We start from the raw sequence: 576,716 nt of genomic DNA, 5'->3' as shown, positions 1-576,716 counted from the left end.
GGAAGGATGCTCTTAGATTTGTTACCCTTATGTTCGATCAACAAATGAGCACAGAACGAGGGGAGCAGTAGGTAGTGCACTGGAGTCGCATTCGGGAGCACGATGGTTCATCCTGATTTAGTTTTTCCGTGATTACCCTAAATCGCTTCAGGCAAATTCTGGGATGGTTCTTTTGAGAGGGCACGGCCGACTTCCTTCCCCATCCTCCCCTGATCTGATGTTCCCGATAACCTCGCTGTCTGGTCCCTTGCCCCTGAATGAACCAACCAACCAACCAACAAACAAATGAGTTTTACGGAGATGCTTCGTACATAATACCCTCCGCCTTATATCATAAGATTGCTTGCTTATTATGTGTGTAGATGTAGATGTAGACTCATTCCATGATACGACGGCTATTCGGAAAGTAAGGAACGATAGATGGCGAAATGGAAACCACAGTGAAAATCAAAACTGTTTTATTTGCAACGGTTAACTACACCTTCCAGCTGCTTCTCTACACAGTCGTCGTTCGTCGTAGACATCTCTCGTAGCGCTGTATCAACTTTTCAATTCCCTCGTTATACAAGACAGCTGCCAGTGCTTTTAGACCATTTTCTACTGTGGACTGAAGCTCGTTGTCTGTGTCAAAATATTGTCTTGATAGCCAGCGGTTTATTTGAGCAGAGATGAACCTCAGGGGTAGCCAGTTATGGGCTGTATTGTGGGTGATTAAACACTTTCCATCGAAAACGCTGCAGGAGCATCTTCAATGTCCCTGCAGAGTGCGGCCGAGAATTGTCGTGTAGAACGAACCGCAAGACAGTTATGCTATACGGATTGCATAGCTTCAGGCGAAATCTTTCGCCAGGCCCTCATACTTGGCGGGTGGCGCTAATTTCTAGCCATCTTTACGTTCTCGCTGTGACCTTAGAACTGAAAAGAGCGACATAATGGGGTCGACGGGCGCACTAGACACAGTGCCCAACGCATATGTACAAAGCTTCATCGATTTTCACTGTATTTTCCATTTGGCGACCGATCATTCCTTACTTTCCAAATAACCCTTGTAGCCAATGTCAGGACACGTGCAAAGTCGAATTCCTGTGACTTGCCACATCATCAACAGGCTATCCGCACTCGCGTAATTGCTCTTGTGGAGAAAGGGAATTTGATGGGTCAGAGACCAGAACGCAATGTGGCATTCCTGAGTGTGATGCACAACGATGGATAAAATGTTATCGAGATGGTGCAGAATCCAGTACGCATGCGGGAACTGGACTTCGCCGTGTAGCAACATCTCCTCAAAATTATTAACTCGACGTCACGTCGCACCAAAGCGTTGCAACTGAAACGTACTTCTACGTTTCCAGTTCGGTGGATACGGCTCGTCACCGGTTTAGGGAGACCGGACTGCTTAGCAGACGGAATGACAAATTAAACACCTTTCAGCCGTCTAGATTAGGCAGCTGAACTGCCGAGGTCCCGCAACCATCTCTGAAATAATAAACATACAGAGACTGTATAAGCTTTTGCAGAGGACAATGTCAGTCGTGACGGCAGAATATGATATTCTCTGACAAATCGGTATCGGCGTCAGCGAATGATGATATAGTACGAGTATACAGGCCACAAGGTGCCGCTTCGACCCCAAATGAATTCGTTGGTTATCTTGCAGTGGCCGTCCGTTGTGGGGCAGTTTATGTCCAGACGCGCTCCCGTGGACTTGGAATGCTTCACTGTTTAGATGCTCTATTTGATGCTGCATGGTATACTCATATTATCAGTAATATTTTGGTCCGCTATACAGTGTACTGTAGACTGTACGTCAGCAATGGTGCAGCAGTGATTTGGAGAACAAAATTTTATTTCTCTCCTCTAATTGTCTCGTTCTGCGCAAGATCTAAACCCTATTGAAAAAGAATCGGCGGAGACGAAACGGACCATGTGAGAAAATTGGTCTGATCCGCGCCAAGAACACGGGACGAATTTTGGAACATCACCCTCGCTGGGTGGGAGGAGGTGGCAGAAAATGAGATTTACTTCCCACCTCATAGGCTTCCTTGCTCGCAGAGTGCAAACAGCCGTTGAAGGCCTTTGGACGGGATGCCCTTTTGAGGGCCGATAATATCTTAATAAGAACAATGAACTGATGTATTAATTTCGTGATCTCTATTGATTAAATAAAAATTAACGGAGTAACGCAAAAAACTTGCACTAAACCGGAAAAGAGCCAGACCTTGTCGCCAGGTAGTTCTCCACTAACTGCCGAGTATGGCGAAGAGCTACGAATGCGTTATGCTACGGCTGCTGTCATTTAGATACTTCTTACCGCTTCCCGTCGCAAAATGATGTATCTTTTAGGTCTGCTAACAACGACACGACGCTGTTTCCTTGCATGTTTTTAGAAATGAGCTCTAATGCTAAATGTCAAAAAGGTATTAATCTTTCTTCTGCTCTCACAGGTGCAAGAGTTATTTGCTTTTATGAGCAGTGCCGTACACACCGTAGTGTTTTGGCTTCTGCGTAATATGGCACGTAACTCAAACTTCAACCATGTTCTTTTTTGTGCTGTCAAGTGTACGTTTCTGAGGTGTATACAGTTGAAGGAGTTGGAATGATTCTTGTGGGAGCAGCACTCCTGGATAACGTCTATGTGTGTGCAGCTCGAAAACAAGTTTCATGCTAGTCTGCTGTGTACAGGCTCCTTCATCTCTCCATAACATCTGCACTCCCTTTGAAACTGCGTATAGTAGTTTTGCGTCGGTATAGGATTACAATTCCCCCCCCTCCCCCTACCCATGTTTCCCACCATTACAAAACTGCCGATTCTTTGATGCCTTAGGATGTGTTGTATCAATAGATCACTTCTTTTAGTCAAGTTGTTCCATAAATTTTTCTCCACTTCGGTTCAGTAAGTCCTCATTATTTACTCGATGTACCCATCCTATCCTTAGCATTTTCTACAGCAGGAAATTTCAAATGTATCTGTACTCTTCTCATCTGAGCCGTCCAGACACATACCATCAGAAAAGACTGTCTAAAATATAAATTGATGTTCCACGTTAACAGATCTGTCTTTCTACACGTGTCGTAATTTAGCACTTGGCGTTTTTCATTAGTCTAGAGGTTAATGAGTTGATAATCGACGTTAAGTGTAGCGCTCCATAACTTCGTTACATTCAAATTACCGCGTGCCACACGAAGTTCTGTGAATGCTCGAGATTAAGAGTTTTATTGGATTTTCACTATGAGAGTACTGAAGTGGGATCTGTTTTAATTGTTGATAACCATTCAAAAGCCAAGATCTCACTAAACATTTTTTACTCAATACAAACTGTTTCAACAGTCTTAGCTGTCATCTTCAGGCCTTAAACATTCTTTGTAGTAAAACTTATTCATTTTGCGCTGAAACTCACTGCACAAGGTTTCAAGTGGATAAAACTCTGCACGTTGTGTGTTTTTAAATATTTTAGCGATGACAAACGTTTACAATGTGTTGAGTTTTATCCAGCGTAAAATGAACGCTTTTTACTAGAAAAAATGTTTAATATCTGAAGATGACAGCTAAGAGTGTTGAAACCGGTTGTTCTGAATAAAAAAAATATTTTTTGCAATATTGGCTTTTGAATGGTTTTTAACAAATAAGAGTTTTATCTTTCTATTAAGGGATCATACTGTGTTACTTCCAAATATTACCAAGCTCCTCATCCAGGCCTTAAACGGCCAAAGACTGTTGACCGGCCGTCATGTTATCCGCCGCAATTCGGCATCAGACAGTTGCGGTATGGAGGATCGTGTTGTAAGCACGCCGTTCTCCCGGGCGTTTTGCCAACTTTCCAGACCTTGAAGCCGCTACTTACCATTCAAGCAGCTCCTCAATTGGCATGTGCTCCCAACAAGGGAAAATACTTGGCGGTACCGGGAATCGAACTTGGGTCCGCTACCTGGCAGCCGTCTACACTGGCCATTAGTTACGCAGAGGGACTCCAAATATTACGAGTACTGTACCTCTGTAAATAAATTTTCAGACGCTATTACTGAAAACATTATTTTGTGGCAGCATGCCTTAGTGCGTTGACGATGTGGTGATGCAGGCGGTATTAGGCCTCCGTATATCAGAAGATTTTCTCTTTTTGTTCTTAACTGTTTAGTATCTCATTAGCGAATTCGAGACAGTTTGCCTCAGTTTCGTATGACACGTTTTTGGAATGTTAATATGGCGTTGAAATCCCCTGCTTTTGTTTGCCTCAAAATGAGAAACGTGGATATAATTATAATATAATTTTCAGACGCTATTACTGAAAACGTTATTTTGTGGCAGCATGCCTTAGTGCGTTGACGATGTGGTGATGCAGGCGGTATTAGGCCTCCGTATATCAGAAGATTTTCTCTTTTTGTTCTTAACTGTTTAGTATCTCATTAGCGAATTCGAGACAGTTTGGCTCAGTTTCGTATGGTGACGCGTTTTTGGAATGTTAATATGGCGTTGAAATCCCCTACTTTTGTTTGCCTCAAATTGAGAAACGTGGATATAATTATAAAATATGGAGACCTGTAAATTCAGTTTAAGTCAAGTAAATAACACAAACATGTGCGATTCCTCGAAAATATTGTAGTGTATCTGAAGGTAAATACCATTTTGCGAGGCCAAAGCAGATGGTTGGGACGGAAGACGATACACTGTAGCGTCGTAGCTATTACGCGCCTGCAGATTTTTGCAGTAAGTTTTTTAACGTTATGGCAAGCTGTTTTGGAAGCCTGCAGTATAGTAGCATTCGGCGGCGGACAACTTGAGGCCTGCCGTATTCGTCATAGCCACACGTGTCGCTAAAGCGGACTGTGAGAATGCTCACTGTGGCACATACTAACATCACGCATTCCCCTCACTTAAGAAACTAAATAACTATGTTAAATATTATCTGTTTTATTCCAAATATGGTACATTACCTTTTGTTATTCAGACGAACTTTGTGTGAAAATTTAATACCGCTACGTATAACACTTTCGGAAATATAAAAAAAGCATTAAAATAGTACTTAACCGACACTTAAGAAAATAAATTCAGATAGGAACAATAACAGTTTATATTTCTTTTGTTATTTGAAAACAGTAATAGCACTCTCATTCTGCTGATTTATTTTACATAGATTTTCAATTCTAAACTGTCGATAATTTTTCTTTCGTAATGAAAATAACAGCTTAAAAGTTAATATTTATATTTTGCGTTAGGGTGAGAGTAAATGAGAGTGAATGTGAGTGTGTATGTGGGACATACGTCAAATTTCAATTCTATATTGTATTACACCTTACATAACTAGCAAGTGTTACACTACTAGGGTGTCATGAAAACTGTAAATTCCCCTAACTGGCAGATGATGTATGTCTACGAGTGTTTTCTTTTGTAATAAGGCAGTCAGAAAGGTAATGAGAGGATAATCAGTTCTAAAATATATTTCAAGCATACTTTTCCCTTAGTTTTCGTTTGGTTTGGTTTGGTAGAACATTTTGTTAATACTTGCAACATGAAATGACGTAAGTGCATCTGCGAATGTTGATAGGAGTAAAACAGTTTAAGCGTGAATATTATCTTGAAATATTGGTCTGATTGGCTCTTCATTTTGATCAACCAATCAGAGTAAAGTCTTTCTTACGCATTGGAATGAGTAATATACCCTGAAAGCAACAGCATTCTTACAGTTGTGGACTAGCTGCCAGACGAGAAGGTCATGTTACACGTGTCCGAAAAATTGTTTGTAAAATGAAGAAGTGACTGTTATATCACGTTAGGTTTATATCGCCATGCAAGCAGATGCATTTACGGACAATTCTGCGAAGTTTGGGAGATTTTGGTGTGTTTGTTGTAGAGAAAACCGCGTGTGAAACTATCGGCCTTTGTGAATAATTCTGCTTGGCGTGTTCAGTATCATTTACAGAACATTTTTGGCGAGCATCTTCCTTTGAAGAATCCACTGAAAAGGACCGAGTGTGAAACTCATTTCGTAGCAGAGTATTGACTGTATTAATCTCGTAATATGTCGGGTTCGACTTAGTACATTTCTGGCTGTTTTGCGTTAGATATAAGCTGCTTGAACTATTAGTAGATGTGCTATCGACGTAAATGTGGGCTTGTTGACATCATAACTAAAAGACAATAAAAAACATTAGTATTGGGAAGGAAGGAAGTATCCACTTTTGCCCATTATTGCTAGAGATTTACAGGTTTATTTTGTTACCTGAGTTACGCGGACTATGCACTCGTAAGTATGGATGATGGTTTTCTTCAACACTGCTTTTAACATCGTCTACATAGTACCTACGAATGCAGAGCAACGAATGGTGAACGGATGCTGTACTGAGGTAGGTGTACATTTATTTGCAGCTTGCTTCATTCAGTGTTAGTGGACCTTTTAACACCGCTCCGTCTTAATAGGTTCAAATGGCTCTGAGCACTATGGGACTCAACTGCTGAGGTCATTAGTCCCCTAGAACTTAGAACTAGTTAAACCTAACTAACCGAAGGACATCACACACATCCATGCCCGAGGCAGGATTCGAACCTGCGATCGTAGCGGTCTCGCGGTTCCAGACTGCAGCGCCAGAACCGCGCGGCCACTTCGGCCGGCCGTCTTAATTGGTGCTTTATCGGCCCGGAATAGTACAATGTAGAGTTCGGAAGAGTAGGAACTGTATACGAAAAAGCAGCAGTGTTTAATTCAACTCGTAAAGTGTTCACAGGCTCGTGAAAAAAAAATGGAACTGGAATGTAGGTCCAAAGACACGTGTGCAATTGAACGTGTATCGAAAATACGACAACGAGAGGAACGAGTTGACGAGTGGAACGCGGCGGCAGACTTCGTCAGCGACAGCGGATCTACGGAAGGTGAAGTCGCACTACGGCAGACAACCAGCCGCTGGGGCGGTTGCAGCCGGAAGGGAAACGGTGGCCCGTAAACTGGCGTAGGCGAAGTTTGGGGGACGGACCTGCTGTATCGCCTCGCCGTGCAGATCGCAAGGAAGAAAGGATAAGTGTTGTTCTACTTTATTGTCTGTGTGATTGTGCTAAGAAACTGTGCACAACGGCTGAAAACAATCAGGAAATTGTAGATGAGAAACTGGAGGTACATTTTGGGAGAGTTAAAGCTGAAAATGATTCCATGAGCAGTGGTTTCAGTTTTGATATGTCACAAGCTAATACGAGTAGCAGTTTGACAGATTCAGTGTTTGCTAATTATGGAACGGATAGTGAGCACAATACATCAGAACCTAGTGTCCCATTTACACCTGGCAATGTTAAAGAAATAAATCAGGAGCCAATGTCAGCTGCTAGGGATCAGAAGGACAACGTGTCAGATATGTTGGCAAATATCGTGCAACATATGAGACAAATAAATGCTAATATGTGTAAAATGGGATCGGATATTGATGGTAAGATGAATAGTTCGGGTTCCGAAATTAAAACGTCATTAAGTTCTGATACTGACGACAAAATAAATAAAATTGATACTAACCTTGATGCTAAAATATATAAATTAGGGTTGGAAATAAACGAGGTACACAGTGAAGTTGTCGAAATGGAATCCAAAATCGAAAGAAAAATTTTGAATTTGAGGGATTCGTAGAAAAATGACCTGACTTTGTTTGGTAATAATATTAAAAGAGAAATTAATCAAGTAAAATTCGAATGTAACACTGCTATTGTAACAGTGAAATTGAACTAACTCCACAAATTCAGCAAGTTGCTGAGAACAACCTGCAGCTAGAGCAACAATTACATTCAGAAATAAGTAAAGTTCAGGAACAGATTCACAAGGTAGAAAAATGCTATGAGGAAAGTTACACTGTATTAGAAAATAAAATCGAAGAAGGAAAAGATGTATGTGTTAAGTTTGGTATGCAAGCTGCTAGTAACATTACTAACATTGAAACTAACGCTAGTGTGAATGAGCAACTGTGTAACCGTGAAAGTAGACTAACAAAAGTTGAACAGAATGGTAATAACAATAACTTTTGTGTAGTGTCTAATTGTGTTGTGGAATTTTCAGAAATTGCCTATGTTATGTATCGCCAGTTTTTGAAATTCGATCCAAATAAGAATGTGCACCCTAAAGAGTTTTGGAGTGATTTCGAAGACGTGTTACCTAAAGTGTGGAACGACAAGCAAAAGTTTGGATTCCTCACCTCTAACCTAATGGGAGAAGCTGGAATCTGGGGTAATTTACCTTCAGAAAAATACGATAGACTAGTAGATTTCAAACAGGCCTTTTTCGAAGAGTACTGGGGAAAGAGGAAGCAGATGGAAGTTTTGAACAAATTTTGGTCAGAGGAAAAATATGACCCAAAAAAAGATAACATTAAGAGATTGGTACAAAAGTGGATTATGGTTTTGTCATATTTAAATGCAAACGTAGAAACAGAGCAGATCATTATGGGGATTGAAAACAAGCTGCCGTTATACTGGCGAAATAAAATCATTTCTGCTCCCAGGGATGACATTGACCGTTTTGTTCATTAATTGGAAAGAGTTGAGGACCTTTTAAAAGAAGAAGAGAAAAGAATATAGGCCTTCCGCTAGATCCAGTGAAAACCGAGCAGACGTCAGTGTAAACATGGTTTCAGCGCCGCGGGCGAACAGTTATAGAGGAGGGGGAAGACGGGGAAGTGCCGGTAGGAGCAGGTCCATTAACCCGGACCGGCATGCCAACTGCAGTCAGCTGAGAGACAATGACGTAATGGATACGCGACATCTGTCAGGTGGTAGCTACGTCACAGGCATTAATATTACATGTCAGGGAAACACTTAGCGGTCTGTGAGGAGGCTGGCGTTTACAGACTGCAACCGTATAGACTAAACCGGCTAGCAACGCCCTTTGTAAAGAAGACACCTACTAAACAGTGTTTTGAAAATAATATTAACCAAAACAGGGGAGCTAAGGAGAGTGACACTGCTAAACAATTTGTTTCTTTAGAGAAGGAAGTAGCATTTTGTGAGAGTGAAAGTTCAGACAGATATCAGCAGAACCGCTTTATAGAGGAACTTATTTCAGAAAGTAAATATGTAGATCAGGAGGTGGGGGTGGAGCATCACTGCAGAACAGTTGAAAGGCTATCTGGAGACTGTGGAACTAATATTAGTGGAAACGCAAGAGGAAGAGGTTGACAATGTTGAGGAGTTTTTGAATAAAGTAAGTGGAATTATTTCAGAAAGTGAAGATGAGGAATCAGGAGAGGAAGAAGAAGTGGGTAATATAGATAATTCTGTCAACACCTTGGAAAGGTTTGCGGAAACAGAAGATATTTCAGATGTACAGGAGGGAAAAGGCGGAGATGTTTTTTCCATTATGAGTAATTTAGTGAAAGAGGCTAGTAGTACTAGAAATAAGGTGAAAGAGGATCCTGTAAGTATACATGAGGGGTAGGTTTCGACAGACGAGATGTGATGCATTATTTACTAGACGAACCTGAAACTCTATGTCTAAAAATAAGTCCTGGAGAACGTATTATTGAAGTCATTGTATTCAATGATAAAGTTACTTGTTTAATTTACGCTATTTTTAGTGCCCCTGTAAAACTTACGTCTAATCGGTTTCAAAAAATTTGTAAGATTTAGCATCTGTGAATTGAGAGGCATGTAAATATTTCCTATTATTCTGTAAGTTTATGTAACCTGGAAATATTCTGTGAATGTTTTTTTTTTTCATAGCTATGTCATTTTGTGTTATGTATGTTGTAAATTGTATCGATTGTAACTGGGTGATGCTTAAGGAATGTGGTACTGTATGGACTAGAAAAGGTGGGGGGAAGTCCCTCCTTAATGACAGGATTCCACAGGAATTGTAAAAGGTGGATAGGCCTGAGTTAACGCTGCAAATCTCTGTGTGGCAGGAATTCCATGGATAGCTTTCGAAGTGTAAACATCCCGAATGCTCAGTGAGGTTAGGACTTTTGGAAAAGTGGATTAAATATGCTTCGGATGTGAACTGTTATTAGCGACTGTATCATGGCACTTACGGCAATGCTCTGAGTTATGCGTTTCCGACGCCAGGAAGAAATATTCAGAGTACATTATTTCAAGAGCGATGATTGCACCATACGGCGGTGTTCTACCGCTGCGGTAGATCGCCTCAGAAACCATCTTGAGGCAAAGCGTTTAGTTTTATATATACTTACATGGAACAGTGTGTGGCTAATGTTTTCACATTATAGGTGCTTATTCTTAACTGTGCGTTAGGAACAATGATTTACCTAAGTCATCTTGATAGGGTCCTATTCATGTTACGAGAGCAGTGCGAGTGTTAAAACAAAGTAAAGGTGTCCAAATAACTGCAGTGACTGGAAGAAGTGTTAAATTTAGCCGGCCGGTGTGGCCGAGCGGTTCTAGGCGCTTCAGTCTGGAACCCCGTGACAGCTACGCTCGCAGGTTCGAATCCTGCCTCGGGCATGGATGTGTGTGATGTCTTTACGTTAGTTAGGTTTAAGCAGTTATAAGTTCTAGGGGACTGATGACCTCAGATGTTAAATCCCAGAGTGCTCAGAACCATTTGAACCATTTTTTTGTTAAATTTAGTGGAGCAATGGTTTTGGTTTTGCACGTAGTCTTTTGTGTGAACTGCTCCATGTGGTAATTAAAGTTCCAGAGTTCAAAGCCAAGTAAGAGAATCTTTAATTGATATTTTTGTATGAAATAATAATTTCCAAGTATTATTAAAATCGTTTTACATGGTATTAAATTATTTACGACTAAAACCAGTAATTACAAGTGAGATATCTTACAATTACCAGAAGATAATGCATTCAGTTCGGTAGTGAAGGTATCAAGGCACATACTCAGAAATAAACACGTACAGTTTTTCATAATTTTATTTTATCCAGTAACTCCAAGTAAAACAGCCTGCTCAGAGATCTGAGTAACAAAGGCCACCAAAAAAGAAAAACATTTCCTGAAAACATGTACAGTCTAAACTTAAATTCGATAACAATTCCTTTGCGGGTGCAACTTGTTCCAACATCTCCTAAAGAGTAACCGTCGCGCCTGGAATTCCTAACATATTCTATTCTCAAGCAGATATCAGTCATTGCGCACAGGGGACCCCATTCTTCAATGAAAAAGTAGTTATAATAAATGTCTTAAAATAGAGTCAGCAACTAAAACCTCTTGGACTCTAAAACAAAGGAACACCTTACACAAAATCCCTTTTGTAAAAGACAATAAACCTTCACTCTTGAATATTGGAGAGAACTGTGCAACTTTCCAGTCCATAGGTACGGATCTCTCGTCGAGCGAGCGTTTTTATTTGATTATTAAGGACAGAGCTATTATATTAGCACACTCTGAAACGAAACTAATTGGAATACGATATGAACTGGAGGACTTGTCTCTAGTGATTCAAGTTGCTTCGCTACACCGAGGATATCTACTTCTAAGTTACCCATGTTAGCCGGAGTTCTTGATTCGAATTCTGTAGGGTACAGGGGGCTAAACCGCCTGAAATAAGCGCTGTTGCAACAGTGCACTAGTTGCCCACAGAGTGAAGGGCGTTTTGCTTTCAGTGTGTGCCAATCAATATCTGTGCGTCACCGCATGGGGGTGTAGTAAGGGTGTCTTCTGTTGACAAGAGAGAGGAACAAACTCTAGAGATAAGTGAATTGCCATAGTTAAGAAATACACCCTAACAAATTGAGGTGTACCATGTACAATAACGTGAAATTTTAGACTCTTATTACCACTTGTACAAGAACACAGGTATACAGTGCTTGTATCAACAAATATTGCTGGCTTTTTCCACGAAAGTCTGCACATGGCGCTATTGCGCCTCGTAAAAGTGGGGCTTTTTCTGCTCAGTCATATTAGTAGTTTCATTGGTGATAAAATCTTCTCGAGTTGACACCCGAGTGGGTAGATGGCAATACTAGATGGCAATACCTTCGCCTCCAGTGAACTGCGCAAGCGGAAGGCCACCACGAAACAATTTCTAACGACTACCAGGGGCACAAATGCAGGAGGCCGACATCGAGGATTCGAGGATCGTCGTCAACTTGCCCGGCAAGGAATTGGATGAGGTGACAACTTCCGTGTTATCCAAAGGATTAAACTCCGTAATTCTCCTGCATATGGTATAGCCAAACACCTGGAACAACTACTCAAGCCTCTTGTGGGAAAACGTCCCCACCACATCAAGAAGCTTGTTAACACTCAAGGAGTGGCGTCTTGAAAAAAATGATATTATGGTCACCTCTGACGTCACGTCCCTCTTCAGGAGGGTACCGGAATCATTTCGACGAAGACTCGAATTATTCCGCCATGTGCTTATTTCCAGTGTGGGAGCAAGCTTTACCAACAGGTGGATGGAGTCGCTATGGGATCCCCTCTGACAACATGTATCGCCAGTCTGTGCTTGGAATACTTCGAGGATATTGCCTTGGAAACAGCACGCCTTAAACCCACGGTCTTTTATCGGTACGCGGACGATACTTTCGCTGTCTGGCCGCACGGCGAGCACACCCTAAAAGAATTTCTCAATCATCTAAACAGCATACGTAAGAACGTCAAGTTCACAATGAAATGCCTACCCTTCCTCGATATCCTAATAAAGAAGAAAACGGACGGCACACTGAGACACTCGGTATACCGAAAGAAAACACACGCAGACCTTTACCTCAACGCCAACACTTGCCATCACCCAGCACAACGGAAATCCGTGCTCACTACCTGAGCTGTGCTGCGACTGGCGTTGGTGCTGTTTGTAGGTTTCCGTCCTCTGTTGGAGGCCAGAATGCATCGTTTAGTTGACATAGTTGCGGTTGTTTGTAATCTTCTTGTGTTGACTGACGCCACTTGGTTTCGCAAGCGTTGCCTATCCGCTAGTGGCAACAGCGTCGTTATCGATATGTAGTAACTGTGGCCCTATCTTTAGGGTGAGGTCATTGTTCTTCAGGGTCGTGGGAGTGAGGATTTCTATGGGAACTCCAGAGGAGCCAAGAGGGCAGTGAGAGAACACACCGGGACTGCTGGTGGCACGCATGCACTGCTGGATCGAAGAGATGTGGTCGACGAACTAGTCGTCAACAGGATCCGACAAGCTTTAAGTTGAGCCGATTTTAATCCTAGCAGTGAAACCTCCACCATTGTGAGATCTCAAGATTCTCCAGTAACTTGATTCCGTATTGCTGCTCGCAGTGTCGGCGAGACGAAGAGCAGCGAGTGGAGTGCTTGAGGAAGGCGGATCTAATTAGCTTTTCTCGACTTCTTGTTACTAATTGCTGCACTCTATGTGTTACTATTTGGTAAGTTCAACCAGCAGTATTTTCCTGCCTGGTGGCCGCTAATGTCCCCGTTACCTGCTCTGTGGGTTAGTGTATGTAACGGTAGTGTACGTTTCCTCACTTTGCCGCTGCTGTCCGGTAAGGCGTGTAGTCTTGACAGTTTCCTTGATTTGTAGATCGGTTGGTGTTTCTTCTACTCTGGTAGTTGTGGTTCCTTTCTCCTTTCGGACGCTCTAAACACAACATTCTGAGAATGTAGTGCTGACCACCAGTTCCAGCTTTGGCGTGGTGTTCCATTGTTGCATTTTTTATCGGACGTTAGGTAGCTTTAGCAGATAATCTTTAGTCATTCGTTAGACTGCCACTAGTCTGAGTTACCATCGTGTGAAGTGAATGCAACTCTTGGCTGCCTTTCTCACCGCTCGCGAAGGTGTTTTTGGCTGCACCTACTCAGAGGTCGATTCCTGGAGCACCGTCTGTGACTAGCCCTTGCGTTTTATTATTGTGTTATTAATTAATTAATGTATTACCAAGTTACCATCATTTGTCTCACCTGTTTGGTGATCAGTTGCTTGTCCATTTGAATTAACCTTGTTCAAATGGTTCAAATGGCTCTGAGCACTATGGGACTCAACCCTAGAACTTAGAACTACTTAAACCTAACTAACCTAAGCACATCACACACATCCATGCCCGAGGCAGGATTCGAACCTGCGACCGTAGCGGTCGTGCGGTTCCAGACTGTAGCGCCTTTAACCGCTCGGCCACTCCGGCCGGCTAACCTTGTTAATATATTTGCTGTTTTATTGTATGTTTCTAAATTGTTTGAATATAATTGCCATTGTTGGCGTTACAGCAAGTTTAAACGGTTTTGCTACCAAGTTTACTATCATTTTGTCTCACCTGTTTGGTGATCAGTTGCCTGTCTTTTAAATTAACTTTTGCTACTGCCTTGCTGTTTGACAGTATGTTTGTTAAATTTTTTTAATAATTGCCATTCTTGGCGCTAAAGGCCTTCTGCCGTGACTGTCGCTACTTGTCTTAAAATTCTAATGTGGTAATTGTATTTTAGCAGTTAACCTATAAGACCTTGGTGATTTGTTTTCCATATTTTAGTAATTGTAGTTTGTAAGTTGCAACAAGTTAAACAATTTTTAATTTATTGTCATTAAGGCCTTCAGCCGTGAGTGTCGTTACTTGTCTTAAAATTTTAATTTGGTAACTGTATTTTCGCAGCGAGTTTTAAGACCTTGTCACTTGTGTTTTATATTTTAATAACTGTAATTATAAGTTGCAATAAGTTTAATCAATTCTCAATTTATTGCCATTAAGGCCTTCTTCAGCAGTGAAACAATTCTTAAATTATTGCCATTGTTTTAATTTGTTGTTGATTTTAAATAAATTGTTTGTGATTAAAAGAAAAGCCAACCAACAGTAACTGATTACGGCCCCGGCTACAATCGTAGCCGAGTCCTGCCTTCTTTGACCGTCAGATCTCACTACCCTTGTCTGCAGAACTCACGACATATGCGACAAGGACAGTCTACCTACTGAGATGCAGCACCTGAAGAAAAACTGCCAGAATACTGGCTACACTGAAACGCAGAGTAGACGCGCTCTCCAGATGAGCAAGAATAAGAAGGAGGACCTTTAGGAATAAGAAGACAACAAGGGCATGGCCTTCCTCCCGTATGCGGGGCCACCCATGGCGAAGACTGCCAGGACACTGGAGAAGAACAAAATAAAAACCATCTTCCGGTCCTCCAGTAAAAATCAGGAATATGATGTGCTTAATGAAGGACAACTTGGGTCTGAGAACACCGGGTGTCTGCAGCATTTCCTGTGAATGTGGACAACAATATATCGGACAAACGCTACATTGCATCACACAACCAATCTTTGAAAATGTGAGAAGCATTCGGCTCGGACAAAAGCAAAAATTCACGTTGTCGGAGCACAACCTCAGTGAAGAACACACGTTTCAATTTGAACAAACCTAGATGCTGTGTAGAGCGAAAGGTTTCTGGAACTCTGTTATTAAAGAGGAAGTGAAGATACGAGTCAATGGTAACCTGGTCAACTGGGATAGCGGCTTCCAACTCAGCATCGCGTGGGACACAACATTAGCAAGAATACGACGAGATCGCGCCGATGAAGGCAGGTCGGTGGCGGCGGATGGAATAAACAGGCCGCACTGAGACGAGACGCCGGGACCCGGAGCCCGCGGGTCGCCATCACCCCCCCCCCCCCCCACACCCCACCGCTGCTGCTCTCATCTTTTGCTTTCCCCTCTTTGGGAAAGTGTGAGGGGGAAGTTTGTAGCCTTTCGGCTTTTACTCCCCTGTGAACGTGTGTGTGGGATTTTTCTATAGTTTTTTGGTGTCTGTGATATGTGATGATTGTTCTGTCTGTGTCTGGTACTTGCCTGAGGTAGGCGAGTTGATTGGTGTTATATAGGAAGGAACAGGATTAGGGATTGGGTGTTGGGATTTTCTCTTCGACTTAACCCACCGCACCCCCTACCGCCACGCCCACCCACGCGCAGCCGCGCCGATTCCGATCGCGCCTGATTGGTCCCTCCAGCGGTTAGATGCACAGAAGCCCGTGGTCCAGCTGCTACAAGGGCCTGGGCGAGACGTGAACCCGACTTTTGGCCTGAAGATTGCAAGTAAGAAACTTGCTTAAACGTTGCCGGAGAACTACGCATTGACTCGGCTGTCAACCCGAGAAGATTTTATCATCGAGATTCGCCAAGAAAGCCTGCACTCTCATTTAGTTTCAGTGACCTTTTTCTACGAAATTCTGGAGAACACGATTGCTTGGTTACTTTTCAGATTATCCTTACATGCAAAAGGAAAAGCCAAGTGCTTCATAGTCCGAGGAAGATATGAAACAAGCAGTGACAAGTGCTATAGGGAACTTCTCTGGATAAAGTGCCACGAAATGTGTGTGGGTGCAAAAGGACGAAAACAATTACTTGTGGCCGGCCGGCGTGGCCGTGCGGTTCTAGGCGCTTCAGTCTGGAACCGCGTGACCGCTACGGTTGCAGGTTCGAATCCTGCCTCGGGTATGGATGTGTGTGACGTCCTTAGGTTAGTTAGGTTTAAGTAGTTCTAAGTTCTAGGGTACTGATGACCACAGATGTTAAGTCCCATAGTGCTCAGAGCCGATTACTTGTGATTTTGACAGTGAATACACGCTCGACTGGGCGGAATAGACCCACAATTTTAAATATTGTCTTCAGATGTTTAATAATTTGTTCGTGTAAAACAATTACGATCTTTCATGTACTGTAATGTATTCACAATTAACGTACCATAATTGTATCACATTGATCGTTTTTTTAAATTTTTTTTAAAGCTTCGTATCATATTAAATATGGCTTACAGTTAAAATTGGCGAAATAGCCCCTCTGTACCCTACTTACTTCGTCTTCTCCGATTTAGATGAACTGTCAACGGCAACAATCAGACATTGTTAGTCTGTGAGCTTCAAAATATAGTCAACAACGGTGAAGAACATCTGCCCGAGTATGCGCTTTCTTTAGTCATTACAGGTTAATGAAAATAACTAGATCAATGATGCACACGGAAACACAAATCATGTTTTGTTCTTATAAAGCGAGTTAGATTGAAGCCCGCACAGAAGGCCCTTCGCTTAATCAACTAACACGTCATTTATGGCGCTATTACCCTCTTTCCATATTTCTTACGAAAATTTAATAATCATGGGTGACTGGAATTCGAGAGTAGGAAAAGGGAGAGAAGGATACATTGTGGGTGAATATGGATTGGGGCAAAGAAATGAAAGAGGAAGCCGTCTGGTAGAATTTTGCACAGAGCATAACTTAATCATAGCTAACACTTGGTTCAAGAATCATAAAAGAAGGTTGTACACATGAAAGAATCCTGGAAATACTAGAAGGTATGAGATACATTATATAATGGTAAGACAGAGATTTAGGAACCAGGTATTAAATTGTAAGACATTTCCAGGGGCAGATGTGGACTCTGACCACAATCTATTGGTTATGAGCTGTAGATTAAAACTGAAGAAACTGCAAAAAGGTGGGAATTTAAGGAGGTGGGATCTGGACAAACTGATTAAACCCGAGGTTGTACAGAGTTTCAGGGAGAGCATAAGCGAACAATTGTCACAAATGGGGGAAAGAAATACAGTAGAAGAAGAATGGGTAGCTTTGAGAGATGAAATACTGAAAGTAACAGAGGATCAAGTAGGTAAAAAGACGAGGGCTAGTAGAAATCCTTGGGTAACAGAAGAAATATTGAATTTAATTGATGAAAGGAGAAAATATAAAAATGAAGTAAATGAAGCAGGCAAAAAGGAATACAAACGTCTCAAAAATGAGATCGACAGGAAGCGCAAAATGGCTAAGCAGGGATGGCTAGAGAACAAATGTAAGGATGTAAAGGCTTATCTCACTAGGGGTAATATAGATACTGCCTACAGGAAAATTAAAGAGACCTTTGGAGAAAAGAGAACCACTTGTATGAATATCAAGAGCTCAGATGGAAACCCAGTTCTAAGCAAAGAAGCGAAAGCAGAAAGGTGGAAGGAGTATATAGAGGGTCTACACAAGGGCGACGTACTTGAGGACAATATTCCAGAAATGGAAGAGAATGTAGATGGAGACGAAATGGGAGATACAATACTGCGTGAAGAGTTTGACAGAGCACTGAAAGACATGAGTCGAAACAAGGCCCAGGGAGTAGACAACATTCCATTAGAACTACTGACGGCCTTGGGAGGGCCTGTCCTGACAAAACTCTACCATCTGGTGAGCAAGATGTATGAGACAGGCGAAACACCCTCAGACTTCAAGAAGAATATAATAATTCCAATCCCAAAGAAAGCAAGTGTTGACAGCTGTGAAAATTACCGAACAATCAGTTTAATAAGCCACAGCTGCAAAATACTAACGCGAATTATTTACAGACGAATGGAAAATCTGGTAGAAGCCGACCTCGGGGAAGATCAGTTTGGTTTCCGTAGAAATGTGGGACACGCGAGGCAATACTGACCCTACGACTTATCTTAGAAAATAGATTAAGGAAAGGCAAACCCACGTTTCTAGCATTTGTAGACTTAGAGAAAGCGTCTGACAATGTTGTCTGGAATACTCTGTTTCAAATCTGAAGGTGTCAGGGGTAAAATACAGGGAGCTAAAGGGTATTTTCAATTTGTATGGAAACCAGATGGCAGTTATAAGAGTCGAGGGACATGAAAGCGAAGCAGCGGTTGGTAAGGGAGTGAGACGGGGCTGTAGCCTCTCCCCGATGTTATTCAATCTGTATATTGAGCAAGCAGTAAAGGAAACAAAAGAAAAATTCGGAGCAGGTATTAAAATCCATGGAGAAGAAATAAAAACTTTGAGGTTCGCCGATGACATTGTAATTCTGTCAGAGACAGCAAAGGACTTGGAAGAGCAGTTGAATGGAATGGACAGTGTCTTGAAAGGAGGATATAAGATGAAATTCAACAAAAGCAAAACGAGGACTATGGAATGTAGTCGAATTAAGTCGGGTGATGCTGAGGGAATTATATTAGGAAATGAGACACTTAAAGTATTAAAGGAGTTTTGCTATTTGGGGAGCAAAATAACTGATGATGGTCGAAGTAGAGAGGATATAAAATGTAGACTGGCAATGGCAAGAAATGCGTTTCTGAAGAAGAGAAATTTGTTAACATCGAATATAGGTTTAAGTGTAAGGAAGTCGTTTCTGAAAGTATTTGTAAGGAGCGCAGCCATGTATGGAAGTGAAACATGGACGATAAATAGTTTGGACAAGAAGAAAATAGAAGCTTTCGAGATGTGGTGCTACAGAAGATTGCTGAAGATTAGGTGGGTAGATCACATAACTAATGAGGAGGTATTGAATTGAATTGGGGAGAAGAGGAGTTTCTGGCAGAACTTGACAAGAAGAAGGGACCGGTTGGTAGGACTTGTTCTGAGACATCAAGGGATCACAAATTTAGCCTTGGAGGGCAGTGTGGAAGGTAAAAATCATAGAAGGAGACCAAGAGATGAATACACTAAGCAGATTCAAAAGGACGTAGGTTGCAGTAAGTACTGGGAGATGAAGAAGCTTGCACGGGATAGAGTAGCATGGAGAGCTGCATCAAACCAGTCTCAGGACTGAAGACCACAACAACAACAACATGTTTCTTACGTTATTGACATATGCAATAGCCACCGTCCCCCCTCCCAGTCGGCCGCTGTGGCCGAGCGGTTCTAGGCGCTTCGGTCCGGAACCGCGCTGCTGCTACGGTCGTAGGTTCCAATCCTGCCTCAGGCATGTATGTGTGTGATGTCCTTAGGTTAGTTAGGTTGAAGTAGTTCTAAGTCTAGGGGACTGATGACCTCAGATGTTGAGTCCCATAGTGCTTAGAGCCATTTGAACCCCCTCCCCACAAACTTACCTAACAACGATTAACATCTTTTCAGTAACGTTTAGGGAGTTCTCTGTTCGAAGTCAAGGGATATTTGACTCTCCGTGAAGCAGTTTGTAGCAGGTTTGTTCCTATTATTAACTGAGAAGCTGTCCAACGGTTTCTTCGACCTTTAAGTGGACGAAGTGATACGTGCTGGTAAAACAACATTCCATCATTTTACTAATGAAAACAAAGTGCGAGGAGAATGACTGTACAATGAGCTTATACGTTATACTACAAGATCTACTGAACGAACTTTGGTGAAATTCCTATTGTTTTATGCACATTATGTGGTGTCCATCGGGCCCCACGGCAGAACGTAGTAAATCTCTTCGTGGAATGTGTTCAGAACGAACCCTCGGCGTCGGTATGAAGAATAGGGGGTTAAACACGCTGCTTTCTTGTTGTCTTGTTGCGTAGATACCGTTGATTGCTTTCGAGGGCAAAGAGACATTGGAAATAGTGGTTCACTTCAGTCACGAACATTTAAATTAATACACCCTTTAGTAGGAAATTTCAGGGAGTTAGAAAGTTAGTGTCCCCTCTCTTCCCACAATGACACTTGTTGTTGTTGTGGTCTTCAGTCCAGAGACTGGTTTCTGCAGCACTCCATGCTACTCTATCCTGTGCAAGTTTCTTCATCTCCAAGCAACTACTGCAACCTACAACCTCTCTGAATCTGCTTAGTGTATTCATTTCTTGGTCTCCCTCTACGATTATTACCCTCCACGCTGCCCTCCAATACTAAATTTGCGATAGCTTGGTGCCTCAGAACATGCCCTACCAACCGATCCCTTCTTCTAGTCAAGTTGTGTCACAATTTCCTCTTCTCCCCAATTCTGTTCAGTACCTCCTCATTAGTTACGTGATCTACCCATCTAATCTTCAGAATTCTTCTGTAGCACCACATTTCGAAGGCTTCTATTCTATTCTTGTCTAAACTATTTATCGTCCATGTTTCACTTCCATACATGGCTACACTTCACACAAATACATACAGAATAAACTTTCTGACATCGATACTCGATGTTAACAAATTTCTCTTCTTCAGAGACGCTTTCCATGCCATTGCCAGTCTACATTTTATATCCTCTCCACTTAAACCATCATCAGTTGTTTTGCTCCCCAAATAGCATAACTCATTTATTACTTTAAGTGTCTCATTTCCTAATCTAATTCCCACAGCGTCACCTGATTTAATTTGACTACATTCCATTATCCTCGTTTTTCTTTTGTTGATGTTCATCTTATATCCTCCATTCAAGACACTGTCCATATCATCCAACTGCTCTACCACGTCCTTTGTCGCCTCCGACAGAATCACAATGTTTATTTCTTCTCCGTGGATTTTAATTCCATCTCCTAATTATTCTTTTGTTTCCTTTACTGCTTGCTCAATATACAGATTGAATAACGTCGGGGATAAGCTACAACCCCGTCTCACTCCCTTCCGAACAACTGCTTCCCTTTCATGCTCTTCCTCTCTCTTAACTGCCATCTGGTGTCTTTCGCTCCCTATATTTTACCCCTGCCACCTTCAGAATCTGAAAGAGAGTGTTCAAGTCAACATTGTCAAAAGCTTTCTCTAAGTACCAACTGCTAGAAACGTAGGTTTGCCTTTCCTTGCCCTATCTTCTAAGATAATTCGTAGGGTCAGTATTGCCTCACGTGTTCCAACATTTCTACGGAATCCAAACTGATCTTCCTCGAGGTCGGCTTCTACCACTTTTTCCATTCGTCTGTAAGGAATTCGTGTTAGTATTTTGCAGACGTGGCTTATTAAAATGATAGTTCGCTAATTTTCACATCTGTCAACACCTGCTTTCTTCTGGATTGGAATTATTATATTCTTTTTGAAGTCTGAAAGTGTTCTTGCCTGTCTAATGCATCTTGCTCACAAGATGGTAGAGTTTTGTCAGGACTGGCTTTCCCAAGGCTATCAGTAGTTCTAATGGAATGTTCTCTACGCCTGATGCCTTTTTTCGACTTCGGTCTTCCAGTACTCAGCCAAATTCTTCACGCAGTATTATATCTCCCATCTCATCTTCATCTACGTCCTATTCCATTTCCATAATATCACCCTCAAGTACATCGCCCCGGTACAGACACTCTACATACTCCTTCCAACTTTCTGCTTTCCCTTCTTTGCTTAGTACTGGTTTTCTAGCTGAGCTCTTGATATTCATACAAGGGGTTCTGTTCTCCAAAGGTCTCTTTAAGTTTTCTGTAGGCAGTATCTATCCTACCCCTAGTAATATACGCCTCTACATCCTTACATTTGTCCTCTAGCTAACCCTGTTTAGCCATTTTGTACTTTCTGTCTATCTCATTTTTGAGACGTTTGTATTCCACTTTGCCTGATTAATTTACTGCATTTTTATATTTTCTTCTTTCATCAATTAAATTCAATATTTCTTCTGTTACCCAAGGATTTCTACTACCCCTCATCTTTTTACCTGCTTGATCCACTGCTGCCTTCACTATTTCATCTCTCAAAGCTACCCATTCTTCTTCTACTGTATTTCCTTCCCCCATTCTTGTCAATCGTTCCCTAATGCTGTCTCTGAAATTCTACAATGTTTGGTTCTGTCAGTTTATCCAGGTCCCATCTCCTTAAATTCCCACCTTGTTGCAGTTTCTTCAGCTTTAATCTACAGTTCACAACCAATAGATTATAGTCAGAGTCGACATCTGCCCCTGAAAATGTCCTGCAATTTGAAACCTGGTTGCTACATCTCTGTCTTACCACAATATAATCCATCTGATACCTTTCGGTGTCTCCAGGTCTCTCCCACGTATACAACTTTCCCTCATGATTCTTAAACCAAGTGTTAGCTATGATTAAATTATGCTCTGTGCAAAATTCTACCAGACGGCTTCCTCTTTCATTCCTTACCCGCATTCCATATTCATCTACAACATTTCCTTCTCTTCCTTTTCCTGCTATCGAATTCCAGTCCCCATGACTCTTAAATTTACGTCTCCCTTCACTATCTCAATAATTTATTTTATCTCAACATGCATTTCTTCAATCGGTTCATCATCTGCGGAGCTGGTTGGCATATATACCTGTACTACTGTGGTAAGCCTGGGCTTCGTGTCTATATTGGCTAGAATAATGCGTTTACTATGCTGTTCGTAGTAGCTTACCAACATTATTCATTATTATACCTACGCCTCCATTACTATTTGATTTTGTTTTATAGCCCTGTATTCACCTGACCAGAAGTCTTGTTCCTCCTGCCACCAAACTTCACTAATTCCCACTACATCTCTAACTTTAACCTATCCATTTCCCTTCTTAAATTTTCTAACCTACGTACCCGATTAAGGGATCTGACATTCCACACTCCGATTCGTAGATCGCCAGTTTTGTTTTTCCTGATGACGACGTTCTCCTGAGTAGTCCCCGCCCGGAGATCCGAAGGGGGGACTATTTTACTTCTGCTGTATTTTACCCAAGAGTACAACATCATCATTTAACCATACAGTAAAGTTGCATGCCCTCGGCAAAAATTACGGCTGTACTTTCCCCTTGCTTTCAGCCGCGCGCAGTACCAGCACAGCAAGGTCATTGTGGTTAATATTACAAGGCCAGATCAGTCAATCATCCAGACTGTTGACCGTGCAACTACTGAAGATGTTGCTACCCCTTTTCAGGAACCACACGTATGTCTGGCCTCTCAACAGATACCCCTCCGCTGTGGTTGCACCTACGGTACGACTATCTGTGTCGCTGAGGCACGCAAGCCTCCCCACCAGCGGCACAGTTGACGAGATGGTGGTGGTGGTGGTGGGTGGGGGGGTGGGGGGGCCAATGACACTTATTACCCACTATTTTCAATTAAAGAGAAAAACTATTCACTTGCTCTAATATGTTAAAATGAATTAAGGGTATTACGATATCGAATAAAACAGCAAGTTTTTTGTTACCAGGCTCTATTTATTTAGATGCAAAGCGCGTTTGAGGTTTAAACCTCAATCATAAATTGGGTTTATACATGTTAATATGACATGTGTGTGACTTTGGTGTATCCTGTGGCACTGTCTATTGGAGAAACATAGCACTATTTCAGAAAATAGCACCGTAGAAGTTTTTGACTAAAAACTGAACGTATATGTGAGTTTGAAATTAAACAACTAAAATACACTGAAGAGCCAAAGATACTGGAACACCTGCCTAATATCGTGAAGGGCCCCTACGAGCACGAAGAAGTACCGCAGCACGACGTGGCATGAATTCGATTACTGTCTGAAGTAGTGCTGGAAGGAACTGGCGCCATGAATCCTGCTCAGCTGTCCGTAAATCCCTAAGAGTACGAGGGGCTGAAGATCTCTTCTGAACAGCAGGCTGCAAGGCATCCCAGATGTGCTCGATAATGTTCATGTGTGGGGAGTTTGGTTGCCAGTGGAAGTGTTTAAACTCAGAAGAGTGTTCTTGGAGCCACTGTGTAGCAATTCTGGACGAGTGGGGTGTCGCATTGTCCTGCTGGAATTGCCCAAGTCGGTCGTAATGTATAATGGACACGAATGGATGCAGATGATCAGGCTGGATGCTTACGTACATGTCACCTGACAGAGTCGTATCTAGACGTATCAGTGGTCCCATGTTTCCAACTGCACACGCCCCACACACCATTACAGAACCTCCACCAGCTTGAACAGTCCCTTGCTGACATGTAAGGTCCATGGATTCATGAAGTTGTCTCGATACCTGTACACGCCCATCCACTCGATTCAATTTCAAACGAGACTCGTCCGACCAGACATCATGTTTCCAGTCATCAACACACCAATGTCGGTGTTGACGGGCCCAGGCGAGGCGTAAATCTTTATGTCGTGCAGTCATCATGGGTACAAGAGTGGGCCTTCGTCTCAGAAAGCCCATATCAATGACATTTCGTTGAATGGTTCCCACGCTGACACTTGTTGATGGCCGAGCACTGAAGTCTGCAGCAGTTTGCGGAAGGTTTGCGCTTCTGTCACGTTGAACGATTCTCTTCAGTCGTCGTTGGTCCCGTTCTTGCAGGTTCTTTTTCCGACCGCAGCGATGACGGAGATTTTATGTTTTAACGAATTCCTGATATTCCTGGTACACGCGTGAAATTGTCGTACGGGAAAATCTCCATAGCTACCTCGGAGATGCTGTGTCCCATCGCTCGTGCGCCGACTATAGCATCACGTTCAAACCAACTTAAATCTTGATAACCTACCATTGTAGCAGTAGTAACCGACCTATCAACTGCAACAGACACTTGTTGTCTTATATAGGCGATGCCGACCGCTGCGCCTTATTCCGCCTGTTTATATAGCTCTGTATTTCAACACGCATGCCTACACCAGTTTCTTAGGCGCTTCAGTATAGAATACCTCCAGTGGCCAGGGGCTCATTTATCTGCCGTAAGCTAAGATGTTGTTTGGAAACTAGGCCTACATCGGTACATATACCCCTGTTCCCTTGTACCAATTGAAACCCATCTATGTCTACACTAGATGCCCAAGTTTTGAGGTATCAAAAAAAGGCCGGAACAATATTTTTCTTTTTAAGCTGTTTGCCTACGTTTCCTGATTATGTACCGTAATAGATCATCTGTAGGCATCTAATTTTATTGATGTTAGTGTTTGCCGGTGTCGAAGTCGTGGAGAAGCTAGAGGGGTTATTGTACTTCTTAATATTTCGTTGTTGATATTATTGACATAGTTGTCGTTGTAACAGTGTGACTCGGATGACGTTATATTCGCGCTCGAAAGTCGTAGACGATGTTGGCGTGCTGTGCATTCAGTGTAAAAGTGAACCAAACGCCACTTTTTTGCATTTTTCGGGTGACTGGGAGTTTAACTTATTTCCGTGTGGCACTAACAGCAGGCTACGCTTTGGACGGTAATTCCCTAGTCTGGCTACTGCGATTCTCCGAGCAATGGTGCAGGAAGACTCAGCGTATTGCAGGATAGATGAGCGCAGATGTGAAGGGGTTACGATATACTTGGTGCGCAATACGGCGAGCCTCTCTTGTGGTTGTCGAGCCTAGTCGGCCGGAACGTCTACGAGACGTGTGTTAATGCTCACGTTCCTAAGCTGTCCAACATCTGACTACTGTCACTTCTGAATGCGCCACATAATTCAATCAGCTGGCCATGTCGGTGCTTTACTTTTGCTGTCAGGTGATGTGTAATACTGATTACATGGACTAACAGTCGCCATTGTGAATATTGCACAACGTTTATCTGAACTCTGTTTTGAGATAGGATGGCAGACATCTCATCAACGTGTTAATCTGCTTTAACGCAATTGTGAACGTGAACTCACCCGAAAAAATCCTTGTGATCTCCCTTAAAAGAGCACATCTGTCCCTTTGTAAATTGTTGTTTATATTGTGGTTGCCTCTAAGAACGGACTTATTGACGTTCGTAACATTTCCTGCATTCTTCCACAAAACAGTTCAAACAGCAATTTTAAAAATAATTGAAGATGTAAAATAAAATTTTAAAAAAGAAATTATGAAAAGCAGAAATACACAAAATGCTCAGAAGCGAGTAATTTGGTTCAAATGGCTCTGAGCACTATCGGACTCAACTTCCGAGGTCATCAGTCTCCTAGAACTTAGAACTACTTAAACCTAACTAACCTAAGGATATCACACACATCCATGCCCGAGGCAGGATTCGAACCTGCGACCGTAGCGGTCTCGCGGTTAGAGACTGCAGCGCCTAGAACCGCACGGCTACTCCGGCCGGCAGTAATTTGGTATTTTGTAAACATTCCGGTATCACGTCTCCGATATATTAGAGTTCATCCACGACATGAGAGCCACAGTATCAGGTTTATGTCTGAAGGGAGTGAAATGTTTCATTTCCATCAATTTCAGTTATTAATCTGTTTTATGCTACATAGTGTTACGCAACATAGGGACTACCGGTAAAAAAAGAGGAATGGATTTGGATCCAACCGTGGATTTTGCAAAAAGCACCGCCCTCTGTTCGCCATAAACGTTTATGTTTAAACGAAATAAAATTAAACGAGGATGAGAGGCCGTGGATTTGAGCTTCGCTTCTCCGGAATGAGAGGTCTATCGTCAGTCGGATGTTCCCTAAAGCGTTAAAGGTGGCATAGTCAGAGGGAATCGGTTTATGCCCTTAACGTGCTCCTAAAACTCACCCCAATCTCTAATCGACCATATATTGGATGGAATGTCGAAAGATTATAACAACAAATATCGATTTTCAAGTACCTGACTCGTAGATTTTATGTCTTGACTTGTGTAACTGATGTCTTGACCTCATGGTGGCAACATAAATGACGCATTTTTGACGCACACAGAAACTGCTTGTGCTTATTTTTGGCACCATTACTCACACATAGTATTTTACCGAGAATGGTAAAAGACTTGTTAAAATTTTGTTCGAACCGTATAGAAAACTAAAGAACACACTGCCACTTAATGTGTCTTCCACGTCGACCAATGCTTTTCAATGCATCGGACAAATACACTCCTGGAAATTGAAATAAGAACACCGTGAATTCATTGTCCCAGGAAGGGGAAACTTTATTGACACATTCCTAGGGTCAGATACATCACATGATCACACTGACAGAACCACAGGCACATAGACACAGGCAACAGAGCATGCACAATGTCGGCACTAGTACAGTGTATATCCACCTTTCGCAGCAATGCAGGCTGCTATTCTCCCATGGAGACGATCGTAGAGATGCTGGATGTAGTCCTGTGGAACGGCTTGCCATGCCATTTCCACCTGGCGCCTCAGTTGGACCAGCGTTCGTGCTGGACGTGCAGACCGCGTGAGACGACGCTTCATCCAGTCCCAAACGTGCTCAATGGGGGACAGATCCGGAGATCTTGCTGGCCAGGGTAGTTGACTTACACCTTCTAGAGCGCGTTGGGTGGCACGGGATACATGCGGACGTGCACTGTACTGTTGGAACAGCAAGTTCCCTTGCCGGTCTAGGAATGGTAGAACGATGGGTTCGATGACGGTTTGGATGTACCGTGCACTATTCAGTGTCCCCTCGACGATCACCAGTGGTGTACGGCCAGTGTAGGAGATCGCTCCCCACACCATGATGCCGGGTGTTGGCCCTGTGTGCCTCGGTCGTATGCAGTCCTGATTGTGGCGCTCACCTGCACGGCGCCAAACACGCATACGACCATCATTGGCACCAAGGCAGAAGCGACTCTCATCGCTGAAGACGACACGTCTCCATTCGTCCCTCCATTCACGCCTGTCGCGACACCACTGGAGGCGGGCTGCACGATGCTGGAGCGTGAGCGGAAGACGGCCTAACGGTGTGCGGGACCGTAGCCCAGCTTCATGGAGACGGTTGCGAATGGTCCTTGCCGATACGCCAGGAGCAACAGTGTCCCTAATTTGCTGGGAAGTGGCGGTGCGGTCCCCTACGGCACTTCGTAGGATCCTACGGTCTTGGCGTGCATCCGTGCGTCGCTGCGGTCCGGTCCCAGGTCGACGGGCACGTGCACCTTCCGCCGACCACTGGCGACAACATCGATGTACTGTGGAGACCTCACGCCCCACGTGTTGAGCAATTCGGCGGTACGTCCACCCGGCCTCCCGCATGCCCACTATACGCCCTCGCTCAAAGTCCGTCAACTGCACATACGGTTCACGTCCACGCTGTCGCGGCATGTTACCAGTGTTAAAGACTGCGATGGAGCTCCGTATGCCACGGGAAACTGGCTGACACTGACGGCGGCGGTGCACAAATGCTGCGCAGCTAGCGCCATTCGACGGCCAACACCGCGGTTCCTGGTGTGTCCGCTGTGCCGTGCGTGTGATCATTGCTTGTACAGCCCTCTCGCAGTGTCCGGAGCAAGTATGGTGGGTCTGACACACCGGTGTCAATGTGTTCTGTTTTCCATGTCCAGGAGTGTAAAAGCGTCCCGGAGAGCAGAGTTCCAGAGTACAAAGAAACACAGCAAGGAAAGGAAATGCAGTACTAAACTGACTATTGAAGATGTTGATAGTGACTACCATTAACCTGTTAGGACTTTAGGATACTGTTCAGCAAGTTGTTGAAGGTGGATCGAAGCTGGACTACTTGATTTGCTGCAGTCTCATCCAAAATGTTCTGCTGCAGTTCTTGAAGACTGTGAGAGTTGTTGTGATACACCTTAGACTTGACGACTCCGCACGCAAAACCGTCGCAAACTGACAGATCAGGTGACCTGGTGGCCAGCTAGGGCGACGACCAGACTGACCTCTGCTAACAACTGTCAGGCATGACTATTATGTAAACGTTCTCCAAGTTTCGGCCGGCCGTATGGGCAGTTGCTCCACCCTGTTGGAAGCAACTGTAGATCTTTTCCTCCTCCGTTAATGCTGCCATAAATAGTTTCAAAATGTAGACAATGTAAAGCGTCGAAGTCAGCGTCTGACGAAAGAAGACAGGACCAATGATGCGGCGTGCAGACACTGCACACGAAACCCCAACTTTCTGATCATGTAATGGTGTTTTGTGGAAGTTATGCGGATTCTCCGCTGTCCAGAACCTGTGATTCTTTGAGCTGACGCTCAAGTGAAACCAGGTTTCACCAGACAAAAGGAGCAGATACGTGTCCAAGCGATTCAGCGTTATTTCAGTGAACAGCCACTCACAAAACTGCAGGCTCTGAGGAGCATCTGCTGGTTTTAATGCATGGACAACAGATACTTGGTAGGGAAGCACGTATAGGTCCAGGTGTGGAGTATTCGTCCGCATGATCGATGTGATATGCCGGTCTCTTGTGACAGGCGTCAGATTGATTTGGTAGGACTCTGAAGTATTTTCTAGTGAACTGCAGCCACATTTTCTGCTGCGTGGGCACGTTTCCGAATGATTTTTGACTTGTTCCAGACGGATCCTGCCTGACGCCATTTTCGGACGAAGCGTTGCATGGCACTCTCTGCTGTTACTCTGACACCATTAAACTTCCCAACTAACAACCAACCTCACCGTTTCCATCACTTTGTTATAGGGTAATTTTCGACAACGAACACCTGCTCCTCCACTGTGAGTACCATCGCCCCCTTTTATTGCAGCGCTCACACTGACAGGGATCGCGCTACGCTGCCAACCGTCGTGGTTCCCAAGGCGAGCGTACACGTGGTGAGCGCGTCACAGGGTGTGGTTATATGCATGCATTCACGTCCAGCCGTATCCACTCATGCGGGCCACTTTTATTTGCCCCACGCTGCACCAGAGTCACAAGGAGAACTGTAAGGTTACCGAAAATTATGAATGAAAAATGTGACTGACCTTGTGGAAACTAGTTAAATCCTTGTACTTCTTGGAAATAATAATTCGCCATCTACGTTGCTGTTATAGAAGTAACGATAACAGGATCGTATGTTCTTTCATCAGTATCGTTTTTCCGCGTTAGTGACAGGTACTCCAGCAAAACTTGCGCAAATCGTTGAGATATACAGCTTGAGCGTCAATAATGATAAGCTATCGCGACGATAGCTGCACATTTATATGAAGGGCGAGAAATAGTGTACAGCAGTTAATATCCCACATCCACTGCGAAATACTGCTGATCAGGCAAACCAAAGTAAGTGAATTATTTCTTGGGTGCGAGGAATGACATACGAAGTATCTGTTAGTATTATTTTACTACAGCAAAATGAGAGAACGATCTCGTCAGTCTTTGATATTCTTCCGAGCAAGGTAGATTACGCGCAATGGATGAACAGTGGACTGTATAGCACCGTAATATTAAGTTATATTATGTGTCTATTAAATTATTCTCGAAGTATAAAGTTTGACTTTCGCCTCATTTTCTTTAAAAGTCCTTATATTTCAGTCTTCAGACTGAAAAATTAAAGATTCAAGAATAAATAGATACATTTTTTTCAGGTGATATTCGTTTTTTGTACACTGGTAAACATGAATTTTGATTTAAAAACTAAACTTGTAAGAATTTAAGTTAATCTCTTTTGTACGGTGGTAAATGGTTTACTCAAAAGGGTAAAAACGTGGTTTGAGGATTGTAATAAATCCTGAATACTTCATAACACTAGTGTTTCATGACAGGGCCTGCCCAACTGGCAACTTGCCTCATTATACAATCTACAATGCAGTGCATTACCAAAACAAACTAAAACTTCCTCTGGGGAAATGAAGTGCTATAGGATGAGAAACAGAGTACTGCTAAACAGTTTATTTACTTGTAGATAAATGTATGAGACTTAAGATGCAGAATAATCCAATACACGATGTAAATGTCAATTTCGGTACGAGTGCACGACGCAAGGCTATGGTGATGTAGTTAGTCGCAGTGTTATTTTTCTGACAAATATTTTTTCAGTGTTGAATATGACAGCCAAGTACTGATGGACTAGCAGACTACCCTACTATTTTGGTCAGCAACAGAGTACAGTGGTGGATAACTGGTATGGGACGCATGTATGGTCAAACGAAACAGACCTCCACATCATCCCAAACGATTTTTTGGTGAATAGCGACATGCGCAGGAGAATACAACAATACGGAAGTACGTGAATGCAATGCACTACACATATGATTCATACTGTGATTTGAAAATCAAATATGACTTTAGTTTGCTTGGCACCATGAATATATGACAGTAATATTTCAAAGAAGTTGTGCAGTGCCATCTTCTGCTGTTTCCTTGTGCCCTGAGACCTCTTTATCGTTACGCACACGCCCATACACAGGTAAACAAATTACACTACAATATACGGGAGATGTTGCGTGTCCTCAAAACACACTCTTGATGACAACTGAACACTTTCGTGCTGGGAACATTAGATACAAGGTCAGACACGTAATGTCGTAAACATATATTCTAACAGGCTGAGGACTCGGATGGGCGTCAGGATGCAGTGGAATAACTTAGATAAACTGTCTTTTCGCATGATTGCGAAAAATGTTTCAATACGTAACGTGTCTTCATGGAGCTCTATTTTGGGCCGTATAGTAATGCCACACAGAAGTTCCTTTATATATTAACGTATGGTGTGGCACGTGATTATGAGCTGGGTATGAAATAGTATGAGCCCTTGTGTATGTGTTAAGCACTTCGAATTGAATCTACAGGCAGTAACGACATCTCCCAAACTTACTGTAGATGCCATTAATAATGGGGCGACGATATTACACGGCTACGCCTGTGAGGTGCTTATCTTCATCCTTCGCCAGTCCAAACCAACAAGCGGGTAACTTCGTTCTAAGACCCTTCGATATTGTTCCACACATCTTCTTAACCCAGGCTTGTTCCTGCATTGTTTCTATGCTCGTACCATACTACCTTTATTTCTGCAATTCGTTTTTAAGTGTGTCATGATTTTCAAAGGGAGCAATAACGAAACATCTCATTGAATCAAGCACGAAACGTGTTTCAGAACAGGAGAACCCAAGGACAGTATGCCACAACCAGCACCACACGTCGCAGCGCCAGTTGACCACAAATCTGCAGGGTATCCAACACAACATGGGCCACCATACGGTGGAGCACCAACTGCGAACGTCCCCGGAGTATATACTACACAACCAGGTACGTGTGAGCTTTTCTACGTTTGAGGCTGTCGTTTGGTGCCCAAAAGCTGAGGATTCACATTTTCTATTCCCAACAATTTTGTCACATTATGTTCAAAACTCTTTACAATATACATCTTTGACCTGAAATTCTTTCGATTGTCACAAGACCTGTAGTTTATGACAATTGCCAAGGCCTTTGGCTCTGATCAGTGGAAACTAAACATCTGTCTTTTTATAAATAGTAATGTGGGCCAACAAGAATAGGACATGATGTAGTTAAAAGCTACATCGAGAGCGAACCATAACGTAAACCATAATCTCGCAAGATACGGGTAATAAGGAATGAAAATGGCCATTTGCGCAACTGTCCTGCGTAATTTGTCAAGAATTATGTAAAATTTCCAAATATAAACTCCCCAACTAGGATAGCTAATTACTCAAAAACAGTGACTGATAATGTCTTTAGATAAAATTCAAATGAACAAAATAATTTTAGAAAAGCAATAATCACTGGTCTCTCACACAGTCCCTTTCGTTAAATGTTAATACTGAAAAGGATATAACAGCCACCAAATCTCAGTTAAAGAGAGTAGTCAGTAAGACAAAAATTAATTACCTTAGAACTCCTCAAGGACAAGAACAAGAGTGATGTATACAGTGCTCAGAGCAATAATGGCTAAGTACAGTACTTTCATTAACAATGTCCTTACCTTCTCTGAATATTGTTTGCTTCCAAAATTAATCCAGATTAGACTAAAGTCCACAAAGAAACCATGGAGTACTCAGGGAATATATCTATCTTATAAAACACAAACGAAACTGATTCCGGCGGAGGTTCGAGTCCTCCCTCGGGCATGGGTGTGTGTGTTTGTCCTTAGGATAATTTAGGTTAAGTAGTGTGTAAGCTTAGAGACTGATGACCTTAGCCGTTAAGTCCCATAAGATTTCACATACATTTGAATATTTTTGAAAATGATTCTATCAACCAGAAGCTCAGATGCTGATGCAATTGCTCTTTAAAAGTTATACTCTGAAATATTAAATGTATTAATATGGATATCAAACGAAGTTAGTTACAAGAAAACGATAATCGTATCAGATAACAAAATAAAGACAATATGGGATTAGTGAAGGAGGAGATCGGTAGAAACAGAGATGGAGAAGAGCAGATAGCATTAAGAGTGGATGACAAATTGCTAACAGATGTATGAGTGTTGCAAAATTTTTGACAAGCATTTCACAACTGTTAGTCAAACGATTGCGTTGCTAGGTACAGTAGGTACTGCCTTTGAATATCTCAAACCAGTCATTAGAATTAGGTTCAGTAATATGAATATTACGCTTACTCAATGGAACATTTCATGAATGGTTGAAATATGTTGAAGTTAAGCATTTGTTGAAGAAAGGAGACAAACAAATATCGTCAAAATTCCGCCCAATTTCACTTTTTCCATCATTATAGGAAGTTTTAGAAGAAAGTAAGATACTGTTAACTTCTCAACAATCTGACGAAAAATTGTAATTTATTATTAAAAACACAGTTCGTATTTCAAAAGGGTTCCAATATTGAGAAGTCTATATACACATGTGAGAACGTACAATAAATTACAGACTATTAGTATATTTTGTGATCTGACAAAGCCATCTGACTGTGAAAATCACAGTATCCTTTTGAGTAAATTACATTGTTATGGCGTAACAGGAAATGCTGCAATATGGTTCAAATCCTGTATCTCTTATAGGAAACAAAGTGTGTCGACAGACTGAGACGTGCATTAAGCTATCAGGCACCATCAGAGTGGGAACTAATTACATCTGGTCTCCCACAAGGCCCATTTCAGGGTACTCAACTTTTCATGTGTATGTAAATGACATTCCATCAGTAACTTTACCAAATACCAATATTGTAATGTTTACAGATGATACAGACATAGCGATTAATAGTCAGGTAGTAGAAAGATCGCTTAGTGAAATTGTCATGGACATTAACAAATTGTTCCTAGCCAATTCTTCGTCAGTAAACTTTGAAAAAAAACACACTATATCCATTTCAGAAGTTGTAAGTGGTTTCCCGCTGTTATATGCCTAATATTAGGCGAAAAGAGATAGAAGAAGTTTACTGTGTGAGTCTTTGGATTTCAGCTTGATAATAAATTCAGTACAAGCTTGTACTGACATTATCTTACATATTTTCTACCTTTTTGATCGGAGCACCACAACAACCTTGAGTATCAGGCGTTGTCGTCGTGAAAGGTCTATTTCCACAGTGCAGATTATTTAGCACAGTTTGTTAACAAAACATGTTCACAATAAGAAAGTTGTCTGAACCACGGAAAGTCTTACACTAAGTTTACTGTTGTTCATGGAAATGAGATTATAATATTTCCAATTTCCGGAAACAGCATATTTTAGGATAATTTCCACTACGTTGTTAACAACAGCACGAACTGCAGTCCAGTTGGTGTACTTTAAATTACTTCATAGAAGGTTGTTGCGGCAGTTTTTTTGGAATACTTACAAAAACACTTCAGTATTATCTTTGGAAGTGTAACATTAACATTACTATGCTGTCGATGGCTCACATTCCTTTACTTATAACAAAATTTTTAAATTCAGTTTTCAGTCTTATTGTCCATCAAAGACTGGTTTTTTAAGAATTTAGATACATTTTAATCGTATAATATACTGTGCACTATCTGGCGATCTAAGCTATTCCTAAAAATATTGTGGTATTCATAAGAGGATCCTCTAAAGTCTAAAGGAATGGCAACTTCAACGACAAAAAATATCAGTAGGCGAGATATATTCGAAAATAAGCCAACTGAGGAAACAATGATGATAAGACATACATTAAAACTGCGTACTCCTCAAAGAGAATATTACAGAAAGTATGTGGGCGATTCTGAACGGAAATAAACTCGTAAAGTTACACCTCAGAAAAATAAAACGTCTGCTGGGGTTACGAACACTTTTTCTGTGCTTGTAACGAAAGAGGTATTTTGTGTTAGTACATGATTTACTTCCTACGTAATTTACTCTCCCTGACTGGCATTCACATCAGATGCTGGTGAGCACTGAGTGATTTCTCTGTATTCGCTGTCTAGGCGGTATGATGGCGCTACCACTGACTCTCGGCCCTTAGCCGTGCAACGTCGTGTGCCCAGCGTGTCACCAAACCATACAGACGGCTGTGCAGACCAAGGCGACCACCAAGACGCACTTAATGGCCCTCCTATTGGCCGTCCTTGGGTAAGTAAGAGTTGTTGTTGTTGTTGTTGTTATTGTCTTCAGTCCTGAGACTGGTTTGATGCAGCTCTCCATGCTACCCTATCCCCTGCAAGCGTCTTCATTTCCCAGTACCTACTACAACCTACATCCTTCTGCATCTGTTTAGTGTATTCATCTGTTGGTCTCCCTCTACGATTTTTAACCTCCACGCTGCCCTCCAAAACTAAATTGGTGATCTCTTGATGCCTCAGAATACGCCCTACCAACCGATCCCTTCTCCTAGTCAAGTTGTGCCACATATTCCTCTTCTCCCCAATTCTGTTCAGTATCTCCTCACTACTTATGTGGTCTACCCACCTAATCTTCAGCATTCTTCTGTAGCACCACATTTCGAAAGCTTCCATTCACTTCTTGTCCAAACTATTTATCGTCCATGTTTCACTTCCATACATGGCTACACTTCACACAAATACACTCCTGGAAATTGAAATAAGAACACCGTGAATTCATTGTCCCAGGAAGGGGAAACTTTATTGACACATTCCTGGGGTCAGATACATCACATGATCACACTGACAAAACCACAGGCACATAGACACAGGCAACAGAGCATGCACAATGTCGGCACTAGTACAGTGTATATCCACCTTTCGCAGCAATGCAGGCTGCTATTCTTCCATGGAGACGATCGTAGAGATGCTGGATGTAGTCCTGTGGAACGGCTTGCCATGCCATTTCCACCTGGCGCCTCAGTTGGACCAGCGTTCGTGCTGGACGTGCAGACAGCGTGAGACGACGCTTCATCCAGTCCCAAACATGCTCAATGGGGGACAGATCCGGAGATCTTGCTGGCCAGGGTAGTTGACTTACACCTTCTAGAGCACGTTGGGTGGCACGGGATACATGCGGACGTGCATTGTCCTGTTGGAACAGCAAGTTCCCTTGCCGGTCTAGGAATGGTAGAACGATGGGTTCGATGACGGTTTGGATGTACCGTGCACTATTCAGTGTCCCCTCGACGATCACCAGTGGTGTACGGCCAGTGTAGGAGATCGCTCCCCACACCATGATGCCGGGTGTTGGCCCTGTGTGCCTCGGTCGTATGCAGTCCTGATTGTGGCGCTCACCTGCACGGCGCCAAACACGCATACGACCATCATTGGCACCAAGGCAGAAGCGACTCTCATCGCTGAAGACGAGACGTCTCCATTCGTCCCTCCATTCACGCCTGTCGCGACACCACTGGAGGCGGGCTGCACGATGTTGGGGCGTGAGCGGAAGACGGCCTAACGGTGTGCGGGACCGTAGCCCAGCTTCATGGAGACGGTTGCGAATGGTCCTCGCCGATATCCCAGGAGCAACAGTGTCCCTAATTTGCTGGGAAGTGGCGGTGGGGTCCCCTACGGCACTGCGTAGGATCCTACGGTCTTGGCGTGCATCCGTGCGTCGCTGCGGTCCAGTCCCAGGTCGACGGGCACGTGCACCTTCCGCCGACCACTGGCGACAACATCGATGTACTGTGGAGACCTCACGCCCCACGTGTTGAGCAATTCGGCGGTACGTCCATCCGGCCTCCCGCATGCCCACATACGCCCTCGCTCAAAGTCCGTCAACTGCACATACGGTTCACGTCCACGCTGTCGCGGCATGCTACCAGTGTTAAAGACTGTGATGGAGCTCCGTATGCCACGGCAAACTGGCTGACACTGACGGCGGCGGTGCACAAATGCTGCGCAGCTAGCGCCATTCGACGGCCAACACCGCGGTTCCTGGTGTGTCCGCTGTGCCGTGCGTGTGATCATTGCTTGTACAGCCCTCTCGCAGTGTCCGGAGCAAGTATGGTGGGTCTGACACACCGGTGTCAATGCGTTCTTTTTTCCATTTCCAGGAGTGTACATTCGGAAAAAATTTTCAGACACTTAAACCTATATTCGATGCTAACAAATGTATCTTCTTCAGAAACGCTTTCCTTGCCATTGTCAGTCTACATTTTATATCCTCTCTACTTCGACCATCATCAGTTGTTTTGCTCCCCAAATAGAAAAACTCATTTACTACTTTAAGTGTCTCATTTCCTAATAATTCCCTCAGCGTCACCCGACTTAATTCGACTACATTCCATTGTTCTCGTTTTGCTTTTGTTGATGTTCATCTTATATCCTCCTTTCAAGACTCTGTCCATTCCGTTCAGCTGTTCTTCCAAGTCCTTGCTGTCTCTGACAGAATTACAGTGTCATCGGCGAACCTCAAAGTTTTTATTTCTTCTCCATGGATCTTAACTCCTACTCCGAATTTTCCTTTACTGCTTGCTCGATATACAGATTGAATAACATCGGGGATAAGCTACAACCCTGTCTCACTCCCTTCGCAACCACTGCTTCCCTTCCATGCCCCTCGAGTCTTATAACTGCCATCTGGTTTCCATACAAATTGTAAATACTCTTTCGCTCCCTGTATTTTACCTCTGACACCTTCAAATTTGAAACAGAGTATTCCAGTCAACGTTTTCAGACGCTTTCTCTAAGTCTACAGATGCTAGAAACGTAGGTTTGCCTTCCTTTAATTTACTTTCTAAGGTAAGTCGTAGGGTCAATATTGCCTCACGTGTTCCAACATTTCTACGGAATCCTAAATGATCTTCCCCGAAGTCGGCTTCTACCAGTTTTTCCATTCGTCTGTAAGGAATTCGTGTTAATATTTTGCAGCCGTGGCTTATTAATCTGATAGTTCGGTAATTTTCACATCTGTCAATACCTGTTTTCTTTGGGATTGGAATTATTATATTCTTCTTGAAGTCTGAGGGTATTTCGCCTGTCTCATACATCTTGCTCACTAGATGGTAGAGTTTTGTTAGGCCTGGCTCTCCCAAGGCTGCAGTAGTTCTAATGGAATGTTGTCTACTCCTGGGGCCTTGTTTCGACTTAGGTCTTTCAGTGCTCTGTCAAACTCTTTACACAGTATCATATCTCCTATTTTATCTTCATCTACATTCTCTTGCATTTCTATAATATTGTCCTCAAGAACATAGCCCTTGTATATGCCCTCTATATACTCCTTCCACCTTTCTGCTTTCCCTTCTTTGCTTAGAACTGGGTTTCCATCTGAGCACTTGATATTCATGCAAGTGGTTCACTTTTCTCCAAAGGTCTCTTTAATTTTTCTGTACACAGTATCTATCTTACCCCCAGTGATATGCCCCTCTACATCCATACATTTGTCCTCTGCACTTCCTGTCGATCTCATTTCTGAGACGTTTGTATTCCTTTTTGCCTGCTTCATTTACTACATTTTTATATTTCCTCCTTTCATCAATTAAATTCAATATCTCTTCTGTTACCCAAGGATATCTATTAGCCCTCGTCTTTTTACCTACTTGATCCTCTGCTACTTTCAGTATTTCATCTCTCAAAGCTACCTATTCTTCTTCTACTATACTTCTTTCCCCCATTCTTGTCAATCGTTTCCTAATGCTCTCCCTGAAGCTCTCTACAACCTCTGGTTTAGTCTGTTTATCCAGGTCCCATCTCCTAAAATTCCCACCTTTTTGCAGTTTCTTCAGTTTTAATCTACAGTTCATAACCAATAGATTGTGGTCAGAGTCCACATCTGCCCCTGGAAATGTCCTACAATTTAAAACCTGGATCCTGAATCTCTGCCTTACCATTATATAATCTATCTGAGACCTTCCAGTATCTCCAGGCTTCTTCCACGTATACAACCTTCTGTTATGTTTCTTGAACCTAGTGTTAGGTATGATTAAGTTATGCTCTGTGAAAAGTTCTACGAGGCGGCTTCCTCTTTCATTCCTTAATCCCATTCCATATTCATCTACTACGTTTCCTTCTCTTCCTTTTGCTACAATCGAGTTCCAGTCACAGTGAGAGTTACATGTCATTAACATGTAAGAAAAATGAGTTACAATATAATTCACATGCTGTGAAGTCTTAGTGCAACGCTGGACCTAAGTAACCCCAGTCCAACATCCGTTCTCAGGTTTTCTGTCTAGATTATTATGTGTCTCTCACCTACTGAGTGCGTCAATATTTGGTTTTGTTGTGTTCTCTTCAACAAGAATAGTTGCCCCAGATTAACAGCAGCTTGGTTTCTGCAGTAGTGTCTTTTTACTGTCCGACAACTAGCGTCTCTCTTAGCAGGTCAATATTTAATGCTACTTTCTATTCCGGTCATCGTAAAACGTCTGAAATCATTCTCCGTTTCCCGTTAAGAGATGAAATGAGGTCATAGAAGCTATACTGACGCCACTGAAGCTGAACTGCGCTGTAGTTTCTCTGGTGGCTAATTTGGCGTCTTCCCCGACGTTACCCGAAAATAATGAGATGCTGTGACATTGGACTCCACTCTCTCCAGGAGGATATAAATTCAAAGGAGCGACACTGCCTTAGAGTCCCTGTACTTCACACGAAGAACAAAAAAAATAACTATCAAAACTAGGGAAGTAACAAATGACTATAGTAATAACTGCAGAGAAATAGCTGCTCTAATGGTCACTGACTGAGCAAATCCTGTAACTATTCGTTTTTGTGATAATGATAAGTGAAGATACATTCTAATGTGCTGAAGGTAGAACCCTGAGCTTTGATGAGTGTGAGGAGTGTGTGGAAATGTAACCTTTATTGAACGGATAGTGATTAGTCTTGGCTTTACAGAAATTTATCAAGGTTATGATTATGAACTGCAAGATTAGAACTGAAGAAATTTGATAAAAGTAGAAAATTAACGATACATTGAAAGAAGCAGTGGATGTTGAAAGAGTCAACGGGAATACTGATAACAACTTACTGAAGCAGTGGAAAGAAATACAATAGCAACGAACGGATAGCTTCGATAGATGAAACAATTCAGGTGACAGACGACCAAAATGCAAAAGGCAAGGCCCAGTAGAAAACCGTGAAAACGCACGACATATTTAATTTTGTTGATGAAAGGACAAAATATGTAAGTGCAAGAAATAAGATATGCAAACGGGAAAATACAAGTCTGCGGCCGCGGCGGCCGAGCGGTTCTGGACGCTTCAGTCGGGAACCACGCGGCTGCTACGGTCGTAGGTTCGAATCCTGCTTCGGGTATGGATGTATGTGATGTCCTTCGGTTAGTTAGGTTTACGTAGTTCTAAGTCTAGGGAACTCATGACCTCAGATGTTAAGTCCCATAGTGCTTAGAGCCATCTCAACCATTTGAAAATTCAAGTCTAAATATGGAAAACAGCGAAAACCGGAATGGCTAGTGAAGAAACGCCAAACTGCAGAAGTACGCGTGATTATGGGCAAGATCTAATCCACTTATATTAAAATTGAAGAATCTTTAATGAAACTTGCGAAATATGATGAGCTCCGTTGGCAAGCCAGTACTGTGGAAAAAAGGGAAGGCTTAATTCGGTAAGTAACGTTGACAAAAGAGATAAAAGTTTTTTTTAAAAAATATGGTGTTACAGAAGAATGCTGTGGATTAGATGGGTAGACTGCATAATTAATGAAAAGTAATGAACCAGATTATGGTGAAAAGAAATTTGTGGAACGACTTGCTTTAAAAGAAGAAATCGGTTATAGGACTCATCCTAAAGACATTAAGTAAAGGGCAAATTGGCATTGGAAGGAATTATGTGTGTGTGTATTAAGGGGGGGGGGGAGCTATAAAGGGGAAACAAGACTGCTTACTCGGTCTCGAATACATGTAGATTGCAGCAGTTATGAAGATATGGAGAGCTGCATCAAACCAGACGTTGAGCTGAAGAGCTCAACAACAACAGCCCAAGGGGAAAGGAGGACAGGGAATGAAAAACGCAAATTTTTAAAAATGCAATTTTTTCTCTAAGAATATAATTTTACAAGAGATTAAAAACTTCTTATATCCAAAAAGACTAATACTATTTATTCAGTATTTTTTGTAAGTGGGATACTTTGATGTCCAAAAGGTAGACACTATGTTCATAGTACACACAATATACGTGTTTTATAGTACCAATCATTGTAATCAACTGTAAGGAGTTTCTTGTCAGATAATGGAACGATAATTTCAACACAAATTAGCCTTTAATTGGGACTTCGATGGTTATGTGCTCCTGTCAAGATTTTTGTAATTGACGTTAGTGTACATTTGAGATTAGTAACCCGTGAACGTTTCGCATTTGTACTTGTAATGAGTTGTCTTATAACCGTCACGCTTAACGAAGGGAGAATATTAATTTCGTGAGTAGGCAGATGAGATTGGTAGTGGACGCTTTTTCGAAACGTGTTTCCTGTGAGGTGAATGCCGAATTGCCCAAGCTCTGCTTCTGTTTGTCGTTGCGCTGCTGAGACACTATCCGTAGCATCACAAATCCAGGATCAAGATAAACTAAGATTTGCTCGTACACCAGGCCAGGAAGAATGAGTACAATAGAGCGCCCAGGCCAGGAAGAATGAGTTCAATCGAGCGCCGTAGAAGATCTAGATTCAACATAAGGAGGATAATTCAGTTGGAGATTACGTATCCGTATTCTGTTCCACAGGTGTGGGATCTTCCACTTGATCTTTACCGATCGTTAGAAAACTTTTGCAAACTTCCATTGTGTTATTTTTATCTCCACTGTTGTTTACATTTGGAAGCAATAAAACACAGCCACTTCCTGCAGACAAATGAAAATTATCATGGTTCAACTAGGCTAGAATTCAGTAGAAGTTTTAGATTAATATTTGGTCTAGAATCACAGGTGACTTTTCGTAGTTCCATATATTCTCCCACCACGTCATATAGGCTCTCTCTAGAAGGAATTTATTTATAACACTCATCCAGACAAGGTACTGGATGTTAGGTGGAGCGTGTGGTTCATGCGTGAAAGTGTTCTAATACATTTCTGATGACATATGGATAAGTAGCGGAGGATCTGTAACATGGTTTTGAAACCGTCCCGACCTCAGAACTTTGGAGTGTTATCTGTGAGGCCATCTAAGACAACCGATTCATTCAGCTGTTATTCCGTACGCAGAAACACTTAATCATAAGAGTCGCGGAAGCCAGGGACACATAGTCAATAAACTTTTATATATTTTTTTTTATTTTTCTTTAGTTTCAGGAATGTACCATATTTCTCAGAGGCTGTAAAATCATTTCTTCCACATCCTGCCTAATATTTCGTTTCCTTCCATGCCTTTGTTTTTATAACGAGATTGTAATTAATTAAGGTTGCAAAATGTGTATTGAAAACTACATGTTTTGAGTTGCTCCTGTGAAGTCTAACCCAGAACTAGCATTAGTGTAGAATGAAAGTAAACCTAATGAAATTACAGTATGATTAGTCGGTATAATCAGCTCTTCACGACTTGTAGTCCTCTTGTCCCCAGTTTGACGAGCTGTTATGCGCCCATGACAGTGAGTTACGTGCTGAAAGATGTAGCCGTGCTATCGAAATCGAGCAACTGTGGATGACAGTTGTTTGAATTTTAAGAAAAGTTCACGCTGTTTTTTGTTTTCTCTTTTCTACTTTGGCGCAGAAAATTGTGTGTTACATTTCGAGATGACGTATTTGATTTTACTGTATATCATGACCTTGTTGCCCAACGTCTTCTGCAATCACTCTGGTCCCTAAGGCTGAATATAGTTTCCGCAAGCTGGCAGAAGTCAAGATCACGTACAGACAGAGGGTTGGCATTAGAATCATCAAGTTGAGAGCACATAAAAAGAGGCATTTCTGGCCAAAACACATGTCCTTTGCTTGAGGACGAAATTTCTGAGAATGTCCGACTGAAGCATAGAATTGTATGGTAGTGAATCATTGATTGATAGTAAACCTCAAAAGGAGAGAATCGATGGGTTTGAAATGTGGTGCTATAGAAAGATTTTGCAAATTAGGTAGACCCATAAGAAATAAGGAGGATATCCGTAGAATTGGCGAGGTAAAAGATATGAGGAGTACACAAACATAAAGTCAAGACAGGGAGGGGATGCTACAACATGTGTTACGACACAGCGTAATAACTTCCATAGTACTAGAGGGAGCCGTAGAGGGAGGCTCTCACAGGCAAGAGAGATAAAGGGAGGGAGCAGGGAGTGCTCCTCTGGGCATTGGGGACGAACCAGTGCTAGATATAATGCAGCTATATTTATGATGTGTACGTCAGGAGGGTCCAGTGAATAGCCAGCAGACAGCGTGCAATGCAGAGAGAGATCTGCAATATTCCGCGGATCCAACGATCCTTGTAGAATCGAAGCCAGATGTATCCTGTCTTCATTGTAGAACGACGCCAAAACACCGCCGAGTCGTAGGAAACGGTATGGTTTAGTGCAAAGATATGTAGAGACTGCTAAAAGCTACAGTGTTTCCAATGGCACTGAGAACTGTAATTCAAAACAAGGCTACCCACGAACTTCAATAAAATCACTTGTTACAGCTACTGTAATAACGCAAGAATTCTGCAACATGGATAAATTCTGCACTCGGGTGATGTCAAGTGGTTCCTCTTCCACGACCCCCACTCCCCACTCCCTTAGTGGATGCCTATGACTGCAGTATCAGTTCTACCAAGAAGGATAAGAGGTGGCTGAAGTATCCTTAGAAGTTTTCATATTATTCTGAATACGCATTTTACTTGCCTTAACTTTTTAATTTTATTTATTTGTATCTCATTCCATCATCATCACTGATCTTTCCTAGTAATAGCTGTATATCTTGATGACTGAATACTTCACCAGAACACGCATCGTAAACAAAGATGAGAGAAACTTCCTGGCAGATTAAAACTGTGTGCCCGACAGAGACTCTAACTCGGGACCTTTGCCTTTCGCGGGCAAGTGCTCTACCATCTGAGCTACCGAAGCACGACTCACGCCCGGTACTCACAGCTTTACTTCTGCCAGTATCTCGTCTCCTACCTTCCAAACTTTACAGAAGCTCTCCTGCGAACCTTGCAGAACTAGCACTCCTGAAAGAAAGGATATTGCGGAGACATGGCTTAGCCACAGTCTGGGGGATGTTTCCAGAATGAGATTTTCACTCTGCAGCGGAGTGTGCGCTGATATGAAACTTCCTGGCGGATTAAAACTGTGTGCCCGACCGAGACTCGAACTCGGGACCTTTGCCTGTAAAGTTTGTAAGGTAGGAGACGAGATACTGGCAGAAGTAAAGCTGTGAGTACCGGGCGTGAGTCGTGCTTCGGTAGCTCAGATGGTAGAGCACCTGCCCGCGAAAGGCAAAGGTCCCGAGTTCGAGTCTCGGCCGTGCACACGGTTTTAATCTGCCAGGAAGTTTCATATCAGCGCACACTCCGCTGCAGAGTGAAAATCTAATTCTGGAAACATCCCCCAGGCTGTGGCTAAGCCATGTCGCCGCAATATCCTTTCTTTCAGGAGTGCTAGTTCTGCAAGTTTCGCAGGAGAGCTTCTGTAAAGTTTGGAAGGTAGGAGACGAGATACTGGCAGAAGTAAAGCTGTGAGTACCGGGTGTGAGTCGTGCTTCGGCAGCTCAGCTGATAGAGCACTTGCCCGCGAAAGGCAAAGGTCCCGAGTTCGAGTCTCGGTCGGGCACACAGTTTTAATCTGCCAGGAAGTTTCATATCAGCGCACACCCCGGTGCAGAGTGAAAATCTCATTCTGGAAAGATGAGAGATTTTTTTTTTTTTTGTCAGTAGGTGGGTATGCTTTGTGATACGTCACCGCACATGTATTTTGACTTGAACAAAGATTTTTTTTCCCTCTGTTTCAGGTGCTGCTTGTGCTGCTGCATCCCGTACTGTGTAGACAGCTGCCAGGCGAAACATCACTATTGCCCCAACTGTAAAGCTTTCATTGGTGCTTACGATCGATAGTTGTCTCGTGACTCTCCGTGTTCAGCACTTTGTTCTGCAAGCCGAGGTGATAATCACCAGTTCCAGTACAGACTCCATACATGTCACCTGTAAGAAAATACACTCCGCCTGAGTGATGTTGTGAACTGATACCAAATCACAGCAGCTCTTTTAAACTACCGATGGTGCGAAGTGATGAAAACATAACGTGAGTGTAGTTACAAACGTTCTTTTTCCATCCATACCAACACATGTTCTTCGACGTAACGCAAATTATCGGTAAATTTAAGAAAAATCTCGTTGGTATCATGAAGTCTATGGATATTTACGTGATTTTCTACTGTTTAGTGAGAGATTGTATCGGTTTATCAGCCACTGCACTGGTTTCACTGTGTGAAATGTGACAGTGAGCACTTCTAACAAACTTCATAAGAGGCAAGATCACCTTTTTTCATAAACTTATCGGCCACTTCATTGATTTCATTATGTGAAATGTGAAAGTGACCAGTTCCTCCAGGCTTCATTAGCGGAGAGATGTTTCAGTGATTTCTTACAATGTTCATCAACTGTACTATTTTAACGATTCTGGCAGAAAATAAAGAGTCATGTGACTGAAAAACATCAGCTTGTTTTTAAAACTGTGATATGTTTCATAACTTTTGTAAACAAATGTTCAGGTATTACAGAGAAATGCTAAACTTCTTATGCATTTATTGCTGCTGTTAAAGGCCTTGCCATACAATACCGTTGGATATTGGTGACTGTCGTTAATGAAAAAAGTATATTTCCGTTGGAGATGTCCTTTCACAACCATTTTTCAGTGCTCCACACTAAAAACTAAGTATAACCCGTAGGTACTTAAAACTGCCTATGAAACTCTATGCTATTTTCATAAATGTTACACAGTTTTCAGTTCTACACAAAGATGTATATAAGTTAGTTGGATGCTGTCACCCAACAGCCTCATTGCCAGGAGACAGCCAGTGAGTCATTGTCAAATGTCATTCAGCAGTTCTTTGATAATGAGTTATGAATCAAAGCAGGCTGCAGTATCTCAACAATCTTTGTATGTAATTAACAATACCAAGCAATACACATGTATTATCTATACTAAGTTTCAATTTATAGATCGCATTTTACAATAAAATATTTGAACATTTCTGTGTGAACGTACAGTTATTTCCACTATTTGAGGCATGGAATTCCTCCAAAGTAGAGGAAGGTGACGGTTCAGATTTCACACAAATTGCAATTAGGTCGTAGTCATAATCACACATTGCTTTATTTCATGTTACATGTCTCGAAAAAATTGTCGTCAAACGTAAGCTGTGGAATTTTCTTTTTTTTTTTTTTCTTTATTGTGACTTAATTCCCTGCCCCTTATGGGCAGGGGAGGCCTGGCAGTGGCACAATCTGCCACTCCTCAGCCTATGGACATGACAATTAATAAAAGGAGAAAACTACACATATGAAGGCGATAAAAAGGGGGACATAAAAACAGAATAAGTGGAGATAATGGGGGTTAAAATATGCACTGACACAGAGACACTCATTGTGGGACAGTTAAAAAAGTCGACATATAGTTAAAAGACACAGTTGGCGAATCGCAGAACACATAAAATACACTGAATTCACATGCACAGGTCAAACGTTGGCCTCAGTATTAAAACACTCCAGAACAAAGACACTTTAAAACCACTGTAAGAGACAGAGCACACATGATGAAGAATAAAAACTGCCGGGATGGACCTGCTGAGTCAGAGGCCTGAGAGGAGGGAAAAAGAGGGGAGAGCAAGGTGCAGTGGGGGAGGGGGCGGGATGAGAAGAAAAGGGGGGTCAGGAGGCGCACCAAGGGGTAGGAGATGGGCAGGGTGGGAGATGGAGAGGGAAAGCAAGGTGGAAGGGAGGACAGAGACACAGAAGGGGTGCAATGGAAAGGGATAGGAGTGGAGAAGGGAGAAAAACCGCTCAGGGGAAGGGAAGATGAGGGGAGAGGGAGTTATGAGGAGTGGGAGGGGGGAAGGTAACGTTAAAGTTGGTGGGAGGAGTAGATGTCAGGGTGAAGATCATCATCTGGGAGGGGTTGGATTTGGAAGATGTGTTGAGAAAGGAGGTGGAGGGTAAGTCATGGGAGAATGTACAGACGTTATAAACAAATAAGTAACGCGTAGTCCACCAATACAATGCATGATCGTGACAAAGACTGAATGCACAATTATTTCAGTTCTTCATATAGCTCAACAAATTAAACACATGGACTGTGTATAGTAATTCAAAGGTCATGTTACAAAACTGCATATGGTAGCGCAGTTGTCAGTGGGATTAAAGGGACCAGACTGCGACGGTCATCGGTCGCAGTTGTCAGTTCAACAAATCCAAGTGTCAAACTTGCATAGCGTATTAATGTTTCAAAGAAGTGAACTACACCAGCAGATGGTGTAAGCACTAATGAAAGACATCGACGATTAAATAACTTAGATTATTTTCTTTGCAAAACTAAGTTATCTCTGTTATTTTTGTATTTCGATGCACAATATATTGTGACTTAACTTTTATTTGACGAAAGAATAAAAATCTTTTTCGTATAAGTTCTTATGGCGTTTTGCAGAGAAAGTAATCTAAGTATGTTTATTCTAAATGTCTTCGGTTAATGCTTACATTTTCTGTCGATGTAGTTTATTTCTTTCACAGTTTAATACGCTACAGACACTTTGACATTTGGATTCATTGAACTGACTGCTGTACTACAATACGCGGTTTTATAACATGACCATTGTGTTACTAAAAACAAACCACGTGCTCAGTTTGTTGAGCCTAAAACTAGATCTACATACAAGTGTGAAACAATTGCACGTATAGTGTTTGTCATTATCATGCATTATACTGGTAGACTATGTGCTACTTTTTTTTTTATACATTCTGTACATTGTCCCACAGCCGATGCCAGACGATGGTTTTCTGAAAAGTGTAAAGTGTAATAAAGAACTGTGCGAGCATGACTTTTCTGTAATTACAATTCGTGTCACATAGTTGTTTGTCATGAGTGGTATACAGGCTGAAAAGTATTTAAACCGACAAACTCTGGAAGGTTGTAGGGGACATCAAAACAAATATTTTTCCTTAATGTCATTTTTTCCTATGAGGATTATTTAAACCGTTGGAGGCCGTATTACGCTCTTCACTTGATAGATGCCGTGTTACGATCTTCAGTAGTTTGATGCCGTATTCGCTCTTCAGTTGTAGGCAACTGCTCTCCACCAGTGTAGTGGTGCATTGTCTCTGTTTACTAATGGAACGATACACCTGGAGTGAGTGCGTACTACATAGCGCACCACAACGGACGAGCTGCACAGCGGGTTTATCAACAACAATATCCTAATCGCCGTATTCCGCATCATACGACTTTTGATGCTGTGTACCAACGTCTGCTTGAGACCGGGTCATTTAGCAGATAACCTGGACAGGGGTGCCGTCGCACGGTAACAACGTTGCAATTTGAGGAAGCTGTTCAAAATGGCTCTGAGCACTATGGGACTTAACAGCTATGGTCATCAGTCCCCTAGAGCTTAGAACTACTTAAACCTAACTAACCTAAGGACAGCACACAACACCCAGCCATCACGAGGCAGAGAAAATCCCTGACCCCGCCGGGAATCGAACCCGGGAACCCGGGCGTGGGAAGCGAGAACGCTACCGCACGACCACGAGATGCGGGCTGAGGAAGCTGTCTTAAAGCAAGTAGAGCGCGATCCTTCAATCAGCACTCGTGCAATTGCACGTAACATGGGGAGGAATCAGACGAATGTAAGAACAGTCCTTCGAGAGCAATTGTTACGTCCATTTCACTTACAGCGTGTCCACAACTTGGAACCAGTTGATTATCCACCCAGAGCACAGTTTTCGCAGTGGTATCTGGAACAGTGTGAAATGCATCCTACACTTCCATTCTCTGTATTGTTTACCGGTGAAGCAACGTTCGGGCGTGATGGAGTCTTCATCATGCACAATTCGCATGTTTTGAGTGAGGATAACCCACATGCCACAGTTACTAGCGCTCATCCAGTGCGGTTATTCGTTAATGTGTGGGTCGGTGTTGTTGGAGACTGTATCTGCTACCTAGTTGTTGTCTCTTGGTCATAAAAAAATGGAAAAGTGTTTGTTGGTTTAATTAATTTACCGCTAGAGAAATCTTCCTCTACCGGTTTAAATACTCCTCATAGGAAAAAATGACACTAGGGAAAAATATTTGTTTTGGTGTCCCCTACAACCTCCCAGAGTTTGTCGGTTTAAATACATTTCACCCTGTATAATACCGGTAGTATTATCTGTGACTATCACCGTCGTCCTAAAATACTTTCTCCATACGTAGAATAAATACAAAAACACGATAATTTTGCTATAACTAGGTTTATCTCCTTCTGATCTTGTTAACAGCTGAAACTGCGTTTTCGAACGTGTGGCTCGGAAACAACATGCACCCGCTGCCACACTCCTTGCCCTGACGATGCCTAAAGCTTCTAATTCATTTCTTACTACAAGTTTGTCTGCTCTGTAACTATGGAGGAGATCAGATGTGATGATAGAGTATGGACGAAAGGGGGTAGCACAACTCTATGTAAGTAAAAATTAGCCGCAAGTGTTTGTATTTTGATAAAGACACACAAATAGATTAATAATGAAGTTCACATAACTGAACGAGGTAAAAAGGCACAAAAATAAGTGGCAAAAGTGTTATAATACGAGATAGTTATTACTGGACAGGAAGACGACATTCTCTGACAGGAAAAACCACACGTATATCCAAAAGTATACGGGATGAAGACATAAAAGACGTAATTGGTGCGAGCATCTGTCTAGTGATGGTTCATGGGTGTAGAACATGGAATGGTACCTTAGTGGCTGTATAGAGGCACCAGTGATTCAAATCTGATCGCAGATGCGAGTTGCCATCGTAATTCCAGAAGATTTGATTGTTGCAAGTAGCGAGCAACCTCTGCATCCACATCCTCTACTCCACGAGCTACCTTACGATGTGTTGCAATAGCTGCTTTTCGTATCATTCTCACGTCCCCATTTTTCTATTCCAGTCGCATTTAGTTCGCGGGAATAGTGATTACTGGTACGCCTCTTTGTCGGCTCGAGTCTCTCTGATTTTATCTTCAAGATCTTTTTATGATATATACATAGGGGAGTAGCAGTATGTTGGTCGACTCTTCTGAGAACTTACGCTTTCGAAACATTAACAGTAGACCATACCATGATACAGAACGCCTCTCTTGCAGCGTCTGCCAATGCAGTAGGCCAAGCATCTCCTTTTCAGGCTTACTAAGTGAACCTGCAACGAAGCGTGCTGCTCTTCTTTGTTTCTTCTCCGTTTTCTCTGTCAGTCCTGTTATCTATGAATCCCAGACTGACAAGATTGTGAACTGTTACTTCAAATAAAAGGCAATTTTTGATGACATTCTGAATAATGAGACAAAGGGGTTTCTGAGGCAATTTTTACATCAAACTAATTATGCAAATTATATAGCTGACCAATTAATTACCCCCACATCGACATGACGTCATGGGGTTTCTCCAACTGGCATAGATCCCTGCCCCTAGTCAGCTGGCCGGAGTGGCCGAGAGGTTCTAGGCGCTTCAGTCTGGAACCGCACGACCGCTATGGTCGCAGGTTCGAATCCTGCCCCAGGCATGGATGTGTGTGATGTCCTTAGGTTAGTTACGTTTAAGTAGTTCTAAGTTCCAAGGGACTGATGACCTCAGCTGTTAAGTCCCATAGTGTTCAGAGCCATTTGAACGATTTTTTTGCCCATAGTCATCCCTCCCCACCTCTCCTCTCCTCACCCCTACCAACCCCTACTAACCTCTCCTCTACCCTCCCATCCCCCACCTTTCCTCTCCCTCTCTCCGCTCCCCTCCCTCTACCCTCTCCATCCATTCACCCTTCCCTTCCAACCCACCCACAACCACACCCATGCATATGGTCGGAAATTGAAATTTTGAGGAAAAATTTCAAAATGGCGGGAAATTCAAATTCATTTGGCAGGAATATCAAATTTTATGCGTTCATCTTGAGGTTTGGAGACCAACTGACATAGTTCACAACACAATCACCTCTACTCCCCTCCCCTCTCCCCCATCCTCCATTTGGTCAGTCTGTGCTGAGATGTTGGACTGATGCAAATCTTTATTTTGTACATAGTGCGATATGTTGTTTATTTAAACAATTTGAGCTATCTTTAATCGAGCAGTAGACACTAACTCTATCTTGTTTCGTTGATAACTGCTATATATCGAGTGGATATTTTCGCTATTAGTCTAGCACTGGAGAGTTGCTCCAGCCCATCTGGCCAATAGCCCTCTATGGGTAATAATGATAGGGCAGTAAGCAATCACTAAAGTACAGAAGACTGGTCTCCTGCCAATCTACAAATGAATAGTTGCTGCTGGGACGAACATAAGGATGTGTAACAATAATATTAGAACAGCAACCCACTGTCCCACTGCGCCTCTTTTCCTTTTTCATACCTCTGTCCCATGTGAGCAGCAGTGGGCTGGCAGCAGGACAATTCGCCGCTGTTCGTCCAAGAGACTACGTAAAACAACACAGGAGGACGCTATATACGTAGAATACAGGGATAAAAGATGAAGTTTACACCTCAGAAGGGGGGACAATGGGAATTAAAATACATAAAAAAAGCTTAGTTTCACGAGGCACGTTTGCATAAAATCCACATATAATTAGAATGACACTCGACAAAGACGTAGCACATGAACACTGACGGCACGAAGAGGACAATTAAAAACGGTAATGAGAGCTACACGGAACGACGACACTGAACACACACTGCACTTATGTTATATACACAGCGAGCCACTGCGCCTCTACCGTACTGCCTCTATATGCACGACTCCTGTAGCAGCATCACTGGAGCATGAGAAACACTTACACCTATTTAGGAATCTCAAGCCACATCCTAGCCAACAGAAACATGGGAAATACATCGTACGGTATTTTTTACGAATGTAGTGCTCATTAAATTACCTGAACACACTGTTTCAAGATGAAAGAGGAAACTGATCAACAACCTCTAGTCACCTCCAGTCTAGTCCTGTGCCATCTAAAGAGTGTATTGGCTATCTGAACAGACGACCAGCCAGAGAACTGCCGCTTGCCGGAGGCCAAGCCAATCCACAACTTCTGGTAGCCCGAACACTCCGGCCACCGTCTGCGGTACACTATGAGTCAAGCAGCAGCACCTGGGCTGTATGCAGCAGGTCAGTTCCAGACAGAGACTCCTCAGTTTAAAAAATCCGGAACGGGTATGTTGTTTTGTCAATACATCTCGAACATCTCACGCGCAATGTAGATTCCTCCCTTTCATACGAATTATTTTCGAAGATAGAAGAAATCTGACCATACATGCGTTTTCACATCGCGAAAGAAAAGTTACTTGGTGTGAAAATACTATTCAACACTATGGCATAGGCTATATTTCCTCTAAGTCAGGGCCGGCGCAAGGTAGGTGCGAAACGTGCGGCCGCACGGGGCGGCAGTTTCCGAGGGGCGGCAAATCTGCCGCACCCCCCCCCCCCCCTCTTTTTTTTAGGACAAACTCAACATTCGTGCCCAAGAGGGGATTCGAAACCAAACCTCGGAGGGAGCGGCTTCGGGAACTGTGGTATGGCGCCTCGGCTACCTGCCGGCCACTCTGTTGAACACGGGGAGGGAGGAGGACTAATTTCTTCCTCGCCACTGTGGCACGCCGGAGGAGCAGAGAGGGGGAAGCAGTCTGGCGTACACGCCAGTATTCTTATGAGCGGAGCGCTGCCAGCCTGTTTTTACGCTCCATGCGTTTACTCACAACTAATTCTGCAGAAGACGAAATCTAATTTGGAAATTCGAATGCAGTGTTCGATACTGCGGTTACATGTTAAGCCTGAAGCAATTTTGCTAAGGCCTTCAATGGCAGTTTCCGAGTGTTTTATTCTTCCCACATTATGGGAAAAAATGGTTGAACATTACTACAGTCAAACATGTCCAACACCTACAATGGCTAGAAGTATTCTGAATGGGTAAATACGTTGCGAGTAATTACAAGGGATCAAGACATTGCTAATAAACCTGGCATAAGCTGGGTTTCGACTTACTTTTGAAAATTTTTGCTATCCTTTTCTGAGTGATAGTCGGACGTTTTGGTTTTTGAGCCATGAAACACCTGTCTCCGCCTGCGTGAACAACAATTAAACTCTGACCGGCACTTTTGTTTGACAATACTACTCGCACACTGTAACTTTGCCAACATTTATTTACTCTATGATGCGTGTGAATCCATGTTTCATCTTAGTAAAGTACTGGTCGCTTTGATTCTGATGAAAACCTGAGAAAGTATGGTCTTTTAGCAACAATATCCTCTCGTCCGCACAAAACAAAACGTTAATTTTCACCCCTTCTAAAACGAAAATCCATAGACAGAACATTGCTTCTAAGGGTTTCCTTGCTAGCTTTGAAGCTCATTTCTGTTTGACAAAAACTATGCAGTTTTCGCAAAGTTCGTATTTCTTTATACTGTTTGTAATGCCATAGAAACTGCTGCCTGATAATACGTTTATCCATAACATCGGTCACATACTTATTGTAAGCTTCTTGCTTCTTTTCTTGGGCGCTAGTTTAACCTAGCCTCATTGTACCTCGTCACGTGACCTAGTTCCTGACACTGCCGCGTCACCATTTCGCCTTTCCAGGCAATAGGTATTGTTGTGTTCTCTACAACGAAAACTACAGAATTCGTTTCGGTAGTTGGCCGAGGGAGTCAAGATTAGTTTCGTAAGAAGATTGCGTTTCGTAAGAAAAATTGCGATTGATTGCTGACATTTCCTAAAGATTTGATTAAATAAAATTCCACAAACGTTTTGTAAAAATAAAAAAATGAAAAAAGTTGGGCGGCAATTTAGCAGCTCGCAAGGGGCAGCACTTGGGCTTGCGCCGGCCCTGCTCTAAGTATTATTTCATCAGATAGAGAAATCAGTTCTTACCTCCTACATCCTGCATCACCCGACTCTATTAAACTTATTTTTGGCACATTATGGAGTGCTATGAGCATGCTTTACCTGTGAATATCAGGTTTATACTACGTGTCACTTTACATATTCGATAATATAGCTGATATTATTATGGGGATCATCTCGTCCTGTGTAGGTTCCATTGAATGATCTCACCACAGCGAAAAAAACTCCAGATTAACGCTCCAATTCTCGAATCATATCTGCGGTACTCTCACATTCGCATTTGCCCTCCCGGTGGCACATAATTGATAACAATTGATTGGCTGGTTAATTAATTAGGTCACGAGAGCCCCCTTTCCATGGCAGATAATTTTTTTTCCTGTAATCGGATTTCACTCGCCGGGTAACCATTTCAAACACTTCCGTGACGTCTCTGGAGGCTTCCCACAGGCTAGGCAAATGGGTTGTAAAGTGGTCAAATATCTGAAGACATCCAGCGCTATTTGCGTTCTGACTCTCAGTTGTCTTGTCATGCTGGTGGAAGTAAGAACTAATCCTGCTGACACTTGTCCGTCTATGGGGCAGTAGATGTTTCATTCCGTCCTCCACCTCCAGATTGATTGTGAACAGCTGTCAACGGGGCGCGAGCCTCCACCCGCATCAGGGCTGTACCGCTCCCAGCCGACAACCCATCGCTCGCTGTCCCGAACACACGTTAATGATTCCAGACTCACAAAAGTCGTCCTAAACTTCTCAGAAGGACTGGGCTCTTAAGTGTCACTGGGGTAAATACCAGGGTGTTGAATAAAATGCTTCCCTTCATCCCTCCCGTAAACCGAAACGTTCAGAAATCTGTTTTTGCAGTATTGCGGAATGGCTGACGCAGTGAGCAATAACAAAATTCCTGTCTACTGACCGCCACAACCTAAACATGTACGAGTCTGCAGACCTAGTTTTCCCTCAGAAAACATTTGTACCGAAGCGTTCCTATTGGCTCCCGCCAAATTAGAGGCGGATGCTTCGAGAACTGAAATGGGAATCCCTGGGGGGAAGACATTATTGAGAACTGCCATTTAAAGCTGACTGCGGGAGGTTTCTACTGGCCTACGTTTCACGTAAGGACCACGAAGATAAGATATGAGAAAATAGCACTCGTAGGGAGACATAGAGGTAGTCTCTTTTGGTCGCTGAACTTGCGAGTAGAATAGGAAAGAGAATGACTATTAATGGTACAGGAAACCCTCCGCCATACACCGTACCAAGGCTTGCGAAGTAAGCATTTAGATATAAATTTAGTTTGCTAGTAAAATGGCAGTCCATCCTTTCACAGGCACATAAAACTCACGGAAGAAAGTTGTCTCTTGTTTATCGAGAAAACAAAACACCGAACTTCTGTTGCTGATTGTCCCTCTGTAGAAACCTTCGTATTAGCCCCTAATTTTCTCACTGCAGTCACTTCGCGATGCATATGGGAGTGGCTGCAATATGTTTGCCTGCAATACTTACGAGAAATGGTGCAGCGCTCATCTCTCAACCCCCCTCCCATCGTCCTAGTATCGCTTCCCTGCTGTATTCTCACCTATCTTCCAGTTTTCGGTATGTAGCGTTTGAATCCATCTGATTTCAACGAGTAAGAGATGTCGCCCGCCAAGTTGAAGACCCCTTCTAATTCTCTCGAAATCCCATCACCTTCCGACAGCACAGTTCCGTGAATTAGAAGACTGACAGTTAGAGAGCTATCACAACGAGAAAAATTAACATACAGGAAGTAATTTATACCCATGCAAAGTATGCATGGACTGAACAAAGAAATTCAGAAGCGTAACACCAATAATTCATCGATATCGTATGACTCACCGTAAATGTCCCTCCTGCACATGACCTGATATCCTTTAGCGTACTCATGTGATTACCACGCTAAAAGTACAACAGTGTTAGGGTGTCTGAGTCTTCATTGACAACATAGTGACTCTCTCTCCATTATTTTTGCAACACACAACTGACTAAAACTACGAAAAATAAAAATTTCAGTAACTTCATCTCGTAGAGAACTCAGTAAAATTTTATCCTGTCTCTCTCTTCCGATATATCAAGAAACAAATACCGTCTGCGTGTTTACTTCATCATATGTGATGATACCAGTAACAAAATGTCTTGGCCCTCTGGAAAAAGCGACCAGCGATCGTAGACTTCTACGGTCCTGTGTAAGGTTTTGTTGCCTGTACAAAATACTACTACCAATACACTGGTTTTTCAGATCTATAGTAGTACAATTTCTGGTATAAATGTTGTCTGCGATTTGGAATGAAGACTTTCCATTCATCCACATTCTTGCGTTGGATCCTATGGAGATGTCTTTTAATTATTGCAGCCACTGGTGAATCACATTTGTGGTATTCTCACACCTCGAAGCGAGTCATCTTTTTCGCATCTCTCTGCTAAGGATCCCAGGTAGCAAAACTCCAGTGTAGTTTTCGACAGTTCGCCAGTTGTCTTTAGTGCATCAAAATATTCGAGGGCTTAGAAGTAAAATTAATGAACTACTTATGTGCATTGATCAATTGGAGTCATCGAACCCAATTGATATAATCTGCCTCTCTGAACATCATGTGACCACTGGTATAGATATGTTAAACCTTGCAGAATTTAAGTTAGCCTCCTACTTCTGTAGACAAAAGATTGAGAAAGGAGGAGTTGCCACATTTGTTAAAAACAATTCTAAATTTAAGAATACTGACATTAATCAATTTTGCTTAGAGCAGCACTTAGAGGCATGTACAACAGAGATAGAATTTCATAATAGGTCCTTTATAATAGTACCCATATACAGAGCACCTTCAGGAAATTTCAGCCTGTTTATAAACGGTCTTGAAGATTTATTATCTCATCTAAAATTAAAAAACAAAGAACTAGTGGTTGCTGATGATTTTAATATAGGTGTCCTGAAAAACACTGTCAGTGAACAGTTACCGAAATCAGTTACATTGTCATTCAACTTAATTTCTACTGTAAATTTCCTAACTAGGGTATACAAATGTTCTAAGACTGCCATTGATAATATATTTATAGACAATTCTAGGCAACTAAGCCACATTACAACAAAACCAGTAGTAAATGGGCTATCTGACCATGACCTGTAACACCTAACATTAAATTTTGAAAATTGTCACTGTAAAACATCTATCAGAACTGAGTACAGAAGGCCAATAAAACAGTCAAAAACTGAGAACTGTAGGAGATTGCTTAAAGAAATTAATTGGATGGACGTTTACAGCATACAAGACACAAATGGAAATACAAAACGTTCATTAATAATGTTAGCACCTTATTTGAAAATTGTTTTCCCCTGAAGGTAACTCAAACTATGCAGAAGTCTAATAAGAAACCATGGATCACACATGTGATAAAGATATGATATGAGACAAAAAGGAAACTCTATCTGACACGTAAGGACACCTTTGATACTAGCATTATAGCTCATTACAAAAATTACTGCAAAATATTGAAGAAGGTTATCCAGAAATCTAAACACCTGCATTATGAGAACAAGATAAATACATCCAGCAATAAAATAAAAACAATATGGGATATAGTTCACACAGAGACAGGTAGGGCCAGAAATGAGGAGGAACAAATAGCTCTAAAAATAAATGAAACCCTGGTAACAAAACGGATGTTGTGTTGCAAACCATTAAAACAAGTATTTTGTCTCTGTTACTGATAGAATGGGGTTGTCAGGTTCAGTAAATAATGCAATGGAATATCTGAGACCAGTGCACACAAGCTATCTCAGTAAAATGGAACTGACACTTACTTCACACAAAGAAATAGAATCCATCATAAGTCCTTGAAATCAAAGCATTGTAGTGACTATGATAACATATCAACAAAGTTAATAAAAGAGTGTTCATGTGAGCTTAGTCATGTTGTTGTTGTTGTGGTCTTCAGTCCTGAGACTGGTTTGATGCAGCTCTCCATGCTACTCTATCCTGTGCAAGCTTCTTCATCTACCAGTACTTACTGCAACCTACATCATTCTGAATCTGCTTAGTGTATTCACCTCTTGGTCTCCCTCTATGATTTTTACCCTCCACGCTGCCCTCCAATACTAAATTGGTAATCCCTTGATGCCTCAGAACCATTTCCTACCAACCGATCCTTTCTTCTAGTCAAGTTGTGCGACAAGCTCCTCTTCTCCCCAATCCTATTCAATACTTCCTCATTAGTTACGTGATCTGCCCATCTAATCTTCAGCATTCTTCTGTAGCACCACATTTCAAAAGCTTCTATTCCCTTCTTATCAAAACTATTTATCGTCCATGTTTCACTTCCATACATGGCTACACTCCATACAAATACTTTCAGAAACGACTTCCTGACACTTAAATCTGTACTCAATGTTAAGAAATTTCTCTTCTTCAGAAACACTTTCCTTGGCATTGCCAGTCTACATTTTATATCCTCTCTACTTCGACCGTCATCAGTTATTTTGCTCCCCAAATAGCAAAACTCCTCTACTACTTTAAGTGCCTCATTTCCTAATCTAATTCCCTCAGCATCACGTGACTTAATTCGACTACATTCCATTATCCTCGTTTTGTTTTAGTTGATGTTCATCTTATATGGTCCTTTCAAGACACTGTCCATTCCGTTCAACTGCTCTTCCAAGTCCTTTGCTGTCTCTGACATAATTACAATCTCATCGGCGAACCTCAACGTTTTTATTTCTTCTCCATGGATTTTAATACCTACTCCGAATTTTTCTTGTGTTTCCTTTACTGATTGCTCAGTATACACATTGAATAACATCGGAGACAGGCTACAAACCTGTCTCACACCCTTCCCAACCGCTGCTTCCCTTTCATGCCCCTCGACTCTTATAACTGCCATCTGGTTTCTGTACAAATTGTAAATAGCCTTTCGCTCCCTGTATTTTACCCCTACCATCTTTAGAATTTTAAAGAGAGTATTTTGCAGCTGTGACTTATTAAACTGATAGTTCGGTAATTTTCACATCTGTCAACACCTGCTTTCTTTGGGATTGGAATTATTACATTCTTCTTGAAGTCTGAGGGTATTTCGCCTGTCTCATACATCTTGCTCACCAGACAGTAGAGTTGTCTCAGGACTGGCTCTCCGAAGGCCGTCAGTAGTTCTAATGGAATGTTGTCTACTCCTGGGGCCTTGTTTCGACTCAGGTCATTCAGTGCTCTGTCAAACTCTTCACGCAGTATCATATCTCCTATTTCATCTTCAAATGGTTCAAATGGCTCTGAGCACTATGGGACTTAACATCTGTGGTCATCAGTCCCCTAGAACTTAGAACTACTTAAACCTAACTAACCTAAGGACATCACACACATCCACGCCCGAGGCAGGATTCGAGCCTGCGACGTAGCAGCTGCGCGGTTCCGGACTGAGCGCCTAGAATATTTCATCTTCATCTACATCCTCTTCCATTTCCATAATATTGTCCTCATGTACATCACCCTTGTATATACCCTCTATATACTCCTTCCACCTTTTTGCTTTCTCTTCTTTGCTTAGAACTGGGTTTCCATCTGAGCTCTTGATATTCATACAAGTGGTTCTCTTTTCTCCAAAGGCGTCTTTAATTTTCCTGTAGGCAGTATCTATCTTACCCCTAGTGAGATAAGCCTCTACATCCTTACATTTGTCCTCTAGCCATCCCTGCTTAGCCATTTTGCACTTCCTATCGATCTCATTTTTGAGATTTTTGAATTCCTTTTTGCCTGCTTCATTTATTGCATTTTTATATTTTCCTCCTTCATCAATTAAACTCAGTATTTCTTCTGTTACCCAAGGATTTCTACCACCCCTCGTCTTTTTACCTACTTGATCCTCTGCTGCCTTCACTACTACATCCCTCAAAGCTCCCCATTCTTCTTCTGCTGTATTTCTTTCCCCCATTTCTGTCAATTGTTCCCTTATGCTCTCCCTCAAACTCTGTACAACCTCTGGTTTAGTCAGTTTATCCGGGTCCCATCTCCTTAAATTCCTACCTTTTTGCAGTTTCTTCAGTTTTAATCTACAGGTCATAACCAATAGATTGTGGTCAGAGTCCACATTTGCCCCTGGAAATGTCTTGCAATTTAAAACCTGGTTCCTAAATCTCTGTCTTACCATTATTTAATCTATCTGATACCTTCTAGTATCTCCAGTATTCTTCCGTGTATAAAAGCTATGATTAAGTTATGCTCTGTGCAAAATTCTACCAGACGGTTTCCTCTTTCGTTTCTCTCCCCCAATCCATATTCACCCACTGTCTCCTTCTCTCCCTTTTCCTACTCTCGAATTCCAGTCACCCATGACTATTAAATTTTCGTCGCCCTTCACTACCTGATTGATTTCTTTTATCTCATCATACATTTTATTAATTTCTTCATCTTCCGCAGAGCCAGTTGGCATATAAACTTGAACTACCGTAGTAGGCATGGGTTTTGTGTCTATCTTGGCCACAATAATGCGTTCACTATGCTGTTTGTACTAGCTAACCCGCACTCCTATTTTTTTATTCATTATTAAACCTACTCCTGCATTACCCCTATTTGATTTTGTATTTATAACCCTGTATTCACATGACTAGAAGTCTTGTTCCTCCTGCCACCGAACTTCACTAATTCCCACTATATCTAACTTTAATCTATTCATTTCCCTTTTTAGATTTTTTAACCTACCTGCCCAATTAAGGGATCTGACATTCCACACTCCGATCCATAGAACGCCAGTTTTATTTCTCCTGATAATGACATCCTCTTGAGTAGTCCCTGCCCAGAGATCCAAATGGGGGACTTCTTTTACCTCTGGAATTTTGTACCCAAGAGGACGCCATCGTTATTTAACCATACAGTAAAGCTGCATGCCCTCGGGAAAAATTACGGCTGTAGTTTCCCCTTGCTTTCAGCCATTTGCAGTACCAGCACAGCAAGGCCGTTTTGGTTAGTGTTACAAGGCCAGATCAGTCAATCATCCAGACTGTTGCCCCTGCAACTACTGAAAAGGCTGCTGTCCGTCTTCAGGAACCACACGTTTGTCTGGCCTCTCAACACATACCCCTCCATTGTGGTTGCACCTACGGTATCTGTATCTGTATCGTTGAGGCACGCAAACCTATCCACCAACGCCAAGGTCCATGGTTCATGGGGGTAGGAGCTTAGTCATATCTTACGTTATTTGTGTAATCCATCACTTGTCACAGGAACATTCCCAGACTGGCTTAAATATGCTGAAGTTATACCTCTCCACAAGAAAGGGGACAAAGAAATGCCATCAAATCACTGACCAATCACACTTTTGCCAGCTTTTTCAAAAATCCTTGAAAACGTTATGTTCAGGCGTCTTCTTAAGCACCTTAGTGAAAATAACATACTGTCAAAGTCACAGGTTGGGTTTCCTAAGGGTTCTGATATTGAGAAAGCTATTTACACTTACCGCGAAAAAGTCCTTAATTCATTGAACACCAAATTATAGGCAATGGGCATATTCTGTGACCTGTCAAAAGCGTTTGACTGTGTGAATCACAGCATTCTTTTAAGTAAATTAAAATATTATGGCGTCACTGGTAGTGTTGCAAAGTGGTTTCCATCATATTTTACTAATAGAAAACAAAGGGTGTCACTGCATAACACTTTAGCCGTAGGCAATGAGACATCATCTGACTGGGAAGAAATGACATGTGGTGTTCCCCAAGGTTCCATACTAGGTCTACTACTGTTTCTTGTGTATATTATTGACCTGTCATCTGTTACATTACCAGATGCCAAGTTTGTCTTACTTGCAGATGATACAAACATTGCAATAAATAATAAATCAAATTTAAATTTAGAAAGGGCAACTAATCAAATTTTTATTGAGATTACTGTTTATAGCCAATTCACTGTCATTAAACGTTGAAAAGACCCACTATATGCAGTTCAGAACTTCCAAGAGATTTCCATCTGGTGTGTGTATAAAATATGACGACATGGAAATAGGAGAAGTTGAGAGTGAAAAATTATTGGGATTACAACTTGATAATAAATTCAGCTGGGAGCAACATACTAACGAACTGCTAAAGCACTTAAACGAGTCTATGTTTGCAATGCGAATGATGTCAGACATAGGAGATATAAATATTAAAAAACTGGCACATTTTGCTTATTTTCACTCCATTATGTCATATTTTGGGGTAACTCCACAAACAGAGAAAAAAGTTTTAGAGTACAGAAGCATATAATAAGAGTAAGGAGTAGTGTAAATCCAAGAACATCATGTCGAAACCTATTCAAAGAATTGGGCATATTAACCACAGCTTCTCAGTATATTTATTCCTTAATGAAGTTTGTTGTAAATAATACATCTCTTTTTCCAACTAACTGCTTAGTAAACAGTATCAATACAAGGAGTAAGAACAATATACATAAAGATTTAAAATCACTTACTCTTGCCCATAGAGGAGTCTAGTATTCAGCAACACATATTTTCAATAAGTTGCCAGCAGCCATTAAGAGTTTAGTTTCAGACAAGGCACAATTTAAACATAATTTTAAAAAAAATTTGATGGCCAACTCCTTCTATTCCATCCATGAGTTTCTCAACAAGTGCAGTAGACCATTTCAATGAAAATTTATTATATTTTAATTTTTGATAATACTTGGTTGTAACAGCCAAGTAGCTACCTACTGTGTGAATGATGGATGTATGGAAAGCAGATGTAAATCTTAAATCGGTAAATAGTGGAAGTTTAATTTTAAATCTTGTACATAATCTGTTCTTAACTGAGGATCACTGACATGAATAATGTACTTTAATTTTTGACAATACTTGGTTGTAATAGCCAAGAAACTAGGAATGTCTGAATGATGGATTTAATGAAAGCAGATGTAAGTATTAAACCTGTAAATATTAGAAGCTTAAATTTAATTCATGTACATAATTTTACATTTTATTGATTGAGAACCATTAAAATTAATGAAACTCAAGTTTTTCTAATTACATTTTTGTAATGTGTTTGTCTGACATGTTCCACACCCAGGAGGATTCCCTCTTTTGTGGGTCTATGGAATGAATAATTAATCTAATCTAATCTAATCATATAACCGTTCCTCTGTCTCTACCCCATTCTCCCTGTGGGTTAGTCGATGAGATCGTCCCATTAGAGAACTTGGTAAGATACTACTGTGTTCCTCTCTTCGAAAATAAATACCATCTGTGTGCTGATATCGAGCATATGTGGTGATCTAATTAAACTTACAGGTGTTGGTCTATTGGAGTGGGTGACCAATGGTCGAAGTCGCTAGCACAGACCAGTGTAAAGTTTCAACTCCCATACTTTAGGAAGACCATATCCCATAGACTAACAATCGCAAGAGAGAGTCGTTGTTCTTCCATAATCCGTTCGATACATTGGCTCTCACAGAAAGCTGGACATCTCAAGGTTTCAAACTATGCTGCTCCCACAGCACACAAGATTGCTCAAATAAAAGACATAGGTCGTGTTACTTATTGAAGAAAATGTAGAAGACGCCAGAACATATGGAAACTGGAATATTTGCAGCGTTGTGGAGCGCTTCCAAATAGCTGTCTGAAGGTGATGACATGTACATTCAATCTCATCTTTCACAGTGACAATGTAGCAAATGACTGTGTGTTCCGTTTTGAAGAGACTAAAAGCATGTCAGAGCTGGTCATTCCCAGAAGGTGTTGCATCCACCATGATCCTTTCCATTGAAAACAAGTGGTATTAGTCAATCGTTATGTGGTAATCAACAGCGTACCAATGGACAGATGGGGTGGAAAAGACACCATTGATATGGGACAATGTTCTGTAATAAGCACCACAGTTGATAGTGCAATTAATTTTAGGTGTTTCACCAGAATCTCCGTACCTTCAACGTTGACCAATGACACGGCAGCATGCTTCACAATTTCAGTATCATCGCTAAACTGCAACTCCACTACTTTGCTTGTAACATATACTAGATTTCTAATAAAAATAGAAGGCTGGTCAGTATGTCCATTCATGGTTAAACCTGAACACATACACAAAAGTATACCAGACAGTGTCCTATACCAATGCAGTTAGGTTATCTACATATTTCTAGCACTTTGATCATAGTGTGTAGTTTATGTGTACGAGCGACATAGAGCATTCTCACATTCCTAGACCTCAACACATTGGCATTGGCGAACCGCCCCTCTCCCCCCCTACACAATCACTGACTTACTTTGCAGCTGACCACAAGTAGAAGGGTATCATACTTGCAAAATTCCACACCTCATGAAGATACAGAGCGAGATGAGTCAATAACCGCTATTCAGCGAAGACTGTTCCACACCAGTCTTACTCAAAGCACCTACCCAAGTACAGAAGACCACTCCAGATGCACGCATGTTGTGGGGTTTAACAACCCTTGTTGGGGTATAGTAGATATGAGAGTGTTGTGATGTTATAATAGATGATTAAGAAGAAACGTGTTGTTTATGCATGATGGAGTTTGAATGTTTTTATGTAAATCAACTGTGTTATCAATTATAAAGTGACACCACCTCTGTATTTCATTTGAAACATCCTGTGTACTGTGGGAGCAGCATAGTTTGAATCCCTGAAATGTCCAGCTTACTGTGAAAACCATTGGATCAAAACACGTTAAAGTCGGTTTATGACCTGACACAGACTTTGAGGTCGTGGTGAAAAAACAAAAGATATGGTGGTGTACAAAGCTGTACTCATGCACTGATTTTATGTGTTACAGCATGAAAACAACGTATCAGACTAATTATGGAACATCAACACAACACACCCCCCCCCCCTCCTCTTGCAATTGAAGGTCTGTAGAATATGGTCTTCCAACAGTACAGGCGATGAACCTTTACACGGGTCTGTGTTAGCGACTTCGATCACTGCTCAAGCAGTCCAATGGACCAACACATACGCTCTTTGTCAGCACACAGACGGTATTTGTTCTTACTACATCGGAGGAGAAGAACTCAGTAGTATCTTACCGAGTTCTGTATTGGGTGGTGTTAGTGGAGTTTCTATAATTCATAGTTTTTCTCTGTTGGATGGCACAAAATAACAAGGACAGAGAAAATGCACCCTGAAGGACATGAATCTCCTTCAGACTGCAGTGCCTGCATGTAGTTTGGAAATGCACGACAGTGCGGTAGCAAAATCCTTATCCTTCTCCCAGATCCTGTACGATGTGGATTCTTACTAACGTTTCTGAGATGAAACACCACAGTAATTGCTCATACTGGCTTTTCTACGACCTCCTGTTGTAGTAGAAAGCTTTGTTTGTTGCTGGTCTTACACATTGTAAATGACTGGTGGAGCTATGACAACATGTTTCCATTTCCAGAAATTGGTCAAAACATGGTCCTGTCACATTAACTCAGATCTCCTTCTTTCTTCACGGATTGCAGAAGGTGGTAGATATAGCACTCTCCAACTACCGTTCAGTGCCGACCTAAATTGGGATGGTCACATGGACAAATCTGCAGGGACTACAGGGAAGAGACTGAGGAACAGTTATAAGACGCAGAGGAACTGTCAAGAACTATTTGGAGTTTTACTATATGGGATCCGTAGTAGAGAGCCGTGAAAAAGCTGACGCTTTTCGAGTTATGAGTATGCCACGCATCTGATTCCCCAGTGGCTGTAATCATTAAAAGACATCTCCATAGGATCCATTGCAAGAATCTCGTGGAATGGAAAATCTCAGTTCCAAACCACAGAGAAATCGTAATACTGTAGATCTGAAAAACCAGTGTATTGGTCATAGGATTTTGTACACTTCATAGTCGATATGTTCTTCCTCCAGTACAGGCAACAAAACCTTACACAGGTCTGTGGAAGCCACTTTAATCACTGGTGCCTTCTACAGTAGACCGATCGGATCGCCACATATAATGCATACGATATTGCAGTTCCTTCTGTTATTCTTATTGAGATGAAATTGCGAATAGGAACAACCAGCATCTGTAGAATGGAATGACGACAATGAAAATTCGTGCAGGATTGGAACTAGAAACCAGATTTCCCATTTTTCCCGAGCAGTCGCCTTACTATTTGACCATCCACGCTTGACTCATGGTTAGACCCAAATTTCCGTATGTTGTCAACCACCGGTCTACGACCTCTCCTTGTACTCGCAGTATGTGTATTCCTGTGCGGGTCAGAAATTGTATGTGTAAGTTGCTTGCCCAGTATTGGCACGTAAATACGATGTTTCAGTGCCTGTGTAATTCTGATTACAATTCAAAGTTCCTTTGGACATGCATGCATGCACGTTTCAGTTTACAGGAGGGATGAAGAGAAGCATATTATTCAACACTCTGATATTTACCCAGAGACATTTAAGAGCTTAGTCTCCTGAGAAAGATAGAACAACTTTCGCGAGTCTGGAATCATGAACATGTGTCTGGCACGACGATCGATGGGTTATCAGCTGGGAGCAGTACAACCATGATGCGCAGATGAAGGTTCACGACCCGGTGGCAGCTGTTCATATGCAGTCTGGGGGTGGAGGAGAGAATCAAACACCTACTGCCCCCATAGACCGACAGGTCTCAGCAGGGTTAGTTCAAGAGCAGTGTACAAGATTTCTAAGTGCCTTACTTCCACCAGCATGACAAGACAACTGAGAGACAGAACACAAATAGCGTTGGATGTCTTCAGATACTTGACTATGGTTACCACCCATTCCGGTATCAGAGGAAGTGATTACCTAGCCTGTGGGAAGCCTCCAGAGACGTCACGGAAGTGTCTGTAATGGTTACCTGGTGATTTAAATCTGACTGCAGGAAAAAAATTACCTGCCATGCAAAGGGGGCTCTTAATTAGCTCATTAATTAGCTAACCTATCATTTTGATATCAATGACATGTCACTGGCGGGTAAAGGTGAGGGTGAGAGTACCACAGATATGATTCGTGAATTGGAGCCTTAATCAGGCGTTTTTTCGTTGTGATGAGATCATTCAATGGAAACTACACAGGACGAGATGATCATCATAATGAAATCAGCTATATTATCGAATTTGTAAAGTGACATGTAGTATAAACCTGGCATTCACAACATCTCTGTGCTGTTACCTTGAGAGAATTTGTATGTGACGAGACCCTTGTTCTCTTTAAGAGAGTTCGAAAGTGAGGAGGCATCCTGTGATAGCGCTAGAGTACTCCATCATGAGCCAAAAGTGAGTTTAATATTCTAGTCCTGTGATGCAGGATATAGCTGATAAGAAAAGATTTTTCTACCTGATGAAAGAATACTTAGAGGAAATGCCATAGTGTTGTACAGGACGTCCACAACCAGTAACGTTACTTTAGCGATTTGAAAACGCATATATGGTCCGATTTCTTCTTTTTTTTAAAATACACTCCTGGAAATGGAAAAAAGAACACATTGACACCGGTGTGTCAGACCCACCATACTTGCTCCGGACACTGCGAGAGGGCTGTACAAGCAATGATCACACGCACGGCACAGCGGACACACCAGGAACCGCGGTGTTGGCCGTCGAATGGCGCTAGCTGCGCAGCATTTGTGCACCGCCGCCGTCAGTGTCAGCCAGTTTGCCGTGGCATACGGAGCTCCATCGCAGTCTTTAACACTGGTAGCATGCCACGACAGCGTGGACGTGAACCATATGTGCAGTTGACGGACTTTGAGCGAGGGCGTATAGTGGGCATGCGGGAGGCCGGGTGGACGTACCGCCGAATTGTTCAACACGTGGGGCGTGAGGTCTCCACAGTACATCGATGTTGTCGCCAGTGGTCGGCGGAAGGTGCACGTGCCCGTCGACCTGGGACCGGACCGCAGCGACGCACGGATGCACGCCAAGACCGTAGGATCCTACGCAGTGCCGTAGGGGACCGCACCGCCACTTCCCAGCAAATTAGGGACACTGTTGCTCCTGGGGTATCGGCGAGGACCATTCGCAACCGTCTCCATGAAGCTGGGCTACGGTCCCGCACACCGTTAGGCCGTCTTCCGCTCACGCCCCAACATCGTGCAGCCCGCCTCCAGTGGTGTCGCGACAGGCGTGAATGGAGGGACGAATGGAGACGTGTCGTCTTCAGCGATGAGAGTCGCTTCTGCCTTGGTGCCAATGATGGTCGTATGCGTGTTTGGCGCCGTGCAGGTGAGCGCCACAATCAGGACTGCATACGACCAAGGCACACGGGGCCAACACCCGGCATCATGGTGTGGGGAGCGATCTCCTACACTGGCCGTACACCACTGGTGATCGTCGAGGGGACACTGAATAGTGCACGGTACATCCAAACCGTCATCGAACCCATCGTTCTACCATTCCTAGACCGGCAAGGGAACTTGCTGTTCCAACAGGACAATGCACGTCCGCATGTGTCCCGTGCCACCCAACGTGCTCTAGAAGGTGTACGTCAACTACCCTGGCCAGCAAGATCTCCGGATCTGTCCCCCATTGAGCATGTTTGGGACTGGATGAAGCGTCGTCTCACGCGGTCTGCACGTCCAGCACGAACGCTGGTCCAACTGAGGCGCCAGGTGGAAATGGCATGGCAAGCCGTTCCACAGGACTACATCCAGCATCTCTACGATCGTCTCCATGGGAGAATAGCAGCCTGCATTGCTACGAAAGGTGGATATACACTGTACTAGTGCCGACATTGTGCATGCTCTGTTGCCTGTGGCTATGTGCCTGTGGTTCTGTCAGTGTGATCATGTGATGTATCTGACCCCAGGAATGTGTCAATAAAGTTTCCCCTTCCTGGGACAATGAATTCACGGTGTTCTTATTTCAATTTCCAGGAGTGTAATTCGGACAAAAAGGGAGGAATCTACATTTAACATGAGATATTCGAGATGTATTGACAAAACAACACACCTGTTTTTTTTTTTTTATAAACTGAGGAGTCTGTGCCAGGGATTGACCTACTGTGTACATCTCAGCTGCTGGTGCTTGACTCATAGCGTACTGCACACAGTGGCGGGAGGGTTTGGGCTACCAGAAGTTGTGGATTAACTTTGTCGCCTGTGAGTGACAGTTCTCTGGCTGGTCATCTTTCCAGATCAACAATACGCCCAGTAGATGGCACTGGACTAGATGGAGGTGACTGGAGGTGGCTGATCAGTTTTCTGCTTAGTCTTCTTGAGACACTGTGTTCAGGTAAGTTAATGAGCACTGCATTTTTAAAAGGTATCGCATTATATATTTCCCATATTTCTGTTGGTTGGGATGTGACTTGCGACTCGTGAATAGGTTTAATTGTGTTTCATTCTCAAATGATGTTGCCGTAGCAGTAATGTATATAGGCGCAGGATGGTAGAGACACAGTTCCCCTCCGCCGGTGTGCCCCAGGGCTCCGTCCTCTCCCCTCTTCTGTACCTCTTGTATACGGCGGACATGCCGCCGCCTTCACCCCCCATTCACCTTCTCCAGTACGCCCATGACACTGCCTTCCTTGCCCTTGCCCGCACCCTGCAGCGCTCCCAACACTTTCTTCAATCCCATCTTGACCGGTTCACCGCTTGGTGCAACCAGTGGTTGCTTAAGGTCAATCCTGCCAAATCCCAGGCGATCATAGTAGGCAAAACCACTCGTTCCTTCTGACTCCTCGATTTCTACATCACCATCTATGGCTGTCCTATCACCCTCACCCCCACCCTTAAGTAACTTGGTGTCACCCTTGACTGTCGCCTCTCCTGGACCCCCCACCTCCGGACAACTCAAGCCAAGGTACGCTCCCGACTCTGTCTCCTCCAACTCCTCTCTGGCCGAATTTGGGGTCTGGACCCCGCTACCATCCTCGATACCTATAAATCCCTCATTCGCCCTATCCTTTGATACGCCCACACTGCCTGGATCTCTGCACCCCCTATCTTTTACAAAACCCTTCAGATCCTGGAACGCCATGCTCTTCGCCTCGCCTATCGCATCCGTCTCTCCTCCCCCACACGGATCCTGTACGACCTAATTCCCTCCCCCCACCTCCTCCTTTTCCTCGAACAGATATGGATCCTCTACACCTCCCGCAAACTCGATCCTCCTCACCCGCTGGTCTCTCCCATCCTCTCCCGCCCCAATCCGCTGCCGCGCCTGTACTTCCATGTCCCACCTGCTCTCCATCTCTCCACTCTCCACACCCTCTCCCAAGGTAGCTTCCGCCAGCTTCCCCTCCCTGATGATGCCCTCCTACCCTCCATCTAACCCTCCTACCAACTTTGATCCTCCCTCCCTCTTCCTGTGTTTGTTTCCTTTGGGCACCCTCTCTCGCTTCTCTTCCCGTTCCCTCCCTCGTCCCTTTCTCAAGACTCCTCCCCCAGGCTTCCCCTACCCCCGTCCCTCTACTCTTCCTCCCATCTCCTCTGCCATTGGCATCTCTGCTCTCCCCTCTCCCTCCCCTTCCCCCCTCTTCCCCTCTTGGTAGGTCCCCGGACTCGCACACATTACGTGGACATTTGCGCGCCGGAGATTATCGCCATCAGTTTCTCGTGTGTGTGCCATCGTGTTTGTGTTAGTGTTCACCGTCACACTCCTATGTTCACCTGTGCCATCGAATCATCAGTGTTTGTGCGCCATGCCAATGTGTTTCAGTGTACTTTTCATCGAGTGTGAACGGCTCTGTGTTTTGTATTTTTGTATGTCTCCTGTTTTTTACCTGTCACTCTAACTATTATGTATCTTCTTACTGTTTTTTCTCATTGGCAAATCGAAGGCTGAAGGGCAGCATATGATGCTGCTGCCAGCCTACCTATGTATTTGTATACGTATGAAAATTACAATTAAAAAAAAAGAGATATGGTGGGCATTGAACTCATCTACCATCCTCCACACCTACAAATCCTTAATCCACCCCATCCTCTGTTATGCCAGTCCCGCCTGTACATCTGCCTCCCCCAAATTCTTTGAGTCCCTCCAGATCCTCGAGCGCCATGCACTCCTCCTCGCCTCCCGTACAAGCCTCCCATCCCCCACGCAGATTCTCTACGACCTGATACCTTTCCCCCATCTGCTCCTATTCCTCGAACATATCTGCATACTCAACACCTCCCGCCATCTTGATCCCCCTCATCTCCTGGTTGCTCCTCTCCTCTCCTTCTGTCGTGCCTTCACTGTTGTGTCCCCCCTATCCTCCATCTCTACACCCTTCATCTCCTTTTCCAAGGTGGCTTCCGTAAACTCTGCCTCCTGGATGATGCCACCTCTCACTCCATTTATCCCTCCTATCAACTCTGATCCGCACCTCCCCCTCCCCCTCCCTTCCTGGGCTCCCACTCCTCCCTTCCATCCTGCCTTTTCCCCACCTACCCTCTCTATACCTCCCTTCTCTCCCCTGAGTCCTTTTGCGTTTCCCTCCTCTGCCTTCCCCATTCCCTCTCACGTCTGCCCTGCCACCCCCTTGTGAGTCCTCTCCCTCCGTTGGTTCCCCCCCTTTCGTTTCTCCTCTCCTCTCCCTTTTTTTCCCCCTCATCCGTCCAGGTTCCCCACCCCCTGCCCCATCATCTGCCCTTGGCTGTGGTGTGTCATCTTCATGCTGACTTTTTAATGCAGTGTTTACAGTGATTGTTAAGTGTTGGGCATCTTTTCCGAACTGTTGTGAATGGACATCATGCTGTTGCTGGGTGTGATTTTTATATCTCTTGCAAACAGAAACCAGACTGTGGCCTTGTATTTTAATTGTCTGTCTACTGTTTTACCTGTCTGCTTCCTGTGTATTTTATCAGCATCGCCCACACCTTGTTTTATGTTTTAACTTTCCACAATTTTCCGCCGTTTTACAATTTACATCACCGTTTTATCGTGTTTTTATTGTTTCTTATCTTCTTATGCTTTAAAAATTCTGTATGCTGAAGAGCAGCGTACTAAGCTGCTGCCAGGGCGCCACCATCGGGGGATGGGGGGGGGGGGGGGGGGGAGGGGAGGGATCAGAATTCAATGAAGGAAAAGAAAAGAGATGTAGAGGGACAATGGGTTGTTCTATTATTTTTTTAACCATCCTTATGCTCCTCCCAGCAGCAGCTATTCATCCGCACATCAGTAATAGTTTGCTGTTTTATCATTATTACCCATGTAAGACTATTGGTTAGACTGACTGGAACAACTGTCCAGTGCTACACTAACAGCGAAAATATCCACTCTACATGTAGCAGTTACTGACGAAACTGGAGTGCTACTGTCTAGTGCTTGATACATGGCAGCTTAGATTGTTTAAATAAAGAATATACCGCACTGAATACAAAATAAAGACTTATGTCAGTTCTGTCCAGTGGCTGAGCACTGACTGAAGCCACCTCAGACATGGAGGATGAGAGTGGAGAAATCCATGACATCATCTTTGGGCGCAGGTTTGATTAATTGATCAATTAATAAATTTCCATCATTAATTTGATATCAATTTGACATCAAAATTGTCACATAAACCCCCTTGTCCCACTACCATTCTGGTGACTGTAGCAGCCAGTTAAACAGTCGCAATGTGGTGCCTAAACAGTAGGACCGTATAGTCTGGAGAGTCACTACAGTAGTCATTGTAAACGTGACAGGTCCCAGTGAGGCAGAACTCTTCGCTGTGGGGGCTGTTAGGAAATTTGGGTTTTGAAGTAAATGGCTTTCTTTGAAGAGGGCTCTATTTCTCATAGCAAACGTAACTGTGCTCATTTTGACGTTTATGGAGAGACTGCTTAGTTACGTTAGGCTGCCAGACAATGAAATCTTGTAATGACCAGAACCGCTTCGCTGGCCTCTCCCTGATGTTTTGATTTACAAAGGTCTATTGAAACTTAGCATAAAGGGCTCTGTTCAATGTAAAATACTATTTTAGTGAAATTGTGGACTTCTGAATTATCTGAAATTATGACCAGTAAAAATTAGGGATAATAGATGTATGTCAGCACATCATTAAAAAATGGTTCAAATGGCTCTGAGCATTATGGGACTCAACTGCTGAGGTCATTAGTCCCCTAGAACTTAGAACTAGTTAAACCTAACTAACCTAAGGACATCACAAACATCCATGCCCGAGGCAGGATTCGAACCTGCGACCGTAGCGGTCTTGCGGTTCCAGACTGCAGCGCCTTTAACCGCACGGCCACTTCGGCCGGCCAGCACATCATTATTGTCTATTAAGTATCTCTCCTTGCAGCACACAAAATCACGTATCATATTAGTTATAATTAATTGTGCCATATAGGACAAATAGGCGGCCGCGGTGGTCTAGCGGTTCTAGGCGCTCAGTCCGGAGCCGCGCGACTGCTCTGGTCGCAGGTTCGAATCCTGCCTCGGGCACGGATGTGTGTGATGTCCTTAGGTTTAAGTAGTTCTAAGTTCTAGGGGACTGATGACCATAGATGTTAAGTCCCATAGTGCTCAGAGCCATTTGAACCATTTTAGGACAAATATTTCCAGCCTCAAAGGATTGTTAACCTCTAAGTAACGTAATTCTGATGTGGCAATAATAGGTTGCCATCCCTGCAGTGTGTGGCATCACAGCTTTAGTTTACTAATGCTAGTTCTTATTAAGAACTCCATATCATCATTCAGATGAGAATGCTGAGTAATACTTCAACTGATTCAGTGAATGTATATTGAAAATGGTTCCTTTCAGTTCATTAGTCTTTACTTTTCGTCACTGGACGCAAAACGTATTCCGACCACAAATTTTCTTTCGTGTGGGAACAGATGTATGTCAATGGGTGCCAATTTCATTTCTTGCTCCATAATTTCACGTTTTGCAATTTTTAATGTCATCCCCCTGTTCTGGGAGCCTACAACTACACTTCGTTTCCATGTTACTGTAATGTAACTCGTACTCACCTAAGGGCAGATATCAGGCCGTCAAGCAAGTGTGTTTCGGTGGTTGACACGACCTTGACATCTGTCTGGACGATTTGGTGACACGTGCAAAACCCGATGGTGCACGACTCTTGGTCCACGGTTGGTGTTAGTATCACGATGCTGGTTGGACAGGGAATACAGAGAAATCGCTCAGCGGTCCCCCATAATAATTGACTAGCGTTACTATCAAAGGCGCGTATATTAAAGAAGAAAATAAAAAATGAAAACCACAATGAAAAAATACTTATTGTCTCACGCGCACATAAACCTCTGAGGTTTTGCAATACTTTATTACAATTTCTAATCGATTAGAAATTGTTTCATTTCCCATGGGCCATCGTTGAGGAGAATGCACAGTTGAATTAAATCTGCCTAATCGTCGTTATTCCGCCATTTTCCAACATATATGCAAGTATCTTCGCTTTCGATGCTTCAGTGAATGATTTTACTGTTCCTGTTATAAATGTTAGTAAAAGGCATGACAGCTGTCGTTACTAGACATGACATAACTGAGCTGTGGAGGCACAGAATGATAAAGATTTTTTATGCTTGTTGAACTTCGTATTTCCTGTGGACGTCGCTGCATTTTAATTAGTATCATAATGCTGCTCATGTGACTTTCCGAATTCATGTTAATAGTGTAACACGTTTTTCAAAACGATTTAGGGTCCTTGGTGTGGCAGTAGCACTGAAAATAGAGAAGGAAACTTTAGCAATACGTGAAACCAGCAGCACAATGGCGATAACTTTTCACGTGTGATGATGGTACCTAACTGTGTTTCGTAAGTATTCCCCTGACGGAACTAAACCAACTTAATTTCACTTCAAGTCAATTATGTCACAATAGTGGAATGCTGCATGGAGCGACTAATCAAGAGGAAAAGGTGAGTGACAGAATTAAAAATATTCTGAAAGAAAACTAAAAAGGAGGACTGAGAAGGTTACTTCACATAGAAAACTTAACTCCACCAGGGAAACGGGTTTGCAACTAAAGAGTTGTTTGACTTAAGGTATGACAGACCACACAAATGTGGTATGGTAAGCTGTTTAATATAGAGAGAATACTCCAACTTTCTTTGGAGATAAGTTAATGAATTAGCAGCAAACTGTCGTCTAATTCCTGACAGTAATCAGTAATAATGATAAGCTACGAAACAGTAGAAAGATAGTTTAATACATATAACTATCTTTTTACTAGTAGTTTTTCCATCCTAGACACACATTAATGATGGGTATTCTGCATACTACACTGAGGCGTCAAAGTAACTGGTATAGGCATGTGTATTCACATACAGAGAGATGTAAACAAGTACAATATGGCGCTGCTGTCGGCAACGCCTATATAAGACAACAAGTGTCTGGCGCAGTTCTTAGATCGGTTTATGCTGCTACAATGGTAGATTATCTTGATTTAAGTGAGTCTGAACGTGGTGTTATAGTCTGCGAACGAGAGATAGGACGCAGCACCTCCGAAGTAGCGACGAAGTGTGTAGTGTCCGAACGGTGCGCGGCTCGTGTTCGTGCCGTTTATTGCTTGACATCTTCTCTTTGTGCTACTGCCGTCCAGTTTTTTATCAGATTTACTGGCGGCACTAAGTTTCTGGCTCTCCTGCCCGTGAGTGGCAGCCTCAGTGCTTATCGATGAGAGCACATAAAATTTGAAATTTTCCTGGCGAATCAGCTGTTCAAAAAGATTTTGGGCTTGAAGCCAGTCGTCATAAACTTCAATGCACGATACTTCGGCTGGACAACTGCCTGCCATCTTCAAGTGAGCCAAACGAGGACTAACGAAGACGTTGTTTTTTTTTTCTTTATTGTCATTTCACTCCCCAAAAAGGGGCGGGCTGGCAGTAGCACAATACGCCGCTCTTCAGCCAAGAGAGTTACAGAGAATACATAGGCAAATGATAAAATAACACATAAAATAGAATGGTATAAAATGATGAATTAACAAGAACAAAAATAGATGAGTAGAAACAGTAGATTTAAAAACAACATAGACGAGAGCCATCACACATGCAGAGAATGAACACGTGAGTCGACATGAAAACAAAGAAACACCACAGTGGGAACCCAAAAGAAAGATGCTGGTGACACTGCTGGTGATGGCGGAACATAGCACTGCACACGGCATGGAGTAACACTGACACCACAACGAAAACGTTAATAATCACTGGAGCGAAGGGAATCTACCACTGGGTGAAGGGAGGAGGGGGGGGGGGGGAAGAAAAGGTGGGAGAGAAGGGAGGGGGAAACCAGGAGGGGTAGGAGGGGGGCAGTGGAGGGTAGAAGGAAAGGAGCTGGAAAAGGGGGATGAAAAGGAAAAAGAAGGTATTCGGCAAGGGAAAAGGAGGAAGAAGGGAAGGGGGAGTGAGAGGGAGAGAGGGAGTCCTGAGGAGGGGGGAAAGGAGGGATTAGAGCTGGTAGGAGGGGTAGTTGGAAGGCACGAGGACATCATCTGGGAGGGGAGTTGGCAGAAGCCAGCTTGGGTGAAGGTATGGAGCATTTGGAGATGGAGACAAGGCGGGACACTGTGGTATAGGCTTGGCAGTGGGCTGGGGTGGAAAAGGATGGGGGGGATCTAGTTTGTGGGAGACATATAGGATTCATACTCGTTCTAGGAGCAGGAGGGAATCAGATCATAAAGGATCTGCATGGGGGATGGGAAATGGATGTGATAAGTGAGGCAGAGTGCATGACGCTCAAGGATTTGGAGGGATTTGTAGTAGGTGGGGTGGGGGGGGGGGAGGTGTGTGGAAATCGAAGTGGAATTGGCATAACATAGGATGGGGCAGATGAGGGACTTATAGGTATGTAGGATAGTCGAAGGGTCTAATCCCATGTTTGACCAGAGAGGAGTTTGAGGAGACGGAAACGGAGACAGTTATGTGCCTTGGCTTGGACTGTGAGGAGATGGGGTTTCCAGGAAAGATGGCAGTCGAGGGTGATGCCAAGGTACTTGAGGGTGGGAGTGAGGGAAATGGGGCGGCCATAGATAGTAAGGTAGAAATCTAGGAGGCAGGAGGAGGGGGTGATGTGGCCTAGGATGATTGCCTGGGTCTTGGAAGGATTGATCTTAAGGAGCCATTGGTTGCACCATGCAGTGAACAGGTCAAGGTGGGACTGGAGGAGGCGCTGGGAACGTGGGAGGGAGGGGGCAAGAGCAAGGAAGACGGTGTCATCGACATATTGCAGGATATGGATAGGTGGTGGGGGCTGCCGCATGTCCGCCGTGTGTAAGAGGTAGAGAAGAGGGGAAAGGATGGAGCCTTGGGGCAGGCCAGTGGAGGAGTAGAAGGTGTAAGAGTTGTGGATGGTAAGATAGGAGGGGCAATGAGAGAGGGAGGAGGCTATCAGGAGAACATAGTTGATGGAGAGGGCATAAGTCTGGAGTTTGAACAGGAGGCTGGGATGCCCTACAAGGTCAGAGGCGCATTCAAGGTCAAGGTACACAAAGATGACGGAGTGATGGGAATTGAGGTAGGTGGAAAGGAGGTGTGTCAGGTGAAGGAGGAGATCATCCTCAGAGAAAGAAGGTCGGAAGCCACATTGGGTCAAGGGAAGGAGGCGGTGCTGGTGGAGGTGGTGGTGAATGCGGCAGGTAAGGATGGAAACGAAGACGTTCTCCGCTCCATCTTATATAGTGCACCGATAGTACTGCTGCGCATGCATTGCAGTCATGGAGACAGAAGGGCCACACCACCCGGTAACAGTGGCCTCGCTGGTGGAATTGGAATACTCAACGGCCATCGGTATTGTTGCTGGCCGCAGCTATCGATGTCTTCTGGCGTCTTCGCCTCGAGCAAGTTTCGGAGATGACGGGATTCCATGTGTTATTCAATTGGTAACCACTGTCATGGTTCATTAGATTTCCCGCAATGCGTATTTCAACGGATTCTTTGATAATGGAGTTCCAAAATGTTGTTGCTGTGGCCAACATCGAAGTTTTGTCGTACTCCATTGAAAGTCCGTTAGAAATACAATGTTCCACAACTGCAGACTTACTGGATTGCAGTAGGCGAGTGCAACGTTGATGTTCTGTGCAACGCTCTTCCACTATATGCGTTGTCTGGCCATACCACATTGACACGATATTTTGTAAATTCGCGCCTTTCGCAGTAACAAATCATCCTTCACCGACCCCAGCAAATTCGAGATCTTAGAAGGCGGACGAAAAACCACTTTCACAGGAATATTATTAAGAATCCTCGCTATCTTGAAGGAGATATTTCTAACGAAGGGAAGAAAAGCTACGGACTTGGCTGGCGCGTTCTCCTCTTTATCCACTTCCTGGTTCCTGGCTCTAGTTAAGAAGGCCCTGTTAATTTGCCAGGTCAAGTATCCAACGTCTCTGAACACCGTCCTTAAATGTGCAAGTTCCTTAGGCAAATTCTTTGCATCAAACACTGTATGTGCCCTGTGCACAAGGGTTTTAAGTACACTCATGGTCTAGGATGGGTGATGGCAACTTGAAGAATGCAAGTACAAATCAGTGTGAATATGCTTACGATAAGCAGAATGTCCCACCAAGCCGACACTCTTCCATATAACCAAAACATCCAGGAATGGAAAGCAGCCATCTTTCCTAGTTCCATAGTAAATAGATATTCTCATGGATGCAGTTAAGATGATAAAAAAACTCCATTAACTTTTCTTGTCCGTGGGGCCACACTATGAAAGTATCATCGACATATCTCCAAAAAACAGTTGGCTTACAAACCACTGAGTCAAGTGCTCTCTCCTCAAAATCCTCCATAAAAAGGTTGGCCACCAGAGGAGACAGAGGGCTGCTCATGGTGACACCGTCAGACTGTTCAAAATATTCCTGGTTAAACATAAAATAAGTTGAGGAAAGAACATGACGAAACAAAGCAGTGATATCCGATTCAAACTGTTGACCAATTAGAATCAAGGAATCCACAAGAGGTACTTTTGTGAAAAGGGAAACTACATCAAAACTCACTAGAAGATCCGAACTACTTAAGTGGAGAGCCCCCAGTCTGTTGATAAAATCAGCAGAGTTCCAAATATGATGTGAAAATTTGCCAACAAATGGTCTCAGCAAAGAAGCTAGATGTTTGGCTAATTCATATGTGGGAGCATCAATGTTACTCACTATAGGCCGTAAAGGCAGACCTTCTTTATGCACTTTAGGAAGACCATAAAGTGTCGGCGGTACGCTGCTATGTGGTCTTAACTGCTTGATGGTCTCTGGAACTAACGAGGAAGAGTTCAAAAGTGCACACGTCTTCCATTGCACGTGTGCTATTGGGACTTGATCAATTCTCCTATACATAGTATCAAAAAATGGTTCAAATGGCTCTGAGCACTATGGGACTTAACATCTATGGTCATCAGTCCCCTAGAACTTAGAACTAATTAAACCTAACTAACCTAAGGACAGCACACAACACTCAGCCATCACGAGGCAGAGAAAATCCCTGACCCCGCCGGGAATCGAACGCGGGAACCCGGGCGTGGGAAGCGAGAACGCTACCGCACGACTACGAGATGCGGGCACATAGTATCACTAAGTAGACTATACATCTTCTCCAAATAAAACCCATGAGGTAAAAAACGGTAGAATTACCTTTATCAGCCTTCAGAACCACTATTTCCGGATCTTCTCGAATGTTCCGTAGTGCAGCCCTATCTTCAGTGGTTATATTACTTCGTTGGGGAGGAGCTTTCAGAAGAACCCGACCAGTTTCCCTTTTTATATCTTCAGCAGCGTCCATAGGAAGACGACGTACAGCTTGTTCAACAGCACTTAAGATACTCGTAAGAGGTACTGAACTTGGTGTAGGTGCAAAGTTAAGACCTTTGCCCAAAACTGACAGCGTCGCATCGTCTAATATCTTCTCCATGAAATTAACCATGGAAAGTCCTGCAGTTATTTCCTGTGGCGTCGGCTGTTGTGGCACCAAGCGATCAAATTTCGACATCTGCCAGGAACTAGCAGCCTTATATACCCAATCGAACTTGGCTGTAGTCACTCCATCCACCGAGTCCCATGATATAGGAGAAAGAAGTGCTGCAATCTTCAAAAGTAGGTGGAACATCTCTTCTGAGATGGCATCTAACCTTCGTCTCGTATAACAAATTCTCTCCTTATCAATAGCACGGCTCGCCTTCTCCATTATTTTCCGTGCAGTGGTCGTCTTAATAAAATGTGTTGATTCGCCGGGAAAATTTCAAATTCTACATCAAACATCTTTATGGGGAGGAGATGGCCTCAAATGTAAGAAGGTTTGACAAGCTTTGTGGTATGAGGGCAAAACTTTTAAGTTCCTTAAGTTATTTAAACATATGTCGGGACCATGGCATAATACCCAAATTTGCCAGTGACACATGCGCAGCAGTACTATCAGCGCACTATATAAGACAGAGTGGAGAGAGTCGTCGTCAGTCCTCGTTTGGCTCACCTGAAGACGGCTGGCAGTTGTACAGGCGAAATATCGTGCAATGAAGTTTATGACGACCGGCTGCAAGCCCGAAATCTTTCTGAACAGTTGAGAGCAATGTCGTACTATCTTTGGAGCGACCGCTAGTATTTCCGGGTCGTCATGTATCAGGAGTTCAGTCGGGACGGAGCAGCAGTGAGGTCCGGATAGCTATATCTCCCCCGATCATTGCTGACACACATGACTTGAGTGGGGACGACCTTGGTTGGTTGTTCGGTTGGTCGTCTCGTCGGACGACGTGTATTTCGTCGCCAACCACTTCTGGGTTCTCTGTGTGTCTCGTCTTGTTATTCGTCCTTGTTGTTCCACAGTCACTAGTATTGCTCGAGTTGTTTGTGGAAGTGTTTTCGTGGAACTGTGTGTAGCTTATGTGGTATTGACTGAGCAGCTATTTTAATGCTGCCTGTGTGCTGCATGTAGTTAGTCGGTTGGGACGTAGCATCGAGGAACTCTCTGCAGCTCGAGGTCAGGCCAGGACCGCTGGTGACGTGCAAGCACTGTCGGATCGTGAGGCGCTAGCTGCGAGAGCGACAAAGTTCGTTGCCCACCAAACCTGGATGCTGAAGTTGAGTGATCAGTTAACCTGTTATGAAGCCTCAACTATTGTGACATTTCTTCATTCATTTGCGGGTTGTTGCTACCTGGCCCGTTTGGGCCTAGCATCAACGTATGATGTGTTGGGGTAGGCGAAATCTTGCAGCCGTCTTCCTACATTGTGATTAATTATTAAATTAACTGTTACTTACCAGTGAAGTGCACCAACGGTATTTTCTGCCCTGTGGCTGTTAACGCCCCAGTTACCTGCTCTGGTTGCTTGTGTACTTTTTCAGCAGTGTGCCTTTCCTCGATGTGTTGATGCTGTCTGGCACAGTGTGTAGTTCAACAGCCTTTTAAGTTGTTTGGTTCATATTTGCTTAGAGTGGTTCTTGTTCCCTTGGCTGTTTTTTTAAACGCCAATTTCTGAAGTCATAATGCTGTTCATATCCTCATCCTCGGCCGATATTTTCCATCGTTGTGCCATTGGTCGAACTGAAAGAAATTAGTTAAATTGTTGGTCGGTCCTTGGGCCATCTGTAGTTTGGGTAGCCATCCGATTATTTAACTTCAACTCTTGGCTGCCCGTCTCACCTCACTTTACGTTTCACCTAACTTCTCAGGCTGACCCTTGGAACACTTATGAGCACTAGTTGTTCTGTTTGCTTTAGATTGTGAGTTTCATTTTAGTTTGAAGTATTGTGGAGGCCTTAAGCCATGTATTAATTCAGCTCTTTTAAATTTTATGTAAAAGGCCTTCAGCTGTGTTAAATTAAAATTTAATGACTGATTTCATTTTAAAAATTTTTTTCTTTAAATTTGTTCTATTTGAAATTGTTTGTAATCCAAGCCCTAAGCCGTTAGTTGTTCGATGTGTCATGTGTGGGCTTCAGCCAAGGATTTATGTGAACCCCTTTTAATAAGACCTTTAGCTGTGTTTATTCTTTAAAGGAAAATTTTTTAATAAGAAGGAAGGGGGTCTGTTTTAAATTCTTTGTCTGACTTGTTGTTCAGGATTTCAGCCGTTGTTTCAAATTTCTTTGTGGCCTTCAGCTGTGGAATGAGTTAATATTTCTTTAATTAGGCTTTCTCTAGTAAGTTAAAAGGAAATTTCTTTGTTAGATAAATTGTTTATTACGGTGTTTTAGTTACAGTTGTCCTTCAGATGTGTAGTGTAGGCCTTCAGCCGCTAATTGTTTTCAATTGCATGTTTTTATTTTTTTTTAAGGAAAAATAATTTTTACCCTCTATTTTTAATTGAGTTTGATTTCTAAGGCAGACCTTCAGCTGTTCTTGTTTTGGTGTGGTTTTGGACCTTCAGCGAAGAAAGTATCTCAAGTTCTTTAACTAGGCCTTCAATTGTATTGTTTATTTGTGACCTTTTAGAGAAATGTGAAAATGAGTGGTTCTTAAAAAAATAAAGTTGTGTGTTTGATTGTGCAACTCACAGTAACTGTTTACGGTCCCATCCACAATCGTACCCTTATCCTGTGCGCTCTCTGAGTACCTATCACCCAGGTTTCAGTGTCCTCCCTGTCACTGGAGAGTGTAGTGAAGAAAAGAATCTAGGAAGAAAATGTTGTTTGGTGGCCGGTATCCTCTTTCTACAACACAACTGCACACATGTATTAACAGGGTTCTTTATTTACAAGAACAGAAAACTACTTATTTTTAAGAGAGTCCATGTATTGTGGTACAATCTCTCCCGTAATAGTCCATGTTAGGCTCATTGATGGTGAACTACAAGTCCCACAATGTGATGAATGACTGACGCCAAACTGGAGTGCGAGTTGGTGCGTCAGTGATTGAGCTAATGACTGAGTGACTGCGCTAGTGACTGAAACTGCTACTGAGCCCTCCAGTCCATGGCGGCGATCTAAATATTTGTGGTCGAGAGGATGCTGGCGGCGTTTTGTTTGTGAGTCTGTCTTTGGCCTCTCTCCTGATACGCGAGCTTGATCCAGCGCCTACTATCGATCTTCTTGGTACATCTTTGCTGAACGGTGTGCTGACAACAGCTTACGCCAGCACAAAGTGGGGATTTTCCCATGTGACCATTTCACGAGTGTACTGTTAATATCGGAAATCCGTTAAAATATCTAACATCTGACATTGCTGCGGTCGGAAAAAGATCCTACAAGAATGGGACCAACGAACGCTGAGGAGAATCGTTCAATGTGGTAGAAGTGCAATCCTTCTGCATATTGCTGCAGATTTCCATGCTGGGCCATCAACAAGTGTCAGCGTGTGAACCATTCAACAAAACATAATCGATATGGGTTTTTGGAGCCGAAGGGCCACTCATGTACCCTTGATGACTGCACGACACAAAGCTCTGGGCCCATCAACACCGACATTGTACTGTTGATAACTGGAAACATGTTTCCCGGTCAGACGAGTCTCTGTATCAAGTGGATAGACGTGTGTGGGTATGGAGACAACTTCATGAGTCAATGGACCTTGCATGTCTGCAGGAGCTGTTTCCAACTGATGGAGGTTCTGTAATAGTGTGGAGCGTGTGCAGTTGGAGTGATGTGGGACCCCTGATACGTCTAGATATGACACTGACAAGCGACACGCACATAAGCATCCTGTCTGATCACCTCCATCCAGTCATGTCCATTGTGCATTCCGACGGACTTGGGCAATACTAGCAGGACAATGCGACACCCCACACGTCCATAATTGCTTCAGAGTGACTCCAGGAACACTCTCCTGAGAATAAACACTTCCGCAGGCTACCAAACTCCCCTGTCATGAACATTATTGAGCCTATCTGGGTTGCCTTGCAACGTGCTGTACAGAAGAGATCTCGACCGCCTCGTACTCTTACAGATTTATGGACAGCCCTGCAAAATTAATGGTGTCAGTTCTCTCCAGCACTATTTCAGACATTAGTCGAGTCCATTCCACGTCAGGTTGCGGCACTTCTGCCTACTCGCGGGGGGCCTATACGATTTTAGAAAGTGTACCAGTTTCTTTGGCTCTTCAGTGTATTAGAGTTGATGTTTATATCGTGGACATTTTTGTCTATCTCCCTGGTTAGTCCTGTTAAGAGTTAACCATCATGTAAATCTATGTAAATAAATGACTTGTACAGCGAAATCCATCTACGATAACACATATACAGGGTGAGTCACTAACTACTGCCTCCAAGAATAAATGCGAACGTGTGATAGGAGATGAAACGTTTGTGGGATAAAAGTTTCATGGGGCAACGGGGCCATAATATGACGTTGGTTTTTTGTTGCGGGGTGGGGTGACTCCAGAGATATGAAGCTCAACTTTTTTTTTTAAGGAGATGCTATAGTTTGTTGCTTATTTCCTGATAGCGGCTATCGAGACGAATCCAATGCTGTATAAAAGTAAGGTCTTTGAGGACCAACGAAGGTCACGAATGTGGAATGAACGCCCATTTACAGAAGGCGTCAGAAGTGATGACCATTGGTATCAATGCAGTGCTGCAATCTTCTTACCATGGATTGAGTGGTATTCCTTACCATATCGGCACGTATCGAAACAGATGCACCACAGATGTGCCGTCGGTGTCTTAAATACGTGCGTTAGTGCAGTATTCAGACGGAGATGGCCAGAAGACTCACGCCAAAATATCGTGGCAGGAAGTTGCAGATATCCGAGTTTTCCTGAAATCTTATGCAATCATCTGTTGGCTGTCAAGGTTTTTAATTTCACAATTAATGAGATGATGGACCTCGTACGTTGTGCGGTTGTTTTTCCATTTCTTCAGGCGTAGTTGGAACGTCTTTATAAACAATGTCTTTTACGAATCCCCACAAGAAAAGAATCCAAAGGCGTCTAGTCTCGCGAACAAGCCGACTACGACACATCTCCTCCGCGTCCAATCCAACGATTTGGCAATTGTCTCTGCAACTCCTTTCTAGCCATCAGCGATAAATGTGCCGGACTTGCATCGTGTTGATACCACGTTCTGTTCCCTGTTCCTAAAGGTATTTCTACCAATAACAGACCTAATGTTTCTTGCAGGAATGTGGTGTACTTCCTATCGTTAAGATTTCCTTCGATGAAATAGGGGCCCGAAATTCTGTCCTCCAGAATCATACACCATACATCCACCGACCACGGTTTTTGGTGTGCAACTTGCCGCAGCTAACATGGATTTTTCAGTTGCCCAATAATGTATGTTATGCAAATTAACGTTTCCATGGTTCGTGAATGTAGCCTCGTCAGTAAATAAAATCAAATTAATAAACGTGTAATCCCTCCGAATCTGAAGTTGAGCCCATCGGCAGAATTCAATACGAGCCGTACATTCGGTACCAGTTAATTCTTGGTGGAGACTGATATGGTAAAGATGATATTTATGGCGATGCAGAACACGAATATCACTACTCTGGCTCATGCCAGATTCCATTGCGATTTGATTCGAACTAACACAATGATCTCGAACCACAGCGGCAAGAGTACCAATTCCCGTTCCTTCGTTAGTAACTTTCCTTTGCCGGATATGTTTCCGATGCGTTAAAGATCTAGTTGTTCTCAATTTATCATACACATATTTAAATGTACGACGTTTAGTGTGAGTACGTTGAGGATATCTTTCAGCGTATAAGTCTCTAGCTCTCACTGAATTTCGTTGGAATTCGCCGTACATGAGAAGCATATTGACTTGTTCTTCGAAGGATTACATCATTCACATTCGCTTGATTTGACGATACTAGTCTAACCGTTCCTTTTAGTGTTGTATTGCGAAACAGTCGAATGGTGTTTACATGTCAATGGCACGTTAGATGGAGACGCCGCATTCAGCGAATATGTACTATTTGCACGATATACGAGAGAGAATTGTCTAAGCATGTTCTTCTATAAGTGCCGAAGTGATAAGGAATACCACTCAGTCCATGATAAAAAGATTGCAGCACTGCACTGACATTAATGGTCATCACTTCGAACACCTTCTGTAAAGGAATGTTCATGCCACCTTTTTGACCTTCGCTGACCTTCAAAGACCTTACTGTTACATATCATTGGATTCGTCTCGATAGCCGCTATCAGAAAATAAGTACCAAACTATAGCGTCCAATTAGAAAAAAAGAAACAAAGTTGACCTTCATATTTCTGGCGCAATCCCACCTGGAAACAAAAAACCACCGACATATCATGGCCCCCGTTGTCCCTTGCAACATTTGTCTCACAGACGTTTCAGTTACTATCATACTTTCGAAGTTATTCTAGGTGGAAATAGTTGGTGACTCACCCTGTATAGCATCACAGATGCCTTTGACTGTATACGTTATTTATTTACAAAATTTTACATGTTGGTGAACCCTAAACTACGAGACTAATCAGAGAGATATAAGGCCCACATGTCCACAATATGCACATGTACGCTATTACTATGCAGAAGACACATCATTAATATGTGTCTGAGATGGAAAGATTACAAGATAATTGAAGATAAGTTTACTTCTCCGTTGCATACAGGAAACAGTCACAGCAAAAAAGTAAGACGGAGCTTCTTGACTGAATATGAAGTATAAATATTTTGTCTGATAAGGTAATAAAGATTAGCAGTTACATAAAGTGTCTCACACATAAAGGGATCCGTTACGGATATCAATGTGATAACGCAGAAGGGGGGAAAAATGTAGACAAATATCTGAGAGAATGAATGTCAGTTTCAGCTTCCACACTGGTAGCTATGTTACCTGAAAAAACAACCGCAAAACGTACGATACCTATCATCTCATTAATTGTAAAATTAAAAATCTTGCCAGTCAGCAGATGATCGCATAAAATTTCAGGAGAACTGTCGGATATCTGCAACTTTCTGCCGCGATATTTCGGCGTGAGTCTTCTGGCCATCTCCGGGTGAATACTGCACTAACGCACGTATTGCCGGCACATCTGTGGTGTATCGAATTGGTGATGCGCATGCGCTACTTGAGTGCATACGCTTCTGCTGCTTCTGGGTGCCACCCATGGTGAAAGCTCGCCGAATCGATATCGTTTCAATGAATAGAATCGCAGAACGACGCCGGCTACGCAGAGCACGAAGTTTTTCTCCGACAGCATACCATTAAGAACGTGACTGCAAGCCGCCGTCTCGTTTTATAAGCGACTCAAATGATTCAAATGGCTCTGAGCACTATGGGACAACTTCTGAGGTCATCAGTCCCCTAGAACTTAGAACTACTTAAACCTAACTAACCTAAGGGCATCATACACATCCATGCCCGAGGCAGGATTCGAACCTGCCGACCGAAGCGGTCGAGCGGTTCCAGCCTGTAGCGCCTAGAACCGCTCTGCCACACCGGCCGGCATAAGCGACTCAGGCAGTTGTATTTCTAGTGCTTCATGGACAGTGGAGCTCTGAAAGTATGACGTTTGGGCACAGTGAATATGAAATGTTCGCCGATAGTGGAATTATTGGCTTGGACGAGGTGAGTATGCCGTTGATGTTCTACTATGCGATCCTGCAAATTCTCATAGTATTTCCTATGTAAGATTTGCCTCATTCACACAGACCCTTGGAAACATCTGCCTTGTGCAAGTCTTAAGTCGTCTTTGACAGAGCCCAGAATCGCAGGGATTTTGGAATGATTTCTTTAACTTCATTTCTTCTTAATATTCTGCCTATTTTTGGTGAAACATTCGCAGTATACCGTAATAAGGAGTCGTTTCGAAGGGCTCATCTTCTTTGTTCTGTGGTTTGTACTTGTGTAGCACTCTCTACACTTGCTGAGACAAATATCTGTTGTTTAGGAACACAGTTTTCAAGTGTTTCAGTTCCGTTTGCAGCCTATAAGCATCTGAGATGTATGGAGTCGGTGGATTAAGGTCTTCAGAATTACCTTCGTTTGTGGCGGATGCCGGAAACTAGTAGCTTGCAAATACAAGTCGAAAGCCCATTCAAAAATGGTTCAAATGGCTCTGAGCACTATGGGACTTAACTTCTGTGGTCATCAGTCCCCTAGAACTTAGAACTACTTAAACCTAACTAACCTAAGGACATCACACACATCCATGCCCGAGGCAGGATTCGAACCTGCGACCGTAGCAGTCCCGGGGTTCCGGACTGCGCGCCTAGAACCACTAGACCACCGCGGCCGGCTGAAAGCCCATTCATACAGACCTGCATTTACAAAGTGTTATGGGCGTTCGTATGTTTGCCTACTCTTCCACAACATGCCAGTTAATTATCACCACACCGTCTTACCCTTTAGAAATATTCGACTGTCTTTTTTGCTGTCTATACTCAATAATAATAATAAATATTTAGCAGAAAAACTGCACGGTTATTGACATATTAAATGGATTTACGAACTATCCTTACTGCGGATGTTACATAAGGCATTAAAGGTCGCACCACACATTACGAAAGAAAATCATGGAGTAGCTCGAATTTCATATTACGGCTACATAAGTGGCCTTGTGGAAACTAGCTACATCACCGTGCTTCTCAGGAATAATAATTCGTCGTGACGCAATTACAGGACAGGATGTTCTATCTTTATTGAGGTTTTTCTGCATGGATTTCTCGTGGTGATAGGTACTCCACACAGCCTTCCGCAATTCGTTGAGATACACATCTTCAATGCAAACGGTGACAAGCTATGACGCCGATAGCTAGCCTTTTATATGGAGGGCAAAAAATTGTGTATACCAGTCGAAAATCTGCATTAATTGTGGAATACCGCTCATCACATAGATCAAAGTAAGTGGACGAATTTTTGAATATGAGAAATGGCTTCGGAACTATCAGTTCGCGTTATTATAAAGTAGCTAGCAAATAAAGAAATAAGTTGGTTAGTAAAACACATTTTATTCGTGCAAGGTAGATAATGTGAAATGTGTGGATACTGGGATATATGTGAAATGAGTGGATACTGGGATATCTTGCCCGATTATATTATGATTAAAACAACGGCCGAGATGTCAATAACATTTGTTTATTGTGGGCGGATTCTGCTTATGTTAAAGCAATCTTCAGATGTTTTGGGCGCTCTTTGGCTCGTGCTGGCGACTCCTCGGTTTTTCGCATAATACCACGATAGCACACAGTGAACGATCGTGGTATCACGTGGAAAACGGAGGAGCCACCAGCACCAGCGATAGGAGGCTCACAACATCTGAAGATGGCTTTAACGTAAGCCGAAACAGGCCATAACAAACAAATATTATTGCGATCTCGACTGTTGTTTTGATCAAAGAATAGCTCAAAAAATGGTTCAAATGGCTCTGAGCACTATGGGACTTAACATCTGAGGTCATCAGTCCCCTAGACTTATAACTACTTAAAACTAATTAACCTAAGGACATCAGACACATCCATGCCCGAAGCAGGATTGTAGCCTGCGACCGCAGCAGCCTCGTGATTCCATACTAAAGCGCCAAAGAATACCACCAGATCGCTGAGCTCCACGGAAAATCTTATCTATATTTATTATATTACGTTTATGTTAAATTTTTCTCTAAGTTCGAACGTTTAATTTTGACCCTGATTTTCTTTTATAATGCCTTCACTTATCATTTTTGACTTCACAGCAGACTTCAAGTATTCAAGGAGAAATAGATATATTTTTTTTTTTGAGTGATACTGCTCCATACAGAATTGTAAATACGCATTTTGACTTAAAAAACGAAGTTGTTTCGAAAGCTAAGTTGAACTCGTTTGTTTGGTGGTAATTGCTTTGGTCGAAGGGTAAAAAATGTCGTAGTGCGGTGATGTAACGCCACCGAATTTCGTAAGTAAAAGCTGTTAAATCTTTTTAAATAAAACAAAACTTATTAAGATTCTGCTTCTTTATTCTTCATATCTACATACTTGTAGCTGCCTGCCGTTTGAGGGCTCCGAATTGTAGCGTGTCGCATCGCAGTGCAACGTAGCTACGTCGGTACGTGAGAAACAGCGAGCTGCGATCAAGTTACGAATACGAAGAGTTCTTCCATACATGGATCACACTCTACTTTTGCATGAAAACGCCAGACCACAAACGAGCGCTGCGACATCTACAACAATCCGATGCCTTGGATTCCCTGTCATCGATCATTCACCGTACAGTCCAGACTTGGCCCCATTCGATTTTCATCTGTTTCCAAATCTTAAAGAGCACCTGCGAGGACTTTATTTTGATAGGGATGTGCGAGCAAAGGTGAGGCTGTGGCTCCGTCAAGGAAGTCAAAGATTCTACAGTGACAGTATCGACAAACTGGTACCGAGCGAGGTGGCGCAGTGGCTAGCACACTGGACTCGCATTCGGGAGGACGACGGTTCAATCCCGCGTCCGGCCATCCTGATTTAGGTTTTCCATGATTTCCCTAAATCGCTCCAGGCAAATTCCGGTATGGTTCCTGTGAAGGGGCACGGCCGACTTCCTTCCCCGTCCTTCCTTAATCCTATGAGACCGATGACCTCGCTGTCTGGTCTCCTTCCCCAAACAACCAACCAACCAACCAACAAACTGGTCTCTCGTTGGGAGAAATGTGTTCGTCGCCAGGGCGACTACATTGAATAATAATAAATATTAGACATTGTAATATTTCTGGCTTATTTAGCCATCATATTAGGCTCCATAAAGCTATTCCCAGGGCAGTTGAGATGCAAGAAGCATAGAGACGACGCAGTGTGGGATGCGGTACCGGTGACAGATGTTAGATTCGGTACCATTCCAGTGAGAAAGACCGCCTGCATGATTCTGCTGCTCTGTGATTGGTTGCTGTGTTCGGCGATAGGGCGCCAAAACGTTAAAATTTAGTTGCTATTATTAATTAAACCTGTCATCCAAATTACTTCATTTTTTTAAATAAACATCTCTCAACAGCCAGCTATCAATCAGTCATTTCAAAATTATTAAAATCAATGTATTACTAAAACAAAAGACTCACGATATTATTGCCGATGCACTTCGGTGGCGTTCGGGTCACTGCTGGCTTGGCGCGCGAAGTGTCTCGGGCAGTTCGGCTCTCCAGTTCTCACCGTTCCAGTAGACAGACATGTTGTCTGTTATAGCAGTATTTGTTTCATGCAATTTTATTTACTACAGTTCCGTCCGTCGCTAGGTACGGACATGTTGTCTGTAATAGTAGTATTTGATTCATGTAATTTTGTTCTCCAGTTTTGACGGTTCCAGTAGACAGACTTGCTGTCTGTGGCAGGATGTATTTCACGTTATTTTAGCCAGATATAATGACTGTGGAAAGATATGTTCAATACGTTGTGATCAAGAATAGTTTCTCGTGTCTATATCAATAAAAAACTCGAGTGGCATCCCAAATGAGTTATAGTTTATTCGTAGCAGCAGTTCCTTGCGAAGTTAATTTCAGCCTCAAGAAAAATAATCCACGACCTGCGTGCTGTTTTCTGCGCTGGGGACATCATCATCATGAAGACAGCAAGTTAGTGAAGTGAACAAGAACTTATGTATTCCACACAGGGCAGTGGAAACAACTAGGCACTTCACGTGTACTGCATGCACAGTACAAATGTGCTCAGTGACACGCCGTCTGCAATAATGCGGAGGAAGTAAAGACGGATGAAAGTATCATTACTATCTCTTTATTCCTTTTTTCTTGCCGTAACATGAAGAATAAATACGTATAACGTTAGTAACGTTTTATACCAACAGTGTCTCCTCAACGACTGTTCAGCTAATGTTGCTGCGTATGGGCTTCTGCAGCAGATGCCTCATTCATGTGCCTATGCTGACTCCTGTTCATCGGTGACGAAGGCTGAAATGTACCGTAAGTGGACGTCCACTATGTGGCCCAGCTGTCCTTATCGAATGAATCACGTGTTATGCTCAGTCGGACAGATGCCCGCTAGCGTAAACGGCGTGGAACGTCTGAAAGCAAACATCCTGCAATAATCGTCAGAAGGATTCAGGCTAGAGGCAATTCCCTGGGTATTCTCGTCATTCTGGAAGGCACAATGGATCAACATAATTATGCGTCTCTCCTTGAGGACCATGTCCACCTCTCTATGCACTTCTTTTCTCCTCGACACGATGGCGTCTACCTGCAATTTGTTACACAGCGCACAGTGTACATGCATGCTTCGAAGAGCACCAGAATAAGTTTACCGTACTCCCTCGGCCACCAGACTCCCCGGATTTAAACCCAGTCGAGAATCGGTGGGACCACATCGATCAGGCTGTTCGCGCCGTAGATCCTCAACTGAGAAACCTAACGTAGCTGGCTGTGGCACTGCAGTCGGCACTGTTCCATGCAAAAGGTTGGTATTCAAGCTTTTGACAAGTGATAACATTAATGTGTCTGGACAGTGTATAATGGCCTGCAGAGAACAACACAGCAGTGTGGAAGATGCGTGTAGAACTACTTGAACCTAATTAACCTAAGGACATCACACACATCGATGCCTGAGGCAGGATTCGAAACTGCGACCGCAACAGCCTTGTGATTCCAAACTGAAGCGCCTAGAACAGCTCGGCCACCGCGGCCGGCCCAAAGAATAGCACCAGATCGCTGAGCTCTTCCAGACGCTTCACTCTGCTTATGCTATGCACTGTAACTTGAGGATCAGCAGTTGTGACTTTCCATAGTTCCTCATTTTCTCTTCATCATAATCACAGCAGACTAAGATCTAAACGAAGTCCTGCAGTACCTACTTCTGCCGTTTCGTGTGCCACGAAACTTGTATGGCTTTATTCACTCGCCCTTTCTCAAATAACAAAGTTACACTACAATATATGGCTGATATTCTTTGCTGTCGTGTCACACACTTGATGACAACTGAAGACCTTCTTACTGGAACATCAGATTCCATCCCAGACGAAGGATGATGTATACATATACTCTGTAGCACTCACCCCTCGGGTCAGAATTTTTAGTGGGTGTGGAAGTTCTGCAGCAATAGCATTGCCGCAGTGGATACACCGGTTCTCGTGAGATCACCGAAGTTAAGCGCTGTCGGGCGTGGTCGGCACTTGGATGACCATCCAGGCCGCCATGAGCTGTTGCCATTTTTCGGGGTGCACTCAGCCTCATGATGCCAATTGAGGAGCTACTGGACCGAATAGTAGCGGCTTCGGTCAAGAATACCATCATTACGGCCAGGAGAGCGGTGTGCTGACCTCACGCCCCTCCTATCCGCATCCTCCTCTGAGGATGACACGGCGGTCGGATGGTCCCGATGGGCCACTCGTGACCTGTAGACGGAGTGGAGTGTTGGAAGTTGTGCAGGCAAGGTTGTGACACTACTGGCGCAAGAGGCTGAGATCAGCAGCTGGAGTAGATGGCTGCCATCTGCCCTATTGCCTCAGTACAACAGCAGTACTTGGAGTAAAGATGCAACAAATGGTTAAATAAACTACTCATTGAAATTATAAAAAGCCGATAAGCGATTCCTTCTTTTCGTTTTTTAGGCACCATGGGCTCTCATCTCCGTATCCTGTATTCTGGGGATTTCTGTGAATTTAATGATTACATAGCCTGTTGCAAAGCACTGCTGAGGCGTGTCGACTTTGCCAGTGATAGCTGCAGCACGCTGCAACGCTAGAGCTCCCTTGGTACATTAGTAGGATAAAATGGTCTGTGGCGCACGCCTGATGGTGTCATCCACTTTTTGCTTTACTATACAGGGTGAGTCACCTAACATTACCGCTGGATATATTTCGTAAACCACATCAAATACTGACGAACCGACTCCACAGACCGAACGTGAGGAGAGGGGCTAGTGTAACTGGTTAATACAAACCATAAAAAAATGCACGGAAGTATGTTTTTTAACACAAACCCACGTTTTTTTAAATGGAACCCCGTTAGTTTTGTTAGCACATCTGAACATATAAACAAATACGTAATCAGTGTCGTTTGTTGCATTGTAAAATGTTAATTACATCCGGAGATATTGTAACCTAAAGTTGACGCTTGAGTACCACTCCTCCGCTGTTCGATCGTGTGTATCGGAGAGCACCGAATTACGTAGGGATCCAAAGGGAACCGTTATGGACCTTAGGTACAGAAGAGACTGGAACAGCACATTACGTCCACATGCTAACACCTTTTTATTGGTCTTTTTCACTCACACACATGTACATTACCATGAGGGGTGAGGTACACGTACACACGTGGTTTTCGTTTTCAATTACGGAGTGGAATAGAGTGTCTCCCGACATGTCAGCCCAATAGATGTTCAATGTGGTGGCCATCATTTGCTGCACACAATCGCAATCTCTGGCGTAATGAATGTCGTACACGCCGCAGTACATCTGGTGTAATGTCGCCGCAGGCTGCCACAATACGTTGTTTCATATCCTCTGGGGTTGTAGGCACATCACGGTACACATTCTCCTTTAACGTACCCCACAGAAAGAAGTCCAGAGGTGTAAGATCAGGAGAACGGGCTGGCCAAATTATGCGTCCTCCACGTCCTATGAAACGCCCGTCGAACATCCTGTCAAGGGTCAGTCTAGTGTTAATTGCGGAATGTGCAGGTGCACTATCATGCTGATACCACATACGTCGACGCGTTTCCAGTGGGACATTTTCGAGCAACGTTGGCAGATCATTCTGTAGAAACGCGATGTATGTTGCAGCTGTTTGGGCCCCTGCAATGAAGTGAGGACCAATGAGGTGGTCGCCAATGATTCCGCACCATACATTTACAGTCCACGGTCGCTGTCGCTCTACCTGTCTGAGCCAGCGAGGATTGTCCACGGACCAGTAATGCATGTCCCGTAGATTCACTGCCCCGTGGTTTGTGAAACCCGCTTCATCGAGAAACAGTTAGAACTGCAATGCGTTCTCTGTTAATGCCTATTGACAGAATTGCACTCGATGATTAAAGTCATCACCATGTAATTGCTGATGTAGCGACACATGAAACGGGTGAAAGCAGTGACGATGCAGTATGCGCATGACACTACTTTGAATCAGTCCACCGGCTCTCGCAATGTCCCGTGTACTCATGTGTGGGTTCATGGCAACAGCAGCTAATACACCAATTGCACCCGCTTCTCCTGTGACGGGCCTGTTACGGACCCGTTTGCGCGCTACGACCATACCTGTTGCATACAGTTGGCGGTAGATGTTTTGCAATGTGCGGCACGTTGGATGCTCTCTGTCCGGGTACCGTTCTGCATACACCCTGCAGGCTTCAGCTGCATTTCGTCGAGACTCGCCATAGATGAGTATCATCTCCGCCTTTTTAGAGTTCGAATACACCATGGTCACAGTTCCTACAACACTACACTATCACAGACGTCTGGTAACACGGTGTACTACAGTTGGTCTGCGTGCGGAGACGAATGCAGAATAACAATAGCAGCAAGCGCTACATGCGGACACTGCGACAGCTAGACCAAACCACAACAGTGCACTACAGCCACACGCGTAAACACGGTCGTCATCGTAAACATGTCCCTGCAGATGCTGCTCGCCGACCGTGGCCCGTGTTTGTTACAACACGCAACTGAACGTCGGAGGTTTCAAGCGTCAACTTTAGGTTACAATATCTCCGGATGTAACTAACATTTTACATTGCAACAAACGGCACTGATTACGTTTTTGTTTATATGTTCAGATGTGCTAACAAAACTAACGTGGTTCCATTTAAAAAAACGTAGGTTTGTGTTAAAAAACATACTTCCGTGCATTTTTGTATGGTTTGTATTAAACAATTACACTAGCCCCTCTCCTCACGTTCGGTCTATGGAATCGGTTCGTCAGTATTTGATGTGGTTTATGAAATATATCCAGCGGTAATGTTAGGTGACTCACCCTGTATAAGTAACCGCTCTTGATCGGTTGCTCATTCACTTAGATGCCTCTCCAATGTAGCAGGATTTAATAAAAAAGTAACTAAGTAATAAAAATGAGTATTAAAGAGATGTTCTTTTTATTGTATAAATGAGAGTATACATCTACATAATAAATGCATTAAATACAAGTTGTGATACCTGAGGGTATAGTTGTACAATATCATCATTTAGTTCCGAATATTAGCGTAATTAAACCGGCTTCCTACAGAGTATTTTTTCATACGGAGCTGTTCTCTATCGTTACAAGTTTTTCTGATCAGTACCTTGCACATCTTACCTCTTACTTTGTCTAAGACACGATGACGTATGAATTTTTCGTTGTAACCTGTGTAGAAGTTCGGTCACCATGCAGTTATATGGACTTCCTTTCCTTGTTACACAGTTCTTTTTCTGTAAGGCTCTTTCGGGACACAACTTCAAATAATTTCTGATACAAATTATTCTCTTATGTAACTCATTTATCATTTCACCTCATGGAAGTGTGCAACGAGCTGTATTCATAAACAGATGCTACGCCATACACAAAGCATTCCACAGTGGTATCTCAAGGTGTGGACATCACTGCAGACACTCAGGGTTTCTATGATGATGAGCATAGACAGTTAATGAAACTTCCTGGCAGATTAAAACTGTGTTCCCGACCGAGACTCGAACTCGGGACCTCGAGTACTTTCATGGATATGAAGTGTGCTAAAACACGAAGAAGTGCAGAGTGTTTCTACCATGAAATTCACTGGGATGACTCTGGCATACCCTATAAAAATATGGCGACGTCTCTTCGATTATTCGACCTCACGAATACCATCATCTTTGTAAAGGGATAAGAGAAGGTCGCTTGGATACATCGACGCTTCAAATTCGCTTCTATTCAAGACCAGGAATTCTATGGATGACCTGCTCAAAATTACTTTTAAGATTGATAAGAAATAAATGAAATTTTTGCCTCAGAATCTGTGTGTACTTTTTTTTACTGATTTCATCCTGTTCCCAATTTGATAGTATACAATTTAGTCCAGATTCTAGGTCTGTGGTTCTCTTCAAGCACAATAATTATAACTTTAGACATGTTTGCTACACATCTTTCGAAGTGGTCATTCTCATGTGCTATATGCTCACATAAGCCAATATAGGCTTCGCTTCTTCCATCTTGAGCTTCAACTCCTTAATAGCACTCATCTTCAGAAAAACTAATGTCATGCATTTCATGCACGTCCTTTATATATAAACATTAAAAAAAATTGCATCACCTGGGTTCTGAGAGTTCCGGAACCTGTACAGGGAATTGGAATAGAGATCAACATAAACATAATTTCCGCCCTTTTTATTGCTCGTGAAAACCATACATTGCATGCTGTCCCACCATACAGCGAGACCTTCAGAGGTGGTGGTCCAGATTCCTGTACACACCGGTACCTCTAATACTCAGTAGCAAGTCCTCTTGCATTGATGCATGCCTGTATTCGTCGTAGCATACTATTCACAAGTTCATCGAGGCACTGTTGGTCCACATTGTACAACTCCGCAACGGCGATTCGGGGTAAATCCCTGAGAGTGGTTGATGGGTCAAGTCGTCCATAAACAGCCCTTTTCAATCTTTCCCAGACATGTTCGATAGGGTTCATGTCTGGAGAACATCCTGGCCACTCTAGTCGAGCGATGTCGTTATCCTGAAGCAAGTCATTCAGAAGATGTGCACGATGGGGGCGCGAATTGTTGTCCATGAAGACGAAGGCCTCGCCATTATCCCGCTGATATGGTTGCACTATCATTCGGAGGATGGCATTCACGTATCGTACAGCCGTTACGGCGCCTTCCATGACCACCAGCGGCGTACGTCGGCCAAACATAATGCCACCCCAAAACAGCAGGGAACCTCCACCTTGCTCCACTCGCTGGACAGTGTGTTTAAGGAGTTCAGCCTGACCGGGTTGCCTCCAAAGACGTTCCGACGATTGTCTGGTTGAAGGCGTATGTGACGCTCATCGGTGAAGAGAACGTGATGCCTATCCTGAGTGGCTCATTCGGCATGTTGTTGGGCCCATCTGTACAGCACTGCATGGTGTCGTGGTTGCAAAGATGGACCTCGTCACGAATGTCAGGAGTGAAGTTGCGCATCTTACAGCTTATTGCGCACAGTTTGAGTCGTAACACGACGTCCTGTGGCTGTACGAAAAGCATTTTTCAACATGGTGGCGTTGCTGTCAGTGTTTCTCCGAGCCATAATCCGTAGATAGCCCTTGGGCAGCCTGAACCAGACATGTCGTCGATAGTTCCTGTCTCTCTGTATCTCCTCCATGTCCGAACAACATCGCTTTGGTTCACTCCGAGACGCCTGGACACTTCCCTTGCTGAGAGTCCTTCCTGGCACAAAGTAACAATGTGGACGCGATCGAACCGCGATATTGACCGTCTAGGCATGGTTGAACTACAGACAACATGAGCCGTGTACCGCCTTCCTGGTGGAATGACTGGAACTGATCGGCTGTCGGACCCCCTCCGTCTAATAGGCGGTGTCCATGCAAGGTTGTTTACATCTTTGGGCGTGTTTAGTGACATCTCTCAACAAGCAAAGGGACTGTGTTTGTGGTACAATATCCACAGTCAATGTCTTTCTTTAGGAGTTCTGGGAGCTGGAATGATGCAAAACTTTTTTATGTGTATTCATTTGTGAGGGAAGGGATTTGCGAAATAACAGCAAAGACGTATGGTAACAGTTTTCTCATTTATTCAGTTCATACAAACACTATTTGATTTTTGATATGCAATTCAGTTCTTAAGATACAATTAAGTTCTTGAACTACAGATCTGTTCTTGAAGTACAGTTCTGTTCTTGAGATACAATGTGACTCCAATATTTCAATGCAAAGATACTTTTAACTAATACAAGAGTCACTCCAAAAGAAATGCACACTATTTTTTTTAAATCCATCTTTTATTCTACATGTCTGAAAGTTTTACAGTGTGTAGATACATCCTTTAGGAACAATATTTTCGTTTCTCCACATAATTTCTATCCCTCTCAACTGCCTTACGCCATCTTGGAACCAGCGTCTGTATACCCGCACACTAAAATTCTGGACCAACCTGTTGGTGCCACGGTTTGGCAGCGTGCACAAGGGAGTCATCATCTTCAAACCTTGTTCCACGAAGAGAGTCTTCCAGTTTCCCAAAGAGATGATAGTCACATGGAGCCAGGTCAGGACTATAAGGCTGGTGTTTCAGTGTTGGCCATCCGAGTTTTATGATCGCTTCCATGGTTTTTTGACTGACATGTGGCCGTGCATTGTCGTGCAACAGCAAAACATCCTGCTTTTTCTGAGGTGGTCGAACACGACTCAGTCGAGCTTGAAGTTTCTTCAGTGTCGTCACATATGCATCAGAATTTATGGTGGTTCCACTTGGCATGATGTCCACAAGCCAGAGTCCTTCAGAATCGAAAAACACCGTAGCCATAACTTTTCCAGCAGAAGGTGTGGTTTTGAATTTTTTTTTTTTCTTGGGTGATGCCACTCCATTGATTGCCTCTTCGTCTCTGGTGAAAAATGATGGAGCCATGTTTCATCACTTGTCACAGTTCTTCCAAGAAATTCATCTCCACCATTCTCGTACTGTTCCAAAAGTTCACTGCATACCGTTTTTCTTGTTTCTTTGTGAGCGACTGTCAACATCCTGGGAACCAACCTGGCACAAACCTTTTTTAACGCCAACGCTTTCATTAATCTGCAAACACTTCCTTCCCCTATCCCAACATAGCGTGACAATTCGTTCACTGTGAAGTGTCTGTCAGTAGTCACCAATTCGTTAACGCTGTGCAAATGGTTCAAATGGCTCTGAGCACTATGGGACTCAACTGCTGAGGTCATTAGTCCCCTAGAACGTAGAACTAGTTAAACCTAACTAACCTAAGGACATCACACACATCCATGCCCGAGGCAGGATTCGAACCTGCGACCGTAGCGGTCTCGCGGTTCCAGACTGCAGCGCCAGAACCACGCGGCCACTTCGGCCGGCAACGCTGTGCACATTGTCTGGAGTGTGTGCAGTACGAGGTCTGCTGCTGCGAGGACAATCCTCAATATCGCCGTGCCAGCTTTCATCACGTAACCTGCTTGCCCACCGACTAACTGTACTGCGATCGACAGCAGCATCTCCATACACGTTTTTCAACATCTTGTCGATGTTTCCCACCGTCTGGTTTTCACAGCACAGGAATTCTATGACAGCACGTTGCTTCTGACGAACGTCAAGTGTAGCAGCCATCTTGAAGACATGCTGTGACGGTGCCACTCACCGGAACAGGTTGAACTAAGTTTGAAAACAAGCGGGAAGGATGTATTTACACACTGTAAAACTTTCACACATGCAGAATGAAAACTGTATTTTTACAAAAATAGTGTGCATTTCTTTTGGAGTGACCCTCGTATGCTGTTGCCAATAAATAGGGAAAAAAGAATCTCTCAACAGTAACAATGGTTGACAACATTTTTACAGATTTTTTCTTGTACGTGTAGACGAGTGTATTTACAATTTTTTTTATCAATCTACGCTAAAAACTAATACCAGATACTTTTTTACTATGACTAAAATCCACACTCCCAATTTGTTGAACAATAATTCTGATGGATTGTGAGCTATACACACTTACAAACTAATCAGTCTTGGACAGCTAGGGGAAGACGAAAATTAAAAACTATTCTATTTACATGAAACACATGGTGCATAGATACATAGACATGTGTATACACAGTACACATACATCATGTATCAATAAAAAATATTTAAGACATATATTTGTTTATGCTTTTTTACACTTTTAAACTTTTGTCTTTTTATTTACTTTCTTTACACATGACACACACAAACACACACACACACACATTGTATATATATATATATATATATATATATATATATATATATATATATATATATATATATATATAGTACACATTCCTCACATAAATAAATAGATATTTACACCAAACACGCACACTCTCTCTCTCTCTCTCTCTCTCTCTCTCTCTCCCTCTCTTTCTCTCAATTATTCTCCCACTCTCACTCAAACAGAGTCAGTGGGCCCTTCTCTCGCTACAAGCGAAAAGTGGCAGTATGGGAGAGTTTCAGTCCCATCATCCCAAATGACCCTTATCATGAGGTCACAATCCGATTTTAGACTGACTGCAACATAGTGTACACATTACATTCTCTCGATCGAATACTAGTTTGCTGTACCATATGTTGCAGCTGCGGTGCAGCACCGCAAACTCCACTTTATAGGCACTAGAGATAGTCTTCAACAGAGAGGGCTTTCGATGCCATCCAGTGCACACCCTTAGCCCACCTCTGGTTGGCACCTTCCAATGCGTGATCCACAAACATTTTTGATCGCACGCCAATAAACTCCACAATCGGCAATCCATTCACATCGTCTTTCTGTGGGAAGACCATGTATGAGGATGTCTCGAATTCACTACTGTGGTACCTCATTGCCAAACGGTTCACCCAATAGGTGAAGCAATCTGTGTTCATATAAAGTAATTCAGGATCTGCGAAATGAGTTTTCACGAACTGATTATTGAAGCAGGACACGCCGAGCGAGTTGGTGCAGTGGTTAGCACACTGGACACATTCTGGAGGACGATGGTTCAGACCCACGTCTGGCCATCCTGATTTAGGATTTCTGTGATTTCCAGAAATCGCTTAAGGCAAATGCCAGGATGGTTCCTTTGAAAGGGCATGGCTGACTTCCTTACCCATCCTTCCTAATCCGACAGGGCTAGTGACCTCACTGTTTGGTTCAAAGTGGTTCAAATGGCTCTGAGCACTATGGGACTTAACATCTGAGGTAATCGGTCCCCTATAACTTAGAACTACTTAAACCTAACTAACCTAAGGACATCACACACATCCATGCCCGAGGCAGGATTCGAACCTGCGACCGTAGCGATCGCGCGGTTCCAGACTGAAGCGCCTAGAACCGCTCGGCCACACCGGCCGGCCACTGTTTGGTCCCCATCCCCCGAATCAGCAGCTAAAGCAGGACATGTGGAGTTTGGATAGGTCTAGTATGAACATCCCACGTAAAAAGGCTTCGTAAATTCTACTGGAGTCTTCGGCATCTCCACAGTAACCAAGTTCTTTTTGAATATGGTAACCCATTTGAAGTTTGGTCTGCCGATGCATTTTCTTACGCCATAACGCCCATCACATTCGGTTCTAATCAAAATTTCATGTCATACCGTCAAATTCTCCAGTGTTTTGCCGAAAATCGAAGTATTCATTAATTTATATAAATCTTTCTCAAAGCCACATGTTGTGGAAGCTCTCTGTCTCGTATTGAAATCAATATACTCCTTCAATCAGGGGGACTTCTAGATGGAGACAGCCTTGGCAATTCTGACCTGTTAACAGAATGTTATAAGTAAATGGTGTACCCTTTGCTGTGTAATTGACACTGATTTGAATTTCCCATCGTGAGATACTTCCTCTCCAGCACAGACTCCATTGCCAATTTCCAGTTTGGGGATGGGAGGGGGCTGAGGTATTTGCCAGGAGTGAGGATTCATTAATTTATTGTTTTAATCACTCAGTCAATTAAATTGATAGAGTGGGAATAACTCATGCTTGAAACAGTGCTTGAACTGGTGAGGTCGAGGTGGGAGGGTTGGAGGTTTTCAGATAAATAGGGGAGTTGGAGGGGGAGGGGGAGGAACAATGGGTTTCTCAGAAGAATGGATTATCCCCAGCAAGTCGTAAATAAATTAACAGAATAATGGGTTAAGGGGAGGTTGATGGGAAGAAGTTACTGAAAAACCACTTAGCGGAACAATAGGTTAAAGCCATAGATCAGTCAGCAGTCACAATTTAATTAATTTGTGTATCAATTTGATATCAAAAGTGGCGCAGAGCCCAATTTGTCCCCCTACTCTCAGCTCCATGTGGCAGTGTGTTACGAGTGGTGCTCTGCCTTCTACAACAAAGCACTGCTGGCAAGAGCCAGATGTCAGTTCTGGTATATGGTATAAACTGGGCCAAATTTCCTGTCTTCCTTTCCATGTAACAACATCAAAAATATGTGCACACAGGAATCGAATTTGCTGGTGAAAAGACTGTTATGAGTAAGGATACCAATGCAACAATTTTGATAAATAGTACGAGATCTTCATTTATATATTTACGTATTGGTGTAGTATGTGATCGCGATCCGTGTGCAAAAGTGTATGAACCCTTGTGTGTGTGTCGTTAGCACTTAGAACTAAAACTATTGTTCACTCGCAACATCTCCCAAACGTACTGTAGTGGCTATTAGCAATGGGGCAACAGTAATATACGGCTATGTCGGTACTGGGAGATGAAGAAGCTTACACGGGATAGAGTAGCATGGAGAGCTGTATCAAACCAGTCTCAGGACTGAAGACCACAACAACAACATGTCGGTCTAGTACATACGTTTGTCTGTTGCCACTTCAGACCAAGGAGAGGGTAGCTTCTCACTTCTTTCCCACATTTTTTTAACTCATATTCGCTCCAGCACTGATCCTCTGCTCATACTATCCTACGTTTGCTTCTTCAATTCCTTTTCAAGTGTGTCATGGGTTCAAGGTATTGTAGTTATAAACTGAGGAACGATGAAACATCACACGGCACTAGTAAGCAAAATTGTGTTTCAGAATGGAAAAATCCGCGGACAGTATGTCACAGTCAGTACCGCACGATACAGCAGCAGTTGTATACGAGTCGGCAGGGAATCCAGATGGAGAGCCGTGCGGAGGGGCACCAAATGAAATGGTCACCGTAGAAGATTCTTTACAATCCGGTGAGAGTAAGCAAGTCTATGTCTGTGGCTGTAAAAGATTCTCATTGTCCATTCCCAATACGTCTATCACATCGTTGTTACATTATATCAAAACCTTATGCCAAACGTACCTGAATACCTTATATACTTGCAGCCCACATAATGTAACTTCCTTGCAGACCCATTTTCGGTACATTCATTTGACTACACAATATTGTTACTGCAACTGACGCATAGAGACCAATGCTTTCAATGGCAATAAGTAATACCATGATACCGTAAATATCAAGGAACATCTAATTAGAGAAGGGTGGTTATGGAGTGGCAGTTGTAGCACTGGCAGATGTCCCTTTACTAATATTAACTTTTCACCTAGGACTTTTTTCTCGTACCATGAGTCTTTTTCGAGATATTTAAGTGGGTCAAGTTAAAAAAAAAAAAACACTCTGCATGTGCCACGCTATCTAAAATATGGTGGGCCATATTTCAGTTTGCAGGATAAGATTTTGCAGATATGCTGTTGTGTACTCCTATCGATACGACATGCTGAGTGACTCGTAGTGTGCATGAATTCGGGCAGTGCACTGTTCTTGTTCTTCTACGTGTCAATCAAGTTTAAGCATTTATGTATTCGAGTTCGGCAAAATCTTTAGGATGTGGTGTGTGATCTTTATGACAGGGCACACAATTATAGTCACCGCCGAAAATTATTTGTTCATAACCACTGAGCCACAGCCCTGATATGACAACAGCTGCTCAAAAATTCTTCATACTCTACGCGTAAATCCTTAGAAAGTGTTTTATCTTTTCCTATGGCCCACTCAGGAGAAATATTCTAGGTACTTGAACGGGATATCAACTTGCTTCTACTCACGCAGTCTGAGCTAATTCGGTGGAAGCTGTGCCACGCCCTCCCCTCGTTAGATTTAAATGTGAAGTAGGTCTACCTAACTCTTTACCTCTCACTTTCTTCTCCAAAGAAGTACTGGAAAAGGGCCCCTTCAACAGATCATCTACAGAAGACACTTTCATTATAAATTTCCTCCCTTTTTTGCCACTATCTATAGCCTATTGAATTACAAGAGCAGTAATCGTAACTAAACTGAACCTATTACATAGATTGAACTTACCATACATATTTGAATTTTGTAATTGATAGCCAAACATTGCGAGGAATAAAATAAAGTGAAAGAGATTATGGTAGCGGCAGGAATCGAACGGAAACCAACGCAATTTTTAGTTTGTAAACTTGACCACTTATTCCTTATTTTTTATTTTATTTATTTATTTTTATTTATAGTGTTTCAGCAAATTCCAGGAAACTTGTTTAAAGTTAGTGCGTACGCAGCGTTGACGGCAGAGATCGCTCACTCACTATCCGTGCCCTCCAAAAATTAAAGTTTTGTGTTACTGAAATACCAAATAATGTACGGCCTGTTTAACAGAACCACTGACCCACAGCACGATTACATCAACTATAACTCAGGAATACCTCCTATGCCGCGCGGGATTAGCCGAGCGGTCTGAGGCGCTGCAGTGATGGACTGTGCGGCTGGTCCCGGCGGAGGTTCAAGTCCTCTCTTGGGCATGGGTGTGTGTGTTTGTCCTTAGGATAATTTAGGTTAAGTAGCGTGTAGGCTTAGGGACTGATGACCTTAGCAGTTAAGTCCCATAAGATTTCACACTCATTTGAACATCTGAGCAATCCCTCCTACTCTATACGTAAATCTTTAGAAAGCGTTTTATCTATTGCAAAGGCCCACTCAAGTGAAATATTCTATAGGTTTGGAAGGGGCATCTACCTGAATCTACTCACATAGTTTGAGTCAAACTGGAGAGCCCCGTCACACGCGGTCTTCTTCTTAGATATAAGGGCACTTTCAAAAAAACTGTGGACCTGGTGCTCTAAGCAACGTAGTACACCTAGTGCCCGAAGAGGTGACGTCACGATAGAGCATGCGCAGTGGAAGACAGCTGACCATTGTCTCAACCACTGAAGATGGTTTCTAGTTATCGTGGACAGAGCACTACAAAACATGTTTTATTTGCATACCAGTTCTCATTCAGAGACTAATTGAGTACCTGTAACGCGATTTCTAGCTCACATTCTAAGAGAAACGGTATAATTTAAGTTCGATATTTATAGCGAACTGTAGCACATTAGGGCATGATTGCTCACATTCTAAGAGAAACGGTATAATTTAAGTTCGATATTTATAGCGAACTGTAGCACATTAGGGCATGATTATCAGCCACCACTATGTATGTTGTACATGTGTTATGAAACTGAGCAACCCAAAACGTATCGAGGAATATATCCCAGTGGGTTTCTTGTGGTCTATACCTATCATAACTGAACTTCCACAACAGAATATTCCACCTATTTAGGCATATATGCACTTGAATAGATTATATCACGTGGTAGCTTTCAGAGAGTGCAAGGGTTTTGCCCTCTGCGACAGACATATACACACATCGCAGTTTGCAATCATCATCAACATTGAACGAGAATGTCAAAATCCAAATGGCTCTGAGCACTATGGGACTTAACTTCTGAGGTCATCAGTCCCCTAGAACATAGAACTACTTAAACCTAACTAACCTAAGGACATCACACACAACCATGCCCGAGGCAGGATTCGAACCTGCGACCGTAGCGGTCGCGCGGTTCCAGACTGTAAAGCCTAGAACCGCTCGGCTACCAAGGCCGGCCGAGAATGTCACTCCATATTTCCATACCCTTGACACAGGAAGCTCTCTGATTAGCATATTTCCAAGAAATGAAGTAGAAAACGGCAGAGTTGGCACGGCTGGAGAAAGAGTTGTGAAATCTGATTGTACAAGATGATATGACTAAGTAAAATGCTGGGCCTTGTTTGAGAGACCAAAATGTGTGTGTGTGTGTGTGTGTGTGTGTGTGTGTGTGTGTGTGTGTGTTCTGAAAAATGGTGACGAAGCTCTGTGTGTTCTGAAAATTTTGGCAGAGATATGTGTGTTCCGCAGTTTCTGACAATATGGCGGTTCTAGGGTATACAGGGTGGTCCATTGATCGTGACCGGGCCAAATATCGCACGAAATAAGCGTCAAACGAAAAAACTATAAGAAACGATATTTGTCTAGCATGAAGGGGGAAACCAGATGGCGCTATGGTTGGCCCGCTAGTTGGCGCTGCCAGAGGTCAAACGGATATCAACTGCGTTTTTTAAAAATTGGAACCCCTTTTTTATTGCATATTCGTGTAGTACGTAAAGAAATATGTACGTTTTAGTTGGACCACTTTTTTTCGCATTGTGATAGATGGCGCTGTAATAGTCACAAACATATGGCTCACAATTTTAGACCAATAGTTGGCAACAGTTGTAACGCCGGAAATACATATCCTCGTATTTCCATCTTTTGTACTATAATTTGTTTTCCTTAATTTTTTTACCTGAATATATGACATTTCTGTGTCTTTACATATTGTAATTGTTTTACTATTTGTATATATATATATATATATATATATATATGCATTTATGTCGATGTATAATTGGTTTGTTTCGTAAATATTATTTGTATTTTTACGCTGGGTCTTGCCTAGGGAAAACTGCTATCGAACGATTACATCGATAGGTCGTGTGAAGAATCAAAGTGTGTAGGATCTTTGGTAGTGTTAACTCTGCCGCGTGGAGCGCGGGCAGAGCATGGGGGAGTCTGGCTGGAGTAGCGAGTGGAGCAGGTGTGTTGTGTGTAGCTCCCCCGCGACTTGCCGCGCTTTCGGGGTTTGGCAGCATGTAATTGCGCTCGACTTGCGATAATAGTTTCTGACATGGTGTCGCGGACGGGAAGCATTAGCTGGCGCACATCAAGAGCCCGTTTCGTCTGGTGACCGTGTTGAGAAGAAGGCGCCCCAACATCCAGCTTCTGCAACAGCGATGGCCGACAATGAGTGACTGTCGCCACCTCCTCGATCGACGGCTTCAAACCTTCAATCAACCAACAAGGAAGACTGGAAGCACGTAAAGTTTTAGAACTGTATGGCAGACCTCAGCTTTTCAAATTGTTCCATTTGCCTCGCAAAATTACAGCAACTTAGCATGAACCTTTGTTGCTCATTGTCCCAATTGCATTACCAAGCAGGGTCCCTTCCTTTTCCGAAATCAACCCGAGTGTCGTTGAAATTCAGATGCCAGCATTAAAGTACAATCATTCCATTTCACTGCTTTAATTTCAAAGTTCAGTTTAAGTATTCATAGCTGGCTACAATATTTAGATTACGCAAGCACAAATTAAGAGTGCGAGTTTAGTTACCGTATTTTAGCCTACCTGTGACTGCAGCTCAGCTTGGTACGTACTAAATCTTACTATTGTTAATTGTTCAGAATCATTTAATTCAAGTTCAAAGCTAAATCTCTTATTTCTAAATTGCGTAGATTCAAGTAGCTTTTGAAATGATTGTTGAGGTAGTCCAAGACTAACCGTATTTTACTGAATTTCGATGTGCTTAAGAAAGAAAGCTTCTTATTAATTTCAGTCACTAAATTAACTTTCAGTTTTCCGGTTTTATTAATTCTTTTGCTAAATTAAATCAGAGTGCAGCGAAAGTTATTACTTCTGACAAACTTTCAGTTTTCGCACTACACGTGTCAACCTTCAGTTGCCACGCTTCTCGTGCTAATTATATGTGTAATTACCTTTCTTTTTCAGTTACTATAGTAATTTTCCTTAGGACTGGCGACCGTAATTTCCCCCAAATCTCAAATATCTAATTACCGCTAGTTAATTGCTAACGTAACGGCCGCACATTTACTTTCTTCATTAACTTTACCCCTTTTCAAAATTAATTTCCACCAGTTTCATTTGCTTTTTTCCTTTCATTTAGATGTAACCCTTTCCTCCCTCTTTACCGACAGATTAACTTCGGTGACGATTGCTTTTCCCAAATTTCCATTAGGTACACACGGTTTAATTTTTCACTGTCATTAAGGTCGATAAGTGAGGGGGAGGGTACACGTGGTGACCTGGTGACAGGACAATCTTCAGTTTTGAGGTTGTTCTGGACACGAATTTTGTATAGTGCTAATCTCGTAACAAAGTACTAGTTACTTACAGGCCGTTACGTCAGCGAGAATAAGTAGTGGGAGTAATCCTAATTATATTTGAGATTTGGCATTTATATTGAAAATTATTAAAATGAGTGAAGGCAACAATTCCCAAAATTTGGTAGACTTCGATACGGAACAATTGGTCGAACAGTGGGAAACGCGCACCGCGGTACCCATTGTTCAGAGGCAGGCGGCTAGCATGAAAGACTCGACCGCCGAAACGCAACAAAGAGCAGAAATGGAATTCCAAACTTTAGAAAATGTTTCGGAATCGGAAGTGAAAATCAAATCTGAATCCCTTGATGACGAATACGGGGGGACAATTAAAGAGGAAGCCGCTACGGAAGTAAAACCGGTAGTTTCCGGGAATTTAACTGATTTATTGAATGTTTTGATTAACGAAATCAAGAGTCAATCGGCCAGGCAAGAAGCTCAGGCTGCCAAGCAAGAAGCTCAGGCTACCTAGCAAGAAGCTCAGGCTGCCAAGCAAGAAGCTCAGGCTGGCAAGCAAGAAGCTCAGTCTAAAAAAATTGAACGGATGCTAGACAATCAGAACAGAACAAAGAACAAAGCTATTAACGTTGTGATCAACAATATTGGAGTTGTTAACACAAAAGTTGATAAAATCAAAGAAGATATTGTTGTAATTAATTTCAAGGGTTACCTATGGGACCATAAGGTGATTGTTCATACGGACCATAAGGCGCTCACTTATCTGAAGGACTGTAAACTACTTCACGAAAGACTGACTAGGTGGTCGTTGTATTTACAGCAATTTAACTACGACATCTGTTACGTAAAAGGGACCGACAATTGCGTAGCGGATGCGCTGTCGCGGTTGCCCGAGTCTAATCAAGGTCTATTGAAAGATGAGGCAGATGGAGTGGTCAAATTGTACTATTTTAAAGAAGTTGAGGGACGTAAATTAATAATGAACATCTGTAAGAATCTACGTCGTCATCAGAACGAGGATGGTTGTTTAAATATGGTGAAAACCCGATATGATGAAAAGAGTCCAGAAGGAGAGAAATTACGGAAGTATTACAAGATATACGATCATATCTTGTACATACGTATGGGTGAAGATAGTAATATTTGGCGGGTATGCTGGCCCACCAAATACGTCACGGAAATAATAGACTACTACCATTTGGCGTATGGTCACTGTGGACCAAACAAATGTACGGAAAAGCTGAGTGAAGTAGTGCATTTTAACAACATGTTAAAACGAGTTACTGACAGAGTGAAACTTGCGATTTATGTCAGAAGGTGAAGGTTACCAACTGTACGAGTCGTGGTCCTATGCAAAGTATAAGGCCTAACGACACCTTTGAGTTACTGTGCGTGGACTTGTACGGACCTTTGCCCAAGTCATCAGGAAACTTTGCCTACATTTTAGTAGTGCTAGAAGCTTTTTCCAAGTTCATCAAACTATACCCGATTAGGAAAGCTACAGCCAAAGCGGTCTATAGCAAGCTTGTGAACGATTATTTTGTTCATATTGGTAAGCCCAAGGCGATTCTATCAGACAATGGGGCACAATTTACTTCTAAGTTGTGGAATGAAGGCATGGAAAGTAATGGGGTCGAGGTGATCCATATTTCAGCTTACTGTCCGGCTGGGAATCCCGCTGGGAGGTATATGCGCGAGCTAGGCCGACTGTGCCGTACCTATTGCCATCACAACCATAGGGCATGGGGCAAATATGTAGCAGTATTTGAGAGAATTATGAACACCTTGAGACATGAATCTACGGGATTTTCTCCAGAGGAAATCCTGTTGGATGACAGAAGTAAAAGTTTAGTGGAAGAGATAATCAAATTCCCTCCACGGATTGACATTAGTATTGGTGTGAAAAAGGATCGTTTGCGAGAAGTAATGAAGCTAAAAGCCGATGCTCGCATACGTCGTCATGACGCTAAAGCGCGTTTTGCTAAGTTTGCAATCGGAGACTTAGTACTTGTAAAAGCTCATGAGAAATCGAGCGAGTTAGACCATGAAATCTCTAAATTTAAGTTTGTTTATAATGGACCATATAAAGTCATTGGTATACCTCACACAAATGCTTATTGCTTAGAGTATCCAAGCTCTGGAAAACTATTAGGTATACGGAACATTGTAGACTTGAAATTGTACCGACCTAGGATCGATTAATACCACACAATGGGTAATTTATACAGTATGTAAAATAGAGTGTAAGATTTAACGATTTGCTAGATTGCCATGCTTTTGACTGACCAAGGTCATTAAAGAAGTTGTAGTTAATAAGTAATTAATTTTGATTAATCAATTTAATTTTAATCAATTTAATCATGATCTAATCAACTGAAAAAACCAAGCTGCTAGTTTAAGTTTTCAGCTGAGTCGCAGTAGATTAAGGAATGTAAATATGATTTTGTAACTTGGTGTAAGATTTAATGAATGTGTGTTTTATTAGTCACTGCCGATGTACTTAGACGCTGTTTTAAGTTTCAGGCTAGTACATGCGTGTGATGATGGACAGTGTTGAGTTATCCACTGTGATAGTATTAAGGGACTCCTTGAGATTACTCGGGAGTGAGTTTTTCCTAAAGAATTCAGTGAAACGGACGTTCTGGAAATGCCGTTACACAGGCGAGTGAGATCAAGCGTGCCGCACAGGCGGGCGCAACAATACTTGCGAGGCGAAGCCGCTGTCGGCTCTTGTGCTGCTGTCGGGTCTTGTGCCGCTGTCGGCATTCTTTGTACTTGCGGGTACGGAAGGCGGAATTGTTTTTCTTCCTAGACAGCTGAAAGAATTCTGCTGTTAATATTTATGTTTTTGTCGATCTGCTGTACATTATTTTCTTGTTTAGCGTTAAATAGATTCTCCTGACGAGAATATTAATTATGAAAAGGTTATATAAAATGTGTAGTCTATTTAATTATTTATTTGCGTATTTTGATCTACCTGTTTTTATGACCATGCACTCTAATTAATTTTGCAAATAGTATTCCATTTCTTGATAATGTTACGGATTTTGACGATTTTGGAATAGCTAAACCATTTTCTATATTTTCTATGAATTTTAATATGTTGTCAACCTGTTTTATTTTGATCAAGATGACAGAGTGGAATAAGATTAGGAGTGTCTCCACTCAATTATTATCGTCTAAAAATTGGTTTATGGTTAATTAGGCGAATGCTAAATTTTGTTGATGTTTTGAGCATATGCATTTCCGCTGTTTCTTTTTTGGGACATTTTCTGTGTCTGCTTAGGTTACACGAACATCCTCAGACAATGTGGGGCACGTGTAACGCCGGAAATGCATATCCTCGTATTTCCATCTATTGTACTATAATTTGTTTTCCTTAATTTTGTTACCTGAATATATGACATTTCTGTGTCTTTACATATTGTAATTGTTTTACTATTTGTATATATATATATATATATATATATATATATATATATATATATATATATGCATTTATGTCGATGTATAATTGGTTTGTTTCGTAAATATTATTTGTATTTTTACGCTGGGTCTTGCCTAGGGAAAACTGCTATCGAACGATTACATCGATAGGTCGTGTGAAGAATCAAAGTGTGTAGTATCTTTGGTAGTGTTAACTCTGCCGCGTGGAGCGTGGGCAGAGCATGGGGGAGTCTGGCTGGAGTAGCGAGTGGAGCAGGTGTGTTGTGTGTAGCTCCCGCGACTTGCCGCGCTTTCGGGGTTTGGCAGCATGTAATTGCGCTCGACTTGCGATAATAGTTTCTGACATGGTGTCGCGGACGGGAAGCATTAGCTGGTGCACATCAAGAGCCCGTTTCGTCTGGTGACCGTGTTGAGAAGAAGGCGCGCCAACATCCAGCTTCTGCAACAGCGACGGCCGACAATGAGTGACTGTCGCCACCTCCTCGATCGACGGCTTCAAACCTTCAATCAACCAACAAGGAAGACTGGAAGCACGTAAAGTTTTAGAACTGTATGGCAGACCTCAGCTTTTCAAATTGTTCCATTTGCCTCGCAAAATTACAGCAACTTAGCATGAACCTTTGTTGCTCATTGTCCCAATTGCATTACCAAGCAGGGTCCCTTCCTTTTCCGAAATCAACCCGAGTGTCGTTGAAATTCAGATGCCAGCATTAAAGTACAATCATTCCATTTCACTGCTTTAATTTCAAAGTTCAGTTTAAGTATTCATAGCTGGCTACAATATTTAGATTACGCAAGCACAAATTAAGAGTGCGAGTTTAGTTACCGTATTTTAGCCTACCTGTGACTGCAGCTCAGCTTGGTACGTACTAAATCTTACTATTGTTAATTGTTCAGAATCATTTAATTCAAGTTCAAAGCCAAATCTCTTATTTCTAAATTGCGTAGATTCAAGTAGCTTTTGAAATGATTGTTGAGGTAGTCCAAGACTAACCGTATTTTACTGAATTTCGATGTGCTTAAGAAAGAAAGCTTCTTATTAATTTCAGTCACTAAATTAACTTTCAGTTTTCCGGTTTTATTAATTCTTTTGCCAAATTAAGTCAGAGTGCAGCGAAAGTTATTACTTCTGACAAACTTTCAGTTTTCGCACTACACGTGTCAACCTTCAGTTGCCACGCTTCTCGTGCTAATTATATGTGTAATTACCTTTCTTTTTCAGTTACTATAGTAATTTTCCTTAGGACTGGCGACCGTAATTTCCCCCAAATCTCAAATATCTAATTACCGCTAGTTAATTGCCGCACATTTACTTTCTTCATTAACTTTACCCCTTTTCAAAATTAATTTCCACCAGTTTCATTTGCTTTTTTCCTTTCATTTAGATGTAACCCTTTCCTCCCTCTTTACCGACAGATTAACTTCGGTGACGATTGCTTTTCCCAAATTTCCATTAGGTACACACGGTTTAATTTTTCACTGTCATTAAGGTCGATAAGTGAGGGGGAGGTTACACAGTTAGGTATTTTAAATTAAAATACAGAATGTAGGTACGTTAGAACATTTTATTTCGGTTGTTCCAATGTGATACATGTACATTTGTGAACTTATCATTTCTGAGAACGCATGCTGTTACAGCGTGATTACCTGTAAATACCACATTAGTGCAATAAATGCTCAAATTGATGTCTGTCAACCTCAATGCATTTGGAACCTCTCAACAGCGAGTAGTTCGCCTTCCATAATGTTCGCACATTACTTTCGCCACAGAAAGAAATCCGGGGACGTCATATCCGGTGAACGTGCTGGCCATGGTATGGCGCTTCGACGACCAGTCCACCTGTCATGAAATATACTATTCAATACCGCTTCAACCGTACGCGAGCTATGTGCCGGACATGCATCATGTTGGAAGCACATCGCCATTCTGTCATGCAGTCAAACATATTGAAATAACACCGATAGAACATTACTTAGGAAATTAGCATACATTGCAATATTTACATTGCCATCGATAAAATGGGGACCAATTATCCTTCCTCCCATAATGCCGTAACATACATTAACCCGCTAAGGTCGCTGATGTTCCACAAGTCGCCGCCATCGTGGATTTTCCGTTGCCTAATAGTGCATATTATGCCGGTTAAGGTTACCGCTGTGGGTGAATGACGCTTCGTCGCTAAATGAACGCGTGCAAAAAATCTGTCAACGTCCCGTAATTTCTCTTGTGCCCAGTGGCAGAACTGTACACGACGTTCGAAGTCGTCGCCATGCAATTCCTGGTGCATAGAAATATGGTACCGGTGCAATCAATGTTGATGTAGCATTCTCAACACCGACGTTTTTGAGATTCCCTATTCTCGCGCAATTTGTCTGCTACTGATGTGCGGATTAGCCGCGACAGCAGCTATGAAACTGAGCAACCTATAACGTATCGGGGAACAATCCCAGTGGGTTTCTTGTGGTCTATACCTAACTATCCGGCGAACGGTCCGGACACTTGAATGATGTCGTCCAGGATACCGAGCAGCATACATAGCGCACGCCCGTTGGGCATTTTGATCACAATAGCCATACATCAACACGATATCGATCTTTTCCGCAGTTGGTAAACGGTCCGTTTTAACATGGGTAATGTATCACGAAGCAGATACCGTCTGCACTGGCGGAATGTTACGTGATACTACGTACTTATACGTTTGTTACTATTACAGCGCGATCTATCACAAAACGTGAAAAGTGGTCCAACTAAAACATTCATATTTCTTTACGTACTACACAAATATGTAATAAAAAATGGGGGTTCCTATTTTAAAAAAACGCAGTTGATACCCGTTTGACCTATGGCAGCGCCATCTAGCTGGCCAACCATAGCGCCATCTGGTTTCCCCCTTGAAGCTAGACGAGTTTCGTTCTTTGTAGTTTTTTCGTTTGAAGTTTATTTCGTGAGATATTTGGCCCGGTCACGATCAATGGACCGCCCTGTATAGCAACTGACTGTTTCATTTTAATGAACAGTAAAATAATGGTCTGTGATTGGGAGAGGCCGATGGTTGCTGGCAGATTTCCAAGAAAGGGGCGTGGCTTGGGAAGGGAGGGGAAGGAGGAGAGGTGGAGCATGATGACATAGTTTTGCCGCTACAGATCTTGTCACTGCAGTCTGGCATCTCATCCACCCGCACAGTCTGAGGAATGACCAGTGTTAATATTTTGTCCCAAAGCCCTGTTCCCCTCCTACTATTAAATAATTTTCATGGATGATGACTGCGGCTTTTTTATTTCAGTCTTTTTGGGAATACTTACGAAAACTTTTATGTACTATATTTGTGTGTGAAACATAAATGTCACTATGCTGTTGTATACTTCACAATCACTTGCTTATCACACTTGTTTCTTTTCAGTTTCCTGTCTTACTGCTCACCGAAGACTCCGAAATGTAGAAATATGAGATTCATTGCACTCATAGAGAATTTTGCGTTACTGCAACGGTCTTTCGACCTGTGAGTCTCATTAAAAAATGGCGATATTCCAGAAGTAATAAGATCCTGCACAGGAATAGCAAGTTCAGTGATGCAAAAATCGACACCTAGAAGCATTTTAAAACCAGGATCGCATAAATATTTCTTCATGCAAATCAACCAGTTTCGATAGTCTTTGCCGGCCGCTGTGGCCGAGCGGTTCTAGGCTCTTCAGTATGGAACCGCACGACCGCTACGGTCGCAGGTTCGAATCCTGCCTCGGGCATGGATGTGTGTGATGTCTTTAGATTAGTTAGGTTTAAGTAGTTCTAAGTTCTAGGGGACTGATGACCTCAGATGTTAAGTCCCATAGTGCTCAGAGCCATTTGAACCATTTTTTTCGACAGACTTTGCTCTCATTTCAGGTCTTAAAAATTTTTAGTTACGAATCGTGTTCATTTTAAGTTGGACCTGACTCCAAATTGTCACGTTTTTAAATATTTTAGTTACAAAATTCCTTTTATATTGATCCGCTTTTTATCCGCATGACAATTTGGCATAAGGTCCAACTTAAAATGAACATGTCTCATGACAAAAGGTGTTTTAAGACATGACAACTCTGTCTTTGTCCAACTTAAAACGAACACGTTTTGTAACTGAAAGATTTTTAAGACTTGAAGATGACAGCAAGAGGTGTCGAAACCAATTGTTTTAAATAAGTAAATATTTATGTTATCTTGGCTTTTGAATGCTTTTAGGACGCAAAGTAGATGGCTCGTTCTGTCTGCTCAAAATGAGAAAATTCAATCGGAAATAGGAGAAACCGATACGTTTGTATATGTGGGCAATTTATGGAATAATGACATTTAAACATACTTCAAATATGTTGTTGCTGTGGTCTTCAGTCCTGAGACTGGTTTGATGCAGCTCTCCATGCTACTTTATCCTGTGCAAGCTTCTTCATCTCCCAGTACCTACTACAACCTACATCCTTCTGAATCTGCTTAGTTTCTTCATCTCTTGGTCTCCCTCTACGATTTTTACCCTCCTAACTGCCCTCCAATGCTAAATTTGTGATCAGTTGATGCCTCAGAACAAGTCCTACCAACCGGTCCCTTCTTCTTGTCAAGTTGTGCCACAATCTCCTCTTCTCCCCAATTCTATTCAATACCTACTCATTAGTTATGTGATCTACCCATCTAATCTTCAGCATTCTTCCGTAGCACCACATTTCGAAAGTTCTATTCTCTTCTTGTTTAAACTATTTATCGTCCATGTTTAACTTCCATACATTGCTACATTCCACACAAATACTTTCAGAAACGACTTCCTGACACTTAAATCTATACTCGATGTTAACAAATTTCTCTTCTTCAGAAACGCTTTCCTTGCCATTGCCAGTCTACATTTTATATCCTCTCTACTTCGACCATCATCAGTTATTTTGCTCCTCAAATAGCTAAACTCCTTTACTACTTTAAGTGTCTCATTTCCTAATCTAATTCCCTTAGCAGCACCCGACTTCGACTACATTCCATTATCCTCGTTTTGCTTTTGTTGATGTTCATCTTATATCCTCCTTTCAAGATTAAATATGTATAAATCTAAAAGACGTATTAGGGAAATATCTTGGCGACTAGGACCTGTAACAAAGTTGTAAACTAAAACCTTAGGAATACAGAACATCTGCCGCAGTTGCGAGTACATTGTCTAGGCTTATAGAGAAAGAGTAATTTCATGATGGTATTTTATTTATTTCCTAAATAATTTATGCCCTTGGACTACTATTCACGACAGCTGTGGGTGAGCGCCGAGTAGTGTCTGTGTCCTCCCTGTCTAGGTGATACGCTCGCGGCGCCACTGACGCTGGGCCCTAAGTCGTGCACCGTCGTGTGTCCGGCGTGCCACCAAACCGTCCAGACAGACGTGAAGCTCAAGTCGACCACCAAGACACGCCTATTTTCCCTCTTTTTCTTTGTCGTTGGGTGAGTACGACTTACGTGTCATTAACATGTAATCAGACTGTAGATACAGCACGTGATTCAGATTCTGCATAACCTGAGAGCACCCAATCCATCATCTCTTCTGTCTACAATATTACATATCTCTTACCTATTGAGTGATTTATTATATGTCCCAGTCAATAAGCCGGTCGTTGTGGCCGAGCGGTTCTAGGTGCTTCAGCCTGGAACGGCGCTGCTGCTGCGGTCGCAGGTTCGAATCCTGCCTCGGGCATGGATGTGTATGATGTCCTTAGGCTAGGTTCAAGTAGTTCTAAGTCTAGGGGACTGATGACCTCAGATGTTAAGTCCCATAGTGCTTCGAGCCATTTGAACCATTCTGAACCAGTCAACGAGATTAAGTTTATCCAATTATCAGTAGCTTCTTATAACTAGTTTAGTTGTTACAGTAATGTATCTTTACTGTCTGACACTTCACGTCTCTCTTAGTATGTCAATATTTAAAAGATCATTCTCTTCTTACAATCGTGTTACTGTAAAAAGTCTGAAATCTCTGCTTAGTTTCTCTTGAGCTGATGGCATGATACTATACGTCATGGTCTACTATAGTCCTATGCTGTAGTGCGTACGTTAAGCTCGGTGTGTTCCTTAACGTTACCCGAAAATAACTCGATATGCCCAGCGGTGGACTCCACCCTCTTCGTTTATACTTTTCCGGGATTCAGGCACCACAAATATATGACAATACTAATTAAAAAGAGCTGTACGTCACACGGAGAGTCATAAATTAATTATAAAAATTCGAGTTCTAACAAATGACTACAGTAACAACTCCAGTCCAACAGCTGCTATAATATTGACTAACTAAGCATATCTGCAACTCTTCTTTCTTGTTATCATGCTAAGTTAAAACAGCGATAGTATTCGAATGAACAGAGTCAAGTTGTGTTTTTGAAGACAGCATTCAGAGGAGCTCTGACGAATGCGAGGAAAATTCACTAGAAAAGTAATAACTGTTGTATACATAGTGCAGTCTACAGACATGGGCGTTTTCAGAAATTTATCAAGCTTATGATAATGAACTGCGGATTAAAACTGAAGCAACTGCGTAAAAGTAAGGTAATCTGAAAAAATCAATGGTTTTTCGGAGAGTTAAAGGCAGTGTTAGACAATATTAAAACAATGGAAAGGAATACAGCAGAATACGAATTGGTAGCTTTCAGCAATGAAATAGTAAAGGCGGCTGATCATCAAATAGGCAAAAAGACAAGGCCCAGTAGAAATTCGTGGATAACACAAGAGGTAATTAATTCAATTAAGGGAAGGGTAAAATATGGAAATGCAGGAAATTATGTAGAGCAACGGATTTAGAAGCGTCTAAAAAACTGGAGTTACAGGAAAAATGGTAACCTGGCGAAGCAGGATTGGCTAAAGGAGAAATGCCTTGCTGGAAAAGCATACATGGTCTACAGAAAGATAAAATTTGGGCATACCAAAGTTAAAGAAACCTTTGATGAAGAGATAAGCAAAAGTAAAAAATACAAGGACGGCGAAGTGCTTGAAAATTTGAAAAAATGTTAGTTTTCATTTTTAGATTTATTCTTTATTAATTAGCACAACTCATTGGCAATACATTGTTGAAGTTTCATAATCCAAATTGTATCCTAAGTTCCATAAAAAAGTTAAATAACCAGTGTGTCGATCCCGCCATGACTACTTGGCGAAGAGACTCTTCAGTATTAGCTTTCGTTTTAGTCATACTGTACAATCAGAACACTTCGTTCAAGCAAAATTACGACTTGTTTTGCATATTTTCTGCGGCTGTTGGATGTCTCCTTTAAAACAGTAGGAAATTGTAATCTTTGCTTACAAAGTGTGATTATTTGTATTTACTAGCATAATTTGAAGAATTTAGACGTTAAGGCAGGTGAGGGATAGAGCAGTCAGTCACAGTCCCGTGGGATTGCGATTGATTGCAGTGGCCTCTCGCTCCTTGTTGTCTACGGTCGCTGTGCACAACGATTCCTGATGGAATCAAAGTTGGTTAACTTTGCCGTTTTGTTCTATTTTCTAATCATACCACGACAACGAAAAGTGTTCATGAAGACGTACAAGAAGCGTCTGCGTGCTTTATTAAATTGCAGACACGCTAAGGACGCCAGTAATGGAAAGAAGGTTATGACTGATGACACCACATGTTTTGAACATGTGAACTCACCGGCCATCAGCTCAAGACGGAAGACTAATAGTGTAATTATAGTGATAATAGTGATGAATATTAAAATAGCACTGAATACAGGTTGACTAGCAGTGAGTCGTTGTCCAGTGCAGTGAAGTCGACATGGGCCTGTACGAAATGTGGCACCAGCAATCTTGATCTTTTCGATGATGATAATAGAGGTAATAATTGACGATGGGTGAAATAGAGAGGATAGAAAAGGCAGACTTGTAATACAAAGGAAAGCCTTACTAGAAGAGAAATGTTTTATTATGGAAATAAATTTCAAGTGTTAGCAAGTGTTTTCCAGAGAACATTTCCCTGGTGCTAGTCTTGCATGAAAGTGAAACGTGAGCTAGAAACAACACAGACAAGAGTAGAAGCTTTTTAAAGGTGATGCTACAAAAGAATGCTATAGATTAGAAGCGTAGGCCGGATAATTAATAAAATGACAATGATTGGAATCACGAAGAAACGAAATTTATGGCACAACTTGATTAAAAGAGAAAAACGTTATATAACCTAACCTAGAGGCATTAAGGAAAGACCAAAGACTAAAATTGTAGAAGGGGAACAAGATCTGACTATAGTACACGGAGTACATTACGCAGAGATGAAGCAGCTTGACAGTAGAGACTACCATGGTGGGTTACATCAAGCCAGTCATCGGAATGAAGACCTCAATAACACCGCAATTCACGCGGAAAAGATGGGTTAGGTGATGGGAAAGGGATCTACCTAAATTTGCCATGTTTCCTCTACGAATATAATTTTACAAGAGATGTATAATTTATATATGAAGATGGCATCTGTTCTTTCGGACATATCCGAACAGGTTTTTTAGGTAAAATTACATGCTATTAAAACTGACCGTACGTAATAAAGAAGTAAAGAAGAAAAGGAACACCACTCAATAATTAAAAACGCATTGCAGTATCATATAGTAACATACTGTAAGGTAGTGACACAATATCAGAAGGAAAATTAAGATAATGAACGGAAGTAATCAGGAGGAGCCTGAGAATGAAGATGTATTGGGTTGACAGAACATGTACTTATTAAGTCATCCGTGATCCTAGAGGGTCAAAACGAACCAAATAATAATAATAAAAAGATTAAATTATATATTACAATGAAATGAAAACCTCTAGCTGCATACAGGCGTTGATATAAGTCATCGGGGACAGTTCAAAATGTGTGCCCCGCTGCTTACATGACAGACGCTCTATACATCTTTTTTTTTTCTTTTTTTGCCTCCATGTTCGTTGTTGATCGTTGGGTTTGATCGTTGCGGACGTCACATGACATCCGTTTAAGTTCGTTTGTTGATCCTTCCACTCAGTTTTGTGTCTAGGGATGATGATAATGTTTGGTTTGTGGGGCACTCAAATGCACAGTTATCAGCGCCCGTACAAATTCCCAACCTTTGCTCAGTTCAGTCTCACCACTTTCATGAATGATGATGAAATGATGAATGCCAGTCATCTTGAGGCACGGGAAAATTCCTGACCCCGTCAGGAATCGAACCCGGGACCCCGTGCTCGGGAAGCGAGAACACGACCATGAGACCACGAGATGCGGAAGTTTATCTCTGGCACGCCTCCCGTGAAACCCACATTCCCAACTTATTGTTCCGCACTATATTCATTGTGCCCCTGCCCATTATACTCATTACTCGCTGCTTTTTGCCGATTCCCTTAAGAGTTCGGGCACTGTTTGTGCATCCGCACAGAAGAAGATGGTAAAATGGTCGGTGAGCCTTTGTATATATATATATATATATATATATATATATATATATATATATATATATATATATATATATTGTAAAAACGAATAAAAACAATATATTTTATATAACAGACACACTGGTGATGTCAGACATGTTGTTTTGCTTAGAGTCATTGATAGTGTCTGAGTGGGTGGAAGAAACATGGGGCATGGGACATCTTTCTGCATTTTTGGAAGTTCAACCGCTGTGGGGATAAAATGGTGAGTGAAGGATTTTTTAAAACAAAACATAATTAAGGAACTACTAAAGCATTTTTAAAGCTACGTCTGTGAGAACTGGTATTTTGACTTCTCCGTTAAAAAAAAAGAAAATATGTGTAGACAGTAGCGAATAGAGAGAGACGTGATTTAGATGTGAGTGAGAACGGCGCAGGAATGTGTGACTCCGGCGCAGGGAGTATGCGCGCAGCAGTGTCTTGTGGTTGCGAGAGCTAATGCAAGTTCCAATGGCCACAGCACAGTGGTGATTTACGATGAAGCTTCAAAAGGTTTAAAAGAAGAGTTATTGCTTGACCACTGTACGCGTAAGGAAAGTTTGCATTTGGTGACGAAACAAGGTTATTGCAATTGTTGCCGCCGAGTTACTATTTTGCGCCTATAGCGACTAAGACTGTACGATCGCAATATTTCAAACTTTTAGTGCTGTAAAAGGTTTGCGAGTGTTTTGAGTTACTGGTACAGTATGATATTTGTGTGAACTTCAGTCACAAATTTATAATTGTCGTTAACGCAAGTGATTTCACCTCGAATAGTGTCCATGCCCTGTTATTCTAAGTTCCGAACATCACATTATGAGTGAAAAAATCTATTTGTCCAGAAGTTGGTAACTTTTCCGCAAAATGTAACTACATTTTTCTCTAATTTTGAAAGTTAGTTCCTTGTTAATGAATAAAAGCCATTACATAATTTTTGAGCTACGGTGATTATAAAAAACTTTTGAAAGCGATTTGTATGAAAACTGTTAAAACCATTGAATGTGTCAAGCCATAATGAATTATCCCGTTTATTCAATCATGCTGATTACTTTTATTTATTTTAACAAATTTTACGTCTTGATCATCGTATTTCGTCATTGCCATTGTATTTTGCTGTTGTTTGGAAATCTTTCACATAAAAATGTAATAATTTCATGAAAGAATTTTAATTATTCCGAAAGATTGGTTACTTAAAATTAGTAACAGTAAAGACAACAGTGAGGTTATGTTACGTAATTATTACCACATTGTATAATGCCGTAATTCAATGGTTTTGATTTTGTCGTTTCAGAAGAGATTTTCAGAAATTCCATCACTAAGGGGTGAAATAGTGGATGAAAATTGTTTTGAAAATAAGTCACTATTAAGGCAATTTTGAATCTAGACCTATAAAAGCTGAAATTTGGTTTTTCACTCAGAAATAAAACAAATAAATTTTTCTGCATTGTTGGAAGTTCAACCACTATGGGGATAAAATAGTGGATGAAGGATTTTTGAAAACAAATCATAATTAAGGAAATGCTAAAGAATTTTAAAGCTACGTCTGTGGAAACTGGTATTTTGACTTCTCGGTTAAAAATAAAAAAATATGTTTCCAGAATGAGACTTTCACTCTGCAGCGGAGTGCGCGCTGATATGAAACTTCCTGGCAGATTAAAACTGTGTGCCCGACCGAGACTCGAACTCGGGACCTTTGCCTTTCGCGGGCAAGTGCTCTACCATCTGAGCTACCGAAGCACGACTCACGCCCGGTACTCACACCTTTACTTCTGCCAGTACCTCGTCTCCTACCTTCCAAACTTTACAGAAGCTCTCCTGCGAAACTTGCAGAACTAGCACTCCTGAAAGAAAGGATATTGTGGAGACATGGCTTAGCCACAGCCTGGGGGATGTTTCCAGAATGAGACTTTCACTCTGCAGCGGAGTGTGCGCTGATATGAAACTTCCTGGCAGATTAAAACTGTGTGCCCGACCGAGACTCGAACTCGGGACCTTTGCCTTTCGCTGCGGCCTAAATCCCTCTGATTCTGCTTAGTGTATTCATCTCTTGGTCTCCCTCTACGATTTTTACCCTCCACGCTGCCCTCCAATACTAAATTGGTGATCCCTTGATGCCTCAGAACATGTCCTACCAACCGATCCCTTCTTCTAGTCAAGTTGTGCCACAAACTCCTCTTCTCCCCAATTCTATTCAATACCTACTCATTAGTTATGTGATCTACCCATCTAATCTTCAGCGTTCTTCTGTAGCACCACATTTCGAAAGCTTCTATTCTCTTCTTGTCTAAACTATTTATCGTCCATGTTTCACTCTCATACATGGCTACACTCCATACACATATTTTCAGAAACGACTTCCTGACACTTAAATCTGTACTCGATGTTAACAAATTTCTCTTCTTTAGAAACGCTTTCCTTGCCATTGCCAGTCTACATTTTATCCTCTCTACTTCGACCATCATCAGTTATTTTGCTCCCCAAATAGCGAAACTCCTTTACTACTTTAAGCATCTCATTTCCTAATCTAATTCCCTCAGCCTCACCCAACTTAATTCGACTACATTCCATTATCCTCGTTTTGCTTTTGTTGATGTTCATCTTATATCCTCCTTTCAAGACACTGTCCATTCAAAGTTTTTATTTCTTCTCCATGGATTTTAATTCCTACTCCGAACTTTTCTTTTGTTTCCTTTACTGCTTGCTCAGTATGCAGATTGAATAGCATCGGGGAGAGGCTACAACCCTGTCTCACTCCCTTCCCAACCACTGCTTCCCTTTCATGTCCCTCGACTCTTATAACAGTCATCTGGTTTCTGTACAAATTGTAAATAGCCTTTCGCTCCCTGTATTTTACCCCTGCCACCTTCAGAATTTGAAAGAGAGTATTCCAGTCAAGATTGTCAAAAGCTTTCTCTAAGTCTACAAATGCTAGAAATGTAGGTTTTCCTTTCCTTAATCTTTCTTCTAAGATAAGTCGTAGGGTCAGTATTGCCTCACGTGTTCCAACATTTCTACGGAATCCAAACTGATCTTCCCCGAGGTCGGCTTCTACCAGTTTTTCCATTCGTCTGTAAAAAATTCGCGTTAGTATTTTGCAGCCGTGACTTATTAAACTGATAGTTCGGTAATTTTCACGTCTGTTAACACCTGCTTTCTTTGGAATTGGAATTATTATATTCTTCTTGAAGTCTGAGGGAATTTCGCCTGTCTCATACATCTTGCACACCAGATGGTAGAGTTTTGTCAGGACTGGCCCTCCCAAGGCTGTTCTAATGGAATGTTGTCTACTGCCGGGGCCTTGTTTCGATTTAGGTCTTTCAGTGCTCTGTCAAACTCTTCACGCAGTATCATATCGCCCATTTCATCTTCATCTACCTCCTCTTCCATGTCCATAATTTGTTGTGGTATATGCACCACAAAAAAACCACCTTGCTCCTGTATATTTCTGGAACTCAGTTTTTCCTCTATGCATTCTCTGATATCTTCTATATATATATATATATATATATATATATATAATGGTTTTTGAAAACTATTAAGGTAAATACATTGTTTGTTCTCTATCAAAATCTTTCATTTGCTAACTATGCCTATCAGTAGTTAGTGCCTTCAGTAGTTAGAATCTTTTATTCAGCTGGCAGTATTGGCGCACGCTGTATTGCAGTAGTTTGAGTAACGAAGATTTTTGTGAGGTAAGTGATTCGTAAAAGGTATAGGTTATTGTTAGTCAAGGCCATTCTTTTGTAGGGATTTTTGAAAGTCAAACTGCGTTGCGCTAAAAATATTGTGTGTCAGTTTAGTGTTGATCAGAATAGGTAAAGAGCGAAATGTCTGATTACGTTCAGTTCTGCTCAACCGTTTGAAAATAAAATAATGTAAGAGGTTTATCAGCACAGCTATTCATAAATTTTTCTAAGGCGAAGTTTCAGTATGTGCCAGTATATGCATATATACATGTTACATAAGATCAGCTAATAGTAGCTCACTGGCTAGTTATTGTCTTCATCGACGCCTAACCTTGATGTCGACGACAACCTGGGCTCAAACAGTTCTTCTACTAGGATAAAATCTTCTCGCTTTTCAAGTCATGTCAGTTCGAATAAAATTCTCGAGCTTTGGACGGCTACCTCCGGCATGTCGTTAGATGACTGACGGGGCTGGCACGGTTTCCGCCTGTATAGGCACCACTGCAGCCTCTGGTAGCAGTCAGGAGAGCCGAGACGACGCATGCGCGGAAGGCGAGTTAGGCAGCTCATGGCTGCTCCCCATCTCACCTTGCGCGCACGCTTCGTCTCGGCCTTCTCCAGTTGGCACCAGAGGCTGCATATATAAGCAGAAAACCGTGCCATCCCCAGCCCAACAACTATCAGTGTCATCAGTTTCCACCTCCACTCCCCTCTTTTGTCCCAACAGGTAATTCTATCCTATCTCTGCACTTAAGTGCTCGTCATTTACGACGGCGGCCGAGTTTAGGTTCGTTCCGCGCATCTGACGTCACAAAACACAGTCAGCCAATGAACAGAGAACGACGTTGCCAGAGCTCGACTGCACTGCAGAGCACGGACGAGTGTCTTCAGTTTTAGAAACGTTCAGTCACAAATAAAGTAATTGAACAAAAGCAATGTTTTGATAGCAGACTTTCTTTTATAGAAAGTTTGGAAAAAGCATTCTTTATATCAATCGCTTCATATTCTATTAATTAATTAAAACAAACAAGCAATAAGCCTCCAATTCAGGCGATAGAAAGGAAAGGTGTTTGTATCATTTCTCACTAACCGCTTTTTCGCAATAAAGAACAGCGGTAATTGTTTATTTCCTATTGTACTTCGACGAAACGTGAGTAATTCATAGTCATACCAGCAGTGTTTGTCGGTATTTTCCGTGCTATTTTAAAGTCGTGCAGGAAATCTATAGAATGACGAGCTGCGTTAACGTAATGGTTAAAGTGTTTGGCTGCTAAGCGAAAGGTTGTGAGTTCAAATGTTGTTCGATGCTTAATATTTTCCTTAACAAAGAACAATATCGCAGTGTCTTACTTCATGAATGTTATTCGTTTGAATGTAATTTTTTGAAATTTCTAGTGGCAACTAAAAGCGACCATATGGAAAGTATACGCTATGACTTTTACCTCTGCAAACTCTTCAAAATTTCGTGCAATGGTTTACTACATCTAATGCTGCACAATAACTGCGTTGAACATCCAAACAAAATTAAGTCATTTATGGGCGGAAGGCATCAGTCAATAAGATGTGTAAAAATCAAATTTTTAGGCCAAATAGTCTTTGTGAAATCGAATGATAAAGTGTGTCAAAGCAATCGAAACACCATGTGCCTGCACAGACGAGCAATGCAGTGATGACAAAATCGCGCACAGCCCGGAATGCGGGGAGCACGTCTCTGTAGCAGCAAAAGGGGGCATGCGCGAACCGCCAAGATAAAAGAACTGAACTATAGTCGTCCACCTTATACCACAGTCCTATCTCTTCACCGACCAACCTTTCCCCCTTCAACAACTGACTTCCTATACCATGGCATGTCCTTCCAGTTTCTATTGACAGGAAAGTATTTTCAGATATCAGTTTGTCAGCAACATGTTTAAATGTGCACTTATTGTATTTTATTGTACGTTTTATTATTACTGTTTTTAACCACCAGTGCAAAAAGTCATCCATCGTATTTCTTCCATGATCCATTTCAGTTTTCGCCTTTAAGTTTTAAATTCAGTGTATATATCTCCGCTACCTGTTTCTTGTTTTTTCGTCTACTTTACTTTCCTGTTGTCCATTGGCTGAAGAGCCAGTTGCCTGTACCACTAAAAGCCCACCCCCTCGCCGATATAGTTCGCGAGGGGAGGGGGAGGAGGATAAAGTAACATCAAAGAAGAAAAATCAGCCCCGGCAGTCAGTGGTTTTACTACTGACGAAGATGGCGGAGATAGCCATCGATAGCTCAAGAATTTCAGTCGGACTGATATGGCTTGGAAACCGAGAAGATTTTATTCAGACGTGCCACCACAAAAGACTCCAAGCACACAGTTCTTATTTTACTCTCCACGTGTATTATCTATGCTGTAACTGTCATGTTCGTTTGTAGTGTCAGTACATATTATTTGGAAATTTATTTGCAATGTGACCACAAGTTCGTAAGAATCCATCTTTACGTCTTTTAGTTTCCTGTATCAAAGTACTCACCATTTCATCTCCGCTGGATTTATTTTTCATAATGACATAAAATAGACAATTTCCCGAAATGAAATGCAAAAGAGATCATCGGATCAATTCAGTGAGCGAATGTAGTTACAAAAATCAAACACAATCTGTCTTCTTAGCAGTGTTGGCTTCACAATGTAAGCTTCGAATATGAAACACTGGTTTTAATTGCATAAGCAGACTCGTAATATGACACTACTCTCTTTACAAATTAAACTTTTTTTACGTGACAGCGACTGCGTAAAAATATTTTGAGTATATTGATGATGCTAATACAGATTCTGGATGAGCGTGAATAACTAAAGATTTCGGAAATCTCTGTAGTTGTTACAAATATTTCTATAGATTAGGAAAATCGTTAGTATATGATCATTTATTGCGATAGTTTCACCCTCTGTTTCTGTTTGCTTTATAGTAGCTTTAGAAGGGAAATGTTGACTGACGAGTGGCTCACTAAGAATTTGCAAACAATAAATATTTATTTACGGCCATGCAATTGCAGTGTCATAAACACCAAATTCGTGCGTTTCTGTAACAATAATTAATAAAAATTTTACATATTTTGTGTTATCACGAACACATCATTTGTCATACGTGCCAATATAAGCACCACAGTTAGGGCAATAGTGTATCTTGCTTTTGCAGCTGTCCATACAGTAAGGAATCCACATGCAACACAGGCCTCTGAAACAGAAATGCACCATAATCAGTACATTAAGATAAGTGAGCAAAGATAGAGAAAGTTATTATATGAATATACTGTAGTTTTTCTACAGAGAAGAACACACAGCTTTATCAGAGGTACGAAAACAGTATCGAGATACTGAACCATTCATATTACATGTGCATGACTTATAAAAACACTGTTAGCGCAGAAGCAGCTACAATGGACAATAAATCTGTAGGTTATGACGAACGAAAGGAAATACTCAGACAGCGACACTTACATGAAATCGCATAATGTTGTACTTGTAGTGAACATGTAATTCAAAACACTTAACGACTGCTATGCCTGTCAGTGTTCAAAGATAGCGGTAAATGTTATGCAACTTTAGTTTTTCTAGATCAAGTCTGCTGACATTTGCGTCAAGTTGAACCGCGACATACACTGTGTGATCAAAAGTATCCGGACACCCCCAAAAAATACGTTTTTCATATTAGGTGCATTGTGCTATCACCTCCTGCCAGGCCAGGTACTCCATATCAGCGACCTCAATGTCATTAGACATCGTGAGAGCAGAATGGAGCGCTACGCGGAACTCACGGACTTCGAACGTGGTCAGGCGATTGGGTGCCACTTGTGTCATACATCCGTACGCGAGATTTCCACACTCCTAAACATCCCTAGGTCCACTGTATCTGATGTGACAGTGAAGTGGAAACTTGAAGGGACACGTACAGCACAAGAGCGTACAGGCCGACCTCGTCTGCTGACTGACAGAGACCACCGACAGTTGAAGAGGGCCGTAAAGTGTAAAAGTCAAACGTCTATCCAGACCATCACATAGGAATTCCAGACTGCATCACGATCCACTGCAAGTACTACGACAGTTAGGCAGGAGGTGAGAAAACTTTGATTTCATGGTCGAGCGGCTGCTCATAAGCCACACATCAAGCCAGTACATGCCAAACGACGCCTCGCTTGGTGTAAAAAGCGTCAACATTGGACGATTGAACAGTCGTAAAACGTTATGTGGAGTGACGAATCACGGTACACTACGTGGCGATCCGATGGCAGGGTGTGCGCACGGCGAATGCCGGGTGAACGTCATCTGCCAGAGTGTGTAGTGCCAACAGTAAAATTCGGGGACGGTGGTGTTATGGTGTGGTCGTGTTTTTCGTGGAGGGAGCTTGCAACCCTTGTTGTTTTGGGTGACACTATCACAGCACAGGCCTACTACATTGATGTTTTAAGCACCTTCTTGCTTCCCACTGCTGAAGAGCAAGTCGGGGATGGCGACTGCATCTTCCAATACGACCGAGCACCTGTTCATAATCCACGGCCTGTGGCGGAGTGGTTACACGACAATAACATCCCTGTAGTGGACGGGACTGCACAGAGTCCGGGTCTGAATCCTATACAAGACCTTTGGGATGTTATGGAACGCTGACTTCATGCCAGTTTCACCAAATGACATCGATACCACTCCTCAGTGCAGTACTCCGTGAAGAATGGGCTGGCATTCCCCAAGAAACCTTCCAGCACCAGACTGAATGTATGCCTCCGAGATGGGATGTTATGGAACGCTGACTTCATGCCAGTTTCACCAAATGACATCGATACCACTCCTCAGTGCAGTACTCCGTGAAGAATGGGCTGGCATTCCCCAAGAAACCTTCCAGCACCAGACTGAATGTATGCCTCCGAGAGCGGAAGCTGTCGTCAAGGCTAAGGGAGGGACAATACCATATTGGACTTCAGTATTACCGATGGAGGGCGCCACGAACTTATAAGTAATTTTCAGCCAGGTGTCCGGATACTTTCGATCACATAGCGTATCTCCATACGGAAATGAAAAGGGCTATTGAAGTGCGGTTTTCACAAAATGGATTTGTAGTCATGGGCTCGTATTGTTAGCCAATAAACAGAGTGCAATAATACTTTGAAACCATATTTCTTGTGCAAACATACGCTTCTTTAAATGGAACAATGCCTACTGACACTAAAAAATTAAAAGTAGTGGCGTTTGTTGCAAGATTCTAGAGAAAGTCGTTTATTTTGAAAAGTTTCCACACCAACACTTGTTTGTACCGTTTAACTTGCGTAGTTGCTAGGTACGATGTTGTCGTGAGTGCCTACAGTGTTTTCGTGTGTTCCTCGGTGCACTGCAATTTCACAGTCCAAGCAGTAAATAGTGAGTGGATGATAGGATTTACCAGTGCAGAAAAAGCCGACATGCTTTGGGGGGGGGGGGGTGTAGGAAGAATGCAGTTGGTTTTTGTATGGTGTATGAGGGAAGATATCCCAACAGACATCAACCGTCTAGGGAATTATTTATCAGCCTCTTCAACAGTTACGTGAAAATGGTAGCGTAACACCTGCACAACGTAACAGTAACTTGCTGCTGTTGCAGTTGATTTGCATGTTAGCTCCTGCAGAGTCGTACGAGGAAGTGGCGCATGTCAGCCAAGTGTACTACGCATTCTCCATTCCTATCACATCTCTCTCCATCAAGAGCTGCTTGGAAACGATTATGAGAATCGTGTTAACGTCTGTACGTGGGTGATAAGATAGGATACTCCAGATGTATCAAGTATCTTGTTTACTGATGAAGCCACATTTACCAATCATGGCCGGATAAACCGCCGAGACTTACACTATTGGTCTGCTGACAATCTTCATTGGCAGGTGGAACGTCAGCGTCCACGGAATGTAAGCGTGTGGTGTGGGATATTGAACCATCAGTTCATAGGCCAGTTTTTCATAGACGGAAATCTCGATATTCACAAGTGTCGCAGCCTCATAACAGATTATCTTCCACGGACGCTAGAACATGTTCCCTCGTAGCCTAGGAGGAAACTACAGCACGTCATCACGAACAGTTTCCAAATCCAGAATGAGATTTTCACTCTGCAGCGGAGTGTGCGCTGATATGAAACTTCCTGGCAGATTAAAACTGTGTGCCAGACCGAGACTCGAACTCAGGACCTTCGCCTTTCGCGGGCAAGTGCTCTGCCAGGTTCGCAGGAGAGCTTCTGTTAAGTTTGGAATGAAGGAGACGAGGTACTGGCAGAAGTAAAGCTGTGAGGAAGGGGCGTGAGTCGTGCTTGGGTAGCTCAGTTGGTAGAGCACTTGCCCGCGAAAGCCCGGGGTCCCGAGTTCGAGTCTCGGTCCGGCACACAGTTTTAATATAGTTTCGAAATCGTTTGATTGGATATAGGGTACCTGGACCTTGCCCAGCTCCTTCCCAAGATTTGATGCATGTAAATTTTTTTCTGTGGGTGAAGCTGAAAGATGCTGTCTGCATTGGGAATCCAACTACAACTGAAAATCCTGTATTCACTTTTCTCTGTGATTTACTGGATGCATTTTAAAAAGAGTTTCATAGACATTTAACTGAGACGTTTGATAGTGTCGATCACAAAATACCGTTCCAGAGGGTGGACCACTATAGAATACGGGGAGGAGTTCACAACTGGTTCACCTCTTACTTTAAGAGCAGACAGCAAATGGTCATTCCCCACATTATTGAGAATGGCTATGATGTGGGGTCGGAGTAGAGTACGGTTAAATGAGGGGTGCTCCAGGGACCGATATTAGGGCCTTTTAGTGTTACAGGTGTTTCAAAAATATTTCTGTTTAATCATGACACTAGCTTGGTAGTAGAGGATGTTGTGTGCAACCCTGGCACTGTTTCAAATAGTGCAGTTTAAGACATAAGTTCATGGTCTGTATAAAATAAACTAACGTTAAATCACAGTAGACTCAGTCTTTACAGTTTCTAACACACAAATCAGCCAAAGCTGACATTTTAGTCACACAGAATGGGCACATGATTAGTGAGCCTGAACAGTTCAAATTTCTAGGTGTTCAGATATAGTAAACTGTCGTGGAAAGCCCATATTCAGGACCTTGTCCAATGACTTAATACTGCGATTTTTACCATTAGAACAGTATCTGAAGTAAGTGATAATTCGACACGAAAAGTAATCTACTTTGCTTGTTTTCGTTTGCTTATGATGTATGGTATTATATTTTGGGGTAACTCTTCCCATTGTCAAAGGATAATTTTGGCTCAGAAACGGGCGAAACAGGTGTAAGTTCGCCAATCTCTTGTCGATCCCTGTTCATTACTCTGGGTATTCTGAGATTGGCCTCTTAGTATGTGTATTCTTTAACGTGGTTTTTGACAACAATATCAGCTTATTCCCATGAATTAGCAGCTTTCACTCAGTTAATACTAGGCAGAAATCGAATCAGAATTTGGACCGCACTTCGTTGACTCTTGTGCAGAAAGGCGTGCAGTATACTGCTGCATTAATTTTCATCAATATACTACAATTATTCAAATATCTTGGCAGTAATCCACGCCCTTTCAAATTTAAACTGAGGAGTTTCCTCATGGGCCACTCACTCTATTCTGTAGAAGGGTCCCCTGAAAAATTAAGCTGACTCTTGTGTTATATTGTTGATTGCGTTTATATAAACTTATAGCTTCTCTTTCTAGGATTCATAAACATTTCATTCTATCTGTTATTATTTTTCTGTTGTAATTTCAGATACTAACGCGGTCCATGGCCACGGCGATAAGCTCCTCCCTTTGGTCCTACGGAACTAGACTTCACCTGATGACATGCAACGACATAATACTGCAGCCTGCTCAGACATCTCTTCTGAACTGCTAGCACGTGTGCAGCAGACGTTCCAGACCAGGCTGGAAGCGTGTTCATTTTGAACACAACCTTTGATGGTCAGTTGTCTCGTCACTAGTCAGAATCCACGTAACTAGTGTACGCACAGTGTGCTACCACGGTATTTCGTAAACGACTCGCACTAGAATCCTGCAACAGACACCATTGACATTCTAATATACTGCACTTTGCCGGCCGGAGTGGCCGAGCGGTTATAGGCGCTACAGTCTGGAACCACACGACCGCTACGGTCGCAGGTTCGAATCCTGCATCAGGCATGGATGTGTGTGATGTCCTTAGGTTAGTTAGGTTTAAGTAGTTCTAAGTTCTAGGGGACTTATGACCACAGCAGTTGAGTCCCATAGTGCTCAGAGATATTTGAACCATTTTTTTTTTGCACTTTTAGTTTTTAGTTTGTTAATGTCAATAAGCGTTGTCCCATTTAAAAAGTGTACTTTTGCACAAGAAATACACATTATGAGTATTTTTACAATCTGATTATTGGCTAACTATATGAACCCCTGACTACCAATCCATTCTCAATCCATTCTGTGAAAAGTGTACATCAATAGTACAGATTCCCGTATGGAGGACATAGTGATAGACATCCCTCGGGATGTGAAGCAGCTGATTGGGTTGAACATAAATAAATCGCCAGGTCCTGATGGGATTCCAGTTCGGTTTTACGAAGAGTACTCTACTGCATTGGCTCCTTACTTAGCTTGCATTTATCGCGAATCTCTTGCCCAACGTAAAGTCCCGAGCGACTATAAAAAAGCGCAGGTGACGCCTGTATACAGGGTGTTACAAAACATACCTCATAGACAATTAAAGAAAAGATGTTATGTGGACATGTGTCCGGAAACGTTTAATTTCCATGTTAGAGCTCATTTTAGTTTCGTCAGTATGTACTGTACTTCCTCGATTCACCGCCAGTTGGCCCAATTGAAGGAAGGTAATGTTGACTTCGGTCCTTGTGTTGACATGCAACTCATTACTCTACAGTACTAGCATCAAGCACATCAGTACGTAGCATCAACAGGTTAGTGTTAATCACGAACGTTGTTATGCAGTCAGTGCAATTTTTACAAATGCGGAGTTGGCAGATGCCCATTTGATGTATGTATTAGCACGGGGAAATAGCCGTGGCGCGGTACGTTTGTATCGAGACAGATTTCCAGAACGAGGGTGTTCCGACAGGAAGACGTTCGAAGCAATTGATCGGCGTCTTAGGGAGCACGGAACATTCCAGCCTATGACTCGCGACTGGGGAAGACCTAGAACGACGAGGACACCTGCGGACGAGGCAATTCTTCGTGCAGTTGACGATAACCCTAATGTCAGCGTCAGAGAAGTTGCTGCTGTACAAGGTAACGTTGACCACCTCACTGTATGGAGAGTGCTACGGGAGAACCAGTTGTTTCCGTACCATGTACAGCGTGTGCAGGCACTATCAGCAGCTGATTGGCCTCCACGGCTACACTTCTGCGAATGGTTCATCCAACAATGTGTCAATCCTCATTTCAGTGCAAATGTTCTCTTTACGGATGAGGCTTCATTCCAACGTGATCAAATTGTAAATTTTCACAATTAACATGTGTGGGCTGACGAGAATCCGCACGCAATTGTGCAATCACGTCATCAACACAGATTTTCTGTGAACGTTTGGCAGGCATTGATGGTGATGTCTTTATTGGGCCCCATGTTCTTCCACCTACGCTCAATGGAGCACGTTATCATGATTTCATACGGGATACTCTACCTGTGCTGCTAGAACATGTGCCTTTACAAATACGATACAACATGTGGTTCATGCACGATGGAGCTCCTGCACATTTCAGTCGAAGTGTTCGTACGCTTCTCAACAACAGATTCGGTGACCGATGGATTGGTAGAGGCAGACCAATTCCATGGCCTCCACGCTCTCCTGACCTCAACCCTCTTGACTTTCATTTATGGGGGCATTTGAAAGCTCTTGTCTACGCAACCCCGGTACCAAATGTAGAGACTCTTCGTGCTCGTATTGTGGACGGCTGTGATACAATACGCCATTCTCCAGGGCTGCATCAGCGCATCAGAGATTCCATGCGACGGAGGGTGGATGCACGTATCCTCACTAACGGAGGACATTTTGAACATTTCCTGTAACAAAGTGTTTGAAGTCACGCTGGTACGTTCTGTTGCTGTGTGTTTCCATTCCATGATTAATGTGATTTGAAGAGAAGTAATAAAATGAGCTCTAACATGGAAAGTAAGCGTTTCCGGACACATGTCCGCATAACATATTTTCTTTCTTTGTGTGTGAGGAATGTTTCCTGAAAGTTTGGCCGTACCTTTTTGTAACACCCTGTATAAGAAGGGTAGAAGGACGGATCCTCAAAATTACAGACCAATATCCTTAACATTGGTTTGTTGCAGGATTCTCGAACATATTCTCAGTTCGAATATAATGAATTTCCTTGCGACTGAGAAGTTGCTGTCCATGTATCAGCACGGCTTTAGAAAGCATCGCTCCTGCGAAACGCAACTCGCCCTTTTTCCACATGATATCTTGCGAACCATGGATGGAGGGTATCAGACGGATGCCATATTCCTTGACTTCGGAAAGCGTTTGACTCGGTGCCCCACTGCAGACCTTAACTAAGGTACGATCATATGGGATTGGTTCCCAATTATGTGAGTGGCTCGAAGATTTCTTAAGTAATAGAACCCAGTACGTTGTCGTCGATGGTGAGTGTTTATCGGAGGTGAAGGTATCATCTGGAGTGCCCCAGGGAAGTGTGGTAGGTCCGCTATTGTTTTCTATCTACATAAATGATCTTTTGGATAGGGTGGATAGCAATGTGCGGCTGTTTGCTGATGATGCTGTGGTGTACGGGAAGGTATCGTCGTTGAGTGACTGTAGGAGGATACAAGATGACTTGGACAGTATTTGTGATTAGTGTAAAGAATGGCAGCTAACTCTAAATACAGATAAATGTAAATTAATGCAGATGAATAGGAAAAAGAACCCGTAATGTTTGAATACTCCATTAGTAGTGTAGCGCTTGACACAGTCACGTTGATTAAATATTTGGGCGTAACATTGCAGAGCGATATGAAGTGGGACAAGCATGTAATGACAGCTGTGGGGAAGGCGGATAGTCGTCTTCGGTATTTGGTAGAATTTTGGGTAGATGTGGTTCATCTGTAAAGGAGACCGCTTATAAAACACTAATACGACCTATTCTTGAGTACTGCTCGAGCGTTTGGGATCCGTATCAGGTCGGATTGAGGGAGGACATAGAAGCAATTCAGAGGCGGGCTGCTAGATTTGTTACTGGTAGGTTTGATCATCACGCGAGTGTTAGAGAAATGCTTCAGGAACTCGGGTGGGAGTCTCTGGAAGAAAGGAGGCTTTCTTTTTGTGAATCGCTAGTGAGGAAATTTAGAGAACCAACATTTGAGGCTGACTGCAGTACAATTTTACTGCCGCCAACTTACATTTCGCGGAAAGACCACAAAGATAAGATAAGAGAGATTAGGGCTCGTACAGAGGCGTATAGGCAGTCATTTTTCCCTCGTTCTGTTTGAGAGTGGAATAGGGAGAGAAGATGCTAGTTGTGGTACGAGGTACCCTCCGCCACGCACTGTATGGTGGATTGCGGAGTATGTATGTAGATGTAGATGTTTCCACAATAACCGCAGTGCATATATGACGTATCAACCCGCCAGGATAGCCGAGAGCGCTAACGCGCTGCTTCCTGGGCTCGGGTAGGCGCGTCGGCCCCGGATAGAAACCGACCGTCGGATTAACGACGACGGCCGGTGTGCCGGCCAGCCTGGATTGGTTTTTAGGCGGTTTCCCACATCCTACTAGGTGAATACCGGGCTGGTCCCCAAGTCCCGCGTCAGTTACACGACTCGCAGACATATGAAACAAATTGACACTCTTTCACGATTTGCACTAGACGCAGACAGCTGGGGTAAACTAATTCCGTCCCCAGGGGTATGGGGTGGCGGCAGGAAGGGCACCTGGCCACCCCTTCACTTAACCATGCCAAATCCGTACTTAATCCTGCAGACGCTGCGCACAATGCTGGGTAAAGGCAGTAGCAAAACAAAGAAAAGAAGATATATGATGTATCAGACAACATTCAAGATCCGTGAAGGAAAACCTACAGAGGATGCACGCTTCGTGCAGGGAGTAGCAATTGACCCTCAGCATAAACAAATGCAACGTACTGCATATACATAAAGACGTTTTATTGCATGATTGCACTATTGCAGAACAATCACTGGAAGCGTTACTTCCATAAATTACCGAGGAGTGCGTGCACGAAACGACTGAAGTGGAAGGGCTACATAAAACAAAGAAAGTAGCTTACAAAGCCCTCGTTCGCCAAATACTTGAATACTGCTCGTCAGTATGGGATCCGTACCAGATAGGATTGATAGAGGAATCAGAGAAGAGCCAAAGACGAGCACACGTTTCGTTACATGTCATACAGTCATCACTAAAGCGTCCCCGAAATGTTGAACCGACTCCAGTGTGAGACGCTGCAGGAGAAGTTCCGAGTGTGTGCTTTACTCGAAGAGGCGACAAATATTTTGCTACCTCCTAGGTACACCTCGCGAAAAGACCTTGATGATAAAATTTGAGATTCGAGCCCTCACGGACGCTTGCCGGCAATCGTTCTTCCCGCGAACCATTAGCGACTGGAACAGGAAAGGGGAGAAGTGAGAGTGGTACACAAAACATTCTCCGCCACACACCACTAGGTGGCTTGCAGGGTATACAGTGTTTCAAGATGAATGGTCAATCTTCAGGGATTTGTGTCAGCGAGCGAGGTGGCGCAGTGGTTAACTCACTGGCCTCGCATTCGCTAGAACAACGGTCGAAACACGCGTCCGGCCATCCCGAGTTAGGTTTTCCGTGATTTCCCTATATCTCCTCAGACAAATGCCGGGGTGGTTCCTTTGAAAGGGCACGGCCGATTACCTTCCCTAATCCGATGGGACCGAAGACCTCGCTGTTTGGTCCCCTCCCCCAAATCAACCAACCTGCTATTTGTGTCAATATGCCGTATATCTGTGATCTTGAAGTATTCACGAGCCTTAATAATTTTGCTTTGTTCATGAACATTTGCGGCATTTGCGGGTGTTTCTTTCCAGTGTAGCTTAATTTGACGTGCAAGGTGATGGAGATAAATTTCTTTGTCGAAAAGAGTTCGTGGCCCCTTCCGCCGGAGGTTCGAGTCCTCCCTCGGGCATGGATGTGTGTGTGTGTGTGTGTGTGTGTGTGTGTTGTTATTAACATAATTCAGTTTAAGCAGTGTGTAAGTCTAGGGACCGATGACATCAGCAGTTTGGTCCCTTAGGAATTCACATTAATTCAGTCACAGAGAGAGGTATGAACCTCTGAGCTTCTGACTTAATGTGACGGGCATAATTCTTTTTGTCTCTATTCTTGAGTGCGTATGTTTATGTGAACTTTTCCCACGTGTGCCGAAGATTTCGTTTTCATTTATCACCGCTATGCACCACAACACTCAATACAATAGCAAGTGAGATAATGAATTACACAACAATATTTTAAACATAGCTGCACAACAGCAACGGTTTCACGTAATAAAATTATAAACAGTTGACCAGTTGCAATGGATAAAGAAATTCTTTACCTGGGTTTCGACAAATATAAATTTGTCTTCTTCAAGGAGAAACTAGGTAAAGAATTGCTCTATCCATTGCAACTGGCCGGCTGTTTATAATTTTATTTAATTACACAACAGTTAGCGACAGATCTTAGTTTATAATTATTTTGTGAATTTTTAATATGATGTTTTATTGTAATAAACTATGTTAAACTGTGATCACTATTTCTCAGACAAACCCGCGCAAAGGCTGGCCTTATATTTGTAGTCTTTGTTTGATTATCTTATTCTTTTTGTTCAGGCGTAAGCTCCTGCTTGCCGTGAATTATTTGATTTAACGACAGTACTTAAATAGTTTTCATGTGCTCAATCCGTATGTTCACTTCGATATTTTCATTAATATTAACATGCTAGCTATACTTACCAATTCAGTGATTAATTCAGTTCTTATATTAAATTTTTCCAATTTTTATTAAATTTTCCCAATTTTTATTAAATTGGGGGGCGACTCAGAAAAATTTTGTGACAGACGAAACTTACAGTAGACTACATAGTTTCACACTGGCTAATTTTCCCCAGTTTCGGTTTGCAAACCGTTCTCCAGACAACCATTCATCCAGCAATAGCCATTTACAACAAAAAGTATCTAAGAAAAATTTTGACATGTGAAGTAGTGATATGGATACAAAATGTACCGGGAAAGTGAGAAATAAAAGACGCAGCTTCTACACGTGTACCTATGCTCAAACGCACAACTGGATGTTCACATCATGTGAAAGAGTCACCTGCATTGATGAGTCGTGGTACGCGTTGGTACACGTACGGAGGGTTAGAGTACTTAAAAGAAGATATGATGGGATGCGCTTTGCTTGCCAACAGGGTTCTGTTCAAGCACTGACGAATGTATTTGCATGGGAAGGACGTTTACTTTGATGAAGTGGCGCTACCGATATTTCTGCCTGTATACTTTACAACGCAGATACTGCACGCATGGATTGGACGAGTACCAGAAGATAAATCAAGGATCATAATCTATATCTATCAAAACCTCTAAATAGCACGGGTATGGTTCGACAGCTTCTGGTTAATAGATAGAATTATGGCATTAACAAAGCGATAGTTTGACTTTATACAGGGATTGTCGATCGATGATCTCATCAACGAAACTTCTAGATTTCGTAACCATCCAGCGTATTGACATCTCTTCTGTTGTTGAAATCTTTCGTGGTTTTTACTGTTCTCTGATGTGCCTGGCACTTTCCATCACTGTTGCTGCAACTACTGCGTGGGTCATGCGCTGGACAGGCGAGCGAGAAACGAAGACAACACAACGAATCATCAAGTAAAGCCCGCATGGGGCGATGATTGAGGTTTCACTGTCGAACTAATCCTCACGTTAGTATATCCGGATGAAACCACAGAATGAATAGTCGCCTTTGTTGATGACATCCTAGTTACGTGTGCTAGAACTATTGAGGAGCTAATGAATCATTGTGTAATGTGGTGAACTTGTACGAAGGAAAATTATTCTTCATTAGATTTCAATATGAAACGATATTCATGTCTATAATGTGAAAGATTCCCAAAGAGCATAGCATTACGGCTACAGCATATAGACTTAACTGTGACAGGACAATACGGAAACACTTGACACACAAACATTTAGTGTGACTCCAACAGCCACTGGGGTCGAACAAAAAGAAAAAATATTCCTTCTCTGCGGGCGGGTCAATAATGGATATATCCTGTTAGAGACTATGACAAGACAGTGCATCGGGAGCAGTCTCACCACGTATGCAAATCGGTAATGGAACTCTGATTTAATCGGAATATTTAGTGTACGTCAGTAAAGCTGTTACACTACGGTACTAGTGATATTTAGTGTATATCTCATACCTCATGCCGTCTTGCTGTTCTCCTACTTTTAAGTCACACTTGAAGAAATGTAACAGTGGGAAATGTTGAAAGCTCTGTGAGGCGATGAGCAGGATCGCACATTGGCCGAAGCTAAGAGTCGCCTCCAGAGCAAGTTGTTGAAAAGGCCACTGGGGATGGTCCAAGGGATTACTGAACAACAGAAGGAGGCTGTTGCCATGCCCAAGCGCTGCAGGAAGTTAACCCATTGTACAGAAACGCAGATAACATTGCCGTAGAGCAATGCCTCGCGAAAACATTTTACTACTAGGAAATGGAATGAGAAGTTTCTCTCTTTACCTGAAATGCACGTTTGTATGCAAGATGTCGAAAGCTGGCTGTTTCACCAGAAAATCTCAGGCAGGGGACGACCAGTCCCAGGCCTTTGAAATTGTGAGAGACTACCGAATGCTCCGACCCTGCGGAAGCCACAATTGGCTAACGTAAACAAACCCTACAGTATTTTAGAAAGAGTCACTGGTCTGTGACGAGACAGAGAGGCAACAGAGAGAGAGAGAGCAGTGAATTATTCTGCGGCCACTTGAACCATAACCTGCAATACTATGGTGAGATCTTGCAGCAGCTGCGAGACGAGGATAGGGAAATAAGAGTCACTATTTCATAATCCTATTACTTCAAGCTTAGCTATGAAAACTTGCATTTTGTGAGTAGTGAACAATTTGCTTTCAACTTCGCCCACTGGTGGGACGCTTTTCCTTTCTGTAGTATGAGTTACTACCATTAATGAAATAATAATTAAATGGACACCCTACCTGCAAACAGGCATTGATGTACTTCATTGGGGACATGTTGAAAATGTGTGCCCCGACCGGGACTCGAACCCGGGATCTCCTGCTTACATGGCAGACGCTGTATCCATCTGAGCCACCGCGGGCACAGAGGATAGTGCGTCTGCAGGGACTTATCCCTTGCACGAATGTAGTGGTGTGGACATGTTGGGAATGTGGATCTCACGGGGAGCGTGCAAGGGATACGTCCCTGCAGACGCACTATCCTCTGAGACCGCGGTGGCTCAGATGGATAGAGCGTCTGCCATGTAAGCAGGAGATCCCGGGTTCGAGTCCCGGTCGGGGCACACGTTTTCAACATGTCCCCAATGAAGTACATCAACGCCTGTTTGCAGCTAGGGTGTCCATTTAATTATCATTTCATTTCTAGCAAAGCTGCATGGTCATTCACGGTAACTGTTCTTTCGGGAACAGATACTACCGTCATATATACTACCATTAACTTTACGGCAATCACCAGGCATCCCGAGATCGTAAGTAAATTTATTGTGTGATTATTAGATTTTCCCTCCCCCCAAGGCCTATGTCAGATATGCCAGGGACATGAAAGTAAAGTTGCCACAGGTTGCTACTCATTTGTGTGTTTATCTGTGTTTAACCGTGTCATGGTGCCACAGGTTGCCACTGAAACAAAACAAAACAAAAAAAGGAAAGAAAACAAGAAACAATCGAATGGAATTTATGAGCTGCTGATTCGACCTGAGCAAGGTCAACCGCCAAGCTGCCAGTCTCTTCAATTGACACCACATTGGGCGACTTGCATATTGATGATGATGAAATGATTGTAAGGACAAAAGAACACCCAGTCCTCGTGCGAAGAAAATCTCCGACCGGGCTGGAAATCGAACCGGGGCCCGCTACATGGCAGTCTAACGTGCTGATCACTCAGTTACGGGAGTGGACTTGCACTGTTTAATATTCATTGTATTGTAATAATCTAATTTAATTATAACTCTTGTTTCATTTAATAATCCTCAGTTCTGCAATCTCAATTTTGGAGGGTACATTTGCACACATTTTATCGACACCTAGAACAATTCAGTTCACTGACGTGGAGCGTCAGCCCCCCTTTGAGTAGAGAGAAAAATAAAATATGAAACTACCCCCCCCCCCCCCCCCGACAACACTTCTAATGAACAGTTTTGAATCATCCGCGTGGAAGCATCCGTCAGCTTACAGTTTTATTTTAAAAATCTCCGTTTTACGGGTTTGAGGCTTTTGTAACCAGTCCTTGCAGGAAACCGCGCTATCGTCAAACGCGTTTAGTCTGGAGAGTGGTTTTCGCTATATGTTGGTCAGCCACACTCCTAAGACTCGTTATATTCCTCCAGTAGAGTTTAAAGGTACCGACTATTCTATCGCTTGCGCATTTGTCCCACATTGTGCGCGGGGTTGGCGTGGTTAAATCGGATTTGGCATGTTAATGCGAAGGGGTGGCCGGATGCCCTTCCTGCCGCCACCCCGGCTCCCCCGGGACGGAATCAGAGTACCCCATCTGTCTGCGTCCAGTGTAAATCATGGAAAAGTGCGGATGTGTTGCAAATGTCTGCGAGTCGTGTCACTGAGGAGGGACGTGGGGACCAGCCCGGTATTCACCTAGAGGGATGTGGGAAACCGCCTAAAAACCACATCCAGGCTGACCGGCATACCGGCCCTCGTCGTTAATCAGGCGGGCGGATTCGATCCGGGGCCGGCGCTCCTACCCGAGTCCAGGAAGCAACGCATTAGCGCTCTCGGCTAACCTGGCGGGTTAGTTTAAAGGAACCGACTATAGTATACATATTCTCTCCATCAACCGGCAGTGGCAGACCCATCGGGACCGACCATTCACTGTCATCCTCAGACCCTCTTTTGGGGGGAGAACCAGAGCGTCGCAGAAATTCATATGTGCTTGCAGAATTTCTATAGAGATCTGGCAGTGAACAAAAGAACGGTGAATCGTTCGGCGAGACGGAAACCTGACCCTCGTGCTGGCCAGCAAGAGACTGCAGTGACTCCTGCAGCCCTGGCAGGTGTTGATGCACTCATTCGAAGTGATCGACTGATCAGAATCAGAAACTTCCCTGTGCAGCTGAACGTCTCTGTTGGTAGTGGTGACACAATCGTCCACCTGTTGGGTTATCAAACGTGTGCGCCGCTGTGTTCCTCGCTGCCTATCAGAAGACCATGAAGAGCAACGAAGGACCATCTGCGTGGATTTGTGCGCGTTATGAAGCTGATCGTGACAATTTTTTGTCAAACATCGTCAAAGGCGATGAAACATGGGTTCATCACTTCGAACCAGAAACAAAACAGCAATCCATGGATTGGCATCACGCCACCTCTCCTCTGAAAAAAATATCCAAAGCTTCATCTTCAGTCGGTAAAGTCATGGTGACTGTATTCTGGGACTCTAAGAGGGTTATTATGTTTGACGTCCTCCCTCATAGCGTAACGATCAACTCTTAATTGTACTGTGTTACCGTCAGGAAATTGATGAAAAGACATCAGCATGTTCGTCGCCACAAAAATGAGTCCGCGGTTCGTGGTCTAATGGCTAGCATTGCTGCCTCTGGATCACGGCGTCCCCGGTTCGATTCCTGGCCGGGGGTGAGTGTTTGTGTTGTCCTCGTCATTTCATCATCATCATAATCATCATCATTCGTGACAGTAGCTAGATTGGACTGTCTATGAAAATGTACTGCGAAAAAGTTGAGATTTTGTACAGGCGCTGATGACGGCGCAGTTGAGCGCCCCACAAACCAAACATCATCCCAAAATGCAAACGAACTTCTCCTTCTCCAAGACAACGCTAGGCCTCACCGAAGTTCGTGCGCCCCAGAAGAGTTCACAACACTTCAGTGAAGTGTTCTTCCTCATCCCTCCTACAGCGCATATCTCGCACCTACAGACTTCCGTCTGTTTGGTCTAATGACAGATGCACTCTGCAGGAGGTAGCACGTGGCTGATGAGGGAGTTACTGATGAGGCAAGATGTTCGCTCCGACGTCGACCAGTAGAGTGCTACCATACTGGCATATAGGTCCTCCCAGTTAGATGTGGTGAGACAATCGCCGTGAGCGGAGATTGTATTTAAAAATTGGGTTTTTTAGCCCGAAGAGTAAGGAATACTATGGTGTATTGGATAGCGAATAAAATCAACCTGCTTTCAAAATCAAAATGTGTTGCATTACTTATTGAACGCCCCATATAGATGTATGTTGGAGCACTGGACTATTGATGCTGATCTGAGATGACGTCTAAACCGCCAATAAGGGCCAGAATGGACAGATCGAGCAAGCTGATATCATGGTCGTCAACATCGTCTGACCTCAATCCGTCGGATTTTCCTGTCTGGGATGAAGTATAAACACTTCCGTTGATAACGTTGAAAAACTGGAGCTCAGAAATGTACACTGTTGTCTAAATATTCTAAATATTCAGGAGTGGTGGAAATAATCCGTTATTCACCGAATCATCGAGTGCAGTACTGCATGTAAAAGTGAGAACGACCCTTGGAACACTTCCTTATCATATGTACGAATGTACAATGAATGTACATTGAATGTACATGTAACATGCTGCTGTAGTAGATCATTGACGCTTTCGGACGAGTTAGTTGGAGATTTAATCGAATAGTTTATGTTTCAAATCCATTTGTACTAACTAGGATAACGTTTCGAAGTGAAGTCAGTGGCTACTGGTAACCACGCATTCACATTTACCTCGCAAACAGCTCGTTACCGGAGCATTCTTGCTCCTATTATCGTATATTTTAGCCTTGTCAGTTTTCACTATTATTAACGATACACACCGTATACTCACGCCTGTGTATTTCATATTGGGAGAACATGCGTCACTGCAAGTATCTAGCAGGGATAAAATATCTATTTCATCTACAGGGATGATATCAAGCACATCTTTTTATGGAGCATATCGACCGACCCTCCATTCGACGGTAATTGCAGGAGAGATGCACGAATACCCGTAAAGTGAGAACATTACATGTCCAGAAATAACAACTCCAAATTCGCTTGAGGATGCAGCGGAGACTCTACGCCAAAGCACTGCAGGCCCAGTGCAAGCCATTCTGTACGGTCAGATCCCCAGTTTGCAAAGCTGTTGCGTATCCATTGCTGCCAGGATAGAACATTACATCATGTAGGTGTTACTCTCAAGTCGACGGGCGGTACAGGATCTGAAGACATCCGAGGCACGTGAGTGGCCGACGTACTCTCTTGACCGTGGCGGACAGTACCAGTATCCCATCAACACAGCACTTCCATATGAGTCAGTTGCCTATGAGCACACATCGCTCTAAGAGTATTTGACAGTCCGTTAAAGTAAGTACGCGCTGGTAGAACAGTCGGGTACCCAGGCCCTTTCACGTACACTTTCTACTCTTGGAGACTACAGGGCATTTCCTCCATATGTGAAAGAAACTGGCTGCTGTACGATCATAGGCCGTTGTCATTTTCAACTATCTGGAATGGCAGAATGACTCGTGACGACTAATGCAGGTGATACACTCTCCCATCGTCTTGGCTGTCAGTAGCAGTCGGCTAACACGCCAACTGCGTTCGCACAGTGTGTTTAAAGCATTCAGCCTGACCGAGTTGCCTCCAAACACGTCTCCGGCGATTGTCTGGTTGAAGGCATATGCGACGTTCATCGGTGAAGAGAACGTGATACCAATCCTGAGCGGTCCATTCGGCATGTTGTTGGGCCCATCTGTACCGCGCTGCATGGTGTCGTGGTTGCAAATATGGACATCGCCATGGACGTCGGGAGTGAAGTTGCGCATCATGCAGCCTATTGTACACAGTTTGAGTCGTAACACGACGTCCTGTGGCTGCACGAAAAGCATCATTCAACATGTGGCGTTGCTGACAGGGTTCCTCCGATCCATAATCCGTAGGTAGCGGTCATCCACAACAGTTCCCGTCTCTCTGTATCTCTTTCATGAACGAACAACATCGCTTTGGTTCACTTCGAGACGCCTGAATACTTCCCTTATTGAGAGTCCTTCCTGGCACAAGATAACAATGAGGACGCAATCGAATCGCGGTATTGACCGTCTAGGCATGGTTGAACTACAGACAACACGAGCCTTGTTCCTTCTTTCTTGTGGAATGACTGGAATTGATCGGCTGTCGGACCCCCTCCGTCCAATAGGCGCTGCTCATGCATGGTTGTTTACATCTTTGGTCGGGTTTAGTGACATCGCTGAACAGTCAAAGAGAATGTGTCTGTGAGACAATATCCACAATTAACTTCTATCGTCAGGAGTTCTGGGAACCGGGGTGATGCAAAACCTGTTTTAATGTGTGTATAACACTGCGGGTTGCATAAAACGTCATGCCATAGGGTAGCGGCAGATGAATGACCTTGCGCACCACAGCCCGAGTAGTAAATGCAGGGTGAATCCGTTTAATTTCGTGAACGGTTCAAAATACCGAAATGAGGTTCCTGCCATACATGTATGATAGGGTTCTTTGTTTTGATGTATGTATTACTCTTAATGTCGTATCAACTGAGACATTGAAGTAAATATGTGTTTTTAATGGAACGTTTTGGAAAAGACGAGTACGGTGACATTACAGTCGGTAACGTTGATGTTGAAACTTTTTGCAAAAGTATCTGAGAAATGTGCAAAAGCGGAAAAGTAAAATGCATGGAATCAGCTGTTACGATGTATATTCATGTCATACTCAGTCTTATATACAGCATGAGTACAGGCCTGCACTACTACGACAGAACGTATTTTCTCTTGGTTCTACTTTATACGACCCAGATATTAATTACTAACTCTAAGAAGACTCTCGGAGCTGCGTTTGGCGGGAGCCGTTGTTTCCATAGAAGTCGAATGGCATTACATGACTTGGGACTGATATACCCCTATTTCTGTTCACACCCGCGTTAGTTCCCAGTATTGTGCACTAGTGCAATGACATTGTTGTAGCCATACTGTTCCGTGTTGATGCCACCCTGTGATTACAATCATGTACAGAGGACATCCACTCCCCAATAACCGAAACTGACAAATTCGTTTACGAGTAGTTTGATGCACTGACAGAGCACAGTGTCGTCTGTTAGCCAAAGTTCTCCATGAAAGCTGTGGGCACCGACGAAGGCCATTCGACTTGCATCGAAACAACTGCTCCCGTCAGCCACAGCGTCAGAACTTTGCTTTGAGTGAACACTTAGTAAAGTGTAAATTGCACTAATCTAAATAAAACTGAATGCTAATTTCTACCGTATCAGAACGGGATGGCAAAACTATTTCAAGTGTCTTTGTGTGTACTCTCTCACGGTCAAACGAAGAGCCTTTTTGCAAACAAATAAATACTTGAAAGCCCTGATGCAGCGGCGATGCCTGGCTTGAGAGTCAGAATTCATACGGCAATAGCTGATTCCGGCTTGCTTTCCTTTTTGTTTCAGCACATTTCTGGAATACTTTTGAATGTCAGTGTCAACAAGCGTTATATCACTGTATTCGTGTTTTCAGGAGCTTTCGATTGCTGCTACAAAGAAGTATATCATTATCTTCATCAATATGCAGGGTAGATGATCTTCACAGCAAAATACAACAATTAGACACAGACATAAATAGGAATATAAAGTTTACAATACAAGAATAAAAAGAAAACATATTCGACATCAAGGATGTAACTATAAGAAAATAATCACAGCCATTTGGCATCTCTAGAAAACCCATAACGAAAGACACAAAAATAAACGAACTGCAGACCATGTACAGAATCACAGAGGAGGTGCAATCAGATACATACTAAACATACTCAGTAAGATCCCTCCAAAACACTTTAAGACAGATATCATTAAAAATGAGCACAAAGAAACAATAGTAGGTAAACGAAAAAATAAAGACACTACAGATGAACCATTTCAACAGAAAAATTTACATAGCTATGTGAGATGTCACGGTCTCCTGACCTTCATTGCTTACATATTCCGCACATCAAGACGCTTCATTCAAACCCAAACTTGATAATATAAAGTCAATGTTGTATGAATTCACGTAAACGATATTCAAATAACAAGTAAGCGTACCATGGTTGAAATGTTCCAGGCTGGCGTACACACATACATTCCAGACACGAGGGTCACAGGAGCTTTTAGTTCGAGAGAGGCAGACCGCACGCCAGGAGACCGGTCCCTTCAGAGGACGAGTCAACCTCGACCGCCCATGGAGCGGACAGCGTTTGCCCGAGTGAAAGGAAGAATGACCCCATGTTCGGCTTGAAAGCAAATTCCGCTACATTGTGTGGGAGCGCCCAGCCTACGCATTCTTTACAAATATAGCATGCAGTTTCAGAGATTTTCACAGGGAGACAGAAAACGCCAAACGCCGATGCTACAGATTTCCGGATTGGTCGCCTTAAACGAAACGTCATTCTCCCGTCTTAGAAGAGCAATGCTGATTGGCAGACAATATTCCTGATGCCTTGAGCTGTAGGAGTAATGGAAGAGACCGAAAGATATACCCCTTCACGTCTGGCATGGAGAGGGGCCATTCTGTTGTTGCTCTTGGAGCGAGAACACGTAACGAGAGCGTGTGCGCTCGTACGTGTACTCAAAGAGCGAGGAACAGGTCTCTCCTCAGTACTTCACTGGGAGAGCACCTCTGTCAAGAGCGAATCGGAGTGCGACTCTATAATGAGTCCTTGCGATTAAGTGTTGTTCACTGTGTTGGCCGCCACACTTATTGTGCGGTGTGAATGGACAGAGTTATAGTTAAATGCCTGCGAACGAATTTTTGAGTGGCATCATGGTGGACTGGTTATCTGACCGGTGTACCACGCCAGTAGTTAGACTCGGGCGAATAGGAGTCCTTGACTTAATCAAGGCATATGGAGAGTTTGATTGGCGAAGGTCAATCCAGATAGAATGAGAGTTATCCTATTTGTCAGCAGCGAGTGGCGCAGACAGCAGTCATCGCAGCTTACAGTATTGTGTGCTACAGCTCTTGCAAGCCCCATATTTCCTCCACAACAGTACACTTCACTGCATTTCACACGTGACAGCCTCGACTGTACCTAGCAACATCCTAATGGATAATTATTCAAGTTGAGTAGACACAGCTCTCATCCATTCTGCCAAGTCAATAACAATCAAACTTTGTGTAGAAATTTCATTAGCGAATCCTATCCTCAAGAGGTAACTTCACATTCCGAAAAGAACCCAGGAATAACTTGTTCATAACTAAAAGTGCCATCATGATTTCTCAGAATTTTAGCAAAATAAATAATAATTTTTGTTAGTTTCATGTTTTTCTTACACTAATTAGCACTACTCCAGTAACCAAGTATCTGACTAGTTAGTAAGAAATTTTGTGATTTTTGTGTCATTTCCTTACAGTGGACGACTCTAGAAGATATTTATTGCTGAAATTTTTTCAGGCATTTCTCTTTAGAACGTTAGGAGCGTCTGTCTGATTTCTGTAGTTGTGTAGGGGTGCAAATTGCATCTTGCAGGAGCCACAGGGTAAAGGGTACATCTCAGATAAATCTTTTGTGCAGAATGACAGAATAGCACCCACATGCTCACAGCTATCGCAGTCTCAGGGGAGCAACCAACCCTGTAAACTGGAACAATCTACAGGAAATTTTGAAAATGATTAAATTAGACTATGCAGTCAGTATAGGTAATAAATTCGAAACGCTGGGCACAAACGTTGACTACAAAACAAATACTTCAGTACAGAAACACACCCCAAAACTAAAAGCAAAACCAGTCACGTACCAACAGTCTAGTATCTTCCGACTCAGTTGCAAAGTTTGCGAAATTATCCACATGAGTTTGACAGCCTAGACGTGTGACACAAGGCGTAAAGAGCACATCTGTTTATGGAAATACCACACAAACTACTCAACATTTGTAAACTGCCACAAACAAGAATGTTGTAGGCCATACAAAATAGAAAAATGTATACAGATTATAAAAATCAGTAAAAACAGACAGTTCTTCCCTTTTCAAGAAAATTGGCAGATATACAAAGCACTAACACCCAATAAACAGCTTGTTAATAACCAAGTACATGTTGGAATACAGACACTATACAAAATCATTGAACAATTAATCATTTTTAAAAAATAATTACACCCTCCCCCTCTCTCTGTATATATATATATATATATATATATATATATATATATATATATATATATATATTCTATGTTTCAGAAAACCAGATGGAAAACTAGCGCTCACAAATCGGGAAAATTGTGAGGAGCTGGCAAGATACTTTTCCGGACTCCTCAATTGCCCTGAACCTTCTTCAAGATTCCCTCAAGAAACTGCTATCTACACAAATCCAGAATCCCCACCACCTACACTAGAGGAGATCCAAAGACATATTCATAGACTGAAAAACGACAAGGCATCCGGAGAAGATAATATCACTGCAGAACTACTTAAAAATCTTGGACCAAATTCCCTCAAAGAACTCACTCAAATCATCACAGACATTTGGCAGACAGAAAAACTACCAGAAGATTGGAAATGCGCCCTAATTCATCCACTGCATAAAAAGGGAGACATGGCAGATATAAACAACTATCGAGGAATCTCCCTTCTCCAATTCACTTATAAAAGCCTCTCAGCTTGTCTTCTTCAACGAACACAAGAACAACTCGAACACAGTATTGGTGAATACCAAGCTGGCTTTCGCCCTCACCGATCCTGTGCAGAACAAATTTTCAATTTGAAGACAACACTAAAATACAAAGCAGTCAGAAACAGTCCGATCATTTGTTCCTTTGTTGATTTCGCAAAGGCCTATGATTCAATCGATAGGCAATCTCTCTTTATTATCCTTGAGGAGCTAGGACTCGATCCGAAAACCCTAAACCTTATCAAAGAAACGCTCACAAACACAACTTCTAAGATAAAATTCCTGGGTGAAATATCAGAGCCCTTCCTGATCAAAACCGGCGTCAGGCAAAGTGACGGCATGTCTCCACTCCTCTTCAACCTTGTCTTAGACAAAGTCATCCGAGAATGGGAAAAAGAACTGAAGAATCAAAATTACTGGAAGCCTATACAACTAGGAAGATCTAAAGATGGTATTAAAATTTCATGTTTGGCATTTGCAGATGACGTGGCCATTCTAGCAGAAAACGAGACCACAGCAATTAAACAGATAGACATTCTCAAAGAATGCGCCGAAAAAGTTGGGCTACAAATTTCCTTCCAAAAAACCAAATTCATCTGCTCAAAATTTGAAACTCAAAAACTGACTACAAAATATGGACAAATTGAGAGAGTTCCATTCTTTAAATACTTAGGCGAGGTCCTAGACCCCACAGGGGGAGAGAAAACTGCACAAAAAGTTCGACTGCAAAAACTGAAAAGAGCATACTGGAAAACCCACAACATCTACAATAAAAAGTGTCTCTCCATTCACTCAAAAATACGACACTACAATACAGTAATCAAGCCCGAAGCACTATATGCCAGCGAAACACTCACACTCCATAGAAAAGGCGACCTGGAAGGCATCCTGAAAGAGGAACGCAAAATTATCAGAAAGATTCTTGGCCCAAAAAGAACGGAAGATGGATACAGGTTACAGTCTCGGAAAACAACAGAAAAATTATCTAACCTCGCCGCAGACATCCGGAAAAGAAGACTAAAATTTTACGGTCATATCCACAGACTCCCAACACCCAGACTCTCCCACAAAATTTTGATATACATTGAAAAATTGAAAACCATACCCTGGATACAAGAAACCAAAAGCAAATGCACAAATAAATTCTTCTGAAGTTATAAACAGAAATGTATACAGGCAAAAAATCAATAGTTGGAAAGTACAACCCGAGAATGAAGTTTGCAAGAGACAGGGGACAAAATGGACAGGGGGAAGAAAGAGAATTCATGGGGAAAGAATGAGAGAAGTTTGGAGAATTAAAAAATTGAATCGGAAAAGCTTTGCGTGATCCGTATGGGTCCAATCGCACATAATAATATATATATATATATATATATATATATATATATATATATATATATATTCTCCACATCATTACCAACTCACTCACCCCTTACTTTGTTGCATGGTACTGCTCACTATATTTCTTTTTTATTTTGATTTTGTTTTCTTTTTGATTTGTTTTTTCTTCTTCTCGTTCCGTGGAGAATTTTTCTGTCTACCTCGTCTGACCTGTTTAGCCAGGATAATGGTTCTATTTTATGACGTATTTCATATGAAGGAACGTGTGATGCTGCTAACGAACGTGACATTAGGCAACAACTAGTAGTACCAAATTAAGAAATACTTCAGAAATGTACAAGCAAACACCACTTTCTGTTGCAAGCGAAACTTGAACATAAATTACAGAAAGTAAAATCGCGCCTCAGTATCTTTTGTAAATAACTGTTTTTATATCTGTAAAGCAGACCAAATTGTAAATATGTTTCATTACATACGACTGACAATATTTTGTATAAACATAAAAAATCGCGTATGGTGGCTTAAATATGTGATTTTGACAGAAGAATTTTAAATACCTTTAATACATTGTTCCATAAAAAAACTTGCTTCAGTATCTCTTTTGGTAAAACAGTTAAGAGTATTAGCCACACAACAAACTTACGTGCCCCACCGCATGCTCTCATTTGTCGAGGACATCGCTTCAGTACACTGAACCGTTCAGGAAATAAAAAGGGTGCAACTTTTAGCTAATTCACAAATTATATCATCCTGATGCAGACAACTTGGAGTAGTGGCCAAAATGTTGCTTTTATAAGCAATACCATGATAAAGTCATATAACAGTGAAAGTTCTGCTGGAGATTGACCTCTCTTGGGCGTGACGTATTCCTTCTACCAGAACACAAATCTTGTATTTAAGAAGTAAAATCGCCAAACAGCCGTGCGATTTTAGAAGTTATTTTGTTTCATTTTCACAATCAGTTTCGGTAATTCAGTATGACATCTTCAGTCCCCATATGCAACTCCTCTATATACATTCATAAGTCTGGATGTCGTGAGTTCGTATTTCAATTGCATCCTTCGAAGACTTGACAACAACTCTTGAAGATGGCATATTGAACAGCTGAAACTGGTTACGAAAATAAAATAAAATAGCTTTTCAAATCACATAGTTGTTTGGCGATTTTCCTTGTTACATGTTCGACCGCTGTCCCGCGTCCACAGTCGATAGCAAGGTAAATCTTGTAGTCGACATTTCCTTCGTCTTCGTCCAAGGCAGGCCGTTCCAACGCTGGCTCAAGGAGCACAGGCGCTCGTGCTGGTTCCTCAGCACTCCTTTGGTCACGGGCAAGTAGTGTAGGCCACGTGGGTGAACTCATATGGGGACTTCCCGCAGTAAGAACCTGGTTCACCGCCAGGCCACTTGGAGCGCTGCAAGTTTATCAATAGCTGTCTGTTTATTGCTCGTATTCTATATTATTTTTCTTCCATCTTTTTGTCGCATAAAATGGATAACCATGTTAGCACTTTTAATAGAACTGGTATTCACCTTTATTACACCTTATCACGGAATGTATGTAACTCGTCTTTGAATGGTGTTGCTTCTCGCCACTGGGTACCATGCATTTAACGGTGGTGTGTAGAATATGGATGTAGATGTAGATGAGTATACTTTGTAGTCTTAATGACTAGAGCTTTCTTTCTAGTAAGAGCAAAACAAATGCAACGGTAGTTACACAAATTTGTTCATCTGTTATTAACAGGCACTATAAAGAGGACATTTTAAAGGCAACAAGTCCTCTCCAATGAAAATTTTGAAGGGCACCGTTAAATCCAAGGAAGCATGAAACACAAGCGCGAACAAAACTAAAGTCGTATATGGGCAAAATACATACAATGCTTTTTAATAGAGCAGTTCACACACGGACTCGTAAACAGTAACAAGTAAGTGAGAGTCGACAGAACACCATGCGACGAAATTAGGTTTTGCTTTGTAAGAAACAAAACCAAATATGGAAACATTCACACCACCTCACATTACGAAAGTAAGCAAAAATTGAGCAAAATAAAAACAACATGTTTACAATGCAACTTACAGAGTGCAGTACACACAAGAAGGCCGCAATTGGGAAGAAAATATAATGAAACAAGATCCTGTGCTTGTCAGATGATTTTTAAGTTTTGACATTTCCGCATAATAGTGGCCACACGGTCAATATTCGTTTTTACAAATAAATAATTTTAGAGTGAAAAGGCAGCCATGGTATCAACTGCAAAATTTTACACGACTTTGACCCCCAGCTACTAGAAGTTAATCTTAGTTTCCGATTGAGAGTTCTTGAATACCGGGTGATCAAAAAGTCAGTATAAATTTGAGAACTGAATAAATCACGGAATAATGTAGATAGAGAGGTACAAATTGACACACATGCTTGGAATGACATGCGGTTTTATTAGAACCAAAATAATACAAATGTTCAAAAAATAACCGACACAAGGCGCTTCATCTGATCAGAATAGCAATAATTAGCATAACAAAGTAAGACAAAGAGTCCACCATCATTCCTCAACAATAGCTGTAGTCGAGGAATAATGTTGTGAACAGCACTGTAAAGCATGTCCGGAGTTATGGTGAGGCATTGGCGTCGGATGTTGTCTTTCAGCATCCCTAGAGATGTCGGTCGATCACAATACACTTGTGACTTCAGGTAACCCCAAAGCCAATAATCGCACGGACTGAGGTCTGGGGACCTGGTAGGCCAAGCATGGCAAAAGCGGCGGCTGAGCACACGATCATCACCAAACGACGCGCGCAAGAGATCTTTCACGCGCCTCGCAATACTTCGCTTTTTTTTTATTCTACTAAAACCCCATGTCATTCCAGGCACGTGTGACAATTTTTACCTATCTACATTATTCGGTGGTTTATTGAGTTTTCAAATTTATACTGACTTTTTTATCACCCCGTATATTAATTTGCAAGGTAACAGAAATGTTCCAGTTACACAGTTAACCACCAGACTACCTGGCCCACCTGCAAAGTATACATGAAAAGTACACAAATCAAAAAACGTTTTTCATCACCCCGGTTCCCAGAATTCCTGAAGATAGACGTTGACTGTGGATATTTTATCACAGACACAGTCCCTTTGACTATTCAGAGATGTCACTAAACTCGCGCAAAGATGTAAACAACCATGCACGAGCAGCACCTATTAGACGGAGGGGGTCCGACAGCCGGTCAGCTCCAGTAATTCCACAAGGAAGGACGTACAGGGTTCGTGTTGTCTGTAGTTCAACCATGCCTAGACGTTCAATACCGCGGTTCGATCGCGTCCGCATTGTGCCAGGAAGGGCCCTCAATAAAGAAAGTGTCCAGGCGTCTCGGAGTGAACCAAAGCTATGTTGTTCGGTCATGGAAGAGATATGACAGGAACTGTCTATGACATGCCTCGCTCAGGCCGCCCAAGGGCTACTACTGCAGTGCATGACCGCTACCTACGGATTATGGCTCGGAGGAACCCTGACTGCAATGCCACATGCTGAATAATGCTTTTTGTGCAGCCACAGGACGTCGTGTTACAGCTCAAACTGCGCGCAATAGGCTGCATGATACGCAACTTTACTCCCGACGTCCATGGCGAGATCCATGTTTGCAACCATGACACCATGCAGCGCGTGCAGATGGGCCCAACAACATGCCGAATGGACCGCTCAGGATTGGCATCACATTATCTTCACCGACGAGTGTCGCATATGTCTTCAACCAGACTATCGTCGGAGACGTGTTTGGAGACAACCTGGTCAGGCTGAATGCCTTAGACACACATTCGAGCGAGTGCAGCAAAGTGGAAGTTCCCTGCTGTTTTGGAGTGTCGTAATGTGAGGCCGACGTACGCCGCTGGTGGTCATGGAAGGCGCCGTAATGGATGTACGATACGTGAATGCCACCCTCCAACCAGTAGTGCTACCATATCGGCAGCGTAATGGCGAGGCATTCTTCTTCATGGACGACAATTCGCGCCCCCATCGTGCACATCTTGTACTGATTTGCTTCGGGGTAACAACATCGCTCGACTAGAGTGGCCAGCATGTTCTCCAGACATGAACACTATCGAACATGCCTCGAATAGTTTGAAAAGGGCTGTTTTTGGACGACGTGACCCACAAACCACTCTGAGGGATCGGCGCCGTATCGCCGTTGAGGAGTGGGACAATCTGGACCAACAGTGCCTTGATGAACGTGAGAACAGTACGCCACGACGAATACAGCATGCATCAATGCGACAGGATGTGTTACTGGATATATGGGGAACAGGTGTGTGCAGCAATCTGGACCACCACATCTGAAAGTCTCGCTGTATGGTGGTACAACATGCAATGTGTGGTTTTCATAAGCAGTAAAAAGGCTGGAAATGATGATTACATTGGTCTCTAATCCAATTTTCTGTAGAGGTTCCAGAACTCTAAGAACCGAGGTGATACAAAACTTTTTTTCTGTGTGTGTATGAAGTAGTTTTCGTAGTGGAACAGTTTTCCGAACTGCTTTGTAATTCACCATCCTGTACTATATTCTCAAATTCATAACGTAAGCAATTTCATAGAGAATCCTCCGTTGGCCATCCTAATTTGGTACGTATATACAACGATTACCACTATATAGGCCTAATACAATTGTTTTGTGTTAAAAAACTACTTGAAAAATTTAATCAGAGGTTTGCTTTACTGTAGCCTAGACAACGGCGAAGTGAAATCATAAACAGTGCACACTACCGCCTTGCGGCTGATTCATGAAGCTGTGTAAGCATCATAAGAATGGAGAATATTGTCAAATGGTCAATACTTGAGCTCACACGTTCAGTATGTATTGATCTACATCTACATCTACATCCATACTCCGCAAGCCACCTGACGGTGTGTGGCGGAGGGTACCTTGAGTACCTCTATCGGTTCTCCCTTCCATTCCAGTCTCGTATTGTTCGTGGAAAGAAGGATTCTCGGTATGCTTCTGTGTGGGCTCTAATCTCTCTGATTTTATCCTCATGGTCTCTTCGCCAGATATACGTAGGAGGGAACAATATGCTGCTTGACTCTTCAGTGAAGGTATGTTCTCGAAACTTTAACAAAAGCCCGTACCGAGCTACTGAGCGTCTCTCCTGCAGTCTTCCACTGGAGTTTATCTATCATCTCCGTAACGCTTTCGCGATTACTAAATGATCTTGTAACGAAGCGCGCTGCACTCCGTTGGATCTTCTCTATCTCTTCCATCAACCCGATCTGGTACGGATCCCACACTGCTGAGCAGTATTCAAACAGTGGGCGAACAAGCGTACAGTAACCTACTTCCTCTGTTTTCGGATTGCATTTCCTTAGGATTCTTCCAATGAATCTCAGTCTGGCATCTGCTTTACCAACAATCAACTTTATATGATCATTCCATTTTAAATCACTCCTAATGCGCACTCCCAGATAATTTATGGAATTAACTGCTTCTAGTTGCTGACCTACTATTTTGTAGCTAAATGATAAGGGATCTATCTTTCTACGTATTCGCAGCACATTACGCTTGTCTACATTGAGATTCAATTGCCATTCCCTGCACCATGCGTCAATTCGCTGCAGATCCTCCTGCATTTCAGTACAATTTTCCATTGTTACAACCTCTCGATACACCACAGCATCATCTGCAAAAAGCCTCAGTGAACTTCCGATGTCATCCACAGGGTCATTTATGTATATTGTGAATAGCAACGGTCCTATGACACTCCCCTGCGGCATACCTGAAATCACTCTTACTTCGGAAGACTTCTCTCCATTGAGAATGGCATGCTGCGTTCTGTTATCTAGGAGCTCTTCAATCCAATCACACAATTGGTCTGATAGTCCATATGCTCTTACTTTGTTCATTAAACGACTGCGGGGAACTGTATCGAACGCCTTGCGGAAGCCAAGAAACACGGCATCTACCTGTGAACCCGTGTCTATGGCCCTCTGAGTCTCGTGGAAGAATAGCGCGAGCTGGGTTTCACACGGCTGTCTTTTTCGAAACCCATGCTGATTCCTACAGAGTAGATTTCTAGTCTCCAGAAAAGTCATTATACTCGAACATAATACGTGTTCCAAAATTCTACAACTGATCGACGTTAGAGATATAGGTCTATAGTTCTGCAATGCTGAGAACACATTGAAGACCATCAATATTTCTAGTACCGACAATAGGTCAATACGCGCTCACAGACGGTTAATATATTGATGGTCTGACAGTATTACTGAACGTGTGAAGGCCCGTTAATATGTTACTTCCGAAGTTAAAACGTCGTTTGCGTTTAGAAAACAACGCTATCAGAAAAAAGCAAAGCGATAACTACGAAATGCTATAGTAAGGAAAGCATGATAAACCGGCGAGCGGCAACAGGTGTAAGAGCGCCTTACCCCACCAGACACAGGACGCAGGCGCTGCAGTGTGTCCTGCTGTTGCTGACGACGTCCACCCGGGTCTTCACGGAAGCGTGGCAGAAGGGGCACACCAGGGAGCACGACTCAGGGCCGATCACCACCTCAGTCGCCACCACTGCACAAGACACCAAACACACGACCTCACCAACTACAAGCGATCAGAAGCTTTTGAAATGGCAGAACATAAGATTCTGCTGTCGACGCTTGTGAATTCTGCGGTCTATCCAACGGCTGGATCAGTTCCTTCCTCAGTAATCGTTTGCGAGAATTCAGCATCAAGCTCACTAATGTAAATGTTGAAATTATTTCTGAACACATATCAGAGTAAAATCTAATTAAATATGGTATACCTGAAAGCTCGGAAATGTACCACTTCTGTTCCTTTACGCATCAATAATCTGAGCTTAAATGTGGAGCCCATAAAACTGTCACATTAGCAGAAAACACGCATAGTTCTGTTAAAATGGGGAAACAAGAAAGAGTTACAGATACTAGTAAACACTTTCACAGAGAAACTTAACTACTGGGCACAGAATAACCACCTTAAAATAAACAAAGAAATCTAGCGATGCTTCGGACAAGCATACGTACATACTTCGGACAAGCATATGTACATCTTCGTAACCTCTCACAACGATAAACCAGATGCTAAGAGTGTAGAAACCATATTCTTACGACTATAACTGCAAACCAACATTAGATGATATAAGCATAAACAATATCTGACTCAAAATTGAGCAAACTTGCTATCTTATTTGTTCAATAAAATCCTGAAAGTGAGAAAAGCAGAAAACAGTAAAGGGTGCACATCACGCCTACTTTAATTCTCGCCTTAAATTATGGGTCACATTTTGGGGAAACTATGAAGCAGCTATCTGCAAGTTCAGGCTGCAACAAATTGTCGTTAGGATAGTGTTTGGATATAAACTTAGAGATTCATCTAGAGCATTGTTTAAGAACTTACGTACTACTCCTTTACCGTGTATATACGTTACGGAAACCTTGTGTTTATTTCTTTACCGAGCGAGGTAGAGAACTGGTTAGCAGTGGTTAGCATATTGGGATGGCGTTCCGGAGGACAACGTTTCATATCCGCGTTGGACATCTGGATTTAGGTTTTACGTGATTTCCCTAAATCGCTCATTTCCTTAAAAGGGCGCGACCGATTTCTGCACCATCCTTGAAACAATCTGAGCTCTTACACCGTCTCTAATGACCTCGATGTCGACGGGACGTTGAATCCTAATCTTCCTTTCTTCTCTATTGCTTCCTTTAAAATAAATGTAACAGATGAGGACAGCAGACTGCAAAAATAGTGTTGTATTCATGATCACTATGCCAAACAAAACGGGAACTTAAATTTGAGCGAAATCAGCGCATCCACGTAGCAAAAAGATATTTTCCACGTGGGTGTTTAATTTTATAACAGACTTAACAAGCACATACAAACGAATACTGGTGTCAAAAACTATGCAAAATTTTTAAAGTCATATTTAACGCATGAATGATGTTACTCCATTGAAGAATGTTTAAATATATGAAGTGTATTATATAAATATTTAAATGTATGAACTATCTGCAATTTTAAATATGTATAGTAATCCCTTTCACCTGTATGCGTATGAATTAACTTGTGCAATTTTTAGGCATATGTTGTTTTTGTATGCAATATGTCCAACAAAACTACAGAATATTTAAATTCAGTGCAGTACTCTCAGCCAGCGAGGAACGAGGGAGAACATGCATTATTCTTAGAGAAACACGTGTTCGTGTGACATCGTGGCGACAAATGCTCTAAGGTGTTTCTCTGGAACTTGTTTTCAGGGTACCGAGGAAGGTGGCCCGTGGATTTCTATTCGGAAGGACGGTGGTTGAAATATCCGTAGGGCCATCCAGACTCAGTTTTCTCCTGGTTTCCCCACATCGCTTTAGATGAATACGAAGCTGCTTACTGTGAAATGGAATGGCCGATTTCGATCCCTCACCTTGTTCAGTCCGACCTTGTAATCAGTCTCTAATGACCTCATCGTCGACGAGATCCGAAATAGGCACTTCTCAGAGTCAACTGCGACGACTGTAAATATAAAGCTCGAGGTAATGACAAGGACCAAAGAAGTCATGTTGTCGTCACACTCCCAAACACATAAATGGGTCGTATTATGCGTTCAAGAAACTCACAGGGGCGGCGAAGCAAAAACGCAAGGAATACAGGGAATGCGATTAGAGTGGAAGCACTAGACCCCAAACACGGCAGTGCCAAATTCATTAGACCAGACGTAATCGTGACCTCTGTCAATAAAACCACAAATAATGGCACTGAAATACGAAAACTAGAAAGTGGAAAACTTCACAGTTACAGCTGCGTACAAACTTCCAGTAAAAGAAATTACTTTCTTACCGCAAAAAAAAAGGTCAACAACCAAAATGCCAAATCCGCAGTAGGGGATTTCAACTGCCGCAGCATTAACTGGGGCTACAACGGAACAAATGAGAACGGTCATCTGCTGGAGGTGTGAGCATGACCCAAAACTTCTCTACTCCTTTACGTGTAAAATATGGTTCAAATGGTTCAAATGGCTCTGAGCACTATGGGACTTAACATCTGAGGTCATCAGTCCCCTGCAACTTAGAACTACTTAAACTAATCTAAGGACATCATACACATCCATGCCCGAGGCAGGATTATAACCCGCGACCGTAGCGGTCGCGCGTTTCCAGACTGAAGCTCCTAGAACCGCTCGGCCACAGCGGCCGGCTGTGTAAAATACGGTAGCGTGGCTACAACGCTGCTGTATTAAAATGGTATAGCAGCCCATTCCTCGAACCCAGCACGGGATACAGGTGTATGCCACAGTTAAGGTCACTGCAGTGCCCTTCTGCAGAAGATTTAACTTTAGGAAGACCAAATGAACATTACTAGGCATTTGTAAAAATATTGCAAAGAATCTCAAGACAACATATACCACGCTGTTGCACACAGCAGTTCACTCGCGGACTTTCACATGGATCTAAGAAGCTCCTTGCTAAATATGAGAAATTATATCAGAAGGACCCTTTCCATGAAGAAACCGTAATATGCAGTACAGCACTGCTGGAAATACTAAGTGAAGCGAGGCACAGTAGATGGATTGAGACTCTGCAAAAGATGGACATGACAGACAGGAGCAAAATAGCCTGGTATCTTATTAAAAAGCTCAGCGGTGATCTAGAAAGGCTCCAGACTGCTTTTGGCCCTCCAACTGCCCTCGAATGAAAAGTTCAATGCAAAACGGCAAAAACTAAAAATCAACTGAATCATGTAATGGAAAACCCACACGTTCTCAGTGCCTTTCACTACGAAAGAACTCAACCAGGGCTTCAGTACTATGAAAAACGGTAAAGCGGCTGGGGTGGATGATATGTGCAGGGAGCAGATAAAACATTTTGCCTGGGCGCCAAAATGTGTATCCTGCAGCTCTTCAACCATTGTCATAAAACTAACAAAAATGGTTCAAATGGCTCTAAGCACTATGGGACTCAACTGCTGTGGTCATCAGTCCCCTAGAACTTAGAACTACTTAAACCTAACTAACCTAAGGGCATCACATCACACCCATGCCCGAGGCAGGATTCGAACCTACGACCGTAGCAACAGCGTGGCTCCGGACTGGAGCGCCTAGAACCGCACGACCACCGCGGCCGGCACAAAACTAACAATATCCTCAAAAAATGTGGGGAGAGGCAAGGATAGAGGCGTTGCTGAAGTCTGGAAAGAAACCACCGACTTGTCTCATTTCTTTGTCACCTGAACAAACTGCATGAGAAACTCATTTTCAACCGTATGGCAGACTCTATCGATCTGAAACGCATCCCTCAAGAAGCTGCTTTTAGGCCGGGCAAAGTATGCACCAGCTGATTTATGTACCTGACAGAACATATAGAAGAAGGGTACGAAAGTAAAAAGATTTTAGGGCTAGCACTGGTCGATCTCAGCTCTCCATACGGTTGCTCTTCCATACAATCTGCAAATTGCCATTTTGTCGAGATCATTGAGTCTCCATTCCAAAAACAGAAAATTTTGCGTCGTTCTCGATCGAAAGGAGACCAGATAGGGAAACCAATGAGATGGGTTGTCCCAGGGAAGCGTTCTGGCCGCCTTCATTTATAACCTATACACTAATGGCCAGCCAGTACCAAATCATACTAAGCATTTCCTATATGCAGGTGACTTGGCAATCACAGCTCAGGGGAGGACTTTCGAGGAGGTAGAGCAGAAGCTGGAGAAAGCACTCAAAGTCTTATCAGAATACTATGAAAGCAACTCCCTTAAACCGAATTCTTCGAAGTCTCAAGTAAGAGCTTTCCACCTTCGATTTCGGCAAACAAAGCAGAAGCACAATGCTTTGTTGAATAATACCACACTGGAACATACAGATGAACTGAATTATCTGGGTGTGGCGTTAGAAAGTTCCCTGACACATAGATACCACTGCGAAAATAACCATTAGAATGTGGCTTCCAGTAAGAATAATTTGCGGAAACTCGTAAACAGAAAATGGGGAGCAAAACCTACTATCCTGAAACCACTGCCCAAGCTCTATTCTTCCCTACAGCTGGATATGCCTGCCAAGAATGGACTGGATCCACCCATGCGAAGAAGGTCGACATAAGCCTTACTGGAACATGTCTAATCACAACAGGATCTACGAAAAGCGGACCCGCACCAAAGCTTTGCTGAGCTTCTGGTCTTGCGAGTCGCAGCTGCTGAAGAACATCTCACGAATTCACAGAGAGGCTCAGACAAACCATTGATGATCCACATCCTGCTCTTTGGCCCTGAGAGCGAGCCTGGACGACTGAGATCTCGTAAAGCGGATAGTGCCCGGCGGACACTCACACAAACTGGAAAACGCGGAGGACCCTCAACCGCATAAGAACAGGCGTGGCTCCAGTAAAAACAAAAGTGATCAAGTGGTGTCATGGTAACGTAGATGACGACAAATGCTATTATGGTGTTGTGCAAGACATGAAACATACCCTGGCCTGTCCCTAAAGATGCAACTTTAACGAATTGAACAAGAAGAAGCCCTGAACGTAGCCTAATACTAGGCCACGTTAGAAACAGTCAAAATCTAAATGCAGCAGCCCATTACAAACAGTATTCTAAGGTGCTTAAAAATGTTACTAGGAAGGCAAAAAGTATGTGGTATGCCAATAGAATAGCTAAGTCTCAGGATAAAATTTTAAAAAATGGTCAGTCGTAAAGGAAGTGCCTGGTCTGCAGAGGCAGGTCGAGGATATAGAATCAGTGCGTAGTGGGAATGTCCGTGTTACTGATAAGTCGGTTTGGTCCCTTTAATCCTCAAACCAACCAACCAACCAACTGATAAGTCGCATATATGTACAGTATTTAATAATCACTTTCTGAATATAGCAGGTGAACTAAATAGAAACCTAGTCCCAACGGGGAATCATATAGCCCTCTTAGAAAAAAGTGTTCCGTGACTGTTATCTGAAATGCTCTTCCATGATACTGACAAGAGGAAGATGGAGTTAATAATTAAATCAGTAAAGACCAAGAACTCTCATGGATATGACGGGGTATCTAGCAGAATACTGAAGTATTGTTCTATGCATGTTAGCCCAGTACTTAGCCATATCTGTAACTTTTCCTGTAGGAGTGGTCGGTTTCCTGACCGATTAAAGTACTCGGTAGTGAAGCCACTTTATAAAAATGGAGACAGGGATAATGTTGACAATTTTAGACCTATTTCTATGCCATCGGTGTTTGCTAAAGTTATCGAGAATGTTGTACATACAATGCTACTGGAGCATTTAAATTCACATAATTTGCTGTCAAATGTACAGTTTGGTTTTAGAAATGGTTCAACAACTGAAAATGCTATATTCTCTCTTCTCTGTGATGTTTTGGACGGATTAAATAAAAGGTTGCGAACGCTAGGTGTTTTCTTTGATTTAACGAAGGCTTTTGACTGTGCTGACCACAAAATATTATTGCAGAAGTTGGACTATTATGGAGTAAGGGGAGTAGCTTACAATTGGTTCGCCTCTTACTTTAAGAACAGAAAGCAGAAGGTAATTCTCCGCGATATTGAGAGTGGTATTGACGTTCAGTCCCAGTGGGGCACTGTTAAGTGGGGCGCTCCCAAAGGGTCGGTGCTGGAGCCACTGCTGTTTCTTATTTATATAAATGATATGCCTTCTAGTATTACAGGTGATTCAAAAATATTTCTGTTTGCTGATGACACCAGCTTGGTAGTGAAGGATCTTGTGTGAAACAGTATCAAATAATGTAGTTCATGAAATAAGTTCGTGGCTTGTGGAAAATAATTTGATGCTAAATCACAGTAAGACTTAGTTTTTACAGTTTCTAACTCATAATTCAACAAGAACTGATATTTTAATCAGATAGAATGGGCATATTATAAGCGAGACGGAACAGTTTAAGTTCCTAGGCATTCCGATAGATAGTAAGCTGTTGTGAAAAGCCCATGTTCAGGATCTTGTTCAGAAACTAGTTACTGCTTTATTTATCATTAGAAGAGTATATGAAATAAGTGACAGTTCAACACGAAAAGTAGTCTACTTCGCATATTTTCATACACTTACGTCGTATGGTATTAGTTTTTGGGGTAATTCTTCTGATTCAAAAAGGGTATTTTTGGCTCAAAAACGGGCTGTTCGAGCTATATGTGGTGTAAGTTCGAGAACCTCTTGTCGACCCCTATTCAATAGTCTGGGAATTGTGACATTGGCCTCACAGTATATATTTTCTTTAATGTCGTTTGTTGTTAGCAATATTAGCTTATTCCCAAGAGTTAGCAGCTTTCACTCAGTTAATACTAGGCAGAAATCAAATCTGCCTGTGGAATGCACTTCCTTGACTCTCGTGCAGAAAGGAGTGCAGTATTCGGCTGCATCCATTTTCAATAAGCCACCACAAGAACTCAAAAATCTTAGCAGTAGCCCAAACACTTTTAAGTCCAAACTGAAGAGTTTTCTCGTGGCTCACTCCTATTCTGTCGAGGAGCTCCTGGAAGAGCTGAAAAACTAAGCAAATTCCAGTGTTACATTGTTGATTTTCCTTATTTAAAACTACGACTTGTCGCCTGAATATGTTACTTATATTTCATTTTATCTGTTTCTACTATCGTGTTATAATTTCATGAATTGACTCGTTCCATGACCATGGAGACTTCTCCTTAATTTGGTCCCACGAAACAATAAATAAATAAATAAAATGAAAAGCTATTGTTAGTTTCCGGACAGAAAAAGAAAATTAAATTTTAAGCTGTATCTTTCTTTTACCGCTGGATACTTGCACCGTATACGTACACACTGGCTGTTGAACGTTGGCAGTACTGGGCGGAGGTGCAGGCTGAGGCTGTGGCTCGGCGTATGGAGGCGGCTGGTCGGAAGGAGACTTCTGCTCTTCTTCTCCGTCGTCCCGCCTGAAACAGACGGCAGTTGACGTAATTGCGATTCGCTCCATCTACGTCCTGTAAGGTTTTCAATTCTCAAATGCGACCTCTCCTATCCAAGTTAACTGCAGCCGTCCACTGGCAGAACAGTCAAACTTTTTCTGTTCGTTGTTTCAGGATTTTGTTGTAAAGGAGGCTATTGATAAAAGGGCGACCGACAGTCTGATCAACAGGGACAGTGGCTTCACTCTCAGTAAGGCATGGGAAAAAGTGCTCAGCCACGTGCCTGAGCATCCCAGTGGAATAAAAACAGTTAATTCGCTGCAAGAGCTTAAGGTCTCAACAACGATTATGATTCGCATACCGGTAATAGTCCTGCACATAGTTTCAGCCCGGTATACACCTCCATCACTCTCTATATTCCACAAGTCGCTTTTTCTCTGTGAAAGAAGGTACTCCGTGTACTATTGTCATCTAAGGTTCACGGCAATTTCGGGAGATACACACTACTGGCCATTAAAAATTTCTATACCAAGAAGAAATGCAGATGATAAACGGGTATTCGTTGGACAAATACACTAGAACTGACATGTCATTACATTTTCACGCAATTTGGGTGCATAGATGATTAGAAAGCAGTACCCAGAACAACCAACTCTGGCCGTTATAACGGCCTTGATACGCCTGCGCATGGAGTCAAACAGAGCTTGGATGACGTGTACAGGTACAGCTGCCCACGCAGCTTCAACACGATACCACAGTTCATCAACAGTAGTGACTGGCGTATTGTGACGAGCCAGTTGCTCGACCACCATTGACCAGACGTTTTCAATTGATGAGAGATCTGGAGAATGTGCTGGCCAGGGCAGCAGTCGAACATTTTCTGCGTCCAGAAAGGCCCGTACAGGAACTGCAACATGCGGTCGTGCATTATCCTGCTAAAATGTAGGGTTTCGCAGGGACCGAATGAAGGGCAGAGCCCCAGGTCGTAACATATCTGAAATGTAACGTCCACTATTCAAAGTGCCGTCAGTGCGAACAAGAGGTGACCGAGACGTGTAACCAATGGCACCCAATACCATCACGCCGGGTGATACGCCAGTATGGCGCTGACGAATACACGCTTCCAATGTACGTTCACCGCCATGTCGCCAAACATGGATGCGACCATCATGATCCTGTAATCAGAACCTGGATTCATCCGAAAAAATGACGTTTTGCCATTCGTGCACCCAGGTTCGTCGTTGAGTACACCATCACAGGCGCTCCTGTATGTGATGCAGGGTCAAGGGTAACCGCAGCCATGGTCTCCGAGCTGATAGTCCATGCTGCAAACGTCGTCGAACTGTTCGTGCAGATGGTTGTTGTCTTGGAAACGTCCCCATCTGTAGACTCAGGGATCGAGACGTGGCTGCACGATCCGCTACAGCCATGCGGATAAGATGCCTGTCATCTCGACTGCTAGTGATACGAGGCCGTTGGGATGCAGCACGGCGTTCTGTATTACCCTCCTGAACCCACCGATTCCATATTCTGCCAACGGTCATTGGATCTTGACCAACGCAAGCAGCAATGTCGCGATGCGATAAACCGCAATCGCGATAGACGACAATCCGACGTTTATCAAAGTCGGATACGTGATGATACGCATTTCTCCTCCTTACACGAGGCATCACAACAACGTTTCACCAGGCAACGCCGGTCAACTGCTATTTGTGTATGAGAAATCGGTTGGAAACTTTTCTCATGTCAGCACGTTGTAAGTGTCGCCACCGGCGCCAACCTTGTGTGAATGCTCGGAAGAGAAAATCACTAAATTTCGCGTCTGTAGCACGTCATCTTTGTGGTGTAGCAATTTTAATGGCCAGTAGTGTATATAGGACGAAGCAACATATTCGCTGACTCTTCCAGAAAACTGCTCTCGGAATTTTAACAGTAAATCACACCGCGATGCACAACGCCTTTCCTTGAGCATCTGCCACTACAATTGGGCGAGCATTTCCTTCCTGCTTTCACACGAAACTGTGAAGAAACGCACTACTCTTCTTTTGATCTTTCCTATTTCCTCTATCAGTTCTCTCTGGTACAGATCCCAGCTGATGAGCAAAACTCTAGTTTCGCGGAAACAAAGGATTTTGTAAGCTACCTTCGTCGCGCTTGGACACTACATGAGGATTTTTCTCAGTCTGGCATCTGCCTTTCCTACGATTAGTTTTAGGTGGCCGTACCACTTCAAATCGCTCCAGACGCGTATTTCTCGAAATTTAATATATGTGACTGCTACCAGTGATTGTTCGAAATTGTGTAATCAAATAATAACCAATCTTTCTACGTATAGCCCGCATCTCGTGGTCGTGCGGTAGCGTTCTCGTTTCCCACGCCCGGGTTCCCGGGTTCGATTCCCGGCGGGGTCAGGGATTTTCTCTGCCTCGTGATGGCTGGGTGTTGTGTGCTGTCCTTAGGTTAGTTAGGTTTAAGTAGTTCTAAGTTCTAGGGGACTGATGACCCTAGATGTTAAGTCCCATAGTGCTCAGAGCCTTTTTTTTCTACGTATTTACTCGCAATACGTTACATTTGTTATAGTAATGAAGATTAAAAGCCAATCCCTGATGCAAGCGTCCCATTGTTCGTGTTCCTGCGTTTCGCTACAGTTTTTTTTATCTTAGCGAAAACACCATACGGGAACAGTCTCAGGGAGCTTCCGTCTTCATCCACTAGTCGATTTGTAAATTATATATAATTAACAGTAACGGTCGTTTCACACGCCCTTGGGATACGCCTGAGGTTACTTCTTAAGTCAGAACATTTTCCTCCGTTACTGAATGAAATGCTGTATCCTACTTGCTACCAGTTGTTCTGTCACAAACGTGGTTAGATATTCCTCACGATAGTAGTTTGTTAACATGGCGTCAGTGCTGTACTGTATCAAGCGCCTACCGGACGTCAAAGAACACGGCATCAATCTGGACGCTACTGCCTTGTCGATCTCGTGATCGAATACAGCGAGGCGGGTTTCAAACAGTCATTGTTTACATAATCTATCTTGATTCCACAGGCGAAAGTTTTGTCTTCATTATATGTCACACCATGCGAGCACAAAACGTATCAACAATTCTACAACAGACCTCTCTCAGAGATATAGGCTTGAAATCGTGTGCGTCTGTATGACGACCCTCCCAGGACACGGGAATGACCGCCGAACCGGGGTGTCCGAGCGGTTCTAGGCGCTACAGTCTGGAACCGCGCGAACGCTACGGTCGCAGGTTCGAATCCTGCCTCGAGCATGGATGTGCGTGATGTCCTTAGGTTAGTTTAGTTTAAGTAGTTCTAAGTTCTAGGGGGCTGATGACCTCAGAAGTTAAGTCCCATAGTGCTCAGAGCCATTTGAACGGGAATGACCTAGGAGCGCTTCGTTCCTCCAGAGAACTATCGTATCGATGCGAGCAGAGGAGTAAGTTCCTTCGCCTACTCTATTTAGAATCTATAGGTATTCCATACAGTCTAGTGGCGTTAACTGTAGCGAGAGATTTTAACTGATTATCTAAACAAGGCCCCCGGAGTAGACAACATTCCATTAGAACTACTGATGGCCTTGGGAGAGTCAGTCCTGACAAAACTCTACCATCTGGTGAGCAAGATGTATGCGACAGGTGAAATACCCTCAGACTTCAAGAAGAATATAACAATTCCAATCCCAAAGAAAGAAGGTGTTGACAGATGTGAAAACTACCGAACTATCAGTTTAATAAGTTACAGCTGCAACGTACTAACGCGAATTCTTTACAGGCGAATGGAAAAACTGGTAGAAGCCGACCTCGAGGAAGATCAGTATGGATCCCGTAAAAATATTGGAACACTTGAGGCAATACTGACCTTACGACTTATCTTAGAAGAAAGATTAAGGAAAGGCAAACCTAGCATTTGTAGACTTAGAGAAAGCTTTTGACAATGTTGACTGGAATACACTCTTTCAAATTCAAAAGGTGGCAGGGGTAAAATACAGGGAGCGAAAGGCTATTTACAATTTGTACAGAAACCAGATGGCAGTTATAAGAGTCGAGGGGCATGAACGGGAAGCATTGGTTGGGAAGGGAGTGAGACAGGGTTGTAGCCTCTCCCCGATGTTATTCAATCTGTATATTGAGCAAGCAGTAAAGGAAACAAAAGAAAAATTCGGAGTAGGTGTTAAAATCCATGGAGAAGAAATAAAAACTTTGAGGTTCGTCGAAGACATTGTAATTCTATCAGAGACAGCAAAGGACTTGGAAGAGCAGTTGAACGGAATGGACAGTGTCTTGAAAGGAGGATATAAGATGAACATCAACAAAAGCAAAACGAGGATAATGGAATGTAGTCGAATTAAGTCGGGTGATGCTGAGGGAATTAGATTAGGAAATGAGACACTTAAAGTAGTAAAGGAGTTTTGCTATTTGAGAAGCAAAATAACTGATGATGGTCGGAGTAGAGAGGATATAAAATGTAGACTGGCAATGGCAAGGAAAGCGTTTCTGAGGAAGAGAAATTTGTTAACATCGAGTATAGATTTAAGTGTCAGGAAGTCTTTTCTGGAAGTATTTGTATGGAGTGTGGCCATATATGGAAGTGAATCATGGACGATTAATAGTTTGGACAAGAAGAGAACAGAAGCTTTCGAAATGTGGTGCTACAGAAGAATGCTGAAGATTAGACGGGTAGATCACATAACTAATGATGAAGTATTGAATAGAACTGGGGAGAAGAGGAGTATGTGGCACAACTTGACAAAAAGAAGGGACCGGTTAGTAGGACATGTTCTGACGCATCAAGGGATCACAAATTTAGCACTGGAGGGCAGCGTAGAGGGTAAAAATCGTAGAGGGAGACCAAGGGATGAATACATAAAGCAGGTTCAGAAGGATATGGGTTGCAGTAAGTACTGGGAGATGAAGAAGCTTGCACAGGATAGGGTAGCATGGAGAGCTGCATCAAACCAGTCTCTGGACTGAAGACCACAACAACAACAACATCTACCGCGTTGTCGCTTATCTCAGGAAATGTTATTTTGGCGTTCATGAGAAGACTGAAAGAAGGAATAGCCGACCAGGGTGGCCGAGTGGTTCTAGGCTCTTCAGTCTGGAACCGCGCGACCTCTACGGTCGCAGGTTCGAATCCTGCCTCGGGCATAGATGTGTGTGATGTCCTTAGGTTAGTTAGGTTTAAGTAGTTCTAGGTTCTTGGGGACTGATGACCTCAGATGTGAAGTCCCATAGTGCTCAGAGCCATTTGAACCAAGCCAACTATCAAGACGTAAACAGATTCTTCAGTTGTTAGTATTCGGCCAGACACAGACACATCTTGGAGTCGTTTTTTTCTGATCAGATAATTCCATTTAGAAGTTGTAAATAGCAAAAATACATTTCACATATGTAGAGATAGCGCAAAATTCTAACTTGAAATGGAAAATACATTAAGTTCACATGGTGTGGAAGTAGAACAAGCTTTGATGGCGACAAACTTGGTCATTTATCTTATGTAAAAATAACTGACTCCTCATACTTTCACGTCCAGTAGGCCTTGGATTTGAATCCTACAGGAACAGTTTTAGACATTTTCCTCTTTATATCATTTATCGGCATTTTCCGTTGTTTCTGCGGTTAGAGATCACTGCGTAAGCATCTGGGTTTCGAGTTTGGCGTCCGGGTACAGTTCATCCACCAGAAAAGGCGATTTTGGACTTTTTCTGCTACATTAGTCGTTTATAGACTTTTTAATAATGGAAGTGCGTTATTATTTCTGCTTTCAGAAACTGCGCCCAAGGTCCGCAAGTTTAAGGTCATTTTTCAGACCTCTCAATTTTAGTCATTTTCTTATCTTTACTTTAATTATTTATTGTTGCTGACGCAAGGTAGGTGACTGTCATTTTTTCCTCAAGAGGACCAGCAACTAGAAAGAGATTACTTTAATTGACATATCTGCACACGATACGCCACGTCTTTTACGCACAGATAGAGAACCGCAATCAGAATCTAGATCTCGTGAACATACACATATATTCTGCTATGCACATGCAATCTTCCATCATGACAACTATTCACATTCGCAAACCATGAGAATCATGTACCTAGTCATACATTGAAGCGCCAAATAAAGTGGTATAAGGATGCGTATTCAAATGCAGAGATATGTAAACAGACAGAATACGACGCTGCGGCCAGCAACGCCTGTAGGAGACAAGTGTCTGGCGCAGTTGTTAGATCGGTTACTGCTGCTAAAATGGCAGGTTATCAAGATTTAAGTGAGTTTGAACGTGGTATTATAGTCGGCGCACGAGCGATGGGACACAGCATCTCCGAAGTAGCGATGAAGTATGGATTTTCCCTTACGATCATTTCACGAGTGTACCGTGAATATCAGGAATCAGGTAAAGCATCAAATCTCCGACATCACTGCGGCCGGAAAAAGATCCTGCAAGAACGGAACCAACAGCGATTGAAGAGAATCTTTCAACGTGATAGAAGTGCAACCCTTACGCAAATTGCTGCAGATTTCAATGCTGGGCCATCAGCAAGTGTCAGCGTGCGAACCATTCACCGAAACATAATCGATATGGGCTTTCGGAGCCGAAGGTCCACTCGTGTACCCTTGAAGACTGCACGACACAAAGATTTACGCCTCGCCTGGACTCGTCAACGCCGACACTGGACTGTTGATGAGTACAACCATGTTGCCTGGTCGGACGAGTATCGTTTCCAATTGTGGCGAGTGAATGGACGTGTACGGGTATGGAGACCTCATGAAACCATGGATCCTGAATGTCAAAAAAAAAAAAAAAAGAAAAAAAAGAAAAAGAAAAAAAAAGGTTCAAATGTCTCCGAGCACTATGGGACTTAACATCTGAGCTCATCAGTCCCCTAGAACTTAGAACTACTTAAACCTAACCAACCTAAGGACATCACACACATCCATGCCCGAGGCAAGATTCGAACCTGCTACCGTAGCAGTCGCGTGGTTCCGGCCTGAAGCGCCTGCATGTCGGCAGGGGAAGCTGGTGGAGGTTTTTGTAATGATGTGGGGCATGTGCATTTGGAGTGATATGGGACCCGTGTTACTTCTAGATACGACTCTGACAAGTAACACGTACATAAGCATCCTGCCTGATCAACTGCAGCCACTGAGGTCCATTGTGCATTCCGGCGAATTTGGGAAAATACAGCAGGACAATGCGACACCCCACACGTCCAGAATTGCTACAGACTGGCTCCATGAATACCGTCCTGAGTTTAAACACTTCCGCTGGCCACCAGACTCCCCAAACATTAACATTATTGAGCATATCTGGGATGCCATGCAACGTACTGTTCAGAAAAACGTCCCCCCCCCCCCCCAAGCAGACCCACATTCTCAGCTTTCTCGACACACTACGAAAGGAGTGCTGCCTGCCCATTAATCTCAATGCTGAGGGCAAGGCCTATTACCGCAAGAGTTCGAGCGTATGTGTGCATTCGCTCAGAAATGAACCTTGGCTTGTGATTTGGCGGTTTGCACGTCAATGCTTTCTATTAGCTATATGTGTATTGTGTTACCCTAAGCCGCCGAGGACATATGAATCATTGCGGCTGCGCGGACTTATCCTAAGCACGCCCCCGTCATACACTCGTAATTTCGGCGATCACAAGCCAAGGATCATTTCCCGCTCGACCTCGTGCGAGAATAGTCCTTGCCATGAGCATTGAGGTATGTGGGTAAGCAACACTACTTTCGTAGTGTGTGGAGTAAGCTGAGGTTGTGGGTCTGCTGGGGGGGCGTGCTTAGGGTAAGTCTGCGCAGCCGCGCTAATTCCTGTGTACGCGATGGCTTAGGGGTTAGAGCGCGTGCCTGGTAAGCAGACATCCCGGTCGGGCACACATTTTCAACTGCACCCGTTGATTTCCATCAACGTCCCGTACACAGCTGATGTTTGTAATTCATCGAAATTTCGTTCTTCACGGCTGTCACGATCCACCATGGTGTCTGTTCTTTCGGTCATATCCGAAAGAACATACCCATATGGTTAATAGAATGCACTGATGCTCAAACCGTTATATGCACTGAAAGCTGGCTAAAGCCGTAGGTAAGTTCAGGTGAAATTTTTGCGAAGAACCTAACATTGTTTCAGAAGGATAGGCTAAACACAGTTGGCGGCGGCGTGTTTGTTGCTGCTAGAAGTAGTTTATGGTTCAAATGGCTCTGAGCACTATGGGACTTAACATCTATGGTCATCAGTCCCCTAGAACTTAGAACTACTTAAACCTAACTAACCTTAGGACACCACACAACACCCAGTCATCACGAGGCAGAGAAATTAGTTTATCTTGTACCGAAATTGAAGTAGATAGTTCCTGTGAATTAGTATGGGCAGAGATCATTCTTCGAAACAAAATAATAACTGTTTCCTCTTATCGAGCTGCCAACTCAAAGCTTCAAAGATAACTTGAGTTTAATTTCAAACACATACCCAACTCATGCAGTTATATTTGGTGGTGAGTTTGATTTACGCTCGATATGTTCGCGAAAATACATGTTTAAATCCGGCGGTACGCATCAACATCATCCGAAAATGTAATAGACGCATTCTCTGAAAATTATTTCGAGCAGTTAGTACATGATCCCACGCGAATATTAAACAGTTGTGAAAAAACACTTAACCTCTTAGCGACAAATAATCCTGTTAATAACGAACATCAAGAAGGAAACAGGGATTAGTGAACACAGGGTCAGTGTAGCGAGACTGAATGTTTCAACTCCTAAATCCCCCAAAAAATAAACGAAAAGCACATCTGTGTAAAAAAGCAGATAAACATTGTCTTCCTGTGAGACAATCTCCACTCCTTCCAAATTAGCAACGTTAGTGTGGAACAGATGTGGCTTGAATTCAAAGAAATAGTATCGACAGCAATTGAGATATTTATACCAAGTAAATTAACAAACGATGGAGCTGATCCCTCTTGGTACACGAAACGGTTCAGAGCACTGTTGCAGAAACAACGAAAAAAAAATGCCAAATTTAAAGAACGCAAAATCTCCAAGAGTGGCGATCTTATACAGAGGCCCGATATTTAGCGCGGACTTCGTCATGCATATAATAGTTTCCACAATGAAACTTTGTCTCGAAACCTGACAGAAAATGCAAAGAGATTCTAGTCGTGTGTAAAGTATGCTAGCGGCAAGGCACAATCAATGCCTTCTCTGCGCGATAGCAATGGAGATTCTATCGACGACAGTGCTGCCAAAGCAGAGTTACTAAACACAATCTTCCGAAATTCCTTCATCGAAAAAGAGGAAGTAAATACTCCAGAATTCGAATCAAGAACAGCTGCCAACAAGAGTAACTTAGAAATAAATATCCTCGAAGTAGTGAAACAACATAAATCACTTCATGAAAGCAAATTTTCCGGTCCAGATTGTATACCAGTTAGGTTGCTTTCAGAGTATGCTGGTGAGATAGCTCCATACTCCACAATCATATACAACCGCACGCTCGACGAAAGATCCATATCCAGAGATTGGACAGTTGCGCAAGTCACACCAATATTCAAGAAAGTAGTATGAGCAAAACTCCTTATGTATAAGAGTTATTGCTTCCCTATTGTCACCTATGGAGGAGAAAGATGGAAAATGACAGAAAGGGACTGGAGCAGACTGCAAGCAGGGGAAATGAAATTTCTCAGAGCAGTTAAGGGAAAAACAAGAATGGACAGAGAAAGGAACGTAGATTTCAGAAAGGATCTTAAACAACAAAGTATGAGAAAAGGAATTGAAAATAAAGAGATTAAGATGCTACGGGCATGTTAAGAGGATGTGTGGACAGAGACTCCCCAAATTTATATAAGAACTAAAGATATATGGAAAAAGACCCAGAGGGCGCCCGAGAAGGTGGAAAACAGGAGTGAGAATATCTCTGAAAAGGAGAGGTGTGACCTGGCAGCAAGTGGAGGAAGAAAAGTGGGAGGAGGACCGAGCCAAATGGAGAGGACTCGTCACCACCCTGACCCGGCAGTAGCTGCAGCGGGATCCGGATATAGATAGATAGTATGAGTAATTCATTAAATTACAGGCGCAAGTCATAACATATGCAAAATGGTTCAAATGGCTCTGAGCACTACGGGACTTAACATCTGAGGTCATCAGTCCCCTAGAACTTAGAATTTCAATTGGCTCGGAACACTATGGGACTTAATTTCTAAGGTCATCAGTCCCCTAGAACTTAGAACTACTTAAACCTAACTAACCTAAGGACATCACACACATTCATGGCCGAGGCTGGATTCGAACCTGCGACCGTAGCGGTTGCCCTGTTCCAGACTGAAGTGCCTAGAACCGCTTGGCCACACCGGCCGGCGTCGATATGCAGCAGGATTTTGAAATATATATTGTGTTCCTGACGACATTGTAATTCTATCAGAGATAGCAAAGGACTTGGAAGAGCAGTTGAACGGAATGGATTGTGTCTTGAAAGAAGGACACAACATCAACAACAGCAAAACGAGGATAATGCCATATAGTCGAAATAAAACAGATGATGCTGAGGGAACCAGCTTAAGAAATGAGACACTTAAAGTAGGTGAGTTTTACTATTTCGGCGGGAAATTAACTGATGATGATCGAAATAGAGAGGATACAAAATGTAGACTGGCTATAGTAAGGAAAGCGTTTCTGAAGGAGAGAAATTTGTTAATATCGAGTATAGATTTGAGAGTCAGGGAGTCCTTTTTGAAAGTATTTGTATGGAGCGTAGCCATGTATGGAAGTGAAACATGGACTATAAATAGTAATAGACCTTAAACGAGAATAGAAGCTTTCGAAATGTGGTGCTACAAAAGAATGCTGAAGATTAGATGGGTAAATCACATAACTAATGAGGAGGTATTGAACAGAACTGGAGAGCAGAGGAATTTGTGGTTCAACTCGACTAGAAGAAAGGATCGGTTGGTGGGACACGTTCTGAGACATCAATAGAATACCGATTTAGTATTGGAGGGAAGCGTAGAACACCGATTTAGTATTGGAGGGAAGCGTGGAGGGTAAAAATTGTAGAGGGAGACAAGAGATGAATACACTAAGCAGATTCAGAAGGATGTAGGTTGCAGCAGTTACTCGAAGGTGAAGAGGTTTACACAGGATAGAGTAGCATTGAGAGCTGCTTTAAATCAGTCTTTGGACTGAATAACAGAACAACAAAATTTTGTTTGAACATTATGAATTACCTCGAAGAGAACGGTCATTGACACACAGTCCACACGGATTTAAAAAACATCATTCTTGTGAAACTCAACTAGCTCTTTACACACACGAAGTCTTGAGTGCTGTTAAAATTAAAATATGGTTGAATATGCTAAATATGACAAAGTGCATAATCAGATCCCGTTTTGAATGTTATTTTTAATGAGGATACTCTAGTTTCGTTGTCATTTCCGGATTATTGTGCCGCCTTCAGTGTTAACGTACAAGTATACATCTTGAGTGCTGTCGTACCACACAAGCGGCCTGAAATTACGTGCTGATAGGAATATCGTCTCATTTATGTAACTGGATTCGTGATTTCCCGTCAGAGAGGTCACGGTTCGTAGTAATTGACGTTAAGTCATTGGAAAAAATAGAAGTGATTTCTGGCGTTTCCCAACGTAGTGTTATAGGCCCTGTGCTGTTCCTTATCCATATAAACGATCCAGGAGATAATGTGAGCAGCCGTCTTAGTTGTTTGGAAATGGTGCTGTCATTTATCGTCTAGTATAGTCATCAGAAGATCAAAACAAATTGCAAAACGATTTAGAAAAACTATCTGTATGGTGCGAAAGTTGGCTGCACCTCTCATCTCGAAATCTGAATTAAGCGCTCCGCCTCTCTACAGCGGACGGTAGAAAAGCCTCGATCTGTTCGATATGGTTTATCTAGGACTGTTTCGGTTCTTGTTATTGGACGAGGAAAGCAGTATGAAAATAACAAGCATGTTTTCCTTTTAGTTTTATCATATAAAACTGCTAATCAGCATAAAAGTCTTAACAGTGACATTTAAGTCGGCTTAAAGTGGTCCGTGATGTGATAATCCCTAACATTATCATTTACGGCTTCAAAAACGTGTTTTCCTATAATCCAGAGTGTATCTGGTGATGATAAGAGTAGCCGAACCTAATGGACAAAATTAAACAGACCGAATGCAATGATCAAATAACGGAATTCTTACAAAAAACAGCTTTCAGGGCTTTTTTTGTATGAACTGTGCAATACCAAATGGCGATCACTCCAAGAATTGCAGAAATAATGGTTACTTTTAATAAATAGTACAAAAATATGAGAAAAGCAGAAATACAAAGAAATTGTTAGTTACCCGAAAAACCTCAGAAATTTTACAGCTAAGAAGTAACAATAACATCCATGTTAACATAGAAAACATTATAAAAAATGAGGAAGAGGAGACTGATATTCTTTGTAGATATTTACACAGTGTATGAAACAGCTTAACCAAAAGAATTTTCAAATATATTTTGTAAAAAAGTCAAGATTCACTTGGATACAAGCGATCAAGGATGGTTTAGAAAGAAACGTCAAATAGAAGATGGAGTAATACAAAGAGGAATACTTAGGAGGAATGTCTAAAAAAATTGAAAATTTACGGGAGGAGGAAAGAAAAGAGAAAAGATACTGAATGGTCTGAAGATACGTAAAAGAAACACAAAATAACAATGAAGAAATACAGAAACTAAAGGAAGGAACAACAAAAGGTTAAGGATTGAAATTTCTACATGTTCTCTAGAAGACGATAACTCAGAAAGAAAGAAGAAATAATTAGCCATCCACATTGTAATTCAATGGTTCAAATGGCTCTGAGCACTATGGGACTCAACTGCTGTGGTCATAAGTCCCCTAGAACGTAGAACTACTTAAACCTAACTAACCTAAGGACATCACACAACACCCAGCCATCACGAGGCAGAGAAAATCCCTGACCCCGCCGGGTATTGTAATTCAAATTATTGTTTGTTAACTCATGTGTACTGAAAAGTTTTCTCAGCTTCAGGATTTTACATACATTGTTGAACAAATACATTGTACAACAAGCAATTACAGTTAGGTTTATCTATAACTTCGTGGTCTCTTCGGTATCAATGACTGCTAATGACTTTTCGCTATTGCAACAGTCATGAACGTCGGTACTAGAGAATCTGCATTGTATTGAGTGGACCTAACTGTAGGGTGCAGTAAATGTATACGTGTACGTTAACACTGAAGGCGGCACAATAATCCGGAAATGACAACGAAACTAGAGTATCTTCATTAGAAAAAACATTTAAAACGGGATCTGATTATGCACTTTGTCATATTTAGCATATTCAACTATATTTTAGTTTTATAGTTGATATGTAATATAGTAGAACTTAGGTGTAGCTATAAATAAGCCAAAGATAATGGCTTTCAATGGAAGGAATCCCGTCAGAGCGAAAATAATAAATGAGAAAATTTTGGAACAGGTACCCCACATCAGCCATCTAGAATGTGACATTAGTTTTAACTACGACTAAGACATTGAAAAGAAGGTTGATGAACATCAAGCTAGCGACGGAACAATTGGAAGAAATTTGGGAAAAAAAAGAAAACAACACAAATGATATTCTATAACTTATGGCTGTACCTAGTCTTGTATACGGTTTAGAATCATGGAGAGTAACCAAAAAAAATCACATGTACAAGTTGCAGAAATAAATTTCATGTGAGTCTGCAATAAAAAGGATAAAATAAGGAATGAAACAAAAAGGTCATAATATCAAATATTTTCAGTTAATAACAAGACAGAAGAGAATAGTATGAAACGAGAGGATCATGTTGGCAGAATGACAAAAAAATAGATCGCCAAAAAGATAGTGAATTATTGAACGACTGGAAAAGAGAACCATGTAGACCGTGTAAGTGATGGATGGACGGATGGATGAATGATAGGAACTGGAACAGCTGATTACAACACCTAATCCTTGGGAGGAGATGATGATGATGATGATAACTGGTATACCATCAACACGGTTTCACACGGTTTAGCGTCAATAGTTTTCACTGCGATGTTAACCTTTCTGTCGTACTCTCGTATTCACCTGTAACCACCATTGATGGTAACTCATTTTGGACGCTGCCGGTGACACATTTTAGTTAATACGGTGAATCTAACTGTAATTCCTTTCATTTAATTCTTTTACATAACTTCCTTCTTTTGCCGTTATTTCACGCGTAGATCTGAATATGATATAATTCTGACGAAGCCAGTAACATTAATAAAATGTATGATGTAGACTGTCTTGCTCAGAAAATATGTAATAACGCTTATAGTACATCCTCGATTATAAAGAAGCCAAGTCGACATGAGGTTCACTCACACCTAGCTGGGTTTTGGCGTGGAGAACCTATTATTGTTCAACAAGTGGTGTTAGACATGGTGCTGGGTTGTTCCATTGTTTCACTGGTCTTAGTGCATTTCCTCTTTACGATAACTACACTCCTGGAAATTGAAATAAGAACACCGTGAATTCATTGTCCCAGGAAGGGGAAACTTTATTGACACATTCCTGGGGTCAGATACATCACATGATCACACTGACAGAACCACAGGCACATAGACACAGGCAACAGAGCATGCACAATGTCGGCACTAGTACAGTGTATATCCACCTTTCGCAGCAATGCAGGCTGCTATTCTCCCATGGAGACGATCGTAGAGATGCTGGATGTAGTCCTGTGGAACGGCTTGCCATGCCATTTCCACCTGGCGCCTCAGTTGGACCAGCGTTCGTGCTGGACGTGCAGACCGCGTGAGACGACGCTTCATCCAGTCCCAAACATGCTCAATGGGGGACAGATCCGGAGATCTTGCTGGCCAGGGTAATTGACTTACACCTTCTAGAGCACGTTGGGTGGCACGGGATACATGCGGACGTGCATTGTCCTGTTGGAACAGCAAGTTCCCTTGCCGGTCTAGGAATGGTAGAACGATGGGTTCGATGACGGTTTGGATGTACCGTGCACTATTCAGTGTCCCCTCGACGATCACCAGTGGTGTACGGCCAGTGTAGGAGATCGCTCCCCACACCATGATGCCGGGTGTTGGCCCTGTGTGCCTCGGTCGTATGCAGTCCTGATTGTGGCGCTCACCTGCACGGCGCCAAACACGCATACGACCATCATTGGCACCAAGGCAGAAGCGACTCTCATCGCTGAAGACGACACGTCTCCATTCGTCGCTCCATTCACGCCTCTCGCGACACCACTGGAGGCGGGCTGCACGATGTTGGGGCGTGAGCGGAAGACGGCCTAACGGTGTGCGGGACCGTAGCCCAGCTTCATGGAGACGGTTGCGAATGGTCCTCGCCGATACCCCAGGAGCAACAGTGTCCCTAATTTGCTGGGAAGTGGCGGTGCGGTCCCCTACGGCACTGCGTAGGATCCTACGGTCTTGGCGTGCATCCGTGCGTCGCTGCGGTCCGGTCCCAGGTCGACGGGCACGTGCACCTTCCGCCGACCACTGGCGACAACATCGATGTGCTGTGGAGACCTCACGCCCCACGTGTTGAGCAATTCGGCGGTACGTCCACCCGGCCTCCCGCATGCCCACTATACGCCCTCGCTCAAAGTCCGTCAGCTGCACATACGGTTCACGTCCACGCTGTCGCGGCATGCTACCAGTGTTAAAGACTGCGATGGAGCTCCGTATGCCACGGCAAACTGGCTGACACTGACGGCGGCGGTGCACAAATGCTGCGCAGCTAGCGCCATTCGACGGCCAACACCGCGGTTCCTGGTGTGTCCGCTGTGCCGTGCGTGTGATCATTGCTTGTACAGCCCTCTCGCAGTGTCCGGAGCAAGTATGGTGGGTCTGACACACCGGTGTCAATGTGTTCTTTTTTCCATTTCCAGGAGTGTATATGGACTTAGGAAGAACGTTCTACAATTAACTGAGGTAGATTGACAATTTTCGATACCAGTCAGTTCCCCTGAAGGATTCAACAAATATTTTAAAATTACAATGATGATTAAATAAATACCTTATCATTGTTCAGAATAGGCAGAAGGTAGTAGGTAGCCCGAGGTCCAGGTTAATATTGTGCTTAATTATTTCTGGAAAAGTATGATGGAGCCTCACACTATCGTCCAGTAAATAAAATACACTGAGGTGGAAAAAGTCATGAGCTATCTCATAATACCGTGTCGGACCACCTTTTGTCCGGCATAGTGCAGCAACTCGACGTGGCAAGGACTCCACAAGTCGTCCGCCCCGACAGCTGGATGGTCAGCGTGACGGACTGCCGTCCTAAGGAGCCCGGGTTCGATTCCCAGCTGGATCGGGGATGTTCTACGCACAGGGACTGGGTGTTTTGTTGTCTTCATCATCATTTCATCCCCATCCGGCGCACAGGTCGCCCAGTGTGGCGTCGAATGTAATAAGACCTGCGCCAAGGATGCCAGACCAGCCCCGTAAGGGGCCTCCCAGCCAATGACGCCAAAAGCTCATTTCCATTGGAAGTCCCCTGCAGAAATAGTGAGCTATGTCTCTCTCGCCGTCCATAATTGCAAAAGTTTTTCCGCTGCAGGATTTTGTCCACGAACTGACCTCTCGATTATATCCCATAAAAGTTTGATGGGATTATTGTCTGACGACCTGGTTGGTCTCATCATTCTCTCGGATTGTCCAGGAGGTTCTTCAAACAATTCGCGGAACAATTGTGCCCCGGCGACATGGCACTCTGTCGTCACAAATATTCAATCTTTGTTTCAGATCTTGAAGTCCAGGAATGGCTGAACATCGTCTCATTTGGTTCAATCCATTCCAAATAAACGAACCGCACAGCATTATGGAGCCACCATCAATTTGCAGAGTGCCTTATCGACAATTTGAGTCCATGACATCGTGACGTCTGCACCACATTCGAACTGTGCCGTCGCCTCTTAGCAACTGAAATCGGAACTCATGTGAAGAGGCCACGGTTTACCAGTCTTCTAGTGTCCAACCGATATGGTGACGAGCCCAGGAGAGGTAATGCAGGCGATGTCGTGCTTTTGGCAGAGATAATTGTGTTGGTCATCTGCTGCCATACACCATTAACGTCACATTTTGCCATACTGTCCTAACGGATACGTTCGTCTTACATTCCACATTGATTTTTTCGATCATTTCATGTGTTTTTTGTTTGTCTGTTAGCACTGACAATCCTACTCAAACGCCTCTCCTCTCGATTGTTAAGTGAAGACAGTCAGCCACTGCGTCGCTCATGGTGAGAGGTAATACCCGAAATTTGGTATTCTCGACACACTTTTGACTCTGTGGATCTCAAAATATCCAATTTCTCGAAGATTTCCGAAACGCGTCTAGCTGCAACTACCATTCCGCTTTCAAAGTCTGTTAGTTCCCGTTGTACGGTCATATTCACGACGGAAACGTTTTCAAATCACCTGAATACAAATAACAGCTTCGCCAATGCACTACCCTTTCATACTTTGTGTACTCAATATTACCATCATCTGTATATGTGCATATCGCTATCCCATGACCTCTGTCTCCTCAGTGTACAAGATTATGGAATAATGCATTGCAGATTTAATAGCAACTATCTCATTACATTCTTCATATAACGAAGAGTTGTAGGTAGGGGGAGGAAAGGGGCTCATGCTAGAAGCGATAGCATCGTCGGATCTACCTCAAGCAAGTATAAAGTGATCATTATTATCAAAAGTAAACTTTGAGCAAAACCATGGCCATGTCCAAATGTTCTCGTTGAAAGGGGCAGAGTAATGGATAGAGGTTTACGACACGATCTTGCCCTTGGAGAACATTGATATCCCTAAAATCTGAAGACGCAGCAGTGATCAACGGCATACGTATGCAGAAGGCAACGGGAAGAGCTGTACTATAAAAACAAAATGGTTCAAATGGCTCTGAGGACTATGGGACGTAACATCTGAGGTCATCAGTCTCCTAGAACTTAGAACTACTTAAACGTAGCTAACCTAAGGACATCGCACACATCCATGGCCGAGGCAGGATTCGAACCTGAGACCGTAGCGGCCGCGCGGTTCCAGACTGAAGCGCCTAGAACCGCTCGGCCACATCGGCCGGCGCTGTACCATATACACAAAAATTGTATTGTCGACGAGCGCAATCTTCTAAAAAATATTCTTAGTTACTTGAAGGAAGATGAACTTCTTATCCAATATCGCTTGTAAACAACCTTTATTGTCGAGTAATGTTTCGGTAAGTACGGTTACTATCTTCAGACTTAGATAAATGGTTATGCTTACCGAAACAGGTAGTCGACGATAAAAGTTGTTTACAAACGATTTCGGGTAATAAGTTCAACTTCATTCAAGTTGTTAAACCAGATCGCCCCTTGACGCTCACGATGAGTAAACTAATGAATATTGTTATGATTACGACCTCTTCGAAAATAATTTTGAAAGTAGGCTAGTCATCGATTCTGACGAGATGGTCAAAGTGTGAAGCAGGAAGCTGTAACTAGCACTCAAAAATTAAGCTAATGTTCTATGAAGTGCAATACCGAAGGCTATAAGTGTGAACGTTGTACTGCAAACTGGAAAGAGAGATGAGTGTAATTAGGTATTGCTGCAACGAAACGCAAATACGACTATTTATGTCCAGATGATTGTAGCAACGGTATGAATGGCGTAACTTATACTGAGATGGGTATGAGTAGCAAGAACGAAGGTGAATTAATGTGAAAAACTCAGGGACAGAGTTGTTCTTCTCAGAACTGATTAAGAACTGACGTCAACAATTGTTTTCACGTTCATGTGCACACATCGGGATCTAATATCACGAAATTTGAGTGAATGATGCAACTGGGCAATTCACAAAATAAATAAGACTATTTGAAGGTAACTTGATGGTGCTACGTCACTGAAATACTGTGATGCAACTGAGCAATTCTCAAAATAAATAGGAAGATATGAGTATAAATTGTTGGTACTAGTTCACTGAAATACTGTAGTAAGGGAGAGAATGGAAAGAATTATTGGAGGTCTGAGGGGAAAAAGAGACAGTTTTGCAATAAATTTCGCCTTGTTGTGGCTAACACTATCTCCCAAAATCGCAAGAAGGGTACATCTGGAAAAACTGGAGCTACATAAAGAAGTATCAGTAGTATTAATCTTGTTTGGACAAATATTTAGAAATCATATAGTAGACCCCCCCCATGAACCATGGACCTTGTCGTTGGTGGGGAGGCTTGCGTGCCTCAGCGATACAGATAGCCGTACCGTAGGTGCAACCACAACGGAGGGGTATCTGTTGAGAGGCCAGACAAACGTATGGTTCCTGAAGAGGGGCAGCAGCCTTTTCAGTAGTTGCAAGGGCAACAGTCTGGATGATTGACTGATCTGGCCTTGTAACAATAACCAAAACGGCCTTGCTGTGCTGGTACTGCGAACGGCTGAAAGCAAGGGGAAACTACAGCCGTAATTTTTCCCGAGGGCATGCAGCTTTACAGAGAGCTGCATCAAACCAGTCTCAGGACTGAAGACCACACAATAGTAGACTATAAAGGAAACTCAAGTTTAGGCAGATGATACTCCAGCACCCACGAACGATGAAATGTGCATAATTATGGCGAGACGAACGGTGATTTCTTCAGTGCAGATGCACGCCAGGTTCAAACTCTTCCGGAAATCGGCTAAATGCCACGAGTAATAGGGTAAGGGCAAGGCGCACAAAATAAGTAGTGTGTGGATAAGCTGCAAATTTAGATCTGATGGGAGGCGTGCTAGGGTAGTCCATGGAGTTGCTCTGACCACTGTGTCCAGATGGCGTAGTGGTCAGAGCATCTGGCTAGCAAGCAGGAGACTCAGATTAGAACCTCAGTCCGCCACAAATTTTCAACTTTGCCAAATGATTTCAATCAATGTCCACTCGTAACCAATGTCTGTAACTTTTTTGTCTCTTAAAGAAAAAGGATTACACAATGAAATGGAATATTGAAAATTTGAGATAGAGTAAAGTAAAACGTACACTACTGGCCATTAAAATTGCTACACCAACAAGAAATGTAGATGATAAACGGGTATTCAATGAACAAATATATTATACTAGAACTGACATGTGATTACATTTTCACGCAATTTGGGTGCATAGATCCTGAGAAATCAGTACCCAGAACAACCACCTCTGGCAGTAATAACGGCCTTGATACGCCTGGGCATTGAATCTAACAGAGCTTGGATGGCGTGTACAGATACATCTGCCCATGCAGCTTCAACACGATACCACAGTTCATCAAGAGTAGTGACTGGCGTATTGTGACGAGCCAGTTGCTCGGCCACCATTGACCAGACGTTTTCAATTGGTGAGAGACCTGGAGAATGTGCTCGCCAGGGCAGCAGTCGAACATTTTCTGTACCCAGAAATACCCGAACAGGACCTGCAACATGTTGTCATGCATTATCCTGCTGAAATGTAGGGTTTCGCAGGGATCGAATGAAGGGTAGAGCCACGGGTCGTAACACATCTGAAATGTTACGTCCACTGTTCAAAGTGCCGCCAATGCGAACAAGAGGTGACCGAGACGTGTAACCAGTGGCAACGCATACCATCACGCCGGATGATACGCCAGTATGGCGATGACGAATACACGCATCCAATGTGCGTTCACCGCGATGTCGCCAAACACTGATGCAACCATCATGACGCTGTAAACAGAACCTGGACTCATCCGAAAAAATGACGTTCTGCCATTCGTGCACCCAGGTTCGTCGTTGAGTACGCTATCGCAGGCGCTTCTGTCTGTGATGCAGCGTCAAGGGTAACCGCAGCCATGGTCTCCGAGCTGATAGTCCATGCTGCTGCTAACGTCGTCGAACTGTTCGTGCAGATGGTTATTGTCTTGCAAAAGTCCCCATCTGTTGACTCAGGGATCGAGACGTGGCTGCACGATCCGTTACAACCATGCGGATAAGATGCCTGTCATCTCGACTGCTAGTGATACGAGGCCGTTGGAATTCAGCACGGCGTTCCGCATTAACCTTCTGAACCCACCGATTCCATATTCTGCTAACAGTCATTGGATCTCGACCAACGCGAGCAGCAATGTCGCGATACGATAAACCGCAATCGCAATAGGCTACAATCCGACCTTTATCAAAGTCGGAAACGTGATGGTACGCATTTCTCCTCCTTACACGAGGCATCACAACGTTTCACAAGGCAACGCCGGTCAACTACTGTTCGTGTATGAGAAACCGGTTGGAATCTTTCCTTATGTCAGCACGTTGTAGGTGTCGCCAACGGCGCCAACCTTGTGTGAATGCTCTGAAAAGCTAATAATTTGCACATCACAGCATCTTTTTCCTGTCCGTTAAATTTCGCGTCTGTAGCACGTCATCTTCGCGGTATAGCACTTTTAATAGCCAGTAGTGTAGATCGACAAGAAGAGAGTGAATATGCGCTAAGTGAAATGAAGGGAGGAACGTAATGACGAAGAAATAATCGAGCCGCAACAGCACATCACGGTTACAGTGAAATCGGTGGCACAAAAAACAAGGAGAGCTCAGGGTGTATTCCAATTCATCGAACCTTGAAGTTGTTGTAAGTGTGCTACGAAGAGGGTTAATAAAAAGAAACAAAGGGCAAATCTTTGATAAGTGCATGAAAAAAGAGAAACTTTCAGGAGATGGGGAAGAATATGCCGAAGACTAACACGATGGATTAGAACTGTTTCGAAGTGTAATGGAAAAGGACATCAAAGTTGATGTGGAGGAAACAGATGATGCAATAATGATATCTGAGGTTGACGGATTACCGAACGATCTAAGATCAGGCAGTTCAGCAAGAGCTGATGTTATAACTTGGGGCCTGCTAATATCGCTAAGAGGAACGGAATTAAAATTTCATCTGACCTGGTGTCAAAAATAAATGGAGAATACCATCAGTTTTCCAAAAGTGTTACTATCGTTTTATGTCAATACACGAGAGAATAAATATAAAAAGTAACAGACTATCAATCTATTAGGCTATTGTAAGCCGCTGTCCAGAATTCTGTAAGGGTAATTAGAAAGAAAAGTTGAGGCATTACTGAACGAAGATACGTTTTGCTTCCGGAAAGGAAAATGGTATTAGAGAAGCAGTTCAGATTTTGCGCTTAGTAATGTAAAGAATAAATAAAATTCAGGGTTTGCTAACATTTGCAGAGGATGTAGTCATTCTGACAAGGTGAGGTAGACATCAAAGGCCTTCCCTATGGACTGGACTGGATACTTCGCACCGAGTATTAGATAAGTGAAAGCGTTGTTGAAAACTAAAATGAATAGAACCGTGACTTGCGTAGCTTCAAAACTGAGAATGAAACAGTTGTAAGAAGATGTGAACCCGGTAGTTGCCAAAGAAAAGAAGATATCTAGTCCTTCTCAGTGGAACAGACAGTTCTCGCTGAAAAATCGCGATTGGTATGAAATATTGATTTGGGATTGAGAAAAAGCTTCCCGAGAGCATAAGTGTGGGATATGTCACTGTATGGAAGTGAATCGTGGACCACGGGAGAGAGTACACAGTAGGCGCTATGAGGGGGAAGAATTGTTAAATGTGACAGAAGAGACAGTAGTAGATTTAGAAGAGATAGGGGATCCATTGTTAGAATCAGAATTTAAAAGAGCTTTGGAAGATTTAAGACTACATACGGCAGAAAATATAGATAATATTCCATCAGAACTTCTAAAATTGTTGAGTAAAGTGGCAACAAACGAACGACTGAGGCTGCTGGTGTTAGACCGGCTGAATTTCGGAAAAATACCAGCCAAACAATTTCAAAGACTGCAAGAGCTGACAAGTGTGGGAATTAGCGCACAATCAGCTTGACAGATCATGCACCCAAGTTTCAGACAAGAATAATATACAGAAGACTGGAAAAGAAAATTGAAGATGTGGTAGATGATGATCAAATTGACTTTAGGAAAAGTAAAGGCACCAGAGAGGCAATTCTGACGTTGCAGTTGATGATGGCAGCAAGACTAAAGAAAAGGAAATCAATAATAGCTCTCTGCTAGGAACGCACCTCCACTGCAGAGGCCATTTTCATGGGGACATACGCCGCCGCTGCCTATTGGAACTTTAGGTAACTATAGGGGCCGAGCAGGATTATTCCACGATGCACCACAAAAAAATTCCGCATTTTTTTCAACCGAAATTTGTCGAGAAAAAAAGTGTGTTTCATTACTTAAAATAGTGGAAAATGCTGACAAACTGGCACCAAGAGAGAAAGACTGAGTCGATTTTCAAGATATTGTTATTCAGAAACGTTCAGGATGACAATTATGGAACTATATGAAAAAAAACTAATGATTATAGAGAATCCGCCTCGACTGCAAATAGAAACCGGATGTTGTCCTAGGTTTCGGGGCGGATAACCACGGCTTCTTCGGAACACACTAAACTACAAACTGCCTAAAGAGGCATGGCCCAATACTAACACAGAACGCCCAAAAGGGCAAAAGACTCGCATAAAATGTAAAATAGACGGTACGTATCATGTCAATAGTTGTACTTAGCTCAAACGTCAGAAGCGCGCTTCCTCACCCCAGCCAACGTTCGGTGGGCCGCGGGCTCTCAGGTACCTGGGGCTATATTAAAGACAATGTGTACAGCAATAACGCCAAAATCATTGCTGAGCTGAAACCGCCTTTCAAGAGGTCATCGAGAGTATCAATGTTTAGACACTTTAGTGGGTCATGCAGGTTTTCGCTATTCGTCTACGCTACATCATCGCCAATGATGGCAGGCAATCGAACATTTCATAACCTAAATCCGAATATTTTTATTGACGTTTACAAGTTGAATAAAAGGTGCGGACGCCGTAGTCTGTAGCTAATTTAAGTTTTTTTTTTCATGTAGTTCAATATTTGTTATCCTGTATGTAGTCATATCTTACTCGCTAATTGGCTGGTTCAAATGGCTCTGAGCACTAAGCGACTTAACTTCTGAGGTCATCAGTCGCCTGGAACTTAGAACTAATTAAACCTAACTAATCTAAGGACATCACACACATCCATGCCCGAGGCAGGAGTCGAACCTGCGACCGTAGCGGTCGCTCGGTTCCAGACTGTAGCGCCTAGAGCCGCACGGCCACTCCAGCCGGCTACTCGCTAATTAATCTTGGCACATCTACCTCTATAGTCCCGTTCGAGCGATATTCGAGCCTTCAGTGAAGGCTAGTTCGCATAGTCTTATTCTCCACACTCCTGTGTAGTAAGAAGACACCTACTCTCCAGAGCAACATTCTCCCTCGTTGCCTGTAATTTGTCCCTAAGACGTGATCGATAGAGTACTGTGCGTAACCATCCGTTATCCCACCAGTGACAACGGAGGCGTGTTAGACAAGTGTACTTGTCTAACACGCCTCCGTTGTCACTGGTGGGATAAAACTCTGATACGAATTAAAATTATGGCATTAAAAGAAATTCTCACCAATATTCGACCGTAATATGGAAGAGAGGCAGCGCCTTACCTGCCAAAATCCTCAACTAACACATCAGTATCCCTGATTAAGCGCAAAATCTTTGTGCATTTTCTCCTGGGATAAGGTGATATGAGCCAGCTGATAGTGAAGCACTCTTCGCACATATAGATTGAGCTCTGCAGTCACCTTCGTCCCATTTTAGAGAAATTTTTTTGAGTTTGATTCTCTTCCTCCTATACTAACGTCACAAAATAGCACGGCACTGCACTGTATACAGGAAACGTATATACTGTACTTGATGCCCAACAAGAACACTTTTCGAAGAAATCGTCCCAACGCACAGGAAGAAAGCATACTTTTCCGTCTAGCCAGTCCCTGTCAACACCATACGACCTTATTTTTTTCTGTTGACACGAGTCTTACATTTAGGTACGTGAATAGTTAAGACTTTTGCTGAAACACTTCCCCCTAACTGCTAGAGAATCATAGAACTTGTATAACGTTGAAAACGGTGAACTTGCCTTTGTTCGACATTTGCATCCATTTTGCACTAAAGCTCCCGTTCTTGTACTGACCACAGTTTCCTTGTTTCCTTCCTTAAATAGGCTAGCAGCAATTGGGAGGAGAGGAGACACAATTCTGTTTCGAGTGCTGCGAAAAACACATGCTATTATCAAAGATACCAACGACCTGTCTTTTCCTCCAGGTCCCACCCCCCCCCCCCCCCCACCACCCCTCAACCACTCTGTACGTTCCAGATTCCCGTTACTATTACGACAGGTGCCCGTGTGACGTCAAAATTGCACCATCAGTTATCGTTAGCGGTACTGTATCACTCATCACAAGGAATGTAGTAAGACCGAGATAAGCTGTGACAGTGTGGGCGTTAGCGAAAAAATGAAAACAACCTCGTCAGTACAGTACTACAAGTGAACACCTTCCTCGTTCAACATATCCTGCTGTAAGTGAACTGATTTTATTAACATGTCACAGGAGATCCACGAACCTGTTTTCACAGTTACATTGAGACAGCTGTTTAGCGTAACCACTGCTCATTAAGGAAAAGATAGAAATCACAAAGTGACAAGACAGAGCTGCCTATGAACTTAAGGAACGTTAGCTGACTTTCACAGTTCCTAGTAGTGATTAAAGGTGCTGCTATCGCACGTCTTGAGCGATTTGCGCTCACCTGTAGATGTAGTACAAGATCTGATGACATTGTGTCAGAACATGAAAGAAATAAAAGGAAAATCTGTGATATCTGGAAAGAAACTTGTAACACATGAGACACGGGTGCATAAATTACTACCTTTGCTAAAGAAAGAATAAGACTGATACCCGATACGTAGAAGAGGACGTGCACACTACCTCAGAGGCCAAAGTCGCAATTCTGTGTATTAACTGCGGATAATCATAAGATCGATCATAGACACCAATTGTGGAGCTTCATAACGAACACCTAAACACATAGCATTCGATTTTTCAACTCACGCACATGTCTGTCACAACCAATAATGTTAGCACAATGGCACGGGTTTATGAAAGAGCATTTACAACTACAAAAATGTTTATCAATATATCGATGTATGTTAAGTAAAAATATAAACGAGCATCGAAATAGTATGGAAAGATAGCAAAGAATAGCACCGTCTACTACAAGAAAAACTGATGTGATGGAGACGATTTGTCTTATGTCTCCTAATATTGATTTCAAATGGTTGGCCGCGGCTGTCGATGTCAGCAAGCAACCGAGGGCTTTTCTGTTAGATGAGATGACACCAAAACTCTGTATACCAGTAAAGTGAAGACACTAAGGACGGTAGTCATGGAAACCCCCTACCTACTGCAAAACGACTTTATGGAAGTCGCGGAGTAGAAACAGACCCTGGTTCCCTCCACAGTTTATGTAACTCAATACATACTGCTGGCCATAAATACAGCGAAAGCGTCAATCCAGCAATTCAGTAAATTAAAGTCAGGGTTCATGGAAGTCGTCTGTAGTATAAAATGAAATACTGCCTTGATTTATTTTCCTCTTCTTAGGACAGAATAGTTTAACTGTGGATACGAACTTCCTCTTATTCAAAACAGTAACGACACATGACATTTTTTTGTATGGCTTAGGTGCTACAAATTCACTTCTGCCATTCCGGATTTTGGCACCACGCGGCTCTGTGCCCTCTCGTTACTATCGATTGCTCGGTAGGCAGGGAGGGCTGGTCTAAATGGTTCTTCGTGCAAAAAAAAAAGACTAATTGCAACAGTTTTTAAAAAATGCTTCCGCCTTGCCAACTAAAATTTTGATAGTGCATTTCTTTCGATGTATTCTTCCTGCGTAAAAAAATTACGAGGTGAGTTTCGACATGTCGGATTGAACTATTCCCTCTTCAGTGTTGTTGCTTTTTTTATTTGCAACTTGTAGTTTCCAGTATGTAGCAGTGCGCTAAAGGAGTATAAAAATCCTTAAATGAAAATTTCCAATACCATCGTCGTTCGTCAAATAGGTACCTGCATAGGAAACGTTGTGAGGTAGCATGCAGTATTATACAAGCTGAAAATTGAAGCGAAAAGACTTTCCTACTTATCATACAGACAGTGACTTGGTGCGCTCCATGACTACCGACTCTGTAAAGTGTAAAGTGAGCTAGAATAACCTAATACAGAGCTGCCGTTTCATGTACCGAATTACACAGACAAAATCACATATATTTTCACTACTACATCGACATATTGCGTATGTGGACGCAGTTTTCTTTCTGGCTTTCCGTGCACTGAATACGTAAATATCTCGAGGATGTGTACTGAATTACGCAGCAGTCTTAATCGTGATAATTAGTTTGTATTCAGTAAAACCTCTCAGACTAGTTTTACGATCACCCATTTTCATCAGAAGAATGCTGAAGATTAGATGGGTAGATCACATAACTAATGAGGAGATACTGAATAGAATTGGGGAGAAGAGGAGTTTGTGGCACAACTTGACAAGAAGAAGGGACCGGTTGGTAGGACATGTTCTGAGGCATCAAGGGATCACAAATTTAGCATTGGAGGGCAGCGTGGAGGGTAAAAATCGTAGAGGGAGACCAAGAGATAAATACACTAAGCAAATTCAGAAGGATGTAGGTTGCAGTAAGTACTGGGAGATGAAGAAGCTTGCACAGGATAGAGTAGCATGGAGAGCTGCATCAAACCAGTCTCAGGACTGAAGAAAACAACAACAACAACATTTTCATCAAATCACTGAATATGCGCATAGTTAATGTCTACTCATTAAGCTTTCAGTTGTGTAAAATACGTTAAAATTTTCATTTAAATGTCGATTGATTTAATGACATACAGGTTCTTTGCGCAAGTCGATTAATATAGGTAACTGCATAAGGACCCTAGTGCGACCTACTGTAGATACTGCTGTTGTATTTCGGGTCATTATGAAGCAGACAAGAGGATGAGGCATGGAATGAAACCCGAGCACGCTACTAGGCCGTAACAGGTCAACATAGCCCACACCAAAGTGTGACACACATGCTCCAAGAACTGAAATTGGAATCTCTCAAAGAAAGAAGGAGGCGTTACTCGTCAAATTTAGGGACCGGAGTTCGGGGAAAACTGTGTGCAGATCTGCTACCTCCATCACGTATATCGCTTAGGATTTTATAAATCTGGTGATTATTAGATAGCAGCAACAATTCAGAATTGCCAGCGCCTGTTAATGGATGTGGAACTATTCTCCACAGAAAAGGGACTGTAAGAAGATAAGATAGCTTATAATGTGTATTTAAGTATACGGACAGTAAAGCTTTCCTTGGCTCATACAGGAAACGGATTGGTCAGAAAATTGTTGAAAAGCAAACGTAGGTAAGACACAAAAAATGAAGCCATCACCTGTGGTGTTTAACATCGCTTCCTCCCGCAGTCTGCTGATAATCTATTCGGTGTCATCGCACACTGTGAACACAGGATCAATGATTTCTGTGCCAGTTCGGTGCATACGTTTCGAAAACCCATTGATGTTCTTTCCAACGCCAATGAACTAAAGTGTACCGTACTTCCTTTCATTGTCATAATTTTTTTACTGTGTCTTAGTAAACCATCTTATACTATGACATGGTTCAGTAACGTTACGCGATGACAATGGCTCCCTCGAGCAAGGCATTGTGACTTTCTACAAGTAATTCTCACTCTCCAGCGGATTGTGAGCTGATACGCATCTTCCTGGAAGATTAAAACTATGTGCCGGACTGGCACTCGAACCCAGGACCTTTGGTTTTCGCTGGAATGTTCTCTACCAACTGACCTACCCCAGCAGGACTCACGACTCGCCCTCACAGCTTGTTTCCAGAATGAATTCTACCTCCGAATCTGAATCTGAAAGTTCCTGGCAAATAGTTTGATTACGCCGACCATAGGACAGTATTATTGAAAATATCGTCAGCAGTAAAAGTGATACTGCAGCTTCTTCACACACAGGGTGAAACAGCTGAGACAGGCAAGGACATAGCCAAAGTGGGGTCCAGGAGGTTCGGACACCCCCCCCCCCCCAACCTCTTCCCTGCTCCTATCACCTAAATGAAATTATACACAAGCTATTTGCCATGTAGTGAAACTGAAAGATTTCTTTGATTTTCAGTAATACAACGAAAAAGGGTTATAAACAGTCTATGGTCAGCAAAGCCAACGATAAATCATAGCTCTCTACCAGTTATCACCCATACCTATTTTAACCTAGACCGAGAGCTCAGTTCTTTGTTAATTAAGTCAGTTCTTACCTGAATTTAATGTACATGCTACCGTTTATTCTTTCTGTGCTGTGTGCAGTTGCGATATTTTGTAATTATGGATAAGTTTGTAACAAGGAAGAAGAGGAAAACCGATTTTGATTCGTGTAAATTGAAAATATGTACGCACTGCTATAATATCCTAAGTATTTGTCTACAGCAGTTTAATGTTAGCACTGGATTTGTTATTTGGAGGCTAGAAGAACTTTGTGGTTGCAATATTTCAGTATTTCACACGGCAAGGGAGTGGTAAATATCATTACAAAACACTAAATTAAAATTAGTGCATAAAAATACACTTGAATATATGTGGCCCCGAAACCGCGTTGTTCGACAAAAATGACGGCCGAAAGGCGATGGTTGCATTTTTTTAAATTTGCTCAATATTCTGTAATTAATAGGCCAAATGGCAAAATATCGCCCAGTCTGGTCCCCTGAGTGGTGTTCGTTTATAAAAATCAGTACCGATAAGGAAGCCAACGGTCTTGCCGCAGTGCTAACACCGGTTCCCGTCAGATTACCGAAGTTAAGCGCTGTCGGGCTTGGCTAGCACTTGGATAGGTGAACATCCGGTCTGCCGAGCGTTGTTGGCAAGCGGCGTACACTCAGCCCTCGTGAGGCAAACTTAGGAGCTCCTTGATTAGGGAGCAAACGGCCCTCCGTATGCTCATCCAGTGACGCCAGTGATCTAAGGATGACACGACGGTCGGTCGGTACTGTTGGGACTTCAAGGCCTGCTCGGACAGCGTTCCGTTTCGTTTAGTTTAGTTCCGATACGGAACGGAACGATGGGGAGGGGTTTGTGGAGGGCGGAAAGTGTGTTTGCTGACAGCACATCCTACAGTTCGTTCGTGTAAAAGATTTTTTCAGCGGACTGCTTGAATTCGTCCCAGCCGACTGCGCCCTGCGTCCCTCTCTCGTCCAAAATCTATTTACGCTCTTGTAGTACTATAATAACTGAAGCAAGCACAATTAAATCTTAAGATATGGATGCACTAATGTACTATCAAATAACTAAGCACGCACGATTAAAGGAAAAACATACACTTTCAGAATTCAGACTTTCGTTGTGATTCATTTTATTGTAAAACAATGTACAGCAACCAGTTTTTCCGAATTCTCCACCTACTCGGGTATCTCTGCGTACTGAGCCGCTAAAGTAGCAGCCTCTGGATTTGGGAGGCTATGTGGATTGAGTCCATCTGGTGGCAATCTTTAAAATGGTTTTCTGTGGTTTCTGATGCCAGGGTTTGTCCCTCTCTGTGGGCCTGAGCCAATTCTTTCCGAATACCTTTCTTTCCTGACAGATTACAGTTCCCTTAAAGATGCAGCTCCTCTACTTAAATGAAAAAGAGCTTTATCGAGGGTGAGCCGAGCACTTCTTCAGAGACTAAGTTATATGATAAGCTATATGATAAATAAATAATAACACGAATTCTCCCGATTTAGGCTTATGCATTCGTCTGGTGGGACGTTCTTCGATACAGAAAATGATCTTTCTTATTATGCAAGAAGATGCAGATGCATACTTAAATGAGGAAATGGGAGTGTGTAAGGTTGAACAATTCCGGATCCTATGCATTTTCGCACCAAAAATTATTCTAGCTTCTCCGTCGAATCGAGATCTCTTTACACAAAACCCCTGCCTCTAGTGATCATAGTGTCCCAAAAAGTCTGCACTCGTTCATTCTTGATCACTTCCTCAGCTCAAATCCAGACTGAAAGAAGAAGCATGTAAAATGACGTGCAGGTTGAACGTAAACTAGGGCATGAGTACTTCTTAGTGGTTTCCCAAAATACAGCCCTCCTAATCAAATCAGGTGACAAAAGTCAAAGGATATCTCCTAACATCCTGTCTGACCTTTTTCCCGCTGTACTACAGCAACTCGACGTGGTATGGACTCAACAAGTTGTTGGAAATTCCCTGCAGAAGTACTGAGTCATACTGCCTCTACAGCTGTCCATAACAGCGAAAGTGTTCTTGGTCCAGGATTTTGTATGGCCTCTAAATTATGTTCCGAAAATGTTCGATGGGATTCATGCTGGGCGATTTGTTTGGCCAAATCATTCTCTGGAAAGTTCTTCAAACCGATTGAACAATTTGCGGCCCAGTGTCAGGGCCTATTGTCATCCATAAAAATTCCATCGTTGTTTGGGAACATGAAGTCCATGAATGGCTGCAAATAGTCTCAGAATAACAGAGGTTGAAAATACCGCTTCAGTTGTAAAGTTCCTTTATCACACGACCGGTTTCGGGCTCTCGTAAGCTCATCAGGTGTCGAAGTTGGTGCTGTGGCCATCCAAGGCCGAGTTGGACGTTTACCAGGCGCTGTGTGCTATCTGTGAGCGCAGAACGGGGAGCCACAGCACCAAGTTCGACACCTGAAGATCACCTTATGAGAGCCCGAAACCGGTCGTGCGAAAATAAAAGAACTTTAGAACTGAAGCAGTACTTTCAACCTCTGGTACAATTCTCCGTTGCGGATGTTCCCCCAACAGGATGGTTTGTAGTCTCAGAATAGCCCAACTTGACCATTTACAGTCAATGGTAGTCAGCTGGACCAGAGGACCCAGCCCATCCCATGTCAACACATCGCACACCATTATGGACCTACCACCATCTTGCACAGCGCGTGGTTGACAAGTTGGGTCCAAGGCTTCGTGCGGTCTGCGCCACAATCGTACGCTACCATCAGCTCTTACCAACTGAAATCTGGACTCATCTGATCATGTCGTCTAGGGCCCAGCCGACATGAGCACAAGTCCAGAAAACACGCTTCACACGATGTCGTTGTGTTACCAAAGGCATTCCCGTCGATCGTCTGCTGCCACAGGCCATTAAATCCAATTTTCGTTGCACTATCCTAACAAATACGTTCGTCGTACGTTCCACATTAATTTCTGCGGTACCTTCACGCAGTGTTGCTTGTCTGTTAGCATTGACAACTCACCTCAAACGTTGCTGCTCTCGTCGTTAAGTGAAGGCCGTCGGCACCGCGTCGTCCGTGGTGACCTGGTAATACCTAAAATTTAATATCGTCGGCTAACTCTTTACTCTATTGATCTCTGAATACTGAACTCCCTAACGATTTCCGAAATGGAATGTCTAGCTCCAAATACTATTCACGCTAAAAGTCTGTTAACTGCCGTCGTGCGGCAATGACAGCTCGCCAAATGCACTGCCCCTTTATACCTTGTGTACGTGATACTATCGCCATCTGTATATGCGCATACTGCTGTCACATGACTTTGTCACCTCAGCGTATCTATGTTTGGTGAGAACTTCGTGATCATCACCGAGAAAAATTGTTTACTGTCCGTTATGGAAACTTTCAGAATAAATGAAAAAGGTCATCCTTTATAAATGGGACCCATCCTTTGATAAAATTCTGGTTGCGTCCTTGAGAAAGGCAATCCCAATACACCCATAATGAACAAATATATGAAGGTGCGGTTTTCTCCAAGTTATAGCAGACAATATGGCGGATTTCCTGAGGTGCGCAACTTGTTTTTTAAATTCACAGAATAACGACACCGACTTTGTTTCTTTCTAACGGAACTGTCATTTGAAAGAAGCTCCTAAGATAGCTTCAATGACGTAACATATATGGGACTTGATCAAATAGTATCAAGATAACAACGCCGCAGATCACTATCCCTCTGACAGTAGAAAAGTTTACACATACACTATATGATCAAAAGTATCCGGACACCCTCAAAAACATACGTTTTTCATATTAGGTGCAGTGTGTTGCCACCTACCGTCAGGTATTCCATATCAGTGACCTCAGTAGTCATTAGACATCGTGAGAGAGCAGAATGGGGCGCATCGGGTAACTCACGGATTTTGAACGTGGTCAGGTGATTGGGTGTCACTTGTGTCATAAGTCTGCACCTGAGATTTCCACACTCCTAAACATCCAAAGGTCCGCTGTTTCCGATGTGATAGTGAAGCGGAAACGTGAAGGGACACGTACAGCACAAAACCGTATAGGCCGACCTCGTCTGTTAACTGACACAGACCGCCGACAGTTGAAGAGGGTCGTAATGTGTAATAGGCAGACATCTACCCAGACCATCAGACAGGAATTCCAAACTGCATCAGCATCCACTGAAAGTACTATGACAGTAAGGTGGGAGGTGAGAAAACTTGACTTCATAGTCGATCGGATGCTCATAAGCCACACATCACGCCGGTGAATGCCAAAAGACGCCTCGCTTGGTGTAAGGAGCGCAATCATTGGACGATTGAACAGTGTAAAAACATGGAGTGAAGAATCACGGTACACAGTGTGGCGATCCGATGGCAGGGTGTGAGTATGGTGAATGCCCGTTGTACGTCATCTGCCAGCGTGTGTAGTACCAACAGTAAAATTTGGAGACAGTGGTTTTAAGGTGTGGTCGTTTTTTTCATGGAGGGGGCTTGCATCCCTTATTGTTTTGCATAGCACTATCACAGCACAGGCATACATAGATGTTCTAAGCATCTTCTTGCTTCCCACTGTTGAAGAGCAGTTCGGGGATGGCGACTGCATCTTTGAACACGATCGGGCACCTGTTCCCAACGCACGGCATGTGGCGGAGTGGTTACACACAGCAACATCCCTGTAATGGACTGGCCTGCACAGAGTCCTGATCCGAATCCTATATATGTTTGGGATGTTTTGGAACGCTGACTTCGTGCCAGGCCTCACCGACCGACATCGATACTTCTCCTCAGTGCAGCCCTCCGTGAAGAATGGGCTGCCATTCCCCAAGAAACCTCCCAGCATCTAATTGAAGAACGTATACCTGCTAGAGTGGAAGCTGTCATTAAGGCTAAGGGAGGGCCAACTCTATATTGAATTCCAGCGCCACGAACTTGTAAGTCATTTCTAGCCAGGTGACCGGATACTTTTGATCACATAGTGTACGTCTGCTCTATTAAACAAAAAGCAAGCGAACACGTAACTCGGGAATGGTTCTCGTACTTAGCTGTGCGCTTGAAGCTCATGAGACTGTGTTCTGCTCTTGTAGCAATCAGATGATTTGCTCGTAAACCTATTGAGAGATTCACAAAGTATCCGATAGTCGAAAAAGTGAATATCGCTTACGGTGAATGCCTGAAAACTATTAGAGTAGCTACGCGATCTGTAAGCTGAAGAGTGTCCAGAGTGAGCCAAGCGCTCGCGATCCGTCTTTGCAAACATTATAAGAAGAAGGTTTCAGAAACTGAAAGTGTGGAGAATAAAATACGCCAAGAAAAAGGAGAGCAACTGATGAAAGAAATGAAACCATTATTTTAGCAGCAGTAACACACAATGCAAATGTCACTAAGAGCATCTCTAAAGTACGAGAGCGTTCAACCAAACGAGTGTTCTACGAACACTACACTAGATAGCATTTCGTCTTCTTCACATATCGCTGCATCTGCAGCTTGATGGACATGACTTCCAGAATTGGTTACTGTTCTTCGAACGTAATCTACGAACAGAGCACAGTAATGCGGTATATCTAAGCAAAACTTTGTTTAATCGTCGCACTATACACTGATCATCAGCCGAAAATTCACACTGAGTACAGAGAAGTGGATAAAAACATCGATCTTGTTCCATCAACGTTTTGTGCATGTTTTTCAAGATCTGTATCATGTTAAAATTCAACGTGCGCTATTGTTTCTCCAGAGTCACTTTATAGTATGTAATAATGCCAAAAGTGAACATTTTGAGCGCTCGGTATGACAGCCACGATAATACATGTGGTATAACAGAGCAGGCGTTTGTGGAACCTTATCTGCTGACGACGGGACACTGGTTTGCGGCGCTGTTATTTTGATATTATTTAATCAAATCGCACACACGTTATGTCGTTGAAGTTCTCTTAGAAGCCAGTTTCAACTGGTTCCTTTAGTAAAAACCGTCAGTGTCGTAATTCTGCTATTATAAATGATAAAAATTACTTGCGAATATCACTAAATTTGCCATATTGTCCGTATAACTTGGCGAAAATGGCAACCTTGATATATGATTCAATCTGGATACATCTGGGATGACCCGTGTTATTTGGTACACATTAGTCTGTCGCACAACCAACGCTCTAGTTCATCCGGAAGACTTACAAAGGGGTTGAGCAACGCCGTTCGAAAAATACATCCAATTTTATCGACACCACGACGCAGTTGCCCTTGTTTTGTAGACTCATGCGTTGACGTGTTAAAATAAATAAGATCTTATTCGGAATGTTGCAGCAATACCGGCAGCTACTACGACGCGTATTTTTATCGTAAGTAAGTGCATTCCTTTTCATATGTAACAAAACTAATGGTCCAAGACCGAACTTGCCAACATAGCCTCAGACTTCCCTTCCCTTCTGTGACCCCTCCATCACTCTCCTCACAGTTTCTTCTCCCACAGTTAACCATTCACCTATTATCATATGTTTTTCGTGTGCACTACTCTGCAAACGACTGTGAAGGATGAGGCAGTGGGTACTTTATTTTGTACTACGTGTTGCGGTTCCATTCGTGTAAGGAGCGGCGTAAAAAGAAGACTGCTTACTGCACAATCCTCTATATGCGCTGTAGTTACTCTAATATCGTCTTCCCGATCTCTGTGGGCAGTAGTGCGCTCCTAAACTCCTCACTCGATACTGGCTCTTGAAAGTAGGCTTTCTCAGGATAGGTGGTTTCTGGCTTCAGGCGTCTGCCAATGCAGCTCAATTTCCCTGCAACAGTACGAGCGAATGTCTTAGTGGTCCCTTCTCCACCCTTGTCCAGAAGGGAGTACGCTCCAGCTTCAATGACCTCGAAGTCTACGGAGCGTCACGCTTTTCCTTCCTTTCTGCTCCCTCTTTCCAAAATTGGATTTCAGAGGGCAGCGTCATACGGGTCAACAGAAACATCAAAAGCGAGTGGTACACTAGCATGTCAAATGTTACGTAGTATGAAGCCAAAAGTATGGTTCAAATGGCTCTGAGCACTATGGGACTCAACATCTTAGGTCATAAGTCCCCTAGAACTTAGAACTACTTAAACCTAACTAACCTAAGGACATCACACACACCCATGCCCGAGGTAGGATTCGAACCTGCGACGTAGTGGTCGCGCGGTTCGAGACTGAAGCGCCTAGAACCGCTCGGCCACATTGGCCGGCAAGCCAAAAGTATCATACGAATATAAACAGCGTAGTAAAATGTATGTAAACAATAACATTTTTCTTTATCTTGGGTCTTAAACTTGGAAACATCTACGTGTGGATTCTTATTGAACTGCATCCAAATATAAGCTAGACAAATATTCTTACGTATAAGGTACGGAAAATAAATTACGCAGTTACTGTTTCCTTGTACCTTTCTCGGGATCTACTATCTCCAGCCGATATAATTTCACTGCCCAGCTTAACAGCTGATAAGGAAACGGTCGTATCGTTTTCAAGGAAATCTCCTGTAATTTCCAAGCGATCGCGTAATGTTTACCTTGCACGTAAGATAAAAGGAGATAAAGATCCTCGTATTAACTCTCTAGAGCTCTCTCTTTTCCTCTTTGGCCAAGAGTATCTGCAACTTACAGAGATATCTGAAAAGGAAATATTTAAGTCTGCTAAAAACTGCAGGCAATGACTTGAGACGAAGGATTCCGTTTGCCTGCAGGGGACGGTGGAGACAATCCTGCTATCCTGGTGTGATAAATATTTATACGGGATAAAGTGGAACAGTCGTTGGCGACTGCAACCCTCATATCAACAACAAAGTGAGCTCCTGGAAGATTACAATTACTGGAATATTCAGAGTTCAGTAAGACGGGCAACCAGTCCACGCTCTTGAATTCTTTTAGTAACTTAAATGAACATTTATGGCCATGCTTCCACATTGTCTCAAAATTCCTACATGTTTCATTTCCAGCGACGAGTCAGTTCGAAATCGGACCTTGATGCTATTAATAAACTCATAACTGTGACTGCATCTACATCTACATCTACATGGCTACGGACAGAACGTCGAGCGAGCTGTTGTTACGATTGTTAAGTATGGAGCTATTTCATCAGCATACTCTAAAAGGAACGTAATTGGTACACAGTCTGGATCAGAAGATTTGCTTTTATTAAGTGATTTAAGTTGCTCCACAACTCTGAGGATATCTTCTTCTAAGTTACTCATGTTGGCAGGTGCTTTTTATTTGAATTCTGGAATACTTCGTCTTCTTTGGGTAAAGAATTTCGAAAGGCTGTGTCTAGTAACTCTGCTTGCGCAGCAGTGTAATCGATAGTATTTCAGTTTCTATCGCGCAGAGAAGGCATTGACCGTCTTGCAGCTAGCATACTTTGCACACGACCAGAATCTCTATAGATTTTCTGCCAGGTTCAAAGATATAGTTTCGTTGTGCGATCAGTTATAAGCATCTCGCATTGATGTCTGCGCTAAATTTCGAGCTTCTGTAAGAGATTGCCAGTCTTGGTGATTTTGCGTTCGCTTAAACTTGGCTTGCTTTTTGGTTGTTTCTGCAACGTGTTCTGACCTCCATCGTTTGTTAATTTACTTGGTACAGATCTCTCAATTGCTGTCGATACTGTTTCTTTCAATTCAAGCCGTATCTGGTCTACACTTACATTTTTAATTTGGAAGAAGTGGAGATTGTCTCTCAGGAAGGCGTCAAGTGAATTTTTATCTGCATTTCTGATTAGGTATATTTTTTGTTTATTTTTGGAAGATTTGGAGGTTACAATATTCAGTTTCGCCACGACAAAGCTGTGTTCACTGATCCCCGAATCCGTTTTGATAATCGTTGTTAGCTGAGGATTATGTGAACCTGATAACTGCTAGTGCACATAGGATAAAAACGACGTCTCAACAGAATTCTCTAGAAGCAATTAGTTTTCGAGTTCAAAAAAATGGCTCTAATCACTATGGGACTTAACATCTGAGGTCAACAGTCCCCTAGAACGTAGAACTACTTAAACCTAACTAACCTAAGGACATCACACACATCCATGCCCGAGGCACGATTCGAACCTGCGACCGTAGCAGCTGCGTGGTTCTGGACTGAAGCGCCTAGAACCGCTCGGTCATAGCGGACTGTTGGAGATCAGTAACGAAGGATTAGACAGTACGAAGTTGAAACTAGGAAACTTGACTACCACGTGTGTATGCTCTGATTTCTCTGTTGGTCAGAGTGTTACCGTGTAAGGTAAACATCTGCGTTGGAAACCCAATCCGTATCACAATTTCAGTCTGCGAGATTTTCACTTGAGGTATCGTTTATAGCCATGTAATATGTCTCGCTTACACAAACTCTCCACTGTTTCCCCGTAGGTATTGTCAAATAATTGATTTTCCAAAGCAACTGATCGTGCGTAGAATCTGAATATCTCTAGAACAAACATAAAAATTATGGCGTTCAAGGAGGGCGAGCTAGGCCGGGATAGGGCGGTCAACATACAAACAAAAGAAAACAGATCGATACGTAATCTTGCGTTACCTACACGTGTAACGTTGAAATCAAAATTCCAGCATCTGCATGACTCATGAGCAGTCTCAGAAAGTGCAAGCAGAGATAACGCTCAGACCCTCTAATGTAGGAGCAGTTCTTTTACTGCTGTATGATTAAGAAAGCTGAACACTCACGAAAGAACAAGACTGGAAGAACACAGTGGGCGGGGATTAAAGTCCTATGGAGTTGGTAGGATGTTCACTATTGCATAGCCAGAGGAAAATACTAAAAGGTTAATTTAATTAGAGCTCAGTGGAAGCGATGTCGCGGTAAGAGTTTAACACTCTGCGAGAATAATTCAGCTCAGTCACAGTACCAAACGCTGCTGAGTTGCAATTCGATCGGAGAATCAATGGTTGTATCAAGACATTCATGGACAAAAGAAACAAGAAATCTTTTAACCATCAATCTCCATGAAGATAGCTATACGGAAGCAATGGCCATCTGCCGTTTGAGACATTCTAATATACGTATTCGGAGACCTGATTCAGCAGCCAGTCGACGCCGCCTGGAGTATTTTGCAGCTGAGTTTGTCAAACTTTTCTGTACAGTTGTAGGTGGCCTGTTACGCACGTACCGTCTTTAGATAATTGCCTCTTTCTTCTTTCTACGTGACTTGTCGATATCATTGTACAAAAATATCACAGGAAGGATAAACATTATTAATAATATTGTTATTACTATTATTAATATGCGTACGAAGATTTATTCCAGAAATTGTTTTATTGTACAGTCCATCATAAAATGATCGAATACAGGGCAACTGGTTGATTTCAGCAGCATGTACTCAAAACCGTTTCGATAACCAGAAAAACAGAATTTTAAGGGCAAACGATCGGAATTTGGACGGAAAGGCATTATAAACTACAGATCAATTGTTATGCGGGGCAACCACAGCTGTAGTAACCCATTTCAACTAATAAAACCGCAACAGGTGCCAAATATTGATTAATTAATCATTCAGCCACTACTGGTTTCTTGAACATGAAGTCTCGTCTTCAGGTGAAAAACTAATCACAAAGTAAGTTCACCTGTTTCTCACAATGTTGTGACTTTATGGTCACGAATGTAGTTGTGACTGGACGATTAATAAATTGAGCTCTGGCAGATGTTGCGGTTTTGTTAGCTGAAGTACATTAGGAACTATCTCTAAATACAGGGCTTTTTTTTACATATAATCTGGTGAGGAAATAATTCACAGGCTGTCCTAACAGGCGAGTGTCTAAAATTGGAGATCGACGTAATTAATAAATGCGCTATTAGATTTATACCCGAATGCCAATGTTGCGATTGTAGTGATCAATATACAGAATCCACTGCAATAAATACAGTTCATTTTCGTAAAACGCTGATGTCATAACTGAAAAAACCAAAACGTGAAACAGGCTGTGACGGAGTTATAACGCTCCCATCGTACATCTGGAGTAAAGCCTTTTTTCTCTTCTTCTAACTGATTTGATGCAACCTTGTAATGTAAAAATACACTCCTGGAAATGGAAAAAAGAACACATTGACACCGGTGTGTCAGACCCACCATACTTGCTCCGGACACTGCGAGAGGGCTGTACAAGCAATGATCACACGCACGGCACAGCGGACACACCAGGAACCGCGGTGTTGGCCGTCGAATGGCGCTAGCTGCGCAGCATTTGTGCACCGCCGCCGTCAGTGTCAGCCAGTTTGCCGTGGCATACGGAGCTCCATCGCAGTCTTTAACACTGGTAGCATGCCGCGACAGCGTGGACGTGAACCGTATGTGCAGTTGACGGACTTTGAGCGAGGGCGTATAGTGGGCATGCGGGAGGCCGGGTGGACGTACCGCCGAATTGCTCAACACGTGGGGCGTGAGGTCTCCACAGTACATCGATGTTGTCGCCAGTGGTCGGCGGAAGGTGCACGTGCCCGTCGACCTGGGACCGGACCGCAGCGACGCACGGATGCACGCCAAGACCGTAGGATCCTACGCAGTGCCGTAGGGGACCGCACCGCCACTTCCCAGCAAATTAGGGACACTGTTGCTCCTGGGGTATCGGCGAGGACCATTCGCAACCGTCTCCATGAAGCTGGGCTACGGTCCCGCACACCGTTAGGCCGTCTTCCGCTCACGCCCCAACATCGTGCAGCCCGCCTCCAGTGGTGTCGCGACAGGCGTGAATGGAGGGACGAATGGAGACGTGTCGCCTTCAGCGATGAGAGTCGCTTCTGCCTTGGTGCCAATGATGGTCTATGCGTGTTTGGCGCCGTGCAGGTGAGCGCCACAATCAGGACTGCATACGACCGAGGCACACAGGGCCAACACCCGGCATCATGGTGTGGGGAGCGATCTCCTACACTGGCCGTACACCACTGGTGATCGTCGAGGGGACACTGAATAGTGCACGGTACATCCAAACCGTCATCGAACCCATCGTTCTACCATTCCTAGACCGGCAAGGGAACTTGCTGTTCCAACAGGACAATGCACGTCCGCATGTATCCCGTGCCACCCAACGTGCTCTAGAAGGTGTAAGTCAACTACCCTGGCCAGCAAGATCTCCGGATCTGTCCCCCATTGAGCATGTTTGGGACTGGATGAAGCGTCGTCTCACGCGGTCTGCACGTCCAGCACGAACGCTGGTCCAACTGAGGCGCCAGGTGGAAATGGCATGGCAAGCCGTTCCACAGGACTACATCCAGCATCTCTACGATCGTCTCCATGGGAGAATAGCAGCCTGCATTGCTGCGAAATGTGGATATACACTGTACTAGTGCCGACATTGTGCATGATCTGTTGCCTGTGTCTATGTGCCTGTGGATCTGTCAGTGTGATCATGTGATGTATCTGACCCCAGGAATGTGTCAATAAAGTTTCCCCTTCCTGGGACAATGAATTCACGGTGTTCTTATTTCAATTTCCAGGAGTGTATAAAAACCATGTAATCTTATTCTTAATGACACAATAGTAGCGTCTGAAACAACTTTTCTGAAAATGACTCACAAGAATGTTCTTAATAGTGCAATATCTTAAGTTAGCCCGACACAGACCAGTAATTAATAAACTAGCTCAGTTCTCGGGGTAGTTACGTAATCGTCGATAATTAATTGTCATTTCCTTCTTTACTCAACACCACAGATATTATTCCAGGCTCGTGAGAAGTCGTGTGCTTATTGCACCAGAGATGTAAACTACTGCAATACGTAACTTAATGCCGTGGTTTCGTCTCGATACCCCAATATAAGAGCCGGCCGAAGTGGCCGTGCGGTTAAAGGCGCTGCAGTCTGGAACCGCAGGACCGCTACGGTCGCAGGTTCGAATCCTGCCTCGGGCATGGATGTTTGTGATGTCCTTAGGTTAGTTAGGTTTAACTAGTTCTAAGTTCTAGGGGACTAATGACCTCAGCAGTTGAGTCCCATAGTGCTCAGAGCCATTTGAACCCAATATAAGATAACAAGAGTAGCATCTACAAATGAAATCCTATAATGGAACTGGAATCCTGTGACCAGACCTTTTCTGCCAGGGATTTTATCTCACTGTATAAAGAAAAGCTGTAAGTAAAAATTGTTAAATTATTATCAGCGGCCGCCGGGCTTGAAGGATCTGCAAGAAAGTTAATTGTCCTAACCTACGGCACGTCTCACAGATGAGCTAAAAGAAAAATGTTAAAGATTTTTTAAGATGGCGCCTAACATTGAAAATTCTTTGTTAAGGCCCATATCTACTTAGGACAACCCAGGTATCAGATTACAAATTGATTGACCGCATACACAAATTCTTTTGACAAAATAACCATTACATTTTTCTAGTTTTAAGTACAACTTACATTATTAGCTGGTACAGCAAGATGAGCTTTACACAAGAACGACCTCTTAGGTCCGAATCCAAGCGGATAAGATAAGCGAATGACGAAGGAAAGATAGTTCATGCATAGAAGCGCAAGAGTCCATGGAATAACATGTCCATTGTACTTCTGTCTCTTCTTCCTTGGCGTAACTTGTCGGTTCTTTATAAAATTTATCGTATTATGTAGTTTACATTTTTTTTAAACCCAAGACCACCAGGAGAAACAGTACAACCTGCCACGACTTCATTTCCCGTGCGAACCTCTTCATCTCAGAGTATCACGTCGACCCGAAGTTCTCAATAATTATTTGGATATATTTCAATCAGAGTAAAGAATGCTCCTATCTTATAACACAAAGGAGGCGAATATGTTCTGGACAGAACTAGGTATGAAACAGAAGGGAAGTAGCTTTTCGACTTATCTGACAGCTTCAAAGACATTTACATCAAAACATACTTTTCTACTTGTTAGTATTAGTACCTATGTCACGTAACATAATGCATCATCTCATGTAAAGTAACAAGACACGCAGTATCACGTTGTATATAATGACACACGCCATCATGTCATCCAATATGGCATTTGTTATGTCGTGCAATATGACATAAAGCGTCATTAAAGTTTAGTTGATTTGCGACTCCATGGAATGTTCTGTGCACCACGACCAGATAATGGATATACTTGGAAGGAGAAACAGCATTGGTCGTATCTTTTTGTTTTATTATCCGAAAAATCGATTTTCGGTCACTTAGTGACCATCCTCAGTGCTGTAATATACAATTTATATTGGTAGGCACTGGTATAAATAAGCTTAGAGCGATCACATAAACCGAGACCAATGTTGCTTCTCCTTCCAAGTACATATTAAGGTTTAGGATACATGCATCCACACTCTGGTATACTTCTTACTACAGGTGAACCCCCACTCTTGAATACTTTCTACTGCAGATGCGTCCCACTTTCTAGAAGCGCATAAATTTGTCTGTTTGTTCTTACACCTCCTACCGTACGTGGGAAGGGTCTGAGAGAACTCATTGAACTGTGGAAGTAGAGTTAAATAGTAAAACAGCGCGAATATGTCTAGATGTTTCGATTTAAAGATCTTTGAAGCTGCTAGAAAAGTCGGAAAGACCGTTTTCTTCTTTTACATCACTAACATTTTTTGTGCTACGATAGGAACATGTTTCATTCTGTTTCCCAACTTTCACTATACCATAATTTTGACTTTAGACCGCCAAAATTTGGCAACCGATATAGATTTTTGTTGGCGCGGGCGACGACTGATTCGGTAAAGGTTTTTTTGTCTTTCTAACCACGATGCTTATATCGTGACGGTGGATAAAGCTTTCACAAAACACAGGATGACCATTAATCACATGTATTTGTCTACCTTCTTACAAAATTTGAACCTATTCGCACAATCTTAAAACATAGAATTGGCGCACGTAAAAAGACTCACAAAAAACTTGTTTTTTGCGTTTAAAATCAGGTTTAGCTAAATTTTTGAAAGCGAGTTTTCACTTTTATCGTAAGAATACTTTTTTATTCACTTTCAACCGTTTCCACGCATTCATTTCACGTACGAACGAATTTTACGTGCTACATTTAACTCGACTTTAAACCATCGTATCTCCATAACGGATGAAGATTATTAGATAAAAAAAATTTCATTTTGACTTTATGCATTTATCTACCTTTGCACGAAGTTTGAACCGATTCGTATAAGTTTAAAGTATGGAAGTGGTGCGCGTCAAAAATATTCCAGAAAAAGGTTAAAACATCATATGTCAACAACAGATAAAAATTATTTAATAAAAAAACTGACCGATTCCTACAAGTTTGAAGTGTAGAAGTGGCGCGCTTGAAGTGTAGAAGTGGCGCAAAACTTTTCATTTCTTTTTTTCAAGAACAGTTCAAATGAAGAAATTTTTTTCATACGGTTAAAAGTTATCTTAGACCAAGGCTCGACACACCGATTGACCGAATTTGAACCATCAGTCTCGCTCCAGTCCGAGTTATTTAAGGGTGAGTGTTTCTGTGCGTGAAGTCCGAATGTTGTTCACGCAAATAGTACTCTTAGCTGACCACTAATTTCAGCCCAATTAAAATCTATTGCAAAAGGAATTAATCGATCGCACAATCTGCCTGGACGCCAGTTCCGGTTCAACGTTCAAACCTTTCTTAAAGTACTATAACATAGCAGCAGTAACACAGGTGTTCGAATGGCTTTACAAATGGCCCCTGGTCCGGGCTAAACCAAGACTTTTATCACCCCATGTTCATAGGTCAAATAGGAACTGCACACCAATCCCCTACCTTTTCCAAATCGCAATGTAACGCGCTGTAACGTTTTCTGTCTTTCCACATAGTTCCTACAGCTCCCTCTACACCCATGGAAGTTGGTCCCTGCTGTCTTAACATATGTCCATTCATCCTGCATGTTTTCATGTCAGTGTTTTCAATGTATTCCTTTACTCATCAAAAAAATCTTGAAATGTGTGTGAATTCCTAAGGGACCAAACTGCTGAGATCATCGGTGCCTAGACCTACACACTGCTTAAACTAACTTATGTTAAGAACAACACACACCCGTGGCCGAGAGAGGACTAGAACCTTCGGCGGGATGAGCCGCGCAATCCGTGACATGGAGGCTCAAATCGCGTGGCCACTATGCGCGGCCCTTTCCTCATCCATTCTGAGGAAAATCTCTTCATTTCTTATCAGCCACCCAATCTTCAACGTCATTCTGTAGCACTTCATCTGAAACGCTTCGATTCGCTTGTCTTGTGGTTTTCCCTCTGCGTATGTTTCACGTAAGTCTTGTTTCAGTTGCACACAAAACGTCCGAACTGCCTCTCTGATGTCTGTAGCTTTCCGAAAGTCAAACTGACAGTCGTCTAACAGACCCTAAATTATCTTTTTCATTCGTCCGCAGCTCGTGGTCTCGCGGTCGCGTAGTGGTGTTACCGGCAGGCAAGGGGAACTCTACTTACTGTTGAAGACCGACTATGACCAGAAGATCAGTCAGCTTTTAGAGGACCCTGCTTACAGTCCACTAGAGAACGACCCCACCGATAGAGTGGACAGGAAAACCAGAGCTCTGCTCGAGGAAACAGGATGGCCTGAGAAGGTTGTCAAGCAACTGAAAGGTAAGGCACCAGTACCACCAAGATTATATGGATTGCCCAGGTCCATATGGAAGGTATACCGTTGCGTCCTATCATAAGCAAAATCGGTGCAACCACCTATCCTACAGCCAGCCACTTTAAGAAGATGTTAGCACCGTATGTGGGAAAGTGCGTCCACCACATCCGCAATTCATCAGACTTCGTGGAAGGTCTTAAAAACCTACGAATCTCTAACAAAGACATCATGGTCAGCTTCGATGTTGTGTCTTCACTAGAATACCGCTTCAGGACACACTCGATTTAATCAGTGAAAAATTTGTTGGACCTTTTCAAGCATATCTTAACATCCACCTATTTCCTACGTGGAGGCCAATTTTATAAACAGACTGAAAGAGTGGCGATGGTTAGTCCCTTATCTCTGGTAGTGGCAAATCTGTTTTTGGAGAGATTCGAGGATGAGGCACTTACGACCGCTGCCTACAAGTCGACCTGTTTCTTTAGGTACGTTAATGTCATGTTTGTCATCTGGCCACATGGTCGGGAACAATTGCACGAGTTTCCTGACCATCTGAACTGGAGACACCCCAACATTAAGTTCACAATGGAACTAGAAAATAATGGACAACTTTCTTTCCTGGATGTCCTGGTGGAAAGGAAGACAGACGACACATTAGGTCATAGTGTGTATAGAAGACCTACACACACCGACTTATACCTAAAGGCTGACAGCTGCCATCATCCAGCACAGAAGAATGTGGTGCTGAGAACACTTGTTCACCGAGCCAAAGCACTGTCCGACTCAGACAGCTTGGCAGGAGAGTTAAAACACCTACAGCAAGTGTTCGCAGACAGCGGATATTCAACAAGGGCCATCCGCTAGGCGCTACATCCCTCCAGACGACCTGATACTGAGGGAGAAGAACAAGAAGAAGAGACCAGGAGGGTAGCCTTTCTGCCGTATGCAGGACCTATATCTGCTAAAATCAAGAGGATACTGAAAAAACACAATATAAAGATTGTGTTCTGCCCACCAAACAAGATCAGGGCGCTTCTTGGAACGGTTAAGGATGATCTGGTATTGAGAGAACATGGTATCTACCATATACCATGTGAGTGCGGTATGCCTTACATTGACCAGACCACCAGCACCGTTGACATAAGATGTAAAGAGCACCAAAGGCATACCAGGCTATGACAAGCCACTAAATCAGCAATAGCAGAACATTGCTTGGAACTTGAGCACACCATGAATTATAATAAAACCAGGTTCTTATCTCAGACCCCCCAAATTTTGGGATAGCGTCTTCACTGAATCGATTGAAATCAAGATGACAGAGAATTTGATAGACCGGAAAGCTGGATACCAGCTCAGCACGGCGTGGAACCTATTACAAAAACAATGGAAGAAAACACAAGATCTGGAGAATGGCAGGGGCTCTGGAGAAAGTCGGAACGCTAACGAACAGCAAACTTAGCCTGTCGACACTGCGATGAACGCGCCTGGCGGGCGCGGACCTAGTAGGGAAGGCCATGAAACGGCCGCCACCGGGGAAAACAGCGGAAGAGCGCGGACGGAAGACAGAACACCTGGCGACCAACCGACACCGTCGCCCTGGAGAAAGTCGGAACGGTCACCAACAGCGCCTGGCGGGCGCGGACCTAGTACGGTACGCTATACATCTGGCGACCAACCGACATGGTCGCAGCGGGAACGGACGGCGTAGGGAACGCCAGACGCCGTCCAGACATAAATACGGGACACGGTCAGCCCGTCGGTCAGTCACAGGAGGCACCTGATGAAGACGCCGAGTTACGACGTCGAAATATTGCGTTACAAAAATGCAGACCACCGGCAGTACACCCGATTCAGCGAGATGTCAAGACAATTTGAGTTTTACACTTTTACCGTGCCCATTAGAAACCGTGTCATTCAATGACTCTGTAAAGTTATGCGTAGATTGCTACAATCACAGTATAACGCATGGCACAGCACTTTACAGCAGAACAAGGTATAGCGTGCAGAAACTGAGTTTCTTAAATCAGTAGATCTGAAATCACACAATGTCGTCATTCCATATAACTAACCCAGTGGAATATGATGAGCGTATTATACACCAGGAATAGTTCTCGCAGAAACTTTATGCATCAACCACATTTAACAACAGCAATGAAATTAGGATTGTCATCCAACACCAAGACGCTTTAACCCTCCCACACAGGAGTTTCATATATCTTGAGGGATCATTTACGAGAAGGGATGGTACTGCCATAGTGCCATCAAACCTTACATGTAATGCTTCAGCGTTCCTGTTTCATGAGATATTATTTGAACTTAATAAGGTCGAGACTGAGTGTACGTACAATGTAGGCTTAAAATCAACTCTTAAAACGTATGTCTGCTTTTTCCTCGGATTGGAACGATTTCCAAAATTCTGGATGGTTCATAGACGACCTCCTGGATACAACAGTGGAAGAGTACAAGAGATTTACTGCTTGTATACCTCAAACTGCTTATGAGATGCTTTGAGGACATGCACTGAATGTTCTGAATGCTAAAAGGGAAGTTATTCTGGTACGAAGTGCAAAATGGTTCAAATAGCTCTGTGCGCTATAGGACTTAACATCTATGGTCATCAGTTCCCTAGAACTACTTAAATCTAACTAACCTAAGGACACCACACAACAACCAGTCATCACGAGGCAGAGAAAATCCCTGACCCCGCCGGGAATCGAACCCGGGAACCCGGGCGCGGGAAGCTAGAACGCTACCGCACGACCACGAGCTGTGGACTACGAAGTGCAAATGATAACTAGTACATTCAATGAACTCAAGAGGATAACGAGATCACCATCAATAAAATATGGAGCGCATCAGATGACTGGCGTTTGAAGCTTTTGAAAGTTCTGAATGCCATTGATTTCTAACGCTATCTTTTCGTTCATGGGAGGCTTTCGAGAATCCACTGTTAGTGACTGTAGGCCGACAAACGTGGTCTATTGAAACTTTTGCTCAATAGGAGACGGCCATGTTCATTATATCTGCAATCCAGACCAATAGAAGAGGGAATGTAGCAAATGATGCTATCAGATAAGTCCGAATTCTACCTTTGATAATTTACATCTGCAATGGCGTGAAAATGTAAATAGTCTAGCATATGACATGTATGTGAAGCTCCGTGCTTCACAGAATGAAGAGGAATGATGCCTACTCAGCCCACAGAAATGCAAGGAGATGACGTCAATCATCGTAATAGCTTGCTCAAAACTGAACGAGATAAACAAATCTGTACCTATAGATATATGAATTGAATTTTAATCCTTAGAAAATTTCCCAGAACATACTGTACCGTAAGCTCTAGTTCTATATGACCATGTGATTAATTACTGCCTACTCACTGATGTTGTGCAACGAGCTGAACAAGTGAAGACCCATACCCAGAGCATTTCACAGTGGCATCTCAAGATGTAAACAACATTGCAGGCACTTAGTGTTTCTGTTATGATTATGAGCACAGACAGTTCATATTTAACGATGTTGCAGCACAGCACACACAGAAGATGACAAACATTGCATCACTGAGGTCTTTCAAGGATGTGAAGTATGCTAAACATGGAGTGCGGATTGGTTAACACGTTTCTACCATGGAACTCAATGGGATGACCCTGGTACACCCTATAAAGATATGGTGGCGTCGCTTCGATTATTCAGCCACACGGATACAATCATCTACGTCAAAAGTGAAGAGAAGATCACAGGAATGTGTCGAATCTTCAAGTTTACTGCTATTCGAGACACGGAATTCTACATGTGTCCTCCTCTACATCGACTCAAAAAGACAAAGACTTGTGAAAACAGCGTTGCGTCTGCCTATGAAAACGTGTAATTACTTTTAAGTTGGATGAGAAATAAATGAATTTTTACCTCATAATCTATGTATGGTTTCTTTTACCCTGCGCTCACCTTAATAGTATACAGCTTTGCCCAGATACGACATCTGTGGTTTCCTTCAAGTACTGGTGATATAATTTTAGACGTGTTTGCTATACATCTTTGGAAGCAGACAGTCACATGCCTTCTGCTCCCATAAGCCAACTCATGCTGCACGATAAGTGTAATCCCATGCAACATTTCTACATATTTGTTTATCTTCTATGTTAAACTTCATCTTCATGTTCGAAACTAATGTCATTTTTGTCTTGCACATCCTTTATATAAACAACCAGGATAGATTTCTTGTGAATAACAAAGATGTAGGGTAACGCATTTTTTCATTTATTCAATTCTTGCAGATACAGTTTTACAATTGAGATACAATTTGGCTTTTGAGGTACGATTTGGTTGTAACATTCAATGCAAAGATACTTTTTCTATACAAAAACAAAAAAATTAACTGATTGAAATAATTAGTTTTGATATATACAAATCTAAGCTAAAAATTAATGAGATACTTCTGTTCTTGCACTACAACAGTCCTAGTACTAGTAGTTTTATGGCTGTTATACAACAATTCTGAAAGACTTAACTATGTATATACACATGCACATAAAATCTAGTCAGATGTGGATAACTAGTGGCAGGTGAAACTTAAACTATTGTATTTACGTGACATGCAGGGTAGGTATATACATTTTTGGTGTACAATTTCTTTCTTGACACATATGGTACACAGATATTTTACAAGTCCAAATTTTTGTCGACGAACATGGTGTATAGATTTTTCACCAGATATACAAGGTGGTCCATTGATCGTGACCGGGCCAAATGTTTCACGAAATAAGCGTCAAACGAAAAAACTATAAAGAACGAAACTTGTCTAGCTTGAAGGGGGAAACCAGATGGCGCTATGGTTGGCTCACTGGATGGCGCTGCCATCGGTCAAACGGATATCAACTGCTTTATTTTAAATAGGAACCCCCATTTTTATTACATATTCGTATAGTACGTAAAGAAGTATAAATGTTTTAGTTGGACCACTTTTTTCGCTTTGTGATAGATGGCACTGTAATAGTCACAAACGTATAAGTACGTGGTATCACATAACATTCCGCCAGTGCGGACGGTATTTGCTTCGTGATACATTACCCGTGTTAAAACGGACTGTGGCGACAGACATGCACCCATTTAAATGCCACCCTACCTATAAACTCGTCCAAGTTCTGGTCAGCCTTCCGTCGCCTTACTGGAACTAAACCCTCCCCCTACTATCCTCTTCTCCATGATGATCACCCCTTCCCTGACACCCTTAGTAAGGCCAATCACTTTGCCTCCTACCTCTCCAATGTCTTTTCCATCCCCGATGATCCCCAGTTCGATTACTCCCTCTTCCCGGATGTCCACGATCGAACTGACACCTCTGTCCCTCCCCTCGCACCTGGTTTCCAGTACTTGGACAACATTGCACACACGGAACTCAATGCCCCTATCACTACACAGGATCTCATTGCTACATTCTGCATGAAACGCAACACTGCTCCTGGTCACGATCGTGTCACCTACCGTCACCTTCGTGAAGCTCCTGTCTCTTTTCTCTCCACCCTGGCCAGGCTCTACAATGTAGTCCTGTCCACTGGTTACTACCCCGACCTGTGGAAAACCTCCCGTATCCTGATGTTCCTTAAACCTGGTAAACCGCCGTCCGCCGTCTCTTCCTACCGTCCCATCAGCCTTACCTCGGTCTTCAGCAAGGTCCTGGAATCTATCCTCACTCGCCGCATCCACCAGCATCTCCGCCAACATCGCCTCTTTCCCGTTACCCAGTGTGGCTTTCGGCCATCCTTCTCTTCCAACGACCTTCTCCTTCACATCTCCTTTCCGAACAGCTTAATTCCCGTCGCTTCGCCATCTTCCTCTCCCTGGACCTCGAACGTGCTTATGACCACGTATGGCATTCCGGTCTCCTCTTCAAGCTCCAAACCTTCGCCCTTCCCATTAACTATGTCCGTCTAATCGGCTTCTTTCTCTCCCACCGTCCTTCCTACGTCACCATCCATCACATAGATTCCTACACCTTTTTTCCCTCTGCCAGTGTGCCCCAAGGCTCCGTCCTCTCCCCCCTTTCTGTACCTTTCATATACGGCGGACATGCCGCCACCGTCACCCCCCGCCCACCTTCTCCGGTTTGCCGATGACACCGCCTTCCTTGCCCTTGCCCCCACCCTGCAGCGCTCCCAACACCTTCTCCAATCCCATCTTGAGCGATTCACCGCTTGGTGCAACCAGTGGTTGCTCAAGGTCAATCCTTCCAAAACCCAGGCGATCATTGTAGGCAAAACCACCCCCACCCCTTCCTTCCGCCTCCTTGATTTCTATCTCACTATCTATGGCCGTCCTATCGCCCCCCCCCCCAGCCTTAAGTACCTTAGCGTCACCGTCAACCGGCGCCTCTCCTGGATCCCCCATCTCCGGACAATCCAAGCCAAGGCCTGCTCCCGACTCCGGTCGAACGTGGGGTCTGGATCCCTCCACCATACTCCACACCTATAAATCCCTCATCTGCCCTATCCTTTGTTACGCCCAGCCAGCCTGGATCTCCGCCCCCCCCCCCTACCTTTTATAAATCCCTTCAGATCCTTGAACGCCATGCTCTCTGCCTCGCCTATCGCATCTGTCTCCCTTCCCCCACACGGATCCTGTACAACCTCATTCTGTTCCCCCACCTCCTCCTTTTCCTTGCAAGGATACGGATCCTGTACACCTCCCGTAAGCTCGACCCTCCTCACCCGCTTGTCTCACCCATCCTCTCCCACCCCCACCCACTGCCACGCCTGTATTCCCACGTCCCACCCGGTCACCATCTCTCCACCCTCCATACCCTCTCCCAAGGTGGCTTCCGCCAGTTCCCCCTCCCTGATGACGTCCTCCTCCCCTCCATCTACCCCTCCTACCAACTCTGATCCTCCCTCCCTCTTCCTGTATTTTTTCCTTTGGGCATCCCCCTCCCTTCTCCCTCCCTTCTCTCCCCCTTCCTTCCCTCCTCCATTTCTCCCCCCTCCTCCCCCAGGCTTCCCCTCCAGCCCTTCCTCCATTTTTTCCTCCGTCTTCTCTGCCATTGGCATCCTTGCTCACCCCTCTCCCTCCCACTCCCCTTTCCGCACCCTTGGCAGGTCCCCGGACTCGTACACGATCTGTGGACATTCGCGTGCTGGAGATCATGGCCATCAGTTTCACGTGTATGTGATGTCGTTTTGTGTTTTTAGTGTCCACCGTCACGCTTCTACGTTCGCTTGTGCAGTAGGATTCCTCAGTGTTATGTGCGCCGTGTAAACATGTTTTCAGTGTCGTTATCGTTGCGTGTGAATGGCTCCGTGTTTTTTGTGTATCTGTGACCACTATCCTTTGCCCGTCACTATGTTCACTCTGGTTCTCCATTTTGTGTTCTGTTATTGTCAACTCTATGGGTGAAGAGCGCCGTAGCATGCCGCTGACAGCCTACCTGATTGTTTAGGTATGAAAATAACAATAAAGAAAAAAAAACGGACCGTTTACCGATTGCAGAAAAGGTCGATATAGTGTTGATGTATCGCTATTGTGAACAAAATGCCCAATAGACATGAACTATGTATGCTGCTCGGTATCCTGGACGACATCATCCAAGTGTCCGGGCCATTCACCGGGTAGTTACGTTATTTAAGGAAACAGGAAGTGTTCAGCCACATGTGAAACGTCAGCCACAACCTGCAACAAATGATTACGCCCAGGTAGGTGTTTTAGCTGCTGTCGTGGCTAAACCACACATCAGTAGCAGACAAATTGAGCGAGAATCGGGAATCTCAAAAACGTCGGTGTTGAGAATGCTACATCAACATAGATTGCACCCGTACCATATTTCTATGCACCAGGAATTGCATGACAACGACTTTGAACTTCGTGTCCAGTTCTGCCACTGGACACAAGAGAAATTATGGGGTGATGACAGATTTTTTGCATGCGTTCTATTTAGTGATGAAGCATCATTCACCGACAGTGGTAACGTAAACCAGTATAATATGCACTACTGGGCAACGGAAAATCCACGATGGCTGCAACAACTGGAACATCAGCTACCTTGGCGGGTTAATGTATGGTGCGGCATTATGGGAGGAAGGATAATTGGCCCCCATTTTATCGATGACAATCTAAATGGTGCAATGTATGCTGATTTCCTATGTAATGCTCTACCGATGTTACTACAAGATGTTTCACTGCATGACAGAATGGTAATCTGCTTCCAACATGATGGATGTCCGGCACATAGCTCATGTGCGGTCGAAGCAGTATTGAATAGCACGTTTCATGACAGTTGGATTGGTCGTCGAAGCTCCGTACCGTGGCCCACACATTCACCGGATCTGACATCCCTGGATTTCTTTCTGTGGGGAAAGCTGAAGGATATTTGCTATCGTGATCCACCGACAATGCCTGACAACATGCGTAATTGCATTGTCAATGCATGTGCAAACATTATGGAAGGCGAACTACTCACTGTTGAGAGGAATGTCGTTACACGTATTGCCAAATACATTGAGGTTGGCGGATATCATTTTGAGCATTTATTGCATTAATGTGGTATTTACAGGTAATCACGCTGTAACAGCATGTGTTCTCAGAAATGATAAGTTCACAAAGGCACTTGCATCACATTGGAACAACCGAAATAAAATGTTCAAACGTACCTACATTCTGTATTTTAATTAAAAAAACCTACCTGTTACCAACTGTTCGTCTAAAATTGTGAGCCATATGTTTTTGACTATTACAGTGCCATCTATCACAAAGCGAAAAAAGTGGTCCAACTAAAACATTCATATTTCTTTACATACTACACGAATATGTGATAAAAAATGGGGGTTCCCGTTTAAAAAACGCAGTTGATACCCGTTTGACCTATGACAGCGCCATCCAGTGGGATAACCATAGCGCCATCTGGTTTCCCCCTTCAAGCTAGACAAGTTTCGTTCTTTATAGTTTTTTCGTTTGACGCTTATTTCGTGAGGCATTTGGCCCGGTCACAATCAATGGACCACCTTGTATATCTGGTGAAAAATCTACACACCATGTTCGTCGACAGAAATTTAGACTTGTAAAATATCTGTGTACCATATGTGTCAAGACAGACGAGTTTCACTCTTTGTAGTTTTTTCGTTTGATGCTTATTTCATGAGATATTTGGCCCGGTCACTATCAATGGACCACCCTGTATATGTTTACAGGCGTATGTGCAACATATTTCTCACCCATTTGATGTGCATAAATAAACAAATATTTACATCACACACACACACACACACACACACACACACACACACAGAAGACTTACACAATGATAAAACCATCTTACTATTCTGCAAAATTTACCCCTCTCAGAGTCCCATGACTCCCACCTTCTCTGTCTCTCTCTCTCTCTCTCTCTCTCTCCCTCTCTCTCTCTCTCTCTCTCTCTCTCTCTCTCTCAACAAGTGAATAGTGCGAATACAGGATTGTTTTATTCCATCATCACAAACGATCCTTTATCATCGTAAGGTGCCAGGTCAGCTTTAAATTGCAGCACAGTGTACACCTCATGTCCTCTAGATCAAATACTAGTTTGCCACACCATACGCTGTGTCTGTGGTGAAACACTGCAAACACCACTGTAGAGACACTGCAAATAGGCTTCAATCAAGAGGGCTCTCGATGCGGCATGCCCTTAGCCCACCTCTGAGTGACATCTTCCTATGTGTGATACACATACATTTTTGTTCGCAGATCTAAAAACTCTACAATTGGTGACACATTCGACTAGTGTTTCATTAGGATGATAACCGTTTTGTGTGGAATAGTATCATAAGGGTTATTGGCCATGTATGAAGATGTGTCAAATTCTTCATGGTTACACCCCTTCACTTCATATGGACTGCAGTTCTTCACCCAATAGATGAAGCTATCTATATCCATATGAAGTAACCTAGGATCATCTAAATGGGCAAATTCATAGTGCAAGTGGTACACGTGGATGTCTAGTACACATGTCCCCACATAGACCAGATTCATGAACAATAGCAGTGCTATCACACTTCCCTGAGGAACTCCTGACAATACCCTTGTGTTTGATGAACACTTGCTGTTGACGACAACATACTGGGGTAAGTCTTTGAGCACTCTTAAATCTGTGCACTTTTACATTTGCTCTTACCTGCATCAACAGCCTGTGGTGGGGCACAGTATGAAATGCTTTCTGGAGATCTACAAATATGGAATCTGCCTTTCGCCCTTCATCTATAGTTCACAATATATCAAGTGAGATAAGAGTGAGCTGAGATTTGCACTAGTGATGCTTTCTAAAACCATGCTGATTCACTGATGTAAGCTTTTCAATCTCAAAGAAGTTTATTATATCCAAACTGCGAATATGTGCAAGGATTCTACAGCAAACAAGTTAGGGATATTGGTCTGTAATTCTATGGTCCATTTTTTATCGTTCTTATACACCTGAGTCACCTGTGCTTTCTTCCAGTTGCTTGGGACTTTGTGCTGGGTAAGAGATTCACAGGGAAGGAAGGGAAGTAGAGGGGGAGAGAGGGGTGGGTGGTTTCTCAGAAGGAGGGAGTACCCAAGATGGTTGTAAATTAGCCCTCGAGTGATCATAAATCAATTAGGATAACAACAGGTTAAGGGGAGTGAAGGAAGCGATAATTTGCTGCTGAATGCATGCTTGCCCTTGAATGTATGTAACCCACAGAAATAAAATGCACCAGAAACAGGTTTGCACCACTACCTCACACAAGTGTGTGCACCTGAGAGGAGTTCATAAAAAATTGGACTGTTCATCTTCATCCACCCTACAGCCCTTATCTTGCACCTTCCAGTTTCCATTTCTTTGGCCTAATGAAGAATGCACTCCATGGGAAGCAGTACACAGATGGATACAGCAAGACGTTGGCTCCAATGTCTACCACTAGAGTGGCAACATAGGAGCAAGTAGACCCTCTCAGCAAGGTGGCATAAGGCCATCGCATTGAATGAAGACTATATTCAAACATAGGGTTTTGTAGCCAAGAGTGGAGAAGAGTAAATCCAGGATAAAACCAAACCGCATTCAGAAAAAATGTGTTGCATTATTTAATGAACAGTCCAGAAATATACTGTAACTTTAAAGAAGAAACCATTCCTGCAACCATCTGACTGTGTCAAGAAGGACTGCAGCATGATTACCGGACAGAGACTTGTACCCGCTTCTTCTGTATGTTACATGCAGTAACAGGTTGAGGGATACGAAATGCTGGTTGAGTTCAAGTTGTATCATTGTTCTTCCAGAAAGTCTTGGGTACAGTTTAACACAGTCGTTTAATGAATCATGTTACAGTTCCTTCCCGTCACTTTCCGAAGAAACTTCGTCCTTGAGTCAATAGGCTGACGTAGTTTACTACCCACCTGTTACTGGCCACGCCCCCCCGCAGTTTTTAAATAACTTTCCCAGGCCAATGGGACAACTAACACTGGCGCTCCACTGGGATTTAAATTACACTTTAAGAACAAAAAAAAACACAGTGCAAAAAGTTATCCGAATGGGACTGAAATCTGTAGATGTGATGTACATTTGCAGACAAAGGAAGATTACGGTTTCCAAAAAATTCTATGATCTATTCAAGAGAAAGTGCTTCACAAACTGAGCAAGTCAATAACGCCCTGGTTCACCTCTGGCGCTTATTCTAGGAGATATTTGGCATGGCACTGATTGATCGAGTTGTTGGATGTCCTAACAGTTATCTTGCCAAACGCTGTCCAGTTGGCGCGTTATATCGTCAGAATTCCCCCAATGCCAAGCCGAATAACTGCTTGCTCAATTTGTGAACATCTTTTTCTTAAATGTATCATCCAGTTTTTTCTGAATTTGTAATGATTTGTGTATGTACGAGGGCAGTTCAATAAGTAATGCAACACATTTTTTTTCTCGGCCAATTTTGGTTGAAAAAACCGGAAATTTCTTGTGGAATATTTTCAAACATTCCCGCTTCGTCTCGTATAGTTTCATTGACTTCCGACAGGTGGCAGCGCTGTACGGAGCTGTTAAAATGGGGTCTGTAACGGATGTGCGTTGCAAACAACGGGCAGTGATCGAGTTTCTTTTGGCGGAAAACCAGGGCATCTCAGATATTCATAGGCGCTTACAGAATGTCTACGGTGATCTGGCAGTGGACAAAAGCACGGTGAGTCGTTGGGCAAAGCGTGTGTCATCATCGCCGCAAGGTCAAGCAAGACTGTCTGATCTCCCGCGTGCGGGCCGGCCGTGCACAGCTGTGACTCCTGCAATGGCGGAGCGTGCGAACACACTCGTTCGAGATGATCGACGGATCACCATCAAACAACTCAGTGCTCAACTTGACATCTCTGTTGGTAGTGCTGTCACAATTGTTCACTAGTTGGGATATTCAAAGGTTTGTTCCCGCTGGGTCCCTCGTTGTCTAACCGAACACCATAAAGAGCAAAGGAGAACCATCTGTGCGGAATTGCATGCTCGTCATGTGGCTGAGGGTGACAATTTCTTGTCAAAGAATGTTACAGACGATGAAACATGGGTTCATCACTTCGAACCTGAAACAAAACGGCAATCAATGGAGTGGCGCCACACCCACTCCCCTACCAAGAAAAAGTTTAAAGCCATACCTTCAGCCAGTAAAGTCATGGTTACAGTCTTCTGGGACGCTGAAGGGGTTATTCTGTTCGATGTCCTTCCCCATGGTCAAACGATCAACTCTGAAGTGTATTGTGCTACTCTTCAGAAATTGAAGAAACGACTTCAGCGTGTTCGTAGGCACAAAAATCTGAACGAACTTCTCCTTCTTCATGACAACGCAAGACCTCACACAAGTCTTCGCACCCGAGAGGAGCTCACAAAACTTCAGTGGACTGTTCTTCCTCATGCACCCTACAGCCCCGATCTCGCACCGTCGGATTTCCATATGTTGGCCCAATGAAGGACGCAATCCGTGGGAGGCACTCCGCGGATGATGAAGAAGTTATTGATGCAGTACGAGGTTTGCTCCGACGTCGACCAGTGGAATGGTACCGTGCAGGCATACAGGCCCTCATTTCAAGGTGGCGTAAGGCCGTAGCATTGAATGGAGATTACGTTGAAAAATAGTGTTGTGTAGCTAAAAGATTGGGGAATAACCTGGAGTATTTCAATGCTGAATAAAACAACCCCTGTTTCAGAAAAAAAATGTGTTGCATTACTTATTGAACTGCCCTCGTATATCGCTCATATCTACCGATTTCCGCCCCACTCGGATAAAAAATCGGTTAATGGTTAACAATGTGACGTATTTTGAGAATACAGCTACAGACACTGAGCCAAGAGTAGCCTCTGCATAATACCATTTAATCCAGGGAATATGCCACTATATCAAGTAAGACTACCGAACCATTGATTGATTTCGTGATCAAAGTGACGAAGGGAATGGCTCCGGTGATTTCTTACCACAAAGCTGGCGCTGTCACATTTCGGCTGAGGTGCGACTTAGTCGTACATACAGAGTGGAAACGGCGGTATCAGAGTGTGAACCGCATGATGACGTTCTGCTCAAAGAAGCAGTGTCTTGATATAATGTGACAAATGCTAGGATCAGGTTAGTGATTGAGAGAGTGAGAATGTTAACAGCTGCACTCCGGACTTCGACGTACTGAGACGTTGAACTTCAGGAACCTTCCTATCATAAAAACGTAGCGTCGTTGCCAAACACAGTGAGGAGTGGAGACCAAGGACTACCTTCTGTGATGGGGAACTGACTGACTTTTACAGCTAGAGGTTGCTGACTATGCCTCAGTTCCAACAATCAAAACTTGTCGCCTACATCTCCGCATTTACACTAGCTAGAGAGGAAAGTGTTTGAAACTTAACGTACGTTTTAACGGTTACTGCCATCTCACGCAAATTATCAACTTCTTCTATATCCAATTTCAGTTGCTGTCATTCAGTTTCTCAGTAGGGTACACCTGGATTCTTAATTTTGGTCTCTCTCCACCTGGAATTTTTGCTAAGGGGTTATATGCAACAAAAATATTAAGAAGCAAGAAATAAAATTAATAGCTCCAAAACACATTCACCATGGGTTGGTCATGGGGAGAGGATCCCGAATGTAATTATATGGACAGATTACTGATTATTAATTGCCTCATCTTTCTTGGAAGCGTTGCACTGATAAGTACACGGTTTGATAAGTGACAATCCTGGGCAGAGCAGTTGTGGATAGCGGTAGAAGAAAATTTTGTTTATTGTGCGGCTCCAGGAATGTAACAGTATCGTCATTTTTAACGAGATAAATATAAATTACGTGGCACATTTGGCCGTTAGTTACCTGTCAGATTGTCCCTTAATGACACATACTTACAGAAAGATGGGAACTATTTCTAAACGCCGTAACACCTGCAGGTGATGATAACTTGGTGCTGATTTTGGAAACTCACTCTTTACACGTAAATCTAATCTCGTTGGTGAAATCCCTAGACACAGGGTGGGGCAGGACCAAGAAAGTATAGAAGGGCGAACCCAGAATAGCAGCGTCATTTGCCGTTTGTTTACATTTAACCACCACATTATAGCATGAATACATTGATACAATAACCACAAATAATTATGAGTGACAGGGTAAAGCTAATTTGTTGGTTACATCAATAATCTGCTTTAACAAACGATTTTAGCTTAACAAGGCACAAAACTCAGTGGCAGACTAAATACAAAAGAGGAAAAAATCTTTAAAATTGTTTTCTTATAAAAATGAAACCAGTGAAAGTGCAGCAGCAACAGTCTCTTATAATAATTTAAGGAAAGGTGATGAAGCCTTCGAAGGATTTTCGGGAAACTGGTTGAATTTTTTTAATAAAGAGGCTCTTAGCACACAGGGCAGCAACTACAGCGCTAAGAATCAGAATAACATCTACTGGAAATTTTATCGAGTACCAAAATAGCAAAAGTGGATTAAGGTTGTCCATCCGTGAGACAGGTACATTATCAAGTTAGGCTCGAACAGTAATCGTGGCTAAATAATTTGGAAACATTAGCGGAACATAATAATCAAGACAGTGCTTTAAGAAAAACTTAGCTACCCGGGATTCACAAAATGTGCAATACAAGCTTATTCCAAAGGAAATGTAAAAATTTAAATACGGTTCCACTAATTAGTGATAGAGCCATTACATAAAATCTTTTAGCAGGCAGCGCAAACCAGCGGGCCAAGATGACACGCCTCAAAGGCAGCCGATGAACGCGGAAGCCCTTCCATCCTTTCCTTGTCCTATCCCACCCTGTATTTGGGGATTTCACCAACTACCTTACATTTACGTGCAAAGAGTGAAATTGAGAATTTGCACAAAGTTATTGTCACCGGCAACAAGCCCACGCGGCCATCACCCGCTGGAAACCTGGCCGCGAGGCTCAGCAAACTACGTAGGGCTGTTAAATGCGAGGCCCACAAGAAAGATAGGCCGCGGCGCGTACGTCACGAAGGTAGTCCTGAACTCGCTCGCTCAGCTCAGCAGACAAAATGCGTTTCTAAACCTGTTCACTCGCAGCTGGGCGCCTGCGTACTAAGAATTGCGTATTTTACTGGAATCTGCTATTATCAAGCCTTACTATAACAAAATTTAATTTAATACTCGATATAAATGGTATAACGGCTCATTTAGTCTCTTCTGCTTAACAGTCCTCATTTCATACAAGAAGGTGCCTTATGCAACTGATAATCATGTTGGCATGATTTTAATTCTATTATACCCCAGTGCAGCTGTAACAAATTATAAGTGGGCCTATGGACTTTCCATCATTGTAGGACTAATAACAGTAAGACTCCATAACAGCGGATTCCAGTAATAGATGCAATTCCCGTTTTGTAAGCACACACCTAGTTACAGGTTAACAGGTGTAGAAACGTAGTTTGTCCGCTGAGTTGAGCGAGCGAGGGAGCGCAGGGCTACCTCCCTGACGTACGCGCCGCGGCCTGTCTTTCTCGTAGGTCTCGGTCAAACGCACCTTAGGCGAAACACAGGCCAAGCAAACAAGTTAGGCAAATATTAATGTCCACCATCTCGAGAAATACTCAGCATAAGGGCTTTTAATCCACCAAAGAACTTCAAAAAATTACCCTTAACCAAATTTCATAATATCAAAAAGCGTAATAGTGGCGAAGGTAATGTCTCTTGAAGCATTTAGCAAAATAAAATTTGATACAGAGGAAATTAATAAATGCTCAGAATAAGATCTGACAAATTTAGGCAAACCACACGGCAAAGAACCTTGCGTGAAGCAAGCAGTTATGTAAGAAAAGTGACAAGCTTACCCCTGTGAGGCGGTACCTTCAGATCCAACAAACAATGCCTCCTTCTTGGTACTGTGGTATGTAAGCCTACAACACAATTTTAATACATATATTAAATACAGGAAATGTTTTGTTGAAATGAAACACTAAACGCAAAATGCTTAAAAACACTGAAAATACAGGTACAATTACATACACAGCCAAATTCAACTGATCAGAAATACACTCAAATACTTCAGCAAGCCACCAAGTGCAAGCAAAACATGTGGCCCTATCGTAGTATGAGAAATACTGACCAAAAACGCACGATGTGGCAGATATTTGATTGTTGTTGTTGTGGTCTTCACTCCTGAGACTGGTTTGATGCAGCTCTCCATGCTACTCTATCCTGTACAAGCTTCATCTCCCAGTACCTACTGCAACCTACATCCTTCTGAATCTGTTTAATGTATTCATCTCTTGGCCTCCCTCCACGCTGCCCTCCAATACTAAATTAGTGTTGCCTTGACGCCTCAGAACATGTCCTACCAACCGATCCCTTCTTCTAGTCAAGCTGTGCCACAAACTCCTCCCCAATCCTATTCAATACCTCCTCATTAGTTATGTGATGTACCCATCTAATCTTCAGCATTCTTCTGTAGCACCACATTTCGAAAGCTTCTGTTCTCTTCTTGTCCAAACTATTTATCGTCCATGTTTCACTTCCATACATGGCTATACTCCATACAAATACTTTCAGAAACGACTTCCTGACGCTAAAATCTATACTCGATTTTAACAAATTCCTCTTCTTCAGAAACGCTTTCCTTGCCATTGCCAGTCTACATTTTATATCCTCTCTACCTCGACCATCATCAGTTATTTTGCTCCCCAAATAGCAAAACTCCTTTACTATTTTAAGTGTCTCATTTCCTAATCTAATTCCCTCAGCATCACCCGACTTAACTTGACTACATTCCATTATCCTCGTTTTTGTTTTTGTTGATGTTCATCTTATATCCTCCTTTCAACACACTGTCCATTCCGTTCAACTGCTCTTTCAAGTCCTTTGCTGTCTCTGACAGAATTACAATGTCATCGGCGAACCTCAAAGTTTTTATTTCTTCTCCATGGATTTTAATACCTACTCCGAATTTTTCTTTTCTTTCCTTCACTGCTTGCTGAATATACAGATTGAATAACATCGGGGAGAGGCTACAACCCTGTCTCACTCCCTTACCAACCACCGCTTCCCTTTCGTGCCCTTGATTATCCTGAAAATATCTAGTGCGGCTCCCAGCACTCAGTCCCACACAGCACGGAATATCAAAGCCGGACAAATTAGCAACCATAGACAAAAGGTCGCCGTACCCAGTTCGATGTCTTAACTTCGACTTCACCAATTTCACCAAGTCTAAACATGTACAGAGATAACAGGCGACTGATCCACAGTGTCCGAAACTCGGTACGTGACGCCCTCTTTCCAGCTGTGACTCTCTGCCTGGCTCGTATTGCCTTCCCCTAGGCAGCTCAAGGCGTACGTTAGGACTCGCTCTACCAGAGACAGTCAGCGACAAGCTACAATTGACTCTCACAGCCAATAGTGGCGCCACTGAAAAATGCTCGAAATCCAGGCACGTGAAATCGATTGCGAGCCCGCCACGGCTCAGTTGAGTTTTTTTTTGGTCATCAGTCTACTGACTGGTTTGATGCGGCCCGCCACGAATTCCTTTCCTGTGCTAACCTCTTCAACTCAGAGTAGCACTTGCAACGTACGTCCTCAATTATTTGCTTGACGTATTCCAATCTCTGTCTTCCTCTACAGTTTTTGCCCTCTACAGCTCCCTCTAGTACCACGGAAGTCATTCCCTCATGTCTTAGCAGATGTCCTATCATCCTGTCCCTTCTCCTTATCAGTGTTTTCCACATATTCCTTTCATCTCCGATTCTGCGTAGAACCCCCTCATTCCTTACCTTATCAGTCCACATAATTTTCAACATTCGTCTATAGAACCACATCTCAAATGCTTTGATTCTCTTCTGTTCCGGTTTTCCCACGGTCCTTGTTTCACTACCATACAGTGCTGTACTCCAGACGTACATCCTCAGAAATTTTTCCTCAAATTAAGGCCGGTATTTGATATTAGTAGACTTCTCTTGGCCAGAAAAGCCCTTTTTGGCCATAGCGAGTCTGCTTTTGATGTCCTCCTTGCTCCGTCCGTCATTCGTTATTTTACTGCCTAGGTAGCAGAATTCCTTAACTTCATTGACTTCATGACCATCAATCCTGATGTTAAGTTTCTCGCTCTTCTTATTTCTACTACTTCTCATTACCTTCGTCTTTCTCCGATTTACTCTCAAACCATACTGTGTACTCATTAGACTGTTCATTCCGTTCAGCAGATCGTTTAATTCTTCTTCACTTTCACTCAGGATAGCAAAGTCATCAGCGAATCGTATCATTGATATCCTTTCAGCTTGTATTTTAATTCCACTCCTGAACCTTTCTTTTATTTCCATCATTGCTTCCTCGATGTACAGATTGAAGAGTAGGAGCGAAAGGCTACAGCCTTGTCTTACACCTTTCTTAACACGAGCACTTCGTTCTTGATCGTCCACTCTTATTATTCCCTCTTGGTTGTCGTACATATTGTATATGACCCGTCTCTCCCTATAGCTTACCCCTACTTTTTTCAGAATCTCGAACAGCTTGCACCATTTTATATTGTCCAACGCTTTTTCCAGGTCAACAAATCCTATGAAAGTGTCTTGATTTTTCTTTAGCCTTCCTTCCATTATTAGCCGTAACGTCAGAATTGCCTCTCTCGTCCCTTTACTTTTCCTAAAGCCAAACTGATCGTCACCTAGCGCATTCTCAATTTTCTTTTCCATTCTTCTGTATATTATTCTTGTAAGCAGCTTCGATGCATGAGCTGTTAAGCTGATTGTGCGATAATTCTCGCACTTGTCAGCTCTTGTCGTCTTCGGAATTGTGTGGATGATGCTTTTCCGAAAGTCAGATGGTATATCGCCAGACTCATATATTCTACACACCAACGTGAGTAGTCGTTTTGTTGCCACTTCCCCCAATGATTTTAGAAATTCTGATGGAATGTTATCTATCCTTTCTGCCTTATTTGACCGTAAGTCCTCCAAAGCTCTTTTAAATTCCGATTCTAATACTGGATCCCCTATCTCTTCTAAATCGACTCCTCTTTCTTCTTCTATCACATCAGACTAATCTTCACCCTCATAGAAGCTTTCAATGTATTCTTTCCACCTATCTGCTCTCTCCTCTGCATTTAACAGTGGAATTCCCGTTGCACTCTTAATGTTACCACCATTGCTTTTCATGTCACCAAAGGTTGTTTTGACTTTCCTGTATGCTGAGTCTGTCCTTCCGACAATCATATCTTTTTCGATGTCTTCACATTTTTCCGGCAGCCATTTCGTCTTAGCTTCCCTGCACATCCTGTTTATTTCATTCCTCAGCGACTTGTATTTCTGTATTCCTGATTTTCCCGGAACATGTTTGTACTTCCTCCTTTCATCAATCAACTGAAGTATTTCTTCTGTTACCCATGGTTTCTTCGCAGCTACCTTCTTTGTACCTATGTTTTCCTTCCCAACTTCTGTGATTGCCCTTTTTAGAGATGTCCATTCCTCTTCAGCTGTACTGCCTACTGCGCTATTCCTTATTGCTGTATCTATAGCGTTAGAGAACTTCAAACGTATCTCGTCATTCCTTAGTGCTTCCGTATCCCACTTCTTTGCGTATTGATTCTTCCTGACTAATGTCTTGAACTGCAGCCTACTCTTCATCACTACTATATTGTGATCTGAGTCTATATCTGCTCCTGGGTACGCCTTACAACCCAGTATCTGATTTCGGAATCTCTGTCTGACCATGATGTAATCTAATTGAAATCTTCCCGTATCTCCCGGCCTTTTCCAAGTATACCTCCTTCTCTTGTGATTCTTGAACAGGGTATTCGCTATTACTAGCTGAAACTTGTTACAGAACTCAATTAGCCTTTCTCCTCTTTCATTCCTTGTCCCAAGCCCATATTCTCCTGTAACCTTTTCTTCTACTCCGTCCCCTACAACTGCATTCCAGTCGCCCATGACTATTAGATTTTCTTACATACTGCATTACCCTTTCAATATCCTCATACACTTTCTCTATCTGTTCATCTTCAGCTTGCGACGTCGGCATGTATACCTGAACTATCGCTGTCGGTGTTGGTCTGCTGTCGATTCTGATTAGAACAACCCGGTCACTGAACTGTTCACAGTAACACACCCTCTGCCCTACCTTCCTATTCATAACGAATCCTACACCTGTTATACCATTTTCTGCTGCTGTTGATATTACCCGATACTCATCTGACCAGAAATCCTTGTCTTCCCTCCACTTCACTTCACTGACCCTTACTATATCTAGATTGAGCCTAGTTGAGATAGGAAACACAAAGATGTTTGATTGAGTACACAATATTGTGATCCTTCGTCAGACATAGTAGTTATGTACTTAGGCCCTTACAGTTGGCGCAGATTTAAGGAAACACAACAACATATCTCAAATACTAAAAATCGTAGAGTTTTACGTTGCGTCGAGATCTAAATCATTACATACAGAGCACAAACTCAAGATACGCAACGAATTCCAGTATGGTCGGAATTATCTGCTCCGATATTCGCTTGAAAACGTGATAGCCGAACAGTTATTTGAAATTGTCCCGCAGAATGTGAGGCCAGTCTCTTGACCGCCATGCCGCCTCGTTAGGTTAGGAAGCAGATACAGTGTTGATACCGCTTTTAAACTGTTATGTGACGTAGTAGTAATTGCCGTTCCTCTGTCTGCGATATCTACCGCACAGAACCAGCGAAAAAAGAAAGAAAGAAAGGAATCGTTTAGAAGAGATCAGCGCGTTTCATCACAAGTTCTATTAGATTACGTGTAACACATAAGCTCGAAAACTTCCCGTGAAAAATGATGACACGAGAAAGATAACTCCGGACAATTCCGAGAAACGGCGTTCAGAGAGGAGTCGATGAACATTTTTTTACCGCCCACAAGGATATTGTGCAATCTGTAGCGACGTGAAAACAGATAAGCTTTCGCTCACATACAGTCACTCAAGCATTCGAGATTTTGCGAACGATACTCGATTGCGATCGAAAGGCGGTTTCTTGTAGTTGTACGACGTCGTTAAAACTACACTTCAGCTACTTTATCCACAGTAGACGGAAAACTATTTACTGCACAGGTATTTGATTTCGTAGGAACGTTGGTCAGACAGTGTTCTGCAGGAGTTTCGTTGTTAGTAGTGTATGTGTATTGACTTGCCGTTAGGCTACGCCACTTGGGCATTACTGTTGCAGCCAACATGGACGGATCCGGACAAGGTGAGCAGCGCTTTGCTCCTAAAGCTGTTTTATCAAAACAAGAGCTCTTCGCGAGCATCGATGCATTAGAGAAATGCGAAGAGGTCCTTTTCTCGCAAGTGGCGATTTGGAAACTACTCCTGAGATGCCAACGCCAGACGCAACTTGTAGAAGAAGGGACTGTTGCGACGGTTAAGAACGCAGGGCGCAATGTTCAGTGAACGAGCTGTCTCGCGAACGTTCTGAAAGTGTTGCGAACAATTATGAAACGATATCCTTACAAGCTTCACATTACACACCGAGTTTTGCCACATGACGGAAACATTCGAGTAGGCTTTGCTCTTATGTTTCTCACAAGGGCTGAAGTTGACGACTTATGGCCTCGGAATATTTTGTGGAGTCAGGGATCACACTTTAGGGTTACTCGCTCACTGAGGCAGTCAACACAGTGAACACTCACAATCGCTGCATCTGGGAATCAGCACCACCACCGAACGTTAATGGCCAAGGTTTTTTTTTTTTTTTTTTTGCTCAGACCACCACACGGACGAGTGAATGGCACACGTTACTGTGATCTGCTTCATCTTGTGATCCCAGCACTACAGGAGAGAGGTAGTACCTCTGCACCCATATGTTTTGATGCACGATGGAGCTCCACCTCACCTTGTTCGTGAGATCACTCGATTACTCCATATCATGCGCTGACGAAAAAAAAATCGCAACAACAGAAAATAATTAATGAAGTACCAGGAATACATTTGTGTAGGCACCGTATTTAAATGGTTAACACTGCAAGATCACAGCTTAATAGCGAGATAAGCCACTGCAAATCTCAAAGGTACGTTAATAACCGGCATAAGCGCCACACTGTTGACAGCGTGCAGATGTATATGTATTGTATAGGTGCCAGATGTCAGTTTGAGGGATGGAGTTCCATGCATGTTTCACTTGGTCGGTCAGTACAGGGAGGATTAATGCTGTTGGTGCTGTAATTGTTGTCCCATATGTGTTCGACGGGAGACAGATCTGATAATGGAAAAGGCCAAGCCGACATGTCGACACTCTGTAGAGCATGTTGGCTTACAACAGCTGTATGTGCGCGAGCGTTGTCCTCTTGGAAAACACCTCCTGTAATGTTGTTCATGTACACTAGCAGGCATGATGCGTGGGATAACAACGAAAGCGCTCCTGCTGTCATACGAAATCACATCCCAGACCACAACTCCAGGTGTAGTTCCAGTGTGTCCAGCACGCAGGCAGGTTAGCTGCAGGCCGTCAGCTGGCCTCCTCCCAACCAACAAACGGCCATAAGCGGCACGGAGCAGAACCAGCTTTCATCAGAAAATACAATACACGCAAGCAACTTTCTGGTGAGGACAAACACAGCTCAGATACATTATGATTAACAATAATAAAACTCAACATTCGATTGCCATTAAAATTATCATAAAAATTACAACAATTTAAAAGTCAAGAATGATGAGGTATTTCCAAAAGACACACAACTGTATGAAAGTGCTATATTCTCAACTATCGGTCTCACATCAGCATAGACACATCTTCTGGTTTACAATGGTTATATTTCCGTAATGTACACTACTGGCCATTAAAATTGCTACATTATTAAAACTGCACATGATAAACGGGTATTCATTGGACAAATATATTATACTAGAACTCACATGGGACTACAATTTCACGCAGTTTGGGTGCACAGATCCTGAGAAATCAGCACCCACAACAACCACCTCTGGCCGTAATAACAGCCTTGATACGCCTGGGCATTGAGTCAAACAGAGCTTGGATAGCGTGTACAGGTACAGATGCACATGCAGATTCAACACGATACCACAGTTCATCAAGAGTAGTGACTAGCGTATTGTGACGAGCCAGTTGCTCGGCCACCATTGACTAGACGTTTTCAATTGGTGAGAGATCTGGAGAATGTGCTGGCCAGGGCAGCAGTCGAACATTTTCCGTATCCAGAAAGGCCCGTACAGGACCTGCAACATGCGGTTGTGCATTATCCTGCTGAAATGTAGGGTTTCGCTGGGATCGAATGAACGGTAGCGCCACGGGTCGTAACACCTCTGAAATGTAACGTCCACTGTTCAAAGGGCCGTCAATGCGAACAAGAGGTGACCGAGACGTGTAACCAATGGCACCCCATACCATCACGCCGGGTGATATGCCAGTATGGCGATGACGAATACACGCTTCCAATGTGCGTTCACCGCGATGTCGCCAAACACTGATGCGACCATCATGACGCTGTAAACAGAACCTGGATTCATCCGAAAAAATGACGTTTTGCCATTCGTGCACACAGGTTCGTCGTTGAGTACACCATCGCGGGCGCTCCTGTCTGTGATGCAGCGTCAAGGGTAACCGCAGCCATGGTCTCTGAGCTGATAGTCCATGCTGCTGAAGACATCGTCGAACTGTTCGTGGAGTTTGTCTTCCTAACGTCCCCATCTGTTGACTCAGGGATCGAGACGTGGCTGCACGATCCGTTACAGCCATGCGGATAAAATGCCTGTCATCTCGACTGCTAGTGATACGAGGCCGTTCGCATCCATCACGGCGTTCCGTATTACCCTCCTGAATCCACCGAATCCATATTCTGCTAATAGTCATTGGATCTCGACCAACGCGAGCAGTAATGTCGCGATACGATAAACCGCAATCGCGATAGGCTACAATCCGACCTTTATCAAAGTCGGAAACGTGATGGTACCCATTTCTCCTCCTTACACGAGGCATCACAGCAACGTTTCACCAGGTAACGCCGGTCAACTGCTATCTGTGTATGAGAAATCGGTTGGACACTTTCCTCATGTCATCACGTTGTAGGTGTCGCCACCGGCGCGAACCTTGTGTGAATGCTCTGAAAAGCTAATCATTTGCAATTTACAGCATCTCCTTCCTGTCGGTTAATTTTCGCGTCTGTAGCACGTCATCTTCGTGGTGTAGCAATTTTAATGGCCAGTAGTGTAGATGGACAATTCCCGAAAGCGGGGACTCCGTAACTGTCCATATACTTTATGGAAATATAACCATTCTAGACCTGCCCAAACAATGAATACCTCGGTATGCTTATGGTGCCGGGTGCATCCGAGAACCAAGCTGCTGCTGCTGCTGCTACTTGTGGGTATGGTGCAGGGTACCCTCAAACGCGCCATCCCGATAACAATGTTTTTCGTCGCCTGGAGCCACGCCTTCGGGAAACCGGTAACCTTCGTTCTCAAATAATGGATAGAGGTCATCCAAGGACTAGACGTACGGGGAATTATCCGTGATAGAACAAGGCAGATCCGTATATCTCAAAGACTGGTTGTTGAAGTGTTGCGATTTGAAAAATTGCATCTATATCATTACTCGTTACTTCAACACCAGCAGCCAGAAGACCGCATTCTACGAGTATTGTTTGTAACCTCCCCCTTCCTAATCGGCCTACTGGATTGCGGTATAACTGACCGTGATCGCATATGCCAATGAAATTTTGGAGTTAGTAAGGGTATCGTTACCGAAGTAAAATAACTCCGGCTAGTTGGAGGAAACTAGAGTCTTCTGACGGAAGAATCTATTCTAAACTTAAGCTAAACACTGTTGATAATTTTGAGATGGGTGAAGTATAGTGCAATAGCTTACGAACCACACAGGGGAGAAAAAGGGTACCACGTAATATTTACTACTAAAATTACTGATAACACAAAGAAAACACTGATTAGCTAAAAAGGAGATAAACGGTTGCCAGCCCGCTGGGGCAATGCGTTTTCAGAATCTTGAAAAAGGTAATGGCAAAGAATTTCAAGCAAATAATCACTGGCGCGGCAACATAAGGTTGTCACGCTTTTCCACAACACAACAATTCACGAGAAAATAAATCAATCAGAAAGCACTGAGTTTGTAGTTACTCATTCTGAAATATTAAATTTTGAAGATAATATTAGATGGATTTACTGGTTAAATGAATGACTGGCTTAACTTAAACTCTGTTACGTAAAAAAAATGCTTTCAGCACCCTCAGTATAACGTAATGCAAAATTTAGAAAAAGGTAAGCAATTTACTTTTGATTATTCAAAGACTGAAGTGAATTTACTTCAATCAAATGAGCAATTGATTTTACTTTTAAATTAACAACAGTAAAATACATACCAAGTTAGCAGAAGTCACTTGCTAAGCTAAATACAGAATAAATGAAGTTGCTCTCTCTTAACGTATGCTATATCTTTAGTTTTTAGTTTTGCCAGTCAAATTTTACTTTACTTTAAGTAACCTCTGTCATGCAATACAAGAATGAACAGTTACTGGGGCAGAAAATTTAGGCTGAAACTAATCAGTACCAAATACACAAAACTGGCAGTAAACCTTAATCAGTTTCTATATTCTTACGACACTCGGTGATTGCATCGAAAGGAAAGGGACACTGCTTGGTAATAATGTCTGAGGACAATGACGACACAGGTGCCCTATAAGTTTTAACTGTTGCAAGTTATTATTCAAGTTATTCATATTTTGTGAAAGAAACGTTGCTGAGCAAAGCCTCTACTTTACTGTGTTTGTCAGTTAACACTTTTATAACGTTGTAGCTGTGCGGACGACAACGCTGAGCTGCCGTTGTTGTTGCTGTTGCTGCTGCTCGATGAGAAGAACCCCGAGCCATCTCCAGAGCCACGGATAATTGTGGGACAGGCAACAGTTGGAACTGCAGCTTCCTCCGCCTGTCCACCTCCACCGCGCTCTCAATACTCGCGGGTAAACGGATCAGGCGCCTCTACACTGGAGCAAGCATAGCTGCACACCGCGTCTGCAGAAGCGCCCAACAAACACTTCCGCACTCTTTCATGACTCAAGCTACTCTGCTTCCTCTCTGCCCGCAACGCGACAGAGACCTCTCCATACGCAAAGATAAACAATGGCACCGATACATTTCAATAAAGTTCCCTTGGCTGTCACCCAACAATTTACAATATTTTCATCATAATTACAATCAATTATACAGCGTGTCCCAAAATAATGTATACACTCTTTGAAACTGAAAATATCTTTAATGAAAGGGATTACAAATACAATTTTAGCGGTGTCAGGTGCCTCATGGTCTGACTTAAGGTGCGCAAATGTTCAAAATGGTATCCGTCCATCGCAATACACCATCGACTCAAGACTGAGCGACATGCCAACTTTGTTTCCAACAGAATAGCATCACAGACTTGCTCAATTTGCTCTCTAAGATCATCAATGCTGTGTGGTCTCTCAGTGTAACCTGTGTTCTTGAGTGTACCCCACAGAAAGATGTCTAGAGGAGTTAAATCTGGAGATCGAGTGGGATACTCCACACTCCCTCTGGCAGGGAATGTAAGATTGAGAAATGGCGTCACATCCCAGGTGAAAGTGAGGTGACGCCCCACCCTGTTGAAAGTAATAATCTTCATTTCCAAACACCAATGCTAAGACCAGGAGTTATCATTCCCAAGTAGGAGTTGCCCATGACAATGTTGTCAAAGGAGTGCGGTCCGATTAACCCTCTAGAAGACCACACCAGACGGTTACTCCTGGCAGATTAACATCCCTTGGCTCAGTTACGTATGGATTCTTCCTGGCCCAGTACATGCAATTATGGCAGTTAATTGTTCCATCAAGTTTAAGCGTCGCTTCATGTGACCAAAGAATTCGATCTTGGAAACATTGCTCTTTTTCACAACTGTTAATGAACCACTTACAAAATTCGCTCTGCCTATCAGGATCATCCTCGTTAAGAGCACGGAAAAGTCTTGGAATGTAAGGCTGAAAGTTCTGGAACCGCAGAATTCTACGAACGCTGCTTCTGCAGATCCAAGTCACACGAAAGCATTGCCTCACAGATATCTTCGGGGATCGTGTGTATACCTGGATTACTGCATCAACACTCTAATTATCTGTTGACCTTCTCTTTCGTCCGCTATGTCCCTTATTAGTATTGTGCACCGTTCCTTCGACTTCAAACTTGTCTCTGATTCTTGTAATTGTTGCTCTTGTCGGTGGTGGTGTTCCAAATTCAACTCTCCAACGTCGGCGTACCGCATTCACTCTCTCTGTTTTCCAGTAACACTTTAGCATCCATTTCCATTGTTCAAACGATAATGCCACGTTTGCTGACAATCCTGAAATGAAAGAAAACATTATATTTTTCATTGCCTTCTAAATTATTAACCATAAAAATTGTATTTCTGTCTCCTTTAATTAGAGATATTCTGTTTCAAAGAGTGAACATTATTTTGGGACACCCTGTATATGCAGTCAAAATTAAATACACTAGAACATCGATTACATATTAAACAAAATTCCTGTAATATAGCTTACAACTTCAGAATCAAAGGTACAGTGCAAGTTATCAACGGATAATAAACGTCAAATATTTTGGATGGTGCAGAAGGTATTTTATCTGCATTTTCGGTGTTACAAGTTTTGTGAATGGCTTTTGCGCAAGTGGAAGATAAAGAGCATTTCATAAATAACGTGATCTGGAGTGACGAATCTAACTTCACTCGTGAAGGTGTTTTCAACCTCCCCATCAGCAGTTATTGCTCAGAGCACAATTCACATGTCACCTGTGAATGTGGCTTTCAAGAAAGCTGTGGCATAAGCCTGTGGGTTGTAATCATGGGGGGAGTGCATTTGAGCCCTTACCTATTTCGGGACAAGTTCAATGCATCCCTGTACTGGTCGTTTTTCACAATAATTTGTCTGACGCATTAGAAAGCGATCCACTTGGAGTTTGGTGACAGCTATGGTTTCAGCATGATGGTGCACCGCCACACTTCCTAATTAATGCGCGTAACAACTTCAATGAAGGGTTTCCTGGGAAATGGATTCGCCGTGAAGGTCCAATGTTCTGTCCTCTGCATTCCCCGGACCTTAATCCACTAGATTTTTATTTGTGCGTACTCTTAAAGGAACAGTGTATAGTACTCCACCCATTGACGTACACGACCTAATAGCTCACGTGCATGCCACTTCGGCAGTGGTGGATGCAACTGTGTTGCATAAGGTCCAGAAAAGTATGTACCAGCGAATGACGAAGTGTTTGCAAATGCAAGATGGTCACTTTGAACATCTTCTCTAAACTGAACGTTGCTCGTGTGTATACGTACCTCCTCTGTGAAGACAAGTCTGGACATCAAATGTACAGAATGGAATTATTGTGAACAGCATACTGTCCAATCTCGTGTAGACTCTTATTGTGGTTTTTGTACCTCACTGGATGTTACCGTATCTACTATTATTTTCTGTTGGCTTTGTTTGTGTCATGAACGAAACAAAGTGGTCGTTTATATCTGTGAGAAGTTCATGTTATGTTTTAATGCTTAAATAATGGTAACAGTAACAGAAAGAAATACATAAGATACCGCATTGTAGTGGTGTAAATTGCATACAATTTAATAAAAGAACTGTTTGGCGTGAACGCTACGCGAACATCGGCGAATCTGCGTATCCGTTCCCCATTGCCTCGTCTCACTGAGATAATGGAAGAGCTCCAGCACAGTAGTGTTCATGCTACCTGTTCTCGGCCACGCTGCACGCAGCTACAGCCTTGTCAGAGCTTCGTTTTTTAAATCGCATTTCTATTAAACCCAGTGGCGGGACCAGGTTTTGCTACATACACTTTTGTCTTGAACTGGGATGAAGAAGCGCATGCCGACAGCCAAGTGCGACATTTTCTCTTCACCCTGAATGCCTGCAAGCCCACGCCCACTACGCGGAAAAATATACAATCGCACTGTACCATTAGATAATCTGCTCAGCCATCTTTTCCAGCGTCTTATGGACACAGGTTCTCTAGCTTCCAACAATGTGAACAGGGACAGCCTCGGTCAGTCCGTACATCTCAGATGGAGGACCCTGTTCTACATTTACTGCATGAAAGACCTGGAACCAGTGTGTGGCGACTGGCAGTAGCATAAGGCATGAATCGTCCTCTTAAATGAAATTTTCACTCTGGTACGAAACTTCCTGGCAAATTAAAACTGTTTGCCGGACCGAGACTCGAACTCGGGACCTTTGCCTTTCGCGGGCAAGTGCTTGGAAGGTAGGAGACGAGGTACTGGCGGAATTAAAGCTGTGAGGACGGGGCGTGAGTCGTGCGTGGGTAGCTCAGTTGGTAGAGCACTTGCCCGCGAAAGGCAAAGATCCCGAGTTCGAGTCTCCTCCCAGCACACAGTTTTAATCTGCCAGGAAGTTTCATATCAGCGCACACTCCGCTGTACAGTGGAAATTTCATTCTAGAAACATCTCTCAGGCTGTGGCTAAGCCATGTCCCCGCAATATTCTTCCTTCCAGGAGTGCTAGTCTGCAAGTTTAGCAGGAGAGCTTCTGTGAAGTTTGGAAGGTAGGAAACGAGGTACTGGCGGAATTAAAGCTGTGAGGACGGGGCGTGAGTCGTGCGTGGGTAGCTCAGTCGGTAGAGCACTTGTCCGCGAAAGGCAAAGGTCCCGAGTTCGAGTCTCGGTGCGGCAGACAGTTTTAATCTGTCAGGATGTTTCAATCGTCCTCTTGACTGGGTGGTTCAACATGAGCAATTGCTGTATCCATATCACCTTCAGCACGTCCAGGCACTGCACCATAGCAGACTGCAGTTCTGTCAGTGGCTCTTACAGACATGAGCTACACATCCACTGTGTCCGTTGAAGATTTCTTTTTCGATGAGTGGAGTTCGCAAGAAATGACGGTGTGAACTTTCATAACCAGCATGTCTGAGCTGATGAAAATCCCTACGCTACTGCGGAAAGAGGGCATCAGCATCCTTTCTCCACCACTGTATGAAAAGGCGTTCTTGGTGATAAAATGTTAGGGCCATACAGCCTAGCACAAAGATCAAATGGGGCTTATTCTCATCATTTTATTGTTAACGTGTTGCCTACCTTGTTCAAGGATGTGCCATGTCAGCAAAGAGTACAGATGTAGCTCACACCATCACATTTCCTCCGCAATGTGCGTGAATGTCTGACACACATTTTTAGGGCCGTCGAATTGGCCGGGGAAGTCCCACACCTTGGCCTCGCCGTTCCCCACGCGTCGGTCTCCTAGATTTTTGGTTATGGGGACGCTTGTCTTAGTCTGTACCACCCCACTCAACGACGTCCAGACACTAAAAGATCGCGTCTTCAATACAAGCCAGCACTTAAAACAATCGAGTGTATTTCCAAGAGTGAGTGATTCCTGACGCTGAAGGGCAGAGGGATCATCGCCGGGGACGGATGTCACGTCGAACACCTCCTACAAGAAGTGTCATGAATGAACGTCAGGCTGAACCCCTCCTTTGAACAAGTGTACAGATCACAGAAAAAATGTGTTTCCGAACCCATGTGTAATGTATTTTTTTCATGATATGATGTACACTAGCACCTCTGTCAATTATGGACATTTTTGTTTCCAGTCGCTGTGAATAAATGTACAGATCTCAAAAAATATGCGTTTCCACTTCCATTTTCATCGGGCCTTCTTTTTCTTTTTTTGATGGTTGTTACCACTGAATGTCGCCTGGAGGCGTTGTTCGCTAAGGAAAGTAGAAGGAGCTTTCAAATTGAAACGAGGCGGTTCGAAAAAACTGCTTATTATTTCACAACTAATCGTCTCAACGGTTAATACACTTATCCCATTCTAAGACAAAACGGTCAGTGCCTGCAAGGAAAAATGTTTGCGACTGTCTGCGAAACCATGATTGTACCCAAGCGTGCGCCTCTTCTTCTTCCTTCAGCGCTCCAAAAATATGGAACGGCCTGGAAAGAGATTACGATTGCATGAAGGATGCGTAAGGATTTCCGAGTGCAACTTCTGTAGTCAAAACAAGTGTTAGGGGGGAGGGGGGGCATTACCCTGCGACAGAATGATGCCGTCCGTCAACATTCTTGGGCGTTTGGACTTGATGGTTAGCTTCAATTTTTGCAAAGTATCCACGCAACGCTATGCGTTAATTGTGGCGCCGTGTTCCGGAAAGTCAATGAGCAGGGACGCCTGCAGTCAAAAAGATAGGGCACCATGTGTGCAACGCGTATCTGTTGTTGGGACTACGCTGCTCAAGTTTCTCTGGGAAACCCTTATGTATCCTCCATGCAGCCCCGATCTCTCCCCAAGCTAACTGCATAATCATATATGTATGGTGTCTGTCCTTCATTACATGTCCGAAAGAACAGACTCCAAGGTCGATCGTGACAGCCGTGAAGAATGAAATTTCAATGAATTAGAAGCCTCAGCCGCGGGAACAGGCCTTGCCACGAGGATTGAGATTAATAGGCAAGGAGCACTGCTTTCGTAGTGTGTGGAGTAAGTTAATTTGGGTCTGCTGGGGGGGGGGGGGGTGTGCCTGGGTAAGTCCGCGCAGCCACGCTAATTCCTGTGTTGTTGGTGGCTTATGGGTCACAGCGCCTGCCTAGTGAGCAGGAGATTCCGGTCCGTCACACATTTTCAACTCTCCCTGTTGATTTCCGTCAATGCCCCGTACACAGCTGATGTTTGTAATTCACTGAAATTCCTAATTCCATAATTTTTGTGCCCTGTAGAAAGACTTTAGTGGCCGTCGATTTGCTTCGAAGGAAAAGGTGCACGCCTGGGTACAATCATGGCTCCACAGGCAAACGCAAACATTTTTCCATGATTCGGATAATCATGCTAGCGACGATACAATGCGCACATGGGGAAATCCACTGACTTAAGTGACTTTAAGACAGAACAGATTGTTATGGTACGGCGTCTGGCATCGAGCATCTCGGAAACGGCGAAGCAGACTACAACATCCACCGAATGAATTTTCACTCTCTTGCGGAGTGTGCACTGATTTGAAAGACCATACCAGATTAAAACTGGGCCCACGAAAGTCAAAGCCACCAGGCTCGATTCCTGATCCTGCCGGTCTATGTCAAAGGGTAAACACTAGGTACACACAGAAAGTTTTTGCTATTGCGAAGCTCAGTGTGAGAGATGTACATCTATGTCTTCGTTTTATAGACTGCCTCATGTTCGTATTTTCTGGTACAGGGTGACAATTATTGATCTATATGAAATATTAACTTCCAAATGGTTTGCGTTAGGACTTTCAGACAGCACAGTTGCCGAGGAGCAGGAATTAGTAATCTCTCTGCGGTTTGGTTTAGCGACGAAGCCCTGTTTCATTTGGATGGTTCATCAATAAGCTAAACTGGTGCATTTGGGGGGCTGAGTATCAGCATTTTGCTATCTAGAAGTCTCTTCACTCTCAGCAGGTGACTGTGTGGTATGCAGTGTCCAGTCACGTAATAATCGGTGCGGTATTCCTTGATGGCACGGTGACTACCAAACAGTATGTGAAGATTTTGGAAGATGATTTGATCCCCATTATCCAGAGTGACTCTGATTTCAACAAGAGGTGGTTCGAGCAAGACGGAGCTCGACCCCAAAGAAGCAGGAGAGTGACGTCCTGGAAGAGCACTTTGGGGACAGCATCCCGACTCTGGGGTACCCACACGCCACTGGCATGAGTCTCGATTGGCCGCTACATATGCGCCTTCCTTTTGTGGGGCTATACTAAGAACAAGACTGGAAATAGTCATTCAGGAGGTCACCGACAGCATCAATGTTCCGAAATTTCTGCGGGTCATACAGAACTTTGCTATTCGTCTGCGCCACATCATCGCCAATCAGCAACTGCCCACCACTACAATTGAAAATTCCAACAATCCCACCCAGCCACAGACTGCACAGAGCACAGCCAGTGATTTTCATACAGAGCGCTAGGTGGCGGTGACGTTACCAATATAAGAACATAAACAGCCTACTTACATAGACACAGCACAGCCATTGATTTTCATACAGAGCGCTAGGTGGCGTTACCAATATAAAAACCTACACAGCCTACTTACAGCCTACTTACAGTTGTACGACGTAAACGGAAGTTGGAAGGCGTGTTCTTCGTCTAAAAGATTATGTCTGTTCAAATTTCACGCCAGTCGTATAATAGTGGTGCTAGTAACGCCACTACAATAATGCAAATCACGTTTCCTCTAAATACACGTTGTAGCAAGTTGCCTTTGAGACTGTACGTGGTGAGATGATGTTAGTCAAGAATGGCTTTGAGGTGATAAACACCTCACTGAGTTTGAACGAGGTCGTGTAACAGGACTACGAGAAGCAGAAAGACTTGGCAGGAATGATTGCTGGCAGCGGTGGTCAGAAGAATGTACGCTCGCAAAAAGACGGGACTGCAGAAGGCCACGTGGCACTGCCGAGAGGGAAGACCATCGAGATCAGCGTGTAACGCTACCGCCCGCTCGGACGTACGTTAGCTATATAAAGCCTGTACTGTAATAAGTTCACGGGCTTCACCTTATAAACAAGGATTTTAGTACATAAGTTGACCGCGTGTACCTAATAGAAGCAAGATCGGACTTATATTCAGTCAATAACTACAGTGATGCAGTCAAGCAAAGGTAAAGTACAATTACGCGTTCGCATGGGCAAGAAGTACACACAGTAGATACTACCAATGATTAATAATTCGGTCGCCAGCCTACTTAGGCATTGAGTGAGTTTTTCCTTGTACAAGTGGGTGCATATACAAGCACAATAACACGTAGTAATGTTGCGTTTTATGGCAAAATTTGGAACCGGAAAGAATCTACTGAACTAAGGTTTTCTTCTTTTGTACTAATTTGGACGAGCTAAAATTACACAACACCACACAGCAATGATTACTACGAACTGCATTTTGTATATTGACCAGACTGAAATCGGGCATAGATTACCCTAGAATTGGCAGTTTTGAAAGCACACATACAATGTCACTATTAAAATTGGAAACAACACTAATACACTTAGGTTTAATATAGAACTTAACTTTGCTGTTCAAATCTGATCAGTACACTTCAAGGCTTGAAAGAACAGACAAGAAAAAAGGGGGGGCCCTGAAACTGTTATGGTCGTTATACTGAAACTATTAAGTACTGAAGGTAAATTAACACTCAAAATTATCAATCTATGGATAACTGCTCTTTTGTCTCAATTCTGAATTATTTAACTGTCATTATTTCTGTCTCAAATTAATTAAATAACATCGCTAACTCAATTAAAAAAAAACTCTCTTCCAATTTAGTCATACTTTTGTTCTTTCTCAACATTTGCAATAACACTCAGGATTTTAAACTTCTTTATAGCATAGATTAATCTGCTGATAATTTTCGATAACACTAACATTAAACTTTCAGTTCGGGATGCTCGGGTTGCACAATATGTGGTAAGGACCCTGTCTAGGTCAATGATCAGGATAAGTAATGGCTAAGGCAATTCTGGTAAAAGTCACGTTATTATTGAACAGTTAGAAACAGTTTCGACACTGGTCCACACAGATACACTTCTAAAGATGAAATAAATGTTTGACCTGTGCAAGTCGGTGCTGCGGTTGGCGGGCAGCGAGATAGCGGGCAGCACAGCACACATACAAGCACGGCTAAGGCTCTCACTGCAGCGGCACTTTCCTTCTTCTTAGCGTCGTAATCTTTCCAATTTTGTGCCTAAGAATATAGCCATGCCATGTAATCGTCGGAATCGGCTCATCCGAGGCTCAATGGAATCCACTTTTCCTGGGTAGCCTCCTCGGTACAGTACGTGTTCCTCTGACCGATACCCAACTCCGACTGTTATATTGAGCCCGTTGTGCCGAATAGCGCCAGTGTGCGTTTTCCCGCGCTCGCCTGTTCCCACCTTTTTCAGCTCCCCTACAGGTAGGGTATTCACCACAGGTTTTCTACTACACATATCCTAATGCATTACCTACGTATGGACCAAATGTATAAATTACAATTTTCACATCTTACAATAGTTTTAACATTAAGTACACTTCCCTTTGATTACCACATTATTTGAAATCTAACATAAATAATAATATTCATTTCAAAAGTTGCTCACAGTTTCTTTAACATAACGATACGAACCGAAAAAGAAGTTCAAAACATTGCTTACGTTAATTTATCTAAATTCATAAAGAAAAAAATTATTATATGTACAGTTGTCGTTACAAGCGGATCGCTCTAGAGCATCGTAGTGCATCTGCAGCAGCCATCTGAGCAGCAGTTGGCACCGCAGTGACACAACGAACTGTTGCAAATCGGTTACTTCATGGACAGCTCCGAGCCACATGCCCTGTAGCGTGCATTCCACTGACCTCAAACCACTGCCAATTGTGTATTTAGAGTTGTCCAGCGAGAGTTCGTTGGAGGTCCGTTGTTTTTTCTGATGAAAGCTGGTTGTGCCTCGGTGCCAGCGAAGGGCTTGTGTTGGTTAGAAGGAGGGCAACTGAAGACCTGCTCCCAACCTATGTTTGCTCGACACAAGGGACCTACATCTGGAGTTATGATCCGGGTTGCGAATTCGTATGGCAGCAGGAGCGCTCTCGTGTTTATCCCGTGTACCCTGACTGCAGATTTCTACGTCTGCCTAGTCATTCGATGTGTTCTGCCGCCATTTATTAACAACTTTCCAGGAGTGCTTCCCAACAGGATAACGCTCGTCCACTTGCGGCTGTTGTAAACTAACAAGCTCTACAGAGCTCCGACATGTTGACTTGGTCTGCTCGATCACCAGATCTGCCTTCAACTGAGCGCATATAGGGCATCATCGCACAACAACTCCAGCGTCATCAACAACCAACATTAAACGTTCGTCTATTGACTGACCAGGCAACGGCCTTGCCGCACTGGATACGCCGGTTCCCGTGAGATCACCGAAGTTAACCGCTGTCGGGCGTGGTCGGCACTTGGATGGGTGACCCTCCAGGCTGCCATGCGCTGTTGCCATTTTTCGGGGTGCACTCAGCCTCGTGATGCCAATTGAGGAGCTACTCGACCGAATAGTAGCGGCTTCGGTCAAGAATACCAGCATTACGACCGGGAGAGCGGTGTGCTGACCCCATGCCCCCCGTATCCTCATCCTCCTCGGAGGGTGACACGGCAGTTGGATGGTCCCGCTGGACCGCTTGCGGCCTGTAGACGGAGTGGTTTTATTGTCTGACCAAGTGCAACAGGAATGGAACGCCATCCCACAAACTAATGACCGGCGCCTGCATAACACAATGCACGCACGTTTGCAAGCGTATGTTCAATATTCTAGCGGTTGCACCCACTATTAATCTGCCAACATTTCACATTTTCAATAGATTATCTCGAGCTTAACTGAAGCTTTGATCTTGTAATGTTAATCACTTAAATTTGTTATGTAGACAAACGTATTCCCGAAATTTCATTACTCTACATTCATTATAATTGGTGTTGCGAATTTTGTCTGTCGATTTACAATGAAGGTAATTAGCTTCGAAAAAATCTCCTCTCCCATTCGAATGACATTATGAAATGAACCTCGATCTTGAAACACATGTGACGAAGTACGTTACTTCAGAGGGTTGGTAGTCAACGCAACGTCGAGAATATGGATATTATGACGCGCAGACTGACATTAGGCTCTAATTTTTATCTATATTCTATTAAAAATTCGAAAATGTGATGGAAATTAAACTTCTAATAGTACATATCTAAGATCGTTGTACAGCATAGGTACTGTTCCTGTACCAGCAATTCGCTGTTCAAGCCATCGATGAATCAAGAATCTTCTTCGGCATTTTCTCCGCCCTTCTTTGGCGATCACGACGATCATTAATAGTGTTAACGAAACTATTTCACACATGTCCATTTCCGCAAAGAAACCGTTTGATTAATGCGCCAGGTACAACCGATAACTGCAGCTGGAGACAGCAGCATTCGAAAATCACAGTGAGTGTTAGCAGGTGTTTCAGAGCGTGTAGTCCCTGGGATGGGTGCCATGTTTGTCGTGGTTCGCAAGAGAAGCACCTGCAATTTATGAAGGACTTTATAGTGAAACATCTGCCACTAGAGTTGGTTTATCGTTTCGCACAGAACAAACAAACAAACAAACCCGGCTCCATTGCACAGCTCTCTTTGAATGTCCTGCTTTATAAGGACGTCTTGTTAATGTCGCGATCAGCATTACTCTGTGTTCAACCAAGTCATCACATGTAAACAAAACTATGTTCCATAATTCTACATAATACAGATGTAGTATTATAAGATAGTAGATTTGCACATACCTCATGCAATATTTGCATGAAACTAACATATGCATATAAGTGTTCGTCAGATCACTCTATAGTGGAAGACAAAGGATACTTAGTACTGTTACTTTCTTCTTCGCATCCTTGACACAACCATCTTTCCTGCTGATGGAAAAACCACCATCTCGTGATGGTGGTGATTTTGGTGCGGAGATTCATTAGAGAGAGAATGGTGGTGACATGCTGTTTACAATAAGTGATTTTTTATTTTTTTTTATTTTTGGGTCATCAATCTTCTGACTGGTTTGATGCGGCCCGTCACGAATTCCTCTCCTGTGCTAATCTCTTTATTCAGAGTAGCACTTGCAACCTACGTCCTCAATTATTTGCTGGATTTATTCCAATTTCTGTCTTCCTCTACAGTTTTTGCTATCTACAGCTCCCACTAGTACCATGAAAGTCATTCCCTCATGTCTTAGCAGACGTCCTATCATTCTGTCGCTTCTCCTTATCAGTGTTTTCCACTCCAATTCTGCGCAGAACCTCCTCATTTCTTTACCTTATCAGTCCACCTGATTTTCAACATTCGTCTGTAGCACCACATGTCAAATGCGATTTATGTACGTATCTAACTTACAGGACTATTCTACTCCATATAACAATACTTACTAAGCCAGAATAAAGGAAAAAAATGTAAAATAATTCCTATCTAATCCCAGATTAGATCAGCTGAGGATGAGCCTAAATTGGCGTGAAACCGGTCGTAGTTTTAATAAAGGAACTTTCTGCAGTCGTAGTGGTGTTGTTTGTCTTCTAACAAAAATGTACATATATATTTTATTTTATCATAACAGAGCTGCGTGTTGGAGACGGCGATTTAAGTTATCATGTTGCCAAACAACAATTTCTATGGTAATGGCTAAGCGCCCCAAACTACATTTTATTCATCTCGATTTTTTTTTTTTAAAAAAAAAATCTTTTACCTATAATTTCCCTTACGTGAATAAAAATACCTTACGGCGATTTACAAAAAATTGCACTAAATTTGTCTGCAGCACTGCTCAAAATCTTTTGTACACCCAACGTCATTCAAGATAGTAATCACATACAGGGGTTATGAATCTCTATATTAAGAGCACCACACTACCAAAATAATGCTTCGTGTTGTTATTACTAAAAAGAGCAGCATTTCTGTTCTCTTTCTTCCGTTACGATGTTATCTGAGCCGCCCCACGTCCTTAAACTAGTTTCTTATGTCTGGCACTGTTACCTAGACGTACATATAAGGGGTGTTCAAAGAGAAACGAGCCGAAGTTATAATTACAGAAACCAGTATCTCTATGTTAGAAGTATTCACGCTGGCTGTTGCCGGCCGCGGTGGTCTCGCGGTTCTAGGCGCGCAGTCCGGAACCGTGCGACTGCTACGGTCGCAGGTTCGAATCCTGCCTCGGGCATGGATGTGTGTGATGTCCTTAGGTTAGTTAGGTTTAAGTAGTTCTAAGTTCTAGGGGACTGATGGCCACAGCTGTTAAGTCCCATAGTACTCCGAGCCATTTGAACCATTTGAACCACCCTGGCTGTTGAGACACTTGTCCCACTGTGATACTAGGCGGTGAATGGCTGTCTCATAAAATTCCTGGGGCTGCGATGTTAACCAGTTCCGCACGTACAGCTGGACGTCGTCGTCCGAAGTGAATCGTTTGCCCCTCTGTTGACGTTCTTCTTTGACCAAGATGGACCCCGTCTGATTCACTTCCTGCAGCACGGGACAACAGTGAATGCCCAGCATTACTCGCACACCTTGATCACCCTTCGCCAAGCGATCAAATCAAAACGACCAGGCAATCTCACCCGTGGGGCCATTCAGCTCCACGACAATGCAAAGCCACATACGGCCAACACAGCCGCGGCACTCCTGCAGAAGTTCAAATGGGTGGGTCTCGGCTACTCACCATACAGTGCCGACCTCTCTCCCTGTGACTGCGCCAATTTTGGTCCCCTTGAAAAGGCTCTGTGGGGCAAACGATTCACCTCGGGCGAGGACGTCCAGCAGTACGTGCGGAACTGGTTAACATCGCAGCCCCAGGAATTTTTTGAGACAGCCATTCATCGCCTTGTGTCACAGTAGTACAAGTGTCTGAACAGCCAGGTTCAATACTTCTAACACACTGGTACTGGTTTCTGTAAATTAAGCCTCCAGCTCGTTTCTTTTTGAACGCCTCTTATTCAATCGGTCATGTTGAAGACACTATTGTATTGTATCGTATTGTATTTTATGTTTACCGGGGACCTAGAAACGACGGAGAGGCTCCGTCCCCGCCGCAGCCGCAGTGGTCCGCAACCCCACGACGACTACCGCAGTCCACTTCACACCTCCGCCACCCCACACCGAACCCAGGGTTATTGTGCGGTTCGGACCCCCGGAGGACCACCCAGGGAACGTCTAACACCAGACGAGTGTAACCTCTATGTTTGCGTGGTAGAGTAATGGTGGTGTACGCGTACGTGGAGAACTTGTTTGCTCAGTAATCGACGACATAGTGTAACTGAGGCGGAATACGGGGAACCAGCCCGCATTCGCCGAGGCAGATGGAAAACCGCCTAAAAACCATCCACAGACTGGCCGGTTCACCGGACCTCGACACAAATCCGCCGGGCGGATTCGTGCCGGGGACCATGCGCTCCTTCCCGCTCGGAAAGCCCTGCGTTAGACCGTACGGCCAACCGGGCGGGCTGAAGTCACTATAATTTCTACATCAGCCGACATACAGATGCTAGTCACAGACTAAACGAGGGAAAAGTTCCATATCGCAAGCAATCAGTGTTCTGTAACATATCCTAGATCTCGAACTGGGTGCGATCTGCATACATGTCAGTACCTCACCTGCTTTCCACGTTCCATTGCGTAACAGAATTTCTCGGTAGAGATATGCAAAAGTATCTTGCACTCACAATAATCTTATCAGTTATTACTTGTTGATCGCATCACCCGAGACGGAATATGTGCACGCTACCATGCTTTGTGGTTTTGTTTACAAAAAGCGTTCCCTCTTCAGCAAATTTTCAAATCCTCAACTCCCATGAATACACTTATGGACGTTGATTTGTCCAAGATCGCAGGTCCATGAATACATTTCGTGTTAAGCTGCTTTTCTTCTTCTTCTTTTTCATGTACCTGTGTCCTACATGGGCGAAGGGTTGGCATCATTATTATAAAGGATTAATTTAAGGATTGGGTGGATGCGCTACATATCGTTCCCCCCCCCCCCCCCCCCTCCTCCGGCGCTCCTTGCACGACGGAATATGTGCACCCCTACTACCTGTGTAGAGTGTTATTTATGTGTTTCTAAATGTTATTCACTAAATGGGATGTCAGAAACTCCTAAAAACCTCATCCAGAAACTCGTCGTTCATCCTCATGGCGGATTCCATTCTGGGCCGGCGCACCTCCCTGTCCCTGAAGTGGTGCTTTAACATGCACGGCTATCATTGCGGGTTTATGTTATGGTGATTTCAAATTTATAAGTAACAAACAAAAACATTCCATAATGTTTTTTTAATTACTGTTCAGTACAAAACGAAGAATATTACTCCACTTCCACCATACATATCCAGTGCAGCCATCATACTGTTAATTGAATTAAACCAGCAGACTCAATAACTAGTCTTACTAGCTAGACACTCTCTAGAACTGTTCACAACTGTTTACTATCAGATGACACGGTTTCTATTGTTATGGTGCCTCGTGACGTCATTCTCGTGATGTCAAACATGTCGTATGTCAGAATTACCAAGTGTCTTAGGAATCACATGAATATTTTTACAATATGTAGTGACACCGAAGATCAGTTTTCCATGAGGTTCAATGGATTAAAATAGGATTCAGTGACCCTCATAGACTGCCACCTTTGTTTGCATAGAAATCACGTTCGTCATACATTGACTGAAAAAGTTTCACATGTGGATAGAAGGGCCAAAAACATAGAAAAACGAAAGTCGCTACACAGGCGTCAAAAATCAAAACTCCACAAAAAATCACCTGTTATATTCGTATCAAAAGATTAGATTTCAATCATTAATCACAAATTTCGATTTGTGTTTTTCCAGGGCAAAGTATCCCTTGAGCTATGGATGAATTTATTTCAATATTTTAATTAGTTAGTATTAATTAGAATATTGTCAATAGGGCATCTGTGCCGCTACGAGAATAGATAATGATCTTATCTCAAGGTCACTTCCAGTGTCATGTTATAAGGCATTTGAGTTTGCTATTTTCAAGTTCACCCCCCCCCCCCCCCCCCATACACTTGGGCCCCTTGTAGCCTTGCCAGCTAACAGCTAACCTACAACAATTTTATATGGCACGTTCATTCATTCATTGTCCAGCTCCCTCTATGACTTCCCCTCCACCTCCTTCTCTCTAAGCCAATAAGACTCAAGCTCCCCTCCCCTACCCCTTGCATCTTCCTCCCCTCATAGTTTTATTAACAGAATAATTGCGTGGACCCCAATATTCAAGGTCCACAATCTGTAGTGAAAGGATCACCAGCAGCACATTTCTCCTGCTTAAAAAATGGTAGCAAATACCACCGTAATTTACTAGGAAAGACACTTTCACGTTAGAGTGTGTGGCTGAAGTAGCACAAATTAATGATATCATGGCATACTCTGCAAAAAGTGGGTGTTAAATGCTTAGAAATAATTTGCAATGTGAATTTAAAATGACTCATTCCACACCACTACGATTAATCATAGAAAATGATCCAAGGGACACGAAACTAATTAACTGACTAATATCATGGCGTATTCTACAAAATGACAGAAAACATTAGTCCTCATTCTCCTTTACCTAAAAATGATAGCCGACATTATCATAATTAAAGGTCCAAAATGGCCTCCTTCATATTTCACATCTTAATTAACACAGTTAAGAGCAAAATATTGGGCATTTTCTGAAAGTCTTGTAATTTTACCGATTTTTCATTTATCTCCATTTCCATCCTAAGATATATAGCAGCCCGGCAAGAACAGTGGCGCATCTCGATTTCAAGAATTAATTCCATAAAACTTATACTGAAACAATATAAGCTTCCTTTAAATTTCAAGTTGCCAAATAAATTCCGACATATTTTTCGATCACCCTAATTCACATCACGTATTTTTCAGTAACAAACTAAAAACACCCGTGCTTGGACTTGTGTCACTTTTCTTGCTTGCTTGCTTCCAATATTTAAACAAATTTTGTCGATATACCATGTCAAGTAATTTTTGCAATGCATTATTGATAACAAATACGCCCTTGCTCCAACTTAAAGTGATAAACAAATAACACGACACAATATTCAAACAAGCACATTCTTGCGAGATTCAAATCCTTCCCGGCGTGCAGATTGTTCCATGAAACTTAACAAACGACGCAACTGATCTTCCTTGGTACACAAAACGCGTCAGAACACAGTTGCTGAAACAACGTAAAAAGCGCACCAAATTTAAAGGAACGCAAGATCACCAAAGCGTGCGATTTATTGACAGATCATTTAGAAGAGGCGACAGATCTGCTATAGTGACTGCCTACACTACGCTTGTCCGTCCTCTTCTGGTTTGTTGTTGTGCAGCGTGGGATCCTTACCAGATAGGATTAACGGTGTATATCGAGAAAGTTCACAGAGTAGTAGCACGTTTTGTACTATCGAGAAACAGAGGCGAGAGTGTCACGGATATGATACAAGATTTGTGGTGGACATCATTCAAACAAAGGCGTTTGTCGTTGCCGCTGGATCTTCTGACGAAATTTAAGCCGCATACTTTCTACTCCGAACGCTAAAATATTTTGTTGATGCCGACATACATACGGACAAACTGTCATCGTAGTAAAATAAGGGAAATCAGAGCTCGCACGGAAAGATATAGGTGTTTGCTTTTTCCGCGTGCTGTTCGAGAGTGGAATAATAGAGAACTGTTTTGAATGTGGTTCTATGAACCCTCTGCGAGGCACTTAAGTGTGATTTGCTGAGTATCCATGTGGATGTAGATGTAGTTGTAGAATTTTGGGAGAACTGCCGGATGTCTGCAACTCGCTGACCCTTTATTTCGGCGCAGAGTCTTCTGACAGGAAAGGCACTGAGCTCACGTATTTAAGATCCTGCCGGCACATGGTGTGTCCAGTTTGGCTTTGCGCATGAGCTGCTTGCAAGTCTCTACTCTGCGCCGCGTTGGTTGGAAAACAAAGACTTTCTGGTCAGTTTAGATGTTTCGCTTTTTACAAATGTGCCTCCGGTGGATACAATGCATATCATCGGCAATGGGTTTGGGGCTGACATCACGGCGTTGTTCGGGCACACTCTCTCCTCGAAGCACTTTTTATTTAACAACGAGTTTTTGAACAATCTGACGATGTCGCCATAGGGAGCCCTTTGTCTCCCCTGATCGCCAGTCATTTTACGGGAGATTTTGATGAGCGAGCACGATCCTCAGCTATTTTAAAACCAAAAGTATTTTGGCGGTATGCTCACAACACTTTTATAATTTGGCCTCTTGGTTTGGACAGTCTGCGAGAGTTCCCTCAACATCTGAAATACGTACACGAAAACATAAAATTTACGACGCGCACATTGCAGGAACGCATCGTAGAACATCGGCGGCTTACTCGCCTTCGCCAAGCCAATAAACCCGCTATCGCCGAACATTTCACTGGTCATTTGGTGAAATACAACCAAACGAAAATTGTGGCTCACAAGTCAAAATTTTGGAATTCTATCAATGAATCAGTGTATGCACTCCAAAGTATGGCCGCCAGCCAATATTCCAAAAATACGCACACATAAATGCAAAATTTCCACAATACATTATTTAACATCAAATATGGTCTTTCTAAGTGTCAAGTCTACATTATCCACATTGTAGTGTGTGACATAACCATAAGACTACCCCTAGTAGACTTGAACCAAAATGGAAATGAGCCCTTTAACAGGGCAGGTCCGGGCGCCTTGGTGCAGGTCTTATTACATTCGACGCCACATTGGGCGAGTTGCGCGCCGGATGGGGATGAAATGATGATAAAGACAACACAACACCCAGTCCCTGAGCGGAGAAAATCCCCGACACAGTCGGGAATCGAACCGGAGCCAGTAGGACGACAATCCGTGACGCTGACCACTTTTATTTATTCATTTGTTTTTTTTCGGTATTTTTCGTTGCGTTTGTTCTGGGCGGACGTCACAAGACATCCGTTCAAGTTGGTCGTTGGTTTCTTTACTCAGATTTTTTTTTATTACAGATGGCGAGCAGCCCTCTGACCGAACACGCTGAGCTACCGTACCGGCTCAGCTATCGGGGCGGACGTAGATTTGAAGTAATTACAGAACACTTCAAGTATGTATGCCCACAACACATCGCTAAATGTACACTGACATAAAAAAATGTGGCATCATAATGTGTTAAAACAGTAATGTCGCTATAAGACTGGCCATAGCTGATTTGTAAAAAAAACACACACACACACACACACACACACACACACACACACACACACACACACGAACGCAGACACACACACACACACACACACACACACACACACTCACACACACACACACACACACACACACACACACACACACATACACACAAACACACACAAGCATGCATGCAGATACACACACACTCACAACACATTGCCGAATTTACACTGTAAACAGTACTACTATCACTATAAACATTGGATGGAAATAGGATAAACAAGAAAATTATTTAAAGCGAACTAAAAAATGTGATTTGAAGTCCCGCATTTAATAATCTCAGCAGTCCATGCGAGTCTAACTGTAGAACAGCGATGTACGGTGGCAGTAGGGGAAATGCTAGCACGACCAAATGCTCTGCAGGGCTGGTTCTGTCCATTTGAGACAGTCAGTGTCGCTCTATCTCGTGTTTATACATACCATCTAATGTCGATAAGTACTGTAACACCTATATCTGCAAACTGACAAGTTGCAGATAACACACACACATGCACTGGTTGCCAGTAGTTGCCAGAAAAGTCAGTTACATAACTGATAAATGAAGATTCCCCTGTCCTGTGTCACTCCCAGTAATGGTAACTCACTCCACTCTCCAGTGTGAAAGACACACCTAGACAACCGTCGTCTCTCTTCTTAAAGATGTCCTCCCGCCAGCAGCATCCACATAACTCGAACTGGACCAGTGTGCAAGCCGTCAGAAGCAGCCAGCAGGCTGTCTTAAAAAGATCTAAAACTTTTTTAGTACATGTCTCTCTCTAAATTCTAAGAATATTTGCAGTAATGAGTTTTTATTAAAATCATTACTTCATAAGTGACAAAGTATCCTCACTGTACTATCTCTTAGGCTGGAAATAGTTTGATGCCCGCATATATTAATTACTCTGCGCTAATTTTATTAACAGTCATTAATTTGAATTATACCCATCTCCACAGACATGTAACTTTGTGGCAACCTACTTTTTGGTACATCACTGTGTCAGTAGTAACACAGTCTTGGTAGTATGGCTGACTTGTTAGTTTTCATTTGGTGGTGGCATAATGCTGCTGGTATTAAATAATGTATATCATTGAGTGAGCAGATGACTTTGCCCATACTGTCTTCCAGTGTAAGACTTCGCTTTTAGCTTGGCAGCAAGTTTTCTTCCCGATGTCTCCAATTCTTGTCTCTGTTGTCTTTCATTATGTATCTTCTCAAATACACACATTGTGGTTTGTATGGGTAGAGATATTGTTGCTGGCATCCATCTGTAACCTTTTTTCATATCATGATACTCCCCTACTGTCTTTCGTATTCTCAGTGAGTATGTTAACGAAAACATTCCAATGTGCATATACACCAGTACCTTGATGTTTATTTTGTAACTCAACTACCTACTCTCCCCCCCCCCCCCACCCCCTCACCCAGTTAAAGACATACAAGTAGATCAACATAAATAGCAAACTTCTTAGGATTTTTGACATTCTAGTGAGTAGGAAAAATAAATATTTTCGCATAAAATCTTTATTAATTTATGCACATTTCTCTACACGCATTCTTTATGTTTGCTTGATGTAATTTTAGTAACATAAAATTTCATTTTTATGTGTAATAGAAATATTTGAGCCATTTAATTATTTTCCAATCAGTAATTAAGTACAAAGAAAGTATGTTCACTAATTCCAACATTTATCTAATTTTTTGCTGTGGAATCACTCTTTTATGGCTTTAACAATTAGTTCCGCTCCTTTCTGCATTTCTTCTAGCCGAGAACATCTGGGGATTTGAATTTTACATCTTATTTCCTGCATAACACTGCTGCTAAGACATTCCACATCTTCATGTTTGTACACTCACGGAGCAGTTTCATACAGAACCTGACATTTTCAAGTTTTAGAAACGACTGCCTGTTAGATGCAATTACTCCATCAGTTTCTAGCTCTGAAACCGCCTCTTCTGTTGCAGGATGAACAACATCCACTCTGACACATTTAGATACACTTCGTGCGTATGCCACGTGTACACATGCAGCATAACTCTTTCATTACAGAAAATTCTTGGCGAGTAATGAGGTGTACTGTAGGAAATGCTTTGATGTCCGTATACAAGGAGCTTTCAATAAGTAATGCAACACATTTTTTTCTGAAATTAGGTTAGATTTATTCAAGATTACAATACACCGTATTACTCGCCACTCTTTTGCCTACAAAATCCTATTTTTCAGCGTAACCTCTGTCCAATGCGGTCGCCTCCTGGGAGGGTCTGTTTGTCTGCATGCTACCAGTCTACAGGTCGACGTCACAGCCAACGTCTTGCTGCGCCAATAACCTCCCCATCATCCACGTACTGATTCCTGTGGGGTGTACCTTTCGTTGGGCCAAACACATGTCAGTCGGAAGGCGCAAGATCCGCGCTGTAGAATGGATGTGGAAGTACATTCCAGTGAAGTTTAACTAGCTCCTCTCTGGTGTGCAAACTTCTGTGAGGCCTGGAGAAGGAGAAGTTCGTTTGCATTTTCGTGGCGATGAAAACACTGAGGTTGTTTCTTCAATTTCCTGAGGGTAGCACAACTCACTTCAGATTTGAACAGATTTGAACATTGTACTGCACTGGAGGACATTAAAGAGAATCTCCTTCAGAGTCCCAGAAAACACTCACTGTGACTTCACCAGCTGAAGATGTGGTTTTGAATCTTTTCTCCACAGGAGAGCTGGTGTGGTGCCACTCCATGGTTGCTGTTTTGTTTCCAGTTCTAAGTGGTGAATCATGTTTCATTGCCTGTGACGGCATCTGACAAAAAATTCTCACAGTCAGTCCCCTAACGCGCAACCAGTTCTGAAGATATGGCCCTTTGTCGCTCTTTATAGTCTTCTATTAGATGGCGAAGAGCCCAGTGGGCACACACCTTTGAATACCCCAACTGGTGGACGAGGGTATCGGCACTGCTAACAGAGATGTCCACTTGTGCAGTGAGGTGAGTGGTTGTGATCCGTCCATCATCTCAAATGAGTGTCTGCACTTCCCAGTACTGCAGGAGTCGCAGGTGTGCACAGCCAGTCAGCACATGAGAGATCAGACAGGTTTGTGCGACCTTGTTGCGATGATGACAGTCGCCTCGCCCAATGACTCATAATGCTTTTGTTCACTGCCAGGTCTCTGTAGACATTTTGCAAGCGCCTGTGAATATCTGTGATGCTCTAGTTTTGCTCCAAAAGAAACTCAATGACTGTGCTTGAAACACATCTCCAATACAGACGCCATTTTGAAGGCTACGCATAGCGCCGCCACCTATCGGAACTTCATGAAACTATAGGCTCTGAAGCTGGAATATTCGATCACATCCCACAAAAAATACCGCATTTCTTCAAGAGAAATTGGCCTTTAATATTATGGTATGTGACTCATTACCCAACTAACAACTACTCTCCTCCTAGAAAAATACAAGAAACGTACACACAGAGCATCGTAAATAGGAAACTTCTTGCAATTGTTGGCTGGCTAGCCAATAAGAATAACAAATATTCTTGTACAAATATCTTTTTTAATTTCTGTGTATATAATTATACAGAGGCAACAACTATTGCTTTTTGTTAGTTTTGTATGGTTTTAATAACAGCCAACTGAATTTTTAATATCCCTGCATAAGCAGATAAATTAATTTTTACCCAAAACACTTGAATGGTATATAAAATATTACAAAGGATTGTGGCATATGGTGTAGAAACCGCCAAAATACAACGTTAAACGTACTTGAAAAACAAAATGTGTCACGCGGGTCATACATAATTCTAGTTTGTATATTTTAGGGTTGCTACCACTTTCAATGGCTTGATATATATATATAGCATTCTTGTGCTATAGAGCTTTACACAGTGAATGAACCCAAATCTGTCTGCAACAGTTTTCTTTTTTTCTGTGATTGTGATTCCACACAGGAATTGTTAACTAATTGGCGAAGAATTCCATTCGCAAATAAAGCTGTTTTAGCTAGTTCACCTTTCACCCATAAATCTTTTCTGACTTGGAAAATATTTATCACCTTAATGCCTACCTGATGCAAATGTTTTTCCTGTTAATGATAGTCGTCCACACCAGTACCAAAAACCTCTGGTAAGGCCAACTTCTTGCCAACAGCAGTGGCTAGTGCATAACTAAAAATAAACATTTCTCCCATTAATATCAGTTTACCCAGTCCTAGTGCAGTCAGCAACCCAGCAAGGACCTGAACCCAGTAAGCTGACTGATTATCAGTGCTGGAGAATACATTAACCAAGACAGACTATAACACACATGTCAGTCTGCTGCTGCCTAACGCCTCCCATCGTTAACAAATGTTTCATCGAAAATATGCAGTCTTCTACGACAAATACATCCCCTCCAATTTTTGAAATGTAATTTGCTTACAATGAATAGACATAACTCCATCATATCAGTGGAACTGCATGCCTAACAAAGATTTCTGCATGGTTTACAATGAAATATGTTTCCCCAGATTTCATATGTCATCTCTGTTGGAGATTATATTGACGAAAATCGTATAAAATATGACTATCAGTCTCCTTTTTTTTTTTTTTTTTTTTTTTTAAGGGGGTAGTGCTGATTGTGTGGCACTGCGTCCTGCCATTAGTAAGCGTTCAATTAAAAAACTACAACTGTGTACACATCCCATAGTGATTTTGAAATGCGAATAGCTTATAATGAACTGCCTGTCCTCCAGCAGAACAATGGAATCTAATGTCTAACATCGATTTCCACTTAATTTACAATATATATGTCACTCCTATTTTTAAGTACAGCGATACTGTGTGTGGTACTACCACCTGACATTAGCAAATGTTCAATTAAAAGACCAACCTCTATGGCATATATATATCTCATCATTATGGTGGAAGAAAATCTGCTAATGATGAATGGCCACTCATCCAGTAGAGCAATGGAATAAGATTTGTAAAAATGATAGCTACCTATAGATTGCTTACAATATACTTCTCACTCCTATATTTTTGTAGAGTAATGCTGTGTGTGGCACAGCCCCTGCTACAACTTTCATGTACAGAATGAGCTAATCCTTGGTCAGTTCCACTTCGTAGAAAGAAATTTTTTATTGTACTAATTGTTATACAGTCAAGCCCTAGGACATTGACAAACGCTCACTGGCTGTTTACGCACTTCCGTTAGAATGGCAATGTTATCTGAGATATATGTCGCCTGATTAACTGTGAACGTGTATACCTACACAGAATATAAAAAAGGTAATTTCTAGGTCACCCCCATCCAAAGTACCATGTATATTAACATGCAGGTAGAATACAGAAAAAATGGCTAAAATTATTCAAGAACAGGCAGAACATCGAAAAGAACAGAGAACCAAACGTTAGTATCAAGTTGCTTCTAACTTCTGGCAAGCTACATAAACATCATCAAGCACATGTTAACAGATGATGCAAACTCATACGTCTTGCCAACAGCCTCCATGAAGAATAACATGATGTCATTTGGATCCTGCAGAACAACATCCATGTTGACAGACACAGGTATTGTCTGCCAGTTCTAAGTTTTAGTACTAAAATCATATTTCTTTAATCTTGATCAGTTTTTTGAAGTTATTGTAAAGATAACTATTATTCATATTAAGAGGTGACCTATCTATCTATATAAAAAGTCGATGTGTGTGGTGTCATATCGTAACAAAAACAGTAACATCCTTTGGGCATATATGTAACTATACAGCATTATTTTCTAACACCACGATAGGATCTCTAATCTGTATTCATACTTTACATCTGGATTTTTTAAAATTCCAGCAGTCTTGCTTTATATACAAATGCATCTGGTGATGATCATCGCCAGACACTTTACCCACTAGAATATGCTTTTAACTTCAGCCTATGACAAAGCTGTAGAATCTCTTTTATATTTAGTCGAAATGGTTTCCAGCTCTTCCCTGGTAACTTTTTTCCATTATGGCCATTGCTGATGCAGTATAATCCATGTGTAGGGGAATATGTCAATCTTGTCATGATATTATGCCTCTAGAGCGTCCCATCTTTTCGCTATTAAAACACCTATAAGTGATATCATCATGTCTCTAAATCTGTCTAGTGGTCCTACCACGTATTCCACATACACTGTATAATGCTTTTCTTCTAAGTGTATGTGTGGTGTCATTCATCTTGTATAAATCTGCAGCTTGTGCCAAAAAATATAATTACACCCTCTGTAAAAATGTAGAATATTCTGTTACCCATTTTATATCCATACTTTTACAAATTTTTACAATTTTTCCTATATTTTCCGTATTTTTTCGCATATTCCCCATATTTCCCAATATTTTTATCCATATTCTATATGTGTTTGTACAATAATGTTTATGCTCTGACTGTACACCCAATTAAGTTTTTATAGCACCTAATAGTGTTTTGGGTCCTTTCACCAGAGAGAGATTCTACAAAATGTTGCAAGATCACATGATCCTCATATTCATCCAAATGTCAACCTAAAAGGAAAAAAAATTGCTTCACTCGACACACAACACTAACTGCCATAGCAAAATCCTTGTACATGCTGAAATGCATATTGATATCTACTTAGACATCTTAAGTAATGCTTTATGCCTACTAATTCTTACAAAATATTGCTCAGTGACCACCTAACAATGATGGCACCTATTTACACTTTCTTGTATGTTAATAACACAGAACAATGAATATCAAGGCTTTGCATATGTATCGCCTGAAGCGATTTAGAGGAATCACAGAAAACCTAAATCAGGATGGCCAGATGTGGGTTTGAACCATCATCCTCCCAAATGCGAGTCCAGCGTGCTAATCACTGTCCCACTTCCCTCGGTATGATTGTAGAACCACCTTCAGAAGCTACTCCAGACTTGTAATTGTTCAATGTCTGAACACCTATCTCGGACCTACCCTTGTCAGTGGAGACTCCTGGAAGTTGTCAGCACACAAAATAGAGTAATGTAGCTAGGTTATATATTACAGGATAAAGTTGTCTCTATGACAAATGGAATTTTAATTTCATTTTATGGTTGGTTGGTTGGTTGATCTGGGGGAGGGGACCAAACGGCGAAGTCATTAGTCCCATCGGATTAGGGAAAGATGGTGAAGGAAGTCGGCCAAGTCCATTCAAAGAAAACATTCCGGCATTTGCGTGAAGGGATTTAGAGGAATCACAGAAAACCTAAATCAGGATGGCCAGATGTGGGTTTGAACCATCACCCTCCCAAATGTGAGCCCAGCACCTCACTCAGTATGATTGTGTAACCATTCAGATGAAATGATTTATAACCAATGTGTTAAAGTTTACATGCATACTGCATTTCCTCACAAAGTTTTTTGTTACATTATGTCATATGTATAAAATTTTAGATGTTTTGCATCTATATATTCTACATTCATTTCATATTTGTCCTCATTTCCAGAAATTGTATTTTCTTCTTATTACTTTAATTTAATGTGTATTATTATCTTACATGGCTTGCATTTCATGTATTGATCTACAGCTTGTATTTCATATATTATGTTATTTGAATGAACTGCAAAATACGAGGGCTGTTCAATAAAGAACGATCATAATTTCTCGCCCTAAAATTTGATCTTATGATATTCTGTTAGCTTAATGTGCAACAGCCACACTATAGTAGTTTCATTATTGGGACTCATGGTGCCCACCTGTGAGAGGTAGGCATGGTAAGACACGTTCAGTGTCGCCTACTGCTGCAATGTAGGTAACATGCGAGAGGAGAAATACGCCGCTTTCGTCTCAACAAATCTTCAGCTGAAGTCTATACAACGTTAGAGGAGGCCTATGGAAAGTCTGTTGTTTCTTACAGCACAGCTCGAAGGTGGTTTAACATGTATAAAGAGGGGAGACAATCAATTTCAAAGGAAGGTGGACCCAGTGCTCCAGTTACTGCTCCTACAGAAGTATACATCAACATTGCTGCTGTCATTGTGAGAGAGAACAGACGAATTACCTTAAGATCACATTCTGAAATACTGAACATTTCATTGGGTGCAACCCACACGTTGGTTACAGAATAATTACACATGACACATGTTTGCTCGCAATTGGTTCCAAGACTGTTGATTCCCAAACAAAAGGACATTCGTGTGCAGATCTGCATGCAGTTAAAGTTGATGTTAGAGCAAGATCCGGAGTTTCTTTCAGCTGTAATCACTGCTGATGAAACTTGGCTACATCATTTTGATCCTGAGAGCAAACAGCAAAGCTCAGTGTGGAAACCTCCTTCATCACCAACCCCCAAAAAAGCAAAAGTGGTTGCTTCTGCTGTTAAAGTTATGGTCACCTCATTCTGTGTGTGCATGTTGTACCTGCACACACATCAGTAGCTGGACAATACTACAGGGATGTATTGGAAACATTGCCATTCCATATCAGCCGCAAAACGCCACATTTCTGTGAAGCACGCTGGATGCTGCTTCACCAGCCGCATATTGCCAATGTTGTTGCTGAATATCTCACAAAAATCAACGTGTAGTGAATCTCTCATCCTCCCTGTAGTCCGAATTTAGCCCCATGTGACTTTTTTCTATTCCCTAACACGAAGAAACGCCTTTGTGGAAGGCATTATCAATCATCAGAAGCTAGGTGAAGATTGCAGAAGCGATTTTAAAGGACCTCTCAAAAAATGGTTTCCGGCATGTATTTGAAGACTGCGAAAAACGCTGGGAAGGTGCATGCATCGGAGAAGAACCATCAAAATTATCAGGATGAGTAAACGTACGTTGTCAAAAACAAATTATGATCACTCTTTATTGAATATCCCTCGTATTTTATATTCTTACATTATCAGTCTTGTTTATCTGTTACTTCACCTTTTTATTAATGTTTCTATGTAATCTCAGCCAAGTGTAAAACTGTTAATGTTCCAGTTTTATAATTTGATTGTCACACAATTATTTAATGGTAACTTCATTGTATTCAAGTTTGTCATCGTTGTCCTCGAAGTTCTTTGACTTGTTTTGCTGTACATCACTTGCTGTATTTGTGTCAGTGTGCCATAACATTTTTATTGTGTTACAATTTTTGGTTTCATATTATCTTGGCAATTATGCTTTCCTGTGATAACTTATTTTAAAGCAAGTATGACATATGGTACACCTGTGATAATTTTCATGAGTATTTTGATCTATGTTACATTTTTCTGTTATTCTTATTTCTTTTGACATTATCACATTGGCCACTTCTGTATGTTGTACAGCTGTCATTGATGATGATTCAGAACCGAAACCGATACTAAAATAAAATAACACTATTACAGACAGCACAGTGTTACGCATTTTCTTTTATTTTTACTTGCTGTTAAACAAGATGTTCGAAAGTTACTAGCGAAAATCGCTCTGATATCTCTGACAGTGGCATTCATGTAAACCTGTAGCTAAAATGCAGGGTAGGCAACTTTCAGGGCTGGCAGTAAAAAGCGCCCAGTAAACATGGCCTCTAAAATTCGTACCTTAGGAGCAGTCAGCACATGTTCAGTAGAAGAGATGTGTTTCGCAGTATCAAAGAAGAAAATGTGCTCACAGCTCTTAAGGCATGCATTTTAAAACCCTTGATTACTAGACATTTTTTCTTGCTTGGTCCTACTACCACTTCAGAAAGTTGCCTGCCCTACAACCCTAGCAACAACGGTAGCGGTACATGTGTTCCACTGTCAGTTTGAGAGTATCGCTTACCGTTTACGACTCGGTCGCTTCCAGATCAGGGTCCCGTAACTCAGTTGACACATTTACCCTCTTCCATCATCCCTCAAAGTTTGTTACATCATCACGGAATCAGCCTTATAATCCATACGGTGAGAGAAGAAACCTGATGAAATGTGGGCTTGGCGAACACATTGACTTGGCACTGCACGCTTCACCCGCCTATCACAGCCAACGACGTAACACGATTTTGTATACTTCTCTACGGCAACGTCTCAGTGTTGCAGCAGCTCATACAGGAATATTGCTCACAGTCATGTAGCTTCGATATCGCCAGTAAGGCTTTGTGCTTCTTAATTAAAAGGTGTCAAGAGCGCTACCAGCGTTCAGGGCCTTCTTTCGTCATAAGAAATAAAGGAAAAAAATATGAACTTCACTAACGGAACTCATGTACTATACCGCCACTTTAAGACAGATCAATTTAGCTTTAGTCTGAAGAAAACCAGAACATGTATTAGCTACTGACTAATGACAAATTTACCCAAAAATTACAAATTAGTGATATCTCAAAACTACTTCCCAGTTCGTCGTTTTCGTCCTTGCAACTGAAAATGCCATGTTACTCTGACTTACAAAACCTTCCCTTACCGCTGCAACATTTTATCTCGTGTCACCGGTCAGTGTTAAAAGTTATGAAATGTGTGATACATTTGTGTGAACTTACCTGCTTGACAGCGAAATAAGGCGTACAAACCTCTCTCTTTTAAGTAGACTGTAGGTATTAAGTAGGGCCTTACCAGTATTAAACGGTAGCACTAGGACGTTTTGTAATAAATACAATATTTCAACAGTTCTCAGTCTGTTTTTTCCAACGTAATGAAAAACAACGTAACGTTTTAGAACGATCTATAATTTTGAGAACGCGTTCTGAAAGTGGTTCATGTAAGTAAGAAAAGAGCACATAATATAAAATCTCTTCTAAAAAGTTTATGGAAACGTGCTGCAGAACATATTCGTAGTAAGTAGGCACAGTCGTTGTTGGCCGAAACAGCTACGAGCAATGGCGTGAAAGACGAACCTTCCTGACACATGCTGCTATCTAGTGTTCAGTGGATGAACTGTTTTCTCTCTGTCGCAAGTAGTGTCATCGCGTACATCCTGCTTCTTCAGCGAATTGTTTAAAAGTGGAACGTACGAACTTCCTCCCATTGATCTGATTCATCTTAACTGGGTGTCTAGGATATTTCACCACAGGTAGGCCTTTATAGGAAAACACAACTTTCAACCGTTCCCGAGAAAACAGAGTTTGAAAATTTAAGGCATGCTTACATACTTTGCATTGTCACTAGCGCCGAAGGAGTCCACAGCTGAGAGAGTAGTCGGTCAGTTTCAGAGGCCTAAGGTCCCTGTATCGTATCTCCCTTCTGACACTTTTTCTCATTCCCACATAATTCTAACCACGACTTTATTATAACTTTCCAAATTATCAATAATAAATAATTCTTTCATTATTTACACAGAATTTACCCTAAAAAGAAGAACAAACTATTTTCGTAAGGAGTCTGGAAATAAAAAACGGATACAGAAGAACTTCCAGTCAATAAATATAATCATCTTATTTACACCATTGTACGTACATTTTTGACGAATATAAAGTGAAATATATGCAGAACTGCATGAATCAGAATAATAATGATTGTAGAAACATGGTAAACAATAATAGTAGTAAGGTAAAGATAGTCCAGGCACACTTTTGATATCAAACTGTCATGCAAATTAATTAAATTGTGACAGCTGATTGGTTTATGACCTTAAATTATTGTTCTGCTAAGAGGTCTTTCATGTAACACCCACTCATTCCCATCTCAGGTGTCCCTTATCCTATTGTTATGCTAACTGATTTATAACTCCCTGTGGGGGTTGATTTATGACCACTCCCTGTGGTTAACCCTTCCTTCTGAGATACCCCCCCCCCCCCCCCCAATCCTCCCCTTACCACTCCAGAAAAAGGGACACTTGTTCAGTTCTAAGCCACTTGTCATCCTCCTGGGAAATCCCCCAGCCTCCCTCCCTCTTCCTTCCCTTCAGAAAAAGGCTAGAAAATCACTCCATCTGTGAATGGCTGTTGCTGTGGAAGGTGCCATTATTACCCTCTCCAGCAACTATGTGTCCCAGTTACATAAATACACTGCTGCAAATTGGAGGTATTGTTGGAAAATTTTCATGAGTGTGCTCTCATTGAAATGCCAGGATCGACTGAGTTAGTGTACAGTGCCACCAACAGAGAATGTCTCATGCACTTACCCCTCACCCACTCCCTCCCCACCCCTCCGAGAAAAAAAATTGGGAAAAATATTTAGTCTGTGATGGAGAGGACCAATCTCAAGACACAAAATTCCGCTCAAGTCATCGTTCAATTCAGTTTGCATACGGTATTCTTTACTTAAACTGTTTGTGAGAGATAGGGCTCCACCACTTGTGTACAGCTCACATCTGCACTGCCAACACCCACTTCCCATGACATAAGCACTGAGGAATGGAATGAAGTGTGATATATTGGACACCATTTTGGGTCGCTCACGATTATGTCTGTTACCTAGGTGTCACCATGGAGGTCAAAATCCGCCCTATATTCTAATTACTGATCATGATATTAAATACACTGACCACTGACTGGATGTTAGTCTCTTTCGATCTTTAGGCCTCAAACAAAGCATCAGATAGCTGCACTGTTGATTGGGAAGCTCCAGACTCGCTTCCTCTGTCTGTCTCCCTCAAGTGGCTACATCCAGTTTGCGTGTGAACCAACATCTCCAAGTACATTGACGGACATTGACAGAGGTTTCCACCCATCCTCAGAATGCTGTGTTCCTGTTGGCTAATGCGGCAGGAATAGGGAGTGCTGGTGGAACTGCAGTATCAAAAATAGTGGAAAATCGTCCATTTCCCCTACCCAGTCAAATTAAACATAAGTTGTTAAACATAACAACTTACAGGAATCAAATAGATCACTTTAAACACTCACCAACTCCTTACAATGATTTTCTTTCATAATTAAACATATTTTATACATTTGAGAATCACAAAAAAAATTTGAAAAATCAAGGAATTAAATTTCCGCCACAAATAGATCGTAGCGCTAAATATATACAAGATCTTCTATGTTCCAATATTTGACAACACAAGCACGCTCCTCCACCACAATGTTTCCACCTTACACTAAACATGTCTGATGAAAGGAACATTCCAATTGCACACACTCACAATTGCGAAGTATGTGCCAGCTACAAACTGCGCCAGCCAGAATACCATGTCTTTGCAAGCTCACACTCAGGAGAGGCCCGCAAATGCATCGGTCACACCAGCACTTGCGTGCACATCTCCCACCATGCCACATGCTCAGAGTCCAGAGAGTAACTGTAACTGTACTGCCAAACAGGCAACTAATCAATTTACTCTGACATAGACACTCTCCAGCTAAAAAAAAAAAAAAAAAAAAAAAAAAAAAAAAAAAAAAAAAAAAAAAAAAATTACTCAATACAAAACAGGTAAGTTGTTGTCCAAACACCTCGAATTTCGCATGCAAAATGTATATTCCTCCCTTTTGTACAAGTTATTTTCGAAGACAAAAGAAATCGGAACGTACAAGCATTTTCACAACGATCTGTTCTTATCAACTTAATATGTCCTACATCCTGCATTGTAGGACTAGAATATCAAATTCATTTTTGCCTCACGATGGAGTGCTAAGAGCATGCTCTCTCTACCTGCCAGAGGATGCCTCCTCATTTTCAAACTCTCTTAAAGTAGTCAGATGTCGCAACACGTACAAAGTCTCCTAAGGCAGCAGCACGGAGGAGTTGCAAATATCAGGTTCATAGTATGTATCACTTTATAAATTCGAAAATATGGCAAATTTTTTGTTTTACGATGATCATCTCTTCCTCCGTAGGTGGAAGATTGAAGTTTCGTTGAAAGGTAAGGTCGCAACGAAAAAACTACTCCAACTCACGAATCATATTGATGAAGCTATACCCCTCCCCCACCTCCTTGGAGGGAAGACTACGTTCTTTTCGAAGAACACTATTGAGAAAATTTAGAGAACCAACATTTGAAGCTGTTTCTAATGCTGTCAACTTACGTTTTACATAAGGATCACGAAGATAAGAGAGAATAAATTAGCGCTTATTTGGAGATATATACAGGTAGTCATTTTCACTCGCTCTATGTGTGAGTGGAAAAGGAAAGGAAATCATTTGTAGTAGAACATGATACCTTCTGCCAAAAGCCGTACAACGGCTTGTGAAGAACGTATATATAGTCTACCTGTTAGGGAGTCAATGCATGAATTTACAGACACACGTACCTCACAAAGGAATGTTTCCTCTTCTTCATCGGTAAATATCTTCACATTAGTACCTAATTTTCTCACTGCAGTCACTTCACGAGACGTAAGTGAGAGGTTTTAATATGTTTGCCTGCCATGTTCTCACGAATCTTCCTCTCTTCGATATATAGTATTTGAATCACCCGATTTCGACAAGTGAGAGATGTCCCCTGCCAACTCACAAATCCCTGCTAATTCTCAAGAAATCCCGCCAAGTTCTGACAGAAATGTTCTATTAGTGTGAAGACTGCCTACTCCTCCTCCCATCATTGGCTAGAATCAGATCTATCACAATGAGAAAAGTAGCACACTAATGTCCAGGAGGAAATTCACAGTCACGCAGAGTATACACAGACTGCACAAAAAAATTCGGAAGTATAACACCTACATGGTGAAGGTTAGATGGGTAGATCACATAACTAAAAAAATGTAAATGCCGTGTGGCTATGGCCTCCCGTCGGGTAGACCGTTCGCCTGGTGCAAGTCTTCGAGTTGACACCACTTCGGCGACTTGCGTGTCGATGGGGGTGAAATGATGATGATAAGGACAACACAACAACCAGTCCCTGAGAAAATCTCCGACCCAGCTGGGAATCGAACCCGGGACGTTAGGTATGACATTCCGTCGCGCTGACCATTTAGCTACCAGAGGGGGACGATCACATAACTAATGAGGAGGTATTGAATAGAACTGAAGAGAAATTTGTGGCACAACTTGACTAGAAGAAGGGATCGGTTGGTAGGGCATATTCTGAGGCATCAAGGGATCACCAATTTAGTATTGGAGGGCAGCGTGGAGCGTAAAAAAAATCGTAGAGGGAGACCAAGAGATGAATACACTAAACAGATTCAGAAGGATGTAGGTTGTAGTAGGTACTGGTAGATGAAGAATCTTGCACAGGATAGAGTAGCATGGAGAGCTGCATCAAACTAGTCTCTGGACTGAAAACCACAACAACAACAACACCTACAATCATTGAGATCGAATGACTGTCTATAAATACGTCCCTGTGCATGACCTAATCTCCTTTATCTATTCCTGTGATTACTACACTAGAAATACGACAGTGTGAGGGCGTCAGAGTCTTCGTTGAAAGCACAGTCTCTTTCTCTCTCTCTTTCTCTCTCTCTCTCTCTCTCTCCCTCCACCTCATCATTATTTTTGTAAAATTCAGTGGCGTAAAACTACGAACGTAAGTAAGCTACATAAAACTGCAACCAGTGGCTTTTTTTAATAATTATGTTTTATTCGATGAACCGGTTGAGATGGTTTCTGGAGGTTACATCATTATTTTTAGCACAATGTTGGGTGCTGGCTCTGTGACAAGAAGTTGGAACACGCTTTAATGTATCGCCATGACGTGTTTATCTGCGACAGTATGGGCGGATTTCTTCGTTAGTATCCATATGTCTGCCTCCATTTTGATAGTCAGTTGGTGTATCACTTCGCACACTTTAACACAATGTGTATTACTTTACACTATGACAGCAGAACTTTGCCAGCATCCAGCATGTGCTGTACAACTGTTGCTTGTAACAAAGATCTGGACAAAAAGAGATGGCAAAGGTCTACTTTTCACAGAGATGTAATTTCTTATTTTTCACATGTATTAAAGTCGATATAAGGGCCAATATTTTAATCAGACTGGCAATAACGTGAGAGCGCAAAATAAATAAATAAATACTACAGGAATAAACTTCAAGTAATCTGATGTCTTATTTCTATTCGTATATTAACGTATAATACAGTCAGTTTATAGCATATATTTTAAACAAGACCATTAACATGAATGCCCAGGAGTCAATAATACAGAGTTAGCGTATTTGCAATGAGGTACAGCCGTTTGTATGATTATGACCTTCATTTTTAAGTTTAAATTTTAAATAATAACAGACCTTCAAATGAAATGTTGACTTATTTCTGTCCTTACATTAATATGATCTGGAATATTAGTAAGAGTAGATTCTGTTTATTTTAGCTACGGTAATATGTATAAAAGTTACAGTGTTTGTTAATGACTAAAGCTGTTCCTATGACCGTGCACTTTATATTTAAAAATAAAAGGATAAAAGTTCAAGTGAACTGTTGACTTATTTTTCTTATTACATTAACGTGATCTGGAATTTGGTAAAGGCATATTCTGTTTGTTCCAGCTAGAAGCAATATATGAATAAATGTACTGGTTTATTTTAACAGTAGAGGGCTCTACCATTTAGAGATATAGTACAGGTTTTATTCTGTGGTAGCATGTTTACAATGAACCAGTGTAGTTAGAATCTAAGGAGAGGGATTTGGGGGGGGGGGGGGGGAGGAGGACAGGGAGGCAGTGAAGGGTTGATTTGAGTAGTTCTGAAGGAAAAATTTGTTTCTCAGTTCAGTTTGGTCATTGAGTAAGTAGTCAATGTTGTATTTGTGTAGATAAATATTTCAATTTCTTCAAGAAGGTTAGATGTTGTGCCTTTGTTGGCAAAATGGAGTATCTGGAGATTTTGTTCTATGTTGTTTGCAGAATGATTTTGTTAGGCAAGATAGGAGGCAAAGCTGGATTTATTCAGGTTGTTAAGACGGAGTGCATCTACATGTTCTTTAAATCATGTTGTGAAGCTTCTACCAGTTTGTCCAATGTAGAAGCTTGGACATGAGTTGCAACTGAGCTTGTATGCACCTGGCTTTTGATACTGTTGTATAGTAGTTTTGGTACTGTGTGTGACTTTATTTTGTATTTTGCTGTTGGTGAAGATGCTTATTTTTATGTTGTATGTCTTGAAGAGGTTGGCAATTTGGTGAGAAATCCTCCTTAGGAAAGGCAGGATTATAAATGTGGTTTTTTTGTTTGTGGGTGATTTTTCAGCAGTTGGTTGGTTTAATTTTGCTGTATGGATTAGTTTATCTATTATTGCAGGATTGTATCCATTGCTGTAGGCAACTGATTTAATAATTTCTGTTTCTTTTTGCCTTTCACTTGTGTCCATTGGGATTTTAAGCATGCAATTAACCTTTGTTCTGAAGAAGGCTTTTTTATGTTGGTCTCGATGGCAAGAGGACTTGTGTATGGTAATAATGGTGGTTGATGGCTTTCTGAAAAATTGAAATTTATGCTTTTGATTTTTATTTGAAATTGTTAAATCAAAATAGTTAATGCCTTCTGATGTTTCATGTTCTACTATGAATTGAATTTCGTTGTGTAATTTATTAAATTCTTTGGCTAGATTTTCCATTTCTTCTGTTGTTCCATTGAACAGAATGAGAGTGTCATCAACATAGCGTTTGTAGTAAAGCAGCTTATCATTCAGTTGGGATCTAAGAAAGTTGTTTCCAAGATTATTCTGTAGTATTTATCATTCTGTCAAAAAACTTATGTTCTATTTGAGAAGAGATACTGGGGGACTTCATTGTATTCTTTGAAATCAGAGAATTTATCTTTTTCTCATGTCTATATGAGATGATAGTACATTCATTGTTGACGTAAGAAATGGCATAGTCTAGAAAGACCATAAATACATGAGCAAAAAGTTTGTGGCTTAATTCTAAGTGCATATTATACAGCTTTTAATTGAGAAGATCTTTCTTTTTGTAATGAGATCTGATTTCAGTTTTTAATCAAATAGTTTCACATCGTGCTTCTGCTATCATGGCTGACATGCTTTAACTCGCTATTTTTATTCTGATATAATTTGGAGTCAAGTTTTCTGAGAGACACTTTTTCTTAAATCTTATTGCTAGGATGGTTTTCGTTAGTTTAAGTTTACATTGCCGAAATTCGCGCTTTGTTCTAATTACCTGGCGTGGTAACAACAGATTAAGCTTATCCATTACGGAAAAGAACAGATTCTTTGTGGTACATGCGCTATTTAGCTTTCGAGATGTGTATAGCGCTCACTGGTCACATCCGATTATGGTTCATAAAATTATGCTGTGCCTGCATATATTTTTTTTTTTTTTTTTTTTTTTTTTTTTTTTTTTTTTTTTTTTTTTGTCATCAGTCTACTGACTGGTTTGATGCGGCCCGCCACGAATTCCTTTCCTGTGCTAACCTCTTCATCTCAGAGTAGCACTTGCAACCTACGTCCTCAGTTATTTGCTTGACGTATTCCAATCTCTGTCTTCCTCTACAGTTTTTGCCCTCTACAGCTCCCTCTAGTACCATGGAAGTCATTCCCTCATGTCTTAGCAGATGTCCTATCATCCTGTCCCTTTTCCTTATCAGTGTTTTCCACATATTCCTTTCCTCTCCGATTCTGCGTAGAACCTCCTCATTCTGCCTGCATCAGCCCCATAAATTGATCGGAAAACGCATGAAACAAAGCCCACTTATGAGGAAATATAGAAATGCTTACAACGGTGTTTGACATGTGAAATTACACGCCTTGCTGCACTAACTCTGTGAGCAGAACACAGTCTTTTTCACACACAACAGCGTCAAACAAACTTGTACACAGGGACTGCAGTATCTCACAAGTACCTGTCACAGAATTAGAATCACTGCGGTAATGAAAATGAAGACTCGATTTATGTATAAGGTGTGGCAGGCAAACGGAGTACTACACATACGTCTTCGTTTGTGTAGAGGAGGGTGCCAAAATACGTTCTCCATCGGTTTGGTAGACATGACTCATCGCACATGCGTTGGAAGACGTCTACTGACTATGGAATAGGGAGGTTTTCTTTTAACGATTGCAGGTAGATAGCGCTCTAAGTCGCACACGGAACACGCCGTTGTATCCGAGTCGGACGCAAGTTATACAACACAGCTGATACAGCCCGGTGGAAAACCGGAAGAAAAACGTGAGCGCCAATTTCTCCTATCTTATCTTCGTGGTACTCATGCGAAATGTATGCTGGCGACAGTAGAAACCTTCTGCAGTCATTCTCAATGGTGTTCCTCAGAAACAACATCGCCATCCCTCCAGGAATTCTCGTTTGAGAGACCTGCCGGCTATAATCCGACAGCAGGTAAAAAATTACTCACCATGCTAATTGGTCCTCCGCGGGGCGGGTGGAAGCGAGGACTAGAGCACCATGGATATGATTCGTGGGCTCGAGCGGTAATCAGGCATTTTTCTTTTTATGGCGGTGTGATCTTTTAACAAACTTTCAGTCTCCCACCAGCGCAGGAAGAGATGATTATGGTAATAAAACCGAATTTATAAAGTGATGTGTAGTATAAACCGGATATTTACAACTTGTCTGTGCTGCTACCTTAAGAGACTTCTTAGGTGACCAAGCATCTGGTTACTTTAAGAGAGTTTGAAAGTGAGGAGGCATCCTCTGACAGAGGTAGAGCATGTTCATAGCATTCCGTCATGAGCCAAAAATAAGTTTAATATCCTAGTCCTGTGATGCAACACACAGGAGATATTAAGCTTAGAAGAACAGTTACTTTTTTAACTAATGAGAAAAAGAGGTAATATACCTTATGCCGTACTGTTGTACAGGGTTTTCACAGCAAATAACGAAACTTCAGCGATGTGGAAACGCGTATATGCTCCGATTACTTCTGTCTTCGAAAATAACTCGTATAAAAGAGACGAATCTACGTGTTGGGTGATGAATTCTAGGGGTATGGACAACAACTTCCAAGTCTTCGATTGGACACAGTGGATTTCTTAACCTGGGGAGAGTGTATGTCAGGGGCGAAATTGCAGTTACAGACATACATCCAAGCCACACTTTCTTCGCTCGCAGTGTCTCGGGTCAGTGGCCGACCAGAAGCTGCGGCTTCGACCTGTCGGCTCCAGCTCGCAGCCGTGGGGACAGGTTCCAGTGGGGGCGCCCTCTGGACAACTGAATAGCGAATTAGCCAGTACGCTGGTTTAACGTTGACAGAAGCGGACATAGTGTGTTTATTCAGTATGATGAGTGTTTGTGCTGGACCGTCTTTCCCTCCATGGTGACAGTCTCTCTGAGTATCTAGCTTCGCTGGAAATATGCACGCAAGTGCCGGCATGACCGATGCATTTGCGGCACTCTCCTAGCCAGCGCGCATTTGACGCCGCATCGTCCTGGCCGGCTTAGATCACGGTATGCCCGCGACCAGCATGTACATCGCAATTTCGAGTGTGTGCGATCGGAAGGTTTTTTTCACCAGATATGTTTAGTGTAAGATGGAAACATTTTGTGGGACGAGTGTACTTGTTTTGTCAAACGTCGGTGTATACGTGACCTTGAATTCATATAGTGCTACAATCAATTTGTGATGGCAATTTAATTACTTTAATTGCAAAATATTTATGTGTGATTCTCAAACGTTAGTTTGTTAGTTAATTCAATCTTCCACAATCTTGCACAATTACTACCGAAATGATGGGGAAAGAATCAGTTTACAGGCCACTGATAACTGATAAGTTTGTTTCTCTCAGAAGAGACGACTTGAGATTAGATTTATATCTACTTAGCTACCTGTAATACCTTTTTGTGCTAGAGGACACATAATCACAGATTTTTGTGATTGTATTATTAACAAGATGGCTCTGCCCTTTTTTTCATTCAGTACACTCGTTCCAAGTGATGAGTTACCCCAAAAAATGGTTCAAATTGCTCTGAGCACTATGGGACTCAACTTCTGAGGTCATCAGTCCCCCAGAACTTAGAACTACTTAAACCTAACTAACCTAAGGACATCACACACATCCATACCCGAGGCAGGATTCGAACCTGCGACCGTAGCGGTCGCGCGATTCCGGACTGTAGAGCCTAGAACCGTTCGGTCACTCTGGCCGGCTGAGTTACCCCGCAAAACTAGTTTGGTTCCGATGCATACGATTACACAGGGAATGAAAATTGTGTAACTTAGTTGTTTCTAAAACTCTGCTTCTGTACATATATGATTTTTTCAAGCTTTCATCAACATGTACGGAAAATTCTACACTATTCATTGCCTCCTGTTCGTGAATGAATGAATGAATGAATGAATGAATGAATGAATGAATGAATGATTTGCTGGTTTTATTCTGTCTAGCACACACAAGTTTTTATGAAATCAATATGGAGTCCATCTGCAGAGAACAGTTCGCAAATTTTGAACGTTATTGAGAGTCTCTTCTGTTGTCGTGTATCTTCACGATTAATAGCAACGCTTGTGTCGCCTACGTGTATGCTCCATGTGTGTAAAGTGAAAGGTCATTCACATATGGTACGACTAGCAGCCGACCGAAATCCGAACTCTGTATAACTGCTCTTCATTTCTGCCAAGTCACTAAAATTTTCTCTCCGTCACTTATTTTAGATTATTCAGTACTACTCAACTAACTTCTTTAGTACATCTTAATTTCAGAAAAGGTTACTGATATTACTTAGTGGCATATACAGGGTGTCTAATTATTTACAATAAGTCCTTTCAGTTACGAAAATAGATTTCCAAAACATCTCTCCGCTACCAACTGTGAGACAGAGTCAATATGTGAAGAAACATCAATGTTTTTCTAAACGTGTACTGTTAAATCTCTCCTATTTGAAAGCAAGCCATAAAACAGAGTGGTTTTTTAACCTTACATTGGAATAGCCTTTTCACGATTCCGCCTATCATTCGTTACTATTAATTGTCCTTTCCACAATAACCGATAGTACCATGCCCAAAAATATTGTGTACACGTCCAACAAAATTGAAACAAGAGGAGAAAAAACATCTTTATCTTGTCGGAACAGTTGTTTGGACTAGCGCGAGGGCGAAAACACCCGAAACGTTCACGTTTTCGTCCTCTCTTTTCCAAAAATTTACTATGTTGCAGAATAATTTTCTCATTTGACATTTTTTGCTAATAGTAGGCCTCGATGGAAATATGCAGTGGATTTTAACTTCTAGATTCCTTCTCTTTATGCTGTTTCTTACACATTTGGGTTCATTCTTTGTTATGCTGTCATGAAGTTATTGGTAAAAGGTAACAGGAAAACTGTACGCGACCTACATACAGAACAGTGAGTACCCAGAGAGGGCTTGAAAGTGACACAGGTAAAAATAGTAAAAGTGGAGAAGAAAACAGTCCATAATGGGACAGCCGGCCGAAGTGGCCGTGCGGTTAAAGGCGCTGCAGTCTGAAACCGCAAGACCGCTACGGTCGCAGGTTCGAATCCTGCCTCGGGCATGGATGTTTGTGATGTCCTTAGGTTAGTTAGGTTTAACTAGTTCTAAGTTCTAGGGGACTAATGACCTCAGCAGTTGAGTCCCATAGTGCTCAGAGCCATTTGAACCATAATGGGACAGCCGTATCACTTCATCCATAAAACAAACAAAAAGACGAAAATCGTCAAGGAACTCACCAGCACGAACAAATTCAAGTTTCTCCAGATAAAAACAAAGTAAAAATTTTGTATCAAAGGACAACAGTCACACAGGAAAATCTTTAAACTGGAGGCACAGTAGCATGTAAAGGGTGTAAATGATAACTGCTCACATCGTAAAACAGTGGTGTGAGGGAAGTCGAGATGGACAATTTAGTGCAGGGCACATGTGGTCTGTCAATCCGGAAAACAATGTCAAAGTGGCCTACAGAACTGCCTAAGCTTCAGCGCACGCGCGCCGTGCGAACTTCGTGTAAATTCTCAGGGGAGTACATTGGCCGCGCCCATTGTTAGTTGTTCTTATGCTTTAACAAGTGTCCAGCAATGGCTGCCTCTGTCACGTTACTCTCAGTCCTGAACGCGCTCTTTTCTTTTACGGACCACGACGTTTGAATGAGTGAGTATCGTTACATGAAAGTGTTCTTACCAGTTACTAGTTTAACAGAGCAAAGATTTCTTTTAGTAGGAAAAATGCAACGTAATTCGAAAAATGGGAGAGGGTCTTTCGAAAGTTAAATTTTCTTAAAATTTATATCTCTGGTGATACATTTTTTTATGGGATGCATTTGGAATGTGTTATACGTGTAGTGCACCTAAGGTGTTAATCCATTGTCTTAGAATTTTATCCGCAATGAGCTGCATTACAGAAAATACATATAATTGGGAAGCAAAGTTCAGAATGTTGTTGAAATGATTTTGCACATCTTCGCTAGCGACTAACTGTGGGGGTTCTGCCATGTTTCTTTAAAGACCAACGGCAATATAGAAGAAAAACATGTAATACTTCAATTTGCTATTTTACGAATTTTATACAGTGAATTTGACATTTTAAACTTAAGTGATAGAAATGTTTGGCACATCAATGGCATAAAAGATGTAATAAGATAGATACTATGAAAGAAACAAATTAGTAAATCAAAAAAAGAAATTTCGATTTCAGTTATGAGAATTTTCCAAGCTGTACATCTTCATCAACATCTACATAATTACCCTGCATTTCACAATTAAGTGGCTGGCCTTGGGTTCGTCGAACCACCTTCAAGCAATTTCTCCACCGTCCCACTCTCACACAGCGCGCAGGAAAACCGAACACTCAAATCTTTCCGTATGAGCGCTCATTTCTTTTATATTATTATGATAATTGTTTCTCCCTATGTAGGTTGGCGCCAACAAAATACTTTCGCAGCCGGAGTTCATCAGCTACACTTACCCATTGGTGAATTTGCTACTAGAAGTTGGTTGTCCCAGGGTAGCAGACTCCGTGTACCGGAACACCACATTCGTTCGGCTGTTGCAGCTTCCTTCCCAGTTCTTGATGCACTGTGTAGCGCCGTCTTGATGTTGATTTGGTGTTGTTAAACAGCCTGTCGCCTGGCGTAGTTGGTGATACTCATCACAGTTTGTAAAGCTGTGTCTGACGTTTTCATTTGAAAATTTCTCTTTTTTTATTTTTTTATTTTTTTCATGTGAGATCCGTAGATAAGTTAGAATTTGCAATTTATCGGTGTGTGGCAGGTGACGTGCGCTGTGTAGGCGACTATTCAAGTAGTGACTGATTTGCATGCAGGGAATGACTTAAAATCTGGTGCCGTGATTGGTATTGCATCAGGATGGCTCTGTTGGTCAGGCTGTCTTTGTTCACTAGTTCTCTAAACGTCTGCAACCGTTCGACATAGAATTCTGTGTTCGGTTGGCTCTGACTGTCTTGCATAGTTTGTTTGAAGTCTTCTCTGGGATTGGATCTCGAACGTAGACCCTTGATTTACAAGTAATCCGGGTACTTCTCACAGCTATTGTGTGTTTAACAATTCCTGTTACATGCTAATAGGGGTTGTGGAGAGGAAATAGCAGATAAAGTTTTGATAAGGGACTCATGTCCGGTAATGTACCCTTTGGATATAAAATAAGATTGAACAATCGGATCGTCTGCAAATCTCCCGCTTCAAGATACCCACACAGCGGAGACACTTACCTATGAACTCTGATCCTTCTGCCTTACAGGAGTCTATGACATGGAAAATGTTTCGAGTATTCATCGTCCCGTTCTCCTCTGGGATGAAGTACCTCCTCTTCAAACTGGAGAGTGCGGTGCGCCCGTGCGGCCCCACGGTCAAAGTTTCTAGTTGCGTATATACGAGCTTCTCACAGCCGTCGTTATAATCGGACGAAAATGCATGTGATGACATAATTACAGCGGCGCCCTCCTCTCGGCTTGTGTGCGTGCCATGAAGCGTGTAACAACCCAAGCCTGCCTCAGTGTTCTAAGCTAAATCGTTCGATACCGGATTCTTAGGCTCCAAAATGGTAAACATATTACAATTTATCAAAGTCAGTTTAAATGAAAATGACAAGAATAATACTGTACGAATTAAAAATATGTTTTAATGTAAGAAATTATCACATGATATCAGAATTTCATCGACGTTGTAAAATACAGAGAATGTTTATTTTACTGAAAATTCTCAGGTACATAATTGTGAGTTTTAGACTCTTTGGAGCTGTTATTCGCGCAAGTAGTTGGCAGTTGGTTTTGAAAAGAGAAAGTGATTTTGAAAAGAAAAGGAAGTTGCACATATTGTTCCAAAATTGATGACTGTTTCTTGTCATAAGACTGTGAGATCAACAGCCAACTGTATTTGAAACTAATGTCAAATATTAGTGATGTTAAATATTACTAGCGTTGAAACAAAAATTTGGCAATAAATCGTCTTGTTAAAATGGTATTAGCGTTCTCAACCATTTCGAGACGAAACAAATAGTTTCACATCTTGAAGAAACTGCCGGCCGATGTGACCGAGCTGTACCAGGCGCTTCAGTCTGGAACCGCGCGACTGCTACGGTCGCAGGTTCGAATCCTGCCTCGGGCATGGATGTGTGTGATGTCCTTAGGTTAGTTAGGTTTAAGTAGTTCTAAGTTCTAGGGGACTGATGACCTCAGATGTTAAGTCCCATAGTGCTCAGAGCCATTTGAAAAAACTGTGTCTAGCCCTGGACGACTGCAGCCATTTCAAAAGATATGACTGACAAACATATAACAGCCACACAATATTATTGTTATTATTATTGTTCATGTTGCAAAACAGTAATGATTCACTATAATGCAAATTGTGATATTATGAGAGCACGGCTTGGGCATCCACTGTGTGTGCTTTTTATAAGCGGGAGATTTAAAAGGAGTACCTTATCAAAACTTTATATACTAAGTTTCTTCTACGGCTTATAAAAGCTTATAACAGGAATCTGAAACATCCTACATAATCCGTCAGAACCTCTAACTGTCCAAACATCACAGATGTCATCCCAGAGTTCAGCGACTGAGTACGTCTCATGAACAACCTGGCCACAGGGAATAGTATGAGAATGAGGCAGTCCGCACAAGGAGCGACTGGGTACGAGCGTCGAAGACAGGTAGTAAGTATTCTTCGCGGCATCCGAGCATCGTTCAGTTACACTCGGCATGTCAAGCACAGATTCAAACTTATGAGAGGAAGATGTGATTCTCTGTTATTATTACGCTAGATAAGAAAACGAAGAAAATTCTGGATTCGTCCACACATCTCAAGAAATATAAACTGCAGGCTGTATGAAACTTCCTGGCAGATTAAAACTGTGTGCCGGACCGAGACTCGAACTCGGGACTTTTGTCTTTCGCGGGCAAGTGCTCTACCAACTGAGCTACCCAAGCACGACTCACGCCCCGTCCTCGCAGCTTTAATTCCGCCAGTACCTCGTCTCCTACCTTCCAAACTTCACAGAAGCTCTCCTGCGAACCCTGCAGAACTAGCACTCCTGGAAGAAAGGATATTGCGGAGACATGGCTTAGCCACAGCCTGGGGGTTGTTTCTAGAATGAAATTTTCACTCTACAGCATAGTGTGCGCTGATACGAAGCTTCCTGGCAGATTAAAACTGTGTGCCGGACCGAGACTCGAACTCGGGACCTTTGCCTTTCGCGGGCAAGTGCTCTACCAACTGAGCTACCCAAGCAGGCTGTATATAGCAGCCAAGAAGCTGTAACAGACAGATTCGAAATTCACAGCTCTTTCAAATGATTCAAATGGCTCTGAGCAGTATGAGACTTAACATCTGAGGTCGTCAGTCCCCTAGAACTTAGAACTATTTAAACCTAACTAACCTAAGGACAGCACACACATCCATGACGGAGGCAGGATTCGAACGTGCGACCGTAGCAGTCTTGCGATTCCGGACTGAAGCGTCTAGAACCGCTCGGCCACAACGGCCCGCTCACGGCTCTTTATAGGATGACAAACAGTACTACTGTGATATGGCGCGGTTGGTTTGTTCCGTCACAACACGGCGTTACTTTTATTTTTAAAAGTCAACTATCTTGAGATCAGTTTACACGAAAATTTTGTGTTGGTTATTTGTGCTCGTTAAATAATTTGTATCTGAATACTATTACATTTACACATAGGGGAGATTTGTGTATTTTCACTGTTCGTTTCCACTTGGTAGTGTAATTTATAGAACGACAGATGCTGTTAATACACAAAACAGTACTAGCGATATGATTTACAGTTTTATATAAATTTATCTCCATTGACGTACAGCTAATTTTATTTCAAACAGTAGATGTGCGACACACTAAGCATGTCAAATGAAATTCTTTTCCCACTTCAGACCCCGCTTTCTCTGTCAAATCTCCTCTTCCGCAGCCCGGAAGATTATAATTGTATAAAATGGAATTTTTATCGTCTTCCCGTACAAATCTAATGTTCGCACCCAGCTCACCGACTTTCACATTAAACCAATACGAACTGATCGAGGACACGACGCAACTCGAAACACTTGGCAACGCGGCCACCGAGTTGCTGCCAACTGGCTGGTTACACGACCAAGTCACTCCGCAGTCGCGCCGTCTGCGGAGCCCTATTTAACTACACAAGAAATGACTCGCTGCCGACTCGTTACCAACTCACGTTGGCAACGAATTGCTTTTGTGTCGCTCCGTGTGCAGATGGCCCGAAACTTTCAATTCTGTCAGTAATCTTTATTACCTGAGTGAGGGTCTACATCTTTTTTTCGTTATAGTAACTACACGAAAGAGCCAAAGAAATTGGTACGCCTGCCTAATATCGTGTAGGGCCAACGCGAGCACGCAGAAGTGCCGCAACACGACATGGATTCGATTAATGTCTGAAGTATGTATATGATGATGGTATCTCTTCTTTCGGACACGTCCGGAAGAATAGATACCATTGGTGATCTTGCAGCGCTCGAAAAATGGAATTACAACGAAATTCAAACCTTTAGCTGATTACAGGCGTTGATAAATATCAATGGGGACAATTGAAAAAGTGCGCCTCGACCGGGACTCGAACCCGGGATCTCCTGCTTACATGGTAGACGCTCTATCGGACTGAACCACCAAAGACACAGAGGATAGTGCGACTGCAGGAACTATCTGTGGCACGCTCCCCGTGAGACCCACACTTCCAACTTACAGTCAACACACTACATTTGTAGTGCCCCTGCCCACAATACTCATTATTCGCGGCAGTCAGTCTACCGATTCCCGAAAGTGTTCGGGCAATGTGAGTGCATCCGATCATTGGCCGGTAAGCCTTATCTATTTGTAGATGGTATCTGTTCTTTCTGACATGTCGGACATGTCCATGTTGAAATCTGCAGCACTTTGCGGAACAGTTGCACCTCGGTTACGTTGAACGATTCTCTTCAGTCGTCGTTGGTCCCCTTCTTGCAGGCTCTTTTTCCGACCGCAGCGATATCGGAGATTTGATGTTTTACCGGATTCCTGATATTCACGGTACACTCGTGAAACGGTCGTACGGGAAAATCCCCACTTCATATCTAATTCTAAGCACTATGGGACTTAACATCTGAGGTCATTAGTCTCCTAGACGTAGAACTATTTAAACCCAACGGAGGAAGGCAATGGAAAACCACCTTTGCTAGGACCTTGCGTAGTACAGCGGTGCGGGTCTCCCGCATCGTCCCCTACGCTCTGTCAAGAAGAATGGGACTTCATTATCATCATCAAACCTAACTTAACCTAAGGACATCACACACATCCATGCCCGAGGCAGGATTCGAACCTGCGAGTATAGCAGCAGCGTGGTTACCGACTGAAGCGCCTAGAACCGCTCGTCCACAGCGGCCGACTCCATATGTACCTCGGAGATGCTGTGTCCCATCGCTCGTGCGGCGACTACAACACCACGATCAAACTCACTTAAATCTTGGTAACCTGCCATTGTTGCAGCAGCAATCGATCTATCAACTGCTCCAGACACTTTTTGTCGTCTATAGGCGTTTCCGACCGCAGCGCCGTATTCGGTCTGTTTACATATCTCTGTATATGAATGAGCATGCCTATACCAATTTCTTTGGCCGTTCAGAGTGTAATTCCTTGGTACAAATTTTCATTCGTCGCTTCGGTCTGCATGCATACATCACAGACGTTTGAGACTTCAAAAGGTCTCTGGAACAACATAATTTCATTTGATTAAACATAATTTGGTTGATTGATTGGTCGATTCGAGGAAGGGGACCAAACAGCGACGTCATCGGTCCCACCGCATTAGGAAGGATGGGGAAGAATGTCTGCCGTGTCCTTTCGCAGGAACCATCACGGCATTTATCTGAAGCGACTTAGGGAAAACCCAAATCAAAATGACCGGACGCGGGTTTCAGCCGTTGTTCTCCCGAATGAGAGTCCAGTGTGCTAACCACTGCGCCACCTGGCTCTGTGATTAAATATAATTTAATCACGCTGATTTATGATGGTTATATACGCCATTGCAACTTAAACTGCTTTTTTTTCTTTTTCTTTCTTTTTCCCCTCGGTTTAGATGCCACCTGAGATTTGCTGCGCAGTGGTGGCCAGATAGTATGCCAATATACACTATGTGATCAAAAGTACCCGGAACCCTTATCTAATGCGGAATTGACTGTAGATGTCAAGAGAAGAGTAAACCTGCCAGTATAAAAGGAGGCAGGGAGTACTGTGTTGTCAGTAGAGAAGCAGTAACACTCAGGAGAGCTCAGCCATTTCGAGCGTGGACTAGTCACTGGATGCCACCAGAGTAACAGATCCATCAGGGACATGTCAACCCTTCTAAAGCTGCCCATATCGGCTATCGGTGACGTGATTGTGAACTGGAAACGCGAAGGAACAATCACAGCTCAAACCAAGACCAGGCAGGAGTCACGTACTGACGGACAACGACTATCGAACATTGCTGAGGGTGGTTGTAAAAAATCGCATGAAATCATCGGAAGAAATCACTCGTGGGGTTCCGATGCGCAGTTCAGCCAGCACAGTGACTGTGCTTATGGAATTAAAAAGGATGGAGTTCAGTGGTTCAGCAGCTCCTCATAAGCCATAAATTTCTGTAGTCAGGGTTGAGCCAAGCTTGACATGGTGTAACGAGCGACGCCACGGGACGGTGGATGACTGGAAACGAATGAGTTGGAGTGATGACTCACGCTGTACCCTGTCCAAGCTCGTGGTCTAGTGGCTACCATTCCTGCCTCTGATTCCCGGCGTCCCGGGTTCGATTCCCGGCCGGATTGGGGATATTCTCGCCCCAGGGACTGGGTGTTTGCGTTGTCCTCATCATTTCCTCATCATCGTCATCATCATAATCATTCGTAAAAGTGGCAAAATTGGACTGTGTAAAAATTGGGACTTCGTACGGGCACTGATGACTGCGCAGTTGAGTGCCCCGCAAACCAAACATCATCATCACGCTGTACTCTGTGGCAATCCGATGGCAGGGTTTTGGTTTGGTGAGTGCCTCAACAACGTTACCTGCCATCATGTGTAGTGCCAACAGTACAGCGCGGAGGTGGTGTTATGGGTTGGAGATGTTCTCTATGTTTAATATACGGTTCTCCTACGCACTTGAGAAAAAGCTAAATGCCAGGATATGAACACATTCTACAGCATTGTGAAATGCGCACAGCAGAGGTTGAAATGGTTCAAATGGCTCTAAGCACTATGGGACTCAACATCTGAGGTCATCAGTCCTCTAGACTTAGAACTACTTAAACATAACTAACCTAAGGGCATCACACACATCCATGCCCGAGGCAGGATTCGAGCCTAAGACCGTAGCAGCAGCGCGGTTTCGGACTGAAGCTTCTAGAACCACTCGGCCACAGCGGCCGGCTTGACAGCAGATGAAGAATTCGAAGAAGATGACTATTTGCAGCAGCATGTGTGAGGCAATTGTTTATGGACAGAAACATTCTTGGAAAGAAGTGACTGCTCAGATTCCCAACAACCCGACTGAAGAGCTTTGTGACGATTTATAACGTCAATTTCGCCCCAGACCCCAGCGTCCAACATCACTATCTTCTCCGGTTTCGGCTCTTGAGGAAGAATAAGCTGCCATTTCTCAACAGAGATTTTGACACCTCATTCAAACTGTCCACAGCAGGGTTCAAGCTGTCATAAATGTAAAGGACTGACAGATCCGATAAGTATCCAAAAGCAGATGTACGGATTCTTTTGATCAGATAGTATACAGGATGTCCCATTTATCTTAATCACCCTAAATAGCTGTTTGTCCACCTGCAAATTACAAAATGTTTCAAGCAAATGTTCCTTAGCCATCACAAGGACATCAATCAGCATGACTGCCTTCGTTGTATCTTTGTTTTTTTACAAAGATACGGACAGCGCTATGACTTTTTTAAATGACATCCTGTATTTTTATTCGGTAATTCTTTTCCTCTACTAAAGACCTATTCAAAAATGTATCACAGTGTACCATTCACTGAAACACAACGTTACTAATTACATAACACAACACTGATGTTGACGCTCCCAGTGCTTACTGCATGTACTCGGGGTAATGGAAAACCTCCACGTGCTGACGTTCACAGAGGACAAATGTTAACATAAGTATAATGCACAACCGTCATTCCGTCAAGAGAAGGTAGAAATGCTACTCATCTATGGGGAATGTAAGTTAGTAGAACAGCAATTCGAATACTCTTTTCTTATGTACAGATACATTTCGTACAGTAGTTTAGTCCTTTTAAAAACTGTTGTGTAGAGTAGGCATACAGTAAAAACTGTCCTTCCTACCAACCGCATAACATTTCTTTTATTGTTGTTGTTGTTGTTGAAGGTAGCCGAAATGCTACGCAGGCAGCGGAACTGTACAGAGAGCGATATCCTGGCAAGAACTCACCTCCCCGACGGACATTTTTCGTCTTGTTGCGACGCTTCTGGAAACGGGAAGTTTCAACGCACGACAACGCAGTCGTCGTAGCACTTGCACAGACGAAGCTGCCGAAGTTACTGTTCTCGCTTCCGCTGCTATGAATCCATATGTGAGCACACAACAGCTTGAACACGAGACTGCCATTCCTAAAACCAGTGTACATCGTATTCTTACACGTCACCGGTTCCGTCCTTACCATGTACATCTACATCAAGAATTGCATGGGAATGCTTTCCAGAATCGTGTACAGTTCTGTCAGTGCGCACAGCAGCAAATCCTCGCCAACCCGAACTTCTTCTCCAGTGTTATATTTACCGATGAATGTTCCTTCTCAAACAAAGGACAGGTAAATACAAGGAACATGCATTACTGGTCCAGCGACAGCCCACTATCGCTTAGACAGGTGGAACATCAGCGTCAATGGAGAGTTAATGTCTGGTGTGGGATGCTTGGTACTACAATTATTGGCCCCTATTTCATCAACGGTAGTCTAAACGGCACATCATATGCCAACGTCCTCAGACGAATTCTTCCTCCTACTTCTGGATGAAGTGCCGCTAAGAACCAGAATGCTTACGAGGTATCAACACGATAGATGTGCAGCACATAATACCTTGCGCTCACGACGTGTTCTGAACCGAAGGTATCCTGCCAGATGGACTGGTCGAGGAGTAACAGTTACTTTGCCTGCTAGGTCTCCTGATTTAAATCCTCTGGACTTTTTTCTTTGTGGATGCATTAAAGACGTTGTCTATAGCGGTATTCCAACAGCTCCAGAGGACATGCAGGAACGTATCGTGCTTGCTTGCACTTCTCTTCAGCAGGCAACACTGGAAGCAGTAAATAATTCTTTCATTCAACGAGTGCACCAGTGTATGGGTGTCCAGGGTCACCACTTTGAGCGCCTTTGAATGTTCCACTCCTGGGCAATTGTACAGGAGAGTCAAAGTCAATTCTGTGTTATGTTTTTACTTGGTTTTCATTTGTTTTCTGACAACTCCAGCAAGTGGACGAGTTAGTAATCCAGGGCTCAAAGTCAATGCTGTGTTATGTAATTGATAACGTTGTGTTTCAGTGAATGGTACAATGTGATACGTTTTTGAATAGGTCTTTAGGAGAGGAAATTAATTGTTGTTGTTGTTGTTGTTGTGGTCTTCAGTCCTGAGACTGGTTTGATGCAGCTCTCCATGCTACTCTATCCTGTGCAAGCTTTTTCATCTCCCAGTACCTACTGCAACCTACATCCTTCTGAATCTGCTTAGTGTATTCATCTCTTGGTCTCCCTCTACGATTTTTACCCTCCACGCTCCCCTCCAATACTAAATTGGTGATCCCTTGATGCCTCAGAACATGTCCTACCAACCGATCCCTTCTTCTGGTCAAGTTGTGCCCCAAACTTCTCTTCTCCCCAATCCTATTCAATACTTCCTCATTAGTTATGTGATCTACCCATCTAATCTTCAGCATGGAAATTAATTACCGAATCAAAAATATAGATTGCCATTTTAAAAAAAAAGTCCTACCGCTGTTCATATCTTTGTAAAAAAAAAAAAAAAAAAAAAAAAAAAAACAAAGCTACAACGAAGGCAATCATGCTGATTGATGTCCCCCTGACGGATAAAGAACATTTGCTTGAAACATTTTGCAGTTTGCACCTGGAAAAACAGTTATTTAGGGTGGTCAAGATAAGTGGGACACCCTGCATATACTGTTCCAGAGGAAAAGAGAAACAAATCATCGAAATAATCTCAAGCCGAATAAAAAGAAAAGGACGGCTGTGTGTAGTTGGTGTGTCGGAACTGGGAATCGTATGTATGGAATAAGGACCTCCATCCGCAACTTTGTCTCGCTCCACTGACGCACAGCTGACCTCGGCAGTACGCCCATCGCGCGCCGTGGGCTGCCTGTTAGGAATTCGCGGGTGCCATCCAGAATAGCAAGCAGCCGATGACTCGAGTGACGTCTCACCGCTTTCTTAGAAGGCAAGGTTACCGTCCTTTGTCTTACAACTCGTCCTCTGTATTCAAGACACTGTCACGCATGGTGGAGATCCTCTATACATCCTTAGTTTACCGGTATTCTGTTGATATGTTCCCGTATCGATATGTTTCGAGGCGTTTACGCAGTATACACGTAAGTCGTAGCTTTGGCATTAGTATACAGGGTGGTCCGTTGATCGTGACCGGGCCAAATATCTCATGAAATAAGCGTCAAACGAAAAAACTACAAAGAACGAAACTTGTCTAGCTTGAAGGAGGAAACCAGATGGCGCTATGGTTGACCCGCTAGATGGCACTGCCATAGGTCAAATGGATATCAACTGAGTTTTTTTTAAATAGGAACCCCCATTTTTTATTAAATATTCGTGTAGTACGTAAAGAAATATGAATGTTTTAGTTGGACCATTTTTTCGCTTTGTGATAGATGGTGCTGTAATAGTCAAAAACGTATAATTACGGGGTATCACGTAACATTCCGCCAGTGCGGACGGTATTTGCTTCGTGATACATTACTCGTGTTAAAATGGACCGTTTACCAATGGCGGAAAAGGTCGATATCGTGTAGATGTAAGGTTATTTTGATCAAAATGTCCAACGGGCGTGTGCTATGTAAGCTGCTCGGTATCCTGGGCGACATCATCCAAGTGTCCGGACCGTTCGCCGGATAGTTACGTTCTCTAAGGAAACAGGAAGTGTTCAGCCACATGTGAAACGTCAACCACGACCTGCAACAAATAATAATGCCCAAGTAGGTGTTTTAGCTGCTGTCGCGGCTAATCCGCATGTCAGTAGCAGACAAATTGCGCGAGAATCGGGAATCTCAAAAACGTCGGTGTTGAGAATGCTACATCAACATCGATTGCACCCGTATCATATTTCTATGCACCAGGAATTGCATGGCGACGACTTTGAAAGTCGTGTACAGTTCTGTCACTGGGTACGAGAGACATTACGGGACGATGACAGATTTTTTTTCACGCGTTATATTTAGCGACGAAGCGTCATTCACAAACAGCGGTAACGTAAACCGGCATAATATGCACTATTGGGCAACGGAAAATCACGATGGCTGCGACAAGTGGAACATCAGCGACCTTGGCAGGTTAACGTATGGTGCGGCATTATGGGAGGAAGGATAATTGGCCCCCATTTTATCGATGGCAATCTAAATGGTGCAATGTATGCTGATTTCCTACCTAATGTTCTACTAATGTTACTACAACATGTTTCACTGCATGACAGAATGGCGATGTACTTCCACCATGATGGATGTCCGGCACAAAGCTCGCGTGAGGTTGAAGCGGTATTGAATAGCATGTTTCATGACAGGTGGATTGGTCGTCGTCGAAGGACATTCACCGGATCTGACGTCCCCGGATTTCTTTCTGTGGGGAAAGTTGAAGGATATTTGCTATCGTGATCCACCGACAACGCCTGACAACATGTGTCAGCGCATTGTCAATGGATGTGCGAACATTACGGAAGGCGAACTACTCGCTGTTGAGAGGAATGTCGTTACACATATTGCCAAATGCATTGAGGTTGACGGACATCATTTTGGGCATCTATTGCATTAATGTAACAGCATGCGTTCTCAGAAATGATAAGTTCACAAAGGTACATGTATCGCATTGGAACAACCGAAATAAAATGTTCAAACGTACCTACGTTCTGTATTTTAATTTAAAAACCTACCTGTTACCAACTGTTCGTCTAAACTTGTGACTGTTACAGCGCCATCTATCACAAAGCGAATGAAGTGGTCCACCTAAAACATTCATATTTCTTTACGTACTACACGAATATGAAATAAAAAATGGGATGTTCCTATTTTTAAAAAAACGCAGTTGATATCCGTTTGACCTATGGCAGCGCCATCTAGCGGGCCAACCATAGCCCCATGTAGTTTCCCCCTTCAAGCTAGACGAGTTTCGTTCTTTGTAGTTTCTTCGTTTGACGCTTATTTCGTGAGATATTTGGCCCGGCCACGATCAATGGGCCACCCTGTATACTTCAGTGCCATATACTCGTACATAAAGTCCGTAGAACACAGTGGCATCAAAGAAACTGCATGTCGATCACGGCACTGCGGTTTATGTTCTTCGTTTGATATCTCCTGACTTATAGTGCCTTGATTTCCTGAAGTATTACATACGAATAGTAAAATATTGGTGACAGTCACATTGTCGAGTGAATCATTTCGTGGATGTGAACGTGTTCGACAGGACGCCACTTGAGCTGATTTTGTGTTACACCTGTGGATCATGTGTCAACTGCTTAACTGTCTATTGCGTACGTACACTTGACCCTAGGTTATTTTATTGCCCTTGCAATTATGGCACCAATATCCCTGGCCGAACGGTGTACGTTTCTGGTGTAAAATGCACTGGTACGTCAGCGAGTGGAAGGGCGCGGAGGTTAAGACACTGAAGAGGAAGTAGTTCCGCCTTATGCAAGACGCCGTCTGCTTCTTAGTTTTGCTTTACTCAAACATGTATCAGCACTTTCTGTTACAATTCGGCTTCAGATGACTCTACCAGTTACTTGTCGTGGCTTCTGACGCACCAGTCCTGCTTCCGTGGTTTTAGATGTGTGGCTGTTATACGAGAATTTTATTTATTTTATCACAAAAACATGAGATTTCTGGAATCGGCTTACGTGTTATTGCAGCTATATGACCTTCACACCTACATCTTGTCGAAATTTTGGTGAAGGTTATCCGAAAAGTTAGTTACACTTTCTTTATTTCTCTCTCCGTCTCTCCCAACTTGCGAGAAAGTTTTATTCCGCTTGTTTACTAATTCATATTGTACACTACTGGCCATTAAAATTGCTACACCAAGAAGAATTGCAGATGATAAACGGGTATTCATTGGACAAATATATTATAATAGAACTGACATGTGATTACATTTTCACGCAGTTTGGGAGCATAGATCCTGTGAAATCAGTACCCAGAACAACCACCGCGGGCCGTAATAACGGCCTTGATACGCCTGGGCATTGAGTCAAACAGAGCTTGGATGGCGTGTACATGTACAGCTGCCCATGCTGTTTCAACACGATACCACAGTTCATCAAGAGTAGTGACTGGCGTATTGTGACGAGCCAGTTGCTCGACCACCATTGACCAGACCTTTTCAATTGGTGAGAGATCTGGAGAATGTGCTGGCCAAGGCAGCAGTCGAACATTTTCTGTATCCAGAAAGGCCCGTACAGGACCTGCAACACGCGGCCGTGCATTATCCTGCTGAAATGTAGGGTTTCGCAGGGATCGAATCAAGGGTAGAGCCACGGGTCGTAACACATCTGAAATGTAACGTCCACTCTTCAAAGTGCCGTCAATGCGAACAAGAGCTGACCGAGACGTGTAACCGATGGCACCTCATACCATCATGCCGGTATGCGATGACGAATACACGCTTCCAATGTGCGTTCACCGCGATGTCGCCAAACACGGATGCGACCATCATGATGCTGTAAACAGAACCTGGATAGTTACGTTTTGCCTCTCGTACACCCAGATTCGTCGTTGAGGACACCATCGCGGGCGCTCCTGTTTGTGAAGCAGCTTCAAGGGTAACCGCAGCCATGGTCTCCGAGCTGATAGTCCATGCTGCTGCAAAGGTCGTCGAACTGTTCGTGCAGATGGTTGTTATCTTGCAAACGTCCCCATGTGTTGACTCAGGGATCGAGACGTGGCTGCACGATCCGTTACAGCCATGCGGATAAGATGCCTGTCATCTCGACTGCTAGTGATACGAGGCCGTTGGGATCCAGCACGGCCTTCCGTATTACCCTCCTGAACCCACCGATTCCATATTCTGTTAACAGTCATTGGACCTCGACCAACGCGAGCAGCAATGTCGCAATAAGATAAACCGCAATCGCGATAGGCTACAATCCGACCTTTATCAAAGTCGGAGACTTGATGGTACGCGTTTCTCCTCCTTACACGAGGCATCACAATAACTTTTCACCAGGCAACGCCTGTCAACTGCTGTTTGTGTATGAGAAATCAGTTAGAAACTTTCCTCCTGTCAGCACGTTGTAGGTGTCGCCACCGGCGCCAACCTTGTGTGAATGGTGTGAAACGCTAATTATTTGCGTATCACAGCATCTTCTTCCTGTCGGTTAAATTTCGCGTCTGTAGCACGTCATCTTCGTGGTGTAGCAATTTTAATGGCCAGTAGTGTAACTAGACATACCAGTATCCAGTTACTACTTGTATCCTACATACTAACGGCCTGCTTTAGTTTCTCAGATGCCAGGACCTTCGGAGAGACTAATGAACCACATTCTTACTGCATTAGAATGTTTTGAGGAATGCTCCACGAACTTGAGTGTAATAGTGGTGCTAGAGTAACTTGCCCGGCCACACACTTCTTGGAAACTCCCGACCGCTGCTCTTTCGCCCAACTGCAAGTCGTGACCATTGTAATGAGGTTTTACAATGGGTTTACTCTTGACAAAACACGACCATTTACTGATAATTCTCGGTTTATTCACATTAGCAAGTTGTTTACATAAATATGGTGAAGCTTGTTCAAAAAAAAATGGCTCTGAGCACTATGGGACTTAACATCTGAGGTCATCAGTCCCCTAGAACTTAGAACTACTTAAACCTAACTAACCTAAGGACATCACACACATCCATGCCCGAGGCAGGATTCGAACCTGCGACCGTAGCAGTCCCGCGGATCCGGACTGAGCGCCTAGAACCGCTAGACCACCGCGGCCGGCGAAGCTTGTCCTCTTTAGGCTCTAATTAGTTTTTGCCCGTAAAAAACTGGCCCTGCAATTTCTTTACAAGACATACAAAAATGCGACTGTTGTTTATGGTCTACCTCATAACAGGTCACTACGTATTTAGGTTATTGTAGAAGATCCTCTTTACACCACAGATCGTTTACGGCCAACACTGCGAGCCATCTGTCAACTGAAGTGCTCACCTCTTGGTCGCAATATCTGACTGTTGTAATCTGAACCTTACGACAGTGGCAATCTTACGTTCATCAATTTAACCAGTTACTTCCAAACAGCCTCAAACACTGGATTCTGGTATCTTTATATACGTCGGAACAACGTTTCTTGACGTAGAAGAAACAGTAATAGAAATGGTTCAAATGGCTCTGAGCACTATGGGACTTAACATATGTGGTCATCAGTCCCCTAGAACTTAGAACTACTTAAACCTAACTAACCTAAGGACATCACACACATCCATGCCCGAGGCAGGATTCGAACCTGCGACCGTAGCGGTCGTGCGGTTCCGGACTGTAGCGCCTTTAACCGCTCGGCCACTGCGGCCGGCAGTTATTTTCAATTTATGAATCAGCTTCAGATGTTACGCACGGGAGGACTGTGTGACGAAACAGAATTACGACGGCAAAGTACGGACACGTGTGCTGGCACCGGTTCCCGTCAGAGCACCGAACTTAAGCGCTGTCGGATTTGGCCAGCACTTGGATTTGTCACCATCCGGCTCTGCCGAGCGCTGTTGGTAAGCGGGTTGCTCTCAGATCATGTGCGGCCAGTCGAGGAGCCACTTTACTGAGCAGTAGCGGCATGTCTCACGAAAACTGAGAACGGCTAGGAGAACTGTGTGCTGACCACATTTCCTCTATATCCGCATCCAGTGACACACCTGACAGCTGAGATTGGCATGGCGGTCGGTTGGCACCGGTACCGCTGGGCCTCCCGAAGCCTTTTCGGACGGCGTTTAATTTATATGGACGTTGAGATTTGTGCATACTTGACGCTTTTGCCAGCTGTAGGTACCCCTTGTTTGTATTAGTCACAATTCGCCAGCACAGCACTACATTTTCCACACGATGAATGTGCCGTTCTGAATCCTGCTGTGAAATATGAGGTTTGCGTTTTGTTCAAAGCACACTACACTACAGTGCCATTTCCTTTGTCTGATTATTATACGACAGATCTTGGTACGGGTTTTTAAGCCCGTAATAAAGTTAAGGAGCAAGGGACATAGTTGAGTTGATGACCTTATACCATCTACGACAGGGAAACACCTATTCAGAACACCGTGAGCTCAGTACGTATTACTGCATTCAGTGGTGTCGCAGTTACCCAGAGGTGTTGGAAAGGGAAACACATAGATGGAGTTTTTCATTAATACCCGCAAAGAAGTACATATCGTGGGGTTTTGCATCTTGGAAGGAAATGCTGCAATGAGAGATCTGTATGCCTCTTGTGGTCTGTTACGAACGACACTTATCAAACAGAAAGTTAGACATCGTGCTGAATAATTCAAACACTGTTGGAAAAGTAGAAAATTTTTGTAATTGAGGAGAAAATACAAAGGGGATAGCAAAGGGTTCAGTTTTTGATCCACTCCTATTCCCCATATATGCCAATGTCCTTGCACATAATAAATCCAATTAGGCAGAAAACAGAAGAGATTGTTAATGAACTTTTTCAGGCCATTATTAAGTAATTCTCTGAAAATGAACTCTTTCTAAATTTTGAAGAAACACGCTATATTCAGTTCTGCACAACAAATAGGGTCATACCACCAATTGACGTAGCATATGAACAAGAGCCAATAAATAGAGTAGACTTCTCAAAATATTGGCTGTGCAATTTGACGAAAACGAGAAATGGAAGAAGCATATTACTGAACTTCTCCAACAATTAAGTTCAGCTAATTTTGCTCTCCGTACAGTTACTAGTCTTGGAAATCAACGAATCAACATCCTGAGATATTTTGCATATTTCCACTCTATAATGTCTTATGGAATAATTTTCTGGGCTAAATGATCACCTAGCAATCATTTGTAGTGTTCACTCACAATCTTCATGTAGGTACCTCTTCAAGGACTTGGGCATTTTCACTGCATCGCCACGATAAATGTCTTCGCTAATCAACTGAAAGTGACAAACCAGACGGTAATGTGGTTTTCGTTGCATCTAAAGGAGTTATTATTTGGCCTATTTTTCTTCGCTAAAGGCTTGCTTGTGACAAGAATTAATGCTGCAACTCACTGTGGAGGAGGAGGAACAGAAAAACATTTTCCTACCGCGACGTTGCAACATCAGCATTGACAGAGAGTACTTACTGTAGTCACCAGCCAGGACTACCTAGTGGTCATAGGTCGGCTACAGACGAGACCTTGCTAATATGACCATCCCGTGTCGTTTAAAAACGAACCTCTCAAGAATGAGAAAGCAGGTGCGATCAATGTAAAATTATCGATCAATGTAAAATTATAAGAGGCAAAACTTATTTAGGAGTTCTCACAGATATTCCCCGAAAGCCTTAGTTTACTCCGTTTAAAGGAAGGGATTCAAGCACGATTTATCTGATAGTCATTTGAATCGAATAAACTGAGTCTCCTTGCTATGACTGTCGTGAAACATCACGTGAATATCTGAATCATATCTTTTTTTTTTATCCTCCAGTGGGTGCGATGGATACCAAAAAAATTTACTGATCCATTTAGTACAGTCCGGACCATAGATGCCGACTGCTGTTGACTGATATGAGAGTGTCTAAAATATTAACAAAATTTTTGGGTGAATGCTTATACATATGTAAACAAAACTTTAGTATAAGCATGAAAATACATATTGTAGTATATTTGTTTAAGAAATCATAGGTGGCTGTATGGCCAATATAACCAAATAGCAATATAAATAGATAAATAAATGACGATCCCGCCAGTTGGGCTTTGTACTTTTTTCTGCTACCTCATTTCGTTAAGAAATAAATTGGAATGGGATGTAGATGTAGCCCGCCACGGGTATCGCACGGAAACCGACCGTGGCTGTTTTAAAAAATTTAAGACTTTTCTCTTTAAGTTCATGTACATGTTAAGTGCTCATGTAAACACAGCCTTATGTAACCGTCCAATAACTCGTAATCACTACTTCTACTATTCCACTACTGCCTTGTGGAGCTTACGAATATGGTGCTAATATTGCACCGATATTCGATATTTCATTTCCAACAACTCCTTAACACAGAGTAAGCGGCACATAGTAGGAAGGAGACCTTAATAAAACTATTGTTCTGACAACCATACAAGCTAAAATGTATCGTTAGTGGCTTTAAACTGGTTATGCTCAGATTCCACCAACAGCCAGACGGTACGGCTCACATTCGTTTGCAAAAGGTATATGAAACTGAATGATGGCCTGCTACCGCCGTCGGACGTAATGTTTCGCCCTCTAGGACGTTCACGTGACGTTTATATTCCTATCAGTGCAAAAGCGAAATTTTGAACTGATATGAATCACTGAGAATAGTGAGTTCGCTTTACTGTACATAAATTTCGCAATAAAGACACATCAGCGTAAGTCCACCTAACTGTTTAGGAAAAAACCAGTGATAATTACATGTTCAATGGTTACAAAATTTATTTTGTCTGTGCTATGTTAACAAGACGGTCATCGTAGTTTCTGGATGCTCTTATTGGACACTAAGTGGTTATGTATTAACGAAACAAACACGCACCACATGTGTGCACTAAACATTAGCTACGTTAGGAGAGATTAGAGCAATTCAGTGCTAATGTGCGTGCTACTGGCCATACCTCACTTCGCCCCCCCCCCCTCTTCTGCCCACTGTTTTCTCCCCTCCTTTCGCCCTCTTCTCCTCTCCCCACCCTTCACCTATCCACTTTCATGTAGGTGCTGCCTTATTATCGTTACGGAACTATAGTCAGGGTCGTCATTCGTTGCACACACTTGTTTCTCATTCGTTTACCCCCACTTTCACGTGAGAAAAATGAATTCAGAAAATGTAATGATACTTAAAATTAATGAAAAGCAGTGAGTAAATATCTAAAATATCGCTAGTTGCACCTTTCCTTATCCAGTAATTCTTGTTACTGAAACGATCTACCGATTATATTATTTATAACAAATCCACTTCGGTACTGTCAACTATAAAGTAATTCTAAATTATATGTTTATTTACGGAACAGAATGTTGCGCTATCCGTTGAAAGGAAACTTTCTGGAACACCTTATCTTTCTCTTTCACTTGAGCCTCAACGAGTCGTTCTCCTAGACGATAGATATTGTCTTCGTCGGGAAACTGTGTGAGCAATTTTCAGATAACGTCAGAAGTTCAAATTATCTTAGTAGCACTGGTTTAATCTCCAAAAAAACTGTCTCTTCTCGCATGTACAGGCACACACCAACTACAACTGATCAATAATTCGCTAATTATTCAATTCTCCAAAGACAGCAAAGACAACGTTGACGAGTCCCGCTAGATGGCGTATTTGATCGCATACAATACTGACAATAAGCTCACAAATAAAGTGGTTAGATAACATACTTCCGTTGATGAAAACATAACCTTTTCAAATCGCCCAATATTTTTTACTTGTGGTTAGATGACATACTTCCGTTGATGAAAACATAACCTTTACAAATCGCCCAATATTTTGTACTATGTGGGTTCCTGTTCGCGTGTTTAAGTCCGACTGTGTTTTCTTGGACTTAGATTGCATGCACACACGGTTAACACAGACCAAAACCGAATACTTTTGGTCATACAATGAAGGCTTTCACGACCGGCCTTTGTAGTTTCTGATGCGTCTTTCGAGCTGTATGGCCCTGATCGAAGAAACTTTTTTGTTTCTGACGTTTCGTCCGGAGCTGCGCTGGACATCTCCGGAGGTGCTCCTAGCGAAGCTCCAAGAGACGACGTCGACATAGGCACCTCCGAAGAAGTCCACAGCAGTTCTGGACGAAACGTCAGAAACAAAAAAGCTTCTTCGATTACAGCCATACAGCCCGCAAGACTCATAAGCAACTGAATACTTTTAATCGTGATTTAGAATGCGAAGACGGCGCAGCAATAGAACTACCAAATCTACGGCACAGTACATACATATACAGAACTTGAAGATAAAAAAATTCTGGTGAAGCGTTAATCTCTATGAAAGAAAATGACGATATGCATTAGCAACAGTCTATATTGCTTTTATCGATTCCACAACATGTCCTCGTTATATCTGACGATCATCTACTTTCTCGCTATGCTGAGTATCTATGAGATACATATCTCTGTATCTCTATTTCATAGACTTAAAAGTGGAGCTACTCCTGACGCTTTCGAGAGCACAGAAATATCACTGGAAAACCTGACAGAACATTTCCAACTAATGGTATTTTAGGTAACTCAGTGTCTTCACATTCCTTTACTCTGCAAATATAGTTTTTTTCTTCTTTATATCTACGGGAACGTAATTTTGGCAACGTCAGTCTCAGACAGATTATCTTGGTTTTGGTACGGAATTTAATTTAAATTGGATCTTATGCGTTCCTCGTCGCAAATCCCTGTCGCTCTTTACATTACTGAGAATACGTGGCACCAGAATGATACGTCTCACACCCATTTAACGTAAGAACAGCTGCGGTGAACGAGGCTTCATGTCAGTGTTCCCTGAGACACGAAAGTACAAAGATGATCAACTACCATTATCCAACAGAGCTTTTTCGTTTATGCGTGGCTACACCTAGCATTGGGTCTTGAGATACACATTAATCAATAAACAAGCGGGTTTAATATCGATCTCTTGCCAGATTGTTTAAACGTATGCTGAGGAATATATCCATTAGGTTGTTTCTTTTTCAATTAATACCCGATCTGCGCGCCGAATGATGCCGACTGTTGTTATCTGTTGATACGCAGCCGCCGTTTCGTGTCACGAGTCTTCATGTCGTTGCGTCACTCCGTCGAGTTTTGACTGGTTGTTGCCACACTTAGAGCGTGTTGTGCGCTACGGCGCTGACGGTGGCTCGAAAAGAGAAACAATTACAGCTCTGTCTGAGACGCGTGACGTAAGGATCAGCCGCCTCATGAGCGAACGATCAAGAAAATGCAGAGTGTAACACGTTCCTGAGCAACAAATTTGCGGATGATACAGTTCTACTTGCCAGCAGCTGTCGAGTAAATTGGGCAATCATCCACCTAAGGAGACGGTTGACACCAGAGAAACAGTAGGCAAAAAACAATATGTTTAAGTCAAATGCAGACAAAACTCGCGTCATATTATCCACCCGAAAAAGTCCTTATGTGCGAGACCGGTTGTCAATCAACGACACAGAGATCCAGTGGACCAACCAGGTCAGATTCCTGGGAGTCACTAGACAGCAAACTCATCTCTAAGATCCGTATCCAAATATAAAAGGAGGAGATGAGTCGATTACTGCGCGTCTTAGGTGGATATCCACTACCATGTAGCACGCACAATAACTTCAACACCAATCTTAAATTTCGTAAGGGACTACTGCAACCTGCAATGACATATGGCAGTTCGTCTTGAGTCACAGCATGTCAGTCGAATATTAAAACTCTACAAATGATTCAAAACAGCTGTTTTAAGACTAATATTGAGAGTGCCACACTGGACAAGAATAAGAGACATGAAGAACTGTATATCATTACAACTAGCGACAGGATTAAACTTCACATTAGAAAGCTTTTAGGGAATACTGAAAGTCTAAGACCGACAATGCGACACTTAAAGTATACAGGAGCCGTTAAACTTCACCCTGTTCTTCACCATTACCAAATTGTGATATGAGTCTATATCTGCTCCTGGGTACGCCTTACAAACCAGTATCTGAATCCGGAGTGTCTGCCTCACCACGATGCAATCTTACTGAAATCATCATGTATCTCCCGGCCTTAGTTCAGCCATAATTTGAAAGCATTCAGCTTTGTCTAAATGAACAAGTAATAAATATGAGCCTATACAAGAATTGTAATTTCTCAGCCCGTTGTTCACTTTCTACTTCTGTACATGGTGAAAGCATTTCTTAATGTCTCTGTGCAAATATATTCCTTTAATCCTTTGATAGGGGTTATGCTAACAAGTAAGTGATCTAGATTTAAATTGTCCCCACCCACTTTAGTAATTTGCAACTAGAACAAGGAACTTTGAAATTCACCCTTCAACAGGTCGTAACCCAAACAGAGAATTTCTCCATTAATCACAAAAAGAGAGTAGATGAATTTTTAAAATAAAAGGAATGTCGTATTACAGAAAGATTAGAAACAGAATTAAACAGACTGTACAACAAATCGTTCCTGATGTGTACTCTGAACACAGCACTTCAGAACAAGCTGTTAATGAGTTAGGACGAATGCGGAAAACCTTGACACAACATCTGCCTCGGTGGCAAGGGGATCTTCAGTCTCAGCTTAATAATCAGTTACACAACACAGAAAAAGTGTTAAACGCAGTAAAGGAACAGGATTTATGATGTTTATCGTAGTCCAGTACCCAATGGAAATACTGATTTTGATGAAATGCGCTATAGTCGTCACAGAACCATACAAGTAGGAGCAGGAGGACAGAACATCTTTTCCTGTTATTTTGCTAGACAAAAGTCTAACTCAGACATAAACAGCTCTGGAAGTTCACCTTCAGGACGAGCAACGATAATGACAATGCCGAAAACTACAATAGCAGTTATGGTGCGAGCTATTTCTCGCTGCTGCATTTAAGATTTCGTTTTCTACGTCACAAGCCGATGGCGTCCATTCGGTGGCGCAAGCGATGAGACTCAGCAACTACTTTACACACGTCGCGCAGAGCGCGGCCCTCCTTGTATTATTAAAACGATATTGACGGAAAACAGAATGGTTACCGTCCTCCCGATTACGACACAATACAATGAACATGATACAGAGTGGTCTAGTGATAGTGACTGGGCCAAATATGTCACGAAATAAGCGTCAAACGAAAAAACTACAAAGAACGAAACTCGTCTAGCTTGAAGGGGGAAAACAGATGGCGCTAATCAAAATATCCACGGGTGTGCTGCCGGTCTATAGTGTCCAACGGGCACAATATTTCGACGATCATACATGTCGCCATCATCAGGTGAACTGACGGACTGAGCTCCTGTGAACGTGCCGGCACGGAGATCCGTACGCTATGGCTGCTCAGAGGGAACTGGGTTCGGTCGCGGGGGCGGCCGATTTAAATACCCTCCGCCCGCGGCGCGCTCCCTCCGCCGTCCGCGCCCCGCGCCACGGTCGCGCGGTGGAACAGATTGCGACGGCGTCTGAGATGACGTCGGTGTGATGGCTCTGTCCGCCGTGGTCATCACAACTATGCGTTTGCTCGATTTACTCTTGATTAACCCAATCGCTGGTTCCCAAGCCTTGCTAAGATTATAGCCACAGTCACGGTTTAGAACCAGCGATTGGGTTAATCAAGAGTAAATCGAGCAAACGTATAGTTGTGACGACCACGGCGGACAGAGCTATCACACCGACGTCATCTCAGACGCCGTCGCAATCTGTTCCACCGCGCGACCGTGGCGCGGGGCGCGGACGGCGGAGGGAGCGCGCCTCGGGCGGAGGGTATTTAAATCGGCCGCCGCCTCGACCGAACCCACAGAGGACTGGTATCGCGGAAGGACCTGAAAATCATCAACGAGCAGCCGGTCTTCACGCCCATGGACTGGGAACACATCTTTGTGGTCGCAGAAATGGGTGCGTCGCCTGGGCAAGTGCGTCCGGAAATACAACAGCTCCCAGCTTACCAGGAATTCCTGGAGATCGGCAAGCTAGGAGAGAACATGACCAAGGAGGCACTCATCCAATTCTGTCTACGAAATCCAGACTTCGTAGACAAACTAGGTTTCCAACAGCCAAAGGATGCTACGCATCCGATAGGCCAGCCCAAATTAAGCCAGTACCCTCCAGTACCAACAAGTCAATATCAGCAGGAATAGCACTAGATGCTTACCCTGCCCTTCACGAGCAAGGATTGCTCGTTAGTAAAGTGAGTGAGTGAGTGACCGAACCCAGTTCCCTCTGAGCAGCCATAGCGTACGGATCTCCGCGCCGGCACGTTCACAGGAGCTCAGTCCGTCAGTTCACCTGATGATGGCGACATATATGATCGTCGAAATATTGTGCCCGTTGGACACTATAGACCGGCAGCACACCCGTGGATATTTTGATTATCAAATACGGCGGGAGAAACTCAAGAATCACAGATGGCGCTAAGGTTGGCCCGGTAGTTGGCGCTGCCATCGGTCAAACGGATATCAACTGTGTGTGTGTGTGTTTTTTTTTTAATAGGATCCCTCATTTTTATTACATATTCGTGTAGTACGTAAAGAAATACGAATGTTTTAGTTGGACCACTTTTTTCGCTTTGTGATAGATGCCACTGTAATAGTCAAAAACGTATAAGTACGTGGGGTATTTGCTTCGTGATACATTACCCGTGTTAAAATGGACCGTTTACCAATTGCGGTAAAGGTCGATATCGTGTTGATGTATGGCTATTGTGATCAAAATGCCCAACAGGCGTGTGCTGTGTATGCTGCTCGGTATCCTGGACGACATCATCCAAGTGTCCGGACCGTTCGCCAAATAGTTACGTTATTTAAGGCAACTGGAAGTGTTCAGCCACATGTGAAACGTCAAACACGACCTGCAACAAATGATGATGCCCAAGTAGGTGTTTTAGCTGCTGTCGCGGCTGATCCGCACATCAGTAGCAGACAAATTGTGCGAGAATCGGGAATCTCAAAAACGTCGGTGTTGAGAATGCTACATCAACATCGATTGCACCCGTACCATATTTCTATGCACCAGTAATTGCATGGCGACGACTTTGAACGTCGTGTACAGTTCTGTCACTGGGCACAAGAGAAATTGCGGGACGATGATAGATTTTTTGCACGCGTTCTATTTAGCGATGAAACGTCATTCACCAACAGCGGTAACGTAAACAGGCATAATATGCACTATTGGGCAACGGAAAATCCACGATGGCTGCGACAAATGGAACATCAGCGACCTTGGCGGGTTAATGTATGGTGCGGCATTATGGGAGGAAGGATAATTGGCCCCCATTTTATCGATGGCAATCTAAATGGTGCAATGTATGCTGATTTCCTACGTAATGTTCTACCGATGTTACTACAAGATGTTTCACTGCATGACAGAATGGCGATGTACTTCCCACATGATGGATGTGCGGCACATAGCTCGCGTGCGGTTGAATCGGTATATATTTCATGACAGGTGGGTTTGGTCGTCGAAGCACCATACCATGGCCCGCACGTTCACTGGATCTGACGTCCCCGGATTTCTTTCTGTGGGGAAAGTTGAAGAATGTTTGCTATCGTGATCCACCAAATGGTTCAAATGGCTCTGAGCACTATGGGACTTAACATTTGTGGTCATCAGTCCCTTAGAACTTAGAACTACTTAAACCTAACTAACCTAAGGACATCACACACAACCATGCCCGAGGCAGGATTCGAACCTGCGACCGTAGCGGTCACGCGGCTCCAGACTGAAGCGCCTAGAACAACACGGCCACACCGACTGGCTGATCCACCGACAACGCCTGACGACATGCGTCAGCGCATTGTCAATGCATGTGCGAATATTACGGAAGGCGAACTACTCTCTGTTGAGAAGAATGTTGCGACACGTATTGCCAAATGCATTGAGGTTGACGGACATAATTTTGAGCGTTTGTTGCATTAATGTGGTATTTACAGGTAATCACGCTGTAACAGCTTGCGTTCTCAGAAATGATAAGTGGACTGTATCACATTGGAACAACCGAAATAAAATGTTAAAACGTACCTACGTTCAGTATTTTAATTTAAAAAAACTACCTGTTACCAACTGTTCGTCTAAAATTGTGAGCCACATGTTGGTGACTGTTACAGTGCCATCTATCACAAAGCGAAAAAAGTGGTCCAACTAAAACATTCATATTTATTTACGTACTACACGAATATGTAATAAAAATGGGAGTTCCTAGTTTGAAAAAACGCAGCTGATATCCCTTTGACCTACGGCAGCGCCTTCTAGCGGGCCAACCATAGCGCCATCTGGTTTCCCCTTCAAGCTAGACAAGTTTCGTTCTTTGTAGTTTTTTCGTTTGACGCATATTTCGTGAGATATTTGGCCCGTTCACGATCAATGGACCACCCTGTATACTACACATGCTACAGTGCAGTACAAAAGCAACGAATCACCAGAATGGGTGGGGGCAATTGAAATTTAAATCAGTTACTTGTTAGCATATCCCCTGCCAACAAGATTGAGGGAATGTATTCGCACAGACACACTTTCATCTAGTACGGAAGTAGAAAGTGAACAACGTGGTGAGAAATTACAATTCTTTAGGAGGGGCTATATTTATTACTCGTTCAGTTAGGCACCGCTGAATGCTTGCAGATTATGGCTGAACTAAGGCCAGGAGATACAGGATGATTTCAGTTAGATTACATCATGGCCAGGTAGAGATTCCGGAATCAAATATTAGATTATAAGACGTAACCGGGAGCAATTTGGTAATGATGAAGAGTAGGTTGAAGTTTAAGAGACTAGTCAGGAAGAATTAATGAGTAAAGAAGTGGGATACGGAAGTATTAAGGAATGAAGAGATAATGCTTGAAGTTTTTTGAGGCTATGGGTACTGTCTTAAAGGAAAGGGCTCGGTGTGCAGTTCAGTTGAAATGGTATGGACATCTCTATAAAGGGCAGTCATATAAGCTGAAGAGAAAAACGTAGGTACATGGAAGGTAACTGCAAAGAAACCTTCGGTAACAGAAGTAATATTTCACTTGATCGACGAAAGAAGGCAGCACAAAAATGTTCAGGGATATTCAGGAATACAGAAATACAAGTCACTTAGGTATAAAATAAATCGGGAGTGCAGAGAAACTAAGGCAAAATGGCTACATCAAAAAATGTGGAGAAATCGAAAAAGAAATGATTGACGGGGGACTGACGCAGTATATAGAAAAGTCAAAACAATCTTCGGTGAAATTAAAAGCAAGAGCGGTAATATTAAGAGTGCATAAAAATACCATTGTTAAATGAAGAGGAGAGAGCATATAGATGGAAAGAGTACATTGAAGACCTCTGTGAGGGGGGGGGGGGGGGTTACCTGATGACATGATAGAAGAAGAAACAGGAGTCGACAGAGAAGAGATAGAGCATCCAGTATTTGAATCACAATTTAGAAGAGCTTTGGAAGACTTAAAATCAAATAAGGCAGAAGCTACATATAACATTTCATTAGAATTTCTTAAATCATTGGAGGAACTGAGAACAATATTATTATTCACGTTGGTGTGTAGAATGTGTGCGATTGGTGATATACCATCAGACTTTCGGAAAGACATCATCCACACAATTCCCAAGACTGCAAGAGCCGACAAGGGCAGAATTACCGCACAATTAGCTTAACAGTTCATTCAGCCAAATTGCTGACAAGAATAGTATGTAGAAGAATGGAAAAGAAAATTAAGAGTCTGTTAGATGGCGATCAGTTTCACTGTAGGAAAAGTAAAGGGACCAGAAAATCAGTTCTGACGTTGCGGCCGATAACGGAAGAAAGAATGAAGAAAAATCAAGATACGTTCATAGGATTCGTCGAGCTGGAGGAAATGTTCGACAAGCTAAAATGGTGCAGGATGTTCGAAATCCTGGAAAACTACGGGTAAGCTGTAGGGAAATATGGTTAATATACTATATCTATAAGATCCAAGAGCGAGTAATTAGAGTGGAAGACCAAGAACGAAGCGCACGGATTAAAAGGGACGGAAGATACGGAGATAGGCTTTTTTCCATTTGCTGTTCACTCTATATGTCGAATACGCAGTGACTGAAATAAACAAAGGTTCAAGAGTGGAGTTAAAATTCAAGGGAAATGATATCATTGTTAAGATTCGCTGATGACATTGCTATCCTCAGTGGAAGAGAAGAAGGATAACAGGATCTGTTGACTGGAAGGAACAATCTAATGTTTACAGAATATGAATTGAGAGTAAATCAAAGAAAGACGAAGGCAATGAGAAATAGCAGAAATGAGAACAACGGGAAACTTAACATTATAATTGGGGATAACAAAGTAGATGAAGTTAAGGATTCTCCTATACCTAGGCAGCAAAATAATCCATGACGGACGGAGCAAGTGGGACCTAAAAAGCAGATTAGCACTGGCAAAGAACGCATTCCTGGCCAAGAGAAGTCTACTAATATCAAACACCGGTCTTAATTTGAGGAATAAATTTCTGAGAGTGTACGTTTGGAGCACAACATTGTATGACAGTGAGATATAGACTGTGAGAAAACGGAAACAGAAAAGAATCGAAGCATCTGAGATGCGGTGCTACGAAAGACTGTCGAAAATTAGGTGTACTGATAAGGTAAGCAACGAAGAAGGTCTCCGCAGAATCGGCGAGGAAAGAAATATATGGAAAACGCTGACAAGAAGAGGTGCCAAGATGATAGGCCCTCTTTTAAGACATCACGGAATAACTTCCACGGTATTGGAGGGACCTGTAGAGCGTACAAACTGTAGAGGAAGACAGAGATTGGGATACATCCAGCAAATAATTGAGGTCGTTTCGAGCAGGTGCTACTCTGAGATGAAAACATTGGCACAGGAGAGGAATTCGTGGCGGGCCGCATCAAACCAGTCGGAAGAATGATTGTTCAGAAAAAGAGGCAAAATAAAATAGAACAGGTACTGTCCTACTCTAATGAAGTTAATAGCGTCCTAGGTTGTCTCTGTGATGCTTTACCTGTGTTCTACTAAATGAGTCCTAATACTGTTTTGTAAGTAACTAGAATATATTGGTGGCTAGTTGCTGCTATATAGTAGGTACACACATGTTGCGGTGAGTGAGCATAGGTATACGTCTACTGCAATTTTTAGGTTACCCTTGTAAAAAAGAATCAGAGTCAAAGGACAGGACCCAGTTAAGTATTTAGGTGGAGGTTGGTCGAGGCCATTGAATATTGGAAAGGGATGAATGGATTGACCTTCTGTAAGGAATGGAATGTAACTAATGGACATTTAAACAGATGTGTAAGGATTTTTATGAAATGAGTATATAGTAAAACAGATACTTTCTCAAGTAGATCAGGAAAGGTTATCTATCTATTTCAGTTAAAATATACATGCTAGTAGTCTCAGAGGTCGGAATGAACAAGTAATGCAGTAGCAAACACTTAGGTTAAACGGATATAAATTTACATGTGTTAACTGATAAAATAAATATGAATACTCCAGTCTGAAGCCAGGATCATAAAAATTTGAGTACTGTTCATTTACAGCCCGTTATCGAAAATATTCAATTTATGCACATAGCTCCAAGCAAGCTTCTCATCACTTAATGGTAAAGAATATAGAACCAAGTACTGCAGGATTAATTTAATTAATGGAATGCGATCTATTAATGATACGAGGATCCGTTTCACTAATTTATGTAACTACCTAATGCTAACGAATGGAAGTTGTAAAAACATTTGTAATGAACCCTTACAATAAACCATTTCTGCTGGTAATATAATCAAGTGTGTAAAGAGATTTTAGTCATTATAATTACTACGATTGAGTTTTGGTCTATCTGGAAGATATAACTATAACATTACATAGCATGAACTTAACACAATCACCTGCTAATGAAAAGTTCTGAGTACATGACGGTATGCTGATGTTATAGACATGCACTGACTGAGTAATCTTATCTTCAATCCTGTATGTAGAGTAGGCAATAAGGAATCTGTCAATTGCTGTTAGAATGCATCTATCGAAGTCCAAAGAAAACGTGTGGGTTGTTTATCCAGACACGAAATTGTCAGTTTCGTTACCTCCAAGCAGCAGATTTGCTGCGGTATTTCTCAACTCATTGAACGAGGTTCAGCATCTACTTCTCACTACAAAACGACTAATGAAACTCATTTCTCTGTAGGTTTCAGCACAAATAATTAAGAACGGCTCAAACGAAGATTTTCGATGATCACTGACGCCAATCACTATTCGAATTGATATAATGGTGGATATTTCCGGCATGCGACGATCGAAACCATTGTAGTTTTGAGTGTGGTTTCTTGCAAGCGAGTACGCTACCTGACAAAGAAAAGTAAAGCAGTCAGAAGGGGAGGAGGAAACTACATGAAACGTCACAGTTTGAGAGGGTACGTAGTGTTATATCAGCGACCATAAAATCAGATCGAATTTACAAGCAACTTGGAACACCATTTATCAGTATGACGTTGTACCTCCTGAGTGCTGGAAGCATGCGCTGATTCGATTGGAAAGTGTCATAAAGCCGTTGCACTCCTTCATGAGACAAGCTGGTCCACATCTGTCATCACCGGTCAATGCTATCCTGGACACTGCCACTAGAACTGAGTTAGAGTCCTTGCTGGTAAGACACATGTTCTATCTAGGACAGATCTGGGGATCTAGCAGACCACAGGATTACCACAACATCACACAAACAGTTCTTACAGATACGTGCCATGTGTGGATGGGCATTGTCGTGTTGAAAAATGAGAGGTAACAATGACGACGCAGGTTGTCCGTGGAGTATCGTTGTGACGCCAGAGTTCCGTCCAAGCTTTATTTCCGCCAGTACCTTGTCTTCTATCATCCAAACTTCACAAAAGTTCTCCTACGAAACTTGGAAGACTAGCACTCCTGGAACGAAGGATCTAGCGGAGATATTGCTCAGCCACGACCTGAGGGATTATTTCCGAAATAATATTCACTCTGCAGCGCAGTGTGCGGCACACAGTTTTAATCTTCCAGGAAGTTTCATATCAGCGCACACTCCGCTGCAGACTGGAAATTCATCCTGTAAACTTCTTCGCGTTACATTCTTATTTTTCTCTCTCGGTTCTTGAGCGTATTGCACATTACGGGTCTTCTTCTACAGGTTACAACTACTTTCGCGAACATTCGAACATCCTTGCACAATTTCACATTGTCTAACCTGTTTGGAAGGTCGACAAAGCCTTTGAACGCGTCATGGTTTAAGTCTTGCTTCCATTATCAAGTGGAATGTCAGAATTGCCTCTCTGGTGCCTTTACTTATCCGGAAGTTAAACTGACCGTCATGTAAAAGACCCTCAACTTTCTTTCCATTTTTCTGTGAATTATGCTTGCAAGCAACTTAGTTGCATGAGTTGTTAAGCTGATTGTGCAATACTCCTCACATATATCTGCCCTTGCAGTCTTCGAGATTGTGTGGAAGGTATTTTGCCTTAAGTGCTGTCTGGAAGCCCATTAATTCTTCAAACCACCTTGTGTAGTCTCATGGCTCCCACTTATCCCAATGATTTTAGAAATACCCAAGGAATATAAACTATGCCTTCTGCCTTATTTGATCGCTAGACCAAAGCTTTTTTAAAACCCTGATTCTAACACTGGACCTCCTTGTCTTCCAAATCGTCTCTTGTTTCTTCTTCTGTCATGTCATCAGACAGCTCTTCCTCCTCGTAGAGGCCAGTGTACCCTGTCCACTTCTCTGCTCTCTTCTCTGCGTTTAACTATGGAATTCCTCTTGCACTCTTAATTTTAACTCATTTTCTATAAGTGGTTCCAGCAACCATGTCTTTTTCCATTTCTTCGCATTTCTTCTGCACCCATTTCATCTTGGCTTCCCTTTTCATCTTCTTCTTAAGTGACTTATATTGCTGAATTCCTACCTTCTTCTGACGGTTTCGTACCTCCTCGTTTCGTCTGTCAATCCCTTTTTATCTTAGTCTTAAGTGACTTATAATACTGAATTCCTATCTGCTTCTGAATATTTTCGTACCTCCTCCTTTCATCAAGCAATAAATTGTGATCTGAGTCTCTATCCGCCACTGGGTACGACCGACAATCTAGTTCCTAATTACCACAACATCAAAAAAACAGGTCATACATATACGTGCAATGTGTGGATAAGCAATGTCCTATTGAAAAATGAGAGGATGTCCGTGAAGTATCGTTGTGCCGCTAGAGTTCCGTCAATCATTACCAGACATCACCTGAAATCATACGTAATGGTTCTCCACACCACAACATGAGAACTAACACCACTCTGTCTTTCCGAAATATTGGAAGAATGGGATCTCCCCCTAGGTCGCCACTATAGTCGACGTCGATCCAGCGTCCCTCCCTTGTGGTGGTGATACGTGATCGACCGGAACCTTGATGAGGAGTGTGGCAGCCCTCCGTTCCCATGCAATCCAAAACACGGCCACTATCACATCCGAATGCCCCACAAATCTGGATATTGCAGGATTCGACCAGCTCTGCAAATGAATATCTACAACGAGGCCAGTTTCAACTCTTTCAGGTGCTGATGACGCTGACTCACGCGAGTATGCAGCATGTCAGTGTCCTTCACGGCGATCTCTCAACGTATGACTGTATGCACGACCCTTACAGTTTACCCAGGCAGACCCAGTAACAACACTAAACAGGAACCGCATTAATGCAGTCTGGCGGTGGTTCTAACTTCACAGAGAATTGCAACTCTTTATCAGCTGCATACCCACCTATGGTGTTTACATATACGACGTTACATTGACATCTGACCACGTGCTCTAGTGTGCATTCACCGTCAGAGTTCACAGTTCAACTGAAATAAGAATATGAACTGTTGCAGTGTACCATGAAATCATTGGTTGCTTTGTACTACAAAAACATTCAACACTGTCTACGCGAAGTCTTTGTATGAGGGTACTCCTATCTTTAATAGGTTACACACCACTTAGGGACCGGATTCCCAAACAGTGAGCTCCAAGTGTAATGGACGGTGTCCTGTCCTACCACTGCGGAGGTTGAGCTCGGTGGTACCTTTGGTGCTGTTCGAGATGAGTAGGCTATGTGCCGGCATCAAGTTTCACTCCGTTCCTTTTCTCATCTTTACACAACACAAACGTGACACCGCAATTTACTCACCTACACTCAGATACACCAGAACACCGCCAATAAGAAACCCTTTCCGAGCATGTTACTGAACTTACTCCTTTTCGGCTCCCCGGCAACAATGCCATCATACACTTTCTTTTTATTTTCATATCTTAATCCAGGAGAAGAACTTCAAAACGGAGCCGGCCGGTGTGGCCGAGCGGTTCTAGGCGCTTCAGTCTGGAACCGCGGACCGCTACAGTCGCAGGTTCGAATCCTGCCTCGGACATGGATGTGTGTGATGTTCTTAGGTTTGTTAGGTTTAAGTAGTTCTAAGTTCTACGGTACTGTTGATATCAGATATTAAGTTCCATAGTGCTCAGAGCCATTTGAACCAGTCTTCAAAACTGAGCAATATTTCTTTTATCTTACTGAATATTGTACGCTGCTTACGGTGACGTTATCTAACGGTTTTCTGTGAAGTAGTTGCTCTATAAACAGCATCCCACACGCGCGCAAGCCAGTTTCATGTTTCCCTGACGTTCCTCGCACCTTAGGTAATTGGTGCTATGCACAACTCTGCTAAAAAAAAAAAAAAAAAAAAAAAATATATATATATATATATATATATACATATAAATGACTAATTTCATAAAAGGGGTTCTCTTCTAACATCTGCAATAGATGTAGATGACAGAGAATTACACTACTGGCCATTAAAATTGCTACACCAAGAAGAAATGCAGATGATAAACCGGTATTCATTGGACAAATATATTATACTAGAACTGACATTTGATTACATTTTCACGCAATTTGGGTGCATAGATCCTGAGAAATCAATACCCAGAACAACCACCTCTAGCCGTAATAACGGCCTTGAGACGCCTGGGCATTGAGTCAAACAGAGCTTGGATGGCGTGTACAGGTACAGCTGCCCATGCAGCTTCAACACGATACCACAGTTCATGAAGAGTAGTGACTGGCGTATTGTGACGAGCCAGTTGCTCGGCCATCGTTGACCAGACGTTTTCAATTGGTGAGAGATCTGGAGAATGTGCTCGCCAGGGCAGCAGTCGAACATTTTCTGTATCCAGAAAGGCCCGTACAGGACCTGCAACATGCGGTCGTGCATTATCCTGCTGAAATATGGGGTTACGCAGGGATCGAATCAAGGGTAGAGCCACGGGTCGTAACACATCTGAAATCTAACGTCCACTGTTCAAAGTGCCGTCAATGCGAACAAGAGGTGAACGAGACGTGTAACCAATGGCACCCCATACCATCACGCCGGGTGATACGCCAGTATGGCGATGACGAATATACGCTTCCAATGTACGTTCACCGCCATGTCGCCAAACACGGATGTTACCATCATGATGCTGTAAACAGAACCTGGATTCATACGAAAAAATGACGTTTTGCCATTCGTGCACCCAGGTTTGTCGTTGAGTACACCGTCACAAGCGCTCCTGTCTGTGATGCAGCGTCAAAGGTAACAGCAGCCATGGTCTCCGAGCTGATAGTCCATGCTGCTGCAAACGTCATCGAACTGTTCATGCAATGGTTGTTGTCTTGCAAACGTCCCCATCTGTTGACTAAGGGATGGAGACGTGGCTGCATGATCTGTTACAGCCATGCGGATAAGATGCCTGTCATCTCGACTTCTAGCGATACGAGGCCGTTGGGATCCAGCACGGCGTTCCGTATTACCCTCCTGAACCCACCGAATCCATATTCTGCTAACAGTAATTGGATCTCGACCAACGCTAGCAGCAATGTCGCGATACGGTAAAACGCAATCGCAATAGGCTACAATCCGACCTTTATCAAAGTCGGAAACGTGATGGTACGCATTACTCCTCCTTACACGATGTATCACAACGACGTTTGACCAGGCAACGCCGGTCGACTGCTGTTTGTGTATGAGAAATCGGTTGGAAACTTTCCTCATGTCAGCACGTTGTCGGTGTCGCCACCGACGCCAGCCTTGTGTGAATGCTCTGAAAAGCTAATCATTTGCATATCACAGCATCTTCTTCCTGTCGGTTAAATTTCGCGTCTGTAGCACATCATCTTTGTGGTGTAGCAATTTTAATGGCCAGTAGTGTATGATGAATAATGTTTACTGATGAATGCATCTCTCAACTAAAGGGAAATTTCGTGACCGCAATACACGAAACATTCACCATCCTAAAATAAGTCAGAGTTCAACATGATGGTTTACAAATTAACACACGCGAAATAACTAGTATAAACTCATATTCTGCCTCTTTTAAATTACATAATGCAATCGGATAAAGTCTGTTATAGAGGCCATTCACCGCCCTCGAGCAGTCACCCACAAAGCCAAACACCCCACGTCACCTCGGGCAGGTCCGTCTTCTTCACGAATTTGCGTAAAAGTGGCTTCTTGAAGATCTAAACGAGAAGTGTCTGGAATTGCTCGCTTGAGCGCACCACTCGAGAAAAAGTCTATTCCCTCTTGACTCCAGTGGTGTTTCGCACTGACTACTTTTCTATTAGCTGAAAGGCACCTCAATCAAAAGTACATCGTTCTTAAGTTCTACAGACGTTATTTAATTCAATCTCACCACATCCCAGACCAAATTAATGCACTGTAACAATATTTAAATAAATGCTATGACCATCCGCAACAAATACAAATAGTTTCTTCAAAAATAAATACACCAGTATTCGCGTTCGTGCGCTCACGTTAAATGACAAGAGATTGTCGTTAAACATTGTTTAAACAATTATTTAGGCCTGTTTGACAAAAGCTTCTTTTGGTTCTAAAGGTGGTGTCAGTCAACACATGCGGTTTCCTACTTCTTAAATTACCATGATTTTGTATTACCAACTGTAATCAATAGTTAAATAATATCTGGAAAAAATAGAAACACATTCATTAAAAAAAACACAAGTATGACAAGATATGATATGTTCATACTGCAGTCATTTGCGGAGAATACGGTATGCTGGCAGACAACGGCATTAAGAAAAGGTATAAAACAGATAATAAATCAAGAAATGAAATATAGATACGAAGATTTCAGGAATGATAACTATAGTGCAATGCTATCCTCTAAGATATCGTTTGTTTAAATCGCATGAAGCGTTAAAAGTTGTTAATTCCAACGTTCGTTGTGAAAATGTATATTCGCTGTGAAATGTTAACTTTTGCTGTCTGTGGGTTATTTATCTGATATCGCAGACCTATTCAGAATTGCTTTATTGTGTAAGTGATCTAACGTCGAATTTCTAATAGCTTAACCATCCTCTAGATTGTCTCAAAGTCCGCCATTGCTGGTGCATTCCGTATCCTGCTAAGCGAGTAACCATCGTTCAAATTCCCCGTACCGGTGCGGCAGCGCGGTTTCTTCCGTCGCTTTACGACGAACCTGCACCTACCTGTGAACATTGTCTCAGCAGATCATCAGTAGGAAAGCCGAGCGAAACCTACTGTACTTCGACGTGAACCGGGTTGCAATTAAAGTCACTAATCTAGGTTTCGGGAGAAAGTTTTCACACACATGAAAGGTTGGAAATTTTGTCCTTAATTAATATATTCTGAAACTTAGGCGAACAATTATCACTGCGAAGCCCGTGCTAGTCTTAACAGTCACTCACAATCCCTTTCACTCACGTTAGCAAGTTTACGGTGTTGCATTTCCCGAAAACGTAATAGCTACAAAAATACTGATTGTTTTAGATCGATAATGCTCGCCAAATATTAAGTCTGTCGGTACCTAATGCAGTCACAGTTTTTAGCCACCGACCTGCTGAATACGCCACGCGGAATTTATGTCTTTTCTCGTCACAAAATTCACATAAAAATTCCGAAATTTCTACACACCCATCGGAATAATTATGCCGTCACTTTACAACACTTTTTATGTATGAAACACTGCTAGATCCGGCAACTTATCATTTCCATCGGAACTACTACTACACACGTCCGAACTGCTTCATGGCTAGGCTCCGACTCCTCTCTAGAATACTCTAAGTCTTCTCTACCAGCAGAGAAAGGCGCGCGAAGAATAGTGCTTTACCATTGGTCAGTTCACTCAACAGCCAATAGCAAAACAACATTCTCCCGCGTCAGTCCGCGCTTTTCATCAATAACCAATCGCAAAATAGTAAACCTAACGACTGCACTTTTTACCGACGTAATTATCTAATATGCTGAAGTTTTGTTTATGCATAAAGTTATTTACTATTGTTATTTATACCTGAATTAACTTTCCCTTTACCATAAGCTTACTTTACAAATATATTCTACAAAAATCCCCTTTGTCCGCATCCATACTTCGAAATGTTCCCACACTAAATCCCACTACATAACTCGTTAAACCATTATCTTCGTATTAACCTTAAACCATACTCACGCATCATTCATACTGCTAAAACACATTTATGACATTTTACATACACAAAAAGACATAATAATACTTTATGAAAATACCAGAACAGTTTATGAAAAACATTCTATTACTTTAGTGCACTCTAGTGGGCACAATCGAAACTAAATCACAGTCCCCTATCCAATACTGTCCTCTATCGGCTGATACATAAACTAGTGCGCGTCCAGTCTCGAGTCACCATCTGTCACTATCCAGCTCTGAGACACATCTCCCACTTAACCGCCTCCAAAGCAGGATCGGTATACGGCGGTACGCCTCACCGGGTTCTACCCCCTTCCCTTTACTCGCTCCACACCCGCACCTGGGGCCGGGCCTTACTGGTCGCTTCTGCTTGACCGTCCGGTGGGCCTTACCGTCTCGTAGACCTAGGGCTGGCAACTAGCATTCACCTTGACAAAAAAAAAAAAAATCGCTTCAACTCGTACCAATTCTAGCTGGCCTAGTAACTCGTCTTCATACGTGTAACATTACATTGCTAAGCTCACCAGACAGAATGTTAGTAAACCCCCTTACACGATCACAGTGGTCGCTTTGAAGCACTGTGAAAGCTGCAGAACTGGTACCAGGAGTCAGCGTGAACCTCCGCCGCTGACGTCAGCCGTGACATTGGAATGCTGTGTAGGTGTCAGTCGGGTGCAAGGAATCAGAAGATGGGTCGTCTTGGAGACGTGACATAATGGCAGAAATCAGCTATCGTGTTTGGACGCTCTCACATCATAATAATATAAAAAAACACTGTGACCAAAGGGGCCCGATTTGTGGTGTATCATTGCGGACTGTCTAATGTGTCTGCAGGGCACCAGTAGCATCCACTGTTGGCAATATACCGCTCGCAAAAATTTGATGGACTAATAAGGAATGAGAATGTACTCCGCAGAATCGGCGAGGAGAGGAATAAATGGAAAACACTGACAAAAAAAGGACAGGATGACAGGACGTCTGTTAAGATGTTGGAAATAACTTCTGTGGTACCACAGGCTACTGTAGAGGGCAAAAACTGTAGATGAAAACCGAGATTGGAATACATCCAGCAAATAATTGAGGACGTAGATTACAAGTGCTACTCTGGGATAAAAAGGCTGGCACAGGAGAGGACGTCGTGGCGGGCTGCACCAAACCGGTCAGAAGACTGATGACTCAAAGGTATCTGAACCAACAGGGACCACCAGAGGCGAGTGTCACCAGTTGTCAACGACAGTCAGTTTCCACCCAAAGAAGAATTCCTGTTGTTTGTGACTACAGGTCCACTTCACCTAATTTCCAAGCAAACACTGCTAAGGGAGAAGCCTGCAATATACACCTGATTCGGGTATCTCACACGAGGCCACTGCACACAGTAGCAGATAAAGCCCCTTTTCAAATGATGCAAGGTGTTGTAACCTCCCAAATTCCGTAACCTACCAATAATACAATGAGACTAACCTCCTAATAAAATATGACTTATATATATAACCTTTCAATAATTATCTGACTGTGAATCTAAACTGGTAAATTTGGACGTCAGCAGTGCTGCGTCATGACCCTGAAAGATCATTCTGAATAAATTGAAAATTCTTACCTCAATAAGGTCGCCGGATAACGCCTATATATCTGCTCCTGTAAGTGCTGGCTGATAGATTTGTCATGTATAAAAAAGAAACAACTGATTTTTCTTTACAATAATCGCGATGAGCATGGGTTGGAGAAATTAGTAAATTCTTTAAATTGAGATGAATGATTGTCAAAAGTTAATTTTTATAAGAAAGATTATTATTAAGAGATTTTTAAAAAGATTTACATGGGTCTTGATATAACAATAGTACATATGCGCGAGGCTGCTTTTACCTTATACTACATCGCTCAGGCACCGCCATTGCTCCCCACGACCGGCCCAGCCAACTCAGTACACCAGACTGCTCGCTACTACTTACTCCTACTAACACTGCTCTTACCGCAGTCAACACTGCTCTTTGGTCTGAGATTCTCTTATAGCTTACATATCGCAGGCAGCGCGTGAGTAGTCCATCGAAATTACATCTGCTCGAGTGTGCTAGCAATAAATTCCTTAGTTATGGACCTTTTACAGTATCCAGTGCGCCAGTGGCTCAATGATGCGTTTAACCTCTATTGTGTGGAGGGTGTAGTTCATATCAGATGCCGTTCTGTGTTGTTTTCGGGATGTTTATCGTACCATGACTGGGGCCATTCATTCAGGTTACCATAGACGTGAACCATGACGTTTATTTCGATATTATCGGTGGATAACTGTTTCTGTTTCTTCTATATCCCACGATGAGTAAGCTGTGATCACTCCCATTTTCTGATGCGACAACAGCCGTGTCCAGTGCGGCGCTCGTACTTTCCTGGTTTGACGAATATTCAGCCAGCCTATCGCATCTCGACTAGCCCCCTACATCACCCGGTCTTAATACCATAGAAAATGTCGGAGGCTATTTGAAACAGCGAGCGAAAGGCAACAGTCAATATCCCCGATATTAGGTAACTCCGTGAGGTACAGCTTCAACAAGTGGCTTCAGCTGGATATTGGTTTATGTGAATGAACCTGTTGGACTCTCTTACTCTTGCGAACCGGGTGCGTTGAACTTTGTACTGACGTTTTCCACTTCAGATCGACGTTTGTCCAAGACCTTTCATTTTCAACCATAATCGATGAGAAGCTATTTATCCTCTAGTACTATCACAATTTTGTCCCAGAACTCATGTTATATAGACGATGCAGTTGCTTGATGAACGTTGCTGTCGCATTCTTAACTTTCTGTTACACACGTTGATCATTTAAAAGCCTTATTCTAAAAGAAACTGTTCCGCTACGTACCCATCAATCAGGGTGTTGAAATTCGGTGGCAATTAAACAAGCATCAGTTCCCCTAACTCAGCTGCCTCAGGCCAATGTTACCTGCGTCGTGTGAAATACGTGCGGCAGTGACAGAGGTGACTGTTGATGGATGGGGGACGCGGGTGGCAGCCGACTAATCTCTCAGCCTAATTAGTTTCTCATCACGCTGCACATGTGGTGTAACCTCATAACGACTTTTCGTTCCACGCAACGGCTGTATAGTGGGTGCCTGATCTGTTTCAGACAGCAGTTTCTGTATAACAGTCTTGCATGAAATTTATTCGAATTTGCATAGATGGACAACCGTCATCCCTGTATTGGAATGACGTCAACGAAAATTTGTACCGGATCGGCAATCGAAACTGGATTTCCCGACTATCGTGATAAACAGTTGACGGTTATCCATCTTCGCAAATGCAAATACATTTCGTGTGTTTCACAATGGTAGTAGTCGCACAGTGCCTGTTCCTTCGGAGGAGCATGAAAGTCATATACCGGGCGATCAAAATGTCAGTATAAATTTGAAAACTTAATAAACGACGGAATAATGTAGATAGAGAGGTAGAAATTGACACACACGCTTGGAATGACATGGGGTTTTATTAGAACAAAAAAAACCAAGTTCACAAAATATCCGACTGATGGCACTGGACAGCAAAACGTCAGCGACTGCGCATTACAATCGTGTATAAAAAGAGCTGTAATGAGAGCGAGAATCAGATGCGCCAGCAGTCGCAGCATGTTGACGTTACCTGAAAATGCGCTGTTAGTGAAGCTTTATTATCAGAATGGGGAATGTGCTAGTTCAGCGTTACGATCCTATCGCCATAGGAAGGGGATTCGAACGGGTATAGGTCCGTTGACAAATGCAGCTGTGGCGAGAATGATTTCGAAGTTCGTTCGAAGCCACAGGTTGTTTAGACGATAGACCCCGTAGTGGCCGACCGAACGCAAGGCGTAATGCTGCTGAGACAGTTCAGGAAGAAATGGAGACTGTAGCGGGTTCGTCTATGCACGGGGAAGTCAGCGCTCGTGCAGTCGCACGTCGCACCGGCATTCCATACACTACTGTTTGGTTGGCACTGAGGCGTACCCTCCGATGCTATCCGTACAAAATCCATCGGCATCATGAACTGTTACCTGGCGATTTATTGAAGCGGAGGGCATTTGCGGTGTTTCAAAAGATGGCGCAAGATGACGATTGGTTGAGTAACGTGTTGAGCGACGGAGCTCATTTCACGCTCCGAGGGTCTGTTAACGCGCACAACTGCAGAATTTGGACTACCGAAAATCCTAGAACTGTCGTGGAAACTCCATTGCACGACGAGAAAGTCACGGTATGGGTTGGATTTACCACATCTCCCGTTATCGTGCCTTTTTCCTTCGAGGAAATGCGTGATTCTGGATTTGTAACTGCTACCGTGACGGGTGAGAGGTACGTCGATATGTTACAGAATCGCATCATCCCCAGCCTGGCTGATAAACACCTGCTGGAACGTACGATGTTTATGCAGGATGCTTGGCCTTCCAGGTCCCCAGACCTCAGTCCGTGCGATTATTGGCTTTGGGATTACCTGAAGTCGTAAGTGTATCGTGATCGACCGACATCTCTAGGGATGCTGAAAGACAACGTCCGACGCCAATGCCTCACCAAACTCCGGACATGCTTTACAGTTCTGTTCACAACATTATTCCTCGACTACAGCTATCGTTGAGGAATGATGGAGGACATGTTGAGCATCTCCTGTAAAGAACATCATCTTTGCTTTGTCTTACTTTTATTATGCTAATTATTGCTATTCTGATCATATGAAGCGCCATCTGTCGGACATTTTTTGAACTTTTGTATTTTTTTTTTTTTTTTTTTTGTTCTAATAAAACCCAATGTCATTCCAAGCATGTGTGTCAATTTGTACCTCTCTATCTACATTATTCCTTGATTTATTCAGTTTTCAAATTTATACTGACCTTTTGATCACCCAGTACTTCCGAACATCACAAGCACTGCAATATCGTAACACTCTCTTGACTATGTACTTGAATACCAGCTTTTTTCAAACAGCCTCACCAGCATACATATATTGAACACATCTCCACCCCTCCTCTCTCTCTGTCAGTATCCTCCTCCTCCTTCTCTGTTACCATCTCCTTTTTTTTGTCCCAGCTCTCTGTCCACCTTCCCCTTCTTCCTCTCTGTCTCTCCAGCTCCTCCTCCCACTCTCTGTCTCTCCATTTCCTCCTCCCCCTCTCTCAGTCTATCCCCTACTCCCCATTTCCTGTCCATCTCCTCCGCAGCTCCTCTCTCTGTCCACCTCCTGCATCCCCTTCTTTGTCTGTCCACCTCCTTCTCTGTTTGTCAATTTCTTCTTTCCCCCTCTCTGCGAACCTCATCTTCCTAGCTCTCCACCTGTCCATCTCCTCCTCCCTCCTCTATGTTTTCCGTCTCTTAATTCCACCTCTATCGGTCCATGTCCATCTCTTCCTCCCCATCTCTCAGATAACTCGTGCCCATCCACATTTATACCCACTGGAACATATTCAAATACTAATCGTAAAACACGTCAGTCTTACAGGACACTGTGCTGTAGCACCTGAGTTTGGCCTGTCTCAAAATGTTTCTTTTACTGCAGTGCGACCATGTCAGCTTGTACGCTTTCCGAACTTTTACTGTTCGTTCTACGCTGGGTGCCTTGTTTGATCCTCCTATTTATGTATTTTCCTCAAGATATTTGAACTTGTCCGCTCTGCTCAACTTTCTATATTTTGTGTGCATGGCTTGTGTGGTGTTCTTCTTTCACTCCACGTATTGACTTTTCTCATATGATATTTGTGGACCTGTTTTGGCAGAGAAGTCTTATAAGTATTGCAGTGTTTCCTGAGCTGCTTGTCTATTGTTGCTGAGTATTGCCAGGTCATCTACATATGCCAGGCACTGCACATGTTCTTCCTAAATAAATCCCTTTTACTTTTCTTCCCGTTGTTTCATAATTTTGTCTAAGACTGTGTTCAACAAATGCGATGAGAGACCATCTCCTTGTCTGATCCCAGTATGTGTCCCATAAATTTTATTTTGGATGTGGTGTCTATAAGTGCCCATTACATGAGTGTTGATATTCTTCTAACGTATCAAAGAGAGTCCGCCTGTTTATGGAGTCGCAGGCTTTCTTAGAACCTACGAATGTCCCTACAGCGTTGTTCATCTGTCCGACTTTCAACACCGTTCACAGGTTCCAAGTCTGTTAAACACAGGATATTCCTTTCCTGAAGCCTACTTGCTGTTCACCTATCTTTGTATCAGCTTGTGGATCAAGTCTGTTGAGTAATTCCTTGGAGAGGATTTTGAAGCTGACCGTTAATAATGAGATACCTCTGTGATTATTAGTCTGTTTTGTCACCCTTTTTGTGAATTGAGTGAATCAATGCACTTTTCCATTCCTATGGAATTTTCTCTATACTTCATATTTTTGTGGGAATTTTATGAATTTTCTTTGTGATGTTTTCGACTCTGAGTTTCCAGATCTTGGAGGTAATGCCGTCTTCTCCTCAGGCTCTGTCTTTTTTGTTGCTTTATAACCTCTTCTCTCTCTGTTATTGTAGGTGGTTTCGAATCAGTGTTTGGTATTCCTTTCGTGAAATGTATTTTTGCTTTAGGTTTCTTGCAACTGAGGAGTTTATCAAAATATTTTTAAAGAATTTTGTAGTTTTGTTTAGTATTTGTTTCCAGAGATCCATCTGTTCTTTCGAAGCAGGTATTTGGAGACTGATAAGCCTTTATATTTCCCTGAACATACTGTATAGATTTCTCGCCTTAAATCTCTTGAAGTGTTCCTCGATTTCATTTAGTCTATGTTTGTCATACGTCATTTTCCCCCTGCTATTATCTTTCGAGGCTTATATATATATATATATATATATATATATATATATATATATATATATATATATATATATATATATACTCCTGGAAATGGAAAAAAGAACACCGTGAATTCATTGTCCCAGGAAGGGGAAACTTTATTGACACATTCCTGGGGTCAGATACATCACATGATCACACTGACAGAACCACAGGCACATAGACACAGGCAACAGAGCATGCACAATGTCGGCACTAGTACAGTGTATATCCACCTTTCGCAGCAATGCAGGCTGCTATTCTCCCATGGAGACGATCGTAGAGATGCTGGATGTAGTCCTGTGGAACGGCTTGCCATGCCATTTCCACCTGACGCCTCAGTTGGACCAGCGTTCGTGCTGGACGTGCAGACCGCGTGAGACGACGCTTCATCCAGTCCCAAACATGCTCAATGGGGGACAGATCCGGAGATCTTGCTGGCCAGGGTAGTTGACTTACACCTTCTAGAGCACGTTGGGTGGCACGGGATACATGCGGACGTGCATTGTCCTGTTGGAACAGCAAGTTCCCTTGCCGGTCTAGGAATGGTAGAACGATGGGTTCGATGACGGTTTGGATGTACTGTGCACTATTCAGTGTCCCCTCGACGATCACCAGTGGTGTACGGCCAGTGTGGGAGATCGCTCCCCACACCATGATGCCGGGTGTTGGCCCTGTGTGCCTCGGTCGTATGCAGTCCTGATTGTGGCGCTCACCTGCACGGCGCCAAACACGCATACGACCATCATTGGCACCAAGGCAGAAGCGACTCTCATCGCTGAAGACGACACGTCTCCATTCGTCCCTCCATTCACGCCTGTCGCGACACCACTGGAGGCGGGCTGCACGATGTTGGGGCGTGAGCGGAAGACGGCCTAACGGTGTGCGGGACCGTAGCCCAGCTTCATGGAGACGGTTGCGAATGGTCCTCGCCGATACCCCAGGAGCAACAGTGTCCCTAATTTGCTGGGAAGTGGCGGTGCGGTCCCCTACGGCACTGCGTAGGATCCTACGGTCTTGGCGTGCATCCGTGCGTCGCTGCGGTCCGGTCCCAGGTCGACGGGCACGTGCACCTTCCGCCGACCACTGGCGACAACATCGATGTACTGTGGAGACCTCACGCCCCACGTGTTGAGCAATTCGGCGGTACGTCCACCCGGCCTCCCGCATGCCCACTATACGCCCTCGCTCAAAGTCCGTCAACTGCACATACGGTTCACGTTCACGCTGTCGCGGCATGCTACCAGTGTTAAAGACTGCGATGGAGCTCCGTATGCCACGGCAAACTGGCTGACACTGACGGCGGCGGTGCACAAATGCTGCGCAGCTAGCGCCATTCGACGGCCAACACCGCGGTTCCTGGTGTGTCCGCTGTGCCGTGCGTGTGATCATTGCTTGTACAGCCCTCTCGCAGTGTCCGGAGCAAGTATGGTGGGTCTGACACACCAGTGTCAATGTGTTCTTTTTTCCATTTCCAGGAGTGTATATATATACCATTTCTGTGTACGGATCGAATAATTTTTCTGAGGATTTTACGTTCTATTTTTTCTCTGTGATACCTGATGCTCTGATTGTGGTCGTTTCTGAGGTATTGAGAGCTTCAGGTAGCATAACTGTATTTTAGAGCCTCAGTTCAGCCTGTCTTGAAATACTTCTTTTATTGTATGCGTCCATGTCAGTTTGTATGCTTTCTGAAGTTTCTCTGTTCTTTGTATTTTGGATGCTTTATTTGATCCTCCTATTTCTATATATTCCCCAAGACATTTGAATTTTCCACTCTGTTACTTTTCCGTATATTGTGTAGATGGCTCGATTGTTGTTGTTCTTTTTGTCCAAGTACTGCGTCTTCTCATACGTTACGTATAGACTTGTTTTCGCGGAGACTTCATGTAAGTATTCCAGTGCTTCTTCTTCTTCTTCTTCTTCTTCTTCTTGTCTATCGTTGCTGAGTAATTCCAGGTCATCTGCAAATTCCATGCCTTTTGTTAGCATCTTGTTTGTACACGTTCATCCTAACTGAATTCCTTTTACTTTTTCTTCCAAATGTTTAATAATTTTGTCCAAGCCAAAGTTGAGTAAAAGCGCTGAGAGATCGTTTCCATGTCTGACCGACCCCTGTATTTATCTCGAATGAGTCTGTGATTTCTCCCTTAAACTTTATTTTGGAGGTGGTGTCTGTAAATACCTGTTGTGTGGGTGTCTGTTGCATATTCTTCTAACGTGTCAAAGAGAATCTGCCTGTCGGTGGAGTCGTAAGCTGTCTTAATGTCCACAAAAGTGACTACAGCGTCGTTCGTCTGTCTGACCGTCAAGAGCGTTCGCAGTTTTCAGATTTGTTCAATAAAGGACCTTCCTTTCCTGAAGCTTGCTTAGTATTCACCTACCTTTGTATCAGCTTGTGGTTCTAGTCTGTTGAGTAAAGCCTTAGAGAGAATTTTGTAGGTGACCGGTATTAGTGAGTTACCTCTGTAGTTATTAGGGTGTGTCTTGTCACCCTTTTTGTGGAGTGGATGAATCAATGCACATATCCATTCATGTGCAATTTTCTCTGTATTCCACATTTCTGTAAGAATTTCATGGATTTTCTTTGTGATGATGTGGTCTCTGAGTTTCCAAATCTCGGAGATAATGCCGTCTTCTCCTGGGGCTCTGTTGTTTTTTAGTTATTTTGTAATATTTCTACCTCTGTTATTGAAGGCGGTTTGGTACAGTTTTCGTGAAGAGTAATTTTTCTTTAGGCTTTTCGCAATTGAGGAGTTTATCAAAACATTTTTAAGGAATTTTTCAATTTTCTTTAGTGTTTGTTTACAGAGATCCGTCGGTTTTTTTGTTTTTTGTTTTTTAAGCAAATATTTCGAGACTGATAACCTTATATATTTCCCCTAAAAATTCGGTAGAAATTTCTCGTTTCATGTCTCTTGAAGTCTTCTTCGATTTCATTTAGTCTATGTTTGTCGTATGTCCTTTTTACTATTCTAATATCTTTCGAAGATTGTTTTTGGACTTCGTGGAAATCTTGCCAGTTGCATAATTTTAAACAACCTTCTACAGCACCAAAGGTCAAACATTTCGATTCTTGGCTTTTCCAGTTCTTCCACTGTCTATATTCATTTTTGTGGAATTCTGTGCTCCAAAGGGACACTCTCAGAAATTTCTTCCTCAAATTAGGCCGATGTTTGATACTAGCACACTTCTTTTGGTAAGAAATTACCCCCTTGAAAGTGCTAGTCTGTTTTTTAAGTCGTTCTTCCTTCTTCAGTAATATGTTACGTTGCTCCCTAATATCTGCATTTCTTCAGTTCGTCGCACCCAATTTCGATGTTAACTTTACCGCTAATCTCATTTCTGCTAATCCCCATTTCCTTCATCTTTATTTGGATTGCTCTCAAACCACCATGTTTAATCTTTAGACTTTTCACTTCATTCAGCAAGTACTCTAACTCTTCTTTTCTTTCACTGAGAATAGCAATATTATCAGCGAATCTAATCACAGGTATTCTATCACTCTGAATTTTAATCTCACACCCAAAACTTTCTTTTATTTCAATCATTACTTCTTCGTTGAACAGATTGAACAGTAGGGAGGAAAGACTACATCTGTCTTATAGTCTTTCCAATCCGAACACTTCTTCCCAGTGGAAATTCCTGGCAGATTAAAATTTGTACGCCGGCGTGGGACGCAAATCTGGGGCCTTTGCTTTTCGCAGGAAAGGGCTTGCTAACTGAGCTACGCGAGCAGGACTCACGACTTGCCGTCAAAGCTTTATTTCCGCCAGTACCTTGTCTCTTATCATCCAAACTTCACACAAGTTCTCCTAAGAAACTTGCAAGTCTAGCACTCCTGGAACAAAGGATCTAGCGGAGATATTCGTCAGCCACAACCTGAGGGACTATTTCCAAAATAATTTTCACTCTGCAGCGCAGTGTCCGGCCCAAAATCTTAATCCTCCAGAAAATTCCATATCAGCGCACACTCCGCTACAGACTGAAAATTCATCCTGTAAACTTCTTCTCACGTTACAGTCTTATTTTTCTCTCTCGCTTCTTGAGCGTATTACGGGTCTTCTTTTACAGGTTACACCTACTTTCCCGAACATTCGAACATCCTTGCATAATTTCATATTGTCTAACCTGTTTGGAAGGTCGACAAAGCCTGTGAAGGTGTTGTGGTTTTACTTGTATCTCGCTTCCATTATCAAGTGGAATGTCAGAATTGCCTCTCTGGTGCCTTTACCTCTCAGGAAGTCAAACTGACCGTCATGTAACAGACCCTCAACTTTCTTTCCATTCTTCTGTGAATTATGCTTGCAAGCAACTTAGATGCATGAGTTGTTAAGCTGATTGTGCAATACCCCTGACGTATATCTACCCTTGCAGTCTTCGAGATTGTGTGGATGGTATTTTGCCTTAAGTGTAATGATATGTCTGGAAACCTATTAATTCTTCAAACCAACTTGTGTATTCTCATGGCTCCCACTTTTCCCGATGATTTTAGAAATTCCCAAGGAATGTAAACTATACCTTCTGACTTATTTGATTGCAAGACCAAAGCTTTTCTAAAACCCTGATTCTAACACTGGACCTCCTTGTCTTCCAAATCGACTCTTGTTTCTTCTTCTGTCATATCATCAGTCCGTTCTTCCTCCTCGTAGAGGCCAGTGTACCCTGTCCACTTCTCTGCTCTCTTCTCTGCGTTTAACGTTGGAATTCCTCTTGCACTCCTAATTTTAACTCCTTTTCTGTAAGTGCTTCCAGTGATCATATATTTTTCCATTTCTTCGCATTTTTCTGCAACCATTTCACCTTAGCTTCCCTTTTCATCTTATTCTTAAGTGACTACATTCTTCTGACGGTTTCGTTCCTCCTCGTTTCGTCAATCAATCCCATTTTATCTAAGTCTTAAGTGACTCATAATGCTGAATGCCTATGTGCTTCTGAATATTTTCGTACCTCCTCGTTTCATCGAGCAATAGATTGTGATCTGAGTCTCAATCCGCCATTGGGTACGACTGACAACCTAGTTTCTGATTTCGGAAAATATTCTGGATCAGAAACAAAGTAAAAAAGTTTTGTTTTTCTGTGTAAAAAGCAGCCACACACCATCCAACGAACGTGAGTACACGAATAGCTAAGCAACAGCTAAACACACACCAAAATAACTGGTTTCCACAACAATACCACAACCCCAAGTATATACTGCTGACATACGAAGTTCACCTTTGAGCCGCTCACATGGTTGCAGATGACATGATGTTCGCTAAGTAAAAAGACGGCAAACAGAAAAAAGAGCAAAAAAAATGTCACAAACAGCGCCAATAATAGCTTAAAACATCCTGTAGCATACAAAAAATAAGGTAGTATAAAAGTATCAATATAAAACTATATTTCAAAAGACGATTTGTAAAAATGTAATAATGCTTTACTGTGTTTATACAACCATACCATTTTCTGCATGTTTTAGATTTTAAAAAAACCACTGATGATGGTGATATTTGTCGCCGAAACTAGTTTGGGATAATAAAGAAATAAACAAATAACATGATGTTTTGCATCAAGGCGGACTCAATTTGTGATATTACTGATTCGGAAAATCTGTCTGACTACAATGATATCCAGCTGGAATTTTTGTGTCTTCGGGCCTTTTTCAAGTATACCTCCCCTTCTTGTGATTATCGAACAGTGCACTCGCTGTTATCAGCTGAAATTTATTGCGGGACTCATGAGGGTTTTTCCTTCCTCTCTCATTCCCTCTACCGAGACCGTATTCGCACTCTCATTCCCCTTACCATGTTCTCCTGTGAGGCTGTCTCTATTTCTTCTCCTTTCCAGTCAACCATGATTATAAGATTTTCTCCTGAATTACACGTACAAGATCCTTGTACACTTTTTCTCTTCATGTGCTGTTCGTGACGTCGACATGCATACCTGAGCTATTGCCCTTGGCGTTGGTCTGCTGATGAGAATAAGCCATCATAGAACTTCTCACTGTAGCTTCCTTACTATACACTACCTTCCTATTAAATACAAATCCTACCTCTGTTACATTATTTTCTGCTAGTGTTCATACGAGCATTACCCCATTTTAGTCTGACCAGAAGTCCTTTTCTTCCTTTTTCACTTAACTGACCCCCACTGTCGGTAGACTGAGCCTTTGTACTGTATTTCTCCTTCCTTATATGCATAGTGGATGTATCAATATTTCAGTTGCGTTCTACTCTTTTTGGTAGATATACCGTCTGCCTACAAATAGTTCGAAATAGAGCAGAAGCCTCTATAACAGACTGTATTATTGCATATTCAGTTAGTTCCATATTATATGAGAATGCAGACTTTCCTGGCGGATATCTTTGATGAAATGGCTTCGGTTATCACGCATCTTGTGACATCGTTTTGCCGCAACGTTTCGACGAGTTTTCTACTCATCGCCTTCAGGTGACGTGTCGTGTTCATGTCCAGTTGCCAGGGTCAGTCAAAGACCACCTTGGGCTAGGGGCACTTGCTGTCTACCAACAAAGCGATCATGTTATACAATCCTGGACGTACACTGGACGTGAGGTGGGAACACGTAATGCACTCAGAACACTGCCGAGCATGGTCTTTTTTGTGAACCAAATGGAATGCTCTACCCCAGGAACTCGTTACCAATCTTGTGGCCAAAATGGGAGGACTTTGCATAGCAAACACTGTCATCTGTGGTGACCACACACCATCTTAAGAATTATTTTCGTCCTTTTTTAATCTCCAGGGAACCATCAGTATAATTACTATCGCTGAATAGAAGTGTCGTTTCTGTTCATCCCATTGCGTATTTCTTCCAATTAGCTTCCGTACTATACTGTACCAATTCTTTCTATGGTCCAAGTTTCAGCGAGCTATATGGGTTGGCAGTGACACACATAAGAAAGTTACTTTCGGCCTTATGTTTTGCACACCAGTGTACATCATTCGGTGGCAACATTTGTCTATAGCTTGTACCTCTTTGAACAGTTACACGATCTACGGTATTTTGGCTAAAGAGAGTATTTAATGCCTCCTCCTACATTTCTTTGTCTGTGGTATGGCTTGGAATGAAGAACCTGGATATGACTTCCCACATTAGTGACATTTAAAGCAACTTTTAGTGCTTAGCTGACGGATGTTCGCAATTTAAGAAGGCTGTGATTGACTGGAATGTTTCTTATACAATAACAATTCCGCCCAGATGCCGACCAACACCTTTTGTTTGACTACCCAGGAGATAGCACACCTACATTCGAAACTATTTTTTTGAGACACATATGTGGAACGTTTAACATTCTCCAAGCCGTTATCGTTTAAGAATCTGTCCCAAGAGCTGTAGGTACCGTTCTTTTTCCTGCCATTGTATTTTCTGATGTTTCTGTTCATAATGTTTCCTTTTTTTGTATCGGTAGACATTTACTTTGAGTACAAAAATAGGAATTCGAGGCAGGAGAAATGACTTCATGGAGCTATCGATGTACTGCCATGACTGTATAGAAGTAGGTCACTGAAGAGCTGGCAGGAGACACTCCACTAACACTGACTTAATTACAAAGCTGGTAAGAAGCAAGAATGACAGTTATGGTTTTACAAACCGTCGACGACGATGTCAGTATGGACGTGACGCAAGGTTCGACTAGGGGAATACTGGGGAAAGAGGTTTGCTGGCTCCTTTTCGAAGAAACCACCCGGCTTTCGCTCAACGTGTAACACCATAGCTCTAATGCTGTATGGATTTATTTTGCTTTTGTTTTATTTAATGTTACATTGTTGAGCTTCTGTAAATGTGTTTGAATCGATAACACAAAACTGTACACTCCTTTATTTGTTAAAACTTTGATGTTGTGCTTGATTCTATGCAATGTAGTGTATCTGTCATTTAAATTCTTTGTCCCATTTGGAGGGAACAAAACTTACTGTATATAATTGTAATTTTGTATGAATAATTTTTGGTAGAAATGTCAATATCTGCAAATGTTCTGTTTTATTTATTGTATTTGTTTGCTGTTATGTAAACCGTGAAACGTCCCCTTAGAAAAATTATACAGGACTGTGCTTAAACTGACACACAATATTTTTAGCGCAACGGAATCTGACTTTCAATAATCCCTACAAAAGAATGGCCCTGACTAACATTAAACTATACCTTTCACAAATCACTAACCTCACAAAAATCTTCGTTACTCGAACTACTGAAATACAGCGAGCGCCACTACTGCCAGCTAAATAAAAGATTCAAACTACTGAAGGCACTAACTACTGATAGGCATAGTTATGAATTGAAAGATTTTGATAGAGAACAAACAATGTATTTACCTTAATAGTGTTCAAAAGTCATAATATATATAGCAGTTCATGACATCCAGTCTTACAAATGTATTGTCTCTGATGGACACACGTCCAGATCATCGGCTCTCAAATTCCCGCCATCTCTCTCCTCACATCCACCACTGCTGGCGGCTCACCTCCAACTGCGCAACGCTACGCGCTGTTAACAGCCAACTGCCCAACACTACAATGGCGACTATTACAACAACGCCAACCAGCCACAGACTGCACACAGCACAGCCAGTGATTTTCATACAGAACGCTACGTGGCGGCGGCGTTACCAATATAAGAAAACCTAAAGAGCCTACTTACAACTGCTGACCTTTACTTAGGGTTCTTAGTTACTTTGTATGTAAAAGGTGTTGTGGTTCCCTTCGGGAACGGAACTGTGTAGCGCGCGCAAATTGTGGTTGGCTAGGCAGAAAAGGTGGAACCAAGAGTCAGTCGGGGACGAGCTACCAAACTGTGCACTGCCATGTAAATGTTGCATATTGTGCTGGTTCCGAGAGAGGCTTTTTCTGCCACTGTCCAGTGCCTCGGATGGATGGATAAACAGCTGGAACGACTCTGGAATTGGTATTCATCATCGCCACCAAGAAAGGCCAGAGTCCAGCAATTCTGCCTGCAAATCCTCCTACCAACTTGCAGTTGCCACCACATTGCGCAATGACTGTAAAGGAGTACAGTGAAGGATCAGCTTATTGGGCGATTTAGTGTGCACAAATATAAGGTAACTTATAACTGAATTTATGTACCTACCTTGATTTTTTTCCTTATCATAACACCTCTCAGGTTCCTCTCCGTTTGAACTAAAGTGATTACCGAGTGTCCCTACTGAAAGAACATTAAAGACCAGTGTTTTGCTTATTAATGCCTCTTGAACATAGTAAAAAGAAAGTTAAAGTTAATGTGGCAAGAAAGTGGACTAAAGTAACTGATGGTTGCAGACAATAATTGTTCTCTTAAAACTGCTTATTAATATGTGGTTGCCAACTTCAAAATTAAACGTTCTTAAGATTGAGGCTTATAAAGTTTTGCTTAGTTAATGATCATAGTGCTACCTGTAGTAAATTTGAAAAGATGAGTCAGTTTCTTGCAAATTTGTCAACATTGTGGAAAACTGCATTTATGGAAAATTATATGTTCATGATTACTAAGTGTTTGTCTCTCTTGAGTATTGGGAGTGCATATTAATAGTATGACAGGATCCACAGTTTGTTTAATGTGCTAATGCCAGGTAACAAGTAACGGGAAGACCACTATTTATGAAAACCATAATTTCTTTATTCAAAAGATAGTGAGAAGCAGCCTGTTAGTGGATTCCGATTAACTTTCATCCTAAATAGAATAGTATTCAGTTGAGAGATATTTAACCCGTGACCAGTTCAGAAAAATGCAGTGAACTGCATTTTAATTTCATGTCAGCTAGGAAAATGTTTGAACAATAATACTGAACCTATGTCCAATTAATGATTCTGCAGTGAATATTAATAGTAACGTTATAAAGACCATCCAGTTTCAATAAGCCCTGAAAGTAATAGTGTGTTTCGTTATCTGTTATATTTTTGCAAATAGTTTGTGCTGCTCTAGCTGTTAGTTCCAGCCTTAACGTTAATATAGGCAGGCGTCAGAGTTCATTGCACTCGCGTGTGGTAAATTGTAGGTTGTGTTATCCGTTAAAGTTACTCATACCTAATTTCTTAGACAAGAATGTTAATCATTCTCTTGCCTAATTAGGCTGGCGACCGTTTTCTTTACTCTCTAAACAGTATAGCTAAGCAAAATATTATTTGTTACTGTTTAAATGTTTACGTAATTCTGACTTTCACTTCCGATAAGCCACTTCCATTAGGTACAATACGGTCAACATAACAAAATTCCTCTCAGAGGGTAACACTGCTCTGTTGCTTGATACGATAATTACTCTAACAAAATAATTCTGTTTTGCAAAGTGCCTCCAGCTTCGAGGTTATGGTATAGCAGTAGCAGACGGTAGTGTTATAAACGTGATTTAAGGAAATCTTGGGAAACCTATATCTGATGGGTGTACAAAACAATGAATACAGCATAAGCGATAGCACGACAAGAGTATTACGAACTGTACTGTACCCCTCACGTAAAGTAGGTTGCAAAGGGTGTGGCCCCCGTACTGCTTCCGTGAACTCCATTTCTGTGTCACTATCGATCGCCAGAGATTTTTCCCCAAGCTTTAATAGAGGTTCGTATCTTGTCTTTAAGTGGACTTGTGACGGGTTACCTCACTGCTATGTCCAGCTATTTTATGTACACAACTTTATCGAAATAGTGTATTTCAGTTGAAGTCTATATTTCATAGAAGAGCGTATTTAAAATACGTCTCCATACATGGCGGTAAAAAAAAAAATAAAAATAAAAATAAAAAAAAAAAAAAAAAAAGCTTCGCAGTGCGATGTGAGTGATTTACTATTGGCCAAACAAACTGAGAGTTTTGTTAAGTGTTAAAATGTCTCACTCATTTACTCCAGTTGAGTAACAAATTTTACAGCATTACAGCATTGTTACATGTGGCAATCATAACAAGGCTTAGTCGCAAGTTGGTTATCAGGATATAACCGTCCCATTACGAACTATAATTTTCACATATTAGGCATTTCAACAGTTGCTCACAATCTCTTGGAACTTGTTCCCCAAATCTTTTGACCATGTAACAACAACGTATAAACATTCTTTCGCAGTTCGGCAGCCGATTCATGTCAGTGGAACACTGACTGAGAGTAAAGTATGTATGCTGTACTTAGTGTCCGATTTCTGCTACACTAGTGCATGAATACAAGAACGTTCTTCGAGCAGTATAAGGTTTTCTGTAATATTCTCTGTTTCCACTCAACTCTTAAAACCGTCTTCATTACACCGTTAATTTAGTAATCTCATATAAATAAATCTGCTTTTTTCAGTTTATCTTCTCTGACAACAGAAAGTATTTAATCTGATGGTTGATTTTTTAATCGTAAATGCTGATGATTCGACTGATAGTAACAGAAAATGAGAGAAAATATATGTTTACAAGATAAGTTTACAGACACATAGAATCTTCCTGATACTGTATACATTGTTCCACACTAGCTGACGGACTGAACAAGCAGTGACAATGATATAATTTTAGTTAAAGCAAATGTATTTGAAAGAGGGATCTATACCTCTGAAATGTGTTGTATTAAGTAAATGCAGCGATAGGAGGCAAACTTCTAGACATATTTCTAAATATGTGTCGAGTGTCAGGTCTATCTGAAAAGAAATGAATAAAACAGACACAATATTTTCATCACCATGCTGATGATAAAATTTGCAACCTGTTAATACTTTTGCCTGATTAACATATTACGTATTTTTTGTGGTTGGTGCAAACTGTGATGAATATCTTGTACCTTATGATGGGGCGTATTTTAAGCTCACCCGATCACCAATTAAAGGAGCACACAGATGACTTTGGAGCGACATTTTATTAATTTTTTTTTATATAGTTGCTCATAAAGACACCGTAGAGAATAAGGACGGAGACGTGGGCCACGGCTGATCAATGACACTCGCTTTTTAACTTGATAGGAATCTCATCCAGTTTCTGCACGAACATTGCGAAGGGAACCGCATGCAATGAATCTTTGCAGTCTGGAACCTCGCAAAAGGCCATATTCACAACCGCGCATACAGCTGCAGCCCGTCAGTGGGCCAAATTACGCAGAAACTGGATGGTTTCTGGCTGGAGGCGTGTAATACATTCCGACGGTTTTGGATTTTTTTAAATGAGGTAGAGAGACCAGTGTACTTAAGGCACAATGAGGCGTGTAATCCGCTATGTGCAGAGGGTGTTCAAATGGTTCAAATGGCTCTGAGCACTATGGGACTTAACTTCTGAGGTAATCAGTCCCCTAGAACTTAGAACTACTTAAACCTAACTAACCTAAGGACATCACACACATCCATGCCCGAGGCAGGATTCGAACCTGCGACCGTAGTGGTCGCGCGGTTCCAGACTGTAGCGCCTAGAACCGCTCGGCCACACCGGCCGGCGCAGAGGGTGTAGTTCAAGCCATATGTGGTTCTGTAATATTAAGGGATGTGCACAATAACGTGGCCCACTCATTCAGATTGCCATGTACTCGAACCGGGATGCTTATATGAATATTGTTGGAAAACATGTATAGCCTTTTTTCCTGCATCTTGATGGTTCGTACGCTGTGGACACTCACGTCGACAAGGTACGAATAACTAAACTCACAGGGTACAGGCATACGTTCCTGGTTTGAGGAAGGCTCGAGCATCCTATCTTATAGCATCTAGATTGGCCCACTAAATCTCCCAATGATAATTCCAGAGAAAATATCTAGGACCAAACAACAGAATGAGTGAAACGTAGCAATTAGTATCCCCCCAAAATGGTAGCTCTACCTAATCACCAGGTTTCCGGAAAGGCAGTCCTACGTAGACTGTAAATAACTTTGCACGTTCCCTTTTTGTTGCTTTGCTTCCAGCTTTAACTATTTCTGTTGAAACCATTTCGAGGCATCGTACGAGGGTGCGCTGAAAAGTAATACCTCCGAATTTTTTGTTATGTTCTCAATATCGGTTGCTACACCAAGAAGAAATGCAGATGATAAACGGGTATTCACTGGACAAATATATTATACTAGAACTCACTTGTGATTACATTTTCACGCAATTTGGGTGCATAGATCCTGAGACATCAGTACCCAGAACAACCACCTCTGGCCGTAATAACAGCCTTGATACGCCTGGGCATTGAGTCAAACAGAGCTTGGATGGAGTGTACAGGTACAGCTGCCCATGAAGCTTCAACACGATACCACAGTTCACCAAGAGTAGTGACTGGCGTACTGTGACGAGCCAGTTGCTCGGCCACCATTGACCGGACGTTTTCAGTTGGTGAGAGATCTGGAGAATGTGCTGGCCAGGGCAGCAGTAGAACATTTTCTGTATTCAGAAATAACCGTACAGGACCTGCAACATGCGGTCGTGCATTATCCTGCTGAAATGTAGCGTTTCGCAGGGATCGAATGAAAAGTAGAGCCACGGGTCGTAACACATCTGAAATGTAACGTCCACTGCTCAAAGTGCCGACAATGCGAGCAAGAGGTGACCGAAAAGTGTAACCAATGGCACCCCATACCATCACGCCGGGTGATACGCCAGTATGGCGATGACGAATACATGCTTCCAATGTGCGTTCACCGCCATGTCGCCAAACACGGATGCGACCATCATGATTAAACAGACGTTTTGCCATTCGTGCACCCAGGTTCGTCGTGGAGTACACCATCGCAGGCGTTCCTGTCTGTGATGCAGCGTCAAGGGTAACCGCAGTCATGGTCTCCGAGCTGATAGTCCATGCTACTGTAAACGTCGTTGAACTGTTCGTGCAGATGGTTGTTGTCTTGCAAACGTCCCCATCTGTTGACTCAGGTATCGAGACGTGGCTACACGATCCGCTACAGCCATGCGGATAAGATACCTGTCATTTCGGCTGCTAGTGATACGAGGCCGTTGGGATCCAGCACGGCGTTCCGTATTACCCTCCTGAACCCACCGATTCCATATTCTGCTAACAGTCATTGGATCTCGACCAACGCGAGCAGCAATGTCGCGATACGATAAACCGCAATTGCGACAGGCTACAATCCGATCTTTATCAAAGTCAGAAACGTGATGGTAGGCATTTCTCCTCCATACACGAGGCATCACAACAACGTTTCACCAGGCAACGCCTCTCAACTGCTGTTTTTGTATGAGAAATCGGTTGGAAACTTTCATGTCAGCACGTTGCAGGTGTCACCACCGGCGCCAGCCTTGTGTGAATGCTCTGAAAAGCTAATCATTTGCATATCACATCATCTTCTTCCTGTCGGTTAAATTTCGCGTCTGTGGGACGTCACCTTCGTGGTGTAGCAATTTTAATGTCCAGTAGTGTGTTATTACGTCATGCTTATTACTCAGTCGAGTTTCCCTCTTCGCTGACCCAAGCTGCAGCCCTCTGCCGCTAGAGGGCTCCGAACTGTAGCGTGGAACACGGCGGTATGTAACGTAACTACGTCGGTGCCTGAGAAACAGCGTACAGTAATCGAGTTTGAATTCAAAGTGTTCGTTCACACCCTCTCCTTCAGCGTGACAATGCCAGACCACACGAGCGCTGCGACGCCTGCAGCAGTCCGACACCTCGAGTTCACTGACATCGATTATCCTTCATACAGTCCCGACTTGGCCCCATTCGATTTCCATTTCCAAAACTTAAAGAACACCTTCGAGGACTTCACCTTTTTGGTTTATTGTGAGGATTCTAGGAAAACTTAACGTACAGAACACTTGTGTGACCAATTCAGTGTATGGCACCCCCATCAAATCGGATTAAAGAAAGACATTGAAGCAATTCAGAAAAGCGCTGCCAGATTTGTTACTGGTAGATTAGACCAAAACTTGACTATTACGGAAATGTTGCGCGAATTCAAATGGGAATACCTGGAGGAAATGAGACGTTCTTTTCGCATAACACCATCGAGAAAGTTTAGAAACCGGCATTCTCAACAAATTGCAAAATTTTTCTGCCACCAACTAGCATATCGCTAAGAATCGCGAACACAAGAGAAATAATGGTTCGTACAGAACTATGCCGAGATGGAAGAGGAAAGAAAGTAAGCAATATTGGTGCAAGCTATCCTCCACTACGCACCTTATGGTGACTTGCGGGCTATGTGTGTGGATATAGAAATTCTACTAACATCTGACCTGCATCATTTCTCATATCTTATTCCAAGGTTCCCAATAAATAATTGTTATGTAGTTTTCTTCCTACTTTTCGCATGAAAATCCTCTTATTTTCCTGTTGCAGCATTCTGCAGTTTCTGTAAATTTTCTCAGAGGTCTAGTACGTCTTCACCACAAAGTGATTGTGATATTGTCTTAAATATTTCACACGGAATATGTTTTGTTTATTTTGGGAACAAGTTTTGCTGTTCCGTCGGAGGTACATTAAGTATACATAGCCGCGCGGGATTAGCTGAACGGTCTCAGCACTGCAGTCATGGACTGTGCGGCTGGTCCCGGCGCAGTTTCGACTCCTCCCTCGGGCATGGGTGTTTGTGTTTGTCCTTAGGATAATTTAGGTTAAGTAGTGTGTAAGCTTAGGGACTGATGACCTTAGCAGTTAAGTCCCATAAGATTTCACACTCATTTGAACATTTTTTTTTGTATCCATAAGATTGTTTGTAATTTTCTGTTCTACAACAAAGCCTACAGCTGAATTAGTTTCTTATTCTGTTCCTCTGTACTAAAACACAAGTCCTAAACAGGTATGCAACAATCCAAAAATTGTTTGATGACAAAACATTCCGTGATCTCTGACAGATAATTTAGTACGTGAGAAGTTCCTGCTTGGTGAAACCTGAGCCGCTAAACGCAGTCGCATGCAGTCGAACAGGGTGTGCATATGGTTCTCGGTAATCTGCCACCTCACGTTTCGTTATTGAATAGACGGTGGTTACAAGACTCTGTGACGAACATATTGTTGGCGTACCGCCATGCGGAGTGGCCGCGCGGTTTGAGGCGTCCTGCACGGATTGCACGGCCCCTCCCGCCGGAGGTTCGAGTCTTCACTAGGGCACGGGTGTGTGTGCTGTTCTTAACATAAGTTAGTTTAGTTAGTGAGTAAGTCTAGGGACCGATGACCTCAGCAGTTTGGGCCCTTAGGAATTCACACACATTTGAACATTTTGTCGGCGTACCACTTCTAAGGCATGTTCCTTGGCTCACATATCGTATGAGCGTGCAGATCCAGCAAGAAGTGGCTCCGTTCTTCTGACAAAAAGGCTCGCTCATTCCTTGTCGCATGTAGCCGGGCTTCGTCCTCATGAAATACGGTATGTACAGTCCCCTGAAAGAGGGTCTCTAACCACTCCTGATGTATAAACTGCCGTTCAAAATGCCCTCAGTGCGTAGAAGCTGAAACTGCATGTTGCATTCAGACCCCCACCCGGACAAAATACACTGGTGTTACTGAAGTCATGCGATACCTCCAAATATCGTGTCGGACCACTTTTTGGTCGGCGGTGCATAGCAGCTCGACATGGCACAGACTCAACAAATCGTTGCGAATCCCTCGCAGAAATATTGAGCCATGCTGCCTCTATAGCCGTCTATAATTGTGAAAGTTTTGCTGGCGCAGGATTTTGTGTACGAACTCATCTCATGATTATGCCCTACAGATGTTCAGTGAGGTAGATGTTGGGCGTACAGATGTTGGGCGTATGGGTGGCCAAATGTTTCGGTCGAAATGTCCAAATATTTCTTCAAACGAATCGCGAACAATGTTTTCTTTTTTTTTTCTCTACCAACTTTTTTTTAACAAGAAAATAGGCGTCTTTCACTTATGACAAACAAAATTAGAATGTACATCCGTAGCAACAACAGAACAAGAGTACCTACGAAACCATGAAATAGAATTTGAAACTAATAGTATGACGATACACAATAAAGATAGAAAAATGCAAGCAAATTCTGCACGCCATTCCACGTGCATGGCCCATCTGCGTACTGATTCCAGCGTGTGGAGCCCCATGACGGCGGTCATCCCGTTCAGCCATCGGGGCGGACACTTGCAGTACTAGGACTCCTCTGTTCCAGCCGTCCCCGTCCGTCATACAGTTTCAATCTGCCACGAACTTTCACATCAGCACACAATCCGCCGCAGAGTGAAAACTTCATTGTGAATGCCACTGGGCGTAATTCTCTCGGCGTAAGCGCCACCTGCCTTTTTGATGTACAACTACATTAATTGTACCAATGCTCCCATACTGTTATAACGGGAGTGTTAAACGCCTTCCTTCTTTTTATTGTTACTTTATCTAAGGACGTTATTAATACTGATAATTTACACGTTGGCTTTGTACGCCAATTGGCACATGGTTCGCGCCATGAGCGCCACCTGCCGTGGTCTCAGAGTAACTACGCTCGCCGGTTACACTCAGTCGGTTGTGAGCTCTGCAAGATCCATGTACTAATTTATATTTACGTGACAAACCCTAGTTCTAGGGCTATATTTCAATTTTGACAAATGGATCTATGCCGACATTTGTAAAAACGGCGATGGTACATTAGTCCTTACTAATGTAAAATTGTAAGTACCAGTCGTCGTTCTGTAATGCAAGAGCTCTCTAATTTGTGTTAAAATCTATTCTTAAGTTTCATACTTTTCTAATGTAAGCTATGATGTTCATTGTCCTTAGGCCACCTTCTGAAGAAGACAAATTTATATTTCTCTAAACCTAGGTAAAGAATTCTTTATCCATTGCAACTGGTCGGCTGTTTATAATTTTATTCATTGTGAATGTACATGTTATTGAGTTCTTATGGTCTACATTGGCCAGAAGGGTGTGTAATCGCTGCATCGTATTAGACCTTGTAATGTGTTCGCTCGCGTTCCGGTATTGTTGGCCACCCAGTGTGCTTCGTTGATTGGCCAACTCTCAGCCATCTTATCGCAGCCCGATCGGCCCACTAAATCAAGCGATCTTAATCCCACAGAAAACATGTGGGTCGGTTTGGAACAGCGTGTGAACAATAGCAATCAACATCCCCACACTTTCGTAGCTGAGCGACCTCTGATCATCACTGAATAAAATGGTTCACAATGGTTCAATTGGCTCTAAGCACTATGGGACTTAACATCTGATGTCATCAGTCCCCTAGACTTAGAGCTACTCAAACCTAACTAACCTAAGAACATCACACACATCCATGCCTGAGGCAGGATTCGAACCTGCGACCGCAGCAGCAGCGCGGTTCCGGACTGATGCGGCTAGAACCGCTCGGCCACGGTGGCCGGTGAATAAAATGGGCTGTGAGCACTATGGGACTTAACTTGTAAGGTCATCACTCCCTTGGAACTTAGAACTAATTAAACTAACCTAAGGACATCACACACATCCATGACCGAGGCAGGATTCGAACGTGCGACCGTAGCGGTGGCGCGGTTCCAGACTGTAGCGCCTAGAACCGCCATGCCACTCCGGCCGGCATCACTGAATACATTCAGCCGCATAAGGCAAACCTGAAGGAACTTATGTACTCTCTTCCTTGTCGATCTGAGGCAATTATGAAGGCCAGAAGCGGTGTTACACGCTTTTAGCGCGATTTCTCCTCAGGGTGACTAATTTTTCAATGTGTGCCTCTAACATCCAGACGAACATCACTGTGGGGCAGTATGAAGAGGGAGTTTTCACACTTCTACTACTACCATTCAGCAGGTGAGCTTGGCTTTGCACTGACCTTATTGATGACCCAAGAGACTTCGCTACTCAGTAATCTTAAATCACATTTTGCCGGTATGCCGTCCTACACATATTTCGCGTTTGGATTCATCGAGTCCTGATATTACAATTTTTCCACACCATGTTGTTGTTGTTGTTGTGGTCTTCAGTCCTGAGACTGGTTTGATGCAGCTCTCCATGCTACTCCATCCTGTGCAAGCTTCTTCATCTCCCAGTACGTACTGGAGCCTACATCCTTCTGAATCTGCTTAGTGTATTCATCTCTTGGTCTCCCTCTACGATTTTTACCCTCCACGCTGCCCTCCAGTACTAAATTAGTGATCCCTTGATGCCTCAGAACATGTCCTACCAACCGATCCCTTCTTCTAGTCAAGTTGCGCCACAAACTCCTCTTCTCCCCAATTCTATTCAATACCTCCTCATCGGTTATGTGATCCACCCATCTAATCTTCAGCATTCTTCTGTAGCACCACATTTCGAAAGCTTCTATTCTCTTCTTGTCTAAACTATTTATCGTCCATGTTTCACTTCCAAACATGGCTGCACTCCATACAAATACTTTCAGAAACGACTTCCTGACGCGTAAATCTATACCCGATGCCAACAAATTTCTCTTCTTCAGAAACGCTTTCCTTGCCATTGCCAGTTTACATTTTATATCCTCTCTACTTCGACCATCATCAGTTATTTTGCTCCCCAAATAACAAAACTCCTTTACTACTTTAAGTGTCTCATTTCCTAATATAATTCCCGCAGCATCGCCCGACTTAATTCGACTACATTCCATTATCCTTGTTTTGCTTTTGTTGATGTTCATCTTATATCCTCCTTTCAAGACACTGTCCATTCTGTTCAACTACTCTTCCAAGTCCTTTGCTGTCTCCAACAGTTTTCATTTCTTCTCCATGGATTTTAATACCTACTCCGAACTTTTATTTTGTTTCCTTTACTGATTGCTCAATATACAGATTGAATAGCATTGGGGAGAGGCTACAACCCTGTCTCACTCCCTTCCCAACCACTGCTTCCCTTTCATGTCCCTCAACTCTTATAACTGCCATTTGGTTTCTGTACAAATTGTAAATAGCCTTTCGCTCCCTATATTTTGCCACTACCACCTTCATAATTTGAAAGAGAGTATTCCAGTCAACATTGTCAAAAGCTTTCTCTAAGTCTGCAAATGCTAGAAACGTATCTTTCTGCTAAGATAAGTCGTAAGGTCAGTATTGCCTCACGTGTTCCAACATTTCTACGGAATCCAAACTGATCCTCCCCAAGGTTGGCTTCTACCAGTTTTTCCATTCGTCTGTAAAGAATTCGCGTTAGTATTTTGCAGCTGTGACTAATTAAACTGATTGTTCGGTAATCTTCACATCTGTCAACACCTGCTTTCTTTGGGATTGGAATTATTATATTCTTCTTGAAGTCTGAGGGAATTTCGCCTCTCTCATACATCTTGCTCACCAGATGGTAGAGTTTTGTCAGGACTGGCTCTCCCAAGGCTGTCAGTAGTTCTAATGGAATGTTGTTTACTCCCGGAGCCTTGTTTCGACTTAGGTCTTTCAGTGCTGTGTCAAACTCTTTACGCAGTATCGTATCTCCCATTTCATCTTCATGTACCTCCTCTTCCATTTCCATAATATTGTCCTCAAGAACATCGCCCCTGTATAGACCCTCTATATACTCCTTCCACCTTTCTCCTTTCCCTTCTTTGCTTAGAACTGTGTTTCCATCTCAGCTCTTGATATTCATGCAAGTGGTTCTCTTTTCTCCAAAGGTCTCTTCAATTTTCCTGTAAGCAGTATCTATCTTACCCCTCGTGATATAAGCCTCTACATCCTTACATTTGTCCTCTAGCCATTCCTGCTTAGTCATTTTGCACTTCCTGTCGATCTCATTTTTGAGACGTGTGTATTCCTTTTTGCCTGCTTCACTTAGTGCATTTTTGAATTTTCTCCTTTCATCAATTAAATTCAATATCTCCTGTGTTACCCAAGGATTTCTACTACCCCTAGTCTTTTTACCTACTTGATCCTCTGCTGCCTTCACTATTTCAGTCCTCAAAGCTACCCATTCTTCTTCTACTATATTTCTTTCCGTCATTCCTGTCAATTGATCCCGTATGCTCTCCCTGAAACTCTGTACAACCTCTGGTTCTTTCAGTTTATCCAGGTCCCATCTCCTTAAATTCCCACCTTTTTGCAGTTTCTTCAGTTTTAATCGACAGTTCATAACCAATAGATTGTGGTCAGAGTCCACATCTGCCCCTGGAAATGTCTTACAATTTAGTACCTGGTTCCTAAATCTCTGTCTTACCATTATATAATCTATCTGATACGTTCTAGTATCTCCAGGGTTCTTCCATGTATACAACCTTCTTTCATGATTCTTGAACCAAGTGTTAGCTATGATTAAGTTATGCTCCGTGCAAAATTCTACCAGGCGGCTTCCTCTTTCATTTCTTAGCTCCAATCCATATTCACCTACTACGTTTCCTTCTCTTCCTTTTCCTACTGTCGAATTCCAGTCACCCATGACTATTAAATTTTCCTCTCCCTTCACTACCTGAATAATTTCTTTTATCTCATCATACATTTCAATCAATTTCTTCACCATCTGCAGAGCTAGTAGTGGACGTGGGCTTTGTGTCTATCGTGGCCACAATAATGCGTTCACTATGCTGTTTGTAGTAGCTTACCCGCACTACTATTATTTTATTCATTATTAAACCTACTTCCGCACCATAACGTAGTTTTTCAGCCAGTCTGGAGTAGTAGTGGAAGTGAAAATGTCAGAGGCTGAATTTAAGAATATACTCTGATAGAAGACAATACGAAAAAGAACGAGAACAGATTATGACTGGAGGTCAGTAAATACATACAGGAATTAGCGGGTCGCCGACAGACGACGCCGTATACCAGGGTGTGGCGAGAGCGGGCTGAATCAGCTGATCTCGTGTAAGCGGAAAGCGACGATAAGGAAGGAGACGCGAGTCGACAGCAGTGCCTCCGCCGGTATCTGGAGAGCAGGTAAGCTGCGCAGCCGCTGCTGGCACATGCCGGCACTCTGATAACTGCCTCACACACATATTCTGTTCGAATGCCTGCACTGCAACATTATTCACATTTGACGCAAAAGCTCTTCTGAAAAACGGGTTAGTCGGCCATTTTGGCCTAGCGGTTCTAGGCGCTTCAGTCTAGAACCACGTGACCGCTACGATCGCAGGTTCGAATCCTGCCTCGGGCATGGATGTGTGTAATGTCCTTAGGTTAGTTAGGTTTAAGTAGTTCTAAGTTCTATGCGACTGATGACCTCAGATATTAAGTCCCATAGTGCTCAGAGCCATTTGAACCAAAAACGGGTTACCACAACGTAAGCGCTATCAAAATACAAATACTGCGTGGATCGTGTGAGTATTGGCTCAGAAAGTCGTGAATTACACGCTGGCGTGGAGTAAATACAATGACCACTTTTGTACAGACACTGTAAAGCGAGCAAACTAATCTACTGCACCAATTAGCGTACGGCTTTATAAAATGTGCAAAAAATACAGAGACTGTGTCAGTGAGTGACTTTTCAGTTGTCATGTATTTCATCTGTGAGTTTGTGGCAAGTCCCTTGTCTACCCGTCAATAAAGTAGAAAAACAGATGAGAGGCAACATCACGATCACTACCTGTAACGTGTAGTGCTAATTCTTCGTCTTATGCTGCGCAGAGAATAATTTAAAGTGAATTTTCTGCATAATCTGTACATCGATGCTAAATTTATTTCTCAGATACGTCCATATACTTTAAAAAATAATATGTAGTCCGTCTTTGGGGTACCTGAGATTTGGTCCGTATATCAAACGAAATGAAACACTGTTTCTTTTGTGCCTTCTTCTTTAGCTTCTTTTTTTTATCAAGCGTCTGCAGTAGCCTGTAATACGTGTTTATTTTATGGATATGACAGTCGTGTTACATAATGATTACAGATACGTTCCCATATTGCAGTTTCCATCGTTATTCTTTTAATCGATAGAAAACAACGCTCTGCAGCGCTAGTTTCGCAAGGTTAAATTACTACTCGGTTCCACGTATGAGTTTGTGATCTTATTACTCTGTTAGTGATATTTCTGGAGTTGTACTTGGTTGGTCTGCATAAACCAGGATCTGTTTTCGGCGTCTTCGAACATATTTCAATTTAACAAAAAAATGTTTCAAATGGCTCTGAGCACTATGGGACTTAACAGCTATGGTCATCAGTCCCCTAGAACTTAGAACTACTTAAACCTAACTAACTTAAGGACATCACACAACACCCAGTCATCACGAGGCAGAGAAAATCCCTAACCCCGCCGGGAATCGAACCCGGGAACCCGGGCGTGGGAAGCGAGAACGCTACCGCACGACCACGAGTTTCAATTTAACACCTCAGATTGAGTGTGTGTTTGTTGCTTGTGTTTCCTGAATACAGTGATGCCAACTGTTTGCTGTGTGCTTTTCGTTCGTCTTTTGTTTGTGTTTTGATGTATGTATGTTTGTAGTTTCATATTAGTTCGTTACTCTGGGAAGCAGGTGACTTTTAAGTCGAGGGAATCGCAACTATTATTTTTTTTCCTTTTTCCTTACGTGTCTGTGATGGCAGGTTAAGACGGACCACACCCCTAATGACTTAGAAGCAGCAAACGGAAAGAAAATATAAACAATGCCTACATTACTTCATTTTATTACTGACTTGTATTGTTTAAACTACATGACACTGTAATTTGATCTGTTTTTAAAAATAATAATATATGCTATTATGTATACCAAAAACGGATCAATAATAAATAAACTGAATAGGATCACCTACACACGAGGTGGTTTGAGCGGTGGTGAGAGTGAGTGCTGGGTGAAACATATTTATCCTTATTATTGCACTAATACAAGAATCGTTTAATAAATATACTTGTATAAGGATTTGTAGAACGGTGTTAACTTTGTTACAAGCAAGCCGTAGCATGAACCGTCCCATCGTTTTGTATTCTAAAAGATTGTTCCTGTTCCAACATACAAGAGTTTGTACGTTAGGCATTATAATAAGAAACTACATAGCTGAGTAATGTAATGCCCACTGACTATATATGCTCTGACCAAAGTTGATGGGCGGTCATACCCGAAACTGATTAGCTAAAAATATATGATTAATTAAGTAAAAATTAATGCAAACAGCTTTTATCGGCACTTAGGTGTGAGAAATGAACTTCATTGGTGACAACTGAGATAATTCGTGACTGAACGGGACAGAATGTAATGGCATTGGCAAAAATTTCATGTGAAGTGTGGTATACGTTCTGTTTCATTTATTGTATTTTACTACACTCTGTGTACTAGAATTTTCAATTTTGGCAGGATAATTTAATCCATACACTCTTTTTATCTGCAAACATCTACGTTCAAGCATTGTTAATATGGATATTATACATATTTTGGCATAATATAGTGTCTGAAAAAGGGCATTATTTTCTTTTGATAATCATGAATACAGGCATGATCTTCAAACGGTATTGCAGAACAAATACGTGAACTTAATATATGATGTCTAGTACGTACTTTTTGATATTTGTTCAAACTTTCTTTAGCACAGAAATTTGTTGCCTCACAATCTGCCCCGCAACAACGTATGATAGTGTTGCTAAGAACTCAAATTTTCTCTGCAGAGTGAGCGATAGGTGTCAGATGTCACCATAGTGACTTGGTTAAGGTAATCAATTTGTTTGATAAATTTCTTCTTCCTCTAGTTATCTGTGTATTCTTTTGCTGGAAGACATAATCAGAATTCCCAACATTGAATTTCCAGAGTTCTACCTAATGAAATATTTCTACGACTGCTTGAAAGATGTATTACCACTTGGGCAAGTCATTTCATCATGATGACCATAAGAGATTTGGCATCCATTGCTGCAGAAATACTACCTGAAGTTTTTACAGGGAATTCGGCCTTAGTTGTAAGCGTCCACGTTGCTCATGTGTATTTTCTAATATCATCTATCCACTTCCCATTATGGGCGCCAACGCCAGAGTTCTCTGTAGTACTCTGCATATCGATGACCGTCCAACGCTGCCTCACGCTAACGGCCATTACATGCGTCATCGACATCATGTCCCAGTGATAGAGACAAAGAGTACTGCAGCTTCTACGGCAGTGGTTCTGAACGTTTCTTAGACCATTACCCCCCAATGCAGTCAGACACTAGCTGGTACCTTTGCCCTCCCCCCCTACCCCCCTCTTCTGTTATCTGTTACCACACTTCCCCCACATTATCGCCAACTTCAGTACCTAATGAAATACTTTTCTTGAAACACTTCAAATTTTAGAATGATGAATGATGAATGATATTTAGTTGTGTTTGTATGTGTGCCTGTCTGTGTGTGTCTGTGAGAGAATGAATGACGAAGGAATTCGAGGTGCAAGAAAGAAAGCAAACTATGCACTTGTTACAAAACATACATTCCCTGCATTACTCCTCTCAATTGCGACATTTTCCTGACCTGCACACTGCAACCCCATTTAAAATCAAACAATTTAAAATGTTTGCACTATACGTTCGTGAATCAAAAAAATGGCTCTGAGCACTTTGGGACTTAACTTCTGATGTCATAAGTCCCCTAGAACTTAGAACTACTTAAACCTAACTAACCTAAGGACATCACACACATCCATGCCCGCGGCAGGATTCGAACCTGCGACCGAAGCGGCCGCGCGGCTCCAGACTGAAGCGCCTAGCACCGCTCGGCCAATCAGGCCAGCTGTTCGTAAATCACTTGATTTCTGCACTCCTTTCTTCTGAACTGGTAGAAATTGGAAGACTTCAGGCTGTTAATGCTTTGTGTCTGATCACAGCCACTACTAGTGATAATACGAATAATAATACTGTGTACAGCACTATAGTAGCTCTTATGTAGTTACTTCTGTGTCGAGCTATCAATTAATTCTTTTACCTATTTCGAAGCGAGTAATGAAGCAACTTCTGGACCACTTCAGATACTGTGTACAACTTGGAGAAGAAGTTTTCTTGAGATATTTTGCATTTGTTGCATATAGGTCTCACTTTCATCACCAGCGATGTACAGGACAAGGCACAACATATGTGTGTAGTGGATGAACTATGTGAGGAACCTGTAACCTAGACCGCGTTACAACTTATACAGGGTGTTACAAAAACGTACGGCCAAACTTTCAGGAAACATTCCTCACACACAAAGAAAGAAAATATGTTATGTGGACATGCGTCCGGAAACGCTTACTTTCCATGTTAGAGCTCATTTTATTGCTTCTCCTCAAATCACATTAATCATGGAATGGAAACACACAGCAACAGAACGTACCAGCGTGACTTCAAACACTTTGTTACAGGAAATGTTCAAAATGTCCTCCGTTAGCGAGGATACATGCATCCACCCTCCGTCGCATGGAATCCCTGCTGCGCTGATGCAGCCCTGGAGAATGGCGTATTGTATCACAGCCGTCCATAATACGAGCACGAAGAGTCTTTACATTTGGTACCGGGGTTTCGTAGACAAGAGCTTTCAAATGCCTCCATAAATGAAAGTCAAGAGGGTTGAGATCAGGACAGCGTGGAGGCCATGGAATTGGTCCGCCTCTACCAATAGATCGGTCACCGAATCTGTTGTTGAGAAGCGTACGAACACTTCGACTGAAATGTGCAGGATCCCCATCGTGCATGAACCACATGTTGTGTCGTACTTGTAAAGGCACATGTTCTAGCAGCACAGGTAGAGTATCCCGTATGAAATCATGATAACGTGCTCCATTGAGCGTAGGTGGAAGAACATGGGGCCCAATCAAGACATCACCAACAATGCCTGCCCAAACGTTCACAGAAAATCTGTGTTGATGACGTGATTGCACAATTGCGTGCGGATTCTCGTCAGCCCATACATGTTGATTGTGAAAATTTACAATTTGATCACGTTACTGACGAAACTAAAATGAGCTCTAACATGGAAATTAAGCGTTTCCGGACACATGTCCACATAACATCTTTTCTTTATTTATGTGTGAGGAATGTTTCCCGAAAGTTTGGCCGTACCTTTTTGTAACACCCTGTATAATCAATATTAGTGTCTTACAGAATTGTGATAATAGTGATGATCTTTTGAAAATAATTTAGTTTCGTGATTGAAGCAGGATCGAATCGTTTATTTTTTGCCCCTCAGAAAATTTCATTTCACCCCTCAAGGGCTAATTACACCCAAGTTGGGAACTACTGGTCTACGGTATTGACGTCACGGTGAAGCATTGGAACAGGTGTATACCTGTTTGTGTCGACGGATTTGCTGGGAAAATAAACTGTAACTGGATCGTACGTAATTGTGCGGCACACATTTTCCACAAGGCATGCGAATTTCGTGGCAGGCGTTCTGCATGGCAAGTGCAGTCATACTGGACAAGTCCCGCCTCAACTTGTGGTACAGCAATGGCCTCGTACGTGTTAGCAGTTTCCGTGGTGACGCAGCCTGGCAGCTAACATTGTTGAGCGACGTGGCGGACAGATCTGCTCGCGATACGTAAATTATCATTTTTCCTCTTGACTCATTAAAAGTCTGTGTCGTCTTTCTCAGATATCGAGTGAGCTGTTGTGTCACCAAACAGCATAGTGACCTAAGTAGGATAACTGTCGTCCAGGGCAAAATTACACTTCGTGTCCCTCCTCAGACACACACACACACACACACACACACACACACAGACCGCCGCCCCTCCGCCACTTCTCCCACGGCCCCAATTCCTTCCGCACACACACACACACACACACACACACACAGACACACACACTGCTGGAATCCATGAAAACTGCGCCCAGTGAAATTTGCACCCAGTCAGAAATCTGAGGCCAATAACTGCTCCCTTCGTGTCACAGCTTACCTGCGCCCGGATCGTCGTAATTACTCTAAACTACCTGCTCTCCGTATACGGTCGATCTGCGCGCCGATAGATCTCCGTTACCTCAGTAGCCTACTCTCTGAACAAACCGCTCGAGATGTAGAGTTGACGTACCACTTGTGTATTTCCGTCACAGTAGTTCCGATACGGAAGTTTCAACGATCTTTTAGAGTGACGTTCACGCAGTGGCGTAGCTAGGCACATCGGTACCCAGTGCAGACTTGTAATCTATCAAGCCCCCCCCCCCCCCCCCCCCCCCGCCAGTCTCAAAAAAGCATAAAATGCAAGATTTGTGTGCAGGGGTTTTTGATTAAGTAATCAAAGTATAATGTTAACTACTTCGCAAACAGTTTTTATGGATGAAAACGAATAAGTAAAACGCATTAAAAAGTACACACCAGTTTAACTGATTATTAAGGAAGCAGAACAAGTAACTAAGATCTCCTTAGTGACAGGTGACTAGCACATAGATTAGAACTTCTTCCTTCTCTTTCGGTTCCAAATTTTGAAATTGCCCCATCAATATCTTCAGGTAGTCCATTTTTTAACGACTAACTGCTAAATTAGACACTCGTGCTTGACTCATAGTGGACTCAAGAATTCTCTTACATAACGCTACCGAAACACAAATCTTAGCGCCAAAATAAAGTTGTGGTTTCGAGAAACAAATCTTCTTAGTCGTGAAATTTGTGCAAAGACGCCGTCTTCAGGACTCTCATATCTGTCAAATGATTTCTGTATTATCGTGGATCTGAAGCAGCATCTGACATACGTTCCATATTTTTGCAACGTGTATCGATTCCTTGTAGAAAACTGTCGATGCACTCTTAGTACTGACCTTCTCAGTTCGCAGCGTTCTGTATAGTACGGCTTGAAAATGCGTTTTCAGAAACCTCTAGGTAACGCCCCGCAGCTCTTCTACCTACCGGGCAAGGAGATTAGTGGCCCTTCCGCGACCTATTCTGGGCGCAAATTTGAATGGACGCAAATATCAGTGCGTGCAGTTTTCAGTACACTGTCTTCCCATCTTTTGTTTAATCCCCGTCGCTGCTTATTCATTTATTGCGATCGACACGATTTCTCAATAAAGTAAAAGATTGTTTGTTTTCTGGTCTTCACCCCAGATATAGGTTTGATACAGCTCTTCACGCTAGTCTATGTTGTGTAAGCCTCTTCATATCCGAGTAACTGCAACTTACATCCATTTGAATCTGCTTGCTGTATTCATCCTTTGGTCTTCTTCTATATGTCCTCTCAACCGACTCCTTCTAGTCAGGTTGTGCCATAAAATTCATTTTTCCCCTGTTTGATTCAGTACCACGTCATCAGTTACTCGATCTACCCATCCAATCTTCAACAAGCTCCTGTAGTACCCCATTTCAAAAGCTGGTCTTCTCTTCTCTGAACTATTTGTCGTCCACGTTTCGCTTCTACCCAAAGCTAAACACAAGACAACTATCCGCTTTTTTTATCAGTCTTCCGACTAGTTTGATGTATATGCCTGCCACGAATTACTCTCCTGTGCCAACTTCCTCATGATAACTTGAAAACGCCATGTCAGGGAAATACGGGACATAGTTCAAAATATCACAATCAAGTGGGTCCAAGAGCGCCTTGATGGCTAAGACTGTGTGAGGACGGGATTCGTACACCAAGCACATTCCTCTCGTCAATATTAGTTTTGAATGCTCCTTTTAAGTTTTATTAGGGCCTCACAATATCGCTGTGCATTGATGGTCTCCACCTGAGCAGAAATTCGACCAAAATGATGCCTTTTGGGCCCCAAAAAAATGAGGCCATGCTATTTTTTGCTCGAAAATTGTGGTTTTGAATTTTTAGCAGATGGGTAAACTGTGTGACACAACAGCGACGACTGTCTTTTTGTCTCAGGCGTGTAATGAACCACACACACTTCATCTCCAGTAACAAAAGAGCTCAGCAAATCCTCACCTTCCAATTCGCTCAAGAAACTCGCAGGAGCTACTGACTCCATTTTTCTTGTGCTGCTCTGTCAGCTGTTTTGAGACCCATCTTGCGCACAATTTCCGCTATCCCAGAATTCTTGTCAGTGTCTCGTATTAGAGAGTTCTGAAGCGTTATGGAAACATCGCAGAAATTTCATCCATTGTCAATTGGCGGTCTTCTCGAACAGTTTCCTCGATTTTTTGTACCAACTCATTATTCAAAATGGAAGGTCTTAGACTCCTCTGTTCGTCGTGAACTGAAACGACGCCTTTTGTACCGTTCCATAAAAATAATAACAATATAAGATTCTGTCATAGAATTAATGTCGCGACGACGAGAACACAATAACTCAGACGGCTGCTCCGCCACCTTTCATACGCCGCGGCTCTGCTGCGGGAGCCGCGCAACCCCATGTCGACGGATGACAGTAGTCAAAAACATTGTAAATAGGTTGTATAGATTTAGTTATTATTATTAGGTTAGTGTTGAAGCACTATTTGGTGTACATTCCATGTCCTCCCCTCCTATCCCTGAGCGTAGTTAACGTTAGTTGGGAAACAGACGACTTTCCGTAGCAGAGAAGCTCTACAGCGTAATACGAACTTAGTGACCAGAGATAGTCGGTTCACTGAAAAAAGCTTGGAGGTGGAGAGGCTGGTCACGGCAGCTTTTTCGCGCGTTCATCCCCTCCACTGAAGCCCAGTAAAAACGTTAGGTACCCACATATTCGGCAGACGGGGACAGTGTAAGAAGAACGGTAAGGGAGCAGACGTACCTTCAATACGCTTGTCTCCAAATTCAGAACAAAAGTATTTGAATATTTAATAAATGTACTAATCCGTTCTGTTTCTAGCACATCAATGCATAGGGAAAGACTTCATGTCGGCTTTCTGTGAAATTTGTTAAGATTTTCCTTAAAATGGAGAGAACTCTGTTCCTTGTTCCTCGCCACGTGGTAGCCAGTGCTGAAGTTTAAGCCTCTTACATTCCCCTGTTACATTAACTGCAAGCCCTTACAGCGTGTGAAATGACTAGATTAACGAAGGAAAACATCACCCTTCTGGCTAGTGAATTTCGTGACGGATTGTTCTTTGTAACACATGAGCCTTCATGTGGACCACGTGCACAGTGCCGCTCTTAAAGCAACTGTTGCCCACCGCCGATGAAGTCAGATGCCGAACGGAATCGATTCAGTGATCCTTACCGCTTCACGGCCCTTTTCACACACGCGTTAGGTCGAGTTTGCAAGCAGGATGCCGGGTGATGTGTTTGACCAGGGTCACGTGGTCATCGGCACAATAGACGAGCTCAGTAAGCTAGGCGCGCACACACGGAAGAAGTTTAGAAAGTGAAATGTTTTCTTGTACGCAAAAGGTGACCTCGTGTCCGTTAAAGATCTGAATGCGAGTAGTTAATCTCTGTTCTCTCCCCAGTACTCTCTATCTTATTATATTCCTATCTTATTGTACACTACTGGCCATTAAAATTGCTACACCACGAAGATGAAGTGCTACAAACGCGAAATTTAACCGGCAGGAAGAAGATGCTGTGATATGCAAATGATTAGCTTTTCAGAGCATTCACACAACGTTGGCGCCGGTGGCGACACCTACAACGTGCTGACATGAGGAAAGTTTCCAACCGATTTCTCATACACAAACAGCAGTTGACCCGCGTTGCCTGGTGAAACGTTGTTGTGATGCCTCGTGTAAGGAGGAGAAATGCGTACCATCACGTTTCCGACCTTGATAAAAGTCGGATTGTAGCCTATCGCGATTGCGGTTTATCGTATCGTGACAGTGCTGCTCGCGTTGGTCGAGATCCAATGACTGCATAGTAGAATATGGAATCGGTGGGTTCAGAAGGGTAATACGGAACGCCGTGCTGGATCCCAAGGGCCTCGTATCACTAGCAGTCGAGATGACAGGCATCTTATCCGCATGGCTGTAACGGATTATGCTGCCACGTCTAGATCTCTGAGTCAACAGATGGGGACATTTGCAAGACAACAACCATCTGCACGAACAGTTCGACGACGTTTGCAACAGCATGGACTATCAGCTCGGAGACGATGGCTGTGGTTACCCTTGACGCTGCATCACAGACAAGAGCGCCTGCGATGGTGTACTCAACGACGAACCTGGGTGCACGAAAGGTAAAACGTCATTTTTTCGGATGAATCCAGGTTCTGTTTTACACCATCATGATGGTCGCGTCCGTGTTTGGCAACATCGCGGTGAACGCACATTGGAAGCGTATATTCATCATCGCCATACTGGCGTATCACCCGGCGTAATGTTATGGGGTGCCATTGGTTACACGTCTCGGTCACCTCTTGTTCGCATTGACGGCACTTTGAACAGTAGACGTTACATTTCAGATGTGTTACGACCCGTGGCTCTACCCTTCATTCGATCCCTCCGAAAGCCTACATTTCAGCAGCATAATGCACGACCGCATGTTGCAGGTCGTGTACGGGCGTTTTCCAGCACATTCTCCAGATTTCTCACCAATTGAAAACGTCTGGTCAATGGTGGCCGAGCAACTGGTTCGTCACAATACGCCAGTCACTACTCTTGATGAACTGTGGTATCGTGTTGAAGCTGCATGGGCAGCTGTACCTGTACACGCCATCCAAGATCTGACTCAATGGCCAGGCGTATCAAATGGTTCAAATGGCTCTGAGCACTATGGGACTTAACTTCTAAGGTCATCAGTCCCCTAGAACTTAGAACTAATTAAACCTAACTAAACTAAGGACATCACACACATCCATGCCCGATGCAGGATTCGAACCTGCGACCGTAGCGGTCGCGCGGTTCCAGACTGTAGCGCCTAGAACCGCTCGGCCACCTCGGCCGGCCCCAGGCGTATCAAGGTCGTTATTACGGCCAGAGGTGGTTGTTATGGGTCCTGATCTCTCATAATCTATGCACCCAAATTGCGTGAAAATGTAATTACATGTCAGTTCTAGTACAATATATTTGTCCAATGAATACTGGTTTATCATCTTCATTTCTTCTTTGTGTAGCAATTTTAATGGCCAGTAGTGTATTTGATTTCTCATTTCGTGTAGTGGAATGCATGCACACTAAAATAACGAATTACGGGTTGTGGCAAGTTGACGCAGTCCCAACAACTCTCTCACGTTGAAACGTCCCCTTTGAACAATTATACACGACTGTGCTTAACCTGACACACAATATTTTGTTAGCGCAACGCAATCTGACTTTCAAAATTCCCTACAAAAGAATGGCCCTGACTAACATTAAACTATACCTTTCACAAATCACTTACCTCACAAAAATCTTCGCTGCTCAAGCTACTGCAATACAGCGAGCGCCACTACTGCCAGCTAAATAAAAGATTCAAACTATGGAAGGCACTAACTACTGATAGGGATAGTTAGCAAATGAAAGATATTAATAGAGAACAAACAATGTATTTACCTTAATATCATCACAAGTCATAATATATATATCAGTTCATGACAAATTACAAATCTCCGCCATCTCTCTCCCCACATTCACCACTGCTGGCGGCTCACCTCCAACTGCGCAACGCTACGCGCTGTTCACAGCCAGCTGCCGCTGCCCAACACTACAATGGCGAGTATTACAACAATGCAAAGCAGACACAGACTGCCCACAGCACAGCCAGTGATTTTCATACAGAGGTGGCGTTACCAATGAAAAAACCTAAACAGCCTAGGCGGCTCACCTCCAACTGCGCAACGCTACGCGCTGTTCACAGCCAGCTGCCGCTGCCCAACACTACAATGGCGAGTATTACAACAATGCAAAGCAGACACAGACTGCCCACAGCACAGCCAGTGATTTTCATACAGAGGTGGCGTTACCAATGAAAAAACCTAAACAGCCTACTTACATAGCCCCCATGCTCCCCACAAAAATTTTTACAAATAGGATTGGGCAGTGGCCAATACAGAATTGAAAAAAAAATTTTTCGTAATTACAATAACAAAGAAATCAAATGCACACACTTATTGATACAACGTTGGTCAAAAGCTAAAAATTTCTCACAGTCCATAAAGACAGTCCACATTGTTCATCACAGTAAAATAGTGTTTTTCTCAAAGTCTGAGCAGTAGAAGAAAATGCACACGGAAGTAGTGGATTTCCATGCAGTCTTGAAGAAGTAGTGTTGTCCTTCCAACGGAAAGTCAGTGCTGAATCTCGACATGCTGACAGGTAATGGGCCACAACAGAGCAAACCCACTGCAGAGTCAGTCGAAGTTTTGATGAATATTGGTAGGTAGGTCATCACAGAGCAGACCCACTGGAGTCCTGGTAGAGATTGTGGTATTGGTGGGCCACCAGAGGTGCAGACCCCACTGCAGTCCTTGTAGAAATAATGGTATTGATGAATCATCAAAGATGTAGACCTACTGTAGTCCTTGTAGACACGGCCAGCAGCCATCTGTTGCGACTGTGCAGGTGCACAATCACCATCGAAGAGTCTTGCGGAGAATATAGCAAGTCCATAAACCACCCCTTGTCCACTCACAAAAAATTTGTTTGACATGTCCTTAGAACCAGCAATGCTGTTATCCAGTCCCTTGCGGAATTATTAACACATGTGCAAACACTAACAGTCCCAACTTCTCACATATTGTCCATATACTATGACCAACAGAAACGTGTGCAGTGAAATGTAACTTAAAAGTTAATAATATCATGAACTGGTGACAATTACAATTTTATAACATAATAATACAATAACAAAGGTACAGAATACATTATTAAAAACATAACAATACAGATAACATCTGTAGTACAGGCTTTACAAAAGAATCGAACTAACATAGACATCAGTGTTACAGGAATTATGACATGAGTACGTACATAAAAGATCAGAATAACTTTCGAAACATCAACTTCACACATAAGCATTTAAACAGAGTAAATAAAGTAAATAACATATTATTAATGCCAATTATATTTGATGATAACAGTATTCCTCATCATAGTGAATGTAGCTTAATATTAAAAGAGGGAAAAATTCTATGAAACTACACAGAGACAGGAAGAAAACAACTACACAAGGGTACACAAACACATAGTGGGATAACACCAATAGTAAAGGACAGGGTTCGTTTTCAGTGTAACATTTGGTACTGCAGTCCAACCCAAAACTTCATTCTATAGATCTTTCGTCTTATTTCAACCTTTGCTTCCCCCAAAAAAATCTTATCCAAGCATGCTTTCTGTATTCTGTTCATATTTCTTTCAAAATAATTATTTCTGATTGTACAATACTCATTTGGGCCCAAATCCTTTTTATATAACTTCGCAATGCATTCTTTACCTATTCTCCATAGTCAGTTTCTCATATAGTCTACCCCCTCTTAAGCTAACTTAAATCTACTGAGCTCAGATGCTAAACTAAGGGACGAGGCAATGCAGCAGCACGTAAAACAATTATTATAAACAGCAATGCAAAAAATGCAAATTGGCAAAGCTAGCAGCATAAATGAGCAAAAGTCAAATTCAATAACACTATGCCTGGCAAACAGCAGCAACTTATACCTAAACATGACATAGCGCAAGCAGAAAAAAATATTACACTAAAATGGCCATGTCTAATACCTATGTCACATCTTAACATTAGAGTGATGCATCACAATTTATTCTACAAAAGAAATTACCAAGTACTTGAAAAGAAAACTATGTGTTACTGTTATTAGTTCCTTCTTATTGTTCTTTCCTTTCCAAGTGCTCCCTTTTTTTAAAGAATGTGGATCATAAAATAATTATTTAATAGATCTGTTGACAGAAAGTGTTCACATTAGCAAATGCATTTCATTTTATAAAAGCAATGCTGCAACACAGCTGAAAAACAGGTATCAAATGAAATAAGCAGTTACGCAAACCAAAGCATAAAAATATCATTCAATAGTCATGTGACATTTCATAAGTTAGTAGAAATTCTCTCAACTCTCGTAGAAAGACGCTTGTCGTAATCAGGTGTGCAGATGTACGAATATTTCCCATCAATTCATAAGCATTTCAGTAATTAGCACAAAGTGCGAGTAATCATATGTTTTCAAGTAACGAGGGTGTCGCATTAGCGATGAAAGGCACACCCTAATGGCTTGTTCTCCAGGTGTTTGACACGTCCCACGTCCCCTTTTTTTTCTACCTGTGCCGCTGAAAAGGGCTCGCAATAATGGCTTTTTCTCCAGGCGTCTGACACAGCTGGGTGCCCGCGACGCATTACGTGCAGGTGGTCACTTGACTTTCTTACGGAAATATTTACCGCTACAGTGACAGCCTCACATAAAAATATTTCACAGGTCAAGAATTAGCGTTGCAAATCTGTAGAAACAAAATCCTATGAATATAACAGTGTCCAAAAAATGTTCAGTGGCATTGTGATACATTCACACATGATTCACACATGTCATAACTCTTAAAGTACGATTCTTGGTTTCCAACATCCTTTTTCACAAGTCAAGAGTCCCTACCCACTATTCATTACTCCTTACCTTATTACACATATACGTATCCATCGACACTCGTCAATATTTCGTCATTATAAATATGAAGCATAATCAAATAACTCATATAGCCTCAGCCTATTAATCGTAAACATACCTCAGCAGCATAATACACATCGTCGTCGTAAAAATAACATCATAACACCTCGGTCAAATCTCAAAATCGTCGTAGCTTCCTCCAATAATTAAAAAAATTCTCTGCTCATGTCAAAAGTGTCATCTGCCTCAAACGTACTTTAAAAATCATAATCCCTTTACCAAATACATCATTCAAAGCTCTCATAGTATCACAATGGTTCCAAAAAAATATGAAGAGTTCACACAGTACAGACAAAATACAATTTCGTAAGTGTGAAGTTATCCAACGGTGTAATTACGTAAACATGTGTCACTGATGTAGTAAAAATAAATGTTTGTCTCTCTCAGTTAAATGATCAGATAGCTGTGTAATTATGTGTTAGAGAAATATGGTACCGATGTGTAAAGTTGTGTAAGCAAATACCATATTAGCTAGGGCTCCTTGTGGTTGCCACACACATGGTACACAAAGTAGGCGTATACCCCCCTGAGGATTAATGTAATTATACCCTCAGGTGCTACAGATTATTGCAATGGAATGAAATGTATCACGGAAAAACTTTGTATCATTGTGTTTCAAATATCTTTGAAAATAAATGTTTTTAGTACAAAATTGATCACTCAAATACGTGTCCTGTAGCGCTAAATGTGCGTCTTGTTGCAACATAATCTCTGTGGAAGTGTCGTAGTTATCGTCCCCCAAAGCTAAGTTCTGCAGAAGTCAATGTACTGACCTCATGATAAACAAAGTGAAATGCTTTGCGTATAGATATCATACTTATTACGCTCATTGCCGTGATGAAGAAAGTACTGTGCTGTAACGTATTGTTGTGCTACAGAAAAGGCTGTCTCCTTGTAGCTATACCATAAAAGTTACTACTAAAACATGTTTTACTTTCCAGAATAATACAGAAAAACTGTGCAGATATAAAACAGAAACACCGCAAAATCAACATTGTAAATTGTCACTCATTAGTAGCGTCGTGATAAAATCGTGTAGCTGTCACATAAACTAACTATTGTCTCATCTGGTATCTCACAGAAAGTACTTTAAATCCGGAATGTATTTTCAAGTAAACCAAAATGTTGCATTAAAATCTCATTAGCAGTACTGGTAAATGTTCTAAGTATGTGAGCTTTATAGTCGTTACGTAATCGTGCAACAAACAAGCAGGAATGCACACACACAATAACACTGTGTCGTCTGTCCACAATAACAATGCATTCGTAATTTCTGTTTAAATAATTTCTCTTGGTTCTTGGCTGGATATTTAACTTCAAACATTGTTGCATGGTAACAGTTTCTAAAGCATACTAGTAACGTGAAGTGAAACGTTTTATGGCAAAGACAAAGTTAAAAGACAGATTATCTGTCAATAAATGGTTTTACATGTGGAATGTGGTGTAAACCGTTACTCTTCATAGTACTCAGAGTTTGAACTTGAATGCAATTGTCATGCGGTATACGTCGGCAAAGAATACTGGAATTTTTCTCAAGGTTAGCGTCTATGTTATTTTTCCCTGAGCCAGCCGGCGCACGCGGGTGCCTGCGGTGCGAGTCATTGTCTGCTACCTCTTTGTTGGCGCGCGCCGTTATTGGGATTTGGAGACCTAACTTCTACAAATTCACCGTGACGAGAGGGCCCTGCTCTGTTTGAATCCCGCCAGTTCTGATGCAGTTCAGGTCTATCGTTACGATCATATCGTCTGTCGTCATGTCGGTAGATGCCATAGTTTCTTTCTTGTCGGTCACGTGGTGGAGAATTTCTCCCTGAATCGAAACTGCGCGCTGGACCGTTGCGTCTAAAGTTATTCTGTCTCCCCTGATAATATTTATTTTGGTTCCCATATTGTCTGTTTCTCTGATTGTCTCTGTGATAGTCATTACCACGGAGAGGTGATCTTTCCCTGTAGTTATTACTACTCTGCCAACGGTTGTCATACGGGTGTTGTCTATTTTGGTCACGATTTGTGTTGTGAGAATAGCCTTGTCGTGTCCAGTTATTACTTCTTTCATCGCGGATTTGCGACGGATGTGACCTGTAATTGTTGTGTTCCTGGTTTCGCGTTCCGCGATTGTCAGTGTCAATTTCCAGTTCTTGTAACAGACCCTGAAATGCTTCAATGTCATCTTTGCAACGTCCTGCTAAAATAATATGTCGTAAATGTTCAGGCAATTTGAGTAAGCAAATGCGGATGAGTTCTGAGGGGCTGTATGGGTTTGAAAGATATTGATTCTTATGCAACATGTCTTCAAAATATTTGACAAGACTGGAAAATTCAGATTGTTCAAAGTGTTTCATCATCATGATGCTATGTTTTACACGGTCTTGTGTCGCTTGAGACCAATACGCTGAGAGGAAGGCATGATAAAAATCTCCTTCACTGTGACAATCGTGAATGACCGATCGCATTCTTACACCTGGTTCATTCTCTAAGTAGCCACACATAAATTCTAACCTATGCTCCAATGACCAGTTGGGAGGGAAACAATGAGAGAATTGATGGAGCCACGCTTGTGGATGAATGTCGTTGGCAGAATTCTTAAACGTTTTGAATTTACGTGTAGTAATGAACAGCTTATAGTCAAAATCATCGTGTCTGCGAGTAGCATCTCGGTCATAGTTACGTCGTGTCGGCGGTTCCATCTCAAAATTCGGTGTACCTTGCCAATTTCTTTCATAATTACCGAAATGCCCTGTGTTATTATTTTGTGGCTTTTGCGTATTTCTAAGTTCCTCTTCCCATGTTGGAGCGCGAGTGTCTTCTGAAATACGTAATTCTTGTATTACCTGTGTCAGCTGATCTTGTACTTCCCGGATTTCTCTTTGGTGTTGCGTATCAATTTGATTCAGATTTTGTTTCAGTTTCCTAATTTGTTCGCTCTGTTCTGTGTCATTAAAGACTACCGGTTTTGCGTCATTCAGATTATCATCTACCTTCGTAGATAAATTATTTAGCTGATCCGAAAGTTGAACTACTTTCTCTGATAATGAACACATTTCCTCAGTGTGTTTTTCTGAACCAAGTTTCAGAGTGTCCATTTGTGTTGAAATCGAATCTACTGTGTCCTTTAAGTTATCCTGAGTTTTTGCAAGTTGCGTAACCGAATCGGTAGATGCAACTGAGTCAAATTTAGCTTGCAAGGTCTCATGATTTTCATGAACAATAATTTGCAGTTCTTTTATGGCTGCTTCATGATTCTGTAATGCATTTTCATGCCGCGAAAAAATAGGTTGAAAATGCTCACAAATTTGTGTTTTTACGTCATTACAGACTTTTTGACATTTCGATTCAATGTGACGTAACTCAGCAGTTAAATCCTCACGTGTTCGTTCAAGAGTTTGCTCCAATGAGTCTAACTTTTTAAGATTTTGTTCCATTGTGTCTAACTTTTGAAGCTTTTGCTGTGTTTGTCTCTGATTTTGTTCCATTGTGTCTAACTTTTTGAGATTTTGTTCCACTGTGTCTAACTTTTTGAGATTTTGTTCCACTGTGTCTAACTTTTTAAGATTTTGTCCCATTTGTCTCTGATTTTGTTCCATTTGTTGCATTAATTGCAATAATAATGTATTAGTGTCTGGAATCTGTTTCTCTACGCTTTTCGGCAGTGCATTTGCACCGGCAACATTCACATTTTGACAAGCAGAAAATGTGTCTTGACTTATTTGAGAAAACGGTGAGGAACCAAAACCTGAATCTACAGTATTTGCGAGATTGTTTCCTGTCATTTCGGATTCCTGAGGCGAGCTGTTGCCGACCGATCGTTCGATAATGCGTCCCTCTTCACTAATTGTTTCACTGTCCACGCCATTGTTTGTCGCCCGCTCCATTTCCCTATGCACAATTACCAAATTACTACTTTGAACATCAGTTAATTCATTACTCTGCGGCGCTAACACACTGCTTTCATCTTCACTGTCATTTCTCAGTTTACTTTGGAGCCTAGTATTACGTTTTTCAAACGCCATTATTGTCACAATATTTCACACGACAACACAGAAAAGCACAATTTGAAGAGCAAAAATAAGAGAACACATTAACATAACACTGAAAAAATATCTAGTTAATTGCACGCGCTGCTGAGAAATACTTGGTGTAAAACTGCATGCATGCTACAACTGTTTTACTGTACCACAATGAAAGACTGTAACTACAAAGGAAAATATCTCTATAATTACGCGCTAGCAATAAACAAAATCTACACTAATTACACAAACTACAAGAAAAAAATCAGAAGATTCCAGTGAGGTATCCTAGGCTAAGGGTCGACATATGAAACGTCCCCTTTGAACAATTATACACGACTGTGCTTAACCTGACACACAATATTTTGTTAGCGCAACGCAATCTGACTTTCAAAATTCCCTACAAAAGAATGGCCCTGACTAACATTAAACTATACCTTTCACAAATCACTTACCTCACAAAAATCTTCGCTGCTCAAGCTACTGCAATACAGCGAGCGCCACTACTGCCAGCTAAATAAAAGATTCAAACTATGGAAGGCACTAACTACTGATAGGGATAGTTAGCAAATGAAAGATATTAATAGAGAACAAACAATGTATTTACCTTAATATCATCACAAGTCATAATATATATATCAGTTCATGACAAATTACAAATCTCCGCCATCTCTCTCCCCACATTCACCACTGCTGGCGGCTCACCTCCAACTGCGCAACGCTACGCGCTGTTCACAGCCAGCTGCCGCTGCCCAACACTACAATGGCGAGTATTACAACAATGCAAAGCAGACACAGACTGCCCACAGCACAGCCAGTGATTTTCATACAGAGGTGGCGTTACCAATGAAAAAACCTAAACAGCCTACTTACAACGTGTTTACGCAATGTACGCTCATAATGATAATAAGTCTCTATCTTAATAGCTTTGTGTGTCAATGAAGGTTTTGTCTAAATCGTAGTGATGTTAATATTTGTCTTAGGCGTGGTGTATGTCGATGACAATGTTATGCTATTCAGTTAATTCAGTTAATAAATAATTAAATGATGAATAGAAGAATCTTTAACATGCAGACAAACATCCCCTGTAAAGCAGCAGGATAAGTCGGATGCCACCAGCACATGCCGACTAGAAAACTCCTCCCGAACACGCCATGAAGGCCCAATGGTACTGACCGGCCGCCGTGTCATCCGCAGCTCATAGACGTCACTGGCTGCGGATACAGAGATCAGCACACCGCTCTCCCGGCCGTATGTCAGTTTCCGAGACCGGAAACGCTACTTTTCAATCAAGTAGCTCTTCAGTTTGCCTCACAAGGGCTGAGTGCACCCCGCTTTCCAACAGCGCTCGGCAGACCGGATGGTCACCCATCCAAGTGCTAACCCAGCCCCACAGCGCTTAACTTCGGTGATCTGACGGGAAGCGGTATTACCACTGCGGCAAGGCCGTTGGCACAAGCCGACTAGACAAAAATACAATGATCACTGGGTCACATATTAGCATGTGTAACCCCCAGTGCCTTTGATTACCAGTAAGTGTGAAAGAGTAAAGAAACGTTCTGCTCTTCTCTTTGGACCTCTCTCATTCTCTCCCTAGTTATCCGTTGCGCGATTATAATATCAGGCAATATTAATTCACAAAATCGATTTTCGGTCACTTAGTGACCATCTTCAGTGCTGTAATATATAACTTAAATTAGTAAGCACTGGTGTCAAACAGCTTACGGCTATCACATAGTCTATGTGATCGCCGTAAGCTTATTGACACCAGTGCTTACTAATTTAAGTTATATATAACAGCACTGAAGATGTCACTAAGTGACCGAAAATCGATTTTGCGATAATAAACAAAAATATACGACCAATGCTGTCTATCCTTCCAAGTATACCCATTATCTGGTCGTAGTGCACAGGACACTATGGAGTCGCCAATCAATAATATTAATTCAAGTAACTATTGCCGTAAACTGCCGGTTTTCTCTCATTCTTGGCCTTTTTCCACGGTTGTGAACCGGAAGTAAAGCAATTCCACGCATGTTTGAGGACTGTTCCAACAGTAAAGGGGTGCGTCCCAAAGAACAGTTTGAATAATAATAAAGAAGGGACAAATTCGAATGATCATACAGACTAGGTATAGGAAAGCAAGCAGTCGTTAAGTTTCATTTGGTCTCTCCCTCTCCCAGAATTACTAATTCTCTTCTGTTTCTCACCTCCCCACAGCCGTCTGCTTTCACAACATTTGTTCTGTCTCCACTAAACTCTCTGCACCACAACTCTCTGCACCACTCAAACACACTCCTGTTCATAGGACCTTCCCCGTAAACCGTTTTGATTCGCGTTAACATTTCGATAGGTGTAATTCCTTCCGCGAGTAGCAAGCGGATCACAGCATGAGGCGCACAAAAAAAGGTTGAAATGGCTCTGAGCACTATGGGACTTAACATCTGAGGTCATCAGTCCCCTGGAACTTAGAACTACTTAAACCTAACTAACCTAAGGACCTCACACACATCCACGCCCGAAGCAGGATTCGAACCTGCGACCGTAGCAGTCGCGCGATTCCGGACTGAAGAACCGCTGAAGAACCGCTAGGCCACCGCGGCCGGCTGAGGCGCACATTTGGCGGTATTTCTTACCGACGTCTTCCTCGCAACTAGACACTTGCAATGGCGGTTTAAGTACTATCGTGTTTTTCCAATGCTCGCTCTGGTCATGGGATCCCCCTCGCCACTCATTGTTGCCAATCCTCAAAAAATAAGAAAATAAAAACACAGTCCGTTGTGGTCACAGGACACTTACATTCTGAATATGCCTTGTACGCAGGCAGCGGAAGCACCAGCCGTTACGGACGTTCCCCGTGCCGTGAATACAATTTTCGAGGTCGGCGGAAGGCCCACTGGCGTTATCGGATTCCCGGTTCGGTGACTCCACGTACAACCGAGCTGCCTTTTTACACACTGCCTCAGCACGTGCCGGTCCGCAGAGCCATTAACGACGGAAAACTAACCGTCTTTACAGCAACCCTTCGTACACACTCATCTTGGGAACGCGTTCCCAACAATACTTGTCATCCACAGACAGCTGAACTGTCAAATATTACGTGGTTTCATTTTAATATGCTACATTTTGCCAGGTCCGGATATAGTGATGGGGTGGAAGGGGAGGGGGGGACAAATCAGTGTTCTGCTCCCCTCCCCCCCCCCCGCCCCCCCCCCCTCCGGGCGGCAATTTCAGGGAGAACCATATTCATACTATTCAAAAAAAAAAAAATTGTTTTATAAAGTGCCTAGCATCCAGCGCACGTTAGTCTATCGATTGTTCATACGATTTTGTGTTGGTTTTTGAAAATTTTTGAACACATTCCAAATTCATTTCTGAACGAATCATAAGCTGATTTTTGAATGCGTGCAAAGCGTATGTTTCTGCTAGGGAAATCCTCATCGCATCAAGAAATAGAAAACTTTCCCGCAGGCAAAAGGGAATGAGGCTACACGAGCTGAGCCGAATAAACCAGAACGGTTGAATACCAAACGTTGTTTGTTTGTAGGGTTGAGGTAATCAAATAGAGAAACTACATCAGTCTTGGGTACGATTCGTATTAATAGCTTTTTCAGTATTAGACAACGACAGTTTGATTTTCCATGTAGCAAAACGTTTGACCAACTTTGATAAGGTGATAGATTCTTTCGCAGAAAGGAAAGCACGCCGTGGAAAGTTGTAGCAAGATTAGAGAGCAAAAAATGCTATTGCCTAAGGATTGAGCAAATGTGTACTGTCTTGCTTGTCTCATGTCTTTACTGGTTTTATGTTTCCAACATTTAATTTTATGTCACAAAAAAGAGAAAGTTATTAGATAACAGGCAATAAAGAGTGCAAATTTTGTAAAGAGTTCTTATTCTCCAAGTCACAAATAATCCCGCCCAGTATTCATTGTGTCTTTTTTAAGGGAGCTAGAATGTGAAACCGGCCGCCTGGGAGCAGAAGAGACAGCGCTGTCCTAGATATCGATTTGATGGTTTCCATTACGAAATATACCCTTTTGAATTCCACAGAGCGAAATACAGTGACATGCGATGGAGGAATGCTGTGTAAGGAGGCGTGGCACTGCACTTTGGCACACTTAAGACCAAGTCACAAGTTTTACCTTTTCTCGAACGTATGTTTTGTATATCAGCCTCTTCAGAAAAACGTGCGCTACAAGATGAACGTATTTTTGAAAAATTGATTTATTTTTTAATTTTTGACGCTCCAGTGGGAGGCAGGGGGCGCGCGGAGAGGGGGGGGGGGCGGACGCCAAAATCAAGTTTTTGCCCCGGTTTGGAAATATAGTAGATTCGGGGCTGAATTTTGCAGTAGCAATAGAGTGAATGCTGGAAGTGAATACCTTTTTGGCGATCGACACAACTTTATTATCAATCACAAATGAGTTCTAGCTCGAATTTTGCTGGTCAATTCTGATTAACAAAAAGGAGCCGGCAACACGTCAGCTATATCAGCTATATATTTTAACTCCCAATACGCGCTGCAAAATGTCCATACTTTGCAGTAGGCTTAACATTCTATTTCGTCACACAATCCTCTCGTGCATAACATTCGAAGCTAATTAAGTATTTATATTAGGGAAGTGTTGTCACTGTTGACAAAAGACCATCGTTCACAAGCTTCGAAAAGTCGTTGACATGTGTCATCGCAATTCAAATGACCTTAGCGACTAAAAAGTATTCTACGCAAGCTCGTTATGGGAGAAATTATACCTGATGCGGCACACCACATACTCCCCTCTTGTGCCAACCTTTTCATCTCCTAGTGGCATTTGCACCCTACATCCTGAATTATGCGATGGATATAGTCAAATCTCTATCTTCCCCTACAGTTTTTATTGCCTACAGTTTCGGTTAGCACCCTGGAAGTTATTCCCTGATGTGTCAAAGTTTTCCATACGTTCCTTTCCTCGGCAATTCTGCGTACAAACTCCTCATTCCTTATCACACCAGTCAGACTGATCTGTAGCACCACATCTCAAACGTTTCGATTATCTTCTGTTTCGGTTTTACCACTGTCCACGGTTCACTGCCATAGAATGGTGTGTTCTAATTGTACATTCTCAGAAATTTCTTACTCTACTTAAGGCCTGTGTTTGACACCAGTAGACCTCTCTTGGTGAGGAACGTCCATTTTGCCAGTGCTACTCTGTTTTTTATATCGTCCTTGGTCCGTCCGTCAAGGGTTATTTTGCTGCCTAGGTAGCGGAATTCCTTAACTTCATCTAATTCGTGATCACCGGTTATGGTAAGTTCTCGCTGTTGTCATTTGTGCCACTTCTCATTACTTTCATCTTTCTTCGATTTACTCTCAATCCGTATTCTGTACTCATTAGACCGTTCACTCCATTCAACAGGTCTTGTAATTTTTGTTCACTTTCACCCTGAATTTTAATACCATCCTTGAACTTTTTTTACCTCATTGTTTCTTCGATTAGAGATTGAACAGTAGGAACGAAAGAGTGCATCGCTGTCTTACGTCGTTTTTAATCCGAGCAATGTTTTCTAGGTCTTCCAGTCTTGTTGTTCCCTCTTGCTTCTTGTACCGGGTGGTCATAATTTAACTTTTCCTATTTAACACATTGTAACACGGAAACTAATTACCGTACGAGTACCATACTTGGTAGCATTAATGTCCAGAGTATGGGGTGCATGATTTCCACGCGTCAGACGCCACCATCCAGTTCCAACTATGGCCACCTGGTGCAGTGATTGGTCATTGTGATTCATAGTCTCATTCACCTTGAAATTTCTTTATTCAAATGTGTGAACCTGTACTTACGTTGCTGAATGACTGAGAAGATGAAACTTCTACGTTATTTGATTCTGAAACAGCTGAGTAAAACTGAACGTACTGACCCTACTTTCTCTTTTTCTTATCATGTCAACACTGACCCACAATATTCTAGCGCAACACAATCTGACTGCTCAAAAAAAATCACAACCTGACTTCAAATAATTAATACAAAAGAATGGCCCTGAATAAGAAGCAATCCTGACAATAACCTATACATTTCATTAAGCACTTACCTCACAAAAATCTTCATTACGCGAACTACTGCAATACAGCGAGCGTCAGTACTGCCAGTTAAAGAAAAGATTCTAACTACTAAAGCCACTTACTGCTAATAGGCATGTGGTTAGCAAAGGAAAGATTTTGTTGCAAACCAAATAATGTATTTTTTACCTTAATAATGTGACATCCAGTTCAAACACGAATATAAGTCGTCATTGACATCCAGTACAAAGATATATAATCATGAATAATTTTCAATCTCCAGACCTAACACTTCAGACATCTACCCTCCATCAATGCCAACTTCTCACATCTAACATCCATCACTGCTGGCTGTTCACCTCCAACTGCCCAACAGTACTTCCATCACTGCTGGCGACTAACTTCCACCTCCCCAACAGTACTGGCGATTAACTTCCAACAACGAGTCCGACCAGCCACAGAGTCTCTTACAAAGAAAGCGCAATCAGAGATCCAACGAAAAACGCTACACAGCGCTGCCAACACAGAAGCAGCCCACTTACAACCGGACCAGTCGCAGTGCACTTGCTGACGAGGACAAAAGGTTCAAAAAATGGCTCTGAGTACTATGGGACTTAACATCTATGGTCATCAGTCCCCTAGAACTTAGAACTACTTAAACCTAACTTACCTAAGGACAGCACACAACACCCAGCCATCACGAGGCAGAGAAAATCCCTGACCCCGCCGGGAATCGAACCCGGGAACCCGGGCGTGGGAAGCGAGAACGCTACCGCACGACCACGAGATGCGGGCGAGGACAAAAGGACCAGGGCATTATTGGTGGAGTTGTATATTAAAAGAACGATAATGCTGCAGCTGCACTTCGAGAATATCGCCGGCTGAAAGGGTTACGGAAGGGTTTTTTTCTCCACCTGCTGTGCGGAGCATGATGAAGAACTTCGATTCAACTGTAGAACTGGGCGTCGCTCCGGGAAGAGCCCGACGACCGGTTGCACCACAGGTGGTTGGTGAAATCGCTGTTGCTGTGGCAGACAACGCTGCGCACAATTCCCGATCGTCAGGCAGTGCGCGTGCTCTATCACGACAGTTGAACATCCCGTGGTCCACTGGACGGAAGGTGCTTCGAACCATTCTCAAATGGTATCCGCACAATGTTCATATCGTACAGCAGCTTGCGCCACAAGATGCACAACGTTGACTTCGCTCTCCACTTTCTCGCAAGGATTGAAGTTAACTAGGGCTGGCCGTCGACCGTCCTATCGTCAGACGAAGCACTTGCTTCTCTGATGGGTGAGGTGAACACACAGAACTGCCGAGTGTGGGGATCTTCACCACCAGTCACTGTGCCTGAAGTTCCTCCATATGGTGAACGTGTCACCGTATAGTGTGGCTTCATAGCTACATTTATCATTGACCCATTCTTTTTTGAACAGGTTGGCTCTCAAGGACCAAAGACGTGCAGTACGACCGGCCAACGTTACTACGACATGCTTCGCCAGTATGTCATACCCCACAGGATTTCTATGGGACTTAACATCTGAGATCATCAGTCCCCTAGAACTACTTAAACCTAACTAACCTAATGACAACGCACACATCTATGCCCGAGGCAGGATTCAAACCTGCGATCGCAGCGGTCGCGCGGTTTGGAACTGAAGCGCCTAAAACCGCTCGGCCACAACGACCGGCCTCTACAGGAGAGAGAGTTCTCATGCAACATGGGGCCCCACTGCATATCGCTCGTGGAGTTCACCGAAACACGTTTGGAAACGATCGAATTATCAGTCGAATTATACGTCGATAGTTTCCAGATGGTTGGCTGGCACGATCACCTGATCTCACTCCCTCTGATTTCAGGTTGTGAGGCTACCTGAAGTACAGGGTTTACCACGGGAACATTCACACCTTTGCTGATCTGAAGCGCAGCGTATCAAGAGAGATAGCCAGCATACCTATGTACATGCTTCGCTCTGCTGTGCAGAATGCAATCCTGCGCTTTCAGAGTCTTCTGGACACCGATGGGTGCCATATTGAGCCTATTTTGGTGGCAGCACATTAAAAGTGTTCCAATTGAACTGATTCTGCATTACTTCTCTTCTCCATACCCTTGACATTAATGCTACCAAGTTTGGTACTCGTACGATAGTTAGATTCCGTGTTACAACGTGTTAAATAGGGAAAGTTGTAAACTTATTTGTTCGTCGCTGACATAGAACACGCAAACGTTCTTTCCTGCCCGTCTGGGCAAGCTGTGCAGTGACTAGAGTAGATGTAATGAAGTCGATCATTCGATTGTAATACTAGCATTTTAATTTGATATCCACCACAACTGACAAAATTTACAAAAAAATGTGCTTTGTCTACCCACACACTCCTGAGAATGGCACATTAACAATTTGCAATTACGCGCTACTATTACCGGCAGCTACGTTGATAAATACTCGGCACCTCGCAAGGATAACTACCAGATCAAGAATATTAGGTAATTTGTTGGAAGTGGTTAAGCGTTGGTGAAAATCACGCTTCTGAGCACACAAAGAGCTCTAACCGCAGAACTCCGCATGGAACACGCGTTGCTGCAGTGCTGTGATACAGACCGTATATTTCCCTTCGAAGGCGATAGCCAAGACGCCGTCTCCAAGTCCGTACTGCTCGATGGCTGAAGGCGAAGTCCTCTCTCTCGACAATTCTCCCGTCTCACACGCGTATGAAAACACGGCTGAAGAATACCCCGTTTCGGCCAATGTCGAACGCTCTATTATCGCCGAAATCCCTCCAAAGGCATTTCTGACATCTACCCAATGATCGAGTAGCTCATAACGCCCCTAGTGAAACGAAATTCCCGTCTTCGCCACGTGTTGTCTAGCACAGGTGGCTCCGGATGCCGAGCTATCCCCAAAAGCGCCGTATTGTCCTGCGTTTCCGGTGACCGCTACCTGCCGCCCACGGCAGCCCGGCGAGCTAAGGCCAGCTGCAGACAAAATATTCTACAATTCTCAACTTCCGACACTATTCACCAACGCTTTAAGTTAGTGACTTAATCATGCAGACATGCAGGGAATACTGCTTGAGAGTGCCTCATATTCATCATAATTCAATAGAGTCATGATCGGATGCCCTTGCCAGTCCCTTTATTATTAATACTAATGTTGATAAGCTGACGTGTAAGTGCCCATGTCCTGGTACCTTGTTGTTGTTGTTGTCTTCAGTCCTGAGACTGGTTTGATCCAGCTCTCCATGCTACTCTAGCCTGTGCAAGCTTCTTCATCTCCCAGTACCTACTGCCACCTACATCCTTCTGAATCTGCTTAGTGTATTCATCTCTTGGTCTACCTCTATGATTTTTACCCTCCACGCTGCCCTCCAATACTAAATTGGTGATCCCTCGATGTCTCAGAACATGTCCTACCAATCGATCCCTTCTTCTAGTCAAGATGTGCCACAAGCTCCTCTTCTCCCCAATTCTATTCAATACCTCCTCATTAGTTATGCGATCTACCCATCTAATCTTCAAGATTCTTCTGTAGCACCACATATCGAAAGCTTCTATTCTCTTCTTGTCTAAACTATTTATCGTCCATGTTTCACTTCCATACATGGCTACACTCCATTCAATACTTTCAGAAACGACTTCCTGACATTTAAATCTATACTTTATGTTAACAAATTTTTCTTCTTCAGAAACGCTTTCCTTGCCATTGCCAGTCTACATTTTATATCCTCTCTACTTCGACCATCATCAGGTACCTTACAAAGTTTAATTATAACCACCCAGTACATACAGTATATCACCCATCTTTCCCTGTAGTCTACTCCTATTTTTCTCGGAATGTCCAGCATCTTGCATCATTTCACACTCTCGAATGCTTCTTCTAGATCGGAAGATTCTGTGAATTATTTAGATTTTTCTTGAGATTTGCTGCCATTATCAGGCACCAAATCAGAACTGCTCTCTGGTGGGTTTACCTTTTCTTAAGAGAAACTGATCATCGTCTAGCAAACAGAAAACAGTAAACAAAATTAAAATGGAAAGGTATGCACACAGGCAAAGTTACAGGCAAGGAAATTCTCAAGCAACGACGAATATGGAAACAGCTTACTCAGTAACTTGAAAGGGAAATCAGCACTATACTGCAAAAGCACTGCAGTACGTGAATTAAGTTTTCTAGCATTCCACATGGACTGCCTGGTGGCACATCAAAGCAGTTCACTGCCATAACAATCAAGCTGAAGGCTGTAAAATATCACAGTTTCGCTTGCGGTGTCCTGAGTGCGGGTCACGGAGCACAATACGCAATGTCTGCCAATGCACTCCAACCACAGACTCATGAGGCTCCAGGACAACGCCGGCCGGTCCATCGACCACTCAGTCGGCGCCGCTATCAACGTGTTGTCCTCCCACTAACAGGGCTCTGGCGCACTGTAGTGTGGCCGTGGCGGGGCTTGAGGCTGGTCGGCTGCGGCCAGATTTACATGGAGAGCGACTGCGTAAAGCGCACACAGCCGACTGCGGCCAGCCGCTCCGTCCAGCCAGAACAGGGCGAGTCAAAAAGGACTTTACAACTATGGAATGATTAGAAATTTATCGAGATAACTTACACAATCGGTAGACGTGTCATTTTGCAGCAAACAAATTCAAGTTTCACATAAATCTGACAAGTGTCATTTTGGTGCAATGTGACTACAATTGATAATGCGACAGGCATCCCACCAGAGATCGATTTCTTCCCACACTCGTTGCAGCAAATCGAGCGTAACTTGTGCAGCGGCAGCGTAGATTCGATTTTTCAGGTCGGCTAAATTGTTTAGTATGCCAGTCTCGCGAGAAGTACGTCGCGTTTATTTTTGTGCACTGGGGGGCAAAGCTCTTCCTAACCTGTACTGGCAATGGCAAGGAATGCGTTTCTGAAGAAGAAAAATTTGTTAACAACGAGTATAGATTTAAATGTCAGGAAGTCGTTTCTGAAAGTATTTGTATGGAGTGTAGCCATGTATGGAAGTGAAAGGTGGACCATAAATAGTTTAGACAAGAAGAGAATAGAAGCTTTCGATATGTGGTGCTACAGAAGAATGCTGAAGATTAGATGGGTAGATCGCATAATTAATGAGGAGGTATTGAATAGAATTGGGGAGAAGAGGAGCTTGTGGCACAACTTGACTAGAAGAAGGGATCGGTTGGTAGGACATATTCTGATACATCGAGGGATCACCAATTTAGTATTATAGGGCAGCGTGGAGGGTAAAAATCGTAGAGGGAGACCAAGAGATGAATACACTAAGCAGATTCAGAAGGATGTAGGCTGCAGTAGGTACTGGGAGATGAAGAAGCTTCCACAGGATAGAGTAGCATGGAGAGCTGCATCAAACCAGTCTCAGGACTGAAGACCACAACAACAACAACAACATCATCATCAACATGCGGGCGACCTGTTGATTTATCATGTCGTGTGAACAACCCGTCTCAACAAAGTTCTACATCTACATCCATACTCCGCAAGTCACCTGACGCTGTGTGGCGGAGGGCACTTTGAGTACCTCTATCGATTGTCCATTCTATTACAGTCTCGTATTGTTCGTGGAAAGAAAGATTATCGGTATGCCTCTGTGTGGGCCTAATCTCTCTGATTTTATCCTCATGGTCTCTTCCCGAGATATACGTAGGAGGGAGCAATATACTGCTTGACTCCTCGGTGAAGGTATGTTCTCGAAACTTCAACAAAAGCCCGTACCGAGCTACTGAGCGTCTCTCCTGCAGAGTCTTCCACTGGAGTTTATCTATCATCTCCGTAACGCTCTCGCGATTACTAAATGATCCTGTAACGAAGCGCGCTGCTCTCTGTTGGATCTCCTCTATCTTTCCTATCAACCCTATCTGGTGAGCAGTATTCAAGCAGTGGGCGAACAAGTGTACTGTAACCTACTTCCTTTGTTTTCGGATTGCATTTCCTTAGGATTCTTCCAATGAATCTCAGTCTAGCATCTGCTTTACCGACGATCAACTTTATATGATGATTCCATTTTAAATCACTCCTAATGTCTACTCCCAGATAATTTATGGAATTAACTGCTTCCAGTTGCTGACCTGGTATATTGTAGCTAAATGATAAAGGATCTTTCTTTCATATTAACAGAATCTTCCGTAGGTTTTTGGTAGAACAACATTATAATAATAAATGAAAAGCACCAGTTTGCTTTTGTTCTACAATATTACTTTTATTGCTAACCGGTTTTCGGCTTACAAGGCCATCTTCAGACATTTACAGAGTATTATCACCAAAGAAGTCAAATGTTAGCAGACAACATGGGAAGAGAAGTAACACATCTAGAGTGAAGTAGAAACATACAGTAAGAATATCTTTGCAATGAAATAGTAAAAACTGAACAGTACATAAATATCAATGGAGTTGACAGGAAAACCTTTAGCATAAAATAGGAATAGCATGCCTACATAACAGTTTCTATTAATTAACAAAACTAATAAAATAAGATAAAATTAGTACTAGTCAAGGCTGCATCAAGAGGTATGAAACATGTAAAGTGATACACAACCAATTAAAAAAGAAGAGACAGTTGTCAATGTAAATAGAGAATGTATTCGCAGCACATTACACTTGTCTACACTGAGATTCAATTGACATTCCCTGCACCATGCGTCAATTCGTTGCAGATCCTCCTGCATATCAGTACAGTTTTCCATTGTTACAACCTCTCGATATTCTACAACATCATCCGCAAAAAGCCTCAGTGAACTTCCGATGTTATCCACAAGGTCGTTTATGTATAATGTCAATAGCAACGGTCCTACGACACTCCCCTGTGGCACACCTGAAATCACTCTTACGTCGGAAAACTTCTCTCCATTGAGAATGACATGCTGCGTTCTGTTATCTAGGAACTCTTCAATTAAATCACACAATTGGTCTGATAGTCCATATCCTCTTACTTTGTTCATTAAACGACTGTGGGGACCTGTATCGAACGCCTTGCGGAAGTCAAGAAACACGGCATCTACCTGGGAACCCGTGTGTATGGCCCTCTGACTCTCGTGAACGAATAGCGCGAGCTGGGTTTCACACGACCGTCTTTTTCGAAACCCGTGCTGATTCCTACAGAGTGGATTTCTAGTCTTCAGAAAAGTCATTATACTCGAACATAATACGTGTTCCAAAATTCTCTTGAGCCAAGAGTAAATTGTAGGCCTGCCTGTAAGTTCTTCAGCGTATTCGGTAAGAAATTTACTCCGCACAGTTGTTGCAGAATTCGTTTCATGAAACAGAACACACGACGAGCACGCTCCGTACCAGTGAAAGCAGCTATTTTAACTGTGCACTACACTGGCCGTCCTGGTGCCGGAATAGGGTACTGTGATGAATGTAATTTGATGTTGTTTCCTCCAAAATGACACATCTACCGATTCTGTTAGTTATCTCAGTAAATTTATATATCGTTCCAAAGTTGTAAAGTCCTTTTTGACTCACCCTGTACTTTGTCATGCAACCAGTCGCCGGCCAGTCAGCCGCTGCGGTCAAAGTTGCACGCTGGGCGGGTCAGAGATTTTCTCCAAATGGTTCAAATGGCTCTGAGCACTATGGGACTCAACTGCTGAGGTCATTAGTCCCCTAGAACTTAGAACTAGTTAAACCTAACTAACCTAAGGACATCACAAACATCCATGCCCGAGGCAGGATTCGAACCTGCGACCGTAGCGGTCTTGCGGTTCCAGACTGCAGCGCCTTTAACCGCACGGCCACTTCGGCCGGCAGATTTTCTCCGCTCGGGGACTCGGTGTTATATTGTCCTTACTTTCGTATCGTCGTAACTGACAAGGAAATAGTGCCCAGTACACTATTGTATCATCTGTGCATCGAGATGCTGAATGAGAACGATCCGAACGCCAATAAAATGAAAAAAGAAAAGGTTGCACGCAGCTGCTTAGGACAGCGTGCACACCAGAATGGTACAGTGTGGCCAACCGTCGATGCGTTTCCAGCCGCGTAGATTTTTTTTTTTTTTTTTACATTTGATTCCTTGTTTGTTACTGTCATTCTGAAAAGGAAATTTCTGTCATTATGGACTTCGAAACGGAGACGTTTATTAATAAAATTAGATAGGGGCCTGCTCCGCGTAACTTGTCATCCGAAGAACGTGCAAATAAAAACCTGAGAAAGGAAATGTGGGAGGAAACGACTATAATGTTCGGTGGCAGTGAACGTACAAAATCACAGGAACAAAACGCACTCTGTAAGTTCTTTTATGTTCATTTACTTTTTATTAACAGAACACATACATGTAATTCACAGAGTGTAATCCGACAGCCGTGGCAGACCGCCGTAACGTATGTAGTAATTGGTAAGAAAAGTGACACAAGTCAAGAAACGTGTTTAGTTTTTCTCACTCAAAAATACGTGTGAAGTGGCCCAACGTGGAGGAAAAACGCCACATATCGACCTCGCAATTTGTCCATTTCAGGACATTTTTGTCAGTTTTGTTGTAGGCTACTTCACGATTCGCCACGGCAAGAACGGTGTCACTTCACCGTTTCTACTGACAGGTGTGTACCGGTCATTCAACGACAGCGGCACATTCTGAACAAAAAATGATTTTAATGGCTCTAAGTACTATGGGACTTAACATCGGAGGTCATCAGTCCCCTAGACTTAGAACTACTTAAACCTAACTTAAACTAAGGACATCACACACATCCATGCCCGAGGCAGGATTCGAACCTGCGACCGTAGCAGCAGTAATGTTCCGGACTGAAGCACATTCTGAGTTTTGACACTTTTCATGTATAAGGTTAATGTAACGTTTAGTATCACTTATTATTAAAATGTCTGAATCTTACATTACGATGTTCTTCAGACGTACTTGCATCCACGTATGAGGTGGGCCAGCCCGATCGTGGCTAAATGGCCGTGTTGGAAAACTGCATCTGAAGGACCAGGCACTGTTTTGACGATAACAGCTGTAACAAAAATTACGAAATTTTGTGAGCTACAGCAGACAAGAAAAAAACTGAAATTTCTGCAGTAAACACAGTTCATTTTGAATGTCATTTCTTTATGAAAAGTGTTCCTACTTTATATAATCCAATTGATGATCTTATGTTTTCGTAAACTGTGTTCCTCAAATTGTACCTAATTGATGTTCCTTAAAATTGTATTACTTTTCATAAAATGAAGTTTTGCATTTGCTGTTTTTCTAATATAACAATTTCAACTACTTTTTCTTTTTTATTTTAACTGAAGTATTAATTTTGCCTGATGGAAGTTCGAATCTCAGAGTAAGTAAAAAAATTCATTATTTGGGGTGCAAAAGTGGCAAAAGTTTGCAAAAGGAGTCATAAAAAAGCAGTTTTTAGAAAATCAAAAAAGTGACAAAACTCAAAGAATTAATTAATAATTACCTGATAGCACATCACATTCGACGAGAACAGAGGCCGCGCGGAGTGGCCGCGTGGTTAGAGGCGGCATGTCACGGATTGCTCGGCCCCTCCCGCCGGAGATTCGAGTCCTCCCATGGACATTGGTGTGTGAGTTGTTCTTAGCCTAAGTTAGTTTAAGTTGTGCGTAAGTCTAGGGAGCGAAGACGTCAGCAGTTTGGTCCCTTGGGAATTCAAAAACATTTGACCGAGAACAGAACTAAATGTCCACACCACTGTTGTACAGATTATAATAAAATTTACTACCAACATTACTTACTTGAAATATAAAGGACGCTTACACTATGTCAGTATGAATTATGTAGAATTCTTTAAGTCGATTTGTCTCAAGTATTACATTTTTTAGTTGTGTCACTGTTCTTGCTGAGGTGTGGTATGTTTTTGTAGTGCTAATTGGGTCTTATGTAAATTGAAGATGGAGAGGGAAAGAGAGCAAAGGAAGGGGAGGGGATCACTGGTGTGACTGTATCGGGACATAACGCGGAATCAGCGGCGACGAGTGAAAATGTGTACCGGACTAGGATTCGAGGCCGGGATCTCCTGCTTACTAGGCAGGTGCGTCAACCACTGGGGCCATCTAAGAGGCAGCGTTATCTCACCTGTGCGGGCTATCTCAGCACGTCTCATGGCGGATGCACAGAAACGTCTGACCTCCGGTGGGAATCTCAGAGAGCGAGGAAATAGACAGGGAAAGCGGACAGGTGGCGCTCGATGAGAATGTGGACCAGCCATGAGGCGTGTCGAGATAGTTAGCGCAATTATAATGATGCCGTGTTTCGGTTGGTGCAGTGGTTAACGCATATGCCTAGTGAGTAGGAGATCCCGCATTCGAATCCGGTCCGGTACACATTTTCACTCGTCGCCGCTGATTCTGCGTAATGTCTCGATGCAGTCACACCAGTGGTCCCCTCCTCTTCCTTTCCTGTCTTCCCCTCTCCACCTTTAATTTATATGTGATGTGTAACAGCTGCGGAAACTGCCTGGTGTCTCTTCTTTCGGACATGTGCAACGTGCGCTCTGCGGAACGTCTAGTTCGAGAGTGACAACAGTTGAATATCTTTGTCTTTCGCAAAAAAAGGAACAACGATTCCTTTGTGAGTGAAATTGCAACATAGTAAGTAGTCACTATTTTTACTATTTTCGTTTCACCTCACAATTCCAGACGTATACAGCCAATGGCTAACTCCGTGGCCTCTATCATGCAACTGAGCTGCGACCAGTCTACTGCCACACATTAAATACATTAAATGAAATCGCATCTGCGCATAAGGTCAACCATCAGCTGTAGAATGGAATGACGACAATGTAAATTTGTGGCGGACCGGGACTCGAACCCGGACTGCTCGCCTTACCATTTGGCTATCCGTGCACGACTCACGGCCAGCCTCAAATTCTCGTACGTCGTCGACCATCTACGACCTCTACTCTTACATCCATTATGTACATTCCCGTACAGGTCAGAGATTGTACTTGAAAGTCCCTTGCCCGGTATCGACAGATACACTGAAGCGCCAAAGAAACTGGCATAGGCATGCGTATTCAAACACAAAGATATGTAAACAGGCAGAATACGGCGCTTAGGTCGGCAACGCCTATTTCAGACAACAAGTGTCTGGCGCCGTTGTTAGATCGGTTACTGCTGCTTCAATGGCAGGTTATCAAGATTTAAGTGAGTTTGAAAGTGGTATTATAGTCGGCGCACGAGCAACTGGACACAGCATATCCGAGGCGGCGATGAGATGGGGATTTTCCCGTACGTGAATATCAGGAATCCAGCAAATCATCAAATCTCTGATATCGGTGCGGCCGGAAAAAGATCCTGCAGGAACAGGACCAACGACGAGTGAAGAGAATAGTTCAACGTGACAAAGGTGCAACCATTCCGCTAAATACAGCAGATTTGAATGCTGGACCATCAACAAGTGTCAGCGTTCGAACCATTCAACGAAACATCACCGATATGTAATTGCGTAGGCTTCCGCGGCCAGAGTAGATCGACATAAAAGTTTTCTGGATATTGTACCGCGTCGTATTGTATAAAAATACTGCTGGAGAAAACCAACGTTTCGGCCACGGTTGCAGCGGCCGTCTTCTAGGTCTGGCAGAAGATGGCCGCCGCAACCGTGGCCGAAACGTTGGTTTTCTCCAGCAGTAGTTTTATACAATATGACTCGGTGCAATACCCAGAAAACTTTTATGTCCACTGACTGGGAGCCGAAAGCCCACTCGTGTAGCCATGATGACTGCCACGACAAAAAGATTTACGCCTGGACCCGTCAATACCGACATTTGACTGTTGATGACTGGAAACATTTTGCTGGTTGGACGAGTCTCGTTTCAAATTGTATCGAGCGAATGGACGTGTACGGGTATAGAGATAATCTGGAGGCTCTGTAATGGTGTGGGGCGTGTGCAGTTGGACTGATATGGGACCTCTGACACGTCTAGGTGCGACTGTGACAGGTGACACATGCAGAAGCATCCTGTCTGATCACCTGCATCCTTTCATGTCTATTGTGCTTTCCGACGGACTTTCCAGCGGGACAATGCGATACACCACATATCCAGAATTGCTACAGAGTGGCTCCGGGAACACTCTTCTGAGTTTAAACCCTTCCGCTGGCCACCAAACTCCCCAGAAATGAACATTATTGAGCATATCTGGGATGCCTTGCAACGTGTTGTTCAGAACAGATCTCCATCCCCTCGTACTCTTAGTGATGTATAGACAGCCCTGTAGGAATCATGGTGTCAGTTCCCTCCAGCACTACTTCAGTCATTAGTCGAGCCCACGCCACGTCGTGTTGCGGCACTTCTGCGCGATCGCGTGGGCCTTACACGATATTAGGCAGGTACACCAGTTTCTTTGGCTCTTCAGTGTAAAAATGATTTTGCAGTACCTGTGTTACTCTGATTGCGACGCAAATTGCCTTCGGACATGCACAGGCACTGCAGTACCATATATATCGTTCATAATAATTCACTGCCAGGCGTGCCGGCTGGCCACAGCCCAGGTCGCATTTGCTGTGTCCACGGCCAGTCGGTGGTCGTGAACGTAGACGCACTAGTGAGCCACCGCCCTAAAGCCGTCTTTACAATGGGCGTGTTTCCCATCGCGAAGCAAGCCGAGCGTTGTGTTCGTAGTAGTTGCTACACGGTCTGAAACGATGTGCTGCATCTCCCGTTAAGTGCTCCTCGCCATGATTTGCGACCTCAGCGCTCTCCAGCGACAGTCTGCTGCATCTGGCGCGTAGATCACACCATTTCTTTACAAATGTAACTGCGTTAACTCTGTTAGCAAATGTCAAAGAAAAGAGGAGAAAATCGCGAAGAAGATTCTGGACTCGTGGGTAGCTCGAAGAGCGAATAACGCTGTACAAGGAACTGATAGACATCACCAAGTACAAGTTATTCGTTAACTCAGTTGAATCTGCATCCTACCTTCGGTTTTAATTGAATGTACAGGGCATCCCAAAAAAAACACCGACAAACTTCACGGACAGATTTCTTACACTAAAACAAAAAAAGGTCTAGTAAACAATTGCTGTAAAGCGCATATCTTAAGAGCACATTTTCATCTTCGATACTATGAAACACATCTCTTTTACTGCAAGCTCTTTGCTTTCCATACTTTTGAAAGAGGCAGTATGGACCAAAAACAAAGAAAAATGTTTACTTAACATGGGATGTAAAATACATACCTCAATAGCTCTGAGCTCTTGTTCATTAGAAGAGATATGTATCACACAGGCGAAGATGAGTGAGTGTTCATAGGTCTTAAAGTATGTATTTCACTGGACATTTTTTATTGTTTGGTCCATACTACCTCCTCCAAAAATATGGAAAGCAAAGAGCCAGCAGTAAATGAGATATGTTTGATGGTATCGAAGATGAAAAAGTGCTCATAACTCTTAAACTATGCATTTTGAGCCTATTTTTACTAGACATTTTTTACTTATTTATGTATAAGAAAACTGTCCCTATAGTTTGTCGGAGTGTTTTTGGGACAACCTGCAGTTAAAAGTATAAAGTCTAATGTCGATTTACGCTTGTGTACCAAACTTCTCGATGTTGCATTGACTACCAACACTCTGAAGTAACGTATGGATTTCATTTGAGTTGGAGATTTTTTCGAAGCTGCTCGCCACAACTGAAAAAGATATTTAACAGAAAGATACAAACATGAGGCAGTCCATAATCCCAAAACGTACGTATATACACTGAAGAGCCAAAGAAACTGGTACCTGGCTAATATCGTGTAAGGCCCACGCGAGCGCGCAGAAGTGTCGCAACACGACGTGGCATGGCCTCGACTAACGTCTGAAGTAGTGCTGGAGGAAACTGACACCATGAATTCAGCAGGGCTGTCCATAAATCCGTAAGAGTACGAGGGAGTGGAGACCTCTTCTGAACAGCACGCTGCATGGTATCCCAGATATGTTCAATAATGTTCATGTCTGGGGAGTTCCGTGGCCAGCAGGAGTGTTTAAACTCAGAAGAGTGTTCATGGAGCCATTCTGTGGCAATTCTGGATGTGCGGGGTTGCGCGTTGTCCTGCTGCAATTCACCAAGGCCGTCGGAATGCGCAATGGACATGAATGGATGCAGGTGATCAGGCAGGATGCTAACGTACATGTCATCTGTCAGAGTCGTATCTAGACTTGTCAGGGATCCCATATCACTGCAACTGCACACGCCTCAAACCATTACAGAGTCTCTACCAGCTTGAACAGTCCCCTGCTGACGTGCAGGGTTTACGAATTCATGAGCTTGTGTCCGTGCCCCTACACGCCAATCCACTCGATACAATTTGAAACGAGACTCGTCCAACTAGGCAACATGTTTCCAGTCATCAACAGTCCAATGTAGGTGCTGGCCGGCCCAGGTGAGGCGTACAGCTTTGTACCGTGCAGTCATCAAGGGTACACGAGTGGACGTTCGGCTCCGAAAACCCATATCAATGATGTTTCGTTGAATGGTTCGAACGCTGACACTTGTTGATGGGCCAGCATTGAAATCTGCGGAAGGGTTGCAATTCTGTCACGTTGAACGATTCTCTTCAGTCATTGTTGCTCCCGTTTCTGCAGGATCTTGTTCCGCCCACAGTGACGTCGGAGATTTTTGTTTTACCAGATTCCTGATATGCACGGTACATTCCTGAAATGGTCGTACGGGAAAATCCACATCACATCGCTATCTGAGAGATGCTGTGTCCCATCGCTCTTGCGCCGACTATAACACCACGTTCAAACTCACTTAAATCTTGATAACCTGCCATTGGAGCAGCAGTAACCGATCTAACCACTGCTCCTGATACTTGTTGTCTTATATAGGCGATGCCGACCGCAGCGCCGAATTTTGCCTGTTTATATGTCTCTGCTTTTGAATACGCATGCCTATACATTGAAGTTTGATAATAGCTCAACATCCAGCACCTAACTTCTATTTACTTTCTGACATAAACGGGCAGTTATTTTAAGACTTCTGGCCACTGGGGAAACATTCCAGTCGTTGGCCTTGGCAACAAAAATTTCAGCAAATTTTTATTTATAATAAATAACTTCGACTGATGCAGGTAATACTTCTGTTAAGTTAATAAGAATGATCCATAATTTGTTAGAAAACGAAAGGTGAAAAAAATTTGAGGGAGGTAGATGCGAACCTGCTACTGTTGTCTCCACAGCTCGCGATGCTATAAGCTGCACAATGGCTTCAACCTGCCATCCAAGTCTCCACATATGATATACACAAATGTCATTATTTAATATTTAACTACAACAAATTGTATCAAAACGGCGTGCTTTTGATCGATAATCGTTGCGCTTTAGCATTCTACACCTGCGTCTAAATACGTACTCTGCAAGCCACCGCTACGGTCACAGGTTCGAATCCTGCCTCGGGCATGTATGTGTGTAGTGTCCTTAGGTTAGTTAGGTTTAAGGAGTTCTAAGTTCTAGGGGACTGATGACCTCAGATGTTTAAGTCCCATAGTGCTCAGAGCCATTTGAACCATTTTTTAGCAAGCCACCGTGCGGTGCGTGCCTATGCCCTTAGTAGCCATTTACTCTCCTGATTCACTCGCAAATGGAGCGAGGGAAAAACTGCTGTCTATATACCTCTACATGAGACCTAGTTTCTCGTATCTTATCTTTGTGGTCTATACACGAAATGTTTGTTGATGGTGGTAGAATCATTCTGCAGTCGGATCGAAAGCCGGTTATCTAAATTTTCCTAGCAGTGCTCCTCGAAATGAAAGTTGTCTTCCCTCCAGTAATTCGCATTTGAGTTTCCGAAGCATCTCCGTAACAGCTGCGCGTTGTTCGAACCTGCCGGTAACAAACCTAACAGCCCGCCACTGAACTGCTTCGATGTCTTCGTCTGATCTGACCTGGTGCAGATCCCAAACGTTCGAGAGGTACTCAAGGATAGGTCGCACTAGGATCGTAAATGCGTTCTGTTTTACAGATGAACCATGTCCTCCTAAAATTGTCTCATTACACCAAATTCGATTGTTTGTCTTCCCTATCACAAACAATGCTCGTTCTATTTCATGTCGCCAACGGCCTTGAGGCAGTGGATACACCGGTTCCCGTGCGACCACCGAAGTTAAGCGCTGTCGGGCGTGGTCGGCATTTGGATGAGTGACCATCCAGGCCGCCATGCGCTGTTGCCATTTTTCGGGATGCACTCAGCCTCGTGATGCCAATTGAGGAGCTACTCGACCGAATAGTAGCGGCTTCGGTCAAGAATACCGTCATAACGACCAGGAGAGCGGTGTGCTGACCCCACGCCACTCCTATCCGCATCCTCCATGAGGATGACATGGCGGTCGGGTGGTCCCGGTAGGCCACTCGTGGCCTGAAGACGGAGTGAGTGAGTGCAACATTACACCCAGACATTTAAATGATGTGACTGTGTCAAGTAGGACACTACTAATGCTGTGTCTGAACTTTACGGGTTAGTTTTTCCTATTCACCTGAATTAACTTACACTCTACATTTAGAAACGGTATACTTTCACAGCACACGAATTGTAACAATAAAAACTTGAAATACAACAAGCCTTTTACTACCGATATGTAAGTTTCCAGTCACTTTCAGTCATTTTATTATAACAAATCGTAGCTAACCGACGCCTTTTCGAGAGATTCTCAATTTGATGATGCTTTTAAACAACTTATATTCATGATAAAGAAAACGCGACAAATACATAGCTTAACTCAACACAATATCGCAGCTCCTGCTGCTTGTGACGTTAAAACGATGTCGTATCTCATTAGTCAGGTTTATTGCACGAGTCAAAAATCTGACATGCCACATCTCACTCTACAGTGTACTGGAACGTGGATTTACACGCTGTGACGTCGGCACCTCCTCGTCCATGTGAGTTTTCACGTCCTGTGAGAGGACGGCTTAAGCCACCAGTCACCAAGCGTCTTCCCTATTGCATTCACTTCTGAGGGAACATGGTCCATCAACAGCAACCTGGCACAAAGTACACTACAGGCCATTAAAATTGCTACACCACGAAGATGACGTGCTACAGACGCGAAATTTAACCGACAGGAAGAAGATGCTGTGACATGCAAATGATTAGCTTTTCAGAGCATTCACACAAGGTTGGCAACGGTGGCGACACCAACAACGTGCTGACAAGAGGAAAGTTTCCAACCGATTTCTCATACACAAACAGCAGTTGAACGGCGTTGCCTGGTGAAACGTTGTTGTGATGCCTCGTGTAAGGAGGAGAAATGCGTACCATCACGTTTCCGGATTGTAGCCTATCGTTATTGCGGTTTATCGTATCGCGACATTGCTGCTCGCGTTGGCCGAGATCCAATGACTGTTAGCAGAATATGGAATCGGTGGGTTCAGGAGGGTAATACGGAACGCCGTGCTGCATCCCAACGGCCGCGAATCACTAGCAGTCGAGATGACAGGCATCTTATCCGCATGGCTGTAACGAATCGTGCAGCCACGTCTCGATTCCTGAGTTAACAGATGGGGACGTTTGCAAGACAACAACTATCTGCACGAAAAGTTCGACGACGTTTGCAGCAGCATGGACTATCAGCTCGGAGACCACGGCTGCTGTTACCCTTGACGCTGCATCACAGACAGGAGCGCCTGCGATGGTGTACTCAACGACGAACCTAAGCGCACGAATGGCAAAACGTCATTTTTTCAGATGAATCCAGGTTCTGTTTACAGCCTCATGATGGTCGCATCCGTGTTTGGCGACATCGCGGTGAACGTACATTGGAAGCGTGTATTCGTCATCGCCATACTGGCGTATCACCCGGCATGATGGTACGGGGTGCCATTGGTTACACGTCTCGGTCACCTCTTGTTTGCATTGACGACACTTTGACCAGTGGACGTTACATTTCAGATGTGTTGTTACGACCCGTGGCTCTACCCTTCATTCGATCCCTGCGAAACCCTACATTTCAGCAGGATAATGCATGACCGCATGTTGCAGGTCCTATACGGGCCTTTCTGGATACAGAAAATGTTCGACTGCTGCCCTGGCCAGCACATTCTCCAGATCTCTCACCAACTGAAAATGTCTGGTCAATGGTGACCGAGCAACTGGTTCGTCACAATACGCGTCACTACTCTTGATGAACTGTGGTATCGTGTTGAAGCTGCGGGGGCAGCTGTACCTGTAGACGCCATCCAAGCTCTGTTTGACTCAATGCCCAGGCGTACCAAGGCCGTTATTACGACCAGAGGTGGTTGTAATCACGTGTCAGTCCTAGTATAATATATTTGTCCAATGAATACCCGTTTATCATCTGCATTTCGTCTTGGCGTAATAATTTTAATGGCCAGTAGTGTATATTTCACCTATACAGGAGCGTTTGCTGCACGTAGATGTGGCGTCCCAGGTTATATGTGAAACAAACATTCGCGAACTACAGACATAATTTTGCGGAATGCTGACCAAGAAGACATTTTTGCCATCAGGTGACATTGCAGAACGTAACTATAAGACACTTCTGAGGAAAGATGGTCCATCAAAAATACGTAGTTAGGAGGCGGCGATGTTGTTAGAGAAACCAAGATGCCGCATGAGACAGTAACGGTGTCTCTCGATATAACCAATCTGTACAATAATGTTTCAGTTGAAGAGACTCTGGAGATCATAAGAATGGATCTTCTTATGCGTATGAAACATACAGTATGGGAAATTACTTAACTGTCAGATATGTTGCATATAATGCTAGCCTTTAACTGTTTCAATTGTAAGGCTTATCTTCAAAAGGACGGCCTTTCCGGCCGCAATTTCATTAATTCTCAAGATAGAAAATCCCTTACAAATAAAAGGCAGTGTTTGATAATACAATCTTTTATCGCAGATATGTAGACGATATTTATATTGCACTTAGAGGAACAGCATCAGACACCGACCTGACGCGCTCCTTCAGTGTGTTACATTCAAAAATACGCTTCACTGTACATTTGGAATCAAACAGAAATCTGAACTACTTAGATTTGAATATTACTAGGCAATCCACAGATTTTTGCTCAGATATTTTCGGAAAACCATCCACCACTGACGTAATTATTAATGTGGACTCTTGCCACTCACGCGCGCATAAGAGTGCTTTCTTTCTGTCAAGGGTCAACAGGTTAGCTAAACTTAAGCCGAGCAAGTGTTAAAAAAGAAATTGTTATAATCACAATAGGTCTGAAAAACGATTACACTGAACGGGCGATAAGGGACATTTGTGAATCGGTTTTCACTAAAGGAAAAACTCTATGCCCTATCCTCCCGAGATTCCTCCAAAATTTGCACAGGGCGTATCTGTGAACGAACTCCAATACATTTAAAAAGCCAATATACAAATCTACTTCCAGGTGACCAAAAAACTTTTTTGGTATATCTGTTGAAAATAAGCAAAATAAATTTACGAAGTCGAGAGTATATAAAATCATTGGTGGACCCTGTGATATTGTTTACATTGGGCAGACAGAATGTGACTGTTTAATCAGCTTCAGTGAAAAATTTAATAAAAACACTACTGCTACGGCTTTTTAGCTAATTGATAACACGCATCGTTTAGAAAAGATTGAAAAATCTCTAGCAATCTTACACACAGAGTCAAAAGGCTAAAGCTTAGACATTTTGGACGAAATTGAGATTTACAAGCATTTTAATGGTATCCAACATGGAATCTTCAATAAACAAATCCGCTCTCACAGGAAATGGTTTTTCGGTATTTTCCATGATTTTTTACGAGCGTGGATGTATGGTACCAATGCCTGATTCTGATAAACGCTACTGTTTCCGTTTAATTTTTTATGTAGTGCATCTCCCCAACCCCCCTCTAATTTCTACTGTCTGCGTTTTAGTTTACAACTTTTATAAAGCGACAACAGACGCTACGATTTTAACGATTGATGGTGCATGGCACCAAGTAACATTTCTTACTTTTTACGTTCATATGGCGTGTAATCTCCCATGACTGATTTTTGTATATACTAAAATATCTCCTGTGTTTTATAAATACTGATATCCTTCTCTCCTTCCGCACCCAACCCCTCCCCCCCCCCCCCCCCCCCTGACCCCACGCCTCTCTTCCCGCTCCCCACACTAATTTCTACGGTCTGTGTTTTATGTTTATAGTTTGAAATGTACGGTAACACTACATATTTCACACTTTGAGTTTATAGCTTTTGTAAAGCGTCACAAGATACCACAATTTTAACGTTTGACGGTACATGGATCCAAGCAGTATTTTCTGGTTTCATATGGGCGTGACTTGTAATCCCTCACGACCGATTCTGGTTGCACTAAAATATGTCGCATGTTTCATAAAAAAATCCGGTTGTGCTCATTAGCAGAAAATAGTTCTTTTTATTTGATGTAAGCCCATATTGTGTACTTTCCGGTAACGGAGTTGAGTCTGATAGACGGACTATCGTAATTTTGATGAGAACATTGTCTTCCTCATTCCCCTGTCTTTCTACCTGTATTTAAATTTGTGGTACATGGTTTCACTGTTATTTTATACTTTAATTTTATGTCGCTTGTCATACTGTACAGTTCTTGTGATTGTAGCTTTTGACAATGTGTGGCGCCACGTGATACTCCTGAATTTAAATAGATATTTTGCGTAATCTTTTATCACCGTAAATTAGTCATTACCATTATACAACGAAAACATTTCTTTTATAATAAGTTGGTTCAGAGCCATCACACGCACGGTAAAATAACTGTATATTAATTGACGCGCCTTGGCGCCACTACACATTTTGTAATGTCCCCTGTTTTTCAAAAATGTCATCTTAGTCGGCAATCTGCAGAATCATTTCTGTAGTCTGCGAATGCTTGCTTTACATATCACTTGACACGCTGTGTCTACGTGCAGCAATCGCTCCTTAGTAAGTAGAATATAGTTTGTGGTCAGATGATTTCAAAGTAGAGGGCTATAGAGTGCTATAGCTTTCCATTTCTATGTTTTGTAAAATATGTTAGTGTCAGATTTTTTTTAGATGTAAGATGATGGATAATTTCCGAAGCGCGTGACGTTCAAATGTTCAAATGTGTGTGAATTGCTAAGGGACCAAACTGCTTAGGTCATCGGTCCCTAGACTTACACACTACTTAAAGTAACTTAAACTAACTTATGCTAAGAACAACGCGCACACCCGTGCGGGAGGCGGGAGGGGCCGAAGCGCATGATATGAGCAGAAAAGCCATTCCTTCCCTGATGTTCACTTTTTACCACTGCGCCTGCCTCTGCCTCCATTTATATTATGTGAACACTAGTTGTGTGTGTGTGTGTGTGTGTGTGTGTGTGTGTGTGTGTGTGTGTGTGTGTGTGTGTGTGTACGTAAGGACTTTAGAAAGTAAGTTGCGCCGGCGGGTGTGACCGAGCGGTTCTAGGCGCGTCTGTCTGAAACCGCGCGACCGTTACGGTCGCAGGTTCGAATCCTGCTTCGGACATGAATGTGTGTGATGTCCTTAGGTTAGTTAGTTTAAGTAGTTCTAAGTCCAGGGGACTGATGACTTCAGATGTTAAGTCCCATAGTGCTTAGAGCCATTTCAACCTTTTTCAAGTAAGTTGCACATGTTGGTATGCGTTTCGAGAGTCATATTTATTGATCTTGTTCATCTTGTTCCGATGACTGCTACCACCTCTCAAAACACTCAAGACCTTTTTTAACACCATGTATAAATAGGAAATTGTCAACGACGATAAGGATAAATCCGGAGGAACATTAGAGATTAACGACCAGTCTACGACGGGGTTATTTGAGAAGAAACTTCAACTTTTATTGGACAGGGATTGAGCAGTGGTCTTTGTAAAGGAATAGTCTATGCAAGTGAAACTACGGAAGACTTAAATGTGGATGGTCTAACTGCAATCTGAATCCGGATTCTCCCGAATGGCGTAATATTCGATGAAAACGTGGCGCTATTATATTCTGGTCCTTCCAAACTGCTGTGTACATCATGCCATGCTGAGACAAAGTATATGACCTACTTGTTGTGTGATGCCGGCCGTGGTGGCCGAGCGGTTCTAGGCGCTACAGTCTGGAACCGCGCGATCGCTACGGTCGCAGGTTGGGATCCTGCCTCTGGCATTGATATGTGTGGTGTCCTAAGGTTAGTTAGGTTTAAGTTCTAAGTTCTAGGGGACCGATGACCTCAGACGTTGAGTCCCATAGTGCTCAGAGCCATTTGAACCATTTTGTTGTGTGATGCGGTTTGATAATGCACAAGAAGCGAAATTAGTGAATCGCCATTGAAATGATTTCTCGGCTTTAAATAAAAAAGAGTGAATTTGTACATAATAGAAACTATTGTCTAGGTTCTTTTGATTACTAAACTCAAAAGAAGATGGAACTATACCCTTTTCCTCGTATTTCACAGGATTTCTTCATATCTGTAAAAGTCAATACTTCTTTAAGGGACTACGCTGTAAGTGATGAACTGCAGTGTCCCACTAGCAAAATGTTGTGGTTAGGAGCAAACATGCTGTGGAGATGTTTAACAGGCTGTTCTTGTTTCGTCAAGTTTTTCTCGCTTCTGAGAGGGTCTCGAGTTACACAACCAACATTATTATTCATTAAAAAAAAACATCTGCATCAAAAAGGAAATAGAATCGGCCTAAAAGCTTGGCAACCTTCGAGGGAACTGCTGACTGAGTCACCAAGACGATGGGCGGCAAGGCCGGCCCTGAGCTTCCGGCGGTGGTTGTGTAACCGCAAACAGCCGCGCATTCGGCACGCAGCCTGGCGTTTAAGTTTCCTACAGTTCTTGTTCAGGAATAGCAAGTCAAGATGGAAGCTAACGCTCAGCGTTGGGCAGATAATGTAATTTTGAAATTGCTTACAGTTTGGTAATATAGGACCATTACTCTTTTCCATGTACACTACTGGCCATTAAAATTGCTACACCATGAAGATTACGTGCTACAGACGCGAAATTTAACTGACAGGAAGAAGATGCTGTGATATACAAATGATTAGCTTTTCAGAGCATTCACACAAGGTTGGCGCCGGTGGCGACACCTACAACGTGCTGACATGAGGAAAGTTTCCAACCGATTTCTCATACACAAACAGCAGTTGACCGGCGTTGCCTGGTGAAACGTTGTTGTGATGCCTCGTGTAAGGAGGAGAAATGCGTACCATCACGTTTCCGACTTAGATAAAGGTCGGATTGTAGCCTATCGTGATTGCGGTTTATCGTATCGCGACATTGCTGCTCGCGTTGGTCGAGATCCAATGACTGTTAGCAGAATATGGAATTGGTGGGTTCAGGATGGTAATGCGGAACGACGTGCTAGATCCCAACGGCTTCGTATCACTAGCAGTCGAGATGACAGGCATCTTATCCGCATGGCTGTAACGGATCGTGCAGCCACGTCTCAATACCTGAATCAACAGATGGGGACGTTTGCAAGACAACAACCACCTGCACGAACAATTCGACGACGTTTGCAGTAGCATGGACTATCAGCTCGGAGACCATGGTTGCGGTTACCCTTGACGCTGCATCACAGACAGGAGCGCCTGCGACGGTGTACTCAACGACGAACCTGGATGCACGAATGACAAAACGTCATTTTTTCAGATGAATCCAGGGTCTGTTTACAGCATCATGATGGTCGCATCCGTGTTGGGCGACATCGCTGTGAAAGCACATTGGAAGCTTGTATTCGTCATCGCCATACTGGCGTATCACTCAGCGTGATGGTATGGGGTGCCATTGGTTACATGTCTCGGTTACCTCTTGTTCGCACTGACGGCACTTTGAACAGTGGACGTTACATTTCAGATGTGTTACGACCCGTGGCTCTACCCTTCATTCGATCCCTGCGAAACCCTACATTTCAGCAGGATAATGCACGACTGCATGTTGCAGGTCCTGTGCAGGCCTTTCTGGATACAGAAAATGTTCGACTGCTGCCCTGCCGAGCACATTTCCAGATCTCTCAACGTATCCCTCATCGTTCCAGCAATTTACGATAAACTACTGCCAGAGAGGGATCAAATTTTTAGGGTTCTGCACCTCAGGCGGTAAAAACCGGGGCCTTATTATATCACTTCGTCGTCCGTTTGTCTGTCCGACTGTCAAATCCCTTTTTCTCAGGAACGGGTAGACGTTCAAATGTGTGTGAGTTCTTAAAGAAGCAAACTGCAGAGGTCATCGGTCCCTAGGCTTACACACTATTAAACTAATTTAAACTAACCTATGCTAAGAAGGAGTATATAGAGGGTCTATGCAAGGGCGATGTTCTTGAGGACAATATTATAGAAATGGAAGAGAATGTAGATGAAGATGAAGTAGGAGATACGATACTGCGTGAAGAGTTTGACAGAGCACTGAAAGACCTAAGTCGAAACAAGACCCCGGGAATAGACAACATTTCATTAGAACTACTGACAGCCTTGGGAGAGCCAGGCCTAACAAAACTCAACCATCTTGTGAGCAAGATGTATGAGACAGGCGAAATACCATCAGACTTCAAGAAGAATATAATAATTCCAATCCCAAAGAAAGCAGGTGTTGACATATGTGAAAATTATCGAACTATCAGTGTAATAAACCACGGCTGCAAAATACGAAATGGTTCAAATGGCTCTGAGCACTATGGGACTTAACAGCTGTGGTCATCAGTCCCCTAGAACTTAGAACTACTTAAACCTAACCAACCTAAGGACATCACACACATCCATGCCCGAGGCAGGATTCGAACCTGCGAACGTAGCAGTCGCGCGGTTCCGGACTGCGCGCCTAGAACCGCGAGACCACCGCGGCCGGCGCAAAATACGAACACGAATTCTTTACAGACGAATGGAAAAACTGGTAGAAGCCGATCTCGGGGAAGATCAGTTTGGATTTCGTAGAAATGTTGGAACACGTGAGGCAATACTGCCCCTACGACTTATCTTAGAAGAAAGATTAAGGAAAGGGAAACCTACGTTTCTAGCATGTGTAGACTTAGAGAAAGCTTTTGATAATGTTGACTGGAATACTCTCTTTCAAATTCTGAACGTGGCGGGGGTAAAATCCTGGGAGCGAAAGGCCATTTACAAATTGTACACAAAACCAGATGATAGTTATAAGAGTCCAGGGGCATGTAAGGGAAGCAGTGGTTGGGAAGGGAGTGAGACATGCTTGTAGCCTATCCCCGATGTTATTCAATCTGTATACTGAGCAAGCAGTAAAGGAAACAAAAGAAAAATTCAGAGTTGGAATTAAAATCCATGGAGAAGAAATAAAAACTTTGAGGTTCACCGATGACATTATAATTCTGTCAGGACTTGGAAGAGCAGCTGAACAGGATGGACAGTGTCTTGAAAGGAGGATATAAGATGAACATCAACAAAATGAAAACGAGGATAATGAATGTAATCGAATTAAATCGGGTAATGCTGCGGGAATTAGATTAGGAAATGAGAGCTTAAAGTAGTAAACGAGTTTTGATATTTGGGGAGCAAAATAACTGACGATGGTTGAGGTAGAGAGGATATAAAATGTAGACTGGCAATGGCAAGGAAAGCGTTTCTGAAGAAGAAAAAATTTGTTACTTCGAGTATAGATTTAAGTGCCAGGAAGTCGTTTCTGAAAGTATTTGTATGGAGTGTAGCCATGTATGGAAGTGAAACATGGACGATAAATAGTTTAGACAAGAAGAGAATAGAAGCTTTCGAAATGTGGTGCTACAAAAGAATGCTGAAGATTAGATGGGTAGATCACATAACTAATGAGGAGGTATTGAACAGAACTGGAGAGAAGAGAAATCTGTGGCACAACTTGAAGAAGGGATCGGTTGGTAGGGCATATTCTGAGCCATCAAGGCATCACCAATTTAGTATTGGAGAGCAGCGTAGAGGGTAAAAATCGTAGAGGGAGGCCAAGAGATGAATACACTAAGCAGATTCAGAAGGATGTAGGTTGCAGTAGGTACTGGGAGATGAAGAACCTTGCACAGGATAGAGTAGCAAGGAGAGCTGCATCAAACCAGTCTCTGGACTGAAGACCACAACAACAATGCTAAGAACAACACACACACGCATGTCCGAGGGAGGACTCGAACCTCCGGCGGGAGGGACCGTGCAGTCAGTGACGTGGCGCCTCAAACCGCGCGGCTACGGGTAGACGTATCAAGTAAAACGTTACGTCATATGTTAAAGTCTTAGGTCCCTTGTCAACATAAAAAAGTGTTAGTTCTAAGTCAATGCAATCAAAACATACGGCACTTTGTCACGTATTTTGATGCAAACCCACTCATCAAAAAAATACAGCGTACTTCCCGTTGACTTAGATTCATGCAATTTGCCAAGAAGCAAGGTTTCACACAACAAACAAAATTGTAATTATATCACAAGAAAACTTTCTTTGTCATTTCTTATCTGTCTGTCTGTCACATCCTTCTGATAAGATTCCTTTTTCTCAGGAACGAGTAGACGTATCAAGTTCAAATTTATCTGACATACTAACGTCTGTAGTCCTTTGATTGTATAAAAATGTTATGCTCCTAAGTCAGTGCAATCAACGCATTTACGTCACGTATTTTGATACTCGCAAACTCACACATTAAAATATGTAGGGTACTCCCCCTTTGAAGTACAGTCATGGTCCCGAGTCCGAGTCTCGGTCGGGCACACAGTTTTAATCTGCCAGGAAGTTTCACGTGTTGCTTTGTTTATCAACTAGACTCGGATTTCGCTTAATTTTGTGATGAATCTCTCTGCTTTCGTAGTAACTTTCTAACACGGCTATTGCACCGCGGTGGTCTTTACCGTTCACACATCTTTGCTCGGCAAATATTGGTCTAAGGTGTACCTACAATGCTTCTGAATTTCATCATTTTTGCACCACATTTTCGACCTAACAACTGAATATAGATGTTGACTCTTCAGGCTACAATTTATTTCCTATCACTCCGAATAAGCATAAATACTTTCCTGCCTTTTCTTATATTCTTATAACACCTGTTCCCACTCATGCTGTAACAGCTTTAAGATCACTCACACATGACATTCAAGTCATCCTCACACGAATCCCTTCTCGTTTTAACTGCATGACTCTCCAATTCCGTCTGGCAAATAGAAGTCTACCCTTTTTACCATAGCATGTTCTGGAATCTTAGTCGTGATATTCTCCAAGATCGCTCTGAAGCGCTCTGGCACTGTTGCTCCTGAGATTGGTGGTCTCTGAAAGGATCCTGTTCTTGCAAGGTTTGAGGGAGGGGGAGGGGGGCGGTAGAAATTCTGTCTGTAATTTTCAGAGTTTAATTCGTGCTACAAATGATGTAAAAGCCATCATGTTTATATCGATAAGCAGTGTAAGGCCCCCTTTTCTACACGATTTCACCCTTGTTCCCTATGATTTATTATTTCCTGTCATCAGAGAAATCTTAGAGCACAGAATGTTGAAACCCCATTTACGATACAATTAATTACTGTTTATTAACAAAATGCACAGATAGTGGAACACAAAACCCGAACGAAAGCTTTAATAACTTCATTTGAAAGAAACGCCCAGAGACAACGTTTGCTCCTTTATCTTGCCTTATGCGACGATTTTCTGATGTTCTGTTACAGTAACATTGGAAGAATCAGGTTCCTTACGAGACTACGATTTGATACTGGTTTCTTCACTGAAAACCTATTGAAGAAAGTTGGTAATGTGCATATTGCTATTCCTGAAATATCAGTGAAGGACAATGCCAAAACGGGGCGCCAGAAGGATCAGACTAGAAGAAAAGACCTATATGAAGACCAGCTGTATGAATGTATGGTTATGACCAACATTAAGCTGCTTGTTTATGGCATAATTGCTAATAAAGCGTTGTTTTAGAATGTCCTGCAACTGACATTATTCGGTGTATAAGAAGCGTTTTTCTGTTGAACCATTGTAGATAAAAAGATGAAATGTACTGTAGAATTTGTGCATATTACACACATCAAAAAAAGTTTTGCATCACCTCAGTTCAGAAAGTTCCGGAACTTGTACAGAAAATTGGAATAGAGATCAACATAAACATCATTTCCGCCCTTTTTACTGCTCATGAAATCCACGCTTTACATTTTGTACCACCATATAGCGAGACCTTCAGAGGTGCTGGTCCAGATTCCTGTACACACCGGTACCTCTAATACCCCGTAGCACGTCATCCTGCATTGATGCATGCATGTATTTGTAATGGCATACTATCCACAAGTTCATCAAGGCACTGTTGGTCCAGATTGTCCCACTCCTCAACAGCGATTCGGCGTAGATCCCTCAGAGTGGTTGGTGTGTTCAAAAAATGGTTCAAATGGCTCTGAGCACTATGGGACTTAACTTCTGAGGTCATCAGTACCCTAGAACTTAGAACTACATAACCCTAACCAACCTAAGGACATCACACACATCCATGTCCGAGGCAGGATTCAAACCTGCGACCGTAGCGGTCGCGCCGTTGGAGACTGTAGCGCCCAGAACCGCTCAGCCACTCTGGCCGGCGGTTGGTGTGCCACATCGTCCATAAACAGCCCTTTTTAATCTATCCTAGGCATATTCGATAGTGTTCATGTATGTAGAATATGCTGGCCACTATAGTCGAGCAGTGTCGGTATCCAGAAGGAAATAATTCACAAGACGTGGACGATGGGTGTGCGAAATGTCGTATATGAAGACGAATGCCTCGCCAATATGCTGCCGATATGGTTTAACTATCGGTCGGAGGATGGCATTCATGTATCGTACAGCCGTTACGGCGCCTTCCATGACCACCAGCGGCGTACGTCGGCCCTACATAATGCCAACCCAAAACAACAGGGAACCTCCACCTTGGTGCACTTACTGGACAGTGTGTCTAAGACGTTCAGCCTGACCGGGTTGCCTCCAAACACCTCTCCGACGATTGTCTGGTTGAAGGCATATGAGACACTCACCGGTGAAGAGAACGTGATGCCAATCCTGAGCGCTCCATTCGGCATGTTGTTGGTCCCATCTGTACCGCACTGCATAGTGTCTTGGTTGCAAAGATGGACATCGCCATACACGTCGGGAGTGAAGTTGCGCATCATGCAGCCTACTGCACACAGTTTGGGTCGTAACACGGCGTCCTGTGGCTGCACGAAAAGCATTATTCAACACGTGGCGTTGCTGTCAGGGTTCCTCCGAACCATAATCCATAGGTGGCGGTCATCCACTGCAGCAGTAGCCCTCGGGCGGCCTGAGCGAGGCATGTCATCGACAGTTCCTGTCTCTCTGTATCTCTTCCATGTCCGAACAACATCGCTTTGGTTCACTCTGAGACGCCTGGACACTTCCCTTATTGAGAGCTTTCCTGGCACAAAATAACAATTCGGACGATATCGAACCGCGGTATTGACCGTCTAGGCATGGTTGAACTATAGACAACACGAGTCGTGTACCTCCTCCTGGTGGAATGACTGGAACTGATAGGCTGTCGGACCCCCTCCATTTAATAGGCGCTGCTCGTGCATGGTTGTTTACATCTTTGGGCGGGTTTAGTGACATCTCTGAACAGTCAAAGGGACTGTTTTTGTGATACAATATCCACAGTCAACGTCTATCTTCAGAAGTTCTTGGAATTGGGGTGAAGCAAAACTTTTTTTGAAGTGTGTCTAACACAAATTCCTGTGGTGCAAAATGTTTCAGAATGCGTCACTTCCAAATTATTTTTAAATTTTTTTGAAATAAAAATTGCTTTTTATCAAACACATATATTTAAAAAATTGTGGCGAGAGTTCAAAGACTGATGTTAAAAAACGGCTACACATATCTGTTTAATTAATTACTAGGAAGAACCTATTACATTTCTTTCTGAAATGACAAATAAAACAACCTTTAAGAAAATGTTCTCCATGGGATAGTATGTGTTTTGAAATTATCCAGCAACGCTCTGATCATATAATTTGATACAAAAACTGAGAAATATTCTAGATTATAACCAAGAATACAGTGACAACATGTGCAAAATTTGGTTCAATTATCTCCCAAAGAGCGGAAGTTACATTAGGTTTACTTTAGGTTGTATGTACATTTGTATTTTCTCATATGTCGCCATACGTCTCCCCATGATGTTCAACCTTTCCCGTTTTATTTTACTATTACAACCAGACACAGAATTGTTTGAGTCTGTGGTTCAGAATTTCCATCGGGTCCAAATTAGAGCATGGCGATCGCTTCTGTGTACAATGCTGCAAAATAGTTAGCAGTGCTTCAGCCTCGTGGGCGAAGCTAGCTTCTTCAGTTTCAGCGTCTAAAGGAACCGAGGATGGGTTCAGAACCCAGGCGGAAAGCGTCTTTCGTGCCGACATGAGCTACTATTTGCAACCGGTTGCATCCAGTGCGTCCTCAGCTGCCGGTAGACCTCGCTAATCATGCAAAACAACAGGGTAATGTACTTTCAGTAATTGCCTTATGTGCTGTAAGTTTAGCACTTCACGTGTTTTTTTGCCTAATGGCGCTTTAACGCGTTATGTAGATTTTGTATTTGCTCTAAGCTGACACAAACACATTAACAAACCACTTCGGGCTCCCTGTTAGAAGGTGTCAACTCCTCTCAACCGTGGCCTAACGTAAACCATCAAATGTTCATGGAAAGCTGTCATCTTGCGAAGTTCTTGCTACTCACAAACTGTCCGGTACTGGGGGACTTCACTGTTATCGCTTCTTATCTGCTTAGTAGTTACTTCCCACACAGAATTTCCAAGTTCTGTAACTGCTTTTCGCAAACTCTTTTGCAAAGCTCAATCTTTAACGTATTCTCTGGTTTTACGAAAGAATTGTACTTGCGTTTACTGAGAACATTATTATTTTAAGATCTTTTACAAAGCAGAGGCTCGGCGGATTCCCTGAAAAATACTTTTCCAAGTGCTGAAGGCGCTCACTGATACAAAACTATTCTTGAAGGTCATTTTTTAAGCAATTCCAGTTAACTTACATGTCGGAAGGTATCAATCATTTTGAAGTTATTAAAACACTGTCAAATTCTATGTCTATACGAACATGATTATCTTCCAAGATGTGAAGCTATAGCTTATAATTCTCACTTTATGTCTCGTTACAAATAAATACTTTCAATATTAATATTGCACATCACAAAGCTGGCGTAAATACACTCAGGTAAGAAGGTGCTCATGTAATTATTCAAGTACAATGTAAATATTTAAAAACTATATTTGCAATAACCATTTCACAAATTAAATAAGATCAACACTCTGTTGCTATTTCAACCAAACCCAGGAAAGTATCTTGCCTATTGCTGTTGTGGTGTGGAACAAGTGACTCCAGTTTTTGTGCGACGATAACTGTTGGGCAACCTCGTATTGTACAGGTAACGCTCACAAGTTCTTATTGCTTTTGGCCATCTCAACATCGACCGTACACATATTCTTCCGTCCATTCGAGACCACAATCAGGGGTATTGAACAAGGGTAATAATCCATTCCATTATTCACACGCAGGCTCTTAATCGTACGCCAAAATTTGAATCGGTGCGTCTTGTCGATGGTTTTGTTAATTCCGGACTGATTGTGTACGCACAAGCACCGGTCTTAGAGCGATATTCTAACAGGTGGTTCCCCAAGAGCAACGTTCAACATTTACAGAGCAGTTGCCTTTCCAACGTGTGATCAGAAATCTTAAAAGTTTCACATTTGTTTTTTACATACGTTTTAAATCTTCACACTTTTGTATTTACACATTGAAAAATAACAGACAACAGTACAGTAAACATACAACAATTGAAATACATTCACATTACACGTATTACACAACTATGAACATAAATGTGTGTGCAGGCCCCCTTTAAACTTTACCGTGGATTGCGACCTCCAGCTTTACTTCTTCATGCCTTCCCTGCATGTTTTCCAGTGACCTATTTCAATATTTTTTAATCGCCAGAAGTCCAACAGAGAACTAACACCCATTCGAAGGAGGAGGAGAAAGAGGTTAGTGTTTAATGTCCTGTTGACAAGCTCGGATTATGGAAGAATGGGAAAGGGTATCGGCCGTGCCCTCTCAAAGGTACCACCCTGGCATTTTCCTGAAGCGATTTAGGGATATCACGGAAAACGTAAATCAAGATGGCCGGACACCAGGCGTGGGTTGGAACCATCGTCCTCTCGAATGCGAGTCCACTGCCACTCATTCCGCTGGCTACAAGTCCATTCCACCTCAATTCCCTTACATCTTCCACCCAAATTTGTTCTCTGACGCATTTGTCTGTTTTCTTGTCTTTTCTAGTAATCCTCAATGTGCATATCTCTTTTGCTTGCAGTAAAGTCCTCAAATTTTGAATTTTTTTCTCGATAAAGGTTCATCTCTTGTCGCCATTGGTTAAAATTGGTGTTACACACTGACTACACTTCCTTTTCAGGCAGGATGTAGCATAGTTTAATTTATCAAACTCGCTTCAGATTTTTTATTTGCACATATCTTCGTTACCTTGCCAAATTACCCATCCTAAGCGGTAGTCAGAAATATTTGGAAACGTTTTCACATTTTACTGTACATAACATCATATTTATCTGAAAGTCTGAGATTGTGAAGAATGTTGGAGCTTAATCTACTTACAACGCTTTGAAAATACTGCTGTTTCCGCTGAAGACAGCTCGGATCATTTGTGAACGATCACAGGATAGTTGCAACCGAGACAATTGCCACTTACACGTAGAAAAGAAATAATCCCAGTTCTCCTCACGGAAAACAGAGCTTCCCATTGCCTTCCACGTCTATAAATCATTCAGGATTCCGGTGTCGGCTCTACGCCGGACGGTTGATGCCCTTCACCGGACATTGTAGATAACACACAAGCTTCCTTCTAAGTGCCACAAGACGTACCACGATCCATCTATGCGGAGAAATATCCACCACTGTTCGACCTCTATGGTGCCGCTACGTACATCATGGAATGTCTTGTCAAGAGTTTGTATGTGGCACATTCCTTTTTCTCTGTCATAGGAACCGCGATTACTCCGCACAGAAATGTCATTTCGCACAGTCGTCTCGTGAAGGTTAGAGTGTAAGAGCGGCAATGGAATCTACCGTTAAATAATAATAACAATAATAATAATGTTTAATGACCTGTTGAAATCGAAGTATGTGGTGTGGAGCATGCGACACGTTTCTGTTTCAGAATAAAGTGAACAAAATTTTTCTATTTAATTTCAAAGACAAACATAATGCAAAGCGAGTGCGTATACGATATACATCCATGAACTGCGCTCTTAGCGTACTAAAATCCGTCAACCCACACTCCTACGATTCTTCTAGCGTTTCTCCGTGCATAGTGGCTCCTCGAGTAGCAGTCCACCATTAAAGAAAAATGATTACTTTACCAAAACTATCGTCAAGAGTATACAAGATTCAGAATGTTTCCGATAATCGACAGATTACTACATCCGTCGTCTCAGTTTCGTGTGCAGGCCCAAGATCTCATTGTGATTCAAAAGTAATATAATGGCGCCTTTGGCACAGAAAACAAAACATTGCTCTCTGCCACATGTAAAACTTTTTGAAAGCTGAACTGCAGCGCGGGATTAGCCGAGCGGTCTCAGGCGCTGCAGTCATAGACTGTGCGGCTGGTCCCGGCGGAGGTTCGAGTCCTCCCACGGGCATGGGTGTGTGTGTTTGTCCTTAGGATAATTTAGGTTAAGTAGTGTGTAAGCTTAGGAACTGATGACCTTAGCAGTTAAGTCCCATAAGATTTCACACACATTTGAACATTTTTTTGTTCTCTGTCACGTGTAAAACTTTTTGAAAGCTGAATTGCTTTGGATCCTCTGTACTTTAACAACTTTTCCTATCGTCCGTTATTATGGAAATCCGTCTGACGCATTTAATAATAATATACAACTTGTGCTCTGCTATTTGATGAGGAACAGCGTCACAGCGTGTTCAGTTCATAGTCGCAGTTGGCTACACCGTTAAAATGTAAGGGGCTTGAAAACTCCGAGACTTAATGCGCAGCGATCGAGGTGGCGCAATGGTTAGCACACTGGAATTTCATTCGGGAGGACGACGGTTCAATCCCGTGTCCGGCCATCCTGATTTAGGTTTTCCGTGGTTCCTTCCTAAATCGCTCCAGGAAAATGCCGGGATGGATCCTTTGACAGGGCACGGCTGCCTTCCTTCCCCGTCCTTCCCGAGACCAATGACTTAGCTGTTTGGTCTCTTCCCCCAAATCAAACCAACTCAATGCGCTGGCTGTAGAGACAGCTAGGTTTCCATTCTTGCTTGAAGGACGGCCGTGTTTAAGTAGATGGAACAAACGAAGTAAAACAGACTCTCACAAAGCCCTATTCTAAATTTTCCACGGTCCACTGGTACAGAATAGGGTCTCGTAATCTTGTAAATATTGTTTGCGGTTTTACTTCTTCCTGTAAGTGGAATCTTCGCAATGAATGCTTCAACCTGTTAAACTTGTCTAATCTTTCCTGGTCAAAGTTTTCCATTCTTTCTCAAATCCAATGGACGCTGCTGCTAGGATGGTTTCTTACGGAAGGCAGTTGTTTAATTGCTTCCATATCCTTGTCCAGTTCGTCAAATACAGCGAACAGGCCGGCCAAGGTACAGATCTTCTGCGTCCAGTCCAACGATTTGGAGACAATTCGTGAAGACGTGCTGTAGTACTTCGTACACTATGGGCTGGGCAGCCATCATGTTGGTACCGCAGCTTCCTCCCAGTGTGCAGAGGAACGTTGTCTACCATCCGTGGAAGATGGTCTATTAGGAGGCTGCAATACTTGTCCGCGTTCAGAATACCTCTACGAAAAACAAGTCTGTGGGCTGATGGTTCACTATCATGCATCACGCCCCACACTTCATGGGCGCTGATGTTTCACCTGACGAAGCCAGCAGGGATTGTCAACAGATCAAAAGTTCATGTTTCGGAAGTTTACTTGACCATTATTGGTAAATGTGGCATCATCACTAGACAAGATACATGATACATATGGAGTCTCCTGTAATGCCCATGTACAGAAGTTAACACGATTCTCATAATCGTTTCCATGCAGCTCTTGATGAAGAGAGATGTGACAGGGATGGAACCTACGTCTATGGAGATGCGTAGGACACTTGCCTGATTTATGCCACTTCCTCGTGCGGGAGCTAATGTGTGGATCAACTGCAACAGCAGGGACAACGTTAATTTCCCCGTCTTCTGTTGTTATTTATTTCCTTGTGACGTTGTCTAGTTATTACACTACCCTTTCACATAAGTAGTTCAAGAGGTTGATAAATAACTGCCAAGATGGTTGACCTCTTTTGGTATATCTTTCCGCTTACACCGCACAAAAACGAACTGCATACTTCATACACTCTCCCTACACCATGAACATGTCGTCTTTTTCTGCATTGGTAAATCCCATCGTCCACTCATGATATATTGTTTGCACTGTCGCAGACTAATGACTAGCAATGTTGCAGTGCACTCAAAGAACACACAAGCATACCGTAAGCAAACATAAGAACATTGTAGCTAGCAGCTACGCAAGGTGACTGGCACAAACAAATGTCGGTGTGTAAACTTTTCAAAATACAATGCTTCGTAAATAGCTTGCAATAGAGTCCTGTAACAAACACCACTGACATTCTGATTTACCCTTCATTTAGTCTTAATGTGAGTAGCCAATGTTCAGTTTAAAAAAGTGTATGTTGCACAAAAATACACTTTTCAAATATTATTACAATCTGTTTATTGGTTAACAATACGAGTTCGTCACTAGCAATCTATTCTGTGGAAGCCGGCCGGTGTGGCCGAGCGGTTCTAGGCACCTCAGTCTGGAACCGCACTATCGCTGTGGTCGCAGGTTCGAATCCTGCCTCGGGCATGGATGTGAGTGATGTCCTTAGGTTAGTTAGGTTTAAGTAGTTCTAAGTTCTAGGGGACTGATGACCACAGATGTTAAGTCCCATGGTGCTCAGAGGCATTTGAACCATTTTATTCTGTGGGAACAGCACGTCAATAGCACTTACCTTTTCCCAATACTTGCGATGCAAGTTTTAGGCGATTCGCCCTTTATAGAGGTATTTATCCATTTCTCCTTGTCGGATTTCTGTGGTAAGATGTTCTAAACGGTAAACAGATTTGTTTTTATTCTGTCAACAGAATTAAGTTGGTTGTTCTAGAAAAACGGCGTCATTCAGGGCTAGAGGGTTTACTTGGAAGCCTCTTGTACCTGTGGACCTTGAAGTGTGCCTGGGTGCTTGTGCTGAACACGTCTGTCAAGTTAAACAATCTCCCGCATCGGAGCTCTGGCTCGGAAACAATATTCTTCGGCCTAAACAACCTGTCTGCGTTTCGCAAGCCGGCTCGGTGCTTTAAATTATCAGTAGCTGCCCTTTTTTACTTCAAACACAGCGTGTGTTCCGCTAAGACGTAAAAACATTTCACTTTGTTTAATCTCAAATTTCTGTCCCTGGGATGGAATGACAGTGTAGCAGTCAGTTGGCTAAAGCTTCAAAGGACTTCAAATTTAAACATCTCAAGTCAGTCTGCAAACTGCAATTGTATTGGCTCTGAGCACTATGGGACTTAACTTCTGTGGTCATCAGTCCCCTAGAACTTAGAACTACTTAAACCTAACTAACCTAATGACATCACACACATCCATGCCCGAGGCAGGATTCGAACCTGCGAACGTAGCGGTCTCGCGGTTGCAGACTGAAGCGCCTAGAACCGCACGGCCACCACGGCCGGCTGCAATTGTATTTTTCTACATCAAAGGTTATATTTAGGTCGTTTCGTTTGACAAGGCATCGTATGAGAATGATAGCAAGAACAAGCTTTCATCACTGCTAACAAGCGACCATTTCTCTATATCATTTTTACATTATGTAGTGACCATTCTTATAGAATACGACTGATATTCTGTTTTTATGTCGTTCCCCCGATTTTAAAAAAATGGCTCTGAGCACTATGGGACTCAACATCTTAGGTCATAAGTCCCCTAGAACTTAGAACTACTTAAACCTAACTAACCTAAGGACATCACACACACCCATGCCCGAGGCAGGATTCGAACCTGCGACCGTAGCAGTCCCGCAGTTCCGGACTGCAGCGCCAGAACCGCTAGACCACCGTGGCCGGCCTCCCGATTTTAGTTGGAACAGCGTTTTGTTAGATGTGTTCGTATTATGCGTAGGTAAGGACAGAAATCCGTAAACCGAAACGCAGCCAGCAAACAAGTGTCAGAGCACACGGGACGTAATCTTCCAATTGAGTTAACATAAGTAGAAACTTATCAGGTCATAAAACAAACAGACGGCTCAACTTCATCTTCCATGCGACGGAAGTTCGTAGCGTGATCCATCCCTAATATCTACAGAGAGATGTCTATCGGTAATATTTAGTTAGACCATTGACATTAGAAGCATTCTTAAAACTCAAAATGAAGAATGATCACAACTGAAGAACGAGAAATAAAGTGCTTGACTAATTACTCCGAAAGCACAAAAGTCCCCCTGATAGCTATCGTTGTTGATTCCAACGATAACAGCCACGAAAAAACCTAGCGTCTATGATTTTCTATTTCTATTAACACAGCGTTTAATTGTTGATATTACACTGAGATGACAGAAGAAATGGGATAGCTTCATATACAGACGGAGTTACACAAGGTACAGAGTGTTACAAAAAGGTACGGCCAAACTTTCAGGAAACATTCCTTACACACAAAGAAAGAAAATGTGTTATGTGGACATGTGTCCGGAAACGCTTACTTTCCATGTTAGAGCTCTTAAAATCACATTAATCAGGAATGGAAACACACAGCAACAGAACATACCAGCGTGGCTTCAAACACTTTGTTACAGGAAATGTTCAAAATGTCCTCCGTTAGCGAGGATACATGCATCCACCCTCCGCCGCATGGAATCCCTGATGCGCTGATGCAGCCCTGGAGAATGGCGTATTGTGTCGCAGCCGTCCACAATACGATCACGAAGAGTCTCTATATTTGGTACCGGGTTGCGTAGACAAGAGCTTTCAAATGCCCCCATAAATGAAAGCCAAGAGGGTTGAGGTCAGGAGAGCGTGGAGGCCATGGAATTGGCCCGTCTCTACCAATCCATCGGTCACCGAATCTGTTGTTGAGAAGCGTACGAACAAATGGTTCAAATGGCTCTGAGCACTATGGGACTCAACTGCTGAGGTCATTAGTCCCCTAGAACTTAGAACTAGTTAAACCTAACTAACCTAAGGACATCACAAACATCCATGCCCGAGGCAGGATTCGAACCTGCGACCGGAGCGGTCTTGGGGTTCTAGACTGCAGCGCCTATAACCGCACGGCCACTTCGGCCGGCAGCGTACGAACACTTCGACTGAAATGTGCAGGAGCTCCATCGTGCGTGAACCACATGTTGTGTCGTACTTGTAAAGGCACATGTTCTAGCAGCACAGGTAGAGTATCCCGTATGAAATCATGATAACGTGCTCCATTGAGCGTACATACTGACGAAACTAAAATGAGCTCTAACATGGAAATTAACCGTTTCCGGACACATGTCCACATAACATCTTTTCTTTATTTGTGTGTGGGGAATGTTTCCTGAAAGTTTTGCCGTACCTTTTTGTAACACCCTGTATAAAAGGGCTGTGCATTCGCAGAGCTCTCGTTTCTACTAAGGTGAGTCACGTGAAAAGGTTTCCGACGTGATTATGGCCGCGCAACGGGAATTAAGAACCTAGCGGACTGCTAGTTGGAGCTAGTAATGGTTCAAATGGCTCTGAACACTATGGGACTTAACATCTGTGGTCATTAGTCCCCGAGAACTTAGAACTACTTAAACCTAACTAACCTAAGGACATCACACACATCCATGCCCGAAGCAGGATTCGAACCTGCGACCGTAGCAGTCGCGCGGTTCCGGACTGAGCGCCTAGAACCGCTAGACCACCGCGGCCGGCAGTTGGAGCTAGACGCATGGGACATTCCATTTCGGGAATCTTTCCGGAATTTAATATTACGAGATCCACAGTGTCAAAAGTGTGCCGAGAATGCCAAATTTCAAGCATTACCTCTCATCACGGACAACGCAGTGGCCGATGGCCTCCACTTAACGACCGAGTGTCCGCGGCTCGTGGTCTTGCGGTAGCGTTCTCGCGTCCCGCGCACGGGGTCCCGGGTTCGATTATCGGCGGGGTCAGGGATTTTCTCTTCCTCGAGATGACTGGGTGTTGTGTGGCTTTCATCGTCATTTCATCCTCATCCACTCGCAAGTCGCCGTAGTGGCGTTAAAGAACTTGTGGAGCGGCGGTCGAACCGCCCCGCGAGGGTTCTCCCGGCCACCAATGCCATACGCTCACTATCATTGACGACCGGGAGCAGCGTTTGGTTAGAGTCGTCATTGGTAAGAGACAAACGACACTGCGTGAAACAACCGCAGAAATTAATGTGGTACGTACGTACGTACGGTAACGTACCCGTTATGACAGTGCGGCGAAATCTGGCGTTAATGGGCTACGGCAGCAGACGAACGACGCGAGTGCCTTTGCTAACAGCACGACATCGCCCGCAGGGCATCTCCTGGGCTCGTGATGATATCGGTTGGACACTAGACGACTGGAGAACTGTGGCCTGGTCAGTTGAGTCCCAATTTCAACTGATAGGAGCTGATCGGGGGGTTCGAGTGTGGTGCAGATCCCAAGAACCCATGGACCAAAGTTGTCAACAAGGCATTGTACAGGCTCATGGTGGCTCCATAATGATATGGGCTATGTTTACATGGGACGGATTCAGTTATCTAGTCCAACTAAACCGATCATTGACTGGAAGTGATTACGTTCGGCTACTTGGAGTCACTTACGGGCTACGTCTTCTCAAACAGTGATGGAATTTTTATAGATGAAAATGCGATATGTCATCAGGCCACAATTGTTCTTGACTGGTTGGAAGAATATTCTGGACAATATGAGCTATGATTTGGCCATCCAGATCGCCCGACATGATTCCCGTCGAACATTTACGGGACATAATCCAGAGGTCAGTTCGTTCATAAAATCCTGCACCGGCGGCACTTTCGCAATTATGCTATGGAGGAGTATGGCCCAGTTTTTCTAAAGGGGACTTCCAACGACTTGTTGAGTCCATGCCACGTCGAATTGCTGCACTACGCCGGCCAAAAAGAGGTCCGAGGCGATCTTAGGAGATATCGCATGATTTCTGTTACCTCGGTGTAAGGCTTTCCTCACGCTTCCGCTTCACAATACCAGTATACCTGAGAATATGTAAATTATGTAACAAATGGACCTTTACTATCATGCCCTGATCATACTCACTTTTCTTTCCTGACTCCTTTCGGAAAAGAAGAAAGTAAACTCTTCAGTGTTGATGATGTTTAATTCACGTATTTATCCAAGACGTAAGATAAACAGTGGTATCGACTTTGGGAAGGTGTTTTTGGAACGAGGACAATAGGAAGCCTTTGCATAAATAAAAGGGCCATTGGTATTTAGTGAATAACCCAGATTGGATATTTATCACGAGCCTACACTTTCTATCTGTCTGCAAATGCATTCTGAGCATTCTAGCACTAGCTACACAACAGTGCTGCTTCGGCTCATTATTATTACAGGCACAAAACGAATGTTACAAAGATTGAGTACTTCGTTCTCTCAGATAGCGCACGATCTTCACTGGAGAAGCATATACAGAACACTTCATGTTCCTGGCAATCTAATGTGCAATAAGGTCTGTGAAGTGAAGTGCCTATACCACGGGCCAATCATGGCCTACCATATGCACCAGCCATGCTACACATCATGCGTACACGTAACGGGAGCAGTTGAAATAGAGGTCGATGCCGTTGCCAGGTGAATATGATACCTTTTTGTATGAGCTGTCGTCTGACTTAGTGATAACAGTCAGCGAGACAGTCGAATGCAGGATGGGCGAGACATGCTACATATACGCGTTTGATCCAGGGCATATCCCGCTTTTCCGATGCATGCGGCGCGTCATCTCAGAATTCATGTGACATCCTGTCAAGGACGTACGGTCAACAATTCAGGAGAGATGGCCACCGCCAGCGTGCGACAGGTCATAATCAAGGACGAGAGCAAGAATACCGACATTGAACTCTGTAATGGTAGATTCAGCGAATGAAAAAGTCAAAACAACCTTCAGTGAAATTAAAAGGAAAAGTGCCAACATCAAGAGTGCAAGAGAAATTCCACTATTAAATGCAGAGGAATGAGCGGATAAGTGAAAGAGTACATAAGCCTGTAGGGGAAGAGCTGCATTATGACGTATAGAAGAAGAGAAGAGAGTTAATATGGAAGACATAGGGATCAAGTACTAGAGTCAGAACCTAACAAAGCTTTGGAGGAACTGCTGTCAAATAAGCTGGAAGATAACAGACAACAATCCTTTGAAACTTGTAAAATCATTGGGGAAAATGGCAACCAAACGATTATTCAAGTTGGGTTGTAGAACATATTAGTCTGGATTCATACCTTCAACTTTCGAAAAAAAAAATGCTATCCTCACAACCCCGAAGGTAGCAAGGGTAAGTAAATGCGAGAACTATCACGCCGTCAGCTTAACTACTCGCGCATCCAAGTTGCTGACAAGAACAATATATAGAAGATTGGGAAATAAAATTGAGGATCTGTTAGATGACGATTTGTTCCCTTTCGGAAAGCTAATAACACCAGAGAGACAGTTCTGGTGTTGTGGTTGATAATTAAAGTACGGTTTAAGAAAAATCAAGACACTTTCACAAGATTTGTCGATCTAGAAAAAGCGTTCGGCTATCTAAAATGGGGCAAAGTGTTTGAAAATCTCAGAAAAGTATATGTAAGGTATAGAAAAGACGAAACAAAAACCAACGGTGAAAAATAAGAATAGAAGACCAAGAACGAAGTGTTCGGATAGAAAGGGTGTAAGACAAAGTTGTAGCTCTTCACCCAAACAGATCAACCCTTTCATCGAAGAAGCAATGACGAACACAAGGAAAGGTTCAGGAGCGAGATTAAAATTTGTGGTGAAAGGATATCGATAATAAAATGCGCTGATGACATTTCTAGCTACAGAAGTGAAGAAGTGTTATAGGATATGTTGAATGGAATTAACAGTCTAATGAGTACACACTGAGAGCAACCTGAAGAAAGGTGAAAGTAACGAGGAGTAGCAGAAATGAAAAAAAAAAAAAAAAATCGTTCAGTTGGCTCTGAGTACTATGGGACTTAACTTCTGAGGTCATCAGTCCCCTAGAACTTACAACTACTTAAAGCTAACTACCCTAACATCACACACATCCATGCCCGAGGCAGGATTCGAACCTGCGGCCGTATCGGTCGCGCGGTTCCAGACTGTAGCGCCTAGAACCACTCGGGCACTCCGGCCGGCGCAGAAATGAAATTAGCGATAAATGTAACATCAAAATTGGGGAACAAGAAGCCGACGAAGTGAAGGAATTTTGCTGCTTGGGAGCACAAAAAACACATGACAGACGAAGCAAGGAGGACATAAAAAGTAGACTGGCGCAAACAAAGAAAGCATTCCTGGTCAAAAGAAGCCTGATAGTATTAAACATCGGTATTAATTTGAGGGAGAAATTTCTGAGGATGTATGTTTAGAGTACAGCATTGTTCTGAAGTGAATTCTGGGAAAACTAAAAAGAAGAGAATAGAAGCATTGAACATTAGGTGGGTTAATAAGGAACGAGGAGGTTCTTGATGAAACAGGTAGGAGAGGAACATATGGAAAACACTGACTACAAGTAGGACATGATGAAAAGACACTTCTTAAGATATCCAGATTGGAATGCATAAAAAAAAAATAATCGAGGACTTCAGGCACAACTGAAAAGGATGGCGTAGGTGAGGAGTTCGTGATGAGCCTCATCGAGCCAGCTAGAAAAATGATGAACAAAAATGAAAAAAAATCGGCGAACGTAGGATATACGATGGGGCGAAACGTCTTTACTGCAAACGCTCCATATAACTATTATGCATTCGAATATATGGGGGGGGGGGGGGGGGAATACCAGATAGATAAGGATACAAACATAAGAAAAAATTATTGCGATCAAGAAGAGAAGAAAATATATACAAACGCATGACCCAATAACTTTCTATCTCGAGATGGAAGTTCTTTGAACGGCTATGAAATAGCGTAGACAGAATTGACTAAATGTTGTCAGAAAGTATGCGCACAGGCGTGAAGTGAAAATATTTAACTTATTATTGCAAGTGTCTAATGTACATGTTGATAGTTTTATCATTCAAGCTACGTCAGCTGGATACAATGTGAGTCTGGTAGTGATAACATAACGTGATCGACAGGCATGGTTGGCGTAGTGTGCTAATATGAAAGGAGGATAATGTTTTATGTTTTGTTGACAGAAATGGGAGAGCTGCTGGCTGGATATACAATGAATGATTACCTCGGAGGATCATTCAAGAACGCCGTTGACAAAGCTCTCTCACGGCCTGAGATCAGAAGAAAATTGTGCTACTCATTATGCCAGTCCAGACAGACTAGGCTCCGCGACTACTTCCCACCTGGGTGTTGGCTGTTACGTAAAACTAGACACGATCCTACTGCTAGTACCCGAGTTCGAGGCTCACATGGGGTGTAGCCTGAATGTTACTACGAGAGTAGCAGCTGCCTCTGTACCACGTACAGCGAGTACAGAGTGCACTGTGACTGCCCTGAAAGCTGGCCCCTAACATTCTCAAGCCTATCCAGATTTCGATGAGAATTTATTACTTACTGACGAGGCGGATTTTGCCAAGAGGATCATTTCAGAGTAGCACTTGCCCCCTTCATCCTCATTTATTTGTTCAGTACATTCCAAACACTGTTTTCTCCTACCCTCTGCAGCTCCATCTACTATCATGGTTATCCCCTGATGTCAGCCGGCCGAAGTGGCCGTGCGGTTAAAGGCACTGCAGTCTGGAACCGCAAGACCGCTACAGTCGCAGGTTCGAATCCTGCCTCGGGCATGGATGTTTGTGATGTCCTTAGGTTAGTTAGGTTTAACTAGTTCTAAGTTCTAGGGGACTAATGACCTCAGCAGTTGAGTCCCATAGTGCTCAGAGCCATTTGAACCATTTGAACCCTGATGTCATAACACGTATCCTACTCCATGTTGCCAGCGTTTTCCCCACGTTCCTCGCCTCGCTGTTTCTGCAGAGAACGTCCTCATTCCTTATCAGTCCATCGGTTTTTCAGCATTCGTCTGTAGTACTACATCTTAAATGCTTCGATTCTCTTCTTTTCCTTCCCACAATCCATGTTTCTCTACCGTACAATGTTTTTACTCCAAACACAAACTTTTAGAAATTTTTTCAGCAAATTACGGCCCTTGTTAGATTATAGTAGTCTTCTTTTGGACAGGAATACCCTTTTTGCATGTGCTAATCAGCTTTTTATGTCTTTCTTTGCTTGTCCGTAACGTGTTATTTTACTTCCAAGTTGCTCAATTCCTTCACTTCGTCTACTTCATGAGCACCAATTTTCTTGTTAAGTTTATCTCTAATCGCATTTCTGCTACCCCTTTTTAGTTTATCTTTTTTATCAGTTTACTCTCAGTCGATATTCTGAACTTGTTAGACTCTTCATGCCAGTCAAAAGGTCGTGTAATTCTTCACTTTCTCTGCGAATAGCAACGTTATCAGCGAATCTTAACTGATGTCCTTTCACACAGAATTTTTATCCCTCTCGTGAACCTTCCTTTTATTTCCATCATTGCTGCTTCGATGTATGAGCGAATGATTGCATCCCTGTCGTACACTCTTTTTAATCCGAGAACTTCGTTCTTGGGTTTCCATTCTTATTGCTTCCTCTTGGTTCTTGCACATATTGTACATCACCCGTCTTTCTTTATGGCTTACTCTTATATTTCTCAGAATTTAGAATATCCTGCAAGATTTCCCGTTAACTTCTCTTAAGTTGTGCATCTATTATCAGTCGCACTGTAAGAACGCTTCTCTGGTCTCTTTACTTTTCCAAGAACCAAACTGATCGTCATCTACAAGATTCTTAATTTTCTTTCATAATTTTATGCACATTGTTCTTGTCAGCACTTGAACGGACGAGCTGTAAAGGTGACTACGATCGGTATCACGCCTATCTGCCCTTCCTATCTTTGGGATTATGTGGATGATATTTTTTGCGAAAATCTAATTGAATTTCTCCAGTGTCGTAGATGCTACATACTAACTTCACTAGTCGTCTGATTGCCACTTCCTCCAACGATTTTAGAAATTAAGCAGGAATATTATCTATCTCTTAGTCCTTATTTCATCACAAGTCTTCTGAATCTTTGTTGAATTCTTTAATACTCTACGTCTTCTACACTGAAGAGCCTAAGTAAACTGGTGCACCTACCTAATATCGTGTAATCCCCCGCGAGCACGCAGAAGAGTCGCAGCATGACGTGGCATGGACTCGACTGATGTCTGAAGTGGTGCTGGAGAGAACTGACAACATTAAACCTCCAGTCATGTCCATAAATCCGTAAGAGTACGAGGTGTAGAGATCTTTTCTGAACAGCACGTTGCAAGGCATCCCAGATATACCCAATAATGTTCAAGTCTGTGGAGTCTGGTGGCCAGCGGAAGTGTTCAAACTCAGAAGAGTGCTCTTGGAGCCACTCTGTAGCAATTCAGGACGTGTAGGGTGTCACATTGTCCTACTGGAATTGCCCAAGTCCATCGGAATGCACAATGGTCATTAATAGATGCAGGCGATCAGACAGGATGCTTACGTACGCGTCACCTGTCAGAGTCGTATCTAGACGTATCAGGGGTCCAATATCACTCCAACTGCACACGCCCCACACCATTTTAAAGACTCAACCACCTTGAACAATCCCCAGCTGACATGACATTAGGTTTTCTCCATACCCGTACGCGACCATCCGCTCGATGCAATCTGAAACGAGACCGGCCAGGCAATATGTTTCCAGTTATCAACCGTCCTATGTCGGTGTTGACGGGCCCAGGTGAGGCGTAAAGCTTTGTGTCGTGTAGTCATCAAGGGTATACGAGTGGGCCTTCGGCTCCGAAAGCCCGTATCGATAATGTTTCGTTGAATGGTTCGCACGCTGACACTTGTTGATTGTCCAGCATTGAAATCTACAGCAATTTGCGGAAGGGTTGCAATTCTGTCACGTTGAACGATTCCCTTCAGTCGTCTTTGGTCCCGTTCTTGCAGGATCTTTTTTCCGTCCGCAGCAATGTCGGAGATCTGATGTTTTACCTGATTATTGATATTCACGGTACACTCGTGAAATAGTCGTATGGGAAAATTCCCAATTCATCGCTACCTAGGAGATTCTGTGCTCCATCGCTCGTGCACTGACTATAACACCGCGTTCAAACTCACTTAAATCTTGATAACCTGCCATTGGAGCAGCAGTAACCGATCTAACAAATGCACCAGACACTTGTTGTCTTCTACAGGCGTTGCCGACCGCAGCGCCGTATTCTGCCTATTTACACATCTGTGTATTTGAATACTCATGCCTACACCAGTTTCTTTGGCGCTTCAGTGTATATCGACTCGCATTTCTTCTTCTTTCACGTCATCAGACAATCACACAAGTCCTCCTGCTCGCAGAGGCCTCTTTCCACCTATCTGCTCTCTCTCTCTCTCTCTCTCTCTCTCTCTCTCTCTCTCTCTTCTCTCTTCTCTGCGTTTAACAGTGGATTTTGCTCTTACTTATTTTCACTGAAGATTGTTTTGACTTTCCTAGAGGAACTTCAGTCGTTCGGTCGACCATTTCTTTTCGATTTTGTCACACATCACACTGTCAATTCACCTTAGCTTTCTTGTCCCTATTTATTTCATTCCTTATACCGATGTATTCCCGTCTCCTGTCTTTTCATGAATATTTTTGTACCTCGTTCTTTTGTCTATCAGTTTATTTCATCTGTTACCCACAGTTTCTTCTTAGTTGCCTCCCTTGTCTCTATATTTGTCTGTCCATCTTTCGTGATTGCCCTTTTTCACAGAGGACCATTTCTTTTCAACTCAACTGCTTACTATGTTATTTATCGACAGAGTATTTACAACCTTCAACAGTTTCTCATAATTGCTCAGTACTTCAGTACCCCAGTACTTTTGATTCTTTCAGACTATTCTCTTTTGCTTTAGTCTAGTCTTCATCACTAGTAAATTGTCATCCAAGGCTGTATTTGCTCCGGGTTACCCCTTACAATCCAGTATCTAATTTCGAAATATCTGCCTGAACACGATGCACTTTATTTGGAGTTTTCACCTGTCTCCAGGCCTTTTCCAAGCATATCTTCTCATGTCGTGGTGTTTGAACAGTGTGATCGCTATTAGTAGCTGAAATTCATTGCAGAACTCAATTAGTCTCTGCTCTCGTTCATGCTACCAAACCGCATTCCCCCATAACTCTGTTTCCCATTAGATCCCCTACTACTGCATTCCAGTCACCGATTGCTATTAGAGTATCACCTTCCTTTACATACTAAAATACCGGTTCAGTATCATCAAATACTTTGTCTGTTTTTTCATCTCCTGAATTGTTGTTATTGGAGTTGGTTTTATGTTGATTCTATGTAGCTGAACTGTTTGTGGCAACCAACATTCTGTCCTATCTTCCATTCATAACGAATCCTATTGCTGTTTTGCCATTTTCTGCTGTTGTTGATGTTACCCTACTTTCGTATGTATCTTCTTTGTTTTTCACTTCACTGACTCTCACTATATCTACACAGACATTTTGCATTTCCTTTTACAGATTTTCTAACTTCCCTGCCACTTGCAAACTTATGACATTTCACGCTCCGACTGTTAGAATTTTACCCTTTTGTTGGTTGTCCTATTGTGTTCGCATGGTTACTTCCCCCTCGGAAATTCCGTTCTGGAGATTCGAAAGGAGGACTAGTCCGGAATCTCTTGCCACTGGAGAGATCATCATGACACTTTTTCAACTACAGGTCACATATTCTGTGGATAGATGCTATATATTTTTGAGTCTGTGATTTTCATTGCCTTCTGCACCCTCATCGTACCATTAATAACTGCTGAAACTTCCCCCTTTTTAGGGCAGTTTCGAGCCACAGTAGGGGCAAAAGTGGGTCCAGAATGTTCGACCTCTCTGGCAAGGTAGCTGTTAGAACAAAGATAGTTGCCTGTACCAGAAGTTTCCGGAAGCCGTTGCCGATTGCTTTTATTCTTAATGTAAGCAGTGGCTGGAATAGAACGCAGGATCGAGGAAATTTTTATTACTAATCAGCGACGCTACTCTTACAGCACTATTTTTGCTATCCACAGCACTTCTTAAAACGTTATCGTTACTGTCAATGAAACTCGTGCTAAGGCAGTCCGAAGTTTGGTCTGGCAGCACAGGTGTACCCAGACGCCACCAAAAAAGAAAGGACGCATCGCTGCTGTCGCCTAAGGCAATCTACGAGTTACACGAGATACGAAAACTCGATAACTGGACGGAGACATCAGCTTGCTCATTACGAAAGTAAGTCCAGTGATTTTTATTTAACAGGCTAACGCATAGCGCGGTAATACAATACGCATAGTTTGCGTAACAGTACCAGTGCAATTAACGTTTTCCGCGTTTACTGAAAATATTCAGTAACATTTCCTTAAATTACACGAAGGACTCGAACAGCCTGTTGACAGCGCCGAGGCCTTGGTCACGCCGCTGCATTTTCCTGCTGCGCCCATTCGCGGATTTTGCGCGACCGCAGGCTGCCTTTCCCGTTGCACAGGTTCCCGGTTGTTAAGGCGAGACAGCGGGGCCTGCACGAGCGCCCCTGGCGGCCGGCGCGCGAGTTAGCGGTGCGGCTGTCACGCCGGTTCGCACATGGCAGCAGCCTCCAGCCCATCCTGCAGGTTGGACAAGTAGCGGCCCGGCTTTCCTCGCGAAGGGCGTTACCGTCGCGTTTCACCGCATTCCAGGTACAGTACGCTCACTAGCTCTAAGCTTTTCGCAGACCTGGAAACCGAAAATTTTATCCTACTGTACTGCATTCTTGAAGGCGCGGTTGCCATCGAGAGAATAGACACTGTCTTGTCTAGACAAAAGGGAGGCTGTGGGAATAACGAGCGGTGGAACTGAATGAAGTGTTACCAGAGAAACAAGCCAATCCAAGAGACCAGCCGATTAACCCTGTTACGGCGGCGTGTTCTTGTTGTGATCTGTAGTCTGAAGATTGGTTCTTGCAGCTCTCCACGCTAGATGTACCTGTACAAGTCACTTCATTTCTGCATAAATATTGCATCCATCTGAAGATCTTATTGTAGCATCCCTCCATTACCATTCTGATGATCCCTTGATGCCTCCCATCAACCGATGCTATCTTTTAGTCACGTCACCATTACCTTTTTTTTCTCTAATTCGATTCAGTGACTGAGTTGTCCTATATACGTACCTCATTTTAAGCATTTTCTATAGCATATTTCAAAAGTTTCTATTCTCTTCTTGTTTGAACTACTACTCTTCCACGTTTCATTTCTGTGCGAGGCTATACTCTAGACGAATACTTTGAGAACCTGAAATTTATATTCGATGTTAGCTAATTTATCTGTCAAGAGCATATTTCTTGCCATTGCTTGAGTGCAATTTGTCTCTATTTGCTGACCATATAGAATAACAGAAGAAATGGTGAACAATGTTAAAAATATCATAGACTGGTTTTCTGCGAATGATTTCACCCTCAATTTTAAAAAGACACGACATAGTCAGTTCTGCAGATCTATGTGTACTACAGTAATGATAAGAATGTAACACATGATGAAGAAATAATAAATTAGGATGGAAACTTCGAAAGTCTTAGGTGTCCGTATTGACAATTAAAAGTAGAAAAAAGCAGAAGTTGGAACTCCGAAAACAACTTAGTTCAGCCACATTCGCACTTAGAATCATTGCAAATCTTGGGGAGACAGAAAGTCAGTTGACATAAACTGCACATTTTCTTTCAATAATGTCATATGGAATAACGATCTGGAGTAACTCATCTTTAAGAAAGTAAGTCTTCTTTGCGCAAAAACGTGCTGTAAGAATATGTGGTTCTCACCCACGATTATCTTGTAGACATCTGTTCAAGGGCATTCTGACTACTGCTGCATGGTATATTTATTCCTTTATGAAGTTTGAAACGAGCTGTTCTAGGCGCTTCAGTCCGTAACCACGCGGCTGCTACGGTCGCAGGTTCGAATCCTGCCTCGCGCATGGATGTTTGTGATGTCCTTAGGTTAGTTAGGTTTAAGTAGTTCTAAGTCTAAGGGACTCATAACCTCAGATGTTCAGTCCCGTAGTCCTTAGAGCCATTTGAAGTTTGTAAATAATCAACTGCTGTTCAAAAGGAGCAATGATGTATATAATTACAATATCAGAATGGAAAATGACATCCTCTTCTCCACATTAAGGTTGTCTTTAGCACAAAAGGGGTGCACAGCGCGGCAAACAAATTTTTGATCGCTTACCCAGTGATATAAAATGTCTGACAGTAAAGTAAAATTTGTAAACAGAGTTTCTTCTTGATAACTCCTCTCATTCCTCAGAAGAATTTACATTGCTGTAATGTGTTACAGGTGGTGGGCAAGAATTACTCACTTACATCTGTATATCCTTTTTCTTTGAAAAACTTAATGTTCAGAATTTAACCATATGTAATAACTAACTTGCGATGTGAATGTAAAATAACGTTCCACGTCATTACGATCTATCGTGCAAAATTACCCATAGAACATGTAATAAACCAAATAAATCGAATACTATCTTTAGTACCTAATTTAGTAATCTAATACACTCAGCATCATCTTGTTTGATTTGATTACATTCCGTTTGCTTTGCTGTTCGTGATAACTTCTTTTCAAAACATTTTCCATACCGTTCAACAGTGCTTCCAGTTCCTCTAGCCATCTCTTGCTGAACTCTTATATAGCTAAAATATTTCAAGCCGCTGTAAATCGAATTGTAAGTATACAAATCGTCCCAGAATTATACAGAACAAAAAGACAACGTAGATAACAAGACTATCATGTAGTCGATGCCAAATTATTGAAGCTCCAGTGTACGACGAACAGACGTTACCACAGATTCCAGCTGTAAGCACGATAACGTGGAGTCTCCGAACATATCATGAACTGCTTTCAACTGAAACACCATAGCGTCTCCCAAATTGTATTTTTGGACGCTCGAATACCAAAATTGCCAATCTACATTTCAGTATCCTTGCTCCCTTTGAGTACAAGAACATCTTAGATGGTTAGTCTGGACTGAGACTAATTGTATTTTTGGACGCTCGGATACCAAAACCACCAATCTACATTTCAGTATCCTTGCTCCCTTTGAGTACAAGAATAACTTAGATGGTTAGTCTGGACTGAGACTGTTCCTTCCTTTAGCGAGTCAGTAAGCAAATTTAGCATCAGATGATGCAGATGGTATCGGATTCCAGTAAAATGAATCATTGGCCTCCGAAGTATGTAGTTCTACCATAAATTCTTGGAATGATTTAAAAATATTTTTTGTGATCCAATACGCCGATAAATTAGGAAGTAAAAAGTACCATTGATGATCCTTGTTCATGGTTCAATAAGGGCAGTGATTTCTGAGAAATCTGTTTGCTGGGTTTCCGTCTGGTGCATGCGGACTACCCTCGACCAGGCGCTCTCTTTTCCCTCTGACCTCCCTGCATCTAGCATACCAGACCAAGCGTGACCGGCAATAGTTGATTGATTCTGCAATGGTAGCAGTTAGCGTCGGTGCCGTCACCTGATGCAAGCACTGCTTAATGTGAAACATAACCGTGGCGTTGTAATGAGTCTGAGAACAGGTACAAGGTAACTGCGACAGCGGCACAACATTGTGATAGCATTACACTAATGAACAGCTGTTCTCGGCTGTCAGCTGCTCTGCTCTGCAAACCACTGTGTGGAGAATACTATTTGTTGTGCTACACTTGCTTCTCGTTCCAGTCACGCAAGGAGCGACTGCTTATTCAACTGCAGGAGAGCTGTTATTCGTCTACTTCAATCGCAAGATATCTTAGGAATATTTCACAGGGAAATTACACAATGTAAAAGATTTTTTTTAAAAATATTGGCTGCTATCTTGGAATCCAGCACTAGTGCTAAGACAACTGATTCAAAATGTGTAAACCGTTTGTCTCTACCACTAGCCATTTTTCTGGACACACTCCCTCAAACATTTGTATTTCAGTGGAACAATTACCACATGGAGTATTAATGAACAAGACATCAGCGAAGAAAACAGTGAGATTGAATCGCATGACACAGGCTCTATAGTAGCTTGGGGCCCGCTGCTTCGCTCGTATAGACTGTGTCGTCAGCATAGATTTTTATGTTATTCACAAACTGCAATACCTTCTCAACTGTTCACGTTAACTGAGGCCATAGAGGCATCGTCCTTTCCGAATGTACTTCTGACCAAGATGCGATTCTGGTAGCTGGAGTCGGAAATTATTCTTAATCCTGCCTTTCGAGATCTTGTGGTGATATTTCCATAAAATCTTTCATCCCTTATGTCTGATCAAAGAGTGAAATAGCAGATATCATAAATTAACCTTTAAAAATGTTTTAACATAGCAAAATATTTTCTTAAAAAATTTCGTCTCCTATTTTAAAACCTTAGGAGTTGAATTTTCAAGAACGCTGAAACACCTTTTTTTTTTTTTTTTTTGTTACTAACCGAAAATTCAAATATCAGTTTTCATAGACGTGGCTTTAAAAGTGCTTTAGTAGTTCTTTGATAATGATTTACATTTAAAAAATACTTTCACCAGCTACTAAACCCCCTTAGTGGTTGATCTTCCAAAAATGCTCAAATACGTATTTTTTTTTTATCTCTGATTGAGAAACCAAACCGAGCGAGGTGGCGCAGTAGTTAGCACACTGGACTCGCATTCGGGAGGACGACGGTTCAATCCCGTCTCCGGCCAAACTGATTTAGGTTTTCCGTGGTTTCCCTAAATCCTTTCAGGCAAATGCCGGGATGGTTCCTTTGAAAGGGCACGGCCGATTTCCTTCCCTAACCCGAGCTTGCGCTCCGTCTCTAATGACCTCGTTGTCGACGGGACGTTAAACACTAATCTCCTCCTAATCTCCTCCTGAGAAACCAAATACCAATTTCCGTAGTTCTACCTTCAAAATTGCCTTAATAGCAATGTATTACCAAATAACTTTTCATCCCCTATTACTCCGCCCGCCCCCCCCCCCCCTCCCCAATCCCCTTAGCAGCGAAATTTCGAACAATCTCTTCTTAAGCAATGTGTATGGTGTAAGATCAAATTTCAAGTTTCTGTCAGTGGTGTGGGTTGGGCGGCGATGAGTCACTAAATCAAGTCAGGTCCTATTTCACCCCTTTAAGGGTTGAATTTCGTGAAACAGTGAGATACGTATTTTTTATGTCTAACTTAAAAGCTAAATACAAATTTTTAGAGATTTAGCTTCAAAAATGCTTTCATGCTGAAATATTTCCATAAAAACTTTCATCTCCTATTTCACTCCCTTAGTGGTTGAATTTCCAAAAACACTGGAACATGTATTTTTTATTTCAATCCGAAAAATGAAATACCAGTGTTCAAAGAAGTAGCTGTGAGAATGCTTTAGCAGCTCTTCAGTAATGATTTATTTTCAAAAATAGCTTTCACACGCTATATCACCCCCATAGGGTTAAATATTACAAAACAAATAAACATATTTGTTTATTTCTGACCGAGGAACCGGATGCCAATTGCCATAGTTATAGCTTCAAAATTGTCTTAATAGTGACACCCCCATTTCTCCCCCTTAGGGGTGGAATTTCCAAAAAACCCTTCTTAAACGGTGCCAACAGTATAAGACCAAAACCTTCTCCAAATTTTAAGTTTCTGTCCTTAGTAGTATGGGCTGGGCGATGATGAGTCAACCAGTTAGGACATTTTATTTTACATAGAGAGATAGGAATACCTAATTGGAGATACAATACACACAAAGTCCAAACACACCGAAAACACTTCTTTAAGCCAAAGTGTTTGGTTTGAATTTCTTGGCTGCACACTTCTTTGAGTTGAGCATTTAGTACGGCACGCTCTATCTCGTGGCGTATCCTGTTCGGCTATAATTACTTATCTGGTAGCCTATTGGTCCACTAATGCATTCCAACTGGGATTCTGCGTGGCATGGTTTCGACAAGTCCTCGGTAGGTTTCCGAAGATATGTGGGAACAGACGTCTACGTTGGTCACTCGGTTCCCGTAAACAACGGTCTGTTACTTGTGGGTGTGAAGCTACTGCCCAATAGCATCCCAGATAAGTTTCATCAGGTTCAGATCAGGCGAATCTGGTGGCCAATACATCGTCAGTTCACCATCACGCTCCTCAAACAACTGTAGCTCGATTATATTTCGACAAGGACAGTTGTGTTGCTGGAAGACGCTATCGTATTCGGCGAAGGCGTCAAACATTAAGGGATGCAGGTGGTCTGCAATAATGTTCACGTAGTCTAGAGCTGTCATGGTGCCTTCGGTTACAACCATTAGTCTCCTGAAAACCTAAGTGAATATCTCTGATAACAAAATACTGTCTCAGTCAACTTGCATCCATATCAAGGTGCATGTTTCGAGCACCCATTGGCCTAGATAATGGGATATCCAGACACGGTCATTGGCTTGGTAGAACAAGAAAGGTGATTAACCCACGAAGCCGACACTTCCAACTGACCCACGTCCAATATTGATGATCCGCGCCCACTGAGATCATGAAATTAAATGATCATGTGGCATTATAGGCTGGGAGGGACGATTTGGGTTAGTTCGGCCTCCTGGTGTAAGTCATTCTATTTGACACCACTTTGGCGACTCGCGCGTCTTTGTGACGAAAATAATATGAAGTAATTACAACAGAACACCTAGTCCTCGAACAAAGAAAACATCAGATACAGCCCCTAAAGGCAGCAGCGCTGAGCTGCTGACGCTGCAATCATAACTGACGCTGTCTTTTGGCAGCGTAGGAAGACGTACGAGTCGTCTGCTGTGAAAGCGCACGTTCAACAAAGTGCGCTGGAACGTTTGCTCCGAAGCTTGTGACTGCACCAGCATTGTACTCTGTTGTCAGACCTGCCACAAACCACCGCATATCCTGCTTTACGGTCTCCGGCCTTTACGTTCTTTGAAGAGCCGAGAACATCCAGCCCCTTGTCGCCTATTCGTAGTTTCACAGTCCTTCAACCATTTTCTGTAAATGCTCATAACAGTGGTACTCGAACAACTGACCACCTTTGCCGTTTCCGAGGTGCTCCCCTTCTGCGGGCACATATCTCCCCTTTTTCAGAGTCGCTTTTTCTCTTTTTTCTTTTTTTGAGTCATCAACCTCCTTCTCCACAGCTCCGTTTGCTGCACGGGAAGTTATTCCATGATGTCTTAACGTGCTCACGTCCCGTCCCTTCCCCTTGTCAGTGTTTTCCATACACCCCTTTGCTCGACGATTCTCTGGAGAACCTCCTCATTTCTTACCTTATCAGACCAACCACTTTCCAACATTATTCTGTTGCACTACATCTCAAATGCTTAGATTCGGTTTTACCACGGTTCATGTTTCGCTGCAATACAATGCTGTTCCTCATATGTACAATCAAGGAAATTGTTTCCTCGGATTAAAATCTATGTTTGACACCGGTAGACTTCTCTTGGCCAGGAATGTCTATTTGCCAGCGGTACTCCGCTTTTTATGTCGTCCTCCCTCCGACCGTCTTTGGGTATTTTGCTGCCTAGATTACAGAATCCCTAATTTGTGATCACTAATTATGATATTAAGTTTCTCACAGTTCTCATTTCTGCTACTTCTCATTACTTTCCTTGTCCCTCGATTTAATGGTAGTCCAAATTCTGTACTTAAGAATGCTATTCCATTCAGCAAATCCTATAATTCAATTTCATTAAGGATAGCTATGTTATCAGTGAGTCTTATTGACATCCTTTCATCTTGGATTTTAAATCCATTCTTGAATCTTTCTTTTATTTCCATCATTATTTCTTCGATGTATAGATGTATAGAACAGCAGGACGAAAGCCTACATCCGTGACTTGACCCTTTTTTAAAAATCCGATCGCTTCTTTTTTGGCCTTCCACTCATATTATGCCGTCTTGGTTCTTGTACGTATTGTATATTATCCGTCCTTCCTTGTGGCTTACTCCTATTATCCTTTCGAACATCTTGTATCATTTGACACTGTCCAACGCTTTTCCCATGTCGACAAATCCTATGAACGTCTCTTGATATTTCTTTCGTCGTGTTTCCATTATCAACTGAAACGTCACAATTGCCTCTCTGGTACCTTTACCTTCCCTAAAGTCAACTCGAACGTCATCTAACACATCTTTAATTTTCTTTTCCGCTCTTCTGTATGTCCTTCTTGTTGACAACTTGGATGCATGAGCTGTTAAACTAATTGTGCTGTGGTTCTCGCACTTGTCGGTTCTCGCAGTCTTCGGAAATATGTGGCTGATGGTTTTTTCCGAGTCGGGTGGTATATCGCCAGACACATACATTCCACACACCTACGGAAATAGTCGTTTCGTTACCAGTCTCCACAATGATTTTAGAAATTCTGATGGGATGTTATCTATCCCTTCTGCCTTATTTTATAGTAAGACTTCCAAAGCTCTTCTAAATTTTGATTCTAATGCTGGATTTCCATAGCTCTTCAATATCGACTACTTTTCGTTCTTCTATCACGTCATCAGACAAGTCTTCCCCTCATAGAGACCTTCAGTGCACTCTTTCCTCTTATTCGTTCATCCCTCTGCATTTAACAGTGGAAGTCCCACTGTACTCTTCATGTTACCACATTTGCTTTTAGTTTCACCGAAGGGTATTTTGACTTTCCTACATGCTGAGTCAGTCCTCCCGACTATTATTTCTTTCCTCGATTTCTTCAAGTTTTTCATGCAGCCATTTCGCCTTAACTCCCCTGCACTTCCTATTTATTTATTTCCTAAGTCACTCGTATTTTCGAATTTTCCTGAACATTTTTCTACTTCTTTCTTTCTTTCGTCGATCAACTGAAGTATTTCTTCTGTTACCCATGGTTTCTTTCCAGTTACCTTCTTTAAATGTAAGGTATTCTTTCCAACATCCGTGATTGCCCTTTTCAGAAATGTCCATTTCTCTTCAACTGAACTGCCTACTGAGCTATTCCTTACCGCGGTCCCCCCAGGGGGTCCACAACTCTTTTGTGGATACGTGCGTGGCGAGCACGGGGCCCCGAACCATTGCAGCCTTCTTTCTCTCCCGGGCTGCATTTCCTTTCCCTTCCCCTCCTTTCCCCTCCATGCTCCTTTCCCCTCGCCCTCTCCTCTCCCTCTATTGGTGTCCTTGTTTATGTTGGCCCCGCTATCCTCTTGGTTCTGTTGGTTTTACACTCCGGCTTTGTTGCGTAATCGTCTCCTCCTTTTGGCATTCCTTGGTCCCCCTCTGGGGTTTGACCTCCATTACAAAATTTCTCCTCCGTAGTGTGAGCCATTTGGGGAAGAGCACCTTACCTAGTGTCTCCGACGTGTGCCCTCCTAGTACATTCCACCTTCTCTTTCACGTCGTTGTTTGATGCTAGGGTGCATAGCCAGCCCGTGTGGTGGGGTCGCTATGTACCCTTTTGGTTGAGCCCCCTGAACACACAGGGATCACACTTCTGATACCTGAGCTGTGACCTCCTCAAGCATGCCTTGGAGTGGTTGCTCGTCATCCTGGAGCATCGGAACTCCCGGCAATGGCCGCCGTGCCAGACGGCCGTTGCTGTGGCTGGGTGGCGCCCGTGAGGAGAGCCCCTGATCGGAGTGGGTGGTATCAGGGCGGACGCTATGCAGATGAAACGCATACGGGTCCAAAACTCTGGCCGTTCTTCTGCGGCCGTCTCTCTGCGTGGTACTGATTCCTCAAGTGCTGCTTCTCTTGCCCCTTCGGCCTTCCCTTCCATGGCTACCCCCTGGGAAGAGGGTCAGGCCCGTCGTCTAGGGGCAAAACCTTTCCCCCGTTATCTAGTTTGCACCAGGACTGATGGGGCTACTTTCACCAGTGTCAAGCCTTTATTCTTTGTGGAACACATTGAAGACAAGTTCGGCGAAGTGGACTCCCTGAGCAAGATGCGGTCGGGTTCGTTGCTGATAAAAACCGCTTCAGCTGCCCAATCTGCGGCCCTTTGTGCCTGTACCCATCTTGGCACAATTCCTGTGTCCATTACCCCTCACCAGTCTCTAAATATGGTACAAGGTGTGATTTTTCACAGGGACCTCATCCGTCAAACTGATGAGGAACTTCGGGACAATCTCGGACGGCGGGGTGTTCACTTTGTTCGGCGTGTTCAGAAGGGTCCTAAAGATAATCGTATTGATACTGGTGCCTTTATCCTGGCCTTTGAAGGGGATACCCTTCCTGAAAAAGTTAAGATTATGGTGTATCGTTGTGATGTGAAGCCGTACATCCCACCTCCTATGAGGTGTTTTAAGTGCTTGCGTTTTGGCCACATGTCTTCTCGCTGTTCTCAGGACCCTCTCTGTGGTGACTGTGGACGTCCACTCCATGAGAGGAGTCCCTGTGTTCCCCCTCCTGTATGTGTAAATTGTCATGGTAGTCATTCTCCACGTTCACCAGATTGCCCAGTATATAAGAAAGAAAAAAAGATACAGGAGTATAAGTCTCTCGATCGTTTAAGCTACACAGAGGCCCGTAAGAAATATGCACGACTGCACCCTGTGTCCATGACATCTAGTTACGCCTTGGTTACATCTTCACCCCTTCCTCCCCCTTCCTTACCCCCATCCCGGACCCCTCTCCTCCCCCCCTCCCCTGCGGCTCCCACACCTTCTCCTCTGGGCGCTGCTCCCCCTCCCCAGCCGGAGAAGTGTCCCACTCCTTCGGCGTCTGCCGGTCAAGGGCGCCTCTCCAGAGATGCCCCTTCCCGGCACCTTCCAGGTCAAAGGTCTGCTGCCGTGCGGCGACCGCGAGAGCCGCGGGCTGTGGGCCCGCAGGTCACCCGGTCTCTTTCTGTTCCTGATATTGCTGCAGCTGGCTCCTTTATGCCACACAGCCCTCCTCGTTCTCAGCCTGAAAAGAAGAAGAAACATAAGTCCCGGGACAAAGAGCCTCTGGTGTCACCGGAGGTCCCTTCCCCGACTTCACAACCGGATTCTGACCTGTCGTTCATGGATGTCGCCCCCTCCTTGTCGGTGACGGGTGGGGACCCGGCGGTATGACTGGTTTTAGCGTGTTCCGCCCTCATTTAACCCATCATTCTGTGGTTCTCCAATGGAATTGTAATGGCTACTATCGTCACCTTCCGGAATTGAAATCCCTTCTTTCGTCCTACTCTGCAGCTTGTGTGGTTCTCCAGGAATCTCATTTTACTGATGCTCACTCACCGACCCTCCGTGGGTTCCGTGTTTTCTGTCGAAATCGGGTCGGACCCTTGCGGGCTTCTGGTGGCGTTTGTACGTTGGTCCGTACAGACATTGCTAGCACGTGGATTCCTCTCCAAACTACATTGGAAGCAGTTGCTGTTAGGGTCCACTTAGACTCTGCAGTCACAGTATGCAATCTTTATCTCCCTCCTGACAGGACACTTACACCTGCTGCCTTAACCACCCTTCTTCAGCAACTTCCTCCTCCCTTCCTCCATCTTGGGGATTTTAATGCTCATCATCCTTTGTGGGGCAGTGCTCTTCCATCTCGACGAGGTCTTCTTATAGACCAATTTATTGCAGACCACGACCTGTGCCTTCTTAATGATGGCTCCCCTACTCATTTTAGTGCTGGTCATGGTACCTTTTCTGCCATTGATCTTTCTCTTTCTTCTCCCTCTCTCCTCCCTTCATTACACTGGTCGCCACACGACGACCTTTGTGATAGTGACCATTTCCCGTTGATTATCACGCTCCCTTCCCGCTCCCCGATGGACAGGTTACCTCGTTGGTCTTTCCACCGCGCCGATTGGCCTCTATACACTGCACAGGTCGAGTTTTCTCCCTCTTTGTCGGGTTGTATTGATGACGTCCTACGTGACGTGTCTGACGCGATTGTTCGCGCTGCTAACCTTGCTGTTCCGCGCTCATCTGGACGATTTCGTCGCCGGCAAGTCCCGTGGTGGAGTACGGCCATTGCCATTGCCATCCGCGATCGCCGTCGAGCTTTGCAACACTTCAAGAGGCACCCATCCGTAGCCAGCCTTACTACCTTTAAACGCCTTCGCGCTAAAGCCCGTTATTTAATCAAACAGAGCAAGCGGATATGTTGGGAACGATTCGTTTCTTCCCTTGGTTCCACTGTCCCTCTGTCACGGGTATGGGCTACACTTCGCTCTCTCCAAGGTTGCCATCGGCAGTCCACCCTCCCAGGCCTTCACCTCCCAGATGGCATTTGTACGGACCCATTAGTTCTCGCAGAACATCTTGCGACCCATTTTGCAGTGGCATCAGCGTCAGCCTCCTATCCAGCTGCTTTCCTTCACCAGAAACAGCAGGCTGAAGCTCTCACCTTATGTTTCACCACTTGTGAGCCAGAATCTTACAACGAACCTTTTACTGAATGGGAATTTCTTTCTGCTCTATCTTCTTCTCATGATACGGCCCCTGGCCCAGATTCCATTCATAACCAACTGCTTCAACATCTCAGTGCTCCACAACGGCAACATCTTCTTCGGGTGTTTAACCATATCTGGCTCCAGGGTGACTTCCCTTCTCAGTGGAGGGATAGCATTGTGGTTCCTGTCCTTAAGCCTGGTAAGAACCCCCTATCTGTTGACAGCTATCGGCCAATTAGTTTGACCAATGTTGTTTGTAAGTTACTTGAACGGATGGTAGCCCGTCGGTTCACTTGGGTCCTCGAATCTCGGGATCTATTGTCCCCTTACCAGTGTGGCTTTCGAGAGGGACGATCTCCAATCGATCATTTACTTTGCTTGGAATCCGCAGTTCGGCAGGCTATTTCCCAGCGCCGCCATTTGGTTGCAGTGTTTTTTGACCTTTGCAAGGCCTATGACACGGCCTGGCGCCATCACATCTTACTAACCCTTCATCAGTGGGGTCTTCGGGGCCCACTCCCGATTTTTATCCGCCAGTTCCTGCTCCATCGGTCATTCAGAGTTCGAGTTGGTACTGCTTTTAGTTCTCCACGGACCCAGGAGACGGGCATCCCACAGGGTTCTGTCTTGAGTGCCCTTCTTTTCCTCATTGCTATCGATGGACTTGTGGCCTCTGTCGGTCCCTTGGTCGCTCCTGCCCTGTATGTGGATGATTTCTGCATGTGGGTTAGTTCCTCCTCGATGGCATCTGCAGAACGGCAGCTCCAGGTGGCTATACGGCGTGCCTCAGCATGGACCCACTCACATGGGTTTCAATTCTCTCCTTTAAAATCGCGGGTGGTCCACTTCTGTCGCCGTACTACGGTCCACCCTGATCCAGAGCTCTATCTCGACGCACAACGATTGCCTGTGGTCCCACAGTTTCGTTTCCTGGGTCTTCTTCACTTGGCTGCCCCATATCAGACTCCTGAAGGTAGGATGTTTCCGCAAACTCAATGTCCTTCGCTTCCTTGCCCACTCCTCTTGGGGTGCGGACCGTTCCCTTCTCCTCCGTCTTTATCGTGCTCTCGTTCTGTCTCGTTTGGACTATGGTTGTCAAGTTTATGGTTCAGCTGCTCCTTCCACACTGCACGTGCTGGATCCAGTCCACCATCGTGGTATCCGTTTGGCCACCGGTGCCTTCCCTACTAGCCCTGTTGATAGTCTCCTGGTTGAAGCTGGGATCCCCCCCCTTTCTGTTCGGCGGTCCCAGCTTCTGGTGTCTTATGCCCTCACTATCCGTTCTTCTCCCACTCACCCTTCCTATTCTATCCTGTTCCCAGACCATGGACGTCGCCCACCCGACTCCCGCCCTCGGGCGGGTTTACCGGTTGGACTGCGCCTTGCGTCTCTTTACCGTCATTTTCAGCTTCCTTCTTTGTCCTGTCTTCCTCGCTCCCTCCCCTCCACCCCTCCTTGGTTAGTTCCTCGGCCTCGACTTCGGATGGATCTCCGCCGCGGACCGAAAGATTCCATCCCCCCGGTGGTGTTCCGTACCTTTTTCCGCCAAATTTTATGGGAGTTTCGGGATGCTGTTGTTTTTTACACTGATGGCTCTAAATCTGCTGATCATGCTGGGTATGCCTTCACGTCCTCTGTTGGAACGGAAAATCATCTGCTGCCACCTACATGTGGGGTGTTTACTGCGGAATTGATGGCAATTTCCCGGGCCCTTACCTTTATTAAACAATCCCAACACAATCGCGTTCTGTTATGTACGGACTCGATGAGTGGCCTTCTTGCTATTGACCGGTGTTTTTCGCGCCATCCATTGGTCTCTGCCATCCATGACCATCTCGCTGATATTCACTGTGCTGCTTGTTCTATTGACTTCCTTTGGGTCCCTGGCCATGTGGGTATCCTGGGTAATGAGCTCGCTGATCGTTTGGCTGGGGGAGCAGTTACTTACCCCCCGTTTTCCGTAACCCCTCCTGCAGCGGATTTACGGCTTCACATCAAATCCCACTTCGCACAGTCATGGGCCAATTCTTGGGAGGCTACTCCACTGTCTAATAAACTTCGTGCAATTAAGGTGACACCAGGCCCATGGCGTTCTTCCTTTCGCCTCTCCCGAAAGGACTCGACTACACTGTGTCGTCTCCGCATTGGCCATACCAGGCTGACCCATGGTTTTCTTTTGCGTGATGAGCCACCCCCGCTTTGTGGTTGTGGAGCCTTCCAGTCAGTGGCCCACATTTTGGTTGAATGCCCCCTTCTTTTAGCTCTGCGTGTTAAGTACAGACTCCCCCACACTTTACCTTTGATGTTGGCTGACGATTCGCGGATGGTCTCTCTGGTTCTCGGTTTCCTCCGGGAGAGTGGTTTTTATTCTCAGTTTTAAAGTTTTTAATCTCTCTCTGGTGTTGGGGCAGGGCGGTGAGTGTTTGGGTTTCTCCCACTGTAGGCAGTGTTCAGAGATTCCCGATTCACCTCCCTGACTGGAATCCTCTTTTCTTCCCCTTTTACTCTGTTTTTACCCCTTCTTTTTAAGGCTTGGCTAGTCTTTCTATTCCCATACGTACTTTCTGCATTATAGCAGTTGTACCTTTTAAGTCAAAGGTGGTCTTGCCTATGCTGCTTCAGCATAGTGTTGGGTTCGTTTCTCTTGCCAACTTCCCTCATTTGTTTTTACCAATGACAACGTGACTGCCCTTTTACGTTTTTCCCTTTTTCCGTTTTATTGTTCTGACTTTTCTGAGATGTCTCGTTAGCAGAATGGAGTATATTTGAAACAAGGGACTGATGACCTCGCTGTTTGGTCCCTTACACCTCAAACAACCAACCAACCAACCTTACCGCGGTATCTATACCCCAAGATAAGTTCAATCGTCCAGAATGAGATTTTCACTCTGCAGTGGAGTGTGCGCTGATATGAAACTTCCTGGCAGATTAAAACTGTGTGTCGGACCGAGACTGGAACTCGGGACCTTTGTCTTTCGCGGGCATATGCTCTACCATTTGAGCTACCCAAGCACGACTCACGCCCCGTCCTCACAGCTTTACTTCCGCCAGTATCTCCTCTCCTACTTTCCGAACTCCACAGAAGCTTTCCTGCGAACCTTGCAGAACTAGCACTCCTGGAAGAAAGGATATTGCGGAGTCATGGCTTAGCCATCTGCCAGGAAGTTTCGTAGCAGCACACACTCCGCTGCAGAGTGAAAATCTCATTCTGGGAACATCCCCCAGGCTGTGGCTAAGCCATGTCTCCGCAAATCCTTTCTTCCAGGGGAGCTAGTTTTGCAAGGTTCGCAGGAGACCTTCTGTGAAGTTTGGAAAGTAGGAGACGAGGTACTGGCGGAAGTAAAACTGTGAGGATGGGGTCTGAGTCGTGCTTGGGTAGCTCAGTTGGTAGAGAACTTGCCCGCGAAAGGCAAAGGTCCCGAGTTCGAGTCTCGGTCCGGCACACAGTTTTTATCTGCCAGGAAGTTTACAGTTCAATCGTATTTCTTCATTCCTTAGTACTTCCGTAACCCACTTTTTTTGCTCATTGATTCTTCCTGACTAGTCTCATAAACACAGCCTACTCTACATCACTACTAAATTGTGATCTGAGTGCGTATCCGCTCCAAAGTAAGCCTTATAATCCAGGGTCTGATATCGGAATCTCTGCGTGACCGTGATGTAACCTAACTGAAATATCCCCTATCTCCCGCCCTTTCCGAGTATACCTTCTCCTTATGTCATTCTTTAACAGAGTATTCACTGTTACTAGCTGAAATTTATTGCAGTATTCAATTAGTCTTTCTTCTGTTTCATTCCTAGTACCAAACACTTTCTCGCGTAACGGTTTCTTCTTCTCCTCCCATACAACCACACTCCGATCTCCCATGACTATTAAATTTTCATCTCCCTTTGCGTACTGAAGTACCCATTCAATAACACCATATACTTTCTCTAACTCTTAATCTTTGGCTTGTGAGGTCGGCATGTATACCGGAACTACTGTTGTCGGTGTCTGTTAACTGTCGATTCTGAGAAGAACAACCCTGTCACTGAACTGTTCATAGTAACACTCTCTCTGCCCCACTTTCCCATTCATAACGAATCGTACTCTCATTATACATTTTTCTGCTGTTATTATTATTACTCTATGCTCATCTCACAAGAAATCGTTGCCTTCTTTTCATTTCACTTCATCCTTCCGTAGGTTACTGAATCTTTCTCATGATCACCTTCCCGTTGACAGTCCCCTCCTGCAGATCCGAATGGGGGATTATTCCGGAATCTTGTGCCAAAGGGGAGATCATCATGACACTTTTTCAATTACAGGTTACGTGCCCTGTGACATCGTCACTGGATATCTCCATTTGCGACCCATATCGTCACTAGTATGTTTTCCTGTTCGTCTCTATGTGCTTACATACCTTCCTCGCCGTGATACTTGCTCGCAGTGGACGGTGATCGTAATGTGCTCTCTTCAGTTAAAAAGTGAGAAATTGGTATTGTTAACAGTGACAGAGGATGGACCATAGAAAGGACAAAATTAGCGGACACAGCTAAGTGGAAGCGGCTATGTCTGGAGTTGGGAGACTGGAATCGGAATGCCATACGCGCTTGTAGACTTATTCAGTGTCATGGAGTGACGAAGACTGCAATTGTTTTCTCATTAAGCTGATGGTATAGAAGATGCATTCATCAGAGAATAAGTTGGGGGAGGGGGGAAGAAACACTACTTAACAGGTAGCGGTATGTGCTAGTTTAGGTTTTTATGTACGTGTTGGGAGACGATGGCTTTGAAGACGTTGGTAAACACCAAGGTGAGGCTGGTGGGTCCACACTAAGGGATTTGTTTGGTTTGAAGAAAAGTAATTGATTGGCTCTGAGCACTATGGGACTTAACATCTATGGTCATCAGTCCCCTAGAACTTAGAACTACTTAAACCTAACTAACCTAAGGACAGCACACAACACCCAGCCATCACGAGGCAGAGAAAATCCCTGACCCCGCCGGGAATCGAACCCGGGAACCCGGGCGTGGGAAGCGAGAACGCTACCGCACGACCACGAGATGCGGGCAGAAAAGTAATGCTTTGGAGGATAGGATCGTGCTGAAAAGGGTCGGAAGAGTTATGAGAAAGGATAAGGGACATTGGTTTTGGTGTCTGTAAGTAACGCAGTCGTGAACGAAAGCAGTGTTGCGTTTTTTTGTGTAATACTTGTTTGTCATCGCCTGATATGGTGTCCAAGTCGTGGAAGCTGGAAGCAAGCTGTGGGACGGTGGTATTTCTACGTTCTTGGACTGTAGGGAATAGGGAGTAGTCTAAAATGGGTTGTCAGGAATTGTGAAGATGTCGGAGAGAAAGGAAGCAAAGTGATTAGCTTCGTGCGGGTTGTTGTTTGGATTTCGATATTGTGGACTGAGTAGTGATAAATGAGATTGCTCCCATTACACAGGTGAGAAACTTTCACACAGTCGGAAGAGAGTAACGTTAAGTTTGGTGCATGTTTGGCGATAATCCCGGCGTTTTTAGGGTTTAATAAGTTTCTGATGTGATGTGTCGGTGGCGTTTGAGTGCCCCGATAGTCGCGCCTCTGCAGGAACGAACAGTACAAGGATTGGGACTCGCGGAGGAAGAGTAAAGCTTGCGGGTCGAGGGTGGGACGGTTAGGTTGAGTTGAGCTGATAGGGATGAGCATCTAACAAAGAGCACTGGAGGAAGGAACTGGCACGAGGAACATCATCAGCGTGTAGAAAAGACTGTGCTGGCTTCCGATAAGGGTATCTATGAATTTCTGGTGCAGTTTCTGGTGTGAGGGTAGTTTCGGATATGTTTTACACGGTTATGTAGCTGCAGTACATGTGGTGATGAGTAGGAAATGTTGAGTAGGTAGTTACTTACAGTATTTTATAAGCTCTTTTTCAGTGACATGACCAAGGAGGTTACGAGATGTTACAATGATATCTGGTGATTGTAATACTTTCAAGGGATGTGTCTGTTCGCTTGGATGAAGCGAGTAAACATGCCACCACTGGAGCTCTGCAGAGAATCTTCTATGGATGTTTAGCTCAGTGGGTACAACACAGGTGAAAAAGATACGAACTATGTGGGTGAGGAATGTGCTGATGTGACTGGGCACATATGTTGTGGCACAGATAATAATTAAGATTTTGAAGAAATGAGTAAGTGTAGGTTGTTCAGTGGGATTGTTGTAGAGTGGTTGTGGCCAAATAGGGATGTTCTTTTGGTGGCTGGTTCCAGCTTTGCCTCAAGCCAGGGGACATAACACGTCTATGGTGTAGGATATAGCAGGAGTTTAATAGGGTTGGAAGGAGGTCTTATTTCAAATGGAGTAAACTTTTTGTTGGGACAGAGTATGCATAAACGAATTTTTTGTTGGGAGGGAACAGATGTGGAACAGAATGATGTAGCCGGCCGAAGTGGCCGTGCGGTTAAAGGCGCTGCAGTCTGGAACCGCAAGACCGCTACGGTCGCAGGTTCGAATCCTGCCTCGGGCATGGATGTTTGTGATGTCCTTAGGTTAGTTAGGTTTAACTAGTTCTAAGTTCTAGGGGACTAATGACCTCAGCAGTTGAGTCCCATAGTGCTCAGAGCCATTTGAACCAGAATGATGTATTGCTGTTGTCCATGATGAATGTTTTGGAGTGGTTTGTATGGTGATAACTGCTAGGGAATTAACAAAAAACAGTCACTCTGGATCATAATAGGAGTTTGTTTATTCTGGTAACCAGTTTGTGGCACCATCTTCAGACCAGTAAGTCGCTCCTTTGGTGATACATGGAGCCAGTACGTGGAGCTGCCCAAAGTGCCAAAAGGTACTAGTGCGCAAGTGGGAGCAGGAGATGGAAAGGTGTAGATAATTGATACATTGGGAACTTCCATGATAGTGGACGATGGCGAGCAGCAAGTGACAGAGGTGGCGACGGCGACAGGCTGCGATGGAGCTGTAGGCGACAAGCGGATGGCTGCAAAACGACGTCGACTCACGGTCCAGGCGGGAAGATACTCCGACTGGTGTTGAACACATTACGGCGACAATAAGGCAGGCGACTAGACCCACAACAGGCGACGAGACTTGGCGGCGAGAAGCTGGAGGACCAGGCGATACACTGGCGATGACGAGCAGCTACGAGGCTGGACGAGAGGACATAGAGGCGATGAAACAGCAGTGACGGAGAGACGAGATGGAAGTCGACAAACATGAGGAGAGCGGGATTTTAGCTCATCAAGTAAGACACTCAAGGAGCAGCCTTGGCAGTGTACGCATATGATTCACTGTGGATTCCATCACGGTAGTATTGTTGGTCTTGAGCTGCAATTTATAGCAGAGTTAGACTTCCGCTGCCCCCTAAGCCCTTAGGTGCTACTTCATTTTTCAGAGCCGCACTGTTGTCCCGTCTTGTGGATTAGATGACTGGCGAAATCTTAGAGTGCTGGATCCCAAGCCTTGCTTAAACTGAAACTTCCCTCCCAGATTATTATCTTTTCGAACACCTCTGTTTCGGTAGATTTCTTAATGCGTTGTTCCAGAAACTCAACCATTTGCACTATACATTGGTCTCATAAAATAAATTCGTATGACACGAATTGTTGAGGGATCCTGAAGCTCAGGTACCTTCTCTTTTAAAAGTATGAGAGCTGCGTGCTTGGACACATCAGTTACGTGTAAGTGACCGTAATGGTCGTGTTCATAGTATGGTGTGGAGGTGATGAGTGAAGGGAGAGGGCGAAACCAACTGCTGGTGTATAGACTACTCCTACCAAGGGGGCCACCAAGCTAAACATCCCCATCCAAGAGAGGCATGCCCTCATTCATGAGACACTGCAGACAGCTTTGGAATTTAATCCAAGATATTGGTGCAAGGAGTAATGATCAGGGACTTTACATCACCACTCCTCATGTCCTCTCTGTCCTTAAGATAAAAGGAAAATCGTCAAATGCGCGTGGCATACCCGGATGGTCAGCCATCAAAGTACTGGCTATGCACGACGGTGCTTCACTTCAGTGATCCAATGGGAACTTGTGTATCCACCTCAACACGGTCCTTGATGCACTGTTCTTGCTGGTATTTTATTTCACACTCATACTCGTGACATCGCTTGGTGAAAATTGATTTGTTTGGTAACTGGTTGTTTTAGTCACGTGTGTAGCTAACATTCCTTACATCTCTTTGATGGTTCTAGTAGTCTCTCACATGAGACACAACACATTCATATGGTATGAGGTACACGGCCGGCTTTCGGAGTCCCATATCATCTTCAATATTAGAAAAAAGACTTATCTTTGGCGACAAGAGCGAAATACACTGGACCTCATTTTCCCACAGGGGTATACCGATTTTTCTGGACATCGGACAGGGTTAAAGCAGATAAGAAATTCTTGGGTTTTCGTTTTCTTTCTCCGTCTCAGCCTTTCCCTTGGGGTTGATTTTTGACTGTAATATCCGTTCAGTTCTTCGGCAAGGGCACCTTGTGTGATAGCGTTAAAGTTCCATGGGTCATGGTATGCAACAATGGATTTCTTTGTGACTGAGTGACGGCTCGAGGTGTGGAGATACAGGTCAGTGTGCTTGGGAATCAACAACCCGGCTGAACACCCGATTGCACACCATTAGTCAATGACAACGAGAAAACCCTAGAGATAACAGAACTCAGCACAGGACAAAGTGTTGTAGGAGCAGACTGGACTGTAAAATATTTCAAGGATTTCCGAGAGTGTTAGGTACAATAAATATGGCGAGGATGGATAGAAAGAAATGGGAAATGGTTTCAATCCCGGCGAAAATATGAGAACTAAGGGAAGAATCATATAGAACTGGGGTTTAAATAAAGGTAGTAGATGTATGAGACGTTTCACGTCTCACAGGAATGAGTTTACTCTCTGTATAATTTTCCTTACGTTGATCTCAGGATTTTCATCGTAATTATTTGTAGAATATACTAAAGTGACCACTAGTGGTACGGAACGTCTCTGCTACACAAGCTGCAGGAATACAATGAGCTATGAATGACCAAACAAGATACTTCTCACCCAAGAAATACTGCGCAGGTACTCTTACAGGCGTATTCAGATACAACAACATTTTAAATTCTAACTTCCAAAGGCCCAGATATTCTTTAAATTGTTAAAGTTGGTGTCCCAGAGTTCTTGACGCGTGGTTAAGAACTGTAGTCAATATTGCCAAGTGGCATGATGTTTCGAGTGCTGCAGATTGCGATGTCTGAATCCAATTTCCAGATCGCAAATTGACTCAATCTAGTTCCTCACAGATCTTTTTCTCAAGAGCATCTGATTTAATTTACCTATTTTCCACGGCGCACATAAATTTGAGATATCGAACTGTTTAAAAGTGTAGAGAAACAGCTCTTAAACATTGTATGTAGTACTGTAAGATTTAATTTTAAAATTTTTATTCGCAGTTGCCATACGTGCAGTTAACGTAGTAAAAGAAACACCGTGTGACGTAATTTATTTTCAGTTACTCATTTCAACTTCTTTAATTTTGATATGACGTGCTATTAAATCATATAAAAAGACTATTCTTTTCCTTTTTAATAATTCTTCAATAAAATATATTGTTTGATACGTAATGGCATTTTCCTCGAATTTTGTTACGGACACTCCTTATGACGGTGTCGCGTACCGTCGATTCTACCGCGCTTATTCTGTATTTGGAATCTGAGCGTGCACCTGTAGATTCGTGACGCTTCTACAGTCATTACCACTCCCGCCACATATGTTGAGATGCTCGCAAACTGTTCGGATTTTGCTATATAATGTGGAGTATACGGAGAGACTCACCCCAAGCAAGGAAAGAAAAACTGTTCCCTTCTCGGGTTCTATCTGATGACGTCAAAACCATCAAGCTTGGTATTTGCCCGAGGAGCTGTTTGATAACGCAAACTGCCGGATTCTCACCTTGCTAACGCGTACATAATTGCCTTCGCTTCACCCGCTAGAGAACACTTTCAGAGACCATTGTGACTGGCGTATTTGAAGTTCTTGGCAATGAAATCCGATGTTATTGTTTGAGTACCCACTAGAAAAGGGCATCGTACACTGACGCAGATACGTCTGCACATCTTAGTGTTACAGCATCTAACCAACACTGTGAACGAAGCTCTTACGGCCACGCAGACAAAACTGCAGTAATTTCGTGTTAAGGTCACTTTGTGTTCTCAGGTACCTGCACATCATTGCGTACGGCCCTCTCTTATCGACTGCTTTCACAAACGCATCACTGTGATAGGACCACGCCCAATACGTGCCGAAATAACATTTCCCAGAAATCGATCATTCTACTCCATTTGAACTCAGTCAGGTGTTGATACTGCACCCTTTGATGTCGACGGCTCATGCTGACCCGTCTCGTTAACTAAGGTCACTAAAACCCGTTCACGCGGCGCTTGTCGACTCAGATGTAGTCAGTTTAAATACTGGTGGTGAAAAAAAGTTTGCACGGTCATTATTTGACCGCTAAGGTAAGGAAAGGCGGTGGCGCCAAGTTTCTGTTAATCAGATTGTGCGCCAGTGTCCTTGATTAAATTGCAAATCTTTCCTCAGTCTCTCATGAAGTGAGTGCACCGGGATGGGGACGATAGGGTTGGCGGCCTACTTGGTTCTATTGGTGTGAAGTAAGTTCGTCGGAGCTGGATTTCATCGTCTACCTTCACGTCATACATAACAATACTAGCACAACACTTTACAAGCATTATCCACATGACGCAGAAACACTCCTAACACTTGAAATAGCACGTATCTAAAGGTTATCAATTCAGCTAAATACCTAGGGATTACAATTAGAACAACTGAAACTGGAACTAACACATAGATAATTTGTGAGTAAGGCGAACCAAAGACTACTTGTTACAGGCAGGACACCTCGAAAATGTAACAAATCTGCTACACTGCCTATACTTCTAACACATTTTCGAGCCACCACCTTCTGTGACCAAGTGTAAAAGCAAGTGCAGATATATACTGTGTGTATTTTTGTGCAGTACCTGATGATGTACGTTTATGGGAACGGATTCGTTATGAAAATCACGATGCAGTGCACTCGCCATCACCACACCGTCTAGCTACAATTAGTCCCAGATATAATATTCGTGTAACTATGCCATACGATGATGAGCCTGCAGTGGCTCAGAAAAGTGTTAATGATACAATAGATCGTATCAAAAATCCAAGAAAGTGACCGGTTGCATATATATTCTCACATAAATAGCAGCAGTCGAACGTTTTCTGTATCAAGAAAGGCCCTTTACCACCAACATGCGGTCGTGCATTAATCTGCTGAAATGTAGTGTATCGCAGGGATCGAATGAAGGGTAGAACCACGGGTCGTAACACATCTGAAATGTAGCGTCCACTGTTCAGAGTACCGTCAATGCGAACAAGAGGGGACCGAGACGTGTAACTAATGGCACCACATACCATCACGCCTGGTGATACGCCAGTATGGCGATGACGAATACACGCTTCCAATGTGCGTTCACCGCGATATCGCTAACACGGATGCGACCATCATGATGCTATAAACAGAACCTCGTTTCATCCGAAAAAATGACGTTTTGCCATTCGTGCACCCAGGTTCGTCGTTGAATACACCATCGCAGGCGCTCCTGTCTGTGATGCAGCGTCAAGGGTAACCGCAGCCATGCTCTCCGAGCTGATAGTCCATGCTGCTGCAAACGTCGTCGAACTGTTCGAGCCGTGCGGTTAAAGGCGCTGCAGTCTGGAACCGCAAGACCACTACGGTCGCAGGTTCGAATCCTGCCTCGGGCATGGATGTTTGTGATGTCCTTAGGTTAGTTAGGTTTAACTAGTTCTAAGTTCTAGGGGACTAATGACCTCAGCGGTTGAGTCCCATAGTGCTCAGACCCATTTGAACCATTTGAACTGTTCGTGCAGATGTGTCTTGCAAACGTCCCCATCTGCTGACTCAGGGATCGAGACGTGGCTGCACGGTCCGTTACAGCCATGTGGATAAGATGCCTGTCATCTCGACTGCTAGTGATAAGAGGCCGTTGGGATCCAGCACGGCGTTCCGTATTACCCTCGTGAACCCAACGATTCCATATTCTGCTAACAGTCATTGGATCTCGACCAACGTGAGCAGCAATGTCGCGATACGATAAAACGCAATCGCGATAGGCTACAATCCGACCTTTATCAAAGTCGGAAACGTGATGGTACGCATTTCTCCTTACACGAGGCATCACAACAACGTTTCACCAAGCGACGCCGGTCAACTGCTGTTTGTGTATGAGAAATCGGTTGGAAACTTTCCTCATGTCAGCACGTTGTAGGTGTCGCCACCGGTGCGAACCTTGTGTGAATGCTCTGAAAAGCTAGTCATTTGCATATCACAGCATCTTCTTCCTGTCGGTTAAATTTCACGTCTGTAGCACTTCATCTTCGTGCTGTAGCAATTTTAATGGCCAGTAGTGTAGATATACTGGAAAAAAACATGCCTGCACTACGCTTGTCCGTCTTCTGCCAGAGTATTTCTGTGTGGTAAGAGGCTTCTATCAGTTAGGACTGACACCGGACGCCAAAAAAGTGCAGCGAAGAGCAGCTCGTTTTGTACTATCGCGGAATAGCGGAGAGTGTGTCACGGTTACGATACCAAGTTGGAATGGCAGACATTAAAACAGACGTTTTTCGCTGCGTCGAGATCTTTTCACGAAATTTCAATCACCAGTTTTCTCCGACGGTTGCGAAAATATTCTGTTGACGCCAACCTACGCACGAAGAACTGAGCACCGCAATAAGATAAATCAGTGCTCGCACAGAAAGATTAAAGTGTTAGTTTTCCCGTCAGTTGTCTGAGAGTGGAACGGTAGAGAAATATTGTGAAACTGCTTCGACGACACCCCTTCCAGGCACTTCAGTGTGAAAGGCAAAATGGCTCTGAGCACTATGGGACTTAACTTCTGTGGTCATCAGTCCCCTAGAACTTAGAACTACTTAAACCTAACTAACCTAAGGACATCACACACATCCATGCCCGAGGCAGGATCGAACCTGCGACCGTAGCAGTCGCGCGGTTCCGGACTTTTTTTTTTTTTTTTTTTTTGTTTTGACAATAATATTTTATTTATTCATTTAATTTTAATGTCCCAAAAGAAAAATCATATATAAAAAAGAAGGGAAATAAATATAGGGCCGAAGTGACATCCTCGTCACTTCACCGGGAGTAAATCCTATCCCTCGAAACAACGTAAACCTGGGACTCCCCACCACTTCGGGGGGTTATGAAACATGCTGCCTAGAAAGTTCGCAAAATGCGTTTAATATTTAGAGTGGCTTCTGATGATTTCGTGTTGTTCTAGTAGATAATGCCAATAGTCCATGACCGATATCAAGGTCCGCGAGAGCACGTAGTGTGATGCGTGTCCTCCAATCCATCGGATTGCCGATGTTTTGTGTGAGGGGAAAAAGACAGGGTCAGGGAAAAATAAAGCGTCCGTCGTGATCGTGGATTCGTCGGTGCGTCGGAGGAGGGCCATGATGCGTTGCGTCAGCCGCCAAACATCCTTTGCCTCACCGCACTGCAGAGAATGTTCGTCGGTGTCCTGCATGCCACATATAAGGCAGAGCGGGGAATCTATCATGCGAATGTCGTACAATCGTTGGCGGTTGACTGTCTTGCGGTTGATTAGTGTATACCATGACGATCGCGCTGCTGTGGTGAGGAGAGGTGTGTGGACAGCTCGCCAAATCTGTCGCCAGTTTCGTGTTGGGTATTTAAGTTCGACAACATCGCTGCCATGGTGACCGCCGCAAGCATCGATATATCTCACGGGTAGTGGGGATTCTGGTAGAAGGTATCTGTAACTGAACATAACTAAAATCAACAAAAAATCGCGCGACGTGAGAAAACGAGGGCGAGATGGTGCCTACTGCTACCGGTGGTTCAAAGGACGTGGGAAGAAGCACATCCAGGATGGCCGACGTGATGGCGTGTTGCCGCTGGTTCCAAGTTCGTAGCGTCGCTCGCAGGTATAGAGCTAGAGCCTTGTTCCGCACATCCGTGAGGTTAAGTCCTCCAGAGTGGTATGGGAGAGTTAAAGTCTCGTATTTGATCTTAAACAACATTCCTTGGCTGACATAGTATCCAAAGGCCGCCATTAATCTGTCAGCGAGACCATGTGGCATGGGCAGTACCTGTGCCAAGTGCGGCAGTCGCGAGGCCAGGTGACCATTAGTGTAGTCCACCCTTTGGAGCAGGTCGTACGTTCGGAGTGAATTGTTGCGTATGTGCAGTCGGACGTTCTGGAGGAGGCGTCGATAGCTCGCCGCCGCTGATTGCCGTAGCGATCGGGTGAACAAGACACCTAAGCATCGCAAGATGTCCACCGTCGTAAACGGACTTCGCAGAGCGTCCAGCCCTCGACCGATGTGCATGATCTTGGTTTTATTCATGTTGACCCTGCTTCCCGCAGCTACCCCGTACGTAGTAAGAAGGGTAACCACCTGACTTACTTCGTTCTCCGACCGGACGAGTATCATCAAGTCGTCGGCATATGCACGACACGTGAAGGAGCTCGCACGGAGTCGGACGCCTGTTAGAGTCCGTCTAAGAGTCTGCATCAATGGTTCGAGCGCTATTGTAAACAGTATCATCGACAAGGGACATCCTTGCCTAACTGAGCTGCGAACAGGAATCGTTCCTACCTCCCTGCCATTGACTCTCACCGTCGAAGAAGCGCAGGAGGCGCATGAGGACGGTAATAAAATCCTGTGGTATCGCCATGCGTCGCATGGTCGATTCAAGGAAATCATGGTTGATCCTGTCAAAGGCACGATCAAAATCCACCGATACGAACGCCGCTCGCATGCGACAAGCTTCCGTCAGGGAAATTACGTCACGGTATTCGCCGAGGATAGAATGTATGTTGCTCCGAACCCCTAGACAAGCCTGGTCTGGTGGTATTGTTTTGGATATTACAATCTTGAGCCTTGCTGCCAACATTCGCGCAAAGATCTTATAGTCAGTATTGAGCATCGTGAGCGGTCTAAATTGATGGGCGCTGTCACTCGCTTTCGATTTAGGTATTGGTATAAGCAGTCCCGCCATGAACTGCGACGGAACATCCGTGTCAGGGCTCAATAACTCGTTATACATCAATACGAACTGGGACATCATTAAATCCGCAAATGCGCGGTAAAATTCGAGTGTCAACCCATCTGGTCCAGGGGATTTATGCACCGCACCCTTCGCGAGGGCGCCTCGGATGTCATCTTCCGTTAGGGGTGCCAATAGCACCTCTGCATCCGGACCATCCACCTCCGTTTGCATCTGTCGCAAAATTTCTTCTTCTGTCCGATTGTCCGTCGGCGTCCCAGTGAAAAGGAGGCGGTAATGCTCCAGAAACTCAGCAGCAATGGCCTGTTGTGACGTCAAGGGCCGACCATTGTCATCATGGAGGACTGTGATTAGGGATCGGCGATTACGCGCATGTCCCTTGGACACATGATGCATGCCAATACGTTCTCCATCGACGTTGTCCAAGCACCGAGCACGGATCGAAAGTCCCTCCAGTCGACGTCTCGTGATCGATAAAATGCAGGCCTGAATGCGATGGACTTCCGCTTGACGTTCGGGCGATGGGGCCCTGGAGGACAGGTCGCGGAGCACCATGTAGTAATAGTCAAGTGTATCTCGGAGCCATTTCGCTTTTTCCTGCCATACGTTATGAGAGCTCGTCGTATCGCCGGTTTTGCACACTGCAGCCACCACGAAAGAACCGTACGGTGCAGCGGCAGACGGCGAGTGCAAGTCTGCCATGTTTCTTCGATCCGCTGGCGACATTCGAGATCCACCAATAAGGAGGAATTAAGTTTCCAGGAACTACGACTCCGCCAGACCCGCTGCCGTGGGAGGGTTAACGTGCATAAATACGCAAGGTGATCCGTAAAAGCTGTGGGCCAACGTTCAGCAGCCAACACGTGATCTCTTAATCCGTCAGAAACATAAATCCGATCCAGCCTGCTCGCCGAGTGGCTAGTAAAATACGTGTAGCCCTCTCGCTGCCCATGGATCTTTTCCCACGTGTCCATAAGGGCCATGTCCCGGCAGATCGTGTTCAATGCGGGGCAGGAGCTGAAATTAGGAGTTTGATCCTTCGGTGTGAGTACACAGTTAAAATCCCCCCCTACCAAGAAGTGCTCATACCTCCCATGGAATAGGGGGGCAATCTCCTCCGAGTAGAATCGTGCACGCGCCTGTCGATTGTCAGATCCGGAGGGTGCATAGATGTTGACGATACGAATGCCGTTCACGGTCATAGCCAAACCCCGAGCCGAAGGAAGGTAATCGAGGTCACACATCGGAATCCCTTCCCGGACTAGTATCGCTGTGCCACGTCCTCCATCTGGAGTCGGCGCTAGATAAGTGTTGTATCCATGCACGTCGGGAAAAGCAGCATTGAAGGTTTCCTGCATCAGCAGAATATCAACGTCTGTGGCGTAAATCATGTCCCGGAGAAGTTGCATCTTTGCAAGCGAACGTGCGGTGTTAATGTTCACTGTGCCCACCTTATATGCTTGGTTCGTTGTCGTTGTCATGCTCGTGTCATGTCATTGAGAACTCCAAGGGCTTTAGTCCACTATTCGTGCTCAGAGGGGTGCCCGCCAACGGGCTGCCCTCCTTCGTTGTCGTTCCGTGGTGTGCATCCTGTAGGTGAGTGGTCATCATTTGGGGGTGGCAATTCCTGTAGGTCTTCGACTGGTTCCGCCCAGTCGCAGTGGTCATCCATCCGAGAAACGTCCTCTGATGTATTTCGACGTGGCTGCCGGGACATTGGTGTCCCTGACTCCTTCGTCGGCAGCGCTGGGTCAGTCGGTGTCAATGAAGAGGGACCATCTAAAAGGCAGGACATCCGGTCACCATCGGACGGAATCCTGTCAGCGTCCTCTGAAGACACGTGTTCTGTGTCAGACAGTTCTTCGGCTAGGATACCTTCCGTGTCCCCTAGGCAAGGGGGGGACGTGTCACCCGAACTATGGCGACGCTTTTTGCGACGCTTCGGCGATCGCTGTTTGCGTGCCCTGCCCTCTGTTGCCTCACTGTGTTCGTCGTTCGTTCGTTGGTCCGTTGCCGGCGCCACCGTCTGGACCTCCACTTCCACGTCTCTTGCTACATGTGAGTTTTCGGAAGGTTCCTCCCTCAACTGTCGTGACATGGGTGCAGGGACATTCTCCGAGTCACCTCCATGCTCCCGTAACTCGGTCTGTCCTTGCATAAACACGTCCTTGTCACGCTCCGAACTTGGCAACACTTCCCGGCGGGCCACCGACACGTACGTCATCGGCAGTTGCGTGGGAACTTCTCGCTGTGACGCTTCTCCACGTGGCAGTTGCACGACGCGGCGTTGTATGCACTCCGAGCGGATATGTCCTTCTCCATCACAGCCAGAACAGGTGCGTGGCTGGCCATCGTAGATCACAATAGCTCGACATCCGCCAATGTATAAATAAGACGGGATATGTTTAGTAAGGACGATCCGCACCTGTCGCACGCCGTTTAGCACAGGATAGGTATTAAAACTAGCCCAGCGTTCAGGCGTATGATTAATTACCGTTCCATATGCTCGCAGCGATTCAGTAACCATCGATTCTGGCACCTCAAGCGGCAATTCAAAGATCCGAATGACCCTCACACCCAATTCTGAAGGAGCTACTGTTACATCGCTGATATGGCCATCAGAGTGTCGAAATTTAAATCCTCTTTGAGCAGCGGAGAGAGTTCTTTCACACGCAGCTTCATCGGTCATCTTTACGTACATTGTACTGCTTACAATGGACAGGTGTATTCCAATTATGTCGGCAGCAGGTAAACGAACTTCTTCCCTCAAAAAACGCTCTATTTCGAAAGCTTTGGGTCTGGCAAATTCGTTGTCGAACGTAAATTGGAGCGTAGTCTTTCGAAAATTGTGTGCCATGGCGATCGAGTCAGACAACAACACGCGCGAGTACCGGCGGTGTAAACACTTCCTCGTTCACGCGCGCCCGCGGCCGGGACAGCAGGTCCGTGCCGCGCCACTGCCTAAAGCAGACTGCCTCATATCACAGCATCTTCTTCCTGTCGGTTAAATTTCACGTCTGTAGCACTTCATCTTCGTGCTGTAGCAATTTTAATGGCCAGTAGTGTAGATATACTGGAAAAAAACATGCCTGCACTACGCTTGTCCGTCTTCTGCCAGAGTATTTCTGTGTGGTAAGAGGCTTCTATCAGTTAGGACTGACACCGGACGCCAAAAAAGTGCAGCGAAGAGCAGCTCGTTTTGTACTATCGCGGAATAGCGGAGAGTGTGTCACGGTTACGATACCAAGTTGGAATGGCAGACATTAAAACAGACGTTTTTCGCTGCGTCGAGATCTTTTCACGAAATTTCAATCACCAGTTTTCTCCGACGGTTGCGAAAATATTCTGTTGACGCCAACCTACGCACGAAGAACTGAGCACCGCAATAAGATAAATCAGTGCTCGCACAGAAAGATTAAAGTGTTAGTTTTCCCGTCAGTTGTCTGAGAGTGGAACGGTAGAGAAATATTGTGAAACTGCTTCGACGACACCCCTTCCAGGCACTTCAGTGTGAAAGGCAAAACGGCTCTGAGCACTATGGGACTTAACTTCTGTGGTCATCAGTCCCCTAGAACTTAGAACTACTTAAACCTAACTAACCTAAGGACATCACACACATCCATGCCCGAGGCAGGATCGAACCTGCGACTGTAGCAGTCGCGCGGTTCCGGACTGAGCGCCTTAACCGCGAGACCACCGCGGCCGGCTGTGAAAGGCAGGGCGGTCATGTAGATGCACACATTTCATAACAGATGACAGGCACCAGATGGTACGCACAGCAGCTCCGTGTACCGACCCTCACGTCATCTGAGCCTCTGGTCTGAAGATAGTCAAAGAGACTAGGCACCGGAATTAAATAATTTATTGCGAACTGCCTCGGGATTTTGTTTTTAAAATTGTAATTCACAATCGCTGCGGTTCCTAAATGGTCAAAAATTATTGGGTCGGTAAGATCAACGTTACGCCGCTACCATTACTACCTACCCCGAGACGGTAATGTATGAATCTGCCCCAAACTACCATTTACTTAGTGTGGGACTCACTACCTGGTACTTTACTTCACGATTCCGTTTCGTTTGATGGGTTTTTCGTGACAGCTCAGCGTAACACTGACCTTCCTGGACTCACAAGAGAGGGGGTTACTGGGTTTACGAGTAACATCTCTACCTGTAATTTTCGTCAGACATTGCTGGCACGCTGTTGCACGCAATCTCTGCCTTGAAATACATTCGAGCCTTTCTTTCTGGCTGAGGTAGTTTCCACAAACTGTAGTATATTTTATAGCCAACGGCCTTGCCGCAGTGGTAACACCGGTTCCCGTCTGATCACCGAAGTGAAGCGCTGTCGGGCTGTGCTAGCAATTGGATGGGTGACCATCCGGTCTGCCGAGCGCTGTTGGCAAGCAGGGTACACTCAGCCCTTGTGAGGCAAATTGAGGAGCTACTTGATTGAGAAGCAGCGGCTCCGGTCTCGGAAACTGACATACGGCCGGGAGAGCGGCCCTCCGTACCCGCATCCAGTGACGCCTATGGGTTGAGGGTGACATGGTGGTCGGTCGGTACCGTTGAGCCTTCATGGTCTGTTCGGGAGTAGTTTTTAGTTTTAGTATATTTTATGGTTACATGTGGAATTTCGAAATGTTGAGATGACTGATGCGTGGTTTTCCTTGCGTACTGTAATCAATGGCTTCTCAAGATAACCCCACCCAAAACCCTGGCAATACTTACAGAACGAACGATCCACAGCTTTCATGACTTTCTTTCCAACCATTTACAGCTTCTTCTACAATTATCGATCATACTGAAACACTTTGGACTGAACATCAGTTACAAACAAACATCGAAACTCCAGATACTTACCATCCAGTAGAAAGCATCTACTTATCCGACAGAACGCCCATAACTTACTAAGATTACTACTAGGCGAGTAATCAATGGGGTATCATCCCTCGTCATCCCTCATCCTCCCTCAACACCAACAATGCCTTAATCCATCCCATGCCAATACAACCTGGGTATCGACTCCAAAAAAGTTCTCTCTCCAAATCTTTGAACGCTGTATTCTCTGCTTTACTTTCCACGTCCGTTTATCCTCTCTTACACGAACCTTCCACCAGCCCACCACCTTCCTCTCACCGACACTGAACACCTCCAGTATCTTAAACATCCCGCGAACTCACTTTCCTCATGATGCTCATGAGCTACTATATCTATCCCCAATCCCAAGCCGGCCGTTGTGCCCGAGCGGTTCTAGGCGCTTCAGTCCGGAACCGCGCTACTGCTACGCTCGCAGGTTCGAATCCTGCGTCGAGCATGGATGTGTGTGATGTCCTCACGTTAGTTAGGTTTAAGTAGTTCTAAGTCTAGGGGGGGGGGGGGGGGACTGATGACCTAAGATGTTGTCCCATAGTGCTCAGAGCCATTTGAACCATTTGAATGCAATCCCAATTCCCTACAACTCAGCTTCCGATATTACATCCACTCCTGAATACCAGTACCATTGCTCTGTTAATAACCGTTACCTTTGTAAGGTACCATTTATTTCGACATTACATTTTTATTCCTTATTTTCCTGATACACGTTTTATATCGCATCTGCAGATATCAGCATTCAGTGAGCTCGGGCATTACTGAAGAACGTACGGTGTGGAGTAACGTAATATTTCGCACACTGGCTGAAGTAGATGTTGGTCCACCTAGCATTGCCAGTAGATGGTGGGGTGAGGTGCTGAGGCTAGCTACGAGGAAGACAGTTCACACGATAGGCACGGAAACAAGAGCCATTCTGGCCCGAAGCAAGTCATTTTGCGCAATAAATATTTGCTAATGAATGCCACTTACTACAGACTTTAGGAGAAGCCTATTGGCCATACGCACTTTCTTACAGCAATATTATGACGCAAGAAAGCAGCTAAAACTGATGGAGTGTTCCATTTCTTTCAGATGACGGTGTTTTCGTAAATAAACAGATCGTAAAGGCATCCAAGAACATTATTTCATCTAATATAGCTTCTCGCTTTCATCGCGTAGAAGTTACGGGATATACAATTGCACTTTCCAGGGAATCCGATGGCGTTGATACTGATTCTACGAGAAACACAAACTAAACAGAGCTCTGCGGCAAAACAGATAGGAGGAAACACCACGCGACGACCCACTAAAATAATCCATGGACGGCTTGTATTATTTTCCGTAGAATACCAGATGGATAAGAACAGCCAGCCATACTGCAAGCCTCTGAGGCCGTCCTCTACGGACTCGTTAAGTAAAATGACACTTTTGAAGGTTTAGTGAAAAATGGAGGGGGGTTGATATTTCCCTTACCCAGTCCCGGTGCAGGTCCTTCCACTTTTTAGTGCAGTGAAGCTTTTAGCAGTATTTTTGAAAGACAGTTTAAAACCATCATTTCGATGATTTTGAAATATATTTAAATATTTTGTCTTTTTAATACATTTAAACTATATGTACTGGTATAAATTATTTTGGTTGAAGAGCGGCATGTTGTACCGCTGCCGATAGTGTCGTGACGCATCATGAATTCCAACCACCGTACGAGCCGTTCCCGTTCCACGGCGTGTCCTCAAGCGAGATGTTAACAACCGGCAGCAGAGGAGCGGCGCACGGCGCACGAACGCTTTCCGGGAACGTGACCCTCGGCAAGACGAACAGCTTCTGTCACAGGAACGCTGCTGCCAGCACCAGCGACGTTGCACAAGACGCAGTTTTCCTTTCAGAGAACTGTCGACTTCTCTGAAGTTGTACTGACGAAGCTGGTGAATCAATTCCGAGATCGCGCGCCACAAGTTTTTAGAGATGCAATTCAGCAGAATACAACTTGTTTCCTACTGCGAGGAACAGGGCTTCGGAGTATATCTCTTCACCACTGTGCATAAACTCTAATTGTGTATAATCACGAGAACAGATGCCCGCGAAAATTGAACACTTAAGCCAACTTCAAACATATCAGGGAGTACGGCAGCGTTGCGAACTACCGCACCTGCTGTCTCATTTTAAACAGAGACTAAGACCGTCTTCCACAGACATGCAAGGCAAAAAATAACTTAACTTTCAAAAGCAGACGTTTCTTCATTTGTAAGAGAGAAAGATACGTGTGAACAGGATCATTTAAGGATTCAGTGGCATATCATCCGGAATGCAGAAAATGGCCAATTCTGTAGGAGTGGACTAAACCTACGAATGACTGAGGGAATAATAAAACAATAACGGGTAACGTTTTCTCAGAGATGCATAATCCAGTTTCACCGAGATGAATGAAGTGGCAAACATTAACAATTCTAAATGACCAGTGCAGTGTTGAGGATATCCTACAGTATTACTTTTTATAAACCAGTTTTCGCCTCTCAATGTCATCACAGACTTTGGCTATCGTCGTCAAAGAGGATACATTATTGGTGAAAAACGTTGGAAAACATATTACACATCGACGATTAGGCTCTGAGTAAATGTCATATTATACAGAACAGTAGTAAGGAAACTGAAAATGTTAAATCAGCGAAAGCTGGCGTGTACATGTGGTTAAAACTACATAATAGCCTATATAATAACTGAAATTAAATTGACAGTCTTAAGAAGATAAAATTAATACCAGACAAGAGTACTGAAGAACAGTTTAACGAGGTATTATACATGGAAAGTGACACAGAAACAGAATAAAAAATATAATTGTGAATTGTAACAGGGAATACATAAACTAAATTATATATCAATGATACATAAAATTCCTCTTAGTGTAGGGAACATGTACCTACTATGAAACAGAATGTATGGAGCACACAAAGTCACTGAGGGATTAACAGAGGACCAGAATGGAACAATTTGGGTGCATAGATCCTGAGAAATCAGTACCCAGAACAACCACCTCTGGCCGTAATAACGGCCTTGATACGCCTGGGCATTGAGTCAAAAGGAGCTTGGATGGCGCGTACAGGTTCAGGTGCCTATGCAGCTTCAACACTAAACCACAGTTCATAAAGAGTATGCCGGCCGCTGGTGGCCGAGCGGTTCTGGCGCTACAGTCTGGAACCGCGCGACCGCTACGGTCGCAGGTTCGAATCCTGCCTCGGGCATGGATGTGTGTGTTGTCCTTAGGTTAGATAGGTTTAAGTAGTTCTAAGTTCTAGGAGACTTATGACCTCAGCAGTTGAGTCCCATAGTGCTCAGAGCCATTTGAACCATCAAGAGTAGTGACTGGCGTATTGTGACGAGCCAGTTGCTCTGCCACCATTGACCAGACGTTTTCAATTGGTTAGAGATCTGGAGAATGTGCTGGCCAGGGCAGCAGTCGAACATTTTTCTGTGTCCAGAAAGGCCCGTACAGGACCTGCAACATGCGGTCGTGCATTATCCTGCTGAAATGTAGGGTTTCGCAGAGATCGAATGAAGGGTAGAGCCACGGGTCGTAACACATCTGAAATGTAACGTCCACCGTTCAAAGTACCGTCAATGCGAACAACAGGTGACCGAGACGTGTAACCAATGGCACACCATACGATCACGCCGTGTGATACGCCAGTATGGCGATGACGAATACACGCTTCCAATGTGCGTTCACCGAGATGTCGCCAAACACGGATGCGACCATGATGATGCTGTAAACAGTACCTGGATTCATCCGAAAAAATGACGTTTTGCCATTCGTGCACCCAGGTTCGTCGTTGAGTACACCATCGCAGGCGCTCCTGTCTGTGATGCAGGGTCAAGGGTAACTGCAGCCGTGGTCCCCGAACTGGTCGTGCGGATGGTTGTTGTCTTGCAAACGTGCCCATCACTTGACTCAGGGATCGAGACGTGGCTGCACGATCCGTTACAGCCATGCGGATAAAGTGCCTGTCATCTCGACTGCTAGTGATACGAGGCCGTTGGGATCTAGCACGGCGTTTCGTATTACCCTCCTGAACCCACCGATTCCACATTCTGCTGATAGTCATTGGATCTCGACCAACGTGAGCAGCAATGTCGCGATACGATAAACCACAATCGCGATAAGCTACAATCCGACCTTTATCAAAGTCGGAAACGTGATGGTACGCATTTCTCCTCGTTATACGAGGCATCACAACGACGTTTCACCAGGCAACGCCGGCCAACTGCTGTTTGTGTATGAGAATTCGGTTGGAAACTTTCCTCATGTCAGCACGTTGTAGGTGTCTCCACCGGGGCCAACCTTGTGTGAATGCTCTGAAAAGCTAATCATTTGCATATCACAGCATCTTCTTCCTGTCGGTTAAATTTCGCGTCTGTAGCACGTCATGTTCGTGTTGTAGCAAGTAATTTTCTATAGCCCACTATTGGCTAGTAATAGGGCCTAAATCTTTGATGTTGAAAATACAGTGGGCACAAAATGTGTGTTCCTTGCAATGTAAGAAATCTTTTACTTTAGCAAGTAGAAACATGTCAGTGTCTTGGCTACACTCTCTAACCATACGATTGAGCTTACACCGGAAAGCAATCGCCAAGCAAACACTGAACTAGTCAAGAAGTTAGTTAATACAAATTTGTGCAGCTGACGACTGATTCGTTCTGCTCTTAAAACATGCTTCACAGCTGCTGATTGACAGCCATGAATAAAATTTTGCAGTACATCATACACATATCTGAACCAGTACTTAATACTTGTACCTAAAAGCTCTTCATTCAATACACTTTGAAGACTTTTGCATCAGTGTTTCAGGCAGAAGTCAACTAAGAGGTCCCTCATAACTAAGCCATCTAACTATTTATATAAAAAGTACCTTGCGACTGGAAATAGTTTTGTGTTAAGCGTATCTCATTGGCTAGCCTTACGTCATTCACTTCTGCTGGAGTGAGATAAGATCTGTACATAAACTGTTAGACACACATTCCTCTACTGATATGTTTGAAAACAAACTACAATCACAATCTGCAAGGATACTAAATTAGCATTGTGTGTGATGGGTAGCTCTTTTATTTACAGAGTCCACTGAGTTTGAAATATCAAGCTTTGGTTTGAATTTTGTCGTACTTTTAATTAAAAGATGAAGTTTGCTTGTCAATTGGTAGGATGGAGCTATGAATGAGGATACAACAGGATGGATCCAGCTACACCTTGCTTGTGAAGTTTTGGGAACCCATACAATCTAGGATACAATGGGTTCATGTTAGTTGATACCTCTTCCTTAAGATCAGAAAATTTGCTTTCACAGGAATTAGACATTTAATGTCACAATATTGTGAAAAGGAAAGTTGCTACTCACCATATAGCGGAGAGGCTGAGCCGCAGATAGGCACAACAAAAAGGCTGTCACAAATAATAGCTTCCGGCCAGTAAGGCCTTCGTCAGAATTAGGCGGCAAACGTGCACATATATACCCACTGACGTAAACGCAGCTAACACACACATATAATGCCAGTTTTAAATAACTTAGTAAGATCGTTGGGAAGGATTTGGGAAAATCTGGGAGTCAGGAAGTATACTTCTTGCAAACAATCACTCTTGTTCAAAACCGCAATAGTGTCGTCCTTCTGCTTTTGTGGCAATCACATAATTTCTCTTTAAAAATTTTAAGGGTGTTGAAGTCGATAGTCTGTGTGTGATGTTACTCTCAGATGTTTTGATTTTCTTCAAGGCATGACTGTGCGAGATTGCGCAATGATTAGCATACTGAAGTTGCATTCAGGACGACGAAGGTTCAGATACCTGTCGGATACACAGATTTAGTTTCTCCGTGATCATTTCTCTAAGTCCCTTAAGGCAAATGCCGGGATGGTTCACTTAAAAAGGGCACGACCCATTTCATTCCCCATCTTTCCTTCATCTTCATCTACATCTACGTGATTTCTCTGTTATTCACAATAAAGTGCCTGGCAGAGGGTTCAGTGAACCACCTTCAAGCTGTCTCACTACCGTTCCACTCTCGAACGGCACGCAGGAAAAACGAGCACTTAAATTTTTCTATGTGAGCCCTGATTTCTCTTATTTTATCGTGATGATCATTCCTCCTATGTAGGTGGGTGCCAACAGAATGTTTTCGCAATCGGAGGAGAAAACTGGTGATTGAAATTTCATGAGAAGATCGCGTCGCAACGAAAAACGCCTTTGTTTTAATGATTGCCACTCCAATTCACGTATCATATCTGTGACACTATCTCCCCTATTTCGCGATAATACAAAACGAGCTGCCCTTCTTTGTACTTTTTCGATGTCATCCGTCAGTTCCACCTGATGCGGATCCCAAACCGCACAGCAATACTCCAGAATAGGGCGGACAAGCGTGGTGTAAGCAGTCTCTTTAGTAGACCTGTTGCACCTTCTAAGTGTTCTGCCAATGAATCGCAGTCTTCGGTTTGCTCTACCCACAATATTATCTACGTGATCGTTCCAATTTAGGTTATTTGTAATTGCAATCTCTAAGTATTTAGTTGAATTTACAGTGTTCAGATTTATGTGCCTTATCGGGTAATCGAAAGTTAGCTGATTTCTTTTAGTACTCATGTAAATAACTTCACACTTTTCCTTATTCAGGGTCAGTTGCCACTTTTCGCACCATACAGGTATCTTATCTAAATCATTTTGCAAGTCGTTTTGATCATCTTATGACTTTACAAGACGGTAAATGACAGCATTATCTGCAAACAATGTAAGACGGCTACTCAGATTGTCTCCTATGTCGCCAGCCGGAGTGGCAGAGGGTTCTAGGCGCTACAGTCTGGAATCGCGCGACCGCTACGGTCGCATGTTCGAATCCTGCCTCGGGCATGGATGTGTGTGATGTCCTTAGGTTAGTTAGGTTTAAGTAGTTCTAAGTTCTAGGGGACTGATGACCTCAGAAGTTAAGTCCCATAGTGCTGAGAGCCATTTGAACCAATCTCCTATGTCGTTAATATAGATCAAGAACAACAGAGGGCCTATAACATTTCCTTGGGGAACGCCGGATATTACTTCTGTTTTACTCGATGACTTTCCGTTTTTACTACAACCTGTGACCTTTCTGACAGGAAATCACGAATCTAGTCGCACAACTGTGGCGATACTCCGTAGGCACGCAGTTTGATTAGAAGACGCTTGTGAGGAACGGTGTCGAAAGCCCTCTGGAAATCTAAAAATATGGAATCAATTTGACGTCCCCTGTCGATAGCACTTATTACTTCATGAGTATAAAGAGCTAGTTGTGTTTCACAAGAACGATATTTTCTGAAACCGTGCTGACTATGTGTCAACAAATCGTTTTCTTCGAGGTACTCCTTAATCTGAGTTTGTGCTCAGTCTGTAGTGAAGTCATTAACAACTCAGTGTTTTGCAGTAGCGTCCTTAGCTAAAGCTTATTCAGTATCTATCTTCTTTACAGGTAGTTGATGGAGGAGGGAAAGGGCCATACTGAAGACATATCGAGTATATTTAGCTCATTTGTCGAAAAGACTAGGTTTTACAGGTTATTGACATGTTATGAAACTTTCGTCTGCAGACTGGAGTTAGGGGTACACTCACATTACTTACCCCATCTAATTTTCTGTTCTGTCGCAATAATACATTTTGTAAGAGCAGTCTCGAACTTAACTATCGAGAACATCAAACTCATGCACTCAGCAGAGATGTATGGACACGTGTACCATTTTTACACGAATACTCCTGTTGTCACTAGCACGCTGTCACTTCTTTATTTTTTCCCTTTATATACAGAGATCGCAGTGGTTCTGTTTGCCGCGGTGAACTGGTGACATAGTTTCGCGAAATTTCGGGTTGCACGCTGTTTAAGCCAAATGTGTTGTCTTGAGAATGCGTTTTGTTTCAGTAGTCTACTGTAAAAGTAATAATTAGAAATCATTCGTAGTTACATATTGTCAACATAATTATGGCACTGTGGTGGTCCCGTAGCTACTGGCTGCCGTTATTTAAACGGTTTTCTTGATGGTGCTGATGGATTATACTGGTAGTTGACTGTTGAACGTTCTGTGAACAGAGGAATCATGTTTTTCCGTTAACAGTAGTGCAAAGAAACACATCTGTGAACTTTACTAGGCCACTTTACAGATTTTCTTCAACTGAAGCACTAGTCGGTGATGAAGATTTAACAATATCACCAGTAATTTATTCTCACTAAAAAAGGTCGAAAGTAGATCCACAGCGTGCTGTTGGTAATCATTTTTAAGTCAAGAATTTTTTCGTTTTCTTTTTTTTTTAGAATGAGTTGTTGGACGAGGACTGCAAACTCTGTGAAATGAGAAGAATAAAAGAAACCACTCGCAAACTGACGACGGTAAAGAGTGAAAACGAAATTCAGTAGATGAGAAAGTAAGAAAGGATGGACGCAACATAGTTTTGCGAAAACATGCACGTAGGCGATACGTGAAAAGCTAGTGAAACAGGCTGTGTTAGTAGTATAAGAAAATGCTTTGCTGCCCATCTCGACCCATATATGCACTGCTCACGCAGAAGCAAAAGGTAAGAGCGTCCATACGCCAGCGACTTACTTGCATAGCACAAGAGCCAATAATCACAGGATAGAGGAAGAAGTCGCAGGATGCAACGTCAGGAAAGCGTAAGAAGCGGGAGGGGTGGGTCAGTAAAATTTGATAGTCCAAAGAAACAACATGTGTGATTCTGTCGTATGCAGAATGATCTGAGAAGCTGTTGTGAAGTAACAACACAACGGTGGGCAATTTCTCGCAGCGTTCAGTTTCGACAGCCTACCGTGAGAGCGTCACGAGATTTTGGTACCGTTTTGTGCTTCTATGACGCCTTGTCTCTTACGAGCATAACGTGTTGGCACCAGACCGTGGTAGTTCCGGGAAGCGCTGTCGCCTTGCCTGTTTTTGGCTGGGTCTTCACCGTTTTCAGAGGTTGCCACACCGCGTGTTACCAGTTCGATTTCCTCCTTTGTCTCGGGATCATAATATTCCTATCACTTGTCCATGATGATGGAGCGGCTAAAAGAGACATTCATCTTGGCTGTCTTCATGTTGGCAGGTTTCCTCTGGTGTCTCGGCTCGGCGGGCTCTTACAACGGTTGTGTGCAATAGCGGAACCAGAGGACAACGACCTTGACAGAGAACAGAATCTAGAGCAACATGTTGAAAAATAATCCACGATTAATTTTTCACTTTTCCCACTCTCGCCTCGGCTAAGATTCGCCGGTCTTTGAGCGCTAGCATATCGACTTGTAACTCGCGGTTTTTCACAGAGGAGTGGTTTGACATTTCATTCTTCGTCATTCAGATTTTTTTTGTACACACTGGTACTGCCTGCATCACCTGTGTTGGTGCATTGGTGCCCTATACTTCCAACATATCAGCATGGATTGTTGCAGCGGTTTGAATTATCGCAGAGTAAGAACTGCACTTTATCAGTGGAATAGAGTATTTTGTTTTGGCCCCTCTTGCGGCTTGCTACAGTACTGTGGCGCCGGGACATGCACTGTGTGCGAAAACTGCAAACATGTACGTCCAAAAACACAAATCAAGTAAATTGAAGGTGGATCTGGAGATAGGAAAGGGATGGAAAGGAACCGATTCTATTAGCTGCATCGGGACTTTGTGCGGAATCAGCGGCGACGAATGAAAATGTGGGTCGGACCAGGCCTCGAACCTGGGATCTCCTGCTTACTGGGCACTTACGTCAACCACTGCGCCACCCGGACACAATGTTTATGGCAAATGCACGTATGATCTCGGCGCGCTCCCCGGCTGACTCATACTCCCATCTAATGCCACCCATCCGCAGTTCCCGTCCATGTCGTCTAACCTCGCTAATTTTAGACTCTTGCTGGGGGTCGAACGATATTCTGCATCCGCACTGAAGGTCGTAGGTTCATTGCCCATCGAAGCGAATCAGTTATTTAAATGCGTGGTGTCTGTTCTTCCGGACATGTTCGGAAGAACTGACACTAAGTATTCATATAAAACAATAAAATAATCATCTACATCTACTTTCATTTTCGAGGTGATAATTAAGACTTTATGATTACCATTTGTATAACATTTTATGGATGCCTTGAAACACCATGATGTGAAATTGGATGGAAGTGACATGAATGATAGGACTGAGCAGCATGTCACAAAAATGAAACTGTGAAATACATATTCAGATGCTCGAAGAACAAACAACTAACTGGGTGATCATTAGATGACATGTATTAGTCTGGCTCGGTTTCTTTTTCGTAATACCATCATGTCTCGCATTCTTTTTAATGTCAGAGCGATAAAAGTTATTTCCATGTGTAGCAGGTCTCTATGACATCGGTTATAGGGATTTAGCGAAATAACGAAAAAATAGGAATGACCATAACTGTTTCTTATTTAAATCAAGGTAGGTGAGTAGGCCATCAGCTAATTTTGCCTTCTTGCGCTGTTGTAGGATGGCGCAGCCGCAGCAGTACGCCGCAGTGCCGCAGGCAGCAGCAGGTAAGACCCACCACTGAGGCCCGGTATCCCAACTCTGTGTACAGAGCGAGACTAGTCCGGCCGCATATCCCTCTGCATACAGAGCGCGCGCTAGGAGCTCGCCACGCCCAGCCGACGCTTCACGTGACCCCCCGCTCGACGTCACGGTGACCTAATTTAAGGCGCGTAGCCTGTGACGCCAGCCGCGTCCTCGATGCAGCCGAGGAACCAGCCAGCCAGCGTCGCGACCTGTCTGCGAGACTGCAAAGCTTTGCGCTTCCTCGCGGACTAGCAGTGCGGGCCAGTACTCGTGCATTGCGCATATGATGGAAGCTAAAAAGCGGACAAACGTTTCTACTGTCTTAAAACACCAGAAGTTTAGATTTGCGCAGAGGAGTAATATTTTCCCAACTTGCTAGCCTCCCACTTTACCTGTACTGACCACGACAGGTTACCGATATCCATACAGTACCTTTACATTGCTGCTGTCTTCTGTACTAGGACTGGCTCGATACTACTGCAACCTACTTCCATTTGAAAAACCCTGCAGACAGCAGTCAAGTCTCGATCTCCCTCTACAACTTCTACCCGTCCACACTTCCCTCCTTTACCAAATCTACTTCTTGAAATTCACGTTCTGTTATATCAACCTTCCTATCTTGTTGTCAAGCTGTACATACAGCTCTTTAGGTTCAAATGGTTCTGAGCACTATGAGACTTCACATCTATGGTCATCAGTCCCCTAGAACTTAGAACTTCTTAAACCTAACTAACCTAAGGACATCACACAACACCCAGTCATCACGAGGCAGAGAAAATCCCTGACCCTGCCTGGAATCGAACCCGGGAACCCGGGCGTGGGAAGCGAGAACGCTACCGCACGACCACGAACTGCGGACAGCTCTTTAGGCCCCGGCTCGATACAAACCTGTTCTTTGCTTATCCGCTCCATCCATTTACTCTCGAACATTCTTCTGTGACATCACACTTACAAAGGTCCACAGCTCGTGGTCCAGAGTGGCTAGCGTTGCTGCCTCTGGATCACGGGGTCATGGGTGCGATTCCCGGCCGCGTTGTGGATTTTCTATGCCCGGGGACTGGGTGTTTGTGTTGTCATCATCATCATCATCATCATCATCATTTCTGACAGTGGCTATATCGGAATGTGAAAAAAGTTGGTCTGTGCACAAATTGGGACTTTGTACGGGCGCTGATGACCACGCAGTTGAGCGCCCCACAACCCAAACATCAACACTTGCAAAGGTTTACTCGTCTCTGGTGGCAACTGTTTATCCTCAACATTTCACACCCGTATAACTCTACACTGCAGGCAAACGCTTTCAGAAAAAATCTCCTAACGGCTAAATTTATATCCCATGTTACCAGATTCAGACCGGCAAGAGTAAGAAAGGCTTCAGCCAAGCCTTTCTTGCCATTGCCGGGCTGCATTTTATATTCTCTTCACTTTTGTCATCCTCCATTAGTTTGCTAACCAAACAATAAAATGCGTCTACTTTCCGTCTCTCATTTTCTAGTCTGATTTTATCAGCATCACCTGATTTACGCTGGCGGAAGAAAGATCGCAGCACCAAGGAGGAGTTGAGTGACATAAACGAAAGTTGGTAGGCGTGTTTCTACATCTGACAGACGAAGTCTTCTCAAAATTTCTCGCTAGTCGCGTAAGAGTGGCGCTATTAGCGCCTCTACGAGGATGCAAATCAGGTTTGCGTTAAGTACACGCTGCAACTGTCGCGAGCGTTAGTTACCTTTGAGATTGGCCGTAGTGTGTCAATGTCAGTCGTTAATGCCATTACCAACACCTCCCTGAGTTTGAATGCGGTCGTGTAATAGGGCTACGAGAAGCTAGATGTTCCTTCTGCAACACTGCAGAAAGACTAGGTAGGGTGCAGCTACGTGTGACATTGTTGGCAAGAAGACCGGGCTCCGGACGGCCTCGTGGCACTACAGAGAGGGAAGACCGTTGTAGTCAGCATACGGTTGTGACCGATCGTACTGCATCTGCAGCAGCAATCTGAGCTGCAGTTGGCACAACGAACTGTTACAAATCGGTGACTTCAAGGACAGATCCGAGCCAGACGCCCTGACGCCAAACGACCGCCATTTGCGACTTAAGCGGTATCAAGTGAGAGCTCACTGGAGGGCTGTTGTGTTTTCTGCTGGAATCTAGTTCTGCCTCGGTGCCAGTGATGACCATGTGTTGGTTAGGGGGAGGCCAGTTGAGGGCCTGCAACCAACCTGTCTGTGTACTAGACACTCTGGACCTACACCTAGAGTTACGGTGTGGTGTGCGATTTCGTGTGACAGCAGCAGCACTCTCGTCGTTATCCTACTCTCCCTGACAGCAAGTTCGTGTGTCAGTCTAGTGATTCGACCTGGTGTGCTGCCATTCATGAACAGCATACCAGGGAGTGTTTTCCAACATGATGACGCTCGTCCACACACGAGGTGCATTCAAGTTCTAAGGCCTCCGATTTTTTTTCTAATTAACTACTCACCCGAAATCGATGAAACTGGCGTTACTTCTCGACGTAATCGCCCTGCAGACGTACACATTTTTCACAACGCTGACGCCATGATTCCATGGCAGCGGCGAAGGCTTCTTTAGGAGTCTGTTTTGACCACTGGAAAATCGCTGAGGCAATAGCAGCACGGCTGGTGAATGTACGGCCACGGAGAGTGTCTTTCATTGTTGGAAAAAGCCAAAAGTCACTAGGAGCCACGTCAGGTGAGTAGGGAGCATGAGGAATCACTTCAAAGTTGTTATCACGAAGAAACTGTTGCGTAACGTTAGCTCGATGTGCGGGTGCGTTGTCTTGGTGAAACAGCACACGCGCAGCCCTTCCCGGACGTTTTTGTTGCAGTGCAGGAAGGAATTTGTTCTTCAAAACATTTTCGTAGGATGCACCTGTCACCGCAGTGCTCTTTGGAACGCAATGGGTAAGGATTACGACCTCACTGTCCCAGAACATGGACACCATCATTTTTTCAGCACTGGCAGTTACCCGAAATTTTTTTTGTGGCGGTGAATCTGTGTGCTTCCATTGAGCTGACTGGCGCTTTGTTTCTGGATTGAAAAATGGCATCCACGTCTCATCCATTGTCACAACCGACGAAAAGAAAGTCCCATTCATGCTGTCGTTGCGCGTCAACATTGCTCGGCAACATGCCACACGGGCAGCCATGTGATCGTCTGTCAGCATTCATGGCACCCACCTGGATGACACTTTTCGCATTTTCAGGTCGTCATGAAGGATTGTGTGCACAGAACCCACAGAAATGCCAACTCTGGAGGCGATCTGTTCAACAGTCATTCGGCGATCCCCCAAAACAATTCTCTCCACTTTCTCGATCATGTCGTCAGACCGGCTTGTGCGAGCCCAAGGTTGTTTCGGTTTGTTGTCACACGATGTTCTGCCTTCATTAAACAGTCGCACCCATGAACGCACTTTCGACACATCCATAACTCCATCACCACATGTCTCCTTCAACTGTCGATGAATTTCAATTGGTTTCACACCACGCAAATTCAGAAAACGAATGATTGCACGCTGTTCAAGTAAGGAAAACGTCGCCATTTTAAGTATTTAAAACAGTTCTCATTCTCGCCGCTGGCGGTAAAATTCCATCTGCCATATGGTGCTGCCATCTCTGGGACATATTTACAATGCACGCGGCCTCATTTTAAAACAATGCGCGTGTTTCTATCTCTTTCCAGTCCGGAGAAAAAAAATCAGAGTCCTTAGAACTTGAATGCACCTCGTACTACCGACGTAGCCCAACACGCTCTCCAAAGAATCACCTTGCCTTGACCTGTTAGATCACCAGACCTGTCTCCAATCGAGCACACGTGGGACATAATCGCACGACAACTCCAGCTTCATACACAAACAGCCTCAACCGTTCCTGTATTGACCAAGCGCAACAGTCATGGAACTCCATTCCACACACTGACTCCGGCACCTGTACAACACAATGCATTAACGTTTGCATGCTTGCATTGAACAGTCTGGCGGTTACACAGGTTATTCATGTACCAGCATTTCACATTTGCAATGGCTTGTCTCACGCTTACATTAACTTTGATCTTACAATGATAATCACTTAAATATGTTACTTAGACAAATGTATTCCCGAAATTTCATTACTCTAAATTATTTTTTTGTTTTGTGGTTTTTTGCCGTCATTGTAATTCGACGACGCCACATTATCTGTGTTTCGGTTTTTGTTGACCACCTTCTTACGAGGTTTCCTGTGATCTTACAAAATCGCTCCAGGCAAATACCGAGATGGTTCCTTTGAAACGGCACGGCCGACTTCCTTCTCCATCCTTCACTAATCCAATGGGACCGATGACCTTGCTGTTTGGCCCACTCCTCCGTATCAGGCAACCAACCAACTTTGACTTTTTCCGTTCGACTTATCTTCCGTGTCTTTTGCCTGACCTAATAGGATTGTATCACCGGCATGAATTAAAGTACTTATTTTGTCTCACTGATCTTTGTCTTCATGTATATAGTTAAGGCTCACCAGCCAGTTGACCATCTTCTGTGCGGATGCACAAACAGTGCCCGAACTCTTACGGGAATCGGTAAAGCCGCGAGTGATGAGTATAATGGGCAGGGGCACTACGAATACAGTGCGGGACAATAAGATGGAAATGTGGGTCTCACTGGAGGCGTGCCAGAGATAAGTCCCTGCAGTCGCACTATCCTCTGTGTCCTTGGTGGCTCAGATGGATCTGTGCGGCTGGTCCCTGCGGAGGTTCGAGTCCTCCCTCGGGCATGGGTGTGTGTGTTTGTCTTTGGATAATTTAGGTTAAGTAGTGTGTAAGCTTAGGGACTGATGACCTCAGCAGTTAAGTCCCTCATTTGAACATTTATTGTAGCACGGTAGCTCAGCGTGTTTCGTTAGAGAGCTGGTTGGCCTCTGTAATAAAAAAAACAGAGTGGAAGGATCAACAAACGAACTTGACCGGATGTCATGTGACGTCCGCAACGACCAAAGACAAAGATCATCAACGAACAAATTGAGAAAAAAAATGGATAGAGCATCTGCCATGTAAGCAGGAGATCCCGGGTTCGAGTCCCGGTCGGGGCACACATTTTCACCTGTCTCCGTTGACGTATATCAACGCCTGTAGGCAACTAAGGGTATCCATTTCATTGTACTGATTTAATTGTAAATTCACTGATCTCAGTTGCACTCGCTTTTTTGCCACAATTTTGAATACTGAGAAGAGCAACACGGAGACTGTATTATAAAATCTCTTTAACCACTCTTCACTATAATGACGATGGTGACGTCTACGCATTGTAGATGATCACGAAATCATAGTGACAGATTGCACGAATTACATTTGAGTTCGCTTAAGTTTACCTATTGTCAATCAGCACATTCCTCAGGGAGCCCTCAACATTTAAATTTTTCAGTTATTCGATCCACTTTGTTCTTGACCAGTCCATACTTTTATTTCCGTGACTACATGTCTACAGTCACAATTTTTTGTCATCAAACTACGGGTTTCGATCTATAATGACGATCTTCAGATCTGAAGCAAAATATGCGAAAAACACAAATACACTATCAGACTGACTACAGTTTAAAACAATAAAATAGAGCATATTGAAAAGTATTACTGACATACATGTTCATTTGTGCGCTTTAAATATATATTTGTTGTCAACTTTCCTAATATTAAAGTCAACGTAGTTAATGGAGCTCTCTCATTTTCAACTTCAGTAGTAAAAGTTATTTTTGGGTGCATGCTACCTATTGCTTGGGCAGATGCGCTGGCCTCATTGGTGTCGCCTTCTGTCAGTAATAAAATGTCGTAAATATACCGTTTATAATAAATCGTTTTATCTTCTAGCTGTGGAACCTTGGTAGAAAATTTACATTCTAAATCGTTCCCATAAAATCTGCTAAAGTACCAGCCCATCTTTTTGAATGTGGTGCTACAGAAGAATGCTAAAGATTAGATGGGTAGATCACATAACTAATGAGGAGGTATTGAATAGGATTGGGGAGAAGAGAAGTTTGTGGCACAACTTGACTAGAAGAAGGGATCGGTTGGTAGGACGTGTTCTGAGGCATCAAGGGATCACAAATTTAGTATTGGAGGGCAGTGTGGAGGGTAAAAATCGTAGAGGGAGACCAAGAGATGAATACACTAAGCAGATTCAGAAGGATGTAGGTTGCAGTAGGTACTGGGAGATGAAGAACCTTGCACAGTATAGAGTAGCATGGAGAGCTGCATCAAACCAGTCTCAGGACTGAAGACCACAACAACAACAACAATTTTGTCACTGGAGGTAAAAAAATTGTAAGCTAAACAAAATTCTAGAAATTCAATAAGTTCTGTACACTCTGCATTTCTAATCTTGTTATGCGATAGGAGATTACGTCCAAATGGTTCAAATGGCTCTGAGGTCATTAGTCCCCTAGAACTTAGAACTAGTTAAACCTAACTAACCTAAGGACATCACAAACGTCCATGCCCGAGGCAGGATTCGAACCTGCGACCGTAGCGGTCTTGCGGTTCCAGACTGAAGCGCCTTTAACCGCACGGCCACTTCGGCCCCGCGGTGGTCTAGCGGTTCTAGGCGCACAGTCCGGAACCGCGCGACTGCTACGGTCGCGGGTTCGAATCCTGCCTCGGGCATGGATGTGTGTGATGTCCTTAGGTTAGTTAGGTTTAAGTAGTTCGAAGTTCTAGGGGACTGATGACCACAGATGTTAAGTCCCATAGTGCTCAGAGCCATTTGAACCATTTTTTGAACCACTTCGGCCGGCTGAGATTACGTCCAGTAATGTCAATAGTTTATTTTACTGGAACATTGCTGTAGAGATTTTTTACATCAAGGATGCTAATGTCGCATTATTTGGCATATGTATGTCCTAGATTGTGTTTTCTAGCTCAGAAATATTTTTTACCCCAAAATAATTATCGAACGCGTAAATTGATTTAAGTTTATTGTTAAGAAACTTATTTAGTTTACAGCATGGTGACGACATAATTTTCACAATCGAACGAACCGGATTTCCATCTTTGGAAATCTTGAGATCTAAGCTGGGGAAGTTCGACATTCATCATTTAAAGCGATTTATTTTCATATTCGTTAAGACGAAACTGGGTGCTGTCAATTTTCCTTCGAAAACCAGTTTGAAACTTCAGTTGGATCTTTGTCAATTTCTATAATATAGTTTTCTGCAAAAAAATCTTCCATTTTCCTAATCTAGTAAGTTTTATTTCATCGCTTTTTATTACTGTAAAGCTTCTTACACCAATTAAGTCTATTAAAGTCTTTAATGATTGTATCCCCCTATATTTTACTGTACAATTAATCATTGAAAAATTGTGTGTGTGTGTGTGTCAGTTTACATCTGGTGATCTTACAACACACACATTCTGTGGCTAATGTACGGCAGTTTGTTTTGAACAGTAGTGCTGCTGACAAGATGACTCTTGCATATGCTGTTATATACGTATATTTGAAGATAGTGGCGCTTATTTTGTGTTTAACATTTGACGATGCCATTTATGGCGCCAGTGTATTAGGACATGTTTTTATAAAACGGGTGTCTCTTCGTATTTAAAGAGCACAAATGCGTATGTACGTCAGTAATACCTTTCATTACGGTCTATTTTATTGTTTTAAGCTGTAGAAAATCTGCTAGTGTACTTGTGTTTTCTCACATTTTGCTTCAGATCTGATGATGGTCATTATAGACCGCAACCGGTAGTCCTGATGACAAAAAAATTTGTGACCATAGACGTGTAATAAAGGAAATTTAATGTACATTCGGGTCACTGTTAAATTCGCGATCATGTCGCAGCTTTTCATACTTTTATTTTCATATACCAATTCAATTCGAGTGAAGTACTGTCCTATAAAAGCGGTAGCCTTCTAAGTGATTGCTGCCTGAAGGCCGTTCACACTGTAATGTCACATCGTCACGCACGGCACGACTGTGTCAAACGGCGGTCGGTTCACACCAAGCGTGACATCACGCTTCGTTTCTCGGCAGTTCGTGCAGTACTGAAGTCAGTATCAGGTTATAAAGGACCTTCTGCACCACATAACTTGGAATCTAGTAACTGCGATAGCTTCATTTATTAATTGAGAAACAAACAAAACTTATAATCAGTATTTTTACAAAGCACAGGTAATGAATTCTACCCATTGTAAACAGCTAGATGAAGAGGTAACTGTTGTACAAACCATGTCGCAGGATAACTGTGGCATAGAATCTGGGTGGGGAGATTGTGTAGGCTTAACCAGCTGCGATACCAATTTTATTATCTGTATGAACGATACAGCAATAATGAGTGCAGGCATAAGAAAGCTGAAACTGGAAACTAGCGCTCAATTTACAAAATGGCTTTAAGGGGACATTGTACGTGAAATTCGTTAAATTTGACATTTTCTGTTTTCTACTCCATAATGTACTTCGAACTTTCCTGAACATTTTGGTATATAATACATTAAAATCAGACAATTGTGAGACCTTCAAATAATATTTTGAATTTTGACGTGTGACTGTCAAATTTCGCGGCTACACATATAGTGCCACAGTTGAGCAGTCATATCTTGGGAACTACAGAGTCTAGAAGGCTGTGAATTGCTTTTTGTGCCTACTGCTACGTCTCAGAAGTTGGCATTTCGAATAAACATAAAAACCAAGCTGGGTAACACAAAACTGTCTGATGACAAGACAATAAAATGTGCTGGGTGACTTATGGACAAAGTAACTGATGAATTACAGCAATATTATGGGAAAGCTATTAGAGATAACTGTGACAGTTCAGAGAAGATGAAAAAATCTGTGTGGAGCACTTTCTTTTATCAAATATCAACCGATGAAAAGCCATGTCATGCTTTGTGTCCACCTCCACTAAACACTTAGTGAAAATATGGGCAAGCTGAATGTTCTGGCACCCTGCATGAATTTACACACAAACATTGTCATCCTTTGGCAGTAATGGAGGCAATCAAACCTATTTACAGAGATTTCGCAAATCCTGAGTTACTAAAGAAGAGTTTACATGGAAAGACCCAGAATGTGAATGAGTCTTTCAATAATGTTGTGCGGTGATGTGTGCCTAAAAATGTATTTGTTGGGCTTATGACTCTTAAGTTAGCAGTGTATGATGTTGTAATAACTTTTAATGGTGAAAACTATGAAAGACTTAAAGTTCTGGAGAAGTTAGGTGTAAAATTTGGACAGAACACAGCTAAAGGATTGCGGGAACTGGATGAGTTGTGTGTATATGAAGCATAGTTAGCTGCTCAGCAAATGACAAAAGAAGCAAGAAATAAAAGGAGGCGGCAAACACAGAAATGTCTGTATAAGAATTTGGAATAAAAAACGTTTTTAACCTCAATATCTCTGATCTATTTTTTTTTTTTTTTTTTTGCAATGTATGACCTGTTTTCTAAAAAGTATTGATGGTAAAGACATGAAATTTTCACAGCATGCCAAGTAGGAGACTCAACACATACGGAACTAGAATAATTTTATGTTCATTTATGTCAAAAAATTGAGTATCGAAAAAAAAGATAACATGACCCGCAATACAATTTTAGAAATAATTCTAGTTCAAAAGGTGCATTCAATAATTATGGAAAATTGTAAATTTGTGTCTTATAAAGTTTCCAAGATAATGGGTCACAAAAATCGATAACATAGGCGGCATAGGACATACAATGTCCCCCTAATGCCCCCTTATTATTCACGAGATGCGACAGTAACGCACCTAGTGCATAAATTCAAAACTGTTGCGACCGCGACATTGGTGTTTATGGGTTAACGCATCGGTAATGAGCGACAAACATTTCCCGACAATCCACACCAACAAATTATGCCTCAAAATTCGCGTTTTTTTTTTTTTTTGAGACCGTATTAATTTTTATATTCATTCCACCTTCATATGTTTACATTTATTTACACATCACGAGCATTCTTTACTAACGACTTTTTACAACAGCTGTCTTAAAAAGTTTTGCTGGAAAAGTCTTAAGCTCCGTTAGTAAACAATGTGCACGACTCATAAATAAATGTAAACATCTTAAGATGGACTACCAAATATCTTAAAAAGTCATAATGGTAAAATAAACGCCTATAAAATCAACTGTTTGCAGTTAGTTCATTATAAATCACCCTCAGTTCGCAGTTTTGCAATATGTTCAAAATGGACAAGAATTATTTGCTAATGCTAATACGAAAAAGAATAGTAAAACAAGGTAGTCTCCTACCTCTTGTGAACCTTCTGCTTTCTTCTTCCTTTATGATACCACCAATATGCCAATATTCCTATGCTTCATTTCATTTGCTTACAGCTGGTAGTTTATTATTGTGTCCCTAATCTTCCAGGTGGAAATTGTGATAGTTTATAACAGGCTCGTCCGTCGTCCCATGTTTCATCACCCGGCCGCTGTGGACGAGCGGTTCTAGGCGCTTCAGTCTGGAACCGCGCTGCTGCTACGGTCGCAGGTTCGAATCCTGCCTCGGGCATGGATGTGTGTGATGTCCTTACGTTAGTTAGGTTTAAGTAGTTCTAAGCCTATGGGACTGATGACCTCAGATGTCAAGTCCCATAGTGCTTAGAGCCATTTGAACCATGTTTCATCAGAAACATCCGTCCAGCTTTTGCCTTTGGTTTTCTGAGTTGCTTCCTCCCCCTTCCCCCCTCCCCCCCCCCCTCCCCCTCCGGCCCGTAAGCGGACACCAGCCTCCTCCTAGAGTCATCAGATGATGGAGATGCCACTTTGTTTCCTGCTACCGTGATAGTGCCAAGCAGTAAAAGAGCGGAATATGACCCATGAGAGACAACACAACACTGAGTGTCGCCAATGCAAACGTTTGTGGAGCGACAGGACAATGGGCGACGCCATTCAATAGGAGTTCTTGAAACCTGCACGCTTACGTCAATACACCAGGGCGTTGAGTTTTACTCGCAAAGTGGGAAACTCTTTCTCATTCTTCTACTATCTCGTCCCCTTCACGCCACCCTGCACACGTGGCCGCTAATAGCATGCATCATTATGCTGTACGACTTGTTAGAAACTTTTCTGTCACGGTCGATCACTGTCTCCTGCCAGTAGTCATGGTCCTAGAAACATGAAAATGGTGTTCCTGGTAGCCTGGACCTGCATAACGTCTGTCGCAAACAAAGCTCTTACGGAGTCACGTTGGCATGCACCAGGGGCCTTTTCGAGAACTTCACCTGGCTGTACCTGCAGTTACTTCAACTGAACAACACACCGTATGCTGCAACTGCTCACATCGCTGCCATGTCCATTTAACCAGAGTTCCTACCTCAGTTTGCTTCCTAGCCTGGCAAGTTGAAGAGGGCTGCTGGCTACTGAAGGTCTGAGGCGTCCATGGATACCTCAGTGGGAAAGCGCACTGAATGCGAAGGGCAGGTTCGAATCCACCGCGTACTGTCGGAAAGTTTCATTGTAGCAGACTCACCTCTACCGGTAGAGAGCGAAATATTCTCTTTGGATACGTATCGCAGCACAAATAATTTACTAAAGCGTTCCAGCACTCTGGCGGTCAAAATATTTTTGACATTTCTGGGCTGTCGACGCCCTCGTTATTTCCACGTCCATTATCAAACGCAAATAAGTTGACAGTGTCAGATTGTGCTATCAACGGCACAAAAAAAAGTTGTATTTTTTGTTCATACCTTAAGGTGAATTAGGAAATTGTTAATGTGAAAAGTATAGTACGCTATCATTTTATGCACCTTACGCTTCATGTATAAACAACTGTGGCCATTAAGTTTTTCATGCAGAGGCAGAACCGACCGGCAGTTGTAATTGAAATATCCTATTAACAGAATATCTTGATCAGCACAGGATAAACAAAAAGATTCAAATGGCTCTGAGCACTATGGGACTCAACATCTGAGGTCATCAGTCCCCTAAAACTTAGAGCTACTTAAACCTAACTAACCGAAGGGCATCACACACATCCATGCCCGAGGCAGGATTCGAACTTGCGACCGTAGCAGTCACGCGGTTCCGGACTGAAGCGCCTAGAACCGCACGGCCACCGCAGGATAAACAGTTCTGAAAAGCGTTACTAGACCTCTTGCACTTCATTCCCTCGAAGCGCACCTCTCGTATAACTTCTAGTCGAAGGCGTGTCAATTAGGTCGGTAATCCATGCCTGAGCGATGGGGGTTCGCCTTGGAGTTAGCAGGTTCGAATCCTGGTAGAGGAATACATTTTCGCTTCCAATATTTGGCCATCAAAGGGGGGAAAGTTAGTAACGTGAAGCTCTGGTTAGGCCACTGAACCTACTCCTTACGGTCTCCCAGCCAACAATTCCATACCACTGTTTCTTCCTTATTTTCTCTCTTTACTGCTCAGATAAAGCCGACATTACCAGCAGAATGATAAATCTGAACAAATAAAACTATCAGATACAGCAAAAGACGTTTGGAAATATATTAGCTACTAGTGACCAGGAAACTGTTTCATGTACATGCTTACGATGAGGGCCTCTGCAGTACCGTATCCTGTTCCTTTTGTGGTTGATTATGAGAGGAAGGAGATTATGCAACATTGACTACTGTGAAAAAAACGGCAAGAGAGCCGCAGAGTTTAACGTTCCCCTCCGAAGGACACATCACCACTAGAGCAGTTCCACAAAAAATGTGGATGGAATGCTTGGAACATCTCATGTGACTACAGATATGTACGAATAAATGTTCACAGCATGATGGCACGTCAGGGAAAACAGCAAATAAAATATGGGAGACGGAAGTTAAGCATGCCACGCTGAATCGCCGTAGCTGAACAAATGACGTAAATTACATTAAAGCTGGGACACAGAAAAACTTTCTACGATTTGCTTTGAGAAAAGCAAGAAAACTAAAAGCACTGTCTGCGTCTGACAATACTTGTGTGGAAAACTACGGATTTCGTTAATTAGTTGCGCAGGGTTTAAGTGGCCACGGAAACAATTACCTCCGAATGAAAATGTGAGAAACTATCTTGAAGACGCTTACGCACAGTAAATAACCAGTCTTCCCAGGAACAATAAATGACGGATTTCATCAAGACTGGCTAGTAGGCGCCAGTTCCAAGAGAAAAATAATCTTAAAAAAAAAAAAAAAAAAAAAAAAGCGTCAGGTGACGTGTATTTCATAGCCTAAACGTAGATACGACTGTTTACCATCTACAAAATTAGATGTCGACGCGTCATGTGGTAGCTCTGATAAACGTTATCTGTTAACGCAAACTCTGAAGGTAATCCACACAAAACTAATCCAATGTGTCGCTTCGTGAGTGACAAGTGTTCGCAGAATGCTGCAGTCGGCAGCCGGCACGAAAAACTAGATAAGGGGGAATTATTTCAAAGGAAGGGACGAAGCGAGATAATACGTTCAGGAGCGCAGCCATACGGATTTTAGTTGGTTGGTTGGTTGTTGTGGGGAAGGAGACCAGACAGCGAGGTCATTGGTCTCATCAGATTAGGGAACGATGGGGAAGGAAGTCGGCCGTGCCCTTTGAAAGGAACCATCCCGGCATTTACCTGGAGCGATTTAGGGAAATCACGGAAAACCTAAATCAGGATGGCCGGACGCGGGATTGAACAGTCGTCCTCCCGAATGCGAGTCCAGTGTCTAACCACTGCGCCACCTCGCTCGGTGGATTTTAGTTTTCCGTGAATTTCCTACATCAAGGCAAATGCTGTGATGGCACCTTTCATAGGGCCCGATTGATTTCCTTCCCCATCCCTCTATAATCCGAAATTGTGCTGCGTCTCTTATGGCCAGGTCATCGACAGGACGTTAAAGGGCAATCTTTCTTAAAATGAAAGCGATTCGGTGATAAACTGATGTGTTCGCCTTCCGAGAGTTTGGGTTCTGTTATCGGGGCAACATGTGATACTGCAGGATCAAAAAGAGCGGCAGCTGGTGAAACCTCCCCTTAGAAAAATTTATGAATTACTGCGCTGGTAAACCCCTTACGTTATTTGATTTTCAAACAGCTGAGCAAAACTGAACGTACTCAGACATTTCTCTCTTCACTTATTCTGATCATCACTAAAGTGACACACAATATTTTTAGCGCAACGCAATCTGACTTTCAATAATCCCTACAAAAGAATGGCCGTGACTAACAATAACCTATACCTTTCATGAATCACTTACCTCACAAAAATCTTCGTTACTCGAACTACTGCAATACAGCGAGCGCCAATACTGCCAGCTATATAAAGGATTGTAACAACGGAAGGCACTAACTACTGATAGGCACAGTTGGCAAATGATTTCGATAGAGAACAAACAAGATAACCTTAATAGTGTTCAAAAGTCATATGTATATATCAGTGCATGACATCCAGTCTTACAAATTTCGTTTTCGTGACACACACACGTCCAGATCGTCCGCTCTCAAAACTGTCATCTCGCTTCCCACATCCACCACTGCTGGCGGCTCACCTCCAACTGCGCAACGCTACGCGCTGTTGACATCCAACTGCCCTACACTACAATAGCGAATATTCCAACGATGCCAACCAGCCACGGACTGCACACAGCACAGCCAGTGATTTTCATACAGAGCGCTACGTGATGTTACCAACATAAAAACCTAAACAGCCTACTTGCACTGGGTACGCTGTATTGGGACGCCCGTCAATATGGTGAAGGGTTTTGTATAAAATTTGATCCCCCTCCCCTCCTCCCTTGGTGAGACGTGAGACGTGAGACTCTCTCAACTGACTTGAAGGTTACGTCAAAGTCGGATAAAAATACGCAAAAATTATTTTTATTTTGTTTTGAAGCCGTTTTATTTATAAGGTGTATTAAAGTGTCTTAACACCTGATTAAAAATACTTTATTTTAAACATGCCAACCCTGAGTAATATTCGGACTGACGGACTTCCTTCAACAAATCATTAACATCTTGTTCGCACGTGTGTTTCGATTTGTCGGCATGCCACTTAACATACGCATTGTAAAGGTTTTGATGCAAATTCATGTTGACCACACTAACATCGGCTTTATATGATTCGCAAAATATCACGGGTGAAAAAAAAAAATGGCTCTGAGCACTATGGGACTTAACATCTATGGTCATCAGTCCCCTAGAACTTAGAACTACTTAAACCTAACTAACCTAAGGACATCACACAACACCCAGTCATCAAGAGACAGAGAAAATCCCTGACCCCGCCGCGAATCGAACCCGGGAACCCGGGCGCGGGAAGCGAGAACGCTACCTATCACGGGTGACTCACCGACTGACATGGAGTGTTTTTGACCGGCGCGGTCCAGAACTCCCCGAATGAAATCTAACATTTGTGCGGCACGTATTTCAAATCGAGGTATTCTGGACATCTGTAAAGCATTATTCAGTTCAGAGAGCCATAAATATAGGTGGGTACTTAAATATCGTCTATGCTCGGGATTAATTGTATAAAACAAAATATGTACAGATCCTGAGGCCGTTTCTCGCAACCTCGTATCCAAGTCTCTCGAGCCTTGTACATATCTCCTTTCAAATTTCTTCGCAACATACCCTGCACCTTATTCCATTCTGCACGATGTCTTCATCTTTTTCTCTTGTAAGGAATTTGTCAACAAAGTGCTTTTCCCGATCACCGTTCATAACCTGTTCTTACGACATGTCCGTACCATTTTAAACGCCGTTTTTCAACCTTTTCAATTATGTACATGGGAAATTTTTATTCGCTTCCTGATTCCTTAGTTTTTGATCTTCTCTCGCGTTGAAACTCTGCAACTTCGTCTCAAAAAATCCATTTTCACGGCTTCAATTTTTCTTCCATCTTGTTTTATCATTTCTGAGGATTCTGATCCACATAAACACAAATGATTCGTATTATTGATTCGCTTAATCTCTTTTGTTCTTAATTTTATCTGATGAATGGCCGGAGTCCAGCTTATCGGTGGACTGTTTGGCTTGTGTTGTCATCTGCCTTATTTCTTCTTTTCTGGAACCCCGATCTGAGATTATAATTCCCAGATATTTATGTTTTCTACATGCCTCAGCAGCATATCCAACCATGATAGTGTAATATATGTGCATCTGTTGAAATGAAGAACAGAAAACTCCCTTTGTTGTTGTGTTAGCGCCATTGGGACTCAACGCACAGTGAGTAATGAATGTGCGAGCGAGCTGTCTTGTGGAATCGGAGGAATGTTTTTGAAGCACGGTGTAGATTTCCTAGGAAACTGCACTCAGTTGCTTCGCCGTTTTAAGAATTCACCACTCCAACCATCGAATGTTCAGTTTTATCAACTTACCAAGAGTATGCGGCCCGGAACAGGTGTTACCAACGGTTTAGTGGATGCATGGTTAATAGTATCTCGTGACTTCGTAGGGGCGGATGAAGAGCGTGGTAACTGCAGAAACCGACAGCGAAGAGAGAACTGTTCGGTATCTGCCGCTCCCCTACGCTTGCGGTACTTCTCCTCCTCTTAGTCGACTAAGACCTTGAGGCGAAAAGAGCATGCCAAAAATACTGTACATCGCTCTTGGGACGCTGCCTTCTCAGATCTACAGCAATGAATGGGTGGCTGCAGGGAAAGCGGGCGAGTAAGCACACGACAGCGTGTTTATGCGAATGCTGACAGTTGTACCAAGCAGTTCGAGCTCCATTTATGACTACCTTGATTTATATCTGTTCCTGGCATACGTTAACTCTCGTACATTGCCTTACACTTTGAAGCATACTCGTGCACAGACATCTTTGTTGAATATTCAGTGTACTTCCATTGAGGCACATTATTATTTAACATCAGATGCGTTGTACATGTGGAATGTATTGACAATATAATTACATAAAGTGCAACATCACTGGCCACTTTTTACAGAAAATATGTGTACACGCGGACTATACTGCACCGCTTCCCGGTGCTGCCAAGGAGTTTCCGTTGTGAGGTCACTGAACTACATACACTCTCACTCACAAGTACAACTGAGTAGCTACTTGAAGGGAACAGCATCTCTTGTTTGTAAACTCAGACGTTAACGTCTATAACAGCGATGTACAAACGATATACACTGAAGCGCCAAATAAACTGGTATAAGCATGGGTGTTCAAATACAGAGATATGCAAACAGGCAGAATACAGCGCTGCGGCCGGCAACGCCTATAAAAGACAATAAGTGTCTGGCGCAGTTGTTAGATCGGTTACGTTTGCTGCAACAGCAGTTGTCAAAATTTGAGTTTCACTGCTGAGCCAAGAACAACTGTCAGCGTCATGTTTGGAACACAAGCTACGACCAGACAGAAGTGATGACACTTTCTGCAGGACCTGACAATCATTATGCAGGACAATGCTCAAGCACGTACAGTGCAAGCTGATACTGATTTGTTTGACTGATGGGCTGCTAAGTGCTGTACCACCTACTGCACTCCCCTGACTTAAGTTCAACTCGATTTGTAAACTGAAGGAAACACTTCACGGCATTCGCATCAGAACTGCTACAAATTCGTCTGGCAATAGAACGCTCGAACTGTCAACACAACTGGCACTGCTAAGAGTATCCTACGACTTCCACATCGCTGGCAACGGGTTACACACAATGCCGGTGACTACTTTGAAGGGCAGTAAAACTTTGAAACACGTGTCTATTTTTTACGAGTTGTAAATAAATAGTTGCCACTATTAAAGTTCCAGCCCTCGTATATCCATTATGTGTAGTGTAGTGTGATGTTTGCATTGCGTTATGATAGGAAGTGTTGTGTCCGATCTTGGACAGTGAGGTGGCTAGTAGTAATACAGTTATAGCACTCTGAACAGGTAATACTTTATTAATTACAACAAAACTTATCTTTGCTCGCCAGGCACGGCTGCAGCTATGGAACTGCACACATGAATTTGCGGTTCAGCACGCACCAAATGAACCACGATTACTGAGTGGCGAACTGATAAAAGTTCAGAATGGTGGGGCGATTCTAGAAGCCGGTCAAGGGGGGGGGGGGGGGATGGAATATCGCTTAACAAACGGAGAGTTGATGTCCTTCACCGACAAATTAGTAAAATTTGGTGTTGCTTAAGTACTTTTTGGTAACTGTTTTGGAGTTCAGGGTGAAAAACGTGTATTAATAAATACGAGGGTCGTCCACATAGTAAGTTCCGTTTGGTTATATAATACAAACGTGTACAGATACTGAAAAAAATATTTATTGTACAAGAAGAGATGAAGAACGCGGTAACTGCAGAAACCGACAGCGAAAATTGTTCGGGATCTGCCGCTCCCCTACGCTTGCGGCACTTCTCCTCCTCTTATTGTCTTAGGTCAAGAAGTTGGTTCACGAAATGCCCCCAGGAATATCGTCAATCATCATTGTTTTGGTGGTGCAGATGTTAAGATGTGGGGAGACATAATGTTGCATGGGCGTGCTGGCATCAATTATTTGAACATGGTACCCTCACCAGTCAACGTTCTTGCGAGACTCTACTCCTGCAGCATGTGCATCTTTTCGAGGTGCGTTCGGAACTGACTTCATTTTTAAGGACAAGAATGAGCGATCGCGTCAACGGCGCAAGAGAAGGAGCCCTCGAAACGAAAGGATATTCGGCGAATGTACTAGCATGACCGTTCACACAATTGAAATCAGTTTGAGCACGTATGGGAAGCGGTGGAGAGACGTATTGTAAGACGTCCACGAGCACCAAATACCATCTAGCAGTTGTCAAGCGCTAGTGGAGGAATGGAATCCTCTACCCCAAGAACTCGTTAACCATGTGGCCAGTATGGGAGAACGTTGCAGAGCATGGACTGCCGTCTGTGGAGATCATACACCCTGTTAACAACTATGTCCCACTTGTTTAATGTCCATGGAACAATCATAAATTGCGGTGACTTCAGTTTAATTATATTCTTTGTATAAAATTGTCATTTATGTTCGTCTCAATGAGTATTTCTTTCAGTTACTTTCTGTACTATACTGTAGCAGTTCTCCCTGTATGGGATCCAAGTTCCATCGAGCTGTGTTAAAAGGCAGCCGTACATCATGTGAAAGTTTCTTTCCTCAAGTTTTAGACACCAGTGTATGTTTCTGCAGTGATTTTCCTCACTTGAAAGAAAACTGCACACATACAGAGTTTTCTGCAACCTGCAATGCCTTCAAATATGCTAATGCTCGCTATGTGCAGACTGTTAGTTCTAGAGAAAAATGAACAGGAACGTTTTCTAGGGAATTTAATGTAGTTAAATTTTGTACTGGGATACGTTTCCGTTAGAGGTCGTAGTTTCCGAGTCGTTGAAGAAAAACGTACAAAACTTTTCTTCGGTAACTCGAAAATTGTAGCGTCCAGCAGAAACGTACCACAGTACAAAATTTAACTACATTAAATTTCCTGCAATAATATTTCGTTCGTTTTCTCTGTAGAACTAACAATTTGCACGTTGCAATAATTAGGGATTATGAAAATCTCGCGTGTTGTTTTTGAAAGGCATTTCGGGTGTCATAAGACCCATAGGGTGGGGTAATTGAATCTCCCTGCATATGTTACTTTTCATAATCAGCAGGCAACCGCAAATTCAAAAGAAGACATACATTAGAACAAAAATAAACATAGGTTTTCCGATCGGCACAATGTACTGCATTGATCCAGCGTAATAAGTGTGTGTGTGTGTATGTGTGTGTGTGTGTGTGTGTGTGTGTGTGTGTGTGTGAAGTGACGCATCTAGCTTCTGTGCACCGTAGAAATTTGCATGCAAAACTGAAATTTCAGGAAAGTTTGGAAAGCACAATGAAGATTCTAAACGTACGTGTAACTTGCCAGAACCGCGCCATAAAAGAAGTGAAAGCAAGAAAGTAATCAGATGTAAATTATGTTGGTGGCAGCAAATCACAAACGTGTAACAGAATTTTCAGATGCCGACCTGCATGACTGCTAGTGTACGTACAGCATTTGCTGAGAGGTGAAACACGAGATAGCATGTTAACTCTGTGGCAAAGGCAGGGAAGAGACGACCAGCTGCTGTGCAGCGTTCCTCACCACTCGCTGCCCGCCCCTCCCCCCCCCCCCCCCCCCCGCCCCCGCCATAGACTCAACAGTCGCCCGCCCCCCGTCCCTTCCCCGGGTGGGGCCGCACAGCACAGCACCGCACCGCAGTGAGATGTGAGCAAACTATTTGTGCTGCGCCCAATCTGCTGGGCAGCGAAAGAGCCACACACACTTTGAAAATACAGGATGGCCGCCACGACAACTCAAGCGCAGACGAAAACACTGAAAAATTACACTACACAACGCGTTAAATTAAAAGGCAATATGTGAGGACCTGATCCTGGTGAGTGAGTGGTCAGAGCGACGGAATGTCATACGTAACGACCCGGGTTCGATTCCTGACTGTATCGGAGATTTTCTCCGCTCAGGGACTCGGCTGTGTTGTCTGTATCATTATTTCATTCCCATCGACACGCAAGTCGCCGAAGTGGCGTCAACTCGAAAGACTTGCACCAGGCGAACGGTCTACCCGACGGGAGGCCCTAGCCACTCGGCGTTTTTATTTCCAGCTGAGGACCTGAAACTGGCCGGACTAACACCGCTGGGCATACATTGTAGGTCATTAACCCTTTCAATTCTGGCGCAGTAAATAAAGTACATCGCCTAACACATCATTTTTTGCGCACTGGTGTTCTGAATACGGTAACATTTCCACTTGACAAGTTAAGTGTAAGAACAGCGGCCATTTGGTGCCTGCCTTGAAAACTACAGTAGAAATCAAGATGGGTGGACAGAAACGTAGGTCCTCCAGAAATCTTATAGTTTTTATTGCATACTCAAGTATATTTACTTTTTAATGGCAATATTTTTATTCATAAAATGTCCTTTCTGTTGCTATATTACTTTCGTTATTCCCCGCTCGTCGAGTGCCATTTTTCTTCTCACGTACAAGTGGTATTCAAAAAGAAATGCAACACTTTTTCTCGTCCAATTACGATTGAAAAAATGCGAAATTTGACGTGTGACATCGCGGAATTTTCCCGCTTAGCCCCTATGGTTTCAAGAAGTTCCAGTAGGTGATGGCGCTACACGTAGCCTTCAAAACGACATGTTTAAAGGAAGTGCGGTCCAAGCGGAGAGCTGTCGTTGAGTTTCTTTTGACGGAAAATCACAGCATCGCAGGTATTCATAGTCGCTTGCAGAATGTATACAGAGACCTGGCAGTGTTAAAAAGTACAGTGAGTAGTATCATTCCAACAAGGTCGCCCAAACCTGTTCGACCCCGCGCGTGCAGGCCGGCCGCATACAGTTGTGGCTCCTGCAGTGTTGGAACGTGCGGACACTCTCACTCGATGTGACCGACGGACTGCAAAAACCTCGCTGTGCAAATGGACTTCGCTGTTGGTAGTGCTGACACATTCGTCGACCAGTCGGGGTTCTCAAAGGTATGAGCCCGATGAGTTCCTCGCTAACGTAAGACCATAAAGAGCTTGCACGTTAAGAATCTGATCGTGAGACGTCTTGTCCAATGTCGTCATAGGCGACGAAACATGGATTCATCACTTCGAATCGGAAACAAAACGCCAATCCGTGGACTTGCGCCACACCATCTCTCCTCCGAAGAAAAGGTGCAAAGCCGCACCTTCAGCCGGTAGAGTCATGGCGACGGTTTTCTGGGATTCTGAAGGGGTTATTCTGCTTGACGTCCTCCCTCACGGTGCAGCGATCAACTCTGAAGTGTATTATGCTAGCCCCAAGAAACTGAAGAAACCACTTATGCATGTTCGTTGCTACATAAACGAAAACTTCTTCTCCATGACTACGCAAGACCTTACACAAGTCTGCGTACCCGAGAGGAGCTCATGAAACTTCATTGAAATATTCTTCCTCAACCACCCTACAACCCGGATCTCGCATCTTCCGACTTCCATTGGTTAGCCCAGTGAAATATGCATTCCGCGGGAAGCAGAACGCGGATGCTGGGGATGATGTTGACGCAGCAAGACGTTGGTGGTAACACATCGGCATACGGGCTCTCTCAGTAAGGTGACCTAATGCTGTCGCATTAAACGGAGGTTAGGTTGAAAAATAGCGGTTTGTAGCCAGAACAGTGGGGGATAATATGACGTACTGGAATCCGAAAAGAAACTAACCTGCTTTCAGAACAAATGTGTTGCATTACTTACTGAACACTCCTCTTTCGTAGTCCAGCTGCGATTTAGTAGCAAGCAGCTTTTAAACTGTGCGACTTTTAGTATTGTTCATTTCTCTAACAGCTTAGTTACCCACAAAGAGCGAATGCTAATACATGGTTGTACAGTGCCTCACATCTCTAGACGTCATATGTCCTTCAGCAGCATTCTAGGTTTTGTTTATTCGCCATCAACGCGGGGAGTTAGAAGATTAACACTGAGTGTTGAGCAGAGACGTAATACCAAGATTAGGAAAGAGATGACAGTTGCTTAACGAATTAAATGGAAGTAAGTGTGATATATTAGTTGCGGAAACTACCGTTTTCAGACGTTGTCCTTGAAACTTGGTATTAACAAAAACTACAGTAGCAGCGTTTATGAAAATAATTAGTAGCAGTGACTAACGAACAGAACAGTTCGAATGAAAGACAAACGAAACACGGAACTCCAAAGATAATGAAGTGTTGCGGCGCATCGAAGCGGATGGGTGATCGCTCGAGGTCGATTTGTCCCTTTTTTCCAATGACCCCGATGACTACGGACCGTTAAACCCCTAACTTCCTCTGTTTCCCTCTGACTATAGCATAAGGTCTCTAGATGACACTACACGAAAATTCTATGTTTTGCATGATTCTTTTGAAATACAAGGAAGTTATAGTCGCATGACTGAGATGAATTCGAGAAATACTTATTTCTACCATTTTATTTACTGTACCAAGGTAGCCCAAACCTATTCATCAGTTCGAATAAACGTTCAATCCGAGTTCATAACCCTTTTTGTGAATGTGATGGATAGCAGATGTGATGGATAACAGTAGGAGCTATCAGTCACATTTTACCTTTTTTGGAATGTAAACTGATTTAACATCACAGTTAGTCAGATCTCATCCCTCATTACCAAGTAATATAGCAACGCTCCTCCTTCAAAATAATATATTAATTATAAAACTAATAGTAGAAGTTTCGTATGAATGTAACTTTAATCTGTAAGGTTACAAAACATTGGGGGCTCGCTGTATGGCCTTCAGGCCAAAAGATACAACTTTTAAAACAAAAAATGTTTCTAAGAATGTGAATTCTTGTATAAAAAATTCCGTGGTATATTTGGATAACGATTTACTAGCGACATGTACTACATCTTTAGTAGAACAAAACACTCTTCATCCTAACAACCGTCTTAGCGATACAGTTACACAGAGATTCATGGACGAGAAACACACCTATATGGCGAACGTCACTCGAACGATATCTGAACTTAGATAACCATATTGCAGAACGTCTGCCGTTGACAGTAGTCGCATGTGTCCTCGATATGACATGTCTGAATAAGATACATTATTGAGTATTCCCTCTAAATTTTCAGTGCTCCATTATTGTCACATTCGTCTCAAAGGAAAATTAACGTGGCCTTCTTTGGATGTATTTGAAGCTTCTTTGATTTTGGTGAAGAACAATAGCTCGTTGCTTTTTTGTGTGATTCATTTTGTTTTATTTCAAACTATGTGTTTTACAACAATACCATCATCTTGTCCTTCTCAACGGCACCTCAGTTCAACATGATCTCTAATTTTAGGAGTTAATCTGCATTGCACCCATCCAGTCACAGTGCACCTCTGAAGAATATCTCGGCATTCAGATGTGTTCGTTTTCACATAGTGTCATTCAGCGATTGTTTATCACTGTGGCAATAGCCCCTGTAATGTTTTCCGCCAAAGTACTATGTAAAGGCACATAAAACTTCATTGCAATAGGTCTCACTGTATCACTCGAGGAAAGAGAAATAACAGGATACTGCTCTTCACTGCAGTAAGGCTCTTCTAGAACATTCATCTTTACAATGGATTTGCCACATGATTTGCACATCCACATTTAGATTGCATCAATCGCCGGCCGGGTGGCCGAGCGGTTATAGGCGCTACAGTCTGGAACCGCGCGACGACTACGGTCGCGGGTTCGAATCCTGCCTCAGGCATGGATGTGTGTGCTGTCCTTAGGCTAGTTAGGTTTAAGTAGTTCTTAGTTCTAGGGGACTGATGACCTCAGAAGTTAAGTCCCATAGAGCTCAGAGCCATCTGAACCATCATCAGATTGCATCAATCACAATTTAATGCTTAGTAGAGGGCATTTCGTACAGTCATTTGCCAATACGTTTCTTGTTCCTATCGCGAATGGAACATAGTAAAAATTACCGTACTTCACTCCGCGCATGTTGCTTTCGGATCTTGTTTTTATATTTCTTACACCACGCAGACAATGGAACATTCATTGCACGCTACTTCTGTCTCGAAATGTAGTCAACGCCCCTCCTTTGAAATAACGTCGCCTTTCACCAGAGATCACTTACGTTAGTTTCTTCTTAACATTCTCGTACTGGGTGTCTCCGGTTACAAATCTAGCAATATGCCTCTGCGTTTCCTTTGAACTTCTTTGAAAGAAGCTAGTGATAATGCTGAAAAGTCGAAAAGCATTCACTTGATGCCTTGATAGTTAACATGCACTGTAGTTTTCCTATCAATCAGCACTGTATTGCGTTTATCTATATCTAAGACAAGCTGTCAACCATTGCATAAGATTGGAGGTTAGATTAGACATACTTTTTGTTCCATAGATAGATAGGAGATTCTCAAGGATGTAGAAATCGTAACAAATTAAGAATACGTAACACACGCTTACAAAAAAGAGATGAATGTAGATTAAGTAAAAAAAAAATATCGTAAGTATACTTTCTTCGAGAGACAGTACAACAATCTTCCCACGTGACATGTAAATGCACAATACACGGGGGGGTATATGATAATTATTGGTCTACTGTAACTACAATCATCAAAAAGAAAATCGGTTTACAACACCTAATTAAAATGATCATACGATTGCATTCAAGACGTGCAGAATTTCGATTTCACGTAACACGTTCTTTGATATTATAGATAATAATATACACCAGCAAGTTCTACTAAGATACTCGTCGATGGAATGGAAGCAACTGGCCACCACTAAATCCTTAGGTTCTTATTCATCTCAACTTTTTTCGCTGGTTAAACGATTTATGGCTGTTGGGAAATTATTGAAAGTGTTTCCCATTCTTAATAGAAATCTTTCTAGGCCAGAGTTAATGACTTTAAATCATTATGGAGCTTGTTCTTATTTCACGTAATGATTCCATGAAATGACCTTGTTTCCAAAGAGAGAAATCTTGTGGCAAGTTTCATTGAGTAGTAAATATATTACGAAGCAGCAGGGATAAATATTACAGTTCCTTGGCCAATTTTACGCAGAGCGTTCTTGAGTTCACACCCAAATAATTTGTACCACACGCTAGGGGACTCTGAAAACTTCAGCTTGGCTTGCTGAGTTCACCAAAACAATTGTCCCTTTCAACATTATGGAACAAAGAGGGAGCGAAGTATTTTTATATGACATGCATCTGCTAACAACCACATTCAAAATGAAGACCTGTTTAGGCGTTTCAACAATTCGCTGCAGTATGCATCTCCTAATTTAATTTATTGTGAAGTTTTAACTCGCTAGAAAGTATGTGTGAAACTCTTCCATCTGCTTGGGATATTTTAGACACACACTAGGAGGAAATCTTTTAAAAGTTTTGAACCGCATATAGTGTGTCTTTTCAAAGTTTAGTTACACATAAAGGGCTAGGAACCATTTATTAATGTCTATGAACTGCCATTAACCAATTTTTTTGTTAATGCTGTATGTCTCGACTTAGAAGTCACTTTGAATTTACTTTCCTGCACCTCACTGTGCCGTCGGCAAGCTATCGGAGTGTGCTACTAAAACGTCTGACAGCTCGTAGACACATACTGAAAGAGCGTCCTATGGAATTCCTCGGCACTCTGCTTCAACGGTTCACGATAGGATAGTTGGTTCGACTTACATTTCCGTATGCAGCGGGTATCCCTGTCTGTCGACCATTGTGGTAATATGTTGAATGTAGCAATAAAAGAAGGGGGTTTATTTACTTCCGCCGAATGCGAGTACAGGCTAAAACTTCCAATCGACAGTCGATCCAGCAGGTACAAGTTCGCGATCACGCGTTCAGCATACAGATGAAAAAAAGAAAGATAACGAAAACTGCTGCCAAGAGAAACTTGTTTTGTTCTGTTCGTGGAAAAGATCTCCGCTCCGAATGTAAGCCAACGCGTCGCTGCCTTGGCGGCGTCGTCGTAGGTTCGCCGTTTGGCGGGGCCGGAGGGGAAGGGAGGGGGAGGGTTAAAGCCCCTTCGCCGGGCGGCGCAAAAACACTTCTCACTCAGTACAGGTAGGACGCCAGTCGCTGCCGCGTCACACTTGGTTAGCTGTTTAGCTGCTCGGCCTAAGCGTTCACTGCCAAGGGCATCGGTGTGGAGACAACACAGCGGCCGCCGTTGCAACAGTAAGTACGCGGAGAAACGTTATGTTGCGCAATGAAGTGTGGTGCCAGTAAGTGGTACATTTCATACGTGGAAATACACCTGGCGTGCCAACTCACATTTGGTTATCTACGTGTTACGAGAACAAAGCAAAACTGAAGTGAGTTTCAAATGAGAGAGATTCTTTAAGGCCAAAAAGCGAGTAAAAACGAGCGATTAGACACCATTAGTGCGTGTCGCAGCTGGTGTGGCGAATGAACGTGTTGAAACAGAAAACTGTTATTGATCTGAAGAAGGTAGCAAAAACCTGTGGAAAATAACTTAATGAAATGCGTTTCAATGTTATCAACAGCTAACCGGAAAGCGCAGCTAAATTTCCCAATCGTGAAAGGGAGGCCAAGGCATTGTTTTAAAGTGCTACATGTTTTCCGCGTTTCTCCTCACCGGCCGAGTTCCTCTGTTGTCTCATAAGGTTTTCGTGAGAAGTCACACTTATGTAGTAAATTCCACTGCTTGAAATACTATCATACGTGTCTTTTGTCACCGTCTGATATATGCCATTTATCAGTCTTTTTAACTCCCCTTGCATTTTCCCCTTCCACTGACAAACAGAACAGTCTAATATGCCGGTTCGTGTGTCCCACGAACCGATGAGCGTATTCTGCTCTCACCTTTTTTGCGATATCATTTTGTACCAAATCAATTTACGTAATCAGATTTCTCTGCTATGCAGTGCTAGTCACAGTAAAACTTCAGGAACTGTTTTCCAGCCGGCCTGAGTGGCCGTGCGGTTCTAGGCGCTGCAGTCTGGAGCCGGGCGACCGCTATGGTCGCAGGTTCGAATCCTGCCTCGGGCATGGATGTGTGTGTTGTCCTTAGGTTAGTTAGGTTTAATTAGTTCTAAGTTCTAGGCGACTGATGACCTCAGAAGTTAAGTCGCATAGTGCTCAGAGCCATTTGAACCATTTGAACTGTTTTCCAAATTCTGTCACAGTCTTTCACACCAGTTGATGTATTCAGTCAAAGAACATTTCCTTCACCTGTAATATTCTTCTTGCTTTGGCCTTTGTAATCTTGCTTTCTAGACAGCAAAATTATTTCATTCCTCTGCTACGTCTTATATTTATTTGACAGTTATTCTAGTTTTTGCAGCGCTTTACTACTTCTGCCATTGTTTCACTCACATTCTAGCATCCGTCTGAAGCGTATGGATGCTGAAATAAAATTTATCATGTATGTACAGACTGCAAAGAACATTTCGTATACAATAACATTCTCGAACTATTCGGATGTAAACATACACACGCACACAGCATCACATAACTGTTCGTAAAATGTCCCAGTGTGAGGACGTAGACAGTCCTCAGCTGTGTGTCTCGTGTGCATGAGTCACCGCCGTGTCTTGTGGAAAGTTTCCATACTCGGCCACCGGCGACGGAAACACGCGACTGCTTTCCACAGATGTTGGGTGATGTGCCAACGCCACTACTCTGCTGTTGCAGGAACAATCCTTCACATGTATGTTTACTATATTTTGGAATGCAAAAAAGAGGGCACTTCCACATTTTGGGACGAAAAAAGGGCACTTTCCATATTTTAAATGTAATACATGAGAAACAAAAAGATAATCTATTATACACATCACACATACCAACGTTACTTTAGAGCCCATATCCCGTGTATACTTTTCATAGGACCGAATCTTTTATAAAAGTACCTCACGTTGACACAAATATTTAAAAAAGCTTTTGCATTTCAAACGTCGAAAATTAAACTTCACCTCTGCAATCACTTATACATATTTGATTGTCAGTGTATTTCTCTCCTTTTTTTCACTGTGTCTGTATTAAGGAGGACAATCTCTCAACACAAGCGTTTATGGGCTGAAACTGCAAACAACTACTGCACGATTTTAATTGATTCACTAAACTGTTCCTCAGTACTATACGACTCAATGTACCTGCACTATTTTTTCTGGGTTGGTTCACATTTTATATGATGTATGTCCGATTTTTTAAATTTAAAAGTTTTCAAAAAACTTATCAGTTTCAATATTTTTATCCAACAAAAACTTTATAGATTCTTCCACATACGTCCATGATACATCTGCAAAAATAAACTACTCAAAACAAGAAAATTCACGTGGTGGTTGTCTCCACATATTCAGGTACTCTAAACAGCCAGATCGAAACATTGATTCTAAGTAATATAAATCACTATTTTCGATTGTACTAGCATAGCAGATCGATTGTAAGCAAATAACAAATGCTGTAATTCAATAACTGAAGTAAAAAGTATATAAAACGTTGATGATACGAGATGAAAACAGAAATCAAAAGATCTGAACTCCTAAAGGAAAAAAATGCGGACAGTTGTCACAATCATAAAAATATGTGGTTCTACATTAAACGTCGAAAATACGAACATGTCCGCATAAATGCAGACGTATGGTAACCCTATTGATATAAATATCATTCTGAAAAAAAGTGGAATGTTTTGTGAAATGATTGTCTAGAAGAAAGAAATAAAATACCCAGAGAAACATTTGACGCATTTTTGAAAGGTGCTCGAAATAATTAGCAGCGAGTGAGTTGCCAACAAGAAATGCGCATTCTCTTTCTGAAATTTGAGGGTTTCTCTAATGAAAACTTTTTAAAACGGAAAAATTGGTGGAATATTTTAGATGATAGAAATATGTCAACGCCACAGAAGAGCAGACGGCACGGTCTACATAATCCACCACACAAGTACCCTCTAGCACTCTTTAAAATTCCGTGATTCCAAGTTAAAATTGAACATTCTCAGTTGGCACCTCATTTGCTGTACATGATTTCGAGCATTATTCAAAGTCACGTCATACGTGCCTCTAATCTATTTTCTTTCTTTTAGACAATTAATTTCACAAAAAATTTAGCCATGTATTTTTATATCTTCTTTACTTTCAAATTTTGTTCCGAAAGCGTGAGCTCTTTGACATTACATTGCCTTCCTAGTGTCCTCTGTTCTCGAAATGGTCCAAATTTAGTACTTCATTCGAAGAAAGTCTCTTTTGTAGTTACATATCACACCAATGCAACTTTTCATGCGCAAAATTGCTATGCCTTGAGGGTGTGAAATTTTTGACACTGCGTTGACATAGCTAGCAGCAGCTACTCGTGAAACTTTTCCGTTTTCTCTCAAATCATCAATTAATTTTTTTATTACCCTGATTAACTTCAAAGAGTTCATTATGTTTTTTTGCAAAATTAACCTCATGTTGGCCAGTTTCATTCCATATTTGTCCATTTCCCACTCTTCATTTGACTGTGAAAATTCGGACAAACTCAACTGTCTAATTTGTAGTCTCATTTTCGCTCCGCTCAAACATTTCATCAATAAGTTATTTGCTTCTGATTCGATTAATGTGGTCCGCCAAGGATTCCTTTCCAGAGCCAATCTTTTCATCTCAGGGCAGCAGTTACACCAAATGCCCTGAGTTATTTATTGTGTGATTCTCTTGCCCTGTTATCTCCTTTGTGAGAGCACCGCCTGCAAAATGCAAAGGTGTAAGTTCGAACACCATCCGACACGCAGTTTTATTCAGTTACGATGCATTACTCCACTGACTGTCGTTTATTCTCTCACTGTCACATTTTTGTATGACACGAAACTGCCAGAGTATCTCAGCTAAGAGGTGCATGTCGTGCCATCACATACTGGCAAGAAATGGCAAGAGAAAGAGAACAAGCCATTGTCACACAAAAGGTAGAATGGAATCTTCATCCTTTCCATTCCTCTCTTTCCATATTCTAATGCATGGAAATACGGTTGACATTAGAGTATGATGGAGTATGCCTTACACACATAAACAGTAGCCTATTTGATTTTATTACATCAACTGTAGACTTGTTTCAATGAATTTACGTCGTTGAATGTCCATTGTACAAATTTTCTTACCTTACAGACAAAGAAAACTCACAGCTGTCAATTACTAAATGAAGGGAAAGAAACTAAACAATAGTCATCTTACAAGGAAACAACTTGACCACGTATTTTGTGGAGAAAAAGTACACTAGCAAGATACCAAGCCCAGCAACCGATCCCGCGCCAGTATTTGGGCCATACCTCTGACAATAAGCGGATACGACCTTTTGAATGTAGAGTTTTCTTTTTTAAACTTCGCGAGCTATCGGTTGTTTGTCATTCGCTCCACTCCACTGCAGCCGCATATTGCCCGCCTGCGAAAGTTGTTTGCACACTGGTTGAAACACGCGTCGGGCCATCATGGTTTAGGTTTTCCGCGGTTTCCCCAAATCGCTTCAGGCAAATGCCGGGTTGGTTCCTTTGAAAGGGCACGAGCTATTTCCTGCCCCATCCTTCCCTAATCCGAGCTTCTGCTCCGTATTTAATGACCTCGTTGTCGACGGGACGTTAAAACTCTTAATCTCCTGCTCCGGGTGCGGGGCACGTAACAGCGGAGTCAGTAATAGGTTCGCGTTCATGATGGTGAACCAACAAGCGATTGTGCTTTGTTCGCTATGTCAAAGTGCGCAGTTCAGACCTTCAGCTGGTGCCACAGACATGTTGTGTTTGAAAACTTTTACGTTGCGATTCACAAATGCAGTGTAAATTTATGAAATTAATGTCATTAAAGTAATAACATAGCGCTATTTAATTATGAACATAGTTGTTGTGCGTTATTTTCTTTGAGTGGAAAACATAACACTATTTTAAGGGAACGGAATTGCGTTATTCTTCAGTGCGATTGGCATCATCGGACTGTAAATCGAAAATCGTTAACTCCGTTTCATAATAATTCTTCAGTTGGCCAGGTTTATTCATTTTGATTTTGAGGCATAGTATTGAACATAAATGTACCTGAAGTTCACACATCAGATACTCTTTTTCGCGTCAGACAGAGAAACAGCGTGTTCTCGAACAGGGTTTCAAAACACGTATGGCAGACGTGTTCCCCTCCTCTCCAATCTTCCTTCGGGAGGCGGCGATTCAAATCTACTTCCGCACATCCGGAGTTAGATTTTCCTTGAGTTTCCTAAATCGCACCAGGCAAATGCCCGAATGGTTCATTTGAAAAGGGCACAGTCAGTTTCCTTTCTCTTCGTTCGAACATTCCGATCTCGTGCCCTGTCAATAATGACGTCAGTGTCGAGGGACGTTAAACCCCAATCTTTCTTCCTTCCCTAATCTTCCCTTGCCTTCAACATCCAGCGAGTAGGACGGCACCTGTTTTTCACATTTCATACTTGCCACCGAGTGCGTGGCTTAGCAATCGTCGATCCTACGCATATTCGTACGGGTTGCTAGTTCTATTCTGATACAGTTTTTGTGTGTTGTTGTTGTCTTCAGTCCAAAGACTAGTTTGATGCAGCTCTCCATGCTACTCTAGCTGTGCAAGCATCTTCATCTCCGAATAACTACTACAACCTACATTCCTCTGAATCTGCTTACTGTATTCATCTCTTGGTTTCCCTCTGCAATTTTTACCCCACACGCATCTCTCTAGTACTTAACTGGTGATCCCTTGAGGTCTCAAAATGTGTTCTACCAACCGATCCTTCTTTTGGTCGGGTTGTACTACAAATTTCTCTTCTCCCCAATTCTATTCGGTACCTACTCATTAGTTACGTGATCCACCCGTCTAATCTTCACCATTCTTCTGTAGCACTACGTTTCAAAAGCGTCTATTCTCTTCTTGTCTAAATTGTTCACCGTCCATGTTTCACTTCCGTACATGGGTACACTCCATACAAATAGTTTCAGAAAGGCCGTCCTGACACTTAAATCTGTACCCAAAGTTAACAAATCTCTCTTCTTCGGCAACACTTTCCTTGCCATTGGCAGTCTGCATTTTATATCCTCCCTACTTCGACCATCATCAGTTATTTTGCTTCCCAAATAGCAAAGCTCATTTACTACTTTAAGTGTCTCATTTCCTAATCTAAGCCGCGCGGTCTAAGGCGCTTTGTCACGGCCCGCGCGGCTCCCCCCGTCGGAGGCTCGAGTCCTCCCTCGGGCATGGATGTGTGTGTGTTGCCCTTAGCGAAGTTAGTTTAAGTTAGTTTGTTAGATTAAGTAGTGCGTAAGCTTAGGGACCGCTGACCTGAGCAGTTTGGTCCCATAAGAACTTACCACAAAATTCCAATTTTCCTAATCTAATTCCTTCAGCATAAACTGATTTAGTTCGACTATATCCCATTATCCTCGTTCTGCTTTTGTTGATGTCCATCTTGTGTCCGCCTTTGAAGATACTGTCCATTCTGATCAACTGCTCATCCAAGTCGTTTGCTGTCTCTGACAAATTTGAAATATCATTGCAAACCTCAAAGCTTTTATTTCTTCTCTCTGGAATTTAATTCCTACTCTCAATTTTTCTTTTGTTTCCTTTTCTGCTTTCTCAATATACAGGTTGAAGAACATCGGGGATAGGCTACAACCCTGTCTCACTCCCTCTCAACCACTGCTTCCCTTTCGTGCCCCTCGACTCTTATATCTGCTATCTGGTTTCTCTACAAATTGTAAATAGCCTTTTGCTCCCTGTATTTTACCCCTGCCACCTTCAGAAATTGAAAGAGGTTTCCAGTCAACATTGTCAAAAGCTTTCCCTAAGTCTACACGTACTATAAACGTAGGTTTGCCTTTCCTTAACCTATCTCCTGAGAAGTCGTAGGGTCAGTATTCATTTCTCCGGAATCCAAACTGATGTTCCCCGAGGTGGGCTTCTACGAGTTTTTCCATTCTTCTGTAAATGCCGTGACTGATAGTTCGGTAATTTTCACACCTGTCAACATCTGATTTCTTTGGAGCTGGGATTATTATATTCTACTTGAAATCTCATATGTATTGCTCACCAGGTGGCAGAGATCTGCCATGGCTGGCTCTCCCAAGCCTGTCAGTAGTTCTAATGGAATGATCTCTACTCCTGGGGCCTTGTTTAGACTTAGGTCTTTCAGTGCTCTGTCAAATTCTTCACGCAATATCATATCTTTCTTCTCATCTCCCTCTACGTTCTCCTCCATTTCCATAATATTGCCCTCAAGTGCGTCTCCCTTGTATAGACCCTCTATATACTCGTTCCACCTTTCTGTTTTCCATTCTTTACTTAGGACTGGTTTTCAGTCCGAGATCTATATTCATACAGGTGGTTCTCTTTTCTCCGAAGGTCTCTAATTTTCCTGTACGCAGTATCTGTCTTACCTCTAATGATATATGCTTCTACATTCACATTTGTCCTGTAACCATTTCTGCTTAGCCATTATGCACTTCCTGTCAATCTGATTTTTTAGACGTTTGAATTCCCTTTCGCCTGCTTCGTTTATTGCATTTTTGTATTTTCTCATGTCTCTTGTGTTACCCAAGGATTTCTACCAACCCTCGTCTTTTTACCTACTTGATCTTCTGCTCCCTTGACTATTTCATCTGCCTTTTTGCAGGTTCTTCAGTTTTAATCTGCAGTTCATAACCAATAAATTGTGGTCAGGGATTACATCTGCCCCTGGAAATGTCTTAAAATTTCAAATCTGGTTCCTAAATCCCTGTCTTACAATTACATAATCAATCAGAAACCTTCCGGTGTCTCCAGGTCTCTTCCACGTATACAACCTTCTCTCATGATTCTTAAACCAAGTGTTAGCAATGATTAAATTATGCTCTGTGCAAAATTCTACCAGGCGGCTTCTGCTTTCATTCCTTTCACCCCAGTCCTATTCACCTACTACTTTTCCTTTTCCTACTATCGGACTCCATGACTATCAAATTTTCGGCTCCCTTAACTATCTGAATAGTTTCTTTTATCTCATCATACATTTCCTCAATCTCCTCCTCATCTGCAGAGCTAGTTGGCACATAAACTTGTACTACTGTGGTGGGTGTGGGCTCGCGTCAATTTTGGCTACAATAATGCGTTCACTATGCTGTTCATAGTAGCTTATCCGTGTTCCTGTTTTTTTACTCGTTGTTTCTATTTTTTTTTACTCATTATAAGACCTACTTCTGCATTACCCTTATTTGATTTTGTATATATTTCCCTGTATTCACCTGACCAAAAGTGCTGTTCCTCCTGCCACCGAACGTCAATAATTCCCACCTATCCCTTTCCCTACTTAAATTTTCTAACCTACCTGCCCGTTTAAAGGATATGACACGCTCCGATCCGTAGAACGCCAGTTTTGTTTCTCCTGATGACGACGTCATCCTGAGTAGTCCGCGCCCGGAGATCCGAATGGGGGACTATTTTACCTCCTGGATATTTTACCCAAGAGGATGCCATCATTTGATCATACAGTTGAGGCGCATGCGCTCGGGAGAAATTACGGCTGTAGTTTCCCCTTGCTTTCAGCCACTCGCAGCACTAGCACAGCAAGGCCGTTATCGGTTTATTGTTACAAGGCCAGATCAGTCAATCATCCAGACTGTTGCCCCTGCAACTACTGAAAAGGGTGCTGCCCTCTTGAGGAACGACACGTTTGTTTGGCCTCTCAACTGATACGCTTCTGTTGTGGTTGCACTTACGGTACGGTTATCTGTATCGCTGAGGCACGCAAGCTTCCCCACAATCGGCAAGGTCCGTGGTTCACGGGAGGGGTTTTTTATGTATATCACATGAAAGTAACAATATAACTTAAGGGAACGCGTTTACATCATCATCATCATCATCATCATCATCATTTAAGACTGATTATGCCTTTCAACGTTCAGTCTGGAGCATAGTCCCCCTTATAAAATTCCTCCATGATCCCCTATTCAGTGCTAACATTGGTGCCTCTTCTGATGTTACGCCTATTACTTCAAAATCATTCATAACCGAATCCAGGTACCTTCTCCTTGGTGTGCCCAGACTCCTCCTACCCTCTACTGCTGAACCCATGAGTCTCTTGGGTAACCTTGCTTCTCCCATGCGTGTAACATGACCCCACCATCTAAGCCTGTTCGCCCTGACTGCTACATCTATAGAGTTCATTCCCAGTTTTTCTTTGATTTCCTCATTGTGGACGCCCTCCTGCCATTGTTCCCATCTACTAGTACCTGCAATCATCCTAGCTACTTTCATATCCGTAACCTCAACCTTATTGATAAGGTAACCTAAATCCACCCAGATTTTGCTCCCATACAACAAAGTTGGACGAAAGATTGAACAGTGCATAGATAACTTAGTCTTGGTACTGACTTCCTAATTGCAGAAGAGAGTAGATCGTAGCTGAGCACTCACTGCATTAGCTTTGCTACACCTCGCCTCCAGTTCTTTCACTATGTTGCCATCCTGTGAGAATATGCATCCTAAGTACTTGAAACCGTCCACCTGTTCTAACTTTGTTCGTCCTATTTGGCACTCAATCCGTTTATATCTCTTTCCCACTGACATTACTTTCGTTTTGGAGATGCTAATCTTCATACCATTGACCTTACATTTCTGATCTAGCTCTGAAATATTACTTTGTAAACTTTCAATCGAATCTGCCATCACAACTAAGTCATCCGCATATGCAAGACTGCTTATTTTGTGTTCACACATCTTAATCTCACCCAGCCAGTCTATTGTTTTCAACATATGATCCATAAATAATACGAACAACAGTGGAGACACACATTTACAACCCGGTTTTTTTATCGTTACCAATTTAGGTTATTAAATAGATTTCGAGAAAGCATGTCTGCCACCGTATCTGGGTAAGGGGTGGCTACAGCCTAATCTACGGTATACTGACGACAAGCTGGTGATTCCCCGTTGCGTGTGCAGCACAATTACGGCGACACAGGACACGGTCATTGCAGCAAACATTGCCTGCCGCCCATCGCAGCGATAAGATAGCCAGCGGCCGCATGTGTTGTGTATGGTGTGGCGTGGAGTGCGCCCTTCACCACGGTCAGGAATGGAGGCGGCGGCCCGTGACGGCGTGCTGGCCCCACGGTACCGACCAAGGTCGACCGGTGCTCCACAGCGCAGGCACGTGCAGGCATCTGCTCCTCCTAGCCGCCCTGCGCCTGCGCCTTCAGCTCACGACGCTCCAGTCGAAGGCGCTTCACAACAAACGGCGGACGACTGTTCAATACCGCGTCCGGCCATCCTGATTGAGGTTTTCCGTGATTTCCCCAAATCGCTCCAGGCAAATGCTGGGATGGTTCCTTCGAAAGGCCACGGCCGACTTGCTTCCCTAATCCGATGACCTCGCTGTTTGGTCTCCTCCCCCAAACAACCCAACCAACAACAAACGGGGGAATCGATTTTTGGAGCAATGGCTAGATCTCGTCTTGCTTCTCCGAAACCACCAGAATGGAGAGGTCGTTGTTTAACATTCTTACCAAAAAGCTTGGAAAGCATATGACCGGTTTAGTTCAAATTATTGCGCGATACTCTAACATTCGGACAGACAAGTGTATACAATACACAAGCTTAGCGCCTGCTGCTTCGCTCGCGTAGGCTGTATGGTGCGCACAGGTTTTTGTTTTCTTTAATCGAATTTTTATGCTCACAAATTGCAACATCATCTAAACTTTTCTCATTAATTAAGGCCATAGAGAATGTACATCTGACAGAAAAACGAATCTGATAGCTGGAGGTTTTTGTTAATCCTGCCTTTTGAGTTCTTGTGGCAAAATTTACACGGAAAACTTTCACCTCCTTAGGTGTTGGCTTTCCAAAAACACTGAAATACGTGTTTTTTTTTTAAATTGTAACCGCAAAGTCAAATGTCAGTTTTCATAGATGTTTTGAAAAGACTTTGTTAGTACCTTTCACCCATTATTTCACCCCCACATGCATTAAATTTAAAAACTAGCTGAAACATTTGTTTATTTACTTCTGGTTGAAAAAAAAAGTCCGTTTTCGGAGGTCTAGTTTCCAATCGCCTTAACAGCGAAATATTTTCAAAAACCTTTCATTCCATTCATCCCTTTAAGGGTGGAACTGAGAAAATTTCCTTCTTAAATAACGGCTACAGTATAGCAGTAACACCCTCTCCAAATTTCATGTCCCTATACTTAGATGTTTAGGCTGCGCGGTGATTTGCTTCAAGTGTGCACGAGAGATTAACTATATACATGAGGAACATAAATCATGATGACTTTTTTTTAAATATAATGTACAGCTTTTCTGTTAAATCCAACTGAGAGAAAGAAAATGCTGTGCTAAACTGTGAAATTGTGTTTCCTTTACTTCCTCCCAGTCAGTTTCAGCTAGGACAGCAGGCCATGTAAACCATCAGACAAATTGTTTCTCCTATATTATGTCTTTCTCCCCAAACAAAATTTTAAACAAAAATGTACGCACAACAGTCTGCTATTTTGTTCTCTTCGTCACCGTCGGTTTTACAGGAAAGTTGTATTTACTGCTTTCCGGTTTATGATTAGAATACTACTACCGAATCTGAACTGTCTGAAACTCTGTAATCCCAATCATCAACGTATTAAAACTATGCGAGATATCGTCATTGAACTACTAGCCTAACAGAGTTAGCAGATGCAGAGATGTCTCTCGACCCTGTACACCAATGATCGCTACCGATTTTACCCTCTTATTTTAAGCGACTTCAGTTACCAATCAAAGTTTCGCTTGCATTAACAAAAGGCAAGTCAGAAAGAGGGGTAACGGGAAAGGGGGACATAGCAGGGCGGGGGGTGGGGGGGGAGGGGAGGGGGAATTTACAGTATGAGGGGAGGAAGTGATCGTTAGAGACAAACGGGGGGACAGGGGAAGGAGTAGTCTAGGGCAATGCCGATATATACTTAAGTTACGAAGTATTGCTGGGTTCGCTAGTATATTATAAAAACAACTATTTTAAAGAAAAAAATGGTTCAAATGTCTCTGAGCACTATGGGACTTACCTTCTGAGGTCATCAGTCCCCTAGAACTTAGAACTACTTAAACCTAGCCAATCTATTATGGACATCACACACATCCATGCCCGAGGCAGGATTCGAACCTGCGACCGTAGCAGTCGCGCGGTTCCACACTGTAGCGCCTAGAACCGCTCGTCCACTGCGGTCGGCAACTATTTTAAAGACTTTTTGTTTAACGCCGCTCAGGGACTGGGTGTTGTGTTGTCCTAAACATCATTTCATCCTCATCGACACGCAAGTCGCCGAAGTGGCGTCAAATCGAAAGACTTGCACCCGGCGAACGGTCTACCCGACGAGAGGTCCTAGTCACACGACATTTACATTTTTACCGGTTTCGAACTTTTGTTCATCATCAGATGGCTGCAATACAGGACGACCTATTAATCAAATGTTGAGTGTTTTGCGTGTCATGGCGCCGTATAGTGAAAATGTTTTCATTGGAAAATAATTGAGAAGAAATGAAAACACCTAAAGTCCGAAATGCGTAATAACTGTACAGCACAAGTACTTACAGTGAACGCGTCCTGATTGCTTTCATAGCGTGCGATTTTTTTTTTTAAGTTTCCGTGTAAAACGCAACATTATCATGATAGGCGTATCACAGTGCGGAGTCATCACATCGTCCGCAGCTCGTGGTATAGGGGCTAGCGCTGCTGTCTCTGGGTCACGTTCGATTCCCGGCCGGGTTGGGGATTTTCTCTGCGCGGGGACTGGGTGTTTGTGTTGTCCTCATCATTTCATCATCATCATTTGTCAGAGTGACTAGATTGGACTGTGAAACGAAAATGGACTGTGTAAAAATTGAGACTTCGTACGGGCGCTGATGACCGCGCAGTTGAGCGCTCCACAAACTAATCATCATTATCATCACCACCACCACCACCACCACCACCACCACCACCTTGGAGCACGCGGTGTAAAAATGGGAATACGTCTCGAGGGAAAATATATATATATATCTCCCATGTACGCAGATATTCTTGTAGAATCAAGAGAATTTCTTGTGTATGACTGAACTGTGGTTATAAGAGACGTTGACTACTTCAGAATGGTGTGAGACAGGTTTGTAGAACACCGTTGATGTTATTTACTCCATACAGTGAGTAAGCAATAGAGGGAAGACTTTTGTAAAGCGAATTCCATTTCAGAGAGAAGATATAAAAACTGTTTCCCGTTGGCATTGTAATTCTGTCAGACGGTAGAGGACTTAGGTCAACTGAACGGAAAGCGTACTGTCTTGAAAAGAGGCCATAAGATGAACATCAATGCGAGTAAAACAAGAGTAACGGTATTTATTCGGATTACGTCAGGCAATGTTGAGGGAATTAGATCGGAAAACGACACTCTGTAAGCAGTAGACGAATTTTACTATTTGTGCAGCAAAATAACTGACTATGGCCAGAGTGTGGGGGGGATATGAAATGCAGAGCGCTACAGCAAGAAAAAAGTCTCTGATATTTGTATTAGGAAGTCTTTCCTGAAGGTGTTTGGAGTGTAGTCTTATACGGAAATGAAACGTGGGCTATAAAGAACGGAGATTAGACAGGCAGATGGAGTAACTAATGAAAATATACTGAATCCGATAGGGGAGAAAAGGTATTTATGGACCAACTTACCAGTAACTAAAAGAAAGCATCTGTTGACACAGCACATTGATGCGTCAAAGAATCGTGAATTTGGGAACAGAGGGACATGGGAAGCAGGGAGTAGGTTACCAAAGCTTGACTGCAGTAAGCACTTTCAAGTGGATATCGGTCGCGGTAGTTACAGACAGATAAAGAAACTTGCAAAGAAGGAAGTTAACGTGGGAAGCTGTATCAAATCAGTCTTCACAACAACAACATGACCTATCTTGACAAAATTTATTTCTACCATTAGTACCAGTCCATAATAAGTAGTTAATAAAACAAACGAATTCCATTTATGAGACTGCAACCTTATTGCACTTCATTAAATGTGTCCTATGAAGATCGCGTGAATGATCTGTATTAATAACATGTTTCGGCACAGCCATAATCAGATCCCGCATTAACACAACACACAGAAATGCAGGAAATGTTACAGCTTTAATAAAAGATCACGTTTCTTTGCAATACTTGATGAACAATAGTAAATTCACCTAACAGAACATAGCTTTGATTACAAGTTTTAAGTGGTGTCATTCATACAGAAGATGAAGTAACGACTGATTTCCAGTAGTGCTGCCTAACGACGTTTTCTGCTCCTCTTCGAGTTAGCTGTTTCTTCAACTTCTTTACGGCAGCTACTTCTCTCAGCGATCGTCGTCAACTTTCGGTACTCTGTTATATATATGTCCATTTATAACAAATAAATATGATACGTCGTTTACATTATAATACACTACTGGCCATTAAAATTGTTACACCACGAAGATGACGTGCTACAGACGCGAAATTTAACCGACAGGAAGAAGATGCTGTGATATGCAAGTGATTAGCTTTTCAGAGCATTCACACAAGGTTGGCGCTGGTGGCGACACGTACAACGGGCTGACATGAGGAAAGTTTCCCACCGATTTCTCATACACAAGCAGCAGTTGACCGGCGTTGCCTGGTGAGATGTTGTTGTGGTGCCTAGTGTAAGAGGAGAAATGCGTACCATCAAGCTTCCGGCTTTGATAAAGGGCGGATTGTAGCCTATCGCGATTGCGGTTTATCGTATCGCGACATTGCTGCTCGCGTTGGTCGAGATCCAATGACTGTTAGCAGAATATGGAATCGGTGGGTTCAGGAGGGTAATACGGAAAGCCGTGCTGGATCCTAACAGCCTCGTATCACTAGCAGTCGAGATGACAGGCATCTTATCCGCCTGGCTGTAACGGATCGTGCAGCCACGTCTGGATCCCTGAGTCAGTAGATGGGGATGTTTGAAAGACTACAACCATCTGCACGAACAGTTCGACGACGTTTGCAGCAGCATGGTCTATCAGCTCGGAGACCATGGCTGCGGTTACCCTTGACGCTGCATCACAGACAGGAGCGCCTGCGATGGTGTACTCAACGACGAACCTGGGTGCACGACTGGGGAAAACGTCATTTTTTCGGATGAATCCAGGTTCCGTTTACTGCATCATGACGGTCGCATCCGTGTTTGCCGGCATCGCGGTGAACGCACATTGGAAGCGTGTATTCGTCATCGGCATACTGGCGTATCACGCGGCGTCATGGTATGGGGTGCCATTGGTTACACGTCTCGGTCACCTCTTGTTCGCATTGACGGCACTTTGAGCAGTGGACGTTACATTTCAGATGTGTTACGACCCGTGGCTCTACCCTTCATTCGATCCCTGCGAAACCCTACATTTCAGCAGATTAATGCACGACCGCATGTTGCAGGCCTTTACGGGCCTTTCTGGATACAGAAAATGTTCGACTGCTGCTCTGGCCAGCACATTCTCCAGATCTCTGACCAATTGAAAACTTCCGGTCCATGGTGGCCGAGCAACTGACTCGTCACAATACGCCAGTCACTACTCTTGATGAACTGTGGTATCGTGTTGAAGCTGCATAGGCAGCTGTACCTGAACAGGCCATCCAAGCTCTGTTTGATTCAATGTCCAGGCGTATCAAGGCCGTTATTACCGCCAGAGGTGGTTGTTCTGGGTACTGATTTCTCAGGATCTATGCACTCAAATTGCGTGAAAATGTAATCACATGTCAGTTCTAGTACAATAAATTTGTCCAATGAATACCCGTTTATCATGTGGATTTCTACTTGGTGTAGCAATTTTAATGGCCAGTAGTGTATTTTTATTTTGTGCTTGTGATTTCTAAACTGGCAATACCGAAAATTATATATATATATGTTTGCACCAACTTTGGTTGAAACCGGTCCAGTGGTTTAGGGGTTATATATTTTCCTAAACCACTAGACCGATTTCAACCAAAACTGGTACAAACATCATTTACTGCCTGGAAAGGATCACTATGGGGTTAAGAACCTGTCAAAGGGGTGGGCGTGGGACTGTAAAAGCAGAGTAGCCGACGACGCGAGAATACTCATGCTTTAGCCATCTAGAATGAGAGCACTTAGTAAATTTCAACAAACTTTGCACATAATTTCAAACCTTTACGAAACCTTTTCTCGCTGGCGACCCCCACAAAATGATGAAAGAGAAAAGTTTGTCGCTTACTATATTTTCGCTGTTTATGCAGTAAAACTACCACATGAAGCATGACGTTTTAATTTATTACTTCTGCACTATGAAATGTATTCGCGGCAAATTTTGCAGACTGTATTCACATATACCACTGACTGTTTCAGAAAACTTACATCATACGGCGTCATAAATACCGAATGCGTGAAAAACTACCGCATCATGTACGACGTATTAATTTATTAATTCATCACTAACTCTATGCGCAATAAATTTCGCATACAGAAGGCACATGTACCACTACATGTAGCTACAAAATTATATCATCGTACAGCATGTAGTTGGGGAGATACGTCGTGATAAATATTAAGCTGCGTGAAAATGAATCTGCAGGGCGCAATTCGCTGGATATGCAGGTGAAATATGTGTACAAATATGCGTGAAATATTGTAAGCCGTGGGTAGAAAGCTTATCTTAAATTCCAGGAACGATCTGAATCAAATTAGGTACTTATATTAGTTACACTGTGGAAAGAAATACTGTAGGGGTAAGAATCACCAGTTTCCTTTTGGACTGTGTGTGTGAACTTCGAGAGAAGGGTGGACAAGCAGATGGACAGACAACGAGGGAGGAAGGAATAGATAGGCACAGATAGGAGGAGGAAGAGGAGGAAATGGACAGAGGAGGGAGGGAAATGGAGAGAGGGGAAGGAGGAGGTAGACAGAGAGAGGGGCGAGTAGGTTATGGACTAATACAAGACTGGAATAAATGCATATCCGAGCAAACACCGGATACTTAACTAGTTATTAATAAAGACCACTCATGCGATTTACTCGGGAAGCATTTATTAAGCCGTAATAACTACTGGAAGACAGTGTAGCAGTTAAGAAAAATACAACGTATGGTGCAACCTAGAAAACGTACTGATTACAGTGATTATAATAAACGTGTGTTGGTTCAAATCATTTATTTACCGTCTTATGATTTAAACTGAAAAGCTGTTACATGTTTAGTACCTTAATACGTTTTTTAACACTTGAAACAGAAATTCCTCTCGAACTACACTTTTCATTCAAGGTTCTCCATACAGTTCAGCTGTAATCGTGTCTCTGGAATAAATTCTAAACTTCATTGTAATTGTGTCTTCAATCTGAAGGTTGGATTGATCCACTTCTAAATGGTGATCTATCCTGTTCAAGTCTTTTCAACTGAGCTTCATTACCGCAGTCTATAACCACTTGAACCTGTTTGCTGCAATCACGCCTTAGTCTCCCTTTACAATTTCACCCCCGCCCTTCCGTCCTTTACCAAATTAATGATTTCTTCATGCCTCAGGATCTGTTTCCTAAAACTCTCCCTTCTTTTAGTGAAGTTGTGCCGTAAATTTCTTTTCTCCTCGATTTGATTTAGTACCTCTTCACTAATTCCTTGATCAATCCGTCTGATCTTCTGCATTCTTCTGTGTCACCTCGTTTTAAAAGTGCTATTCTCCTCTTGTCTGTACTGTTTTACTTTCATGTAAGGCTACACCCCAGACAAATGCTTTCAGAATAGACTTCCAACAACTTAAATTTATATTAGGTGTTACAATATAGCTTTCTTTCGGAAAACCTTTTATTGGCATTTGCGGTCTTTAGTTTATAACCAATTTAGCGCTGCCATCATCAGTTTTTGTTGCCCAATAGCCAACCTCATCTACTATTTATAGCGCCTCATTTCCTGATCCAATTAGCAGTACAGCGTGGACATAAACATTTCATTCTCCTTCATGTACTTTTTTCGATGTTCATTTTAAAATCTCTTTTCCGGATCCTATTCATTACGACACAATCGAATTACAGACAATGGGTGCAAGTGGGCATAGATTTGCCGGCCGGTGTGACCGAGCGGTTCTAGGTGCTGCAGTCTGGAACCGTGCGACCGCTACGGTCGTAGGTTCAAATCCTGCCTCGGGCACGGATGTGTGTGATGTCCTAAAGTTAGTTAGGTTTAAGTAGTTCTAAGTCTAGGGGACTGATGTTGAACCATTTTTTGGGCATTGATTTAAATTAACAGGGAAAGCTGAAAATTTGTTCGATCGGTATTCGAACCCGGGTCTCCTGCTTACCAGGCAGATGCTCTGACCACTAAGCCATCCGGACACAGAGATCATCCCAGCTGTGTGGATTACGCCAGCACGCCTCCCATCACGCCCAAATTCTTAACATACCCACAGATTATTAATGTAGTGCCTCTGCCCATTATTCTCATTACTCGTGGCATACGTAATATTCATTCCATTCGACGGATCTTTCTTATATTTTGCCGTCTTTGACAGAAGTACAGTGTCTTAGGAAAACATTGAAGTTTTTATTAATCTGGCACTTTAATTCTTTTTCCAAATGTCACCATGATTTTTTTATTGCTCGCTCAATGCACAAATTGAATAAAATGTAGCATAGATTATAATTCTTTGTCCCTCCTTTCTCAATTACTGCATTATTTTCACATTCCTTGCTTCTTATGTATTTTTTGCAGTGCTGTTACGCCGCCATGGTTCTCTAATTTTTTCAAGAAATTATTAATTCATGAACTGGAATAACTTGTTATAACCAGAATGCACTTTATGTAAACTTGTACGTAGGAGACGGTTGCGTAAGTCAAACGGAAATGTGATAAGAAAGTCGAAGGAGAAGATAACGAATGCTGGAGGCTCTATGTTGGTGTTCTACGCATTCACCTGCTTCCTGTGAATGATACATATTGCGCGTAGTGGATGTTGCTCCGTACTGTGACATTCTTCGTATTCCATTCGCGGCTGGAGGGAAAAGATCAGTTCCCTCCATCCTGTGCGAACTGGCATTAAATTTAAACTTTATATTGCCCATCTCGATACTTAGATACTTCGAGGCCTGAGGAATATCTGCAATTTACTTCCTGGAAACTGGTTCCTGAAGTAATCTGTCTTCGCCAGTGATTAATTAGCCGGCCGTTGTGGCCGAGCCGTTCTAGGCGCTTCAGTCTGGAACCGCGCGACCGCTACGGTCGCAGGTTCGAATCCGGTTTCGGGCATGGATGTGTGTGACGTCCTTAGGTTAGTTAGGTTTAAGTAGTTCTAAGTACTAGGGGACTGATGACCACAGTGTCCCATAGTGCTCAGAGCCAGTGATTAGTTGACTTTTTCGACTGTGTGCCAGGTGAGGTTATTCAGTATTTCTGTAACTGTTTCGGCAATCCTTTCATGCTCCCGTTCTTTGCGTAGTTCAGTGTCACCTGTTCCGCCATCCTATCGATCCCACACGCTCGAGCGGTGTCCTTCATCGTTTCAGACATACGACTCTGGAACAGACTACCTTGTACCTTGCGTCCCTAAAACCGCTGTGCATCCAAGTAGAGATTGAAACTTTATCTGTTACCATTGGCGTAGCTTTCCTCTCAGCATATCCCAACTGTTTTTTCTTCTGTCCAAAAGTTAAACAGTTTCTCTATCCTATTATCAACACTATCCATGTTTTTCTCATCCTATCTATTTGTTTTCTTATTTCTATCTCATCTGGTATACTTTACTTTCCCTAATATTTCGCACTCTTGCTCTGACAATTCAACTTCTTTTCTACCTTTGATTCCTTCAGCACTGCTGTCCTGTTAGACATCACTACTGACGTTCGACAAGAAGAAGATGAAGAAACTGTTTATAAACATTTAGTATGATATAACATACCAGTCGCAGTTTTGTTGGAGACAGTGTCGCGGCATTATTTTCGTGAGGGTTAGAGAGACGACAAAATGGACAGACAAAAAAAAATCAACAATGGCGGAAGGACATTTCAACATGTCTTCGCCTGCTGTAGACTACTGTTTTATGGATGAATAACTTCGACGTATGTGTATTTCTTAAGTGACACATGTTCAAGAGACCAGTGCCGAGACAGCTCGAGTTCTTCTAGCAGACAAGTATCTTCACTTGCCTCGTGTGTACGAATTAGAGAGACTGTTCAACATATCTCATCGTTAGCGGTTGTGAACTTCTGACACAGGTTCAATTTGAACGGTTTTATGCCTTTATCTTAAAACTAATGCTAAATAAGGCATATAAGTAAAGGAATAGAGTACAGCAGTGTTTGTAATTGCCAGCTTTGTGCCCTCATCTTCCACCTCTCCACTTTCAGGTAACGGAAATGAGATGGTAATAATAGATTCGAAAAAACCGTTACTTAAATTTGTTTTATTAAGTCATAGTTTCACCAGCGAGGCTACAAATTTCCTATTATATTATTGCCTACCATACACCACGTCTGAGTAGAAATACTTGATAAAATTGCGGCGTGGTATCTGACCTGTGCTAGCATGATTCTGCCGTTCTGAATACCACTTCTCGTTTTCTAATCGACATGCGCTCTCATTTCCTAAAACCGCTGTTCGCGTTTTCAGCTAATACTTATCGAGTTGTGACTTCGATGCCTAGCTGACGCAATAAATTCATTATCCTGTGTGCTATAGTATAAGATTAAAATTTTATCTTAATTACAGTACGCGCAAGGATCTTCCTGTGCAGTCATCAGACCGTTTCCGAAAAGTTTGGGAGCTTAACAAAAGCTCCAGTAATTAATTTTCAGGTATTTTTAACTACTGGTAAAAACATGGATAAGAGTCTGTTTCCACTTGGCATTAATTATACCCAAGTATGTAAATAAATCAAAGCAGACAAGTTTCTATGGTGATTCTAAAAATCTCTCTCTGTGTGTGTGCGTGTGTGTGTCTGTGCGTGTGCGTGTGTGTGGCTGTGCGTGCGTGTGTAGGAGAGAGCGAGAGAGAGAGAACGCATGATGAGGGACTTAGCAGTAAGCATATTCATCTTTTAAATTGAACATACTTAACTTGCGGGTCGTTTCTTCTCTTGTACAAAAACCTCATGACATATCGCTATTAATTCCTCTTCCATGAGGCCGTTAGTTAAGACTTTTGTTAAGGAGCTAATGAATATATCTTCCGTTGACTGTGGAGTTCATCCATCGTTTGTGCAGAAAACGACGCTGTCGATAACCGTGTTTTTTTTTCTGATTTATGAAAGAAGATTCTAGTTACACAGATAGGAAATAGGGAGGGAATGGGAATATTTCTTGTTCGACGAAGGATCTAGACCAATGCTTACGGGATCCACGTCATAGGGACGAGGTATTCTACCCTGACTTTCAGGAGCCACTAGCAGTAGAAAACTTTCCATCGAAAGCCATAAATTTGAGTGTTGACGACATAAATAAGCGAGGCCAACGCCTCCTTCACAGGATGTTGCGTTCGCTCTTCTCTACGTTGTAGCAAGCGCCAAATCTTACTGTCCATAAAACTTGTCAAGTGACTATCAGTTTCCACGATTTTAGTGAATTATTTAGTGTTTCCAACAGAAAAGCTACTACTGCGCGAAATTCGCAGCAGGTCGAGCGATTTGTAGCTGCAGTAGGTAAAAAATATTTACACACACCACAACAGAAGCTTCATGTATGTGAACCTTGAATATCGGCATACTACTTACAACTGAGCCGAAGTGTTGTTGCCTTCAGCAGATCCTGAGATAATGCTAACCAAACCTTGAGTAGCCCACGTTTACTGCTCGTCGAATTTAGCCGTTTTGCGAATGCTCCAGAAAGGCTTGACAACTAAGCTGTGAATAGGTTTTCCACCACCTATGCATTTAGACCTTGAGTGCGATTAGACACACAGAGAGCAGGAAATGAAAGCATAATCCTCTCGAAATTATAACAACGTTATTTCGTTCACTATTATCGACGTTTTTCGAAAAAATATAAATGTGTCGTTAACGATCTAATAATAACAGTGCACCAGTTATGTTTTTTCATAGATACCACGACGCGTTTCTCGTTTTCAGATGCAACTATTAACTTTGCTGTTGTGTGTAACATCTGTGTGCATTCTGCTCTTCTTGCCCTCGTCCATGGTTTCATGGTGTTGGGCCTCCTCCATCGCTCAGAAATTCACACACACTCAAACATGTTTTGATGTTTTACATGTTTTTATTTCACTTAGACAGAGTGAGTGACTGTTTGCGTGTACATTTCTGCACAATTGGGGAAAAAACCGCAGTAGACCAACGAAGGGCAAGACAAGAGGAACAAACAACATGCAGACATCACTTGTAAATAGCCGCTCCTGTTCAATTTTGGAACACAACCTACGACCACCTTAGAGACAGAGGTGATGACACTTTCTGCAGGACCTGACCATCATTTTGCAGGACAATGCTCAAACATGTACAGTGCAAGCTGTTACTGATTTGTTTGACTGGTGGGGCTGCTAAGTGCTATACCACCTTCTGCACTCCCATGACTTAAGCCTCCATGAGCTCAACTCAATTTCCAAACTGAAGGAAACACTTCACGGCATTCGCTTCAGAACTGTCACAAATTCGTCGGGCAATAAACCGCGCCGCTCGAACTGTCAACACAACTAGTTCTGCTAAGAGTATCCTACGACATTCACACCGCTGGCAACAGGTTATGCACAATGCTGGTGACTACTTTGAAGGTCAGTAAAACTCTGAAACACACATGTATTTTGTACGAGTTGTAAATAAATAGTTGCCACTATTTAAGTTCCAACTCTCGTATTGGAGAACTGTCTCTGACATGGGGTACTGAGTAGATAAGATGGGTTGCTGATGCAACTGCTTGGATCTGAAGATGATCCTGAGTGATCGAAATATGTAATCTAATTAAAACGTGCAGCTGATACTCAACAATAGATAATTCTTACCTTAAATATCAATAAGGTTGCTGACTCACGACACGAATATGTCGACTATACGGTTGTGGAAATGTTTACGTCACCAACAGGTAGGAGAGGTTTATTCGAACAGAACCTTTTCTATGAACACTGACAACCTTTTCCTTCATTTCCTAGTTAAAAAAAAAAGCACTACATGGGCATTCCTCTGTAACAGAAATAAATTTCTAAATTTTACTCCAGTGCTACATATCAAGAGAAAAAACAGTCCATTTCCGTCTAAACTCATTCAAGATATCTTTAAACGCTTTTAGTAAACAAAAAATTGTTATAAGTACAGTGTGGATCACAATTCATAGCGAAAACTGACGAGTGTGCAAACACGCAATAGCAGAAACATTTCACTGCTCATGGGTCCACAAAACGAACCGTTTGCGTTACAATTGCGAGTGTGTGGTCTGAGCCGTCACTGATTTCAATATGAAATATTGTTCTATTTAGTACAAACGTATTTGAAACGCACATTTTTCGATAAAGCCCCATCTCACTGGGCTTAAATTTCGCTCATGGCGTAGATCACATTTTACAACGTAGTGGAATGTGGTACACGCCTCATGAGATACAGGCTATTTTGTTGCCGCTGTAAGACTGCACGTACCGCGCCAATATGGTCTGAGATGGATAGGTCCAAACACAACCTGTACCTTGGCGTCAGATGTCAGCGGACCACAATCTTCTAGAGTTTCTTGTCTAGTGTCGGTCACAAAAGTGAGGTGTACAACACTCCCGTCGATACGGATGAGGAAGTGGAACTGCAGATTTTACAGTCTTGTTAAGATATGAAAGATGATCCGGGGTATTTAAAAGACGGGTACAGTATTGTCTCCTAATATGAAGACGACACGAGAAACACCTCCTTTAATAAGAGGGAGTGTACAATAATTTGTAACATGTAACGTGGTGAAGTAGTATTTTTTTTTAAGGCAGGCCTCGGGTGAATTGTGAGATCATATATGGGGACTTATTCGAAAATACATTTGGACTAACCAGCACAATGTTTCATACCGAAGTCAGCGGTGGCTTGAAACTTTTAGCACAGGGCAGGAGCGGAGCAGGTAGAGGAACTATGGATCAAGTTTAAAGGAACAATTGATCCTGCACTGGCCAGATATGTGCCCAGTAGAACAGTTCACAATGGTAGGCACCCTCCACGGCATACGGTCAGTCTAAAGAATAGGTTTTACGCCTAGGAGTATAGAAAGATGCTAAATGGAACCCATTGGCTGTCAAGGCAGCAGTGTATGAAGCCTTCAGTGGCTGCCGTAACGGAATATTGTCAAATGTTGTTTCACAAAACCCGAAGAAATTATGGTTGTATGTTAAGACTGTTAAGAACAAAGTTAGCGTCAAAATCACTCGTGGGTGAGGCAGAAACTGCAACTGAGTATGACAAACCAAATCAGAAATCCAGAATGAGATTTTCACTCTGCAGCGGAGTGTGCGCTGATATGAAACTTCCTGGCAGATTAAAACTGTGTGTCCGACCGAGACTCGAACTCGGGACCTTTGCCTTTCGCGGGCAAAGGTCCCGAGTTCGAGTCTCGGTCGGGCACACAGTTTTAATCTGCCAGGAAGTTTCAAATCAGAAATGCTTACCCCCGTTTTCAAAAATTTCTGTACAAAGGAAACCCCAGGAGTGTTGCCCCAATTTAATCCTTGTATCATTGAAAAGATGAGTAAAGTAAGTCTACCACCGTTGGCGTTGAGAAACAGCTGAAATCATTAAAACTGAGCAAAGCACCAGCACCCATTGGATCTCGTCAGATTCTACAATGAATTTGCGACAGAGTTAGCCCCTATAATCTATCGTAGATCCCTCGAAGAAACAACTGTGCCCCCTAGTTGGAAGAAACAACAGATCTCACCCATTTACAAGAAAGGTAGTAGAAGTGATTCACAAAACTACCGTACAATATCCTTGACAGCGATTTGTTTTAGAATCTTAGAATATATTCTGAGTTAATGTGGTGCCTCGAACAGAATGGCCTCTTCCATGCCAACCAGCATGGATTCCGTAAACATCGATCATGCGAAACCCAACTCGCCCTTTTCTCACGTGACATACTGAAAGCTTTGGATCAAGGCAGTCAGCTGGATGCAGTGCTTCTTGGTTTCCGTATAGTATTTGACTCAGTATCACGCCTATGCTCACTGTCAAAAGCACGGTCGTATGGGACATAAAGTGAAATTTGTGACAGAGTGACCATTTCTTGGGAGGGAGGATGCAGCAAGTTATCTTGGATGGAGTCATAGTCAGGTGTAGAAGTAACTGTGGCCTTGCGGACAATAGTAATAGCAACCTCAGAATTTTTGCAGATAATGCAGTCATCTATAACGAAGTACTGTCTGAAAGAAGCTGAGTAAGTATTCAGTCAAATCTTGAAGATTTCAAAGGTGTGCAAAAACTGGCAACTCGCTTCAAAGTTCAGAAATGTAAGACTGTTCATTTCACAAAACGAAAAAACATAGTATTCTATGACTACGACATTAGTGAGTCACAGTAGGAATCGGTTAACTCGAACAAATACCTGGCTGTAATACCATGTGGCGATACGAATTGGAATGAGCATATAGGCTCAGTCGTGGGTAAAGCAGATGCAAGACTTTGGTTTATTGGTAGAATACTGGGGAAATACAGTCAATCTACAAAGGAGATAGCTTACGAATCACTCGCCCAACCGGTTAGAGAATTTTGCTCAAATGTGTGGCACTCTAACCGAATAGGACAAAACGGGATATCAAACGTAGGGTATACAGAGAAAGGCAGCACGAATGGTCACAAATTTGTTTGATCCTTAGGAGTGTCTCATAGAGATGCTGAAACAACTGGGCTGGAAGACTCTCGAAGATAAACGTAAACTATCCCGAGAAAGCCTACTTGGAAAGTTTCGAGAACCGGCTTTAAATGATTCTAGGACTATACTGCAAGCCCCTACAAATCGCTCCAGTAGGGATCGTGAGGACAAGATTACGATAATTACAACACGCACGGAGTCATTCAAACAATCATTCTTCTTGAGCTCCATTCTTGGATGCAATTGCAAAAAGAAAACCCTGATAACGGGTACAGTTGGATGTGCCTCTCGCAGTGGTTTGCATAGTGTGTGTGTGTGTCTGTGTGTGTGTCTGTGTGTGTGTGTGTGTGTGTGTGTGTTTGGAGATTAAGGGCGCTTAACGCCGAGTTTATCAACGCCCTTACACACATTGAAAGAAACGAATGTGCGTAAAATGACTAAAACAGTCACCCAGTGAGGAAGAAACCTGTAAGGTTACACTCTTTCACTCACTTCCCCTCACTAGCGATGACCCACACAATCACTCTAGATGTAGATGAAACACACATCCACAGTTACCTCGCAAACGGCACATTTGCTGCCCTAAGTTACTAGAACGCTGTCGCTTCTACAAGTATTATCGTATACTTTCACCCCTGTCAGTTTTCGCTACTAATTGTTTTCACCCTGAGTACAAAATTTGCACCTTGTTGCCTGTGATGCCCCCCTCAGCTTGCCGCCCCAAAAGGCCACTTGGGCCTTTAACCTTTCCCCCTAGGCTTAAACCAAGTAGAATTTTATTTGGAAGTCCGTTAGAAATAAATGGCTTTGAGAACTCATTTCTGCAGTGTCCTTCGGGTATAGAAAATGGCTGCAAGGAAAATCGATTGAAGTGTGGTACTTCGAGAAGCTGCGGCGTACAAAGAAACATTCGTTGTCTGGAAAGTGTCGAGAGTGTATTAGTAGCACAGTCCAAAATATCTGCCTTTGTACGAAGATACTCAACAAGTTATCTCTAAGTGTAATCGCGAGTACGAATCTCATGAATTTCATTCACAATGCGCACGTAAAAACATAAGAGGAAATGTTTTAGTACTGTCTTAAGAGATCATAGGGACAGTCATGAGAGAAAGAGCAGGGGTTGCTGGGATCTTTTTGTTTGCGTCTGATAAGAAAATAGCAAATTTTCATGTCATTTTTTCAGAGGGAATGTTTTCGAAATCGACACTCCGCATTTCAAAATTTAGCAGCTCCGTCCGAAACAAAGTTAACTTCGACCGTAGACATGTTTTGTTTACCGTCAACACATTTGTGACATCGAGGCCTCTGCTATACCACCTTTGGTGTGTTAATTAGATATCTCGAATACAAATAATTTTATTGTGATTTTTTTAAGAATATTAACGTCGTTTGTTCTACAGTTTTGCGTGTCATTAATATCTGTGAATTCTCAAAGAAAATACAGTTAGACTGTGAAGATACAGTGTCTTTTCCTACATAGACCAAGAGGAATGAGACGAGATTCCTGACTAGGACGTACTGTGTTAAAAAACTTTGTTTAATTGCCTTAAGGATTAGTTTCAGCAAAATGATGATTTACAGCAGACTGATAACATTGCCCTTTTAGAACTGGGCACACAAAGTGTCCTCCTCATTCGAAGTTTCACCATAATGATAATGCATGAGGTGTCAAGTGTGTGTAAAATATCTACAGTACAGTAACTTGTAAAATATTCGCAGGGATATAAAATACGAAAGCGTACGAAAATCGAAACATATTTACTAGTAACTTTTTCTGTTGCCAAGAAGTACCTCATTTCGTTCTGGACTTGTAATATCGCTGATGGTTTCAGATGTTTCACCATAGCACCTGGATAAGCGATGGAGAGTGTTCCGCGTAGGTGTAAAAGCTGAAGTTTATTTTAAGATATTTGTGTACGACTCTAGTGTTCTATTACGCGAGTAGAAAATTAATAAAAAGTGTCCATCGTGTCATTTGGTCTTTTTTTGATTAACTATGTTGCGTCGGTTGATACTCTCTGTGCTGATCCGTAATGCCCTATCATGAAGCAAGGCCAGTATGGAAGTGACCAATAATGTGAAAGGCACAGTCGTAAGAGCTGAAGTTGATTGTTGATTTTTTAATTTTAGGAAATTTCACTCTACGGTACTCTCACTACGCGATAGAAAGGCTTATATGTTTGTGTTAATGGCAAAGACGTACAGTGCACGCTCATTTCCTGATGCCTCGGCGTCATAGCGAGCAGCTTTGGGCTACTAGTGTTATGCTCCATCGTTAAGTAGCAAACAAGACTGTGTGCAGTAGCGAGCGTAGTTGAATACTGTGTTTTATTTTGCTATGGTGTGTCAAGTTTTCTCATGGTAAAATGAATTTTCTTAATTGGTCCATAGTGGGCATTACCTGCGTCTCATTATCGGTGAGGAAAGATTCCTGTTCATAGTGAGGCCTGCTTTTGTAGATGCTCATTATTAAGCACAAATATGCCGTAGAAGTGCGCTGTTAGGATAAGACCTGCTGTTTCACACCCCCCTCTCCCCGTGTCACTGTATTTACGAGGCGGAGAATACTCCTCTTCGCTAAAATCAGACAGTAGTTCCATTCATTATAGGGTATAGATGTTCGCTTATCTTACATTCCAGCATTGTATTCACACTTTCCACCATTTAGTTGAGCCATATACATAAGAAGCGTAGTCATAGAATTTTAACTATCACTTCGAAAAAACTAAGGTTACATAATTTTTTGTTTGCCGGTTGGCTATAGATCTACTTGTATATGCATACATACCTTGCAAACCACTCTGAACTCGTCTCCAAGGGCTGTTGTGGCGGAATGGACAGGTGTTAGTGTTTCCTAGACCGTACAGAAAGGTGTCATTGACACGGATCAAGATATAGACGTAAAAGACTACGATTGTACAATAGCCAGTGATCACTGTTCTATCGAGCAAGAACAACATTCAGATGAACTTTAGCACAATTTTGATGTGGATCGGCCTGTCTCCCCAACAAAATACTTAGTTTTTGTTAAAATCAAATGTGTTTTGAGTGGTGATTAAGAAAAATGTAGATCCCAATACTGAATGTCAATTTTGTTGACTTTTTATACGTATTGAGTGGAATCTTTATGTGAATTTAGTTTTATGGAAATGTAGTTGCAACAAAGATAATACAATTTTTCGGAATGAAAAATTCTGTTTTCTAACAGTCCATTCACGTGTACTATTTTTTAAAAAAACTCGAAAATGTATGTAATTTTTTATGATAAATAGTTAAATGCTGCAGGCTTTATTTCGTGCAATAAAATAAACAAACTTCATTTAGACAACACGTATAATGTCGGTTTAAACGTAGGGAACCCAGAGGCCCACCTCGCAGTAGACGTTACAGAAACGTCACCCCGTGAGTTACGGCTAAATGCCTCCCTGTGTGCTGAAATTAGCCAAATCTTCTCTTCGCGATCCCTACGTGAGCGATACGGAAGAGGATTCAGAGTATCTTCAGGTGATAAAATTGAATGTCGTAGTGGTGATTCATTTACAGTAGCGGCGGAAATGTTGCAGCCGTGTCAGGTTAATCCAGATGACTAAAGCACTCTTCGACAGCAGCGCGGACATGTTGCAACTGTGTCAGACCAATCCATTAGACTTCTTTAGCCGGCTGCATTGGCCTGACACAGCTGGCGACAGTTATGCTCCTCCCGAAAATGAATTATACCCGTTAATCTACCGTGTCAGCGGACTGCGCCGGGAAGTTTTTTCTCTTCTAGCGGCGTACTACGGTGCAATGGCGCGGAGATTTCACTGTGTTAAGCGTGCAGACATATTAAATAAAAAAATTAATGGCTTAACTCTATTTTTCCGAGGTCTTCATCAAAAGCGTGTGAGTAGCCTTCGTACATACTGATAGTGGCATAATCTCGGCGGCTTGCCATTCAAACGGCCACAACAACAGCACGACACTCCTCACATTCAGTATTTCTTGTCAGACCTACAATAGTGTTAAATCTCTGTATTTGTCTCGCACAGTTCTGAATTCTGATATTTAGTGGAAGAAAGAAAGGTCATAGTTAAGTTAAATAATGTTAATGCTCGGATTTTAGTGATTAACAAAGTTGCAAAAAATGCGTTAGCCTCTGTTTCGTGAAGCACTTGTCACTCACTATTCGTCTGGGTGAAAAGAGGTACGAATACCTTTAATGGATAGAAAGTTACGCAGGGTGGAAAATTTAGCTCTTGCATCCTGCCTGCGTATGTGCGGAAATAAGCACATTCTTTGATGGAAATTTGCCACTCTTTTGTAGCCAAAGTACTATAAACTTGGAAACTGTTGAATAAGAACTAGACAACTAACTACAGTTCCACCATGTAATGCCCACTTAAAGACAAGAAAGATTTCTAACAATATAATCATTATGTAACGAAAGTCATAGTGTAGCAGTTACACAGCTAATAGAGAGTAGGTGAGAATTTCAAGTGAACAACAATAGGAACAAGGCAGAATACGCTGAATCAGACAAAAGTCAATATCATACAAGAAAGTACACAGAAAATTTATTAAAATGAAAAAGTTGAAAATAAGAGAAAAGTGTAACAACAATAACTTACATTGATTACACACCAGGTTTCATCGGTTGTGATTGCTGTTGGCACATAACCAGCTATGGAGAAGAATGTTTCCAGCATTCCAAGCTGGTTCTAAATGTTGGTATTGTTAAAGATATTTATAAGAAATGCAGAGAGAGTTAGTAATAACAATAACAGTATTCTGCAAGTGCCTGTAATGCCGGATAAGATGTACAAAAATGCAGAGTATGTAAGAATGGTGCTGACAGATGATGCCATTTTAACAGAAATGGTTAAAGCTGGAGGTTGAGCAAAACTGAAGGAACACACAAAATGGTTTCCCAGTCAACCCTGGTACAAAGAAATCTAACTCATCAAAACTGGGATACCTTGGAAATTATTTTACTTAATATAAATGACAAATTAAAAAAAAACTGAGTCTACCAGCCCCCTCTGACTAATGTACAACACATCCACTAAAATTATCACCAAGTGCATTGGAAAAGTGATGGTTCATAACCAGGCATGGGAACTATTTGGTTTTAGATGTGGAAATTGTCCACTAGAACCTTTGAAAATTCTGAATAAACTTATAGAACATAGCTGTGACTATGAACTACCACTTTGTCAAAGATTCATAAATTGTTACTCAGTTTTAACAAAATCAGCTCTCAAAGCTTTTGATAAATAAGAGATAGATTCAGCCTATGTTAGAATACTGAAAAATTTTATGTCAATGCTACAGCTCACGTTAGACCTTCATTTTGATTGTGGGAAATTCTGAACTAAAAGAAGAATCGGGCAAGGAGATTCTATATTGTCCAAACTATTTAAGCTGCCTTTGAGGAAGTTTTCAGACCCTAAACCACAAAACACTGCACTAATATAACACGTCTTAAACATCTCTGTTTCAGATAAACTTCAATAATGAAAGCAATAGAAAAGTTTGGAAATCAGTCTAAAATAATATGTAAATAACACATTGAAATGAAAATAGTATGAAGTAGCATTGAAGTTGTGGAATTAGTTGAGTCTTAGCATACAGAGCAGCTGAAGACAGCCAAACATATAAACAGAAAAGGAAAAATGGCTTGACATTTTTTTGGTAAAGTAAATAGAAACTGGAAATATAAATTCTTGATGTGACTCAAATGGAATTTTTGTGATCAGCGTATACAACAGTTTTTTTTCTAAAGGCTTGGATTTTCACTGCAAAGCTGATCGCAAAACTGAGGGTTGGTCAGTGTGCAATAGAGAGATGTATAGAAGGAATTACTGACAAATACAGGAAAAGAAACACACAGACAGTGGCGAGACCAGAGTAGAACAAGTAATCATAACTGAACTGAAAATAAAATGAAAGGGGGGGGGGGGGCATGTAGGAAGGTGAATTGATCGCATAGGAAACAGAGAAGTTCCCAAGAGAGGAAAAAAAGAAATCAATGATATCATTTGAATACATACAGGAGTACGAGGAATGTTTATAGCTGAGGATCATAATATATGGAGACATATCCAGCAACAAATGTCAAATGGTGCATGATGATGCATTGTGATATCGTATGAGTCGAAACAACACATATTAGATAAAAAAAAAAAAGCTCTGTAGGGAATGAAGTCAATCTACAATGGAGATTGCTTGCAAATCATTCATGTAACCAACCTTAGAAGATTGCTAAAATTTGTAGGGTCCATATCAAATACGACTGATGGAGTACATTGAATGTATACAGAAAAGGGCACCAAGGATACACAGGTTTGTTGAACCCATGTGAGACTGCTGCAGAGATGCTGAACAAACTGAAACAGCAGACATTTGAAGATAGATGCAAAATATCTCACAAAAACCTACTTATAAAGATTAAAGTACCGGCTTTAAGTGATTACTCTGCGAATGTACTACAATCCCTGGTGTATCATTCCTGGCCAGCCAGTGTCGCCGTGCGGTTCTAGGTGCTTCAGTCTGGAGCCACATGACCGCTATTGTCGCAGGTTCGAATCCTACCTCGAGCATGAATGAGTGTAATGTCCTGAGGTTGGTTAGGTTTAAGTAGTTCTAAGTCTAGGGGACTGATGACCTCAGATGTTAAGTCCCATAGTGCTCAGAGCCATTTGACCATTTTTTGTATCATTCCTGTAGGGCTTGAGAGGCCAAGTTTAGATTAATTGCGGTGCACACAGACTCATTTAAATATTCATGTTACCCATCCTCAATACATGAATGGAAAGGGTAGAATCCCAAACGACTGGTGCAATGGGAAGTACCATCTGCCATGCACTTCAATGGTTTCCAGAATATGTATGTAGGTGTTGATGCAGACATATAAAAAGAGTTCTAGAACTTACAAATACAGATTTTTTTTTATAAAAATAGCATTCTAATTGGTATGGGATGATTGGAGAATTGAAACCAGATAGGTAATGAAAATGGGGAAGTTAAGATTGTGAAAACTGTGTAGTAATGATTTCTCTCAAGATTTAAACATGTTACCAGCCAGTCCTCTTTATCTTTTCCATCACAAAAATATCATGATTAGTTTTTGGTGAAGACTGCTTTTATTTTTTTGTGTGTGTTTTAGAGAGAGAGAGAGAGAGAGAGAGAGAGAGAGAGATACACTTCGTATCAGTTCTCTATGTAGTTGACACATGCTTCATACTGTTTCAGTGATTAGCACGCCGCTGGGACCTGAGCCAACAACATTGCAGTGTCCATCATGTCACAAGACTGTAACAACTGAGATAAGATACAGAAGCAACACAAAAACACACGTAGTAGCAGTTCTTCTCTTTGTCTTCCTGTAAGTATTTAACGGGCTTACCAGTTTTACTTATTTCAAAATGTAGGATTAGTGTGTCCTGCTTAAAACTGTGCACATCAAAAATTTTATTTATCAGTTATTCTATTAATTAGATTTAAGTCCACATACATTGTGTCCTTTCAGTTACAAGTGATCTGACAACAGTTTACAGAAATAAAGCTGCTGTAGGGCTTAACAGTGACTAGTGCAATAAGTACACATGAGAGGCACTGGATGCTGTGGTACATACAATTTTCCAAGAATACAGGGTGTTACAAAAAGGTATGGCCAAACTTTCAGGAAACATTCCTCACACACAAATAAAGAAAAGATGTTATGTGGACATGTGTCCAGAAACACTTAATTTCCATGTTAGAGCTCATTTTAGTTTTGTCAGTATGTACTATACTTCCTCGATTCACCGCCAGTTGGCCCAGTTGAAGGAAGGTAATGTTGATTTTGGTGCTTGTGTTGACATGCGACTCATTGCTCTACAGTACTAGCATCAAGCACATCAGTACGTAGCATCAACAGGTTAGTGTTCATCACGAACGTGGTTTTGCAGTCAGTGCAATGTTTACAAATGCGGAGTTGGCAGATGCCCATTTGATGTATGGATTAGCACAGGGCAATAGCCGTGGCGCGGTACGTTTGTATTGAGACAGATTTCCAGAACGAAGGTGTCCTGACAGAAAGACGTTCGAAGCAATTGATCAGCGTCTTAGGGAGCATGGAACATTCCAGCCTATGACTCGCGACTGGGGAAGACCTAGAACGACGAGGACACCTGCAATGGACGAGGCAATTCTTCGTGCAGTTGACGATAACCCTATTGTCAGCTTCAGAGAAGTTGCTGCTGTACAAGGTAACGTTGACTACGTCACTGCATGGAGAGTGCTACGGGAGAATCAGTTGTTTCCGTACCATGTACAGCGTGTGCAGGCACTATCAGCAGCTGATTGGCCTCCACGGGTACACTTCTCTTCTGCGAATGGTTCATCCAACAAAGTGTCAATCCTCATTTCAGTGCAAATGTTCTGTTTACGGATGAGGCTTCATTCCAACGTGATCAAATTGTAAATTTTCACAATCAAGATGTGTGCGCTGACGAGAATCCGCACGCAATTGTGCAATCACGTCATCAACACAGATTTTCTGTGAACGTTTGGGCAGGCATTGTTGGTGATGTCTTGATTGGGCCCCCTGTTCTTCCACATACACTCAATGGAGCACATTATCATGATTTCATACGGGATACTCTACCTGTGCTGCTAGAACATGTGCCTTTACAAGTACGACACAACATGTGGTTCATGCACGATGGAGCTCCTGCACATTTCAGTTGAAGTGTTCGTACGCTTCTCAACAACAGATTCGGTGACCGATGGATTGGTAGAGGCGGACCAATTCCATGGCCTCCACGCTCTTCTGACCTCAACCCTCTTGACTTTCATTTATGGGGGCATTTGAAAGCTCTTTGTCTACGCAACCCCGGTACCAAATAGAGACTCTTCGTGCTCGTATTGTGGACGGCTGTGATACAATACGCCATTCTCCAGGGCTGCATCAGCGCATCAGGGATTCCATGCGACGGAGGGTGGATGCATTTATCCTCGCTAACGGAGGACATTTTGAACATTTCCTGTAACAGTGTTTGAAGTCACGCTGGTACATTTTGTTGCTGTGTGTTTCCATTCCATGATTAATGTGATTTGAAGAGAAGTAATAAAATGAGCTCTAACATGGAAAGTAAGCGTTTCTGGACACATGTCCACGTAACATATTTTCTTTCTTTGTGTGTGAGGAATGTTTCCTGAAAGTTTGGCCGCACCTTTTTGTAACACCCTGTATAATAACAGAATTCGGGTATTCATTGTCATATAAAATTCAGTAAATTAAGGTTGCAAAGCCAGAAAATGTGCTTACTCAACAACACACATCACATGACTCTTATCTGTTGTCCCTATTTGTCTATGACTTCCCCCACAACCTTAGACTACGATTTGCACCAGCATATCTGATTCTCAAACGTCGCTTCTGTACATCTCTTTCTGGCCTGTTACATGCTGTGTTAACCTTGCTTCATTGCAGATAATAGACAAAACTATTAAACAATGCAAAATCGAGGATGGAATGTAACAATATCAGAGAAGGAAAGTTGCTACTCACCATATAGCAAAGCCCTGAGTCACGATAGGCACAATAAAAAGATTCATACAATTAAAGCTTTCGGTCATAAGGCCTTTGTCAGCAGTAGATACACATACATGTATACAAAAGCGCTGGCAGGTCGATAGACACACAAACAAACACAAACATACACACAAAATTCAAGCTTTCGCAACAAACTGTTGCCTCATCAGGAAAGAGGGAAGGAGAGGGAAAGACGGAAGGAGGTGGGTTTTAGGGTGAGGGTAAGGAGTCATTCCAATCCTGGGAGCGGAAAGACTTACCTTAGGGGGAAAAAAGGACAGGTATACACTCGCACACACACACATATCCATCCACACATACAGACACAAGCAGACATATTTAAAGACCAAATATGTCTGCTTGTGTCTGTATGTGTGGATGGATATGTGTGTGTGTGCGAGTGTATACCTATCCTTTTTTCCCCCTAAGGTAAGTCTTTCCACTCCCGGGATTGGAATGACTCCTTACCCTCACCCTAAAACCCACCTCCTTCCGTCTTTCCCTCTCCTTCCCTCTTTCCTGATGAGGCAACAGTTTGTTGCAAAAGCTTGAATTTTGTGTGTATGTTTGTGTTTGTTTGTGTGTCTATCGACCTGCCAGCGCTTTCGTTCGGTAAGTCACCTCATCTTTGTTTTTATATATAATTTTTCCCACGTGGAATGTTTCCCTCTATTATATTCATACATGTATACATACATACATGCACACACGCACGCACGTGCACGCCCGCGCACGCAAGTGCAAGCCTGCGCACGCACACGCCCACACACACACACACACACACACACACACACACACACACAAACACACACACGCAGCTCTCTGACACCGTAGATGGGTGTGTGTGTGTGTGTGTGTGTGTGTGTGTGTGTGTGTGTGTGTGTGTTTGTACAATCTTTTTATTGTGCCTATCGCGACTCAGCATCTCCGCTATATGGTGAGCAGCAACTTTCCTTCTCTGGTATTGTTATAGACAAAATTATCTTTGTGATAGCAAAGATATGGTTATTGCAGTTCATATGCAAAAAGTATCGGATATAAATTGAGTAATGTGAGTCATCTTGTTTAGTGTGTGATCATTAATGTCTACTTCAGGCTGTTGTTTCTTGTTTGGAACTGCATAATACGTGTTTCCATGAGATTAAGACTTATTTGCTGTTGGCCTGTACAGCTATCATCAGAGCTGTGCCTGGTAAAAATGAATTAGGCCTTTGGTTCGTATGGTTGTGTCAACAGCAAACTTTAGTTTTTGAACCAACCTTTAAAGTCATTGGCAAATCACTTACATAGTTTAAGAACAGGAGCAGACCTATATGTGATTCTTATTTTCCTCCATTACGAAGTTAGTTTCATTCCTTTCACATGGTATGGCACTGACCCTACCTTCTTTCTGTTATGAACTGGTCTTCATCCACGCAAAAGGGATTCCTTTACAGCTGCAACATTTTAATTTTCCAAGTCTACACAGGCAAATGTTTTGATGAGGTTGCAGAATATCCCAACTGGATAATTTGCCTTATTTAGCTCTTCCAGAACTTTATTTTTGGGTCTTACATGACTTTCTTGTGGAAAATTCTTTATGTAAGTAGAACCTGGGAGACGGTTAACAGTTTCTACTCACAAAAGTGACTCAGTAATTATCATAAATAACTTCCTCAAAGCTATTTTTAAAAAAGACTGGAAGGGTAAAATGCCTCCTTAATTAGGGGACTGTTTTCTGTAGTTACATTCAGAGGAATGTTACTACATCGCATTTAAGTCTGTTAGAAAATATGCCCTGAGTCGGCACTTCATACTTGAACTGAGGACGGGCTTGTTGCATTGCATCAACGGGTTCAAAAATTGTTATTGCAACAATGATAGATTACTACAGATTACAATGGCAACTTAAGGGTAGTCGCGTCATTTAGTGGCTGTAGTAGGATAGAAGATGACTTAGGTAGCTTTTCTATTTGGTGTGATGAATGGCACCTTGCTCTAAATGTAGAAAAATGTAACTTAATGCAGAGAAGTAGGAAAAACAGTCCCATAATGTTTTAATGCAGCATTGATAGTGTGCTGCTTGACACTATTTAGGCGTAACATTGGAAAGTGATGTGAAATGGAATGAGCCCATAAGGACGGTAGTAGGGAAGGTGAATGGTTGAATTCAGTTTATTGAGGGAATTTTAGGAAACTATAGCTCATCTATAAATGAGACCTCTACAGAACGCTGTTGCGACCCATTCTTGAGTACTGATTGAGTGTTTGGGGTCCCTACCAGCTCAGATTAAAGGAAGACATCAAAGCAATTCAGTGACACTTCGCTAGATTTGTTATCAGTAGGTTCAGTCAGCACATGAGTATTGTGGCAATGGTTTGTGAACTCAAATGAGAATCCCTTGAGGGGAAGATGTTCTTTTCACAAAACTTGACTGAGAAAATTTAGAGAACCAGCATTTGAAGCTGACTGCAGAATGGTTCTACTGCTACCAATATACATTTCATGGAAGGTTCATGAAGATAAGAGAAATTAGGGCTCATATGGAGACACATAGATTGTTGTTTTTCCCTTGTTCTATTTGCGAGTGGAACAGGAAAGGAAATGACTAGTAGTGCTACAAGGTACTCTCCCTCATGCACCATATGATGGTGGAGTATGTATATAGATGTAGCAGCAGCACACAGTTTTAATAATCTTCTGAAGACACCACCAGTTTACATTTTTTAGCGGCCTAATTAATTTTGTAATCTGCTTAGACCTGTTTTGTTATTGAAACCCACTTTTGTTGATGAATCATATAGTGCATTTGTATTTGGATGTTTATTGATGAGTGCAGTGTTCATTGACACTGTGAACAGAAGTAAATATTAATTTTGGTACCCAGTTATTTTGTAGGAATTCGATTTCATTAACACTGTTATTTTTCTTGTGTTTGAAAGCGGAAATCTAAGTAACACAGCCAGAGGAGATAAGGAAAAGATGGCAAGAGTACTGTGGCAAACTAATAAATGCAACATATAGTGATGGAAAGATAACAGACGTATGGTGGGGGGGAAATGGACTTGCATAAACAAAAAGATATTAGGATGTTAGAAGTGCAACTAGTGATTAGAAGAATGAAAATGAGAAAGGCACGTGGGATAGATGAAATAACTGTTGGAATGATAAAGGCAGCTAAACCTACTGGATTTCAGTGTTTACATAGCCTGCTAAGATACGTGTAGACTAAAAACTGTGTGCCTGAAGAATTGGCAAATGACCAAAGATTTTTGTGGCAGCATAATTCACCCCTTTCTGTGCCAAAGAATAGTGAAAATCATCCTTTCTTACAGTGTTGTAGCTGTGAACTTCACTGATCTTTTTGAAATGGGATGGGTTATTAATGACAAATTTCATAAGGGAATATATGTATTGTGAAGGTACTGTGAATATTTTGAGTTCCTTAAATAAATGTCTGCAAGGTGATCTTGGGTGGGCTCCAGCTATTATGCTGATTACACGCCTTTGTGCAATGAATACTTTCTCTCTTAATGATGAATTGCCCCAAAATATGATGCCATACAAAAGCAGTGAATAAAAATAGGCATAGTAGGTTAATTTACTGATATGTTTCACCAAAATTTGCAATAACCCTAATAGCATAAGTAGCTGAACCTAACCGTTTCAGCAGATCGTCAATGTGTTTCTTCCAATTAAACTTCTCATCAATGCACACACTCAGAAATTTTGAGTATTCTACCTTAGCAACAGACTTCCATTCATAGTCTCTATTTATCAATTGTGTTATGCCATTTACAGTACGGAATTGTATAAACTGGACATTGGACACAATATTTAGTATGAGGCAATTGATGGAAAGATATTGGGTGTATGGGAAAGATCTGTTGATAACATTCATTGACTTACTGAAAGCATATGATAGTGTCCCCAGAGGAAAGGAGTGAGGAAGTTTGAAGAGAAAGGGAATTGGAAAACTTTTAGAACTAACAATCAAAATTCTTCAAGCATTGTATGATAAAAACTTCAACTGTGTCCAGCGCCAAGTGGGAGAGCTAAATGGTGTAGGAATGTTATGGGGTTGAAACAACAAAGTGTGTTGTCACCATTATTATTTTTAATGATGGTAAATGAAATCATGAAAGAGACAGAAGCATCTCATAGAGATGAAGTTATTGCTATTTGCCATTGATACTGTGTTGTGGGGAATGACCAGGAAGGTTACACAACTACTACTAGATATTAAACAAAAAAAAAAAAAAGACGAAAAACAAAAAAAACAAAAAACAAAAAATCAAGAAATATGGCATGAAATGCAGAACTATGATAGTGACCAAAGGAGACAGAGAAGGGGAAGTGCAAATTTATATTAAAAGTCAGGAAATTGAAACAGCAGACACCTTCAAAAATTTAGGACATTAGATAACGCAGAATGCAAAAATGCAGAATGAATTAGCAAAAGGGCACAAAAGTAAATGTATTTTACCAGTATGCGAGGCCCCTAGTCTGGTGAAGTGAGAGGGGTGGGGGGATGAAGTTAAGGAATTGCTGTAGAAGATGTAATTTATATCCATATTGTCATATACATCAGAGGTCTGTACAGTGACAAGAAGAGAGGAGAGGAGAATCCAAGCCATTGAAATGAAATTCCTACGTAGTAGGTTAGGTGAAACAAGGACAAGCAGAGTGAGAAATGAAGAAGTTGGGAGGAAATTGGAGTAGAAAAACTGAATGATAGAACTGAGATAGTTAACTTGATAAAACCAGTTTAAGAAGAAGGAAGCAGGATTGGAACAAAACTGTTACGGAAGAAGAATGTTTGAAAGGCAGGTGAAATGGAGAAGTACTATAAATGTCCCAGCGTGGCATGATAGTGAAGATGATAACTGTAGGATTTTAAAAAACTGGTGGTAATGGAATGTCAATTTTTGATTAACCTCATCCTCTGAATTAGATAGAGCTCTCTCTTCTAACACAGGGCACTTTAATCCCAGGTGTTATCCATCCCTTGGCATTTTACTTAATTTTTATCTGACTTGTTTTATGGGAAAACAGTCCTCAAAGTGCTTTAGGAATACGTGTAAGAAAGAGTTAAATTATGCATTTGCACAGTCTACTTCATAAATCTCTTGCCAGCATTCTTTCTATATGTTTTTTAATAAACACCATGATTGAGTCATTGTTCATTTCTATGATACATAATTGTTTTTCTATGAAGTGAAATCAACTAGTTAGTGTGTTTTATTCTTAATATTTAGCTATTGCCTTTACATCCAAATCAGTGACAGTAATTGGAGCTGAAATAAAATTAATGACTCCTGGACTGTGTCCAGCAATCCTTATTGGAAACTGTATTGTGATAAATAATCTAAAATTGGACCCCAGCAACTCTAGTTGTACTCTAGCAGCTCTTTCTGACAAAAAATCAGTGTTAGTCATCAAAAATAATGAATCCTCTAGTTAGAGTGAAAAAACAGGTAAATCTTTCTAAAATTGGCTTTATCTGCAATGTTAAGCTTAAGATATTTCCAAATAAAATAAGTCTCCTTAGTTGTATGCCTAGTTATGATCCTTCATAAAGTATTAATGCCATGTGGAGTGACCGCGCCCACGTGGCTTGAGGCGCCACATAGTGAACTGCGCGACCCCTCCCACCGGCGGTTTAACTCCTCCCGTGTGCACATGTGCATGGTTATTACCATAAGTCAGTTTATTACTATTACTATATCTTCGTTGTTTACCAGCCATGGCTGGACAGACTGCATCACAAATACAAAGATTATCAACTAACATTTATACAACGCCATATACAAAATTTATATTACAAATAAAAGTAAATATTTATGCAGTGCACAAAAACACATAGAACATAGAGAAAATGAAATATAACTAAACAGGAAAGTAAAACTTCATAGCAGCAAATGAAAATACCACAAAGCAAAATGTTTACAAAACCATCTAGATCACACACATAAAGTTTCGTTTTGGCAAAATATATACAGGGCTATTACAAATGATTGAAGCAATTTCATAAATTCACTGTAGCTCCATTCATTGACATATGGTCACGGCACACTACAGATACGTAGAAAAACTCATAAAGTTTTGTTATACGTAGAAAAACTCATAAAGTTTTGTTCGGCTGAAGCCGCACTTCAGATTTCTGCTGCCAGAGCGCTCGAGAGTGCAGTGAGACAAAATGGCAACAGGAGCCGAGAAAGCGTATGTCGTGCTTGAAATGCACTCACATCAGTCAGCCATAACAGTGCAACGACAATTCAGGACGAAGTTCAACGAAGATCCACCAACTGCTAACTCCATTCGGTGATGGTATGCGCAGTTTAAAGCTTCTGGATGCCTCTGTAAGGGGAAATCAACGGGTCAGCCTGCAGTGAGGGAAGAAACGGTTGAATGCGTGTGGGCAAGTTTCATGCGTAGCCCGTGGAAGTCTACGAATAAAGCAAGCAGGGAGCTAAACGTACCACAGCTGACGGTTTGGAAAATCTTACAGAAAAGGCTAAAGTAGAAGCCATACCGTTTACAATTGCTACAAGCCCTGACACCCGATGACAAAGTCAAACGCTTTGAATTTTCGGCGCGGTTGCAACAGCTCATGGAAGAGGAGGCGTTCAGTGCGAAACTTGTTTTCATTGATGAAGCAACATTTTTTCTTAATGGTGAAGTGAACAGACACAATGTGCGAATCTGGGCGGTAGAGAATCCTCACGCATTCATGCAGCAAATTCGCAATTCACCAAAAGTTAACGTGTTTTGTGCAATCTCACGGTTTAAAGTTTACGGCCCCTTTTTCTTCTGCGAAAAAAACTTTACAGGACACGTGTATCTGGACATGCTGGAAAATTGGCTCATGCCACTACTGGAGACCGACAGCGCTGACTTCATCTTTCAACAGGATGGTGCTCCATCACACTTCCATCATGATGTTTGGCATTTCTTAAACAGGAGACTGGAAAACCAATGGATAGCTTGTGGTGGAGATCATGATCAGCAATTCATGTCATGGCCTCCACGCTCTCCCGACTTAACCCCATGCGATTTCTTTCTGTGGGATTATGTGAAAGATTCAGTGTTTAAACCTCCTCTACCAAGAAACGTGCCAGAACTGCGAGCTCGCATCAACGATGCTTTCGAACTCATTGATGGGGACATGCTGCGCCGAGTGTGGGAGGAACTTGATTATCGGCTTGATGTCTGCCGAATCACTAAAGGGGCACATACCGAACATTTGTGAATGCCTAAAAAAACTTTTTGAGTTTTTGTATGTGTGTGCAAAGCATTGTGAAAATATCTCAAATAATAAAGTTATTGTAGAGCTGTGAAATCGCTTCAATCATTTGTAATAACCGTGTACTTTAAGTAAAACGCAAAATTAAATGTGCAGTCAACTGAGAACATAAAGAAGATTAAATTTAGGCAAAATTATATATAAAACATAACAATATTTATTATTTTGTCCATTCGCTAGAGCCACTGTTGAAAAACTCTTCCAAGAATATAGTGGATGTTGTTTCAAGTCCTGAGCAATTTTTTTCCGAAATGATTCAAGTGGCAGGGATTTCACTTCTGGAGGCAGTTGATTGTACATTTTTAGGGCGACTGTTGGAAAGCTGTCTTGTGTACTTGATAGGCGACACCATGGCACTTCAATGTTCGTCTTACAGCGAGCGTCGTGATTATGTATTTCTCTCTCTCTCTCTCTCTCTCTCTCTCTCTCTCTCTCTCTTTCTCTTCAAAACTCTGTCGAATCGTTTTTAATAAGTCCAGTGTGGCTGTCACTGTTGATCTCCCTTTGCAGAATCCGTGCTGTGTGTTTTGGAATAAGTTGTTTTCCTCAAAGTAATTCAGTACCTGGCAGTGCATCACAGACTCAGTAACTTTGGCTAGTAAGTTAGTTTACATAGTGTGGAAGTTTAGGGACCGATGACTTCAGCAGTTTGGTTCCTTACGGATTCATACGCATTTGAACATTTTTGAAAGTATTAATATACAGACACTAGTTAGCAGAAAATTTGAAAAAAGCTCCAGATTTATATAAAAAGTTAGACCTTTTCTATTTACACAGGGTGACTTGAAAAAAGGTTCCAATATTTACGAAAGATGTAGTATGCAACAAGTGAAGAGAAAGTTTCCACAAATGTGGGTCATAAACCTCATATCTTCAGAGTTATAGTATATTACTACTACTACTGTCAGTGATCACCATGTCTTTGCACTACTCTTTACAACATGTGCTTGATGTAACCACCACTCACTGCAATATAGCCTTCCACCCTACACCTCGTAGAATCACGCATTCATTGGAACACCCGTCATTGTTGCCAGATTGCATTATAGGCAATGAACACATGTTCCCTTAGTGTATCCACATCATTTATAGGGATCACATACACCAAGGTCTTTACATGCCCCCAAAGCCAAACATCCACAGGGTTCAAGTCAGCAGAATGGGCAGGCCAAGGTATTGGCCCTCCCTGACATATCCATTGCTCCTGATAGACTCATGGTAGGTGTCGCCTCATCCAAAGTTGAAAATGGGCTGGTGCTCCATCATGCATGTACCACATTTGCAATTGTTCATGTAATGGTACATTCTTCAGCAACAGAGGTAAAAGATTCCAAAGGAAATGAAGATACCAAACACCATTCAAAGTGTTGTGTAGAACATAAGGACCTAGCAATCTGTCCCCACAGATGCCTGTTGAAACATTGATACTAAATGTGTGCTGATGTCTTGTCTCTCTTAAAGTGCACATGGATTGGCATCAGTCCATACACACATATCATGGTAATTTATGATACTGTCTCTCATGAAGCCCACCTGATCAGTAAATAACACTTTCACCGCGATCTGTTGATTATGTGCACACATTTGGAGAAACCACTGGTAGAATTGCAATAATGGCAGAGCTTGGACTTGCTGCACATGGCAGGGATAGAGCAACTGTTCATGGAGCACTGTCCAGGTAACACATGTAGCAACACCTTCAGCTGTAACTATTCTTTGGACACTTGTTCCAGGGTTGACTTCCACATGTTCTTGTAACCGTTACTTCATACCAGGTGTGAGAGTTGTTTGAGATCTGCCACAACCCCGTGTTCATGGTTCAAAGGATCCTGTTTCCAAAAGTCACTGGAACAGGGTACTAAAATGTTTACAGATGGTGTATGGTGTTGGGCATGTTTGGCAACATACAGTTTACATGCCTGTAGGCCACTTCCATCTGCTTGCCAGTGGTAGATCATACCTGCCAACTTCTATTTTGAACAGCAGGCCTCCATTGGGAGCTGTACATCCAGTGATGGACACAGAAACAGATTACAGTAATTTACTGCCGTCACAACAAACAATGCACCATAGGAAGGCTACAGGTACACCAGATGAAAATAACATACATGACTGATACACTACATACTGTAGCGCACTGTGGAATACTGTGTGTGTGTTCTTCTGTTGGGTGCATGCTTGATACTGATGCAAACACCTTGTGCTGCATAAACGTGTAGTATGTATGCTGCTTCCTCATTTATCTCGTGGCAAAGTGCACGGTTTGCAAGATATGCTCCCCAGATACATGCAGACCATAACTCCGAAGATATAAAGTTTACAAGCAATGTTTATAGGAACTTTCATCCTTCCCTTGATGCGTACTGCAACCTCTGTAAATGTTAGAACCCTTTTCTGGACACCCTGCAAATGAAAACCATTTTAAAATAAAAACTGGCAAAAAAGTGTTGAAGAGACTGAGCCAATCAAATACCGTACAACAAAAGAAAGAAAATTTTCATTCTACAGAAAGGCAGTTTCATACATATGCTCAATAAAAGCGCTCTCTCTCTCTCTCTCTCTCTCACTCACTCACTCACTCACTCACTCACACACACACACACACACACACACACACACAAATATCCCCTCCATTCATACTCCAACACAACCCTCTACTCTCACGCACTACAGCTCCCATGATCCTTCAGTCAGCCCTAACACATACTATTAAGACTGTTTGCAGTGTGCTACAGTACAACTTATGTTCAGTGAAATGTTCAGATGTGACCTATCTGTTGGAAGAAACCTGTACTCTGTGCATCTAGTACATACCCAGTACATAGATACATGTAAATGACATAAAAATTAATGTAAGAGTATAAAACACAACCATAAATTTGGGAATAGTTATATAATTTATAAAAAGATGGCAAGAGCTAACAAGTGTGAGAATTATCGCAACAGTGGCTTAACAGCTCATGCGTCCAAGTTGTTGATAAAAATAATGCACAGAACAATAGAAAAGAAAATTGTGGATCTGTTAGATGAGGATGAGTTTGGCTGAGGTAAAGGAACCAGAGAGGCAGTTCTGACATTGTGGTTCATAATGGAAGCAGGGCTGAAGAAAAATAAAGACATGTCCATAGGATATGTTGACCTGGAATTAGCATTTGTCAATGTAAAATGGTGCAAGATGTTCGAAATTCTGAGAAAATAGGGCTAAGTTATAGAGAAAAACTGATAATAAACATTATGCACAATAACTAAGAAGGAACAGTAGATGGAACGACAAGGAACAAAGTACTCGAAGTAATGACAGAAATAAAAGAAATGTTCAAGAGTGGGGTTAAATTTCAAGGTGAAATGATATCACAGAAAAAATTTGCTGTTGACATTGCTGTCATGGTGAAAGTGAAGAAGAATTACAGGATCTGCTGACTGGAAAGTTAAGGAATTCTGCTACCTAGGCAGCAAAGTAACCTATGACGGGTGGAACAAGAGGGACATAAATAGCAGACTAGCAATGGCAAAAAGTGCATGGTATCAACTATACATCTTAATTTGAGAAAGAAATATCTTTGTGGTCTGGACTCATGGTGAATAAACACTCCTTAATTTCCTCCATAATCTCAACTCCTTTTCGAATCTGAATTTCACCTGGTCCTTCTCCAAAACCCAAGCCACCTTCCTGGATGTTGACCTTCATCTTGCTGAAGCTCACGTCCACACCTCTGTCCATATCAAACCCACAAACAAACAACAGTACCTTCACTTTGATAGCTGCCATCCATTCCACATCAAACGCTCCCTTCCCTACAGCCTAGGTATTTGTGGCAAACGTATCTGCTCCAGTGACGAATCCCTCAACAGTTACACCAATAACCTGACCAGTGCTTTCCTATCCCACAACTATCCTGCAGACCTTGTCCACAAACAGATCTCCCGAGCAATACATTCCTCCCCATCCAACAACAATGTTCCTACCCCCAGACCACACAGAAGCATCCCCCTTGTCACCCAATATTATCCTGGCCCCGAATACATCAACAAATTACTCCGCCAGGGATATGACTTTCTCAAGTCAACCCCTGAAATGAGATCATCCCTTGACAAAATTCTCCCCACACCACTCAGAGTTGCCTTTTGTCGCCCCCCTAACCTCCATAACATCCTTGTTAAACCCTACAATATTCCCAGACTACCTTCTCTACCCAGTGGTTCCTACCCCTGTAACCGACCCTGCTGCAAAACCTGCCCCCACAACCACCTACTCCAGCCCTGCTACTGGTAAAACATACACAATTCAAGGCAGGGCCACGTGTGAAACTACACGTCATTTATCAGCTGACATGCCTGCACTGCACAGCCTTTTACATCGGTATGACAACAACTAAACTGGCGGAGTGCATGAATGGACACAGACGAACTGTCCGCCCAGGAGATGTCCAATACCCAGTAGCGGAGCATGCCCTCCAGCATAATTCTAGGGACCTAGGAACTTGCTACACCATATGTGCCATTTGGCTTCTCCCACCCAACACCAGTCCCTCTGAACTGCGGAGATGGGAACTTTGCACTCCAACACATACTTTCATCCCGCCATCCCCCTGGACTGAACCTACGTTAAACAACCTCACTCCCATTTACTCTTAAGTCTTCTCCTCTTTCCCTTTCCTCTTTAGCCATTCACACATCTTTTCATCCTACATAGTTGTGTTTATCTTTATACTATATACCTCTTTACTTCTGTATGCATCCTCTTTGGTTTGAAGCTGGCACAGTACTTACAGTAGAATATCTTTGGCTTCCCTCTGACAACCATGCCTCCATCCTTGCTACCCTCCCTGTTTTCCTTTCCCTGTTGCTTCATAACCTAGGTTGTGAGTAACTGAATCCACTTTCCCGTCTTCCCTTTCTTTCCCCTCTCTCCTCCCTGATGAAGGAACATTTGTTCCGAAAGCTAGGAACGTAAATTTTTGGTTCTGTTTTTTGTGTATCTATCGGCTGTACTGAGCTGAGGTAAGTACTGGCCAGCCCCTCTACCTCTTTGTTAATAAATAACTGAGTATGTAGGATGCAAGTGTTACTCTCAATATGAAAAGGTTGGCACAGGAGAGGAAATTGTGTTGGGCCACATCAGACCAGTCAGAAGACTGATGACTCAAAAAAATCACTTAATCTGTTATCAAAATACCTGTAATTTATTTTCTCTGCATTACAGGCCACTGAAGATAGCTAATATGAATAGGTGAAACATGTTTGGCACACTGAGTTGCAAAATATGGATTTTTATCGTATCTGTAAGATAAAACATAATGTTCTGTTTGTGTTTAGTATGCTTTCCATCCTGGATATATTCCTTCACATGCAGTGTTCATTTATGTGGCATCTTTATTTCAGTAAATCTGTATCTGATTCAAAAAATTTGGAGTGTACTATGTTCAGTCATTCTGAGAGATTATTTCTTATTGTAGAGTTTATCATGTAATTCTCTTCCATTTTTTATCAATCCACTTTCTTCTATTTTCATTTCCATGAAGCCTCCTTCTTCTCTTCTTTTATTTAGAATCCATCACTGCAGATTTTCATAATATTTATTTGACAGCTGACCTTGTTACCATTACTTTTTAACTGACTTTCTTGTATTCAGCCTCAGAACATTCATTTACTAACAACTGCATTGTCTCAATTTGGTTTGACAAAGGTACCTCTGTTGGTAGGATTTCAATGCTTATTGCTTCCTGTATAAATTGGAAAGCAAAATTTTCTCTACTGTGTTCCAAAGCAAACAGCTTACCAGCAACAGTTGCTTAGCCAACTTTTAGAAAAACTTGTATGAGAAGAAAAGGATACATGAATTGTGTGGATTTGTTTCTTGGTTCTGCTCTTCATATAGTTAATTTCTCTTTTTTTTTCTGAAATGGATATCTATGGAATGGCGAACATATATAAATACAGGGTGTATCAAAAAGAATCATCTGAATTTTTAAAAAATCATAATTATTATGTTATTTAAGATATGTACATGAACAATGTTCTGTCGGAAAGAGTGAACTATTGAGTTTTACACGGCTCCCATTAGGTAGCAGCAGTGAGTGACCACTTCAGTTCTAGTAAGAATGGTGTCGGGACTACAGAAAGTGTTTTGTGTTCTATGTTTTGCACAGTGCAGTTCAGTAATAACTGTTCAGTGTGACTTTCGTACTAGATATAGTCTGGATCCTCATACAGCACAGAGCATCAGATGATGGCATAAACAGTTCTGAGAAACAGGTTGTTAGTGTAAAGGAAAATTGCTGGGCCATCCCCAAGTGTCTGACACAGACATCGAACGCATCCACCATAGTTTCACAAGGAGTCTGCAGAAATCCTTTTGCCATACAGGTTGACAGCTCAACATGCCCTCAATGTCCATCTGGCATGGACTGAGTCGAAATTTACACATGAAACATTGCAAAATTCAGCTACTGCAAGCTCTTCTTGAAGGTGACAAACAACAATGTGTGGAGTTCTGTAATTTCATTCTTGGCAAGATGGAGGATGATATTTTTCTTCCATGCTTAGTGTTTAGCGATGAGGCAACATTCCATTTAAATGAAAAGGTGAACCATCATAAAGTGAGAATATGGGGTACTGATCAACCACATTAAGTTGTACAATGTGAGGAGGACTATCCAAAACTTAATGCATTTTGTGCATTTTCATGGGAAAAGGTGTATGGTCCATTTTTCTTTGCCAAGAACTCTGTCACAGGAAGCACATATCTCGATATGCTTGAGAATTTCTTTTCTCACAGTTGGAGACTGATTCAAATGACTTCATTTACCAACAGGATGAGGCACCGCCACACTGCCATCTGGAAGTGCAGGAACTTTTAAATAAAAGGATTACTGAACAATGGCTCAGTCACGCTGGACCAAATCATTCAGCCTTACATTACTGGCCTCCAAGGTCACTGGACCAGACTGTATGTAATTATTTCATGTGTAGGTTCATAAAAGACTTTGTTTATGTGTCTCCATTACCAACAACAATGAATGAACTGAGACATCACATAACAGCAGCTGTGGAAGTTGGAACTCAAGGCATGCTCACTGCAGTGTGGGAACAATTTGAATACTGCATTGACATATGTGTGCATCTCAAGGAGGCATTTTGAACACCTATGAGAAGATATGAAAAAAAAAACTTTTTGAGTTTCCTGTTCATCAAAAAACAAAATTCATTGTATATGTTCATTAGTTTCAGAAATATAGATGTGCGAAATTGGATGATTTTTTTTATACACCATGTATGTTGTCAGATTGTCACATATTACAGTGAGAGAAGAAGTTAAAAAACACATTAAATTTTAATCAACCAAAGCTATGTGCTGGCTACAAAAGTCATGAACAAAATTATAGAACAGACTAGTCCACAAATTATGAGAAAACTTTTTGTTCAATAACAGCAAAATCTACACCAATGGCCCTTAAGAAAAAAGGCACTGATGTGGTACATGTTAGTACACTGTTAAATATATATGTAGGCCTATATATCAGTGCTACAGTATCCCATAGGTCTCATTAGGACAGTAGGTAATTAAGAGCTGAAAGAGGGATCATGCAAGGAGTTTCCGTATCACCCACTTTATCCTCAACAACCGTACAGGAAGTTTTCAGGGTGCAGATAAACTCGGAAATGAATGGAAACACAGCCAAGGACGTCCAAAAGTAAGCTTGAAAAAATATCTGATTACGTTTCAGACAGCATGTACGCACATCAAAAAGACAACCAATAAAAAAGCTATTAAATTCAACAGAACTGCTGGCCATTATTTACCTCCAGCAAGCAAAATATTTAGTACTTCTGATACACATATAGAAGTAAAAGTATCTATCCTGACCTGTAGAACTTTAAGTTTCTTTCCCAGAGAGAAGGGAGGGATAGGTTGAGGGAATTTCAAAATTAGAGCAGGCCACTCAAACCTGAGCATGAGGTCCACATTTAGAGAAGAAGAGAATGGATCTTTGTTCAGGAAAGGGCTTTTAATTCCAAACAGCAGATGAATATGACAAAGATGAGAATGTGTGACAATGACTCAAAACTCTTGCTATTGCGCACTTTAAACACACTGATGGCAAAGAAACTGAAGATTATAATTTTAGGATGATGCAAGTTATAACATCAAACCTGATTGTGAACCAAACCTGATTGTGAACTACCTCCAATACAAAAAGGAGTTCAGCTCTCTCTGTTCTAAATTTGAATATTACAGATGGACAGCTGAAATTTTGGGACGATGTAAGGGTGAATTGATAATAACAATGATCTTTTTCAACTTTTCTTGAAGCCAAATGAGTCATTTGTATTATCTTGAAATATGAATTGAAACAGAAGATTGTGAGCTACTCCATAGTGTATTAGACCTATGTGCTTCAAGAAATCTCTTGAGTCTAGAAGGATATATCAGTAATCAAAAAAGTGTTTGAAAAAGTAATTTAAGCTTTTGGTACAAATGCAAAGATTAAGCTCTCTGGCTGTGTGAGTGTTCTGCCTACTGTGCAGGTAATTCCATTTTTGAAAAAGAAATACTGTTGTTCAAAGAAGAAAAACATTTCTTGTCAGTTAAGTTGTACTTTTAAAAAAAAAAAATGCCAAAATAACACCTGTAATAAATCTGGATGGGCATTATCTGCATTGCATGTTTGTTTCCAAGAATGGATATGGATCTTCAACCACAGAGAGAGAAAGAGAGAGAGAGAGAGAATAATGTGCTGTACAAAAATTCTTGAGAGATTGATCAAATTCTGGATAAATGGGAAAGGATTACGTTGTATTTTTCATGTGTCTTGTTTTCTTCTGTTTTGTGGAGGAGATCCCTTCTCTCCTTAATCACTGACCCAATAAAATCTGACAAGGAAGTACACATACTGAACTTCAGATTCCACTTGATGTTGGAAATAGATCTTTCAGCAATTAAGCCAAGACATTTTCTATCTGTGTAAGCAACTTTACAGCCCATTCATACAGAATAGACAGATCACTACAGTTTCAATTGCACCATCTTTCAAGATTATCTCTCTTCAGAATGAGAATATGATTTAATAAGTGTGGCATTCATAAAAATATACAGATATGGTAATAATAATTTCATGTGGCTCAACAGTCTGATGAAAGTCTTCCAGTTGGATGCCAATTCAGCAACTTGCATGTTCCCAACCTACTCCAGCAATCTTACCTGGGAAATAGAACCTCAGTTTAATGTGAATCCAAACCATGTGTCATTCCTGGCAGATCTTCACATCATTAAGAGGTGAAGGCTAAGTTGAAGGCAGACTGAAAAATTTCCATAGTTCAATTAGGATTCAATCCTGCAAACTTCTGTTTTCAGGCATGCACTTTACCACTAGACCACTAGGCCTGATGTAGGTATGGTGGAGTTAGTCATAACTCTAGCCAAGTTTTGTGTAAAAGTGCTGAAGTCTGTTTACAATTCTTAACCCTATGAAATGTTACTCAAAATTGTGAACTCATGATGCACTAGAAACATATGTCACAATGAATAAATTTTAAAGTGTTACATATCTTTTTGGAAGTCTTGTATTTATTGTATGTTGTTCTCACTAATTTCAGTTCAAAACTTGTGCACTGAGTTCCATATTACAAAGCAATGAAAATATCACAGTGTTAAATAGTGTGAGAATTCAAGGTCATTCACCAGATAGTTTCACACACAGAAAACATCTGAAAAATATCACATACTTTCACTGTAACTTACAGCTCAACAGGTAAAATTCTGCATAGAGAATTTTTGAAAAACTTGATTACTAAGAGAAAGTCAAACCATTTTTTAGACGGCAGATAGAACAATCCCCCTGCTACCTCCCCATAATTTGGATGTAAGTAGCACTGTTATCAGGAAGTAGCACCGACTTATCTTTGTTTACTTGCCATTTTCTCCATTTGTTCCTTGATTACATTACTCTTCTCTACACACTTTCATATATAGGTTTTTGATAACTTTTCATCTTTCTTCTTCATTTTTTTTTTACTTTCAGAGATACCAAGTCATATGTTAGGAGATCAGAAATGAACTTTATTTCAATTCTGTATTTATTTCTCTTCCTTACTCCATTGAGCAGTACTTGTTTTGATTGTGTAGTTGTTCTTTGGCCAGTGATGGGGTAACCAATTACTGGGTAGCAGTGCTGTATTTTCTGCATTGATTATTAGCTCTGAATTGAGAAGCTCCTCTGCTGCAGTCCGTTAAATCTGTCCAGTGCCACTTTGCATCATATTGTTCTGTTGTCTTAAAGGTTTTCATACTTACCTATTAATTTAACAGTTCTTTTTTCATATTCGTTGCAACATTCCATTCATTGTGTACCTTTTTCAGTTTAAAAATTCTAATGGCTTAAAAAGTTGGAGGTAGAATTTTCCAGAATGCACCATTCTTAACTTCAGATGAGCTTGATAGTCTTACTTCCCGCTGGATGTTTTAACAATACATCTTTAGTTTGTTTTCATAATTATAAGTGTCTGTGGCTTATATTGCCGTTATAATGGCACAATACTGCAAATGTTCATACAGAACATACTGCCTGACAGTGAATTCATGTAATGACACTTCATATTCTGACACTTTCCCATATTACAACCATGTAATATCAGTGAAAAATCCATGATTTATAAGTGGTTGATAGAAATTTCCTGGATAAACAGTCACGTCAGTCCAGTTATACTGAAGACAGTTTACGTGAAAGCTTTAACTCATATCTCCATTAGCACCATCATTGTGAGCACTTGTTATTATTTGTTCAGGATGTACTCAAGGACATAAGATAGTTTGTTGGGGGATGTGGTTTATTTTTAATATTTTGGAAGATGACTGGTGACTAATTGGTAGCCTGTTCTAACTCTGTTGTTAACCTGCATAATACCAACATTTAAATCATTTTATTGATAGAAAAACACAAGAATACACCAAATTCTTTCCTTCCCCTGAGAGCTAGGGTGGGTGGAGGGGGTGCAGTTGCCCCTTATCCACGAGTACGGGTGCCTTTTGGATGTACTTCCTCTCTTCTAGGCTTCACAGATCTGGAGGTAAAAACCAGCAAACTTATTTGTGGTAGCTAGAGACTAATATAATCGGCATTTAATGCATACATTTGTTAAGTCACATGATTTTGTAAACCTGCTGTGTTCTGAGGTGCCACAATCTGTATTCCTTTCGAACTAATGACTGGACTCCAATGAGTCATAGCGGTTAAATCAGTGTCATATGATTTCCATTTTATTTGTGATATTCTGAACGCTTTTTTTCTTTCTGTTCTTGCAGTTGCTGGCCCTGTATATGCGTCCCTTACTGCACAGGATGCTGCAGAGTAAAGGAGCACTACTGTCCGGGATGCAATGCATTCCTGGGAGCATATGATAACTAATTTATATCTTGCACTTATTTTAACTTCTATATTATGATATATGTAATTCACACAATGCAACCAGTCATCACTAACTTAGCTGCTATGATTTTAACTTCCATTTGTTTCCTGTACTTTTCATACTTTTTTATATGAACAAAAGTTGAAAATTGTGCTCAGCCTTTATCTGTAATTATTCATTTTTATGACTTTTGGGGAGTAATAAAAATATTTATTCTTCACTCAGATCTTTTATTTGTTACTGATATAAATCAAATAGAAGCAATTGTTTTAACAATGTTAAGACTCTTAACATATGAAATGTGAACAAAATATTAATGACAGTTCTCCACATTTATCCTCTAAACACGCCATTTTGCAGGTCTAATATTCACACATACCACTGCAAATGTATTCATGGAAACATTAAGAGGCCATTTAATTCACAAATTTAATGCTCACTGCACTTTCTCACATAAACATATGTGGAAACAGAAAAAGAAATGTGATTTTTAAAGTGAGAGTAATAATAATGAAACACAATTTTTTTGCTCTATGGCAGAGTATGCACTGCTTTTATAGAATATGAGAAGCTGAGCCAGGACTTTTAACATAATTGAATATGACCAAAAAAAGCTTATGTTATTGTAATTTAGATTCAGTGCCTTGGAAAAGAGAACAAGGTAACTAAGAAAAGAAATGAGATCAGCTGCCATTATAAGAGTGTGCTTAATTTAGGAAATTGGTTACAATTAAACACATTTTCTGTAAAAGCTGGTGTCTTTAAAATACTGGATTCTATCATCAAGAAAGCAAAAATCACATACTGAGCACCAAAAATAAAAAAGGTTGAATATGAAACTACATAAAAATCACTGTCCAGTTCGCATACTAAATTCATTCACATTATGAAATAAATCATAGAAATAAAATAATCCCAGGTACAAATCAAAAAATGGAAAATCCAGCGTGTAATGTAACAATATTATGAAAAGTAAAGTTGCTACTCACAATATAGAGGAGATACCGACTCACTGGGTGGGGGTAAGGAAGAGGTGGGGTGGGGAGGGTGAGGGATAGCAGGGTAGAGGTTGGTGACAGTGAAAAGTGCTGCTGGGGAGCATGAAAGGAAGAGGTGGAGAGAGGATAGGACAGCTAGGTGTAGTTGGGAGGTTAGACGGTGGTCAGGGGAGAGGTGGGGGGGGGGGGGGGTTTGCGGAAAGGAGAGAAGTAAACAGACTGGGTGCGTTGGTGGAAAGAGGGCTGTGTAGTGCTGGAATTGGAACAGGTAGGGGGTTGAATAAGTGATAAAAATGACTAACAAAGGTTGAGGCCAGGAGGGTTATGGGAACATAGGATATATTGCAGGGAGAGTTCCCACCTGCGCCATTCAGAAAAGCTAGTGTTTGGTGGGAAGGATTCATGATGTGAAGCAGTCATTGAAATGATGGATGTTGTGTTGGGCAGTGTGCTCAGCAACAGGGTGGTCCAGTTGTTTCTTGGTCACAGTGGCCATTCATGCAGACAGACAGCTTGTAGGTTGTCATGCCTACATAGAATGCAGCACAGTGGTTGCAGCTTAGCTTGTAGATTATATGACTGGTTTCATAAGTATTACAGGGATATGAGCCATGAGATAAGGGGTTGGGAACAGGGGTTGTGTAGGGATGGATGAGAACATTGTGTAGGTTCGGTGGACAATGGAATACAGCTTTGGGAGATGTGGGAAGGATAGTGGGCAGGACATTTCTCATTTCATGGCACGATGAGAGATGGTCGAAACTCTGGTGGAGAATGTAATTCAGTTGCTCCAGTCCTGGCTGATACTCAGTTATGAGGGGAATGCTGTTTTCTGGCCAGACAGTGAGACTTTGGGAGGTTGTGGAAGAGTGGAAAGATAAGGCACAGGAGATTTGTTTTTGTACAAGGCTGGGAGGATAATTACTGTTTGTGAAGGCCTCAGTGAGACCCTCAGTGTATTTTGAGAGTGACTGCTCGACAATGCAGATGCGACAACGGTGGGTGGCTAGGCTGTATGGATGGGACCTTCCTAATCACCATGACCAACTACATCCTCACCCACAATTACTTCTCCTTTGAAAGGATTACCTTCAAACAAATCCGGGTTATGGAAAAGGGCACTCGCATGGCATCATCCTATGCGAACCTAATCAAGGGCTATCTATAGGAATCCTTCCTAAACATCCAGAGTCCGAAATCCCTCACCTAGTTCAGAGTCATTGATTGCATTTTTGCAATCTGGATCAAAGATGAGGACACCCCATCCACATTCCTCCAAAACCTCAACAGCTTCTCCCCCATTTGCTTCACCTGGTCCTATCAAACCAACAAGCCACCTTCCTAGGTGTTGACCTCCCTTCACAGACTGTAGTTATCCTCCAAACCCTGTACAAAAACAAATCTGCCATGCCTTATCTTTCCAGTCCCCCACCACCTCCCAAAGTCTCCATCCAGCCAAAGAGGAGGATTCCCCTTTTAACTCATTATCACCCAGGTCTGGAACAACTGAATTACATTGTACACCAGGATTTTTACTTCCTCTCATCATGCCCTGAAATAAGAAATGTCTGTCCACCTTCCTAGATTTTGACCTCCACCTCAAAGATGGCTACATCAGTACCTCTGTCCATATCAAACCTATTAACCAAATGCAATATCCCCACTTCAACAGCTGCCACCTGTTCCATACCAAGAGGTCCCATCCATACAGCCTAGCCACCCACCGTTGTCGCATCTGCGTTGTCGAGCAGTCCCTCTCAAAATACACCAAGGGTCTCACTGAGGCCTTCACAAACAGCCTTGTACAAAAACAAATCTCCTGTGCCTTATCTTTCCAGTCTTCCACAACCTCCCAAAGTCTCACTGTCTGGCCAGAGAACAGCATTCCCCTCATAACTCAGTATCAGCCAGGACTGGAGCAACTGAATTACATTCTCCACCAGAGTTTCGACCACCTCTCATTGTGCCCTGAAATGATAAATGTCCTGCCCACTATCCTTCCCACATCTTTCAAAGCTGTATTCCACTGTCCACCGAACCTACACAATGTTCTCATCCATCCCTACACAACCCCTGTTCCCAACCCCTTATCTCATGGCTCATATCCCTGTAATAGACCTAGATGCAAGATGCAAGACCTGTCCCATACATCCTACCACCACCACCACGTTATGTGACCTACTGCTGTAACGTAACACAGCAAGTTATTACGAAATGACATTCATTGCAGTAAGGCACCCAGCCATCTAGTATGGTGGCTGTAGGATGGCTATGTTGTTGTTGGTTTTATTTTTTATTTAGTCCCCCCCCCTCTCACAGCAGAGCTGAGCTGCCTGCTGTGAGAATTGCATAGTGTAACATTCAGTCAATACAAAGTTTCATACCCTCTACAAAACTAAATAATCCATATTACTTATTATCCAATTTTGTTCGAATTTGGTACACAGCCTTTTGTTATTAATGGAATGATGCTGCCAAAATTTCAGGTTTTTATTTATTATAGTCCTGGAGATAAAGTGAATTACCTAAAACTCCTAAAACCTACGCTTGTTTTTTAAAACCAAGTTAGGAACAACAACAGATTGAATTTCATTATCATTTGAAGCCATACCAAAGTTATCAGTGCATAAAAAACAATTAGAATTTTCTTTTTGAAACTTCAGTCACTGTGCATTATGTAATACAAAAATTGGTCAAAATTATTATTTGATTATATTTTGCCATGTGAGTGCATAAGAATGATTGAGTGTGTATGTGTGACATATGCTATAATTTAATATTTCATTTTACGTAAAAACTTGTACAAATGAACCGTGGGAGAGTTGTGTTGCAACCACGATTCAGGTGATGTATGGCGATGTGTGCTTGCTTTCGTATAAAAGTAGCCAGAATGGGAGTTAGAGGCAGAATAAGTTTATTTATCAATGGTCCAGAATGATCTGGAAAGAATGTTCTGATTGGCCGTTTAGATCAACAGCCAATCAGAATTAAGCTGTTCCCACGTGAAAAGAGGAGTGGGCATATAGGAGAGTACCTTGAAAGGAGTCTCTTGCTAGCATTTCTACAGATAACACTGATTGCTCCTTAAAAATATTATTCCCCTTCTGTGTGGGATAGTATTGTATGGTAGTGAAACATGGACTATGGGGAAACTGGATTGGTAGAGAACTGAAGCATCTGAGATGTGGTGCTACAGACAAATGTTGAAAATTAGGTGGACTGATCAGGTAAGGAATGAGGAGGTTCTGTGAAGAACTGGAAAGGAAAGGAATATGTGGGAAACACTGACAAGGAAAAAGGACAGGAGGATAGGACATCTGTTAAGACATCACAGAATGATTAGCAGGGTACTAGAGGCAGCTGTAGAGGGCAAAAACTATAGAGGAAGACAGAGATAGGAATACATCCAGCAAATAATTGAGAACATAGGTTGCAAGTGCTTCTCTGTGATGAAGAAGTCGCCACAGGACAGGAATTTGTGGCAGGCTGCATCAAACTAGTCAGAAGACTGAAGAAATAAAAATTACCAAGAGACAAAGAGAAATGAAATACATGGATCAGTGTACACTTCACTACAGATCTACTCTGTTGGATTCCAGTTTCTGCATAACAACTAGCAAAGTTCATGGTAAAAATGTCTTTATTTCCATCATATGTAGACAGCTATTGTTACATGACAAATTTTCAGTGAAGTCATGTAGACATTAAGCCAACAGCATGAAGTAATTGGCATCTGTTTAATACAACAAAGGAAGCACCAGCTTTTCTTCAAAGTAACAGCTATCCTTCTAACTTTTCTTTGTTAAATTTAGGCTGAGTAAGGACAAATAATCGATAGACCTTTAAAACATTACTTAACTGTTAACACATCCTAACAGTTGCTTCTCTTCGTCAATGAATAACTTTATAACTTTTTGGTTACACATCCTTGAAGTTTCTCCTACCAGTATAAAAAGTGGTTTCTGAAGGCACACCTGTCAGAGCAGATAATGAGTCGTTCTTAGATAGCCCATTTAGTACAGTAATTTTCCATGAAATGCAGAGGCCCCATGTTTAATTCCCAGTCCAACACACAGTTTTAATTTTCATGAAAATTTCAAATAATTTTTTTGTAGAAAGTACCCTTCAGCAAGCAACATAAAATTATCCATGGGAGTAACATGACAATGTCAAATACATTCAGACCCCCCCCCCCCCCCCCCTCCCATGTATTTCTGATCATGATGAAGATAGCCAGTCTTACTGGAAACCAACTAAAACAGTAAAATGAAATGAAATTGTAATGGTCTTACACAGGTGATAAAATGGAAGACTTGCTGTGATTGCTTCCTTTAAAACAATAGTCTAACATTCAGATGGTTGCTAGAATTTTCTCTCCAAAGAGCAGAGTACAGTAATGAGAATTTCAAGGGCTATCTAACTACATCGCCTGAGCCTCTCCTGAAAATTCGTTAATATAAATTAAAACTGGGCACAAACAAAGTGATAAACAGCTTTAGAATTGCAAAGGACTGGATCCAAATTGTGATGAAATCCCTTTGTATGAACTTATTGCTCTGCATTAAAGTGCATAGTAAATAAATACCACTGAACTAAGGAGCACAGGAAGAATGATTGTTTAAATGCCTCTACACGTGCTGTAATTCATCTAATCTTGTCCTCACAAACCCTGTGGGAGTGATACATAAGGGGTTGTAAAACATTTGTACAGTCATAATTTAAAGCTGTATCTTGAAGCTTTGCGCTTTAAGATTTCTCAGGATAGTATGCATCTATCTCCAAGAGTCTCTCAGTACAGCTTCTTCAGCATATCTGTGACACCCTTCCACAGGGCAAACAAATCTGTGACCATTTGTGCTGACCTTCTCTGTATGTGTTCAACATTTTCTGTCATCCTGTTTGGTATGGGTCACACTATATATTTTAGGATGGGTTGCATGAGCAATTTATGGCACAATCCTTTGTAGACTGATTGCATTTCCATAGTATTCGCTCAATAATTTGAAGTCTGCCACTTGGTTTCACTATGACAGAGTCTATGTACTACTTCCATTTCATATCCTTACAAAATGTTATGTCGAGATAGTTTTGTGAGTTATCTGATCTCACTTGAGGTTTGTTGGTATTAAACTCTTAGGGTACTACTTTGTTGTTTTGTGAAGTGCACAATTTTACATTTCTTAACTTTTAAAGCAAGTTGCCAATCTTGGCACCACTTTGAAATCTTATCAAGCTCTGGCTAAATATTTATGCAGTTTTTTAAGACAGAGTTTTTCATTACAGATAACTGCAACTGTATGAGGTTAATGTTAATATTCTCTGCAAGGTCATTAATACACAACATGAACAGAAAACGTCATAACACACTTCCCTGGGGCATACCCAAAGGTACTCCTACATATTTTGATGACTTTCCGTCCAAGATAATGTGCTGCATCCTCCATACCAAAAATTCTTCAGTCCAGTCACGATTTGTATGCAGTTCTTCACAATTCTAAAGCTGTTTATCAATTGCTGTGCCCAGTTTCACTCTGTTTGAAATATCTCATTATATTTGAGCTCACAATACGTTGTGAGATTCTGCAGCAAATTGATATCAAGGATATTGGACGACACCATTATGGATCACTTTTGCTACCTTTCTTGTAGGCAGGTGTGTTCCATGCTTTCTTCCAGCTACTAGGCACAGTTTTATAGATTATAGTTAAAAGAGGGTCTAAATCAGCTGCAAATTCAATATAGAATCTGATTGGGATTTTATCAGGACATGGAGCTTTGTTCAGTTCTAGTAATTTCAGCTGTTTCTCAACTCTACTGATGCTAAGATCCATATTATTCATCTTTGTACTGGTGTGAAAATTATACTTATGCAATATCCCTGGATTTTCATTTTTAAAGGAATGTTTAAGAATTGAGTTCAGTGCTCCAGCTTTTGATTTCCTACCCTCAATTTCATTCCGTGTCTCATCCATGACTGTCTATACACCTAAAATTGGTACTACTAGCAGCCTTTACGTATGACCAGAATTTCTTTGGGTTTTTTAAAAATCCCTCAATAATATTTTGCTGAGGTAGTCATTGTAGAATTCATGCACTGACTTCTTGGCAGCCAAATACATTTCATTTAGCATCTCCTTGATCTCCAGCTCCATTCCTTATTTTACACCTATTATTTAGTAGTCTCTCTTTGTTTAGAAGTTTCTTTACAGTGACTGTGTACCATGAAGGGTCTCTCCCATCATTTCTATTGTACCAGGTACTTATCTATCATACCTGAGCTGCAGTTCTTGTATATTATCCTTTCCATAGCTAAAATTTTGAGTTCCTTTCTGCTCCTTTATTTAATTTGTTGAAAACAAAAATCCTTCAACTTGTTTTGGTTGCCCATCTCAGAGACAGAAGACAAAACAAGCAAAAATGTGTGAGAGCAGAGATAAACAGATGCATAACAATCACTTCTGGAGAAAGCCTCTGTGACAGTGTAAAAGTGTTACTTGTCACTTGCAACTGCTTATGGATGTTTGAAGGTGTATGAGCAACTAATTGTAAGACTTGCCTCTTAGTGGTTTTATGTGTGTTTGACTGTCTTTATTCCCAATGTTACTAGCTTTCAAGGAGATGTAACACAGAAGATGTTGCACATATTTCTGCTTTTTCCCAGGAGTTCACTGACTTCATGTTGTCTGTGAAGTTTTAATTATCATAGACTAGATGGTCAATCTTGACTATGGAGGTGCGTTTTAGATAGTTAATGCAGCCATCTGTGTTTGAGATTGTAGTTTCCCATACAGGGGTGAAGAGTATGCTTGAGTGTTTGGAGTTTGTGTACTGTTGTGATGTAACTTTCTTTAATTCCTCTAGAAAAGACTCTAGGAGGAACTCAAGATGCACATCTATGATGTACAAGAGTAACCCTTATTGTACATTCCCACCACACATATAGGTATCACTACCCCATGAACCACGGACCTTGCCATTGGTGGGGAGGCTTGCATGCCTCAGTGAAACAGATGGCCGTACCATAGGTGCAACCACAACGGAGGGGTATCTGTTGAGAGGTCAGACAATCGTGTGGTTCCTGAAGTGGGGCAGCAGCCTTTTCAGTAGTTGCAGGGGCAACAGTCTGGATGATTCCCTTAATCGGGCAGGTACGTTAGAAAACTTAAAAAGGGAAATGGATAGGTTAAAGTTATATATAGTGGGAATTAGTGAAGTTCGGTGGCAGGAGGAACAAGACTTTTGGTCAGGTGAATACAGGGTTATAAATACAAAATCAAATAGGGGTAATGCAGGAGTAGGTTTAATAACGAATAAAAAAATAGGAGTGTGGGTAAGCTACTACAAACAGCATAGTGAACGCATTATTGTGGCCAAGATAGACACGAAGCCCACACCTACTACAATAGTACAAGTTTATATGCCAACTAGCTCTGCAGATGATGAAGAAATTGATGAAATGTATGATGAGATAAAAGAAATTGTTCAGGTAGTGAAGGGAGACGAAAATTTAATAGTCATGGGTGACTGGAATTCGAGAGTAGGAAAAGGGAAAGAAGGAAATATAGTAGGTGAATATGGATTGGGGCAAAGAAATGAAAGAGGAAGCCGTCTGGTAGAATTTTGCACAGAGCATAACTTAATCATAGCTAACACTTGGTTCAAGAATCATAAAAGAAAGCTTCTGTAAAATTTGGAAGGTAGGAGACGAGATACTGGCAGAAGTAAAGCTGTGAGTACCGGGCGTGAGTCGTGCTTCGGTAGCTCAGATGGTAGAGCACTTGCCCGCGAAAGGCAAAGGTCCCAAGTTCGAGTCTCGGTCGGGCACACAGTTTTAATCTGCCAGGAAGTTTCATATCAGCGCACACTCCGCTGCAGAGTGAAAATCTCATTCTATCATAAAAGAAGGTTGTACACATGGAAGAATCCTGTAAATATTAGAAGGTATCAGATAGATTATATAATGGTAAGACAGAGATTTAGGAACCAGGTACTAAATTGTAAGACATTTCCAGGGGCAGATGTGGACTCTGACCACAATCTATTGGTTAGAGCTGCAGATTAAAACTGAAGAAACTGCAAAAAGGTGGGAATTTAAGGAGATGGGATCTGGACAAACTGTTTAAACCAGAGGTTGTTCAGAGTTTCAGGGAGAGCATAAGGGAACAATTGTCACAAATGGGGGAAAGAAATACAGTAGAAGAAGAATGGGTAGCTCTGAGGGATGAAGTAGTGAAGGCAGCAGAGGATCAAGTAGGTAAAAAGGCGAGGGCTAGTAGAAATCCTTGGGTAACAGAAGAAATATTGAATTTAATTGATGAAAGGAGAAAATATAAAAATGCAGTAAATGAAGCAGGCAAAAAAGAATACAAACGTCTCAAAAATGACATCGACAGGAAGTGCAAAATGGCTAAGCAGGGATGGCTAGAGGACAAATGTAAGGATGTAGAGGCTTATCTCACTAGGGGTAAGATAGATACTGCCTACAGGAAAATTAAAGAGACCTTTGGAGAAAAGAGAACCACTTGTATGAATATCAAGAGCTCAGATGGAAACCCAGTTCTAAGCAAAGAAGGGAAAGCAGAAAGGTGGAAGGAGTATATAGAGGGTCTATACAAGGGCGATGTACTTGAGGACAATATTCTGCAAATGGAAGAGAATGCAGATGAAGATGAAATGGGAGATACAATACTGCGTGAAGAGTTTGACAGAGCACTGAAAGATCTGAGTTGAAACAAGGCCCCAGGAGTAGACAACATTCCATTAGAACTACTGACGGCCTTGGGAGAGCCAGTCCTGACAAAACTCTACCATCTGGTGAGCAAGATGTATGAGACAGGCGAACTACCCTCAGACTTCAAGAAGAATATAATAATTCCAATCCCAAAGAAAGCAGGTGTTGACAGATGTGAAAATTACCGAACTATCAGTTTAATAAATCAAGGCTGCAAAATACTAACGCGAATTCTTTACAGTCGAATGGAAAAACTAGTAGAAGCCAACCTTGGGGAAGATCAGTTTGGATTCCGCAGAAATATTGGAACACGTGAGGCAATACTGACCTTACGACTTATCTTAGAAGAAAGATTAAGGAAAGGCAAACCTATGTTTCTAGCATTTGTAGACTTAGAGAAAGCTTTTGCCAATGTTGACTGGAATACTCTCTTTCAAATTCTAAAGGTGGCAGGGGTAAAATACAGGGAGCGAAAGGCTATTTACAATTTTTACAGAAACCAGATGGCAGTTATAAAAGTCAAGGGGCATGAAAGGGAAGCAGCCGCTGGGAAGGGAGTGAGACAGGGTTGTAGCCTGTCCCCGATGTTATTCAATCTGTATATTGAGCAAGCAGTAAAGGAAACAAAAGAAAAATTCGGAGTAGGTATTAAAATCCATGGAGAAGAAATAAAAACTTTGAGGTTTGCCAATGACATTGTAATTCTGTCAGAGACAGCAAAGGACTTGGAAGAGCAGTTGAATGGAATGGACAGTGTCTTGAAAGGAAGATATAAGATAAACATCAACAAAAGAAAAATGAGGATAATGGAACATAGTCGAATTAAGTCGGGTGATGCTGAGGGAATTAGATTAGGGTAATGAGACACTTAAAGTAGTAAAGGAGTTTTGCTATTTAGGGAGCAAAATAACTGATGATGGTCGAAGTAGAGAGGATATAAAATGTAGACTGGCAATGGCAAGAAAAGCATTTCTGAAGAAGAGAAATTTGTTAACATCGAGTATAGATTTAAGTGTCAGGAAGTCGTTTCTGAAAGTATTTGTATGGAGTGTAGCCATGTATGGAAGTGAAACATGGATGATAAATAGTTTGGACAAGCAGAGAATAGAAGCTTTCGAAATGTGGTGCTACAGAAGAATGCTGAAGATTAGATGGGTAGTTCACATTACTAATGAGGAGGTATTGAACAGAATTGGGGAGAAGAAGAGTTTGTGGCACAACTTGACAAGAAGAAGGGACCGGTTGGTAGGACATGTTCTGAGGCATCAAGGGATCACAAATTTAGCATTGGAGGGCAGTGTGAGGGTAAAAATCATAGAGGGAGACCAAGAGATGAATACACTAAGCAGATTCAGAAGGACGTAGGTTGCAGTAAGTACTGGGAGATGAAGCAGCTTGCACAGGATAGAATAGCATGGAGAGCTGCATCAAACCAGTCTCAGGGCTGAAGACCACAACAACAACAACAACAACAACCACAACCACATTCCATCAAAGTCAAATAGTTCCCTCAACATCTTGTCTGAATGTTCTATGAGTCCAGTCAAAAGAGATGTCATTGTGCATTCTGTGGTTGTTTGTAATTAACAATGTCATAAAATGTCCTTTGATTGTGAAACTGAGCAAGGTTGCACAATGGTAAGACACTGAACCTGAAATTAGGAGGCCATCCAGATATAGGTTTCTGTTATTTCCCCAAACACTGGCATTGTTCCTTTGAAAAAGACATGTCTGACTTTCTTCCTGTCCTGCACCAAACCAGTCCTTGTGCTCGATCTCAAATGACCTCATAAATGATGGTTTGCTAAACTCAAATCTTCCATATCTTATGATCGTAAGGTCAGTAGTGTCGTTCAGTTTTCCAATGCTCAGAAAATATATATATAACAAATGCTTAAATAATTATGCTATATCCTGGAGTAGCTGTATATCGGTGCACACATCAGAAAAACAGGAGATGATGATGCAAGGTGGGAAAACCACCCTGCAGACAGGACTCAAACCCATGCTAGAACTGAGCAACAGGGCTGACTGAACAGTGGACATGACACATGCGCAGGTCAGCAACAACCTGTGCAACCTCAGAATGCCAAGAACCTTCAACACAATGCGGTCAGTGGTCAAGCACAAGCCACAGTCCATATTGAGATCAAAGAGGAACCAGTGCCAAACTGAAATTATCAACGACAGATAGTAGTAAGGTGGAAATAGTAATGAATGTTATCAGATGAAATATATGACTGACTGAGTGTCAAGGTGTTACTGTATTTATTTCGGGCATAAGGGACACTTTTGGCCCGTGTGTTCACGTGGCAAGACGGTGGTGCACTCACAAGACAAGCGCAGTGCTGCAGCAACACTACCCTCTATTATCCATCGAGATACATTTGCACTAGTGAGTATTCGACTCGTGTGCAGCCCAAGACCAGATCTTCTCTCCCCCCCCCCCCCCCCCCCCCCCCCAAAAAAAAGAAAAAAAAGAAAAACTGGTGCATATGGAATAAAATGCCCCTGAGGTTCTGTGGAAGGTATGGGCAAAGGTGCAGTCTCGTAGACTGTAGGCTTTGGGAAGGAGTGCGGTCGGCAGTGTCCATTGGAACAGTGCTGGTGATGGATGTGCCAGGGGGTACCACTGATCCACAGTGAGCCTGGGGGAGGGCCGGGGTAACAATGGGACATCCACAGCAGCTGCCTGGTGTTGTGGCCGTTGAGTCACATTGGCACCAGAAGGTGGAAGAGGGGGCTGTGGAGTGGATACTTGTGTGCAAGGCCAAAGCTGGTTGTGGTGATGGTGCTTGAGCCCCTTCCATGTCTGGACTCATTGCCCATCGGTGGATGCTACTGTTGCTGGTGTCCAAGCCTCAGCACTCCCACAGGAACATTCCCACACCATCATGTCAAGGCTGTAATGTTGGAAGGGACACAAGCGAGGTGATGGTGTCAGCAGATGAAGCAAGCTCCAAGGTTGGTGACCATGTAGGAGCTCCACAGGGCTATGATTGTTAATTGGTATGGTGCAGTAAATGCTCAAAAACAAAGCCCACTGGGTGGCAGAGGATTCAATTGCCTTCTTCATCTGCTGCTTAAAAGTTCAGACCAGATGTTCAGGTTCACCATTGGAGGAAGGGTGGAGCAGTGGGCTACAGATGTGTTTGATGCCATTGGCAGCACTGAAGTCGTTGAAGGCAGAAGCCATGAATTGTGGGCCACTGTCAGAGACCAATGTGCGAGGCAACTCTCTGATGGCCAAAATTTGGGTTAAGCCAGTAAGGGTGGCCTTGGCTGCGATGGATGCCATGCATACAGCATAGGAGTACTTTCAATAAGCACCCACAACAAGCAACCACATAGAACCCATGAATGGGCCTGCAAAATCAAGATGAATGTGGTACCAAGGGAGGCGAGTATGCCAGGGGGCAAAGGATTGATGTGGCACTGCATGGTGCAGGGTGTATGCTGTGCAACTGCGGACCATCTTTTCTATGTTGCTGTTGATCCCGGCAGCGTGTCAGTGTCTTCACGTGGGACATGGCCCAATGACCCCAGTGGAGCAAACTCAATACCCGACAATGCCATTCTGCCGGCCTGATCACTCAATGTGCATCCATCTCAGTATCTAAAAGGATGAGATCCTCCGCAACTGAGATTTGGTGAGAAAGCTGTTTCCAAGAGCAGAGCTATGTTGTCACCTGACAAGTGAGATAACGGGGCCAGCCATGGACTACACAGTGAAGTATCTGTTGCCAGGTAGTCCCGGCACACTGCAGTGACAGCACACATGGCTGTAAGGGAAAAAGCGTCAGACATATGTTGTCCTCCAGCATCAATGTGGAAGTAGAGGATCTCTTGTTGGTCAAAATGAGGGTCCAGCCAAGCTGGTAGATGGGACAATGCATCAGCATTGGAATGCTGAGCTGTCAGCTTGTATCAGATATATATAATTGTAGACACCGAGGAGTAATGCCCAACACTGAAGGCATTGCACTGTTCATCCTGGGAAGTTGTAACGTGGCCTGCTACCAGTGGCTTGTGATCTGTAATCAGACAGAACTGCATCCCAAAAGGTTGACACAAAGTTTATTGATTGCGAACATCCCTCTCAATCTGGGAATAACTGCATTGTGCCAGGGTTAAGGTTTTGGATATGTATGCTATATGCTCTTTGGAACCACCCACATTCCTGTGTGCCATGATCACTCATACACTATAGATAGATATGTCGGCTGCTACAACGAACAGGTGACTGTGAGAAAAGGGAGTGAGGTATGGTGTAGATGTCAGCATGGTTTTAAATTTTTTTAAAAGTGTGGTTGCAGACAGGGCTCCAGGTGTAAGGAACCCCCTTTTTTATGCACTGTTTGAGAGGTTGTGCAACATGAGCTGCCTGTCGTAAGAATTTAGCATAATAGTTGAGCTTGCCCACAAACACTTGTAATTCAGGTAAGGTAAAGTGATGGCGGGAACATTTTGATTAGTAGGCTGGATTCCCTCTTTAGAGAGCCATTGCCCCAAGTACTCCACTCCTGGCTGAAACAAATCTGTGCTTCTCCAAACTATAATGCAGGCCCACACCCCGCAGGGTCGTGAACAGTGTGCAGAGTTTTTCCAAATGCTCCTGGTGGGAGGGTCCTGTAACAATATCATCCAAGTAAATGATGCAAACTGGAACATGCAGAGCCATGAACAGGAGACGGAGATTTTCCAGATGCTCCTGGTAGGAGGATCTGTAACAGTAAGGTCATCCAAGTAATTGACACAAGCCGGAACATGCTGTATCAACTGTTTCAGAAATTGCTGGAATATTGCAGGGGCTGAGGAAATGCCAATGGGGAGTCACTTGTACTCATACAATCCAAATGGCATATTAAGGATGACAATGTTCTGAGATGCCTCATCCAAGGGTAGCAGGGGGTATGCATGGATGTATGCAGGGAGGTCAATCTTCGAAAAAAATTCCCTGCCAGTCAGTTTGGCGAGAAGATCTTCTTTCTGGGGTTAGGCAGCATTGAGGGTCACCTTGAAATCCCCATACAAGTGAAGAGACACTTTCGGCTTCTGGATGATAACAAGGGGCATGGTACATGCTCTAGATTTAACAGTTTCAACAAATCCCAGCTGCCTGCATTCGATCAAGTTCCTGCTTCACAGCAGCCCATAAGGCCATCAGAATTGGTCTGGCAGAGTAAAAAAAAAAAGGTGTGACATCTGGCAAAAGGGTGATGTGTGCCTGGATGTCTGAAGCATGCCTCAAATCTGGTTGAAGGAGAGATGAAAACACCATGCAGAGGTCATCCAGTTACTGGAAAGGGATTACAGTGGAAACAACATTGACTTCATCTGAGATAGAAAATCCAAATGTCATGAAGGTGTCAAGGCCAAAAATGTTGGTATCCAGTGGATGGTCAACGACAGAAAACATCAAAAGCTGAGTAACATATTTGTAAGTTACCACATTCGAGAATTGCCTATGAATTGGAATCGCATTGTCTCCATAGGGCCACCAAATTGCACAAGAGTGGGGACAAGTCAAGTGAACCGTTTCAGACATAAGTCACCTGATTGATCAAAGAGATTGTGGCCCTAGTGTCCACCGAGCGAGGTGGTGCAATGATTAGCACACTGGACTTGCATTTGGGAGGATGACTGATTTAGGTTTTCCTTGATTTCCCTAAATCACTTCAGGCAAATGCCAGGATGGTTCCTTTGAAAGGGCATGACTGACTTCCTTCCTCATCATTTCCTAATCTGATGGGACTGATTACCTTGCTGTTTGGTCCCCTCCTCCCAAATCAACCAACCAACCAAACCAGTGTCCACCTGAAAATGGATGTCCTGGTCAGACATGAAAAGCTTGAGAAACAATTTCTGTGATGTTTCTGAGGTACTACTGTCTACAGCACTTGTACTGTGACATGGTGTGGTCGCATTGCTGGGAGGGGCCAGGTCATGCAACTGCAACATACTGAGCATAGGTGCCCCTCCTTGTCACACCAAGTACAGGATCCCAGTGGTCTGCAAAGTCTGCTCAGGCGTGAGTGGAAAAACACTGTGGGCACAAAGGGAGTGGCCCCTGTAGCCATCATCAAAGGACCAACAGGAGGCTCAGAACTCATAGAGACATCGGACAAAGACTAATCACGATGTTGCTGCAACCTGGTTGTCATCCTACATTTTCATTGAATGGAGGAAACGATGGAGAATGGAATGTGGTGTCAAGTGCAGGGGGCACCTGAATCTGGGGAACAGCGGCCTCCTGCACACAAATATTGTCCACCAAGAGCTGAAGCACCTTTTGAAACAAGTCTGTCTGTATCTGCTGCTGGTATATCAGCTGCTGCTGTTGCTCAAGCAGGCTAACCAATTTAGCTCTCATGCTATGAAACAACTTCCTTTTTCCTCATTGCCAATTGCTACATCTGAGAGCAGCTGGATGCCAGTGCACATGTCAGAAAAAACAGGAGAGAAACAATGACGATACAATACAGGAAAACTGCCCGCAGACAGGACTCGGATCCATGCTGGAGTTGAGCAACAGGGTTGACTGAACGACAGACCCAGCACAAGAGCAAGTCAATAACAACCCATGCAACAAGGAGGTGCAACAAACCTTTGACACAACACTGTCAACATGTCAAGTATGAGCTTATAATCCAAATTGAGACCAAAGAGGAAAACCATTACCAAAGTGAAGTCATCGATGAGTAGAAAGTAGTATGCTGGAGATAGCAGTGAACGCTATCAGATGAAGTGCATGACTGACTGAGTGGTTGAGGTGTGGCAGTATTTATGCTGGCCATGAGGGACATTATTGGCCAGTGTATTCACATGGAGGGACCATGGCACACTGATTAGGAGAGTGCAGTGCTACAATGGCACTGCCCTCCATCGTCCATTGAGAGCCATTTGCTCTGATGGGCATTAAACTTCCCTGTAGCCTGATACCAGAAATGGAAATATTGTTTAGCTTCAATTTTGTCAGTGATATGTATTTTGTTAACAACATATATTTCTTAATCTTTTTAAAGCTAAACAATCATTACTTCCTCGATTGCATAGACACAGATGGATTGCATCTTGCTGAGACAGAAATTCTAAAATCAGTTACTGGATTGTTGGATAGACAGAAAAAGATATAGACTCAGATCACAATATAGTAATGATGAAGACGAGGCTGAAGTTTAAGACAATCACCAAGATAAATCAGCATGCTAATGGCAAGAGAAACGACAAACAAACAATTATTAAAATTCAAGTGTAGAATTTATGAGATTGGAGACATGCCTTTGGACTTTCGTGTTACCCACATAAACCCAAAGATAGGAAAGGCAGATAACTGTGAGAGCTGCAACACAAGCAGCTCCACAATTCATGCCTCCAAACTGCTGACAAGAATAATGTACAAAATTATGGGAAAGAAACTTGAGGATCTGTTGGATGATGACCAGTTTGAGGATATAAATGGCAAAGACACCAGAGAGGCAGTTTATTTCATTAGACGTCGCTGCTTCTTGCTACACAGTGCCAGGAAAGTGGTTGGTTTTGTACATGTTACTCATGATGGATGATTGTGGCTATTTGCACATGTACTGGTTGTATTATGATTAAATACTTACAATGAAGGTCATGGTTTCATAATAGATGTCATGTCTGGAACTAGACACTGCAAACAAAACATCTCTCTCATTGCAACTTTGACAGAATTACAAATAGTAGTTTTAATGTACATTTAGTGGAACAATATTAAACTTGTGTCAACATCCAACACAAGTCTCTACATAGAATGAATGAATATTAATGTAATGTTGCATTTGTTTGAATCACAATGACAACTACTGTAGAATAGTCCATGACAACTTGGTGCTTCCCCAAGGGTAGGCCTGTGATACCTGGAACTTCTATATTTGCATCCATGCAAATACTTTAGAAACAAAGCAGAACAGAATAACTCCATTTGCTATAGCCCTACTTCTTAGTTAACATTTTTTTTCTTTTCTCTGTTATACTGATAGTGAACACAATGGCAGTATGCCATTATTGGCTGGGAGACCTGATCTGGGATTTTCAGCTGCCTGGTGTTTGTCTCTTTATTTGTCACCACGTCAGTGGCTTGCACATCAATAAAGATGAGATAAAATAATGAGGACAACACAAACACCCAGTCCTTGACTGAATAAAACCTGTGACCTACTTGTGAATCGAACCCATGACCTCATAATCTTGAAGCAGTGCTGCTAACCACTAAACCACAAGCTGTGGACTATACTGGTAGTAACTATACCTGATTTACTTAAAGTATTGAAATTCTTACATAGGCCATATTTCATTAAGATGTATTATTTACTGAGTTAACCGAGTTTTGATAATTCCGGTGATACAATTTGTTGTCAGGAAACATTTTCTCTTAAGAGATACCTTTAAATTATGACATTCAAAAACCATGGGTTCATAAAAATGGTCCGCAGCTCGTGGTCGTGCGGTAGCGTTCTCGCTTCCCGCGCCCGGATTCAATTCCCGGCGGGGTCAGGGATTTTCTCTACCTCGTGATGACTGGGTGTTGTGTGATGTCCTTAGGTTAGTTAGGTTTAAGTAGTTCTAAGTTCTAGGGGACTGATGAATATAGATAGTTGTTAAGTCCCATAGTTCTCAGAGCCTTTTGAACCATAAAAATGTAGTGAGCTAATGATTGTTTATTTCCAAAATAATATAGTTCATTTGAAAGGCCTGGATCCGACAGCAGCCTACTAGCTTCTTCAAGGATGGAATCGACTGGCTAGTATCACAATGGGATAAATGTGTCAACAGTTTTGACGACTATTTTCGAGTATGTCTACTATGTATAACTACATTTTTGAGTTAATAAAATCATTACCGTTACTTTAAACTAGTGACTGGGTTTCCTTTGAATGCCCATTATAAATATAATGTAAATGTAATTATTGACATTTGATTATTTAATTAATCATGAAAATAATGAAAAATCCATTTACATTATAAAAATGTGTTCTTCAATTCATTTTATAACTATCCAGGGATCATTTAAATCAGTTAATGTCAGCCTCTACTTTGTGTATATGAGGCCTATATTTACTGTATTTTATCATATTTTTAAAAATGTAGTTAAGTCAGAAATCCATATTTTCTGGGTTCCTCTACTCTGTTCCAGTACAACTAGGTGAGGACCCCCTAGATGATAATCTGTCCACATCCTTCAGGCATTGAGTTAAGGCCCTTGTGAGTTGTTGTAAAATGACCAAAAAAGATGTCATACTATGTATCAATCAGTCATTCAGTGTTTGGTATTGATGAAGATAAGAGTAGTGAAAAATATATTTAGAACTTTCACTTCAGTAAATCTGTGCTGTGTTTCACTTGAGACAATATCTGTAGAAAACATGTTCAAGCAACTTGCAGGAAGTCTCCTATAAAGTGTAATATTGGGTAGCAAGTCCAATAACTGCTGGTAAATGAACCACTATGTAGTACATAAGTAGGGCTATATCAAATGGAGTTATTCTGTTCTGCTTTGTTTCTGAAGTATTTGCATGGATGCAAATATAGAAGTTCCAGGTATCACAGGCCTACCCTTGGGGAAGCACCAAGTTGTCATGTCACATGTTAGCTGTGAACTGTTTTTAAAACTTTCTGCATTAAAAAAACACCATACCAGCAGTCGGTCATTACTAAAACCGATATGAAACTTGTAGTGTTGCTAGTGATTTATGACTTGCCAATAGTAAAGTGAATGAAAATATGAAGTGCTATCAATGTACATAAGTTACTGACCTGTGTTTTGTTGAGGACTTTAAATTAATGCTCCAAGCTTTCCCTTGTGAATTTACTGCAGTCACCATCCCAACTTGAAGATGTGCATTGTCCTTGGCATGATTCTCCAGATGTAAGTAAAATAACAGATCCATACAATGTTTGGTTTTTCTTCTAGGATAATTTATTTTATGGTTTTGATTCATGAGTATCATTCATTGGTAAGAATATGTAGGGATGCATTTCACTCCTTTGGAGTTACATAACACTTGATAACGGAAACCAGACTCAAGAAAAATCAAAACACTTTTAGGGAATCTGTTGACCTAGAGAAAGCTTTTGACTATGTGAAATGGTATGAGATATTTAAAATCTGTGATATCATACAAAATGTACAAGAATGAAGATGAAACAAGAAAAATGAAAAACAGATTGAAAAGGATGTAAGATGTTCAACTCACCCAGCAAATAAGGAAACAACAAAACAGTTTCAGAAGTGGTATCAAAATTCAGGGAGAAAGGATAGCAGTGATAAGATTTATTGATGATATTGTTGTCCACAGTGAAAATGAAGAATTAAAAGATCTGTTGAATGGAATGAACAGTCTACACAGCACTGACTATGGACTGAAAGGAAGATGAAAGTTGTCATTTTTCTGTTTTTCGTCTTTCCCTTAATTGCTTTAAGTTCATGGAGGTATGTACTGTCTATGCAACTAATTGAAGACAGTTTGTTTATTGCCAAACATGTATGGCAATAAACAAACTGCCTTCAGTTAGTTGCATAGATCGTACATATCTCCACAAAGATGAAAGTATTGAGGAGTAACAGAAAAGAGATTAGCAACAAACTTATCATCAAAATTGGGGCTCACATAGCACATGAAGTGAGGAAATCCTGTTATCATAGAAGCAAAACAGTGGAGTACCACATGAAAGGGAGAAAAGTCTACTAGTACCAAACATAGGCCTTAATTTGAGAAAGAAAGTTTTGAGATTGTACATATGCTGAAAGTGAACGATGGACTCTGGTGAAACTGGAAAAGAACTGAAGCTTTTTAGGGGTGCTGTTACAGAAGGGTGCTGAAAGTTAAGAGGACTTACAAGACAAGAAATGAAGCAATTCTCTGCAGAACTGATGATGAAAGAAATATGCGAAAAATAATAACAAACAGAAGGGACAGGGTGGTTTTGTCCTATGCAATATCCTGGTTGATTCTTGGCATATTTCATCTGCAGCTGATTTAGGTAAAAACAGATTCCAGCTTCATTACTAGCAACAGTGTTTTCCATTGGTGTTCTAGAAGGTAAAAGCACGTAGTTTCCTCCTTTGGAAAGCTCATTTCTTATAAAGAAAACTGGTAAAGCATATTAATGGACTCTTAGCTGAAGGTAAGAAAGTCACTCTCTTCTTTTACAATGTATTAAATTGTTTCTTCTGTCTGTTAATTGATATTGCAGAATCTACTTGCATGATTTGATATGTTAAGCTATTGACACTGGCCCAGACATCATACGACAACTTATTAATGAGGAAAATGTGTATCACAATTAACTTACAGTTAAAAGCAGCCAGGTTGAATCACATGTAATGGATGCACTCTTAGAGCAGTGCTGACTCTGTGCAATCATATATGAAATGTGCAGCTGCCAAACAGAAGTTTATCTGCACCACAGAAAATTTGGGTTTTTTTGAGGTGCCTCTGCATCACAGCAAAAAGACAAGAGAACTAAGTAAACAAGATCTCTTCTACTGTGCCTTCCAAAAGTTTATCTTCTCTTGACACATACTACCCATAAAGGCATTTAATAATATAATGCAGGCTTTCAAGATTAGTATTTGTATTTTGGGTGATTCTTGTTTTATGGGAGTTTGGTTTCAGTACAAAGGCATAATACTTTGCCTAACATCTCATCTTCCCATACTTGAGATATCATCAAAGGCTATAATAACTCAGAAAACAGTTACAATCTCACACACACCCAGAAAGCCAAACTGTTTATTTGTATCCACATAATGGGACATTTGTGATGTCATCAGGCCACTACCTACGACTGCGTAGCTGCATTGATATGTGTTATGGGGAAGAGTTGATGCTGTTTGGTTTTTTTTTTTTTTAGCATTACCACAACTTGTCTACTTTCAGTCCTCCTCCACTTCTTTTCTGTTAAGGAATGGTACCAATTCTACTATAAAGAGTTCACATGATGGAAAAAGAGAGGAGATCTAATTTTATTTTTTAATGTACAGATACTTAGAAAACTTGATGGAACTTTAGGCACAAATTTACAGAAAGCCCACTCACTTGGTTGAATGCTGTTTTTCATTCTTATTGTTCCCTCTTGGTTCTTGTACATTTTGTGTCAACCATATTTTATGATCTTGAAGATTTTAAATATCTCACAGCATTTTAGAGTCAAAAGCTTTCTTTAGTTAACGGATCCCCTGAAAGTGTTTTATTTTTTCTTAAGGCATATTTCCACTATCAATTGTAAAGTTAGAACTTGTGGTGCTATACACCACTTCAAAGGAGTGAAATGTGTCCCTGCTTATTCTTACCAATGAATGATAGCTCAACAGAAATCCCAGTCACCATCCCAACCAGAAAAGAGGAGTGATCAAAACATTGGTGGCCTGGGCTAAAATAATCTGTGAACCACAGTATCTGGATGATGAGTATGATCATTTAAAAACTACCATCAGAAGAAATGGTTAGTCTGACAAAGAGACACCCCAAAATATTTGGAGCTTTTACTAAAATGAGCCAAATAACAGGAAGATTATCCTCCCATTTGTAAAAACCGTAAGTTGCATTAGCAGAGCACTGAGAAGACACAATATTGATATAGTGTTTAAACCAACAAAATAAGTATGCAAATATTTGAACACTGAAAATAACCACTGCCTGATTTTGAGCTGAATAAATTACAAAATTTTTCATCCTCCACTTCAAATATATCATCGCTGATTTCAGGTTAAAGCAAAATGGTGACAAGCTCATTTATTTTTGCCCTAAGCCATTTTGTGAATCCAGCTGTTTCTTTTGATATGATAGGCAAAGATGCTGACAATTTTTAGCTCATGAGACAGAAAGTAATTTTATCATCTTGGTTGTATTTCAAGATAGTAACTGTTCTCGAAATAACAGGTACCATTGATGACTGTGCAGCTTCTCTAGAATAAATGATAATTAATTGAAACCCCCAGCTGCCGACAGGTGTTGTTGATATACCTCGATAGGGGCAGCTGAAAATGTGTGCCCCTACCAGGACTCAAACCTGGGATCTCCTGCTTACATGGCAGATGCTCTATCCATCTGAGCCACCGAGGACACAGATGAATAGCGTGAATGCAGGGACTCATCCTTTGTACGCCTCCCTTAGACCCAAATTCCAAACTGTCCACAATCTACATACGTAATATTCCTGATAGATATTTGCCCATCCACTCATTACTCACACCAACTAAGGTGACAATTCCCATATGAGTTCTGGCAACCTGTGCGCATTCACACAGACAATGGTCAATGGCCGGGTAGCCTTTAACCATATATGAAGATAGTAACAGTTCTCTAGAATAAATGATAATTAATTGAAACTCTCAGCTGCTGACAGATGTTGTTGATATACCATTGAGGTATATCAACAACATCTGTTGGCAGCTGAGGGTTTCAATTAATTATCATCATCTTGGTTGTGTTCCATGTTTATGAATGCTACATTTTGAGTGCTGGTGTACAGTCCTGGAAAATCTATTATATCACATTTTCTGTGCCTTAACTTAATCACTTGATTGAAATCTCAGTGACTTTCCGCTGTTTTGTAAAATTCTAGTTAGGCTTAGTGATTACTGACTTCTTAGTTTTGAAGGTTTACATATATTTAACTTCAACAGCTGGTAATGGGAATCTGAATGCTGGTCTAATAATTCATCAAAGCTGAATCCTAGTTCACAGCACACAAAATTTAGTAAGTGCTTAAAATTCTTGTCAAGGGTTTGTAATTTCCTGTGTTACTGAATGTAATTTTTCACATTTTAACCTTTTTAATTTTTTTAAGGCACAAAAGGTAATTTTTACTTATATCTTTAGTAGATTTTACCAGGTGATCAAAAAGTCAATATAAATTTGAAAACTTAATAAACCACGGAATAATGTAGATAGAGAGGTAAAAATTGACACACATGCTTAGAATTTCAGTTAAAATGGATTGCCAAAAAAATTACAACAACGAGAAATTGATTTTGGCCTCATTATGTCATGAATGTTACACCTTTACAACTGCCCCCAACCAAACCTGCTCAGATAAGCCATCATTATCATCTGATTTCAGCAAGTGCTTTTTATGAGAGGAAGAGGTTATTGAAGAGTATAGATGAAAACAGACTAAAGACTTACGGAAATGCACTGTCCCATGGTCAAAGTCATGCTTTCAGAGCTAGCAAGCATGGTTTTGCCATATGCAAGACTGTAAGGTGATGAAGATGGACAAGAAATTCTTACTGCATGGGGGAATATCATCAAAATCATATTCACTGTGGGTACATAATACCTGCATGTGTCCACAAAAGGCTGGGACAACCTGCTGCCAACATACATGAAGCCATGTAAATTATATTCACCTTTCTCAAGGAGAACAGTGACCAGTGCCAGCTTTCCCTTGGATATTTGCTTGATGAGGTACCTTAAAATTCTTCTCCACATGTTCAAACTGAAAAAAAAAAAAAAAAAAAAAAAAAAAAAAAAAAAAAAAAGTCTGGAGGAGAAGTATAAACATGACATAATTGTCACTGATTCACCAAACGGAGGGAGTATTATATGTTTCAGCACTCGAGATATTCTCTTCCCTTATGCAGTGTGTGATTGTGACACTACTTTAACACCTTTTGGAATTGAGAAGAAGAAGGTAATATATGTTTATGAGAAAAACTTTCACTCTCAGATGTAGTTAGTGTTTCCAAAGTCCTGGAGCCAACACCACACCAAATTCTGAGATAGGAGAAGATACTGGTGAAATTATGCATCTAATTTAATTTCAACTGACCAGATGACCAGCCATAAGTGATGTTGCCAAGTACCACTCCTTGAGGACGTACCTGCAAGTACAAACATGGCTGGTGAATGAAGGGAGCCCACAAAAATTATCACCTGCTAGGGCTGGAACCTGGCTGGATAAGGTCAGTATTGTCCTCATTCATAGTATTTGCCATTTGTTAAATTTTCACTAAACCTGACTGTTGTTTGGTGATTGCTCTACTTTGTAATAATTCATTGTACTATGTCAAAATAAATGTACTTGTTTACTTATTTTGACTATTTATTCACAGGTGTGATCTGCATTACCACAACCATGGATACTGCTCCAGACCACCACCTCAGCATCATTCACTGCAAATGTACTACAACATGTATCACAGGGGCCTGCTGCAGCTGTAAACAAGCTGGACTCTGGTGCATCGCTATCTGCAAGAATTGTGTTGGTACTACGTGCATAAATGTGCCAGGAACAGATTTCAGTGAGGAAGGTACTGATGATGAATGTGAAGAATGGGCCAACCTCTGGTGAAAATTATAGTCAAGGAGGAAGAAATCTATGACAGCATAGATGACGACATGTCATCAGTGCCAAAGAGGTCATAGTGAACAAAAGCCTGATGTTTATTTTTAAGTGAATGATTTTCAATATATTATGTTATTACCATTTTATTCTTCAGAGGAATGATGTTTGATTGTTAGGTTAATTATGTTTTATTTTATTAGGTTAATGTCTTGTATGTATCCTGGATATTTTATACATTTTAATTTAACGTTGTAATTTATTATTGCACTCAATAAATATTCATTATTCATATTTTTCAGTTATTTTACTTACATTTTTTTCATGTTAGGCCATTGAAATTTGAAGCAAATTCTGGCCAGAAATCAGATCACACGTGACCATGGAGATGATTCTCATGAGAGCCATGAAGAGTTGTGGTATGCCCACACATATCTGTGGTTGCTTTCTTGATGGATTGTTTCTGCATCTCAAAATTTATTAGCACTTCTCATGATTTACATATAAATATTGACAAATGAAAGTTGTAAGGAAAATCCTGCATTCTGCTGGCACTTTTGATAATCTGAGAAATTTATTTTATTTTTGAAACACTGTATCTCTGTAACTTTTAGATAAAAAATTCCTTTTGACCAGAAAAATAAGCAGGAAATTTAATGCTCTTCATTTTAGCATGTAAGTGTGTTCCACTAAAAATGCATTGTTTAGAGGCTATATGCAAAATAATGAAAAAAAAAGCAGGAAATTTTGAGATTTCTCCCCTCTACATTAATACAGAGCCCTGATGTCAAAATTTCAGATTCTACTCCACAGAGCACCACAAACAACATACCAAAATATCATTTATTTCACAATACTTTCTAGGCAGAAAGTACCTGAGTGCTGGACTTTATTAATTTATGTGATAATTGCTACCATTCTATCACAAAGCACACATTGAAACAAACCAAAAGAATACCATAAATACTTGTTTTTCTGTAGCTACACACCAAAAAGTAACAGAAACTGATAGTTTTACTTGATAGTAGTCTACTGGTTAAGAAATGTAACATGAACATATTTGTTACATACACATTCATCAGTATACTGAATTCAAAAATAATTTAATCAAGAGACCCACTAAGCAGTTGTTGATCTGGTAAAAACCTTCGTTAAAGTTAACAGAGAAAAATTGTGGAAGCATAATGAAGAAAAGAGGATACCCACTCCCAAGGCAACTGGAAACAATCAGGTAGCCAGAATGAGATTTTCGCTCTGCAGCGGAGTGTGCGCTGCCACGAATTGGTTTCTCTCTAGGTAAGGACAAGAATCTTCATTAGAATGAGGCATCGGAACCCAAAAGGTAAAACAGAAAAAAAATTGCCATGAGGAAAAAGTCTTCAGTGCATTGAATCCCTTCCTGGCAGATTAAAACTGTGTGCTGGACCTAGACTCGAACTTGGGACCTTTGCCTTTTGCAGGCAAGTACTCTACCAACTGAGCTACCCAAGCACGATTCTCACCCCATCCTCACAGCTTTAATTCCGCCAGTACCTCGTCTCCTACCTTCCAAACTTTACAGAAGCTCTCCTGCGAACCTTGCAGAACTAGCACTCCTGAAAGAAAGGATATTGCAGAGACATGGCTTAGCCACAGCCTGGGGGATGTTTTCAGAATGAGATTTTCACTCTGTAGCAGAGTGTGCACTGATATGAAACTTCCTGGCAGATTAAAACTGTGTGCCGGACCGAGACTCAAACTTGACCCTTTGCCTTTCACGGGCAAGTGCTCTACCAACTGAGCTAGCCAAGTTGGGGTGAGAGTCGTGCTTGGGTAGCTCAGCTGGTAGAGCACTTGCCCGCGAAAGGCAAAGGTCCCGAGTTTGAGTCTCGGTCCGGCACACAGTTTTAATCTGCCAGGAAGTTTCAACAACCAGGTAGTCCATTCTGGGAGGTTGCACTGCTGTTCGTTAGTGCATGTGATGACATCAGAAATACTGTTCTATCAAGAGTGTTTGGCATCAGCCTCATGAACTGCATGTTGATAGGTGCTGACACACATTATTAAGCATCACTTAAACGTAAAATTATAAAAAATAAACACTTGTACATTATAATCAGAGCAACCTTCAAAGACTTAATGTTCAGCACTAGAACATCTAACTGCATTCATAAATACTCACTGTAGACCAGGAAGGGATTCAATGCACTGAAGATTTTTTTCTCATGGCAATTTTTTTTCTGTTTTACCTTTTGGGTTCCGATGCCTCATTCTAATGAAGATTCTTGTCCTTACGTAGAGAGAAACCAATTCGTGATTCAATTTGGCAATTTGGTTAACTCTGTCGTTCTTGTAGAACTTAGCTTTCGCATCATTCCTCCCCCCCCCCCCCCCCTCCCCCCGCAATCACCTCACTTAGCTACATGCAAAATATTACTTCAAATTTCTTTATTTATTGAAACAGTCAGTTGAAGAAGGAGTGAGCCCATATCTAGAGATTACAGAGATCCAGTAATTACTGATGATGTAACCTGCATCTGGAAGAAGTTTTGCTGAGACTGAACCCAAGGAATTGTCAATGGGCTAGCATTTAAATGCTATGTATCCCTCCAAGACACACATCAGCACATCTTGAGATTTGCAGTCATCACTGCTTGCATGTTCATCACTAGGAAACTGCAAAAAGATCTAGTTCTTGTTCACTGAAATTAGTGCAGTCCAAATCACCTTGTATTTCTAGTTACGTTTATACACAACTTGCATGTGATGAACTTCATGAAGTCCCATTCAGTTTCTTCTGTTGGAGAAATGTGACAGCACCTCACTAGTACTCTCTGTAATGGATGTCTTCTGTATTTTGAATCAGTAGTAGATGCCATATTCTATATTTCACTTCAAAAGGTGTTAGGTTGTTGCAAAATGTGCCCAGACCACAAATTTTAGAAAAAAAGTTCTTCAGTCTTGGTTTACCCTGGAAGTCAAGATGTAAGAAGCTTCTGTATTCTTTGTGTCACTGTAAAGTCCAAAGCAAGTTGAAATTATAAAACCCTTCTAGAATGAGAGCAGGCATTGCTTTCCTCCACGACATCTGTTAGAATAAACCTTGAGGAAACTTTTTAGTGTGTTTTCCCGTCTTTCAAAATTAAGGCCATAGTCACTTTGAAGAAGTGCCTTGTCATTCCTAGAATCCCTTGAGTTCAAAACATCAAATGTGTCATTGATCAGTTCAGTTAAGGGAAGGTTTACTATCTTTGGCCCAAAAAAAAAGCATTTTCTTTGAGAATTTTCTTTTTGGGATGTGTTATAGATATCAATGTCGAATTTAGTTAAAATGTTTATTGATATTTCCTCTAAAAACAGAATTTTTTTTCAACCAGAAAAGTCAAAGAGCAAAGGCGGAAGTGCCGTCGGAACGAAACAAAATTTCGATGTAGACTTCCACAAGCGGTATGTCACAGGTCAGCTGGTTCGTCTGAAATCAAAATGGAGTTGATGCTGTTGTTGTTGTTGTTGTTGTTGTGATTGTTGTCTTCAGTCCTGAGACTGGTTTGATGCAGCTCTCCATGCTACTCTATCCTGTGCAAGCTTCTTCATCTCCCAGTACCTACTGGGACCTACATCCTTCTGAATCTGCTTAGTGTATTCATCTCTTGGTCTCCCCCTACAATTTTTACCCTCCACGCTGCCCTCCAATGCTAAATTTGTGATCCCTTTATGCCTCAAAACATGTCCTACCAACTGGTCCCTTCTTTGTGTCAAGTTGTGCCACAAACTCCTCTTCTCGCCAATTCTATTCAAAACGTCCTCATTAGTTATGTGATCTACCCATCTAATCTTCAGCATTCTTCTGTAGCACAACATTTCAAAAGCTTCTGTTCTCTGCTTGTCCAAACTATTTATCGTCCGTGTTTCACTTCCATACATGGCTACACTCCATACAAATACTTTCAGAAACGACTTCCTGACACTTAAATCTATACTCGGTGTTAACAAATTTCTCTTCTTCAGAAACGCTTTCCTTGCCATTGCCAGTCTACATTTTATATCCTCTCTACTTCGACCATCATCGATTATTTTGCTCCCCAAATAGCAAAACTCCTTTACTACTTTAAGTGTCTCATTTCCTAATCTAATACCCTCAGCATCACCCGACTTAATTCGACTACATTCCATTATCCTCGTTTTGCTTTTGTTGATGTTCATCTTATATCCTCCCTTCAAGACACTGTCCATTTTGGCGAACCTCAACGTTTTTATTTACTTTTCTTTTGTTTCCTTTACTGCTTGCTCAATATACAGATTGAATAACATCGGAGACAGGCTACAACCCTGTCTCACTCCCTTCCCAGCGGCTGCTTCCCTTTCATGCCCCTTGACTTTTATAACTGCCATCTGGTTTCTGTACAAATTATAAATAGCCTTTCGCTCCCTGTATTTTACCCCTGCCATCTTTAGAATTTGAAATAGAGTATTCCAGTCAACATTGTCAAAAGCTTTCTCTAAGTCTACAAATGCTAGAAACATAGGTTTGCCTTTCCTTTATCTATTCTCTAAGGTAAGTCGTAGGGTCAGTATTGCCTCACGTGTTCCAACATTTCTGCGGAATCCAAACTGATCTTCCCCAAGGTCGGCTTTTATCAGTTTTTCCATTCGTCTGTAAAGAATTCGCGTTAGTATTTTGCAGCTGTGATTTATTAAACTGATAGTTCGGTAATTTTCACATCTGTCAACACCTGCTTTCTTTGGGATTGGAATTATTATATTCTTCTTGAAGTCTGAGGGTATTTCGCCTGTCTCATACATCTTGCTCACCAGATGGTAGAGTTTTGTCAGGACTGGCTCTCCCAAGGCCGTCAGTAGTTCTAATGGAATGTTGTCTACTCCCGGGGCCTTGTTTCGACTCAGGTCTTTCAGTGCTCTGTCAAACTCTTCATGCAGTATCATATCTCCCATTTCATCTTCATCTACATCCTCTTCCATTTCCATAATATTGTCCTCAAGTACATCGCCCTTATATAGACCCTCTATATACTCCTTCTACCTTTCTGCTTTCCCTGCTTTGCTTAGAACTGGGTTTCCATCTGAGCTCTTAATATTCATACAAGTGGTTCTCTTTTCTCCAAAGGTCTCTTTAATTTTCCTGTAGGCACTATCTATCTTACCCCTAGTGAGATAAGCCTCTACATCCTTACATTTGTCTTCTAGCCATCCCTGCTTAGCCATTTTGTATATAAGATTCTTTAGGGGTCGTACCTCACTTAAGTTATTTGGACCATAGGAAACAAAACAGCAACCGTTTGAAAACAAATAGGGTTTTTGTGATTGATTTTTCGACTTTGTCGGCCAAGTAAAAATATTTATAGTTGATGGATCGGAGTAAAAGTAGTACATCTCCTAGACAATTTAGTTAGCTTCATCAGAAACAGAGAATCATGCCAATCAGTTCATTAGATTTGAAGTTACCACACCGCGCGATAAAAAAAGAGTCATTTCGAGGAAAACGCGTTTGAAGTTTTGAATACATATAGATGCAATATTATGCAATTTACATTCAATCTGCTATTCCTGGACGATAAATTAGTCCTTCCTCTTCCTCATAGAGGGTGTTCTGCTCGATCTGGGCCATCCTGCACTGTTCCAGAGCCACTTGTATGGCCGGTGACAAGTGGTTTTCGGCCTCTTGAATCCAGTGGTCATCTGAATGGTTGGCAAACTGCATCGAATAGAATCCCAGGGTGACATCCATCATTGTCATGGTCTTCAGAATTGCTGAATACCCTTCGTTGAAGCTGCTCACTGCCAGGAAAGTTGCAATCTCCACAGTCTTTGCACCAAAATGCAAATGCTTGGGGGCTAACTTCCAAACACACACATTCAAACTTTCATTTTAATTTTGTATTTCCTCCCAAGCACCGCTACAATAACTTATCCTCCAAAAAGACCACATAGATCAGATGAATCACTTTTTGAATTTCTTTGGAGAGTGGCTGGTCATGTTGACATTCATCCAGATGTCCAGTAGCCTCTGCAATGCGCCACTTGCATCAACTAGTTTCCCCAACCGGACAATTTTGGTGTTGTGGGTGGTCATCTGTTGAACACTTGTGGAAATACATTGCCCAAATTGCCTCCTTCATCTGTCCCACCAAATTGGAATGCCGTCAGATTGCCAAGCCGTAGTACATCGTAGGCTCCTTGATCACTTTATCAGTAAGCCTGTCATGTCCTTTTCCTCCAATGCCTTTGATTTGTTTCTTCGCATTTCTAAGCCGTGTGGCCGTTCTTTTCTCTACATGTCCTATGCATTCCTTCTTCTCAATGATCACATCTGGGTACGGATTCAAATCAATGAGGCCTTTGAAAGTTTTTGTATCGCCATCCCCAACATAGTACTTGCACTTCACGCCAAATGACAAAAGTCTCCTTCACAGCATCAACCTCCATTTTGTCCACACTTCGGATTGATTTGTGCTCCATTGTTCTTCATGAGACTTGTACCATTCTTCATACTCCGCAGGATCTAGCGACTCTCTCTTAATACAACAACTCTGACAGAACGATGACTTTACTTGACAATCTAATACTTTCTTGGAATAGTTACCGATTAGTGAAGTTATTCCAAAATCCATGATCCATCGCCTGAGACTCATAAATGGGTTCGTTCCTTACTCATCTGTCTGTTTAATTCAACTTCCTCAAATACTGCTCTTGTCTGAATGACCTCAAATACAATCTTCGCAGCAATCTACACATTTTCCAGGCAATTGTAGTACAGAGTAGTAGAGAAACCAACTGATACATCCATGAGCCCACAAAATAAGTTCAAGGGACCGATGACCGTCGCAGTCTGGTCCCTTTAATCCCACAACCAACCAACCAACCAACCAACCAACAAAATAAGTTCATGCCACGCATACCTTGTCCTAACGGACGTATAATGAACGTAAGGCAATGATTAATTTCATATGACTGGTTCACCATCAGAAATGATTTGACATGACATACAGGACACTTGCATCATATAGTCAGCTTGAAACCAAGGCCTCGTTCACTGCCCCGGGTGAATTTGACATCACCGTTGCAGGTCTTGCACTTTAATATTGTTGATAAAAAGTTGAAGACTGCCAAAAAGTCCAGCATCACGTAGGAAAATACAGGATCAATCTCGATGTCATCATAGTCAGTGAACTTCACCATTTTTGCAGATGTGCTCACGAACATAGTCTTGTGCTTAGCCATGTGCTGGTTCCCTTTGAATTTCCTTGGCCTCTCAATTGAGCAACTGTCTCTCCCGGGTTTCCGTGGCATTTTCGTCGCACTTGTCACACGTGTGCTTGTTTACATGCCGGGAACACAAGCTAAACTGATCCAAGAAGTCAATCTTATCTAGGAATCTATATTGCAATATTTCCCAATGGTTGGTAAATGAAGTAGACACGCAATGCCGTCTAGCAACTGCTCAAGTCAGTCATGGGCAAGCACACAGAATAATTTTTTACGGCTACAAAGTCAAAATTCCCGAAAAAAAAGCAGGTGTGTGAAAAAGGCCGATTTCAGGCAGGTGCATTTTTTTGTTCAACCGGAAATAACAAACATTTCCATTCCATATTCAGAAAAACCATTTCAGGGGTGGATTCTAAACACTTTTATGGATCCAAAAATGCAATTTTAAAAAAATCAATTTTTTGAACCAAAAGATAGTAAACTTTCCCTTAAATTTCCTACCTGTTCTTTGTCTAGCTGGTATTTGACAGCTTGGGCATGATGGTGTGAAAACAGCTGTGCTGTCATTCATATAGTCTGCTGAGCTCAGCCTCTTACTTTTACATGAGCCTCCATAATATGATGTATGATGCTTAAATTCCTGGTCTGTGTTGCTAATAGATTTTCGAAAGGCTTCTTCTTCCGGACTGTGATGTTGGGTAGAGTTACTCTGTCATCTGAAACGTGGTTTCTAAGCAACTTTAGCAAATGTGGGACATCACAGAAAACCCACTCTCTTGTCACTTGATCCATGGGATCTGGAAAGCAGATTTTTGCTATGGAAACTTCATACTCCTTCCAGAACTTTGAATTCTTGCCTCCCATATTACAAATTACTGCTGCAGTTTCGGTTCCAGCTCCTTCCAACTGATTTATTATGTTCAGGTGTAACTCACTTGTCATGGCACTATCAAAGCCAAAATACATAGGTTGTTTCCATGATGACAATAAACCATGACCACCATAACATTTTTGTTTGGTCCTAAAATTATATCATCTGATGAGTCACAGCATATGTGATCATCTATATTGATCTCATCAGAACAAAGGACTCAAATTTTGCCTAGAGATTTGAATGTTTCTGTTTTAGCCTTCATAAGATCCGGCACTTCTTTCAGAATTCCACCAGAACTAAATTAAGCTTTCGGTAAGTAAGCTCTTAAGAGGAGAGCGTTAGCAAAATCTTTCATGTCCCACCTCACTCTCTCTTCATTACTAAGTAAATAAGGCTGCATGTGGTCTGATGTGAAACACTGAGACAAAATGCTGTTATATTGTCTTTAATTAGTTGTTCTGTTGTAGTTGAAGCACACCTATTTACTTCCACAACACACTTTGAACACTTGGCTTTCAGGACCTTGTTACTTCTTTCCAAAGCATAGTTTTCTTTCATCGGCAGTTGTATTTCAGTTTTTAATCTATCCCCTCTTTAGCAGTAATTATAGATCAAGAACTCTTTCTGTGCTGGTCAACTGGTGAAATTTAATTTTCTTCAGAGGCAAAGCTTCTGAAGTAGTGGCATTCTCTTTCATACTCTTCTCTTTTCACATCATGTTACTATGAGAGTCTGGAGGTGCTTTGCAACAGTGTAACTAATGAAATAGTCAAGTATTTTAATGAAAGCCATCTAAATGTAAGTGCTTCAAAGACTGCAATGATGGAATTTAACACAAGGAAACAAATAGAATTTGACATGAAATTATCCATAGGAAATGACATTGCAAAAAAGGAAAAATGGACAAAGTTCTTGGGAATTACAATCCAGGACATATTGTAAGGACATGTGTGTACTAAAAACTGCTTATCATGCCCTATTCTCATCAAATTTAAACTATGCTGTAGAAATATGGGGTGCAACAACTCAAGCCAACCTAAGCACATTATTAATACTACAGAAAAATGTTATCAGAATTATTTGTAGTGCCAAACCTCAAGAATCATGACGGAATCTGCTCCCAAAATTAGGTGTGCTTACCATTATAGGTGTATACATATTGCAAGTTATATTGCTTGTGAAAACAATAAATCCAAATTTCAACTGTGACCTGCACCAGTACGATACACTGCAAAAGTTTAGAAACCATGTAAACAGCCACAGAACACCTTTATATGAAAAAAAAAATGCACTTCATGCTGGGCTGAAGCTAGCCAATGCCCTACCAAAAAGTCTCACAACCCTTCCTACTAACAAATTAAAAGATCAGCTAAAAAGAATTCTAATTGAAAACCCTTTTTATTCCCTAGATGAGTATTATATCTGTATGAAAAGTGCTTCATAAGTATGTCAAGCTCATAGTTTTAAGTAACCTACAAATAATATAATGTTGATAAAAACAATATTTGTAATATTGTGATTGTATACTACCAAATGTCAAATGCATCAAAATGTAAAATTTATTAATACAAACAAATCTTTAGTTTGCAATTTTTAAACTGACGTATTCAGAAGAATAATCTCTATGATGTCCTTAAACTGTATTATTTCTAGGGATTGTATTCGATTATTCAATGTTGAATAAATATTATCATCATCATCATCATCATGATGTTACCTATTAACACAACAAATCTATTTTACACTGCAATTATTATTATTATTATTAAACAGAACCAATAATACAAAGAAAAGAGTTTCTCGAG

At 42.6% G+C, this 576,716-nt stretch overlaps 2 protein-coding genes, 2 non-coding genes and 2 pseudogenes across 5 annotated transcripts; 3 read left to right on the top strand and 3 right to left on the bottom strand.

The window, feature by feature from the left end:
• Positions 1–128,227: 128,227 nt before the first annotated feature.
• On the bottom strand, positions 128,228–477,912 carry LOC126482072 (lipopolysaccharide-induced tumor necrosis factor-alpha factor homolog). Of its 2 annotated transcripts, none has more exons than XM_050106051.1 (6): positions 477,800–477,912; positions 379,435–379,554; positions 228,146–228,211; positions 166,134–166,249; positions 158,775–158,913; positions 128,228–128,384 (listed from the first exon to the last, which is right to left on the bottom strand). In XM_050106051.1, exons 2-6 carry the CDS (start codon positions 379,461–379,463, stop codon positions 128,282–128,284), a joined length of 453 nt encoding a protein of 150 aa, XP_049962008.1. In that variant the 5' UTR covers positions 379,464–379,554; positions 477,800–477,912; the 3' UTR covers positions 128,228–128,281. The 2 variants fall into 2 exon arrangements, with proteins under 2 accessions (XP_049962008.1, XP_049962016.1); XM_050106059.1 differs by lacking the exon at positions 477,800–477,912 and adding an exon at positions 379,996–380,120.
• Trnat-ugu (transfer RNA threonine (anticodon UGU)) lies at positions 141,622–141,695 on the top strand. The gene has a single exon. It is a non-coding gene; the product is annotated as a tRNA-Thr (tRNA).
• On the bottom strand, positions 365,884–366,001 carry LOC126426466 (5S ribosomal RNA; annotated as a pseudogene).
• LOC126482090 (lipopolysaccharide-induced tumor necrosis factor-alpha factor homolog) lies at positions 419,277–542,007 on the top strand. Its single transcript, XM_050106069.1, has 4 exons — positions 419,277–419,423; positions 461,465–461,511; positions 520,770–520,902; positions 541,684–542,007. The coding sequence occupies exons 2-4, from the start codon at positions 461,466–461,468 to the stop codon at positions 541,784–541,786; spliced, it is 282 nt and encodes a 93-aa protein (XP_049962026.1). The 5' UTR covers positions 419,277–419,423; position 461,465; the 3' UTR covers positions 541,787–542,007.
• LOC126426861 (5S ribosomal RNA) lies at positions 450,418–450,535 on the top strand (annotated as a pseudogene).
• On the bottom strand, positions 506,037–506,109 carry Trnat-ggu (transfer RNA threonine (anticodon GGU)). Its single transcript has one exon. It is a non-coding gene; the product is annotated as a tRNA-Thr (tRNA).
• Positions 542,008–576,716: the final 34,709 nt, after the last annotated feature.

Source organism: Schistocerca serialis, chromosome 1, assembly GCF_023864345.2.
Source record: "Schistocerca serialis cubense isolate TAMUIC-IGC-003099 chromosome 1, iqSchSeri2.2, whole genome shotgun sequence".
Classification (NCBI taxonomy): Eukaryota; Metazoa; Arthropoda; class Insecta; order Orthoptera; family Acrididae; genus Schistocerca; species Schistocerca serialis.
The sequence above is the reverse complement of the archived record's forward strand: the minus strand, read 5'-3'. Positions and strand labels throughout refer to the sequence as shown.

Coding starts and splice junctions, on each gene's coding strand:
- LOC126482072 (XM_050106051.1), bottom strand. CDS start 379,463: ATGCAAGTACGTCTGAAGAACATCGTAAT. Junction 166,250..228,145: donor GAAGGTACCGCCTCACAGGG/GTAAGCTTGTCA, acceptor CGTCTGTTTCAG/GCGGGACGACGGAGAAGAAG. Junction 128,385..158,774: donor TGCGTCCTGTGTCTGGTGGG/GTAAGGCGCTCT, acceptor TTTCTGTTTCAG/AGGCCTGTGTTGCATGTGGA.
- LOC126482090 (XM_050106069.1), top strand. CDS start 461,466: ATGGCGCAGCCGCAGCAGTACGCCGCAGTGCCGCAGGCAGCAGCAG. Junction 461,512..520,769: donor AGTGCCGCAGGCAGCAGCAG/GTAAGACCCACC, acceptor ATACTGTTTCAG/TGATTAGCACGCCGCTGGGA. Junction 520,903..541,683: donor GTTCTTCTCTTTGTCTTCCT/GTAAGTATTTAA, acceptor CTGTTCTTGCAG/TTGCTGGCCCTGTATATGCG.